At 45.0% G+C, this 558,832-nt stretch overlaps 3 protein-coding genes across 5 annotated transcripts; 1 reads left to right on the top strand and 2 right to left on the bottom strand.

The window, feature by feature from the left end:
- Nucleotides 1-41,711: 41,711 nt before the first annotated feature.
- On the bottom strand, nt 41,712-65,232 carry ets2 (v-ets avian erythroblastosis virus E26 oncogene homolog 2). The gene is made up of 10 exons (XM_078232736.1): nt 64,996-65,232; nt 60,500-60,568; nt 53,259-53,373; nt 51,408-51,527; nt 50,525-50,725; nt 49,294-49,380; nt 46,998-47,204; nt 46,117-46,377; nt 43,905-44,023; nt 41,712-42,461 (listed from the first exon to the last, which is right to left on the bottom strand). The coding sequence occupies exons 2-10, from the start codon at nt 60,560-60,562 to the stop codon at nt 42,246-42,248; spliced, it is 1,389 nt and encodes a 462-aa protein (XP_078088862.1). The 5' UTR covers nt 60,563-60,568; nt 64,996-65,232; the 3' UTR covers nt 41,712-42,245.
- Nucleotides 65,233-140,144: 74,912 nt separating this feature from the next.
- erg (ETS transcription factor ERG) lies at nt 140,145-401,717 on the top strand. Its single transcript, XM_078232731.1, is given in 13 exon segments — nt 140,145-140,302; nt 197,104-197,201; nt 240,491-240,593; nt 309,700-309,917; nt 370,581-370,732; nt 373,381-373,584; nt 379,772-379,852; nt 383,386-383,457; nt 387,364-387,426; nt 394,570-394,629; nt 399,289-399,307; nt 399,309-399,334; nt 399,670-401,717. Coding segments are annotated over 12 exon segments (1,566 nt in total). The 5' UTR covers nt 140,145-140,302; nt 197,104-197,154; the 3' UTR covers nt 400,191-401,717.
- On the bottom strand, nt 399,685-474,026 carry kcnj15 (potassium inwardly rectifying channel subfamily J member 15). Of its 3 annotated transcripts, XM_078232735.1 has the most exons (3): nt 461,672-461,722; nt 441,477-442,499; nt 399,685-399,742 (listed from the first exon to the last, which is right to left on the bottom strand). In XM_078232735.1, the coding sequence occupies exons 1-3, from the start codon at nt 461,716-461,718 to the stop codon at nt 399,739-399,741; spliced, it is 1,074 nt and encodes a 357-aa protein (XP_078088861.1). In that variant the 5' UTR covers nt 461,719-461,722; the 3' UTR covers nt 399,685-399,738. The 3 variants fall into 3 exon arrangements, with proteins under 3 accessions (XP_078088861.1, XP_078088860.1, XP_078088858.1); XM_078232734.1 differs by lacking the exons at nt 399,685-399,742; nt 461,672-461,722 and adding an exon at nt 473,866-474,026 and having other exon boundaries at nt 439,384-442,499; XM_078232732.1 differs by lacking the exon at nt 399,685-399,742 and having other exon boundaries at nt 439,384-442,499.
- Nucleotides 474,027-558,832: the final 84,806 nt, after the last annotated feature.

The following is a 558,832-nucleotide window of genomic DNA, read 5'->3' as shown; positions in this document are numbered from 1 at the left end:
TAAGTGTTATTGGAACATTCACACATCATGTCCTAACATGTGTGAAATAGAAGAAGTTTCAAATTATTGGCATAATGCTGACTGAGTAAAAAATATTTCAGATGAGATAACTGCGGTTACTGTTATGAAGAGAAATGATCTGAGATAACCAATTGTCAAATTTGGACTGGGGTAATCTATTTTTGGATATTTTCTAAAATGTCCAATTTGAGAAACAGAGGTCAATTTTTTCCGCTTGACTCCATTAAAGTTGCCTTTAGGTAATCACGACATCCACAGGCCAACCATATTAATACCGTAGCTACAAGAGCAGGTCAGAGGCTGGCAATTCTGTAGCGAGTAATTCACCTCCTGACGCAGAGTTCTGAGTCCAGCCAGAGCCAGAGCTTTGGTTTTACAAACTGAGTGAGATGTGCTGTGATCAACCAGGTAAGTACACATTGATGTGTGTGCCAATGTGTGTGTGTGTGTGTGGGTATGGATGTGTCTGTGGATATGGGTGTGTGTGTGCACGTGTGTGGGTGGGTATGGGCGTGTGTGTGGGGGGGGGAGTATGTGTGTGTGTGCATGTGTGTGTGTGTGGCGGGGGAATGGGTGTGTGTATGTGGGTGGGGGGGCGGGGGGTGGTGGGGGAATGGGTGCGTGTACGTGGGCCCAAATGAAGGCCTATTGCCTGACATCACATTTTTATTATTTATCTCATGTTTATTGGTTAATAAATTTGCTTCTTTTTTACTCAAAAAAAACCTTGTTTGATTGGCTCATTATTGCTCACTACTTAAATAGTTAAATACATTCTGATTTGGAAAAGACCCATCCTTGTGAAAAAGACACTTAAACTGTGACTAGCTGACCAGGTTGAAGAGGGAGGAGCCACTTTTCTCACCTGGTTGTGTGAGTGTTGGTTGTCCAGATGGGGATGTGCGGATGTGCATGGACAGAGAGGAATGAATAGAGCTGCAAGATGGGTTGCCTGAGGAGTGCTGTGCTGGAAAATGTTGGGAAAGTCAGTGTGCGGCTTAACAGACTTGACAATGTTATGCCACTCATCTTTCCCACTCTCTTGACCTATACCTGCCTCCAGGTTGAAGTGCCCACACTCCTGCTGCTGACTTCCTTGGCCACTTCCATCCATGCCTGCTTGAGGCTGTTCCTTTCTCCCACTCCTTGGGGAACATCACTGCAGTCCCTTAGCTCCCGTAGTGGTAAGATTCTCCTCCAGGTAAGATTCCGAGTTGGGACCACAGTGGGGTGAGTTCAGCCTTCCTAGGTCTCCTTCCTCCTGTGGTTGCTGAACCCTCAGGAATCAAAGGACAGTTCGGCCACACTGATCCCCGCTGGGATCTCTTTGACTGGAAATTCTTCCTTTGACAGATTCAACACATCATCCTGATTGGTGACAGTCCCAGAAGCCGAATGTTAATGTTATGGCTGGGTTAAAGAGCCAGAGCTAAGCCCCCTCCTCAGATTCCAACAGGTTCCCGATTATAGCTGCAGGCCCTGCCATTCCAGTCTAGACTATCCTGTGAAAATTCTACCCAATGTGATAGGTTGACGACCATTCATCAGAACTATTACTATTTGCCCATCCAAGATGGCGCTGCAGCACAGCGACTTCTTGTGAGCTGAGCACAGCAAAACCTCTAATTATATCTTTTACTCTCGTTCTATGCTTTAAAAACTCTACTCTAACTCTTATAAACTCTCTAACCATACTTTATTTCAATCTCTTATCTTTCTCTACACCCTAGCTATGAATGTAACACTACATTCTGCACCCTCTCCTTTCCTTCTCTCCTATATACTCTATGCAATTGTTGATAGCCAATCTTGGGACCTTCGGTTCATGTCACACTACATGTAACCCCCACCATATTGCCTGGGCTTGCAAAATCCTACTAACTGCCCTGGCTTGAGACAATTCACACCTCTTTAACCTGTGATTACTCTCACTGTCTGTACCCACAAAGACTTAATTACCTGTAAAGACGCGCATTCCAACCATTCTTCACATTCCGATCTGTAATTAACTTGCAATTGTGTCTTTGCCTATATATGCCATGTTTATGAACTAACCTCCACTCACCTGATGAAGGAGCAGCGCTCTGAAAGCTCGTGATTCCAAATAAATCTGTCGGACTGTAACCTGTGTTGTGAGACTTCTTACTGTACTCTATGTACAGTATGCTTTGTCCATATAGTGTGCAAGAAACAATACTTTTCACTGTATACTAATACATGTGACAATAATAAATCAAATCAAATATTTACACCTTGGTCTCTAGAGACGGTTTCAGCATTTATATCTGCAACATGAGATGTGTGATCAGATTTCTGTAAGCTGTGTTAAGTGTTTGACACAAACAGCATTGAAATTTAATATTTGAATGGGTGCTAACATGTTTCCAAGTGATTATTGTGCCAGTAACATGTTTAAACCAGCTATGTTTTCTGCCTTCTCAGTATTCTGTTAACCACAAATGCTTCCCTTAAAACATAACAGCGTTGAATATGCTCTTCACCCAATGCTCTGCCCGCCTTCCTACATCTGTTGAATGCAGTTTGTGTTTGGATTTAGCCCACTGCAATGCTATTTGATCTTTGTTATGGAGTTGCCAAATCCCTAAATGCCCTGAGCAATGTTAACGTGCCCTGTGGCATGTTAAACAAGAACAGGGGGAGGGGAGAGGGATTAGAATGATTTTTGAATTAAGTTGTTTACACAGATATGATCTGAATTGTGATTTGTGGCCACAACACAACACTAAGCACAACAGACACAAATAGGCTATTCATTTTAATATGGGACAACTGGAAATTCAACACCAGGGTGAATGCAAGGTGACCAGGACACATCTGAACAATAGACTTGTACCGACAAGAGTTTCGGTAGGGCTGGATACAGAATTAAATTCTTGATACCTATTCCTGGTAATTAACTAATCAACACATTCCTCAACTGCTACTTATGATCTTCATGGGTGCTTGGAGGTGCTAAGTTGATTAGAGAGAGAAATAAATCCTGAATTCCAGTATTTAAAAATGGCCTTTAATGAAGTGTTGCTACTTTACAGAACCTGAAATAGCATGCAAGCACTCTCAGTTAATTCCATTATACTTGATGAAGGGCCTTTTAATCACACACACCTTACAGTGTTTACACCTTTCAGCACATTTAAAACATGCTTTAATTAGATATATGTGAACAAGGAAAAGAAAACCTCACATATACACAGAGCTTTGCACTGACCTCAGAACACTTTGCAGCCAATTATGTACTTTTGATGTGAAGCCACTTTTGTAGTGTAGGGGACCACAGCAGCTAATTTACACACAGCAAGATCTCATGAGCAGCAATGAGAAAATGCTCCGCTAATCTGATTAGTGATGTTGGGCTAGGATAGCAGAAGTTCCCTTCTTCCCTCTGAATATTGTGAGGGAATCCAATTTATGCCCAATTGAGAGGGCAGACTTGATTTAACATTTCATCTGACAGACAGCACCCCTTAATATTGTAACACTCCCTCAGTGCTTAACTGACTTGTCAATCTAGATTGTGTTCAAATTTCTGGATTGGTAATTGAACCCACAAACTTTCTACTCAGCAGCACTACTGCTGAACCATAGCTGCTGCCTAAGAAACAGAAGTACAAAGATGGGCTTTCCATAGAAGCATAGAAAATAGAAGCAGGAGGAGGCCATTTGGCCCTTCGAGCATACTCCACCATTCATTTTGATCATAGCTGATCATCAAATTCAATATCCTGATTCCCCCTTCCCCCCATATCCCTTTAGCCTCAAGAGCTAGATCTGATTTCTTCTTGAATTCACACAATGTTTTGGCCTCAACTACTTTCTGTGGTAGTGAAATCCACAGATTCCCTACTCTCTGGGTGAAGAAATTTCTCCTCACCTCCTTTATCCTCAAACTGTGACCTCTAATTCTGGACTCCCCCACCATCGGGAACATTCTTTCTGAATCTGCCCTGCCTGATCCTGTTAGAATTTTATAAGTTTCTATGAGATCCCCTCACACTCTTCTAAACTCCAATGAATACAACCCTAACTGACTTAGTCTCTCCTCATATGACAGACCTGCCATCCCAGGAATCAGCCTGGTAAACCTTCGCTGTACTCCCTCGATAGCAAAGAACAAAGAACAGTACAGCACAGGAAACAGGCCCTTCGGCCCTCCAAGCCTGTGCCGCTCCTTGGTCCAACTAGACCAATCGTTTGTATACCTCCATTCCCAGGCTGCTCATGTGACTATCCAGGTAAGTCTTAAACGATGTCAGCGTGCCTGCCTCCACCACCCTACTTGGCAGCACATTCCAGGCCCCCACCACCCTCTGTGTAAAAAACGTCCCTCTGATGTCTGAGTTATACTTCGCCCCTCTCAGCTTGAGCCCGTGACCCCTCGTGATCGTCACCTCCGACCTGGGAAAAGCTTCCCACTGTTCACCCTATCTATACCCTTCATAATCTTGTATACCTCTATTAGATCTCCCCTCATTCTCCGTCTTTCCAAGGAGAACAACCCCAGTCTACCCAATCTCTCCTCATAGCTAAGACCCTCCATACCAGGCAACATCCTGGTAAACCTTCTCTGCACTCTCTCCAATGCCTCCACGTCCTTCTGGTAGTGCGGCGACCAGAACTGGGCGCAGTACTCCAAATGTGGCCTAACCAGCGTTCTATACAGCTGCATCATCAGACTCCAGCTTTTATACTCTATACCCCGTCCTATAAAGGCAAGCATACCATATGCCTTCTTCACCACCTTCTCCACCTGTGTTGCCACCTTCAAGGATTTGTGGACTTGCACACCTAGGTCCCTCTGTGTTTCTATACTCCTGATGACTCTGCCATTTATTGTATAACTCCTCCCTACATTATTTCTTCCAAAATGCATCACTTCGCATTTATCCGGATTAAATTCCATCTGCCACCTCTCCGCCCAATTTTCCAGCCTATCTATATCCTGCTGTATTGCCCGACAATGCTCTTCGCTATCCGCAATTCCAGCCATCTTCGTGTCATCCACAAACTTGCTGATTACACCAGTTACACCTTCTTCCAAATCATTTATATATATCACAAATAGCAAGGACATCCTTCCTCAGATAAGGACACTGAAACTGCGCACAATAGTCCAGGTGGGGCCTCACCAATGCTCTGTCCAATTGCAGTAAAACACCCCATGCCTATACTCAAATCCTCAGATATATTTAGGGTTCAGCATAGAGACCACATATTAAAATTTGTTGATGATAAGAAAATAGGGAGTTAGCAAACAGCAAGGATGACAATCAAAAGGAAAACAACATACGTAGCTACAAGAAATGTCTATACTGGAAAAGAAAATGCTGGAAATACTCCTCAGAGTGTCTGAAAGTGTGGAGAAACAGAAATCAATCAGCTGATGTTGCTGGTCTTAAGAACCTTCCTTCAGATTCTCCCATCCTGACACACACGTTTTTTGGCGCATCAGGATGGAAGAATCACATGTCGGTCATTATGCAGAATTTGCGCATGTGTTCCCAACACATGTGCGAATCCCACAGCCAGAGAGCAAGCGCAGTCGAGACCGCGCTGGAAACCGGCGGGAAGAGAGGGAAGACATTTAAACCTGTTTCTAATGTATTTTAAATGTGATTATCGGGCTCAGCACAGAATTCTCTGGGCCCGATAGCATCTCCCACCCCGCCAGGAGTATTTCACTCTGGCGGGGTTTAGAGTAGCTCCCCACTTGCACTAGCACTGCCCAAGGGGCAAAGTGTCCATGCCCAGGGAGCACCTTGGCATTGCCCACTGGGCATCAGGCAGTGCCAAGGGGGCGGGGCCAAGGCAGCAGGGCCTGGTGGGGGAGGGGCAAGGGAGCAGGGCAAAGGGGCCAACAGTGGGCCATGAAGTGGAGCATAGGGTGGCAAGGGGCAGGGCAAATGGAGCAAAGGGTTGGGGAAGGGGTGAGGCCAAGGGCTGGGACCTAGGGGGCAATGGATACGACCAAGGGGACCAATGGGCAGAGCCTACAGGGCTTAGGGGGTGGTCAGTGAGGCTGCGGGTTTCCGCTGCCACTCTGCATTGGGATAGGTCGGGGCTGGAGGGAGGCCAGCGATCGGGGCGGTCTAGGGGTGTTGGTCTGTTGTGAGGGTCTGCCTCCCGTGGGGGGGGGGTCTGCCTCGGGGTGGGGGGGGTGTCAGTGGGGGGAGGGGGGGGCGAGTAGTGATCGTCACTGTTGGGGTTGGCGGTGCTGGAGATTGCGGTGCTCTGGGACAGGGTGAGGTCTGGGCTGGCCTGGGAATGTTTATTGGGGCCACAATTGGGCCGTGGGGGGTGGGGTTGGAGGGGCAGTGCTGCGGGGGTCCCAGGCTGGCCATCGATTGAGCTGGCCAGGAAACGGGAGGCTGACAGTTTGGAGCCACTGCGCATGCGCAGAGTTCCGGAACTGTCAAACTCCGCGGAGTGTGAATAGGCCCCGCCTACCTAGCTTTTAATGAGATTCACGATTGTGACCTCAGCATTGCACAGAGTGTGGCAGATTCAGGTTGGAAGTTGAACTGAGAAAACAGTCGCGATTTACACCAGTTTTCTCGCCAATTCAGCACTTTTGGGAGAATCGCCCCCTGTATATTCAAGGTGTTGTGTAAACTGTGCTGGATTTGAGCAATTATTACAGTTTCAAGCAGATATGATTTCGCCAAATAAACATGGTACTTCCAGCAACCAGCACTGAGTTTGGAGCAGCCCTTTTTGATTTTGTATTTATATTTATTTGTATATTTATTTATTTGTATAATTAACTTGTATTTATATAGCACCTTCTAATAAGAAAAAAATCCCAATGTTTTATGTGGAAGGATGACCAAACAAGTTTGACACTGAGTTACATAAGGAGTTAAAAGGGAAGGTGACCAAAATCTTGGCCAAGGAGATAGGTTTTAAGGATAGTCCTAAAGGAGGAAAGAGATGTTGAGAGGCGGAGAGGTTTAGGGAAGAAGTTCCAAAGTCTTAGAGAGCTGAAGGCACAGCCGCCAAAGGTTCAACAATTAAAATCGAGGCTATTCCGTGCCGAGAGATAAAGGACCCAAGAGATTTTGGTGGGTTGTATGTCTCATAGGCCTTACAGAGATAGGGAGATATGAAGCAGGTCGGAATTTGAAAACCATGATGAGAATTTTAAAATCTTGGCACTGCTTTGGGAGCCAAAGCTGAGTAGGGAGTTTGGGATGATGGGTAACTGAAGCTTTGTATGAATTAGGTTATGAGCAGCAGAATTTGGAGGAGGGTGTAAGACGGAAGGCTGGCCAGGAGAATATTGGAATAATGGAGTCCTGTTTTAACACAGATGTGGATGAGGGCTGAAGTAGGCAGCCTTGGTGATGGACTGGATATGGGGCTGAATGTTTGGTCAATTTGAATGCCAAGTTTGCATCCTCTGCCTCAGACAACGGCCAAGGAGAGGGAGGAATTATAAATAGGGAATGGATATGTTGAATATTGAATCTATTAAAAAGTACCCAATCTGATTTGACATCCATCGCGACTTTGATACAATGGAATACTTATGTCATTCATACTTCTTCCTTTGTGCAATAGTTTCCATTTGCCAGTGTTAAATTTCAGCTAATGTAGTTACAGGTTCTATCTATCTCAATTTGCCATAGACAGTCTGTCTCCTCTTTATGGCAGCGACTGAAACCATAGTCTTCAGCCTTCCCAGTATTTTGTTGGAGGAAATTCCTGCTCCTCCGCTACTATAAGCAGCAAAAATCAGAGACAGTGGGGGAGTGAAAAGAGTTCACGGTGAGGTTGAGCTGGGTGTCTTCAATGTACATGTGAAATCTGATGTATTTTCAGATGACGTTGGAAGTGTTGTTTGTATATGAGAAATTCTGAGTCGTTATATTTATTATCTTCATATTGCTGAACTCAAATGCTTCATTATGAGAGACTCCTTTAGCATCTAACGGCTATGAGTAGTACCAGGAATCAATGATTACAACCAGGAGGGGCAGGTAAACTGGAGGAGACAGACTGTCTATGGCAAATTGAGATAAATAGAATCTGTAATTACGTCAGCTGAAATTTAACGCTGCCAAATGTAAACTATTGCACAAAGGAAAAAGTATAAATGACATAAGTATTCCATTGTGTCAAAGTAGTGAGGGGTGTCAAAACAGATTGGGCACTTTTCAGTAGATTCAACATCCAACTATAGAGCAGTAATCTAAAAAGCATGTAGAATGACGAGTGCTCTTCACAAAATTATCGAGTAGAAGTTGCACAAAGTCATTCTTACAGCTTTCGAATGTTGGCATTTATTGCAAGGGGGTTGGAATATAAAAGTAAGGATTTTTTGCTATAGACCTACAGGGCATCAGTGAGACCACATCTGGAGCATTGTGTACAGTTTGGGTCTCTTTATTTAAGAAAGGATACAAATCTGTTCAAAGCAGTCCAGAGAAGGTTCACTCAACTGATTCCTGTGATGAAGGTATTATCTTATAAGGAAAGGTTGAAAAAGTTGATGTTTAAAAGATTGAGAGATGATCTTAGTTTAAGTTTATGTTTATTTATTAGTGTCACAAGTAGGCTGACATTGACACTGCAATGAAGTTACTGTGAAAATCCCCTAGTCGCCGCACTCCGGCACCTATTCGGGTACACTGAGGGAGAATTTAGCATGGCCAGTGCACCTAATCAGCACGTCTTTTGTACTGTGGGAGGAAACCGGAGCACCCAGAGGAAACCCACACAGACATGGTGAGAAAGTGCAGACTCCACTGAGACAGTGATCCAAGCCAGGAATCAAATCTGGGTCCCTGGCACTGTGAGGCATCAGTGCTAACCACAGTGCCACTGTGCCCGCTTATTGAAACATATAAGATTCTGAAGGGACAAGGTGGATATTGAAGCATGTTGGCCCTTGTGGAAGAGACTAGAATTGGTCAATGCAGTTTAAACATAAGGGGTCTCCCACTCAAGACACACATGCGGAGAATTTCTTTCTCTGAGAGGGCTGTGAATCTGTGGTACTTTTCCCCAGAGGTGAATAGAGGGAGTGTCATTGAACATTTTAAGGCAGAAGCAGATAGATTTTTGACTAACAAGGAACAAGGAAATCAAAGCTTATCAAGTGGAATGTGGCGGTGAGGCCCCAATCTTATTGAAGGATGGAACCGGGTGAGATGCCCCCCCCACCTCACTGCGGCATGTTTTCTGGCGGTGGGGATGGTTCGCAGCTCACCGCCGGCAGCATCTTCCGGTCTTGCCATTGTCTATAGTGCCTTTTATGGCTCACTCATCGCACTGTCGGGGAACCCGCCACAGGGGATCACCACTGATCCTACCAGCTGGAAGGGCTGTAAAATCCCACCCACTGAATTCAGTTTACCAAGACATAGCGAGGAACTTAGCCCTGCAGGTGGTTCAGAGTGAACATTAAGATTCAGCCCAAAATTAGAGAACATAAGTACAGGAGTAGGCCACTTAGCCCCATGAGCTTGTTTTGCCATGGCTAGTCTGTAACCTAACTCCCTATACCTGCCTTTGGCCTATATGCCTCAATATATCTGGCTAAGGTTCTGGCCCCCTGGCCTGTCACTGGGTGCCCATCTAAGGCACCTAAGCTGGCACCAAGGAGCATGAAACTGGAAGCCAATTGGAATATTCCAGTTGTCCTCATTTAATTGCACTTAATTTGGTTCTTAAACAGCCTATTCAACTGCGCACCACATGAGGGTAACCAGCTCTTCTGGCCCTGATCCTGTCTCCACTAAAATGAGTTGTGCAGCAAGGAGAAATGGAAAACCAGCCCACTGGCTGCTGCCTGTACTTACCCCAGTGGAGCCAGAAAATTCTGTCAAGCTGGGATCTGCCTTGGTTTCTCAATATTTCTGTTTTGTTTATGCGCTCTGACTTGGGTGAAGGAAGTTCTATGTCTAAGATTGGCAGATGTTAGAAGGTGCAGGAAGTTGCATAGATGGGATCAGCAAGTTACAAATGAGCATAGACAAATTAAATGTGTTGACAAGATTTTGTCAGATGGAGTTCAGGCACAAGTCAGGAGTGTAATGGAATACTCTCCACTTGCCTGAGTGCAGCTGCAACAATCCTCAAGAAGCTCAACATCATCCAAGATAAAGTTATCCACTTGTTTGGGGCCTCATCCACTTGATTAAACATCCATCACTTCTACCAATGGTGTAAATTATCTACAGTGCATACATCCACAGGGTGAATTCCAACAACTCCGCAAAGCTTCTCAGGCCGAACTGCCAAATCTGCGACATCTACCACCTAGAACATCAAAGACATGGGAACAGCATCACATCCCGAGCCGAGTCGCACACCAATCTAACCTGGACACGTATTAGCATTCTTCCATTATCACTGGGTTACCACCCTGAAACTCTCTAACTAACAGCAGGGTATGAACACCTTCACTACACAGACTTCAGTGCTTCAAAAAGACACACCACTACCTTGACGGCCAAGAAAAGATGAGCAACAAATATTGGTCTTGTCAATAATGCCCACACCTCAAGTCATTATGAATTTAGTCCTCCTAAAAAAATTCCCTTGAAAATCTCTTTAGGCTGAATGAAACAGGATGGTTCTGAGCAACCATGCGGCATTTAATTTATATTAAACTGGGCAGAGGAGCACCTTTAGATGCTGTTGTGGTTTACCTAGTATGATAACCCCAGGACTTGCATGGGGAATCACTGATTGACCTCCCTGTAGGACTCATAGAATACGAGCTTCCTGGTGATTGGTAATTACCTTACCAGGTCTGGATGTTCTCCCCGTGTCTGCGTGGGTTTCCTCCGGGTGCTTCTGTTTCCTCCCACAGTCCAAAAGACATGTTGGTTGGTTGCATTGGCCATGTTAAATTCTCCCTCAGTGTACCCGCACAGGTGCCAGAGTGTGGCGACTAGAGGTTTTTACAGTAACTTCATTGCAGTGTTAATGTAAGCCTACTCGTGACACTAAAAAAATATGAATGAATGAAGTCCCCTGAGTAGTCCATTAGTGCATTGTCCCAGTTGGGACCTGTTGTGTTCACCACAGGCTTGTGGTTTTGCTTTACTTTATTTTATGCAATAAAGCACCATTCCTTGACAGCTGACTCCTGGAGTTATTATACTTGGTTAAGAAAGGATTTGCAAGAGAGGTACTCTGACAAGTGACTTGAATTTTTACCAGGTTCAATTGCAAAGTTTGTTTGCAGATTTTGACGGAATGGTTTTTCCATTTACTATACCTTTGATCCACCAATGCAGAAATATGAACCAGCATGTACTTCTGTTGAAAGCGTAGGTGTTGGATTTATCAGGTAAGAACACAAACCGTGTAACATGTCATGAGCATATTGCTTGTTAGTGCTTTGCGGGGTTCAAAAGACCTGGTCATCCAGCATTTTGTGTGCACTGTAAGTCAAGGTACTGGGATTGTAAACAAAACCTTATGCAATGAAAAGTAATAATGATTGACAAAAATAACATGGGCTATGCTGTAAGCGAATCCAGATGGTTCATGTTGGGGCCAAAGCTAGCGAAAGTTTCAGCAGGCAGTTTTAGAAACTAGAAGCAGGAGGCCATTCGGCCCTTCGAGCCTGCTCCGCCAGTCATTTTGATCATGGCTGATCATCAAATTCAATATCCTGATCCCCCCATATCCCTTGATCCCTTTAGCCCCAAGAGCTAAATCTATAGAAACATAAAAACTAATTCATACGCGCAGCAATAGCTTCAGTAACTTCTTGGTTATTTTCGATTCCTGGCATTAAGGACATTTTTGAGCTGCTTATTTTCCCATGTCCAGTATTTGGGCATTTCTTATAGCTGGAATAAGGATGCAATTAGCTAGTAGAAATGGGAAGAAGAGGCCTGTGCCCCAGTAGCTAAGCAGCTTGGGTATATCATGCCCAGAGGGCCAGAAGATGGATTGGGCTGGTCGACTGATTGACCTGCAAGTGAAGCGAGATGACATTACTGCATGGCAAGGGCATAATGATAGAATCAACCACCCAGGCCCTATCACCATAACCCTATATATTTACTCTGCTAATCCCCCTAACACTAAAGGCAATTTAGCATGGTCAATCAACCTTACCCGCACATCTTTGGAGTGTGGGAGAAAACAGGAGCACTCGGAAGAAACCCATGCAGACACGGGAAAAATGTACAAACTCCACACAGACACCCAAGGATCCCTGGTGCTGTGAGACAGCAGTTCTAACCACCGTACCACCCAATAAGAGCAATTGAACTGGTTGGTTGCATTGGCCATGTTAAATTCTCCCTCGGTAGCGCAGTGGTTAGCACTGCTGCTTCACAGCTCCAGGGTCCCGGGTTCGATTCCCGGCTCAGGTCACTGTCTGTGTGGAGTTTGCACATTCTCCTCGTGTCTGCGTGGGTTTCCTCCAGGTGCTCCGGTTTCCTCCCACAGTCCAAAGATGTGCGGGTTAGGTTGATTGGCCAGGTTAAAAATTGCCCCTTAGAATCCTAAAATGCGTAGGTTAGAGGGATTAGCAGGTAAATATGTGGGGGTAGGGTCTGGGTGGGATTGTGGTCGGTGCAGACTTGATGGGCCGAATGGCCTCCTTCTGCACTGTAGGGTTTCTATGATTCTATGATTCTATGAACTCATGTGGGGCTGGCACCATGGCTGGATTTGTCGAGGGTTCTCACTTTTGCCCCCACCTCGCCCTCAGCACAAGTGCGGTACTGCTCCTCACCGGCTAGCTCAAGAGCTCCTTCCTCAAACAGAGTGAGGGTCTTCAGCTTGCATATCTCTCTGCCATGCTGTGCCCGCTCACGCCAATTGTGCTTGAGTTTGTCCTGCAACAAGACAGATGGGGAGAGTGTAGGCAAGAGGCAAGGCGGGTCAGATGGTAAACATGCCTGGCATGTGAGGTATGTGAGTGGGAGCGGGGATGTGAGGAGGAGAGGATCCACTTGGGGGGGGGGGGGGGTAACTGGGGTTGGGAGGGGCAGTAGGGTGAAAGTTGGGACCCTGTGAAGTGGCTGTGTGTGAGCTCCCAGTGGAAGTGTGATGGGTATGAGTGGGTGTGTGGGGACAAATGAGAAGGATGACTTACCCTGGCTACACGAAGAAGGTCATTCATCTTCTTGCTGCACTGAATCCCCATCCTCTTATGAAGCAAGCTAACACTATTGCTGCCACCACCTCCCATGCGGAGTTGGTGACCTTGCTGGCTGGTTGACTGCCCGTGCAAGGGTAGAGGCTGTCATGTCTCTGCTCCACTCCCTCTTGGTCCGGGCTTCCTCAGAGAATCCTGGGGCTGGCCGCCATTCCCCCAGCTGGACTTGGAACAGGTGCTGGGAAATTCTGGGGAAGTGTCTAAAAGGTTTATCCCCCCTGATCGCTAAGCTCAGGTGATGCCAGGGCGAGTGAATCAGAAGCAGGCTACAGGTGGCTCTGGGTGTTGGGGTGTGGGGCCGGGGGGGGGGGGGGGGGGAGAGAGAGAGAGAGAGAGAGAGAGAATTGTATGTGGAGTTGATTCAAAGAAATAGAAAATAGTTTTGAAGAAGCAGAACTCATGTCTCCTTTACTGAACTGCAACTGAGAGACTTGGACACCCATCAGGTCAGAAGATAGGTTGGAGGAGAAGGAGGAGAGAGAGGAGGAGAAGGCGTTTGGGGGGGGGGGAGGGGAGGGGGGGTTGCTGGATTTCCAGAACAACACCTCTGGTTATGGTCTGCCATCTCCTGTCTCAGATGCCATCCCTGACATCCAGGGATAATAAAAGCAGAGATCACAACAGGGTAATAACCCACTCCACCTTTCCCACTGGGTTGGAGTCACACACTCCTGGGGCATTGGCTGCAAGGAGCACTGGGGAGGCGAGATACTGGGATGTCCCACAGTTTTATGATGGCTCCTTGTGTACTCTTCTCCAGGTTTTAATTGAGCTGTGGGAAGTTTCCTCCCAGTAAGGTGGAAAGAAGAGATTCACTATGCTGGAACAGGCAAGCTTGGATGGAAGTAGTAGAGGATTGCAGTAACTGGTGAGTTGTCCTGAGGAGCTGGTCACAGTGCCACAAATGGGGAATGAACTTCTCTGCAAGGATGACTGGTAAATCCAATGCCATGGGAAGGTATGTGGGTGATGCCAGGGAAATGGAGGAATGAATGAATGAACTTCCTGGTGATGGGAATGCACTGGCCATCCATCCTGATGCAGCTCCCTATTGAATTCCTGGCCTCTCCTGCCTCAGCTTGCTACGCTGGAAAATTCCTGCCTAATCTTTCACTGAATTCTGTTTTAAACAAGACACTAAGAAGTCAAAACTTAGTACATAAATTGGTCAATGCTGTGTGATCCTGTTCCTACTTATTAATTCTGTGCATTAACTGTATTCTGCATTTTTTGGTATTACTGTCAAACAGCATTAAAACTTTAGACAGTTAATAAAAGGGACATAAGAAGGCCTGGTGTTTAAAGTGGTTTGAAAATACTGCAAACTAAAGGAGACGACTAATGGAAAAACAAAATTCTTGGCAACAACACTGAGAGTAAATAAGTCTGAATTTCAGCCCAATTCTTGGAGCAGATATGGGACAGGTTCAAGTCAGAAAGGGCGTAAAACATAAAATGCTGACTTGAAGCTGCCTATCCCTTTCTGGGGAATTAGGTTATTACTGAGGCTTCTAAGTTCTTATATACCTAGATTTGAGAACTTTCTTCCGCTTTTTAACATTTATTTTCCACACCTATTTGTTTTGAGTACTCAACGCAAGAGAACTATGAGATTCTGAGAATAGCCACATATTATATCATGGGTTTTGCAATGTTTCTTCATGACTTTTTAAAGGTTACCCATGGTAACCATTGTGGCATATTTTGGAATTATATGCATGGGTTAGAATGCTCTGGGCTGACATCTCAATAGTCTGCAATTGTCTTGATTATCTTGACTTGCAATGAATGCGGGTGAGACAACTCTCAACCAAGCCTTACGCTGCAATAGAATCTTTACTGTGAACATGCTCCACAATAAAATAGAATTACTTCATATGCTTTATGGCATATGCTTCCAGAAGCAACAATCGACCTGACTGGTTCTTTTGTTGCTCGAACTGGGGAGGTAGTGCTACTTCAGTTTTACGTTTTGGGATCATTCTTATCCATCTCCACATGTGGCATCTGAACCTGAATCTGGAGGGTGATTCTCCCAAAAAATTCTGAAAAGTGCTGAAGTTGTGTGAAAACTGGAGCAACTCATGCCGATTTTTTTAAAAGCAGGATTTTCAGGATGAATCTTTGACACTGAGTACTGCACGGTGCCCCAGCAAGAGTTACTTTGAAAATCAGTGGGCTATTGCTGGAGAGGCCGGCAGCATAGCGCTGAGTGGGCCACTGCGCATGCGCCAATCTGTCAGAGCATGGAAATCGGTGCATGTTCGGTGGTCTCCCACTGCCGGCCTCTTGATCGCTGGCCAGCCCCGCAACTTTGCATTGCTGCTCCTCTGACCCCCCCCCCCAACGATCGCTGGCCTCCCAGCCCTGGGCCATCCACTACCCCGGACCCGCTAGCCCCGATCTCCCCGACCCCAACCACCTGGCAGTGCTGGCATTCCCCTCACCCCTGGCAGTCTTAATCACTCCCGTCCCGGATGGCCAGCCCAGATTACCCCCTTCCCTCTCTCTGCCTGCGATCCTTTTGTGGAGTGGCAGCAGGACCCACTGATCACTCCCCCTATAGGCCTTGCCCCCTCTGGCTCTGCCCCTTGACTGCTTGATGCCTGGTGGGCAATGCCAGTTTGCCCCTTGGGCAGTGGCAGGGGGCCAGGCTGGCACTGCTAGGCGGACACTGCCCAGGAGGCAGCCCCCTTACCACTGACCTCCTCGGGGGACCTCTGTTCCCTCCAGTGGGGCTGGCTGCCAGTTCCACAGTTGTGGGGTGAACCATTCCTGGGAATGGGTGGATGGGGTGGGCGGGGAGGGGGGGGGTGCGGGGGGAGCGACGCTAATGGGCCTGGACACTTTAGTGTCCCGGGCCCACTAATTGAGTGCAATTTGGGATTTAAATATGGAAATCCACTCTGTACGGAGCTGATTATGTGAAACATGTTCTTCTTTGAGATGCAGGGAGTCTGTGGCACCCACCTAAAGCAGCGATACAGTGTGGGAGAATCGACACTCCCCCCCCCGCCCCCCGCCCCCCGCCAACCCCCCCCCCGCCCCCCCGCCAACCCCCCCCCCGCCCCCCCGCCAACCCCCCCCCCCCCCCCCACACCCCTCCCCCCCCCCGCGCCCCGCGCCCCCCGGACTCAAGTGTGGTTTATTAGAACATTCAATTGTAAACCATCATAATTCTACCCCACTGTAGCTATTTTGTCATTTGACTTTACAGTAAAAACCCATTCTGATGATTCAACACACATAACTCTGGTATTAAAAGTAAAATCTGAAATCAAAAATGAAGTTTATCAAAGCAATCAACCTTAAACACTCATACTAAGTTCTGACTACATTGATTATGACCCAGGGAATTTCTTAGATCTTTAATCCCACCGATAAAGGAACAATGAGAAAAGCCAAAATGCCTGGTTTGTATAATCCAGATTACTTTGTTAGGGAGAGATTGGAGTTGAGATTAAAGTGAGACATTCTAATGTTGGCTGGTAACACCATATTAGGAATGTCAAGATCAATTTGAAACTTCTTTTCATCGGCAGGGATTGTGTTGGACATACTGTTTACCATTCAAACATTAGAATAAATGAACGCATGATCATGGGGAGTAAACGAATAATTTTTCGACAAGTGATGTTCTCCAGCAGACATGTACATTGGAAAGATTGCCCCTTTTCTGTCTAATGTTGAGCAGGCTGCCTTCAGATGACCATTTTCATGTTGAAGAGAGTTTAGAGAGGATCAGAAGGACAGATTGAGATTTAAAGCTTCAAGTGTGGGAGGATCTCACTTGCAGAGCTACATTTGTTTACCTTGGAAAATGGATTAAAGGGGAACCATGATCCAAGGATCAATGATGTCGATGTAAGCAGACTGTAAACATAAGAGGCCAAACATTGACAAGCTGGAAGAGAGATGAGAAGGATTATTTTCCCTAATGTACCGGCTATGTTGTACATTTAGCAAAGGCTCTGATAGTATGTTGATGAGCTCTTTGGGAACACAGATACAGACCTAAGCACAGATTAAGATGATCAAATAGTCAATCTACCTAATAGCGCCAGTCTCTGGGATTATTACAAGGATGGGTTATTACAAAATGTGGAGTTGTATAGGTTTTTGTTGGCCACAAATAATGTTCACCTCAAAACAGTCCTAGTGAGAATTGGACAACTTCATTCCGGCCCTATCTTCAGCAACTCCCAGAACACTGAGTTTTAAAGTCTACCTGAATACCGTTTTGGGACTCGGGGGATTTGGGGCTAAGGTGAGTTGAGGTAAAAGATCAGCCACAATCTCCTTGAAACAGTGTGTTTTTACACTTGCTCCTATTCCTTAAGTACTTGATGTTAAAATGTCTAGTGAGGGCATTGATGAGAAATGTTTCAGTTGGGTGACATTAGGGCCATGACAGACACCTGGAGGGGGCCTTTCATTTGCAGACAGGAGAGGTTAACACTTCAGGACTGCTTTTCGCTTCTCTTTCCAGCTTAATTTTCCCCTCCCTAGCTTGGAGTGTGAGGCTACTTGTCTTCTTTCTTCTTAGGCAGTCCCTCAGGATCAAGAATAATTTGCTTCCACTCTGATTCAATGGGTTCTGAAATGACTGAGGAGCAGTAACTTAAGATTTTATTCTACGCACCTTTCCTGCCCTTATGAGGTAATTTGAGCTGTTGCGACTCTGTATCTATATTCTCATCATCACAATTAGTTATATACTTCTTCCTCAGGTCTACAAGGAACCGCATATTCTTTTGGAACCTCATTCAAAAGGTTGAATGGCCTACACCTGCTCCGAAGTCTTATGATCCTTGGTTCCTTCCCATTGTTCAGCTTTCATCCTTCTTTGCGCAGTCTCCTGAAGCAGTGTAGCTATTCTGATGCTGCTGAGGTCTCTTTAAATGGGGCAATCTTTTCATTGAGAGGTGTGGGGCATCAATCCGCCCACATTCTTGTGATTAATCAGGAAATATGGAGGCTGCATTAAATGGTCAGGACCACACTTGTTGCTTCAATGATTGAGTTCTTGACTCACTTTTGGCCTTTGCTTCAAGTGGATCAGTTCAAATCAAATTCTGCCCAATGACTTTAAAAGAGCACAAATTAGTCTGTCAACAGATGGGGCAGCATGATGGCACAGTGGTTAGCGCTGCTGCCTCACAGCGCCAGGCACCCGGTTCAATTCCGGCCTTGGGTCACTGTCTGTGTGGAGTTTGCACATTCTCCCCGTGTCTGCGTGGGTTCCCTCTGGGTTCGTCAGTTTCCTCCCACAGTCCAAATATGTGCAGGTTAGGTGGACTGGCCATGGGAAATCTGTGGGATTAAGGGCCTGGATAAGATACTCTGAGTTGGTGCAGACTCGATGAGCTGAATGGTCTCTTCTGCAGTGTAGGGATTATATAATTCTATGAACAGCACTATTGGCAAACCTACACCACATGAAGTGCAGTGGTTCAAGAAGGCAGCACCACTGCATTCTCAAGGGCAATTAAGGATTGGCAATAAGGCTGGACAAGGTTCAATTCCGGCATGTAAAAGAATAAAAAAAGGAAGTTTTTCTTGTAGTAGAGATAAGACAGCAACTGTGAACACTGAATATTTACTGGCATATTTGCCTGACTTTTAATGATCCTCTTGGATTCATTCTCCACTCATCTTGATTTCATGGGTGTGTTTCAAGAAGCCCAGGTTGTGCATAACTGTAAAAGCCATTGGTGGTCCCGCTTCATTCCAGAGGGGTTGGGCTGCTAGTTCCCTGCAAATGGGGAGATATTGTAAACCCCGCTGGAGTGAAACACACTGACGGAGTGGGGGAGATTCTCGTGAGCCCGGAGACTTCGCGTCCCGGACCCGCTAATCAAATGTTAAACATATTCAAATAAGAATTTACATAATTTATACAGCTCCACGCCAGAAATTGGTGCGGAGCTGATGGCACTGGAAGTCTGGTTGCCAGATACTCACGGAGACCATGGCACCCAGCAGAGAGCCTGCTAAATAGTCTCCGCCTGAGTCTCCCGGCCTGCTGTGCTGCTTTTGCAGTGCAGCGGGCTGGGAGAACCGTCCCCATTATTGGATCTGCAGCAGTATCTCTGGCATTTTTCAGCATTTCATTGCAGGCACGTACATGAAGAAGAAATTTTCAGGGTTATGAGGAAAAAGGTTAAGGTGTGGCTCCAAATTCAATTCAAAGGTTTATTTATTAACAAATCAGCTTCTGTTGGGGCCAAGAATAGAACTGAGGCAAGTTATACAATCAATCATTCCCAGCGAGATACAAAAAGTCGTAAAGAGGATAGAATAGTGTACCAATCATTAAATTTGGATCTTTATCAAGGCTCAAAGTTGAACAGTCATTAGAGTTTCAGCAGGTCTGACAGCATCTGTGGAGAGAGAATAGAGCTAATGTTTCGAGTCTGGATGACACTTTGTCAGAGCAGTCACCCTGACTCAAAACATTGGCTCTATTCTCTCTCAGTAAGAGTTCTAACAACACCAGGTTAAAGTCCATTTGGTAGTGGGGCAAAAGTTGAGCCCTCGGCTGAGAACTTCGATTTCATCTGGCTGAAGTGTGTAGTCCGACAAGTTGACAATGGACTTTCCTGTAGTGGTACTGTTTTCTACTGTGGCACCGGGGGAGGCTTGGTTGCTGCTGGTGGTGATGCCGAGTTTCTCAAGTTTCCTGTTCTTGGTGTGCATGGAGATGGTGTAGTTCCTTTGTCTCGTCTGCTTGGCAGAGTTTCGCAGCTGGTCTGCGTCCTGAGCGCAAGTTGAGAATATGGATTCAAACTTGGTTTCCAGGCTGCGGCGTTTGCTGTAGAGCTGGTGTATGAGGTGGTTGAGGAGTGTGAGAGATTCTCTCTCCACAGATGCTGTCAGACCTGCTGACATTTTCCAGCATTTTCTGGTTTTGTTTCAGATTCCAGCATTCGCAGTATTTTGCTTTTTAGTCATTAGAGTTTGTTCATCGTGGGAATGAAATATGTCATTAGGTCATGTGTAAATATTGGCATTTTACACTTTAATTCAATTTGTTGCTTTGGATTCTGCAGCATGTAGCTGCTGTCAGACCTGTCAGCAAGTAACAAGTAGTAAAATCTGGAATTAACAGCGATCTTGCCGTACGACGGTGCAGTGGTTAGCACTGCTGCCTCACAGTGCCAGGGACCCGGGTTCAACTCCAGTTGTGGGTGTCTATGTGGAGTTTGCACGTTCTCCTCATCGGCTGTGTGAGTTTCTTCCAGGTGCTCTAGTTTCCTCCCGCAGTCCAAAGATGTGCAGGTTAGGTTGATTGGCCATAATGAAATTGCTCCTTAGTGTCCCAAGATGTGTAGGTTAGAGGAATTAGCCACGGTAAGTGTATGGGGTTATGGGGATGGGATGGGGGGGGGGGGAGAGAGGAGAGCCTGGGAGGAGATTCTGTCTGAGAGTTGGTTCAAACTTGATGGGCCGAATGGCCTCCTTCTGCACTATAGGGCTACTGTGGATTCTATTTCACGAAAGAGATGGGGAGACGATGATCTAGTGGTATTATCGCTAGACTATTAATCCAGAAACTCAGCTAAAGTCCTGAGGACCCGGATTTGAATCGTGCCAAGGCAGATGGTGGAATTTGAATTCAATAAAAAATATCTGAAATATCTACGAATGGCCATTAAACCATTGTCGATTGTCGGAAAAACCCATCTGGCTCATAATGTCCTTTAAGGAAGGAAATCTGCTGTCCTTACCTGGTCTGGCCTACATGTGATCCCAGAACCACAGCAATGTGGTTGACTCTCAACTGCCCTCCAAGAGCAACTAGGGATGGGCAATAAATGCTGGCCAACCAGTGACATCCATGCCTTATGAATGAAAAAAAAAGAATGGCAGAGCTGATCGTGTCTGTCTGAGTGTCTTCAGACTGCAATCATGGCAGGAATTCTCCAGCTGGGATTCTTCAGTCCCACTGCTGTGAATGGAGCTTTGGCTAAGCGCCAAATTCTCCATTCTCACTGGCAGTAGCAGTGGGGTATGTGAGACCAGAGAATTCCAGCCCATGCAAGGTGTCTGAGTAACTATCGTAATTAGAGCCAAGTATGGCTTTGCAAACCCTTTTCCGAACATTTCCAAATGGATTTGCATTGCTGTTTTATGATTGTGCCCAACCAAAGATGTGTCCCATTATGCAATGCAGAGCAATAAAAGATGTAACCATGGTTACACTCACACAGCTCTTAGAAAGAACTAACATGATGGGTCAAGTGGCTTCCCTCAATCCTGTCAGATTCTGCAAGATAAGTAAAGTTTATTTATTAGTCACAAATAAGGCTTACATTAACACTGCAATGAGGTTAATGTGAAATTCCCCTAGTCACCACAGTCTGATGCCTGTTCGGGTCAATGCATCTAACCAGCACGTCTTTAGGACAATGGGAGGAAACCAGAGCACCTGGAGGAAACCCACGCAGACACGGGGAGAATGTGCAAACTCCACACAGACAGTGACCTAAGCTGGGAAGCGAACCCGGGTCTCTGGTGCTGTGAGGCAGCAGTGCTAACCACTGAGCCACCGTGCCGCCACCTTCTGTCTCGTAGCATCCTATGATTCTATATCACTGTTGTGAGAATTCAATAGCTGTCTGAGCCAATAAATTACTCTAGTTGTTCTGCTTTTGTGAGCAAACATAGCAGCCATTCGGTGTACAACAAGTTCCACAAACAGCAATGAGGTGAATGGCCAGATAGGACATTCCACTCCAGGGGGTTAAATATTTATCTGGTAAACATCGCATTTTATATTTAAAAACCAAAGTTCTTCGTACAACGTAAAGTACTTTGCCTTGACTGGTAACCATGAACTCTGGTTTGTCGAACAACACCCACACTTAAGTTTAAGAGGTTGGGCTCAGAGCCAAGCCTTTGAACCATCCCCAGCAGAGAGCTCACAAGAATAATCTGGCGGCATAACTCACTGATAAACTACCCGCTTGTATCGCAACATTTTTAAAAAGTCTAGCAAATCTCCCAGGATATAGCACAGGGTGCATTGGAGGTTTACTTAATTGGGAAATAATGTGTAGTGGTGGAAGGAGTTGCAGCTGATTAACATTCTGACAACAATACTCTTTGCATGCATTTCTCCCCAACCATGGCATTGTGGCACAGTGGTTAGCATGCTGCCTCACAGCGCCAGAGACCCTGGTTCAATCCAGCCTTGAATGACTGTCTGTGTGGAGTTTGCATGTTGTCCCCGTGTCTCCGGATGCTCCGGTTTCCTCCCACAGTCCAAAGATGCTCAGGTTAGATGGATTAGCCATGCTAAATTGCCCCTTAGTGTGTCTGGTAAATGTGTGGGGTTATGGGGGTAGGGCAAGGGCGGGTGGGCCTGGGTAAGATTCTCTTTCGAAGCATCGGCACAGACTCAATTTTTAAGTTTTAAGTTTATTTATTAGAGTCACAAGTAGACTTACAAAGAACAAAGAACAGTACAGCACAGGAAACAGGCCCTTCAGCCCTCCAAGCCTGTGCCGCTCATTGGTCCAACTATACCTTTCGTTTGTATCCCTCCATTCCCAGACTGCTCATGTGACTATCCAGGTAAGTCTTAAATGACGCCAGTGTGTCTGCCTCCACCACCCTACTTGGCAGCGCATTCCAGGCCCCCACCACTCTCTGTGTAAAAAACGTCCCTCTGATATCTGAGTTATACCTCGCCCCTCTCACCTTGAGCCCGTGACCCCTCGTGATCGTCACCTCCGACCTGGGAAAAAGCTTCCCACTGTTCACCCTATCTATACCCTTCATAATTTTGTACACCTCTATTCGGTCTCCCCTCATTCTCCGTCTTTCCAGGGAGAACAAGCCCAGTTTACCCAATCTCTCCTCATAGCTAAGACCCTCCATACCAGGCAACATCCTGGTAAACCTTCTCTGCACTCTCTCTAAAGCCTCCACGACCTTCTGGTAGTGCGGCGACCAGAACTGGATGCAGTACTCCAAATGTGGCCTAACCAGCGTTCTATACAGCTGCAACATCAGACTCCAGCTTTTATACTCTATACCCAGTCCTATAAAGGCAAGCATACCATGTGCCTTCTTCACCACCTTCTCCACCTGTGCTGCCACCTTCAAGGATTTGTGGACTTGCACACCTAGGTCCCTCTGTCTGGATTAAATTCCATCTGCCATTTCTCTGCCCAATTTTCCAGCCTATCTATATCCTGCTGTATTGTCCGACAATGTTCATCTCTATCCGCAAGTCCAGCTACCTTCGTGTCATCTGCAAACTTGCTGATAACACCAGTTACACCTTCTTCCAAATCATTTATATATATCATAAATAGCAGAGGTCCCAGTACAGAGCCCTGCGGAACACCACTGGTCACAGACCTCCAGCCGGAAAAAGACCCTTCGACTGTTACCCTCTGTCTCCTGTGGCCAAGCCAGTTTTCTACCCATCTAGCCACCTCTCCTTGTCTCCCATGAGCCTCAACCTTCTTAACCAACCTGCCATGAGGGACTTTGTCATTCACTCTGCAATGAAGTTACTGTGAAAATCCGCTCGTTGCCACACTCCGGCGCCTATTCGGATATCCTGAGGGAGAATTTAGCACGGCCAATGCACCCTAACCAGCACGTCTTTCGGACAGTGGGAGGAAACCGGAGCACCCGGAGGAAACCCACGCAGACACGGGGAGAACATGCAGACTCTGCGCAGACAGTGACCCAAGCCGGGAATCGGCATTGAGGAGGAACCCCTCCACTGACCTAATCACTGAAGGGACGATTCATCCTGGTCATCCTGTCACAGGGGCATGGAACCTCTGGCTTCTCTGACCCACTCTGGGAGGCGGGGGCCGCAGTTGTTTGGGAGGGGCGCAAACGCTCTGACAATACAACACTGGCTCAAAATCTTAAGGGAAGGCAATGGCCTAGTGGTATTATCACTAGACTATTAATCCAGAAACTCAACTAATGGTCTGGGGTTTGAATCCCACGTAGTAGCTGGTGGAATTTGAATTTAATGAAAAAGAAATATTTGGAATTAAGAATTTACTGATGATCATGAAACCATTGTCGATTGTCGGAAAAACCCATCTGGTTCACTGATCTCCTTTAGGGAAGGAAATCGGCTGTCCTTACATAGTCTGGCCTACATGTGACTCCAGAGTTACAGTAATGTGGTTAGAGTCATAGAGGTTTACAGCATGGAAACAGGCCCTTCGGCCCAACTTGTCCATGCTGCCCTTTTTTAAAAAACCCCTAAACTAATCCCAATTGCCCGCATTTGGCCCATATCCCTCTATACCCATCTTACCCATGTAACTATCCAAATGCTTTTTAAAAGACAAAATTGTACCCGCCTCTACTACTACCTCTGGCAGCTTGTTCCAGACACACACTCTGTGTGAAAAAATTGCCCCTCTGGACACTTTTGTATCTCTCTCCTCTCACCTTAAACCTATGCCCTCTAGTTATAGACTCCTCTACCTTTGGGAAACGATATTGACTATCTACCTTGTCTATGCCCCTCATTATTTTATAGACCTCTATAAGATCACCCCTCAGCCTCCTACGCTTCAGAGAAAAAAGTCCCAGTCTATCCAGCCTCTTCTTATAACTTAATCCATCAAGTCCCGGTAGCATCCTGGTAAATCTGTTCTGCACTCTTTCTAGTTTAATAATATCCTTTCTATAATAGGGTGACCAGAATTGCACACAGTATTCCAAGTGTGGCCTTACCAACGTCTTGTACAACTTCAACAAGACGTCCCAACTCTCAACTGACCCTCAACTGCCCTCTGAACAAGGGCAACTAGGGATGGGCAATAAAGCTGGCCATCCAGTGACGCCCATGTCCCACAAATGAATTTAAAAATTGGCACTTGAATTGGACTTTAAGTGGACTGCCTCTCTGACCAATCAGAAGACACCCCCTTTATTTTTAATTTATTAATTAAATTAAATTTTTCTGGCTGTCATGATTGGAATTTGAACCCATTCCTGCTTTCTATCCTCTCACCCCTTAGTCAATTCCCAAGATATTTCACTCAGAAGTTTTTGAAATGCATTTGATTCCAACACCATTAAAAAGAATTCTGCTTGGTTCTTCAGCTTGCTGCTTGAGTTGCTGCTTGTTGAATCCTGCCTGGGTGGAATGCAGTTGGCAATCTCCTTATAGATTGAAGATAATCTGTGTCTGTACCTGTTGAAAACTTGTGAAGAAAGAGTGGCACAACAGCACGTTTCAACAAGATACAAGGTTCATTTGTGCAAATAAATAAATATTTTGGCAGCTTTATCGCTATACACAATATAGAAACAAGAACGGCAGCCAGAATTTAGCGGCAGGGACACCAGGGCTGCTTTTCATCTCTGGGTCTGAACAGAAATGATGTGGAGATGCCGGCGTTGGACTGGGGTAAATATAGTAAGAAGTCTCACAACACCAGGTTAAAGTCCAACATGTTTATTTGGTAGCAAAAGCCACAAGCTTTCGGAGAGCTGCTCCTTCGTCAGGTATTTTCTTTGCAATTTTCTAGTGTCTTTTCTTTTCTTTGTATGTGGGAGTTCTGTTCATAAACAGGGCATATAAAGACACAAACTCAATTTACAAAATAATGGTTGGAATGCGAGTCTTTACAGGTAATCAAGTCTTAAAGGTACAGAGTGGAGAGAGGGTTAAGCACAGGTTAAAGAGATGTGTATTGTCTCCAGACAGGACAGTTAGTGAGATTTTGCAAGCCCAGGCAAGTCATGGGGGTTACAGATAGTGTGACATGAACGAAAGAACACACCCGTCAACTCAACAGACTGATCAAGATCTTTGATCCGGACCTTCAGTGCACCCTCTGTTCTCTCATCCCACGTACTCCCCGTGTCGGAGATCTCTACTGCCTCCCGAAGATACACAAGGCAAACACACCCGGCCGTCCCATCATATCAGGCAATGGGACCCTGTGCAAGAGCCTCTCCAGTTACGTCGAGGGCATCCTTGAAACCCATTGTACAAAGAACCCCCAGCTTTTGTTGCGACACTACGGACTTCCGACAGAAACTCAGCACACATGGAGCAGTTGAACCAGGAGCACTCCTCGTCACAATGGACGTCTCGGCACTCTACACCAGCATCCCCCATGATGATGGCATTGCTACAACTGCCTCAGTACTCAACGCCGACAATTGCCAGTCTCCAGATGTAAGTTTACAACTCATCTGCTTCATCCAGGACCACAATGTCTTCATCCTCAACAACCAGTTCTTAATCCAGACACATGGAACAGCCATGGGGACCAAATTCTCACTTCAATATGCCAACATCTTCATGCTTCGAACAAGACCTCTTCACTGCACAGGACCTTCAACCAATGCTATACACTAGATACATCGATGACATTTTCTTCCTCTGGACTCAAGGTGAACAATCACTGAAACAACTATATGTTGACATCAACAAGTTCCATCCCACCATCAGACTCACTATGGACTACTCTCCAGAATCGGTTGCATTCTTGGACACACACATCTCCATCAAGGACGGTCACCTCAGCACTTCACTGTACCGCAAGCACACGGATAACCTCACGATGCTCCACTTCTCCAGCTTCCACCCTAAACATATTAAAGAAGCCTTCCCTTACGGAGAAGCCCTTTGTATACACAGGATCTGCTCAGACGAGGAGGATCACAACAGACACCTCCAGACGCTGAAGGATGCCCTCATAAGAACAGGATATAGCGCTTGACTCATCAATCGACAGTTCCGACGCGCCACAGCGAAAAACCGCACCGACCTCCTCAGAAGACAAACACTTCTTCAGACAGAAGTACCCTTTGTCGTCCAGTACTTCCCAGGAGCGGAGAAGCTACGACATCTTCTCCAGAGCCTTCAACATGCCATTGATGAAGACGAACATTTTGCCAAGGCCATCTCCACACCCCCACTTCTTGCTTTCAAACAACCGCACAACCTCAAGCAGACCATTGTCCGCAGCAAACTACCCAGCCTTCAGGAGAATAGCGACCACGACACCACACAACCCTACCACAGCAACCTCTGCAAGACGTGCCGGATCATCGACACGGATGCCATCATCTCACGTGAGAACACCATTCACCAGGTACACGGTACATATTCTTGCAACTCGGCCAATGTTGTCTACCTGATATGCTGCAGGAAAGGATGTCACGAAGCATGGTACATTGGAGAGACCATGCAGACGCTACGATAATGGATGAATGAACACCGCTTAACAATCACCAGGCAGGAGTGTTCTCTTCCTGTTGGGGAACACTTCAGCGGTCACGGGAATTCGGCCTCTGATCTTCAAGTAAGCGTTCTCCAAGGCGGCCTTCACGACACACGACAACGCAGAGTCGCTGAACAGAAACCGATAGCCAAGTTCCGCACACATGAGGACGGCCTAAACCGGGATATTAGGTTCATGTCACACTATCTGTAACCCCCATGACTTGCCTGGGCTTGCAAAATCTCACTAACTGTCCTGTCTGGAGACAATACACACCTCTTTAACCTGTGCTTAACCCTCTCTCCACTCACATTGTCTGTACATTTAAGACGATTACCTGTAAAGACTCGCATTCCAACCATTATTTTGTAAATTGAGTTTGTGTCTTTATATGCCCTGTTTGTGAACAGAACTCCCACTTCCCTGACGAAGGAGTAACGCTCCGAAAGCTAGTGGCTTTTGCTACCAAATAAACCTATTGGACTTTAACCTGGTGTTGTGAGACTTCTTACTGTCTGAACAGAAACACTGAGAAAGTCAGACTTTCAAGGGATTTTGTATTTGAAATCAAATCATTTTAGTAGAGGAGAATGGTCAACGCTGGAGCATTCCTGGTTTGCATTACACAGGACGGCGGTCCCTCATGCTGCCCTAACTTTGTAAAAGTGACCCCGGCTTATCATGAGACACACTAAATAAAGGGAATCAGGGAGCACGAAATACCTTAATATAGCCAAACCCAAGTGCCGAAATTATGTACTTCTCAGTGGAGAATAAATCAGGATTATGCTATGAGTTAACTAATCAAGGATGGACTTACATTATGATGAACTTCAATCACCCCTCCCCCCCACCACCCCCCCCCAACCCCACCCCCCCCACCCCCACCCCCACCCCCAACCAGGGTTAGACAAAGGGGGGGGGGTCCTGTGCCTGGATCACGATATTGTTGTTGCTGCGTGACAACTTGATTAATATGCATTACAGTATTGTATCCTGTCCTTCACCAAAGGGATGTAGATCCATAGAATTAAAGGGTGGAGCAGGGCAGATCAATCTAATTACATCTTGCAAATTAAAAGGCCACTTTAACACATTAGTATGTAATATTTTCCATTTCACCAGGTATATGTGATGTTAACTGTAGGGATACAGGAAGCTATGATTATTCCATTGGATCAAAGTTCATAGGGTCCCTTAAGAATGATAGATCTAACTGTGTCTTTTTAGAATCTGGACAGAATCAGGATATTTTTGATTTGATTTATTATTGTCACATGTATTAGTATACAGTGAAAAGTATTGTTTCTTGCGCGCTATACACACAAAGCATACCATTCATAGAGTAGGAAATGAGAGAGTGCAGAATGTAGTGTTACAGTCCTCAGACTTTTGTATCTTTCTCCCGAAGGTGGAAGGGAGAATGTCCGGGGTGCGTGCGGCCCCTGATTATGCTGGCTACTTTTCCGAGGCAGCAGGAAGTGTAGACAGAGTCAATGGATGGGAGGCTGGTTTGCGTGATGGATTGGATTTGACAATGTGCCTCAGCCTCTAGATTACCAGTCCAGTGATTTTACCGCCGCCTTTTCCTCTTGATTCACCAGGCAGGCAGCCCGGGTGGCGTTTCTCATATAATCATAGAATCCTTACAGTGCAGAAGGAGGCCATTCGGCCCATCTAGGGTCTGCACCGACAACACAGGCACTATCCCCCGTAACCCCATGCATTTATCCTGCTAATCCCCCTAATACTAACTTAGCATGGCTATTGCACCTAACCAGCCCGTCTTTCGGACTGTGGGAGGAAACCGGAGCACCCAGAGGAAACCCACGCAGACACGGGGAGAATGTGCAAACTCCACACAGACAGTGACCCAAACCGAGAATCGAACGCGGGTCCCTGGCGCTATGAGGCAACCATTCTAACCACTGTGCCACCGTTCCGCCCACATTGATGTCAGTGAGCATGATTCAAGCTGCACAAATGTGTCATCGAAACCTAAATGAAGAATAATTCAACTTTGTCTAAGAATCATATAAAATCAATAGTTCACAATAACGAGCTCTTGTGATATGTACATGTTTGGTGTTTTCCACTTGGCTCGTTCTAGGGACTGAGCTATGTGTTACTGCAATAATAATTAGCAGCACTGCCACATCTTGCCCTTACCACATTGTAAAACCCCCAAATACGAATTCAGAAAGCTCCTTTCAGACTTGCAACCACTTCCTTCCTGTACACCATGTACTAAGTTTCGTTATCAGTATAAGAAAGAGGATATTTCAACTTCTTTTCAGTTTTTTATATAGCATGTACACATTAGCAACAAGTGACAAATTCACAGAGCTGCTTGAAATTACTGTTCCACAGAAATTTGTTGCTTGCAACTCAACAAAATTGAAATGCCTCAGGGACACCCTCTGATGACAACAACACCTCCTCCATGATCATCCTCAGCATCTGTGCCCACAAGGCTGTATCCTCAGCCCCTTTCTATACTCCTTATACACCTATGACTGTGCGGCCAAATTCCCCTCCAACTCGATTTTCAAGTTTGCTGATGACCACCATAGTGGGTCAGATCTCAAACAATGATGAGATGGAGTACAGGAAAGAGATAGAGAATCTGAAGAACTGGTGCGATGACAATAATCTCTCCCACAACCTCAGCAAAACGAAGGAGATAGGCACCAACTTCAGGAAGCGTGGTGGAGGACATGCCCCTGTCTACATCAATGGGGGGAAAGTGGAAATGTTGGAGAGCTTCAAGTTTCTAGGTGTCCAGAGCACCAATAACCTGTCCTGGTCCCTCCACACTGACACCACAGTTAAGAAAGCCCACCAATGCTTCTACTTCCTCAGGAGGGTAAGTACGTTTGGCATGTCTGCTACGACTCTCACCAACCTTTACAGATGCACCTTAGAAAGCATTCTTTCTGGTTGTATCACAGCTTGGTATGGCTCCTTTTTCTAAGACCGTGAGAAACTACAAAGGGTCGTGTATGAAGCCCAGTCCATCACTCAAACCAGCCTCTCACCCATTGACTCTGTCTGCACTTCCTGCTGCCTCTGAAAAGCAGCCAGCATAATCAAGGACCCCACGCACCCTGGACATACTCTCTTCCAACTTCTTCTGTCAGGAAGAAGGTACAAAAGTCTGAGGTCATGTAAAGTAAAAGTTTATTTATTAGTCACAAGTAGGCTTACATTCACACTGCAATGACGTTACTATGAAACACTTTTGGGGTACACTGAGGGAGAATTTAGCATGGCCAATGCACCTAACCAGATATCTTTGGATTGTGGGAGGAAACCGAGCACCTGGAAGAAACCCACGCAGACACGAGGAGAATGTGCAAATTCCACACAGACAGTGACCTAAGCCGGGAATTGAACCTGGGTCCCTGGTGCTGTGAGGCAGCAGTGCTAACCACTCTGCCACCGTGCCACCCAACCGACTCAAGAACAGCTTCTTCCCTGCTGCCATCAGACTTTTGAATGGTCCTACCTCAGATTAAGGTGTTCTTTCTCTACACCCTAGCTGTGACTGTAACACTACATTCTGCACACTCTCCTTTCCTTCTCAATGAACGGTATGCTTTGTCTGTATAGCGTGCAAGAAACAATACTTTTCACTGTATACTAAAACAGGTGACAATAATAAATTTTTAAAAATCAAAATAAAATATCTGGGAGTTATAAGAACACATGAAATAGAAGCAGGAATGGCCACCAGACCCTTCGAGCCTGCCCCACCATTCAATACGATCAAGGTTGATCAATGCTGGCTTCAGCTCCTTTTCTGTGCCATTTCCCCATCGCCTTCTATTCCTCGATCCATGAAATATTTATCCACCTCCGCCTTTACTTTTAATGATCCAGCCTCCACTAGCTTTTGGGGCAGAGAATTCCAGAGATTCACCATCTCTCTGCCTGAAGAAATTTCTACGTATCTCAGTTTTAAATGACTGTCCCTTTACCTTGTAGCTATGTCCCCTTGTTCAAGACTCTCCCACTAATGAAAACATCTCACCATCTACCCTGTCAAGCACCCTCAGGAGCTTATATGTTTTGTTATAGTTCCGGTCAGAAACTTCAAAGTGTTTTATGGAGCCCGCCTGGACCATAGGTTTTGCACCTTGAATTTGGCTGGGATAAGCATGATATCGTTTCATCTCAGGTATGATTCAAATGACCCACCAGGGAGCTTTTCCTAAACAAAGTTTATTTAAGAATATAGTTAACATGTGTGGAAAGAAAATTAGCAATAACTTTTATCATTATAAACAAAAACAAAACAACCACAATAACGTATAACCCGTAACAAATATATCTAAAATGTTCCAATCAAACCAATCCCATCAATAAAAAAAACACTTCCACAGGTTTAACACAACAAAGCACAAAGCAATGTACAGCACACGAACAGGCCCTTCGGCCCTCCAAGCCTGCGCCGATCTTGATGCCTGCCTAAACTAAAACCAAACCATATGCACTTACGGAGTCCATATCTTTCCATTCTCATCCTATTCATGTATTCATCTAGTTGCCCCTTAAATGCCGCCGTTGTACCTGCTCCCACTATCTTTCCGAACTAAGACTAATGCTCACATGATATTGGAACTGAGTCATTTGGTTGGAGAATTGAAAACCCCGACTCCTCAGGTTATAACTTCTAGCAGTCCTCTGGATACACTCAGAACAGTTTGAAATCAGAACAGCTTCCCGGAACACTAGGGAGAGATTCTGGTCAAACCACCAACAGCAGATTTTCTATTCCAGGAAGGCTTTCCGCTAACCAGCAGAATTTCCCAAAACGAGGGAGAGAGAGAGAGAGAGGCACTTCTTTCCAACTTGATGCCCCTTCTAAAACTGAAACCTGCAGCTCAGAACTGAAAATAAAAAACTCCTGTCCCCTGACCTGCAAACATTCTTCCTCCTGACAATGCAGGGTCATAAAATTAATTCCTAAAGTAAAAATAAACAACAGCCACTAAAGCCACTTAAGGAGCAATAAAAGGATTCCTCGTAGGCAGCTCAGCAACACTGACATCAGCTAATGCTGTGAGCTACAGAGAACGTGATTTTAAAAAAACTCTTAAAGGTACACTAACATCACAGTTTGAATAAGTTTAAAAAACAATGACTTGAATGAGGTTTGCCATCAAACTGTTGCCTAGTGTATAGTGATGTCCCAACATCTTTACTGAGGACTGAGTCAGCACAGCTTTGTCAAGGGGAGGTCATGTCTGACTAATCTGTTAGATTGCTTTGAGGAGGTAACAAGGGAGTTAGATAAAAGAGACATGATTTATTTAGATTTCTAGGAGGCAAGATTCTCTTAAGGTTAACGTGCAGGTTCAGTCGGCAGTTAGGAAGGCAAATGCAATGTTGGCTTTCATGTCGAGAGGGCTAGAATACAAGAGCAGGGATGCACTTCTGAGGCTGTATAAGGCTCTGTCAGACCCCATTTGGACTATTGTGAGCAGTTTTGAGCCCCATATTTAAGGAAGGATGTGCTGGCCTTGGAAAGGGTCCAGAGGAGATTCACAAGAATGATCCCTGGAATGAAGAGCTTATACTATGAGAAACGGTTGAGGACTCTGGGTTTGTACTCGTTGGATTTTAGAAGGATGAGGGGGGGTCTTATTGAAACTTACAGGATATTGCGAGGCCTGGATAGAGTGGACTAGCTTCCACTAGGAGGAAAAACTAGAACCAGAGGGCACAACCTCAGGCTAAAGGGACGATCCTTTAAAACAGGGATGAGGAGGAATTTCTTTTGCCAGAGGGTGGTGAATCTGTGGGATTCTTTGCCGCAGAAGGCTGTGGAGGCCAGGTCATTGAGTGTCTTTAAGACAGAGATAGAAAGGTTCTTGAATTATAAAGGGATCAGGGGTTATGGAAGGCAGGAGGATGGGGATGAGAAAAAAATCAGCCATGATTGAATAGTGGAGCAGACTCGATGGGCCGAGTGGTCTAATTCTGCTCCTATGTCTTATGGTCTTAAGATTAACATTGTTAAGTGTTAAACCAAAAAATAAAATTGAACTAGAATTGAACTATCATGATTGCTGATGCTACAAAGCATCAAAGCAATTGTGAACAATATCGTGTGATTTAAGTTAGAGCTTTAATTTTTTTTATTAATTCCTGAGACATGAGTGCCACTGGCCGGCCAGTATTTATTGCCCATTCCTAGTTGCCCGAGAGCAATTGAGAGTCAACCACATTGCTGTGGCTCTGGGGTCACATATAGGCCAGACCGGGTAAGGACAGCAGATTTCTTTCCCTAAAGGACATTAGGGTTATAGGTCATGTATTCCAGTGCTATGACTCCCAGATTACTCACTGAACATTAAACCTTGAAAGGTTAGTCAATATGCATTTTGGTGTTGGCGTGAATGTTGACTTTGGCTTTGGTTTGTACAGACAGGTGCAACTTAGATGCATGCAGCTCATTGATAAGCTTCAGTGTTGCAGGCACCATTTTATTTTCAATAAGGCAGTGGGTTCTCAGGGCAAAATTCTCTCATTTTGTGCTTTAGTGTGGTTAGTCTGGCAATGCCTGCCCCACCAATCAAAATGGTAGGATCCTGTGTCAGATTCTGAACTTGGAACATCACCAATTATGCACAAGTGAGTCCCTCCCACCCACCCCAACTCTCCTGGTGGACCAGCAGCTGATTTGTCTGCCCCCTCCCCTCCACTCAGCTGACAGGTTTGAAGGTCCCGGCGCCAAGTTTAAATACCAGTCCAGCGCTCTCATAATATTCTCTCCAGCCCATCTGTCTTCAACAGGGTGTCAGCAGCCCACGGAGAAAAGGTTAGCAGCCTCAAGAAGAAGTCTGTTCCTCGATTCAACCACTTCCCTCCAGGCCCATCACCTGCGAGGCGCCCATCTCCCACTTGGACCTCTACCCACCACCTCTGCAGTCTTCATCCATTCCCTTCCAGTAAACCCTGTGGTATCCCTCTGACCTCCTTGTTTGTGAGCTGTTCATGCAGCCTTGTCAGGGTCTAGCTTCCCTCCCCTCGGTCTCCCCTCTGTCTTATGTTATCCACCTTCTTCGTCTCCCTCCTTACCCCTCTGCCTGGCATTGTGATCCCTCGCTCTACCCTCCCAGTCCTTGCACAGCCCTCCTTCCACATTGCCCCCCCTTATCTTCATCAGACCACAACCCCCTCTCCCCCCTTACTCCCCCATCTTGTACTCCACTCCCTGTTGAACTTTGGATCTTGCTTGCGGCAGTTTCATGAGTTCTGCAGCACAGTGGTGGCCAGATGGACACTGCTGTGTGGTACCGGGGGGGATGGCGGGAGATGGGGACCCTGTACTCCCCAGCCTCCGGCACTGTACTGAACTGAGACGGTGACACAGGAGGGTCTATGTGTCCAGCAGCACAGTGCTATCCATGGAACCAGCTTGGCATGGAGATGGAGGCAGGAACCAGTCTGCTCCGGCAGAGTGGTCTACAGCACATCAGGAGCAGTGCAGCTCTACGGCAGGAAGACTTTGTTGCACTCACCTCAAAGTCTCTGGTGAACTGAGGGCCACGTTTTGCACATTGCTCTTCAACAATTTGATTTCCCATGGGAGTGGCACAAGATTGAAAGACCTGACGGGAGGGACACTGGCAGGCAGGTATTTTAAAGAATATTCATGACATGCAAATGGAATTCACGTCCGCTGCCAGCGGGGTAATTAACCCACCATTAACCCGCCATTGGGAGAATTGCAATGTGATTTAATGTTGGCTGGTTTCAGAATTTTTGGCTCTCGTCAGATTCTCTGCCCTTGATTGCCGCCAGCTCCCGCTGTGGGAGGGTTGGTAGAATTTTGCCCTCAGTGTGGCACACTGATTATTGGTGAACAATTCTTAATAAAGATATCTAATTTGTTGAGTGTTATAGGTACACAACACAACATATCATTTGCCCACTGATGGATGCAAATTAGCTCAGGCTAATTTGAAATTCAATTAAAACCGAGAACTGAAAGTTAGTTTTAGATCTCAAGGTCTTTACGTTGGTTGCAATCCGATGGGGCAAAAGATCTACAGCAATCTCTGATGGATCTGAAAAATCTCTACTCTCACCACCCCACCATTATTTGCATAGCAAGACCCAGAAGCAGTTTTCTTAAGTGCTCTGTTAACAGGGCGGCACGGTGACACCGTAGTTAGCACTGCTGCCTCACAGTGCCAGGGACCTGGGTTCGATTCCTGGCTTGGGTCGCTGTCTGTGCGGAGTCTACACGTTCTCCCCGTGTCCGCGTGGGTTTCCTCCCACAGTCCGAATGACATGCATTGGCCATGCTAAATTCCCCCTCAGTGTACCCGAACGGGTGTCGGAGTGTGGCGATTAGGGGATTCTCACAGTAACGTCATTGCAGTGTTAATGTAAGCCTACTTATGACACTAATAAATGAACTTTCTTTAACTTTACTTGTTATTTCCAGTCAGTCTTATTTCATGCGGGTGTCATATTTAAGTCATGGAGCTCAGAGTCATAGAATCCTAGAGTTCAGAAGAAAGCCATTCGGCCCATCGACTATGCACTGACCACAATGCCACCAAGACCCTATCCCCATAATCCCATGAATTTACCCCAGCTAGCCTCCCTGACATTAAGGGGCAATTTAGCCTGACCAATCCATTTAACCTGCACATCTTTTGGACTGTGGGAGGAAACTGGAGCACCCGGAGGAAACCCACACAGACATGGGGAGAATGTGCAAACTCCACACAGACAGTGATCCAAGCCAGGATTCGAACTCAGCAGTGCTAACCACTGTGCCGCCCTGTCTGCAAGTCCTGTGACTTACATGAGAGGCTTGTAAATGTTTCAGACTCCAGTGGTTGAATTCTCAATTATATATTACAGTTGGTTAATATTTCTATTATATCTATTACATTTGTAAAGATTCACAGGCCAGGATCTCCCAGTCCCGGCAAAGTCTACGGCGTTTTGTATGGCCCCCTCTGCTACACCATAGGGAGTTGCCTTCAGCAGGACCGGAAGGTCCCACCGGCTGGAAGGGCTGGAAAATCCCACCCAAAAGATGGAATTTTCCCATCCCGCCCACCACAAGAATTGTAGCGGGTGGGACACCGACCAGGCAAAGGTCTGTTGACATCGGGCAGGATTTGCTGGCTTTGGAGCGAACGCGGTCGGAAAATCCCACCCATAGTTTCAAAGCAATGAGACTGCATTGGTCCTCGTTCTATAGTGCTCCCCTGTATATGCTTTGATTGGCTAGAGCACGCTGTGTGAGAGACAAAGATTCCTGCAGAGGTTGGACCACAGATTAGGCACAAAATATTCATTGAGAATACCTTTTATTCCTCTTCCAGTGCTTAACAGCTTGGGTTACGAAGGCCAGAATTTTATGTCCTGCCCGCCACAGGAATCGGAGCAGGTGAGGGGCGGAACATGGAAAGGTTTGTTGACCTTGCGTGGGATTTTACAGTTTCGGGACGAGCAAGACCGTAAAATCCCACTCTACAAGAACTATTCAGTCCTTCCGCTTCAATTATTCTGGTGCAAATAACCAAGGAAACTAAATTAAACAAACTGAGGGAAAAATTAAGAGAACAAACTCTCAAAGGGGTCCTGCCTTAATAAACAAATCACAAATTAAACTTAAAATATTAAACCAAAGTGTGATTAAGGGCGTTGATAAGGCACCCCAGTCCTTTTTAAAAAACATTTTTACTCCATCCTTTAAGTTACAAAGTTAATGCTTAACCGGGCAAACCCAAATCCATTCCTTGCTTGCTCCGAAAACCAAATTCAAAATCCAATTGAATCCAATTCAAAGTCCCCTTGAGAGAGACAAACAAGATCCAAGCTGACAAGATGAAGCATTGCATCCCATCTTGGGCTGGTCCTTTTTGCTTCACCCTGTTACACTAACAAATGGTGCTCATTTCGGCCACTTCTGAAGAATGAGACCCAGGTGAATGAGGTTTAGTAGAATTCAATTGTTTCAGGTCCCAATTCTTGTGTTGAACCAATTGATTTGATTTGATTTATTATTGTCACATGTATTATCAGACAGTGAAAAGTATTGTTTCTTGCGCACTACACAGACAAAACATACTGTTCATAGAGAAGGAAATGAGAGACTGCAGAATGTAATGTTACAGTCATAACTAGGGTGTAGAGAAAGATCAACTTAATGCAAGGTAAGTCCATTCAAAAGTCTGACAGCAGCAGGGAAGAAGCTATTCTTGAGTTGGTTGGTACGTGACCTCAGACTTTTGTATTTTTTTCCCGAAAGAAGGTGTAAGAGAGAATGTCCGGGGTGTGTTGGGTCCTTAATTATGCTGGCTGCTTTGCCGAGGCAGTGGGAAGTGTAGACACAGTCAATGGTTGGGAGGCTGGTTTGCTCTATCTTAATTGGAATACATATAAAACAATCAGGATATCTTTGTGCAGGCAAGTGTTCCAGTTTTTTTTCTACAGGGTACCAAACTGTTACTGTTGAGGTAGGGATCTTTCACTATTGTAAAACATTGTCACTTGCTGTCTATGTACATTGATTAATACTACCATTGATAATAGCAGTGACACAACCGAGTCACATTTTCTCTTTGTAATAACCACTGCAACTCCTCCTATGCCTTAAGCTGTTTAGGCAAAATGGCACTGTGACAAGCTCGAGGTTCAACTTGAAAAACAGCTGTCCAAAATTAGGTCAACCTACCGTCTCCTGACGCATTTACAATTAGTTCCTGGACTACTGTTTCATTGTTAGGTCCCACTGCTACTTGTCTCCAGGAACTGTGCCAAATTTTAAAAACAATGTTACCTGTGCAAATATAATTTCATACAAACTATGCTGACGCACCTACCATGGTATTTTGGGGAGTTGGTTAGCTCAGTTGGCTGGACAGCTGGTTAGTGTTGCTGAGCAACACCAACAGCGTGGGTTCAATTCCTGTACCGAGTGAGGTTATTCATAAGGGCCCCACTTTCTCAACCTTGCCCCTCACCTGAGATGTGGTCATGCTCAGGTTAAATTATCACCAGTCACCCTCAAAGGGGGGGAAGAGCAGCCTATGATCATCTGGGACAATAGCAACTTGACCTTATCTGGTATCTTTCCATTGCTCCTACCCAAATACTTTAAAGGGGAGTGGAGCATATTCCATCACATACCGGACTTGTTCTTTGTCATGGTCTATTTACTCTAAATAATAAGGAATTAACTTCATTTTTAGTACACGAGGTACATTACATCATTTTGAACGGGTCTCAGATGTGATTTCTTGTCTACAGTTAGCTGATATCAACAGTGATTAGGCATCACAGTTTCCCCCTCAGTGCCCCTTGTTTGGGGAATTATTGAGGGTTCCCTCCCACTCTCTGTCTGAGCACTTTGCTGGAGACTGCAGGTGTGCAGATGTTGAGTGGGGGTAGGGCAGCTTTGGTTGTGATGCTTTCCACTGTCAAATAGCTTTCCATGAGTGGTATTGAACAAGCTAGTTTAAAGCAATCTGGAATAAAAGCTAGTAGCTGTAACTGTGCACATGAAGCAATCAAGATTGCCATAAAAGTTTGAAACATTTACAAGCATGTTCAGTGAGATAATAGAGTCTGGGGTTGATAAGTGGCAATAATATTCACACCAATGGCAATAATATTCACACCAATGACTATCTCCAGCAGAGTCCACCTATTGACATTCAGTGACATCATCATTGGTCTCCCACTATCAATATCCTGGACATTGATTTGTTTAATGGTAATGCTTGTGAAATGCAGTGAAACATATTCCTATTATAAAAGGGGCTATACAACTGCAAGTTGGTATTGGTTACCATTAACAAGCAATACAGCTGGACTAACAACCACTTAAATGGTGTAGCTACTTGGAAAAAATCAAAGGCAAGGTTTTCTGAGGCAAATTAGCTCACCTCTCTGAGTCACCCATCCTCTCCCAAGTCAGGACGACATCCAGGAAAACTCTTCACTTATTAAGATGGGGTCAGATACAATAACTCAAGTAGCTCAACACAATCCTGTATAAAGCAGCACTTCACATGCTCCATCACCAGCTTATCGGGGCTGCAGTTGTTATCTGAACTGTAGAAACTTGCCATGGCTTCTTAGGGTTCGATTCCCCGTGTCGGCATAGGTTTCCTCCGCGTGGTCCAGTTTCCTCCCACACTCTAAAGATATGTGGATTAGGTTGATTGGCCATGCTAAATTGCCACTTAGGGTGGAATTTTCCCATCCTGCCTGCCACAGAATCATAGCGGGCGGGGCAGACTGTGCAAAGGTCCATTGTCCTCAGGTGGGAATTTCCACCCTTAGTGTCAGGGGGATTAGCAGAGTAAATACGCAGGGTAACAGGGGTAGGGTCTGGGTGGGATTGTTGTTGGTGCAGGCTCGATGGGTTGAATGGTCTCCATCTGCACTCTATGGCTTCCATTCTATGATTCATTGGAGAATGAGAAGACCATCTCCTGAGCTCTCTTCAGATCACAATCATCCCAATTTGGACACAGGTCATCATTACCTCAACAAAATCCTGGCAACCCCTCTCTGAACAATGTGGGTACAGGTAAGGACAAACACCTTACCCAAGGTGATTTAATGCCTATATTATTTTATGAACTAATAAAATAAAGTACATCAGGTATTTATCAGGAAATTGATTTATTATTTCAAAAATATATTGAAACCACAACCGTTTATACAAAACATCAATATTTAATATTAAAAATTCACTGTACAGGAAATTACACATTTTGCATCATTCACAAAACCTCCAAAGTTTTGCAAAATATTTTCCCAGCTTGTTTTATTTTTCAACAATTCTCAAATTCGGTGCAGATAACCAGCTGCAATGCCAACCCTTTTGAGGTGGCTTATAATTTAAATATAAAATTAATCCCCTTGTACCTGTCCCAAGATAAACTGGCATGCCAAGTGAGGTTGGTTTTCTTTGGAATTAAAACAATCGGTCGGCTAATTGGCTTTTTGCTTTTGGTCAGATAATTTCATTCTTTTTCCCTTTATTCTTTCACGAGATGAGATGTGGGTGTCGCTGGCAAAGCCAGCATTTGTTGCCCATCCTCAAGTTCCCTTGAAGTGAATGGTTCGCTCAGCCATTGCAGAAGTCAATTAAGAGTCAGCCACATTGCTGTGGATCTGGAGTCACATGTAGGCCAGACAGAGTAAGATTGCCCTTCCCTGAAGGACATCAGTGAACCAGACGGGTTTTTTAATCAAGAACTGATGATAGTTTCATGGTTACCACTACTAAAATTAGCTTTACGTTCCAGATTTATTAATTTAATTTAAAATTCCATCAGCTGCCGTGCTGTGATTTGAACTCATAAACCCCCTCCCCAGACTAGGCGAAGTTACATTACCATTCATCCACTGTCCTTCCCACCAACCCCCCTTTCTCCTAATTCTGCATATCCATCAGGGAGAGGCCCATATAAACCTTGCAGCTTTCCAGGTTAAGGTTCAAACTTCCTTACATTGTAATTATTAACAGGAAGAAAAACGTGACAAAAATGAAAGAGCAGTTCCGTTAAATGAGCATCTAGCTCCTGGAACCTGTCTCAGTCCATGACCCAGTCATACACAATTTGATTCAATTAAATTTTCCATTGAGTAACCAACAGAATTACTGTAAGATAGGCTGGAGTTCCGAGAGAGACCAAAAAAAAATTGGCTGCATCCCTATGAGTAAGCCGTACAAATAATATATACATATATATTTTACAGAAACTTTATAATACATAGGATATTGCTGGAGAAAGACTGTATTCTCTTACTGTCTTCTAAAATCATTGCATTTGTGCAACTCTCCCACTCGATCCCCTCCAGCAGTCTTTCACAATGCCTTAACCTTGGCAGCTAAAAGAATGATAGCGAAGTGATGGGAAACAGCTGCCAGAGCTGTTTAGAAAGCTGTTAAATTACATTGCAACATTTAAACTCCGCTTTCTAAAATGATACCCCTCACTTTCAAGCACCTACTAAAATGATAATCTTTTAGATAAGCAACAGTCAGCATGAATGATAACAACAGATGGAAACTTTTGGTTTTACAGGCTGCAGACATGACTCCCATTGCAATGGATTAATCATTGTACTGCATGTTAAAATATTTCCTGATAGTTGCCAAGCGACGGCTTAACATTTCCACATTTTGTTCAGCAGACATTGGCCTTTGGTCTCGGAGGAACAATTTGGATTTACCAAATGAAAACCTTGTTGTAGACTAGAATCAATATTTAAAATCTGACTACCTTATGGAGCTCTTGCCTATATTCTTAACCTATTTTTAAAACTGAACTATTATGTAGCAGATGAATATTAACCAGCTAGAGATGAAAGGCATTGCAGAACAAAGGACAGTTTTGTTCCTGTAAGAGTGAGAATAATGCACTCCCATTTTATGGCAACACCTGTGGTCTGAAAGTACAATGGCACAATGTTAAATGACCCTAGATAGCTTGTACGAATACTCATCAATATTTAACAAAAGATGAAAAGGAATTTTTTTTTAAAGTAGGCAATTTGTAATCAGAAGTAAAAACACATGGTCGCACTGAATTGTTGTAATAGATCAATGCTGCCACGCCCCTACCAGGTAAACAGTAAGCATATTAGAAAAGGTTTTCATTGTCAGCGGTTACCTCTGGCAAAGCAAGGCAAAAGGAAGATGCATCCCTGGCATCATTCCTCCCTGTAGAACTAATACGTCTCCCATCATATCAGACCAGTCCACAGTGTAACCACTTTGACCACTGCCAGTTACCTCCTCACCACTAGGGAAGTTACACAAAAGGAAAAGTGGCCACATGGGCACATCAATCTTCTGTGTCTGGCTGGACTCCGAGCATAGCGTGAAGTTCCTCCGCTGTGTATCCCAGCAGGTTGTGAAGGTCACAGACGAAACGGTAGACGTATCTTTTGCCGGACGTCTTGTGGATGATGTTCTTGTCGTAGTAATAGCGCAGCCCTCGGCTCAACTTCTCATAGTTCATTTTGGGTTTGTTCTTGCGCTTGCCCCATCGGCGGGCAACCTGTGACCCAGCAAGAAAGTAAAAGTTGTTAGCATTCAGGATTGCTGCTGCAACAAAAACCACAGAGAGAAAGAATATAGTAGCCGGAATTTTACTGCTGATTCTGGGGTGGGTGAGGGGTGCAGAACGGAATTCTCCATTGGCCTCGGGCGGGATATTTGGGCGAGGCTTATAAAATCCTGGCCAGTAAATCTAAATGGAAGTGGCATTATATGGTGAGACTTTGTGCAGCATGAACTGCAACAGTTACATCAGATTCTCCCCTCACTCTCGTTTATATACAAAATTTAATTCCTCTAAGTCTCCCTCCACTAACCACCATTCTTTGACGAATGGAGTGAGAAGCACATGGCCTATTTTAAGGCCGTGTCAATGTTATCCTTCTCATGAACGCTGGTCCTCTCCTGCGGAGCTCGCACTTCTCAGTTGCTGTCTCCCCAGGATAGATCAACTGGGATCACATTCATTGGTGCCAAGGATCAGCGGATGAGGACGCAGCTTTTACCCTTTTGAGAAATGCCAGTATGAATCCTAGGTTGGGTGGATGTCACTGCCACTCATATTATGGGGGTGATTGCAAGCCAGCGCGCACTGTCTGTGGGAATGGCAGCGGGGGCGGAATATCAGGTGAAGCCTTGAAGTTGCAAATTTCACCGGCGAGATCGCGATGTCCAATTTTTACCACCCCCCGCCAGCGACGCAAGCTGGTTCAAGCCCACAAAGGGCATGAACCTGATTTTAATTAGTTTACATGTAATTAAAGACACCCCCCCCCTCCCCATGCCATATATTGCCCCCCAGGCATATTTTCAAACCTTGTTGACTTGACATCATGTTGGCAAAGCCCTGGCACAGGCTGACATTGGGTAAGTGCCTGGGGCAAACCATAGCGGAAGCCTCATGGGGGGAGGGAGGGGGGAAAGCAACTGATTTATTTGTGGTGGTTGGGGGAGGAGGGTGGGGAAAACGGACCAGATGTGGTATGACAACTCCCACTCACCTGATTAAGGAGCAGCGCTTCGAAAGCTTGTGGCTTGTGCTACCAAATAAACCTGTTGGACTTTAACCTGGTGTTGTGAGACTTCTACCTGGAGAGACTCAGGCTGGTTCAGTCAGACCCCGACACTTGCCATTTTTTGGTAAAATTCTGCCCCATGACTTTAGTAGCATGAGATTCCCAAATTGCCAACTTAATTCAACAATCTGTTTGTACAATTTCAAATCAAATATTCCGTCTTATTGAATATAAAGTTATCCAATTTAAAATGCTTTTGAAATTTTTCACATCCTTATTTCTGAGTAAACTCATGATGTGGCAGCCTCATAATGGGAGACTCTGAAAAGATTCAGACTCTGAAAAGATTCAGAGTCTGGCAAATGTACAGTGCTTATTTTGCTCTGTTAAGTGTTACTAAAGTAACTCATAATTTAGGAGATTCTTACTTCATCAGGGTCAGTCAGTTTGAACTCCCATCCATCGCCAGTCCAGCTGATAAACGTCTGACAGGATTTATCCGTCAGTAATTCCAAGAGGAACTGCCAAAGTTGAATGGGTCCACTTCCTGCACAAATAAAGTTAAAAAAGGATGCAAATTAAAGTACAAAGGAGTTGTCGAAACCTTCTGAATGTTTTAGATCTGGAATACAATTTTCTTTTGCCAAAGGCCAGAGAGCATTCCATTCTCATTGCCAGGCATAACAATAATATTGTGAACACTCAAACATCGTGCACCCTTATGGGAAAAATAAAGTGGTTTCTCAACTCAAAGCATGAAGTAACATAACTCGGAAAATTCTAGTTTCTCACAATATTGTCACTCATTCAAGGCTAACTGTGAAAATCTAAACAAGTAAAATGGCGGATTCCTAACTGGATTTGCTATGCATGGGAATCTATTGTAAAATACTCACTGCCTTACATTCTTATTCAGTGCCACCCTCTGTGTGAAGAAATTGCCCCTCTGGACATTTTTGTATCTCTCCCCTCTCACCTTAAACCTATGGCCTCTAGTTTTAGACTCCCCTACCTATCTCTCCCCTCTCATCTTAAACCTATGTCAGAATTGCAAACCTAGATTGAAGCTTTTTCAAAGATTTCCTACACGAGACTTTCTTTTTTTGCCATCTGGGAATCTGGTTATAACTAAGGCATGAGCAGCACAGGAAGAGTGACGGTGTCTCTGTGCTGACAGATTGTATTGCTACATAGAATCATAGAGGTTTACAGTATGGAAAGAGGCCCTTCGGCCCAACTTGTCCATACCGCCATTTTTTTTTAAACCCCTAAGCTAATCCCAATTGCCCGCATTTGGCCCATATCCCTCTAAACACATCCTACTCATGTAACTATCTAAATGCTTTTTAAAAGACAAAATTGTACCCGCCTCTACTACTATCTCTGGCAGCTTGTTCCAGACACTCACCACCCTCTGTGTGAAGAAATTGCCCCTCTGGACACTTTTGTATCTCTCCCCTCTCACCTTAAACCTATGGCCTCTAGTTTTAGACTCCCCTACCTTTGGGAAAAGATATTGACTATCTAGCTGATCTGTGCCCCTCATTATTTTATAGACCTCTATAAGATCACCCCTCAGCCTCCTACACTCCAGAGAATTTCTTCAGGACACCTGACCATCATGTATTTTGGAACAAGTCAGATGATTAACATTTTTTTCCTCCAGTTCCCTCCTTTCCCCTCCCTCTCTCCCTTCAGGTCTTGCTGTAGTATATGTTTCATGGGTATAGGTAACCATCCAATTCTTTCACAAGTGTCCAATCTTCATGTGTGAACTTGGACTATTAATGTTACCGCTGAGGAGATCGTCACAGCCTTCTCAGATTCTCTCTTCACCTGAAGTCCATCAACACATCCTTTCTGGTTGTATCACATCTTGGTACAGCTCCTGCTCTGTCCAAGACCGCAAGAAACTACAAAGGGTCATGAATGAAGCCCAGACCATCACGCAAACCAGCCTCCCATCCATTGACTCGGTCTACACTTCCCACTGCCTCGGCAAAGCAGCCAGCATAATTAAGGACCCCCATGCACACACCTCAGACATTCTCTCTTCCACTTTCTTCCATCAGGAAAAAGATACAAACGTCTGAGGTCACGTACCAACTGTCTGAAGAACTGCTTCTTCCTTGCTGCCATCAGACTTTTGAATGGACCTACCTCACATTAAGCTGATCTTTCTCTGCACCCTAGCTATGACTGTAACACTATATTCTGCACTCTCTCCTTTCCTTCTCTATGAATAGTATGCTTTGTATAGCACGCAAGAAACAATACTTTTCACTATATGACAATAATAAATCAAATCAAAAATCACAGCTAGCCAGCAAACTTCTCTGGACAGTAATAAGTGGTGACATGTTTTTATCTCTTAGAGGACCCATGGTCATTTATCTTGCCTGTTCCGGGATCAGCTAACTCAGCACAGGCAAAGTGAACCATTGACCTACGTGGCTTCATCCTCCCCCATTTAATGTAAATAGAGCTCTCCATTTAAAAGTTAGACAATCTAACCAGGTAACATTGAACACAAGATTCCTTTTATGAATTTGTGAGACCTTGGAACAGCAGCTACAAGTCGAGTACAAATGCATTTTTCTTCCCTCATTTGATGGAGGTGACTCAAAAGGATTCGCTTACCTGTGAATCCAGCAAGCACTGCTGCTGGGATGACTGGCTTCCCTTGTTCCAGTGGCTCTTTCCTCTCCTGGATGTAATCTTTGAATGAGATATTTGGCTTGTTTGGACAGAGGGGCTGGGTCCAATCGTCGTCACAACTGTCCTGCGAAGGAACGCGCTGCATGTCACATAAAGATGACTGACTGTTGCAGGATTTCAACAGTGAACCTGTGCTTTCAAAGCTGTCAATGCTATCCAGCGATCCTTGTTTCCTGGCTTCAACTGACAAGAAAATGGAGACAATAGTAAGTTTGGAAGAGAACACAAACAGAAATTATAACGGTATCTTACTCCTGTCTTACCTGACATCGCTCCTTAACTCAATTTTATTTTGATTGCTTGCATTATTCCATTTTATGAGTATAGAATCTTAGAATAGAATCCCTACAGTGCAGAAGGAGGCCATTCAGCCCATTGGGCCTGCACCGACAACAATCCAACCCAGGCCCTAACCCTATGTATTTACCCTGCAAATCTCCCTAACACTAAGGGACAAATTAAGCATGGCCAATCAACCTAACCCGCCCATCTTTGGACTGTGGGAGGAAATGCACGCAGACTCAGGGAGAACGTGCAAAATCCACACAGACAGTGACCCAAGACAGGAATCAAACCTGGATCCCTGGCGCTGTGAGGGGCAGCAGTGCTAACCATTGTGCCGCCCCTATTGGTTTGGACTGTGTGAGCTACCGGAGTATGGCTCTGTCTGTGAAACCATGGTCAAGGTTTTAACTCATTCGCTTAAGAAAAGTCAGTCCCATATTTCAGCAAGGCTAATAGTTGATGCCCACCACCTGTATCCACCAACACTGATCATCCCCTAGTTCCTCGCCCACACTTACCCTGGTCAATTACGCCAATGTGCAGACTGCTTGTATTTATTCGCTTTGGCTGCATGGAATAGTAGTTAGCAAGACTCGGGAAGCCTTGGTTCAAATTGAGAAATTCCTGGTTGCTTAAATCTGAAGAGATCTGACAAAGCTCCGACAGGAAACTACCAGAAAAATCAGAGAGCTGGCCTCCACATTGGGGCTGACTGGAACGGAATTCTGAAAGTATATTTAAAAAGAAAAAAAAAATCAGGATTGTTAATGAAACCTCCTCCTCCATTTGCTCTGACAGCCAGTTAGAACCAAAACCTCTTTCTATCGCTTCAAATTTTAAACAGGAGATTTTCACAGTAACTTCATTACAATGTTAATGTAAGCCTAATGTGACTAATAAATAAACTCTTACTGGAGTCAGTATTATTTGGAGTTATTTGATGTTCAATAGTGGCCACCACCACTTGTCTCCTGTCTATCTCACACTGGATACAGTGTTCATACTCCCTCCCAGCTTTATCCATCCTGCAGTGATTGTACATCAGTGAAGGCAAATCAACTAACCACCGCCTGGAAAGTTGGATTAACTTTATCTGCATTGACCTCATGAACAAACATGGAGTTGGAGTCAAAGCAGAAAAATGTTCTCATCAAGTGAAAACTAGCTTAGCTCAAAATTTCCCAAGTAGTAAGGATAAATTATTCTGTCTCCGAAAAAGATCAGAGTTTATTTGGGGCCAAGGATGCCCTTTCAGGCCAAATCTTGAATTTGCATTTATCTTCAAGTCTTCCCCAAACAAGGTTAAGGGAATGGTTAGGTGCATTGGCATTCTCCTTCAGTGTACCCGAACAGGTGCCAGAGTGGGCGACTAGGGGATTTTCACGGTAACTTCATTGTAGTGTTAATGTCAGCCTACTTGTGACAATAATAAATAAACTTAAACAAACATTTTCCACATTGACAAAAACTAAATATTTTTAGAAGTGTCAGACCTCAAATGTCAGTGGCTAGAATTCTCCGATCTTGTCCGCTGCTGCCAGCGAGAGCGGAGAGGTTGGCGCTCAGCCAAATGTCCATTCTCAGCCATGGGTCCGGAGGTCTCGGATACTGGCTGGCAAGTCAGAGAGAGACCTACTTTGCCACCTTCATGGAAAGCCCACCAAATTCCAAGTCAATCAGGCAGCTGAGAGGTCACCAGCGGACCTTCTATCGGACCAGGATCCCAGGGGCAGTAAGTCCCACCTGCCGAGAGCCACCTACCAGAGGCTGACAGCTCCTTTGCTCAGCAGTGCCACCAGGGAGGCAGTGGCTATTGTCAGAATTACCTCCACTGGAGGCCCAGGATCACAGAATAATCCAGGTCAAAGATGGCTGGAGGGATTTTGGCAGAGGGAAGATGGGAAAGTAGCAGGGGCAGTGAGGTGCCCCTTAATGGGCTTGATGCCAGGATCCAAGAGAGACCTCATTCCTGGGAGAAGACAAACAACCCACAGGATTGCCTGTCATGTTCTCTACTTGAAGACTGGCCCTATGGCCACTGGTTGAACACCAGTGGCGACAGAAAGAGGCCCTTAACTGGGCATCATTTCGACCTCACTGAGCAACAAGGTTGGAAGGTTGTCATGTAATTATTTGGGGTGGTGGCAGGATATGATCAGACAGATGACGGACCATACGAGGCCGACTTGTGGCATACTGTACTTTCCATGTTTACCCTGTTTTCACGGGGCTTCTGCGATTTCTCTTTCAAAGCTACTGAGTAGAGAACCCCTGAGGACCTACTGAGAACCTACTGAGTAGAGAACCCTTTCATGACTTTTACAACTGGGACTGAATAGCATCTACATTCCCTGATCGAATTGCCTCCATCCTCAAACCCTACTTTAACTTTATAGACTTTGACTACTTGAATATACTGCCGCAGGGGAAACAAAAAAAATCAGCTAGTATTTCAGTTCAAAAAAAGAAGCACAATTAAAACTGCATGATGTTATTTTGTTAATGGGATGTTTTGGCAGGGTTGCTTGTTTGATGAACTGTGAAAATGGCAGCAACACATGGGAACTTTTCATCAAAAACCTGCTAATAATCAGTGGGCAGGATTTTTTTTTAAAAATTGCATTCTCACAGAATATCAAAGCTCTCTAAAAAGAAAGGAGACAAAATCAAATACCTCAAAAAGGAGCAGCTACTTGCGGCTGTCAGATTTTCGCTCGCAACATTAAATGGAACCTATTGCACTGAATTGGGTTATTCAGCCCAAGAGGACATTGTCAGAATACACCATGATAAATGGGTTTGAGAAAGACGTACCAAATGAATTATTATCCCCCCAATGGGAGTTTGCATTGATGAGAGAGGAGGTTCCCAGATAGTTCAACTGTGACGCTTCCTGGCAATCTACGAATGATAAAGAGGAATCCAAATTAATCACTTCTTAAAGAAAAAGACACTTTACTTTAAGATATTTCAGAGGGAGAACACGCAGAGTTGACTGCTTCCAGGCCTCTGTTCCATAAATTAAGTCTGACAGGCCGTTTAAGATCAGCACGTGGTAAATCACAGGCATAGCTAGCACACTAAAATTCTGCAGATGTCGAGATGCAGATGCCCAATGGAATACAGAAATAAAATCCAGTTTAGAATGATAGGGATGAGCCTCGAAAGCATTTTGAACCGGCAGTATCACTTAGCCTCAGAACCTTTCATTTTTCTGCACAAAGTCTCTGATGTCTGAGGGAAAGGGGAGAAATCACAGGCAGCGACAGGAAATCATAGGTTGCTCCGGCTAATTATCTTTTTCAATTGAAAGCTTGTACATATGATGCGAAAGATAAAAGGTTTTTTTATCCCCCAAACACCCATATTCAAAAATAGCTTACCCTAATCTTTTCAACTACAGTCAAAGACTGAGGCAGTCTGATGGGACTAAAATGAAATCCAATTCACCATTCTTACTGAGCAGTATTCAGAACCGATTGGTGAATTAAATTATTTCTCCAGCAGCAAGCAGTTAAAGCAGTAGTGAGAGGAGATTTATTTACATCAGTGGTACTGGATTGGAAATATTGAACAAGCCGTTACTGGCCTCCCCTACCTAAATAAGCAGCAAGTTAAATATCAATTACCAAAAAGACTCGGGCATGAAACCCACGTTAGTCTGGCCAGTCAGTACTGGATCGTACATTTGATCACTGGGATGTGTTAAAGTTTGCTGATCGCTTTCAAAGTCATTGCACAGGTTATGAACATTGACTTCTAGGTTAGAGGGAGTGGGGCCAAGAAAAAAAAAATTAGCCAGATTAATTTCCAGGAGCGATTACTGGAGGAGCAAGTATGGGTAATGTTGGGGGAGGACAGTTGTAATGCACTCTACAGTTGAATAGCCACACCAAACTAAGGGCGGAATTTTCCTATCCGCCACAGGAATTGCAACGGTCGAGACACGGACCATGCAAAGATCTTCTGTATCCACGGGTGTCTCATTAATTAGGATCACTTGTTTCATGTTCTTAAAGGAAAGTATCTGTGAACACTCCTATACCTTTCATTAGCTGTTCCAAGTGCTCCCAAAGAATGTCTCCGATGAAATCTGGCGCCAGCTCCAGAAAGCGTTCCTTCCCAAGATCACAGAGGGTCTGACCGGTCATGTAGAATTTTTGGAAATTGACATTCTCCAGACTGAACTCATTCACAGCCCAGTGCAGCCATTGATTTACATGTTGCTCAGTCCAAATATGAGGGTCTGGAAAGAAATCAGAAATGTTAAAACCCTTGTTACAAAATCTGACTTAAGACATATGTTGATGTTTATTGTACAGTTCCCCAAATCAGAATGCTTGGGTCACATTTATGCTCAGATGAAGGTTCTATGTTTCTATGGATAAAGGCATTTAGATTCTATACATGGGCCATGTATGTGGTAACCGTCACTTAAAAAGAGACTTTTGTTGTCTCCAGAAAAGAAATTCAATGCTCTTCATCCAAGATCATTCTTCCCAACTCTCCTGAAGTTGGCCAGTCATTCCACCCATGCAGGCACGGATATTCACGCAGTAACTCTCATAGGTAAACTGCCCAAGTGTTACTCATGGGCAAGTGCAGCAGAATCCGAGGCTTGCTCAACAATCAAACACTTTGCAGCAGATATCACCGTGCAACAATCAGGGCGGTTCCCATAGTTCAGTATTCTCCTCCTTAGAGGAGCCAAGATCAGTTGTTGTACCCAGGTCTCTCCAGCTTGGCTAATACAGCCTAGAACATGGATTCAGTTTGCATTCCTTCTGGTCCTGCCTCTTTTGGTGCATTTAAGCCCCATCTATGTTACCCCAGTGAACAGTCGTCAGTGAGAATTTCTTCCTGAGAAAATTTGGGGGAGAAAAGTCAAGAAAGAAATGTAAAAATGATGATTGTTTCAGGTTGCTTACCTTTTGGGATGCTAAGACGACATCTTTCTTTGACAAAGCCACTAAAACTTTCCTTCAGAGCCTGGCTCATGACTGCTTTGCTACCAGGTGTTAGGAGTGGAACCTCATTAGTTCCAACATCTGTAGACAAGAAGGGGGAAAAAAAATCAGTGAGAAATAATCCTTCAGAAAGTTCCCTATTCTAATCCTCCTCCCTAATAAACCCATCTCAAGACAAGCTTTGCAACAGTGACCAAAGCTGGTGTTTTGGAAATCTCCAGTGCAGGAGGTTTCCTTGCCCATGTTTGACCAGATGCCATGAGACTTCATGGAACCCAGAGTTGATGTTGAGGACACTCAGGGCAAATTCCTCCTGATTGTATACCATTGTGCCAGCACCGCGACTGGGTTTGTTCTGCTGGTGGGCCAGGACACACCCAGGAATAGTATCCAGGACATTATCTGTAAGGTATGATTGCAAGAGTAAGGTAGGACAGCCTCCAACTAGGCTGTTGCTTCTCCAGTACGAGAGACAGTTCTCGCAATGTTGACATGAGCCCCCAGATGTTAGTAAGAAGGATTTTACAGTGCCAACAGGATTGAGTGTGTCATTGTCATTTCTGACACCTAGGTTGAGTGGTTTGATACAACTGAGTCGCTTGCTAGGCCTTTTAACACCCACGTTGTGGGTCTGGAGTCAGATGTAGGCTAGTGCAGGTAAAGGTTTCCTTTCCTAAAAGACATTAGTAAACCAGGTGGGTTTTTACAACAATTGGCAATGGTTTCATGGCAATGCTGGACTTTTAATTCCAGATTTTTCTTGAATTCAAATTTCACCATGTGTCATGATGAGATTTGAACCTGGGTCCTCCAGAGCATTACCCCGGGTCTCTGGATTACGAGTCTACCAATATTTGCAACAGATGTTATCTCTGCTAAATACGTTCGCTGCCCAAGTGGGTGGTGGAGGCAGTGACTCTAAACTCTTCTGGATCTGCACTTTAAGTGCTGTAAGCTACAGGGCTATGGGCCGGGAAAGTGGGATTAGAAAGGGCACCTGGGTGTCCTCGGGCTGGCATGGACAAGATGCCTCCTTCTGTGAGGTGATTTTTAAGTCATATTGACTCAAAACATTGTTTCTCTCTGCAAGGATGCTGCCGAGACTGCTGAGTGTTTCCAGCATTCTGTTTTTATTTTAGGTTTCCAGTATTTTGCTTTAGTTTGGCTACGAGAGCAACATTCGATTTGGAAGGTGTCACTTCAGGCGGGAAAGGAGGTCTTGTGGCACAATGGGTAACGTCCCTGCCTACGTGCTGGCTCGAGTCCCACTCCACTTGAAAGTGCGTTCATAATGTGCCCAAAAGAATGAGTGTCAACCTGCAAAGTCTAAAACACGCCAATAGCAGGTGGCAAGAGTGGGAGAGACTCCTGGTCAGCCATGCTTGATGTGGAGAGGCGCTCCTCAAACTGTAAGCCACTGGCAGCAGACCAGCAACCAGTTCCAGGAAAACCCTTATTATGGGAATAATTGAAAGCCTGCCTTGTGCACTACTGGGTGCGGGAAGAGAAACAACAACAGACAGGAGAAAAGGAAACTCAAAGAGACTAGTTAACATGCTCTTCTAGATTGGATTAATTTTGTCAGCGCCTTATAATAAATAACCTATTGCTGCTTACGGAATGGGACAAGTACATTAAAGGTGGCATTTCAATGCATCTGAAAATAGCACTTTAGAAAGCAGTCACAAGACAAACTAGAAGATTTATAAAAACATTGGGTTAAAAAAGTTTTCGAACTAATGTTTGTAACCAGATTGCTTTCAGTGCATCATAACAAATCTGATATTTAAATGTGGATAACAAGCATCTTACCGTATAAAAAGGAGGACATGCCAGTTGGAACCTCTTGCACACTCTGTTCTTCATCCAAATGCGACAATAATCCATCGAGTCCCATAGATTCATAGATGTCAAATGCTGACTGGCGCTGAAATTAAAATAATTAAACTTTTGTAAAATTTAGCAACTATTGTGGTCACAAATTCTATATTAATGGAGTTGCTTTTAAAACTGGTAATTCAGGGATACGATGTCTTGCAGCACCTTGATTTGGTTTGAACCACTTTCCTTAACTGTTGCTAGGTCAAAATCCCAGGATTCCACAGTGAACTCCATTATGTGAACACTACCAGCTTACACACTGCCTTATTTGAAGCTGAGAAACAACCAAGCACCACCACCTTTACATGGCAGCTAAGGATGGACAATAAATGTAGTCTTATTAATGCAGGCCAATAACAAACAAAACACTTTTTGCTGGAAACCTGAGTGTTAAGTGGGTGTTTCTTCAGACTCTTCTGTCAGTCGACAAAATACCACAACATGGGCATAGCTTATTTGTAGTTTATTTCACTTGTGTAGAGCTGTCCAAAAACATATTGGGGCAAATGTTATCATCCCGTCTGCCACAGGAATCAGAACGGGTGAGGGGCGGCCCATGGAAAGGTCCATTGATGATCCGGTTGCAAGGCGAGCGAGGACGGAAAATCCCACCCATTGTGACAATACTGAAACTCATTGGCTTGGGATACTCATACAGGTCTCTTAAATGTTGCTAAACAATTTGTAGGATCCATTGTCCAATCATTTTGCTTATCCATGCCCAACCCAATTTCAACAATCTTCTGAGATTTAACCTGATTCACAATCTTTCTCGCACATTGACAGAGGATCACATGGTACAGTAGAGCTGTGTTCAAGATTTTTCTCATTGAGGTAAAGGATCATAGTGCTGGAAATGGAAGAGTTTCTGCACCGTCAAGTACTTCAAGTTAAATTGAAACATAGGGTAGAATTTTAAGGATGGCGGGCGATTAGTGCTTGCCATCCTGAGAGTCGGTGGCTAATGTGCAGTGTCGATTGGCAGTGGGCAGGATTTCCATCTGCCCTTGGAAGGAAGTCTTGCCCATGAGAGCTGTCAGCCAATGATTAGTTGACAGCTCTTCAACCTGTCAGGACACAGCGCTTCGTGCCTGGGATTAAGATCTGAGGCCTGGGAGATGATGGGCCCAATTTTACCATCAAGTTGTGCCCGTTTTTGGGTGCAAAGAACTTGGTAAAGTCAGATGTGAGGCGAGTAGCGTGATCCCCGCCCACCTCCGCGCCAGTTCCCCCTTTACCAAGGGCTGAAAATGGGCAAGATCGGGACTGCCCAAAACGGTACTTGCCAACCTAACAATTGATAGATGAATGGACAACCTGAAGCCCTGCCTGTGCAAGCGTTAAATTGTATCTTGGTCTGGGGAGGTGTTGGGGGGGAGGTGTTGCGGGGGGGGGGGGGATCTCATCCATTCAATTCTACACTTGCCCCATCACAGAACCAGCCTTGGGGTAAGCTAAAACATTCTGCCCATAGTCAGATGCAGAGTAAAGCTCCCTCAACCCTATATCTTAATCCAATCTTCATGGAGCATCTTCATTACACTATGGGCGGCACGGTGGCACAATGGTTAGCACTGCTGCCTCACAGCGCCAAGGACCCGGGTTCAATTCTGATCTCGGGTCGCTGTCTGTGTGGAGTTTGCACATTCTCCCCATGTCTGTGTGGGTTTCTTCCGGGTGCTCCGGTTTCCTCCCACAGTTCAAAGATGTGTGGGTTAGGTTGATTGGCCACACCAAGTTGACCCTAGTGTCAGGGGGATTAGCAGGGTATATACTTGGGATTACGGGAATAGGGCCTGGGCGGGATTGTGGTCGGTGCAGACTCGATGGGCTGAATGTCGCCTTCCGCATGTAGGGATTCTATGACTCCTGCCGAATTCTTTCCATTGATCCTGCGGGGCGTGGGAGAATGCCACCCTATGAAACTATTTATTAACTTCCACAAACTTCTGCGCTGTAGGGATTCTATGACAGTAAGAAGTTTAACAACACCAGGTTAAAGTCCAACAGGTTTATTTGGTAGCAAAAGCCACACAAGCTTTCGAGGCTCTGAGCCCCTTCTTCAGGTGAGTGGGAATTCTGTTCACAAACAGAACTTATAAGACACAGACTCAATTTACATGAATAATGGTTACATGAATGAATTTTGCTACCAAATAAACCTGTTGGACTTTAACCTGGTGTTGTTAAACTTCTTACTGTGTTTACCCCAGTCCAACGCCGGCATCTCCACATCATGACTACCATAGACACCGCAAACTGCCGGCTCCAAGTGGAGAGGATCGCCAAGAAGATCGCGCATATCGACACAGACATCAAGTTTCTACAAAGATGCAAGAAAGCAGACAAGATACCGAAAGGACTACAGATCACGAACCCACTCAGGTCAACCTATAACACAGACTACGCTGAGAGACTTTGCCGTCGCACCTCTCTCACCCTCCTCAACCACCTCATACACCAACTCTACAGCAAACGCCGCAGCCTGGAAACCAAGATCGAATCCATATTCTCAACTTGCGCTCAGGACGCAGACCAGCTGCGAAACTCTGCCAAGCAGACGAGACAAAGGAACTACACCATCTACATGCACACCAAGAACAGGAAACTTGAGAAACTCGGCATCACCACCAGCAGCAACCAAGCCTCCCCCGGTACCACAGTAGGAAACAGTCCCACTGCAGGGAAGTCCATTGTCAACTTGTCCGACTACACACTTCAACCAGATGAAATCGAAGTTCTCAGCCGAGGGCTTAATTTTTGCCCCACCACCAAAATAGACCCCATCAGTCTCGCAGCAGACACAGAGGAATTCATCAGGCGAATGAGGCTGAGGGAGTTCTTCCACAAACCCCAAGAGGCCAACAACGAACACAATGAGACAGCCAATGAACTGGAACAGCCGACAGAGAGATCCGCAGTGCATCCGAAGAGGAAAGAGTCGAATTGGACTCCTCCGGAAGGCCGCTGCCCTCGACTTGACATGTATGCCCAAGCCGTCAGGAGGTGCGTCAACACCAAATTCATCAGCCGCACTCACAAGACAGCCCCGAACATCACCCAAGCACAACGTAACGCCATCCACGCTCTCAAGACCAACCGCAACATTGTCATCAAACCAGCAGACAAAGGAGGGGCCATCGTCATACTGAACAGAACGGATTACTGCAAAGAAGTGTACCGACAACTCAACAACGAGGAACACTACAGACAGTTACCTGCAGATCCGACCAAAGAACACACCCGTCAACTCAACACTCTGATCAAGACCTTTGATCCGGACCTTCAGAACACCCTCCGTGCTCTCATCCCACGTACTCCCCGCGTTGGAGATCTCTACTGCCTCCCGAAGATACACAAGGCAAACACACCCGGCCGTCCCATCGTATCGGGCAATGGGACCCTGTGCGAGAACCTCTCCGGCTATGTCGAGGGCATCCTGAAACCCATTGTACAAAGAACCCCCAGCTTTTGTCGCGACACGACGGACTTCCTACAGAAACTCGGCACACATGGAGCAGTTGAACCAGGAGCGCTCCTCGTCACAATGGATGTCTCAGCACTCTACACCAGCATCCCCCATGACGATGGCATTGCTGCAACGGCCTCAGTGCTCAGCGCCAACAACTGCCAGTTTCCAGATGCAATTTTACATCTCATCCGCTTCATCCTGGACCACAATATCTTCACCTTCAACAACCAGTTCTTCATCCAGACACACGGAACAGCCATGGGGACCAAATTTGCACCTCAATATGCCAACATCTTCATGCACAGGTTCGAACAAGACTTCTTCACCGCACGGGACCTTCAACCGGTGCTATACACTAGATACATCGATGACATTTTCTTCCTTTGGACTCATGGTGAACAATCACTGAAACAACTCTATGATGACATCAACAAGTTCCATCCCACCATCAGGCTCACCATAGACTACTCTCCGGAATCGGTTGCATTCTTGGACACGCGCATCTCCATTAAGGAGGGTCACCTCAGCACCTCACTGTACCGCAAGCCCACGGATAACCTCACGATGCTCCACTTCTCCAGCTTCCACCCTAAACACGTTAAAGAAGCCATCCCCTACGGACAAGCCCTCCGTATACACAGGATCTGCTCGGATGAGGAGGATCGCAACAGACACCTCCAGACGCTGAAAGATGCCCTCATAAGAACAGGATATGGCGCTAGACTCATTGATCAACAGTTCCAACGCGCCACAGCGAAAAACCGCACCGACCTCCTCAGAAGACAAACACGGGACACAGTGGACAGAGTACCCTTCGTTGTCCAGTACTTCCCCGGAGCGGAGAAGCTACGGCATCTCCTCCGGAGCCTTCAACATGTCATTGATGAAGACGAACATCTCGCCAAGGCCATCCCCACACCCCCACTTCTTGCCTTCAAACAACCGCACAACCTCAAACAGACCATTGTCCGCAGCAAACTACCCAGCCTTCAGGAGAACAGTGACCAAGACACCACACAACCCTGCCACAGCAACCTCTGCAAGACGTGCCGGATCATCGACACAGATGCCATCATCTCACGTGAGAACACCATCCACCAGGTACACGGTACATACTCTTGCAACTCGGCCAACGTTGTCTACCTGATACGCTGCAAGAAAGGATGTCCCGAGGCATGGTACATTGGGGAAACTATGCAGACGCTGCGACAACGGATGAATGAACACCGCTCGACAATCACCAGGCAAGACTGTTCTCTTCCTGTTGGGGAGCACTTCAGCGGTCACGGGCATTCGGCCTCTGATATTCGGGTAAGCGTTCTCCAAGGCGGCCTTCGCGACACACGACAGCGCAGAGTCGCGGAGCAGAAACTGATAGCCAGGTTCCGCACACACAAGGACGGCCTCAACCGGGATATTGGGTTTATGTCACACTATTTCACATAAATATTTCTGCTTTTTTCCTCCTGAGTCTTTATCATGCGATCCTAGAATCAGAATTTATGTCACACTATTTGTAACTCCCACAGTTGCGTGGACCTGCAGAGTTTCACTGGCTGTCTTGTCTGGAGACAATACACATCTTTTTAGCCTGTCTTGATGCTCTCTCCACTCCCATTGTTTTGTTTCTTAAAGACTGGATTAGTTGTAAGTATTCGCATTCCAACCATTATTCATGTAAATTGAGTCTGTGTCTTATAAGTTCTGTTTGTGAACAGAATTCCCACTCACCTGAAGAAGGGGCTCAGAGCCTCGAAAGCTTGTGTGGCTTTTGCTACCAAATAAACCTGTTGGACTTTAACCTGGTGTTGTTAAACTTCTTACTGTGTTTACCCCAGTCCAACGCCGGCATCTCCACATCGGGATTCTATGATACAGGTGACATTTTATTATCCCGTGTTCTCTCTAAAAGAGATCACCTTCTTCAACCAATATGGAAGGGTAGTTTTGTGAAATGGCACAACACCCTCCAAGAACTGGTTTTGTGCTACTTGAGCTAATGTCACACAGTGAGTGCTAATCTTTAACCTATCTTTATGAACTGGATTTGAGCCTGGTCCCTCATCGGAAATGAAAATACTGCGACAGGGAGTTAGAGGTTAAATTGAAGAAAAAAAAAGACAAGTCAAATGTTGGACAAGACTAAGCAGTAGCAAAGTATGTAAACTATTCCACAGGAATGAACATTCTTCTGTCTCATTGTATATCGGCAACATTTCCTTGGAAAGATGGCTAGATTCCAGTTTATCAACAAGCTGAGACTCCATGCTTATCTGGTGTTGTCTCCAGGTTTGCCAGTCCGAACTAATGAAAACACACCTACGCATTAGGTAAACTGGAAAGTCAAGTATGCTACGTGTTAAACATTTACACACTTACTCATCAAGTAAAGTCTGTTGAACATAATTGGGGAAGGCTTTTTTTTTCCCTTCAGTTTCTGATCAATGAAAATGTTTGCGCGCGGTCTAATGACCTTCATACCAAGATAGCATAATTCCTCATGGCTTAATATGTTTAGAATGGTAAACATTATACATCATGAGCTGCTATAGCAAATTCAATATTAACTTTAAAAAAAATTGAATATACGCTTGGAGTTTCTTTTAAAACAAAAGGGCGAGACATAAAGAGCTGGTGAGTAGGATTAATTGGATAGCTCTTTCAAAATGTCAGCCACGCTTGACATGTAAATTGGCCTCCTGTGCTGTATGGGTCTGTGAAGATAGAACAAAATACAAAGTAAAAAGTGCTCATGGATGCAAGTCATAAATTTGAATTGTTTCCTTTGGGAGAGAATTATATGAAAATATCTTCAATGATATTATGGGTGGCACAGTGGTTAGCACTGTTGCTTCACAGTGCCAGAGAGCCGGGTTCAGTTCCGGTCACTGTCTGTGTGGAGTTTGTACGTTCTCCCCATGTCTGCGTGGGTTTCCTCCGGGTGCTCCAGTTTCCTCCCACACTCCAAAGAAGTGTAGGTTAGGTGGATTCGCCATGCTAAATTGACCCTTAGTGTCAGAGGGATTAGCAGGGTAAATACGTGGGGTTACAGGGATGGCACCTGGGTGGGATTGTTGTCAGTGCAGGCTCGATGGGCCGAATGGCCTCCTTCTGCACTGCAGGGATTCTATGATCCAATAATATGGGAAATTTCAGTGCATACACCGTATCGAATCAGAGTGCTGTATTCATCTCCTTAACCCACCATGGGAGAGTGATGTTCTACACTGATCTGAAATGCAAAGCAAGTTGCTTGCTTTACAAACAACACTCATTTTGGTTCTAGTCATAAGATGCAAACATTTACAAATATCTTTGCAGCACCAAAATTAGGCTGGGGAAACTTGCAAATTGCAAGAGATCTTGAAAGTTTATACAAAACAAACTTGAGATATTTTTAACCCACAAAAGCATTTGCAACACATCGCAACCTTATAAGTCATCAGAGATGGGCCTGCAGTCATTTCCTTCTGCAAATGGAATTAAATTTATTTCCCCACAATGTCACTGGGGAACTGCATTTCCCATCTGTACTGTCCCATTCTCTGTGTGCGTTTGCAAGGTGAAGGTGTAGCTGGCTCACAAAACATGCACAGGGCGCCACACAGTCACCAGAACTTGAAAGGCTTATTTACATGCTTTTGAAGTTTTCAAAGCATCACAGATGTATAGTTCCAGCTTTTGCCAAATTAAACCTCACCTTAAGTACTCCTCGAGTCTCCAATGCCACAGGGGCTTCCTGATCCCGCAAATAATCACACATGTTGACCTGTGGGGGGTGGGGTCAGGGAGGAGGAGTTGGGGGGGGGGGGGGGGTGTACAAGAAGGAAAGACAATTAAACTGACTGAAACAAACGTTACACCCTCAGAAATGAGAACGAGCTGCATTTTGGACTATATTATCTCAAAGTCATGTTGAGGACAGAGAAAGATTATTTTCTCGATTACTTGGATGGTGGTTAACACTGCAACATAACAGCTCCAGGGACCCAGTTCAATTCCTGGCTTCAGGCACTGTCTGTGTGGAGTTTGCACGTACTCCCCATGTCTGGTGGGTTTCCTCCCACAGTCCGAAAGATGTGCTGGTTAGGTGTATTGGCCATGCTAAATTCTCCCTCAGTGCACCCGAACAGACGCTGGAGTGAGGTGAGTAGGAGATTTTCACAGTAACTTCATTGCAGTGTTAATGTAAGCCTACCAAAACTTATTATAAAGTGCAGTACTTTGTTAACTCTTCGGCCTTTCTTGGAAAGCCTAAGCCAAAATTTTAATCAGGTAGGAACCTGCCTAATTAGGTTTTTTTTTGATAAGCTGTTTATCTCAACAGCTTGAACTGCACCAGTTTTATTCCATTTGCACCTGGCGAATGTGCAAGGCAATTATGAATCAGAGGGTGCAGAATTGCAGCAATACTTGCGAATGCTGGCTGGAACCCAGAAATCACAGCATTGAAAAGCTGCCTCAGGCCGTGACTCACATCTACACAAGGTGAGTTCATGGTGTCTGGTCAAAGTAATATTGTACAGCAATAATGCTCAACTTACCTAGGAATGACTACCATCATTATGTTTTCCCTTAGTAGGTGAATGGTTTGTTATTATCAATCAGCTGAAATTTTTGAACGAGCACAGTATAATTTTAGTTCCACTCATTCTTCATTTTTCAATTATTGGCTACTAAAAGCAACACTTCAAAGCTGAGGAACAAATTTTTTGCAGATTTTCAGGTAACGCCTCGCCCAGAACTACCTTATAGTCTTCATAAAGATTGGAAAATCTCCATGAAATAAATTTCTATAGAAATTTGACTTTGCAATGAACAAACCATTCTACATTGTCATCTTCCTCGTCATGTGCTTACTGTTCCAGAATTGATGCTTGCTATCTTCTTGAAAAAAAAAGCCAAAATTCCTGGAATGTCACCTGACATTTAATACATAAAATTTATAGGGATGCATCCCATTCATTTCTAGCACGATGGTATAAGCAAGGCAAAGAGATGCCACCTTCATCTCTCCAGCTTATCTCAGATTATAAATTGACCTTTTCCCACTGCTTCCTGTACACCAATAAGGGTGAATACATTATCTGAAGCCTGGGGTTAATAACGTCTCTGATCAGAGTTATATGGCTCACGTACTGCTTGCTACAACATCACAAGTCCGTTGCCAGTGACAAATTAAATATCACCACAATCAAGCATCCAGTCAAGGTAACCTCTGTCAAGCAATTAATGTTTAATACATCTGAAAGTATGGAGAAGGGATCAACAGTTCAGTAGATTACTTATAAAGTCAATGTCTATGATGGCTTTGAAAGTAAGTTACAACAGCATTACTCTTTAACAGAGAGAAAGTGTGCTGGAGCCCACCCCAATCTCTCCTTTGATGGTTTTATCTGCCAAAAAGATTTATGAAGCAAAATGAGCCTTCAATAAGAAACTAATACAAATTAGTTGATGCATGGGAAGTCTATCAGGTATGCTTGAGTGTTTATTTAGAATCTTCTGATCTGCTATATAAGCCTCTAGATAATATATCCAGATAGGGCACATGTTAGAAAGTAAATCTCCCAACTGGCTTTTTTTCTCGATTCAACAAAGCCCTCATGGCTAAAACAGCTCTTTTTAAATGGTAACATATTAAGTGCATGTGGTAAATTGAAGGATCTAATCACAAGGCCTGTTGTGATCCAGGTATGCCAGGGAAGGCACTAAAATAGCAAGTCGCCTTATTGACCAGCCTTGGCTGAGTTCTTTCTTTTCACTCTGAAAGTCATAGGCTCAACCCCACTCTAAAGATCCAAGAACCAATCCACACTAACAATGCAGTAAGTACTACATTGTTGGATACGCCATCTTTGAGATACTAAACTGCTCTCTCAGAAGAATGTTAAAAATCCTATAGCACTATTGAAAAAAAAAGGGTCCCCTTTCTATCCTGGCCAATATGCATCCATTATCATTTATGGAACATGCTATGTGAAAATTACCTGCCATAGCAATCATACTTCAGATGTACTTAATACAGTATAAAGTATTTTGGGATGTCCTGGAGTCACAAAGATACAAAGGTCTGAGGTCACGTACCAACCGACTCAAAAACAGCTTCTTCCCTGCTGTTGTCAGACTTTTGAATGGACTTACCTTGCATTAAGTTGATCTTTCTCTACATCCTAGCTATGACTATAACACTACATTCTGCACTCTCTCCTTTCCTTCTCTATGAACGGTATGTTTTGTCTGTATAGCGCGCAAGAAACAATACTTTTCACTGTATGATAATGCATGTGACAATAATAAATCAAATCAAAAGGAGTTATAAAATGCAAATCAATTATTTTGTTCCTTTCTAGAATGCAACCCCTTTTCACACACAACTCTGGATCAACTAATTCAAGCTGCACATATTCTTGTTGTGGAGATGCCGGCGTTGGACTGGGGTAAACACAGTAAGAAGTTTTCTTACTGGTGTTGTTAAACTTAACCTGGTGTTGTTAAACTTCTTACCATATTCTTGTTGCCATACCTACCCATCACTGGTAAACATGAATGGATCAACCCACATAATGCTCCAGGAACAAAAAAGGCTCACTTTGACAATACCCTAGCTTCACTTTGCTATTTCTCTTTTTATCTACGCAAAATAGTGAGAAACAATTAAAGTTTGTCCTATCAGTTAGCATCTTCCCCCAAAGTGTTTAGTGTTTATGGTAAAAAACATGCACACTCAGCCAAACTCCATACAAAATGCACAGGTGACACTATTCACATTTCTGCCATTTGATGCTTCTCACATGACCAAGACTATACTTAACCTCCGCCCAACCCCATTCAAACTAAATCCATGGCAATATCTTACAATATACAAGGTTGAAGCCTGGATTTAGACTGCGCACTCAAACCACTGGGAGACAGTCTCCTATATGGTGGCTAGCACAAACAGAAAATGCTGGAAAATCTCAGCAGGTCTGACAACAGCTGTGGAGAGAGAATAGAGCTAACATTGAGTCTGGATGACCCTTCGTCAGCGCAGGTGGCTGGCACTACTGCTTCACAGCGTCAGGGACCCGAGTTTGATTCCCGGCTTGGGTCGCTGTCTGTGTGGAGTCTGCACATTCTCCCAGTGTCTGTGTGGGTTTCCTCCCACACTCTGAAAGACGTGGATTGGCCATGCTAAATTCTCCCTCAGTGTACCCAAACAGGCGCCGGACTGTGGCGATGAGGGAATTTTCACAGTAACTTCATTGCAGTGTTAATGCAAGTCTGCTTGTGACTCTAATAAATAAACTTAAACTTAAGAGGAGATAACATATCTCAGGCCTTGGGGTGCACTTAGAATCATAGAAACCCTACAGTGCAGAAGGAGGCCATTCGGCCCATCGAGTCTACACCGACCACAATCCCACCCAGGACCTACCCCCACATATTTTACCCACTAATCCCTCTAACCTACACATCCCAGGACTCTAAGGGGCAATTTTTAACCTGGCCAATCAACCTAACCCGCACATCTTTGGACTGTGGGAGGAAACCGGAGCACCCGGAGGAAACCCACGCAGACACGAGGAGAATGTGCAAACTCCACACAGACAGTGACCCGAGCCGGGAATCGAACCCAGGACCCTGGAGCTATGAAGCAGCAGTGCTAACCACTGTGCTACCGTGCCGCCCACTGTTCTACCGTGCCGCCCACTTGGAAAAGTCTTCAGAGTTTGCACCTTTGGTTTACACGCACTCTCAATTTGCTGGTTCAACCGAGGGGAGATGAGCATTTTAAACCGCAATGACTTCTATCACACTGTAACAAAGCCGATGTGGGGCCAGGACTGTGCTCCGCTCAGACCCTCCATTGTACAGTGCACTCGTTCTGTTTAACTGGTGGAGCTTGTACCAAGTCACCTATTACCCACGGGCACAATTAATGTGCACGAAGGCATGTTGTGCCCGGTGAAACACTCGGGATATATCAAACGTTCTTTGTCAGTATTTTGCCTTCATCAAACGTTCTGTTCAGCCAGAATGCTGAAAGACTATTAAAAAAACTGCAGCAGCAACTAACTAACTAACCGCCTCCTTCTTACATGGCGGAACAAGAAAGTATTTACTCTGAAAGTTTAAGCTGGGACACATTAACAATAGAGCTGGCTCAGCCCATTGTCCCCACTGGAATCGCTAAGGGCAGAATTGTGTACTTACTGTAACTCCGGCGTTAACTTTTGTGTATTTCACGGTCCGTGGGTTAAAATCCAGTAACGCCCGGCGAGTGAGTTCAATAGATCCGAGGGTGAGAAAGAAAAGACTTATCCCGAATATCAGTTACAATCGAAGTGATATATCGCGGTGGAATTTCACTGTAAACTTCCCCAACTTCAATGAGGTCACACTCCTAGGCAATCTGTCCGCTACATATCACAGCCTCGCCTTTTTACACCAATTCCCACAACTTCGCTCAGCCCCGCTGCTTTCCCTTCATTGGACCAAGTCAGATGTAGGAGGAGCCCCAGAACATAATCATAACCAAACAAGGTTATCTCGTCAGGCTGGTTTTGCGTTCTGCTGTTATAGCAACCTCCAGTCTGTGAGATTCGGATGGCCATTCGCTGTTTAGCACCTAACACTGATAACAAGTCTGCTTCCCAGAAACTGCACCAAGTGGATTCCCAATGTACTGTTGTTCAATAGAACTCTGAGCTATGCATATTTCGTCTGGCAACCATATTTAAAGTTAAAGTTAATGTTTATTTATCAGTCACAAGTAAGGCTTACATTAACACTGCAATGAAGTTACTGTGAAATTCCCCTAGTCGCCACTTTCTGGTACCTGTTCGGGTAAATGCACCTAACATATTTCAAATATATTGAATTGTACAACAGAGAGAGGACCCTTCAGCCCGTCCTGCTTCTTCTGGCACGGAAACAGAAAATGCTGGAGAAACTCAACAGCACCTGTGGAGAGAAAATAGAGCCAACCAGACTCAAAACGTTGGCTCCATTCTCCCTCCCACAGATGCTGTCAGATCTGCTGGGCGGGATTTTCCGGCAGCGCTCACCCCAAGATGGGAAAATCCCGCCCGAGGTCAACGGATATTTGCATATTCTGTGTCCTGCCCACTACGATTCCCATGGCGGGTGGGACGGGAAAATTCCTCCCCCTGAGTTTCTCCAGCATTTTCTGTTTTTGCTTCAGATTCCAGCATTCGCAGTATTTTGCGTTTATCTTAACGCTTCTCCTGGCTCTTGGCTGACTCAATTAGTCCCACACCCCATTGAATATTTATTTAATTCTCTTTTGAACATCATTGTTTTCGCTGAACTGCTTTTACCCCATCTCAGGCAGTGTTCCAGATCACAACTCACCACATCAAAGACTGTCTCATTTCTCCTTTTGTTCTTTTGCTGATTACCTGTCCTCACCTGCCATGCAGAAGGTTTCTTCTGATGTATCTCAAACCCTTCAGAATTTTGAACGTCTCTATTAAATCTCCCCTCAACTTTCTTTGAGAACTTCCCACCTTCTCTAGTTTCGCCACATTCCAGAAGCCCCTCATCCTTGATACTGATCTAGTGTATCCCCTCTGTTGTCTCCTCAAGCCCCTGCTGTCCCATCCAAAATGCTGCACTCCAATTTGGGTATAGTACCCCAGCTAAAGCCTAACCTGGTGGTGGCAGTATCCCATCTTGGTTTGCATTAATCTGCTCATCTCTGTGTTAAGCAGTGCCTGGTGTGGCTCAGGAGCCCCACTCTGACTTGGCAGCCTCTGTCACGGTTACTGCAGAGGAAGAACAGTGGGCTGAGAAGGTGCATGAATCACTGGCCTCTACTTTCTCAATGTGATCCCCTCTCAAACTTCTAAACTCCAATGGGTATAATCCTATCTGACTTGGTCTCTCCTCATATGACAGACATGGCATCCCAGGAATCAGCCTGGTAAACCTTCACTGCACTCCCTCTATGGCAGGGACATTCTTCCTCAGATAAGGACATGAAAACTGCACACCATAAAAAGCATTCTTTCTGGTTGTATCACAGCTTGGTATGGCTCCTGCTCTGCCCAAGACCTCAAGGAACTACAAAGCGTTGTGAATGTAGCCCAATCCATCACGCAAACCAGCCTCCCATCCATTGACTCTGTCTACACTTCCCACTGCCTTGGCAAAGCAGCCAGCATAATTAAGGACCCCTTGCACCCTGGACATTCTCTCTTTCACCTTCTTCTGTCGGGAAAAAGATACAAAAGTCTGAGGTCACATACCAACCAACTCAAGAACTGCTTCGTCCCTGCTGCTGTCAGACCTTCGAATGGACCTACCTTGCATTAAGTTGATCTTTCTCTACATCCTAGCTATGACTGTAACACTACATTCCGCACTCTGTCATGTCCTTCTCTATGAATGGTATGCTTTGTCTGTATAGCGCGCAAGAAACAATACTTTTCACTGTAGTTAATACATGTGGCAATAATAAATCAAATGAAATTAAATCAGGTGTGGCCTCACCAACACTCTGTACAATTGCAGCAAAATTGCATCCCTACTCCTTTACTCAAATCCTCTTGCTATGAAGGCCAACATGCCGTTTGCCTTCTTTACTGCGTGCTGTACCTGCATACTTACTTTCAGCAATTAATGCATGAGGACACCAAGGTTTCGCTGAGTATCCACCTCTCTCAATCTACACCCATTCAAATCATAATCTGTCTTCCTATTATTGCTACCTAAGTGGATATCCTCATATTTATCCCAATTATGTTGCAGCTGTCATGCATATGCCCATTCACTCAGCCTCTCCAAATCACACAGAAGCATCTCTGCATCCTCACAGTTGACCCTTTCACCCAACTTTGTATCATCTGCAAATTTGGAGATAATACATTTAGTTCCCTCTTCTAAATCATTAAAATATAATGTGAACAGTTGGGGTCCTAGCACAGATCCCTGCGGAATCTCATTAGCCAGTGCCTGCCAATAGGAAAAAAATATGCCAACTCTTTGCTTCCTATCTGCTAACCAGCTTTCTGTCCATCTTAAGACACTACCCACAATTCCATGTGCTTTAGCTTTACATAATAGTCTGCTATGTGAGACCTTGTCAAACGCCTTCTAAAATTCTGAATAAACCACATCCAAGTGTGATTCTATTGTCGCACTAGGAAGATTTTATCAAAACTAATTTTATTTTAACAATACAGTTTAACGATAACAAATTAATTAGCTTAACATTTAACATTTGAATAATACTTAAACATGATAAGCTACAATACTTAACTGCTGACCAACCTCTATTATTTGCACTTCAAGCTATATTCCTCTTACAGACTTAAAGCCCCTCTTCAAAATCAGTTAGCAAATGCCCAGGCTTATGTGCTTGTACTTGTTAACAGTCCCAGAGCCTTTGAGCACCTCTGGAGAGAGGGAGACCTGTCTTCTGATGGCCCTAAACAGCAGCCTGCCGTGAGAGAGACAGAAAAACACCTCTTGCTTCTTTCAGAACCAGGCAGAAGACTGGCTGTTTCAAAATAAAACTGTGTGTTTTCCCTGCAAGCCGAGTTCCACCCATTCACTGACTCTGCCTCTGTCAGTCAGCCTAATCAGGCTTTCTATGGTGTCTAGAGCTTCCATGCTGACAACATTTTCTCTAGAATACAACTCGAGGTGGTGTTCCATCCATCGCTCTAGCTGTTTATTGCAGTTGGTGATGTCCTTCCCTGCTTTTTTGTTCAATGGAGCCGTTTTCTTTACTGATGGATCTGTTGCCTTTTTGATCCCCTCATACAGGCCCCTAGCATTCCTTGTGTCAAAGGACATCTAAATATTCTTGCAAAGTTGTGACCAGTAGTCATTGATACACCTCCGAGCAGTCTGTTGGACTTTATCTCGAGCATCTCTGAGTGCATTCAGAGTCTTCTCACTCGGATTTCTCTTGTAATTAGTGAGAATGGACCACGTGGCTTCAAAGACAGGTTTCATCACAGTGGGGTTAGGCTCAAATCAATCAGCAATTTTCACTCTTCCTTCCACACAGTGAGTGTGATGTTGTTGACGGTCTCTCAAAGTATTTTTCATTTCACTTCTGCGAAATTTTTAAATTAATTCATGGGTCATGGGTGTCGCTGGCTGGCCAGCATTTATTGCCCATCCCCAATTGCTTTTGTTGGCAGTTGAGAGTCAACCACATTGCTGTGGCTCTGGAGTCAGAAGTAGACCAGACCAGATAAGGATGGCAGATTTCCTTCCCTAAAGAACAAGAGTGAACCAGATGGGTTTTTCTGGCAATCAACAATGGTTTCATGGTCATCAGTAGATTCTTAATTCCAGATATTTTTTATTGAATTCAAATTCCATCATCCGGCATAGCCGGATTTGAACCTGGGTCCCCAGAGCATTAGCTGAGTTTCTGGATTAATAGTCTAACGTTAATACCACTAGGCCATCTCCTACCCTATTTTCCTCTCATTGCTAAGGTAAATGATCTCTCCCCTCCTCCTGACTAAACCCAGTATCATAATTAGGGAAGGATCTGTGTTACCATTTCTTGTCCTGAATACCACTATTTACCTTAAAACCGTCCAGCTACTCCAAATTCCACTGTTGCATTGGTCTTTTCATACCGGAGTTTAGGTTGTGATCACATCCACTGATACAGCACCCAGATCCAAAACCAGGATGTAAAATTAGAGTTAGGCAGCCATGTTGAAATCAGATGTTCTAAACCGCTAGCTTTTTTCAAATTTCAAATTCAATTTCCAATTTTTCAATTTTTCAATTTTTCAATTTTCAAATTCAAATCAAATTTTTTTCCAAGTTCCGCCTGTGCAATTTCCACTCCTCCATCTGCTTCCTCCGCACCACCCTCCCACAACCTATCTTTTACTCTCGTTCTATGCTTCTAAAACTGCACTCAACTCTTCTAAACTCTCTAACAATGCTCTAATTCTAGGGTGTAGAGAAAGTTGATCTTTCTCTACACCCTAGCTATGACTGTAACACTACATTCTGCACTCTCTCCTTTCCTTCTCAATGAACGGTATGCTTTGTCTGTATAGCGCGCAAGAAACAATACTTTTCACTGTATACTAATACATGTGACAATAATAAATCAAATCAAATCAAATCAAACAACCCACTTTGAACTCAGAACCAACTCCGGTATTGATATCCAGACCATACAAAAGCAAGGAAGTGATGTGAAACCTTTGTAAGCCACTGGATAATTCCTTGACTGGATTGGCATTCAGTAATTGGATGCACTTGTCCAATGGTCATCCTCATCAAACGTACTGAAAGAGTGATTTAAACTTATTTATAGGTTTGTTCATTCACCATATCTAGGAGAAGAGGGTGTGAGCAGCAAGGGAGAGGACTGAAGGTTAGCTGCCCCAGATTGTGCAGCTGACAGAAGCAGAGCAGGAGGCCATGGAGATAAGTGGCACCTCTGCATCCCGAGTAACTGGAATCAGAGAGACTGGGAACTCACAGATGCCTGGTGACAGAATTTAAAATATTTCTGATAAACATTTGTTTCATAAACCACTGAACAATGAGAAATCCGAGCACGCTGATTGGCAAGATTGTTAACTTGAATTTACATCTACTGCTTCTGCCTTCCAGGGCGTTCATGCATAGAGTGCCAATCTGTGGACATGCCTGAATGAGGCTTCCTCAGTGAGCTCATTCTTACCCAGGGTGCACTGCCACAGGATGTGCAGCTGTTCAAAATACAAACATGTTGTTGCATCCAGTTAGACAGCAGGTTTGGTTTACACCTATGAACCACAATTCAAAAGCGAGCACCAGAAGACACTGGTGGCAGGAACCAATGTAGTCAGTGGGATGTGAGTAGCCTGCAATTCTCTCCAAGCTCTGCTGAGCTGGATACAGATGTTGAATACCTGTTGTTGAGAAAGAGACTTCTGTGCTTGCATCCGCAGCTTAGTCTAGTGGTGAAGCATGTGGCATACACGCACACTTTGTAATTGCTTCACCCAAAGCAGCCTCATTTCTCATCCACTATTACTCCTCCACCCTAATCCAATACCCATCATGTTGTCTCGAATCTCCGTTGCCAAGTCTACACTTGGAAGTTTTTGGCAGGACCCATGAGGGCTCTAAATCCCAGACAAAAGGCATCTCAGGGATCATAGGTAGCCTACCTCCACCACTTCTGAATCCATGAAGCTTGCACCTCATAGTAAGTATGAGAGAAATCAATTTTTAAAAAATTCATTCATGGGACATGGACATCACTGGCTGGGCCAGAATGTATTGCCCATCCCTAGTTGCCCTTGTTCAGAGGGCAGTTGAGAGTCAACCACATTCCTGTGGCTCTGGAGTCACATGTAGACTAGCCCAGGTAAGACGACAGATTTCCTGCCCTAAAGGACATTAGTGAACCAGATGGGTTTTTCTGACAATCGACAATGGTTTCACGGTCATCAGTAGATTCTTAATTCCAGATATTTTTTATTGAACTCAAATTCCACCGTCTGCTGTGGTGGGATTCGAACCCAGGTTCTCAGAACATTAACTGAGTTTCTGGATTAATAGTCCAGTGATAATGCCACTAGGCCATCGTCTCCCCTGTAATTCACCAAGTGGACGCTTGATAAAATGCTGTGTTACAAAGTTTCTTTTTTTATATAACGGGGCATGAAATTTGTTAATGTGCAACATTTCCTGGGCTTTTCCAACAATGTTTGCCAAGGTATCTTTCAGTTGTTCGACCATGAATGTAAGAGATGAGTCCCATTGATTTGATTTGATTTATTACTGTCATATGTATTAGTATACAGTGAAAAGTATTGTTTCTTGCGCGCTATACAGACAAAGCATACCGTTCATTGAGAAGGAAAGGAGAGAGTGCAGAATGAAGAGTTACAGTCATAGCTAGGGTGATGCAAGGTAGGTCCATTCAAAAGTCTGATGGCAGCAGCGAAGAAGATGATCTTAAGTTGGTTGGTATGTGACCTCAGACCTTTGTATCTCTTTCCTAACAGAAGAAGGTTGAAGAAAGTATGTCTGGAGTGTCTGAGATCTTTAATTATGCTGGCTGCTTTTCCAAGGCAGCGGCAAGTGTAGACAGTGTCAATGGGTGGGAGGCTGGTTTGAGTGATGAACTGGGCTTCATTCACCACTCTTTGTAGTTTGTTGCGGTCTTGGACTGAGCAGGAGCCACACCAAGCCGTCATACAACCAGAGAGAATGCTTTTATATGGTGCATCTGTAAAAGTTGGTAAGAGTGGTAGCGGACATGCTGAATTTCTTTAGCCTCCTGAGAAAGTAGAGGCATTGGTGGGCTTTCTTAAATATAGCATCGGCATGGGGGGACCAGGACAGGCTGTTGGTGATCTGGACACCTAAAAATCTGAAGCTCTCGACCATTTCTACTTCATCTCAATTGATGTAGACAGGGGCATTTTCTCCACTACGCTTCCTGACTTTGATGACTATCTCTTTCATTTCGTTGACATTTAGGGAGAGATTAACGTCGTCGCACCAGTTCACCAGATTCGCTATCTATTTCCTGTACTCTGTCTCATCATTGTTTGAGATCCGACCCACTACAGTGGTGTCATCAGCAAACTTGAAAATCGAGTTGGAGGGGAATTTGGCCTCATTGTCATAGGTGCATAAGGAGGATAGTAGGGGGATAAGAACACAGCCTTGTGGGGCACTGGTGTTGAGGATGATCGTGGAGAAGGTGATGTTGCTTATCCATTACTGATTGTGGTCTGTGAGTTCGGAAGCCTGGAATCCAGTGGCAGAGAGAGGAGCTGAGGCCCAGAGCACAGAGTCAGGAGATGAGTTTCGCAGGAATAATGGTGTTGAGGCTGAAACACATGCCTGATAAAAAAGCCACATGATAATGTTTGCCAGAGGGAACTGAGAAAACAGCTGTACAAACTGAGCCTTTGTACAGGGAATCAGTAGTTTAAATATCCTTCTTCAAAGATAAAGACAGGTAGAAATACAGTTTATTAGAGCAGAACCCCAGCTGCTTCTCCATTGCATTACTGCCTCTCATTAGCTCTGAAGAAGAGTCATATAGAATTGAAATGTTAACTCTATTTTCTTTCTCCACAGGTGCTGCCGGAGCTGCTGAGTATTTCCAACTTGTTTCATTTTTGTTTCAGGGTCCAGGGATTTCCACAGTAACTTAATTGCAGTGTTAATGTAACCCTACTTGTGACACATAAAGAAATAAATTAATTAATAAATAAAGCAATCCATAGTATTTCATTTTTATCCTAAGGTCTCTCTCTTCCTGCACCCTTTTAAAAATTGTGCCATTTAGGTTAGTGACTGGGGAAGAAATCATTGTACTTAATGCTAGCACATGCACACAAAAATAGCCGAATGCACCCATTAAAATAACTCACTAACGCTCACTAAAGTATCGGAGCATATCTATGACAATATTATGTCTGAATCGACCTGAGACATGAACTTGATTTCTCTCTCCACAGAGAGTCTGCCTTGCTGATCATCTATGTGTTTGTTTGCATTTCACATTTCTAGAATCCATACTGCTTTATTTTTACATTAAAATACCACAGTGTACTTGCAAAATAAATCAGCTTTGCCATTAAAATATCATAATACAGCCACTAAACCATCCAGTGCTCTCACTGAAATATTCCAACATATTTATGAAATTGCCAGTAACCCAGAAATTTGGGCTGATAATCGATTGAACATGGATTGCCACCGCGGCAGTTTGTGAAATTCAACACAGTTTAAAAAGAAGCAGGGTTTCAAAAGCTGGTATCAGGAAACGTGATGGTGGAGATCCAACGCGTCTTTGAACATTCACTCTATCTATCCCCTTCATCATTTTATAAACCTCTATTAAGTCTCCCCTCAACCTCCTCCGCTCCAGAGAGAACAGCCCTAGCTCCCTCAACCTTTCCTCATAAGACTTACACTCCAAACCAGGCAGCATCCTGGTAAATCTCCTTTGCACTCTTTCCAGCGCTTCCACAGCCTTCTTATAGTGAGGTGACCAGAACTACACACAATATTCCAAATGTGGTCTCACCAAGGTCCTGTACAGTTGCAGCATAACCCCATGGCTCTTAAACTCCAACCCTCTGTTAATAAAAGCTAACACACTATAGGCCTTCTTCACAGCTCTATCCACTTGAGTGGCAACCCTCAGAGATCTGTGGATATGGACCCCAAGATCTCTCTGTTCCTCCAGTCTTCAGAACCCTACCTTTGACCCTGTAATCCACATTTAAATTAGTCCTACCAAAATGAATCACCTCACATTTATCAGGGTTAAACTCCATCTGCCATTTTTCAGCCCAGCTTTGCATCCTATCTATGTCTCTTTGCAGTCTACAACAGCCCTCAACAGCCCTCCACCCCATCCACTACTCCACCAATCTTGGTGTCATCAGCAAATTTACTGATCCACCCTTCAGCCCCCTCCTCTAAGTCATTAATAAAAATCACAAATAGCAGAGGACCAAGCACTGATCCCTGTGGCACTCCGCTAACAACCTGCCTCCAGTCCGAGAATTTTCCATCCACCACCACCCTCTGTCTTCGATCAGATAGCCAGTTACCTATCCAATCGGCCAACTTTCCCTCTATCCCACACCTCCTTACTTTCATCATAAGCCGACCATGGGGGACCTTATCAAACGCCTTACTAAAATCCATGTATATGACATCAACTGCCCTACCTTCATCAACACACTTAGTTACCTCCTCAAAAAATTCCATCAAATTTGTGAGGCACGACTTGCCCTTCACGAATCCGTGCTGACTATCCCGGATTAATCCGCATCTTTCTAAATGGTCATAAATCCCATCCCTAAGGACCTTTTCCATCAACTTACCGACCACCGAAATAAGACTAACCGGCCTATAATTACCAGGATCATTTCTATTCCCTTTCTTAAACAGAGGAACAACATTCGCCACTCTCCAGTCCTCTGGCACCATCCCCGTGGACAGTGAGGACCCAAAGATCAAAGCCAAAGGCTCTGCAATCTCATCCCTTGCCTCCCAAAGAATCCTAGGATATATTTCATCAGGCCCAGGGGACTTATCGACCTTCAGTTTATTCAAAACTGCTAGTACATCCTCCCTCGGAACATCTACTTCCTCCAGCCTATTAGCCTGTAACACCTTCTCTTCCTCAAAAACATGGCCCCTCTCCTTGGTGAACACTGAAGAAAAGTATTCATTCATCACCTCTCCTATCTCTACTGACTCCATACACAAGTTCCCACTACTGTCCTTGACCGTCCCTAACCTCACCCTGGTCATTCTTTTATTCCTCACATAAGAGTAAAAAGCCTTGGGGTTTTCCTTGATCCGACCCGCCAAGGACTTCTCATGCCCCCTCCTAGCTCTCCTAAGCCCCTTTTTCAGCACATTCCTTGCTAACTTGTAACCCTCAATCGCGCCATCCGAACCTTGTTTCCTCATCCTTACGTAAGCTTCCCTCTTCCTTTTTACAAGACATTCCACCTCTTTTGTGAACCATGGTTCCCTCACTTGGCCATTTCCTCCCTGCCTGACAGGGACATACCTATCAAGGACACCCAGTATTTGTTCCTTGAAAAAGTTCCACTTTTCATTAGTGCCTTTCCCTGACAGTTTCTGTTCCCATCTTATGCCCCCTAATTCTTGTCTAATCGCATCATAATTACCTCTCCCCCAATTATAAACCTTGCCCTGCTGTACATTTAACATAACCTTTCAACGTTCCACATTTCTGGATACAAAATCAAATAAATCATTTGCCTTTATAAGAGATTTGCCATTGTCTGTGGCTTCTCTGTTACTAAATTTAAAGCCATACCACATAAAGTCCATATCCTTCCTCTATTCTTTCCTTGAAACTGCATGACTTCACATTTCGTGAAATTGAATGTCTGCTACATGTCTGCCGAAGCTGCTGATCTATCTATATCCTCCCGTGGTCTTTCACAGAATCATAGAATCCCTACACTGCAGAATAAGGCCATTCAGCCCATCAAGTCTGCACCGACTCTCTGACAGATTGTCTTACCCAGGCCGTCTCCCCCACCCTATCTCTGTAACCCCGCACATTTGCCATGGTTAATCCATTTAACCTACACACCTTGGGACACTCAGGTGTAATTTAACATGACCGATCCACCTAACCTGCACATCTTTGGACTGTGGGAGGAAAGCAGAGCACCCAGACGAAACCCATGCAGACCTGGGGAGAACATACAAATGCCACAGAGACAGCCACCCGAGACTGGAATCGAACTCAGGTCCCTGAAGCTGTGAGGCGGAAGTTCTAACCACTGTGCCACCATGCCGCTGCCTTCATCACTAATTACCATACCCCAGTTTGGCGTTGGAAGCAGATTTTGATATTGTTCCCTCAATTTCTAAATCCAGATACAAATGGCATATAACAGTAGCCTCAGTAGAGATTTTTGGATAAGCCTGTCTCTATTACAGCTACCACTCCACCCTTTCGTCTTTGGCTATCTTTTCGAAGAGCATAGAAACATGTGGGATGATTCTATAAAGAACAAACAAAGAACAAAGAACAATACAGCACAGGAACAGGCCCTTCGGCCCTCCAAACCTGCACCGCACATGTGCCCACTAGACCATTCTTTTGTATCCCTTTATTCCCAGTCTGTTCATGTGGCTATCTAGATAAGTCTTAAACGATCCCAGCGTGTCCGCCTCAATCACTTTGCTTGGCAGTGCATTCCAGGCCCCCACCACCTTCTGTATAAAATACGTCCCCTTGACATCTGTGTTGAACCTTGCCCCCCTCACCTTGAACCCGTGACCCCTTGTGTTCGTCACCTCTGACCTGGGAAAAAACTTCCCACTGTTCACTCTACCTATGCCCTTCATAATTTTATACACCTCTATTAGGTCGCCCCTCATCCTCCGCCTTTCCAGGGAGAACAACCCCAGTTTACCCAATCTCTCCTCATAGCTAAGACCCTCCATACCAGGCAACATCCTGGTAAACATCCACTGTACTCTCTCCAAAGCCTCCACGTCCTTCTGGTAGTGTGGTGACCAGAACTGGACGCAGTATTCCAAATGTGGCCTAACCATCGTTCTATACAGCTGCAACATCATATGCCAACTTTTATATTCTATGCCCCATCCAATAAAGGCAAGCATGCCATATGCCTTCTTCACCACCCTCTCCACCTGTGCTGCCACCTTTAAGGATCTGTGGACTTGTACACCCAGGTCCCTCTGTGTGTCTATACTCCTGACGGTTCTGCCGTTTATTGTATAGCTCCCCTTTACATTAGATCTACCGAAATGCATCACTTCGCATTTATCTGGATTAAATTCCATCTACCATTTCTCCGCCCAATGTTCCAGCCTATGTATATCTTGCTGTATTTTCTGACAATGTTCATCACTATCCGCAACTCCAGCAATCTTCGTGTCATCCGCAAACTTACTGATCACACCAGTTACATCTTCCTCCAAATCATTTATATATATCACAAACAGCAGAGGTCCCAGTACAGAGCCCTGCGGAACCCACTAGTCATAGATCTCCAACCGGAAAAAGACCCCTCCAGTGCAACCCTCTGTCTTCTACGGCTAAGCCAGTTCTCCACCCATCTAGCTCGCTCACCTTTTATCCCATGAGATTTAACCTTTTGCAGCAGCCTGCCATGAGGGGCCTTGTCAAACGCTTTACTAAAATCCATATAGACAACATCCACCGTCCTTCCCTCGTCAATCATTTTTATCACCTCCTCAAAATACTCAACCAAATTTGTGAGCCATGACCTCCCTCATACAAAACCATGCTGTCTATCGCTAGTGAGATTATTCAGTTCTAAATGCGCATATATCCTATCTCTAAGAATCTTCTCCAACAACTTCCCTACCACAGACGTCAAGCTCACCGGCCTATAATTACCCGAGTTATCCTTGCTACCCTTCTTAAATAACGGGACCACATTTGCTATCCTCCAATCCTCTGGGACCTCACCTGTGTCCAGTGAAGAGACAAAGATTTCTGTTAGAGGCCCAGCAATTGCATCTCTCGCCTCCCTGAGGAGTCTAGGATAGATGCCATCTGGCCCTGGGGATTTGTCTGTCTTAATGTTTCCTAAAAAACCTAACACATCCTCCCTTGTAATTGAGATTTTTTCTAACGGATCAACACATCTCTCTGAGACACTACCAGTCAACATGTCCCTCTCCTTTGTGAATACTGATGCAAAGTATTCGTTTCGGATCTCACCTACTTCCTTTGGTTCTAAGCATAATTCCCCTCCTTTGTCCCTGAGAGGTCTGATTCTTTCCCTAACAACTCTCTTGTTCCTAACATATGTATAAAATGCCTTAGGATTCTCCTTAATCCTGTCTGCCAAGGACATTTTGTGACCCCTTTTTGCCCTTCTAAGTCCCTGTTTGAGTTCTTTTCTACTTTCTCTGTATTCCTCCAGTGCTCCATCTGTTTTTAGCTGCCTGGACCTCATGTATGCCTCCTTTTTCTTTTTGATTAGACCCACAGTTTCACTGGTTATCCACGGCTCTCGAATTCCACCTTTCCTATCCTTCCTCTTTACAGGCACATGCCTGAGCTGCAGTCCTATCAACTGCTCCTTAAAAGACTCCCACATGCCAGATGTGGATTTACCCTTGAACAGCCTCTCCCAATCAACAGCCACCAAATCCTGCTTAATCCGGCTGTAGTTAGCCTTCCCCCAATTCAGTACCTTACCCATAGGACAACACTCATCTTTTTCCATTACTATCCTAAAGTTTACAGAATTGTGGTCACTATTTTCTACACGTTCCCCTACTGCAACTTTGATGAGCTGACCGGGCACATTCCCCAGCACTAGGTCCAGTATAGCCCCCTCTCTAGTTGGACTGTCAACATATTGTTCCAAAGAGCCTTCCTGTACGCATTTTATAAATTCTTCCCCATCCAGGCCCCCAGCCCTAAGCGATTTCCAGTCTATGTGAGGGAAATTAAAGTCTCCCACTACAACAACCCTATTTTTTCTGCACCTGTCCAGAATCTCCTTACATATCCGTTCCACAACTTCCTGTGGGCTGTTGGGAGGCCTGTAGTATACCCCCAGCATAGTGACTGCGCCCTTCCTGTTTCTGAGCTCCACCCACAGTGACTCGTTACCTGACCCTTCCATATTGTCCACCCTCTGTACCGCTGTAATATGCTCCCTAACCAGCATTGCTACTCCCCCACCTCTCCTCGCCCCTCCTCTGTCTCACCTAAAACACTTATACCCCAGAATATTCAGCTGCCAGTCCTGTCCTTTTAACCAAGTCTCCGTCACTGCAACCACATCCAAGTTCCGCACAAGCATTAAGGCTCTAAGCTCGTCTGTCTTGCCCGTGACGCTCCTTGCATTGAAGCAGATGCACTCCAGACCTCCAGGCCCACTGAGGTCATCTTCCCCCAGAATGCTGTTCCTCTTAGATAGCCTTGTCTTGGCCCCAACCTCGTCCCCAGCCTCTATGCTTATTGACCTATTGTTCTGATCCCCACTCCCCTGCCACATTAGTTTAAACCCACCCGAACCACACTAGCAAAACTCCCAGCTATTGTCAATCCTGACCCAGTTTTGGTCAGTTCTCACTATTATACTGCGTTTCACCATTTAATCAATAACTTAAATTTCCCTTTGCTGTTTCTTGAACTCTGCACATTAACATTGATATATTTTAATTTTGATTTCCTTGGTTTAAGAATTTCTTTTCTGCCTTTGTCAATCCTGGTCGCTTTTATACTAATTTTGTTTAATCATTTTCAACCTATATACCTCCATGCTTGGTACGGTGGCACAGTGGTTATCACTGCTGCCTCACAGTGCCAGGGACACGGGTTCGATTCCCAGCTTGGATCACTGTCTTGTGCAGAGTCTGCACGTCCTCCCCGTGTCTGTGTGGGTTTCCTCCGGTTTCCTCCCACAGTCCAAAATACGTGCTGGTTAGGTGCATTGGCCATGCTAAATTCTCCCTTAGGATATCCGAACAGGCGCCGGAGTGTGGCGACCAGGGAATTTTCACAGTAACTTCATTGCAGTGTGAATGTAAGCCTACTTGTGACACGAATAAATAAACTTAAACTTAAAATATTTCCTGTCCATCCAAAGTTTACTTTCCTTTTCAAGTGGCCCACTTTAATTTCCAGTTGTGCCCTTGCCTCTGCTGGTTTAAGCGCTGCCACACAGCTCCAGCGAACCTCCCCGTGAGAACATATCTTCAGGTTGACGTTGTCCTATTCCAACAGTTCAATTCTATTGTAGACCAATGCCCACCAAAGCTATCCCTTCCTGTGCTTAAACTGAAGGGGGTGGGTGGTCCTATTTGAACACAACATCAAGTTTTCTTCTCAGATAAACGAGAACCTATGCCAAAAAGAAAGCGTTAATGTCTCTCTCAAGCTTGCGTTTTGAATCAACAATAATGTACAGTTCATACTGAAACCCAGTATAATGTTTCAGTGTCTGTATAATTCTGTAAAAAGAAATAATTAAACTGTGTGTGGCAACATACTGTTTACAGATCGCTCATAAAACTTTTATCTTTGACGTGCCTTTCTAGCTCTTCAGAGAAGTTACTGTAAACTAACACAAATGCTTCAAATTAGAGTTAACTAACTCTCTCCCAGATAGACACCAGCTGTTGATCTGTAGTTCAAAATAGTGAAATGTCTGATACTGTGAATGAGAAGGAGGTCAACTGAAATTATACAACAATACAGAGAGGAATGCAACAATGTGAATTGGTGCTATTATCTAATGGACCATCAAACTGTGCAGAGAATGATACTAATTTTCCACTGCTGACTCAACTAGTTAAGATGTGGAAAGAAAGATTTGCATTGTAAAAAACTTTTTCACACCCCTTCAAAACGTCTGACCATGTTTGAAATGCAGTGAATACATTGTTATTCATTCATGGGATGTGGACATCTCTGTGTCGGCCAGCATTTATTGCTCATCCCTTATTGCCCTTCAACTGAGTGGCATTTCAGAGTGCTTTTTAAGAGTCAACCACATTGCTGTGGCTCTGGAGTCATGAACCCTGATGGAATTAAGGGTTATGGTGAGCGGGTGGGTAAGTGGAGCTGAGTCCACAAAAAGATCAGCCATGATCTTATTGGATGGCAGAGCAGGCTCGAGGGGCCAGATGGCTTACTCCTGCTCCTTATGTTCTTATATGTAGGCCAGACCAGTTAAGGATGGCAGATTTCCTTCCCTAAAGGATATTAGTGAGCCAGATGGGTTTTTAATTTAGTTTTTATTAGTATCACAATTAGGCTTATGTTAACATTGAAATGAAGTCACTGTGAAAATCCCCAGTCGCCACACTTAGGCGCTTGTTCGGATATACTGAGGAAGAATTTAGCATGGCCAATGCAACTAACCAGCACGTCTTTCCGACTGTGAGAGGAAACCGGAGCAGCCGAAGGAAACCCAGGCAGACTATGCAGACTCCGCACTGACAGTGACCCAAGCTGGGGATCAAACCTGGGTCCTTGGCGCTGTGAGGCAGCAGAGCTAACCATTGTGCCACCGTGCTGCCCCATATGAAAATCAACAATGATTCATTGTCATCATTAGACTTTTAATTCCATAGCTTTATTGAATTCAAATTTCATCATCTGGTGGGATTTGAACGTGGATCACCAGAACATTACCATGGGTCTCTGGATTATCAGTCCTGTGACAGTACCACTCTGTCATTGTGTCCTGGAAATGCAGTCAGTCTTGTCACGTCAGCTAGTTATACAGCCCAAGAAAATCCTAAATTTTTTCCTTGTCTATGTTAAGTCAGTTGGTCTTAGTTGAAACAGTATTTGGGCCATTGCAATGGTCCAGAGTTAGGGAAGGTAATCTTCCATTTGCCCTCCTTTTGCCCATAACCTTTGATCTCCTTACCAACCAAGAACCTATCTATCTCTGCCTTAAAAGGGATCAGATTTGTTGTGGAACTCCTGCCCTCCTCCCCGCGTGTAATAACTTTCTGACACTTAAGATCATGTATGACTCATGGCCACATGACCAAACACCAGATGGACTGCAGCTGTTCAAGCAGCGGCTCACCACCAGCTTCCCAAGGGCAATTAGGGGGAAGGGCAATAGAAACACTGTCCTAGCAAGGGATGCCCACACCCTAATATTTAAAAAATGCAAGAAGACATCCCGGGTTCATGGACTTTACATAACCAGTAAAAAAGTTAATTTATAGAAATCCATAGGAGACTGAAGGGGGACATTTATCTCATCGAATCTGCAACATCTCTCTGAAACCAGGCCCGGCCTCGGACGAACCTGTATCTGAGGTCACCATTTCTAACGTCAGAGCAGCCTTCTCAAAAGTCAACCCACGGAAAGCAACTGGCCCGGATGGGATACTCGGACGAGCACTCAGGTCCTGCGTGGACCTGTTGGCGGGGGATTCGCAGACATCTTCAACCTCTCTTTACAACAATCTGAGATCTCTATCTGCTTCAAGAAGATGACCATCATCCAAAGAAAAGCCAGGCAGCATCATTATGAAGTGTTTCGGAAGGTTAGTCATGGCACAAATCAATTTCAGCCTCCCGGGCTGCCTGAATCCACTACAGTTCACATATCGCCTCAACAGATCCATAGCAGAAGCCATCTCCCTAGTCCTGCACTCAACCCTGGAACATTCGATAACAAAAAAACCTATATTAGACTCCTATTCATAGACCACAGCTCAGCCTGGTTTGCGTGATGGACTGGGCTATGTTCACAACACTTGTAGTTTCTTGCAGTCTTGGTCAGAGTAGGAGCCATTACAAGAGGTGATACATCTGAAAAGGATGCTCCCTCTGCTGCTGGGCAACCCTCCACTGGAGTGGGGGTTTGCCATCGGCAGGACTGGATGATCCTGCTGGTGGAAAGGGCCGGAAAACTTTGACCTATATCACTGGAAAGTGACTGCATAGACATTTAGCACCTCATTTGGAGCAAGGTATCCAATTTCTAGTAGAATACTGATGGAATATGTCTGAGTTCGGAGATGTGCATGTGTAGACCTTGCAGTTTAGAGGTAAACATCTATGGTTTTCGCATCAACCTTGTTAGATTTGAAGATTGTATTTGGATTTAAAGAAAAATTCCAATTCAGATGATCTAAAACTCACAATGTTCTTTCTTAAAAAGTAAAGTCTAATGTTTTTGTGTTCAAAATGCTGCAATAGAATGCAACATTTCGGAATGGACTGAATCATTTTTCATCACTAGGATCTGGCAAAAATTTAGGCTCCACGGATGTAGGAAAACCTTTTCCCTCAAGGGTTATTCAGCTTTTCAATGAGAAAAAGATTAGGCCAATTCTCAGTGAACCTGAGCCCACATTGGAGCTATTTTTGTTAGGAGATTGCAGGATAACTTAATAGAGGAATGTAAACTAATGAAGGGATGGAACAGGGTAGATAGGAACAGACCGCATCCAGTGCTTGAGGGGTTTAGCATATGGGAACGTCGATATTTAAAGATCGAGATTTATGGATAAATATTTTTATGCACCCTGTTCGAAGTAGTCTCGAAGAGCGTGGTTTCATTATTAAATAGTTAATAAATCACTTCTGTAAGTTTTTCGGGCAACTCAGGCCTTTTTTTTTATGAGCTGGGAAAAGGACTTGAACCCTAAAGAACTGTGAAAGTGGCTACACTTGACTGCAGGACTTGACCTGGTCAGTGAGCCCAGCCAGCCTATGTGTGTGTGAAGGGGCCCAGTCCAAAAATTGCAAGCAGCCAGAAACCAGACAGACTGCTGATTAGGTTATCAGCAGCACAAAAAGAACCTCACGACATCACCAGACTAGGCCGGCAGCAAGACAATGCACCTGGTCTGGACACAATACAGGTGATAATGGCCTTGTCCCAGAGCGAGGAGAAGCCCATTTCCCTAATGGGAAAACAATTAAACGATCTCCGATGGAACAATACAGGACAGCAAGGGACCTATCACCTGGGATGGGACCATCTGGTCTCTATGGATTGTAAGATCGCAGCTGCAGATAACCCTAGCAAGCCTTTGTCTGTGGAAACTGCCGGTTGGAAGGGGGGCGGAGTTGGCTGGAAAAAGAATTCAAGTTTACAATATAAAAGGATGGTCACGTCGGCCATCGCTCTCTTTTTCTCTTCGGACCAGCATGACAGCACTCTCCACTCGGTTGTCTCCAGTACGCAGCCTGAAGCCACTGAGCAATTTAAACTAGGATTATGAGTATCCCCTGGTAATTCGCGAAGTTCCCGAGATCATCACAGTGGATGAGGCTTTGGGGAAAGTGGGGGGGGGGCTTTTGCATGCACCTTTCATAGTTTAAGACACTGGTAAACTTGTATACAGTAAGAATTCCGAGGTGTCCGTCTTAGTATTCCTTCCATAGCTTATAGTCTTATAGAGCATAAGGCATGGTGTGTTGTTTTCCTGGTGTTTGGCGACCTTTGACCTTGATGTTTTAATAAATATATATATATATATATATATCTTTGACTTCCGTTGGAGTCCGTTTTGATCTTTTCAATTTCTCACCAATGATCTCTGACTAAGTCACAAAATAAATATTCCTTACCATAATTCCGGAGTCTAGAACTGAGGGCACCCTGGGCACTTCGAAACCGCCCACTCAGGAAAGGCTGCCAGGTAGTGGATAGGCAGCAGTTTCCTTTTCTCTCTCTTGGGAGCGCTACTCTAGTGAAGTAGACGCAAGGTGGCCATTGTTTCATCGGCAAGAGAGAGAATCACTCGGGCATTGGTGGGGTTTGGGTGACGGAGAACCCAACCTAAAATAAGCCCAGTGGAGTTAAAAAGAGGGATCCCGCTACACTTCTGATTTATTTGTTGTGTGTACCTCTGACCCTGTGATAAAGTAGCTGTCCGTGGAGGGTGCAACAAGGCTCGCAACTGAGTTGATTCTGTGCATAAACACAGAGGGTCCCACAAAGTGTGAAACTTGCACCGTAATGTTTTGTGCCTCTCTTTCTTCCCAGGCTCTCAGGCAATTCCTGACCTAGACACACCACTCTTCCTGCTGATGTCCAAGGATACATTAAGCCTGATTCTGCTGAGGACTTTGAATGCTTCATCAGAGCATAGTGGCACAGTGGTTAGCTAACAGTCGTTAGCACTGCTGCCTCACAGCACCAGGGACCCGGGTTCAATTCCGGCCTCAGGTCACTGTCTGTGTGGAGTTTGCACGTTCTTCCTGTGTCTGCGTGGGGTTCCTCCGGGTGCTCTGGTTTCCTCCCACAGTCCAAAATGTGTGGGTTAGGTTGATTGGCCGTGCAAAATTAACCCTAGTGTCAGGGGAATTAGCAGGTTAAATATGAGGGGTTAAGGGAATAGGGTCTAGGTGGGATCGTGTTTAGTGCAGGCCTGATAGGCCGAATGGCCTCCTTCTGCACTGTAGAGATTCTATGATTCGATATTTCACCTATTAAGGCTGCGAAATGCATAGTGATTACAGCAGCGACCATCTCAACAGTTAGGAGCAGATTGGTGGTAGACGGAAGGGTGAGTTTAATCTATATACCTATATATATAATCTGTATTACATAATAATTGGCCAATGGCATAAAAGTGATCTGGGGAAAACATTTTTCACCCAGAATGTGGATGGCATCTGGAACAAAGTTCCTGAGAGTGTGGTAAAGGCAAATTCGATCGAGGTGTTTGAAAGGGAATCAGATTGCTATCTGAAAAGAAAAAATATGCAAGGTTACAGCAACAAGGCAGGGGAGTGAGACTGGGTAGAATGCTCTATCAAAGAACCAGTGCCGACTTGATGGGCTGAACGGTCTCCCTCTGCACTGACAAGATTCTGTGATTCTGGGTAAGAATATTGGATCAGAATTATTAAAAGCATGAAAGGTAAACATCAACACAGGCTGGTTGAACTGAAATAACCTGTTTCCATTTTTTAATTTCTTTGTTAATTCTGTGTAATGTCAGAAAATTATTGGTAATGGAGAATAATTTGTGAAGTGTCCTTCAGAAATTTTAAAATTGGAATTGCTATATTTTTGGTATTCATTCGTGGGACATGGGCATCTGAGGCAGGCCAGCATTTATTGCTCCTCTCTCGTTGCCCGAGGGCAGTTGAATGTCAACCACATTGCTGTGGCTCTGGAGTCATATATAGGCCAGACCAGGTAAGGACATAAGAACATAAGAACATAAGAAGTAGGAGCAGGAGTAGGCCATCTAGCCCCTCGAGCCTGCCCCGCCATTCAATAAGATCATGGCTGATCTGATAGTGGTTTAGTTCCACTTACCCGCCCGCTCCCCTTAATTCCCTTATTGATCAGAAATCTATCCACCTGTGACTTAAACATATTTAACGAGGTAGCCTCCACTGCTTCAATGGGCAGAGAATTCCAGAGATTCACTACCCTCTGAGAGAAGAAGTTCCTCCTCAACTCTGTTCTAAACTGACTCCCCCTTATTTTGAGGCTGTGTCCTCTAGTTCTTGTTTCCTTTCTAAGTGGAAAGAATCTCTCGGCCTCTACCCTGTCTAGCCCCTTCATTATCTTATATGTCTCTATAAGATCTCCCCTCAGCCTTCTAAACTCCAACGAGTACAGGCCCAATCTACTCAATCTCTCCTCATAAGCTAACCCCCTCATCTCTGGTATCAACCTGGTGAACCTTCTCTGTACTCCCTCCAAGGCCAATATATCCTTCTGCAAATAAGGGGACCAAAATTGCACACAGTACTCTAGTTGCGGCCTCACCAGTACCTTGTACAATTGCAGCATGACCTCCCTGCTTTTATACTCCATCCCCTTTGCGATAAAGGCCAACATTCCATTTGCCTTCTTGATCACCTGCTGCACCTGCAAACTGAGTTTTTGTGATTCATGCACAAGGACCCCCAGGTCCCTCTGCATGTTGTAATTTTTCACCAGATTTCCTTCCCTAAAGGACATTATTGAACCAGATGTGTTTTTCTGACAAGCCAGATGTGTTTTTCTGACAATCGACAATGGTTTCATGGTCACCAGTAAATTCTTAATTCCATTTTTTTATATTGAATTCAAATTCCACCATCTGTCGTGGCGGGATTCAAGCTCAGGTCCCCAGAACATTAGCTCGATTTCCTGGATTAATAGTCTAGCAATAATGCCACTAGGCCATCACTTTCCCTGTATATCGGGGAGAAGCTGTAGTCGAGGGCTGGATTTTCCATGCACCTCACCCATGCTATTGGCAATCAAGGAATATTTGATGTTGACATTCCGTCCTTCTTTGATGAGAATTTACTAGGATATGCTGGATGAAAAAAAAGGTGATTGTGAATATATTATTATCATTTTACAATGAGAATAGATGTGAAATAACGTTCTGTCAGACTGCTGTTTGAATGATCTGTTCTCTTTTACCCTGCTGATTAAATCCATGCAGTTCTCCTTGCCAAAGAGACTATGGTTGTGTTACAGCACACCCAACAGGCAGTCAGAACCATTTCATTAACGAACAGTTGGTGCAAACTTGGGATTGGTACCTCCGTTGTTTTGGTGCTACACATGCCACTTGGGGACCACACTGGCATCTGTGGCAGATGTCACATTTTGTTGTGTCAGATCCCAGCTAAAGAATTTTCTGTGCGTTGCATGAATAACTGCCAAAAGTATGCAGAGCAAGCAGATCATGACGTCATGCTGATTTGGGGTGGCACGGTGGCACAGTGGTTAGCACTACTGCTTCACAGCGCCAGGGACCCAGGTTCGATTCTCAGCTTGGGTGGCGTTTGCACATTCACCCTTTGTCTGTGTGGGTCTTCTCCAGGTGCTCCAGCTTCCTCCCACAGTTCGAAAGACGTGCTGGTTAGGTGCAATGGCAAGGCTAAAGCATGACTCTTTTCCATGTTCTGCCATTATTCAATGTTTTACGGGGCCAGGATAGTTTCCTCTATAGGTGCGTACACCAGGTGCAGCCATAATACACCTCCTCTTTAAGAAATGCAGATCAGCATTGTTAAAGTGTCTCAAAGTACTTCAGATTTACACTTTGAATGCAGTGAGTGCTTTTAGATTAAAAAAAACACAATAACCAGCAACATTTCACAAGAAATGATGCGATGAATCATGGATTAACTTCTTTTCATGATGTTGGTTGTGGAGAAAGTTTGGCTGGGGCACTGAGAAAAACTCCTGCCTTTCTTGGAGATACTAGCATGGGATCTTAATGTGTTCTTACGTCCACCTGAACAAGCAGGCAGGATCTCTCTCTGTGTACATTAACCATCCGGCCATCCCACCCCCACCCCACCCCGGCCATCAAATCCTATACGTGTCACAGATGTAGGTTCACACAGCCAACCAGAGAACTCATTCACATCTGGCCTAGTATTTATTTTAATTTACACGTGGGACATTTAGCTCAAGCAGTCTACTGCATCTCAGGTTCTCAGCATGTGTTGACTTGTACTGTGTTCATTCTCTCTTTCAAGTAGTTAGCTGAAAAAGAGCAACAAGGTTTGCAGGTAGTTTGCATCTGGCAGATTACACCAATGATATTTATTTATTTTTTCTTTTCATACTCATATTCAATTGAGTGCCCTATTTTGATGTTCTCACTTATGTAAGTGGATCATTTTTGACTTGGATTAACCACATTGTTTTAAATAACCAAAAGCTGAAAGTGTTTGATATGACAGCTTGTTCATTTGAAAGGGCAAGATAGCTTCATGCGTCAGTGGTAACCTTTCAAAAACTGGCATGGGTAAACAATTTATTTTATGTTTGACTCTTGCATTATTTCTCCTCTCTTCGTGTTGGAGTGTGGTGCTGTGGGCCTTAGCAACCCTAAGGCACCTCCACTATCATTTGTGACTGTCAATAATGGGCATGAGTAAAATCTTTTGAGTTCACTACAGTTATTACCAATCATGATTTCAAGAAACATCAGTCTGCTTACGTGGAAGATTTAACTGGATAGGGCTGGGCAACAATTGCTGTCCTAGTCAGTGACACCCACACCCATAGAACCATAGAGTGCAGTGCAGAAGGAGGCCATTTGACCCATCGAGTCTGCACTGACCACAATCCCAATCGGGCCCTATTCCTGAAACCCCTCATAATTTACCCTGCTAATCCCCTTGGCACTAGGGTCTATTTAGCATGGCCAATCAACCTAACCCGCACATCTTTGAACTGTGGGAGGAAACTGGAGGACCCGGAGGAAACCCATGCGGAGACAGGGGGAATGTGCAAACTCCACACAGAGAATGACCTGAAGCCGGAATTGAACCCGGGTCCCAGGCACTGTGAGGCAGCAGTGCTAACCACTGTGCCACCGTGCCATCCTGTCAAAGAATGAAAAAAAAAGCAATCAAATATCGGATCTCTGTGACTGATTGTCCCCTTCCTAAGCCAGAGATTTCTTGTGTAATTATAGCTAGCTATCGCCCGTGCCAAAATCAGCTCATTCCAAATGCGCAACTTTTGAATATTGAAATCAAGGTTTTGAGAGTTTAAGGGATTCCAACAAGAAAGCAAGGTGGTGGAAGTAAATTCAACAGTAAACTTCAAAAGTAAATTGTATAAAGCACTGAAAAGGAAACCTTTCCAAGGCTATGGGGAAAGATCAGGGGAATGAGACTAGTTGGATAGCTCCTTCAAAGGGTTTGACAGACATGATGGGCTGAGTAGCTTCCCTGTGAGGTTGATTCGATTGAATTCTACACTTATAGCCAAGCACTGCAGCCATTTTCCACACATCAAGATTTTGCAAAGGGCAATTAGATCCATAAACACTTTCATTGGTTCTGGTGGAGTTTGCTGACCTTCTTCTTCTTCTTTGGCAGTGGATGACTTGTTGATGGAGGAGTGCTGTCCAGGACACTGAAAGAATCCAAATCATATTATGGAATATTCTACTATCCACCTGAGCCACAAGAGTAAGCAGGTGAGACCTCGGGTAAACATATAGGGAACGATTCTCCCAGCCCGCTGCGCTCCTTGAGTAGCGCAGCAAGCCAGGAGACATCAACAGGTTTCGTGGGATTCACACTGGATGCCATGGCCTCCGCGTATCTTTCAGCTTGGCACCCTGCAGCCTCTCAACATCGTGTTCAACAACTTTACATTGTAAAATCCGCCTTCATCTTGTGTTTCTTTTTTCTCTTTTTCATTTCTTTGTTTATCCCTTCATGTTGCATCGGAATTTTTATCTAACGATTCACAACTCATTCAGTTTGCTTTTTTACTAAGTCCATTACTCATCTCTTTGGCTGTGGCATCATGGAATCTTTCGTCTTTTATTTATATGTTCATTCATGGAATGTGGGCATTGTTGGCCAGGCCAGCATTTATTGCACAATCCTAATTGCTCTTGAGAAGGCGGTGGTGAGCTGTCTTCTTGAAACACTACAGTCAATGTTATGTAGGTACACCCACAGTGCTGTTAGGAATTTGACCCAGGATTTTGACCCAGCCACAATGAAGGAACAGTGACGCAGTTCCAAGTTAAGATGGTGTTTGGCTTGGAGGGGAGCTTGCGGGCTGTTGTGTTCCCCTGCAGTTGCTGTTCTTGTTCGTCTAGGTGCCAGAGACAGTAGTAGAGGTGGGTAGAATTTTGTCTTTTAAAAAGCATTTAGGCAGCTACATGGGTGAGATAGGTATAGAGGGATATAGGCCAAATGTGGGCAAATGGGACTAGCTTAAGGGTAAAAACCAGGCAGCATGGACAAGTTGTGCCGAAGGGCCTGTTTCCATGCTGTAAACCTCTATGCCTCTATGGTAGAGGTTGCAGGTTTGGAAGATGCTGTCAAAGGAGCCTTGATGAGTTGCTGCAATACATCTTGTAGATGGTACGCACTGCTGCTACTGCTGATAACTATGCCACTGTCCCCATTACTACTCTTCTTCTCTGAGCCTTGATTTTTAGCCAAATTCTTGATTCAAAGCTTTCATGTCCCAGCTTGAAACAGGGGAAAGGCAGTATTGATGGGCGTCCTTGGTTTACAAGGTGAGAAAAATGCTAAGCAATTGCTACCATCCACCAAATGTGAAGGATGATACTCATATATGTTTTGACTCTGGTTTGAAAAGGACCAATTGTTGCATTTGCAAAATATAAATCAAGTTTTCTGTCACTGGCCTACTAGAATCTAATGAATTGCAATGGGAATTGAACCGATAAGTCACAAATCCACAAAATATTTCGATGGATGCATGGAATTGCTAAATCTGCAGTCGAATTTGAGCATTGGATGCAAGCCAGCCCACAAATCCATCAGATATAAACAAATCAGCCACATCAAAACTGTGATTGAACATCAGAAAATGGCACACATTCTGCCTCACTAACTTGGGAGCAGACTCCAGGGAGTTAGACACGTGCAAGTAGCCAGCGCTGGACCCCACACATTGAACTGACTCCACACAGGGAGCTGAGGTGCAACAATAATCTTGCAGAACCAAATTAGACTGTGACCCCAGACACAAAAGAAACTGCACAGTGTGTCGTCCATGCGAAAACAGCAGAATGGTAGATGCACAATTTGTCCTCGTGAATCACTATTTTATTTAGTAGCTGAGTGTAGTCTAAACTGGAATTCAGCCAGAGTCAGAGAGCTCTGGATTTTCATTAAATAAACCAAAAAGAATCAATTGGGAACAGTTTGCATCTGACCTTATTATCCAACGCTCATCCCAAATGCCTCATTCAGTAAGTGCTGAATCATTAAGAAAAATAAAACTAAACCACTCACAGTAAATTTCTCATTCAGGAGCCTGGATCAGAACCTACCCTTTCACTTATTCCAAGTACAGGGAAATTGCCATTGCTGGTACTGTTGCAGTCATGTCCCCACATGTGAGATGGCGTATGTTCAAGAATGTGTAGCAGGGTATAATGTGATCATAAATCCTCAGTCTTGATGGCTTATAAATCAGTGCAGATCCCAAAAATGTGGTAGCTTGCCTTTATTAGGTACAGCTAAATCTATTCAAAAATTGGCATTTCTTTTAATACTGTGGCTGTGGTCTTTTTTTTAAAAATGGGGTCCTTTTCTTGTCTGGGGTCTTCATACAGTTGAAGGGGAACCTGATGGATCTGACAGGCGTCTTTTACAGTCTTTGCAAAACAATTTATTGGGTCCCCTTCAGCTGCATGGAACTTCGTGGGCTCCGCACAAAGAGAAGATTGCAAGGAGTGTGAAAAATATACACGGCTTCACTTGGTACAATTCCCAAAATCAGCACAAAGATGGCTGATGGCATCATCATTGCACCTATGGAGAAGTGGTGTATGCTCCAGCTTGTGAGATCATCTTGACGCCTTCAGCAAGGAATGTTTGCAACAGAGAGGACCCCACTGTTTCTGTCGTAAAAACAGAAAATGATATAAACATTCAGCAGGTCAGGAAACATCTGTGGAGAGAATAATTGACGAGAGTAATTTTATCCACAACAAATGGATGGGCCGGGATAGGACCGGATGTTAAAATTTTAAACATCTCAAAGCCGACCTCAATCAGCCCACTTCCTGTTTTAATGGAGGTGGGATGTTGGGGCTGGGTGGCTGACCAATCCCCTCCCAAGGTAGATTATCCATTTAAATATTATAATGAAGAGGCCCATCTTATATTTAACCTGCCTTCCAGGGTTAATCGTGGCTTTCTGAGTTTCCTGTGCCTTGGGAAATCTGAGGGGAGGTGTGGACTGCTCTGTTGTGAAAGGTAAATGCCTTTACAGCACTGCTTGTGGGTTAAGAGGAACAGGAATGCTTCCTTGCAGCCCACCAAGCTTACCTTTTTTCTGTTTGCCATTTAGAATAGAAAACTACAGTATAGAAGGAGGCCATTCGGCCCATTGAGTCTGTACCGAACACATCCCACCCAGGCCCTTTTCCCATAACATCACGCATTTACCCTGCTAATCCCCCTGACACTAGGGTCAATTTAGCATGGCCAATCCACCAAGCCAGCACATTTTGGACTGTGGGAGGAAACTGGAACACCTGGAGGAAACCCACGCAGACACGGGGAGAATGTGCAAACTCCACACAGACAGCGACCCGAGGCCGGAATCGAACCTGGGTTCCTGGCGCTGTGAGGCAGCAGTGCTAACCATTGTGCCACCGTGCTGCCCAAAATAGAAATATCAGGAGTGGGATTTGTTTCTCTCTTGCCACTTACCATTCCCTAACCAAAGATACCCCTCGAATCTTGGACCACCACCACCCTGCACCCCCCACCCCTCCACCCCCCCACCCCCCGACACGAACACAAACTCAGCTGCAGTGTCCATACCTGTTCCAAGGCCTTAGGCCTCTCCTCAGCTTTTCTTGCCTGACATAGAACCAGATCTGAAGCCTGTCAATCAGAGAGAGCAACTGCAAACTAAAAAAATCCACCTGCATAGCACACCCCATTTCCTAAGACGCAGCAGTCAAACACGGGATCTTAAAATGCGTTTATTTTCCTGACACCTATCTTCTTCTTCACCAGATGGGCAACGTATTGGTCTTTGTGCAGACTTCCAGTCCAGCAGTCACCTCTGTGTGTTACTTTTTTCGGTTGTGAATGTTTGCATATACAGGAGGCTCTCAGCACTTATCCCAAACACCAGAGTGCATCCGCAGAGGAAACTGTTCTACTATTGAGTTTGGCCAAGATTAAGAAGACCAGAAGCTTCCTAAGTATACCAGACAGTACTGATTTGATTTGATTTGATTTATTATTGTCACATGTATTGGTATACAGTGAAAAGTATTGTTTCTTGAGCACTACACAGACAAAGCATACCTTTCACAGAGAAGGAAAGGAGAGAATGCAGAAAACAGTGTTACATAGCTATGGTGTAGAGAAAGATCAACTTAATGCGAGATAGGTCCATTCAAAAGTCTGATAGCAGCAGGGAAGAAGCTGTTCTTGAGTCGGTTGGTTCATGATCTCAGACTTTTGTTATCGTTTTCCCAATGGAAGAAGGTGGAAGAGAGAATGTCTGGAGTGTGTGGGGTCCTTAATTATGTTGGCTGCTTTTCCGAGGCAGCGGGAAGTGTAGACAGAGTGAATGGATAGGAGGTTGGTTTGTGTGATGGACTGGGCTTCGTTCAAGATCCTTTGAAGTTCCTTGCGGTCTTGGGCAGAGCAGGAGCCATACCAAGCTGTGATACAACCAGAAAGAATGCTTTCTATGGTGCACCTGTAAAAGTTGGTGAGAGTCGTAGCGGACATACTAACAGTGTGACATTGCTCTTAATGAACCATTCTGCTACTGAGCTCCCCAAATGCTGTAACAGTGTCTCACCAACACAGCCTTCTTATTGCTCTCGTTCACCCTTGCTGGGACAGACGGGAGAGGGAAGGAAAGATTGACTGGAGGTCGAAACCATTGCCATATTACCAATGTCAGGGCAGAAAAAAGATGACTGGACAGGCGACACTGGTGGCTGTGGGCTGGGGAGGACGTGGGGAGAGTGTTGTCAGTTGATTTAAGAGATGGCGGTGTGAAAGTTGACTTTCCTCTCCCACTTTTGTTGCAGCAGTTTTTTTTAAGGACTTCTGGAAAATGGGATGGTTTCCTGAAGGAAAATCCAGCCCTTACAGTCGAATATCAAAGCAGTCATTTCTGAAAGTAGCTCAGTGCCCACCCTAGCTGGCAGTCTGGTTATACTGATGCAAAAATTGCTGTCAAAGGTGTTGATTGAAGTCACTGTTACTTCAAATGGCAGCAGAGAAGAGAAATGTTTCTGACAGCCTTGCATCTTTACTGTCACTTTTACACTGGTTTCTTGTTTATGCCCAGCTGACAAGGTGGCAAAACCACCCATCCTGATTCATCAATCCAGAAAAATAATCCAGAATGATGTAGCATCGAAGGAGGCCATTCAGCCCAACGCGCGGATGCCAGCTACCTGAAAGATCAATTACTCCCCCCACCATATATCTGCAGACTATCGCCCATCCCCATTGTGTACTGTGCTAACCCTGAGGGGGGTTTTCCAGCACTGTCCACCACGGTCCCACCGAAAGTCAATGGACTCTTGGCTGAGCTATCGAATCTCCCGCAGGGGGCCCCTGCCGTGACGGAACCTGAAAATCCCAGTTTACGGGCGCGATCTTACCAGCCATTCACACCACACTCCACTGCAGCGAAGTCGGAGAATTTGTTGGCCAACCAAATCTCCATTCACTGCAGTGGGATGGGAACGGTGGTAAGATTCTGGGCTATATATTGAATCAATCTAAAGTTTTGGCCTCTGCTATCCTACATTGCAGAATTGGGCGGAATTTAACGTCTCACCAGATTGCATCTTGGAGAGAATTTAGCATCTCTATACTATAAGTTGGCACTTCTGAGGTTTACCGTGGATGAGAATCACTTCCAAATCGGGCTTTCTATGTTAAGTAGCATGGACATGCCAGCTGAAATATGAAAGAAACAAGCAGCTCAGTAAAAAAAGTATTGCCAAAAAAAGATGGGTGGCAACCCGCAATTGCAGAATGAGCTGACTTCTTATTGCGAGTGCTGCATATTTCAAGTGGCATTATGGCTCTTGGAAGCCAAAAGCTCTCAAATTCAAACAGAGGCCCATGCAGGAGTATTGAAATTGGCAGGAACCTCGCAAAACAATCAAAGTATCCCTACAGCAACATGAGGAAACACTTGAATTTTAGTGTTCTCGTCTTTACAATGTTTTACATCACATTTGCAGCAAAGTCTGGCTACCATTGGCATTACCTTTTGTGACGACCGTACAGGCGACTGTGTGTTGCTTTTGAAGTAATTCTGTGGTCTAAAAGAGACCATTCTCTAACCAATGAAGTAAATGAGCTTTCAGTCCTCTTTCACTCGTTGGGTAGCCAGCAGCTACATGGAAGCTGGCTGGTTTGACTTTTTAATTTCCCTCCTTTCATCCGAATTCATAACTCGTTTCCGCTGGCTGCAGAATAGACAGCATGTTTGAGATCAGAATCACAGTGCGTGGGGAATTATTGAGTGAAGAGTTGGTCTATTCACTCTGTGGATTCTGCAGGTTAGTACGAGGACATCCTTCAACACTTGTCTAAAGTTTGCACTTATTCTAAACCCACCAATCTCAAAAGCAAAGATTACTGGAATAATGCACTCTTTGATTTTCCCAATCACTCTTTGAAGAAGCATCTAGTGTGAGCTGCACGAGCACCTCTCCTGGTGTCTAATCCTCTCAATCATGAAGTGAATGTTTTGGGGATCAGAGGAAGATTCTCAGATCTCACGGTGCTGTGTTAGGTCGTGCCAGTCCCGGAGAATAGCGTTCGAGCCTAAAAATCCGTTTTAGCAGCTGGAGTCAAACAGTTTGCGAGTCTCCCATCCCCTTCCTAATGGTGCGAGGTCGATTAGCAGATGTAAAGTAGCATTTAAAAATGCACCGTCTGTTCAAATCCCAGCACACCGAATTCACCGGTCTTCGGGCGCGTCGCGATAACGGTGAGAATCACGAATGACCTTCATTAACGGAGATCTGGTACAATGGTCACCCTGGGGGACTCAGAGGCCACTGAAGCCTCCAGGTGCTCAGGGACATGTCCGGGCAGTGTCCATCGGGCAGTGTCCTTCGGGCAGTGCCCAGCTGGCCGGGGCCCACTTGCTACACTGGCGATGTCTGGCAGTGGCCCAGCGGACAGCCCGGCTAGTGTGCCGGGGCAGAGCCGAGGGGGGCCTGAGTGGGGGCCATAACAGGGTGGGGGGGGGGGGACTATGTGGGGAGGGGGATCTGTGTGGGGGGCGGGTGGCGGTTTGATGGGAGGAATGGGACTGCAGTGGTGGATCGTGAAGGTGGTCTTGATGGAGGGGTCATGTCAGGGGTCAGGCAGGGGTACTCATCAGGAGGGCTCAAAAGTCCCGATGCCAGCGACCCGTGTCAGGGTGGGGTTAGGGGAACATGCCACCAATGAGTGGGAGGTCCTGGTCTCCAAGGGGGGGAGGGGATCTCCTTGTGCACTCAAATTGGGGCGCCCTATGCAATGGCGCCCGAGACCCCTCTCAGTACCAGGGCAGCATTCCCAACTCCCAAAACAGTGTCTGAGTGTGGATGGCTTGCAGTAGGTAGTGCATCTGAGAGACTGGCATGGATCACTCCATTATTCTCGCCATTATGGGACTGAGAAACATTTGGGACAATTCTGCCCAGGTATTTAAGAAATAAAGAAGGGCTTGGATTTTGACCATGTATAGATTTGCCCCTTCACTTTTCACTGGGGTGGCACAGTGGTTAGCACTGCTGCCTCACAGTGCCAGGGACCTGGGTTTGATTCCTGGCTTGGGTGACTGTTGCATGTTCTCCCCGAGTCTGTGTGGGTTTCCTCCGGGTGCTCCAGTTTCCTCCCACGGTCTGAAAGACCTACTGGTTAGGTGCATTGACCCGAACAGGCACCAGAGTGTGGCGACTCAGGGAATTTCACAGTAACTTCATTGCAGCGTTAATGTAAGCCTTACTTGTGACTAATAAATAAACTTTTTTTTTCAATGTTCTTCTGCCATTTAAAACATGCATCACTAACGATAAGGAGTCAGCCTATTGTGCAATTGTGGGTTGCCACCCTTATTTTTGGCAATATTATTTGTTTTTTTTACTGAGCTGCTTGTTTTTTCTTATTTAAGTTGGCAGCAAATGTCCATTCTACTTTCTTCTTCTGTTCCTGAAGCTGCCAAATCCCGCTGGGCTATAGCCCCAAGAGCTTTAATAACCCGTGGTACTTCACTGAGGTCATTTTGAGACTGGATGAAACCTCATTGGCCGTGGTACACATCATAACCAAACTCCATCTTGTCCTTACCGAATAGGGGCAGTACGGTGGCACAGTGGTTAGCACTGCTGCCTCACAGCGTCAGGAACCCGGGTTCGATTCCAGCCTCGGGTGGAGTTTGCACGTCCTCACCGTGTCTGCGTGAGTTTCCTCCAGGTGCTTCGGTTTCCTCCCACACTCCAACAATGTGCAGGATAGATTGATTGGCCATGCAGAATTGCCCCTTAGTGTTGGGGGAACGAGCAGGATAACTACATGGGGTTACGGCGATAGGGCCTGGGTGAGATTGTTGTCGGTGCAGGCCCGATGGGCCGATTGGCCTCTTTCTGCTTCAATATTTGTAGCACAGAAGCTTATCCCATAGCTACCAACACTGGAAAATCTACTTAACATCTTTGTATCAACTGTATGGATTCTATGATTCTATGAATACCCATACATGTGCATTTCCCATCAGGAGTTGGCTAATTGACCCTCTGTAGACTTGTGGTGTTGAAGCCAATAGCGGTACTTCTACTTGCCAGTCTTTTAATGGGCATTATTCTGAAGTTGTATATCAATGTTTGGAATCATATATAGGATAATGACTATCCCTGTAAAATACACACTTAAAAAAAAGGGTAAAATGTCTAATTTAATCCCAGGAGTGTTTTATTATCTGTGAAGATTTGCTCTTCCTGTCATGAGGGCAAGCTGAACATCAAATCACACCTGGCATAATGTGGGTTGTAATAAGTTACAGGAGCCTACCAGCACAGCTTTGAATGGTGAAGCTTGCCGCGGTACAGGCTGATGGTGACAAATAGTGTGTGAGTTTTGCAAGGTTTATGCTGCCAGCATTGAGCCTCACTCAATGATGTTACAATCTGGATGATTAGTCTGTGAAAGCCACGGTGCTCCTAATATTCTGGTAATTAATTTTAATGGTGAAATAATCAGGAAGGTTGTGAATTGGGCATGCTGAATTCTCTGCCTGATTCCCTGATTAGCATTTGCTGAGGCCAAGGCTCTCCTCAGCAGTGAAGCTTCCAGATTATACCCTTATATTCTTGTTACGGGGATGTGCAGATTTTTAAATGTACAATTTCTAATTGTTATTTTTCCGGCTGGATTTTAAAAAATAAACTGAAATCCGCTAAAACAGCGGAGGACTGCAGGCAGCTACGATTTGCAAGCTTGCATTGGGATGAAACACAGCCAATACCCAAGCTGCGGGGGCGGCACGGCAGCACAGTGGTTAGCACTGCTGCTTCACAGTGCCAGGGACCTGGGTTCGATTCCCGGCTTGGGTCACTGTCTGTGTGGAGTTTGCACGTTCTCTCTTTGTCTGCGTGGGCTTCCTCCGGGTGCTCCGGTTTCCTCCCACTATCTGAAAGGTGTGCTGGTTAGGTGCATGGACCCAATCAGGTGCCGGATTGTGGCGACTAGGGGAATTTCACAGTAACTTCATTGCAGTGAGCTCATGATTCCAAATAAACCTATTGGACTTTGACCTGGTGTTGTGAGACATAGAAGAAAACACAGGAAGAGGCGGGTCCCACAACGTCACGTTGGTTGAATGTTGGGAAACATGTTATGTCACTGGTGGGGAGGGGGGGCAGGAGAATTGCATCAAGCTTTTACACAATGTGAAACGCAATTTGGACATCTCTCAAGATTTTCTGCTTCTATTGCCAAACCAGCCCGATGAAAAGTGGGAGCTGAAAGTCCCAGCCTGGGTTACCAGAGAGATCAGAGATCAGAACACTGTGCTGAAAACAGTCTGCAAAAAGCTATTTATTTGCTCTTTCTCTTAAAGGTATTGTGCCTGGATTTGCAAAGTAACCATCCTGATGCAAACCAAAATCTTTTGGGGAATAAGATGCAAAAATCTGCTCCATACAAGTAAACCCAGGAAGATAACTGAACAAAACAACCACATTGTGAAATCGCCACATCAAGACCATCTAGCGGATAGCTTACTGTATACTCCTTTATTTTATCTTCTTCACAACTGTGAACAATCTTTAAGCCTGTACTCTTATTCTACCATCTTTACTAATGTGTGTGTAGGGCCCATGGAATGTGAATGATGGTTGCGATTTAGCTCATTTTTTTTCATTCGGGAAATAATTTCAATAAACTTATCTTGTTCCTTTTTAACCTAAGAAAAACTGCCTGACTAATTCTTTACAATCTGTATGTGTAAATAATGAAATGCCTGCAGTACGGGCAAAGCACATCCTCACTAAATTCACAAACAATCCTTGTTATGGTTGGTCTTGGAGTGGTAGAATAGGGGAGTCATTTTTACCTATCCTCAAGTGGTCGTAACAATTGTAAATATCTTTAGTGCACTGAAGGCTTGTTGGGTAAATATATGGCACACTGTAATACTTAACCACATGGTGTTAGAAGGTGCAGATTCAAAGCCTTGCTTGGTGATGGATTAGCTATGACAGATGAACTGTGCTCCAGCACTCATGATGTGGAGATGCCGGCGTTGGCCTGGGGTAAGCACAGTAAGAAGTCTCACAACACCCAGGTTAAAGTCCAACAGGTTTATTTGGGTAGCACTCAGACAGGCATTCACTATTAGTCTCCTTAATCTGTAATCCGACTCCTGATCTCTGTCAGATGATAGCTAATGTTAGTGAAGGTTAGGTGGGGACAACATCAGTCTCTTCTGTGATGTCCCATGGTCAAAGAGCCTATCAACACTGATTGTTTAAATCAAATGTAAATAAAACTCATTTGGCGATGGAATCTTAGATTGAGCTTGTCAGGAAAAGTCAGGAGGGAGAAAGTGCAATCAGTTATTTCCTTAGCTAAACAAGGGCAATAACTACAAGTCTCTGCTGTTGGTTTGGAGCCTCACGACCTTTGCTCTGTAATGGCTAAGTTAACAATAGACCAGAACTTTGATAATCCAAATTAAACACAAACACCGGAGTATAAAAGCCAAAAGGGTCTTGGGCTTTCTGGCATATAACTGGCTGTGCGGCAGATTTGATTACTGCAGTTGCTGGAAAAACTTACCCCATTAAGAACAATATAGCCAACTTTAAGGCAAACTAATCATGTAGAAGTGAGTGCTATAGCTGAGGTCATGATGAATGTAATCTGGCAGATCTGTGGTACAGTCACTATGTTCCTATTAAATCTGAGTGTAGATGTGATTCCTCACTTATGAGTAAAGCCCTCATCATCACATTAGATTTAAAAATCCAAAGGGTAGGTTACAGCTTGGTGCATGTATGAATTACTATTGCAGTTTAAATGATCTGAATCCTGCAATTGTGCTGGACCCCCAACCACCTTCCTGGACTCCACAGGAAATTTGCAGTATTTGAACCATATCCACAACGCATTCCTTCATATTTCCTGTTCAGGAGTGCCACGCAGATGTAAGCTTTCATCTATTTCAAAAAATAGCATTAGATAATGACTTAACACACAGCTTGGGTTGGTGCCAGCCAAGTATTGGATTTCTGACTGTGTACAGCTAAAATCTAACAGTCTTTTGAGCAAAATGTTCAAAACCTACTGAGCGTCTCCTTCTGGTCGACAGCAACCAATATTTATTGATTTCAGATATAAATACTTTCAATTTCTTCCCCTTCACAGTGGTTAGCACTGCTGCCTCACAGCGCCAGGGAGCCGGATTCGAATCCCGGCTTGGTTCACAGTCTGTGCGGAGTCCGTACATTCTCCCCGTGTCTGTGTGGGTTTCCTCCGGGTGCTCTGGTTTCCTCCCACTGTCTGAAAGATGTGCTGGTTGGGTGCATTGGCCATGCTAAATTCTCCCTCAGTGTACCTGAACAGGCGCCAGAGTGTGACGACTAGGGGATTTTCACAGTAACTTCATTGCAGTGCTAATGTACGCCTACTTGTGATACTAATAAATAAACTTTAAAGTTCAATTTCCCCCCGCAACCCAAATTTGGAAATGAGAGAGATTGTTCTTTCTCTGTTTATGAATAGTACATTGATGAGGATCTTTAAGGTGAATTCACCAGTTTGTTTTTTGGCTCTCATCAGTTATCTGGTAGCATTCTCACCTCTTGAGTCAGCGTTCGAGTTTCATTCCAGAGCACATGACTTAGGCTGACATTTCATTGGAGCAATGAGGAAATGCCACCTCTCAGATGAGATGTTGAAATGAAACCCTACCTTCCCTCTTAGGTGAATGTTAAAGATCCCATACTCCTCCTTGAAAAATAGCAGTGGCGTTATCCAAGTGACCTCGTCAATATTCATCCACCAAAAACCATTCCTAATATAGATTGCCTGGTCATTTATCTCGTGGGATCTTGCTGTGTACAAATTGGCAGCTGTGTTTCTGCACATTACAATGACTGCTCTGCAAAAAATGCGGAAAGTCGTTTGGGATGCCTTCAGTACATGAATGGCGCGATATTAATATAAGTTCTTTCATTTCTTTTCTAACACAAGCATCCAGAAAAATGTAAAGGCGAGCTTGCACAGAGCTGAAACACGGCATGGCACGGTGGCATAGTGGTTAGCACTGCTGTCTCATTGTGCCAGGAACCCAGGCTCGATTCCTGGCTTGGGTGACTGTGCGGAGTCTGCACGTTCTTCTCGTGTCTGCGTGGGTTCCCTCCGGGTTCTCCAGTTTCCTCCCACAGTCCAAAGATGTGCGGGTTAGGAGCATTGGCCATGCTAAATTGACCCTTAGTATCCCGGGATGCGTAGCTTAGAGGAATTAGTGGGGTAAACACAATGGGATAGGGCCTAGATGAGATTGTTGTTGGTGCAGACTCGATGGGTTGAATGGCCTCCTGCTGCACTGTAGGGATTCTATGATTTATTTTTGCCCAAGAGAAACAAGAACATTCTATGATGTGCAAGTCTACATCAATAAACACCGGCACACCTGTTTAATAAAATACATGGGGCATTCAGCTGCAGCAAACTTATACAGGGAATGGGCAAAGTCTCAGGTTTGACCTCAAATCTGTGATGAATTTGCTGACTCAAATCTCAGTTGAAAATTTCGAAACTGAGATCAATGGATTTATTTCAGGTAAGTGTGTCAAGAGATTGGGAGCCCAAGCGGACTATGGATAAAGATTAGCCTTGATTTGCTTCAATTGTGGGACAGAATTGAGGGGCTGCATGGCCTACTCCTATTACGACATTCCGTTGGTTGAAGCTGGGTAGATCAGAGCTTGTTACGGTGCCTCTGCTTCAGAGGGAGGGAACTCGTCTCAGAGATTTTCACTCCTAATTACTATTCTATTAGAACAGTGGCACAATGGTTAGCATTGCTGCCTCACAGCGCCAGGGACCTGGATTCGATTCCTGGTTTGGATCACTGTCTGCACAGAGTCTGCACATTCTCCCCGTGTCTGCATGGGTTTCCTCCGCGTTCTCCGGTTTCCTCCCACAGTCTGGATGATGTGCTGGTTAGGTGCATTGGCCGTGCTAAATTCTCCCTCAGTGTGCCCGAACAGGTGCTGCAGTGTGGTGACTAGGGGATTTTCACAGTAACTTCATTGCAGTGTTAATGTAAGCCTACTTGTGACACTAATAAACTTAAACTTTGAAGTGCATATAGATATGAACTTTGTGTGAACATGATTCAGCTTGGCGGTGATCTCAGATGATAGAATTATTTGTCAAAATTCACCGTCAAGTATCACTGATGACTGATAACTGCTTGGGTGCACAAATAGGTCTGATGGCAAACAATGGTGGACTGCTTGGATCAAATGGTTTATTCCTCCTCCAGACATTCTGCTCTTTTGATGGGTGGAATTTGGTTGCCAGGCCAGCAGACAGGTTGGAAATTGGGATGGATCCATCTCCACTAGATATCTACCTCTTGAAAGCTGCCATGTTGAATTGCAATGGGGGGTGAGTTCACAGACACTCCCAATTACCTACTCTAGTTGAGGGGCTTTTCCTGGCATCCCTCAAAAATTCCAAAATATACATTCATAACTCGGCCAGCAAGACAGTAAATAGTGTTCTGAGCTATACATTTTGAATCAGCTTTGCTAACCATGGATTCGAATCCCACCATGGCAGCTGGTGGAATTTAAATTCAATTAATAAATCTGGAATAGAAAGCTAGTCTCAGTGATGGTGACCATGAAAAGATCCTTGATTGTTGTAAAAACCCATGTGGTTCACTAACGTCCTTTTAGGGAAGGAAATCTGCCATCCTTACCTGGTCTGCCTACATGTAGACCCTGCATCTACACCCTAGCTATGGCTGTAACACTACATTCTGCACGCTCTCCTTTCCTTCTCTATGAGCAATATGTTTGTCCGTATAGTGCGCAAGATCTGTATGCCACTGTATGCCAATACATGTGACAATAATAAATCAAATCAAATCAAATCAAGTCAAAATGTGACTCCAAACACACAACCATGTGGTTGACTCTTAACTGCACTCTGAAATGGCCGAGCAAGCCAGTCTGTTCAAGGGTAATTAGTGATAGGCAGGAAATACTGGCTTTGCCAGTTTTACCCACATCCCATGAAAGAATAAAGAAAGAAAAATCAAACAGCAATTGATTCCAAGTGGTTTGAAGCTGCGTCCTACCATCCTATGAGCAGCATTGATAAAGGTACAGATTGCAGAATGACCTTATAAATCCCCAGTGCCACAATGGATCATCACTTCAAAATCCTACTGAATCCAATGGGGTGGACACCCACACTGCGGCCTTCAGATATAAATGACCACTAAATAAGAGATGGTTCTATCAAAACTTGTATCCTTCTTGTTTCTATCTTATAAAATAATTTACTAAATTGTAGGGCAGTTTTCAAGATACCGGGAATAGATTTGGGGTCATCTGTCGAAAGTTTGAATTGTGGAAGACACTGTTGAAAGCAGTGTGCTTTTTATGAAATGGTTAGTTCTTTAGAAAATGGAACTGAATTGAAGTGTACAACAGAGCAGGCCAGATGTGATGAAATTATTCCAAAAAACATTAATTGTGCATGACACAGCTTTCAAATCTGGTAATAATATTTTCCATGATGCTTCATTGGAGGAATGGAGGAATGATAATAAAATACATTTTTATAATAATGGGCATGAGCATGGGCACAATTAGATGGGAACCAGATGCTCTGTAAGATAAATTAACTGCCAAACTTTCTGCCACAGTTGGCGCACAGACACATAGGAGTATCTGGTCTCAGAGAGGTCACTTTCCACTCTTTGCACCACCCAGTGAGCCTGGGTCAATGACTGCCTTAGCTGACCCCAGGCACCCCGGACATAGTGGGTGAGATTTTATGGCCTCGCTTGAGCGAGATTGGAAATTCTCACCTGAGGTTTACGAACATTTCCGTTGTCCGCCCCTCGGCCGCTCCGATTCTGTGGTGGGCGGGGCAGTAGAATTCCGGCAACTCTCTTCCACCTTCTGCTGAGTCTGAAGTCTGAGATCACGTAACAACTGACTCAAGAACAGCTTCTTCCCTGCTGCCATTAGACCTTTGAATGAACCTACCTTATATTAAGTTGATCTTTCTCTGCACCCTAGCTATGACAGTAACATTACAATCTCCTTTCCTTCTCCCCATGTACTCTACGAATGGTATGCTTTGTATAACGTACAAGGAACAATATTTTTCACTGTATCTCAACACATGTGACAATAATAAATCAAATGAAATCAAATCAAATCAACCCTTTTATTTCTTATTGCAGATGCTAACTGACTTGCTGTGTGCATGCAATATTTGCAATTTAAAAAGTTTGTTTATTAGTCACAAGTAAGGCTTACATTAACAGTGCAATGAAGTTACTGTGAAATTCCCCTAGTCGCCACAGTCTGGTGCCTGTTCAGGTTCAATGCACCTAACCAGCACGTTTTTAAGAATGTGAGAAGAAACCAGAGCATCCAGAGGAAACCCACGCAGACACGGGGAGAACATGCAGATTCCGCACAGACAGTGACCCAAGCCGGGAATCGAACCCAGGTTTCTGGCAGTGTGAAGCAGCAGTGCTAACCACTGTGCCACCCTCAATTGCTTTTTATTCCAGCAGTATAGTTGGGGGGAATCGTTTTTCCAAAAGTGGTCGTGCCTTTCTCCCCAGAATGGACAATTCTGAAAATTCCCCAAACTTAAAAATATTTAAGAAATTTACAAATTTGATTGTGTTTTTGTTGTTGAAATAGAACATGCTGAAAGTTGTTAAATGCTGGGGCACAATGATGTACACAAGAGCAAACAATTTGACTCAAGAGGTATCCTCTGAAATAATCCCGATGTCTTAATTTAGTTAGCGACGTGGTTGCTCTATTCTGCATTATCTCCAGTAACTGAGTATCTCTGCTGTAATATGTTAGCCAGAATAGTATATAAAAAACCAAAGAAAAACTTGTGTTGATGTGTGAAGAGATTGTCATGTCTGCCAGACATCTCAAAATGCTTTACAACCAATGAAGTACTTTTGAACGGTAGTTACTGTTGTCATGCAACAGCCAATTTGTCTACAGCAAACTCTCACAAACAGTAATGTCATAAGGACCAGATAATAGACCCTCATCATTACTACACTGAGGTGTCAGCCTTCATTTTTGTACCCAAGTCATAGAGTTGGACTTAAACCCAGAATCTTACAACTCTTATAAGAGTGTAACTAAACCCGTTATCATACATAACCTATACAAACAGATGTGCCTATACCTCTGCCTTTTGAAAGTTTTCTCCATATACCTATATACCTCAGCTTGAGTTCCTCTAGTTGCACATTGACATGTTGGTTTCAGTTAGCTATCTGCCATGATCTACTGATCCCTCTCCCATATTGTGTTCTGTTGACTCAAACTATTAATTTTGTATTTCCTTGTTTACTTTCTTTCCAAGTTTCACTGTCTTATATTTGTCCACACAAAATGATAATTACCATTTATTAGTCCACCCTTTCAAACATATCCTCATGTTTGATTTGCTTGATTCCAATTGATTGAAACTTACGCCCACCATATTTTCTAGATCAGTGAATCATAGAATCCCTACAGTGGAGAAGGAGGCCATTCGGCCCATTGGGTCTGCATTGTATCTCCGTCAGAGCATCCCACCCAGGCCATCCCCTCCGCTCTTTAACCTACACATCTTTGGACACTAAGGGGCAATTTAGTATGGCCAATCCATCTAACCTGTACATCTTTGGACACTAAGGGGCAATTGAGCATGGCCAATCTACCTAACCCACACATCTTTGGACACTAAGGAGCAATTTAGCATGACCAATCCACCATCCCGCACATCTTTGAACACTTAGGGGCAATTTAGATGGCCAATCTACCTAACCCACATATCTTTGGACACTAAGGGGCAATTTAGCATGGCCAATCCATCTAACCTGTATATCTTTGGACTATGGAAGGAAACTGGAGCACCCGGAGGATACCCCTACCCCTATCATTCTTTCTTTTCTCTTTTCCATAGCTATGCTTCTTGTTTCTCCTGGCCTTGGTAATTTAAGATCTTCCCACACTGCTTTGCACATTCTCTGCAGACACATTGATACCAGCCACTTTTGGGTGAGGTCCATCTAAGATCTATATGTTTCCCACTCCAGAAATTAGCCTGATGTCCTAGCAGTCCTCAGAACTGTGCTATCTTTCTAATCAAGGGTTGACAAGTCCCTAAATTTTCCAACAGGTGTTAGGAAAGCAAAGGTAGTTTTAAGGGATTTATATTTGTATTGGTAAACATTAGAAATAAGGTATAGATTTAAGTGTGTTTAATTTAATGTTTCTGTGGCTGGAAGGATAAAGACTACAGTTAAATTCATGCTAGACAGAGGTGTTTGTATGTATGGGGGTTGATTTCAATTCCAACTGTGATTCTATTGTTTTTAGAGATAGTTATGGTGTGAAGAGTAAATAGTGATAACAGTGGTTGCTTAACAACCGGAGGTCCTTGTAAGATAAGAAAGTTTTTAAGTTTTAGTTTTAGCTGACTCTATCGCAGTTGGAGACAGGACATCAAGAAGTGAACATCTCTCAACTCTGCCAGAAGAAAGACTGGACAGGACTTGAGTGGCAAAGAGGCAGGCTTCCCAAAAAGAAACAGTTACTGTCCAGATAACCAGGGAATTGGGACAAAATTGGGATGAATGAAGCTAAGAAAACAGCAGCCAACATATTTTTCAGAAGAATTCAAGGAAAGGTAAACAAGGTGTTCTGAGTTAAAGAGGCAATTGCAGTAACCAGATTTAGAGTGGGGAAAGCAGACTTCAGAGCTTAATGGAAAGTTTGATGCCATTTTAATACAGCCTGGGAATTGAGAATCAAAGCAATTGTGAACAGTTTTGTACAGCAGTAAAGACAAAGAAATCTTAAAAGCGGTGATGTAAAACTTGGACTGGATTCAGTGTTTAAAGTGGGGCTAGTGGTTTTTTTTAAAAGTGTAATTTAGAAAACCTGGGTGGGATTTCAGAATGTAAACTGCTAAGGGAAAGTATTAATGTGAGAGAAGACTTTAAATCAAGTCAAAGACTTGACTTTGGGACTGGAGTTTGGAAACTCTCATGTGAGTATCATCTAGGAGATTCTAAGGGGAAATCTTACTTGGGCTCAGAGCAGAGTGCATGTATTTAACCAGAGTCATCGAGTGTGCTTAAAAGGGAATTTGCATGTTAATGAGACCATTGAACCTTAAGATGTACTTTGTAATCCACATTAATCTTAAAATCAGTGTGCAATCGTTAAGCTAAGGAGGAATTAAGGGGACTTTCACAGTAACGTCATTGCAGTGTTAATGTAAGCCTTACTTGTGACTAATAAATAAACTTTAACTTTAAAGGAGTATTGTATCATAATCCAATTTTTTCATGTTTTTTTTTTCTTGTTGCTAAAACTAATTAGCAGTTCTGCGATTCCATTCCGCCACGCTTTTTAAAAAAAGTCAGGTGGGATTTTCTGGCTGCGCTTGCCCCAAAACCGGAAAATCCTGACCAAGGTCCATGGAAATTTGCACCATCCCATGATGGGTGGGACAGGAAAATTCTACCCACAGTCTTTTGAGCCAGGATTCCATTCTGGGATCTTCCCGTCCAGTTATACATTGTAATTACTTCAATCAGGCCATTGAGGGTGGCCTATTGGAGTATGAACACCCTGATTAAGGATCCAATTGATGGGCCAATCAAGGAGTCTTTGCCTTGTACGTAACCAGAGTGTCAGTTCCTCTGACACCCCCGGAGATAGACTGCTGACTGCTAGCTCTTTCTGTACCACTGTTAGAGTTTGTAAATAAAGGGATTTGGTGAAGGGACTTCTGTCTCCGAAGACTTATTACATATGTCAACTGAGATCGTAACACTGTATCCTTTATCTGAGCACTGGAGAGACAACACCATCATTTGGGATTCCAACTCATGTCTGCAAAGCAAACTGTTCAACCACATAATTATCAAGTCCCCCACAACCACCACTCTCTGAGCACCAAACTTGGTGACTCAGTCAGAAACTCCCAACAGCTCTCTCATCATAGCCTCAATTTAATTTGCAGTCAGCACAATCCAATTAATCTTGTTAATTTTGCTGTTAATCTATCTGATTTAGATAGATAGATCAATCAACAGAAACTGAGAATCGCTGTTCGGATGTGGTAATAAATAAAACACAACTGTAGCTTGGTAGCAAAGGACTACTTGTATGTCAAGCACTGATCACAGTTTGTATCTTTATCGTGCAATGGAGTCCAGATGAGGAACATTACTCAGCAATTTCTGAACTCTGATTACACTTTAACTTTGGGAGCTAGCTGACTGGAGCGTTTAATGTTTACAGTAAAGTTTAAAATGTTGCCAGATGGAAAGGTAGCTACTACTTTTTAAACTTCACAATGGTATTTCTGATGTTATAAATAAGACAAAAAAAATCTCAACTTCATGGTACATTGGGTAAAACCCCTCATTCCTACTGACCCAACCACCACTTTCTGGAGTAGTGGGAAGGTTCTGTTTGTTGCTATTGCCAAGTATCAGGGTTCAGGTCCTGCTAGTGACCTCAACCTCATTACCTCCAAGATGAAAATTAAATGGAGAACATCCTCAGTTAGCTAACTTTTAAAATTATGGCTTATTTCACATATACCTATATTCACACCATCTCTTCAGAACACATCCTGAGATACATTAAGTTCTATATTAAGTTGGTCAGTGGCCTAATTCATTGCCAGATGGAATTGCAACCAAGAGCCAGACATGCACTCATGTCTCCCAGAGGAACGGAGGCTAATCTCAGAATTGTTACAGCGCAGAAAGAGGCCATTTGGCCCCTCATGTTTCCCAAATAAGCATCATTGCTTAAAGTCATTTCTCTGCCTTTTCCCCGTACCCCTGCACTTTGCTTCTATTCAAGTAATCATCGAATGCACTGGAGGCAAACTCAATAGGGTCTTTTAAGAGACTCCTGGATGAATACATGGGACTTAATAGGATGGAGAGTTATAGGTAGGCCTAAAAGGTAGGGATATGTTCGGCACAACTTGTGGGGCTAAAGGGCCTGTTTTTGTGCTGTAGTTTTTCTATGTTTTCTATGAATGCCTCGATTGAACCTGCCTCCACCACACTTCCAGGCAGTGCCTTACAGACCCCAACCACTCGCTGAGCGAAAAAGATTTTTCTTACATCACATTTGCTTCTTTTGCAAATCAGTTTAAATCTGTGCCCCCTCATTCCTGATCCTTTTACAGTTTCTTCCTATCTATTCTGTCCAACCCCCTCATGATTTTGAGCATCTCCATCAAACCTCATCTTAGCCGCCTTCTCTCAGAGGAGAACAGTTCCAGCCTCTCCAATCTATCCTCATAACTGAAGTTTCTCATCCCTGGAGCCATTCCTGAAACCATGTTCAACACAAGTTCCAGATAAATCATATAAAAGCAAAATACTGTGGATGCTGGAGCCTGAAACAAAAACAGAGAATGCTGGAAAATCTCAACAGGTCTGACAGCATCCGTGGAGAGAGAATAGAGCCAATATTTCGAGTCCAGATGACCCTTCGTCAGCTCTGACGAAGGGTCATCTAGACTAGAAACATTGGCTCTATTCTCTCCAGATGAATCAATTAACTTCACAAAGACCAGGGTGCAGAGCTGAGCTCATACTGGCTGTATACGTCAGTAATGTAGCACATCATTTATCCAGTATGGGGAGATTTTCCCACCTTTGAAAAACAGGTCAGATACCACTGTGATTAACAGCAAAGATATTCAGGTATAGACATCAGCTTCACAGAGTGATTATAATCCAGATAGGAATGATTGTAATAGGCCGGAGTTGAGTTGCACATCTCACTTGCATCTGACAAAGCAGCTGTTACAAGAAGTAGGGTAAATATATCACTAACGCAAATGGATTCTCCAGAAACTCGGCTAACTTTAATTACCATGAGTCACTTTGTTTACCAGGACTTCAATACCTCTTCGAACCAGACACTTCAGTTGCTCACTGGACCTTTAGTACAGACATCAGACCTGTGTGATGGGACATACTATTTACTCAAGAATTCAGCCTCCATTGTCTGGGGAACTGGCTTAATTATTACACTTAGCAGTATAGGAAGGCTCCTTTTGGAAATTAATGATTGAAGAATGATCACTGTGAGTCAAAGAAAGTCCATGTTGAGAAATGGAATGAAGTTACACTTCAGGATTTTCTGACCAGATATTTATAATTCAGACACAAATTGATCCTGAAGTAAATGATGGGAAAAAAAAGCTTACTTTTGTTAAAGGAAAAATATGTTTGTCTGCCTGGAACCAATTAATGCCTCCACGGTAGCACAGTGGTTAGCACTGCTGCCTCACAACGCCAGGGATCTGGGTTCAATTCCCAGCTTGGGTCACTGTGGAGTTTGCACATTCTTCCCCTTGTCTGCGTGGGTTTCCTCCGGGTGCTCCAGTTTCCTCCCACAGTCCAAAGATGTGCAGGTTAGGTGAATTGGCCATGCTAAATTCTCCCTCAGTGTACCCGGTGTTGACTAGGGGATTTTCACAGTAACTTCATTACAGTATGAATGTAAGCCTACTTGTGAGACTAATAAATAAACTTTAATTACTTTTGTTTCTCTCCCTCATTTCAATCATAGAATCCCTACAGTGCAGAAGGAGGCCATTCGGCCCATCAAGTCTGCACCAACTCTCCGACAGAGCATCTTACCCAGGCCCACCACCCACCTTATCCCTGTAATCCCATGCATTTACCCCACTAACCCTCCAATCTACACATCTAATCCCATGCATTTACCTCACTAATCCCCCCTAGTCTACACATCATTGGATGCTAAGGGACAATTTTAGCATGGCCAATCCACCTAACCTGCACATCTTTGATACTGTGGGAGGAAACTGAAGGAAACCCACATAGGACACAGGGGAGAACATGTGAAATCCACACAGCCAGTGGCCTGAGGATGGAAATGAACCCAGGTGCCCCTGACGCAGTGAGGCAGCAGTGCTAAGCAATATGCCACCGTGCCACCTGGCATGCGGCGGGATTTGACAGTCAGTGTTGAAGCAAGAGTGCTCCCTGCTGACCTTGAAAAAAATTGACCACAAAGTACGAATGATCCCCATGCCAGAGTTATCCTCTCTTACGACAGTAGTTCGAATCTGGCGCCAAGTCAAAGGGGTGCCTTGGCTTGAGATCAGCAAACAGGTAGACGCCCCATTAAATTTCAGTGTTCACACACAGCAAACCAAGAAATTAAAAACACTTAAAATTTTCCACTTCTAATTGAAGTTTTCAGAATGCAAAAACAAACGTGTGACCATAATAAGCTAAATTAAACAGACTTTGAATAAATATTTTAAAAATGTTTTTAACAATATAGATTGTTTATTATTCTGACATTCCATAAACATTAAATGAGCTTTTCAAGTCTGGTAAGAGTGTTTATGAAGTTAGTATGCCGTTAACAACATAGTTACACCTCATTCAACAAGATATAACCTTTTTTGAGGCTTTTGACAGGAAGCCCAGCAGTGGAAGTTCTCATCAAGTAATGATAGCAAAGGAGAATGCGCTTACAAGAGTCTCTACACTGTATCTTCTGGAGGAAGGCACAGTCACTGACAGCAGCTTCTGAATTCCTGGGTTCTGTGTCTGTCTCAACTCCCTTAGTTGCTGTCAATTTCACTGCAGTTGTGATGGTGAAAACAGCCAGTTCCACACTTCCAAATCCAGATCAATATGGTCCTGACTTTTCTTTTCTCCACAGGCAGTGAGTCACCCTTGGAATCACTTCTATTGCGTGGGTTATGCAGCCAGAAAACATGCAAAAGTTGAATGGCTTGCCAAGGATGAGTGATGGGAGGAGACCCAAAGAAAATTAATTTAACCCTCCCTGCCACCACTTCATTCCCCAATTGTCTCTCCACCTTCCCAATAGTGCTGACCCTTGCCATGGTATGGTTCCATGAGGGCCAGCTGCCCTCTAGTTCCTTGTTCGAATGGCAATTCTAAATCCTTGAACAAACAGTCGGGGAAGGCAAACAAGTTGGCTGTGAGGATATAGCAGTTGAATCAATCCTATCTTCACCCAATGCCCACACACACAGGGTAAATCAATACCTCTCCCGGAATTATTTTTCCCTATAGTCTAGGGCACTGGGAGAAATGCTTGTATTTCTCTAGCATTTTCACAAATGTCCTATCTCTTTTTAAACAAGTGAAGTACTTTCAAAGTTTAGTTGCTTGTGGTAATGTTACAGTCAATCTCCCACAAATAGCAACGATAATGACCAGAGAATGGGTGGGATTTTCGCCCCAAGGCCGGAAGATCTGCTCGAGGTCAATGGACCTTTGCCAGGTCTGTGTCCCACCCACTATGATTCCCTTGGTGGGCAGGATGGGAAAATTCCGCCCAATATGTTTTGCTTTAGACTTGATAATTGAAGAATAAATATTGGCCCACATGCTGGGGTAATTCCCCTCCGTCTCCACCGCCTCCCCCCTTCCCCCCCTCACCCCCACTCCATCCCTTCCACTCCTCAACCTAGAGCCATAAATGTCCACCTGAAAGAACAGACAGGGCCATGATTTAACATCACATCTGAAATACGGCACCTCCGACAGTGCAGTGCTCCCTCAGTATTGCACTGAAGTGTCAGCCTCAATTTTGTGCTTGGTTCTCTGGAGTGGAACTTCAGCACACAATCTTGAGATTTAGAAGCAAGGGCAGCACTAGGAGTAAGACCAATTGTGGTGTCGAAACTGCTGGCCATAATCCAGAATTACTGACAGGCGGCACGGTAGCACAGTGGTTGGGCGGCACGGTAGCACAGTGGTTGGGTGGCACGGTAGCACAGTGGGTAGCACTGCTGCTTCACAGCTCCAGGGACCTGGGTTCGATTCCCGGCTTGGGTCACTGCCTGTGTGGAGTTTGCACATTCTCCTCGTGTCTGCGTGGGTTTCCTCTGGGTGCTCCGGTTTCCTCCCACAGTCCAAACATGTGCGGGTTAGGTTGATTGGCCAGGTTAAAAATTGCCCCTTAGAGTCCTGAGATGCGTAGGTTAGAGGGATTAGCGGGTAAATATGTGGGGGTAGGGCCTGTGTGGGATTGTGGTCGGTGCAGACTCGATGGGCCGAATGGCCTCCTTCTGCACTGTAGGGTTTCTACGAATACTATGAGAATCCAAGTCGAGGGAGGGGGAGAAGCAATTGTTGAGAAAGCAGTATCCAAAAAAGGTTAAGGGCTTTGGAAAGTGTACAGCTGCCATCTACTGGTGCAACCTCATCAAGTTTCACAGCAAACCAATAGCAGAGCTTCTGGAACGCTGCATACCCTCAAGTGACAGCAGTTGGGTACACCAATCAACACAGAGTTAATGCTTACAAATAAGAAATGATTCCTCAGAATGACATTCCCGGTGAGGCGTGTGTCAGAATACAGAACAGACCACTGTTGAAAAATCCCAACTGTTAAAAAAAGAACTTGATTTACTTGTAATTATTTTTGGCAAAAGGAGCAGGTGAATGGTAGATTGACATGTGGCCACAAAGAGCCTTTTACAAGCACTGGAGAGAACTTATTTCAGTACTTGGCGTGAAGTGGGTGCAAGAATTTAAACATTCATTTAATTGTATGATAGGGTTATTTTACTGTATTCAGGTTTTGTATTAGTGTGTTATATTTGGCTAAAAATGGAGGGGAAAAAAAAACCTGAGTCAGCAGCACATTTCATTTCAATGTAATCATGTCTTCTCACATGTAACCCAGTCCTGCCTCTCTGTCCGTATTTCACTGAGAAGCATCCATCTGCAGAGCCTTGATTGTAACATAACTCTGGAAATAGGTCGAACATCCATTTTATACGCAACAAAATTCTATGCATTGATTTTAATGGAGCACAAAATGGGGCTGTAACCAGAATCACAGAATCACAAAATACCTCAGTGCAGAAGAGGCCCTACGGCCCATCGAGTCTGCACCGATGCATGAAAGGCCCTGACCTGCCCACCTAATCCCACTTGGCACAAAGCCTTGAATGTTATGGTGTGCCAAGTACTCATTCAGGCACTTTTTTAAAGATGTGAGGCATCCCGCCTCCACCACACTCCCAGGCAGTACAAAAGGGGCCACTGACCACCACCCATCGTGTTCCAATTAGATGGGTTACATTTGGGGCTTGTATCCTCTCCTTCATGGCCTGAACTTTAACCTCCCAGCAAGTTATGAGGAGGGCGGGGGGAGGTTGAAATTGCACGGACAGGATCCCGCCTGCTCTGGCCTGGACACAATTTGATGGTAGGGCAGCAAGGCCTCGGACATGAAGCCCATCCATGCCCCATAAATACCCTACAATAAGGGCCTTTTCCCCTCCAATTTTCAGGTCGGCAGGGTAAGAAATAGAAATATTTACCATCCTCAATATTTCACAGGAAGGTGGGGGGAGGAGTAGGGAGGCTATCATCAGTAGCTCCCTTCTGACTGGAGGTGCCCTCCTGTCAAGAAATGGATATCTCCGGACCTCCCTCCCGCTCATCTCCCTCTCCGGCCTATTACCCAATAACCCAACTGACCCCTCCCCACCTCCGTACCCCACCTTTCCCCCACCCCAGCGAACCCCCAAGGCATCCCCTAGCCTACCAGTTATCTTCAACTACCTGTACTTTGTTCCAGGCAGGGCACTGCAGTGACTCTTCTGGCCACTGTGGCACTGTGCCTCAGTGGATGGGCTGGACAGCTGTTGGCCAGTCTGTTTGGCATACCGCTCTCCAAAGTAAGACTTCCTTCCAAGTACTGAGGGAAGTCCCTCTTGTCACCAATAAATGCTCATTTGAGTGTAAAATGGCAGGAGGCATTCCCCGCTGACTTATGGGATGGTGAAGGTCAAACCCCTGCCATCTGCAAAATTCAGACACATGACTTGCCTCTGTCTCTCCTTCCTTTGTTTGTGATACGGGTCTGACCTGTGGGAAAACTCTGTAAAGACTGGGGATTTCATCTCCAAACTGCTGGCGACTTGACAGGCAGAGGTCCCATGTCTGGCAATACCCCTCGATCAGAGCAGGACAGAAGATCTAGGCTGGGAGACCATCATCACAATCCTATCCTTACCCAATGTCCACATTACAAGAGATCTCACAGGACAATGGTCTCAAGCTTCTGCTCAAGCACATCTGCATATCGCCAAATGCAAATCTTCCATAAAGCAGGAGAATAAAGGAGCATTTAAGGGCAAGGTATTTAAAAAATATATAAATTTGCTCAAAATATTTTCTTCATTTTTAAAGGTGGTAACTTAGTGATTAGTGAGAATTAGTTACAGACAATATGGGTTCATCACAAAAAAACAAGCATTTTTAATCAGTGTCTTGCCCATGAAATGTGAGGAACCTGATTTTAGATAGCTGAAAAATGTCTTTAGAAAATGATCTGGAACCATTTGCTAGTTATCAGATCATCTCCTGAAGTATTAATTCTGTTTCTCTCCTTAGATGTTGCCTGACCTGCTGAGCATTTCCAGCACTTTTTGTTTTTATTTTAGATTTCCTGTTCTTGCAGTATTTTAGTTTTGTAAGAAAGATTTATACCTCAGAAATGTTTAAAATGCATTTAAAAGTGTGCCCTTGTGCCTAAAACAGATGTTACTTTTTAGCGTCTCCTTGAAAAACTTGCAAATGGATGCAGGTTAGCAGAAACTTAGCATTTGTGAGTAATTTGATCTGAAAAATAGCTAGTTGTTGTTTATTCTTTCATGGCATGTGAGCATCGCTGGCAAGGTCAATATTTATTTTCCATCCCGAATTGTCCTTCAACTGAATGGCCATTTGAAAGGACAGTTAAGAGTCAACCACATGAGTGTGGATCTGGAATCATGGGTCGGCCAGACCAGGTAAGGATGGAAGTGTTGGGTCCTTATGGCATGAAAAGAAATCCAAAACTTTATTTTTTTGCTACATTTAATAAAATTGATTTTCTGCTGAACTGACAAAGATGGCTGCTACAAGTCACATGACACATGATTGACCCTTTGATTTGGGAGCCATGACTAGGAGTTACAAGAATTAAAAGAATTCCTCTCTCAACCTGTGGAATCTCAAGATTCGTTGTAATCGCCAAAAGCAGAGGAAGTTCAGATGATCAAATCTCCCCAGATTGGATTATCACAAAAGAGAGAGATTGAATCTCATGATACCAAAAAATATGCAAATAACCACCTTGTCACTCTTCTAAAGAGAAACAATGAAATTCTGGCCAGAAACACAGAAACCTATTGTTAAACTGCATTGTCCTTAAAATTCCAAAACTTTTTGAGATGTCTTCGCTGATTTCAGGTGACAAAATGAGTACAACCTAGTCCTTATCTTCACTTTAGCAACTTGTTTCCATGATTCTGATGTGAATTTTGAAATCCTCTGTTGTCACAGGAAAGGTGCCAGAGGACAGGAGGATAGATAATGTTGTATCATTATTCTAGAAGGGAAGTGGGGAAAAAAGCCACGTACTTACAAGTCTGATTAATGAGGGTCATAGATAGGGTAGACAAGAAAAAACCTTTCCCCTTAGTAGAGGAGTCAATACCCAGGGGGCATAGATTTAAGGTAAGGGGCAGAAGATTTAGTGGGGATTTAAGGAAACTGTTTTTCATCCAGAGGGTGGTGGAAATCAGAAAGTCACTGCCTGAAAGGGTGCTAGAGGCAGGAACCCTCACAACATTTAAGAAACATTTAGATGAGCACTTGAAATGCCATAGCATAGAAGGCTATGGACCAAGTGCTGGAAATTAGATTGGTACTTGATGGCTGTCAATGACACAATGGGCTAAGGATGCCTCTTTCTGTGCTGTCAAACTCCTTGGGGCACATTTTCCCATTCTGTCCATCACGGGAATCGGAGCGGGCCGGGGGGCGGACCATGGAAAAGTCCGTTGACCTCGGGTGGGACATTCCGGTTTTGGGGCAAGCGTGGCCATAAAATCCCACCCTTTGAGTCTATGATTCTCCAATTCCATGCCCATTTACCATGGTTGGCTGAACTTAACTCCTGATTTATCATCTTTTTATATCAATACGTTCTGTAATCTGGCTGATTAATACATGGGTGAAACAAAGAAACCAGTCAATAGCAGATTAGTTGCAACTTGATAGCTTCATATACTGACTAGAGAGTTTCAGAATTAAGCTGAATGGATTGGAAAGGTCGGTCAGAGTAAGTTATAATAAATGATGTCAAGCAGGCCTTACTAATGCATGCATGAAATATAAATGTGGATAGAATCCTGATCAAATGTATTTTTTATTATTCATTTGGGAGACATAGGTGTCACTGGCTGGCCAGCATTTATTGCCCTTGTTGCCCTTGAACTGAGTGGCTTGCTTGGCCATTTCAGAGGACAGTTGAGAGTCAACTACATTGTTGACCTGTAGGCAGGCCAGGTAAGGACAGGTAAGGACAGCAGATTTCCTTCCCTAAAGGGCATTAGTGAACCAGATGGGTTTTTCCGACAATTGGCAGTGGTTTCATGGTCATCAGTGGATTCTTAATTCCAGATTTTTAAAAATTGAATTTAAATTCCACCGTCTGTCGTGGTGGGATTCAAACCCGGGTCCCCAGAACATTAGCTGAGTTTCTAGATTAATAGCCTAATGATAACACCATGAGGTCATCGCCTCCCAAAATATTCGAAGAGAGCAGGAAGCTTATAAAAACAAGTAATCAGAGGACCTTTAGGCCCTATTCCCTTTAAGGACATCTGTGACTCCATTTTTCAAAATTGACAGCACTCAACGTTTTTGCCTCAGGCTCCATGGTAACACATTACAATGAAGTCCATAGAAACTTCAAGCAGCTAGTTAGTTCTTTAAATAACAGTGGAGTGTGGTGCTATGTGACAATATGGCCCACATAGAATTGATAAAATAATATGTATGACATGTGTGATGATACAGTGTCTTTAAGAAATATAGTTATATCATGTTTCTTGTAAGGGGTATGTTTCAAATTCAGCTCTATTTTGCAGGGTGCCAATTTGTCTAAGAAATCTTTTAAATTGGTAGCTGGGAGACCAGAATAAGTCGTTTTAAGCTAGGCTAATGCATTTGCGTTTACTTAGATTTCCCCTGAGGTTTCAGAGCAGAGTTCTGATTAGGTTAATTGTGAGGGACCGAGTCGTGTGCTGAGTGGGAGGAGCTAATCTTGCAGGGGAAAACACAGTTGCTCTTTCATTTTAAAACAATCAGTTACTGCCTGGTTCTGAAAGAAGAAATACATGTCTCTCTGTCTCTCTTTCTCTCTCTAGAAGGAGCCTGAGAGCTCCAGGGCTAGCACCCAAGAACAAGCAAGTAAGCCTGCATTTTGCCAACTGATTTTGAAGAGCGGTTTAGGTCTATAAGAGCAATATTGCTTGAATTGGAATTGGGATAGGTTAGCAGTTAAGTATTGTATCTTGCCATGTTTAAGTATAGTTCAATTGTTAAATGTTAAGCTAATTCATTTGTTACAGTTAAACTGTTAAGTAAAGTTTGTTTTGATAAAAGCTTCCCAGTGTGTAAGAAGAATGGTGCCTGGAGTGAAACAGCCTATCCTCATGCTAATGCCAAAATAGCAAATTGTTGGGGTCTACTCTGACTTCATAAGATACCTGGGGTCTCTGATCTGGTATCCTAACACATAAGCTTGGAAAAGGCAGAAGTTGTGCTTGCCTAAACAGAAAGAAGGAGGAAGTGATGGGTGAGGAAGTGATGGGTAAGGATGATCAGGAGCTAGAATAAGCTGAACAATTACTCCTCGGCTTCTTTCCACCCCTACTCATCACATGATCGATTACCCGCACCCTCACATATTCCACCGGCCACCCCATATTGTGCCGCTTGGAGCTGGCAAGCAGTAGCAGGGTGCCCATCTGGACCCTGAGCTTGTGGGCGCCATGGTATTGAGGGCCAAGCTCAAATTTCTCTCAGGCCTCCATGAACGGGTTGGAAAAGCAATTACACCTGTTCAGCTGAAAGTAGAATTTGTTCCCCATGCTCCAGCTCCCTGGTCTGATGATTGTGTTAAACGGTGATGATGCTAAGCATTGTGTAGTGTTGCTTGGAACGCCTGCCTTGTTGCTGGCTGAGTTCCGATGTTTTGTGTGACAGGATGAAAACTAAGGTCCGATTTTCTGGCCTTAGATGTTGATACAAACCCAGCTGAAGATGCAATGAGCTGACTGCTTCCTCGGGTCAACTGATTTAAACACTGTAATTATTTGGAACTTCCTAATGAGCTTTAGATTTCTGTGGATCAAGTGAAAAGTCACACCACAGCTGAAACTTAAAGGGAAGCAGCTGGAAGGGTCAAAATTTATTTGACATTTTGCCAGCCTAAAATTGCTAAAATGGGAGGGGGAATAAACTAATGCTATACAAGGATGAAATGAACAGAAATACATATGAGGACATACCAAATGGAGTGGGTGTGGGGGCAGGTTGGCATCTCACCTCTTTCCCATAGTCAATGTCGTGGAAATGATGAGGTGAATGTGAGGACACTTGGTATTCTAGGGGACTATCCCCAGAGGGCAGTAGTGCATCATGCCTGGCTTAAGGTGATGTCTTGGTTCAATGGCCGATACAAAAACGACACGACCAGTAAACACAGAATGAGAATGAAGCACGGTTAGGCTATCTTAAACAGTATAATTTGCCGGGTTGATGGTTCATGCTGTCCATTAACCTGTTTGCCATATCAAGCTCTTAGAAACGGTTACCCCTATATCATTACATTTCATGCTTGCTCATACCATAGCTGGGCACACATCCAAAATGTAAATTACCGCTGAAAGTCTTGGCACAATCTATCATATCAGAGAATCACACCTCAGATCAGTAGAACAGAACCTAGCTGCATGATGAATGGTCTTTTTCTGATACTATGGCTGGACAAATCATCCATTCCATTCGCTACTGGATGTGTACAGCTGCTACGCTGCACCATCCCACTTGTCCTTGGCCTCCATTTTATTAAGCCACATTGTATTTTTGTTCCAAATCTGGCCATTTGCACATCCTTAATTTAAATCACACCACCATTGGTGCAGCTGCCTTTAGCTGCCTCTACCCTTAATCCTGGTATTCTGATCGCCGCTCCCCACCGCCCCCCCCCCCCCCCGACTCCCCCCCTTCCCCCTCTTCCCCCCAATGCAGCACCTCTTACATTTCTTTGCCTCTTTACCTCTCTCTCCTTCCTTAAGGTGATCCTTTTAAAACTACTTTTGATCCAGCTTCTGGTCATCTGTCCTAGCATCTCCTTAAGGGAGATGATGGCCTCGTGGTATTACCACTAGATTATTAATCCAGAAACTCAGCTAATGTTCTGGGGATTGGGGTTTGAATCCTGCCACAGCAGGATTAAAATTTAAATTCAATTTTTAAAAAATCTGGAATTAAGACTATGAAACCATGGTTGGAAAAACCCATCTGGTTCACTTTAAGGTTGGAAATCTCCTGTCCTTACCTAGTCTGGCCTACATGTGATTCAAGAGCCACAGCAATGTGGTTGGCTCTCAACTACCCTTGGGCAACTAGGGATGGGCAATAAATGCTGGACAGCCAGTGATGCCCATGTCTCATGGATGAATAAAAGAAAATGGCTCGATGTCAGGTTTGTTTGATAAAGCTTGTGTGAGCTGTCTTGGGATGTTTTATTATATATTTGGAAGTTTTGTTGACTTTATTCTTGTCTGTTACAATTTATTCCCACTTTCCAACTCAGTCTTTGGACAGTCTGTACCAAGCTGCTCGTATGTTGGCTGCTTTCGCTGTCACTCCCACAGCAGTAGGAACATAACTGCACAAAACCTATACATACAAATAGTATCTTGCAATGAAAGCTCCACTGGAAATTATTTCTTCAGACAGCATTCTAACATTTGTTCCTATTCTATTACTGTTGAGCTGGAAGAAACTGCATGAATCATGGTGTACTGTTGAGGAGGATCAGAATGGGAGATGGGATCTGCTTGGGTCTCAGTGATGAGGCCATTCACTTGAAGGATCAGCCACCCCAAAGTGACCAAGTGCCCTGTCCTGTTGCTGGTGACTTCCATTGGAATAGATAAGAAATCACTTGACCTACCAACCGAGGGCTCAGGGACCTTCTTAGACTTACCAGTGCACTGCAGAGTGGCTGAAGTGGAATGTTTCATTCGATAATTTGTGAAATAATTATTAAATCACAGTCAGCATGGTTTCAGAAGGGAGACACTAACTCTCCCAGGGTGCCTTGGGAAAACATTCTCTGAAAATGAAAGCCAAGAGGAAGGCAAAGGGGAACCACCGTTAGTAACTCATGGGATGTTGCTGTCTAGTCTTCTCAAACAAGCTGAAGCTGCATTGTTTCATGGTACCAGATCAGAAACCCCAAGGTATATTATGAAGCCGGACGACCCCAACAATTCTTCTATTTTGGTATTAATGTTTTACTCCAGGCATGATTCCACTGACAAACTAGGGAGCTTTCATCAAAACAAATTTTTATTTAACAACACAGTTTAACTGTAACAAATGAATTAGCTTAATGTTCAACAATTGAACAATCCTTAAATATGACAAGATACAATTCTTAACTGCTAAAACTATCACTCTGATGAGCAAATTTCCCTTATGGATTTAAACCCCTCTTTAAAATTAGTTAGCCACACACAGGCATACTTGCTTGTGACTTAGGTCAACAGTCTTGGAACTTTCAAAAAGTCTCTGGAGAGAGAGATTGTGAGACACTTCTTGCTTCGACCAGCTACAGGCAGCAACTCCTTGTATTTTAAAATAAAAATGAAACTGCGCTTTCCTGCAAGCTTAGCTCCTCCCATTAAACACATGAATCTGTCCCTGTCAATTAACCTAATCAACATTCACATGACCTACATTCAAAGAACAAAGAACAAAGAAAATTACAGCACAGGAACAGGCCCTTCGGCCCTCCAAGCCTGCACCACCCATGTCTATTCCTAGTCTAAAATCACAGGAGAACCTAAGTAAACAAAAAGGTCCATTAACTCTACAAAGTAACACCTTCCTAGCTAAAGTCATTTATTGTCCTGCATTCTCAGCATTTGCTGCATGTTTGCCAGACAAATCGACTCTTGTAACAAACCTGTCCTCTTAAAGCCCAGCTTAAACATAAAATATATCAAAATAGCACAGTATCATCACAATTGCAAGCAAAGTGATGGGCTGAGATCTATGACACCGTGTAGTTTCTTATTTCTGCAGCTGACTTATTTTTGTTACTCAATGCTTTAACATATTATTGCTTCACTTTAAAGAATAATTGTACGCACTGATACTTGCAAGTTTAGTGTCAGTTGTGCATCAGTGGGTAGGAGTCTTAAATGTTGGGAGAGTACCTGTCTCCACCACCCTCTCAGGCAGCGTATTCCATATTTCCATCACCCTCTGGGTGAAATAACTTTTCCTCAGATCCCCTCTAAACCACATACTCCTCACCTTGAACCTAATCCCTCTGGTCTTAGACACCTTGGCCTTGGGGGAAAAGATTCTTATGATCTACCCTATCTATGCCTCCCATAATTTTGTATGCCTCTATCAGATCCCGTGTCAGCCTTCTCTGCTCCAAGGAAAGCAAACCCAGCTTATTAAGTCTCTTCTCATAGCTGAAACTTTCCATTCCAGGCACCATTTTGGTGAATCTCCTCTGCACCCTCTGCAGTGCAATCGTGTCCTTCCGATAGTGTGGTGACCAGAACTGCACATGATATTCCATCTAACCAATGTTTTTTAAAGTCATATCAAGATCTCCCTACTTCCACGCCCCGGCTAATGAAGGCAAGCATTCACAAGTCTTCTTCACCATCCTATCTATCTGTGCCGCCACTGTCAGGGATCTATAGACTTGTACACCAAGGCCCCTTTGTCCTAAATATCCCTAGGGACTGACCATACATTGTGTATATTCTACCCTTATTAGACCTCCCAAAATACATCAGCTCACATATATCAGGATTAAATTCCATCTGCCATTGCTCTGCCCAACTTACCAGCTGATCAATATCAGCCTGTCGCCTAAGACTATCCTCCTCACTATCAACAACACCACCAATTTTCGTGTCATCTGTAAACTTACTAAATCATATCTTCTACATTTACATCCAAGTCGTTAATGTATATCCAAACTGCAAGACTGCCAGCACCAATCCCTGTGGTCACAGGCTTTCAATCACAAAAGCAACCCTCCACCATCACCCTTTGCATCCCATTAATAAGCCAATTTTGGATCCAATTTGCCAACTTGCCTTAGATCCAATGGGCTTTAACTTTTTGGATCAGCCTTCCATGTGGGACTTTGTCAAATGCCTTACTGAAGTCCATGTAAACTGCGTCACTGCGTAACTGCATCAACTGCGCTACCCTCATCAATGTATTTAGTCACCTTTTTAAAAAAAACTCAGTTAAATTAGTTAGACATTGGTCTCCAATGGGCACCACTCTTTCCCTGGTCATCCTCTTGCTCTTAATGTGCTTATAAAATGCCTCAGGGTTTTCCTTAATCTTTTCTGCCAGTGATATTTTTTCACCCTCTTTACCCTATTCCTTTTTTTCTTTATCAAACCCTCAATATTCTTTGACAACCAGGGCTCCCTTGTTTAATTGACTTAAATATAATGAAATCCATTCAGAATCAATGAATTGTAACAAATCAATTGTTTTCATTGTCTGAACAATGTAGAATTGACAAACAAAGAACAGAACATAGAGTCATAGATTCATAGAGGTTTACAGCATGGAAACAGGCTCTTCGGCCCAACTTGTCCATATCGTCCCTTTTTTTAACCACTAAGCTAGTCCCAATTGCCGCATTTGGCCCATATCCCTCTATACCCAGTTTACCCATGTTACTGTCTAAACGTGATGTGGAGATGCTGGCATTGGACTGGGGAAGGCACAGTAAGAAGTCTCACAGCACCAGGTTAAAGGTTTATTTGGTAGCACGAGCTTTCGGAGCACTGCCCCTTCATCAGGTGAGTGCAGGATTTGGTTCATAAACAGGGCATATATAGACACAAACTCAATTACAAGATAATGGTTGGAATGCAAGTCTTAACAGGTAATCAAGTCTTTACAGGTACAGACAATGTGAGTGGAGAGAGGGATAATGACAGGTTAAAGAGGTGTGAACTGTCTCAAGCCAGGACAGTTAGTAGGATTTTTCCAGTGTCAGCATCCAGGTCAATGAGTGCCATTCGGTCAACTGTGATTTGTTACAATTCATTGATTCTTAATGGATATGATAGTTAAACCAATTCCAGCCAGATTGCAAAAGGCTTACCTCAGAAATATGCCTTTTTCGGTGGCAATACTATATAGCCTCTAACCCTGACACAAATGAAGCTCGCAACCCATTTCCAACCCCGACACCCACCAATGAATTGTCATCGCACTTCTGGTCCAGCTGGTCATCGTATGCCCTTTGACTCTGCTCCCAGGTGGGCAGTCTCACCCCCAAGTCTTCCAGCTCCACTCTGAGATGGTGCCTGTTGACAATGCCACAGAAGATGCCCAGGTTTTACAGAAGTATTGACTCTAATCTGTGGAACGTTATCAGTGCAAGACTGCATGTGTGAAAAATATTTACCATTGAAAGCCATTGTATGGTTCCCAGTGTGTGAGTGAAGCATTTTTTCCTCTTTGCTATTCTTCAGTGATGCCTAATTAGAAGGGGCTAGTGTGGAGAATTGCTGAAGGGCCCTTCTCAGGAACTCTTTGAAATTCTGCCTACATGTGTTATTCACAGTCTTGCCTGTCTGACAGGAATAGGTAGTCCTCTTCTGGGGCAGCACGGTGGCACAGTGGTTAGCACTGCTGCTTCACAGCACCAGAGACCTGGATTCAATCTCGTCCTCGGGTCACTGTCTGTGCGGAGTTTGCACGTTCTCCCCGTGTCTGCGTGGGTTTCCTCCGGGTGCTCCTGTTTCCTCCCACAGTCCAAAGATGTGCAGGTTAGGTTGATTGGCCATGCTAAATTGACTCTAGTGTCAGGGGGATTAGCAGAGTAAATATGTAGGTTTACGGGAATAGGGCCTGGGTGGGATTGTGATTGGTGCAGACTCAATGGGCTGAATGGCCTCCTTTTGCACTGTAGGGATTCTCTGATTCTATGATTCTTCTATGATTCTGGCTGTGGGAGCCTGCTTCTGCTGTTAGTTGTCCAGAACCAGGTATTGGCCAAGGAATGGCAGTGAACTAAGAGGCCATTTATTTGGGTTTTCGCATGAAGGTTGCCACTGGAGGCTGCACTGCTCTGTACAGATGATGTTGCCTTACTGAGGTCTGCATCATGCACTTTGTCTCAGCCAAGATTCAGTGCTACCAATTTTGCCTGACTCATCTGCTCGTAGATTTGTGACCTCAGGTCTAAAGATCTGAGCATACAATTGTAGGCTGACACTTTAGTGCAGTGCGATTCTATCAGCAAGTGCTATTCTTTAGATGACTTGTTGAACAAAGTCCCTCACTGCTCTCTCAGGTAGATTTATAAGACTCCTCAACTCAGCTTCAAGGAAGTGTAGAGAAGGTTTCCCTGACCTGTCGGCTAATGTTTCTCCCTCAATCAGCATCATTAAGACAGATTACCTGGCCATCTTTTAAAATTCATTCATGGGATGGAGGCGTCGCTGGCTGGACCAGCATTTATTGCCCATCCCTGATTGCCTGAGAACTAAATAGCTTGTTAAGCCATTGGAAAGGGCATTTAAAGGGCATTTTTTTGCAATGGTTGATTAGTAGCTTTGTTTTCATGATGCAATTGAAAACATGACCTCTGCTTGTCAATTGGGATTGCCAATCAGTGTTCCAGCATTTGAGCACACGAGAGCGGGAATAATTACTGTGGCCGCTACCACTCGGAATTTCTCCCAGGCTTCTCCCATGTCACTGCTGCAATTCTACTGCAAATTGGGTGGAAACTCCATTTAGGAAGTTTCCCTGATTTAACTGGACGTACTGTGTGGAAATTTCCAGCCTAGGTGTAGCAATGTCATGATTGTTCTGAGGACGATTTCACGGTGGCACAGTGGTTAGCACTGCTGCCTCACAGCGCCAGGGACCTGGATTCAATTCCCAGCTTGGGTCACTGTCTGTGCGGAGTCTGCATGTTCTCCTTGTATCTGCATGGGTTTCCTCCGAGTGCTCCGGTTTCCTCCCACAGTCTGAAAGATGGTTAAGTGCAATGGCCGTGCTAAATTCTCCCTCAGTGTACCCGAACAGGCGCCGGAGTGTGGCGACGAGGGGATTTTTGCAGTAACTTAATTGCGGTGTTAAGGTAAGCCTGCTTGTGGCACTAATAAATAAACTTTAAGCTTAAAAAAAAATTCCTCTGTTCACTGCTTCCAGTAAAACTGTAAAATACCCAAAAGAAAAATTGAGAGAGTCAACAGATTGATGACACTTCATACAGAGAGCAAATTGATTTTGCCTGGGAAGTAGGGATATGGTATTCTGCGCCCACATTTGGGATTTTCCAGTAGGTTTAACAGTGAGAACAAATGTTGCTCTTGTTGTGCTGTGTAACTGGGGTTGATTTGCACTGTAACAGGTTTTGTTTGCTGTATTGAGAGTTTCAAAGGCACTTTTTAACAGTCTTTATACTTCCATCACAGATAGCTGAAATTTCCTTCTTCCTGACAGGAAAAAGAACCTTCTAATATTACAGAGGCAGTCAACTGTTAAAAAACACAGCTTTGGCTGATCCTTGCTCCCTTTTAAAATTGTAAAGGTACTAGGGTTGAAATTACACTGTGTGGTGTTAGGAATGATTGAGAACTGATCGATTTTTAGTAACAATCTGTAATAATTTGGTCAGAGTCCATTTGGCTGAGATCTGTCTTTATCTCGGCAGTGAGAGTAGCAAATGTGAAATCATGGAAATTGCACTCATTGACCTGACTGTAAGATGTGTCCTATATGCCATTGGATGACCTAATCTGATGTGCTCTCCTGGCCAACTTCCCAATTTCCACCTTCATAAATTTGAGCTAATCCGAAATCCTGCTGCCTGTATCTTAACTCGCACCAGATCCCGTTCACCCATCGTCCCTGCCCTCACTGACCTGCATTGGACCCCATTCCCGCAATGCCTCGATCATAAAATTCCCATCTTTGCATTTAAATCCTTCCATGATCTCTCCTCTCCTTTAACGTCTTCCAACCCCACAATCCTCAGAAATATCTGTGGCCCCTTTCCCATTTCTGATCTGAATCATTCTGCTGTTGGTGGCTGTGCTTTTATCTGCCAAGGCTCTAAGCTCTGGAATTCCCTCCTTAAAACAGAAGATGAAGATAAACCAGCAGAGAGAAAATGAAGGAAAGCACACTGCACGAGAAATAAATCTCTTACACAGAGTCAAGAAACATTAATCACACCCTACAGATACCCCACAAAAAGCTGCATTGACAAAATAAGCAACTAGAAGGAGGTGAAAGGTAAAACTATGAAGAGTCGAAATGATTAAGACTTCTCTCACCTCTCATGTTGTTATCCTCTCTGTCCAGTGGAGTATTCTCTCTGTTTGACTCATTTTCTTTTAATGCACTCTTTCATGGAATTTGGACGTCACTGCCCAGGCCATTTGAACTGAATGTCTATCTTGGTCATTTCAGAGGCCAGTTAAGAGTCAGCCAGATTACTGTGGGTCTGGAGTCACATATAGGCCAGATGATTTCCTTTCCTAAAGGGCATTAGTGAACGATTAGTGGATTTGTACCAATTAGTTTAATATTCCAGATTCTTATTCATGGAATTAAAGTTCCACCAGATGAGGTGGTGGCGGTGGGATTTGAACCTGTATCAGCCTGGGCTGTGGGATTATTAATCCTGTGACATTGCGCTAAACCACCATCTTTCCATGAGTTATGGATTTGTGGGTGTTTGGATGTTATTTTCTTGATTGAATCATTTTCCTTTTGGCATGTCTTCACTTTTTTCCTTTTGGGGAATGGTGGGGGTTGGGAAATGGTGGGGGAGTGGGGAATGGTGGGGGAGTGGAGAATGGTGGGGAAGTGGGGAATGGTGGGGAAGTGGGGAATGGGGGGAATGGGGTATGGTGGGGTTTGGGGAATGGTGGGGATTGGGGAATGGTGGGGGAGTGTGAAATGGTGGGGTTTGGGGAATGGTGGACTTTGGAGAATAGTGGGGGAGTGGGGAATGGTGGGGGAGTGGGGAATGGTGGGGGAGTGGGGAATGGTGGGAAGTGGGGAATGGTGGGGAAGTGGGGAATGGGGGGGCAATGAGGTATGGTGTGATTTGGGGAATGGTGGGGTTTGGGGAGTGGGGAATGGTGGGGGAGTGGTGAATTGCAGGGGAGTGGTGAATTGTGGGGTTTGGGGAATGGTGGGGGAGTGGGGAATGGTGGGGGAGTGGTGAATTGTGGGGTTTGGGAATGGTGGGGGAGTGGTGAACGGTGAGGTAGTGAGGAATGGTGGGGTTTGGGGAATGGTGGGTGAGTGGGGAATGGTGGGGTTTGGGGAATGGTGGGTGAGTGGGGAATGGTGGGGTTTGGGGAATGGTGGGTGAGTGGGGAATGGTGGGGTAGTGGTGAATGGTGGGGTTTGGGGAATGGTGGGGGAACAAAGAACAAACAAAGAACAAAGAACAATACAGCACAGGAACAGGCCCTTCAGCCCTCCAAGCCCACGCCGCTCCCTGGTCCCTCCATTCCCACTCCGTTCATGTGGCTATCTAGATAAGTCTTAAATGTTCCCAGTGTGTCCGCCTCCACCACCTTGCCTGGCAGCGCATTCCAGGCCCCCACCACCCTCTGTGTAAAATATGTCCTTCTGATATCCGTGTTAAACCTCCCTCCGCCTCACCTTGAACCCATGACCCCTTGTGAACGTCACCACCGACCTGGGAAAAAGCTTCCCACCGTTCACCCTATCTATGCTTTTCATAATTTTATACACCTCGATTAGGTCACCCCTCATCCTCCGTCTTTCCAGTGAGAACAACCCCAGTTTACCCTATCTCTCCTCATAACTAAGCCCTTCCATACCAGGCAACATCCTCTGCACTCTTTCTAAAGCGTCCACATCCTTCTGGTAGTGTGGCAACCAGAACTGGGCGCAGTATTCCAAATGCGGCCGAACCAACGTTCTATACAACTGCAACATCAGACCCCACTTTTATACTCTATGCCCCGTCCTATAAAGGCAAGCATGCCATATGCCTTATTCACTATCTTCTCCACCTGTGACGTCACCTTCAAGGATCTGTGGACTTGCACACCCAGGTCCCTCTGCGTATCTACACCCTTTATAGTTCTGCCATTTATCGTATAGCTCCCACCTACGTTAGTTCTACCAAAATGCATCACTTCGCATTTATCTGGATTGAACTCCATCTGCCATTTCTTTGCCCAAATTTCCAGCCTATCTATATCCTTCTGTAGCATCTGACAATGTTCCTCACTATCTGCAAGTCCAGCCATTTTCGTGTCGTCCGCAAACTTACTGATCACCCCAGTTACACCTTCTTCCAGATCGTTTATATAAATCACAAACAGCAGAGGTCCCAATACAGAGCTTTGAGGAACACCACTAGTCACAGGCATCCAGCCGGAAAAAGACCCTTCCACTACCACCCTCTGTCTTCTGTGACCAAGCCAGTTCTCCACCCATCTAGCCACCTCCCCCTTTATCCCATGAGACCCAACCTTTTGCACCAACCTACCATGAGGGACTTTGTCAAACGCTTTACTAAAGTCCATATAGACGACATCCACGGCCCTTCAATCGTCAACCATTCTAGTCACTTCTTCAAAAAACTCCACCAGGTTAGTGATTCATGACCTCCCTCTCACAAAACCATGCTGACTATCGTTAATGAGTTTAATCCTTTCTAAATGCGGATACATCCTATCTCTAAGAATCCTCTCCAACAACTTCCCTACCACGGACGTCAAGCTCACCGGCCTATAATTTCCCGGGTTATCCTTCCTACCCTTCTTAATTAACGGGACCACATTAGCTATCCTCCAATCCTCTGGAACCTCACCTGTGTCCAGTGACGAGACAAAGATTTGCGTCAGGGGAGTGGGGAGTGGTGGGGTTTGGGCAACGGTGGGGGAGTGGGGAATGGTGGGGTTTGGGGAATGGTGGGGGAGTGGGGAATGGTGGGGTTTGGGGAATGGTGGGGTTTGGGGAATAGTGGGGGAGTGGGGAATGGTGGGGTTTGGGGAATGGTGGGGGAGTGGGGAATGGTGGAGGAGTGGGGAATTGTGGGGTTTGGGGAATGGTGGGGGAGTGGGGAATGGTGGAGGAGTGGGGAATGGTGGGGGAGTGGGGAATGGTGGAGGAGTGGGGAATGGTGGGGGAGTGGGGAATGGTGGGGGAGTGGGAAATGGTGGGGTTTGGGGAATGGTGGGGGAGTGGGGAATGGTGGTGTTTGGGGAATGGTGGGGGAGTGGGGAATGGTGGGGGAGTGGGGAATGGTGGTGTTTGGGGAATGGTGGGGGAGTGGGAAATGGTGGGGGATTGGGGAATGGTGGGGTTTGGGGAATGGTGGGGGATTGGGGAATGGTGGGTGAGTGGGGAATGGTGGGAGAATGGGGAATGGTGGGGAGTGGGGAATGGTGGGGAGTGGGGAATGGCGGGGGAGTGCGGAATAGTGTGGGAGTGGGGAATGGTGGTGAGTGGGTTTGGTGGGGGAATGGGGAATGTTGGGGTTTGGGGAATGGTGGGGTGTGGGAAATGGTGGGGTTTGGGGAATGTTGCGTGAGTGGGGAATGTTGGGGTTTGGGGAATGGTGGGGTAGTGGGGAATGGTGGGGGAATGGGGAATGGTGGGGTTTGGGGGATGGTGGTGGAGTGGGGAATGGTGGTGGAGTGGGGAATGGTGGGGGAGTGGGGAATGGTGGGGGAATGGGGAATGGTGGGGTTTGGGGAATGGTGGTGGAGTGGGGAATGGTGGGGGAGTGGGGAATGGTGGGGGAATGGGGAATGGTGGGGTTTGGGGGATGGTGGTGGAGTGGGGAATGGTGGGGGAGTGCGGAATTGTGTGGGAGTGGGGAATGGTGGGGAGTGGGGAATGGTGGGGAGTGGTGGGGTTTGGGGAATGGCAGGGTTTGCGGAATGTTGGGACAGTGTTGGCAGAATCCCCATGCAGCATGGCACAGAAATCTGCATTTGCAGCATGGGGTCCCGTTCACATCAAAATTTCTATTGAAATATAGTCATTGGGTGGAAAGGAACTTCCATTCCTCCGTTGATGTTAAGCTGAAATTGTAGTTAATTACCACAATCTGGACAGTGTGACCTTACCGCGATACTCCATTGAAGGAGCCTGGTCATAGAGAAATGTCGAAAGGATGAATAAGGTGTTCTTGGTGAAGTAGGATAATGCTGCATCCAAAGCTTCCTGTGCCAGGATCCCAGAACAAAAGGATTTCCTGTTTCTAGGCAATTTTAATCGGTCATAAGAACCATGCTCCTGAATTCCCAGCACCCACCCTGAAATTGGAGATAAGCCTGACAGGTATGAGAATATATGCCATACTGTCATTCTGCTTGGGGGAGATGGAGGATAATGTACAACACAGACTAGGTATAATTCCAGTGGCCACTACAATGTGAGCACTGACACACATTCTGACGTACAGCATGGCCAGCTCGACTTTGACCTTCTGCATCTGGTACCATGCCCAATAATAACATGTGCAAGAAGTTACCTGTGGGGTATGGGAGGAAACAGCCCCTTTTTCTCCCTGGATGGTGTCTCTGGCAGCATTATCATCTCACCATGCAACACATTGGACAGATTCCCTTCTGCACAGGGAAACACAGGGGGCAGAACCTTCTAGAGCCATCTCTCGATCTACCCATGGCCAACAGTACGATAGAATGTCATCCATTCTCAAAACTGGTGACTGATATTAAGCTTGGACTAGAATTGGACCAGAATACAAAGTAAGAGTTTTAACAACACCAGGTTAAAGTCCAACAGGTTTATTTGGTAGCAAATACCATTAGTGGTGTTCATTCATGCGTTGTCGTAGCGTCTTCTTGCACAGGTTCGAACAAGACTTCTTCACCGCACAGGACCTTCAACCGATGCTATACACTAGATACATCGGTGACATTTTCTTCCTTTGGAGTCATGGTGAGCAATCACTGAAACAACTATATGATGACATCAACAAGTTCCATCCCACCATCAGACTCACCATAGACTACTCTCCGGAATCGGTTGCATTCTTGGACACACACATCTCCATTAAGGACGGTCACCTCAGCACCTCACTGTACCGCAAGCCCACAGATAACCTCACGATGCTCCACTTCTCCAGCTTCCACCCTAAACACGTTAAAGAAGCCATCCCCCACGGACAAGCCCTCCGTATACACAGGATCTGCTCGGATGAGGAGGATCGCAACAGACACCTCCAGACGCTGAAAGATGCCCTCATAAGAACAGGATATGGCACTTGACTCATCGATCAACAGTTCCGACACGCCACAGTGAAAAACCGCACCGACCTCCTCAGAAGACAAACACGGGACACGGTGGACAGAGTACCCTTCGTTGTCCTGTACTTCCCCGGAGCGGAGAAGCTATGGCATCTCCTCCGGAGCCTTCAACATGTAATTGATGAAGACGAACATCTCACCAAGGCCATCCCCACACCCCCACTTCTTGCCTTCAAACAACCGCGCAACCTCAAACAGACCATTGTCCGCAGCAAACTACCCAGCCTTCAGGAGAACAGTGCCCACGACACCATACAACCCTGCCACAGCAACCTCTGCAAGATGTGCCGGATCATCTCACGTGAGAACACCATCTACCAGGTACACGGTACCTACTCTTGCAACTCGGCCAACGTTGTCTACCTGATACGCTGCAGGAAAAGATGTCCCGAGGCATGGTACATTGGGGAAACCATGCAGACCCTACGACAACGGATGAATGAACACCGCTCGACAATCACCAGGCAAGACTGTTCTCTTCCTGTGGGGGAGCACTTCAGCAGTCACGGGCATTCAGCCTCTGATCTTCAGGTAAGCGTTCTCCAAGGTGGCCTTCATGACACACGACAGCGCAGAGTCGCTGAGCAGAAACTGATAGCCAAGTTCCGCACACATGAGGACGGCCTAAACCGGGATGTTGGATTTATGTCACATTATCAGTAACCCCCACAGCTTGCCTCCTGGACTTGCGGGCTATCCTGTCTGGAGACAATACACATCTCTTTAACCTGTGCCTAATGCTCCCTCCACCCACATTGTCTGTATCTTTAAGATCTGGTTGGCTGTAGGGATTCGCATTCTAATCAGTATTCTGTAACTTGATTTTGTGTCTCTGTGCCCTGTTTGAGAGCACATTTCCACTCCATCTGACGAAGGAGCAGTGCTCCGAAAGCTGATGGTATTTGCTACCAAATAAACCTGTTGGACTTTAACCTGGTGTTGTTAAAACTCTTACTGTGTTCACCCCAGTCCAACGCCGGCATTTCCACACCAGAATACAAAAGCAGGGATGTACTGCTGAGGCTTTATAAGACTCTGGTCAGACTACATTTAGAATATTGTGAGCGATTTTGGGCCCCATAGCTAACGAAGAATGTGCTGGCCTTGGAGAGGGTCCAGAGGAGGTTCACGAGAATGATCCCGGGAATGAAAAGCTTTGCATATGAGGAGTGTCTGAGGACTCTGGGTCTGTACTCGATGGAGTTCAGAAGGAGGAGGGGGGATCTCATTGAAACTTATAGAATAATAAAAGGCCTGGATAGAGTGGATGTGGAGAAGATGTTTTGATTAGTAGGAGAGACAAGGACCCAAGGGCATGGCCTCAGAGTAAAGGGACGGTCCTTTAGAACTGAGATGAGGAGGAATTTCCGCAGCCAGGGGGTGGTGAATCTGTGGAATTCATTGCCACAGAAAGCTGTGGAGGCCAAGTCGTTGAGTGCAGTTCAGACAGAGACAGATAGGTTCTTGATTGATAAAGGGATCAAAAATTTAGGGGTGGGGGGGAGGAAAGCAGGAGAATGGGATTGAGAAATTTATCAGCCATGATTGAATGGTGGAGCAGGCGGTTGAATGGCCTTATTCTGCTCCTATATCTTATGGTGCTATGGTCGAGAGTGATGCAGCACTCAACCACAGGAATCTCCCCAGTTGCCTAACTCTAACAAGCCAATCTGACCCTGGTGCTGTCCTGCTCTGTTTGGAGCAGAGCAGACTGTAATCACAGTCTTTCCCTCAATTGGAAAGCACAGGTGTGAACATAGAACAGTACAGCACAGAACAGGCCCTTCGGCCCACGATGTTGTGCCGAGCTTTATCTGAAACCAAGATCAACCTATCCCACTCCCTATCATCCTGGTGCTCTGATCTGGTTAAATTCCGTCTGCCCAGAGGCTGAAACTGCTTCAAATGTGACTTTGTACCTGCCAGAATATTTTCTGAAACTTGATGTTAAACGGGTTCTTTTTGTGTGTTTGGAATCTGGCACCGGCTTCCAGGAGTACTTGGCGAGTCATATCGTTAATGCGTTGGTGTGCTAATATTGCAAGCTCTGTCCCATTGCAAGTACGTGAATGTGACTGAGGGACAGCGTCTCGGGAGGGCGACCTCGGGTCTGCGAACTCACTGGTCGCTGAGTTAGACCTCCAATGTGCAGGACAAATATTTTGAAATGGTGAAACTAACTTCATGTGTGAACAAAAGGTGGCTAGCTTTTTCCGCTTTGAATATAAAAAAAAACACCCGATTCCTCAATTTTTCATCCTTAATTGAGAGAAGGAGTTTTCGCCCAGCCGGCCGGTGAAATCTGAGCCCCACATTGCTCCAAATAGCTCCAATGCACAGTAAGTGTTCCCAGTCTGGCCGAATGGCTTCCAGATTTGGACAGGATCTCTCCTGTCTAGACTCTACGTTGCGAGTTTTTTTTCTATGTAGCTGCACAAATTGGAAAATAAAACCCCCCAAAAATTATTTTAAAATTGTCTATCTCTCAAATGTTCTCATAAAGATGTGCGACTGATCCTCACAGTCGCGACGTCTCTGCCCCCAAGAGCTTTGCAAAAAGTCCTGTCGTTTGATCATCTGGAACTTAATGATTTTCCATTCAATCCCCTCGGTTGGTTCATGAAAAAAAACTTATATAAGGCGGAATATTAAAAGGAACTGTATTCAATTTCAGACTTCATACAAGAGGAGTACTGTAAATGCAAACTAATATCTTTAAAAACTTCTAAAAAATTCCTCCATAAATTTTAGAGAAAGTTGAAACTTTTTTTGCATTTTGATAAAGATCACTCGCTATATTTTTTGCCAAAGAAAAGATTGTTCTGGATGTGAACTGATTGGATCTTGAATTAAGAACAACACACTCTGGGTGCCTCAAACGCTGATGGTGGACGAAGAGTGATTTAATTCCAGATAATTTTAACAAGGGCTCCATACTAACAACCTCGAATAATTATTTGGCTAATTCACGTAATCAGTAACATTCCACCGCATTGAATTATTACCTTTAACTCTTTCTCTCCCGGGTGCCCTTCTCTGCTCTTGAGAGGTTATACTGTTCCCTGTTCTGCAACATCTGCAGGAATGATTTGCTGCAAAGCTCATGCTGCTTTACGTTCTAAAGTGTCGGGGGAATGTGAGAAAACGCAAATGGAGAATTAGACACAGCATACACAAATACTCACACATTATCAAATACAGATAAGGCATACTATGTACGCACAGAATGGATCACATACACAGGCATGCCACATGTGTGTGACAAAACATGCCACAATCATTGACAAATGTACCAGGTATACGGTGGCACAGGTGGGCAGCACAGTGGCACTGCTGCCTCACAGCGCCAGGGACCAGGGTTCGATTCCTGGCTTGGGTCACTGTCTGTGTGGAGTCTGCACGTTCTCCCAGTGTCTATATGGGTTTTCTCCGGGTCCCGGTTTCCTCCAACAGTCCGAAAGGTATGCTGATTAGGTGCCTTGGCAATGCTAAATTCTCAGTGTACCCGAACAGGCGCAGAAGTGTGGCCACTAGGGGATTTTCACAGTAACTTCATTGCAGTGTTAATGTAAGCCTACTTGTGACTAATAAAAAAATTAAAAGTTGCACCATCACTGGGGAGAGAATCAGAACCCCATTTTTTAAACATGAGTTGAATCGCCTTATTCCCGCTATTTAGATACCAGTATTGTTCCTAACGTAACTCATTCACATAAGTAATGTATAAGTAATGCACAAATTCACATAAGTAATGTATAGATTCATTTACACATAAATATAAAACTACGAATATATACAAAACCATCTACAGGAATATACACCCATATGCATCTATGTTAGTCTTCTATTTCATAAGACTGGTAAACTCAGTTAATCATCAGCCGATGTGGTTCGGAAGCCCCACTTAGGCATATCAGTCTCTGCCCTTTTTAAATGATGTGCTAATATACACACATATAGAAGTATATATGTATGCAGAACCATGCATGCACAAGCACATACAGAACATATACACTAACTTCTGAACATGAGAATAGTTCATGTCTACTCCAGCGATCATCATCCAGGGTACCCCTGAGTGCAGTGCTGAGGAAGTGCCGCACTGTCAGAGGTAGGCTCCATCTGCCCTGTCAGCTGAGCGAAAAAAAAGTCCCATGTCAATAGTCCAAGAAGAGCAGATGCGCTTTCCCAGTGCCCTGGCCAACATTCACCCCCCCCCCCCCCTTACATCATCAGTAAGAATAGGCCATCTTTCCATCTCCCACTGTGGGAACTTGCTGTGTGAAAATTGGCTGCCGTATTTTATACGTTGCAAGAGTGTCCATACTTCCGAAAGGGCTTCTGGCTTTCCCGAGGTCCTGGAAAACATAAATGTAAGTTAAAATACATAAGCATGCAGTTTACTATATTGACAGCCGGATTTACGACCGAAAATATGGACGTTGAATACTAAGGACCAGTCGGGAGGATAATACACGCGGTGGAGGAACAGGGATCATAAAAAAAACTCCATTGGACACAAATTCCTGCCTTGCTGTCACAGGTATAACTCGAAGAATCGTTATCATATTGGAATTCCTTGCAATACCCCTATCTATCTATCTATCTATCTATCTATCTGTCTGTCTGTCTATTTATCAATCTATCCATCTATCTCTTTTGTGTATCTATCCATCTATCTCTCTTCGTGTATCTAGCTATCTATCTCTCTTTGTCTATCTATGTATCTACCTACCTATCTTTATCTATCTATCTATCTATGTCTGTCTGTCTATATCAATCTAGTAAGAAGTTTAACAACACCAGGTTAAAGTCCAACAGGTTTATTTGGTAGCAAAAGCCACACAAGCTTTCGGAGCTGCAAGCCCCTTCTTCAGGTGAGTGGGAATTCTGTTCACAAACAGAGCATATAAAGACACTATGTCTTTATATGCTCTGTTTGTGAACAGAATTCCCACTCACCTGAAGAAGGGGCTTGCAGCTCCGAAAGCTTGTGTGGCTTTTGCTACCAAATAAACCTGTTGGACTTTAACCTGGTGTTGTTAAACTTCTTACTGTGTTTACCCCAGTCCAACGCCGGCATCTCCACATCATGTATATCAATCTATCCATGTATCTCTTTTTGTGTATCTATCTATCCATCTATCTCTCTTCGTGTATCTATCTATCTCTCTTTGGCTGTCTATCTATCTACCTACCTATCTCTCTTTCTTTATCTATCTATCTATCTATCTATCTATCTATCTATCTATCTATCTGTCTGTCTGTCTGTCTGTCTCTAAACTAGGCTTAACACTAACTTGCGAAAGATCTTCATATCTTCATTGCGCGTTTCTGAGCGTCATATCAAATTTAAACATGAAACTCCGAACGATTCCCAGTCCAATTTAGAGTTGGCTGCAACTTAGATATCAGGCCTTAATCATTTTTCCACATCTGGTAGCCAATAGTGTTACAGTTATTGACTCCATAATTACTGGTGTAGTCTGATTGTATTTAAGGTAGTGCAAATGCAGCGTCAGGGGATACTGGTCGAAATGAAAGAGAGAGGGGAGGGGGAAAAATTGGGAAAAAGAAATTGGGCACCGTGAGATAAGGATTTAATAAAAGGAAACACAGCAAAGAAACACGCAAGGAATAATCTGGGGTTGCACGCAGTTGCTAGTTGGTTCATTCCCGCTACTGTGTTTCATTTCTCCAGTGTTTGACCCGTGATCTTTTTTAGCTGAAAAACAGGAAACAGAGTCCTAGAGGTTCTTTTTACGTGGGGATGGGGTGCAGGGGTGAGGGGGGAGCGGGGGGTGGTGTTAGCAAAAGCAACCACACACACCACTCTTACACCAACACTGTGTCTGACCCAGTCTTGGGGGTCGATAGGGTTTTTAAAAAAAAATAATTTTTGGCAGCCTTCAGGAATGTCTGGGAGCTCAGGGAATGGGGCATGCGCGTGGTCTAACATTCTGAAAAAAAAGGAGAAAGTTATAGACTAAACCGCAGAAATGTAAACACGTCTGCAAAGAGAAAGAGAGAAAAAGCCATTCAACACACAAGGTACCACAATCAGACTTCTGTTTGTAGGAACCCCAGTGCGGCCAGTAAAACAGAAATGTTGTAGGTTGATTGTACCATTAACAAATATTGCCAACATCTGTTTATAGATTTCATTCAAAAAGCCTCTGTTCAGATCTACATGCAACTTTTAATGAATTTCCACAGCCAATCTGACTTTTTCCTGACCATTAAAGTCATCGCTTTTTCACTGCAACCCCATCTCCCCTCAGTCATTCCTAATTTCCCATTTTGACTCCATTCCTCTAAAGCTTGCTTCCGACACTCATTCATTTGTGGTTTTCTGTTCCGTCACTTTGTTAACACATCATCTTTCCTTCTGTAAATCTTTTCCTACTCATCTCACTCCGGCTCTCTCATTTCATTTTGTTTGTGTAGGTGCCTTTCACATTTTGTTCCCTCTCTCTCTTTCCCTCTTTTTTTTCCCTGCCTAGCACTCTCTCTCTGTCTCCTCTGCTGTCGACTCTATCCCTTTTCCTGTCCAAACACACTCTCGCTTTCTCTTCCCTCTTTTCCTGTCTAACTCTCCTTGTCTTCCCCTCCCTCTCTCTCTCTCCTCCCTCCCTCCCGGTTTTTTTTGTCTGGCTGTGCGCTGCCCAGTGTATGGGAAGTCTGGGCACTCTCACTGATCCGTGATTGGAGATTTCAGGGAAACAAGGAATTCCATTCACCGAGTCTCCCATTCACAGCAGAACCAGCACCTTGACCACCCGACGGCCTGACTGCTCTAACTCTGTAAGTACACCACACAGCCAGCGACACAGCCGCCTAGCTTCATGTTAAATTGCATCTATAGGAAATAAACGGGTATTAACTACACGATCTGCAACTGTTAACCATTTTACAACTTGCCGAGAAACGTTATTTTCAACGTCCCACCTCCCCCCCCCCCCCCCCCAAGTCATTTTATGATTTACAGCGAATCGGATGCAGCTCAAATGGTTGTGCAGATGTTTGATGTTTACCTCTGTTTGTCCATATAAGTGAAAGTGTCAGCACTGTAGTGACGTGATATCCTGATTGGAGTCTTAAGGAGCTTTTGTTTGTTTGAGAAACAGAAACAACAGCAAAATAAAAGGTGTTCCCTGTTGATAGTGGAAGCGGAATAACGGACTAGCGAACGGTTCCAACTCAGGGAATGACTTTCACACTAGGACGGATCCAGAAGCGCTCCAGGAGTCAGGAGCTGGATCAAGCCCATTTCTCCTCTCCCGACCAGAATTTTTTTCTTTTGCCCAGCAAGTGTTGAAACCTCAATGTTAAATATTTACTTCAGAGCCTTCAAACTACATCGTTTGCACATTTAACCCTCCCCTCCCCAACACCTTTCCTTGTTACAACAACTTTTCATTCAAAGTGTGCCTGATGCCATTTTATTTCAGATGCCTCTTTTCCTCGCTTTTAACCACTCACTCACCTTTACATTTTCTCCCCCACTTACCTCTACCCAGCCCACCCCCTTCTCCCCTCTCCCTGTTTAATTCCCATTTTAAGCACCCTCCCCGAACTTTGTTTTGACACTCTCATTCACTGTCTGATAAATACAGAACAAAACCCAGTCTCTTGGCACTAATCCGACACGTGTTTAAAAAGTAATTTCTGGGTTAGTTTGGGGATCAGATTTCCTGGCGATTTCAAAAAGCTAAAAGCCAGGAAGAATCCGTTTGCTCTAGTTATCCTGTCCAGATGCTGTTCCTGCTTTCTTGATAATAGGGAACAACCGTGTCTCAAATCTTTTGATGAGTTTGTCATCATGCGGCATTATATTTCTGTTTAATAAAATACTTATTTCATATTCAAAAAAATGATAAATATCGAGAGTTGCGGGAAATAATTGATTGAGTTGGATTAAATGAAAGTCAGTTTGGGGTTTTTATTGAAGTAGCATTTCTGATATAATGTATTCAGTTTATAGATCTGGAATCTTGCGGCTTCGAATTGTCTTAACAGCACCGTTACTTGCACCAAGGTAGCACCAGCAATTGGACAATGTCAAACTTCCTTCTCTTTATTAATTCCACATCCCCCACCTCCATGAAAGAAAACGCAAGTTAAAAAAATAGTCTGATTTTGGATTAAAACATACTTTGTTTCAAACAAGGAAAGCGAGGAGGGAAAAGGGGTGAAAGAGTCCGAAAAAGAAGTTTGGAGGTGTCTGGGGGAGGATTTTAACATGCTGGTGTTGTGTGTGTTCGGCTAGGATGTGTGGGATCACCATACTGGGAGTCTGAGTCTGTGAGAAGGCTGGACCCCTGTCCAGGACCGGCTGTTTTAGTTCCCCCTTTCAGCTGGGAGACGACAAATTAAACCATACCGTAAATCTTCTATTATAGGTAGTAAAAACTAATTTTAGATTTCCTGTCCATTGCAGCCGCTCGCCTGATTGCTACCAGTTGTAAGAATGTCCCGACGGCTTAAAAGGGCAATGCTTCATGGGCTTTTAACAATTCAGATTTTGTTCTGGAGTCCCCTGCCGCTGCATTTGTAAAATAAAATTCCCCCTCTCACCTGTGTGTGTGTATATATACTTTTTTCCAAATTCAAAATGCATCCCTTTATGGATCCAAGTTTTATCATAGAAATCATAGAAACCCTACAGTGCAGAAGGAGGCCATTCGGCCCATCGAGTCCGCACCGACCACAATCCCACCCAGGCCCTACCCCCACATATTTACCCGCTAATCCCTCTAACCTACGCATCTCAGGGGCAATTTTAACCTGGCCATCGTTAGTTATAAAGAACAGTACAGGAACAGGCCCTTCGGCCCACCAAGTCTGTGCCGAGATGGGCTATATTACCAAAGAGAAAATGCTGTAAAATCTTAGCAGGTCTGGCAGCATCTGTAAGGAGAGAAAAGAGCTGAGGCTTTGAGTTATTTTCTCTCCTTACAGATGCTGCCAGATCTGCTGAGATTTTACAGCATTTTCTCTTTTGTGTCATATTACCTGTGCAGTGGTTTATTTATCCAGTTGCAGATGGTGACTCTAGCATGAGACTGTCCTGGCTGTATTGAAAAAGAAAAGGGACTAAGGGAGTATCTCACAATTTTTCATTATTTATTTATTAGTGTCACATGTAGGCTTACATTAACACTGCAATGAAGTTACTGTGAAAATCCCCTAGTCACCACACTCCGGCGCCTGTTTGGGTACACTGAGGGAGAATTTAGCATGACCAATGCAACTAACCAGCACATCTTTTGGACTGTGGGAGGAAACTGGAACATCCAGAGGAAACCCACACAGACACGGGGAGAACGTGCAGACTCCACACAGACAGTGACCCAAGCGGGAATCAAACCCAGGTCCCTGGTACTGTGAGGCAGCAGTGCTAGCCACTGTGCCATCATGCTGCCCCTAACGGAACACCAGAGATGGAAATAGATTTGGAATGAAAGTGACTGCTTTTTTGATGCTTGTCTCTTTCTGGAGGGGTTGGATGAATATCTAGTCAAAATTGATTTAAAGGTGTTAGAAATAGATTATTGCTGTTAAGCTTTCAAAAGCAACTGGACTGGGCTAGGTAATCTAGATCAGTCAATTGGATTGTTATCTTGTAGTTTTTATCCAATTACTTTAGAGGAGATTTGGTTCTTTCATCCGCAATAATTTCCTCAGGAAATTAAACAAATAAAAATGTCATATCCTACTGAGGGAGAAACCGTGAGTAGTCTTTTCTTCCACTATCTGTAGCACCAACTTGCATTTATAATGCACCTTTACTGTAGTAAAACATTCCAAGTTGCAGGAGCAAACAATGACACTGATTCAAAAGAGGAGGCATTATGCCAATTGACCCAAAGCATGGTCACGGGGACAGGCTTTAAGCAGTGTCAAACTGAGGAGGGAGCAGAGGAATGTTTCAGGGAGAGAATAACAGAGTAAAGCATTTCGAGCACTTGAATGCATTAGCACTAAATATGGGGAGAAAAAAAACAGTGATGCTCAAGAAGCCAGAATTGGAGGAACACAGGGATCTTGGAGGTTTGTAGGGGCTGGAGCAGATTACTGAGCTAGGGAAGGGATGAGGGCATGGAGGGAATTAAGTACAAGGATGAGAATTTTAAATTTGAGATGTTGGTGATCTGGGAGCCAGTGTAGTTCAGGGAGCACAAAGGCAATAGTAGTATTAATTAATGCTGCCTGGAAACTGGAAGTATTTAATAATTCTTAGAATGATGTCAGAATAATGCAAGCTGAAACTTTAGTAGATACTGGGCTTCCCCATATTGTATTCCATTGCCCCCCCTTCAATGTCAGTGCTCCAATACATCCAGATGTGATCCATTGAAGACAATTACTCATATGGCAAAGTAGTACAAATATTCAAAAGTCAGTGACTCACAGGAGCCCTGGCGACCAGGCCATATAGCATCATCAGATTTGGCTCCCTGATAGAAATATCTCATGCATCATCATCATTTGGAAGAGGACATCCATGCAACATATCATTTTAATGATTTCATTGTTTAATTCAGCACTTCTTTCTCCCCTCTGCCTCTGTTCTTCCTCTGTCAAAAGTGACCGTTTTGTTGGAAGATGGCCCTATAAGCTTGGCCTCTCTCTAGCATCTACCTCAGACACAGAAAATAGATGATGCCAAAAATTGTGTGATTTCAAGAGGAAATTAGATATAGCTCTTGGGGCTAGAGGGATCAAGGGATATGGGAGAAGGCAGGATCAGGATATTGAATTTGATGATCAGCCATAATCAAAACGAATAGCAGAGCAGGCTTGAAAGTCTGAATGGCTTACTCCTGTTTCTATTTTCCATGTTTCTATCTGCTTAGGTGTTCATTTTCCATGTGTGAACTGGGGGACAGTGTATATTGGCCTGCCGTCCATCATCCAAAGTCCAGCCCTTCTCACTTCCCACTCGGAGACTCTGAACAGGGATTTGGAATGGGAACTTTGAGCAGTTTTCCTTCCCACTCCAGCATAGTAGCTTTGTATGTTAGGAATGGCTGACAATGTGATATTGTTTATCTAACATCTTGGCAATACATGCTTCCTCCTATTGTCACAAATCTGTCAGAGAGGACCCTTTTGTTAGTTGTAATATACTTCTGACATTTTGTACAAACTGGTAAGCAGCAAGCCCAGTTTTGTTTCTTTTTCACGAAGCAAATTACTGAGGATGCTGTAAATCTGAAATGAAAACAGAAAATGCTGGAAATACTCAGCAGGTCTGACAGCATCTTTGGAGAGTGAAACAGAGTTTAGGTCATGCCTTTCCATCAGAACTTTTGAAAGTATTTCCTGCATTTTTGGACAATACTATACCTGAAACACATTTAGTCTTTATATTAAATCTGCAACATTCAATGTAAAGACCCAAACAACTTAAATATTTGGAAAGACACAGCGCTCAGGATGTTTCTGTTACCATGAGTTTTAATACTTTATCCTATGGCAGTGTTTTTAAAAAATGTCAGCCTATATTTCTGGCAAGAGAGAGACAAACAGTTCATGTTATATTATTTCGCTAAGAAACAATGTTGCTCTGTTGAAAAAATAGTCTATTATTGCCTTTTCCTCATTTGCCATCCTGTGATATATGGCACCTATGCTTGATGGAGCAGGAGGATGAGCTATTTACTCCATGGCCTCTGCCTTGGTGCTGAGAGACATTCAAAGTGGTCCAATGTCTGTGGTGGTTAGGATGGAAACTCACTGTGTGAGAAAAGCCAGGTGATAGTCATAGGGCAGGATTTTACAGCTTCGCTCGAGTGAGACCAGAAATTCCCGCCCGAGGTCAACGGAGATTTCCATTGTTGAACCCTCGCCCATTCCGATTCCGTGGCGGGCAAGGTGGTAGAGTTCTGGCCATTGAGTCATAGAGATATACAGCATGGAAACAGGCTCTACAGCCCACTTGTTCATGCCGACCAGGTTTCCTAAACTGAACTAGTCCCATTTGCCTGCGTTTGGCCCATATCCCTCTAAATCTTTCCTATCCATGTAACTGTCCAATTCTTTTTTAAATGTTGTAATTGTACCCTCTTCTACCACCTCCTCTGTGAAAAAGTTGCCCCTTGAGTCCCTTTTAAATCTTTCCCCTCTCACCTTAAACCTATGCTCTCTAGTTTTGGACTCCCCTACCCCGGGGAAAGGATCGTGGAAATCTATATCCCATTACTCCATAACACGGTGAATTGCAGCACGCCAATGTAACACACAATATAACAGAGATTAATAAGACATTTGTGTGAGATTTTCAATTAAAAGAAGTAAGGCAATTGTTTATTTATAAACAATCCTCACACTCAGTATTGAGCTATACTGTGACTTCCCATGCCATCAAATAGCCTACATTTTCACCAATCCAAGCCATCCTTTAAACAGTCAAGTTAGGCTGAGGGTTGTCAGCAACCCTGAATTCTAACTTGGCATGAGCACATCAAAAGAGGAAGAAAAGGGAGAAATTGGCATTTTTTAATGTAATCCTTACAGCCGTTGAAACAACAGAAGATTCAATACTAAAGTCTTTTTATTATAAATGTCATAAAAATTTAAACGTAACTACAAATATCAGGAAGTGAAATAGGATATTAAACAATCTACATTACAGCACTGTAAAATAATATTATGTAAAGTAAATAAGACCATAAGACCATAAGACATAGGAGCAGAAGTAAGGCCATTCGGCCCATCGAGTCCACTCCACCATTCAATCATGGTTGATTTCAACTCCATTTACCCGCTCTCTCCCCATAGCCCTTAATTCCTCGAGAAATCAAGAATTTATCAATTTCTGTCTTGAAGACGCTCAACGTCTCGGCCTCCACAGCCCTCTGTGGCAATGAATTCCACAGACCCACCACTCTCTGGCTGAAGAAATTTCTCCTCATCTCTGTTCTAAAGTGACTCCCTTTTATTCTAAGGCTGTGCCCCCGCGTCCTAGTCTCCCCTGTTAATGGAAACAACTTCCCTACGTCCATCCTATCTAAGCCGTTCATTATCTTGTAAGTTTCTATCAGATCTCCCCTCAACCTCCTAAACTCCAATGAATATAATCCCACGATCCTCAGACGTTCATCGTATGTCAGGCCTACCATTCCTGGGATCATCCGTGTGAATCTCCGCTGGACCCGCTCCAGTGCCAGTATGTCCTTCCTGAGGTGTGGGGCCCAAAATTGCTCACAGTACTCCAAATGGCGCCTAACCAGTGCTTTATAAAGCCTCAGAAGTACATCCCTGCTTTTGTATTCCAAGCCTCTTGAGATAAATGACAACATTACATTTGCTTTCTTAATTACGGACTCAACCTGCAAGTTTACCTTCAGAGAATCCTGGACTAGGACTCCCAAGTCCCTTTGCACTTTAGCATTATGAATTTTGTCACCGTTTAGAAAATAGTCCATGCCTCTATTCTTTTTTCCAAAGTGTACAACCTCGCACTTGCCCACGTTGAATTTCATCAGCCACTTCTTGGACCACTCTCCTAAACTGTCTAAATCTTTCTGCAGCCTCCCCACCTCCTCAATACTACCTGCCCCTCCACCTATCTTTGTAATATTAACAGTACAGTTCTATTCTTTCTCTAGTCTAATACAGTCCATTTCTGATAACACAAAGTGGTTTATTTTTGCACCCTTCCCAAATCCACTTCCCGATCCCCCCACCCTCCACCCCCACCCCCTGCCACTCTGAATTGGACAATATTTATCCATCAACCAATATTACTAAACCAAATTCGCTGATCATAAGCACGTTGCTTTTTGTGAGATCATAGAATCCTTACAGTGCACAGTAAGAAGTCTCACAACACCAGGTTAAAATCTAACAGGTTTATTTAAAATCATGAGCTTTGGGATTGCTGCTCCTTCATCAGGTGAGTCTACAGTGCAGAAGAGGCCATTTGGCCCATCAAGTCTGCACCAATTCTCTGACAGATTATCTTACCCAGGACCTCTCCCCCATCCTATCCCCGAAACCCCACACATTTCCCATGGCTAATCCACCTAATTTACACATCTTGGGACAGCAAGCGGCAACTTAGCATGGCCAATCCACCTAACCTGCACATCTTTGGAGTGTGGGAGGAAACCGAAGCACCCGGAGGAAACCCACACAGACACGGGGAGAATGTGCAAACTCCACACAGACAGCTTGCATATTGGCTGCTGCGTTTCTGACATTAAAACAGTGGCTATACTTCGGAAATAGATCATTGATGGCAAAATACTTACTTGACACATTCCAGAACCATGCAGAACTCAGTGACTTGCAACTCAATGTTGCATGTGACTTACAACAGTATGTTGCATCAAGTCCCAATCTTCCCCATTAAAGTGCAACTTAAATAAATGTGTTATGATATTTACATATCGAATGCCAGAATAATTTATTTAAATTCCTGGTCACAGATAATATCATAATTGTGTTTCAACTTTGTTTGAACAGTTTCTAACTTGAGCAAACCATTTAATTCACTGATTAATTAATCTCTAAACAAAACATATTCATTACAATATATTCTATTGAACATTTCTTTGTATACGTGTATTCCTTACAGTTGAATGCTAATAGAATACATTATTTTGAATGAAATTACTGAGAGGCAATAGAACAAAGAACAAAGAACAATACAATGTGGGGATAAAACTGATATTCTGAAAGTCACAGATAGGAGGGTAAAAAAGGAAGTCTCTAGCTGTACTGTATTACATTACTAGTACTTTGATTGTAGATAATAGGACACAGTAGATATAACTCAGTAGAACATTTTCAACTAAAGTAAACACTGAGTTACATGAACAGACCTCCCAATTTGTTTTGCAGCAAAATCCATCTTCTCTAGTTCAGCACCTTAAACCTATAAACCTCCTCCTTCCCCGTATATGATGGACAATGAAATGCCATAACCTGCCAAGCATAATGTGGAGGTTACATAGAATCGCCACACTGCAGAAGGAGGCTATCAGACTTCGCCCCCCCCCTCCCCACCCAAACCCCCCCCCCCACATCCCCCAGCTCCCCCTTCACCCCTGTAACCCTGCACATTTTTACCAGGGCCAATCCACCTAACCTACACATCTTTGGACACCAAGGGGCAATTTAGCATGGCCAATGGCCCTTTTTCCTCGTGGATGTTTCAGTAAAGTCATTTTGATTTGATTTGATTTGATTTATTATTGTATTAGTATACAATGAAAAGTATTGTTTCTTGCCCACTATACAGACAAAACATACCGTACATAGAGAAGGAAAGGAGAGGGTGCAGAATGTAGTGTTACAGTTATAGTTGGGGTGTAGAGAAAGATCAACTTAATGAATTAAAGCATTGTTAGAGAGTTTAAAAGAGTTAGAATAAAGTTTTAAAAGCAAAGAATGAGAGTAAAAGATAGAAGTGGAAAGTATGCTGGGCACAGCTTGCAAGAAGTTGCCTGACTCCAGTCGTGTTGGTGAGTGTTTCTAAACTTTTTTTTCAGTGGCATGTTGGCAGTTTTTAGCTCTGCTGCCTCACAACGCTCGAGTCATGTATTTGGTTTCTGTCTGTGTAGAGTTTGCACATTCTCAAAATGTTGTCTGGTTTCAAGAAGAAATTATATGTAGTTCTTGGGACTAAAGGAATCAAAGGATATGGGGGAGGGGTGATCTGGATATTGAATTTGTTGATCAGCCATGCTCATAAAGAATGGTGGAGCATGGTCAAATGGTCGAGTGGCCTACTCCTGTTTCTAGTTTTTATGTTTCTATGTTTCGAATCCACCTAACCTGCACAAATGTGACATGGTGGCACAGTGATTAGCACTGCTGTCTCACAGCGCCAGAGATCCGGGTTCAGTTCCGGCCTTGGGTGACTGTCTGTGTGGAGTTTGCACGTTCTCCCCGTGTCTGCGTGGGTTTCCTCCGGGTGCTCCGGTTTCCTCCCACAGTCCAAAATCGTGCGGTTTAGATGATTGACCATGCTAAATTGCCCCTTAGTGTCAGGGGGATTAGCAGAGTAAATACGTGGGGTTATGAGGGTAGGGCCTGCATGGGATAGTTGTCAGTGCAGGCTTGATGGGCCCAATAGCCTCCTTCTGTACTGTGAGGATTCTTTGCATTCTAAGTATAATATTGATTCGCAAAAAAACAATTGTTGCAGATTCAATCTTATCAGGAGCACCAAACACCAACAAGAAGTCCTCTCACCAAATAGGGAGCAACAAGCAGAAGACAGTACATATCTATATATCTTATATATGCAAGGAATCTATGATTTGGCTACACCACCAATCGATTGAAATCAGTGGGTAACTGTGTCACAATAATAATAATTGCTATACTTCGTTTCTCCATAGGATGGCACTGTTATTGTTTTTTAAAGTTTCCCTGAATTTGCTGGGAAGACGAGTGAATTCATGGCAATCATTGCTACGAATGCAAAACCCACCCCTACTCCTCCATCAATTTGTGGCAAGGAAGATAATGTGAGTTGCAAATTGCCACAAGTTACTGAATGGTTTGTTATTCTGGAAAACTGAAAGTTTGCAGTCGGCCTCGCCGTGGGTTTTGAGAAATTACTGGATCTGCCCATAAATATGAATTAAATTCGCCAACGAAAGTTAGAGCTGCTATTACACAGCGTAAGGAGGCTGTCAATGATCCTGAAATCCTATTCAACATCAGTAGGCTCGGAAAGGGAACAATTGATGTTTCCTGGAAGGTTTCTAAAATGTTTCAGTTTTTGATTTTTGCTGCCCCCCTTTTCTAATCTCTCGACATTAAATCTTCCCTAATCTACTTTTGCTTCCCTCTCCTTGTTTCTCTTTTCATATCTGATTTGACTCCAGTTTACTCCATCTTTGTTTCGGTCATTCCTGCCCCATTGGCTGAAGGAATGGATTGTATTGTTGTTCGCGAGGTTGCAGATACTCATTATCAATTTGTCATTCCATGGGGCACCTTTTTAAAAATTGATCAAATCCAGGGCCATGGGAGATTTGTAAGTGTACGTTTAAACATCTGGGGCATATCCACCTTAGCTGACATCAAACATACCAAGCGTCATAATTCAGAGTGCCCTACTTTGTTACAAAAGCAAAAGAAAATAACGAAAATACAGTTATTGACTAGGAGCTTGAAACTTACCAGTAGATTTACCCATTCTATAATGGCCTTGGTGGCTTACAACCAGGTGTAATAATTTGATTCTTTTCCCCATTTTCTCGAGACACATCAAGATAGCAACTGCATTGGAGCCCTAAGCCTACCAAAGAGCGACACAAGGGCAGATCAGAATGGAACATTGCAGTGGGTGTATTCAAAGGAATGACACACTGTGAAGATTCAGATGATAGACCAATGCTATAATGCCATTTGAATCCCTAAAATATGTTAACATCTGTATCCATATGCTTTCTGTTGCATTTTTTCTAAAACTCTGACCTCCAGCTGGTGTATCTGGTTCAAAAGGCAATTTCAGTCGCTCAAGCAAATGGCTAGGATGATATGAATGTTGGCAACATTCGTACATAAACCTGATCCTTACACTCACAAGGGTGCCAATCAACAGCGACCAGGAAAGGAAATCCTGGCAAATTTCCTCTTGCTAATCCAAGGATGCAGAAGTTCCACTGGAGAAGACCATAAGACCATAAGATATAGGAGCCGAATTAGGCCATTCAGCCCATTGAGTCTGCTCCACCATTTGATCATTGCTGATAAGTTTCTCAACCCCACTCTCCCGCCTTTTCTTTGTAACCTTTGATCCCATCACCAATCAAGAAGTACCAATGCTATATTAGCTGCAGACAGCTAACTGCACAGACTAGGGGTTGATTCTAGGCCTCTCTTATCTCCATGGCTTAATATTACATTAAACATTTATCTTCTAAACCATTAGGGAGCCATGCTTTTTCTCACAAAACGTAGTTATCTCAAATAACTACTCTATATAACCATCTTTTTGCAAAATTCAATTTCCAATATACAGGTTTTCTTAGAAATTAACAATGTGCAGTTTAGTTTCCATGGCAGAAATGGAAACACTGCGCCTTACAGCTCCCACATCAGCAATGTCCATGGAAATGTATTTCTGACAGCTACAGCTCTTTAACAGGAAATAAATCACTGTGTTATAAATAAATATGAACTGCCATTGAATATGCGGTATTGCAGCAAGCTCAGTTCTTGTTACATTACTGCCTGTGACAAGTGTGGAATGATCAAGACATTGTCCTGGTTAAAACCTACAAATGTTCCAACATCTATCAGCACTTTCACAGAATGAACCATTGTTACTGTTTCATAGCTAACTGACAGCTCACGTCTAACATTCATGCTCCTGATCGCAGACTACTTAATTGAGAAAATAAAACAAGATGTACTGACATCCTTACTTAAATGGAGACAGACTGCAGAAAGCTGCAGCACAGAGTGATTTGGGGACCCTCGTGCATAAATCATAAAAAAGCCAGCATGCAGGTTCAGCAGGTAATAGGGGAGGCAAATGGAATGTTGGCCTTTATTTCAAAAGGAAATGGAGTATAAAAATAGGGAAATCTTGCTAACACTGTACAAGATTAGTTAGACCACACCTGGAATACTGTGAACAGTTTTGGTCCCCTTGTCTTAGGAAAGACTTACAGGCATTGGAGGCGGTCCAGAGAAGATTCACTAGGTTGATCACAGGTATGGAGGGATTTTCTTATGAGGAGAGGCTGAGTAGGTTGGGCCTGTACTCATTGGAATTCAGAAGAACAAGAGGCAACCTAATTGAGACATATAGGATTCTCAGGGGGATTGACAGGGTAAATGCCGAGAGGTTGATTCCCCTTGTGGGAGAGTCTAAGATTAGAGGGCATAATTTCAGATTTAGAGAATCACTCATTTAAAACAGAGATGAGGAGGAACTTCTTCTCTCAGAATGTAGTGAATTGGTGGAATTCTTTACTGCAGAGGGCTGGGTCATTAAGTATGATCAAGGCTGAGATAGACAGATTTTTAATCAGGAAGGGAACCAAGAGTTATGGGGATAAAGTGAAGTTGAGGATTATCACATCAGATCAGTCATGATCTCATTGAATGGTGAAGAAGACTTGATGGACCGAATGGCCTATTTCTGCTCTAAGTCTTATGGTCTTACGATGATTACACGCACATTTCTCCTCCACCCCAGTCACAGGATTTAGATTATTTTGTTGCATTTTCCTGAGAATCTGTGCAAAGACTTTTAGTGCAGAAAGTGTGATGAACGGCAGACTTATGTTAGCAAATGAAAACAATGAGAAAACTCTCATTACAGTATTGAGATATTCCTTCATGTGACCCACCTTTCACCCGGCCCCATCTCTTGTTCTAAATGGAACTGATGGGCCACACATTCTTTCATTTACAATCTAACTTGCAATGAACTGCTGCCAGGTCCAGTGTTCCAAATTGTTTTCTCTCTCCTTCTCATGCCCTCTGATTAAAGAAAGCAAATGGTTTCTATTAGAAAACAGAGCTCCTGCAGGTATCCACCATGGGGTGGCACGGTGGCACAGTGGTTAGCACTGCTGCCTCACAGCACCAGGGACCTGGGTTCGATTCCCGGCTTGGGTCACTGTCTGTGTGGAGTCTGCACGTTCTCCCCATATCTGTGTGGGTTTCCTCCAGGTGCTCCGGTTTCCTCCCACAATCTGAAAGATGTGCTGGTTAGGTGCATTGACCATGCTGAATTCTCCCTCAGTGTACCCGAACTGGCGCTGGAGTGTGGCAACTAGGGAATATTCACAGTAACTTCATTACAGTGTTAATGTAAGCATACTTGTGACAATAATAAATAAACTTTTTAAAATACTATCAAAGCTGGACATCTGAAATAATGATGTGGAGGTGCCGGCGTTGGACTGGGGTGAACACAATAAAAAGTCTCACAACACCAGGTTAAAATCCAACAGGTTTATTTGGTAGCATTATGGTATTTGCTACCAAATAAACCTGTTGGACTTTAACCTGGTGTTGTGAGACTTCAATCTGAAATAAAACAGAAAATGCTGGGGAAATCATAGCAAGGGAAAGCATCATATGTGGAAAATAGAGTGGATATGTTTCACTCTCCATAGCTGCTGCTTGACTTGTTGGGTACGACAAGCATTATCTGTTGTCTTTTTTTTCTCCACAACACTTGTATTAAAGTCAAGTAAAAGCAAAATACTGCGGATGCTGGAAATCTGATATCAAAACAATAGAGTTGGATAAACTCAGCAGGTCTGGCAGCATCTGCAGAGAGAAACAGAATTCGTGTTTTGAGTCCATATGACCTTTCGCCAGCCAGCATTAAAGTTAAAGCACACTGTCACAGTATGTTCTTTTTTACCATTTAGTTTTAATTACAGTTCTTTTGTGTGAACTTAATAGTTTTCTGTTCTTCCTCCAATTTTCTCCCAACTATTCTGCCTGTCCTAGAATTATTGATTCGGTGAACACTTTTCCATGAGTGAAGGTCACCACTTGCTATCTTGGCCACATGTACATTTGAAAAAGTGATCATTCTTCACGCGTGTAGCTTAGACCCGGAGAATTCGAGTCTGCTTGGCCATACTGGGTTCAGACCAGGGGCGGAATCCTGTCCTCTCGTTCAATGTCCATTGGCGCACCTAGCCAGTGTGATAATCCAAATGGTGCGCCAGCGCACCTAGCCAGCACCATGGCATCAAACTGGTAAAGTGAATGCTCTGGGGACATGGGCTCAAATCCAATTAAAATTTAAATTCAATTGATAAATTAGTGATGGTGGTCAAAGCTGATCAGTTCTACATGTGAGTCCAGACACACAGCAATGTGGTTGATTCTTAACTGCACTCTGACTTGTTCAGTTCAAGGAAAATTACGGTAAAGGAACTCACCAAGCTTCCTTAGGCAGCATCCTTCAAACCCAAGCCCACTACCTCCTTGAAGGACAAGAGCAGCAGATACCTGGTTGCACTCCAAGTCATTCACCATCCCGATTTGGAAATATATCATTATTTTAAAATCCTGGAAATGATTCTCTAACAGCACTGTGGATGTACCTACAGCTCAGGGATTGCAGCCATTCAAGAGTACACCTCTTACAAAAACATTCCCAAGGGCAACTAGGGATGGGCAATAAACTATAGCCTAGCCAGTGACGCATAAATCCATTTTTAAAATGCAACTAGCTTTGGCTTTCTCAGCAACTCTCAGACCAAAGAACAAAGAAAATTGCTAAAACACAAACAAGTTGCTGAATTCACATCAGGGGCGAAAACGGATCAATTCTCTGCCATAGAGACATTCAGATTGATCACACTGTCCTGTACACTGTGATCAGCGTGTGGATTATTACACTGTCCTGTACACTGTGATCAGAGTGTGGATTATTACACTGTCCTGTACACTGTGATCAGTGTGTGGATTATCACACTGTCCTGTACACTGTGATCAGAGTGTGGATTATCACACTGTCCTGTACACTGTGATCAGTGTGTGGATTATCACACTGTCCTGTACACGGTGATCAGAGTGTGGATTATCACACTGTCCTGTACACTGTGATCAGCGTGTGGATTATTACACTGTCCTGTACACTGTGATCAGAGTGTGGATTATCACACTGTCCTGTACACTGTGATCAGCGTGTGGATTATTACACTGTCCTGTACACTGTGATCAGCGTGTGGATTATCACACTGTCCTGTACACTGTGATCAGCGTGTGGATTATCACACTGTCCTGTACACTGTGATCAGAGTGTGGATTATTACACTGTCCTGTACACTGTGATCAGCGTGTGGATTATCACACTGTCCTGTACACTGTGATCAGAGTGTGAGGATTATTACACTGTCCTGTACACTGTGATCAGCGTGTGGATTATCACACTGTCCTGTACACTGTGATCAGCGTGTGGATTATCACACTGTCCTGTACACTGTGATCAGCGTGTGGATTATCACACTGTCCTGTACACTGTGATCAGCGTGTGGATTATTACACTGTCCTGTACACTGTGATCAGAGTGTGGATTATTACACTGTCCTGTACACTGTGATCAGAGTGTGGATTATTACACTGTCCTGTACACTGTGATCAGCGTGTGGATTATCACACTGTCCTGTACACTGTGATCAGCGTGTGGATTATCACACTGTCCTGTACACTGTGATCAGCGTGTGGATTATTACACTGTCCTGTACACTGTGATCAGCGTGTGGATTATTACACTGTCCTGTACACTGTGATCAGCTTGTGGATTATTACACTGTCCTGTACACTGTGATCAGCGTGTGGATTATCACACTGTCCTGTACACTGTGATCAGCGTGTGGATTATTACACTGTCCTGTACACTGTGATCAGAGTGTGGATTATCACACTGTCCTGTACACTGTGATCAGCGTATGGATTATTACACTGTCCTGTACACTGTGATCAGCGTGTGGATTATTACACTGTCCTGTACACTGTGATCAGCGTGTGGATTATTACACTGTCCTGTACACTGTGATCAGAGTGTGGATTATTACACTGTCCTGTACACTGTGATCAGCGTATGGATTATCACACTGTCCTGTACACTGTGATCAGAGTGTGGATTATTACACTGTCCTGTACACTGTGATCAGAGTGTGGATTATCACACTGTCCTGTACACTGTGATCAGCGTGTGGATTATTACACTGTCCTGTACACTGTGATCAGAGTGTGGATTATTACACTGTCCTGTACACTGTGATCAGCGTATGGATTATCACACTGTCCTGTACACTGTGATCAGAGTGTGGATTATTACACTGTCCTGTACACTGTGATCAGAGTGTGGATTATCACACTGTCCTGTACACTGTGATCAGCGTGTGGATTATTACACTGTCCTGTACACTGTGATCAGAGTGTGGATTATTACACTGTCCTGTACACTGTGATCAGAGTGTGGATTATTACACTGTCCTGTACACTGTGATCAGAGTGTGGATTATCACACTGTCCTGTACACTGTGATCAGCGTATGGATTATCACACTGTCCTGTACACTGTGATCAGAGTGTGGATTATTACACTGTCCTGTACACTGTGATCAGAGTGTGGATTATCACACTGTCCTGTACACTGTGATCAGCGTATGGATTATCACACTGTCCTGTACACTGTGATCAGAGTGTGGATTATTACACTGTCCTGTACACTGTGATCAGAGTGTGGATTATCACACTGTCCTGTACACTGTGATCAGAGTGTGGATTATTACACTGTTCTGTACACTGTGATCAGCGTGTGGATTATCACACTGTCCTGTACACTGTGATCAGAGTGTGTATTATTACACTGTCCTGTACACTGTGATCAGAGTGTGAGGATTATTACACTGTCCTGTACACTGTGATCACGTATGGATTATTACACTGTCCTGTACACTGTGATCAGAGTGAGGATTATTGCACTGTCCTGTACACTGTGATCAGAGTGTGGATTATCACACTGTCCTGTACACTGTGATCGCGTATGGATTATTACACTGTCCTGTACACTGTGATCAGCGTGTGGATTATTACACTGTCCTGTACACTGTGATCAGAGTGTGGATTATCACACTGTCCTGTACACTGTGATCAGAGTGTGGATTATCACACTGTCCTGTACACTGTGATCAGAGTGTGGATTATTACACTGTCCTGTACACTGTGATCAGAGTGTGGATTATCACACTGTCCTGTACACTGTGATCAGCGTGTGGATTATCACACTGTCCTGTACACTGTGATCAGCGTGTGGATTATCACACTGTCCTGTACACTGTGATCAGCGTATGGATTATCACACTGTCCTGTACACTGTGATCAGAGTGTGGATTATTACACTGTCCTGTACACTGTGATCAGAGTGTGGATTATTACACTGTCCTGTACACTGTGATCAGAGTGTGGATTATCACACTGTCCTGAAACCCATTGTACAAAGAACCCCCAGCTTTTGTCGCGACACGACGGACTTCCTACAGAAACTCGGCACACATGGAGCAGTTGAACCAGGAGCGCTCCTCGTCACAATGGATGTCTCAGCACTCTACACCAGCATCCCCCATGACGATGGCATTGCTGCAACGGCCTCAGTGCTCAGCGCCAACAACTGCCAGTTTCCAGATGCAATTTTACATCTCATCCGCTTCATCCTGGACCACAATATCTTCACCTTCAACAACCAGTTCTTCATCCAGACACACGGAACAGCCATGGGGACCAAATTTGCACCTCAATATGCCAACATCTTCATGCACAGGTTCGAACAAGACTTCTTCACCGCACGGGACCTTCAACCGGTGCTATACACTAGATACATCGATGACATTTTCTTCCTTTGGACTCATGGTGAACAATCACTGAAACAACTCTATGATGACATCAACAAGTTCCATCCCACCATCAGGCTCACCATAGACTACTCTCCGGAATCGGTTGCATTCTTGGACACGCGCATCTCCATTAAGGACGGTCACCTCAGCACCTCACTGTACCGCAAGCCCACGGATAACCTCACGATGCTCCACTTCTCCAGCTTCCACCCTAAACACGTTAAAGAAGCCATCCCCTACGGACAAGCCCTCCGTATACACAGGATCTGCTCGGATGAGGAGGATCGCAACAGACACCTCCAGACGCTGAAAGATGCCCTCATAAGAACAGGATATGGCGCTAGACTCATTGATCAACAGTTCCAACGCGCCACAGCGAAAAACCGCACCGACCTCCTCAGAAGACAAACACGGGACACAGTGGACAGAGTACCCTTCGTTGTCCAGTACTTCCCCGGAGCGGAGAAGCTACGGCATCTCCTCCGGAGCCTTCAACATGTCATTGATGAAGACGAACATCTCGCCAAGGCCATCCCCACACCCCCACTTCTTGCCTTCAAACAACCGCACAACCTCAAACAGACCATTGTCCGCAGCAAACTACCCAGCCTTCAGGAGAACAGTGACCAAGACACCACACAACCCTGCCACAGCAACCTCTGCAAGACGTGCCGGATCATCGACACAGATGCCATCATCTCACGTGAGAACACCATCCACCAGGTACACGGTACATACTCTTGCAACTCGGCCAACGTTGTCTACCTGATACGCTGCAAGAAAGGATGTCCCGAGGCATGGTACATTGGGGAAACTATGCAGACGCTGCGACAACGGATGAATGAACACCGCTCGACAATCACCAGGCAAGACTGTTCTCTTCCTGTTGGGGAGCACTTCAGCGGTCACGGGCATTCGGCCTCTGATATTCGGGTAAGCGTTCTCCAAGGCGGCCTTCGCGACACACGACAGCGCAGAGTCGCGGAGCAGAAACTGATAGCCAGGTTCCGCACACACAAGGACGGCCTCAACCGGGATATTGGGTTTATGTCACACTATTTCACATAAATATTTCTGCTTTTTTCCTCCTGAGTCTTTATCATGCGATCCTAGAATCAGAATTTATGTCACACTATTTGTAACTCCCACAGTTGCGTGGACCTGCAGAGTTTCACTGGCTGTCTTGTCTGGAGACAATACACATCTTTTTAGCCTGTCTTGATGCTCTCTCCACTCCCATTGTTTTGTTTCTTAAAGACTGGATTAGTTGTAAGTATTCGCATTCCAACCATTATTCATGTAAATTGAGTCTGTGTCTTATAAGTTCTGTTTGTGAACAGAATTCCCACTCACCTGAAGAAGGGGCTCAGAGCCTCGAAAGCTTGTGTGGCTTTTGCTACCAAATAAACCTGTTGGACTTTAACCTGGTGTTGTTAAACTTCTTACTGTGTTTACCCCAGTCCAACGCCGGCATCTCCACATCCTGTACACTGTGATCAGCGTGTGGATTATCACACTGTCCTGTACACTGTGATCAGAGCTGTGAGGATTCTGACATCGGAACAAAATTGAGGTTCAATTTATGAATGGACATGTCTGCCTCGGTCTGTTTAAGTTCCTCCAACACAGCTGAACAAATTCTGAAGAAAATTGATGCTGAGCTTTTTTTATAATGATAGTTTTAAAACTATTATTACATTCATTTCGAATGAATTCCTTAGTAAACAGCTGTGTACAGCTCATTATAAAACCGGCGATTATTTTAGGGTTTACAGCTTCTTCGTTTGCGAAAGCAATCTCTGGCATTATAAAAGCCTTCCGATACACGCACATCTTTCCCCTTTATTGCCTAATTTCCCAACAAGTGGCTGTTATTTTCCATAACATAGTCCCAGGATTTTATAGCGCTCAGTGTGGTTAATGTGTATTTTGAAAATTCCATTACTGTTAGTGTGTCGATTGCCTGCAGCTTCGCAACTGAGGCTAATGCTACAATCTCCACTGCCTCGCAGTGTCCCACAAACAGTGCCACAGTATACCTGCCGTCCCAGCACACTACCTGAGTAGACTGGAGAGCTGCTGGGAGCAGTTTCAGACTGCTACCTGTCCTGTAGCGGTGTAAACCAGCAGCAGCCCCTTCACAGTGACCGGGGGTCGGGGGAAACAGCAGGCTTCTATATATGATCAGACACCAAGGATGGCACGGTGGCACTGTGGTTAGCATTGCTGACCCACAGCGCCATGGTTCGATTCCCGGCTTGGGTCACTATCTGTGTGGAGTCTGCATGTTCTCTCTGTGTCTGCGTAAGTTTCCTCCGGGTGCCCTGGTTTCCTCCCACAGTCCGAAAGATGTGCTGGTTAGGTGCATTGGCCATGCTAAATTCTCCCTCAGTGTATCCGAACAGATGCCGGAGTGTGGTGACTATGGGTTTTCACAATAACTTCATTGCAGTGCGAATGTAAGCCTACTTATGGCAATAATAAATACAGTTTAAACATGCCACTCAGTGGCTTTTAGATGCGTGTTCAATAAAATAAACACAAAATAATTGACATTAAACTGTTTTAAAGTCCAAGCTAAGAGAAACTCCATCACCCTTTCACAGGGAAATGTCAAAAAGGGGGCAGGAAATTTTGACCTTTTAAAATATTTAAATGGTCTCCTCAGGCTGTGTTTGCATCAATCACTATTACAATTTTGAAGTGTCCTGGTATTGATTTGTTCTGCACTTTTAATGTTGCTTTCGATATTGGCAGGGTGCATCTTTCCACAGCTGGGTCAGCACAACCTTGGGCTACGGTGTTCACTGAAGATTGGCACTAAGGGCACCAATGTCAGCCAGTGACTGCTCCTCCCCAGTTAAACCCTTGTGAAAACAACACACAGCCAAAACACAGAGAGAGGGAATGAATATCAAATGGCAGATGGGATTATAGTAACCAGCCTCCTTGTGTGATTTCAAGAAGGAATTAGTTATGGCTTTTGGGGCTAAAGGGATCGAGGGATATCGTGGGATATTGAATTTGATGATCAGCCATGATCAAAATGAATGGCAGAACAGGTTTGAAGGGCTGAATGGCCTACTCCTGCTTCTAGCTTCTATGTTTCTAGAAAGTGGCTTGAACGATCTTCCACTACCTACTGAAAAGTACAGAATGCTAATGTGTTCATAGATAGATTTTTTTTTCATAGAAACCCTACAGTGTAGAAAGAGGCCATTCGGCCCATCGAGTCTACACCGACCACAATCCCACCCAGGCCATACCCCCATATCCCTACATATTTACCCGCTAATCCCTCTAACCTACCCCTCTCAAGACACTAAGGGGCAATTTTAGCACGGCCAATCAACCTAACCCGCACATCTTTGGACTGTGGGAGGAAACCGGAGCACCCAGAGTAAACCCACGCAGACACGAGGAGAATGTGCAAACTCCACACAGACAGTGACCCAAGCCGGGAATCGAACCCAGGTCCCTGGAGCTGTGAAGCAGCAGTGCTAACCACTGTGCTACCGTGCTGTGTTTGGAAATCAGAATGTGTGATATTGGTAAAAGCAAATTACTGTGGATGCTGGAAGCTTAAACAATTTGAGCTCTGACCAAGACTCAAAATGTTGGCTCTATTCCCTCTCCACAGATGCTGTCAGACCTGCTGGGATTTTCCAGCATTTTCTGTTTTTGTGTGTTATCGGTGTTTAGTTCTGTGTTTCAATGGGTGAACTGGAACGGTGCGAGGATTTTTTAAAAAAGCAGATTTATTGACGAAACAGGAATCGGATTATTGCATCAAATGAGGTGGCATGGTGGCACAGTGGTTAGCACTGCTGCCTCACACAGCCAGGGACCCAGGTTCAATTCCAGCCTCGGGTCATGCACTTGGGTTTGTACTTTCTGCCTGTGTCCACGTGGGTTTCCTCCGGGTGCTCTGATTTCCTCCCACAGTCCAAAAATATGCGGGTTAGGTTGATCGGCCATGCTAAATTGACCCTAGTGTCAGGGGGATGGATGTGGGGTTATGGGTATAGGGCCTGGGTGGGATTGTGGTCGGGACAGACTTGATGGGCTGAATGGCCTCCTTCTGTACTGTAGAGATTCTATGATTCCGTTTACCCACATTTTGATCAGAGTTAAGCAGCTCAGTGATTGTCATCTACATATATCATAATAAAGAGTAAAATCAGATTGCTGACTATGGAACTGTGGCTGGTCATTTTGACACTCAGTGCCTGGCTCTATGCTGGTGAACCCACTGGACTGATGAGAAGGGAGAGCATCTTTTTAAATATTCGAGTCCTCCCTGGTTTTCATTGACAAATGTCAGTTCATTAAAAAAAATAAGATTGAAGAAGAACTGATATTCAAATGTTTTATTGCCCCACCTACAAGATTATAAATTATTCCACGTAGCGTCATTTAGAACATCCAAATTTCTATCATTGCTGCCATTGTCAGTTATATATTGGAAGCTTCAATTGAAGTATTTCAAAATCTAACTGTGAAGAAGAAAGAGAAGTAGGATTAATTCTACTCCCGTCTAATCGTCCATCTTGAAAAAGGACATCTTTTTGGTTAGGTGCATTGCCGTGCTAAATTCTCCCTCAGTGTACCCGAACAGGCACCAGAGTGTGGCTTATAGGGGATTTTCACAGTAACTTCATTGCAGTGTTAATGTAAGCCTACTTGTGACACTAATAAGTAAACTTAAACTTTTTGATAATCAATTCTAGGTTAACATTGAAGGCTGGGTGAGGCGTGGGGAGTGTAAGGTGAAATCTGAAATGATGCTTATAGGAATTGGTCACACTTAACGCCAGGAAGTAACAACCCCTTCAGTTACCATTTCACCAGAATCCTCCTGTCTTTATGATAGCCCCGTGTTCACAGTGCAGATAACACGCTCTTCCCCATTGGTAGACTTGAACCGTTGAACTACCTCACCCTCCATCCCTTGCCTACAATAAACTCACTAGTTACCTTGGAGTGAAAGTTGCCTTTGAATCTATGCCCCCCACTGTTACTGGATTTCACTAAAGATTTTTGATTTGGTTTGATTTATTATTGTCGCATGTCTTAGTATACAGCGAAAAGTATTGGTTCTTGCGCACTATACAGACAAAGAATACTGTACACAGAGAAGGAAAGGAGAGGGTGCAGAATGTAGTGTTACAGTTATAGCTAGGGTGCAGAGAAAGATTGACTTAATAAGAGGTAGGGCCATTCAAAAGTCTGGTGGCAGCAGGGAAGAAGCTGTTCTTGAGTCGGTTGGTACGTGTCCTCAGACGTTTGTATCTTTTTCCCGATGGAGGAAGGTGGAAGAGAGTATATCCGAGGTGTGTGGGGTCCTTGATTATGCTGGCTGTTTTTCCGAGGCAGCAGGAAGTGTAGACAGAGTCAATGAATGGAAGGCTGGTTTGCGCGATGGACTGGGCTTTGTTCATGACACCTTGTAGTTTCTTGTGGTCTTAGACAGAACAGGAGCCATACCAAGCTGTGATACATCTAGAAAGAATGCTTTCTATGGTGCATCTGTAAAAGTTGGTGAGAGTCATAGCGGACATGCCAAATTTCCTTAGAGCTATGAGAAAGTAGAGGCTTTGGAGAGCTTTCTTAACAATAGCTTTGGCGTGGATGGATCAGGACAGGTTGCTGGTGATCTGGACACCTAAAAACTTGAAGTTGTCAACCATTTCCACTTCATCCCCATTGATGTAGACAGGGGTATTTTATCCATTACGCTTCCTGAAGTCGATGACTATCTCCTTCATTTTGCTGACATTGAGGGAGAGATTATTGTCCTCGCACCATTTCAGGGAGCCAAAAGTAAACCCAGAATAGCAAGGCTCACTGACTGTGTGTTCAGATGACAGATCGGGTTATGTTTGTTGGGATGTGGCTTCACTTCACTGTTTGGTGAGTCAGTGGCCCTGCGTTTGCCAAGAACGTCACTTCACACAAGAGTTCAACAACAATTCATCAAAAGTGGGCAAATGTACAAAAACAGAATGGAAAACCACCCCCTCTGCAAAAGCAAATAAATAAATACAATGTCGACATCAGATTGTCACATTTGCACTAAGTATGTAACATGTGGTTGACACAGACAAGAAGTGTTTGTTATGTTTTCTCTGCGCTGGATCTTTATTCTATTCAGCAATGACTTCTCTCAATAACCCTATTTATTTGATCATGGTTGACAGTGCAGCAGGGGGAGAGGATGTGGCTGATGTTCAGGAGATGTGATCTATATTTCTGGGAGAAATGACATTGAGATTTTGCTGCTGATGGCAGTTTTGGGTCAGTCACACTGGACAGTCATGAGTTGGTGCCGTGATCTGTTGCGTTCATGGACTGGTGCCTGAAACAGCTCACTGGTTCATGGCAAGTGAAAAAGTTTGATTCTATTTCTTTAAAAAATTAAAAGGAAAGTAAAGTTTATTTATTAGTCACAAGTAGGCTTACATTAACACTGCAATGAAGTTACTGTGAAAATCCCCTAGTTGCAACACTCCGCGCCTGTTCGGGTACACTGAGGGAGAATTTAGCATCTCCAATGTACCAAATTGGCACATACTTGGACTGTGGGTGGAAACTGGAGCACCCGGAGGAAACCCATGCAGACACAGGGAGAACGTACAGACTCCGCAGAGCCAGTGACTGAAGCTGGGAATCGAACCCGGGTCCCTGGAGTTGTGAGACAGCAGTGAAATCTACATGCATGTTTTTTTTTGAGGAGGGTGCTAGATTTCAGCATTCCATGATCGAACTAAAAATGGGAGTTAAGCAGGTTCTTGAGATGTTTGATAGGGTTTTGTTTGAACCAATCAGCAGAAACTGTTTCCACTGGGTCGCGAACCAGAAGCCAGAAGTTAAAAATAATTGACAGAAAAAAACAGAGGGGAGATGAGATTTGTTTTTCCTGCACAGAGAACGGTTACGATCTGAAACGCACTGCTTGAAATGGTGGTGGAAGCAAGTTCTCCACTAATCTTCAAGGGGCAAATGGGTAAAGGGGGGAAAAATAGCAAAGCTGGGGAAATAGAACTGGACTGATTTTTCTAAGAGCTGGCACAGGCATGATGGATGGAATGGCCTCCTCCGGTTTGTAATTCTAAGACTTTATTTCGTTCTATGAAAGCTTTTGGCTTGTCTTTGTGGTAACACTCTCACCTCTGAACTGAAGGCTATAGGTTGGAGTCCAACTCCAAGAGACTTGACTAAATTTAGGCGAACACTTTAGTACCACACTGAGGGCTGAGACATTAAACTGAAGCCTGGTCCATTCTCTCAGGAGATTGTAAAGGATCCTCTGGTATTATTTGAAGACCAGTAGAAGAGTTCTGACTAATATTTATCCCTCACCCAGTATCACCGAAACAGATCATTGTGCCGTTGTCGCCCTGTTGGCCCTTGCTGTGAGGAAATTGGTTGCTGCATTTCCTGCCATATACTGAAGCGCCTACAATTCAAAAGTACTTCACTGTATGTAAAACACTTTGGAACATCCTGAACTTGTGTGAGGCACTATATGAATCCAAGTCTCCCTTTCCATTTTAGTGTTTCAGACTATTTAGATAGGAACATCAAGGCTGAGATAGACAGATTTTTTAATCAGGAAAGGAATCAAGGGTTAATAGGGATAAGGCAGGAAAGTGGAGTTAAGGCTAATCAGTTCAAATCAGTCATGAACTTATTGAATGGTGGAGCAGACCCAATGGGCCGAATGGCCTACTTCGGTTCCTACGTCTTATGTTCTTAACATTTGAAGTTTTCTTTTTTAAAGGAACACGCTTTTCATTAAAAGAAAGTGCTTGGAAATACTGAGGCAGAAATGCAGCATAAAATTGCCTCTTATTTTACGGTTGTAAAATAGGTACAGTAATGATAAATTCAGTAAGGTTATGCTTGTGCTCAGTCGGCCATTGCCAATCGGGGCCTTATTTTAGGCAGCCCAGGTGTCCACCTGAAACCATCATAGTTCTCATTTCACTATTGAAATTAAGGCCCTGTATTCATTTCAGGAATTCTTTCCTCACTCCATTCTGGCCAGTCAGAACATGAGCGTCACAGGCTCCAACTTGTTTTTCTTAATTGGGAGCAGCTTGCCCAATAGTCCTGAAGGGGACTTCAAAGGGCCACTGAGGTCAACATCAGGCACATTTTTTAAATATTTGGGACGGGATTTCATGGCCTAGCTCGGGCGAGGTCATAAAATCCCACCCGAGGCCAATGGAGAATTTCCGTTCTGGGAATTCCGGGGCGGGTGAAGTGGTAGAGTTCAGGCCAGAGTTACCTCTCCTCTTGTTGCTACTGGCTCCAATTCACCCCTCTCCTCCCGATTACCTTGTCCCGTTGCCCTCCAGGACACAATACACCTTGTGATGTTCACATGGTGAGCTGCATTAAGGAATCTTCCTGGCCCCTGCAGCTTGTTGGCGTGAAGATAGGAATATCTGAGAAGGTCCATCAGGAGGGACTTCCTCATCCAGCAATCAATTCCACCGGAAATGGGTGCAGTCAAATTTAACCCCCTTTATTTCAGCTGTGACACCTCCACTTAGCCTAATTCCATTCTCCCAACCCTCTGCCACCCCCACCCCTCATTTTGTTTAGTTTATTTAGTTCATTTACTAGTGTCACAAGTAGGCTTACATTAGCACTGCAATGAAGTAACTGTGAATACCCTCCAGTCACCACACTCTAGTGTCTGTTTGGGTACACTGAGGTAGAATTTAGCATGGCCAATGCACCTAACCAGCACATCTTTCAGACTGTGGGAGGAAACGGGAGCACCCGGAGGAAACCCTCGCAGACACAGGGAGAACGTACAGATTCTGCACAGACAGTAACCCAAGCGGGAATCGAACTCGGGTCCCTGGCGCTTTAAGGCAGCAGTGCTAATCACTGGGCCGCCGTGCCACCCCATCTCCTGAATGTCTGAATTCTTGCTGGCTTCGAGGTCTGTAGACTGCACCAACCTTTCCTTTCTCACCTCCTCCTTCATGCACGAAAGCCAGTAGGCTCTGTTTACTGGAAATACCAAACAGGGTCATTACTGTCATCATTAGAAATGATGCACAAATTCCTCTGCCAAAGAAAAAGTCAGCGGGCATGGTTTCACAAGGACAGCTGCCAGCTAACTTGATGCGGCATGACCCGTGCCTTTGAGTGGATACTGGGGTGTGCCAACCTCCTCTTCAGCTGCCGTATTAAAAATTATTTGAAAGATTTGGTGACATGTTAGACCTGGCAACGTTGCAAGAATATCAAAGGGAAGTGTACTTGCAACTTTCTTTAATAGTTGTTATTCTCCAAATACTCTGAATAATATTGATGCCGCCAACCCTTTTGTGTAGGAGAAGGAAGTACATGTGATGGCTGCACATTTCCAATGTCAATTTCCTGTCTAATGTTCTTTCTCTCCCCAGGGCTGATTCAATGTTTACCCGTGTTTCCCTTGTTTCCCCTTTCTATGTCCTCCTTCTTTTGGTTGCATCTTCATGTTCCCTTTTTGCTTTACTCCTCTCTATACTCCTCCCTTCCTGCTGCTCCATTCTTTCCTTTTCCCTTTTTTTCCTCTATCTGTCGTGTTTCCTTCCTCCGAGTTACTGGCATTTACTTAGGGCGGCACAGTGGCACAGTGGTTAGCACTGCTGCCTCACAGTGCCAGAGACCTGGGTTCGATTCCTGGCTTGGGTCACTGTCTGTGTGGAGCCTGCATGCTCTCCCCGTGTCTGCGTGGTCCGGTTTCCTCCCACATTCTGAAAGACGTGCTGGTTAGGTGCATTGACCCGAACAGGCACCGGAGTGTGGCAACTAGGGGAATTCCTCATTGCTGTGTTAAGGTAAGCCTTACTGGTGACTAATAAATAAGCTTTAAAACTTACTTACTTTGTCACTTTCTCCCGAGTTTCTGTCCTCTCTTCCTTCTGTTACTATCCTCCTCCTTTGTTGCTGTTGGCAAGCAATGCACCCAGTGCTGATTGGGGGTCACTTTCCTTTGTACTTACAGAGTTTGGAACCCTTTTAGTCCCTGTCCCTTTAGATGACTGGCTGGTTATTGTGAGCACTGTAAATCTTCCAGTGCACATCTAAGTCGAAACAGTCACATCTGCACACAGTTTAGCTGACAAGCAACCACTCTACCACATTCAGCCAGCCAGTAAAGGTCAGAAAAACAACTCAAATCTCTGGATGGTGCCAAGGAACAGTGAAAGTAGCAATGTGTTACCTAATGTCTGTGTTTTGGTGAGCTTTGAGTCAAGTGGAATCTTCTACTGATTGAATCAACGAGAAGTTTGAACTTTGTGGAGTTTTGCAGCTAATAACACATTCTGGAAAACTAATTCCTAATCAAATCCAACAGAATTTTATAATTATAATATCTTCTATTTATAAACTAATTAACTGACAGTCATATACATTAAATTATTAATATTAATAATTATTAATTATTATTAGCTGGGACATCGAGTATAACATTTGACAAGTTATGTTGCAGCTGTATAAAACTTTAATTCGGCCGCATTTGGAATATTGCGTGCAGTTCTGGTCGCTGCACCACCAGAAGGATGTGGATGCTTTGGAGAGGGTGCAAAGAAGGTTCACCAGGATCTTTAAAATATATTTATTAGTTTCACAATTAGGCTTACATTAACACTGCAATGAAGTTCCTGTGAAAACCCCTAGTTGCCACACTCCGGCACCTGTTCGGGTACACTGAGGGAGAATTTGGCATGGCCGATGCAGCTAACCAGCACGTCTTTCGGACTGTGGGAGGAAACCGGAACACCCGGAGGAAACCCATGCAGGCATGGGGAGAATGCGCAGACTCCGCACAGACAGTGACCCAAACTGGGAATCAAACCCGGGTCCCTGGCGCTGTGAGGTAGTGGTGCTAACCACTGTACCATTGGATGTTGACTGGTCTGCAGAGTTTACCGAAATACATATTTTTGTTCATCCCAATAGTTGCTTGGTGCGACACGTCAGATATTAAAGGTCACTGCCCCTTTAAGGGCTTCTATCACATTCCAAACAATCACCTCGTGGGCAACTTCATTATAATTAGATATTCCGATGTCTGGTGCGTGGAATCTTTTCCGTATTACTTGTTTTTCTTCCCAAAGTTAAATTGAACTGGAACAAAAAATGGTTGCAATTATAGTCTGTGGATAGAAATTCAACCATTTTCCTAAAGTTAAAGTTTATTTATGAGTCACAAGTAAGGCTTACATTAACACTGCAATGAAGTTACTCTGAAATTCCCCTAGTCGCCACACTCCATTCTCGATTGTCAGGAAAAACCCATCTGGTTCATTAATGTTCTTCAGGGAAGGAATTCCGGCACCTGTTTGTTACAATCGTTAATGACCAAAGCTTGGTCTGCTTTCACCTTTCGTTCAGCATAAATCACTGCAGTCTTCGAAAGGCATTTGATACCTTGCTGACTGAAAACAGTTTGAACATCACTTCGGAGTGTTTGGCAACTCGTCTTGGAATCTCAAAGCTTTGATCTCATCTAACGACTTTTGTCCAATTCCTCTTGTACTTGGTGCCATCCTGTCTAATGTTTTGATTCACGTTGGATAAAAGTGCCCTCATTAACAATAAGAAAGTAATCTGATGAGCTGAATGTTACCAGTCTCCAGAGTATGGGTGGGAAGGAGGAGCAATGGGGGTGGGTGGGGGTGGGTATTCGGGAGTCAGTGGGGCCAAGTAAAATGGTAAAGGAAAGCATGGGCTGGAGCACCCATCATTTTATTGCTGCTCTGTTATTTTGTCAGCAGCTTTTGGACTTGTTGTTGGGGTCCCCCACCATTGGAGCAAAAATCCAGCCTATGGCCGGAGTTTTATCAGCACGCCCGTCCACCCGAGGCTCGTACGATTGCGCCTGAGGCCAACAGCGAATGCCGTTCTGTGAGCCTCGCCCGCCCTGAAATCGGGGCGGGCATGCCAGTAAAATCAGGGCCTATGTTTTGCATGGACTGTGGAGACAGGAGGTACCTCATAGTCACATACATACATACTTCCAGAAACACGCATACATATATATGAACACATATAAACACAAATAAACATGTGTGTGAATATCTCTATGTAGATACATAATATAAATGCACATATTCTATTGGACAAGAAAATCAGCCGAGATATTAGACAGAATGGCTATCATTTGTTTCTTACTGAGTGATAAAAGTTGAAATTACCCCCAATGTGTCACTGGAAAATGAAAGTCAGATGGGGTCCATAAAGAACAAATATAATTATCGCCTCGTAAGCAAGCTGAAAATCTATCCCATAATGTCTTATCAATATTACAATGCCGACTCCAAAAGAATAATAGTACTCAGCTGAGAGCAACTTCAAAAGACAGCTTGATGGGCCAAATGCCCATTTCTTCTTTATTCATTTGTGAACTAGATGGGTTTTTCCTGACAATCGAGAATGGCTTCATGGTCATCAGTAGATTTTTAATTCCAGATATTCTTTATTGAATTCAAATTTCACCATCTGCCGTGGCAGGATTCGAACCCACGTCCCTAGAATACTCAATGAGTTTCCGGATTAATAGTCCAGCAGTAATACCACTAAGCCATCACTTCCCCCTGTGCTACAGCAGGATTGGGCAGCTGTATAAGGCAAGGAACGTACCTTTGGTGTGGTTGTCAAGTAACGGAAATATCTTTTTTGTCATTGGAATTGTCATTGGAAACCTAGTCTGTCAATTGCCTGCCTGATACTATCATATAAACATTTCATTCAATACAGCTTATTCATCTGCTTTACATTTATTTTTAATGGGATACTGTTTTGGTTCAATTAGCAGAAATCCAAACAAAGATCATTTTTTTGATTTTATTTGATTTATTATTGTCACATGTATTAGTATACAGTGAAAAGTATTGTTTCTTGCATGCTATACAGACAAAACATACCGTTCATAGAGAAGGAAACGAGAGATTGCAGAATGTAGTGTTACAGTTATAGCTAGGGTGTAGAGAAAGATCAACTTAATGCGATGTAGGTCCATTCAAAAGTCTGATGGCAGCAGGGAAGAAGCTGTTCTTGTGTCGATTGGTACGTGACCTTAGACTTTTGTATCTTTTTCTCGACTGAAAAAGGTGGAAGAGAGAATGTCCGGGGTGCGTGGGGTCCTTAACTATGCTGGCTGCTTTGCCAAGGCAGCGGGAAGTATAGACAGAGTCAATGGATGGGAGGCTGGACATCTACGGTGATATTACATGATGCAGTTTCACTCTGGGGTAGTTGACAAGTGATCTCCACATTCCAACAGTGACTACACTTCAAAAGCACTTCATTGGTGAAAAAGTGCTGTGGGATGCCTTGAGGTTGTGACAGGTGCTAAATAAATGCAAGTTCTTGCATAAATGCAAACAGCAACTGGGCTGGTTGGGTCAAAAGACCTGCTCCTGCGCTGTAACTTGTACCTTCTCTACAATTTGCAAGCTGGAATTCTTTGCTAACTTTATACACAGTTAATTTGCCTCCTGCAGGTTAGTTCTGTTCTGGTGTTCATTTATATATCATAATAATCAGCTGGTTGTGGGAAACTGGAGACCATTTTAACCTCTAACCATTTCACAAACCACAAGAGCACAGTAGAGAATGTTGAATTGATGCCTTAAACATTGCCGAGTATTTGGAGTTCTTTATGTCGTGTTTGCTAATATTTACTTAAAAATAATGTTTCTCAATACTTAGTTTCCATAGCATTGTTAAGCAGACATGGAATAAACAGCCAAAATGGCCTTATATAGAGGAAAGAGTGCTAAAAATAACTGATATGATTCCGAAGCTTTACTACAATATGAACACTGGCCATATGATTAAAGAAAGAAAGTTGGAGACTACAGGGCGATATCAATGGCCTAGTCAGATGGATGGGAAAGTAACAACTGGAATTCAATCCAGAGAATGTGAGGCAATTCAAATGGGGGAGGACACACAAGGCTAGAGCATACATAATGCAGCAGGACAGTTCCTTCACTGTCGCTCAGTCAAGGTTGTGGAACTCCCTTTCTCATAGCACAGTGGGTGCTCCCGCAACATGTGGACTGCAACGGTTCAAGGAGCAGCTCCCCACCACCTTCTCAAGAGCAATTAGGTATAGCGAATAAATGCTGGCCTAGCCAGTGGTGCCAACATCCCTTTGAACAAGTAATAAAAAAATAAATAGTAGGATTCTGAGAAGTGCAGAGGAAGGGAGAGGGACTTTTGAATGCATGAAGACAGCAAGACAAGTAGATAAGGTGGTTTGAGAAGGCCAATGTGATACTTACCTTCATTGACCAAGACATAGAGTATAAAAGCAGGGAGGTTATGCTAGAACTGTAAAAAAATGCTACTTGGCCACAACTAGGGCACTGCGTAAATCTCTGCTTATCTTGTTGATGGAAGAATTATAATTGCTCGAGAGAGGATACAGGTATTGGAAGACACTGGATAATTTAAACTACTGGATGAGCTGAAGTTCTTTGGAACTGAGGAAGTTGATGGGAGATTTGATTGAGGTGTATAAAATCATAAGGAGCTTAGGCCGAGTGGCTATGAAGGACTTTAGCAGCAAGACCAATAAGGTGCATAGATTTAAATAACCAGCTGGAGGATTTTTGGGGCAGTGAAGACAATGGGCGGCACGGTAGCACAGTGGTTAACACTGCTGTTTCACAGCTCCAGGGTCCCGGGTTCGATTCCCGGCTCGGGTCACTGTCTGTGTGGAGTTTGCACATTCTCCTCGTGTCTGCGTGGGTTTCCTCCGGGTGCTCCGGTTTCCTCCCACAGTCCAAAGATGTGCGGGTTAGGTTGATTGGCCAGGTTAAAAAATTGCCCCTTAGAGTCCTGGGATGTGTAGGTTAGAGGGATTAGCGGGTAAAATGTGTGGGGGTAGGGCCTGGGTGGGATTGTGGTCGGTGCAGACTCGATGGGCCGAATGGCCTCCTTCTGCACTGTAGGGTTTCTATGAAATCTATTCTATGACGGAATTCTATGACCGTTCACGCTGGCGGGATTCTCCGGTCCTTCCCGGTGTGTTTCCAGCCGGCGTGGGGTGACATCAATGGGAATTCCCAGAGAATCCTGCCACTAGCTGGTGGGAAACACGTGGTTGGGAGGCTGGAGAATCTCACAATTTGTTTCACCCAGAGGGTGTTGATGATCTGGAAATCATGTCCTGAAAGGGTGGGAGAGGCAAAAGTCTTCATCAAATGTGAAGACTATTTGGATAGGAATTTCAGATGTCATAACTTACAGGGCTACAGCCCAAAGGCTGGCACATACACAATGTGCTCAATTTTCTATGATTCTGTCTTTTTATGGTGCACCAGAAATGCCAATTTATTGCCAGCAATGTGTCACAGTGGGTAATGCTGTGGGTGGCACGGTGACACAGTGACCCAGGCACTGCTGCCTCACAGCTCCAGGGACCTGGGTTCGATTTCCGGCTTGGGTCACTGTCTGTGTGGAGTTTGCGCATTCTTCCCGTGTCTGCGTGGGTTTCCTCCGGGTGTTCCGATTTCCTCCTACAGTCCAAAGATGCGCAGGTTAGGTGGATTGGCCATGTTAAATTGCCCCCTTGTGTCCCGGGATGTGTAGGTAAGAGGGATTAGCAGGGTAAGTATGTGTGGTTATAGGATAGGCAATCACGGACGGTATTGTGGTCAGTGCAGACTTGATGGGCCGAATGGTCTCCTTCTGCACTGTCGGGATTCTATGATCTGTTTCTGTACACAGTAAGAGTTTTAACAGCACCAGGTTAAAGTCCAACAGGTTTATTTGGTAGCAAATACCAATGTTGGACTTTAACCTGGTGTTGTTAAAACTCTTACTGTGTTCACCCCAGTCCAACGCTGGCATCTCCACACCATGACTACCATCTGTTTCTGTATGCCAGCACTGTATATTTTAATATTCTAATATGCTATGTTCTTTATTGGATACAATAGTAACTGCATTTCCATTAGTTACATCAACACAATCTGTATGGAAGTGGTTGAGTAGCACAAAAGATTAGGAATAGTAAATGTAAGTTTCACTCAAAATAATTTAATTTCATATTTTCATGATCTTTTCTGCTGGTTTAAGGTTAGGCCTTGCCTTTGAAACTGACTGCCTCCCCACACCCCCACCCCACCCTCCACACACCCCCGCAGCAAACGTAGTGGGACTTCACTTGATTGCACAGGTTCAGGCAGGCTTTTCAAATTGCTCTCATTTTCTTAGGTATACGGGCACAAGAGGTCATGTTTTAACAGTTTTTTGCTATCAAAAATAAATCTAATGCAATATGAAACTGACTTACCTAAATCAGTGAAATGGTTCAGTGTGGTCTTTGTTAAATCATCCTCAATGATTTTTTACTTCACTCACCCATGGGTGACAGTATGCTCTTACTAAAAATGCTTATTTTTTTACTGATTAATCCATTTTCAACTGGACTAAGAAAACTGCACCGGGTTACAGCCCCCAAATAGATCAAAGAATTGGGCAAGATTCTCCCCCTCGCAGTCACGTGTTCCCTGCCGGCGGGAGTTGGCGCGTTGTTTGCTAGCAGCAGGATTCTTTGGTCCCGCCGCTGGAGGTGGGAATTCCCATCGACGACATCCAACACCGATGGGGAACCCGCGAGCGGGGATGCACTGCAGGTGGGACCGGAGAAACCTGCCGGCGCAAATAGCTGGAGAATTCCGGCCAATGTTTTAATGGAAAAGAAAAAAATGAAACAATTACATTCCCTATTTTTAATAGGATTATGGAATCCCTACAGTGCAGAAAGAGGCCATTCGGCCCACCAAGCCTGCACCGACCACAATCCCACCCAGGCCCTATCCCCATAACACCATACATTTACCCTAGCTAGTCCTCCTGACACTAAGAGGCAATTTAGCATGGCCAATCCACCTAACCCGCACATCTTTGCACTATGGGCGGAAACCAGAGCACCCGGAGGAAACCCATGCAGGCACAGGGAGAATGTGCAAACTCCACACAGACAGTGACCCAAGCCGGGAATCAAACCTGGGTCCCTGGCACTGAGAGGCAGCAGTGCTAACCACGATGCCACCATGCTGTTCTGTACTGTCCCATCGCGCTGGTTCAAGGGAGGTTTCACGTTTGTGATTTATGCACATTTATTTAAGTGGAAACTTTGAGTGGTAGCTAATCAGCACAATTTCAAGTGGATTTTAGGTACAATTTCCAGATTGCACCCAATGTAGGAATCCACACCATACAATTTCTGTTATGTTACACACTAGTTGCTAGTGTACCGCACAGAGCATATCATGTAATATATTGCACTCTACAGTATATACCAACTGTTCTCCTATGAATTATATTGAGTGGGGTCTAAGGTGACTTTGTGGAACTCGTCTCTCCCAATGTTTATTTCCATTGACTTGAACAAATTATGGGGAAAGTGCAACATAAAGTAGGTCCATGTAGTGCATGGTCTCACATTTTATATCCACCATATCAATAGGATGTGCAGCACTGCTGGTTGGTGACCAGTAAAAATGAACAAAAATGATTAAGCACTCAGAGTCAAAAATTCACCACAAATAGCAGCATAATGACAGAACATGTGCTGCTGCTGTAAGGGAATCATGCCCGCTGCACTTGTGAAGTTAACCAGCAAAACCCATTCTTGGCTCCAGTGCTCACTGTTCAAGCTGACCTGCGGTGGGAGTCTTCGCACCACAGCTGACAGCTGTGGATCCACATCTATATTAATGATGACATTAAAGTGGTGCAGTTATTGAGTTTATGTTTTGTTGGTTGTGTGCCTTCTATTATCACACCCAGAACACTGTTTTGTTTATTCCTTCCTAGGATGTGGGTGCCACTGGCAAAGTCAGCATTTATCACCCATTCCTAGTTGCCATTGAACCTTCTTCTTGAATAACAACAGTCCATGTGGTGAAGGTGCTTTTTCTGAGCTGTTGGATAGGGAGTTCTGCAATTTTGATCAAGTGGTGGGATTGACAATACATGCCCAAGTAAGGGAACCTGGAAGGAATTGTGTTCTCATGAACCAGTCCCTCTAGATGGCGGTTGTCAAAGATTTGGAAGGTGCTGTTGAAGACTTTTTGACCAGTTAAGGCAGCTAAATGCTTTTTGTAATACCCCTTTATTGGTCTTTTTCATGCAAAATTAATACATTTAAACTTAAGGAAAAAATGAATAGGTCTTGAACAGACACAGACTGGATGAAGTAATTATCTTATGCTTTTTTCATGTGATATCAGGGTTAAGAATGTCAGAAGAGGGAATGGAAGAATTTCTAAATTTCTCATCCAGTGTCAGCAACATGCATTTCCTGGTCAGGTAAAATTCAGGAATGGATCATTCTTCTAGGATTCAACAATTAGCCTCAGCAACAGCTTCAGGAGTTAGAACCATAGAAAAGTTACAGCAAAAAAGGAGGCCATTTGGCCCATCTGGTCCATGCAAGCCCAAGAACATCCAGGTGCCCTTTCTAATCCCACCTCCTTGCCCATAGCCCTGTAGTCTACAGCACTTAAGGTGCAGATCCAGGTACATTTTAAGGGTTTAGGGTCTTTGCCTCCACCACGTACTCAGGCAGTGAATTCTAGACACCCACCACCCTCTGCATTAAAAAAAAGTTCTTCTTCGTGTCCCCTCCAGACCTACTGCCGCTTATCTTGAATCTACGTCCCCTTGTTCTAGAATTCTCCACCAAGGGAAACAATTTTATCCTGTCCATTCTATCTCTTCCCCTCATAATTTCATACACATCAGTCAAGTCACTCCTCTGCCTTCTTTGTTCCAAGGAAAATAACCCCAAGCTATCCAATCTCTCCTTTCATTGCCCTGGCAATACTCTTGTAAACCTCCTCTGCACTCTCTCCAGAGCAATCACGTCCTTCCTGTAATGTGGTGACCACACTGCTAACACCTCCAGGAAGGCAAACAAGCTGGTGTCCTATGCAGCAACAACAATAACTTTACTGCAGGATTAGGTGCACACAGGGTCCTTGTGGTATTATCGCTAGACTATTAATCTAGAAAACCCACCTAATGTTCTGGGGACCTGGGTTTGAATCCCGCCATGGTGGAATTTCAATTCAATAAAAGATATCTGGAATTAAGAATCTACTGATGACCATGAAACCACCGTCGATTGCCGGAAAAACCCACCTGGTTCTCTTTTTAGAAAGGAAATCTGCTGTCCTTACCTGTTCTGGCCTACATGTAACTCCAGAGCCACATCAATGTAGTTGACTCTCAACTGTCCTCCAAGGGCAACTAGGGATGGGCAATAAATGCCGGCCAGCGATGCTCATGTATCACGAATGAATAAAAAAAAGCTGGCTTACGGAATGAAACTGTCAGGCCTTTAGTCGTTAGATTGTTTCTATAACCAGAGGTAGGTTCTTTACGCAGAGAGTGGTTGGGGTGTGGAATGGACTGCCTGCAGTGATAGTGGAGTCAGACACTTTAGGAACATTTAAGCGGTTATTGGATAGGCACATGGAGCACACCAGGATGATAGGGAGTGGAATAGCTTGATCTTGGTTTCAGATAAAGCTCGGCACAACATCGTGGGCTGAAGGGCCTGTTCTGTGCTGTACTGTTCTATGTTCTATGTTCTATAACCATTCCCCTGTACTGTATACAGGAAATAACTGCACACCAATATAACTAATCGTCCGGGCATAAGGGACTTTAGTTACATGGATAGAGTGGAGAAATTGGGGTTGCTTTCCTCTGAGAAGGTTGTTCAAAATCATAAAGAATCTAGATAGAGTAGTTAGAGGGAACGGTTCGCATTTGGCAGTGGGACTGAAAATCAGAGGACACAGATTTAAAGTCATTGGCAAAGAGCTATAGGTAACATGAGGAAAAACCTTTTCATGCAGCAAAAAAGTTTATTTATTAGTCACAAATAAGGTTTACATAAACACTGCAATTAACTTACTGTGAAATTCGCCTAATCGCCACACTCGGCGCCTGTTCGGGTCAATGCACCTAACCAGCACGTCTTTTAGACTGTGGGAGGAAACCGTAGCACCCGGAGGAAACCCACGCAGACGCGGGGAGAACACACAAGCTGGGAATCGAACCCGGGTCCCTGGTGCTGTGAGACAGCAGTGCTAACCATTGTGCCACCGTGCCGCCCCAAGTGGTTAGGATCTCAAATGCATTGTCTGAGGGGGCGGTAGAGTCAGATATAATCATAGCTTTTGAAAAAGGATTGGATAAGCAGCTGAAGGTACTAGATTTACAAGGACAAAAGGGAGACATCAGGAGAGTGGGAGTAGTTAAATTGCTCTTGCAGAGGGTTGGCATGGATTTGAAGGGCCAAATGACCTCTTTCTCTGCTATAATCATTTGGTGACACTGTGATAATTTAAAAGGCTTGAGTCTAGCAGGCCTGTGGTAACTGACGTCTTCAGAAGGGGGAGGGAGGGGCGGGTAACACCTCAAAGTGCAATCTCAGTGGCATCACACCTTGACGTGTCAAACAATTGGGATCAGCTGAGCAGCAGACTTGCTTTCTAAATTATTAATCAAATTTGTCATTGATTACAGATGAAATCAAACGTCACTTGAATGGGCACTGTAAACATGGCATCTTGCAGTCAGAGCTGTCAAGGAGAGGCACACTGGCATGGTATAACAGAGGAACTGCTTCCGTTAGGAAATAGACATAGTTTTAAGCAAGATATGTTTGTACTTATGTGTGTGAGGAATAAAGTATAACTTTAAGTTTAAGCTTAATTTATATTTCTTCAGTTTTAGTTTCATTTTTTAAAAGTTGCCTACAAGTCTGGGTTTACTTAGATGCCTACAATGAGGTTTTATGACTCCAAAGCAAGCAGGCATAAAAAACTGGGCTGTTGCCTAGTAACAGAGAGGCCACTGAGGAACAAAAAGCAGTTTGAGCAGTTGAAAGAAGGTAACCCAGGAATAGGCAGCTTTTCACAGAAACTGCTGGATCAGGCAAGACATGAAGGGAGACTGCAGAGAACAGATCCCAAGTTAAAGAACAGAAAAATGTCACAAACCAGGGAATGGACAGAAGAAATCTTCAGGAAGACTAAAGTCAAGGAACAAAGAACAGGAATCTGAAAAATTAAGAGTGAGGAGCAGAGAGGTTCCAAATTAAAGACCAGGCTTACAGGCCCAGAACTGGGATGTCAGCTTGCGAAAAGCCAGAGATCCAAGGTAACCAGAAGATTGGGGGTTCCTTACTACAGGCCTGTGAAGCAGTGGTATTCTGTTGGCATGGCTGGGTACCTGAAAGATTATGTGGAAGACAAACCTTGAATACATGCATGGTGATCCAGGGCAGAGAAGTACCAGAAGGAGAAGTTGAAACCCTGGAGGTGGATCCTTGGTGAAGACATCCAAGAGAAAGTGTAATTTTAGAGAAAATTCCAAGGCATGGGGTGGAATTTTCCTGTCCCGCCTGCCATGGGAATCATAGCGGGCAGGACACAGATTTTCCGGTCTTGGGGCAAACGTGGCTGAAAAATTCCGCCCATAGTCTTTGAAAGTGGAGATTGGAAACCTTTGTGTAGAAGACAAAGGGCCCTATTTTACCATCACATTGCACCCATTTTCGGGCGTGAAAACTTAGGCGTGAGGTGAGTGGCGCGATCTGCGACCGCCTCTGCGCCAGTTGCCCCTTTACCAAGGCCCAAAAATGGCCACGATCATTTGCATGCATCTAACTTGACTTAATGGGCTGCACGCCCAACCTCACCGGCACTTCCCCCTTTACCACTGCGTTCGCCCATCCAGAATCAGCGCAAAAAGACATGCTCCACAAAAGTCCATTTGAGCGCTCCAGTTAGTGAGGAGGTAAGTGCCGAGCATCTGACGGCTCTCTGCTTGAGATCAGTGGGGGGGAGGGGGTCTGCTGCCACTCTGCCTGAGATGAGTCAGGGGGAAGGGGGGGGGTCTGCTACCACTCTCCCTGTGATCAGTGAGGAGAAAGGGCGTCCGCTACCACTCTGCCTGTGACTAGTGAGGGTGAAGAGGAGTCCGCTGCCACTCTGCCTGAGATCAGTGGGGGGGAAGAGGGGAGGGGCCCGTGATCAGTCTGGTTGGTGGAGGGGATGGGGGGATAAGAGGGTCAGTAATGTTGTGGGGGTGGGGCAATGTCTGTGGGGCCAGGGGAAGGCATTATCCATCCCAGGAGCGATGTGGCAGGGAAGCCGCATTCTATCTTTTTTTTCCTGCGAATGCACAGTTGGAGACACCGATCGGAGCTGCAGGAATCCGAGCACATTAAGCCCTGCCCACAAACTTCTACAGCGTGATTTTTTCAGGCAGAGTGCATATGGGAGCACCTGAGAACTGGTCTAAAAGTCGGATCTGAAACACTCTCAGTTTCAAGTCCACCCAGCACTTAGAATCAAAATGGTAAATAATTACCTCACAGCATCTGGGGGGAATTAATGAGAAATCCATAGAAGTTGTTTTGAGTGGCAACTGTCACTTGTTTTCAGAATGTGGTGTGTCTGACCATAGTTCACCTGTCCGTTCACAAGGACTGTGTACTTACTAAGACCATTAGAGTTTAAGATAGATTTGTAACTTGTGTTATCCTTACAGATCTGTATAAATCTGTAAAGAGTGGAATGATGGAGTACTGTACTATAGTTAATCTTTTCTTGTTTAATAAATGTTTTATTCTTTTGTTAATTGTTCATCAGCTGACTCCTGTGACTCTGTTCAGTATCCACCTTCCCCGTAACTAAACATAAAGTAAAATAAAAAGAAATATCAAGTCAGCCTCCACTCTGGGATCTGAATTGTCCAGTCGTTACATCAGCTGAGACCATTACAGTTCCAGTATCCAGAGAATTCCTAAAGTAGGAGCAGTGGAGAGAGCATACATCTCACAGCCACTTAAGGGGAAGAGTGGTGGCCCAAAGCCAGCATTATGGATCAGCACCTTGGTTAAATACCATTCTAACCTGCTTACTCTTTCTAAGGACCAGGAAGTTGTTAGCCGAGTTTGACTCATGAGGTACAATTAGAATAACTTGAGCTATGTGTTTACATTGACTTAAGCTGCCTGTTTAGTGTGACCTGAGCTGTCTGTCTGTTTAGTTTTACTTGAACCATAGTGATAATAGAAGTCTAAAATGTTCTGAGTGTTTTCACTCTGTCCACAGGAAATGTAAACAATGTCCTTTGATTTTTAAACTTGATTATGAACTTGAAAAATGTCTGAATTACTGTCAGGGGGCTCCTTTATTAATCACAGTTATATTAAAGTGTTGATGATCTAATAATTACTTGATGTAGAACTTCAGAGCCATTCTAGTCCTTGAGATATATGTAAATCAACTGATTTTTATAAGTGACTTGGCGGAGAATCATGTTTAAAAATTCAAGTAGTTACAAAATGATATCACTATCCTTTGTTTATGTGAAGACCCCGGTGTTACAATACTTCAGCAACAACTGAAAAGACTGAGTTTCTTCATAAAACTCTCTAGAAATGGAGAGAAATGCTCCATAGCTAGGCTTAATAATATTCACAATTGGAGTAGGCCTCATCCAGGGCCTGAACTGATGCTGTTCATAGCCAGCCAACAGATGGCGCCTCTTCCTGCGTTCCTACTGTTCCTCCCTTTTAATAGCTTGATCCCTCTTATTTATTTATTAGTGTCACAAATAGGCTTGCATTAACACTGCAATGAAGTTTACTGCGAAAGTCTCCTAGTCGCCACACTCCGGTGCCTGTTCGGGTACACTGAGGGAGAATTTAGCATGGCCAATGCACCTGACCAGCACGTCTTTCCGACTGTGGAAGGAAACCAGAGTACCCGGAGGAAACACACGCAGACACGGGGAGAAAGTGCAGATTCCATACAGACAGTGATCCAAGCCGGGAATCGAACCACTGTGCCAACGTGCTACCCCTCTTGTATTAATTTTTTCACCACATTCTACTTTCGTCCCCTAGGAATTAAAATAAAAGCAAAGAACAAAAAAGTTTTCAAAAGTCTGCACATGTTCCTGAAAACTGTGGACAGACACAACTCCCTAACAGCACTGTGGTGGTACTTACACCACATGGACTGCAGCAGTTCAAGAAGGCTGCTCACTACCACCTTCTTAAAGGCAATTAGGGATGGGCACCAAATGCAGCAGCGCCCACATCCCATGAATGAATTTTAAAAAAACACGGCATATGCCATAATGTAACACACACACAAATGTTTTTTCTCCTGCAAAACTTGAAAAGCTGTTCAAGGTTTCATTTTACCACTGTACGCGATGTGGGGGAGAAAGCCAGATTTAAAAGAACAGTTCAAATTAAAATTTTTGTTTATATTTGTTTTTATTTATATTTGGAAACATGGAAACTAGAAGCAGGCAGGAGTAGGCCATTCGGCCCTTCGAGCCTGCTCCTCCATTCATTTTTGACCATGGCTGATCGTCGAATTCAATATCCTGATCCCCCCTTCCCCCCATATCCCTTGATCCCTTCAGCCCCAAGAGCTTTATCTAATTTCTTCTTGAAATCAGACAATGTTTTGGCCTCAACTACTTTCTGTGGTAGTGAATTCCACACATTCACCACCTTCTGGGTGAAGAAATTTCTCCTCATCTTGGTCCTAAAAGGTTTACCCCTTATCCTCAAACAATGACTTATTGAGGGATATATTGGCAAAATTGACCTCAGAGGGAGTGGCAATGCGGATTTACCAGAATTATACTATTACACAGAGATTAAATAAAAAGAATAGATTGTGTGAACTGGGCTTGTATTTCTGTGAGTACAGAAGATTAAGGAGTGATCTATTTGAGGTATTTAAAATAATTAAGGAGCTAATAGGGTGGGTGGAGAGAAACTATTTTCCAGAGTGGGAGAGTTCAGAATAAGTGGGCACAAGCTTAAAATTTGAGTTTGGCTGTTCAGAAGTGATGTACAAAGGGTAGTGGAAATCTGGAATTCTCTCCCTGCAAATGTTGTTGAAGCTATGTGAATTGGACACTTCAGAATGGTGATTGTTAGATTTAGGCAAGATCATTAAGGGATTTGGAACTAAGGAATGTATATGGCGTTAAGATATAGATTAACCATCATCTAATTGAATGGTGGAACAGACTTGATGGGCTGAATGGTTCACTCCTGTCCCTTCCGTGTTTTCTGCCTTGGAGATATGCAGAGATGACACTCCTTTCCATGTTTAAATAGGAGCTTTATTTACAGTGCTTTTAAAATGCCTGCACTTTCATGATTTCAGTAACTTGCTTCAGTTTAGTTTCTGTTCCTCTAATCCCCTGTGTGGGGTAGATCTATATTTTTTAAAATTCATTCGTGGGACATTGGCAGCACCGACTAACAGCGACATGGTTGCACAGTGGTTAGCACTGCTGCCTCACAGCGCCAGGGACCCGGGTTCGATTCCTGGCTTGGGTCACTGTCCGTGTGGAGTTTGCACGTTCTCCCAGTGTCCGCGTGGGTTTCCTCCGGGTGCTCCAGTTTCCTCCCACAGTCCAAAGATGTGTAGGTTAGGTGGCATGCTAAGTTTCCCCTTGGTGTCAGGGGGACTAGCTAGGGAAAATGAATGGGGTTATGGGGATAGTTGTGACGTATTGTCCTCTGGTCGGGGGGGTTCCACTACCAGCCACAGATTACTCTTCCCTGCAGGGGCAAGAGAGCGGGAGAGATGGCTGTAGCTGGTAGTGTACCAGTGATGGTGCCAGGGGGGATCAGCTGCAGATAGGCAGCGGAATCCTCCCCACCCAGAGGATGAGACATCACGCCCCCTCTCCTTCCCCTCCCCCCCCTTCCAGCGGATGATCGGTTACACCCCATCCCCTCCCACCACCCCCTCCCTCAGGGGATGAGACATCACACCACCCCCCTCCCACCGCTGCCCCCCCCCCCCCCCCACCAGGGGATGAGACGTCACACCCCCTCTCCTCCTCCCACCCCCCTCCCGACCAGAGGATGACCTGGGTCAGAGAGCCGTTGCAGTCTCTGACCCCGCTCTTCGGAGGCTGCAGCGGCGACTTCAGACTTTTATTTTGCAGTTCGGTTACAGCGTGGACGCGGATCGGGCCGGAAGACGGTAAAGTGGGATTTGGCGGTAGAGTTGGGCGCGCGGTTCATTCAGTCGATTTAAATGCATGCAAATACATTTAAATCGTCAAGCCGCCCGATTCAGGCGTGCGCCGGACCTGCACCCGAATCGGATGTCGGTAAAGGCGTGATCTGCTCGGATTCAGGTGCAGATCACGTTAAAGGCCCGACGCCCAACTTTACCGTTTCGGGCGTGAAGTTTTGGTAAAATCAGGCCCATAGTTTAACAGATTTTTCAGTGTGCTTTTTAATTAACTTTTCTACGTGGGGATCTATTACTGGAAGCGAGACTGCTTCACAGGATTGTTGTTTCACTTTAATGGCTGGATGTCCTTCATGGGTAGGATGGATTCCACGTTATGCGCTTTTGGAATAACTGCTTGAGCTCTGTGAGTGACACGGTGGCACCGGGGGGTAGCACTGCTGCTTCACAGTGCCAGAGACCCAGGTTCGATTCCGGGTTTGGGTCACTGTCTGCGTGGAGTTTGCACATTCTCCCTGTGTCTGTGTGGGTTTCCTCCGGGTGCTCCGGTTTCCTACCACATTCGGAAAGACGTGCTGGTTAGGTGCATTGACCCAAACAGGCACCGCACTGTGGTGACTAGGGGAATTTCACAGTAACTTCATTGCAGTGTTAATATAAGTCTTACTTGTGACAAATAAATAAACTTTTTAGTTGTCATCAAACAATGCAAGTGCATTGTGTCACTCTTTAATACACAATCAGTTCTTCCCCTGTTTTGCCAGGTCTCTTGGCTTTTAGATATTGGCTTGCTTTCTGCAGTTTGTCGCTGATTCTGCCTTCAACTTCTCTTGTAAAATAGGATTCACGGTGGTGTGTGAAATCACTGTGACTATGTAGTCTTCAATAGCACAAGTGTTCATGATCATACGAGCTGTCTGTGATAGTAATATGGTCAAGCATGTCACCTACTTGGTTGCATGAACCTGTGAAGTTTGTACTGATGAAGATGCTCTGACCATCTGTAGATATGTACAGATCAATGAACTGACCCTGACATGGCTAACAATGTAGTTAGCGCTTGGGAATCAGCATAAAGTGATCTGTAACATAGAGAGGTAAGTTTGCCAATATTCATAAGCTATGGAGTGGTGTTTAAAGTTGATTTACTTTTAAAGTTTATTTAATAAGGTCATAAGGAGGTTTATATTAACACTGCAATGAAGTTACTTACTGTGAAAATCCCCTATCGTCACACTCCGGCGCCCGTTCAAGTACACTGAGGGAGAATTTAGCATGGCCAACCCACCTAATCAGCATGTCTTTTCGGCTGTGGGAGGAAACCAGAGCACCGAGGCAGACACAGGGATAACGTGCAGACTCCGCCCAGAGAGTTACCCAAACTGGGAATTGAACCCGGGTCCCAGGCACTGTGAGGCAGCAGTACTAACCACTGTGCCACCATGTGATGGTTACCATTAGGGGAGTTTTCTGACAAGACTCAATGGCTGGAATCATAGCTGGGTGAGTGGATGAGCTTTGATACAGTAGAACCATTGCTAGATCAGTTGCTTCCTCAAGTCTTTGCATCAAATAGCGTCTCATGCTCATTGACTGATTCTGGAATGCCTTGATTAGAAGAATCTTTCTTGCGTTCGAATTACTCCATGGCTTAGCCCTTCCAGATTTATACAAACTCCTAATCCAACAACATTTATATTGCCTCAAACGTAGTAAGTCATCTTGCGACACTTCACAGGGGAGGTAAAGAGATATTAGGTTACCTCAAACTTGGACAATGACATAGGTTTTATAAAGTGTCTTGAGGGAGAAGAGGGAATTGGAGAGACCAGAAGATTGAGGGAGGGGATTCTAGATCTTAGGGCCTAGGTAGCTGAATGCATGGCCTACAAAGGTACAGCAATTGAAATAGGGGATGCTCAAGAGGCTGGAATATGGAGAGCACAGATTTCTTAGAGGGTTGCTGGTCTGGAGGGAGGTTACAGAGATAGAGATGGATGAGGCCTTGGAGGGGTTTGAAAACAAGGATGAGAATTTTAAAATCAGAGTATTGCTTAAGTGAGAGTCAGTGTAGGTGAGAGAGCACAGGGCTGATGGGCGAATGGGACTGGGTGTGACACTTAGGATACAGTTGGAGGTGGAGGATACTGTTGAGGCAGAGTAAAGAGTGGCTAACTCTGTATGAGTAAAAAAGGGGGCGGGATTTTATGGCCTCGCTTGTCCCGAAACCGTAAAATCCCACCTGATGCCAACGGACTTTCCCATGCTCCGCCCCTCTCCCGCACCGATTCCCGTGGCAGGACAGGCCGGTAAAATTCCGGCCAGGAAGTCTTTAGGGCAATATCTTATAGCATTATCTCACCTTCATGAATGGATAGAGTTATTCAAAACTACGCTAAACAAAAATTTTGTGCGGCTAAGATGAAGTCTATTGCCAGTGTACTACAAACAATTAAACCACTGCCAACTCCAGCCAAAGTAATCGAGGGATAGGGTGAAAAAAAATAAATTGGGGGGAGACTCACGTGGAGCATAAACACTGACTTGGACTTGTGGGGGCCGAAAGGCCTATTTCTGTGTTGTAAATTCTACTTAGCCATCTGTGATTAGTGGAATTATTGTTCAGAGAATTTAAATACTAATAAGACCAGAAGGAGCATTTGTTCTCTGGTGTGCAAATCTTGTTTTCATCAAGACAGGGTTACCAGTATTGTGAAATGGAACATTTTCGACATCAAGCACACAATCTTGGCACTAAACACGCCAGCATTAGCTATCGCACAGTTAGATGCAGAACAAAGTGGCCTTTGCTCTGCCACAACAATATTCTTTACCTCCAACATCAACACAGCAGGCTCTGTAGTACCAGTGGAACTTTCCTATAGCAAGGGGTGGCACAGTGGTCAACACTGCTGCCTCACAGTGCCAGGGACCCAGGGTCAATTCTGGTCTCAGGTCACTGTCTGTGTGGAGTTTGCACATTCTCCCCGTGTCTGCGTGGGTTTTCTCCGCGTGCTCCAGTTTCCACCCACAGTCCAAGGATGCGCGGGTTAGGTTGATTGGTCATGGTAAATTGACCCTAGTGTCAGGGGGATTAGCAGGGTAAATATGTGGGGTTACGGGGATAGGGCCTAGGTGCGGTTGTTGTTGGTGCAGGCTCGATGGGCCGAATGGCCTCCTTCTGCACTGTAGGGATTCTATGATTCTAAGTTTAGGATCCCTCCTAAATGTCCTCTTGGGTGCAGTGTTGCTGGTTGCTCCAGTAAGCTGTCTGAGTGTCTTTTATTGGCAATGTATCTGTCCTGCCTAAATTGTTCAGCTGCTTAATTTAACAAGCAGGAAATGAATGTGCAGAACAGTGAGCATATATCACTTAGTTAACTCATCACACTTCACTCTTTAAACAATGATAATCCATGCCTACTGTGAACTGACTTAGGTTTATTTAGTATGCCCATTTCTCTCGATGACTTATTATTACAAAACCTGATCTTCTGCATTTATACTTTTCAGTCCTGCCTAAGACCTGGGGTGGAATCGTCCCAACATTTGTCAGTGACAATTTCAGTGAGAAAACAGGGGTGTAGCTCTCCAGCAGCACAGCCGAGTTTTCTCTTCAGATTCCCAGGCACTCTGTGCATCAAGAATCTGGGGGCATGGTTTGGCAAGGTGGGACAGGGCCTGATAGAGCCGGCATGACTGGCTCCACAGAGATCGGTGTTTAAAAGGTGTCCCAATCTGTGCAAATAATAAACTCCTCCCGCTCTCTTATGGACATAGAGGACACCCCCACAAGGATTGGGGTCACCCCTCAGCACTATACAAGCTTTGGAGTGACACCCACCTCCGAAGGCATCAAGGCACTTCACCGCACCCCCTGAAGGCATCGGAGCATTCCCCCACACCCTCCAAAGGCATTAGCAGCCCCCCACCCCCCAAAGCATTGGCACGCCCCACCCCCCCACTAACATGGTGGCATGCCCCCAATACACATAAGGGAAACCCAGACAATGGGGCTCCCCAGAGGGCCTGCCCCTAGCAGTGACACCCTGGCAGGTCAGCACTGCCCCAGGAGGCAGTCCCTCACCAGCCGGGAGCTATATCTACCTGGGGCGTGGTCTTCATGACTGGCTTTTGTTTTTGAAAACCAGTCGTGATCCATGCTGGCGTGGCGCCATGCTGCTGGGTGGGAGGATAGGTTGAGGGAGGAAGCAGCAGCGTCAAACCTGCTAATGAGATGATAATGTATGCTAATATATGCAATTCAGGCTTACACCCTTGCCTCACATCATCAGAGGGGGAGGTGGGGAATATCCCAAACTGAAAGCTTGCTGGCACAAATCCCATCTTCAGCCTCTCGTGAGATTTAGCAGCGATTACGGGGTTTGTGTCCACCTCTACTGCGGCCACTAAATCACGGCCCTGGAGTCTTTAATTTAAAACCTGAATACGTCCAATAAGGGGTTTTCCTTCCTTCCCTGTGAATTCCAACCTCAGAATGGAATAGTATCTGTGATATCTTCCTGTGCAGACCTGCCATCTGTGGTAAACCACTGTTAGCTTATTACCTGTATATGTGACATGCCTGGACACATCCCTGCCGGCCCTATCCGAAACTCCTCCCCCCCCCCCGGTCCAGGTATAAAGGCGACTGCTCCCCACTCCATGTCTCAGTCTGGACCAGTTCATCAGCATGGGTGTGCTCCAAGTCTTTTGCTAATAAAAGCCTATTTGTTCTTGCATACAAACTAGTCTTTGCTTGATTGATGGTGCATCACCATCCAAACTCACCAGCTCTTCTCACAGGACTATATTATCCATAGGCACCTCATGCTGGATCCACATGAATAAAAGCAGTCTCACTGAAATGGTGTTAATGTTGCTTGGCATTCAGTAAAGCGATGATGAATTGGTTAACTTCTATGGTCAGACTACCGAATCGGTCCGGGTTAAAGCAGTAGATCCCGGCTTGTTACAAAAACAAAAAGTGCTGGAAATTCTCAACAGGCCAGGCAGCATCTGTGGAGAGAAAAACAGAGCTAACGTTTCAGGCCTGTGTTGTTCCTTGTTAATTGAAATAGGTTGTGAGTTGCCACATTCTCTAAATTCATCTGGCTTTAATAGACATTCTCCAATACAGCCTTTGTTTATGAACTTGTGCAAAATTACCTTGTTTTAAAGCACAAACCTGAAGCTCAACTCCATCCCCAAATCTGTTTTGTTTTTACTACATTCATTTTTGGAATGGCTGCCATTGTTGTTCATGTTGCCCTGAGAAGATTGTTATACCTATTCCATAACACCAGAAGACCATAAGATATAGAAGCAGAAATAGGTCATTTGACCCATCGAATCTTTCTCTGCTATTCAATCATGGCTGATAAGTATTTCAAGTTTCTCGCCTTTTCCCCATAACTTTTAATCCCCTTTTCAATCAAGAACCGATCTATCTCTGTCTTAAATATACTCAATGACCTGCCCTCCACAGCCTTCTGTGGCAATGAATTCCTTAGGTTCACCAGCCTCTGGCTGAAGAAATTCCTCCTCATCTCGGTTCTAGAAGGTTTATTCTGAGGCTGTGCCCTCGGACCCTAGTCTTGCCTACGAATGGAAACATCTTCTCCATGTCAACTCTATCCAGGCCTTTCAGCATTCTGTAAATTTCAATGAGATCCCCCCTCATCCTTCAAAACTCCACTGAGCCGCAGTCCACGTAGTCTTTTCGCAATGGTTTGATCTTACTGAATGGCTTGCTTGGCTACTTCAGAGGGGAGTGAAGAGGCAACCACATGAATATGGGACTGGTGTTGGATACAGCAGCCTTTATTCGCCAAAGGACATTAATGCCCCAGTTTGTTGCGTCAAAAATCCTGATTCATGAGATTTTCCTTTTCCCATCTTCTGACTTCTCTTCAGGTGACTGCACTGGCAGCGTAAAGCGTCTTGTGTACCCATTCTGGTAGAGGGCAGCAGCATACCCAACAAATTTTAACCCAGCCCTCAATGACTTGGCTCTCACTCGCTTGGAACTCCACCGAGTGAGTGACATTTTCAAATTTAAACTGGAGGTCAAGCGTCATATTTTATGTGAGAGGGTCAACTATAATTCGAATAAGACCATGATTGCTATTTTAACTGGGGCCCAAGTAGCAGAGTTATTGAAGTTCTTCCACGAGGGTGAAGCAGATTGCCAGCTGGTGGAAGGAGAAAGATATCCTTCACTTAACTGGGAACGTTTCTTCTGCGGGACCAGGACCATCAGGCGAACTCCTCGAGATACCACAAAGAAAATGGTGGCTTCCCATTCCCTCGAATACCCCTCCCTCCTTCCCTCCTATGAGACCTTTTCAAATCTCCCCCCTTCCACCTAGAAGCCAGCCAGTGAGTGCCTGTGGGCCTTCTGATCTCCCAATGCTCTGTATCCGCCTCCTGCCCAGAGTGGGTGAGATGCGGGACTGCTGGCATTTAACATGGCTTGGGTATAGAAACACATGAAACTTGAAATTTAGGCCAGCAAGTGTGTTTTGCACTTGCCCCACCTGTTTTTCTTTTGCTCAGAAACTGGACTAGGGTTAACCACCTCTCTGCATGGGAACTCCCAGTCTGCCAGTTTTCTATTCATGAATATTAAACGGATGATAATGCGTATGCCAGGTCTGAACAATTTTGCAGTCTGTGCTTCTGGTATATCAATAATGCTGCACCAAGACTTTTGACTTTGTACTGAGTAAGGAGGGCAGTTTTATGTTGTGGCCCCTTATCTACGAGGGAGTTGGCTGAGGCCCCATATGGTTCTTGAGTTGACTCAGCCTGTCAATATTGAGAACTTCGATCTGGTACATTTACCATCACATTTCAAGTGTTCCATTTCAATTTCTCTATTGCACTTCCAAAAAAGTAAAGGAAACGAAGGACAGTTCAAGGCTCTCAAAACACTCAATGAGTTGGATAACCTTTAGTTTCTTACTTGACCTTTGCATCAGATCACGCATGATCTACTGAACCACAAAGCTATTTTCTGATGTTAATAAACACTGTTTTGCTGTGGCAGCAGAATGTATTGCCTTCTAAACGACATGGTATAATGCTGCTGTCCTTAAAGCAAAACATGTCATCCGCCATCTTGTGAGCTACTCCATTGGAGGTCCATTACTTCATTAGTGTTCTGACGTGTGAACGCCACACTTCACAGATCACACTTTAATTATTCATACAAATATTAGTGTCTCGATTAGGGGAAAAAATTAGAAAGCCATCACTCCTTATTAGTTACTTCTGACTTCCTGGAGGATCCTGAGAATGAATAAAACGTTGGGTGAAATCTTACCAAAAAAATGGCAAGAATTCTGGCCATTCTGGAGAAAAATGGTGGGTGCGATCTTACGACCTTGTCCTGCCCGTCGATCGGTGTGGCAAGGTGGTAAGACTGCATGCAAGGCCAAAGGTTTTTAGCTGCATGCAAACTTACCGGCCCTGTTTTGCCAGTGAGATTAAATATTAAGTAATATGATATTTAATTAATGTTTATGTAGTAAATCGAAGTACATTTCAGAGTACATAGTCAATGCACACAATTCTATCAGCATCCAGTAATTCTACAAAATAAGTTATATGCCTAATTAAATCTATAGCAATGAGTACCTCATTCTTCACTCAAAGGGAATAAATAAAAGCCTAATTTTAGTTGCAGAATAGCAATAAGATCTTTGTAAAAATGATTTAAATAGTCAGGTGTAAAATGGACATTGTTATCACTGGAACATGATTACCATTTTTTAAATGGATAATAATGTCATTCATGATGACCGGAATCTTACCACTGTTCACGCCAGCGGGATTTTCCCCTCCTGCCACAGTGAACTGAGATTTGGCTGGCCACTAAATTCTCCGAGCTCGCGGCAGCAGGAACGTGGCATGAACTGGCAGTAAGATTGTGCCACAGGATGGTGCCAGTATCTTCAAAGAATGTCACTGAATTGTTTGACTGTCACAGTAATGAGGCAGGCAGAAGGATCTTCTGCCTTACTTCCCTATCAGTCACTGTTAAAGGGGTCACATCTCCTGCCGCCCCTTTCTCCTAAATTATCAAAATGTTCTTGATACTGATGCTTGCAGCATTATTACCAGTAGAGTTCAGAAGAAAATTTTATCTGATTTAAATCTCGCAACTAAATTCAGCAAGCAAACTGGTGGGAAAGAGCAAAGGACTGAAGAATAGGGGGAAGCCCTTGGAGAGGCTTTCCTTCGTTCATAGATTCCTCTCTGGAGGTGATGATTAATGCAGTGAGAGCACAAAGGCAAGTTTACGATTTTAGTTTATCACAAAACCAGTCATGTCAACCAGAGTAGACCCTGGAGTTGGAAGTGTTAACATCGTGAAAGTACTCTGTACATTTATCTGCTTGTAAATAAACTGTTATGGTTCATTATACTAACCGGTGATCCTTGCAATTACTAGACTTGCGAAGAGTCCTGATGAGTGCAAGATGAAAAGCTTCGACGGTTTCAGCAACATTCAAGCTTTGTGCTACCAAATGACTAATGTTAAGTTTTTGACTTTCCTGATTCCATTTAAATTTTAAAGAAAACTAACAAGCAAACACGCAATGGTTCCTCAAAACACAAGCTATTGGCAATGATTTGTCTTCTTTTGCTTACTAGATTCTGATTGGTCGACAAAGACATTATCAGCTGCACATGACTCGGGCGTTGTGACTCTTTTGACATTGGTAGACAAAATATAATTGATGTCTGATTTAGTACAGCTGGAACTCTTTGTGGAGCTGCAATCTGTTTTACCACATCATTCTAATATAAAAAATACCTTCACTCGGCAAAGTTTGCTTCAGCAGAGAGTGGAAAGTATGCAAATTGATTTTGGGACAAGCTGCCAAACCTGATTTAAATTGAGGGGATGAAGTGAAGGGCCCATCGCTCACAGTACCAGCAAGACTGAGAATAATCAAAGGGAACATGAAGCTAATCAAGGATTAAAGTGCTACTTTAAGCTGGGATTGGACTGCTGACATTGATTATAGGTGAAAGGAAACACTTTCACACTTTTGAGTTCTTGGGTTAAAATTGGAGGTTGTGCCTCAATGTCAACACAGAGAATCCTTGAAACTCAAAAATGGTTGCAGCACCATCAAATTTCTAGGCCCGAGGATTATTTTGAAACTTTATTTTAATATCTTTTGAATTGTTTGGAACCATCAGGTCATTTGGTTGTACAAAGCTTGAGTATTGCTGAAATAAAAAGACATGTCGAAGCTTTTCATCATGCACTCATCAGGACTCTTCGCAAGACTAGTAATTGCAAGGATTGGCGATCGCCAGTTAGTATAATGAACCATAACAGTTTATTTACAAGCAGATAAATGTACTGAGTACTTTCACGATGTTAACACTTCCAGCTCCAGGGTCTACTCTGGTTGACATGACTTGTTTTATAATAAATTAAAATAATAAACTTGCTTTTGTGCTCTCACGGCATTAATCATAGAACATAGAAAGCCACAGCACAAACAGGCCCTTCGGCCCACAAGTTGCGCTGATCATATCCCTACCTCTAGGCCTATCTATAGCCCTCAATCCCATTAAATCCCATGTACTCATCCAGAAGTCTCTTAAAAGACCCCAACGAGTTTGCCTCCACCACCACCGACGTCAGCCGATTCCACTCACCCACCACCCTCTGAGTGAAAAACTTACCCCTGACATCTCCTCTGTACCTACCCCCCAGCACCTTAAACCTGTGTCCTCTCGTAGCAACCATTTCAGCCCTTGGAAATAGCCTCTGAGAGTCTACCCTATCCAGACCTCTCAACATCTTGTAAACCTCTATCAGGTCACCTCTCATCCTTCGTCTCTCCAGGGAGAAGAGACCAAGCTCCCTCAACCTATCCTCATAAGGCATGCCCCCCAATCCAGGCAACATCCTTGTAAATCTCCTCTGCACCCTTTCAATGGCTTCAACATCTTTCCTGTAATGAGGTGACCAGAACTGCGCGCAGTACTCCAAGTGGGGTCTAACCAGGGTCCTATAAAGCTGCAGCATTATCTCCCGACTCCTAAACTCAATCCCTCGATTAATGAAGGCTAGTACGCCGTACGCCTTCTTGACCGCATCCTCCACCTGCAAGGCCGATTTAAGAGTCCTATGGACCCGGACCCCAAGGTCCTTCTGATCCTCTACACTGCTAAGAATGGTACCCTTCATATTATACTGCTGCTTCATCCCATTGGATCTGCCAAAATGGATCACTACACACTTATCCGGGTTGAAGTCCATCTGCCACTTCTCCGCCCAGTCTTGCATTCTATCTATGTCTCGCTGCAACTTCTGACATCCCTCCAAACTATCCACAACACCACCTACCTTGGTGTCGTCAGCAAACTTACCAACCCATCCCTCCACTTCCTCATCCAGGTCATTTATGAAAATGACAAACAGCAAGGGTCCCAGAACAGATCCCTGGGGCACTCCACTGGTCACTGACCTCCATGCAGAGAAAGACCCCTCCACAGCCACTCTCTGCCTTCTGCAGGCAAGCCAGTTCTGGATCCACAAGGCAACAGCCCCTTGGATCCCATGCCCTCTCACTTTCTCAAGAAGTCTTGCATGGGGGACCTTATCGAACGCCTTGCTGAAGTCCATATAGACCACATCCACCGCTCTTCCTTCGTCAATGTGTTTGGTCACATTTTCAAAGAACTCAACCAGGCTCGTAAGGCACGACCTGCCCTTGACAAAGCCGTGCTGACTACTTTTGATCATACTAAACTTCTCTAGATGATCATAAATCCTGTCTCTCAGGATCCTCTCCATCAACTTACCAACCACTGAGGTTAGACTCACCGGTCGGTAATTTCCCGGGCTGTCCCTGTTCCCTTTCTTGAATATAGGGACCACATCTGCAATCCTCCAATCCTCCGGAACCTCTCCCGTCTCCATCGACGATGCAAAGATCATCGCCAAAGGCTCCGCAATCTCCTCCCTCGCCTCCAGAGAGGAATCTGTGAACAGGGCAAAGCCTCTCCAGGTCTTCCCTCTGTTCTGCAGCCTTTTGCCCTTTCCCACCAGTTTGCTTGCTGAAGACATTGGTGTCGTTGTGAATCCCGATGGAGTCCCTTTAAATGGAGATCTTTCATTACTTCATCATCTGGGTCATCCTGCCCACCCTCACGGATTGGTCAGAGAACCCAGTGGTGGATGAGCAACCACAAGATACACAAATTAGTTACTTAGATTCCTGGCAGGGACAACATTCACAAAACTCACCTGTAGTCTCCAACGTTGAATAGGCAAGATCCAAAGTTCGAATTCATGTCTTCAACAAAGGACAGCTGACATCTCGGTTCAATGTACATAAGAACATAAGAAATAGGAGCAGGAGTAGGCCATCTAGCCCCTCGAGCCTGCCCCGCCATTCAATAAGATCATGGCTGATCTGAAGTGGATCAGTTCCACTTACCCGCCTGATCCCTATAACCCCTAATTCCCTTACCGATCAGGAATCCATCTATCCGTGATTTAACCATATTCAACGAGGTAGCCTCCACCACTTCAGTGGGCAGAGAATTCCAGAGATTCACCACCCTCTGAGAGAAGAAGTTCCTCCTCAACTCTGTCCTAAACTGACCCCCCTTTATTTTGAGGCTGTGCCCTCTAGTTCTAGCTTCCTTTCTAAGTGGAAAGAATCTCTCCACCTCTACCCTATCCAGCCCCTTCATTATCTTATAGGTCTCTATAAGATCCCCCCTCAGCCTTCTAAATTCCAACGAATACAAACCCAATCTGCTCAGTCTCTCCTCATAATCAACATCCCTCATCTCTGGTATCAACCTGGTGAACCTTCTCTGCACTCCCTCCAAGGCCAATATATCCTTCCGCAAATAAGGGGACCAATACTGCACACAGAATTCCAGCTGCGGCTGGAATGTATTATTCAAACTAAGAGATACAGAACTAAAATAAATAATGGAATTAGGACGCACCAGCCATAATTAAACTGAATGGCAGGACAGCCCCCTGAGCGCTGAATAGCCTATTCTCATCTCTTTACTCTGTACCTTTTCAAAACAAATTGATTTGAAAGCATGGACTGTATTGACCTCTGACTAGAAACTGCCCCTAAACAGCTCTGCTGATTGATAGGTTTGTTTTTTTTATTCATTCATGGGACATGGGCAAGACTGGCTGGCTAGCATTTATTGCCCATCCTTAGTTCAAGAGCAACTAGAACACAGTAGCTTGTTCAGCTATTTGAGAGGGCAGTTGAGAGTCAACAACATTGCTGTGACTCTGGAATCACATGTAGGCCAGACCAGGTAAGGACAGCAGATTTCCTTCCCTGAAGGACATCAATCACCACTCTCAACTCTGCCAGTGTCTCTTGTTTGTTGCAATATTTCAGGCAAATTCACACTGTGAACCACTAATGTGAATGTGAACCAGATGGGGTTTTTTCCTGACAATCGACAATGGTGTCATGGTCATCGATTCTTAATTCCAGATATTTTTATTGAATTCAATCCCGTCTGCCATGGCAAGATTTGAACCCAAGTTCCCAGAACTGAATTTCTGGATTAATAGTCTAGCGATAATACCACAAAGCCATCGCCTTCCCTTTATATCAGAGATGCAACCAAATCAATATCAAACCTGACCTGTGAGTAATAAATAGGGATTCGGTTTGATTAGATTGGCCCCAACAATCCTGTCATTCCCTGACTAAATATGTTGTTAGGAAGGGTTAAACCATGGCTCACTTATTCTTCAGTGCCATGTTCTATTAGAAGATATTTCTGAATGTCTATGGGTTATCATATTAATAACACTGTTTTTGTTGCATTAAACAAAACAAAAATCACAGGACAATTTCCTTAACCAGAAATGATTGGATAATTCAAAACATCTGATGTCATTGGGCTATTTATGAAATTGGAAGGCTCAATGCTGAGGTTAGTCTAGAATACAACTGACATCATCCGCTGCTGGCCATTTCAAATACATGTTTCCAGTTAAGCCTATTCCCTTTAAATCTGGCCACTGAATTGGCTGGCACAGTGTGTGCTGCATTTGTTTGTTATACTGGACTGTTAATTCATCTGGCTCCACATGCAGAGGACTTCATCTCACCATTGGTTTAATCCATCCTTTCCCTTTCCAGGAGCTGTGAGGCCTGCTCTGTCATTGCACCAGGCAGCCCAGCAAAAAGGACATGGTTCAGACTGTCCCCGACTCAACGGCTCACATCAAAGTATGTCAGTAAGATACATTTCTGTTGACTTATTGCCTGTGAAGGAGAGTTGAGAGTGCGGGAGTTGTTATGGAAGCTTTCTTGTGCTGCTTAATTGTTTATATACTGCGTGTTGGCAGTAGGTTCCTGCAAAACATTGCAAGACTAATGTGTGACAGTGAATATCTGCCAGTCCCACACCCGCTCTTGTATCTTGCCTTCAGTTTACAAAGAGAAAGAAGGACTTTCACATCCACAGGAGGTCCCAAAGTGCCTTACGACCAATAAAGTAATTGTATAGTTACTGTTGTAATGTAGGAAACATGGCAGCCAATTTGTACACAGGAAACAGCACCTTTGACATTGCAGCACTCCTTCCATACTGGCAGACTTGAATTTTGTACTCAAGTAGAATTTGAAGTCACAAATGTCTGATTCAGATGTGAGACTGCTGCCAACTGAAGCAAAGCTGGCACCTAAAGAGTGCCATGAAGAAATGATAGTTGTTTATGTGTTTGAATGGTTTGACTGCATCACACGCTGCGGAACCAAAACCCTTAGAGTTTACGGATTTCAGCTCCTGCAGCAAACTGGCTACAAAAGTTGTGCTCAGCACCCCTGTGCATGTGTTTGTGGGACACGTTTAATGTGACTTTCCGGTGGGGGAGCACATAAAAGAGGGTGGGTGACCACCACTTCCTGTCCACCCTCCAGTTCGCCCTCATAATACAGGGCAGGGCAGGAGGATGGTGGTGAGGGGAGCAAACATCTACAGCCCATCACCCACCGTATTTAAATAGCTAATCAAAGGTTAATTAGACTTAGCTCCAAGCCAAATTATTCTGATAATCTGCTGTCCATGCCTTAAAACGTTTGGCATGGGCATTTGGGTGGGAACAGCCATCCCAATATTTTAAAGAAAGCCTTCAAAGGACGGGAAGGAAGGGGTGCACAATCATAGGGGGTTGACCTTTTCAGATTTACGAGTATCCCACAGCAACCCCCCCCACCCCACCAAGATTGACCCCCCCTTCATTTCTAGGGGGCTCGAATACAAGAGCAGGGATGTACTGCTGAGGTTGTATAAGATCCTGGTCAGACCCCATTTGGAATATTGTGAGCAGTTTTGGGCCCCACACCTAAGGAAGGATGAGCTGGCCTTGGAGGGGGTCCAGAGGAGGTTCACAAGAATGATCCCAGGAATGAAGGGTTTGTCATATGAGGAGCGGTTGAGGACTCTGAGTCTGTATTCAATTAAATTTCGAAGGATGAGGGGAGATCCAATTGAAACTTACAGAATACTGAGAGGCCTAGATAGAGTGGACATCGAGAGGACGTTTCCACTAGTGGGAGAGACTAGAACTCGAGGGCGCAACCTCAGAGTGAAGGGCATTTAAAACTGAGATGAGGAGGAATTTCTTCAGCCAGACGGTGGTGAATCTGTGGAATTCATTGCCACAAAAAGCTGTGGAGGCCAGGTCATTGAGTGTCTTTAAGACAGAGATAGATAGCTTCTTGATCAATAAAGGAATCAAGGGTTGTGGGGAGAAGACAGGAGAATGGGGATGAGAATCATATCAGCCATGATTGAATGGTGGAGTGGATTAGATGAGCCGAATGGCCTAATTCTGCTCCTATATCCTACGGAATAATGGTAGCCTCCCCATTCTTAAACCTGAACTCCCCATCACCCTGCCACTGAGAGCACCCCACTGCCCACAACCCCACACCCACCACTTCTGTAGATCCCTGAGCCTACTTACTTTTCTTCTTACAGTCAATTGACCAATCCAATTGGTTGGCAGCTTCAGAGGGTGGGACTTCCTCCCTATGCATTGCGGAATCCTGCACTCCCCTTGTTTCGTCTGCCTGTAGCTCATTGTAGCTGTGGGGAGGCTAGTGTGGAGAGATTCAACCCACCCACTGTCTTTACTGTCTGGGATTGGGGGAGTGGGACAAGGGTTGAGCATCTGCCACCTGTATTATTCACTGTGTAGTGCTGTATGTGCCTTTGTGTGTGTGTCTGTGTAACTGTGTCTCTGACTTCCAGCAGTATTTTGCTTTTGCCTGCGTCTATGTATGTGCCAGTGTCTGTTTGCATGTGTCTATGTCTGTGTATGTCTATGTGTGTACCTGTGTTTGTTCCTGTGTGTATCTGTGAATGTGTGTATGTGTGACTAATGGAATCAGTCATAGCTATGACGACGCCTCCTGGTGAGATTTGCTGTATATACTCCATAAATGAGGGAAGACCACTTGATAAGGCATCAGAAAGCTAAATAAAATTTCAGTGGAACGGTTTGATAACAATGCTGTGAAACACTTGCTGATGTTTAATTTTGTCAATGACACTATATAAATACAAACTGATGTTTCTGAGCTGCGAAATCCTCAAGTGAGGAGGGCAGAAAGCTGGGCACAAGAAATATGAAAGAAAAGAGTGGTGGATAATATACTTGCTGCCATATCAAAGATAGCTGTACTTTTCAGAGCAGGCTGTACCCATATCGTAGTTCAAAGCGCCTGCGTTCTTCAAGTTTGATATCAGCTATGCAGAGGTACAAAGGAAATATAAAAAATATCTGCAGAGAGAGGGTAGAAAAGGAGCAAGGATCACTGTACTCATTCCCCTGAATTTTCTAATTGTTTGTTTCAGCTTGGGTGGTAGGGTGTTGGATACTCATTTGGTAGATCTCAATGAAGTCTTCATTGTCTTAAATAGGTTAACTGTATGCATTTATTAACTATTAAGGGCTATGTGCATTTTTTTTATTAGTGTCACAAGTAGGCTTACATTAACACTGCAATGAAGTTACTGTGAAAATCCCCTAGTCACCACACTCTGGCGCCTGTTCGGGTACACTGAGGGAGAATTTAGCATGGCCAATGCACCTAACCAGCACATCTTCCGGATTCCGGGAGGAAACCGGAGGATCCGGAGGAAACCCACGCAGACACGGGGAGAGCGTACAGACTCTGCACGGAAAGTGACCCAAGTCGGGAATCGGAACCCGGGTCCTTGACGCTGTGAGGCAACAGTGCTAACCACTGTGCCACCATGCCGCTCCGAAAATATAGTACATGCAGTAAAGGATTCAAGCTAGGAGCTGCCTCCATATTTGCTTGTGAACACGGCTCTAATCAAGACTGAGGTGTAGGTCATGTGTTCTCTTACATCACTCAGTGAGCGGTGCTGTACTCAGTCCCACAATAACTCTATTTGTGCCAGACCTTTATTGTACAGCTTGCAATCCTAGGAAATGGGTTTGTAATTATTACTCTTCAGAAGGCCATAACCAATGGAACTTTTTTATCATAGTGGATCTCTCTTCAGTTACGAGGCCCTAACAAGGCATTGGCGGCCATGTTAATTTTGTTCTCGAGCCGTGGATATCTTTGATGGTGGCACATTCATCCAGTTTGCAAGGCTCTTTAGAAAGATCATTCTTTGTCTACCTTGATCACTTTTACCATCAAACTCTCCCATCAGCATCAGACTTGCTAAATCATGATTTGTTTTAAAAATCCTGTGTTCAGGAAATTCCCACTCTCTCTTCTTGATCTTGATCAGCAGAGTTTTTTTGGTCTTAGATTTTACTCACACCTCTTCATTGGTAGAGTGACTTGTCCAAGCTCATAGTGGATGAAGAATGGACACACAGGGACAGGAGTCGGCCATTTGACCCCTTGAGCCTGTTCCACCATTCAGTTAGATCATGGCTCATCTATCTCTTTTCTACTTGTTTTGTAACTCTTAATATCCCTATTTGAATAGCAAGTGAGCATTGACATTGCACAATATTGCAAGCATAAAATTATGCCGTGACTTGAAACAATTTTTGTCATCAAGAGTGAAAGACCAATGTCTTTTCAGCCAAAAATACTCAGCTATATTTAGCATCACAAATGTCCTATTATCACTTTAGAAATGTGCAGTGATTATGTCAAGGCTGCTAATCCTTCAGTGAAGATGCCAACACAAGTTCATGGAGCATGCTGAATGTGACATCATCCACCAGTGTACACACCTCCACTGACCCTCCCCCAACCCCCATCCACCCACATCCCTGCCAACCCACACCCCCCACCCTCCTCCACACACACACACACACACACACACACGATTAAATATGAAATATGGTCATCCTACCAACCCCATAGTGAATAACTTAATGAAACATAGTGGGTGAAAGACAGTAACTTGCAGGAACATCAACATTGATTATAAAACCACTGCAACTCCAATCATTGGTGTCACCAAAATCCCTTAATGAGAATTTTGTCTACTAACCTTGGGAGTTATTCCTTCTCCCGTATACACGTCACTACACTATAATTATATGGTTATGTTTAAGAGCAAATCCGGATCTTCCCTATGGTACTTTAATGGGAAAATCCCTGCTGCAGACTTTCCTTCAATAGCATTCCACTGGAATGAGTGCCACAGGCTTAAAATGAGCAGGTCTTAAGTGAAGAGAGACGTTAAAACCCAGACGATTGTCATTGTGATGTTGTCATTTTTCTATCTGCTATTTCCACAGAGAAGCTAACTCACAGGAACAGTGCCGCTTTGGGACAGATAGTTGGGAGGATCATTGGATGGGGATTGCGGGGGGAGGGGGGGAACATGGTGAGAGAGATGGTGAGTTTGGAGGAAGATTGTGGATGGGAGAGATTGTTGGTTGAAAGGTTTCAGCTTGGGGAAAGAAGACTAACCAGGGGCCTAGAGGAAGCGCTCCTGTTCCTCCTGGCCCAGGCAGTGCTGGAGAGGCATTTCTCTGTTGGATTCAGCCATTTTTGCTATTCAATTTTCACATTGCCTTATCATAGGGGCGGCACGGTAGCACAGTGGTTAGCACTGCTGCTTCACAGCGCCAGGGTCCCGGGTTCGATTCCCGGCTCGGGTCACTGTCTGTGTGGAGTTTGCACATTCTCCTCGTGTTTGCGTGGGTTTCCTCCGGGTGCTCCGGTTTCCTCCCACAGTCCAAAGATGTGCGGGTTAGGTTGATTGGCCAGGTTAAAATTGCCCCTGAGATGCGTAGGTTAGAGGGATTAGCGGGTAAAATATGTGGGGGGTAGGGCCTGGGTGGGATTGTGGTCGGTGCAGACTCGATGGGCCGAATGGCCTCCTTCTGCACTGTAGGGTTTCTATGATTTCTATGATCCGGTGGCTCTGACATTCATCATTATGAAGTGCTTTGAAAGGTTAGTCATGGCACGAATCTATTCTAGCCTCCTGGATTGCCTGGATCCAGAACAGTTTGCCTACCGCCACAACAGGTCCACAGCAGACGCCATCTCCCTGGCCCTGCACTCAACTCTGGAACACCTAGACAACAAGGACACCTATGTCAGACTCCTATTTATAGACTACAGCTCAGCCTTCGACACCATCATTCCTACGAGACTCATCTCCAAGCTCCATGGCCTGGGCCTTGGCTCCTCCCCCTGCGACTGGATCCTGAACTTCCTAACTCACAGACCACAATCAGTAAGGATAGGCAACAATGCCTCTTCCATGATCATCCTCAACACCGGTGCCCACAAGGCTGTGTTCTCAGCCCCCTACTATACTCCTTATACACCTTTGACTGTGTGGCCAAATTCCCCTCCAACTCGATTTTCAAGTTTGCTGATGATACCACCGTAGTGGGTCGGACTCAAACATTGACGAGACAGAGTACAGGAATGAGATAGAGAATCTGGTGAACTGGTGCAATGACAATAATCTGTCTCTTAATGTCAACAAAATGAAAGAGATTGTCATTGACTTCAGGAAGCATAGAGGAGAACATGCCTCTTGTGAAAAGGAAGAGGGAAGCTTATGTAGGGATGAGGAAACAAGGTTCAGATGGCTCGACTGAGGGTTACAAGTTAGCAAGGAACGAGCTGAAAAAGGGGCTGAGGAGAGCTAGGAGGGGACATGAGAAGTCCTTGGCGGGTCGGATCAAGGAAAACCCCAAGGCTTTTTACTCTTATGTGAGGAATAAAAGAATGATCAGGGTGAGGTTAGGGCCGGTCAAGGACAGTGGTGGGAACTTGTGTATGGAATCAGTAGAGATAGGCGAGGTGATGAATGAATACTTTTCTTCAGTGTTCACCAAGGAGAGGGGCCATGTTTTTCAGGAAGAGAAGGTGTTACAGGCTAATAGGCTGGAGGAAATAGATGTTCGGAGGGAGGATGTATTGGCAGTTTTGAATAAACTGAAGGTCGATAAGTCCCCTGGGCCTGATGAAATGTATCCTAGGATTCTTTGGGAGGCGAGGGATGAGATTGCAGAGCCTTTGGCTTTGATCTTTGGGTCCTCGCTGTCCACGGGGATGGTGCCAGAGGACTGGAGAGTGGCAAATGTTGTTCCTCTGTTTAAGAAAGGGAATAGAAATGACCCTGGTAATTATAGACCGGTTAGTCTGACTTCGGTGGTTGGTAAATTGATGGAAAAGGTCCTTAGGGATGGGATTTACGACCATTTAGAAAGATGCGGATTAATCCGGGATAGTCAGCACGGATTTGTGAAGGGCAAATCGTGCCTCACAAATTTGATAGAATTTTTTGAGGAGGTAACTAGGTGTGTTGATGAAGGTAGGGCGGTTGATGTCATATACATGGATTTTAGTAAGGCGTTTGATAAGGTCCTCCATGGTCGGCTTATGATGAAAGTAAGGAGGTGTGGGATAGAGGGAAAGTTGGCCGATTGGATAGGTAACTGGCTGTCTGATCGAAGACAGAGGGTGGTGGTGGATGGAAAATTTTCGGACTGGAGGCAGGTTGCTAGCGGAGTGCCGCAGGGATCGGTGCTTGGTCCTCTGCTCTTTGTGATTTTTATTAATGACTAAGAGGAGGGGGCTGAAGGGTGGATCAGTAAATTTGCTGATGACACCAAGATTGGTGGAGTAGTGGATGAGGTGGAGGGGTGTTGTAGGCTGCAAAGAGACATAGATAGGATGCAAAGCTGGGCTGAAAAATGGCAAATGGAGTTTAACCCTGATAAATGTGAGGTGATTCATTTTGGTAGGACTAATTTAAATGTGGATTACAGGGTCAAAGGTAGGGTTCTGAAGACTGTGGAGGAACAGAGAGATCTTGGGGTCCATATCCACAGATCTCTAAAGGTTGCCACTCAAGTGGATAGAGCTGTGAAGAAGGCATATAGTGTGTTAGCTTTTATTAACAGGGGGTTGGAGTTTAAGAGCCGTGGGGTTATGCTGCAACTGTACAGGACCTTGGTGAGACCGCATTTGGAATATTGCGTGCAGTTCTGGTCACCTCACTATAAGAAGGCTGTGGAAGCGCTGGAAAGAGTGCAGAGGAGATTTACCAGGATGCTGCCTGGTTTGGAGTGTCGGTCTTATGAGGAAAGGTTGAGGGAGCTGGGGCTGTTCTCTCTGGAGCGGAGGAGATTGAGGGGAGACTTAATAGAGGTTTATAAAATGATGAAGGGGATAGATCGAGTGAACGTTCAAAGACTATTTCCTCGGGTGGATGGAGCTATTACGAGGGGGCATAACTATAGGGTTCATGGTGGGAGATATAGGAAGGATATCAGAGGTAGGTTCTTCACGCAGAGAGTGGTTGGGGTGTGGAATGGACTGCCTGCAGTGATAGTGGAGTCAGACACTTTAGGAACATTTAAGCGGTTATTGGATAGGCACATGGAGCACACCAGGATGATAGGGAGTGGGATAGCTTGATCTTGGTTTCAGATGAAGGTCGGCACAACATCGTGGGCCGAAGGGCCTGTTCTGTGCTGTACTGTTCTATGTTCTATGTTCTATGCCCCTGTCTACATCAACGGGGATGAAGCAGAAATGGTCACAAGCTTTAAGTTTTTAGGTGTCCAGGTCACCAACAACCTGCCCTAGTCCCTCCATGCCGATACTATCGTTAAGAAAGCCCACCAATGCCTCTACTTCCTCAGAAGACTAAGAAAATTTGGCATATCACCTGCGACTCTCACCAGATACACCACAGAAAGCATTCTTTCTGGTTGTATCACTGCTTGGTATGGATCCTGCTCTGCCTAAGACCGCAAGGAACTATAAAAGGTCGTGAATGTAACCCAATCCATCACACAAACCAGCCTCACATCCATTGACTCTGTCTACACTTCCCGCTGCCGTGGCAAAGCAGGCAGCATGGTTAAGAACGCTACACACACCGGACATTCTCTGTTCCACCTTCTTCCATCGGAAAAAAATACAAAAGTCTGAGGTCACGTACCTACCTACTCAAGAATACCTTCTTCCCTGCTGCCATCAGACCTTTGAATGGACCTACCTTGCAATAAGTTGATCTTTCTTTACACCCTAGCTATGACTGTAACACTACATTCTGCACCCTCTCATTTCCTTCTCTATGTATGGTATGCTGTGTCTGTATAGCACGCAAGAAACACTACTTTTCACTGTATACAAATACATGTGACAATAATAAATCAAATCAAATCAAACCAAATCACTGAAGCGCAGAACTGCATTAACATATTTAATGTGGTAACATTTAATGGGGAGGCGATGACCTCGTGGTATTATCGCTAGACTATTAATCCAGAAACTCAGTAAATGTTCTGGGGACCTGGGTTTGAATCCCACAATGGCAGATGGTGGAACTTCAATTCAATGAAAAAAAATCTGGAATTATGAATCTACTGGTGACTATGAAAGCATTGTCGATTGTTGTAAAAACCCATCTGGTTCACTAATGTCTTTAGGGAAGGAACTCTGCCGTCCTTACCCGGTCTGGCCTACATGTGACTCCAGAGCCACAGCAATGTTGTTCACTCTTAACTGCCATCCAAGGGCAACTGGGGATAGGCAATAAATGCTGGCCAGCCAATGATACCCATGTCCCATGAGTGAATAAATAAAAACGCTGCCTGCCTCTTATGGGCAGGTTAGTTATCCCCTCCCAACCCATCTCCGTTAAAACTGGTAAGTTAGAGTTGAATTCAGATTTTTGAAATTGTTCGCCCCCTCCACCCCCCATCTCCATTAAAGATTTAAATTGGAAGTGTGATATGAATGGGTTAAGCATGCACATGATAATACCTGGCAGTTCGTAGGAGAGGAAGGAACTCTTTGTTCTACACAGAGCAGCCAGCATGGCCAATGCTTGTGACTAACGACTTATTGCTTTCACACCATTGTGTAGATTTCTGTGATTGAGGAGGAGCTGAATCCCTGCGAATTACAAAATTATCATTGTTAGCAAGTCAAATGGAGCAGCTCCCTGGCAAAAGCTGTTGGCCTTACAATTAATTAACCCTCTCAATAAAGGAACCAAAAAAGGATAAGGTAAAGATACGAGGGCCTCGGGCTTGGTGTCACATGAGTCAATCAAATACAGGACATGCACAGGTTACTATGGTTCCTGCCTGTTGGGTGAAGGCAAGATATTGTGTTTTGAGCTTGAGGATGGAGGTGTGAAAGCAGAGGGACATTTTGAAGTTTGGCTTTGGGAATTAGCGAGTTTTTATGCAGAAGTCTTTCTCAGGATTTTAATTGGGTTGGGGGGTGAGGCCATGATCGGTTGGGTGCATAAGGTTTGGGAAAGGAAAGCTCTGTGGGGCAGAGCTTGATGAGACAAATAACCTTTTAGTGCTTCCATGTTCTCTTCTATTCCAATGAAAGATAAATGTTTTTTTTCCCTTCTACTAAAGTGAGCAGAAAGTACTGGCATGAAAGCTTGGATTGCCTGAACAAGGGCTCTGATTGCTAAATATTTGGCTTCGCAGTTTTAAAAAAAGTGACTTTGCTTCTGCAGTTTGAAGTATGTGGTTTGTGTGTGTCAGCTTCAGAGTTTTAACAATGGAAAAGTAAATTGTGGATTAGAACAACCCCTGATACAAGCAAAGTTTTTCTTGGCAAATTACTTTTGTTCTGAGCAACAATTGACTTCATAGTATATGGACATATGTGTGTTTGCATTGTGTGTGTGCAATGTGAGATTTGGGGGAGATAGGTTTCCTTTAGGCAGTAGCTGTACTTCACTTCATTGTAAAATGTTTTTTTACATTACATTAATATTTGCTGAACAGATAAACTCTCGTTGTTAAATCGATTTAATGGTTTTCTGGCAGTGTGAGGATAATTAGGTCTGACATATAGGTCAAGAGTTAGAACAGGGCAGAGGGCAACAGATAAAAACACATGTGCTAATTTTCCAGGATGTTTTGTTCACTTTTAATCCTTTAAGATGAGTCCTTTTACCACGCTCATAGAATCATAGAATCCCTACAGTGCAGAAGGAGACCATTCGGCCCATTGAGTCTGCACTAACTCTCTAACAGAGCATCCCACCCAGGCCTTATCCCCATAGACCCACATATTTACCCTGCTAATCCCCCTAAATCATACATCCTGGGATACTAAGGGGCAATTTATCTTTGGGCTGTGGGAGGAAGCCGGAGTACCCGGAGGAAACCTATGCAGAAACTGGGAGAACATGCAAACTCCACACAGACAAAGCCAGAATTGAACCCCAGTCTCTGCCGCTGTGGGCCAGCAGTGCTAACCACTCCTTCATTTTGAAATTCTCTTTTATTTTCTATTTGCCTCTCTCACTCTCTCTCACCTTATTAACCCAGCCATTTCTCTGATGCAAACATTCCATCCTACTCTTTACTCCTTTATCTCCCCAATTTCTCTCCCACTTCTCTGCTAGCCCTCTTACCTTTCTCCAATCCCATTCTCTTTCTCTCTTCCACTTCTTCCCACCCTCACTTACTCACCACTTTTTCTCCATCTCTTGTGATCCCTTTCTTTTCCCTTTATCTTGTTTTCCCTCTCTACCCATAATCCTCTCTTCTTTCTCCTTCTCTCTCTCTCTCTCTCCTTTCTCCTCCATCTCCCCAGTTATGAGATGTTTTCATAGAGAAGGTGAAGAGAACCGATTCCCATTGGGAGGAAGGTCCATTGCCAGTGGAGACGGATGTAAGATCATTGTCCAGAGGACCAGAGGACGAGGAGATTTTGTCACAACATGCAGCAAGTTGTTATGATGCAAATGCACTATCTGAACGAATGGTGGAAGCAGATTCAATGGTGCCTTTTGAAAGTAAACTAGGCAAATATTTGAAGGGGAAAATAAATTGTAGGATGCTGTGGAAAAAGGACAATGGGACTAGCTGAATAATGAAGATCGAACACAGGCAAAATGGACCACATGGTCTGCTTTTGTGCTGTATGATTCTATCTATCCCCTTTCTTCCTTCTCTAGTCTCACCTGAAAATAAACTTAAGACCATAAGATATAGGAGCAGAATTAGGCCATTCGGCCCATCGAGTCTGCCATTCAATCATGGCTGTCTGTGTGGAGTTTGCACATTCTCCACGTGTCTGTGTGGCTTTCCTCCGGGTGCTCCGGTTTCCTCCCACAGTCTAAAGATGTGCGGGTTAGGTTGATTGGCTATGCTAAATTGCCCCTTAGTGTCAGGGGGATTAGGAGGGTAAATATATGGGGTTACGGGGATAGGTCCTGGGTGGGATTGTTGTCGGTGCAGGCCCGATGGGCCAAATGGCCTCCTTCTGCACTGTATATTCTACGATTCACTGATAAATTTCTCATCCCCATAACCTTTGATCCCATAATCAATCAAGAGCCTATCTATCTCTGTCTTACGTACACTCAATGACTTGGCCTCCACAGCCTTCTGCGGCAATGAATTTCATAGAGTCACCACCCTCTGGCAGAAGAAATCCTTCATTACCTCTGTTCTAAAGGGTCGTCCCTTTATTCTGAGACTGTGCCCGCGGATCCTAGCCTCTTCTACCAGTGGAAACATCTTCCCCACTTTCTTACTGCTGCTTTCTTTTACTTCATTATATGACACTCTGAGCAGACTTGTTGCACGCTCTCATGTGCCACATATTCTTGTCTGAGTCTTTTAATTGGAAACAGGAGAGTCTGCACATTGACAGCTTTGGAAGGTATTGTGTGCAGAAGGTATTGGTCAAACGTGCCTATATGAAGAAAAATGATTGAAACGAAAATAAACCTCAGATCCCAACTTATCAGACGTTCTGAATTTGTTATAATTTACAAATCAGAACATCATGCAAAAACATGGCACAATAATGCAGAAAGTGCGCAGTCAGCGCTGTCATTAACATTATTCATGATGTGGAGATGCCGGCGTTGGACTGGGGTAAACACAGTAAGAAGTTTAACAACACCAGGTTAAAGTCCAACAGGTTTATTTGGTAGCAAAAGCCACACAAGCTTTCGAGGCTCTGAGCCCCTTCTTCAGGTGAGTGGTGAACAGAATTCCCACTCACCTGAAGAAGGGGCTCAGAGCCTCGAAAGCTTGTGTGGCTTTTGCTACCAAATAAACCTGTTGGACTTTAACCTGGTGTTGTTAAACTTCTTACTGTATTAACATTATTGCCATAACCGATTGCTTGGAACACGATTAAAGAATATTGTGTTAGAATTCACATGTATATGAGTGAATGCATTCCGCTTGTAGTTTGCCGTCTAATAATTTTGGTTTATTCATTAATTGTTTTCCTCCTTTCTCATTTTTTTTCACCCCAGCACTTGCTGGGTGACTGCGGCTCTCTGCTACCCCCCCAGTCAGCTCTCCATTATTCGTGCTTGAGTCCAGACTGTCAGTGCGGTATTCTTTCCTGCTGCTCTGGCTGAGATTTACGAACAGCACAGGTTCCAATATCGGAGCTCCGAGATGCTTTGTGGGGTAGTGTTCAGGATACTGCTTTTTCCAACTGAGCTATCCAACAGAGTCATTCGAGCAGGACATCGCAGGGTCACGATGTAACTTTACCAACAATCCACTCATTCTTTGAAAGTGAGGGATGCTGGAAAGGGCTATATTTATTTCCCATTCTCAGCTGCCATCCAGCCTTCTTCACGAACTGTTGCAGCCTGTGGCGCGTCACAACGGTCCACAGCACCAGTTAGGGAGGGAGTTCCAGGATTGTGACCCATAACCTCACAGTGCCAGGGACCCGGGTTCGATTCCTGGCTTGGGCCACTGTCCATGTGGAATCTGCACGTTCTCCCCGTGTCTGAATGGGTTTCCTCCGGGTGCTCAGGTTTCCTCCCACAGTCTGACAGACGTGGCGGTTAGGTGCATTGACCCGAATAGGCGCCGGAGTGTGTCGACTAGGGAATTTTCACATAACTTCATTGCAGTGATAATGTAAGCCTACTTGTAACACTAATAAATAAACTTTAAAGTGTGTGTGTGTGGTGTGTGCGTATGTGTCTGCTGTGTTTGTGTGTCTGCTGTGTTTGTGTGTCTGCTGTGTTTGTGTGTCTGGTGTGTTTGTGTGTCTGGTGTGTGTGTGTGTGCGTGTGTCTCTGCTGTGCGTGTGTGTGTGTGTCAGTGTGTGTGTGTGTGTGTCTGGTGTAGGTGTGTGCGTGAGTGTGCATGTGTGTGTGAGTGTGGGTATGTGTGCATATATGTGTGTCGGTGTGTGTGTGTGAGTGTCGGTGTGTGTGTCAGGGTGTGTGTGGGTGTGGGTGTCGGTGTCGGTGTCAGTGTGTGTGTGCGTGTGTGTGTGTGTGCATGTATGTGTGTCAGTGTTTGTGTGTGTGTGAGTGTCAGGGTGTGTGTGCGTGTGTGTATGTGAGTGTCAGTGTGTGTGTGAGGGTGTCGGTGTCAGTGTCGGTGTAAGTGTGTGTGTGTGCGTGTGTCAGTGTGTGCATGTATGTGTGTCAGTGTGTGTGAGTGTGTGTGTGTGTGAGTGTCAGTATGTGTGTGTGTGTCGTGTCGGTGTGAGTGTCGGTGTCAGTGTGTGTGTCAGTGTGTGCATGTATGTGTGTCAGTGTGTGTGTGTGTCAGTGTGTGTGTGTGGTGTCAGTGTGTGTGTGTGTGTGTGTGTGTGTCGTGTCGGTGTGAGTGTCGGTGTCAGTGTGTGTATGCGTGTGTGTGCATGTATGTGTGTCAGTGTGTGTGTGTGTGTGTGTGTCAGGGTGTGTGTGTGTGTGTGTGTCAGTGTGAGTGTCGGTGTCAGTGTGTGTGTGTGTGTGTGAGTGTCAGGGTGTGTGTGTGTGTGTCGGTGTCAGTGTGAGTGTCGGTGTCAGTGTGTGTGTGTGCATGTATGTGTGTCAGTGTGTGTGTGTGAGTGTCAGGGTGTGTGTGTGTGTCGGTGTGAGTGTCGGTGTCAGTGTGTGTGTGTGCACGTGTGTGTATGTGTGTGTGTGAGTATCAGGGTGTGTGTGTGTCAGTGTGAGTGTCGGTGTGTGTGCGTGTATGTGTGTGTCGGTGTGTGTGCGTGAGTGTCAGGGGGTGTGTGTGTGTGTCGGTGTGAGTGTCGGTGTCGGTGTCTGTGTGTGTGTGTATGTGTGTCGGTGTGTGCGTGTGTGTGTGTGTGTGTGTCAGGGTGTCTGTGTGTGTGTGTGTGTGTCAGGGTGTCTGTGTGTGTGTGTGTGTGAGTGTCAGGGTGTGTGTGTGTGTGTGTGTCAGTGTGTGTGTGTGTGTGTGTGTGTGTGCATGTGTGTGTGTGTGTCAGGGTGTCTGTGTGTGTGTGTGTCGGTGTGTGTGCGTGTGTGTGTGTGTGTGTGTCAGGGTGTGTGTGTGTGCGTGTGTGTGTGAGTGTCAGGGTGTGTGTGTGTGTTGGTGTGGCTGGTTGCGGATTCTGTATGTGACATGCACCTGTCACCTATATCCTTCTAGGTGGTGGGGTCCACGGAAGGTGCATGAGTCAAATGAAATGATGCATAAAGCAAAATGTAATTGAAACGAGCTGAGTACTCCTGATTCCTCATTTGAACGACCCTGTTTAATGTCAGAAATGCCAGTGAACATTCCACCCCACCTGCAGCCCAGGTATTGCTCTTTCGCTTTGGTCTAACATCCAGCTGGAGGCGGGGGAGTGGGATTGAGGGAGGGGTGGTGGTGTGTTGGGGGGAGGTTGGAGGAGAACCGGCTGGATTTGGGCCATTAAAATGAGAATTAAAGCACCCTTCAGAGGACCAGATTATATTTCACTTTAATATCGCACTTGTCAAACTATTCAGTCAGTTGTATAATTAATTCCAGAACTTGAAATACCGTCAACTCTCGTTCGATGAAAAGCAGATCTGTGAATGTTCTCAGAAAGTCCCAACTTGCTCCCAGTTCATTCCAGTGGTTTTCTGCAGCATTTTACATCATGCCTGTGAATGCAACAGCCAGACAGATAGAATTTTTCTCTCTCTTTCTAAAAAGAAATAGGAAATCCAGCTTTGAATGAAATGGTGCCCAGCCCTGCTTCTTGTGACCTAACTGGACACATGAAAGCGGACATTGCCTTTAAAAATTAGCATGATTGTTGAAAGTAACCCAGACTTTCCCAGCCCCGAGGTGGAGGGTTAAAGTGGCAGGGGCTCCTGGAAGGATAGTATGGAGAGTGAGTAGACTTCACTCATCTGAGGAAGGAGCAATGCTCCGAAAGCTCGTGATTCCAAATAAACCTGTTAGACTTTAACCTGGTGTTGTGAGACTTCTTACTGTGCCCACCCCAGTCCAACGCCGGCATCTCCACACCGGAGTGCAGGGACCATGAGTAGAGCAAGCCTCTCCTGCAGCCCGTTTGAAGTTTCCCCTCTGATCCAAGGGGCCTACCACCTTGGCCTCTCTAATTTAGTTTAACCCCTCGCAGGGTGCCACCGCAGTGCCCATCCCGCTTCTACCTCTCTCAGTGGAGCTGTCCTGTTGACCTCCTGGCTGGGTGGGTAGCATCTAAATCTCACCAACTACCTTAACAAGACGGTGATCTTAGAAGTGGCCAACTGAGAGCCTGCCTCTAGGGATGTTGGTGTCTTGGATTGGAAAACCAGTGACACTAGGTCACAGCTGTGGAACGGAGAGAAGGAAGTGATGGTAAGGGAGAGAAATTGTTGGCATAAGATTGCGAAGTTTGGAGAGAGTGGAGGGAGAGATTGTCAGGGGACGGTTTGGATTATCGTGAGATGTGTGCAGAGGTTTGTTTGTGAGGCCTGGAGGCCACACTCCTGTTCCTGCTGGACCACAAGCTCTGCTGTAAATGGAATCTATCACCTCCTTTTACCTGTCCATTTCCCAAGCCGGGAAACCTGGCCAACATCAGGTACAATACAAACGTTTTAAAAATACAGCTTCCTCAGAAAATTTCATAGAATCATAGAATCCCGACAGTGCAAAAGGAAGCCTTTTGGCCCATTGGGTCTGCACTAACAATCACACCTGAGCCCCATCACCCCATATATTTACCCCTCTAACCTACGCATCCCGGGACACTAAAGGGCAATTTAGCATGGCTAATCAACCTAACCCGCACATTTTCGGACTGTGGGAAGAAACCGAAGCACCCGGAGGAAACCCACGCAGACACGGGAAGAATGTACAAACTACGCACAGACGGTGACCCAAGGCCAGAATCAAACCGTGGTCCCTGGAGCTGTGAGGCAGCAGTGCTAAGCACTGTGCCACCGTGCCACCCCAATTCAGTTACTGACCCATCTCCGGGGGGTAGACTGATTGTCTGCCCAGTGACCTGTCACCTGGAAGTGGATGTGTTAAATTCAGTTTTGAAATTTTTACAATTTTTACTTCCTAACTATTTCAAACCCATCCAAATTTGGGGGTTAAAATTACTCCCTACATTTCCAAAGTGCTTCATTGGCTGTTAAGCATTTTGGAACATTCCGGGTGTGCAAAAATTCTTTGTTAATATAATTCTAATAAAAAAATAGTAGCAGATGGGACTTACTCTTAACTGAAGCCAGCAGTAAAGGACAACTTTAAGAGATGAGATTCTCTCTTGATTTCCCCTTCCTTTTTGTGCAGACATGTTTTTCCTTTGCTTAATGGCTGGTTTCCATGATATATTAACATAGTGCACAGACAATAAACCACAGGCCAAAGTTAAACGCAAAATAATTGGCGAGTGTTCAGAATTTGTGGACAGCTTTCAATGAGCTTTTCCAACGAAAACAGCAAACTGCTGAGAGATCCATTCGTCATTTCAATGATGCCGGCCTACCCCACTCAGGCTTTGTCAGCAGCCGACATGTCAGCCAAACAAATGGCAAATTTTCAAAATTGTTTTTAAGTGAAAAAACCCAGGAGGTGTCACAATTTCAATCCCCAATCGGTCCGGCCACACCTACATCCTGTCGCAAGATCCAATCTTCTCTTCTGGATCTGAGAGGCCCATTGCCTGGTTTCCAGCGGCAGCCTGATACATAGCTTCACTCTTCTAGTCTAATTTAATTGAGGCGCACCCAGGCCCATTGGTTCTGGTTTCACAGATTGTTCCCTCTGCCGAGTGTTCACGCTGCATCATTTCAACACCACAGCAGATTTCCTGTATCTGGTCATCTGCAACTTATTCAAAACATTAAATTTTACCAATTCGTTTACTCCATTACTGATAGAAACTGATCCATACAGTTCCTCCTGTATAATACTCCATTACTGATCAATACGAACCCATACAGTTCCCCTGTATAATACTCCATTACTGATAAATACTGATCCATACAGTTTCTCCTGTATAATACTCCATTACTGATCGATACCGACCCTCATAGTTCCCCCTGTATAATACTCCATTACTGATCGATACTGATCCATACAGTTCCCCCTGTATAATACTCCATTACTGATAAATACTGACCCATACACTTCCTCCTGTATAATACTCCATTACTGATAAATACTGACCCATACACTTCCTCCTGTATAATACTCCATTACGGATAGATATGGACCCATACAGTTCCCCTGTATAATATTCCATTACTGATAGATACTGCCCCATACAGTTCCCCCTGTATAATACTCCATTACTGATAGATACTGCCCCATACAGTTCCTCCTGTATAATACTCCATTACTATAAGACCATAAGACCATAAGACATAGGAGCGGAAGTAAGGCCATTCGGCCCATCGAGTCCACTCCACCATTCAATCATGGTTGATTTCAACTCCATTTACCCGCTCTCTCCCCATAGCCCTTAATTCCTCGAGAAATCAAGAATTTATCAATTTCTGTCTTGAAGACGCTCAACGTCTCGGCCTCCACAGCCCTCTGTGGCAATGAATTCCACAGACCCACCACTCTCTGGCTGAAGAAATTTCTCCTCATCTCTGTTCTAAAGTGACTCCCTTTTATTCTAAGGCTGTGCCCCCGCGTCCTAGTCTCCCCTGTTAATGGAAACAACTTCCCTACGTCCATCCTATCTAAGCCGTTCATTATCTTGTAAGTTTCTATCAGATCTCCCCTCAACCTCCTAAACTCCAATGAATATAATCCCACGATCCTCAGACGTTCATCGTATGTCAGGCCTACCATTCCTGGGATCATCCGTGTGAATCTCCGCTGGACCCGCTCCAGTGCCAGTATGTCCTTCCTGAGGTGTGGGGCCCAAAATTGCTCACAGTACTCCAAATGGGGCCTAACCAGTGCTTTATAAAGCCTCAGAAGTACATCCCTGCTTTTGTATTCCAAGCCTCTTGAGATAAATGACAACATTACATTTGCTTTCTTAATTACGGACTCAACCTGCAAGTTTACCTTTAGAGAATCCTGGACTAGGACTCCCAAGTCCCTTTGCACTTTAGCATTATGAATTTTGTCACCGTTTAGAAAATAGTCCATGCCTCTATTCTTTTTTCCAAAGTGTACGACCTCGCACTTGCCCACGTTGAATTTCATCAGTATGATCGATACTGACCCATACAGTTCCTCCTGTATAATACTCCATTACTGATCGATACTGATCCATACAGTTCCCCCTGTATAATACTCCATTACTGATAGATACGGACCCATACAGTTCCCCCTGTATAATACTCCATTACTGATCGATACTGACCCATACAGTTCCTCCTGTATAATACTCCATTACTGATAGATACCAACCCATACAGTTCCCGTGTATAATACTCCATTACTGATAAATACTGATCCATACAGTTTCCCCTGTATAATACTCCATTACTGATAGATACTGACCCATACAGTTCCCCTGTATAATACTCCATTACTGATCGATACCGACCCTCACAGTTCCCCCTGTATAATACTCCATTACTGATCGATACTGATCCATACAGTTCCCCCTGTATAATACTCCATTACTGATCGATACTGATCCATACAGTTCCCCCTGTATAATACTCCATTACTGATCGATACCGACCCTCACAGTTCCCCCTGTATAATACTCCATTACTGATCGATACTGACCCATACAGTTCCTCCTGTATAATACTCCATTACTGATAGATACTGACCCATATAGTTCCTCCTGCATAATACTGATAGTTACCAAATTATGTTACAGTTGTATAAAATGTTGGTTAGGCCACATTTGGAATAATGTGTCCCATTCTGGTCACCACACTACCAGAAGGATGCGGAGGTTTTGGAGGGGGTACAGAAAAGGTTTACCAGGATGTTGCCTGGTATGGAGGGTATTCGCTATGAGGAGAGATTGAATAAACTGGGATTATTCTCCCTGGATAGACGGAGGCTGAGGGGCGATCTGGTAAACGTTTATAAAATTATGAGGGCTTTAGATATGGTGAACAGTTGGGAGCTTTTTCCCAGGGCAGAAATGACAATTACAAGGGGGCACAAAGTTCAAGGTTAGGGGGGAAAAGTTCAGTGGAGATGTGCAGGTGAAGTTGTCTACACAGAGGGTGGCGGGGGCCTGGAATGCACTGCCAAGTGAGTTGTTTGAGGCAGATACGTTTGCAACATTTAAGACTTATCTGGATAGACACATGTACAGATGGGGCATAGAAGGATATAAGCGGTTGGTCTAGATAGGACAACGTGATCGGCACTGGCCTGGAGGGCCGAAGGGCTTGTTCCTGTGCCGTACAGTTCTTTGTTCTTTGTATACGGACCCATACAGTTCCTCCTGTACAAATACTGATGGGAAATTGCTTTACTCTTGTGTCCAGAATACAAGAAGCTAAGAATGCTGTGGCTATTCTCAAACTTTGAAGAAATTAATTTGACATACAGGCTGACTGTTTTCAGAAAGGAAGCCGAAACTTTAGATGGAAGTTGTTGCTTTCTAGCGAGTGCAGCTCAGGGCAAAAGAATTAATCAAATTCTTAACTTGGGGAGAAAGTGAAGATTCCTTTCATATGCCATCTTGTTCTGATGCCGACTGTGGGTATCCTGCAGGCTCTTGTACATTGAGATCTTTTTGATTGTCTCATAGAATCCCTACAGTGCAGAAGGAAGCCATTCGGCCCATCGAGCCTGAACCAACAACAATCCCTGTAACCCCACTTATTTACCCAGCTTTTGCACTGTAGGGATTCTATGGTAGTTTAGTGCGCTGTTTCATTACCCAACATAGATGGGGGAACATGGGTCTCTGTCAGACCCTAAAACTAAAATACAAAATGAAACAAAACCCCTGCTTTTTGGTCAGAAGCACAGTTGTCAGACACCAAGGCACAATTTAGCATGGCCAATCAACCTAACCCGCACATCTTTGGAGTGTGGGAGGAAACCGGAGCACCCGGAGGAAACCCACGCAGACACGAGGAGAATGTGCAAGCCGGGAATCGAACCCAGGTCCCTGGCACTGTGAGGTAGCAGTGCTAACCACTGTGCCACTGTGTCTTCTACACCATTTCCTTTAAAAAAAATCTGCAGTTTAATTATCAATCATCCAAGAATCTCTTATCAGTTGGAAAGCCTTGCTTCCTTATTGTTTCCTCTTATCAGTTCCTTCAGTTATAATCTTACAGAGGTCCCATTTCATCTGGCTAACACTGACATTTCCCTCTCTCACCAGTCCAGGCAATAAGTGTCACTACTGCAGTTAGCCTGACAACTGTGCTTCTGACCAAAAAGCAGGGGTTTTGTTTCACTCTGTATTTCAGTTTTCTCTGAAACAAGTGTCAAAAGTCCCCAAATCCTTCACTGACAGACACAGACCCATCCAATTCTTCCAATACAATTACTGACTCAACCAGTTCCTCTGCCTGATCACTGACAGAGACCCATGTTCCCTCATCTATGATGGGTAATGAAACAGCGCACGAAACTACCATAGAATCCCTACAGTGCAAAAGGAGGCCATTTGGCCCATTGAGTTTGCACCAATTCGCTGATTGAATATCTTACCCATGCCCACCACACGCCCTATTTCCCACAGTTATTCCATGTAACCCACACATTTTGGGACATTAAGGGCAATTTAGCATGGCCAATCCAAACATCTTTGGATTGTGGAAAGAAATTGGAGCATCCGGAGGAAACCCACGCAAGCACAGACTCCACACAGACAGTGACCGAAGCCGGGAATTGAACCCGGATCCGTGGCGCTATGAGGCAGCAGTGCTAACTACTGTGCCACCGTGCTGACCATGTCCCCCTGAACTGATGGTTGAATTGATTCTTGTGCTTTATTTTTTTGTTCAAACAAGAACTACCTAAATTCAAAAAGAAAACTCCAAATAAATGAAGTGAAAGAAAAATCAACACTTGGAGGAAAAAAATGTATATTTTTCAAAGTCCGCTGTGTTTTCAACTCAGTAAATAGTGTGTTTTCTGTGGGTGTAGCATGGTTTCCACCCAGAGAGGTTTCTAGATTCCTAACTCGTGATCTATAATGTTAGTTTTAAGTAAAGGTATATAATATGAACCGCATACTATAATTATTTTTTAAAAATGCCACAAAGGAAAACCTCAAGACTTGTATTTTAGTAAGTGGAATGGACTAAACATGTATAGCCAGCTCACACCAGTGTCTGCTTCCGTAATTGCTTTGCTTTAGGAGTTGGGGCAGAGGAGAAGTAAAGCCCAAGTTGGAATTAATTTAAAAACGCAACTCCTCTCCAATATTGGGGAATATTTTTGCACCGTACAAATTATACTCGGTGCGTTCGGGGGTGGTTGGGGGGGGGTAAGGAATTGTGGCCTGGTCATGTTCACATTCACTGATCTAACCATCGTATTCATGTGGGAAAAATATGGGCAGACATTGTACAGATACTGCGTGAGTTTTATGGGATGGGAGTTGGGGGCGGGGAGTGTCATTGCCAAGATGTGGCAGACACATACACACATTTTCACGTGCCCAGTCAGCTCACTCTGTACTCCAGATGTCCAACTAACTGCAGCCGTCTGCTCCTCTCAGCCACACTCACAACAAAAGGTAAAGACCGTGTTATTCTCTTGATTACTGTTATTCTGCTGCGTGATAGGGGAGGCCAGTGGGCGAGGGAGTTCAGGGGAGGAAGGGAAAAACATCTCCTGCTTTCTGTTTTCTACAATCAGAATAATGCTTCATAATCTAGTGCAAAAGCAGAGCGGCTCTTTTGGGGTAAATAAAAGGGCTTCCATTTATCTTTGGACTGAACGTTTGCTGTAAAATGACAGTGAAAACTGGACGAATCCATAGTTAGGAGACTGTTTTCGAAACAGATTTCTTTTGGGATGGGATTTTTCTGTGTGACTTCACAACAACTACACAAGCCAGGCTGAGCCACTTCATGGCACCTATCGAGGGAACGCCCATTCTGCTCTCACTGCCCAATTCATTTCATAAACATTTTCTGTGTTGCCGCTCTGTATATTTTACATGCTGTTTTGTTTCGTACACTTCAACTCCTGCCAGTTCAATGACTAACCAGCGTAGCAGAAACAGTTTGGTCGATCACGAGCTGATGGGATCAGTCAGTGTGAAGATCTAAAGTAACAGCAGGAGCAATCTTTTTTTTTTGTAGAAGTTATAGTTCACCACCATGGATAAGAAGGCTGGGATGATAGAGATATTAGGAATATTAGAGATAAAAAGTACGGTTGTGAATGGTGAAAATTTGAGCAAGATACAGAAATGAGCACCTAAAGAGCACCAGAGGCGGCACGGTGCTTAGCACTGCTTCCTCACAGGGACCCGGGTTCGATTCCAGGCTTGGGTCAGTGTGGAGTTTGCACATTCTCTCCGTGTCTACATGGGTTTCCTCCGGGTGCTCCGGTTTCTTCCACAGTCCAAAAATGTGCGGGTTAGGTGGATTGGCCATGCTAAACTGCCCCTTAATGTCAGGGGGACTAGCTAGGGTAAATGCATGGGTTATGGGGATAGAGCCTGGGTGAGATTGTGGTTGGTGCAGACTCGATGGGCCGAATCACTTCCTTCTGCACTGTACAGATTCTATGGGCCCTATTTTACCATTTTGATCCTAAGTGCTGGGCGGACTTGAATCTGGGAGTGTTTTAGATCCGACTTTTAGAGCCGTTCTCCAGCGCCCCCATAGGCACTCTGCCTGAAAAAATATCAGCGAGTCCGAATCATGATGTACAAGCCTGTGGGCAGGGCTTAATGTGAAACTCTGCAGCTCCGATAGACGCTTCCAACTGCGCATGTGCAAAAAAAAAGATAGAATGCTGCCTCCCTACCACATCGCTCCCAGCCTGGATAATGTCTCTCCCTTGTCCCCAGAGACATTGCCCCCCCCACCCCCCCAACATTACTGACCCTTTTATCCTTCCACCCCTCCACCACCCAGACTGATCGCGGGCCCCTCTCCCCTTGCCCCCACTGATCTCAGGCAGTGTGGCAGCAGACTCCTCCTTTCCTCCCACTGATCTCAGGCAGAGTGGCAGCAGACCCCCCTTCCCCCACACTGATCTCTGGTAGAGAGCCATTGGACCCCCGTTCCCACCCCCCCACCATCCCCCCACCAATATCAAGCAGAGAACCATTGGACCCACCTTCCCCCCCTCCCACGTTGATCTCAAGCAGTGGGCCGTCGGACCCACCTTCCCCCCCACCACTGATCTCAAGCAGAGAGCCATTGACCCACCTCCCACCACCCCCCTCCCCCACACTGATCTCAAGCAGCGAGCTGTCGGATGCTCGGCACTTACCTCCTCACTAACTGGAGAGGCCAAAGCACATCTTTGTGGAGCATGTCTGTTTCACGCCGATTCTGGATGGGCGAAGGTGGTGGTAAAGGGGGAAGTGCCAGTAAGGTTGGACGTGCAGCCCATTAAGTCAATTTAAATGCGCCCGATTCTGTGCTTCTATGATACAGATAAAGAAGAAAGTAATTCACAGAAGCAAAATCTGACAACAGTTGGCACTGAACAAAAGGAGATGTTTAAAAGGGTGATTAAAAGTTGTGACAAGATGATTCATTTTTAAGGAGAACTTTAAAACAGGAGAAAGAGGCTTAGGGAGGGAATTCTAGAGCTCATTGCCTGGACGGCTGAAAGCACATCTGCCAGTGCTGTATACAAGGAACGGGGGGTGCATAAGAAGCCAGAGTTGTCAGATGCATAGTGCTCGGAGAGTTGTCGGTCTGGGGGAGAATTTTGAAATCGGGAAAGGCGAAGCTTTCAAGTGACTAAACATGAGGATGTGAATTATAACCTGAGAGTTTGGGGAACTGGGAGTTAATATAGGGCAGTGAGTAGAAGTGGGACTTGGTGCGAGCAGCGAGATAATGGCTCAGTGGATCCTGATGCTGGCTGGGATGCCATTACAGAATTCTGGATGAGTTCATGTTGATGGATGACATGAGACCAACCGGAAAAGCTTTGGGATAGTCAAGTCTGAAGGTGGCAGAGGCATGGATCCAGGATTAGTTAGCAGAGAAGCTGAGACTGGGGCGCATGGCTGAGAGACCAGACATCCATCAGTCTATTGAAACTGCCACATCCCAGGAAATACATTGTTTCGCACCCCAGGAAATATACTATTTGACAGCACTTGCTCTGGGATCTATTCTGTCAATTGCGCAATGTTTAATTACACAAGTCAAAGAAGTTTCAAATGCTTACAGTTTCAACTATCGATGATTTAATGAGTCTGGGTAATTGACAATTTTATTGGGCTATACTGGAGGATTTATTATTTTAAGAAAGTGGAAAGGTATAAATGAACTATAGGTTTTGAAGGCATTTTAAACACATCCCATTTGTCACTATAGGATTTACTTGTTCTGTACAGAGTATTTAATGGATGAACGTACCATAGCTTGGCACAGAAAGTGTGATGGGCCTTTGGGAGTGGGTGCGGGCATAGTTTGGCATGGGGATATGGGGGAAGACCATGGGGTGGGTGGGGGGATTGAAGTAGCATGGATGGGCAAAGGGCAATAAGGATGAACATTTTACTGTTATTATTACAACTGTGACAAAGTTCTGGAGCACTCCTGTGGGCCTTTTAAACAGCCTACCTTGGTGCTTGGCAGCCCCTGCCTCTGAATTCTTTCTAGGGATGGTGAGCCCAGCTGGGTCCTGCTAACACCTACCCCCCACCTCCGCCGCAGAATGAAAATGCCGTACCTGCTGGCACTTTCGCTGAGGTCGGCGGACTGAACCAGGAAGTTTCCCAACTCCTTCTACCCTCCCTGCAGATGAAAATCCAGTCTGAAGTCTCGCCTCCTTTCCACGTCCTCCACCGAGATCTCCAGCGCAAGGCCAGAAACCCTGGAGCCTCCTGTCTCTCAATTGTTCCATTCCTCAGTGCTTCCCAGGATAGATGCACTTCCTGCACAACTCTCAGCACTTTCCTGGTCCATGGAAGAATGACCTTGAGTAATTCTGGAGCCAGAGGTCCATACATCTCCCCTCTAAACCATGCAGGCTGGCTTTGAATGGTGCAAGGAATTCACAATTTTGGACCTGCTGCAGACAAATGCATGACACATTTAGAATTGGCTGCACATTGAAATCATTATAATAAAAAAGGCAGCACAAAGTTGACCTGCTGCCTCCATTCATTTGTTGGGCCCAGTTAATCACCCATTGGGATACCCATGCCCAATTTTAGGCTTTATTCAATTTACTTTCCCTAACCTGCACTGTGGTAATAAAGAGCCAATCCTAACCAAGGCTTATATCAAACACTTTCATTGTATTTGACGAAAAATTGTTACTCTGATGATACCAAATTTTGTGTAATAAAGGTCATCACATTGGGACGGCACGGTAGCACAGTGGTTAGCACTGCTGCCTCACAGCACCAGGGACCCAGATTCAATTCCGGCCTCGGGTCACTGTCTGTGTGGAGTTTGCACATTCTCCCCGTGTCTGTGTGGGTTTCCTCCGGGTGCTCCGGTTTCCTCCCACAGTCCAAAGATGTGCAGGTTAGGTTGATTGGCCATGCTAAAATGACCCTAATGTCAGGGAATTAGCAGGGTAAATATGCGAGGTTACAGGAATAGGGCCTGGGTGGGATTGTGGTCGGTGCAGACTCGATGGGCTGAATGGCCTTCTATTGCATTTTAGGGATTCTATGATTCTATTATATAATATAAGTGGCCAATAATACTGCAGTAAACAGCCGTTAACCTAAATATTTAGGATATGGAAGTTATTCTGTGTACAAGGACTTGACCAGGTCAGGATGATGAAAAAAGTTTCATCCAGTTGCCCATTTGTGTTCAGCAACTTTGAACAGCAGCAGTATCGATAATAACTTATCACAATGAACCATTTTGCCTGCTGTTGTAGGAAGTCGGGGGTGGGGATAAGATGCCATAATTTTCCCATCTTCCCTCGATATGGGAGAGGGGCTGGAGGACTGGAGAGTGCCAATTTTGACATCTTATTCTGATAAGTATGGACTGGTCTGTGGGCGGCACGGTAGCACAGTGGTTAGCACTGCTGCCTCACAGCGCCAGGGACCCGGGTTCGATTCCCTGCTTGGGTCACTGTCTATGCAGAGTCTGCATGTTCTCCCTGTGTCTGCGTGGGTTTCCTCTGGGTGCTCTGGTTTCCTCCCACAGTCTGTGCTGGTTAGGTGCATTGGCCGTGCTAAATTCTCCCTCAGTGTATCAGAACAGGCGCCAGGGTGTGGCGATGAGGGGATTTTCACAGTAACTTAATTGCAGTGTTAATGTAAGCCGACTTGTTACAGTAATAAATAAACTTTAAACGGTGATCAGTAAGGTTTTAGAACAATAATCAAAGTAAATTAAAGAGAGGCAGCAAAGGATTGTGAAAAAACAGACTGACTAATCTAATTGAATTTTTTGATGAGGTAACAAAGAATGTTGTTGAAGGGAATACAAAAGACTTTGTCAATATAGATTTTAAGGAAGTGTTTAACAAATTACCACATAAAAGCCTGGCTAGCAAAGTTGAGTGTCATGGAATAGGGAGGTCATTGTCAGCTTGGATGAAGCATTGGCTTCATGACAGAAAACAGCAAGGCGTGTAGAGTGGCTGATTTTCAGACTGGAGAACGGGAGACAGTAGTGTTTCCCAAGGGTAGATGTTAAGATCACTATTTTGTTAAATATTTATAAATGACTTGGTTATTGGAGGACAGAGTAAGGCTTCAAAATGTGTTGAGAATGCCAAACATAGAATCCATTGAATACCTACAGTACAGAAGAAGGCCATTCGGCCCATTGAGTCTGCACTGACAATAATCCCACCCAGACCCTATTCCCGTAACCCCACATATTTACCCTGCTAATCACTTGATACGACGGTCAATTTAGCACAGTCAATCCACCTAACCACCATTTTTGGACTGTGGAAGGAAAACGGAGCACCTGGAGGAAACCCACGCAGAGACGGGGAGAATGTGCAAACTCCACACAGACAGTGACCAAGGCCGGAATTGAACCTGGATCCCTGGTTCACAATGAGGATGATACCAAAGTTCTGCAACAGGACATGGATGCATTAACAGAATGGGCAGACAAGTCACAGATGGAAGTTAATACAGAGAAGGGGGTGCATTTCGACATGGAGATGCAGTATATAGTTAATAACATAGTTCCAAAGAGTGTGCAGGGACAGAAGGAGATGGGGATGCATGTGCTTCGATCTTTGAAGGTGGCAGGACATATTAGAAGAGTAATTAGCCAAACATATGGGCTCCTGGGATTCATCAATGGATGCATTGAGTATAAAAGCAGTGAAGTTATGCTGAACTGTTATAAAACTCCAGTTAATCCACAACTGGAGTATTGTGTCCCAGTTCTGGTCACCACATTTTAGGAAGCATTGAGCATGTCCTGAAAAGGGCACAGAGGAAGGTACAGAGGATGAAGGAATTTAGCGACAAGGTCAGGTTGGAAAAGCTGAGGCTGTTCTCCTTGAAGAGAAAAAGAGATTGAGGTGAGATCTGACCGCTGATAAGAAAGCATTCAATAAGAATGATCCTTTGTGTGCAGAGGTTATTGTGGCTGGTTTGCCTTGGGTGAAATACAGACCAGTTTTTATATTCTGCATTGTAGAATATGTACAATTTTCACTATACACCTTCAACAATTCAGATGCATTTAACAGCAGTCACACCAGCTAATTTACAGCAGACTAAATCAGTCAAAAGGTCTATTCCCAAATAGGGTTACTTGCAGCAACAAGTAATAACACAATTCTTAAAGACATTCCAAATAACAGCAACCTAGAAAGTGTTAAACAGACAAACCTTACATTTCAGTTCTTATGAATTGCATGCTTTGGCGATCTTTCAAGCAAAGATAGACAAATATTTCTCGGAATTATAGACGCCAAGATCATTCTGGTATGGGCAGACCGACAGCAGATGAAATTAATGCAGGGAAGAGTGAAGTGATACATTTTTGGTGGAACGAATGAGAAGAGACAAGGTAAAATAAATGACAACATTCTAAGCAGTGTGCTGGAGCAGCGAGACCTAAGGGAATGTGCACAAATCATTTGACAATCGAGGCTTTAGAAAACAGAGTGTGGAACAGCAAGGAAATTACTGTGAACCTTTATAAAACTCTGATTAGTCTCAAGTGGAGTAATGTGTCCAATTCCAAGCATGGCTCCTGCTCTGACCAAGACCACAAAAACTACAAAGGATTGTGAACGTAGCCCAGTCCATCACGCAAACCAGCCTCCCATCCATTGAATCCGTCTACACTTCCCACTGCCTCGGAAAAGCAGCCAGTATAATCAAGTACCCCACGCACCCCGGACACACTCTCTTCCACCTTCTTCCGTCGGGAAAAAGATACAAAAGTCTGAGGTCATGTACCAATCGACTCAAGAACAGCTTCTTCCCTGCTGCTGTCAGACTTTTGAATGGACCTACCAAATATTAAGCTGATCTTTCTCTACACCCTAGCTATGATTGTAACACCACATTCTGCTCTCTCTCCTTTCCTTCTCTATGAACGGTATGCTTTGTCTGTATAGAGCGCAAGAAACAATACTTTTCACTGTATACTAATACATGTGACAATAATAAATTAAATCAAATCACATTTTATGGAGGATGTGAAGACAATAGAGAGGGTGCAGAATAACAAATGGTTTCAGTGAGCAGAGGTTTCAGTTATATGGATAGATTGGTGAAGTTGGGGATTTTTGTCTTGTAGGAGAGGAGGTTGACAGGAGGTTTAGTCGAGGTTTTCAAAATCATGAGGGGTCCGAGCAGAGTATAGAGGGAGAGACCGTTCCTGCTGTCTGCAGGGAACAGTGATTTAAGCTGAGTGGCAAATAAACCAAAGGCAAGGTGAGGAGAACTCTTTAATGCAGCGAGTGATTAGGATCTGGAACGTACTGCCCGAGAATATGGTGGAGGCAGACTCAATCTCTAAAGAAAAGTGGCTAATGATCTGAAGAAAAAATTGAGGACTGTGAGGAAAGGGTGAGGGAGTGGAGCATTCTTTTATCTGAGTTGTTACAAGAAAACTGAAACTTTTCCTCACTGGTTTGCATATCTTTCCTCACATTATAGCAAATTGAAAGATACACTCTTAAGAACTGATGTCCCAAGTTGCCCTTCTGGGTTTTGCAACTGACATTTTAAAAATTTGTTCATGGGATGTGGATGCTGAACTGAGACAGGAGGGTCTATGGGCCCTCCAAACAACTGGCCCTCCAAACAACTGGCATATCAAAAGTGTCCCAAGTCTTCTATTCCTCAAAGGGACATTTGAAATACAAATGTATTTTGTACACTGCATAAAAAGTGAACAATTTGTAAACCACAGCCCACTCAATCATTCATTCAATGATCTAGGCAAACTTCATCGCATAAGTCCATATTTAAAGAGGGGAGATTCAATTTCTAAATTACCTTGTCTCTCAGTAGAAAGTGGGAATAAACAGATCATATGTCAAGGGCTGAACATTAAATCCTGGATAATGGTGGAATATTATAAGTTTGAACGTTGAAGTGGTGAGTTTGGATCAGACATCCCATATGATAACAATGACTAGGTTGCAGTTATATATTCAATGCCTGTGCTTCGATTAGGCTTGACTCAAATGGACATTCCTTAAGGAGTCAAATAATAAAAACATTGAGAGAGAAACTAAACCCAGGGCCTGACTAACTTTGTTTTCTGTGCCATATCCTCCTTTTCATTTGGGGAGAAGTTAAGATAGATATTTCCTTGGAGCTGCATCCCCTCCACTCTTATTCAGTGCTGGAAAGCTGAAGCCTAAAATCTTCCAGGCTCCCCAATTTCAGAATATTTCCAAAGGCAGGAATACTGGCAGTTCAGCTGTCGCTGATTCGAGGTGGGTGCTCATTTAAGGTTTGCCACCCTCCCAGCATTTTCCTGGCACTGGAATAGCCGTCGGCTCTCTGAGGAGTCCATCCCAATGGGGGAGTCCAGAACTAGGGGTCATAGTTTGAGGATAGTTTTAAACTGAGGTGAGGAGAAATTTCTTCACCCAGAGGGTGGTGAATGTGTGGAATTCATTACCACAGAATGTAGTTGAGGCCAAAATGTTGTCTGATTTAAAGAAGAAATTAGATATCGCTCTTGGGGCTAAAGTGATCAAAGGATATGGGAGGAAAGGGGCGATCAGGATATTGAATTCGATGATCAGCCATGATCAAAATGAATGGCAGAGCAGAGTCAAAGGGCTGAATGGCATACTCCTGCTTCTAGTTTCTATGTTTCCATGTTTCTATCAGCAACATGGAAGCAGCCTCCCAATAACTTGCCATGGTCGCTGGAGGTGCCAATAGACAGCATGATAACCCCTGCAGTTCAGTTGCCACCATTGGAGGGTTTAGCCTGCTTGGGGGTGCTCCTGATGTGTAAAAAGTACCCCGCTTCCCCCATCAAGGATGTACTCCCCTTTCTTCTGCCTTATAACCAGTTGGGTTAAAACAATGGTCTGCCCAGTCCTGCCAATCTGCCCAACCAACAGTATCATGGCATGGGCAGCATAATATTCAGCTCAACAGACTTGTTAACAAGCTTAATTGTCTTTAATTATTTTTTTAAAATGGTGGGCAGGCTGCCAATTTGGGAGCCTGCCCACCATTTGATGGGGATTGGGTTTGGGGTTGTGTGGGTAGACTGTGGGCTAACCACTTATCATATTTTACATGCACTCCCCACTCTGCAATGGCTGTCATATCACACTCATTTATTTTTATTCGTGCTATACTTTCACTCATCTTGTTCTGAATGCTGCCTGCATTCGAATAAAGTGCCTTTAATTCTGTGTTTTTATCGTTTTTCTCTAGTCTGACCCTATTTACTGGTGCACTCTTATATATTTGTGACCTGTGCCTTCCTTTCACAGTTAGTTATCAATACCCACATATAGCCTACGCTTTCTCTTTATCTTTCCAAATCTCCTCCCACGGTTTGGTTGAAAGCCCTCTCTATAGCCTTAGTGACACAATTCTCCAGGAGACTGGTCCCAATGCAGACCACCACCAAAACATTGACCATTTATTCCATTGCCGTTTGTGGGAACTTGTTGCACATAAATAGGCTGCCGCTGTTCCTGCATCACAACAGTGGCAAGAAATGCCGCATCACCTGCTTTAGTGAGGTTCTTATGCTCAAAATGAGAAAGGAAGTCAAGGAAAACCAAATGCAATGGAGCTCTGAAATAAGTTACAAGGGAGGCCCTTTGAAGACTATTGACCGATAGGTCCCAGTAAGGCCGTTCTACGGAGGGATGGAGCGTAAGGATATGACACAAAATGTGCTCAGTGGGATTGATCTATCACAAGGACTCAATCATCTTTTCCTCTTCTTAAAACATTTCCAAGAAGAAAAACATTCTGTGACATTCCGCCCTCGTCTCGAAAGGAAATTGATCCCTAAGACATTAGCCTAACATTTCTGTTGGATTATTTAACACTGCACAGATGGATTGGATTGTGCTGGAAGAGTTTCATTCTGAAAGCAGCACAGGTCAACAAAAAGAATGTGGCTTCTTTCCTTTCCTTCCTTTTATAAAGGCAACAGGGTTTGCCTGAACTGACAAGGCAGCCCTTGTTACTAAGACAGGGAAATAAAAATGATCTCATCGAAAGGTGTAACTCCGGAATTATAAATAGTTGTACAAACATCATTTACCTAGCATCTGATCACATGAAAACAACTCAAAAGGTTCAACTCGATTAACTACCTTTCAAGTGTAATGGGCTTTGGTTAAAATTAGGGCCTTTCCTTTCAATCTTGTCATGATAGCATTTTTTTCCCCAAACTTTAGTAATGAAGTTACTTCTCCTGGTGGCAGTTTCCAGAACAAGGTCGAATAACTTTTTAGTTGGAGCTCAGCCAATCCAGGGCAATGTCAGGAAATGCTTTAAAGTTTTAAAGTTTATTAATTAGTCACAAGTAGACTTACATTAACACTGCAATGAAGTTACTGTGAAAATCCCCCAGTCGCCACACTCCGGCGTCTGCTCGGGTACACTAAGGGAGAATTTAGCATGGCCATTGCACCTAACCATCACGTCTTTTGGACTGTGGGAGGAAACCGGAGCACCCGGAGGAAACCCATGCAGACATGGGGAGAACGTACAAGATTCCGCACAGACACTGAACCAAGTGGGGAATCGAATCTGTGTCCCTGGTGCTGTAAGGCAGCAGTGCTAACCACTGTGCCACCGTGCCGCCCCTAACATGAAGAGTAGTGAAAATCTGAAAATGTCTTCAAAAAAGATATCAATTCTGGGGATCAATTGAAAATTTGAAAATGGTGTTCGATAGATTTTTTACCAGGCAAGATGGCTCAATGTATCATCACAAGGTTCACCAGACTGATTCCACGGATCAAAGGGTTGACGTATGAGGAGAGATGGAACAGTTTAGGCTTTGAAAGATGTGCTGGTTAGGTGCATTGACCCGAACAGGCACCGGAATGTGACGACGAGGGGAATTTCACAGTAACTTCATTGCAGTGTTAATGTAAGCCTCACTTGTGACTAATAAATAAACTTTACTTTATACTCGCTGGGGTTTAGAAAGATGAGGGGGGATCTGATTGAGGTAAATAAAATAGTAAAAGGGATTGATAGAGTAAAGGTAGACTAAATGTTTCCCCTTGTGGGGCAACCTAGAACAAGAGATCACAGGTATAGGTTGAGAGGCAGTACATTTAAAACTGAGATGAGGAAGAATTACTTCTCACAGATGGTGGTGAATTTGTGCAATTTGTTGCCCCATAGCGCAGTGGAGTCTGAATCATTAAATGGTTTCAAAAAAGAGATAGATATATTTCTGATTGAAAATATGGGTTAAAGGAATATGGGGAGCAGATGGGGAGGTGAATTTGAGACCAGGGAGGGATCAGCCATGATCTGATTTAATAGAGAAGCAGGCTCGAAGAACTGGATTGCCTACTCCTGTTCCTAATTCCTATGTTCCTATGGCAACTCAACAATAACCTAAATGAATGATGAAATGGGTTTGAGGGACGGAATGGCTTAATCCTGTTCCAATGGGCCAGTTTTTCAAATGCTGTCAGAGTTGGGATTGTCTACAGGTTTAAAAACCATGGCCCCAGAGGGCATTTCTAACTGCATCTGGGATGTACTTCCATTTTCAAAGTGCTAACGTAGGGATTGGTGGGGGGTGGGCGGGGTGGGGGGGGTGTGGGGGCCGGGGGGGTGCGGGGGGGGTGGGGAGGAAACAGGGAGTCCACTTGCCTCCAAATAATGGCCCAATTCACTCCTTGAGGAGCTTATTCATGGGTTGGGGACATTAGCACTGAAATTTTACAGATGGGACCTAAGCAGTCTGGTGCACCTTAATAGAAAGCTGTCAAGTTCAAATTGGGCGAAAGGAAGATTTTTATATGACATGAAAATGATTAAGCTCTGGGGGATCTTGCGCCATACCGTGTGGATAACCTTTTATTTGTCCGTGTGGACAGTTTTCCAAGCTTTTAATGCTTTCTGAGTTGCCGCCCACTCACCTCTGCAAGGCAGCATCAGTCCCCATCATGGCTGCTACCAGCCTTTGCTGCCTCCCGGAGATGCTCGGCGCCACTAATTGGGCACTGAGCTCATCTCCAGCCCAATTAGGACGTTAACATCTGAAAATGGTTGAGGCGTGGGATCGAAAGCCAGAATTTATCTTGTTGTCTGGCTTCCCAGCTCCATCTGGCTCTATGGGCGGAATTTTACCGGAACGTCCGCCCGAGGTTTGTACGATTCCGCCTGGAGAATGCCGTTCTCCAAGCCTCACCCGGACGTGCCAGTAAAATTCCAGCCTATGTTTCTATTTACAAGGCTTCAGTTCACACCAAGAAATGCATTTCATAATTTTTTTCACCTATGTACTATTTATTATGGCTATTTATTGTGCAACTTGCGCCAGGCAATACCTCTATAATTTTGTGCAGCACGTATATCTTTGGACCTGAGTTTCTTTGTTGTAAATCTTAACCATGTGTTCAGGGCCAAGAGCCAGGCCCCATACCAGGAGTTTCAGGAGAGATCTCCATTCAAATTGATATATTTCCCCTTGTTGAAATTATTGGAAGCTTTCAAAACTGAGAAACTTCTTCTCTGCCAAACTGTCCAATTCTTCTCTTTTTATATGAATCACTTCGACCATGGAAAATGTCCATCAGAAGTTAATGCAGCCAAGTTTTCAGAAGGGAAACCATGGCTATTTTAAGTTTAATGTGGTTCCTCGTTTAAGGGAAAAAATCTTATGCCTTAGAAATCACCGTTTGTGATACTGTTAAACTGTCTTTGCTTTTCAAAGAAAAGGTACAGCACAGGAACAGGCCCTTCGGCCCTCCAATTTTCATTCCACTGTCTCTGTTTTAATCGGATTGTGAAATAATTTAAACCCATCACTGACATTTTAAACAGATTAATAGAATCATAGAATCCTTACAGTGCCGGAGGCAATTTGGCCCATCGAGTCTGCAACGACCACAATCCCACCCAGACCCTATTCCTGTAACCCCACATATTTACCTTGCTAATCCCCTGACGTTAGGGTCAATTTTAGCATGGCCAATCAACCTAACCCGCACATCTTTGGACTGTGGGAGGAAACTGGAACACCCGGAAAAAACCTACGCAGACAAGGGAAGAACGTGCAAACTCCATACAGATAGTGACCAGAGACCAGAATTAGCATAGAAACATAGAAGATAGGAGCAGGAGGAGGACATTCAAGCCTGCTCCACCATTCATTACGATCATGCTGATCGTCCAACTCAACAGCCTAATCCTATTTTTTCCCCATAACATTTGACCCCATTCACCCCAAGTACTGTATCTAGCCGCCTCTTGAATACATATTTGTATACACATTGAATACACAATTGAACCCGGGTCCCCGGCACTGTGGGGCAGCAGTGCTAACCACTGTGCCACCGTGTTTGACTTAATCACCGGAAATCAACTGCCTTGCCTGCCACGGAATCGGAGCGGGCAAGGGGCGGACAATGGAAATGTCCGTTGACCTTGGCGGGAATTTCTGGTCTCGCTTGAGTGAGGCCGGAAAATCCCACCTAAATGGTCAACCACTTGTTTAAAGTTTCAATATTAAAGTATGTAAACATGCTGGGGGTGGTTCAGAGGAGGTTTACCAGATTGATACCTTGAATGAGCAGGTTGTCTTATGAGGAAAGATCAGACAGACTGGTTTCACTGGAGTTTAAAAGAGTGAGGGGTGACTTGATTGAGGCATATAAGATCCTGAACAGTCTTGACAAGGTGGATGTGGAAAGGATCTTGTGGTGTGTCCAGAACTAGGGGGCACATTTTTACAATTAGGGGTCACTTTTTAGGACAGAGATAGGACAATTTTTATGTCTCAGAGGATTGTGCGACTTTGGAACTCTACCTCAGAAGGTGGTGGAAGTAGGATCAAAGAATATTTTTAAGGGAGAGGGAGATAGATTCTTGTTAGGCAAAGGGGTCAAAGGTTATCAGTGGGAGATGGAATGTGTAACTCAACGCAATCAGATCCGTCATGATCTTATTGGAGCAGACATAAGAGACCAAATAGTCCACTTCTAATTCTATTTCATATATTCAGATGTAAGCCACCAAAGATCCTTAGACAGCTCCTTCCAAACCCATGACAACTTCCATCTAGTAGGACAAGGGCAGCAGATACATGGGAACTTGTAGGAACACCACCTGCAAGTTCTTCTCCAAGCTACTCACCATACTGACTTGGAAATATATCGCTGTTCATTTGCAGTCACTGGGTCAAAATTCTGAAATTTCCTCCCTAACAACATTTTGGGTCAACCCACAGCACGTGGACTGCAGCGATTCAAGAAGGCAGCTCACCACCACCTTCTCAAGGGCAACTAGGGATGGGCAATGAATACTGGCCAGCCAATGACACCCATCTCCCACGAATGAATAAAAAAAAATGTATTGCTCCTGAATATGACTATGGGAAACTTTCTACTAGAGTTACTTCCATGTTAATTCTGTTAGAGGGTTTTTATTGAAAGAATGTACCAGAATGTATAGGAAAATGATGAAAACACACAGCAGGCCAATTAGCAGCTCCAAAGGGGAATCACAGGTAACTGTTTTGGGTGGAAATCTTTGGTACCGAATTAACCACATGCAAAAGTTGGAGGCAATTTTTGTGTTGAAGGTTTTGGAACTAGGAAAAAGTTTGGAAGGAACACATTCCCATTGGCTCACACAATGCTTCTGATAGTGAAGGATCTAAACAGATTATTAATGAAAGGATTCAGACAGGCTGATGTTGAGAAAGGATCTCCGTCCCAATGTTTATTTCTCATTTCTCTTTTCAAGCGGCATAGTTCCAGAATTTTTTGTTCATATTTCAGATTTTCAGCATTTTTCCTTTTAAACCGTAAGCACGCATGTTTGACTAAAATAGCAATATGTAACCTCCTGGACTGAGGTGGGTAACCATCTGATGAGGGCATCTATTATATACCCATCTCTCAGTGCCAAATGTAGCAGTAGAACTGGCTGACCTTGAGGTTGAATGCAACTTCAATTGAACGTCGAGATAAAAGTCTCTTCTCTCTACTGGCTGTGTGCATCTCACTATAGTTCCCGGAGGCCATCTCATCCAATAGTACATAGTTTCGCAGCTGGAATCACCAGATAACAAAGGGAATCAAAGGATATGGGGATAGGGCAGGAAAGTGAAGTTGAGGTAGAAGATCCACCACATGGACATACACAATAGCAGAGGAGGCTCAAGGGGCTATGTGGCTTATTGTTGCTCCATGAGCGGCATGGTGGCACAGTGGTCAGCACTGCTGCCTCACAGCATCAGGGACCCGAGTTCGATTCCTGCCTTGGGTCAATGCCTATGTGGAGCTTGCACGTTCTCCCCTTACCTGTGTGGGTTTCCTCTGTGTGCTCCGGATTTCTCTCACAGTCTGAAAGATGTGGCGGTTAGGTGGATTGGTCATGTTAAATTGCCCCTTAGTGCCCAAATATTTGTAGGTTAGGGGGTTTAACAGAGTCAATACATGGGGATAGGACCTGGGTAAGATGCTCTGTTGTAGAGTCAGTGCAGACTCAATGGGCCGAATGGCCTTCTTCTGCACTATAGGGATTCCTTGATTTCCTATGCTCCAATGTTTTTTTAATAATCAGGAGAATTGCAGCAAGCTCCCTCCAAATAAGAGATCACATTCCCACTATAATGATGCGCAAAACTGCACAAAATTTCACACAAGTTTGTATTGCATTGGCTGTATTACTTCGAGAGTTAGTGTGAGAAATAGAAAAATATACACTGGCTGCAGTGGTAGTGCCTTGAGGTTGAAGTGAAGAGATCTTGGTGGGAGTAATGACAATACTGTGACAATAATGAGGTTTGATTTAGTAACTCTGCCATTTTGCTTAATAGGCAGCTAAAACCAGAATTCAGCACTAGGTCCTCCGGGTGCTCCGGTTTCCTCCCACAGTCTGAAAGACGTGCTGGTCAGGTGCATTGACCTGAACAGGTGCCGGAGTGTGGCGACTAGGGGAATTTCACAGTAACTTCATTGCAGTGTTAATGTAAGCCTTACTTGTGACTAATAAATAAACTTTTTAAAAGATTTGTTATATTTTTAAGTGGTTGCATGCTTGCTTTAAGAGCAGGTCACATGACTTGATCATATGGTCATTGAGATGTTACACAGGTTTCTGTCTTAATTTCATTTTTTGTTCAGTGCAGAAAACATCTCTTTCAATAAATCTATTATATGTTACTTTGAATCTACAAGTGAAAACCACATCTTTTTCTTTCTGTTTAAAACCCACAAACCCTTACATAGTTAGGACATTACACGTTTATATCTTACTTACAGCAGAAATAAAAGCCGCAATTCTCCCATCCTGCTGCGCTAATTTCACTGTAAGGAGTCTAACAACATCAGGTTAAAGTCCAATAGGTTTATTTGGTAGCAAACGCCACTAGCTTTCGGAGCGCTGCTCCTTCGTCAGGTGAGTGGGAGATAAAAATCTTCAGCATGGAGATTCCTTTATCTCTCTTGTGTTTTTTAGATTATCATTTGGTTTTGCACTTGTGATATTGTACATCTTGGGTGGCATTTACCGCACAACTTGCCATGTGGAGGTGGCCCACCATTAGTTGGCAGTGGGATCTTCTGGTCCTGTCGCTGTCAATGAGGTTTGCCATTGAATGCACCCCTCGTATCCAGGACCACCGCAGCGGGCATGTGCCATGAGTGGGGCCAAAGGATCCCGCAAGCGCAACCGGATGGAAAGTTCCAGCCTTTTACTTTATATGGTTATAAGATAGACTTCCATCTGGTAAGATGATGGTTTGTGCTATGGCCATCAATCCTATTAAGCATCACCTTGTGTGGCTCAGGAGTCCACTCTGACATGGCAGTCTCTGCCACATTTTGCCACAGAGGACAACACTTGGCTCTCCGACAGCTGAGATTGCTGTTTCTATTTGCCTCTTTCAATGCCTTTCCAAATAGTCAGTCTCCAGACATCATGGCCATTGGCAACTGTCTGCCAGTTGTAAGTCTCAGTGCCTGCCATCTTCATATCTTCATGAAGATGAGATATGGATGCCTAGGAGGTCATGACCCAATGACCAGTTCATTTTACAGAAGTTCTTTGGTTATATGGCCATTGTCCATCTGATGAATGTGGCTGAGCCAGGTCAGACATCATTCGCTTAGAAATGAATGCTTACTATCAACATCCTGGAGGTTACCATTGACCAGAAACTGAGCTAAACTAGACATATAAATACCATTGCTATAAGAGCTGGTCAGAGGCTGAGAATCTTGCAGTGAGTAACTCACCTCCTGACTTTCTCCAAAGCCTGTCCATCATCTACAAGACACAAGTCAGGAGTGTGATGGAATATTGCCCACTTGCCTGGGAGGGTGCAGCTCCAATAGTATCCAAAAATCTCAACACCACCCAGGACAAAACAGCCTGCTTGATTGGCACCCCATCTACCACCTTAAACATTCTCTGTCTCGACCATAGATGTACAGTAGCAGCAAGATGTACCATCTACAAGATGCACTGCAACAACTCACCAAAGTTCCTTCAACAGCTACTTCCAAACCTCCACCACCATGAAGGACAAGGGCGGCAGAAGCATAGGAACGCCACCATCTGTGAGCTTCCCTCCAAGTAACACAACATCCTGACTTGGAACTGTATCACCGTTCCAATTCACTGTTGCTGGGTCAAAATCCTGGAACCTCCTTCCTAACAGCACTGGGTGTATCTACACCATGTGGACTGCACTGGTTCAAGAAGGTGGCCTACCGCCACCTTCTCATAGACAATCAGGGATGGGCAATGAGTCCTGGATTTGGTAGCAATGCCCACATCTTGCAAATGAATAAAATAGAGTGCTGACAGTATTAGCGAGCTCCAGGACTAGTGACCTTGCCCTGTCAAGAGATGCCAAGGATACACCTGAGACAGTGAAAGTGTAAACTGTTTGGGATAGTCTCCTGTTTAGAGTAAGTTGTCCAGCTCTCTGTATCGTAGAGGAGTGCACTGAAGAATGTAATCTTGGTAGACTCACAGTTCGATGTTCTCAATCAGCTTTCTGTTGTTCTACACCCGCTTACTAATCTTGGACAAAACCGCTAAAGGTTTACGCTGCATGTGTTGAGTTCAGCATCAAGTGACAGATTGCTGGTGATTGTGGAACCGAGATATGTGAAGCAATTAACATTCTCCAGTATCATAATCGGAAACCACAGCAAGGAAACTCACTTGTGAGAGATTATATTGACAAAGCATGATAAACAGGAGAGTGAGTCTTCATAAATATTATTCGTCAGATGCTGTCCCGCTTAGACATCAAGAATCTGGGCTACAGTCCTGGTGCACACACAGGACTGAGTCAGTGCACTACAGACCTTTTTGATTTTATAAAATATGCCCCATGAATAAAGGCCGACACGTTCCACAAAGAAATACGATTATTGTTTAACCAGAAAATCTCTTCCAGCTGCTTATAATCCAGCACGCGACAGTAATGAATTCCTGCACATGCACTTCATCTAGACTTTTCCTGTTTTGTAAAGCCAGATTTTCTGCTGAGTAAATTTGTCACTGAGGATTTTTTTTCCCTTCAGTACGAGTGCCGTGGCGTGCAGGGATTGCTTCAGTTTTCCCAAATAGTGAGGTGGGTGAATGCAACATGTGGGGTGGCAGAGATAACCATCCCTCAGAACCAACACACACTCACACTCACATCATAGGTTTGATCCAAGACCTGTGCTGATTAGAGGCATTACAATCAGCCTCATTGACCCTAGGTGAGGTGGCAGTGAGAATGTGGAGCTCTGATTTTTCTTGCCTGTAGGGGGTGTTGTTGCGACTTTTTTTTCAGGATCAAACAGTCACTTCTTTGTTAAGGTGCTGCCAGATCTGACCAGGTTTTAACCCTGTTGGGTTACCTATTCCTGTCCTGATTGCTCAGTGGGTTAAAGCAGTGAGTGACCACACAGTGCAGGAAGATCCCAGGTTTGGCCCCAGTTCCCTGTTGCTTTTGCTGGGGAAATGGTTTGAAGTTCATTCATTGGCTTCAGGCCCATGATTTTATTTGATTTATTATTGTCACATGTATTAGCATACAGTGAAAAGTATTGTTTCTTGCGCGCTATACAAAGCATACCGTTCACAGAAAAGGAAATGAGAGAGTGCAGAATGTAGTGTTACAGTCATAGCTAGGGTGTAGAGAAAGATCAACTTAATATGAGGTAGGTCCATTCAAAAGTCTGATGGCAGCAGGGAAGAAGCTCTTCTTCAGTCGGTTGGTACGTGACCTCAGACTTTTGTATCTTTTTCCCGATGGAAGAAGGTGCAAGAGTATGTCCCGGGTGCGTGGGGTCCTTAATTATGCTGGCTGCTTTGCTGAGGCAGCGGTAAGTGTAGACAGGGAGAATGGATGGGAGGTTGGTTTGAGTTAGCGAGGGGAAAAAATCAGCCAAGGTTCACCTCTGCTGAGCATGACTATGAGCCTGAATTTAATGTTCAGACAAGGTTTACTCATGAGAGTCAGTCTTGGCACTGTGGTAGAGCTCCTCCCTTTTGAGTCAGACGTTACAGATCCAGCCGCCACTCTAACATTGAGAATTTCTGCGCTGACACACCAGTGAGGAAACATTCACTTCCCATCATTCACCGGAGCATTAAACTCTGCGGGAGATGCAAAAAACCCCATGACACAAAGAGCCGGAAAGTTGTGGCCAATATCTGTGCCTCAACTGACATAACAAAGCAAGTTACCTGATCATCTGTGTTGTTTGTGAGACCTATCCATCTGCGGATTGGCGATGGCTAGTGGCAATATCGCTAGACTATTAATCCAGAAACTCAGCTAATGTTCTAGTGACCCAGGTTTGAATCCCGCCAACACAGAGAGTGGAATTTGAATTCAATTTTTAAAAATCTGGAATTAAGTATCTAATGATAACCATGAAATCATTGTCGATTGTTGGAAAAACACATCTGGTTCACTAAGTCCTTTAGGGAAGGAAATTGGCTGCCCTTACCTGGTCTGGCCTACTTTGATTCCAGAACCATAGCAATGTGGTTGGATCTCAACTGCCCTCTGCAGTGGCTGAGCAAGCCACTCAGGTTCAAGGGCGGCTAGGGATGCCAGTAAATGTTGGCAAGCCAGCAACGCACATGTCCCGCAAATTAACAAAAAAAAATATCGGCTGCGTTTACAATGAGTCAACTTCCCAAAAGCATTCCATTCGTTATGAAGTTCTTTGGGATGTCTTGAGGTTGTGAAGTTTCTCTGTAAATGCGAGTTCTTTCACCTTTAACCTTATACCCAAGACCAAAGTCAGAAAAAGGAGTTTGTTGGATCAAATTACATGTGACCCAGAGATCCATCTGCTGCTTTAAATGGGAGTGTTGAAACTTTGACTCTGAGCCTCAATTATGAATGTCTGTGCTCCATGTCAGAAACAGTCAGCTGGCATGATTTTCCACAGAATACCCAGAGGGTGCACTCAGCTCCAATTAAGGATGGTGGGCAGGCTCCTGACACTGGCGGGTCAATGGGAGAACTTCTGACAATGAGAGAGTAGCAGCCTGCCGATACAAGTAAGAGGGAGAAAGAGAGAGGGCTCTTCAAGGTGGAGAGACCCTTTCAAAAGTATTGAAAGGGCAATAGCTACAAGCTAGTAGCACTGCTGTCTCATGACACCAGGGACCCGGGTTTAATATTGGCCTCGGGTGACTGTGTGGAGTTTGCATGTTCTCCCCATGTCTGCGTGGGTTTCCTCTGGGTGCTCTGGTTTCCTGCCATAGTCCAAAGATGTGCAGGGTAGGTGGATTAGCCATGCTAAATTGACCCTTAGTGTCCCAAGATGTGTAGATTAAGGGGGTTAGCGAGGTAAATACGTAGAGTTACAGGGATAGGGCCTGGGTGGGATGCTTTGTCGGAGAGTCGGTGCAGAATTGATGGGCCGAACGGCCTCTTTCTACACTGTAGAAATTCTATGATTCGAAGAGCACGATTGTGGAGGAGGGTCCCTCCAGAGGGTCAACCGTGGGCCGTCTTTCTGCACCAGTAGTGGGGAGTCGGATTTAAATTATCCTGGAACATTGCCCTAGCTGCCACATGTACTTACAAGATATAGAGCAGTGTTATTTCATAGCAGGAGGTTGAATGAGCATCAGTGATCTTGTGGTGACTGTCAACAAAAATTTAATCTTTCAGTGAGGACATCATCATACAGGAACCGAATGGAAAGTCCAGGCTGTCGATGTTGACCATGACACCTGCTGTCGGAAAAAACCCGCCTTCCACACGGCAACAACAGGTCAGACTCCAGTTTAATAGTTACAATCTAACACTGCTCAAAATGGGTGTATATAACAAAGATAATGGTGGTAAAAAGTGCTCTTTGCTGATGACACAGGATAGGCAATTGGCAATCAATACTATACCTTTTTTCTTCTTTTCCATTGAATTCATTGTAACGCGAATCAGAGAACGGTTATAGCAGAGAAGAGGCCATTCCATCCATCATGTTAGTACCGGGTCTCTGCAAGAGCTACTTAACTTGTCGCGCTCCCTTGCCCTGTCCCTGTAGCCCTATGCCCTGCAACTATTATTATAAATCTTTCCTGCACCCTTTCCAATGCCTTGACATCCTTCCTAAAGTGTGGTGCTCAGAATTGGACACCGTCGTCCAAATAAGGCAAAACCAGTGCTTGATAAAATTCACTCTAACTTCCTAACTTTTGTACTCTATGGGTGGGATTTTACGACCTCGCCAGAGCGACACCAGAAATTCTCACCTGAGGTCAACGGATATTTCCGTTGTCCACCCCTCACCCACTCCGATTCCGTGGTGGGTGAGGCGGTGGAATTCCGGCATATGCATCCGTTTAAAAAGCCCAGGATGCTTTATCGACCCCATTCTCAAGCTGCCCTTCCACCTTCAGCGATTTGTAAACAAACGCCGGCATGACCCTCTGTCCTTTCACCCCCTTTAAAAGTGAGATTAGAAATGATATCCTCCCCTCACATAAAGAAAATAAAGGGGCCGCTTGACTGAAGGTCGGGTTTTATGGATGAATAATGAGAATAAATTCCAAGTTGAGTAATAAAATGCATTAAACGGGAGACTTTAAAAAAATGTGTATTATGCTGAGGGAGGTTAGAAATTGGAAGCAAAGTCAATAATTTAGTTTAGAATGGGTTTCTGTTGTTAGTGGAGAGAGAGAAACATTAAAAGATGTGAGGAACCTACAGTAGATTGGGATTAGAAAAGGTGGTCCCTCTTGAGATGAATACCAACACGGGCTCAGTGGACTAAAATAAGCAGATTAAAAAACAAAATAAACAAAAAAGTACAGAGTCAAATTATATGGTAAGTATTTATGAGAGAGTGCCTGTCACAAAGTATAGCCCACAGCTAAAAACCTGATTTTAATTTTTTAGCTTTCACCCTCAATTTAAGAGCTGTTTAAGATGGAAGAAAATATCTGATTCCATGTATTACACTCGGAGTTATCCTTAGAAATGTCAGCATTGTTTGGCACAATCATTTGTTGAAAGTTCCTTTTTAGCAATGCCCCAACAATAAGATTGGTTTCCTCTTTGTGAATGTGTTTCTGATTTTGCGACAGCTAACACAGGGAAATTTCCCCCAATTGTCCTTAAACCCAATCTCAGGGGAACATCCCCCACATTATTTGCTTCATAAATAAGATAAGAGTATGCCTAATGCTGGTTAATTCTGCGCTGTGGACCTGTGCCCATCAGGAAGTGGGTGGAAACTGCTTCAACTTATTTAATGTAAGATTCTTATAGCCGTGTTTCATCCATCAGACTCACTTGGATTCAAACCCAAGTCCTGGAGGTTAAAAAGACAGCTCCACCCTGTTTCTCTTTTCAATATCCTATAATTTCTTTACCATTAAATTACAGAGCCTTCAACCGTATTGTTCCTCCTCCTCCTCTCAATCTGTTTGCCCCTCTACTCCCCCTTTTTTTGGTTCATTGATGGGAGAGGGGCATCTCTAAGCAAGGCCAGCATTTGGTTCCCATCCCTAATTGCTCTTGAGAAGGTGGTGGTGAGTCAATCCTTGAGCCACTGCACTCCATGTGATGTAGATACACCCAAAGTGCTGATCGGGAGGGAATTCGAGCAGATTAACCCAGTGATAATAAAGGGATGATGACATAGTTCCAAGTCAGGATGGCGTGTGACTGGCAGAGGACTCTTGCATTTGTTGGTGTTCCCATGCGCCAGCTACCCTTGTCCTTCAAGGTGTTAGAGGTCTTGGGTTTGGAAGGTGCTGTTGAGGAGGACTTGGTATGTTGCTACAGTGCACCTTGTAGATTATACACACCACAGACATGGGGTGGAATTTCATGGCCCTGTCCCATCGGGGATGGAGCTGTAAAATGCCGTGAGCCATTCAAAGGTCCATTGACCTCGGCAGGACCGGAAGATCCCGCAGGCGTGAAGGACTATGAAAGTTTGGCCATGGGGTGAATGTTTAAGGTAGTGGATTGGGTGACATTCATGGGGCTGCTTTATCCTGGATGGTGTTAACCATCCTGAGTATTATTGGATGGTCATTGATGAAGCACTCTCGAACACTACCCTGAGGAAATCCTGCAGTCATGTCTTGGAGTTGGGATGTTTGGCCTCCAACAGCAACAACCATCTTCCTTTGAGCTAGATATGACTCCAGTCACTGGAGAGTTTTCCTTTGATTCCCATTGACTTTAATTCTACAAGGATTCCTTGATGACACATTCTCTCAAAAGCTGCCTTGATGTCAAGTGAAGTCACTCACACCTGGAGGAGGCCTAGAGACAACTGAGATTACTGATGTCCGCATGTCACTTGATAGCACTGTCAGTGATACTTCCATACTTTGCTGATGATTGAGAGGAGACTGATGAGGCAATAATTGGTCACAAATGGGTTTGTCCTGCTTTCTGTGGATAACCCATACCTGGGCAATTTTCCACATTGTTGGGTAGGCACCAATGTTGTAGCTATACTGGAGCAGATGGGCTAGAGGCATACCTTTTGTTGTATCCAGTGTAATCAGCCATTTTTTGATATCACGTGAAGAGAATCGAAATATCTGAAGACTGGCTTCTGAGATGATGGCGACTGCAGGAGGAGGCTGAGATGGACCATCCACTCAGCACTTCCAGCTGAAGCTTGTTGTGAGCGCACTAACATGTTGGGTTGCCCCATCATTGCGCACGAGGATGGGGATGGAGTTGCTTCCTCCAGTTATTTATTTAATTAGCCACCACGATTCAGGGCTGCAGAGCTTTGAACTGATTGATTTGTTTTAGTGTTGAGCTCTGCCTGTAGCATGCTGCTTCCACATTTTTCATGCGTGTAGTCCTGTGTTGTACCTTCACTGGATTGGCACCTTGTTTTTAGGAATTCCCAGTGCCACTCCTGAGTGCTTTCCTCCATATCTGATTGAAGCAAGGTTGGTCCCCTGGCTTGATGGTAATGGTAGGGTGCTGGATATGCCAGACCACGAGGTTACAGATTGTGGTTGAAAATATTGTTGCTGCTTCTAATGGGTGACAGTGCCTCATGATGGCTCTGCTTGGAACTCTAGGTCTACAGGTTGTAGTTTGCAAATCCATGATTCACTCCCAACACGTGGCCAGATGTGCATCTCTTGCCAGTTAATATTCTGCCCTGTACTTCAAAAAGGATTAATTGACTTTGAAGTATTTTGAGATGTCCTGACGACACAAATGCAACTTTTTTGAATGAGCAACTATCTATGACTTAGAGTCAATCTAAGAAAATCCTGGGTGCAAGCCTCGCTCGTACCACACAGTGGCGTTCCACACTAGAACAACAGTGTTTCTTTTCCTGTTTCTATTTACCCCCTTGGGACTGTGTGTAGAATGCAATATTCATAGTTTAGCATTCAGAAAGAAATAGAACGGCATCCTAGGTAGAACATTGGATACAGAATTTCAGAAGAGAATATAAAGCTTAGTATTTAGAGAGTAATGAAGATTTTATTATCAAGTTTGTCTTGATAACAATTCCGAATTGATTTGATTTATTATTGTCACACGTATTAACATATAGTGAAAAGTATTGTTTCTTGTGCGCTATACAGACAAAGCATACTGTTCATAGAGAAGGAAACGAGAGAGTGCAGAATGTAGTGTTACAGTCATAGCTAGGGTGTAGAGAAAGATCAACTTAATGCAAGGTAGGTCCATTCAAAAGTCTGACAACAGCAAGGAAGAAGCTGTTCTTGAGTCAGTTGGTACGTGACCTGAGACTTTTGTATCTTTTTCCCGATGGAAGAAGGTGGAAGAGAGAACGTCCAGGGTGCGTGGGGTCCTTGATTATGCTGGCTGCTTTGCCGAGGCAGCGGGAAGTGTAGACAGAGTCAATGGATGAGAAGCTGGTTTGCATGAATTTTGTATTTACCGTAGTTATTACAGATATATGAAAAGGGAAGGGGGGGATCAGGATATTGAATTTGATGATCAAAGGGCCGAATGGCCTACCATTTTCTATGTTTCTATGAGCGTGCATTGGGGGATGGGTGGGGGGAAAGGCTGGCATGAGTAAGAATTCCTCTGTTTGCACTTAGTAATGAAACCATTTTAGTTGAAAAATATACCAAATGTTTCCCTGGTGGATGTGTTTCCAGTGGAGGCGCATGTAAAATAGGACAGGTACCACGACCTTCCCACTCATCCCTAAGCTCACCCTCATAATACCGGGGGTGGGCAGATGCCCAGATTGACACCAAATTTAAATAAATAATCGAGAGTTTAGCAGGCTTGTTTTCAAGCCAATTGACCCCAGTAGTATGCTGTTTAGGGGCTGCCCTTTGCCAATTGTGGGGCAAGGTCTAAACCCCGGTCCTCTCCCTCTGCTCTCACCTCTGTATTATTCCACCAGTACATTTTCACAAATGTACTCAGGATGCCCCTTCACCTGGCAGTCAGAGGAATTCTAACCTCTTGGTGGCTCTATAGACTCTAGTGACACAGAAAGATTGACAATTATCAGATAAATTTGCTAAGGTCAGAGACTATTAATTCTCTGGCAAGTAACTCACCTCCTGACTCTTCAAAGCCCCTCTACCATCGACAAGGGACAAGTCAGGAGTATGATGGAATACTTTCCACTTGCCTGAATGAGCGCAACTCCATCAACACTCAAGAAGTTGGCACCAGCCAGGACAACCCAACCCAGTTGATTGGCACCCCATCACCACCTTAAACATTCATCCCCTCCACCACCAATGCTCAGTGGCAGCAGTGTGTACAAAATACAAGATGCACCACAGCAACTTACCAAGGCTCCTTTGATAGCACCTTACAAACCTGCGACCTCTTCTAACTAGAAGGACAAGGACAGCAGATGCCTGCGAACACCACTGCCTGCAAGTTCCTCTCCAAGACCCAAATCGCCCTCATTGGAACTATATCACCATTCCTTCACTGAACTGGGTCAAATTCTTGGAACTCCCTTCCTAACAGCTCTGTGACCGTATCTACACCACATGGACTGCAGTGGTTCAATAAAACGGTTCATCACAACCTTCTCAAGGGCAATTAGGGATGGGCAATAAATGCTGGCATAGCCAGCAATGCTCACTCATATGAACAAATAAAAAAAACTCTCCAGATTACCCTGGAGTCTCTAGGAATTAAAGATTCATCTTCAGGAGAACATTGTAGGCAATCCAGAAAAAAACAATTGGAAGCAATAAAATGGATTTTAAAATTTTACTTTGAATAATTTCATTAATGAGTCACAAAAGCATTGGACATGGGAAGAAAAATTCTTTGAATGACAGTCAAGAATGATCCATTCGGATGATGAAGAGTCTATCCAATTTCTGATTGGTGTGGAAGCTGATGTAACATGAACATGATCATGTCAGGCAACCAATCATGGGAGCAAGGTGGCAGTGCAGTTACAGGCAGCCAGTCATGTGATAAAACCTCCATGGATCTCTCCAACCAGAGTTGTCAATCCTGTCTGATATCTATACCTATTTCAAAGAAAATGCAGGAAAACTCACATCACACTCGCTTGGTAAATGCTAGGTAACTTAAATGCTTGGTAGTTAACAGTCAATTGCCATCAACTGGTGCATTCTCTATGGCAACGCCTCTAACAATCAAAGTCCACTGGTGAACCAATTAACACCCTCTTTTCATAAAGTATAAAGGTGTTGTTTTCCCTGACATTGGTATTCTTGATGGTCCTGATGAGTACAAGATGAAAAGATTTGACAAAACACCTTTTCTCAGCAATACTAAAATCTGTACCACCAAACATTTAGTTGTATGGAACTGGATACTTTTCATAACTCTTCAAAACTCAAGAGAAATTAATTTGTTTGCCAAACCACTTTACTATTTGAAGTATAAATACTCATCGCAAATTGATCTTTTCACATTCAAGATATCACTCAGTGTCAGAACTTGTGGTTAGCTGAAATTATGGGCGGGGTTTAAGGCCTCGCTCATCCCAAAACCGTAAAGTCCCGCCCAAGATCAACGGAGCTTTCCATGCCCCGCCCCCTTGCCTGCTCAGATTACTGTGGTGGGCGGGGTGGTAAAATTCCAGCCAATGTGTTTAGTACCAGTATTAAGCCAATCAGAAAATAATTTTTACTTCGAAAACCTGATCCTACCTCTAAAATGGATGAACGGAACCAAGAGGACAGTTTAAAATTGAATTAATTATCGCAAAAAAAGTTAAGACAAATAGAGTAAGTTGTTAGGTTAAAATTGCTGTTAACAGACTAAGGACAGGTCAGCTGATTAATTGGGAAAAAAAATCTGGTTATTTAGATTTCCACCTGCCCTAATTATCATGCATGCTTCATTGAGAGCCCAGACCATTAAAGACTTTGGGGGCAATTCTTTTACCCTCGTTCATTGTCAGAGAGAATGTTGATCCAGGCTCAAACTCCAGAGAGAATGGGGAAACATGATTCTCTCCAGAGAGATCACATTTTGCAATTTTGCCCACCCCTCACTGGTGGCATTGTAAGGTTCATGCCCACAAAGGGTGAAAACCTCATTTAAATGGATTTTAATAAATTCATATGTCGTTATCAGGCTCCCCGCCATATTTGTCCCTCTTGCCGTACTTTCAAACCTCGCTGACATGGCATCCCATCGGCGTGGTTTACAACAGGGTCATCCAGACATGAACCTGTCAAGGGGATCCCTCCGGGAGCACAAAGGTGAGTATAGCCCCTTGGGGAAATGGACATGCCCAGACACTGCCCCCTGGCACTGGCCCCGGCACAGGTTGGCACTGCCAGTTTGGCACTGTGCCAACATCACATGTTTGATGCTGGAATTAAAATGGGCAAGCAGCTATGTGGAAAAAGATTCCAAGTTTTTTAATGGTAAAACAATATCTAAACATTGCTCCCCTCCAGGAAATCTGCTTTGAAATGGAAGCCACCTGTTCTTCCAATTTAAGGCTCTTGCAGTTGCAATAATGCTTTGATAGCTGTGAACATTATGAATGCTTGGCTGAGTTCCCAAATCTGCTTGAATACTAATTTCTTTTGACACAACTGATCAGCAGAATGACTGGCGCTTTTATGAGGTTGTAATAACTTCCTGTACCTTTGATGCAGTTTCAGAGTACTTGGATTATTTTAATGCATCTTAATGGATTAAAAGATGAGCTTTTTTAATGGACAACAGTTTTTTTTGCTCTATCAATGACAGGCTTCTGAATGACAATTTTATTACATTGTCATTGTTAAGATAACTCCCAGTGCCATTACATGGTTCCTGTGGACTGTGAGTAGCTACAGAGGATTCATGAGGGGGCATGGGGTGCATGCCGAATCTGAGAGGCATAAATGTGGCATAGGTGGGTGGGGAGGGATGAGATTGAAGGGTCCTTTAAAATGATGTTGTGAGCTCAGTTGCTGTGTCTGAGAACCCTGGTGGGCATTCTACACCCCTCCCCTCCCCATTCCTCTCACACTCCATTGCAGCTTGCAAACTGCACTGTGCATCAAAGCCTGCGAGGGAAAGCAAAGTCACACATGAACCTGGTGTGTGGTTCAGAAGTCACAAAAGTGCACAAGTTGGGTTTTCCCAAACCTAGATAAAAACCCAGGCTTCAATCTCTCTTTTATATTTCCCCCATTGTTCTTCAAGCTCTTCAAAATTAACTTGCTCCACTGAGATCAGTTAACTGGGGGAGTTAAGGAATCAAAACTAGCTTATCGTATCACATTGTGAATTGTTGACTCTTGGGGTTATGTTGGATCCAAGATGACATGCCTGGAAATGGGGAGCTGATGGCCTAGTGGTATTATTGCTAGACTATTAAACCAGAAACTCAGCAGATGTTCTGGGAACCCAGGTTTGAATCCCACCACGGCAGATGGTAAAATTTGAATTCAATAAAAAAATGTGGAATTAAGAATCTACTGCTGACCATGAAGCCATTGTCGATTATCAGAAAATCCCATCTGGTTCACTAATGTCCTTTAGGGAAGGAAATCTGCCGTCCTTACCTAGTCTGGCCTACATGTGACTCCAGAGCCACAGCAATGTGGTTGACTTTCAACGAGGGATGGGCAATAAATGCTGGCCAGCCAGCAATGCCCATGTCCCATGAATGAATTAAAAAAATGGTCACCAACTCATTAAGGAGACATAAAGGATTAGGCCCATCACTTTGGACTAGCATATTTTCCCCACTTACTTCCAGGTAACCCTGCAAACCAATACCTTATTGGGCAGCCCAACGGCATAGTGGCTAGCACTGCTGCCTCACAGTGCCAGGGACCCGGGTTCGATTCCCGGCTTGGGTCACTGTCTGTGTGGAGCTTGTACATTCTCCCCGTGTCTGAGTGGGTTTCCTTCGGATGCTCTGGTTTCCTCCCACAATCTGAACAACGTGCTGGTTAGGTGCATTGACCCGAACAGGCGCCGGAGTGTGGCAACCAGGAAAATTTCACAGTAATTTCATTGCAGTGTTAATGTAAGCCTTACTTGCGGCTAATAAATAAACTTTACTTTAATGGTAGAGCAGTCCTTGTTGCAAAAAATGTTGTCAGTTCAACTCTCCCCTTGTCTGTGAGTCAAGTTTCTCATCCAGCTCCTAATATAAGGAGAAATTAAACCCTTCACCTGAATGGAGAGTTGTTAATGCAGAATTCCAGCCAGAACAGATACCAGGAAGATCAGAGATTGAGAGAAAAGAAATGAAACTCAGAACTTTCCTGATACAAATGTTTGAGATGCTCATAGAAAAACCCCTTTGTATGGTACCTACACATTCTGTAATACAATAGTGCAGTGAGGCCTTTCATTTAAGCTGAGGGGGCCCATGTGAGAATTTTAATTTCTAAACCCTGAAGACACTGCCGCAGAAATGCTGAAATAAAAGCTGGAAATTCTGCAAACGCGGTGCAAGTTTGTGTTAATGTAGTGTTCAGGGAAGTTCATGTTTCAGCCACAGAGCATTCCCAGGATCTCATGGATTTCAGAATTTATTCAGTAGTTAAGCGCCACATTTCCTGTTGTAACTTCACAGCAGCCTCTGGATCCAGTCTGGATGAATGAAGTCAGCTCTGGACAGTGGGAGGTTCTTATAACCTATGTGTGTGTGTCTGGGGGGAGCTGGTGCACCTTTTTCACCTGTCTGCTTCAGTTTGCTGCCCAGTTTAGTCCAGCTTTCTAATCAGCAGGAAACGTGAAGTATGGCCTGCAGCAGTTATTACAAAACACTGCTGCGTTTTTTTTTTCGCTTCTAACTGCAAGTCTCAGGGTCAATTGTGTTGAAATTGTTAGAAATGAGGAAGTTATTATTTTTAACCTTCAACTATAAAGCGTCGGTCTAATTTTATATAACTTTTCACAGTTATGGTATTCAGGGTGAAAGCAATGTTAATAACAAAAATTACATGCTTCTTTTTAAAAAAAATTAAAATGACATTGACTTGTGAGTGTTGATGATTCTGCAAGAACATTTATTCATGAAGGCCGAGCAATGGAATTGATCAGAGTCTCCAACTTTACTGCAGATTCCTTCATTGTTCAAGTGGCAATGCTGCTTAAGATACATGCTGGCGTGAGTCGTGCTATTGTACCAGTTATATTTAAACATAAGCTGCTTGTTTGCAACCCCTGTCTGTTGCTCGCCCCACCCGCACTCACAACAGCTCCTTTAGTTTTACGACCAGTGTTACCCTAGATTACATTTGCTCCATAACTATAGCATTGGTGCAAAGAGGTGTTCTTTCACAATGACACACAGAAAGTTACGCAAGGCTCCCTCCTCTGGGACCCTGATGGCACAATTGACATGTAAGTGCACCCCTGGCATACAGCAATACTAATATACAATAAAAGCACAGGTAAAGAACATTTGGTTCATCAAACTTCTCATATGTTGCAACTTTTACACACTATCGACTCCCTTTACTTCCAAATCAACCAGGCACAGAAGGGAAGATTTTCATGGGGTCTGGTTGACTCTGGAGATCTTTCAAAATGACCAGTAGAACCCGGATGTTGAAATCCTATCCCCATTTCTGTTGAAACTACAAAGCGTCATGAACGAAGCCCAGTCCATCACGCAAACCAGCCTCCCATCCATCAACTCAAATATGCATTTGATCTTGGTGATCAGACAACTTCCAGGAGGCCAGTGATTGGTGACACAGAGCCTCATGACCCATCTACCTTTTGGGAGCTTATTCTATGTGGTCAGTGGCTCTTCTACAAAAATAAGCACCTCTAATGTGCATGTATAGCATATATAATCTCAAAGTCAAATTATCACTCCTCTTGGATGTGGTGAACCATAGATGGTTACCACTATGGGTACTGAACCATAGATGGTTAGCACTATGGGTACTTGTACATATGTTACTGTTGTTACTGTTGGCGTTAGGGTTGGGGTGTTCTACCTGTTGGTATTGTTCTGTGGTACACTCCGGTTGGCTCCGCCTACCTGTAGGAGTATAAAGGTCACTGAACTGCCTAGTGACCCTTTAGTCTGGGATTGTATTGTTGTGCAGTATGCTCCATTCTTGTTACTAATAAAAGCCTTTATTTCCCGGGTACGATCCAGCCTCCCGAGTGAATTAATCGCGCAGCATTGGACTAAATCTAATCTCTGTCATTTCATTTTGCTTTTTGCATTCCAAAGTGATTCAAACTCACACCAACTTCTTTCTTCCTGATTCATAATAACCATTAAGTGATGGCAAAAGTACTTAAACCAATATCCAAGTTCACCTGGAATACCATCAGTAAAAACTTAGATCATCTGGAAGGAAATGTGGTCTTGTGGCCAATCTTACCATAAATAACTGCAGTCGGACTGAGGTAGGTTACTTCGGAACTACATTATTTACGCTACATACACTGTGGGGGTGGGGGGGGGAGGGTGGTGGTGGGGGGTGGGGGTGAGGGGTAGATTATCCACCCCCATTTTCGGCAAGGATGGAGAATTGAGAGGGAGACCCAAAAAAGCAATCATGCCAGTGGGATTTCCTCGCTTGATTGTCCCCGACCTCACCAATGATGTAATGGCGTTCCCTCCTTGAAAGATCTGGAACTCCATTAGCATACACTGATACCCTTAGTGGGCCTTCCCACTGTATCGTTGCACTCCCCCCCCTCCCCCCGCCCCCCCCCACCGCCCTCCCACCCCCAGGTAGAGATTACAACAGGTCTCCACAATACTGGTAAACAGAACTTGACAGGGGTACACAGGAAAGTACAGCCCCCGGGGGGAGAAGTTCATGCCCGGTCAGTACCCTGGCAGTGCACACTGTGGGATGGGGGGAGGGGTTCCTTAGTGAGGTGGCGGGGTGGGGGGGGGGGGGGGGTGTGGAATTCCTTTACTCTATTTTGATCTTCTTTACATCAGAGGACCCTTTAAAAAAGGCACCTAAATCTGTCAAGAGTCGAGGCTGTTGGCAGGGTGGGATCATTCAATGATGTCCTGGGACCCGCCTCCTTGATTTCTTTTGACTAAGTGTCAAAGAATGACGGGAAAAAGCGGCAGTGGAGCTACTGAGCTGCACCCTAGTTTCCCCACCTGAGTTGACACTTAGGGCGGGACATTCCTGTCCTGTCCTGCCCTCCACCCCCCTCTCCATGTGAATGGAAATTCCTGCCCGAGGTCAACGGATCTTTCAATGGTCCGTTAAATTGGCTGTCCCGTCAGTGACAACTCCCCTGGTGGGCAGAAGTGGAAAATTTACCCCTTAATCAAAGAATGAGAAAATTCTGCCCAAATACATAATGAGCTACCAAATAGGCACAGCTCTTTTGGACATATTATTCCATCGGCTCGACAGAGTCTCCAGCACTTGACTGTTGATGTCATTGTTACATCATGATACCCATCAATAACTCATTATCATGAATATTAACTCATTTGGCAACACGGTGGCACAGTGGTCAGCAATGCGGCCTCACAGCGCCAGGGACCCAGGTTTGATTCCCGGCTTGGGTCACTGTCCATGCAGCATCTGCACGTTCTCCCCATGTCTACGTGGGTTTCCCCCAGATACTCCGGTTTCCTCCCACAGTCTGAAAGACGTGCTGGTTAGGAGCAGTGGTCATTCTAAATTCTCCCTGAGTGTACCCAAACAGGCGCCGGAGTGTGGCGACTAGGGGATTTTCACAGTAACTCCATCGCAGTGTTAATGTAAGCCGACTTGTGACTAATAAATGAAAAACTTTAACCATGTTACACCTCCCCCCAAGTATACTAACTTCTTCAATAACAATGTTGAACTATTTCTTAAGCTATTTACATTACAGTTATCCGACCCACCACCTTCCCCCAGAATCTGAAGTTCTGAAGTGAAGGCCTTCATAACCCTCCCTGGTCTTGGTGCCACCATAGAGTGAGTGTGATAATCTTGAAACGGTTGGTTGGATGGATCCGCATTCTGTGAGTTGGTTGATGTAGTTTTTGGACCATCACCCTAAGGCGTATGATAATCAAACACGTATATTCTCACAGACTCTAGTTACATTGGAGCTTTCCTATTTCTTCTATAAGTGCCAAATGGTATTTGGATGAGATAGGAATGTGAATGTTTGGTTCATTGAAGGACTGTGCTTTCAGATTTTCGATCCTGAATCCAGACCTTCTAACTTGCTAATGGGGCTAGAGCATTGACTCTGTGGCTATTCACAGCAGTGGGATTTTTCCATGCTGCTGCAATGATTGGAGATTTAGCTGTACGCCAAATTCTCCGACCTCACTGCAGCAGAAGCCTGGTAAGAACAGCCAGTATGATTGCGCCCCATGCCTATGGTTATACTAGTTCTTCTGTTTTTCACATAGGCCTTTCTCTACTGTATGGGCAACTGTTGTAATGTTTGGTTACAAGTTCTGTTGCAGAAAATTGACTTGTGCCTTCAGTCGTTGGCCCATGAGCTGTTCCGCTGGTGAAAATTAGTTAGTTTAAGGTTTAGCTCTGTAATTCAGCAGAGTTGAATTCTAGTCAGAATTCTTGGTCATTAACATTTTGATGGTTTTCACCACTGTCAACTTCTCATTGGCGTTTGATTTGATTTGATTTATTATTGTCACATTAATTGGCATACAGTGAAAAGTATTGTTTCTTGCACGCTGTACAGAGAAAGCATACCGTTCATAGAGAAGGAAAGGAGAGAGTGCAGAATGTAGTGTTACAGTCATAGCGAGGATGTAGAGAAAGATCAAATTAATGTGAGGTAGGTCCATTCAAAAGTCTGACTGCAGTTTGAGTTGGTTGATACGTGTCCTCAGACTTTTGTATCTTTTTCTTGATGGACGAAGCTGGAAGAGAGTATGTCCGGGGTGCGTGGGGTCCAGGGGCATGTCCTCCATTACGCTTCCTGAAGTCGATGACTATCTCCTTCATTTTGTTGACATTGAGTGAGAGATTATTGTTGTCACACCAGTTCACCAGATTCTCTATCTCATCCCTGTACTCTGTCTCATCATTGTTTGAGATCTGACCCACAACGGTGGTGTCATCAGCAAACTTGAAAGTTGAGTTGGAGGGGATTTTGGCCACACAGTCATAGGTGTATAAGGAATATAGTATGTGGCGCACCAGTGCTGAGGATGATTGTGGAGGAGGTGTTGTCGCCTATCTTTACTGATTGCAGTCTGTGGATTGTGAGTAGAGTGGAGAACTGGTAACATGGGTGATTCACAGTCGACTGTAACTTGTTTGAAGTGCTCATTCACAAATTGTGGCCTGTTTTCCAAGACAATTCCATCTTGAAACCAGTGCATGAAGATCATGGACAGAATTTTCCTGTCCCCCTTGCCACAGGAATTGTAGTGGGCGGGGGTGGACCGTGCAAAGACCTATTGACCTCAGGCAGGAATTTCTGGCCTTGGAGCGAGTGCGCCCAGAAAATTTCGCCCTATGTTCTGTAACACCCTTAGCACAGTCTTTGCCACTGTAGTGATGAATCTGGTAGTTTCTAACCACCTACAGTAACAAACAGTGATAACGAGGTATGCTTTTCCGTAAAAATTGAAGAGGTCTAGTTCCAGTCTTTTCCAAAGTCTATCTGGGAAGCAGGACAGTAATAAAGGCTCAGTAGGTGGCTGGCTACTGATTGCAGAAGTGTAAAGATGTACTCCCGGAGGCTTCTAATTTACATGGTTGCTTCAGTGGCCGCATGCTGCAAGCTAGTCCATTGCACACTGCTTCTGACTAGGAAAACACAGAGAGATTCCCCATGCTAGATGTTGATTGGTTGTCGTGGCATTCATTTGTACACAGCCGACTCCCAACAACATGACTGTGATAATAATCTGTTTTTGCCATGAGGAATAAGCATTCGCCAGGACAACTGCCCTGTCCTTTTAGAAAGAGCACCATGGGATTTTTTATATCCACCTGAGAAGGCAGAATTGCCCTTTGTTTGACCCAGTGGTGAACAGCCTGCAGGCCACATGTTTCCCATCAGGGTTCTGAGTGCAGCCCACAAGCCATTTTGTTGACTGTTGCTCATGTGCAGCATTGCTACATTCTGCTGGTTTCCATCCGTGTAGCTTTGCTTCTATTGGTATAATTAAAGTTAAACACACGTAAAGCAAGGTCAAATGAGGTGCATGCTGATTGCATACAACAGTGACCATGATAGCCATATGTTCCCTCTGTGTCTAATCAGACGTAAATATTTCTTTTGTTTTTACCATTTGACGTTGCTGATAGTTCTATTAATATATGAATGATCAAGTATTTTTTGTAACTTGTTGTGACATATTTGGCATGTATTAAATGCATTCAGTCTTATTCAAGTGTCATGGTTAGTGAACAAGCCTGATTTCATTCTTGCGGCCCACTGAGATGAAGGAGGGTCAGTCATGTGGCCCACTCACTACCCGAGGTTGCCCAAAACTAGTTTAACCACTCACCCAAATTCCAACAATGCAGACATCCTCAGTAAGAAGTTTAACAACACCAGGTTAAAGTCCAACAAGTTTATTCGGTAGCTAAAGCCACAAGCTTTCGGAGCATTAAGCTCCTTCTTCAGGTGAGTGGGAATTCTGTTCACAAACAGGGCATATAAAGACACAAACTCAATTTACAGAATAATGGTTGGAATGCGAATACCTACAGCTAATCAAGTCTTAAAGGTACAAACAATGTGAGTGGAATCCTTCCCTGGCTGCAGGAAAGGATGTCCCGAGGCATGGTACATTGGGGAAACCATGCAGACACTGCAACAACGGATGAATGAACACCGCTCGACAATCACCAGGCAAGACTGTTCTCTTCCTGTTGGGGAGCACTTCAGCAGTCACGGGCATTCGGCCTCTGATATTCGGGTAAGCATTCACCAAGGCGGCCTTCACGACACACGACGGCGCAGAGTCGCTGAGCAGAAACTGATAGCCAAGTTCCACACACATGAGGATGGCCTCAACCGGGATATTGGGTTCATGTCACACTATCTGTAATCCCCACAGCTTGCCTGGACTTGCAGAATTTCACTGGCTGTCATGTCTGGAGACAATACACATCTCTTTAACCTGTCTTAATGCTCTCTCCATTCACATTTTGCTACCAAATAAACCTGTTGGACTTTAACCTGGTGTTGTTAAACTTCTTACTGTGTTTACCCCAGTCCAATGCCAGCATCTCCACATCATGACATCCTCAATACCAGGTAGTAGGGTGGCATGGTGGCACAGTGGATAGCACTGCTGCCTCACAGCACCAGGGACCTGGGTTTGATTCCCGGTTTGGGTGACTGTCTATGCACAGTGTGCAAGTTCTCCCTGTGTCTGCGTGGGTTTCCTCTGGATGCTCCGGTTTCCTCCTACATTCAGAAAGATGTGCTGGTTAGGTGCATCGGCCATGCTAAATTCCCCCTCAGTGTACCCGAACAGGCGCCAGAGTGTGGCGACTTTTTACAGTAACTCCATTGCAGTGTTAACGTAAGCCTACTTGTGATACTAATAAATAATTGTTTTTAAAATTTAATACCAAACTGTCAGCCTTTAATTTTGTATTCAAGTCCTGAAGTGGGATTTGAGCACACAACCTTGTGACTCAGAGGCAAGCCAATTGAACCATGGCTGACACTAAGGGCAGAATTTTCTGGCTGTGCTCGCCCCAAGACCTTTGCATGGTCCACTGAATGTTCTGTCTCTGGCGCTATTATTCTCATAGTGGGTGGGATGGGAAAATTCCACCTCAGGAATATTTAATCCTTTATCTTTATTTAAGCCCATCTTCACATGCACACAGTTTTACCTTTTGGGGAATAAATGGGGGAAGGATTCCTGAGCTGATTATAAGCCTGTTGAACTGCATTATGAACTGTCCTTCCATGACCAACTAATCGTAACTTTGGACTTGATCCCGGAGCTTCTAGTCCAGAGGCAGGGATGTGACCATTGTGTCACAAGATCTCCATTAGTCCTCTAGTGTTCTTCTGCAACTGACTTTTACTCAATTTATTGAACCTCCTGAGAGAAGACACTGTATATTCATTCCCTGCCTCACAGGAAATTAGTCAAAGTTCTAGAATATTATCTGACGTATGAACTATAATTGACAGCCTTATGAGCTGCTTTCCATAATGTGACATTCCCACGGCCCCATTGCAATCATTGCGCTCTAAAAAAAGATAAACTCAGCGTTTAAAATCTTAAGACACACTTGGTAGTAGATTGCTGATGTGGGTTTCTAGGTAAAGTATGGGTATATTGTTTCCACTAATGGTTACAATTTCACGATACACCTGACCATTATTTGTTGATTAATTCTGAATTCTATTCTGAGCAGCTCTGATGGTGCTGGCAGACTGAGCTCCGGCTCTTCACCGTGGTTCTTCAGTCTATGGTGACTGAAGAATGTAATTGATCAAAGAACAAAGAAAAGAACAAAGAAAATTACAGCACAGGAGCAGGCCCTTTGGCCCTCCAAGCCTGCACTGACCACGCTGCCCGTGTGAATTAAAACCCCCTACCCTTCTGGGGACCATATCATAGTGCAATGAATTATTTATGCGATTGTACATCTCAGCTGGGAGAACATAGGGAGCTAATTTGGTGAGAAATGGTCGGTCATTTCACTTTGTTACAAGTCCATATGTTCTGGTTTCACACTGTCTCCTGAAAGACTCTTCAATTATTACCCTCAGATTGTGAGCACCATTGGCAAAGCCAGTATTTATTGTCTATCCTGGGAAGGTGGTGATACATCTGAGTGGGCAGTTCAGCGGGGAATTTAACATCAACCCCATTGGTGTGGGAGAGGCAGATAAGTGCAGAGTAAGTGAGAAAGACTGTTTGCCCTACCTAAGCAGCCAATAGTTTGATTTTACAACAGTTTCACAGTTAAAATAGTTTTACTGATATCAGCCAAAATTCTCTAGCCATTTATGCCCCACTGCCTCTGCCAGCGAGAACAGAGAACTTGGCACTCAGCCTAATCTCCATACACTGCAGCGGGACCAGGGAATCCCAGCTGCGGGTGATACAGCTCTAAGATTTATATTTCCAGATTATTTTGAAGATATCCTAAAATCAGTGTGATGGGATTTGAACTCAAATTATTAGTCTAGGCCTCTTGTTCACAATTCCAATGATATAACCAAGAACACAAACTAAGAATCAAGAGCAGGGGTAGGCCATTCACCCCCCCACTCCACACCACTTCTGAACCTGCGCTGCCATTTGATAAGATTATATGATTTGATTGTGGCCTTGATGTACTTTATTGTCTAGGCATCCCCCCTCCACCGTCCCCCGCTCCCCACTCCCCCCCACCCACCCATAACACTTGACTCCTTCGTCTCTCAAAAACTTATCTCAGCCTTGAATGTATTCAATGCCCCAAACACCACTGATCTCTGGGGAAAAGAATCCCACAAACTAAAGTTCCTCTGAAAGATTTTGTTTTATTAAATTCAAATTCCACCAACTGCCGTGGCGGGATTTGAACCCGGGTCCCCAGAACATTAGCTGAGTTTCTAGATTAATAGTCAAGCGATAATACCACTAGGCCATTGCCTCCTCTAAAAGCAGAGTCTGTTATGAAAGCAATAAAACTAAAAGCACTGGACCTGACCTCACCACTACAGAACAAAATCACTCAACCTTTCAATAGAGAGCTGCTTCTTCCTTTGTACATTTCCTCAGGCCAGCCCATAAAATTACAATGCCTTTAGTTCAGTGATATACAGAATCTTTCACAACAACCTCACCCACTTCCTCTTCCAAAATTCCTTTACAATTTATCAATGATTTTGGTTGTGGATACACTCATCACAGCAAAGTAACATTCACCAAAACAATGAGGGCAACAAGCAAATCCTTACTCTGTCATTGCAAATAGTATGAAAGAGGAGTGTCTTTATAGAGGAAACATCAATCCTTAGCAATATCAATTTACCCTGAAATACTCAGCAATTTTATGACAACTTAGGAGGTTTAAAAAGTTGACTACAGACCACTCTTGCTGCAGCAATAGGCAGTGATAGACCAAACATTGCAGGATACAAATGGATAGATAAAATGACTAATACAAGAATCCCTACAGTGCAGAAGGAGGCCATTTGGCTCTTCACTGACCACAATCCCACAGGCCTTATCCCAGAACTTCATGCATTTACCCTAGCTAGTCCCCCTGACACTAAGGGACGATTTAGCTTGGCCAATCCACCTAACCCGCACACCTTTGGACTGTGGGAGGAAACCTGAGCACGCAGAGGAAACCCATGCAGACACGGGGAGAACATGCAGACTCTACACAGACAGTGACCCAAGGCTGGAATCGAACCCAGGTCCCTGGCACATTGAGGCAGCTGTGCTAACCACTGTGCCACCGTGTCACCCTAATGATGGGCAAGGAAAGAGTTAACATCATGGCATGTTTTAATTCCCATCAAAAGGCTTTGAAATACTCGATGGGTAATGAGCCTATCACCTGATTACATTTCCCTCATAGTCCAATAGAAAAAAAAATAACCTTCATGTGGAGGGTTGATGTTTCTTTGAATAACATCACCCAGATCTTGAGAATAAATTGTTCCAAATTTTAGAATAGCTACAAAAATAGTAGAAGGAGGAATTTTAGGTGACCCCATAATATAGTTTCAGGCTTGTGGCTCTTATACGGCAGAATGTAATCCTGCAGGACTTTAATGTAGTATAAGTGATTGGCTAGAATCTGTATATGACCTAGTTTAACTGCACACTCCTTGTCCCACGTTGGAAAGCAGTTTTACCAGGATGTCGAATTTAGCAGGGCTAGGGTGACTGTAATGTGTCCCATCGACAAGAAAGGTCACTTGGACAAAACATTAAGGATCTATTGCACATCCAGTATCTTTGATTTGATTTACTATTGTCACATGTATTGGGATACAGTGTATTGTTTCTTGCGCACAACACAGACAAAACTTACCATTCATAGGATACATAGTGGAGAAGGAAAGGAGCGGGTGCAGAATGTAGTGTTACAGTCAGAGCTATGGTGTAGAAAGATCAACTTAATATAAGGCAGGTCCATTCAAAAGCCTGACGGCAGCAGGGAAGAAGCTGTTCTTGAGTCAGTTGATACATGACCTCAGGACTTTTGTATCTTCTTCCCAATGGAAGAAGGTGGAAGAGAGTATTTCTGGGGTGCGTGGGGTCCTTAATTATGCTGGCTGCTTTTCCAAGGCAGCGGGAAATGTAGACAGAGTCAATGGATGGGAGACTGGTTTGCGTGATGGACTGGGCTACGTTCACGACCCTTTGTAGTTTGTTCCGGTCTCAGACAGAGCAGGAGATGTACCAAGCTGTGATACAACCAGAAAGAATGCTTTCTATGGTGCATCTATAAAAACTGCTGAGAGGTGTAGCGGACATGCCAAAATTCCTAAGCCTCCTGAGAAAGTAGAATTGTTGATGGGCTTTCTTAACTAAAGCATCTGTAGAGCTGTATACCAATGTGTATTTGCACCTTCAAACTAGGAAGTGGAGGGAAATGCTAGTGGGGGCAAAGAGGGAATGATAATAAAAATCATCGGAATAATAATGTGCACAGACCTTCCATTTCAGATGACTTAAGGTCAGATTTCTAAGTCCTTGCTTCAATATGACATCTGTATCCTGTGGTAAAGCTGTACAAATTAGACACGTAACCATCATCTGGCACCTGCCTTGAAGATCGGCTTCTGAAGCTCAGCAGAGAGGGGAAAGCAAAAGAAATCATCGACTACGCATCAAGAAAAACAACATTGTTTTCTGGTCACTCTTATCTCTGCACTCCAAAATATCCTGTTTCTTAGAGCTAAGCCAGCCAGAACCAATAGAAACCTCTTCCTGCTACAGGCTGACTTCATTTCCCAGACTTAGCACAATCTCGCCGCCTCGAAAAAAAAACTTCAACAGCCCTGACTGGGCATAAGCTTCTTTAACAAAATATAAGATTTAAAACAAAAACGTACTTCTGAGTTCAAATGGCCAGTACAATAAAGGTAAGAGTTGCTGGATTATTTTTCTACGTTTTAAATGTTGGGCGACAAAACCATTGCTTTCCGCCAGATGTGTTAAACAGCAAATGAAGCAACACCCTCTTTTCCACAATGGAAGGCGATGAGCAGATTTCCTTTGTGCTGCCTGTAAAATTTCCCCTTTCCTACTCCAACTGTCCGGCTCATTTGAAAAACCTTTTCTGAGGAAAAGATAGAGGTTTTCATACACGCCCTGGACAGAAGTGAGGCGCTTAATCATTACTTTCTTCCTTCTCTACTTTTTTTTGCTTTCTTGGTGCCAGTTTCTTGGGGGTTTGGCTGGGTGATCGCTTGAAAGAATTAAGTGCAAGACCCAGGCGAGGCACTGCCTTGAGATGTTCGAACATGAAGATGGACTCTCATTGCTAATTTAAAATATAATTACCTTGCACCCGGTATGTACTCTTGATTGGTCGTGACACTTTAGCCAGAGTCAACTGATGATAAATTGTTGGATGCATTTGCAAAGACATGTTTTGGTGAAGCCACTTTGTCAACGCACCTGTATGGATGAAAGTTGTTGAAAAATCTCAAAATGTAATTTGGGCTTTTGTAGAAATGGGCTGTGTTTCTCGGTTTATTAATCATAAGTTACTGTGCTGAGATGTTGCCAGTATTAGGCTCATTCAGCTTCACCTTGTAACCATAAAAGCCATAATTTTATTTACAAGGTGTTTTTGCTTTGAACCAAAAATAATAAGCACCGTCTATGAATCTGAATGAAAGGTGTTTTCATTAACATCAGCATGGGTAAAAGTGCATGGACGTCTGAATTTATCTCGATTTTCAATTAATTCATTCCGAACGGCATTTATTTACTTATCCTGAATCCTAAATTTCTGCTTGATTGAGGCATCTGGTTGATCAAAGTTGCTGAGGTAAGTTTAAAGATGTGTACCGTTTTATTTTATGCACTATTTCAACTTTGGAGAATATTATGAATTTAAGAAGGATTTCTGTGGGGTGTGTATCTGTATCTTCACATGTACTTATTGAAATATTTCATAGAGAACAGTCCTTCTCGTGGGTTTTACCACAGTTACAAACATCTATTTTCATTCTTATAAAGCACCACCTAATGGTGCCCAAGGATAAGCAGATGGAATCTTCTTTCTAAGTTCTAGACTGAACTCACATGAAGTCAACATCAGAGTTTCCAAAACCTCTTTCCTTGTCAAAGTCGAGAAATGGGAAACATTTATAAGCGGTCCATTTTATGGAAAGTTTAAACTGTCACGGGTCAGTCCGTTTAAAGTCAGAATTGAACTCCGTTCCAATAGTTTTCAGCAATCTTTTCCACTTTGATGAATTCGTATGCATCACTGACAGGCAGGCCGTTGGCCATCGTATGGCCATCAACTTGAAAACAGGGGGAGAAAAGAGTGAAAGTATAACTCACTAGGAATGAATATGTTATCTCCACAGATTAAATACAGTGCATTTGGCATGGAGGTATGTCATATTTCATTGAAGGCTATGCTATTCCAGGTCAAGTTGGAGCACTTGAGCAGAGTAAGCAAGAAATCATTCTGAAGGCAGCTGATGCTAACTTTGCTTGAGTCGAGTATTCCAGCACACGCAGGCTGTTTTTTCTTTCAATGCAGTCTGCGTGTGTGGGATAAATGCTCGGTGGCCCAGCTTTCAGCTTCACGGTTTTGCTTGTTGGAAGAGTGTGCCATTCATAAGGTTCTGGCAACGAAAACTGGAACTGTTATTTAATCAGCAAAGCAGCTGATGTGTACGAAAAGAAAATCTAAAGAGTGCTTGAATGCATAGCAAAGGCACACTATCAGAATCCTTCTTCTGGTTTCACTTTGACAGCTTTAGCTTGAAAGATCTCCTTATATTTTTGGACGAATGCGTTTTGTTTAAGTGTATTTTTTTTTAAAGCAAATATGGTTAACTTTCTTCCCTCCCTCCCCCACATCCCCCGAAGTATTATTAAGGTGCCGCTGGCAATTGTGTTGTACGGTCTCTCTTGTATAAAATATGCTGTCTTTGTTACTTTAATGGAGGTGTTTATTTTTAAAAGTCACACCCATTCCCTTTGACTAAAATGGTGGACAGCTGACCAGTTACCCATGCTCTACCCATCTGCTGGGAAATGCAAAGGGATGGCTGGTCACTGAACCAAGTAATCCCCCTGAGATATTCCCTCCTTTCCCCATCAGCAAGTATTAATACGACACCTCCCCATGCCATTCCCAACACGGATCATCAAATCACCAGATGACAACCAGTGACATTTTTAACCACGTCAAGAATTATTCGGGAAAGAAATGAATAAATACTCTCGTTTTAACAACACTGAGCAAAACTATGTTATGGCTTCATAATACCCTGAGGTGCAATCCTAAATCTCAGCAGGATTTTATTACTGAAGACTATGTGGCACCAGTAATAATTAAATTGATGAATAGTCTGTGTGTACATTTGGAAATGCTGATTCAAATCTGGAGTTGGGTTATATATATTCAATTCCACACATAGGAACCCAACAGTTAAGGTATTCTACTCTGTTAATTTTAGCACTAGCTGAATAAATGTCTAACAATAACTGGCTATTCCAATGCTCTCCTGACTGGACTCTCACCTTGCACCCTCCATGAGTCCATGGCCTACCTTGTACTATATCCCATTCACCCCTCATTCCTGTACTTGTCGAATTGCATTAGCTTGCAGTCAGTAATGCCTCTAATTTAAAATTCTATTCACTGCTTCCGAGTCTCTACAGGGCCTTGCCTTTCTCCATCTCTATAACCTCCTTCAGCTCCATAACTCTCTGAGCTGTCTGCGTGCCACCAATTTGAGCCTCTTAATGCATCCGCAGTTTTCAATGCCCCAATGTCAGCAGCTTTACCTTCAGCTGCCTAAGCCCTAAGCACTGGATCTTCCTCTCTAAACCTCTCCATGGGTGGGATTTTATGGCCTTGCTCATCCCGAAACCGTAAAATCCCGCCTAAGGACAACAAATCTTTCCATGGTCCGCCCTTTGCCTGCTCCGATTCCCGTGGTGGGCAGGAGGGTAAAATTCCAACCTATGTCTCTAATGCTCCCTCTTCCTTTAATCATAGAATCCCTACAGTGCAGAAAGAGGCCTTTCAGCCCAACGTGTTTCCACCGACAACAATCCCACCCAGGTCCTCTCCCCATCACCCCATGTATTTACCCTGTTAGTCCCCCTGACACTAAGGGGCAATTTAGCATGGTCAATCCACCTAACCCGCACATCTTTGGAGTGTGGGAGAAACTGGAGCACTCGGAGGAAACCCACGTGGACACGGGGAGAATGTGCAAACTCCACACAGACAGTGACCCAAGCCAGGAATCGAACTTGGGTCCCTGGCGCTGTGAGGCAGCAATGCTAACCACTGTGCCACTATGCCGCCCTTAAAATGTTCCGTAAAGCCTATCTCTTTCACTAAGATTTGGGTCGCCTGCCCAAATACATGGCTTGGTGTTACTTTTTGGTTGTTAACATCACTGCGATGAGTTTTGGGATCTTTCTGTATGTCAAAGGCAGTTTTTAAATGCAACTTATTGTTGCGGGTAACAGAGTTTCCGATAGACAGAGGCAGTAATATTCTGATTCTGTTTTATCGGTTCCCTTCTGGTCTTGTTGGAGCAGATCAGCCAAAATACCATTGGCTTGCGGCAGGGCCGGATGATCCCAGTGGTGGGCGGGGCCACAAAATCCCATCCTATGTTTGAATGATTTGATTCGTGGGTGTTTCCAGAAACAAAGGGGCATGTGCAAATTTGCTTCTGCGTTGATGACACTGGGGCAAGCAATATGACAACAGTGCAGTACCAAACCGGTTTACAATGTGCCCAGAGAGTCCACAGATTGGATTCACTTTATAACGCAGCCAGAGATGAGATATTGTGAGTTCTAGCTGGCACCTATGAAACTTTAAAATTCATCCTCTATGATTCCAGCTCATCAAGTGCTTGAGTTGAGCTGCTCCAATCACTGCCAGGAATTAATTCGAGTAGAACAGTGCCCTCAGGCTGTAACAGTTCAAATATTTAAACTGGGAGTATTGAAGATTAACGGGTGATCTAATAGAGGTTTTTTTTTAAGATCATTGAAGAATTTGACTGTGCAGTTGGAAAGAAACTATTTCCTCGGGCAGGGCAAGTTCTTGTAAAGGGGGCATAACCTTACAATTGGGGGTTCAGCTGTGTAAGGGGCTGATGTCAGGAAGCATTATTTTCCACACAAAGAATAGTGAAGATCTGGAACACTCTCCTCCAAAAAGATGTTGAGGGAAGATATTTAGTGATATGGAACCAAGACAGATAAATGGTGTTGAGATACAGATCAATCCCATATTCTGATTGAACGATGGAACAGGCTTGAGAGGCTGAATGGACTATTTCACTGGAAGATTCTAAATTAGCAATCTGAAATGTAAACTATCACATCTAATGATGAAAATATTCAATCACCGTCAGGGCATGTCTTAGTCTAGCCAATAGGAAAGTAGTTTTTTACTACAAACATTGCTTCAAATATTTTCACTACGTATTGACATTTACAACATATTGTAGTTTTTCGCTTTTAAGTTTCCATTATACCCCACTGATTATCCTTTACATTTGTATTAATGCAACAGACTGTAATAAATACAGTGAAGCGCATCTCCCTAATACCCTTTACTACTGTACACAAAACATTAAAATTATTTTTGTAGACATCAAAAGTGTGGTTTCTGTTAGTAACATTTATTACAAATGGTTTAATGCTGGTTTATGAAACTTTTTTGTGTGCTGTTTTTACCATTCATTAACCTACTGAAAGTAACCAGTTTAACAGACACATTATAGAGAATTGCAAGAAGTTTCAGATGGAGTTGGTGACTTAATTCTTATAAACATCAGGAGTCGGGTGCAGCACAGTGGTTAGCAGGGACCCGGGGACCCGGTTCAATTCCGGCCTTGGGTCACTGTCAGTTTGCACATTCTCCCCGTTTCTGCATGGGTTTAGTCCGGGTGCTGCGGTTTCCTCCCACAGTGCAAAGATGTGTGGGTTAGGTTGATTGGCCATGCTAAATTGCCACTTAGTGTCAGGGGGATTAACTAGGGTAAATGCGTGGGGTTGCGGGGATAGGGCCTGGGTGGGATTGTTGTCGGTGCAGACTCGATGGGACGAATGGCCTCCTTTCGCACCGTAGACATTCTATGATACTATAGGTCTCATCAAGCACACGGTGCTTTCAGTGAGATGGACCACCTAGAAATGGGAATAAAGTTTCATCAATTGATATTGTGTCAGAATAGGGTGAGGCAATGATGTAATGGTATTATCGCTGGTCTATTAATCCAGAAACTCAACTAATGTTCTGGGGACCTGGGTTCAAATCCCACCATGGCAGAATTTAAATTCAACAAAAAAAAACCTGGAATTAAGAATCTACCGATGACCATGAAACCATTGTCGATTGTTGGAAAAATCCATCTAGTTCACTAATGTCCTTTGGGGAAGGAAGTCTGCCGTTCTTACCTGGTCTGGCCTACATATGACTCCAAAGCCACAGCAATGTGGGTGACCCTCAACTGCCCCTCCAAGGGCAACTAGGGATGGGCAATAAACGCTGGCCAGCCAGCAACACCCATGTCCCCTGAATGAATAATAAAAAAAAGAACAAATATAAAAAGAACAGAAGATATGCAAAGACTACCTGTGGGTGAAGAATGTATATAATTTAATTGATCAGACCTCTGAACCTTCCAGTAATGCTAGGGGACAGTGGGTCTAGCATGCTTTTCTCTGTGTACATGTGACAATAATAAATCAAATCAAATTCCTTCTACGCCTGCACATCTACCCTCTCCTAACTCAAATAACCTTCCTGAAATACTAGGGGACAGAGGGTCCAGCGTGAAGGAGGAGCTGAAAGAAATCCTTATTAGTCAGGAAATTGTATTGGGGGAATTGCTGGGAATAACATCCGATAAGTCCCCAGGGTCTGATGCTCTGCATCCCAGAGTACTCAAGGAAGTGGCCCTAGAAATAGTGGACGCATTTGTGATCATTTTCCATCATTCTATAGACTCTGGAAGAGTTCCAGTGGATTGGAGAGTAGCTAATGTAACCTTACTTTTTCAAAAGGAGGGAGAGAGAAAACGGGGAATTGTAGACCAGTTAGCCTGACATTGGTGGTGGGGAAAATGCCGGAGTCAATTATTAAGGATGTAATAACTGAGCATTTGGAAAGCAGTCGGTCCAAGTCAGCATGCATTCACTAAAAAGAAATCGTGCGTGACAAATCATCTGGAATTTTTTGAGGATGTGACCAGTAAAATGGACAAGGGTGAACCAGTGGATGTTGTGTATCTGGACTTTGAAAAGGCTTTTGACAAGGTCCCACACATGAGATTAGTGAGCAAAATTAAAGCTCATGGTATTGAGGGTAGAGAATTGGATAGGGGTCATGGTCTAAGATTAAGGGGTAAGCCATTCAGGACTGAGATGAGGAAGAACTTCTTCATTCAGAAAGTTGTGAACCTGTGGAATTTTCTACCACAGAAAGCTGTTGGGGCCAGTTCATTAGATATGTTCAAGAGGGAGTTGGACGTGGCCCTTGCGGCTAAAGGGATCAAGGAAAATGGAGATAAAGTGGGAGTGGGATAATGAAAGTGCGTGATCAACCTTGATCATATTGAATGATGGTGCAGGCTCGAAGGGCCGAATGGCCTACGCCTGCACCTATTTTCTATGTTTCTATGTTTAATCTCTTATTGGTGTCTTTATTATAGGGTTTGTTCTGCCACTCATTTTCAGAGGTTCAATATCTTACACCTCAACCATCCTGATTAGTTCATAACAGCAATTAAGCCCTGGGAACAAATCATTATCTGGGACCAGGAAAACCTGACTGCCACGTTAATGACTCACCCAGCTATGTGTGATTTCCCATTCCATTTTTGTCTTTTCACACAGGTGTCGGGCTGGTGGTGATTTAGCGAGCCGCAATGGCGAGTGTGAGGAGTATGGGTGGTGCCAGGCCAGTTAAAAGGCCCGCCTTTGTTTTCCAACTCAAATGCCAACCTTGTGAAAAGGCCCCCTAAAGCTCATCCCACTCCCCTCATCCCAGCACCCCATCCCCATGCTACCCCATGGTGCTGCTAGTCATTCATCCTTTATGCAGTATGTCCACCTCTCAACAGCCATGCAATAGCAATGGGAATTATTTTATAATCATTGGAAATACATTAAACCACTAACAATCTCAGAAACCCCTGAATATAACTTTTCAATTGCATTATGGTGATTTATTCATTGTCTGAGAGCCCAGACTCCTATAGATGTCTATACTTTGTTGAAACAGCTGATTGACACCATTATCATGTTATAATAAGCTATTCTTCTGAGACCTCTTTTGTCAATGGCTCAATGTCTATCTGCACATGCTAAAGAGGTGTCAAGTGCTAATAACTGCAGTAATTGATCATTTGAATGTATTTTATCAGCTTCTCGCAAGAGCAGTTTTTTAAAAAATAATTTTTTGAATGAGTGTTTTTAAGCAGTTCCATACATGCCATTGCTACAATAGGATTCATTGGTATGTACAGAGTATATACTAGATGAATAGTCATGGAAGTACCATTAATTGGCATGGAAGGCACAAGGGGCCAATGGAGTATGTGGGGGGCATGTTGGCATGAAGGGGGCATGGGAAGTGGGTGGGAGTGTGAGGGACGTGGGTTAAAGGACTACGATATAAGGGATCCACTGGGATGAAATCCTGGAGAACTGAGATAGGCCTTTTCAACATTGGACCTCAGCACTCAGGTGCCCTGTGTTCACCTCTGACCTTCCTCCAGGGGCAGCCGGTCCTAATCCATCCCATATCTGCCCGTCCGCCCAAAGCAAAGATTAGGTCTGACAGGATATTTTCTGCTCAGGTGGGGCTGCCAATTTGGGAAATTTCCTGACTCCAACTACCCTTCCCAGAAGTGAAATATCTTTCATGTGATTGATGTGCTTGTTTCCAAACTTAATAGGCAGTTAAAGGCAACAATTCTTTCCCCTTGTATCAATGGGTGAGTTGGAATTCAGAGTGTTGTTAGATTGTTTGAGTTTTAATGATTTTGCGATGATTTTTAAATGATTCCCATTGGTATCACATGGCTGCTGAGAAGTGCATATAGTGCATAGCTCTGGAGGATGTATGGAAGGAGAGCAGCGCGGAGGTGGGATGTGGTGGCATGTGAGGTGTTGTGGGGGAATCTGAGGGGACAGAGGTGGTATAGAGACTATGGGTGGGGGGAGGGGGGGGTGATGTGGGTGGTGGATGAGCTTGAGGGGGCCTTTAAGTCATATCGGATGCTGGACTGCTGTGTCAGTGGGCCCTCTAACTAGCTTGTTTCCGCACCCACACCCCTCATTGCTGTTCACAAAATGCAGTGAAACCTGGGCCTTGCGTGAAAAGCCACAGATTGGAGGTGTATTTTGTCAGCCATGAAAGTGAGAAGAGTGGGTTTGACTGAGCACATGTTCATCAGCCCCATATTAAAAATAGATTAAACAAACGTTTGAAGGAAAAGTTGGGAAAGAAATGATGGAAACAAAATAGGAACATGGGAGGACTGCTGCTTGTGTGGACAATAAACACCTACATGCACAAATTGGACCACTTAGACAGTTACATGGGTAAGATGGGTATAGAGCGATATGGGTCAAATGTGGGCAACTGGGACTAGCTTAGTGGTTAAAAAAAGGGCAACATGAACAAGTTGGGCCGAAGGGCCTGTTTCCATGCTGTAAAGCTCTATGACTATGACCAGAAGGCTTGCTTCGCTGTTGTAAGTTCTAGTATGTAACTTGAAAACATAACTTAAAACTCGGAATTAACCCTAGTATCTAATTTACCTTTATAATGTTTCCTGTCCTAAACCTCCTTTCAAAGGTGAAGAATTCAAGCTTTTCCAATGCAGGTCCTTAGGAATCAGCCTTAAATCTCCTCTTTAGTATATGTCAAAGGCTGAGAAGCTGACTATTCTTGTCCGCTATGTTTTAATATAACCAATTTTTGGAATCACTTGTCATTATTTTTACATCAATCGAACCTCAACTAATTAAAAACAAATCATGTTTCTGTAACTTTTGCCTTGCTGAAACATAAAAGTTACGTTAAATTAGCGTCAAAGTTCCTGTTTACATTGCATGATAAAGAGTGGAACAATGCAGGAAGGTCTCTGCATGAATGTTTGGTCTGCACAGTTACCTGGGTAAGTGTGGAAGGAGAGGGGGTGGGGAGGGAGGGGCACTGCAATTGGCCTCAGTGCCACTGGGTTAGAAGGAGAATAATCAATTCAACTTCCTGCTCCTAATCACACCTCGCAGATTCCTGTTAGAAAGTGTACGGAATTTAGTCAGATTTAGGCTTTTGCCCCCATCATCAGTCAAAAAAGTATGTGAGAAATGGGTGAGGTAACAAAGGGCTACTGGCTCTTTCTGACCATGGGCAGCACAGTGGCACAATGGTTAGCACTGCTGCCTCATAGCGCCAGGGATCCAGGTTCAATTCCGGCCTTGGGTCACTGTCTGTGTGGAGTTTGCACATTCTCCCTGTGTCTGTTTGGCTTTCCTCCGGGTACTCCGGTCTCCTCCCACAGTCTGAAAGACGTGCTGGTTAGGTGCGTTGACCTGAGCAGGCGCCAGAGTGTGGCGATTAGGGGAATTTCATAGTTACTTCATTGCAGTGTTAATGTAAGCCTACTTGTGATTAATAAATAAACTTTAACTTTAACCTCCCCCCCCCCGCCCCCAGCAAGGGGTGACTAATTTCACTAATTATTATCATTGAGTATTGAGTTGCCATGGTCCTGTTTAATTGGCTAATCGAGTTGGGAATGTATTTCTGACCTATTCTGAAATTAGTCACAGGTTGCCTTCACTTTTTTGTTTGCCTGGAAAATTGAGTATGACTGAAGATTGGGTGGGCAGTGAATGAGAAGGATTGTGTGGTAGATGCGGGATCATTGATGAACCTGGCCGCATTTTCTTGCTCCTCTCTTTGCACATTTGGGTCAGCTTCCTTGGGATTCTTAGCCACGTTAAAGAGCTAATATAAGTTTGAGCTTTTGTTGCTGTTGACAACACATACCACAGATACTTGATTTGATTTGGTTCATTATTGTCACATGTATTAGTATACGGTGAAATGGATAGATTCTAGCACGCTATACAGACAAAGCATACCGTTCATAGAGAAGGAAACAAGAAAGTGCAGAATGTAGTGTTACAGTCATAGCTAGGGTGTAGAGAAAGATCACCTTAATGCGAGGTTGGTCCATTCAAAAGTCTGATGGCAGCAGGGAAGAAGCTGTTCTTGAGTTGGTTAGTACGTGACCTCAGACTTTTGTATCTTTTTCCAAGGGTGCGTGGGGTCTTTGATTATGCTGGTTGCTTTGCAGAGGCAGCGGGAAGTGTAGACAGAGTCAATGGATGGGAGGCAGGTTTGCGTGGTAGATTCTATGATTCTATGATTCTATGATTGGGCTGCATTCACGACTATTTGTAGTTTCTTGTGGTCTTGGACAGAGCAGGAGCTGTGATACAACCAGAAAGAATGCTTTCTATGGTGCATCTGTAAAAGTTGGTGAGAGTTGTAGTGGACTTGCCAAATTTCCTTAGTCTTCTGAGAAAGTAGAGGCGTTATGCATATCCATAGGGGCGATATCCATCAGATATCAATATGCTTCTGTTACACATAAATGAAAGAGTTTGCATGGGGTCACAGTAAAGTGGACTAGACCTGCTTGAGGAGAAGAGGCTGCTTTAAGACTTATTTCCTCTTTCCTGTAATCTACTCCATTTTCCTCTCTGCACTCATTCCGTGATCAAATGTCAACAAAGATGTGACTGTGTCGATTGATTAGAGTCAGATAACGACAGTGTTTCTGCTGGAATATCCTCTTTGCTCATGACAGGAAGATGCTGAGGTCCTGGTCCGGTGCCATGGTGTATGGTTGGGGTTTACTAGCTGTCAAAAAGCAATGGGACCTGCAATTACAGATCAGTCCGATTTACACAGCAGCTGCAAATCTCCATTAACTGGAAACTCAAAGCTGATTTGCTTTGAATCAGTTTTGACTCAAGCTGATTGAATCAAATAGTGATTTGAATAAATCACTATTATTTAGTGATAATAATAGTGCAGGGTTATCGATTGTGCTCATAGTTCAGGACTACTCCGAGAAGCAGACAACATGCTACAGGTAAGATGGGCTTTAGTGAATCCTTTAGTACTTTCTACAAAAGCACAGCACATACTGCGACTGAGTTACTTTGTCTGAGAACCGAAAATCTTAGCCTGAAGAAGATATCATTTTCACTTCTCTTTTTCCTCAAAGCTGGTCTACTTGTTTTTGTGTAGCCAATGACATTTTTTTTTCCTCATTTAGAAAAAGAATTATTATTTCTTTTGCAAATCATAACTGTCATGGGAACAGTGCAATAGTCAGATCAGGACAAAAAAAAATCATAATAATTAAAATGAATTAGCAGTTAAGTCTACATCTTTGGTATTGCTTAAAACAGAGATATTGTTGCATGGTTGATGTTATTCTCTTAATAGAGCATTCATCAGGCTATTGGCCATCACTAGGAACACTGATGATTCTGTCATTGGTCATTTGTATGTCTCAAAGTATTTATTTGCAATGGATTTTTGAACTTACTTCCTTTTGCAAATTCTTTAACGTAACAGAATGTTGCCCATGATTGACTTCTATTGCAGTGACGGGATAGAAAAAGGAAGACTTGTGTTTATATAGTGCTTTTCATGGCTAGTGTATTCAAAGTGTTTTACAGTCAGTGGAGCACTTTTTGAAGTGTAGTCACTGTTGTAAGTGCAGCAACTAAATTGCGTACAGCAAACTTCCACAGACAGCAATTTAAGAATGACCAGATAATCTATTTTTCTTCCTGTTTTGGTGATGCTGATTGGCGGATCAAAATTGATCAGGACATAGGGGGTAATTTCCTGGTTCTTCAAAGTAGTGACATCCGGGCTGGAATTCTCCAGTCTCGCAACCGCCCTGCTACCCACTGCCAGCGAGATCGGAGAATTTCACCCTCAGCTAAATCTCCATTCACTGTAGCGGGACTGGAGAATCCCAGCCGCAGGCGAGGTCCCAAAACTGCTTCAACTTTAGCTTGTGTCTTGTACCAATTCATCATCACCTTCTCATGTTCATCTTCATGCCCTTCTATATAAAACTCCAAACCCCATTTGCCATTTGCCATTTAGCCCCTTGAGCCCGTGCACCATTGGATCAGATCATGGCTGATTTGGACTTTAATCCATTCATCTGACTTTGGTTCATACCCCTTGATACCGCGACCAAATAAAACTCTATTAATGTCCATTTTGAAATTATTAATTGATCCAGCACCCACAGTCTTTTGGGGAGAGAGTGTCAGATTTATTGTGATTTCAATCCTAAATGGCCTGGTTCTAATGTTACGATTGATCCAGAATTCCCCTTTGCTCTGGTTCCTCTTTGTCTAGTTTATCAAATTCCTTCGTTGTTTATACATCTCAATTAGCGTATTGTGTCCACACTTAGAGTATTGCATTCAATTCTGGTCGCCACATTACAGGAAGGATGTGGAGGCTTTGGAGAGGGTGCAGAAGAGGTTTGCTAGGATGCTGCCCTGATTAGAAGGTCTGAGCTATAACGGGAGGCTGGACAAACCAGTGTTGTTTTCTCTGGAGCGGCGGAAGTCTTTAAAATTATGAGAGGCATAGATAGAGATGACAGTCAGAATCTTTTCCCCAGAGCTGAAATGTCTAAAACTAAGGGGCATGCATTTCGGGTGAGAGAGGAAAAAGTTAGGAGATGTGAAGGGCAAGTGTTTTACACAGAGAGTGCTAGGTGTCTGGAACACGCTGTCAGGGGTGGTGGTGCAGGCAGATACGATAGAGGTATTAATGGGGCTTTTAGATAAGCACGTAAATATGCAAGGAATAGAGGGATATGGACCATGGGCAGACAGAAGGGATTAGTTTAATTTGGCATCATGTTCGGCACAACATTGTGGGCCGAAGGGCCTGTTTCTATGCTGTACTGTTCTATGTTTTATTAACGCATCACTCAATCTTCTCACCCAAGGGAATTCAAGCCAAGTTTATGCAACCTGACGGCATAACGTAACCCTTTTCACCTCCCTCTTACATCTCTGTTGCGCCATACTTATCAGTACATACTTTGGGTTATTTTTTTCCAAATTGTACCATTTGACATTATTTATCTCGAATTATAAAAAAGTAAAGTCGCCACAGTCCCAGATGACCATAGGTTGCTTTCACCTATCTCCTGTATATCTGGCCACTCCCCTGCCTACCCTTTTCCTTTGGAAGTTTTCAACATTCCTCCTCACAGTTTGTTAAATCCCCTAATTTGCTTCCATCAGGCAATTTTAACTTAAGTCCCTATTTGAGTCTGTTCAGTATCGTTTGTTTCTTGATGGTGCAAAAAATATCACAAAGTAACAATCCTCTTAAAGTCCTGATCAACAGTCAAATCATTTGCCAACATGTCCTGTGCTTGGATCAGTAGATTGATAAAAGTTGGAATAAAATATGTAGCAGCCATGCAATCAATCACTCTGGGATTCAGAAAACACTGAACATTTTACACTAAAGGAAATAGACCTGTGAGATATATCTTGTCTTTTTGTGAAATATAACAGTAGAGTTTAGACTGTTGAACAGTAAAATCCAGATGACATCTTATGCTATATCCTTGTGCTGCCATTTTATATTTCATGCTTGTACATAGAATGGGAATATTATAGAATCCCTGCAGTGCAGAAGGAGGCCATTGGGCCCATTGAGCCTGCACTGATAACAATCCCATCCAGGCCCTATCCCCGTAATCCCACGTGTTTACCCAGCTAATCTTCCTGTCACTAAGGGCAATTTAGCATGGCCAATCCACTTAACCTGCACATCTTTGGGCGAGGAAACCGGAGCACCCGGAGGAAATCCACAGAGACACGGGGAGAATGTGCAAACTCCACACAGTCACCCGAAATTCATAGGGGTTCATAGCTCCCTGAAAGTGGAGTCACAGGTGGACAGAGTGGTGAAGAAAGCATTCAGCATGCTTGGCTTCATTGGTCAGAACATTGAATACAGGAGTTGGGACATCCTGTTGAAGTTGTACAAGACATTGGTAAGGCCACACTTGGAATACTGTGCACAGTTCTGGTCACCCTATTCTAGAAAGGATGTTATTAAGCTAGAAAGAGTGCAAACTAGGATGCTACCGGGACTTAATGGTTTGAGTTATAAGGAGAGGCTGGGTAGACTGGGGCTTTTTTCCCTGGAGTGTAGGAGGCTTAGAGGTGATCTTATAGAAGTCTATAAAATAATGAGGGGCATAGTTGAGATAGATCGTCAATATCTTTTCCCAAAGGTAGGGGATCTAAAACTAGAGGGCATAGGTTTAAGATGAGAGGGGAGAGATACAAAAGGGTCCAGAGGGGCAATTTTTTCACACCGAGGGTGGTGAGTGTCTGGAAAAAGCTGCCAGAGGTAGTCGTAGAGGCGGGTACAATTTTGTCTTTTAAAAAGCATTTAGACAGTTACGTGGGGTGGATGGGAAGAGGGATATGGGCCAAAAGCGGGAAATTGGGACTAGCTTAGTGGTTAAAAAAAAGTGGCAGCATGGACAAGTTGGGCGTAAAGGCCTGTTTCCATGCTGTAAACCTCTATGACTCTATGACTATGACCTCTTGTACCATTGGAGAGCAGTGTGGGATTAATGGCTTCCAAATGGTGATCATCTTTTCTACTTCAAAAATGTAATTTGCGAATGGAAGATTGCAGAGTGAAGATCCAAAACTGTGCTTTTACATTATTTTCATAGGAGCAGTTACGCTGCTGCTGATTCTGCTTTCCAAAGCAACTGATTAAGAACTGTATAAAGGGCTTTGTGGAATTGCTGAACACTTACCCAGAGCTTTCTGTAAATGTTTAGGTGCAGCTATGAGAGCAGGATTCAAAGTTACACATTATAAACAAGGTTCTGCAGGACTGAAACCAAATGCAGTAACCACTGGTCTTACATTGGTCATGATTCCACTGCACAGTCTCTCTTCAATTTGGTGACCTCCTAAACATTCAGGTCCCCAGTATGCATTGTTCCACCCTCCCATGCTGTGCAAAGTGATTCATTCAGTATTATCCATGACATGTTTGTCATTGTGATTTTTTTAATGTCACCCAAAAGGATTAAGCTGAAGAAAAGAACCAGAGGCATAAAAATCAATGGGAGAAGGTGGAAGGAATGTTGGAGAGGCAGCCCAATTTTAATGTCCAGCCCAGTGACACTCTATGGTTGACACCATTTATGTGTTTGTGTGTTGATGAGGTGTCGTCATTTGAGTGCAAATGATGGGTCCTGACACAAAATGCTCGACCAGAAAGCCTTAGAAAAAAATTCCAAACAGCCTCTCCCTCTTATTCACATCATTACATTTTTTATCCTGGAGTTTTTTTATTGGTCCAAATCCCCGGGTAGGGCCTTCTTTAGCTGAATACTACACCTGACGTTTAGAATCTTGCTTGGGTAGGGGTTTCATTACCAGCCATCGAGGAAACTCCCCTTGGAAAAGCCAGGACGCAGCCCACTACCATTACAGGTGAAGGATTGTGGGCTCAAACTTCTTCCTTGCTCAAATGGGTTTTAGGTCATTGATAATTTTAACTAGGAATAGAAGTGGACCCATCTTGAATGTTAATCAATTAGTGACATCCAGGAACATTCTTACAAATTTTGGAACTATTGTGATATCTGCTACAAACCTGATTTCATAGAATCCTGACAGTGCAGAAGGAGCCCATTCAGCCCATTGAACCTGCTCTGATTCTCCGATAACAATCCCACCCAGGCCCCATCCCTGTAACCCCAGGTACTTACATGGATAATCCCACTAACCTACACATCCGAGGACACTAAAGGGCAATTTAGCATGGCCAATCAACCTTTCGGACTGTGGGAAGAAACTGGAGCACCTGAAGGAAACCAACACAGACACGGGGAGAACGTGCAAACTTTACACAGATAGTCACCCAAGGTCGGAATCGAACCTGGGTCCCTGGCGCTGTGAGGCTGCAGTGCTAACCATTGTGCCACCGTGCCACCCTGGTCTCCACTGTGGAGGTCACAGAAACTGAACAAAATGCACTTGTCCACATACTTTAGGCTATGCCCGAATTTCTTTCTCAAGTCGTGAATATCTTTAATTCCCAACAACTGTAATTAGGGGAACTAACTCTAAACCGATTCTGTTACTCAACATCTTACGAGAGCTGAAAAGTTTCACAGCATATATAAAAATCATCTCCTGTAATACATAATGACACGTGACAAAAAATTATTTTGCAATTTATTCTTCAGAGCATCTAGAGTAACGTTCACTCAGGTCTTATAGTTCCCCGATCCCTCACAGTTTTGCCATATGTGCATTTGTTTTGGCTAGATAAGAGTTACTTGCACAGAAGCATTTTATAAATACTTGAATTATAACTGTATTTAATTTGATTTATTATTGTCACATGTATTAGTATACAATGAAAAACATTGTTTCTTGCGCGCTATACAGACAGAGCATACCGTTCATAGAGAAGGAAAGGAGAGAGTGCAGAATGTAGTGTTACAGTCATAGCTAGGGTGTAGAGAAAGATCAACTTAATGCAAGGTAGGTCCATTCAAAAGTCTGATGGCAGCAGAGAAGAAACTGTTCTTGAGTCGGTTGGTACTTTTGTATCTTTTTCCCAACGGGAGAAGGTGGAAGAGAGCATGTGGGATGAGATACATAAACATCAACCACCATAACCCATACTCCAATTATATGCCCGAATCCTCTGCTGCAAGATATTACCTGCTTCAATAGTCCATTAACAGCAATCTCCTCTTGTCCTGACATATGCTGATCTCATAACCCAAGACAAATTACATTCAATTTATGGAGAAAGCTGTAAAAACTCAGCAGGCCCGGCAGCATCTGTAGGGATAGAGAAAATAGAGTTAACATTTCCAGTCCATTTGACTCTTGATCAGAACTGAGAGAGGGGGAGGGAAAATCTGTTAGATACTATACTGTGGCTGGAAGAGATTGCAAAAAATGTGTAGCAATCTTAAGAACAAGGTAGATGACCAGGGGCGGAGGGAGGGGGAAGGAGTGCTTTTGCCTTGAGACAAAAATGTGCGGGATATATAAAAAGGTTTAAGGTGGAGGAGAAAGCTCATGGCCTTAAGAGTGCTGCACTTTCTTTTGGCAATCTCTTCCAGCCACAGTGTAGCATCTAACAGATTTTCTCTCCCTCTCTCTCAGTTCTGATGAATAGATAAACAGATTCAAAACTGTTTCTCTCTCTACAGATGCTGCCGGACCTGCTGGGTTTTTTCCAGCATTCTCTGTTCTTGTTTCAGATTCCAACATCCGCTGTATTTTTCTTATTTGACTTTCCATTTATGTATTGCGATTGTCTTTATTCCTGTGCCAAGCCTGTTGCTGTGCTATACACAGAGGCCAAAATATGAAGATTCCTGGTTATTTCTCTGGGGGCGAGATTCTTCGGCCTCCCCTCAGCGTGGTTTCTTGGTTGCGGGAGGCAGTGTGCCTTTCGCTGGTGGTGGGATCTTCCGTTCCTGCCGCTGTCAATGGGAATCCCCATTGAAGTCACCCCATGCCGCTAGGAAACCTGCAGCAGGGGTGTACTGCCGGCAGGACCAGAGAATCCCGCCGGTGTGAACGGCTGGAGAATTCTGCCATATGTCCACTGGGCCACTGATTTGCATTGAACGCTGGTGGAGTTCTGTTTCATGTTAAAATTGAAGGGTGCATATAGATTTTACATCTTGAATGAAAAGGGATTTGCATTATCTAAAGTAAAATTAAGTAAAGGTAAAGTTTATTTACTAGTCACAAGTAAGGCTTACATTAACACTGCAATGAAGTTACTGTGAAATTCCCCTGGTAGCCACATTCCGGCGCCTGTTCAGGTCAATGCACCTGACACTTTCAGACTGTGGGAGGAAACCGGAGCACGCGCAGGAAACCCATGCAGACACAAGGAGAACATGCAAACTCCACACACACAGTGACCCAAGCCGGGAATTGAACCCGGGTACCTGGTGCTGTGAAGCAACAGTGCTAATCACTGTGCTACCATGCTGGCCCCATCACTGTGCCACCGTGCCACCCCCTACACCACTAAATGACAACAGAATGAACTTTGTAAGTACTTTATTGGCTATTAATTGTTTTGGAACAGCCCAAAAGGTTATATAAATTGCAAGGTCTCTCCTTCTTTAGGTTGAGTGTTCAGCTCAATGGGAAATTCTGTAATAAATATGATCTGAAAGCGCATAACATGATTCCAAACGATGATACATTCAAATATTGGCTTATTTCTGCTGCTTTCCCTACCAAATGCACTGCCCAATTGGTCAGAAAGGGCAGGAAAGAGACCTTCTCCAGGGCGTGTCCTTGCACCAGTTAGTGGGATATGCATGAGAGTGGCCCGGGGTGACTGGCCGTCGAAGTTTCCTCTCTATTCTGTGGGAATCCTTTCAGCTATTGTTTCGCCCTGCCCACAGAGTGTAAACTCACCCTACATGGGATCATGGACTCCAGCCTGCATCCTCCCCAGTAAAAACAAACAAAATGGGATGCAGTTTTATTAATCCTAGAAAACATTTGGTGAAAACCTTTACGAAAGGGAATATTCTGGGAATATTATAATCCGTGTTGACAGTGACTAAAAATGTGGGACTATTAATAAAGGCTACTGCATCTTTTTCATCAAACTGGCTGAACTGAACTGTGGATACCACAAGACATGGAATGATTCATATATTTGATGGTTCTGTGCATAGTGCAATCAAGCAACGGGCAGTCATCAGGGAGCCCAAGAGGGCGTTTGCATAATCAGCATTGGTTAATCTCTCTCTCTCTCGCTTTCTCTCTCGCCCTCCCGGTTTTGTGTTCTGTTTAACGGTTGGCTTGAGTCAGTCCGGTGAAGGTTAATTACTCTTTTGGTTAAAGCAGTTCTTTGCACAGATGGGTTATCAGACCCCAACACTTTGAACAGGTCTAATCTCATTTCCGACACCACTTCCTCTTCCTTAAACTGATTCTTACTCAGCCTGTGGGTCTATTGTCAGTCATTTGAGTGAGGTTGACTTACTGCCCGCTAAAGCGCTGCCTGTTTTCCGATTATACAATAACACAGCAGATTACTCCGAAATGCATAATGTATTTGTCACGACCCTATCGATGTTTAGTTCCTTCTCAGAATCAAAGGCTACATGTCATCAGAAATATTTGAACTGCAAGCCAAAATGATTGTTTACAAAATACCAGTGAGGGTGCTATGGATGACAATTACACAGCTGCATCATTATGGAAACCATATTTCATGTTGAAGGAGTTGTAGCTACCCAGATACTTGGCAAATGAATCCTAGCTCTTCAATCACTTAAGCAACTTGTTCTGCTTCAAACTGTCGGGTTTTTGTGCTATACTCAATGTACGACCCATGCAGATTGCAACAAGTACGAAAGAATTGCTCTTGGCATGAAAAACCGCATGTTACTTGCTTGGAGGGCATGTTTAGCCTTTTGCAGGTGTGTGCTGCACATGATGGCCTCATTTTGACTTTTGGGTGATATTGTAAAACAGGTGCTATCAATGTGGCCACCTGTTATAGATCTCTCCTGAATTTCATTTCCACTTATGCCAATAATAAATCAGGGGAGAAGTACATTGGGCCACTGAGTTATTATCACCCACTTTATGCAATCAGCCAAAGTCAAAATTATCCCCATAGAATCTAACATTCTCAAACCTTACGTTCCTAGAAAAGATGTGTGCTCTATGTATATCAGCAGGAAAGTGAGTTTGCTATAGAGATTCTTTTCATTTGGGATTATGGGTGCAGCGGTATAGTGGTTAGCACTGTTGCCTTACAGCGCCAGGGACTTGGGTAACTGTCTGTGTGGAGTTTCTCCCATGTCTGTATGGGTTCCTCCGGGTGCTCTGGTTTTCTCCCCCAGTCCAAAGATTGTGGTGAGATTGACTGGCCATGCTCAATTGCCCCTTAGTGTCAGGGGAATTGGCAGGTTAAATGTATGGGGTTATGGGAATATGGCCTGGGTGGGATTGCTGTCAGTGCAGGCTTGATGGGCCAAATGGCCTCTATCTGCACTGTAGGGATTCTATCATTCATCCTTTGCACTCCTCCCCAATGTTCTACTGCAGTAAGTGAATTTAAATATCAGGCACTGCATATAATGTGCAGCGGATCCGACACCATCCATTTTGTGCCTCTGCTCTCGACCAATTCTGACCGATTTACTTACGTGTCAAGTTACTTTTAATTTGCTGCCGTGTTTTCCTTTCCTGCGTGCGAGAGGCAATTTCCTGTTTAAGATGTACCATGTGGGAAAAGAGTGGGCAAAGGAGTCATGCTGTGTATAGCAATGAGAGCAATGTGTCATCAGTTAGCTCACAAGTAAAATATTCATCTCACATGAGTTTTGAGGAGATACCATGATTGGGATTTTACGATCTCATCCATTCCCACCCCACTGTCAGCGAGAACGGAGAATTTGGTGATCGGCCAAAACTCCATTCCCTCAACGGCACCGGTGAATCCTAGCCGCGGACGAGGTTGGGGATTTTTGGTGAATAACTTTAGACATATTTAGTAGAGCTGTAAATGTTTCAGTCATTGTTCTCAGAATGAAACCAGTATCCACATATTTGGCCCGCTGAATGGTGAGCAGTTCCCATTTGAGGTGTAATGAATAATGTCTCATGGTTAACCTCTGTGCTCAGTGCCCTTCTCTCCCTCCTTCCCTCTCCTATTCATTTGCCTGCCCCACCCCAACTCCACCTCTGGATAAAATGCACGTCAGCCACTTCCAACATGGAGCGCTACTCCTGGAGTGCAGTAACCTCAGGACACTCATGTCTCTTTAACTTCTGAACTGCCTGGAGAGATTGAGCAGGCACATGGAACATGGTGTCAATAAGGCCCAAAGGCCAATACTGGCTGGGCCACAGGCCTTTCTTTTCCAAAGTATTCCGAGTGCCGAGGCCAAGCTGGACCAAATTCAGGGGCCGTGTGTAATGGATCACATTTTGAAATGTGTGCCAAATTGTTTTGGTTACATAGGTTGGAATAATTTTTGAAATAAAATTGCTGCTGTGAAAAGTTGGTTTATTAGTGTCACACAAGTAGGCTTACATTAACTCTGCAATGAAGTTACTGTGAAAAATCCCCTAGTCACCACAACTTAGCATGGCCAATGCACCAAACTAGCACGTATTCGGACTGTGGGAGGAAACCGGAGTGTCCAAAGGAAACCCACACAGACACGGGGAGAATGTGCAGACTCCGCACCGACAGTGACCCAAGCTGGGAATCGAACCCGGGTCCCTGACGCTGTGAGGCAGCAGTGTTAACCCACTGTGCCGCCCTAACCACTGTGTGCGAAGATGCATTGATGAGAGTCTGATGATCTATCCGACCCGGTTAAACTGCCAGCGCCTTGTGCAAAGAAGGTATAAAGCAAGGTAAAAAAGAACAGTCAATGATGGGAATCTGTAAAGAGAAAGAGAAGATGCTCAGGATCTGAATGTCCATGTGTATATTTTATAGCAATAGATCACTGTTAGCAATCAGTTGATTTTTGTTCTATATGTCTGAAAATACTGAAATGAAAGTTAAAGACAATTTATATAGCACCTTTCATGAACTTAGCCAGTACTTTGTTAAGTGCAGCCACTGTTTTAATTTAAGTAATGCAAGAGCACGTGAGTACATAACAAGTCGTAATAAGATAATTGACCAGATTACCTGTTTTCCTGATGTTGGTTGAGGGATAATTTTTTTAATTTCCTTTATTCATTCATGGGAGATGGGTATCACTGGCTGGCCAGCATTTATTGCCCATCCCTAGTTCCTTGAACTGAATGGCTTGCTTGGCCATTTCAGAGGGCAGTTGAGAGTCAACCCATGTAGGCCAGAGCAAGTAAGGACAGCAAATTTCCTTTGCTAAAGGACATTAGTGAACCAGATAGGGTTTTCCTGACAATCAACAGTGGTTTCATGGTCACCAGTAGATTCTTAATTCCAGATATTTTTCATTGAATTCAAATTCCACCGTCTGCTGTGGTGGGATTTGAACCCGGGTTCCTGGAACATTAGCTGAGTTTCTGGATTAATACCACTAGGCCATTGCCTCTCCTAAATGTTGGCCAAGACACTGGGGAGAACTGCCCTGCTCTTCCTCGATCTTTCGTGTTCAGTGAAGTGGACATTCCTGGTTTAATGCTTCATCCAATACCTCTGATAGTGCGGGTCTCCCCCAGTATCACACAGCAAAAAAACACCCACTTGACATCAGCACACAATGGAGATATTGTTTGTAAGGTTCAATGCTGCACGAATGAATGAAATTGGACTTTTCTAGTAACTTCCCCGGTGGCATCACAAAGCCCTTCTCCAGTGATGTCATGAATGGGGTGTGGCTAGCATCTCTCATTCATGATATCACTCGGAATGGAACTTCATGACATCATTGAAGAAGGGATTCTGTGCCAAAATGTCTATTCCCAGGTTATCTCCGACTAGCAGTTTTAAAAAGCGCATTAAATATAAGAAGAAGACACTGAGATGTATGGGTAAGCGTGCCAATGCCTTTTTTTGAAACATTAGATGCTAATTTAGTAAGACAGTGGCTTCAAAGTATTCTGTAGTACATTTCACAATGATTTCTTTGGGAAAGGGGCATTATTTGTTTGTAACATGTCAGTTTAAGCTTGTTTTAAAAGTTCAGAGTTCCACATTTATACTGGCTCAGATTTTGACAGGTAAATAATATAAGATTAACCTTTGTTCTTAGAATAGAGTGGAAATATTTAATGAGATGAAAAGACTTCTTGTTATTATATACTTAAGAGAACAGGCTTCCAGATAAACAAATGGAGGAAATGTTGACTTCTCAAACTATATACTTCAGTATATACATAGCTGGTGTATCCATTAGTCTGCTGCTTTTCCTTGGCATCCTGCAGTTATTTTGGACGGTCCTGGTTTTACAGTTGCTGTTAAGGACTCTTGTAATGCTTTCACAACATTTTTTGAATGGAGTTTAAAAAGGAAAGAACAAGCTTTGAAATTTTTGGTGTTTAAATTATCTTGGGCCAAATATAAGAGCGCGGCAGACAACAGAACAAGAGGCTGAGGTAAATCCAGTTATATGAAGTCAGGTTATACATCAGACTTTGATTTTGAAAGCCTTACAGATTGTCAATTGGCTTGTATCACTTTGAGTGCGCTAAATCAAGAAGTGATCTAACTTGAAGTGTTGAAAATGCCAAAAGGATTCAAAGTGTAGAAATGCCAATTTCTAGGGGACATGGGTTTAAGGTAAAAGGGGGAAAGTTTAAAGGTGATATGAGAGGCAAGATCTTTTACACAGAGGATGGTAAAAGTGCCTGGAATGTACTGCCAGAGGAGGTGGTAGAAGCAGATAGAATAGCAACATTTAAGAGGCATCTTGACATATACTGGAATACGGTAAGATGCCTCACAACACCAGGTGAAAGTCCAACAGGTTTATTTGCTACCAGATAAACCTGTTGGACTTTAACCTGGTGTTGTGAGACTTCTTACTGTGTTCACCCCAGTCCAACGCCGGCATCTCCACATCATATACTGGAATAGGCAGAGAATAGAGGGTTATGGACCAGGTAGAGGCAAAAGGTCTTTAGTTTAGAAAGGCGTCATGTGTCGGCACAGGCTTGGTGGGCTGAAGGGCCTGTTTCTGTTCTTTGTTCTTTCTAGATCTGGGGAAATAATTTTCTCTGTTCAGGATTTAAGAGCGAGGAGAAATCATCTTAAAAATCGAGCGAGGCCATTTAGGAGAGTAATCACTACTTTCATACGGAGGGTACTGGAAATATGGAATTCTGTCCTCCAAATGGCTCTGGAGGGAATTTGGAGATTTCAGGACTGAGAGATTTTGATTGAGGGCATCAAGGGATAGGGAAGGCAGAAAAATAGAGTCACTGATCAGCCGATATTAATTATATCCTGGAGTAAAGTCAAGGAGCCGAATTGCCTACTCCTGTTTCACAATGTTACAAGTAGTATAATTGCTAAATCTTTTGTTTCCTTGTGGGTCAGGAGGAGCAAGTGTGCTGCTCCAGGCCCCACAAGGAAACGTTAACCCCGCCTTGCCCTGGGGCTTCTCTCCCCTGACCCTACTACGATCCCTGTCAGACATTTCCTTCTGATCAGTGTTAGTGCCAAGGATCGGACTCTCTGGTTCTTAATGGCCTCCTGGCGCTAGACTCTAACAGCCAGGCAGCTGCTTCCCGCTGATATCCAGGCTGTTTTTGGTCAGGAAGTCAGCCAATGGAATGTTAACGAATGCGAGGCTGCAATCTCACCTGGGACTTAAAATCAACCTCGGTGATTTATACTGAGCTTCTGTGTGATGACAAAGAGGAGGTGTGTGGAGAATGCAGTGTTAGAGAATTGGAAAGCATCATTGTTTGCAATGGAGTAAAGCTCGAGACTCAGACTGAAGCAGGAATGTGATGGACTTCAAGCCATGAAGAGAGCCGGGGTGTGTGTGTGGGTGGGGGACGGGGGTGGGGGGGGGGGGGGGGGCGGTGCGGAATAGGAGGCTGAAGAAAAGTAAAACTATATGCAAAAGAAATCTTCAGAGGGAAATGTGTAAGTTAAACAGGGTAGGAGACATGAAGTAGATCTGGGAGGGAGCCAAGATAGACAAAAATAGAAACATAGAAACTAGAAGCAGGAGTAGGCCATTTGGCCCTTTGAGCCTGCTCTGCCATTCATTTTGATCATGGTTGATCATTAAATTCAATATCCTGACCCCCCCTCAATATCCCTTGAATCATTTAGCCCCAAGAGCGATATCTAATTTATTTTTTAAACCAGACAACATTTTGGCGTCAACTACTTTCTGTGGTAGTGAATTCCACACATTCACCACTCTCTGGGTGAAGAAATTTCTCCTCACCTCAGTTCTAAAAGGTTTACCCCTTATCCTCAAACTATGACCCCTAGTTCTGGACTCCCCCATCATTGCGAACATCTTTTCTGAATCTACTCTGTCTAACCCTGTTAGAATTTTATAAGTTTCTATGAGATTCCCTCTCACTCTTCCAAACTCCAGTGAATATAATCCTAACCGACTTAGTCTCTCTTCATATGACAGACCTGCCATCCCATAAATCAGCCTGTAAACAAAATTTTTTCTGAGTTTTATTTTTGTTTTCTTCACTGGCAGTGATCAGGGCTCTTGGGTTCTTCTGCTTTGCTTGGGAAGCAGCATACTGCGTTTAAAGTTTAAGTTTATTTTATTATTGTCACAAGTCAGCTTACATTAATACTGCAATGAAGTTACAGTGAAAATCCCCTTGTTGCCACACTCCAGCACCTGTTCGGGTACACAGAGGGAGAATTTAGTATGGCCAATGCATCTAACCAGCACGTCTTTTAGACTGTAGAAGGAAACCAGAGACACCAGGAGGAAATCCACGCAGGCACGGGGAGAACTCCACACAGACAGTTACCCAAGCCGGGAATCGAACCCGGGACCCTGGCGCTGTGAGGCAGCAGTGTTAACCATTGTGCCACTGTGCGTGGGAACCTGCTGGTGACCTCATACTGCTGGAGTATAGCAGTGATAGCACACTAGTGTTATCACCCTGCTGCATAGACCTAATGTGGAGATGCTGGCATTGGACTGGGGTGAGCACAGTAAGAAGTCTCACAACGCTAGCTTAAAGTCCAAAAGGTTCATTTGGAATCATGAGCTTTCGGAGCGCTGCTCCTTCATCAGGTGATTGATGAAGGAGCAGCGCTCTGAAAACTTGTGATTCCAAATAAACCTGTTGGATTTTAACCTGGTGTTGTGAGACTTCTTACTGTGTTCACCGACTTAGTGACTGCCTCAATGGAAATGCCACAGCCAGACTTCCTTCATAAAGGACAGGAATCGAGCCTTTTCCATCTGAATCACCTGACTGCCAGCAATGAACAATGCATTAGCAATGGGCATGTGGCCTTACTGAAATCAATAAAGAGAGCTGGACAGTCACTTACCTTCTTCTGACCCACACCCCCTCCCCTCCCCCTCACTCCCACCCCTAATACCGTGGTCAAGATCACTATTTCCGACTGGGCTGCCCAACAGATTATTTTGTCCAGTGATTGTTTTTCCACAGAAAATGACATAAAAAGCTTGACTCATGATGAATGACATCACCAGACTCAACTCCCTTCCAAACATTGTTTTATTTTCTGAATAAGGTAGAATCACAGATTCCATAGAATCCCTACAGTGCAGAAGGGGGTCATTCGGCCTGTCGAGTCTGCACCAACCCTCCGACAGAGCACCTTACCCAGGCCCACCCCCTCCCCCCCCCCCCTGGGCCTATCCCCATAACACCACACATTTACCCTGCTTATCCCCCTAACCTACACATCTTGGGGCACTGCCTATGGGGCAATTTAGCATGGCCGATCCACCTGACCTGCACACCTTTGGACTTTAAACTGGGATTGCAGCCAAGCAGAAACAGATTATCGTTTTAAATGGGAGAACGGGTTGACAATAATCAGATGGAACCAGGTTAATTTAGCAAAACCAGTGAATAATAGCATTCAGAAATAAATAATCAACATGGTGGTACAGTTGAGAAATAATATATAAAATAAAAGATGCAACAAAAATGCAGAAGGGAGTAAAGATAAGAAGGGAGGGGAGATAACATCATCCAAGTAACGATAGAATGAAAGCAATAACTTCTTGCAATTATTTTTAAGCTTTTCAGGTGCTGAAGTTACTAATATAAAGACACGCAGTATTAAAACCATTCCTAACAGCTCAGTTTCATTATTACTATCACATTACATGATACTCAAGTCTTGTATCATGAGGTAAACTGTAAAAGAAAGGTTAAATGGACAGCCCAGCGATTATAAAATGCCTTGTTAGTCTCAGGATTAAGTCTAGAGAAATAGCTGGAGGTCTTGTGGTGCAGTGGGTAGTATCCCAGCCTCTGAGCCAGAAGCTCCGAGTTTGAGTCCCACTGCAGGACTTGATGACTAAGGAAGGTGCGTTCATAATGCTGTCAAACAGTTCGAGTGTCAACCTACAAATCCTTCCAACACACACCAATGGCAGGCAGTAAGAGCGAGAGAGACTCCTGGTCAGCCACTCCTTGATGTGGAGTGGCGCCCTTCAGGCTATAAGCCTCTGGCGAAAGGCTAGAGACCTGTTCCAGGAAAATATCTGCATGGGAAGAGATGAAAATCTGTCAGTAGATGCAAAAACAAAAGCAGTTAGCAGATATTTTGGTTTCTGTTAAAGGAATAGGTGTCAGAAAGGGTTGCAAGCAGCAAAGAACATCACAGTGATTTGCTTTTACTGACTATTTGTTGAATCGAAGAAAACTTGATGAATATTGGATGGGATTCTCTGGCCGCCCCTCAGTGGTTTTCTCAGCGGCAGGAGGTGGTGGCGGAATCCTCTGGTCCAGCTGCTGTTAATGGGAATTCCATTGAAGCCACCCACATGCCACCGGCAGGACCAGAGAATCCCGCTGGCATGAACAGCTGGAGAGTTCTGGCTGTCCTCATTGCAGCAGATTGTCTCCATCTCCCTCTTAACATTAACCAAGGAGTTTCTGAAATCCGTTTCTATAGAAACGCCCCATCAGAGAAATGAGCCATTAATATCTAATACGTTTTTGACAACAGTGAGCACCAACAACTGATCAAAGTACAACGTATTTTCAGTTTGTCAGAGGTATGACCATGTACTGCTCTTAATCGAAAGAGGTCACATCACATTGGTTACTAAGTGTAAATGTGGGTGACCAACATAGGAAACCCAAATGTTCTTCACATCTCAGTCTGTAACATGTCCTCTCTGATCCTCATTTTTAACCACATGACTCAGTCTAGGAAATTAAATTGAACTTGAAATTCCTGTCTACACTTTATTAGAAACCCTTTAATTGCCGGATAGTTTATTATTGTTTAATTTGACCGTGCAGGTTGTGGGTGTGTATGAGTTTACTTGCTTCTTTAAAATGTGGAGAAACCAAGGCCTCCAAATTCAGCCCAGAGATCTCAAAGCCCTGGCTGAACAGCATCTCACCACATCTGATGTGGCCCGCATACTGTGCCATGCCTAGGAGGGTGCTAAAGTGGGCCTGTCATTCACGAGCTGGAAGGATATACAGAGTCACAGACTGTAATGATAAATGCTGTTAAATGCTGATTTAGCACCCGACCGGCCATGTTAATCAAGCAGGGTCTCTTTGGACCCTCTCTTAGGCGGCACAGTGGCACAGTGGTTAGCGCTGTTGCCTCACAGCACCAGGGACCTGAGTTCAATTCCGACTTGGGTCACTGTCTGTGTGGAGCTTGCACGTTCTCCCCGTGTCTGTGTGTGTTTCCTCTGGGTGCTCCGGTTTCCTCCCACAGTCTGAAAGACGTGCTGGTTAGGTTCATTAGCCATGTTAAATTCTCCCTCAGTGTACCCGAACAGGCGCTGGAGTGTGGCGACTAGGGAAATTTCACAGTAACTTCATTGCAGTGTTAATGTAAGCCTACTTGTGACACTAATAAACAAAATTTTAAACTAAACAATTCAACATGAGTTAAAAATTGTCCCTGATTTGCAAAATGCCCTCAGTTAAAATCGGGGCCAATGACTCAGCTATTTCTTCCAGCGTGAGATAAACAACCCCTGATGTCCAAGGCTAGAAAGCACAGACTGAAACAGATAGAGAATTTACTGATTGATACATTTGTTTGGTAAATGCCATTTAAAAATAAGGATGTTCCAAAATCCTTCGCAGTCAATGAAGTAATTCTGAAGCATCATCTTTGGTGCAATGTGGTTAAATACAGAAGCCAAAAACAGCAAGGCCCCATAAATGACAAGATAAGTGGCCAAAGTTTGGTTTAGCTGGTGTTGGTTGAGGGATCTATATTGGTCAGGACAGTAGCTGAAGAAAGTTTCTAAGTTTCAAAGAGCACAGACATGATAAATGGAGAAAATTGTGAAAACTAATAAGTTTGAGATAGAGGAAATAGTTGGCAGAGAGACCTGAAAGAAAATTTAATGAGCGCTTTCCTCGCATCCTGCTCAGCAATCTGATACACGAGAATAAATATATTTTTTTTATTCATTCATGGGACATGGGTGTTGCTGGCAGACCAACATTTGTTGCCCATCCCTGGTTGCCCAAGGGCAGTTGAGAGTCAACCACATTGCTGTGGCTCTGGTGTCATGTGTAGGCCAGACCAGGTAAGGATGGCAGATTTCCTTCCCTAAAGGACATTAGTGAACCAAATGGGTTTTTCTGACAATTGACAATGGTTTCATGGTCATCAGAAGATTGTTAATTCCAGATATTTTTTATTGAATTCAAATTCCACCATCTGTCATGACGGATTCAAACACAGGTCCCCCGAACATTAGCTGAGTTTCTGGATTAATAGTCTAGCAATAATACCACTAGGCCATCGCCTTCCCCTAATATATACATGAATATATACATCGGTAAAAATATTAAAATTTCAATAGATATAACACGTATTTGACAAAGAGTTGCTAATAATTGGTTGCAAAAAAAACAGGGCCTTGTGTCGGCATCATTTACATTACAATTGTGCTCCAAGCTTCCTGTGAGGGATGTTAAAATTTCTGACCCTAACCAGCAGCTCCCCAAGTCCCCTGACGGCGGTAGTTTTCTTTTCTACTGTTTGCTGCTTATTGTTCTGTGGAAGTCATTTGTTTTCAAGTTTCTCACTTGCTCTTCCTGCTGTTTTCTTGGGGGTTTGGATGAGGTGGAAAGGAAGTGTGTTTGTGTGGTAACGGTTTGTAAAAAAATAAATGACCACAAAAAATGTTCAAGGTCAATATAGCTTGAATGGGTTAGGAGGGAGCTGGCTTTAAGCACAAATAGAGTCCCTTAAATGTGTATTTGACATGTAGCTAACTTTAATTTCTCATAAATCTTCAAAAGGAAGTTCTATCGAACTAGCTCAAGATGAATAAAAGCAACTGGAATATTTTAGAAGAGAGTTTCTTGTAAGCTAGTAGCACTGAGGTGGTGCCTTAGAAAAAACCAACTTGAACTAAAGACTAATCTGGGCTGATTCTTCCACCACAGCCACTTATTGTGAGAATCACCAATCAACTTTCAATTGAGAAGAAAATGGCAGTGGGCTTCTGAGAAGTCAGCAGGAGTGTATAGCGTGCTGACCCTCAGGATGGCAAGCGCTCCTAAAAATTCCTGGAGTGTAGACATCTATTTCCTTCTTAAATATATTCAGTGATTTGGCCTCTACAACCTTCTGTGCTGGAGAATTTCTCAGGTCCAGCACCCTCTGAATGAAGAAATTTCTCATCATCTCAGTCCTAAATGGCCGACCCCGTATCCTGAGACTGTGACCCCTTCTATGGACTCCCAGCCAGAAGAAACAACATCCCTGCATCCAACCTGTCTGGCCCTGTCAGACTGTAATCAGTTTCAATGAGACCCCCCTCATTTATCTAGCTTCCAGTGAATACAGGCCCAGTCGACCCAATCCCTCCTCACACGGCAATGCTGTCATCCCAGAAACACATTGGGTTTCAGAGACGTACCTCATCAAAATTGCACATGAATGGAGTTTGTAGCTGATTTATGTGGGCGGCTGCCTCTGGGAACTATGGGTGTGCTATTTGGAACTACATTCCCCCGAACCTCCCCTGCAGAAATAGTGGTGGCTGAGTTTGGGGGGGGTGAGACTCCCAGATTTGAACCTACGTTGGCATTTTCATGCAGGTGGAGAGCCCTTCCATCTGGGTCAAACTGCAGGCCTCAATCTTGAGTCCAGAAGGCTGTCCAATGCCTAATTGAAAGATGAGGCGTTGGTCCTACAGCTTGCTGTGGGCCCCATTAGAGCACTCTAGCAGACCAAGGACAGGAATATGAATGTAAAGAGCAATAGGTGGTAAATTGAAGTGGCCAGCCACTGGAAGGTCGGTGTCATGCTTGCAGACTGAGCAGAGATGTTCTGCCAAGCAGTCATCCCCCCAGTCTCTGTTTGATCTCTTGGTTTGGTTAGGCACTTTACAGCTATCTGGACTCAACACCGAACTCAACAATTTCAGACCATGAACTCTGTGCTGTATTTTGATTTTGTTTTGCCGAGTGTCAGTCTGCACTTTGTTTTTGCTTTCAAACTTCATTTTGCTATGAACACTTACTCTGAATCTATGCTTTGTTTCTTTATTACTTTGTTTCATTGCCACTCCCTTTGCCTTTTATTCCATAACATCTTTGGTATTTAATCTCCCCCGCCCTCTAACCCATCCCTGATTTACCCTTTTATTCCACCTTCCCCATCTCCCACCGGCATAAAACCCATCGGGACGTATTTTTAAAAAGTTTATTAGTATCACAAGTAGACTTACACTAACACTGCAATGAAGTTATTGTGAAAATCCCCTGGTCGCCACACTCCGGCGCCTGTTCAGGTACAACTGAGGGGGAATTTAGCATGGCCAAAGCATCTAACCAGCACGTCTTTCAGACTGTGGGAGGAAACCGGAGCACCCGGAGGAAGCCCGCGCAGACACTGGGAAAAAGTGCAGACTTCGCACAGACAGTGACCCAAACCGGGAATTGAACCCTGGTCCCTGGCGCTGTGAGGTTGCAGTGCGAACCACTGTGCCACCGTGCTACCTGTGACACAAATAAATACATTTTTAAAATGGGAGTGTTTTCCTCACCTTGCAAACCCCTCCACACACACACACACATTTTAAAGTGGTAAGCTTAGTCATTCTTCACATTTAGCTGCTACTGAAAAATAAAATGTGATATGCAAATACGTACAGTTTTTACAATATTACTCGTTTTATCCATGAAAGGCCACAGCAATGGCAGTGGACAATTCCACATGTAGCACACCACATGGTTAATCGAAACATCTCAATCTCACCATAATGGGAAATGGACAGTTGGACAGCAAGAAGTCACTGAGGTTTTAAAACAAGCCCAAGTGAAAGGTCAAACTCAGTATTGCTTAAGGGATGTAGAATCAACAATGTGCAATACTAGCAAGGGTGGAAAGAGCGGAAGTCAAGGGAAACAAAGAGGTTGTGGGTTTTAAGGTCAGTCATATGTGGTTGGTTTGAAGGGGATAATCAGTTGCACAATTTTCAGCTCCTGAATAATCTAAAAGAGGATACAATGAAGCTACACTCAGCACCATAGCTAATTTGCTTCTTACCAATGGACTGTGGGTGCCAGAGGCTACTCATTCTTCGAGTTGCCAACCCTCCAGGATTGGCCTGGATTCTTTTACTCATTCATGGGACATGGGCATCGCTGACTGGTCAGCATTTATTGCACACACACACACACACACACATACAAAAGTTTATTATTAGTCACAAGTAGGCTTATATTAACACTGCAATGAAGTTACTGTGAAAATCCCATAGTTGTCACACTCCAGCGCCTGTTCACTGAGGGAGAATTTAACGGGTGGCCAATTCACCTAACCTGCACATCTTTCAGACTGTGGGAGGAAACCGGAGCACCCGGAGGAAACCCACGCAGACACGGGGAGAAGGTGCAAACTCCACACAGACAGTGACCCAAGCCGGGAATTGAACCCGGGTCACTAACGCTTTGAGGCAGCAGTGCTAACCACTGTGCCACCCCAGTGCAATTTCAGGCCATGCAAGTGTGCCTCATTTGCCATTTCCCCGTGAGTGCATATTGCAAAACATGTGATATCATGAAGTTCAGGCAAGGAATGGATAATATTCATTTGTTTGAGTCCACCGTACTAATGTCGCTCTTGATCTCATTCCTGGCTTCCTCATCACCCAGCATTGATGAAAGTTTATAAGAATTCATGCAACTTTCAACAGTTCAGCCTTTGAAAACTTTTCCGACCATTCATGACAGCGGGATTTTTCCATCCCGCTGCAGTGAATGCAGATTTGGCTAGTCACCAAATTCTCTGTCTTTGCTGAAGTGGGAGCGTGGCGTGAACGGATGGTAAGATCGTGCCCTCAGGTTTTGCTTACTGCTTGGGATCAGTGAAGCATGGTCAGAAACTCTGAAGATGATATCCCTGTCACATACTCAAACTGATATGAAGACAATTCTACTGAAATCTGTCGGGCAGACTGATTAGAGTCTGGCTTTGTATCCAAATCCGAAAAATGTGCTAATTAGGTGGATTGGCCATGCTAAATATCTCCCTCAGTGTACCCGAACAGGTGCCAGAGTGTGGCCACTAGAGGATTTTCGTAGTAACTTCATTGCAGTGTTAATGTAAACCAAAGATGTGCGGGTTAGGTGGATTGGCCAGGTTAAAAAAAAAAATTGCCCCTTAGAGTCCTGGGATGCGTAGGTTAGAGGGATTAGCGGGTAAAATATGTGGGGGTAGGGCCTGGGTGGGATTGTGGTCGGTGCAGACTCGATGGGCCGAATGGCCTCCTTCTGCACTGTAGGGCTTCTATGATTCTATGATACTTGTGACACTAATAAATAAACTTAAACTTTAAAGGAAATGAACTTTCCCACAATCTTCTAGCAATATACTGGAGCAGGAAGATGGAAGGAAATAGAAAGGGGGAAAGAGGGTGAAATGGAGAGCTGGTGAACGGTTTGGCATTTATAGCTTGCTCCTAGGGGACTCTTCCGTCACCCTGGCACCTTGGTAAAGGCTGATGCGCTCCTTGACCCTCACCTTCAGGTCTCAGAGGAGAATGAATGCCAGCACTGTCCCCCATTTCCAGAGAAGTTAGATTTTACCATGTACGCTCCACGTCATCACGGCCATGTGCAACTCATGCAAGAAGCAGCCTTTTATAGATGAACTGAACCAGCACTGAGTTCACGGGGTCACGGTGCGTCTAAATTGGCTGACACATTTCCTCACAGAGAGACTGTGACCATACTTCCAAAGCCATCTTGAATACGTGACGGTGTACTGTCTAAAAGCAGCTTTTTCACATTCAGAAGTTAGGAATCAGAGTAGGCCATTCAGCCCCTCAAGCCTGTTCAGTGCACAGTTTTGATCAATGTGTCAGAGATGCCTTTGTAACTGATGTATTCCCATTAAATAAGGGCAGCATGGTGGTTAGCACTGCTGCCTCACAGCGCCAGGGTCCCAGGTTCAATTCTGGCCATGAGTCACAGTCTGTGTGGAGTTTGCACTTTCATAGAAATCATAGAAACCCTACAGTGCAGAAAGAGGCCATTCGGCCCATCGAGTCTGCACTGACCACAATCCCACCCAGACCCTACCCCCATATCCTACCCGCTAATCCCTCTAACCTACGCATCTCAGGATACTAAGGGGCAATTTTAGCATGGCCAATCAACCTAACCTGCACATCTTTGGACTGTGGGAGGAAACCGGAGCACCCGAAGGAAACCCACGCAGACACGAGGAGAATGTGCAAACTCCACACAGACAGTGACCCGAGCCAGGAATCGAACCCAGGTCCCTGGAGCTGTGAAGCAGCAGTGCTAACCACTGTGCTATTGTGCCGCCCCATGTCTCCCCATGCCTGTGTGGGTTTCTTCCAGATGCTCCGGTTTCCTCCCACAGTCCAAAGATGTGTAGGTTAGATTGATTGGCCATGCTAAATTGACCCTAGTGTCAGGGGATTAGCAGGATAAATGTGTGGGGTTAAAGGATTAGGGTCTGGATGGGATTGTGGTTGGTACAGACTGGATGGGATTGTGGTCGATACAGACTTGATGGACCAAATGGCCTCCTTCTGAACTGCAGGGATTCCATGAAGAAGAAAATGGATTGCCTCCTTAGAAGTCATGGTACTAAACCCACTATGAATCAACATGGTTTAACAGGAGAAATAAATAATGTAGCCTCCTTGGCATAAATTTTATGTTGGAACAGAGCGATCTGTATAGATGGATGATATGATGAAGCTTTTGGCTGATTGCCCATACTGTTTAGAGCTCCCTTGTTCGAAGTCTCAAAGGGGAGTTTTCCCATGCCGCCCGCCACAGGAATTGTAGAGGGCGACAGTGCAAAGGTCTGTTGACCTCAAGTGGGATTTTCCAGTTTTGGGGCGAGCATGGCTGGAAAGTCCCACCCTCTGTCTCCCTGCCATCTCTGGCCTTTGCATGAACAATTAGAGATGGGCAATAGTTGTTGGCCTAGTCAGCGAAGTCCTCGTCCCTTGAATGAATGAAAAAAAACTCCTTTTGAACCAAATTATCTGACCCTCCTTCTAATTGTTCTCTTATTGGCTGAGTGCCTTTGTCCTTCTCTCTATTTAAGACGTGGCTTGCTTTCTTTATCTTTGATGTGTTTTATAAAGATAAGTTGCAGTTGACATTTGTTAATATCCTTGTCCAGGGTTCAGATAACATATGAAATATAGCAGGAAGAACCCTGGTGATAAAGGTCTGTGATAATCTGAAGGAAATTCTCCCTTTCTTTTACACTGAGAAACTAGGTGGAGAACAGAACCTAGGCTGGAAATAATGGATTGGAAGGTAAATGACATTGTGCCTTAAGCTTGCTTTCTGAAAGTCAGAGTTTGTAAAAGGAATATTTTTAGTCTCTGAGGAAGAAAGAATAGGAGACTAAGATTTCCACACACATTTCTTGTAAGTGTTTACAAAACGTATCACAGGAGTATCGCTTTGTGAAATAACCTTGTGCAACACACATCTTTGGCCAGGAAAGCAGAACACTTTGAAGAGCAGTCAGTCATTTCCACATCACTAGTGCAGTCTCCACCACTTAAACCGGGCAATCGTTGAAAACGGGTAAATAGTTTGAACCAATTTCCATTATCGTCAGTCAGCTTGTTCATTGCAGAAAGAAACTGCAGTTCTCTGAGAAGTTTAAGTAAGTTGCACATCAGTAACCTGACCACACAGTTCAGGTACAACTAATCCAGCCAGCTTTTTTATAATAGACAATTTTTTATCTTCTGATGTTTGTTTATTATCCGTTATCACATCAGGCTTTTGTGTTAACAATACAGGGTGAATTCTCCCATGCCTCCACTGGTGGGTCCAATAGCGGTCAGGGTGGGGCAGCACGGTAGGACAGTGGTTAGCAGATGCCAGTGCAGGCTCGATGGGCTGAATGTACCGTAGGGATTCTATGCTTCTATGAACTCAGCTCAATGATTTGTTAACATGGTGTGAATTTCCTGCGGGAACTTCCACTGGTGCTCTCCATGGCGGTTCGGGAAACCCATTGGAGTCCAGCGTGAAACTGATTTGCACCCCACTCATGGGATTCAGATGAAGGCCTGACCATCCAAGCCCATGGCGTCAGCAGGAAAACACGCCGGTGCTACTCATGTCCAGAACAACGAGGCGTTCCGATGTCAGGACTCACCTGAAGGATGCCTGGGGCTGCCTCCGGAGTTCAGGATGGAGGCTGCCAGCAAGCCTGCAGCCTGGAACGCCACAGCAGTGGGTGAGGGGAGTATCTACAGGTTTGTTATCCTGGAGGAGGTCCATACTCAGGCCTCAGAATGTTCCTGGAGATCCATTTTCATTTTCAAGATGTCCATCTTCTTTTTTCAATAAATGTCAATGTTGCCACGGTCCCAGAGGACCACAGGCTGCTCTCCCCTTTGAGAGCTGACTGGTGATGATTTTAACCTGTTGGTCACCACACCTCAGGCAAGGGGCAAGGTTAAGAAGGCGGGGCCTTTATGCAGTTGGCCGGACGGCTGGTTCACTTTCTTCAATAGTGGGCCAGTCATATTGGGCACCTTTTCACTTTGGTAGCCAGATGCCGCGGCATAGTAAGCACCATGAGGTCTGCCCCACTGGTTCATGTAAAATGTCCAATGGCATATTGTGTGTGAATCACATTAACCTAACTCAAAGAAATGTGCACTTCATCCATCGTGAATGAAGGGATGATGCTTTTCGAAGTAATATAAAGCTCATCTTGCACTTGTAAAGGAACAGCACTGGTGGTACGCTGGTTGGAAAATTTCACCAAACATGTATCCATATCATCCCGTCCTCTTTCTCTGTAAGTTGTCAGTTGCTGAATTATAGCAGGAAAATCTTACTCCCACCGGAACCGCAATCATTCCATGAATAATGTCACAAACAGCGGGTGGGATTTTCTATGCAATCCGCTGCGTATTTCGCAAAGATGGTAGGAACTTCTGGTGAGATCTCCCAGCGGGGATGCACTATTGGCAGGACCAGAAGATCATGAACAGACAGAATGTTGCAGCAGGTTTTTCTAACAGATGTTTCTCACCCTGAAGGAGGACATAACATGACATTATTTTGGGCACTGAAATGCGCACAAACTTGGAGAGTGTGGTTAATAGAATGGAATAATATTTCTGGCATTTTCTGTATGAATTGCAGCCTTTGTATTTGGAATAATAGACTCTCTTCCTTCCAAAATCTAAGGTCTGACCATTGGTCTTCCATTGAACATTTCCAAACAATTTGAAGTTTATCAACAGAATGATTTTGGTGCATTTAACTAAAATTTATTTATTAGTGTCACAAGTAGGCTGACATTGACACTGCAATGTACTGTGAAAATCCCCTTATCGCCACACTCCAGTACCCTATTAATCTCCCTGACACTAAGGGGCAATTTAGCATGGCCAATCAACCTAACCCGCACATCTTTGGACTGTGGGAGGAAACCGAAGCACCCCGGAGGAAACCCACGCAGATACTGGGAGAACAAAAGAACAAAGAACAGTACAGCACAGGAAACAGGCCCTTCGGCCCTCCAAGCCTGTGCCGCTCCTTGGTCCAACTAGACCAATCGTTTGTATCCCTCCATTCCCAGGCTGCTCATGTGACTATCCAGGTAAGTCTTAAACGATGTCAGCATGCCTGCCTCCACCACCCTACTTGGCAGCGCATTCCAGGCCCCCACCACCCTCTGTGTAAAAAACGTCCCTCTGATTTCTGAGTTATACTTCGCCCCTCTCACCTTGAGCCCGTGACCCCTCGTGATCGTCACCTCCAACCTGGGAAAAAGCTTCCCACTGTTCACCCTACCTATACCCTTCATAATCTTGTACACCTCTATTAGATCTCCCCTCATTCTCCGTCTTTCCACGGAGAACAACCCCAGTCTACCCAATCTCTCCTCATAGCTAAGACCCTCCATACCAGGCAACATCCTGGTAAACCTTCTCTGCACTCTCTCTAATGCCTCCACGTCCTTCTGGTAGTGCGGCGACCAGAACTGGACGCAGTACTCCAAATGTGGCCTAACCAGCGTTCTATACAGCTGCATCATCAGACTCCAGCTTTTATACTCTATACCACGTCCTATAAAGGCAAGCATACCATATGCCTTCTTCACCACCTTCTCCACCTGTGTTGCCACCTTCAAGGATTTGTGGACTTGCACACCTAGGTCCCTCTGTGTTTCTATACTCCTGATGACTCTGCCATTTATTGTATAACTCCTCCCTACATTATGTGAGTTTGCACATGAGAATGTGCAAACTCCACACAGACAGTGACCCGAGGCCGGAATCGAACTTGGGACCTTGGCGCTGTGAGGTAGCAATGCCACCATGCCGTTCAAATGTTAATGTTTTGTTGGTTGACTTCTTTTAGAATAGGATAAACATCTACTTGGTAACAGGAGTTATTTTATCGAATAATTGGAGACTGAAATGGAATATGGTAGATTTGATACTCCGGGAGTCTGGATTGGGTGGGAGTTGTTATCTTTGGAAGGAGGCCAGACAGTGTTCAATTGTGAAGACGTCAGACAGGATAAATAATCTGCAGTTTTGCTTGATTGCAATTGGGCAGTGAATATTCACACTGAAGGATTTCTCAAAGATTAAATTATCATGCAGCAGCCACAGATCTGCTGTCCAGCCTTTACTCATTCCATGCTTTATATATGTGAATGTTTTTAATTGGCACAGCATCAGGTTTTTTTTAGCAGGGAGTCTATTCCATGTGCTGCAAAGGAAAATAAACTTAAAATCTCAAATGTCATTTTAAGTTTGTTTTCTTTTACGTAAATATGCTTTGAAAACTTTTCAAAAGCACCTCTACTTCATAAGTTGGATGTTATAAAACTCTCTGGGAGCATAAAGGCCAGTCCCCGTGATAAATAAGGAACTGAATGATCCACCAGCTTAGGTATGGAAGACTTGAGTTCGTCTGTGCATCGATGGCCTGGTGTGACAAAATTGTTTCAGAATCAGGGATAACTAGCACTTAATTGTTCTCGTACAAAATATTGCACTGAAGGTGTTCGAGCCACGGGCATCTGATTTTGATTATAGCTCAACTGGTAGCATTCTTGCCTCTGAATCAGATTCACTCCAGGATTTATAGTATCATGGAATCATAGGGGATGATCTTAGTCCTGAACCAGCATGAAAACAGGAGAGTTTCAGATCCGTTTTTTTGGCAAGGCCACAAGTCCAATCTTATGCCACTCTGTTCCAAAAATAATGCTAAATCTGTTTCCCGCCAGTAGAGGGAGGGGACAGGAACTAAACTCACTGAAATGCCAGCAGCTGACAGTAGAGGGCACAATCATGCATATGCAGATCTCTCTGTTCTGTGCAACCTCCACCACTTGCATATCATGCACCTAGCCCCTGCGATCACTGGTCTCCCTGGCCGATCGGCTCCGCACCCCCACCCCTTCCCGGTCGAACACCTCCCCGGCCTGGTTGATCACCCTCCCTCCCCCAATCTGGCCCACTCTGGTTGATCACTGATTGCGGAGTCCGTAGCTTCCCCCCTGCCCCCGAATCCAGTTGCAGAATGTGTACCATCCCCCTACCCCAGATCCTGGTTGTCGAGTGCACAGTTTACCCCCCCCCCCCCCCCCCCGCCAATCCCAGTTGCAGAGTGTGCAGCTTCTACCCCGTTCCCCTCTGCCCTGCCCCCGTCCAGGCCCCATCCCCTTGGCACTGCCTGGTGAACACCTGATCTCCCACCTAACCGCCATTTCCCAGCATTTGGCTTTGAATGTTATGATGTGCCAAGCATGAAAATTTAAAGCGTGAAAAATCTTCGGCATGAAGAATCAAAACTGACACTCTAATGCAGTACTGAGGAGCTGCTGCACTGTCAGACTGCTGCACTGCATCTTATGGGTCTGACATGAAAGAGAGGCCACCTTTGCCATTTCAGGTCAACACAGAGGATTCTATGGCACTATTTGAAGAAGACCAGCAGAGTTATCCCTGGCTTCCCAGACACAGACTAATTGGTGGGACAGTTGAGGAACAGTGGAGGATTTTTAAGGAGATTTTTCTCAGTACTCAGCAAAAATATATTCCAGTGAAAAAGAAGGAATGTAAGAAAAGGGATAACCAGCCATGGATAACTAAGGAAATAAAGGAGAGTATCAAATTAAAAACCAATGCATACAAAGTAGCCAAAATTAGTGGGGAACTAGAAGATTGGGAAAGCTTTAAAAAACAACAAAGAACTACTAAGAAAGCAATAAAGAAAGGAACGATAGATTATGAAAGTAAACTAGCACAAAATATAAAAATCTGACAGTAAAAGTTTTTACAAATATATAAAACGGAAAAGAGTGGCTAAAGTAAATGTTGGTCCCTTAGAAGATGAGAAGGGGGATTTAATAATGGGAAATGAGGAAATGGCCGAGGCCTTAAACAAGTTTTTTGTGTCGGTCTTCACAGTGGAGGACACAAATAGCTTACCAATAATTGACGGTCATGGGACTGTAGGGGGTGAGGACCTTAAAATGATCACTATTACTAAAGAGGTAGTGCTGGGTAGGCTAATGGGACTAAAGGTAGACAAGTCCCCTGGTCTGAATGGAATGCATCCCAGGGTACTAAAAGAAACGGCAGAAGAAATAGCAAATACATTAGTTGTAATTTATCAAAATTCACTGGACTCTGGGGAGGTGCCAGCTGATTGGAAAACAGCTAATGTAACGCCACTGTTTAAAAAAGGAGATAGACAAAAGGCAGGTAACTACAGGCCGGTTAGCTTAACTTCCGTAGTTGGGAAAATGCTGGAATCTATAATTAAGGAAGAAATAGCAGGACACCTGGAAACGAATGGTTCAATCAAGCAGACGCAGCATGGATTCATGGAGGGAAAGTCATGTTTGACTAATTTACTGGAATTTTTGAGGAAATAACGAGTGCGGTTGACAGAGGGGAACTGGTGGATGTGGTGTATTTAGATTTCCAGAAGGCATTCGATAAGGTGCCTCACAAAAGGTTGCTGCATAAGATAAAGGTACACGGAGTTGGGGGTAAAGTGTTAGAGTGGATTGAGGATTGGCTATCTAACAGAAAGCAGAGATTCGGAATAAATGGGTGCTTTTCCGGTTGGCAATCAGTGATTAGTGGCGTGCCGCAGGGATCGGTGCTGGGGCCTCAACTATTTACCATATACATAGACGATCTGGAGGAGGGGACCGAGTGTAGGGTAACAAAGTTTGCGGATGACGCAAAGATGAGTGGGAAAGCAAATTGCGTGGAGGACACATAGAGTCTGCAGAGAGATTTGGATAGGCTAAGTGAGTGGGCAAGGATCTGGCAGATGGAGTATAACGTTGGTAAGTGTGAGGTTATCCACTTTGGAAGGAATAATAGTAAAATGGACTATTATTTTAACAGTGAAAAATTACAACATGCTACTGTGCAGAGGGACCTGGGGGTCCTTGTGCATGAATCACAAAAACTCAGTTTGCAGGTGCAGCAGGTAATCAAGAAGGCAAATGGAATGTTGGCCTTTATCGCGAGAGGGATGGAGTATAAAAGCAGGGAGGTCTTGCTGCAACTGTATAGGGTACTGGTGAGGCCGCACCTAGAGTACTGTGTACAATTTTGGTCCCTTATTTAAGAAAGGATATATTCGCTTTGGAAGGGGTACAGCGAAGGTTCACCAGGTTGATTCCAGAGACGAGGGGGTTAGCTTATGAGGAGAGATTGAGTAGACTGGGCCTGTACTCATTGGAGTTTAGAAGGTTGAGGGGAGATCTTATAGAGACATATAAGATAATGAAGGGGCTGGACAGGGTAGAAGCAGCGAGGTTATTTCCACTTACAATGGAAACAAGAACTAGGGGGCATTTGCCTTCTTGATTACCTGCTGCACCTGCAAACTGAGTTTTTGTGATTCATGCACAAAGACCCCAAGTCCCTCTGCACAGTAGCATGTTGTAATTTTTCACTGTTTAAACTAGGAGCCTCAAAATACGGTGGAGTCAATTTAGAACAGAGTTGAGGAGGAACTTCTTCTCTCAGAGGGTAGTGAATCTTTGGAATTCTCTGCCCAATGAAGCAGTAGAGGCCACCTTGTTAAATGTGTTTAAGTCACAGATAGATAGATTTTTAACCATTAAGGGAATTAAGGGTTATGGGGAGCGGGCGGGTAAGTGGAACTGAAGCCACTATCAGATCAGCCATGGTCTTATTGAATGGCGGAGCAGGCTTGAGGGGCTAGATGGCCTACTCCTGCTCCTATTTCTTATGTTCTTATGTTCCCGGCCAATTTCCTCCCTTAATCAACAGTGGAATAAACAAATGATCTGGTCATTATTACATTGCAGTGTGTGGGAGCTTGCTGTGTGCAAAATAATTACCACAAAATGTGGGTGGCACAGCAGTTAGCACTGCTGCCTCACAGCGCCAGGGACCCGGGTTCAATTCCCGGCTTGTCTGTGTGGAGTTTGCATATTCTCCTCGTGTCTGCGTGGGTTTCCTCCAGGGGTTCCGGTTTCCTCCCACAGTCCAAAGATGTGCGGGTTAGGTGGATTGGCCATGCTAAATTGCCCCTTAATGTCAAGGGACTAATTAGGGTAAATGTATGGAGTTATGGGGATAGAGCCAATGTGGGATTGTAGTCAGTGCAGACTCGATGGGCCAAATTCTGCACTGTAGGATTCTATGATTTCTAAATTACAACAATGATTACACTTCAAATGTACTGAATTAGCTGGAAAATACTTTGGATGTACAGTGTTCATGAAGGGTGTTATATAAATGCAAGTTCCTTTTTTAACTAGTTATGTTGGCAATGGGAGATGGGAAGCTGGATGATGTTGTAATATTGGATCACTGATGAATGGATTGTTCAGGGCTGCATGTTATCAGAGCCCCTTATGTCCTCACAATGTCTAAAATTATGAATAGTTTATATTTTCTTCTTTATGTTGGCTATGACTGCCACAGACTCTTCACCAGGGCTTAATAACCTTGATTCTGGGCAGTTCTTGAAGGATCTAGGCCTGAGTCTCCCTCCAGATTTCAACCCCTACTTTTGAGGGAGTACATGCCCTTTGCTCAACATCTCACCTGATGGTCCAATCTAGAGTGGGGAAACACAAGTTCATCATGATCTATGTTTAGAATCCCTACAATGCAGAAAGAGACCATTCGGCCCATCGAGTCTGCACTGACTCTCTGAAAGAGCAGGGCCTCCACTCTAGCCTATCCCCATCATTTAGCATGGCCAATCCACCGAAACTACAAATCCACCAAAACTTTGGAGTGTGGGAGAAAACCGGAGCACCCGGAGGAAACCCAGGCTGACATGGGGATAAATGTGAAAACTCCACACAGACACCCAAGGCCAAAATTGAACCTGTGTCCCTGATGCTGTGAGGCAGCAGGCTAACCACTGTACCACCTTGCCGCCCCTGTAGTTTAATTACTTAGGGACATGTATTGCCTCACACAGTATTCTCTCGTGGTTGTCACCTCAGAATGGCACCCTTGCATTCCACTTATGCACATGAATGTAAAAGGTTCCAGTCTTACAAACTGATGTTACAAACAGCAGCAGAAAAATAGCTTAACCTCCCTTTCAGTGTAAGTGTCCTCCAATCTAACTCTACAAGGAACAGACATACAAAACAATTTGATTCATAGCACTGCTCTGTTCTCCTTCACAGTGGGCGATCTTGCTGTTTTATTGTTAACAGGAACACTTATGGAGAGAACTGGCAACTTGACTGATCTTGGCCACAGTTAGCTGCTGAATTTGATAAATTTTGTTCCACAACAGATTTTCCATTCCGACCTCCTTATTGAAAACAAGGTGGGAATTAGGTGTAATGTTTCACACTGTTTTAGGGCTGAAAGAAATATACAATAATGATTTCATTTAGTGGACGACTGATACCGAATGCGAGTGTGACATTTATAATAGAAAATTGTATTCTAGAACGCTGTTAACACAGTAAAACACCCTACAGCACTTCACAGCAGTGTTATCAAACAAATTTTGACATTGAGTCAGATAATGAGATATAGGCCGGGATTTTACGACCTTGCTTGGGTGAGGCTCGTAAAATCCTGCCCGAGGCCAACGGAGAATCCGTTTTGCGACCCTTGGCAGTAAAATTCCAGCAATTAAGTTGAATGATCAGAAGTTGGTCAAAGAGGTAGATTATAAATTTATTTATTGGTGTCACAAGTAGGCTTACATTAACACTGCAATGAAGTTACTGTGAAAATCCCCGAGTCATCACACTCCGGCGCCTGTTTGGGTACAGTGAGGGAGAATTTAGCATGGCCAATCCACCTAACCAACACGTCTTTCGGATTGTGGGAGGAAACCAGAGCACCCAGCGGAAACCCACACAGACATTGGGAGAATGTGCAGACTCTGCACAGTGACCCAAGCTGGGAATCGAACCCGGGTCCCTAGCACTCTCCAGCAGTGCCGCCCTTGTCTTAAAATGTCTTGAAGGAGGAAAGGGAGTTGGAGACGGGAAGGTGTAGGGAAGGAATTCCTGAGCTTAGGATCTTGGCACCTGAAGACACAGCTACCAATAGCGGCACAATTAAAATTGGGGGTTTTACAAAAACATATGAATGTAAAACAGTTCTTTAATCTCTATAGTCATTCTGTCAATGTGCTCTAGATTCTGCGCCACCATAATATGACTTTCACTGGTCACTTGCAATTCTCTTTTGCCCTAACACCAACTCCAGTTCTGTTGGTCTGGGGAATCTGTCAATTGCATTTAGAATATCCGAGAAGCACATTATTCGCTGAGGGTCTCTCTGTTAGGGGGCCACGTGTTAATAGCTCCCAATAGTTTTCAAACTTTGGGAAATGTTTGGAAAACGTTTTTACAACAAAAGGATGTGGTGATATAATGTGACTTTACAGTCCTGGATTGTAAAAATGACACTGCATTGTTTGTGCTTTATATCGTTATCACATCAATCACACACAATTATTTTGGTTGTTCTCTGTTGTAGGGTGTTGGATACCATTCAGTGGGTTATAATGAAGTCCTGCATAGTCTTAAATAGCTTAACTGTTACATATTTATTAACCACAAGAATGTATGCATAGATATATAGGAAGAGTTCAGGCTATGAGCTGTCTCAATGCTTACTTGTACACACAGCTCTGTCCAACACGAGACTAACTCCTCGGTATGGGTCATGTGTTCCCTTATATCACTGTGTGGGCAATACCATACTCAATCCCACATTGACCCTTCCATTATTAACTCTTCCCTAACCAATTAGACCAATATATAACACTTCATATATGTCTAATAAATTCTTTGGCGAAATCCTACAGTTTCTCATAGAAAGTCTGGCTTTGAAAATGCTGCATTCTGAATGATCTCAACGGTAACAAGCTGTTGCCTGAGTTATACTTTTAGTGATTGTTTTGTCGTTGCACAGTATTTAGTAATGTATTTTTCCATGCACAATCAGATTTGTTCAATTAGCACCAATGTATATAATGCTATTTACTGCTGTAAAGTAAAATTTACAGAGATAGGAAATAAGAGAATGGACTCTGGTTTTCCTTTGTATCATTTTGTGTAATAATTTTGTAGATTATTTACTGCTATTCTTGCCTGAGGGATATCTATTCCTGAATTAACAGTGATGACTAACTTTTCCAAGAGACCTTATCACATGTTTATGGCAGTTGGAGACAGAGATTACCACCATGCTGCACACCATTCTTCAGACTGGAGAAGGGGAAATAAACCAGTCACAGAAACAGAAAGTGCTGGAAATACTCAGCAGATCAGGCAGCATCTGTGGAAAGAGAAAGAGAGCTAACCATTTCAGGTTGATGATCTTTATCAGGAAAACAGACCTTGTTCAATGTTTAGTGTAAAGTTTATTTATTAGTTATAAGTAAGGCTTACATTAACACCGCAGTGAAGTTACTGTGAAATTCCCCAAGTCGCCACATTTCAGTGGCTGTTTGGGTCAATGCACCTAACCAGCACATCTTTCAGAATGTGGGAGGAAACTGGACCACCCGGAGGAAATCCACACAGACACTGGGAGAATGTGCAACCTCCACGCAGACACGGACAAGCTGGGAATCAAACCTGGATCCCTGGCACCGTGAAGCAGCAGTGCTAACCACTGTGCTACCATAATGTCACTCTGCACCTGCAGTCCAAGAGATCTAGGATCTAGACTGACTTCCTAGATACTTCGCTCCTAGTGTATATGGCGAGGTGGCACAATGGTTAGCACTGCTGCCTTACAGCGCCAGGGATCCAGGTTCGATTCCCGGCTTGGGCCACTGTCTGTGTGGAGTCTGCATGTTCTCCTCGTGTCTGAATGGGTTTGCTCCGGTTTCCTCCCACAGTCTGAAAGGCATGCTGGTTACATGCATTGGCCATGCTAAATTCACCCTCAGTGTGTCCGAACAGGCGCCGGTGGTGATTAAGGGATTTTTACAATAACTTAATTGCAGTGTTAATATAAGCCTATTTGTGACACTAATAACTAAACTTATATAGTGCAATAGAATAAAAGGATGCTGGTTCCAGTGATACCAAACATAGCAAGCTTTTGAACTTAACTGCACTATCTGTGAGAGAAGCAGAGAAAAATCAGTGAGCAAGTTAATTGCGATTACAACCACTGAACTCCTGGAGCAGACATAGAGTCCATGGTGGGGAAGTAAGACAAATAGAAATGAAGCAATATTGCTGAAAAAATTGATTATTGATGGAACATCTAAATTTACATTCAAGCAGACGTAATCACAAACACATACCGAAGCGTAGGAATTCTATAAATGTTAATTCAATATCATTACGACCAATCAGCTCCCTGAAAACTCAACTTAATACTGATAATTTAAAGTTGCATCACAAAATTTGAGTTATAGAGTCATAGAGTCATAGAGGTTTACAGCATGGAAACAGGCCCTTCGGCACAATTTGTCCATGCCACCCTTTTTTTTAAACCCCTAAACTAATCCCAATTGCCCGCATTTGGCCCATATCCCTCTATACCCATCTTACCCATGTAACTGTCTAAATGCTTTTTAAAAGACAAAATTGTACCCGCCTCTACTACTACCTCTGGCAGCTTGTTCCAGACACTCACCACCCTCTGTGTGAAAAAATTGCCCCTCTGGACACTATTGTATCTCTCCCCTCTCACCTTAAACCTATGCCCTCTAATTTTAGACTCCCCTACCTTTGGCAAAAGATATTGACTATCTAGCTGATCTGTGCCCCTCATTATTTTATAGACCTCTATAAGATCACCCCTCAGCCTTCTATGCTCCAGAGAAATAAGTCCCAGTCTATCCAGCCTCACCTTATAACTCAAACCATCAAGTCCCGGTAGCATCCTAGTAAATCTCTTCTACATTCTTTCTCGTTTAATAATATCCTTTCTATAATAGGGTGACCAGAACTGTACACAGTATTCCAAGTGTGGCCTTACCAATGTCTTGTATAACTTCAACATGACGTCCCAACTCCTGTATTCAATGTTCTGACCAATGAAACCAAGAATGCTGAATGCCTTCTTCACCACTCTGTCCATCTTTGACTCAATTTTCAAGGAGCTATGAACATGTAGCCCTCGATCTCTTTGTTCTGTAACTCTCCCCAACGCCCTACCATTAACTGAGTAAGTCCTGCCCTGGTTCAATCTACCAAAATGCATCACCTCGCATTTATCTAAATTAAACTCCATCTGCCATTTGTCACCCCACTGGCCCAATTGATCAAGAGCTGACCAATGATTGAAGTTAACTAATGAAAAAGCATAAGGTTTCCTTGGTGAATCTTTAAGTTAGTTCTAATTCTTCGAAAGGGCTAACAGAACTGTTTTAAGTACATTCTTACTAAACTAAGCAAGAAAATGATAGTTCAACAGTTGAGCTACCGATTGAAATCCTAAAGCAGACTGTCAGTTTGACCTGCATACCTTTCTTTCCACAGTAAGAAGTTTAACAACACCAGGTTAAAGTCCAACAGGTTTATTTGGTAGCAAAAGCCACACAAGCTTTCGAAGCTCATGACTACCTTTCTTTCCCACAGGAAGCATTATCAGTAGTCAGTGAAGACCAGTCCTTATTTGAGTGTGCCTACGGAACGCCACACCAAGCCAAAACAGAAATGACGGCTTCTTCGTCGGGTGACTATGGACAGACCTCAAAGATTAGTCCACGGGTTCCTCAGCAAGAGTGGTTGGCACAGCCACCGACTCGAGTGGCCATCAAGATGGAATACAACCCTAACCAGGTCAATGGATCCAGGTAATGATCTCATGCAGGCAACTTGACTGAAGCTGCAACTTTGAAACCATGCACCAGAAAGAAGTTGCTAGAATTTCAGATATTGTAGAATGAGACAGATGCCTCACACTTCAGTGACTGTAGTTGAATCCAACCATGACTGATGTGACAAAGTCTTTCCTGACAGCTGAATTTAAATGAGTTTGGTCAGTCTTCTCTAGTGAGCATGGCCTACGATGCCAATTGATTTTAATTCGGCATTAAATTGCAGTCTCACCTGGAGAAGGTTAAAGGAAGATTAGTGTGCAATACTGAAAGAAGTCACATTGGAATTGGGATTGAGGGGTGAGGAATTCTGTTGGATTAAAAAGAGAATGTTTTCAGAGCTGAGGTGATAGGGGAGTGAAACTGATTGGCTATCAAAGGCAGGATGTATTGAATGGTTTGCTAATTGCTGTGCAGTTCTGTGGCAGTATTGGTTGGGAATGCTTAGCACTGACATTAGGCTCCCGAAAAGGAAACTATCCCATTCCTCATCACTAAAGTTCCCCATCTAGACAAGCAGCGAAAAGTAATAAGCATCTTGCATGGAATATTAGTGTGAAAATGTGCAAATTGGAGGAGGCGATGGTCTAGTGGTATTATCGCCAGACTATTAAACCAGAAACTCAGTTAATGTTCTGGGGACCCGGGTTCGAATCCCACCACAGTAGGTGGTGGAATTTGAATTCAATAAAAAATATCTGGAATTAAGAATCTACTAATGACCATGAAACCATTGCCGATTATCGGAAAAACCCATCTGGCTCACTAATGTTCTTTAGGGAAGGAAATCTGCCGTCCTTACCTGGTCTGGCCTACATGTGACTCCAAAGCCACAGCAATGTGGTTGACTCTCGACTGCCCTCCAAGGGCAACTAGGGATGGGCAATAAATGTTGGCCAGCCAGCGACGCCCATGTTGCATGAATGAATAGAAAAAAAATATTGCTACAAGATCATGAAACCTTTTTTTAAGAGACAGCGAGTGAGATTAATAATCCAAACATTCCAACAAACCCTTATTTCAACAATGACAACCAACAAGTCCCCAATTCTTTCTATATATGTTGTATCAAATGGAATAAATGGAGAGTTTATGACCCCAAAACCTCCGAAGCTTGGTTCCACAACAAATCTGACTGCATCTCAAATATGCAATGACTGGTTGCATCCATTCCTTTGAAACTGTTTTCTTCTGATTGGAATAATTTAATGTTTTCAAACATTACAGAGAAAAGTCAGGGAAAGTTTATGCCTGATTGTATTTCCTTGCTAATTAGTACAATGCTGTTATTTGCAAACCTTTCTAATTTGCATTTTCATCAAAGTACACACATTCAATTTAATGTTCCTGGGATTTGGAGCCAAAAGGCTGTTTTCAAATTGTGAAGTATTCAATTTGCAAAGAAATATTAATGTTTCTCCAGAGGTGCATAATTGTTAATTGTCCATGGAGCAGTACTGTTAGCTAGAATAATCTGGGAAAGCAGTTTACAGCAGCCTAAAAATTGTATTTATAATTCTAAAACTTCCTCAAATACTTTAACAAACAGTGATAGTGAGTGGGTGAGTAGGAATAGTGTCAGTGCTGGTGAGTGGGTGTGAACGGGAGGATGATGCAGTGATAGTGAGTGGGTGTGAGCAGGGGATGATGCAGTGATAGTGAGTGTGTGAGCAGGGGGATGATGCAGTGATAGTGAATGAGTGTGAGCAGGGCAATGATGCAGTGATAGTGAGTGGATGTGAGCAGGGGGATGATGCAGTGATAGTGAATGAGTGAGCAGGGCAATGATGCGTGATAGTGAGCGGATGTGAGCAGGGGATGATGCAGTGATAGTGAATGAGTGTGAGCAGGGGGATGATGCAGTGATAGTGAGTGGGTGTGAGCAGGGGGATGATGCAGTGATAGTGAGTGGGTGTGAGCAAGGAGGTGATGCCGTGATAGTGAGTGGCTGTGAGCAGGGGGATGATGCAGTGATAGTGAATGAGTGTGAGCAGGGCAATGATGCAGTGATAGTGAGTGGGTGTGAGCAGGAGGATGATGCAGTGATAGTGAGTGGATGTGAGCAGGGGGATGATGCAGTGATAGTGAATGAGTGTGAGCAGGGCAATGATGCAGTGATAGTGAGTGGGTGTGAGCAGGAGGATGATGCAGTGATAGTGAGTGGGTGTGAGCAGGGGGATGATGCAGTGATAGTGAATGAATGTGAGCAGGGGGATGATGCAGTGATAGTGAGTGGGTGTGAGCAAGGAGGTGATGCCGTGATAGTGAGTGGTTGTGAGCAGGAGGATGATGCAGTGATAGTGAGTGGGTGTGAGCAGGAGGGTGATGCAGTGATAGTGAGTGGGTGTGAGCAGGAGGATGATGCAGTGATAGTGAGTGGTTGTGAGCAAGGAGGTGATGCCGTGATAGTGAGTGGTTGTGAGCAGGAGGGTGATGCAGTGATAGTGAGTGGGTGTGAGCAGGGAAGTAATGCAGTGATAGTGAGTGGTTGTGAGCAGGAGGGTGATGCAGTGATAGTGAGTGGGTGTGAGCAGGGAGGTAATGCAGTGATAGTGAGTGGTTGTGAGCAGGAGGGTGATGCAGTGATAGTGAGTGGGTGTGAGCAGGGAGGTAATGCAGTGATAGTGAGTGGGTGTGAGCAGGAGGATGATGCAGTGATAGTGAGTGGGTGTGAGCAGGAGGATGATGCAGTGATAGTGAGCTATTTGCTGGGTGGGGGATGATGTGGGAGGGAAGAGGTTGTAAGGGAGCAGCTATCTGCTGTGGTGGGGGAAGGACAGGAGTGTTGGGGTGGAGAGAGGCTTCAAGGGAGCAGCTATCAGCACTAAGTCATGATGTTTGTTTGGAGAGCCAATGCAGACATGATGGGTCAAATAGCCTCCTTCTGCTATGTAACAATTTTATGATTCTGTGAAATGTGGAAGCCAATTTGTGCACAGCAAGGTCCCAGAAACAGCAATGAGATGATTAGCCTGTTAATCTCTTTTAACTGACGTTGGTTAAGCGGTAAATGTTGACTGGAACACAGAGAACACTACGTTCTTTGAATCAAGTGCCAAACAGGCCCTCGGTTTAACATAAAACAAAACTAAAATACTGCAAATGCTGGAAATCTGAAACTGAAACAGAAAATGCTGGAAATACTCAGCAGTTCTGGCAGCACCAATAGAGAGAGAGAAACGGAGTTAACATTTGAGGTTGATGACCTTCTCAGAGAATTGGCAGGGGTTAGAGACGTAACAGGTTTTAAATAAATTCAGAGACAGGGAATGCGGAGGCGGGGAGGAAAGAACAAAAGGGAAGTTCTATGATCAGGTGGAAGGCAGGAGAGATTCAACGATAAAAGGGATGATGATGCAAACCTACAGGGGGGGCAATGCAATGAATAAAAAAGCAAAAGATGGATCTAATAGATGTGTCAGTGACAACTGCAGAACCGTTACCAGCACCTACAATCTAAACAAAAGTTAGAGCAGTGGCTACAAATCTTGGTGCCACATTCCTTCTGAATAATAAGCATTTAAACGATAACTTAAAAAATAAATGGGTCACATTACATAAAGAGAGTTCAATCAATGTATGCATATTCTCTCACACTGACTGTCAGAGACACCACCTCTTGCTGACCAGTTCGCCAATGATATTAGGAACATTTTTTTTAAGTTAAACAAAATGGAGAAAAATAAATAATATTACCTCCGATCAAATTCTTTGCAGTGCTTTAATTTTTAAAGCCTTAGTAGCAGGAAGTGGCAGAATGATAAAGCTTACGTTTACAATCTAGTTGAATTTAGTCCAGGTTGACTAAGTGAAAGACTTTGGGTGGGATTTTCAGGCTGCGCTCACTCCAAAACTGAAAATTCCGGCCCGAGGTCAATGGATCTTTGCACGGTCCACCCCTCACCCACTATGATCCCCATGGCGGGAGGAACAGGAAAATTTCCCCTTTCTTTGTCAACTGTAAAGATCCATCATGAAAGAAGTTTGCGCCAGTCACAGGTCAACTCCCAGTGCACCCACCACGATGAACTATCGGCAAAGTGAGATTAAATTGGAAGGTCGAAGAGACTGTAAAGATATGGGGTACAGAGGGTCATTTTCACCTTTGTTGTTTGAGATTTAAGTTGACAAAGCAGATGTGACACTTGTTATAGAACCCATCAAATGGAAACAAAAGCTGTGCACACTTTATAATGTGGAGATGCCGGCGTTGGACTGGGGTAAACACAGTAAGAAGTTTAACAACACCAGGTTAAAGTCCAACAGGTTTATTTGGTAGCAAAAGCCACACGTGTGGCTTTTGCTACCAAATAAACCTGTTGGACTTTAACCTGGTGTTGTTAAACTTCTTACTGTGAACACACTTTATAATGCACAGGCACTTAGGTGGCGATCTTACTAAAATAATTCTAATTGCCGAACGAGCGAGAAAATGGGAAAGTTTCACACCCGTTTTATCGGCAACAGTAAAAATCAAATCTTTTGACGCTTAGAAAGGCAAAGTGTGATTCTCACCAGTAGGGGGAGTGGACGGAGTCTGTTCATGCCAGGAAGCTGGCTGCAGTCTGATAGAGAGCAGTATTGCACAGGCGCTGTGATCTTCCACAATACTGTACAAGAGTACATAGTGCACTTGGAGATTGTCACTCCCAACTTAACAGGGCCGGTAATATCACAAGGGGTGAGAAACTAGGTGCGAACCTGATTTTTCGCCTCTCTTGTGATCTTACTGGCTCGCCGCGCCGATCAACCAATGTGACAAGCCAGTAAGATTGCCTGCTAACAATTTACCATCCAAGATGAAAATAGTCCCTGTGGAACATAGCAAGGCTCAATTCTGCAATAAGGAACTCTGTTCTGAGGTTGAGCCACATGCTTGAGTTAGAGTATTACAACCTGCTGTAACATAGCTGAACTGGGGAACTTTTGCTGCTGACACTGAATAACAACTGTACACTCTTGAACACGGACACATTCAGCATATGAAATAGGTTGGGCCATTTTTAAGATAAGGAGATTTTTTTTGTGTTGCTTACCTCATTCAATGGGACATTGCGTGAACAATGTTCCAGCTCTTTAGAGCTGCTGGAACTAAAAACAACAAACGCTGGAAATACTCGGCAGGTCAGGCAGCATCTGTGGAGAGAAACAGAATTAACAGCCAAAAACCTCCGTTCTCGTTGGCAATCATTCCCTTGCCTGTTTCCCCTCTCCTGATTGATGCTCATTCTGCACTCAGCCTCTGTATTGGTGAGTGTGTTGGCCGCAGGTTAGCAGGGTCAGGGAGAGACTGCCGTGGCCTTGATGTTTCCAGGCATCAAGTCTGTTGTCCATTCTCTTGGCAAAGCAAATTGATGTGAGCTCGAGAGTCCAGTTTTGTGTACAGCCTGCCCAAACCTATCGATAACTAACACTGAATGCCAGAAGTCCCTTTTCCTCACTGAAATTTGGCTTTCCTATTTCCATTAAGTTGCACATCAAAGGAGAATTATTTTATAAAGTTTTTGCACAAAGGGAACATGGTTTGGCAACAAGGCTACAGCTCCGATTCCCTAATAAATGTTTCATTTGAGTGCAGGATCAGTGAAATTACCCTCTGAAATGTCAACTTGCAAAACAAACACCTTTGTAAAGGAACTGAGTAGCACTTGTCCTAATCCACTTTTCTTCTGCATATGGCAGACAATTGCAAAAGCAAAAGAATAATCTGATTAGCATTAACAATGTGGAAACAAATGGTGTTTCATGGATTGCCTCTCTAAGTCTAGATGCATTGAGCACTGCCAATTGACACTGTAAGTCAAGCCTGTGTGCTCTGCAAGCATCCCTTTCCAAAGTTGGCATCTTGCTGATTGAAATTGAATTCTCCCATTGGGCACTGCAATATGTTTTTAAGTGTGGGGAAGCCAGTTACAACTCAAAATATAACCAGGACAATCCGCTTGTGTGAAGTGTGCCGCTCCAAACCTGTCAACTCATTCGGTTATCATCTGGGCCCGTTTGTTTTGATTTTTAATGAAAACGAGATTCACTGGGCTCTTAAAAATGAGCACAGCTCCATGTGTTTAAGCGGGTGTCAGGCTCTGTCTCAGTCTGATAGTAAATCCCAACATTACTCTGACATTGACAGCTCTGTGAGTATGTGTCAAGAGGACAATGGATGGATTGCTTTAATCAAATTCTGTCTGAGGGAAAAAGAACACAGCAAAATTTAAATATTTAACTTTTATTACAGAATTAGAGAACTGCAAATATAACTTACTTTCTTGCTTAACAACCCCCGCCAATTACTTTTAGGTACAGAGCTCAAGTGATTAATTGGCACAATGAGATTCTAATGTGAAAAGCGGACAAATACAAGCTATCACGTATATATATGGGGCGGCACGGTGGCACAGTGGTTAGCACTGCTGCCTCACAGCGCCAGGGACCCAGGTTCAATTCTGGCCTCGGGTCACTGTCTGTGTGGAGTTTACACATGCTCCCCGTGTCTGCATGGGTTTCCTTTGGGTGCTCTGGTTTCCTCCTGCAGTCCAAAGATGTGCGGGTTAGGTTGATTGGCCATTTTAAATTGACCCTAGTATCAGGGGGATTAGCAGGGTAAATATGTGGGGTTACGGGAATGGGGCCCGGGTGGGATTGAGGTCAGTGCAGGCTCAATGAGCTGAATGGCCTCCTTTTGCACTGTAAAGATTCCATTCTATGATTTTAAGCTTGTAGAAATGTGTTGCTTTTACACAGAATGAGCCACAAAGGAAGATATCAGCAAAAAAGTACATATTTTTAACAGAATCTTACTTTTCTCTTCAAAATGATATGGGATTTTGTTTGAGTAAATAGGGAGAAACTGGGAGAGATTTGAACTCATTCAAACTCCATGTGCTTGCATAACATTAAAATTGGGTTCATAGAATCATAGAATCCTACAGTGCAGAAGGAGCCATTCGACCCATTGAACCTGTACCGACAACAATCCCAGCCAGGCCCTATCCCTGTAACCCCATGTATTTACCCTGCTAATCCCTCTGACACTAAGGGGCATTGAGCATGGCTAATCAGCCTAACTCACACATCTTTGTTTCCAATGGCAGGAGGGTTGGTTACCAGGATTTACCAATTGAAGGTAATTGGCAAAAAAACCAGAGGGGAGATGAGGAGATGATTTTTTTTTACATAGTGAGTTGTTATAATCTGGAATGCATTGCCTGAACGGGCAGTGGAAGCAGATTGAAGAGTAAGTCTCAAAGGGGAATTGGATATACAGTTGGCACATAAACACATTGCCAGGTTATGTGGAAAGAGTGTGGGTAATGCAACCAATTGATTAGCTCATTCACTGGCATGATGGGCTGAATGGCCTCCTTATGTGCTGTATAATGCTATGATTGTGCTAATCAAGGCATGGCGTTGCTCACTGAGAGGTTGTGTGATGTTTAGTATGTGGCGGGCTCTGCCCCTTCCTTGTTCAGGCAATGCTATTTCCTGTGTTCTCTTTGCTATCTCTCTCCCTTGATTCTTAAACCCACTGAACTGTTCTTCTCTCTTCTCTCTCATTCCAATAGGAAGCTGAAACTATCCCTTCTGTGAAACTTTCCCTTCTCACACCGGTCTGTTCTCCTAGCTTTCCTATCCATTTGGATATCCAGGTGATGGTGAGCTGATGAAAAATGGTAAAAATCTGTGTTTACCTATGAAACATATTTTCTTTTCTTCAATCATTGGGAGAGTTTAAATGACTAGAATGTGCAAAGGCTGATACAAACATGTTTATCTGCGTGTTTTATATAGATGAGAACATAGGAACATTGGACTTAGGGGCAGGAATAGGCCATTCAGCCCTTTGAGTCCACTGCAATATAGATCACAGAATCTTTTACAGAGCAGAAGGGGGCTGTTCGGCCCATCTACTCTGCACTGGCTCTCTGAAAGAGCATTCTACCTAGTCCCGCTCCCCTGCCCTATCCCTGTAACCTTACACATTATTTTCAGAAAGCAATTCAATTCCCTTTGGAATACCATGATTGAAAATACCTCCAGCACCCTCTCAGGAAGTTCATTCCAGACTCCAACCACTCTCTGGGTGAATTTTTTTTTTCCACACATCCCTTCTATTCCTTTTGTCTTTTATTTTGAATCTGTGCCCTTTAGTTCTTGATGCTCTTTTGAGTGGGAATAATTTCTCACTATCTACCCCATCTATACCCCTCAGGATCTTGAAATCTCTAACAACTCATCTCTCAGCCTTCTTTTCTCCAAGGAAAACAGTTCTAACTTCTCCAATTTATTCTCATAGCTATAGTTGTTTATCCCTGGAATCATTCTTGTGAATCTCCTCTGTACTCTCTCCAATGCCTTCAGATCATTGCTCACACATAGCACCCACAACTGGATACAGTACTCTAGATGAGGCTTAACTTATGTCTTATACAAGTTCAACACAATCTCCTTACTCTTGTACTCAGTGCCCTGATTAATAGAGCCCAGATCCATCTAGATATAGATGGAGGGTATATTTTTTGATTCATTCATGGGACATGGGCATCGCTGGCTAGGCCAGCATTTGTTGCCCATCCCTAGTTGCCCTTGAGAAGGTGGTGGTGAGCCACTTTCTTGAATCGCTGCAGTCCATATGTTGTGGGTTGACCCACAATGCCGTTAGGGAGGGAATTCTAGAATTTTGACCCAGCAACTGCAAAGGAATAGCAATATATTTCCAAGTCAGGATGGTGCGTGACTTGGAGGGGAACTTGCAGGTGGCAGTGTGTTCCCATGTATCCGCTGTCCTTATCCTTCTAGATGGAAGTGGTCATGAGTTTGGAAGGTGCCATCTAAGGATCTTTGGTGAATTTCTGCAATGCTGCTACTGAGCATCAGTGGTGGAGAGGGTGGATGATTGTAGATGCCAATCAAGCGGGCTGCTTTGTCCTGGATGGTGTCAGGCTTCTTGAGTGTTGTTGGAGCTGCACCCATCCAAGCAAGTGGGGAGTATTCCATCACACTCCTGACTTGTGCCTTGTAGATGGTGGATTGGCTCTGGGGAGTCAGGAGGTGAGTCACTCGCTGCAGTATTCCTAGCCTCTGACCTGCTCTTGTAGCCACTGTGTTTATGCGGTGAGTCCAGATGAGTTTCTGATCAATGGTAACCCCAAGGATGTTGACAGAGTAGGGATATAAAGTAGGCATGGTTTCATTGAGTAGTGGAACAGAATCACAGGGCTGATTGGTCTACTCATGTTATTGTGTATGCATGCTCAATGTATGTTCATAGAGATTCTGGTTACTTGGGTGGAGATTTTGCGGGAAACTCTCTAGCCAAGAGTAGGGGTTTTTCTGCTCCATTCCCCCTCCCTGTCCCAGACTTGTGATAGCAGAAACAAGTGGCGTTGGTAGGGCATTCACCCATCCTCTTGCTCAATGGTGCGTGGGCTGGATGAGTTTTTAAAAAAAGGAAGAATCATTTGAAAACCTCAAATTAAATCAAAAAAACTTGAGTTATGAACAAAATGAACAAGAGTTGTTTCTCTTGGCCTGAGAGGTTGTTTTTGTTTAATTCCACTAATTGTTGTTAAAGTATCTGTTGAAGTCCTTTACATGATGGTATCAATGAGAACTCCTTGAAAGTGACGAAATATTGATTCGTACAAATTTGTGGATGATCCCACGTAGAATTATTCTGTCGATAAAAATGAAAGGAAGATTTGCATTTCTACAGTTCATTTTCCAACCTCAAAATATCCCCAAGTGTTTTCATAGTCAATTTCATCCTTGAGGGTAATAACTGAGGGTAATGTAGGCAAGACAACAGCGGTATATTTAGATGGATACATTATTTATTCGTGTGGGTAAAGCTTAGTTGGGAAATTAATCTGCCTATGACCTTGTCCAGGATGAAATGGGGGAAAGTATAATTTAACTGACAGGAATGGCATTTGTGGAATGCATGAATAGGAATAAAACATGGACAATTCTTGAGTAATGCATTTCATCAGCACCGTTATTTCCACTGATTCCCTCATGATATCCTGTAAATAGCCTGAAAGCCCACAATGAAGGTAATGTGTGAGTTGCGTTTGACAGAATCGTAGCAACCATTCCAAGTGGAAAATCTCTGTGGAATATTATGGCTTCAGTCCTGTTGGGATCATGGAAATGCCATGTGTGGAATGCAATGGAATTGAATAAAATATCTCAGCTTGCTGGATTGCTAATCTTCACATTTTGCTCCATTCCTATTTTACAACTGTGACTATACTTCAAAAGTACTTGACTGGTTATAAAGCACTTTGGGACATCCTGAGGTCATGGAAGGCGCCTGTAAGTCTTTCTTCTATTTTAAGAATGGTGAGGGTGAATTCTCCAAAGTTTCAGCTGTAGTTACTAACCTTTGTCAGAGTACTGATTTTAATTACAGTCGGATATGTTAAGGCTAATGGGGTTGGAAGAGACTGATGCAGCCTATACATTCCCATGCTTTGGTGTCTCATTTCATCTCGGCGAAGTGGCCACTAACTAATGTGCTGAGCAGTATCTGAAATACTCTTGCCAAAGTTGTAAAGAAATCTCAGAAGGTGCTTTGGCTTCAATTCTCATCTCAAAGGTGTCACCCCGAACAGTGCAGCACTCCTTCAGCATGGCACTAGTGGCACATTATTTACTTGCTCTGGATAAATGAAGTGCTGATGCTTTAGATTCATGCTCCATTCTGCCGACACTGACTAGCAACAAACCTCCGTAGCCCTGATCGAGCAGTTCTGCCAGTGTCTGACTTAATTTATGGTGGGGCTGGGAAAATTGCTAACACGCATACTCAAATACAGGCTTTCCAGAATGTGACACTTTTCAAATGACAACTGGAGTGGGACCACTGCAGCCACAACAGGGTCAATGGTGCTCAATGTAATTCAGGGGGACTAGATTGTGGATCTGTCCCCTACTTGCCATAGGCTGCCATTATGGCCAGTCTATCAGGCTGATCCGAGCTTTGGATATTCAAATAACAAAGCATCTGAGTCATACACCTCCATTCTCCAGAAAATCCATATCCAATCTCATATATGGTCACCACTATGAGGCACAAAGCAAACTAAAAAGAGATATAATAAACTAAAGTGAGACAGGAAAATATTTGCATTGATATTAGAATTAAAGATCGTCTAACGATCTCAGTCGAGGCAAGGTAATTGGCCTTAGTGTTCCTGGGAAGGATTCATTCAGCCTTCCTACTTCTGATTGTTATCCTGAGAATGTCAATCCGAGCTGGACAGAGTCAATTTAGAAAGAATGTTCCCAATGGTGGGGGAGTCCAGAACTAGGGGTCATAGTTTGAGGATAAGGGGTAAACCTTTTAGGACTGAGGTGAGGAGAAATGTCTTCATCCAGAGGGTGGTGAATGTGTGGAATTCACTACCACAGAATGTAGTCGAGGCCAAAACATGGTCTGATTTCAAGGAGAAATTAGATATCGTTCTTGGGGCTAAAGGATCAAGAGATATGGGGGGTGGCGGGAGGGGTGGAATCAGGATACTGAATTCGATGATCAGCCATGATCAAAATGCATGGCGGAGCCGGCTCGAAGGGCCGAATGCCCTCCTCCTGCTTCAAGATTCTATGTCTATGGGAATCATAGAATCTGACAGTGCAGAAGGAGGCCACTCAGCCCATCGAGTCTGCACCGATCACAATCCCACACTATCCCCACAACTCCATGCATTTACCCTAGCTAGTCCCCCTGACACTAAGGGATAATTTAGCATGGCCAATCCACCTAACCTGCACATCTTTAGACTATAGGAAGAAACCGGAGCACCCGGAGGAAACCCACACAGACACAAAGAGAATGTGCAAACTCCACACAGACAGTGACCCAAACCGGGAATCGAACCCGGGTCCCTAGTGCTATGAGGCAGCAGTGCTAACCACTGTGCCACTGTGCTGTCCTGGAAAGTGTGTAGGCATCAGTTGAGTGAGGATTTGGACTCTGCTTCACTACCTCAGTGAGGCGTATTCGTATTTAGCAACTCAAGGCCTTCACAAGAGAAAGGCCCCCTAGGTCAATCACTGATAGAGACCTGGGATTATCAAACCAAATTCCAGTAAGTGTTGGCACCTTCAGGTGAGCTGGAGACAAAATTGCAGTGAGGGAAATTTAACGCTTGCCAAGTTTGTGGGTGGCTGGGACTAAAGTGTGTCAGCTGTGACGAGAGGCAAATACTTCAGTGAATAGTTCCCTCATGTGTTCTGACATTGGCAGAAGGCAGAGTTTGCAGGAAGCACCTAGTTAGAGGCGAGTTTACTCGAGTGTTTAATCATCAGAGCAAGGCATTGAAATAAATGGGCAAGTGCAACCATTTTGATTGTCGGACGGACATTTGGCAATTTTCTTAACCTGAAAAATTACAAGCAGCTTATGGAAATAATGATGAATTAACTTGCTGGATTAAAAACCATGTTGGCAATCGAATGTTGGATAGATTGATAAATGGGTAAGATGCGGTCTGAAAGCAGTAATGTGTGGAGGAATCTTTTCCGGGTTCCTGGCTGTTTGCATTATTCATAGACCATATGGGTACCTCCAGAAATACAACATCTCTTCAAGACACTCGGCTGTTCTGCCAGGTGGGTTCTGTATTGGAGGCTGATGGAATTGAAAGCAGTCCCTAAAAGAATGATTGAGTTGCCAAAGAATGAAAGGTGTTATTTAATCTGGATGAATAGAAATTTATATCGGAACTGGAAACAATGAGCCACGATGGATAAGTATTAATAGCAAAAATGGAAGAGGAATGGGATGTGATTTGATTTGATATATTATTGTCACATAGATTCATAGAACCCCTACAGTGCAGAAAGAGGCCATTTGGCCCATCAATCTGAACCGACCACAATCCCCCCCAGGCCTTATCCCCGTAGCCCCACATATTTACCCTGCTAGTCCCCCTGACACTAAGAGGCAATTTACCATGGCCAATCCACCTAACCCGCACATGTATTGGGATACAGTGAAAAGTATTGTTTCTTGCACGCTATACAGACAAAGCATACATAGAGAAGGAAACTTTTAAGGGGCATCTGGACAAGTACATGAATAGGATGGGAAAAGAGAGATATGATCCTCGGAAGGGTAGGGGGTTTCAGTTCAGTCGGGCAGCATGGTCGATGCTGGCTTGGAGGGCCGAAGGACCTGTTCGTGTGCTTTTCTTTGAAAGGAAAGTGTGCAGAATGGAGTGTTACAGTCATGGCTAGGGTGTAAGGAAAGATCAACTTAATATATGTTAGGTCTGTTCAAAAATCTATGGCAGCAGGGAAGAAGCTGGTCTTGAATTGGTTGGTACGTGATCTCAGACTTTTGTATCTTTTACCAAATGGAAGAAAGCGGAAGAGAGAATGTCTGGAGCGCGTGGGGTCCCTGATTATGTTGGCTGCTTTTCTGAGGCAACGGGAAGTGCAGACAGAGTCAATGGATGGGAGGCTGGTTTGCGTGTGATTGACTAGGCTACGTTCACAACCCATTGCAGCTGGCTTAGTAATTGGCTTTAGTAAGGTTTAGTAAATGTAATTGACATAGTCAATCATGATATTGATTAACCTTTTCCAAAGCTGTAGTAAATATATATATATAATAATAAAGAAAGTGCTCCACCAAACATTTATTCCATCTCTGTTTTGCTGTGAGAAATAGTCAGGACAAAGTATTCATTGTAATGTGACCATTCGCTCTGTTTCAAGAGGGTGACTTCCAAATTCCTGTCCATCAACCTCCCCTTCCTTCATGTCAGCTTTAATCAGGATTCCCATTTAAATGAGACCTGGGATTTAAAAAATGCCTGGGCCTTCAAGCTGGGTGGTGGGATGATGGGGGTGCCGGGGGATGGAGGAGGGGTTGGTAGTGTGGGGGGAGATGTGGGGGGAAGTGCAAATGGATTGCTGTTTGCATATTAGGCCCTTGCTCACCAGATACTTCAAGCCCCTAATTAACAATCCTAGCTTTTCTGTTTTTGGAACCTTAAATGATTAGACTGGAAATTACTGGGGAGAATTATAATTGTGGGATACTTTGGACAGGAATTTCCAGCCACACTCGCCCCAAAACTGGAGAGTCCCACTTGTGGTCGACAGACCTTTGCATGGGCTGTCCAAGACCTGTTACGATTCCCGTGATGGACAGGATGGGAAAATTCCCCCCTTTAAGTCTGCCATTTAAAGCATCGCCCCAGCTTTAGAACATTGGATGGAGAATTGCTGTCTGAAGGGCAGGGTATTTTCTATTTACATGCTGGTTAGGTGCATTGACCCGAACAGGCGCCGGAGTGTGGTGACTAGTGGAATTTCACAGCCACTGCATTGCAGTGGTAATGTAAGCCTTACTTGTGACTAATAAATAAATAAACTTCTTATTTTGAGCTGGGAATCTGATACTGGGGATTCACTCTGCCCTTGGTTCAGTTCTGCCCTTGGTTCAGTTCTGCCCTTGGTCTCCAGGAGAATGGTTCTGATGGGGGATGATGCCAGCAAACTGGCACGCCAGCCAGTGATGCAGATTTATACTTCCAGATTCCACAGTATCACTGGCAAGAACAACATTTATTTTTCAGCTTTAATTGACCCTGAACAGCTGGTGAACCACCTGCTAAACTGAGTGACTTGCAAAGCCATTTCGGAGTCAACCATATTGTGCTGGGTCCAAAGTCATGAATGGGCCAAAGTGGATATTGACGGCAGGTTTCCTTTGTCTAAAGGACACTTGTGGGTTTTTACAAATATTTGGTAGTTTCACAGCCCCCAATACAAATACTAGCTTTTCAATTTTCAGATTTATTTAATTCCCCATGTGCAATGGTGGGATTGGAATCCATGACTCTGGGTTATTAATCCAGGCTTCTGGATTGCTCGTCTAGTCATACAACCACTTGGACACCATACTGATGGTACTTTTCACATTTCCTTTTGATCTTGACTATTCTCCTTTGGAATGTATGGATTCCCATTGGTTCCCGTCTGCTTATAAGTAACCTCTACCTGGGAGGTTTTATTTCAGTTATTTTGTTGCGCATAACTTCTTTGGGGACAAAACTAAGGGGGTTTGGTGAATTTCTTCATCCCTGGTTCTGTTTCAGCAATGTAAAATTGGCGCAAATTTGGTAGAAACCCGGTCAGTGGCCAGACACCGGTTTCAAATCAACTTTCACTGAGTTACAGCAGCGGAATGTAAGGAGCACCAATCAAATTCATAGACTCCTACAGCTCAGAAGGAGACCATTTGGCCCATCGAGTCGGCACCAACCACAATCCCACCCAGGTCCTATCCCCATAACCCCATGCATTTACCCTAGCTAGTCCCCCTGACACTAAAGGGAAATTTAGCATGGCCAACACACCTAATCTGCACATCTTTGGAGTGTGGGAGGAAACCGGAGCACCCGGAGGAAACCCAGGCAGACACCGGGGGAATGTGCAAACTCCACACAGACAGTCAAGCCGGGAGTCGAATCCGGGTCCCTGGTGCTGTGAGGCAACGGCGCTAACCACTGTGTCACCTTGCCGCCTCAAATTCACCCTCAAAGGAAAAACATCCATGAACTCCAATTCTACAAAACCATCAGCTCATCTTAAAAATGTTCCCACCGAGGGAGCCACAACCTCTGTACCTGACATTTAGCTGATCTGATTGGTCCTGACAAATTCCAGTCCCACCCTTTAACCAATATGATTAGTCCTCATAACCTTCAATCCCAGTCTCCTGCTGATCTGATTGGTTCTGACAGTCCAAGTCATCTCATTGATTGATATTGACAAACCTTAATGCTTATAAAGTGAGGCTGATTTTATTTCCTTGTGCAAAGCTGGCACATGGTTATAATACTGACAGTTGATGTGTATGGTTCACTGGTGTTGCAGGCATGCTTTTTGGCTTCAGGCTTTTTCAGTTGTGGACAAGCGAGGCGTATTTTGGGCAAACGAAGAGACTGCCTTTGTTAAGAAATATATATTTGGCACAAGCTTTGACAGTGCCAGACAAGCTTGCACGCATTTCGAATGAATGATTTCACTTAAATCTTATACTGTAGATCAGGATATTGGATCTGATATTGGCCTAACCGGGCAGATACATAATAACCATGCAAATGAAACATAATTTTATTCAGAATTGTGCTGAAATTTAGAAAGGAATGGATGACGGGGACTAGGCAAAGAACCAGATGAGGAAATCTAGTGGATCCATCACCGTGTCCTACAAGTAATGTTCGACTGACTTACCTTCTGGGTGTGCAAGTTAAATGATGTTTTCTGCTCTAAATCTTACAGAAAGTCTTAATTTTTGGAACAAAAATGTTTCCTCCTATTAAGCAAAGCTGCAAACATTCACCCTTTTTGCACAGATAAAATTAAGTTCTAAATAAGTATATGTCTTGCGATTCGATGCACTGGGGATGAAGGGATAGTGACAGGGATGGATGTTGGGGGGGGGTTGGAGTGTAACTGCTTTCTTAAATTGAATTTAGCAGTTTGTAAGTTGCGTTGGGTGTGTTGGATTGCAGCTTAGATGCTTTGAGAAGCTTGTATAGTTCTGCATGACTTCATTAAGACCATAAGATACAGGAGCAAAATTAGGCCATTCGGCCCGCCAAGTCTGCTCCGCCATTCAATCATGGCTGATAAGTTTCTCATTGTTAGGCATAGTATTGCTGGAATCGCAGTCATTACTTAGAGAAAGAGCAAAAGTCTCACTTGGCATCAGGGATGGGAGGGGGTTTGGGTAACATGGACCTGGATAACCCCAGCTCCATGATTTTTCATCTCCCAGTGTCAGGGGCACTGAGGTTAATTGAACAATCACAATCCTGCTTCCCCAGATGATATCAACAAACCGGACAAAAGCTGGGAGCTGAACTTGGTTCATCTGATTTAGCATTAGGCCCTGAAAGCCTTCAAGAAACAATTGATATGAGAGCTTTAGATATTAGAATGAATCTTCCAGTCCTGACAACACATTAAGGGTGGTTGGGAACGGTGATCTCACTGAAATGTAAAGGCTATGGAGTTTTCTGGGATCAGTCTCATTACTCAGAGGGTAAGATGATGATGTGGGCAGGACACGCTGGGGTGGGAAGTGCTCTGTGCGCTCAGATCATTTGGAAGCAAAGGTGCTGGGGATGTTTGATAAAAGCTGGCCTTGCCACATCTCACAAAATAATTTTTAAAATTCTATCAAGAGAAAAGATAAATATACATGTTTTTTATTTTGTTTAAAAATTAGCATTGATTGACATTTTCAACATTCAAAATATTTTTGAGTGTCTCAGACTCATTAAAGAAAAGGAACAACAATTATATATTTTACCACTTCCAGGTAACAGTTGTAGGGCGGCACAGTGGTCAGCACTGCAGCCTCACAGCATCAGGGACCTGGGTTCGATTCCAGCCTTGGGTGACTGCCTGCGTGAAGTTTGCACATTCTCCCCGTGTCTGTGTGGGTTTCCTCCGGGTGCTCCGGTTTCCTCCCACATTCCAAAGATGTGCGGGTTAGGTGGATTGGCCATGCTAAATTGCTCCTTAGTGTCTCAAGATGTGCAGGTTAAGTGGATTAGCCATGATAAATGTGTGGGGTTACGGAGATTGGTGAAGGGAGGGAGAGAGGGCCTGGGTAAGATGCTCTTTCAGAGAGGCAGTGCAGACACAATGAGCCAAATGGCCTCCTTCTGCACTGTAGAGATTCTATAATTCTACCACAGGTTAGAAGCAGAGTGAAAACAGCCAACACACAACTCACCACTGCGCCTAGAAGAGTCAACAAATGATCCATAGGGAAGGAAGACCACTGTTTTTATTTGGTCTGTCATATATGTGACTCCAGTCCTACACCAACATGCTTGACTAACGTGTGCACTGACATAGCCCAGCAAGACATTCACTTGCATAAACCTCAGGGGTCCTAGGCATAAGCAAGCAATTGGCTTTGCCAGTGGCAACAGCATCCAGCGAATTAATATATACTAAAATAAACTTAGAACAATACCCTCTGCGCCCTCACAGCACCTTTGACTTTTTCTGTTTTCTGTGCCTATTTTCCCACCGGCGAGATCAATGATGGGTGGGGGAGAATTTGGGGGAGGTCCAAAAATCGGTTTTATGCCATCATGAATTTCCCGTGGGATCTTACACTGGTACCCGCCATGGTGGATCAGGAACGCTGTTAGAGCCTGGGGGGGGGGACACGTCCTGCTAATGGGATGCAGATGATGATCCAACCACGCTCGCCGATTCTCCGTGACGCCGATAGGTTAACACGCCGGTGCAAAACACATTTGGAACAATGTGGGGTGCAGATTCGGGACAAACCTGAACAATGTCAGGGGCTACCTCGGGAGTTCAGGATGGAAACTGCCAGTAACCCGGAACACCACAGCAGTGGGTGAGGGGAGCACAGACAGGTGGCCCTCTAGATTCAGTGTCCTGGAAATGGTCCATTTTCCATAGAATCCCTACAGTACAGAAGGAGGCCATTCAGCCCATTGAGCCTGCACCAACACTATCCCACCCACGCCCTATCCCTGTAACCCCACAAATTTACCCTACTAGTCCCCGTGGCACGAAAGGGCAATTTAGCATGGCCAGTGCACCTAACTTGCACATCTTTGGACTGTGGAATGAAACCAGAGCACCCGGAGGAAATCCACACAGACACGGGGAAAATGTGCAACGCCACACAGACAGTGACCTGAGGCTGGAATTAGCCTGGGTCCCTGGTGCCATGAGGCAGCCTCAGCCTCAGAGTGTTCCTGAAGATCCATCTTCATTCGCAGGGGGTCCATCTTCTAGCCTCACAGTGATCCCGGAGATCTATATCATGTCAGAATGTCTCCTTCTTTTTTCAGTAGTGGGTGTGTGGAGTTGGACACCTTTTCAATATGGCAGCCAGATAGGATAACAAACTATGCATCATCAGGCCTGAGCTGCCATGGAATATGGCGCAAAACACCCAGTTGCATAATGAATGAGGTTGGGCCGGAAGATCGGATGTGTTTTCCCATCAGCCTCTGCAGCGGGAAGCACTCCGCATTCCTGCCCCCGCCATGGGGGAATTTACCCAAAATTTTGTCTCAGGTTCTGATGGAAAACCGACGTGTCTTCAGATGCACAGCTGAGTTTGCACTCCAGATTTTCTGGCACTCTGTGCTGTCACTTTGGTGGGGTGGGGCCTGATAGAGCTGACAAGGCCAGCACCACAGAGATAAGGATGCTACCATTAAAGGGCGCACTGACCTGTTATTAAACTTCCTCCCCCACTCCCCTCACCCACCACACAAGTATTGGGCCATTCTGCCCTCCCCCAGAATCACACATAAGGGGGCTCCCTCCGGGGCCCACCCCTGGCAGAGTGGCACTGTCAGGGTGACACTGTCAGGTGGCAGTGCCAAGAGGCTTAGGCATGTCCCTGTTCCCCCATCCCAACCCCGGGGACTTCAATTACCTTGGCACCCTTGGTAGGTTCCCCTCGACTGATCCTTATTTTTATTTACCTATTGTAAACCTCGCTGTCACCATAGCTTTTTGGTGATGTATGAATAGTCAGTGAGAGGGCTTCACATGACTGGGAATCCCTTTATATTGAAATTTATTAAAATGTATTGAAATGAGGTTCCTGCCAGGCTAACATGGGCTCACAATCCCACCCAATGTAACTAGGTACACATCCATTAGAAACTGGATTGAGACAGTGGGACCCTTTCAGATTGCCATCTGCTTATGTTTAAACTTGAATTTTTTTTTAGCGAGATGTCTGGAAATTTTAACATAAATCAGACACTTCATAAAGTCCTACCTTTAAAACAGAAATCAATTTTTCATTGCTTTTGCGCCTTATGACATGAAGGCATTTGTTATTGAGATCGTCTCTGATATTTCCTCCTTAGCAACAGAACTCAAACTCAAACCCTTGCTTGACCCCTGCCTGAAATTGTGAGAAGTTGAAAACACCACATATGAATAGTGAACACTTTCATCCCAAGAGTCCGGCTTAGGTTTGAGTTCAAGGCCCAGAAAACAGTGTGCTAAGCCATTGTAACGCACTAACTCACTGGACCATAACCATACCATAGAAGCAGCAATTCGCCAAGGCTCCTTCAACAGCACCATTCAAATCCACAACCTCTACCACCGAGGAAAACAAAAGCAATAGACCTATAGGAACACCACCACCCACAAGTTTGCCTCCAGGTCACATGTTCTCCTGACTTGGACATATATTGCCGTTCCTTCACTGTCACAGGATCAAAATCCTGGAACTCCCTCCTTAACAGCAAGTGGCTGTACTTGTTTTAAAGTTTATCTATTAGTGTCACAAGTAGGCTTATATTAACACTGCAATGAAGTAACTGTGAAAATCCCCTAGTCGCCACGCTCCGCCATCTGTTCAGGTACACCGAGGGAGAATTTAGCATGTCCAAAGCACCTAGCCAGCACGTCTTTCAGACTGTGGAAGGAAACCGGAGCATCTGGAGGAAACCCACGCAGACATGGGGAGAATGTGCAGACTCCACACAGGCAGTGACCCAAGCCGGGAATTGAATCCGGGTCCCTGTGAGGCAGCAATGCTAAACTCCATGCCATGGTGCCACCCTACACCACATCAGCTGCAGCAGTCCAAGAAAGCCGACTCAAAGACAGCTTCTTCCCTGCTGCCAACTGGCTTTTGAATGATTCTATCACATATGAAGCTGATCTTTCTCCTTACCCTAACGGTAACTGCAACACCATATCTGCACCCTATCCTTTCTTTCTACCCTATGTACTTTATGAATGGTATGTTTCCTCTGTATATCTCACAAGAAACAATCCTTTTCACTGTATCCCAATACATGCCACAATAATAAATCAATTCAATTCAATTTGATTAGGGATAGGCAATAAATGCTGGCCTAGCCAATGATGCACACATCCCATGAAAGAATACAAATGAAGTTTACTTTTCCTCAGGAGTTCGCTGTGGTTTGTAAGATTTAAAAGAAAATCAACTTTGCTTTCCGCAAATCAAAGCTTATTTGTCTGTGTTTTCCAGAGAGCCGAATAAAATAAACTTCTGGTTAAAAATCTCATCTGAAAGCATTTTCACCCAGCATACTATTCGAGTTTTTCGTGCCAGTTTAATTGTTTTAGCTCAGTGTCACATACGAAAACAAAAGCTGCCACATTGTCTGCACCGAGACAAGGAGGAATTATAGTGTGTGGTCAAACTTAAAACAGCTGCTCCTGTGCACTGTTAACATACAGGCCTACTACTGATATTTATAGCACGTCTGGTTGTACTGAAGGCAGACACCCGATTGCCTGAGCTCAGGGGCAGCCCAGGATGAGTGCAGTTGTGGGTTGTTTTTGGAATTTGTCAAAAGAAAAGGCACATAGTGATCTATTTTTAATTGCGGCCAGTACCCAGGCTGATTAGAGATTTATAATGTGTCAGGCGCACATTGTAGTAAGCAAATGTGCTACGGAGAAGCCGGCTGCACAAGTTCCATTATTGTCATCTGGAATTCATTCAGTGATAATAATAATGAAAAGAATCTACTTCTGCTTTGCTGACGTCCCTGGAGATTTGATATCCTTCGATTCATCTATCTGCCCGTCTCGCAAGAGAACCAAAATCAGAAAAAGGTGTATATTGCGGCAGATGGGACCTCATTTGTTTGAGGTATTGTTGGTGATAATTCTGCCGTTTTGCAATTGGGATTTTTGACTGGGGTGGAATTTAAAAACAACGATTGATCATCTGCCTTTCATTATCACCCAAACGGCCACAATGGGGGACAGACCCATTCAGAACAAACAAGTGGCTGGAGCAGAGAAATGGAGGGAGAGCGCACATTATGATTCTGGACCTTCGGCTATTCGTGGAAGCTCCAAAGAATTTCACCACAGATGCAATTAGGGGACACTGAAGTTGTTTATTTTACACAGGTTTACGCCTTGGGAAATGTCAAGGCTCATTTCCTCAAATAAAATTTTAATCTCCCTTCAGCGGAATGGTAACATTTTCTCGAGTAACGCTAAGGTGTCAAGGGTGAAAGGTTCCAGCCTAAGGTCAAAAGGCCAGAGCTGAATTAGTTCATGCCAGCCAGGGCAAACGTTGGGATGCTGAGGTGAGACAGGGGAAAAAAAAAACCTGGTTAGATTTCCCATTTCTGATTGCCACAAAAATGTTGGGCTTTTAAAGTTGTTAGATTTTTTTTATTCATTCGTGGGGCATGGGCATCGCTGGCTGGCCAGCATTTATTGCCCATTCCTAGTTGCCCTCAAGAAGATGGTGGAGAGCTGCCTTCATGAATCGCTGCAGTCCATGTGATGGGGGTTGACCCACAATGCCATTAGGGATGGAATTCCTGGATTTTGACCTAGTGACTGTCAAGGAACGGCTGTTCCCATATATCTACTGCCCTTGTGCTTCGAAATGGAAGGGGCCGTGGGTTTGGAAGGTGCTGCCTAAGGATCTTTGGTGAATTGCTGCAGTGCATCTTGTAGGTAGTACACACTGCTGCTACTGAGAGTCGGTGGTGGAGGGAGTGGATGTTTGTGGATGTGGTGTCAATCAAGCGGGCTGCTTTGTCCTGGATGGTGTCAAGCTTCTTGAGTGTTGTTGTAGCTGCACCCATCCAGGCAAGTGGGGAATATTCCATCACATTCCTGACTTGTGCCTTATAGATGGTGGATAGGCTTTGGGGAGTCAGGAGATGAGTTACTCGCCGCAGTATTCCTAGTTTCTGACCTGCTCTTGTAGCCAATGTGTTTATGTGGTGAGTCCAGTTGAATTTCTGGTCAATGGTAACCCCAAGGATGTTGTTGACATTGGGGGATTCAGTGATGGTAATACCATTAAATGTCAAGGGGCGGTGGTTAGAGTGTCTCTTATTGTTGATGATCATTGCCTGGCATTTCTGTGGTGCGAATGTTACTTGCCACTTGTCAGCCCAAGCCTGGATATTGTCCAGATCTTGTGGCATTTGAATGTGGACTGCTTCAGTATCTGAGGAGTCACAAATGGTGCTGAATATTGTGCAATCATCGACGAACATCCCCACTTCTGACCTTATGACAGAGGGAAGGTCATTGATGAAGATTGTTGGGCCTAGGACACTACCCTGAGGGACTCCTGCAGAGATGTCCTGGAGGTGAGATGACTGACCCTCCACAACCACAATCATCTTCCTATGTAGCAGGTATGACTTCAGCCAGCGGATGTCCCAAAACACCTCTTACTGCAAGAAAGTCTTCATGAATGAGTCAGAAAAGGGGAATAGCTCATTAAAAAGATGTATCTTGAGAAGATGGAGAGGAGATGGAGAGTCAGATGACTGGAAACCATCACATGAGGCTGGAGAAGGTTAGCAAGGTCGGATAATATTTGTATTTTAAGATAACAGATTTTAAATGTAATAAATTAGGAAACAGGAAACCAGCAGTAATTAGCAACAACCAGTCAGGATAGGCTTTTTGAGGAGCATGACCACAATGGCAGTTTTAAAGGGGGAGGGACAATTTTATGGCGCTGATTCCTATTGGAAACTGATGTGTGGCTTTTGGGTGATGCAAGGTTCGAGGTTGACTGTTAAGCCTGCTGTGGTTGCCTTGTCTGCCAGTACTCAATGCCCAGGCTCTATTACGAAAAAAGTCAGTTATAGGTGTAGTATGCTAGGGGGCTGCTAGTCCCAATGGAACTGTACCCGAGCAGTATCTTGGCATCTTCAAAGGAAAGATCAATCAAACTTTCAATTAAAAAGACATTGTCAAGTGCTTGAAACACTGCAGAACCAATGGGGAAGATTTCTGGACCCATTTGCCATGGTTGCAAATCCCATTATGCTGCTAACTCTCCAGAGAGTGCATAATGGGCTTTCTGAGAGATCTCAGATTGAGATATTCCTCGCCCACGGCCAATGACATAATCAGGTGGATGCCCAGCAAGGAGAGCAATTTGCATAGATTTAAATATTCTTAAACGGTTTAACACCGTTGCTTCTGGGGGTGTGAGATGTTGTCTCCTGCAGTGTGATGTTACGCTGGCGGGAATCTACACTCTCCAGCAATCACGATGACCACGTCAAGGGTGCAGAGGCCAGTATAGCCCCCAGGTGGTCAGGGGCATGCCAGGACAGTGCCAGGTTGGAGGACAAAGGGACTTGGGAGTCCTGGTTCAGGACTCTCTTCAGGTTAACAAGCAGGCTCAGCTGTCAGTTAGCAAGGCAAATTCACCGTTAGCATTCATTTCTAGAGGGCTAGAATACTAGAGCAGGGTTGTACTGCTGAGGTTGTATAAGGCTCTGGTCAGACCCCTTATGGAATATTGTGAACAGTTTTGGGCCCCATTCCTGAGGAAGGAAGAGCTAGCCTTGGAGGGGTTCCAGAGGAGGTTCACAAGAATGATGCCAGGAATTAAGGTTTTGTTATATGAGGAGCGGTTGAGGAGGCTGGGTCTATATTGGATGGAGTTTAGAAGGATGAGGGGGGTTCTAATTGAAACTTACAGAATACTGAGAGGCCTAGATAGAGTGGACGTGGAGACAATGTTTCCACTAGTGGGAGAGACTAAAACTCGAGGGCACAACCTCAGAGTGAAGGGACGCTTCTTTAAAATGAGATGAGGAGGAATTTCTTCAGCCAGAGAGTGGTGAATCTGTGGAACTCTTCGCAACAGAAGGCTGTGGAGGTCAGGTCATTGAGTGTCTTTAAGACAGAGATAGATAGGTTCTTGATCAATAAGGACTGCGGAGAGAAGGGAGGAGAATGGGGATGAGAATCATATCTGCCATGATTGAATGGCAGAGCAGACTCAATGGGCCGAATGGCCTTATTCTGCTCCTATACCTTACGGCCTTATGTTGGGGGAGGGGCATGATGATGGGGTGGAAGGTGGGACTAATGCAGGGGGAGGAATTGATTCCGGCAATGACAGGGGGGGAGGGGTGGGGGGAGGGGCGCTGATACAGGCGATGATGGGAGGGGGGAAGGGGATGGATTCTGGTGATGGTGTGGGTGCGGTTGGCAGAGCAGTGGGGGGGAGATGGTCTCTCACTTTACTTTGACATCAGGCCACCCTTAATAAACGGCACTCCAATTTCCATGAAGTTAGCCTTGCCGGCTCTATCTGGCCCTGCCCCACCAGAGTGACGGCGCAACCACCCCCACCACCCCCCAGCCCCACCGCTGTTTTGTTTTGACAAAATATCAAGTAAATCTGGAGTGAAAACATTTCTGGGGAGAAACACCCTGATTTTCAGTCAAAACCTGGCACTTAGACATTTTGTTTTGGAAATGAATTGGGAAAGAAGGTGAGAAAGGAAATTGGTTTGGAAGTTTTTATTGCCCATTCATAATTGCTCTTGAAAAGATGCTAGTGAGCTTACTTAGAAAGTTGTAGTCCGTGAAGTGGTTTTTCTTTTATTCATTCGTGGGACATGGACGTCGCTGGCTGGCCAACATTTATTGATCATTTCTAGTTGCCCTTGAGAAGGTGGTGGTGAGCTGCCTTCTTGAATCGCTGTAGCCCATGTTCTGTGGGTTGACTCACAATGCCTTTAGGGAGGGAATTCCAGGATTTTGACCCAACGACTGTGAAGGAACAGTGATATATTTCAAAGTCAGGATGGTGAGTGGCTTGGAGGGAGCTTGCAGGTGATGGTGTTCCCATGTATCTACTGCCCTTGTCCTTCTAGATGGAAGTGGTTGTGCATTTGGAAGGTGCTGTCTAAGGATCTTTGGTGAATTGCTGCAGGGCAACTTGTAAATAGTACACACTGCTGCTACTGAGCGTGGGTGATGGAGGGATTGAATGTTTGTGGATGTAGTACCAATCAAGCGGGCTACTTTTTCCTGGATGGTGTCAAGCTTTTTGAGTTGATGGAGCTGCACCCATCCAGGCAAGTGGGGAGTATTCCATCACACTCCTGACTTGTGCCTTGTTGATGGTGGACAGGCTCTGGGGAGTAAGGAGGTGAGTTACTCGCTGCAGTATTCCTAGCCTCTGACCTGCTCTTGTAGCCACTGTGTTTATGTGGCTGTCTTATGTGACAACATTTCCTAATCAGCTTGTTGACACCAGTGTTGCAGATCTGCCCTGAGGGACCCCCTCACTGCCTCTTGACAATGACAAATATATCAGAGAACTGGAGAGATGGATGTTGCAGCATCACCTCCGACCTGCGCCTCCTCTGATCACTGAATCGCCAGTTTCTGATCTGTCTGCCAAATGAGGGTTCCTTCATAACCTGTCGCTTACAAGAACCACAACATTCTTCCAAACATTTCAGCCAGCTAGTGCTAGCAATAAAATCTCCAGGGTCAAAGTCAGCTTTTCATTAACAATTCTGGCTCACTCATGTTAAATAATCACTTCAGACAGTGGTGCACCACAAAATCGTTCTCATAAAACCCATAACCATACTCCTTGTTGATGGAACGCAGTATCAGCTGTCCTCAATGAATTGTCTTTCATTGCACTAATAAATCTATGTTTCAGACAAATGAACAAAGCTTTCAGTGTGGCTTTTCTAAGTGACAGTTATGCTACTTTTTAATCAATCCTTTAATTATTCCCAAATGTGAGACTCCTTTTTTCCCCTGAGGTATTTCCTCTCACTCACCTTTCGTGGGTTGGCCAATGATGGGTCAAGAGGGAAAGTCAGCGACCAGCATTCCTTCTGATACCACTCAGGAAATGACCGCTAGACTGGTCAAAGAGCAGCTGCATCAACGCTAACAGCTTTGCAAACGGTTTACTGATCCTGTGCCACTTTCACAGGCCATGATGTGGAGATGCCGGCAATAGACTGGGGCAGGAGCAGTAAGAAGTCTCACAACACCAGGTTAAAGTTCAACAGATTTATTTGGTATCACTCACTTGATGAAGGAGCAGTGCTCCGAAAGCTCGTGACACCAAATAAACCTGTTGGACTTTAACCTGGTGTTGTGAGACGTATTACCACTTTCATAGGTGCAGGAGAGACACTGAAGGAAAGTTGTTCTCCCACCAGGATTCAAAGGGCTACAGCAATGAGCAGCATCCTGGAGTAACAGGGTTCTACCTCAGTTCCCTGTCCCCTGAAAACAAGGCTTTTTGCCCTTTCAAGTTCCAACTGGTTTGGGCCTTGAATCTCATGAAGCTGTTCAGTTGGGGAGGCCATCGCAGCATGCCTAACCTTGTATTAACGTGGTGTCACCGGCACATGGGCAGTTCTAGTGATAGTTGGATAGCAACTTGGAACTGCGTCTAGGACACAATAAGAATTGGGTACAGAGAAAAGGACCAGGCCTAATGGGTGGGATCTTCCAGCCTCACTCACCCCAAAACTGGAAACTCTCGCCCAAGGTCTGCCCCTCACCCGCTCCGACACACGCAGACACAGGAGAACGTGCAGACTCCGCACAGACAGTGACCTAAGCCGGGAATCGAACCCGAGTCCCTGGTGCTGTGGTGCAGTGTACTGTACCACAGTGTACCCCATGTGTCAGGGTAGCCCTTATATCACCCTTTCATGATCTCAATACCAAATCAACCTAGCCAATGAAAGGCAGTGTAGCAGTCTTGCATACTTCATTGTTTGGGTCACAAAGATTCATTAAAAAAGAATAAATATAATACACAATTGATAGGGTATTGGTTTTTATAACCCCTTTGCCGGGTTATTCAATAAGGGACACCTGTGATGTCACTGGGATTCCAACTGGCTGCCACCACCCACTAGAACTACAGCCCAAACTAATGGCAGTGGATTTAAACTTCATTACAGTACATTTGATGTAATTTAGTGGCTAATGCCTTTATTTGTCTTTTACATTATGTTTTGTCACCAGGCAATATTCAGGAGATTTTAAATAATGAAGTCATGGAATGTTTCTTAATGTTACTTCCACAAATTGGTTAAATTCAAAGTCATCTGATTGGACTTAATTCGTCACTGAGATTTGTTTTTGTTCTTTAGCGGGGTAGGTTAACATTTAATGTGCCTTCCTAGTTTTCAGCCACAGGTCATAGAGGCTCTTCTTTGAACCATTTATGTTATTGTGGTGAATGTTTACATATGGAATTCCTGATTATTGACTCAGCAACTGTGAAGGAATAGTAATCCATGTCCAAGTTGGGATTGTGTGACACTTGTCGAGGAATTTGGAAGTGAAGGTGTTTCCATGACATACCAAAGGCTTTTTGGAGTGAAGTTGCTACAGGGCATCTAATACAAGTTATTGACAGCAGGAATAATCGCCGGAATTCTCCCATGCTGCCCGCCACTGGAATTTTAGCGGGCAGGTTGCAGAGAATGCGAAACACCATTGATGGTTGGGTAGGAATTTCCGGCTTTTAGACCAGCACGGCCAGAGAATGCCGCCTAATGTATTAGTGGTGGAAGAGATGCATATTGGGTCCTCTGGTAAGGCCAACAATCAGATAAACTGACCTCTCCTGGACATTGTCAATCCTCTTCTATTGTAGTGAGTTGTGTTATCCCCAAACATGGGTCAACTGATGCCATGGACAAAGGCACTCAAATTCTCAAATCATTGTACAACAAATCTGCTTTATTGTACTCTACCAAATTATCACAAAAGTATCAAACTCTACTACAGAACTTTAGTGCACCAGGCATCAACTGCATTAAACACAAAGTATTCATGCTCCAACTTACTTTGTTATACACAAAGTAACTATCCTCTGACCAATTTCATTACAGTGTTTGACCCCGGGTTACTGCTGTCGATGTCTTTAAATTTCCCCTTCTTATGCAAGTTCTGCACATGCTGATCATGTTTCCAGTCACATACTCATAGGACCGGCATTAATTAATCACTGTCTTTTTAGTCACAAATACTCTAGAGTCGTGCCTCTGTCAGAGGTTGTAATTTTCTCAGGAACATGACACACAGGGTCTGCGTTCAATCACTGTCATTTCAAGCCATAGCAACAGCCACTGTCCAATCAATTCCTGTGTTTGTTCCATAGCTGCACATCCTGTTCCTTGCTGCTCCCACAGTCCTTAGCCTGATACAGAGTTAGCCCTTTTAACCATCAGGCTTTGCTGATATCTTCACTTTACTGGCGTCGTTATGAATACCCATCCGGCTGCAGTGGTGAATATTTGATGTAGGGACATTAATTAGGCTAATAAACACACAACCATAGATTTACGAACACTAACACAACACTAACTTTAGAATGAATGATCTTGGACTATGTGAACGTAAGCCAGCCAGGGCTGTTGCCACAGTAGACAGCTCTGTATGATGAACAAATGTTTCTCATTTAAAACATGTATTTTGAATTTACAAGATGGATGTGTTTTGCTTTTGGTTACATTTTGTGAAACTTCAGTCAGTGACAAAATACAGGGAGAGGGAAGGAACAATAGATTCACTGAAAGCAGTAATGCCATCAGCTGTGGTTGGGAACAAGATGGCTACCAATGCTAGCCTTGTGAATAGGGCCATACAACTCCGAGAGATAACGCAGGTGGCGAGCAGACGTAAAGAATTTCTCAGGGTTGGATGAGAATCACGTGGGTTCAATTCGGTGGGAATCATTCTCTCATTTCACTGCCATATTACTGGGCAACAGAAGGGAGGTGACATCCGTAATTTAATAACAAATGAAATCCCATCAGGTCATGATGTGTATTGTTATTGGCTGAAGTTAATGACAGGATGATTATTGACTGATTTGTATTAATGTTTACTGGATAATGTCCACCAGAAAGGTAGGCAATATGATTTTGGGAATGTATAATTGCCTTCACAGGGACATTGTTCTTCAGACTGATATCCGGCTGCCCGCATTCTATATCTTGAGTGCAGGGCTTCCTCATATCATTCTCCCATTCGACCATTTGGTTAAATAAAGTCACTTCTTCAAAATCAGTACACTGCATTTTGAGTCTTTGTATTAGCTTTAGGAGCTATACATAGACTCGAAAGGAAACCCTCGTCTACAGTATCCCATGAGACCCCTGACTCATGAGGAGAATGAGAAGTCGGGACGCGAGTTACCTGACACAGAGTAGCAGATCCTCTTTGGCTCTTGTAGTTGTGATGTTCATGTATAGATGGTCCAGTTCAGCTTCTCTTCAATAGTGAATCTCCCTGTTAACCCCAGGATGTCGATGATGATGGTGATACTGAGGCCATTGAAGGTCAAGAGGAGATAGTTGGACTCTCTTTTTTGTTTGGGATGGGCATTACCTGGCACCTGTGGTGCAAATATCCCATAAAGCCATGACGGGGGCCTACTGTAATGTGAGGTAATATGACGAGGAAGCTTTAAATCACAACGGTGATTTACTAACAACAGCAATAACTATACACAGACAAGTTCAACACAGATACACGTCTAGCCCCACTGACTCCCGGGATCACACTGCGGGTTCCACCTACCCAAGCCCGCACCCTACCACTCAATAGGCTGAGGTTCGCGCGTTCCATTCCAATAGATCCCGGGAAGGTTTTGTGACCCATGGATGATCGCCCCTTAAAGGGGCCACACTATCACAGGGCTTGTGATAGTGGGGTAGCCTGTACTCTCTTTGGGCTGGTTTTGCCCCTTTACATTTATCTACACAATTGTGCTCAATTGAAGGGAATGAAAGTCCTCTCATTTTAATTACATTTTTAATTTTTTTTTTGTTGATGTGCAAGGTCCAAGAATGCAAATTCTCCCTTCATTTCCCACACCACTAGCATCAAGCATTCCCAACTCCGATACGACACAGGCCATCTGCAGAGTAAAGCTTTCATTACTCTGCCCCTTCATCATTTGTCTGAATCACAATCTCTCCAGTGTACCAATGTGAGTTTTTTTCCATTTTCCACATCGCCCTCACGGCCTCTTCCACTGAACTTGAATCATGGAAATAATTATGGAAAAGGGAAGAAAATTCCATTCTCCAGCACAGAGATCTCTCATCTTAATGAGATCAAAGGCCTTTTTTCAAAGTTACGTGCCAGTAAATTATATTGGAACTTAAAATCAGGCACGCTTCAAATTTCACCATGAAAAGTTAATAATAAACCTGTTAACACATTTTCGTAAAATTCCTTTGTTTGTCTTGTTAACAAAAGAGTTAACCCATTACAAGTATGAGGGTTCCCGCTTTCCTTAAAATAATAAACCAAGGTGCTCGTTGCCAAAGTAAGAGTGCCTGATTTCTACCCCAAAGAATCTGGTGCCAACATTCCTTGTTCCAGTGGTCACATCATTTCCAACTATGTTGGCTTTGAGGAGGCAGGCGGCATCGGTAACAAGGCTCATGCCCGTGACAGGCCCATCTCTGCTGTCTGCCCATCCCATGCCCATGGAAACTATGCCACTCTCCCAGCACACCCATACTCCAACCCCATTGTCCTTGTCCCCGAAAGCAACTGGAACGCGCTGCCAGAGGAGGTGGTGGAAGCAGGCACATCAGCAACATTTAGGAGGCATCTGGATAGGTACATGAATAGAGAGGGAATAGACAGTCATAGAACCCCTACAGTACAGAAGGAGGCCATTTGGCCCATCGAGTTTGCACCAACCACATCTCATCCAGGCCCTATTCCTGTAACCCCACACATTTACCCTGCTAATCCACCAACACTAGGGTCAATTTAACATGGCCAATCAACCTAACCCACACATCTTTGGAATGTGGGAGGAAACCGGAGCACTTGGAGAAAACCCACGCAGACACGAGGAGAAAGTACAAACTCCACACAGACAGTGATCCAAGGCTGGAATTGAACCTGTGTTCCTAGCACTGTGAGGCAGCAGTGCTAACCACTGTGCCACCATTAGAGGGATATGGACCGAGTAAGGGCAGAATGTTTTTTTCTAGTTTAGTTAGGGCATCATGATTGGCACAGGCTTGGAGGGCCGAAGGGCCTGGTCTTGTGCTGTACTTTTCTTTGTTCTTTGTTCTTGACTGATTTGGTGGAATAGATTTAAGGTGAGATTTAGGATGAGATAGAATTTCGGCAGATGATACTCTGTGGCGGAGGGAGGGCCCTCAGTGGTAGGGGTGCTGGTGTTTACCCAGTTCTGGTTCCCTCATTCACACTTTTTTGCCCCTGACCTTCACTCCAACTGCTGTCATTGGCCTTAACAAGGATCTCAGGAAGCCTAAAGTCCAATACCGGTCAAATTGCAAGCCAGCAACATTTGCCTACCCTGCTCCTCTGGAGGTTCCTATAGAGAAAGGAAAAGTTGAGGTTGCAAGACAGAGTTTAACAAAGAATTCCAAAGCGTTAGGGCTTGCTGCCTGAACGGTCTGTAATTATGTGTGGACTGGATGACAGGTATAGGAAGGGAAGCAGAGGGTGCGAGCTAGGATGTAAAGGTGGAGAAGATTGTCCGTGGAACGACATCATGAGGGAATTCAAAAGATAGGAAAGAAGAGAGAATACAAAGGAGAAAATAGCGGGGGGAAGTGGTTATTCAATTTTGTTGAATATAGCATTTTATTTTAGCTCTCTAACAAATAGGAAATACTTCAACTCTCTTCCTCCATTTTAGGATGTTTGATATCTCTCCATTTGCTGTGCTTCAGTTATCTATCAGAGTATTCGTGGAACTTCACTTTGTGCCTCTCCTCTTGATTCCCTTTGTTCTTTATGTTTCATTTCCTCCTTTTGATGAATAAAACCACACAGCATTCTTTTGTTGTTTGTATTTCACTTTTCTTCATTCCTGAGTCAGTGGCATTGCTGTACCATATGTGCAAGACCTCATTTTCAGGACTATTTGCCAACTTCCTTTCTTCATAAGGCAAGCTTCCCTCTCTTCCCACAGATAACGGAGTTTTTAATAAGCGTCTATCTTCTATCTCTAGTTTAACTCTAATACTGACCAACTACTTTTAAATCTGTTACAACCTTCTGTTTCCATGCTGCCCCCTTGAGGTGTGTTCAACTTTCTTGTTTTAAAAGTGAGTTTTTAGTTGACACAAAAAAATGGCTGTCAAGACTGCTTTTCAAGCAATGAAGAGCTTAAATTTAAAAGATTGATTTGTCAGAAATGACCAAGTGTGATTTTCCAGCTTTTGCCACTGCCAGGGATCTTCCAGTCCCGCCAAGGCCAATCTCCGTCGCAGGTTTCCCAGCAGCAGGATGGGTGAGTCATGCAAAACACTGTACACTTCGGTGCGACTGGAAGATCCTGCCAGCGGCCAATGGCGAGCCGCCTCTGCTGCAGGAAAACCCACCTTGGGGGCTGGAAGATTCTGGCCTGATTTAAGAAAAATATACATATAGAAACACGTCAACATGGAATCCCAACAGTGTAGAAGGAGGCCATTCGACCCGTCGAGCCCATACTGACCACAATCCCATCCAGGCCCTATCCCCACAATCCCATGCATTTACCCTCACAAGTCCCCCTGACACTAAGGGGCAATTTAGCATGGCCAATCAACCTGACCCACACATCTTGGACAGTGGGAGGAAACCGGAGCACCCAGAGAAAACCCACACAGACACAGGGAGAATCATAGAATCCCTACAGTGCAGAAGGAGGCCATTCGGCCCATCGAGTCTGCACCGACCACAATCCCACCCAGGCCCTACCCCCACATATTTTAACCGCTAATCCCTCTAACCTACGCATCTCAGGACTCAAAGGGGCAATTTTTAACCTGGCCAATCAACCCAACCTGCACATCTTTGGACTGTGGGAGGAAACCGGAGCATCCGGAGGAAACCCACGCAGACACGAGGAGAATGTGCAAACTCCACACAGACAGTGACCCGAGCCGGGAATCGAACCCGGGACCCTGGAGCTGTGAAGCAGCAGTGCTAACCACTGTGCTACCGTGCCGCCCAGAATGTGCAAACTCCACACAGATAGTGAGCCTAGGCTGGATTTGAACCCAGGTCCCTGGCGCTGTGAGGTCACAGTGCTAACCACTGTGCCACCGTTCCTGTTGCCGTCAAGCAACAGGAACATTTCTCATTTAAAACGTTATGCCATGGTATAGTGGTGTTCAAAGATTTAACATGTGGATGGCACAGTGGCTAGCCATGATGTGGAGATGCCGATTTTGGACTGGGGTGGAAAAGGACTTCCCTGAATGAAGGAGTAGCGCTCCAAAAGCTCGTGATTTCAAATAAACCTGTTGGACGTTAACCTGAAGTCATGTGACCTCTCAACAATGGTTAGCACTGCTTCCTCACAGCTCCAGGGACCCAGGCCTCAGGTTACTGTCTGTGTGGAATTTCCATGTTCTCCCCGTGTCTGCGTGGGTTTCCTCCGGGTGCTCTGTTTCCTCCCACACTCCAAAGATGTGCAGGTTAGGTGGATTGACCATGCTAAATTACCCCTTAATGGCAGGGGGATAAATAGGATGAGTATGTGGGGTTATGGGGATAGGGTCTGGGTGGGGTTCTCATCAGTGCAGGCTCAATAGCCTCCTTCTGCAATGTAGTGATTCTAATCTACGTTCCTACCTCAAGTAATTTAGACAAGGCATGAGTACTTATAAACAAAAACCTTTGAGCTTTTCTGGAAATAGTAGTAGAAAGAATTGAAGATGAACCAATGTTGGTGCCAATTGCTAAATACTGGCAGGCATCAGCAGCAGAGCTGGGTGTGCTGCATTCTGCTCATAGGCAAAAGTGAAACTGACACTGGACCACACTTTCCCTTTAATGATGGCACACTGCTACCTTTAAAGGCATATTACAGCAACAATCAGACACAATTTGTCACCATTGGGTATTACACTTAGGAAGCCAATTGGAGGCTCTCCTCAAAGGGCAACAAAGTGAAACTAATTGGAAAGCTCTTCAAAATAACTGACATGGGGGCTACAAGACAAGTTACATTCTCTGTGCAATAGAATTCTATTTGAACCATAATTTGAGTTAACCAATTAGCAGTTCAGAGATGTTGATCCAATAACTTACTTACAGGGATGAATTGGGAAGCATAAATACATGGACAGTGGGAGGAAACCGGAGCACCGCAGATGCAAAGGAACATTTTCTTCAGTAACAATTAGGTCAGACGTGTGGTCTGTAAGGTTTGCTCGACTTACAGGAATGTATAAGTTTGAGTTGGCAAGAAATTCTTGATCCTCTCATGTTTGAAATTGATTCAGAAACTGCGACCAAAATCATTAAATGTTAGGAGCTAATTAAGAAATAAAAGTTCAATGGTATTAACATGATCCACACCAAGTGGTATAATCAAACACTATTGCTGCAAGTAGCTATTGACTTAGTTCCACATCAATACTTCTCACCTGCATCCAGTATCTCAACTATCCCCTTTTTATATGTGTTCAAACACCCATTTCAAACACCTATTTCCCTTAACAATGTAGTTGATATTAACAAACATGAACAATATAATTGATAAGACATTGACAAATGGGCTGTTAAAAGGAAGAGGAAAGTTTTTTTGGGTTAGTCAGGGTTAGGTCATTTATAATAAAGTCGGTGGAAGCCCATAGTAATGTGAGCTGCTGAAGGAAGGATATGCGATGCACAGTGGCCACTTGGGAGGTGGCCAGTGACAGGCCTCTGCCCAGAAGTCTAGGTAGACAAAGAACAAGAACAAAGAACAAAGAACAATACAGCACAGGAACAGGCCCTTCGGCCCTCCAAGCCCGCGCCGCTCCCCGGTCCAGGATTGAATCCTGAATCCAGGATCCCCGCCCAATTTTCCAGCCTATCTACATACCAATATCCTATCCACCGAGCTGTCCCTCACAGCTACGATGCCTTGTTCATTACAACCTATTAACTCACCCCCACCCCCCCATTCCAGACCATGTGATCTCCAGGGAGAGGCGAAAACCCAGAGTGAAAAACCCCAGGGCCAATATGGGGAAAAAAAATCTGGGAAATTCCTCTCCGACCCCCTGAGGCGATCGAAACGAGTCCAGGAGATCACAATGGCCCTGATCGGAAAATGCTTCCCAACCCTAGTCATTTCCACTTCCACGAACACCATATGAATTCCCTGCCCCCGAGACAGGTTCCCAACTATCCGCAGTCTCGCTCTGTACTGGCACCAGCAAGATGATCATAGAATGAAGCCTTGAAACGAGAAACAAGGAACAATTAGCCCGCGCCGCTCCCTGGTCCAAACTAGACCACTCTTTTGTATCCCTCCATTCCCACTCCGTTCATATAGCTGTCTAGATAAGTCTTAAATGTTCCCAGTGTGTCCGCCTCCACCACCCTGCCCGGCAACACATTCCAGGCCCCCACGACCCTCTGTGTGAAATATGTCCTTCTGATATCTGTATTAAACCTCCCCCCCTTCACCTTGAACCTATGACCCCTCGTGAACGTCACCACCGACCCGGGGAAAAGCTTCCCACCGTTCACCCTATCTATGCCTTTCATAATTTTATACACCTCTATTAAGTCTCCCCTCATCCTCCGTCTTTCCAAGGAGAACAACCCCAGTTTCCCCAATCTCTCCTCATAACCAAGCCCCTCCATACCAGGCAACATCCTGGTAAACCTCCTCTGTACTCTCTCCAAAGCCTCCACGTCCTTCTGGTAGTGTGGCGACCAGAACTGGACGCAGTATTCCAAATGCAGCCGAACCAACGTTCTATACATCTGCAACATCAGACCCCAACTTTTATACTCTATGCCCCGTCCTATAAAGGCAAGCATGCCATATGCCTTCTTCACCACCTTCTTCACCTGTGACGTCACCTTCAAAGATCTGTGGACTTGCACACCCAGGTCCCCCTGCGTCTCTCCACCCTTTATGGTTCTTCCATTTATCGTGTAGCTCCTCCCTACATTATTCCCACCAAAATGCATCACTTCGCATTTATCAGGATTGAACTCCATCTGCCATTTCCTTGCCCAAATTTCCAGCCTATCTATATCCTTCTGTAGCCTCTGACAATGTTCCTCACTATCTGCAAGTCCTGCCAGTTTTGTGTCGTCCGCAAACTTACTGATCACCCCAGTTACTCCTTCTTCCAGATCATTTATATAAATCACAAACAGCAGAGGTCCCAATACAGAGCCCTGCGGTACACCACTAGTCACAGGCCTCCAGCCGGAAAAAGACCCTTCCACTACCACCCTCTGTCTTCTATGACCAAGCCAGTTCTCCACCCATCTAGCCACCTCCCCCTTTATCCCATGGGATCCAACCTTTTTCACTAGCCTACCATGAGGGACTTTGTCAAACGCTTTACTAAAGTCCATATAGACAACATCCACGGCCCTTCCTTCGTCAACCATTTTGGTCACTTCTTCAAAAAACACCACCAGGTTAGTGAGGCATGACCTCCCTCTCACAAAACCATGTTGACTATCGTTAATGAGTTTATTCCTTTCTAAATGCGCATACATCCTATCTTTAAGAATCTTCTCCAACAACTTCCCCACCACGGACGTCAAGCTCACCGGCCTATAATTACCCGGGTTATCCTTCCTACCCTTCTTAAATAACGGGACCACATTGGCTATCCTCCAATCCTCTGGGACCTCACCTGTGTCCAGTGACGAGACAAAGATTTGCGTCAGAGGCCCAACGATTTCAACTCTCGTCTCCCTGAGCAGCCTTGGATAGATTCCATCAGGCCCTGGGGATTTGTCAGTCTTTATATTCTCTAACAAACCTAACACTTCCTCCTTTGTAATGGAGATTTTCTCCAACGGTTCAACACTCCCCTCCGAGACACCCCCAGTCAACACATCCCTCTCCTTTGTGAATACCGACGCAAAGTATTCATTTAGGATCTCCCCTACCTCTTTGGGCTCCAAGCATAAGTCCCCACTTTTGTCCCTGAGAGGTCCGATTTTTTCCCTAACAACCCTTTTGTTCCTAACGTATGAATAAAATGCCTTGGGATTCTCCTTAATCCTGTCTGCCAAGAACATTTCGTGACCCCTTTTTGCTCTTCTAATTCCCCGTTTGAGTATTTTCCTACTTTCATTGTACTCCTCCAGAGCTCCCTCCGTTTTTAGCTGATTGGACCTAACATACGCCTCTCTTTTCCTTTTGACCAGTCCCTCAATTTCCCTGGTTATCCACGGTTCTCTAATCCTACCCTTCCTATCCTTCTTTTTTACAGGCACATGCTTGTCCTGTAGCCCTAACAACCGTTCCTTAAAAGACTGCCACATACCAGATGTGGATTTACCCTCAAACAGCCTCTCCCAATCAAGAGCTGCCAATTTCTGCCTGATCCCACTAAAGTTAGCCTTCCCCCAATCCAACACCTTACCCTTGGGACACCACTCATCCTTTTCCATCACTATCCTAAAGCTAACAGAATTGTGGTCACTATTTGCCACATGTTCCCCAACCAAAACTTTGAAGACCTGACCGGGCTCATTCCCCAGTACCAGGTCCAGTATAGCCCCCTCTCTAGTCGGGCTGTCCACATATTGTTCCAACGAACCCTCCTGTATACATTTTACAAATTCCTCCCCATCCAGAGTCCCTGCCCTCAGCGATTTCCAGTCTATACCAGGGAAATTGAAGTCTCCCACTACAACAACCCTATATTTCCTGCACCTATCCAGTATCTCCTGACATATCCATTCTTCCACTTCCCTTGGGCTGTTGGGGGGCCTGTAGTACACCCCCAACATAGTGACTGCGCCTTTCCTGTTTCTAAGCTCCACCCAGAGTGACTCGCTACACGACTCCTCCGAATTGTCCTCCCTCTGCACCGCTGTAATATGCTCTCCAACCAATACTGCTACTCCCCCACCTCTTTTGGCCCCTCCTCTGTCTCGCCTAAAACACTTGTACCCTGGAATATTCAGCTGCCAGTCCTGTCCCTCTTTCAACCAAGTCTCTGTCACCGCAACCACATCCAAATTCCTCGTGCGCATTAAGGCCCCAAGTTCGTCTGTTTTACCTGCTACGCTCCTTGCATTGAAGTATAAGCACCCAGACCCCCAGGCTCAGTGAGGTCGTCCTCCCCCAGAGTGCTCTTCTTCTTTGCCAGCCTTGTCCCAGCCCCAAGCTCGTCCCCAGCCACCACACTTATAGACCTAGTAGTTTGATCCCCACCCCCCTGCCATACTAGTTTAAACCCCCCCGAACTGCATTAGCAAAGCTCCCAGCCAGGATATTCGTGCCCTTCCAACTTAGTTGTGACCCCTCCCTCTTGTACAGGTGCCATCCTCTCCTGAAAACCTCCCATTGGTCTATGAAAATAAAGCCCTCCCTCCTGGACCAGTCCTTTAGCCAGGCATTCATTTGAACCAACTCCCTATTCTTAGCCTCACTGGCACGAGGCATTGGGAGCAGCCCAGAGATGGCCACCCTAGTGACCCTACTTTTTAACCTATTTCCCAACTCCCTGAATTGCTCTCTTAGGACCCCCCTACTCTTCCTATCTACGTCATTTCCACCAATGTGTATAATGACATCCAAAGAACAAAGAACAAAGAACAATACAGCACAGGAACAGGCCCTTCGGCCCTCCAAGCCCGCGCCGCTCCCCGGTCCAGGATTGAATCCTGAATCCAGGATCCCCGCCCAATTTTCCAGCCTATCTACATACCAATATCCTATCCACCGAGCTGTCCCTCACAGCTACGATGCTTTGTTCATTACAACCTATTAACTCACCCCCACCCCCCCATTCCCGACCATGTGATCTCCAGGGAGAGGCGAAAACCCAGAGTGAAAAACCCCAGGGCCAATATGGGGAAAAAAAATCTGGGAAATTCCTCTCCTACCCCCTGAGGCGATCGAAACGAGTCCAGGAGATCACAATGGCCCTGATCGGAAAATGCTTCCCAACCCTAGTCATTTCCACTTCCACGAACACCATATGAATTCCCTGCCCCCGAGACAGGTTCCCAACTATCCGCAGTCTCGCTCTGTACTGGCACCAGCAAGATGATCATAGAATGAAGCCATGAAACGAGAAACAAGGAACAATTAGCCCGCGCCGCTCCCTGGTCCAAACTAGACCACTCTTTTGTATCCCACCATTCCCACTCCGTTCATATAGCTGTCTAGATAAGTCTTAAATGTTCCCAGTGTGTCCGCCTCCACCACCCTGCCCGGCAACACATTCCAGGCCCCCACGACCCTCTGTGTGAAATATGTCCTTCTGATATCTGTGTTAAACCTCCCCCCCTTCACCTTGAACCTATGACCCCTCGTGAACGTCACCACCGACCCGGGGAAAAGCTTCCCACCGTTCACCCTATCTATGCCTTTCATAATTTTATACACCTCTATTAAGTCTCCCCTCATCCTCCGTCTTTCCAAGGAGAACAACCCCAGTTTCCCCAATCTCTCCTCATAACCAAGCCCCTCCATACCAGGCAACATCCTGGTAAACCTCCTCTGTACTCTCTCCAAAGCCTCCACGTCCTTCTGGTAGTGTGGCGACCAGAACTGGACGCAGTATTCCAAATGCGGCCGAACCAACGTTCTATACATCTGCAACATCAGACCCCAACTTTTATACTCTATGCCCCGTCCTATAAAGGCAAGCATGCCATATGCCTTCTTCACCACCTTCTCCACCTGTGACGTCACCTTCAAAGATCTGTGGACTTGCACACCCAGGTCCCTCTGCCTCTCTACACCCTTTATGGTTCTTCCATTTATCGTGTAGCTCCTCCCTACATTATTCCCACCAAAATGCATCACTTCGCATTTATCAGGATTGAACTCCATCTGCCATTTCCTTGCCCAAATTTCCAGCCTATCTATATCCTTCTGTAGCCTCTGACAATGTTCCTCACTATCTGCAAGTCCTGCCAGTTTTGTGTCGTCCGCAAACTTACTGATCACCCCAGTTACTCCTTCTTCCAGATCATTTATATAAATCACAAACAGCAGAGGTCCCAATACAGAGCCCTGCGGTACACCACTAGTCACAGGCCTCCAGCCGGAAAAAGACCCTTCCACTACCACCCTCTGTCTTCTATGACCAAGCCAGTTCTCCACCCATCTAGCCACCTCCCCCTTTATCCCATGGGATCCAACCTTTTTCACTAGCCTACCATGAGGGACTTTGTCAAACGCTTTACTAAAGTCCATATAGACAACATCCACGGCCCTTCCTTCGTCAACCATTTTGGTCACTTCTTCAAAAAACACCACCAGGTTAGTGAGGCATGACCTCCCTCTCACAAAACCATGTTGACTATCGTTAATGAGTTTATTCCTTTCTAAATGCGCATACATCCTATCTTTAAGAATCTTCTCCAACAACTTCCCCACCACGGACGTCAAGCTCACCGGCCTATAATTACCCGGGTTATCCTTCCTACCCTTCTTAAATAACGGGACCACATTGGCTATCCTCCAATCCTCTGGGACCTCACCTGTGTCCAGTGACGAGACAAAGATTTGCGTCAGAGGCCCAACGATTTCAACTCTCGTCTCCCTGAGCAGCCTTGGATAGATTCCATCAGGCCCTGGGGATTTGTCAGTCTTTATATTCTCTAACAAACCTAACACTTCCTCCTTTGTAATGGAGATTTTCTCCAACGATTCAACACTCCCCTCCGAGACACTCCCAGTCAACACATCCCTCTCCTTTGTGAATACCGACGCAAAGTATTCATTTAGGATCTCCCCTACCTCTTTGGGCTCCAAGCATAAGTCCCCACTTTTGTCCCTGAGAGGTCCAATTTTTTCCCTAACAACCCTTTTGTTCCTAACGTATGAATAAAATGCCTTGGGATTCTCCTTAATCCTGTCTGCCAAGAACATTTCGTGACCCCTTTTTGCTCTTCTAATTCCCCGTTTGAGTATTTTCCTACTTTCATTGTACTCCTCCAGAGCTCCCTCCGTTTTTAGCTGATTGGACCTAACATACGCCTCTCTTTTCCTTTTGACCAGTCCCTCAATTTCCCTGGTTATCCACGGTTCTCTAATCCTACCCTTCCTATCCTTCTTTTTTACAGGCACATGCTTGTCCTGTAGCCCTAACAACCGTTCCTTAAAAGACTGCCACATACCAGATGTGGATTTACCCTCAAACAGCCTCTCCCAATCAAGAGCTGCCAATTTCTCTTCCCTTTCCGGGCCACAGAGCCTGACTGTGTGCCAGTGACCTGGTCACTGTGTCTTACCCCTGGAGAGGCACACTCCTCCACACTATCTAAAACAATATACCTGTTTTGGAGTGGGACAACCACAGGTGACCCCTCTTCTAACTGTCCACTCCCCTCCCCTCTCACACCTGTCACCAAGCCCTTCCTATTTTGAGACACCTCTGGAGTCCTCCCTTGTACTTTACCCTTCTGCCCTTTACTCCTCCTAACTGTGACCCACGTGTCATTCTCCCGATGCCCCGGTGTAACTAGTTGCCTATAACTGCTGTCAATTTTTCTCCCATTTTCCCTGACTAGGCTAAGGTCAGCGATCTGCAGCTCCAGTTCCCTAACACGGTCCCTCAAGAGCTGCAGTTCCACGCACCTGGCACATATGTGAACCTCTGGGAAGCTAGGTGTTTGCAGGAACTCCCACATCCCACATCGGAAGCACTGAACTGGCCGATCACTCATACCTGCCCTTATCCTTTATAGGGTTAGGTAAAAAAATAACTAGACAAATAGGTTAGAAGCCTTTGTAGGAGGGCTGAATCAACCATTCACTAAAAATAAGTTTGGTGTCTTCTGGGTCATAACAACAGTTTGGATATCCCAGTCGGCCTCACTTATGCCTCATAGTTGGCCTATATACTGGATGCATCTCCACAGCCAGGTTGATGGGTGCAGGGGGAGCCAGAGGGAAGGAAATTCCTGCTGTAGGAAAGGCATTTCTGAATCTCACCTACATCTGTGGGCTAATTCTGCATTTCTGACCATTCATGCCAGCAGGAGTGGCACACTGGCACAGAGGAAATACAAGAACCTGCGTACCATTTATGGGGGCACTTTCATCTCAGGGTGCCTGTTGGGCTGGGATAAATGATAAATCGGGCAGCCAGAATATTTTAACTCTTAAGCCATCTTTTCTCAAAATGTGACCCTTTTTGCTGTTGAACTGTTCTCTTCACGCTAAGTGCTGCCTCTGCACTCACTTTGACTCAAAGACAACGCAAATCAGAACTTCGGAGACTTGCTCTTTTAAAAAGATTGTGCTGGATTTTTGTTATTCATTACACTTAGCTTTCTTATATCCCTTATAAGAACAAGGATTAAAGTTCATAGTCCCATTTTAAAGAGTCCATTACTGTTTGGAACTGTCAATCAAACAATGAACTGAGAGGCACTCCACTGTGACAATGGTCGGTTATGGAATTAGCCACACAACACTACTGCAGTAATGATCTCTCTCAACCTTATGCCAACTGAAATAGCAAGCACTGATTTTTTTTAACAATACACGTAGTATTTCTTTTCAAATGTTTAAAAGGCAGGAGTTTTAAAAGCCTTGACAGATGACAATTCCTTTTGATAGTTCCTTATGATAGTTCCAATGAGATTATGCACTTTTTATGCACATTTATGATCATGTCTAACAATTCCAAAAGGAATGTTAACTCTCTCAAAGGGCATATTACTTCTCCCAAAGGACACCTGACCTCTCCAGAAGGTGTCCCGGAACCATATCCAAAAGGGTACCATTCCTCACGTATCCAAGCAAATCCACAAAGTTTAGGCCTATTCCTACTAGGTCTATTCTGCACACATTGCGTTCACCTTACCTAGCTGACAAAAAAATTGACATGACTGGAGTAATCTATTGATTAATATGGGCAGCTGCTTCCACAAACCACAGATGCACAATTTGGAATGCGTCACCTCATCCAACCCTTCCTTCCCCTGCCACACCTCCTCCCCAACACCCCCCCTCCCACAAAAATGTGAGATGCTGTGTGCGCAGGGGCCAGATGTCCAGTTCCAGGCTCTGGTTCTGGACCTCCATAGTCATTTTCATAATGATGGACAGGCTCTCTATCTCTCAAGAATTTATACCACAAATTGTATTGTTGATGCGAAAGCCTTTCCTGCTTGACTTGATTCATGGGACGTGTCAACATGCATCCCACGTAGCTCCATTGCTACCTATGCGGCACGGTGGCACAGTGGTTAGCACTGCTGCCTCACAGCGCCAGAGGACCCAGGTTCGATTCCCGGTTTGGGTCACTGTCTGTGTGGAGTTTGCATGTTCTCCCCATGTCTGCTTGGGTTTCCTCCGGGTGCTCCGGTTTCCTCCCACAGTTTGAAAGACGTGCTGGTTAGGTGCATTGGCCACGCTAAATTCTTCCTCAGTGTACCTGAACAAGTGCTGGAGTGTGGCAACTAGGGGAATTTCACAGTAACTTCATTGCAATGTTAATGTAAGCCTACTTGTGACACTAATAAATAAATAAACTTAAACTCCATTAGACACAGCTCCATTAGAAACAGCCCCATTACAGGCTGCAGTTCTGTCCTTGCCCCTTCACTATTTGCAATGGAAGTACTTCAGGGTGCATGTGAGTGGGAGCTCCTTATAGCTGATGTTGATGGAGCAACCTATCAGGGAAGGAGCTCACAGTTCCTCATATTGACAGTAAAGATGTCTTCTTTTATTTAATTGAAGGAAAGAACCTGCAATTCTCATGACCTCAGTGTATCCCAGTGTTATACAGCCACTGTGGGAACACGGTCGCTATTATAAATGAGGGAAATCCAATAGCAAGGTCTCTCAGAAAGCAATGTGATAATGACAAGATAGCTGATTTTAGTGACAGTGGTTAAGAGATAAATATAGCCCAGGAACTACCCAACTCTTATTAAAGCTGGCGCCTCTGACAGCACAGTAATGCATTTAGCTTGGTTACGTTCAGGCGTAATGCCCACGCCACCAATGATCCGTCAACTTTGGCTCTCACATGAAGAATGGCCAATTAAAAGAGATTTCTCAAAATTAGTTCCCTGGATGTTGGACTGGTGGCAACAATAAAATTTATTGCCCATTAAGATAAAGGCAAAATAGCACGGATGCCGGATTCTGAAATGAAAACAGCGGGTCTGACAGCATCCGTGGAGAGAGAATTGAGCCAACATTTCAGTTCAGGATGACCCTTCATCAGAGCCCATTATTTATTGCCCATTCCTAGTTACCATTGCTAGCGGGCATTTTTATCTCGGGGGTGGGATCACTGCATGTTGGGGTGATGTTGGGGGTGAATAATAAATTTTCTGGCTGGAGGATTTTAACTCTGCAACCATTTTTGTTTGAAATAAAAGTTTTTTAAAAGTTTATTTATTAGTCACAAGGAGGCTTACATTAACACTGCAATGAAGTTACAGTGAAAATCCCCTAGTCGCCATACTCCAGCACCTGTTCGGGTACACTGAGGGAGAATTTAGCATGGCCAATGCACCTAACCAGCACGTCTTTCAGACTGTGGGAGGAAACCGGAGCGCTCGGGGGAAACCCATGCAGACACGGAGAGAATTTACAAACTCTACACAGACAGTGACCCAAGCCGGGAATCGAACCCAGGTCCCTGGCGCTGTGAGGAAGCAGTGCTAACCACTGTGCCGCCAAAATGTCACCCTTTCAACAGCTGGGTGATTGAATTCACTCCGAGAGTTGCCAGTGGCTCGTGTTCATTGACAATTAGCAGGAACACATTCGCTCCTCTGTTTTGTCCCACAGCTTGTAAATGACAACTTGTTTAATTTAACTCCTTATTTTAGATGTATTGTGTTGTTAAACTCCTGAGCACAGTGCCTTTTGTAACTGACACCGTGGGCTGTAAAACCCCGCACAGGGCCAGTTAGCTAAAGCTTACTTGCAATTATTGCCCCTGCGTTCACATTGACTCAAAGTTAGTTCATCACCAATGTGCATGTTGAAGGGGGAGATGGAGCAATTGTTCTACGCAGTGTGACGAGATGTGTTCTTTATAAATCATGAATATGCTCATAATAAATTTATTTTTCACCCCACACAGCAACAAAGGGAATCTTTCACATCACAAAGGGACATTTCCTGTGGATACAAACTTTATCAAAACCCACCTTCAGCCCACTCTAAGCTTCTGTGCCTGAAGTGTTAATTATAAACTAAGCAAGTTATTTTAATAAAGGCAAAAGTTGTAGGAAGTGAAAGAGTTATGTCATGTTGTTTTCCCTTTTCAATCCTATCACCCTCTCTACTCCCCTTGAGAGCAGCACGGTGGCACAGTGGTTAGCTCTGCTGCCTCACAGCGCCAGGGACCTGGGTTCGATTCCTGGCTTGGGTCACTGTCTGTGTGGAGTTTGCACGTTCTCCCCGTGTCTGCATGGATTTTCTCCGGGTGCTCTGGTTTCCTCCCACAGTCCGAAAGACGTGCAGGTTAGGTGCATTGGCCATGCTAAATTCTCCCTCAGTGTACCCGAACAGGCGCCGGAATGTGGCGACGAGGGGATTTTCACAGTAACTACATTGCAGTGTTAATATAAGCCTACTTGCGACACTAATAAATAAACTTAGATCACCTTTCCCCTTTTTGCAGACACTTTTTTCCTTTCTTCCTGCATCTTTTTATTTATACAGGCATCCAGAAAAAGTGCCCGAAAGATGTTCCACTCAAATCGTCTTCAGTGCAGCTTCTTTGTGATTGTTTTTAGATGTGTAGTTTGTGTTTTCCTTTATTTTCCATGGTCGGTATTTATTTTGCTTTGCGATTTTCAATTTAAATGTTATCCTGTGAACCTTTTGGTACGCCTAGCCAACAAATACAAGTGCCTATGCACTTCCAGTCCTCATGGTGCGTCCAAACTCGCTTTAAGCTGGAAGTGGCAAGGCCCTTCCCTCTCAGATAGATGTGAAAGCACTTTGCCGGGGAGTGCGGGGGAATTCTCCCTGTGTCCTGATCAATGTTTGTCCCTCAGTCATCAGCAGCAAATCAGATTATCCGCATATTTATTTCTTTGCTGTTTGCTCTGTGCGAATTGGCTGCCATATTTAATACATCAAAAAGGTAACAACACTGCAAACATACTTCACCAGCTGTAAAGCACCTTTGAATGTCCCAAGGCCATAGACCACCCCCTCCCCAAGGTCTTTCTTTCTCTCCTTTCATTTGCTGGTGATTAGTACAGTAGGCACCACAACTAACAGCTTGGAAAACACCCGCCTGTGGCAATCCAGTGAACAACAACAACATTCCACCTTTAATCATAGAATCCTACCGTGCAGAAGGAAGCCATTCGGCCCATCGAATCTGCACTGACAACAATCCCATCCGGGCCCTCTCCCCATAACTCCACATATTTACCCCGCTAATCCCTTGACACAATGGTTAATTTATCATGGCCAATCCACCTAACCCGCACATCTTTGGACTGTGGGAGGAAACCGGAGCACCCGGAAGAAACCCACGCAGAGACGGGGAGAACGTGCAAACTCCACACAGACAGTGACCCAAGCCGGGATTCGAATCCAGGTCTCTGGCGCTGTGAGGCAGGGGTGCTAACCACTGTGCTACCGTGTCACCCTTTAATATGGAAAACTTTAATATAGAAACATGCTCCAAGACACTCCACAGAAACATGAGCAGATCAAAATCAGTCACTGTATTTGAAAGGAATGGTTGTCATCAGCCTTGGGACAGATTCCTGGAGCCATCCCAAGCTGTGCTACCCCTTCCACAAACAGTCACTTCCTCCACCACCAGCAGATGCGTGTAGGCCTGCAGGAACTCAGCAGGATTTCTTAGTCAACACCTTCCAAGCCTGTGACCTTTGCCATTTAGAAGGACAAAGGCAGCAGACACATGATTGGTGTTCACAGGATTGAAGTTAGGAGGCCACGGAGGTTCAATGAACTTAAGGCAACACTCCTCTGCCCAGTTACCCGCACAAACGGTCAATGCCATGCATGCGTTATCTTGAAAAAACACTTCACTGAAATGTTGGAGGGCTGCTGTTGACGGGGGAACTGTACCCCAAGAAAGAAGACTTATTTACAGAAGACTCTGAGGAACCTAAGGAGCAACTTTTTTCACACAGAGTGTGGTACGTATGTGGAATGAGCTGGCAGAGGAAGTGGTTGAGACAGGGACATTGACAACATTTAAAAGGTATTTGGACAGATGGATAGGAAAGGTTAAGAGGGATATGGGCCAAATGCAGGGTTAGCTTAGACGGACTTTTTGGTCGGCATGGTCCAGTTTGAGCCGAAGGGCCTGTCTCCATGCTGTACATTCTATGATTCTATGATTCTACTCCAGACAATTGGGTGATTAAGCTCTTTTGATCTAGAAATGGCAGTGAATGCTTTGTTGGTGGGTTGAGTGGATATGAAGTCCAAGAGGTACACACGGTTTCCAAAGCAATCCCAAATTCCTCAGCTACAGTAATATGAACAACCATAGGCGCCTTTGACTGTCACTGTGAATTTGTCAACAGGCATAAAAAGGTTACAAAGGAAGTGAGTGTCACAAGGTTTTGTTCCGGTATGAGCAACTCTCCAACAGGATGCGGTATTCCACTGGGGATAGGAACTAAGGGACAAAAGTTATCCGGTGGCTCCAGGCCAACGCTGAGATTGGTTCGCTCAGTATTAAAGTCTCGCATCTCGAGCGCGTCCAACTCAACCTCAGACATCACGTTCCGAACTGCCCAAAGGACTGCAAAAAAAGACAACATAAGCCAGTCATTTCCTGTTGTTTTTTTTGGACCAGGATAACTTGGCTTCTACCCAAAAACAGGAGCCAGGGATTTATGCGCAGCTATCTTTGAATAGGCCTCAGGATGTATCTACGCAGTCCACTTTTCCGTCGGAAGTTGCTGACCTGTGACTAATATTAAAGGACAAGCTAAGTTGAAACGCAACTCCATCTTACGAGTGAGCCATAACAGACATTCTTCCAGACCAATAACCACCTGTCAACGACATCCCAAGATGTGTATATGTTTTTAATTTGAGGATAACAATTTTTCCTATTCTATCTCCCTTGTGGTTCAGAACCACCAATGGTGCAAACAATGACAAGAGTTAACGTACTTACTAATAAATGCTTACAGCTTTGAAAATAAATTATTTTTTAGAAAATTAATTCAATCCATGCATGTCGCCCACAGTCTTGTATTGGGGATGCACAGGAATATTCTACCTACTACCACTAGATGATGCTGCATGTCAGAGCAGTGTGTGTGTGTGTGTGTGTGTCCTGCCCAGGTGAATCAGGTCTGTGAATGGATCTATCCTGATATCTGCTTGTTCTTTTTGAGTTATGATACAAATGGATAATATTAAGGACTTTTGAATCAATGAACGGAAGCGGCTTCTGGCATTGTGTTTAACTGTGCTGCACTCCGACAGGTCTCAGAGTTCACATTTAAAGGCAGCCGTACTCAATTCTCTCAAATACTTGACTCACTCTGAACTCTGATTCAAAGCAGCGCTGTACTCTTGTTAACCACACATTAGGTAACATGACCCATTCGCATTAACAATTTGCTGTTTCAGAAAAAAAGGGAAAGACTCTTTTTAAGAGTTCATTAAACCTGGGCTACTTTAGACCAGCCACGCATATAAACAAACACCAGAGTTGCTGCAGTGATTGGAATAGGCATTACTGCCGTGACTCTCATAAAGTAACTGTCCTTGATCACATCAGGAAAGGAACGGCTTGCATTCATGTAGTGCCTTTGATGACCTCCTAACATCTCAAAGCACTTTGCAGCCAATTACAAACTGTTGCAATATAGGAAGCACAGCAGCCAAATTGCAAATAGGTACGGGAATTAAATGTAGTCCTAGTTAGTGACAGCGCCATCACACTAATCGACAGATATTTTTTAAAAGAGGCAAAGGTTGCACCAACAGCATTGGATTGGAGGATAGCTAATGTGGTCCCGTTATTTAAGAAGGGTAGGAAGGATAACCCGGGAAATTATAGGCCGGTGAGCTTGACGTCCGTGGTCGGGAAGTTGTTGGAGAGGATTCTTAGAGATAGGATGTATGCGCATTTAGAAAGGAATAAACTCATTAACGATAGTCAGCATGGTTTTGTGAGAGGGAGGTCATGCCTCACTAACCTGGTGGAGTTTTTTGAAGAAGTGACTAGAATGGTTGACGAGGGAAGGGCCGTGGATGTCGTCTATATGGACTTTAGTAAAGCGTTTGACAAAGTCCCTCATGGTAGGTGGGTGCAAAAGGTTGGATCTCATGGGATAAAGAGGGAGGTGGCTCGATGGGTGGAGAACTGGCTTGGTCACAGAAGACAGAGGGTGGTAGTGGAAGGGTCTTTTTCCGGCTGGATGCCTGTGACTAGTGGTGTTCCGCAGGGCTCTGTATTGGGACCTCTGTTGTTTGTGATTTATATAAACGATCTGGAAGAAGGTGTAACTGGGGTGATCAGTAAGTTTGCGGACGACACGAAAATGGCTGGACTTGCAGATAGTGAGGAACATTGTCAGAGGCTACAGATGGATATAGATAGGCTGGAAATTTGGGCAAAGAAATGGCAGATGGAGTTCAATCCAGATAAATGCGAAGTGATGCATTTTGGTAGAACTAACGTAGGTGGGAGCTATACGATAAATGGCAGAACCATAAAGGGTGTAGATACGCAGAGGGACCTGGGTGTGCAAGTCCACAGATCCTTGAAGGTGACGTCACAGGTGGAGAAGGTAGTGAATAAGGCATATGGCATGCTTGCCTTTATAGGATGGGGCATAGAGTATAAAAGTTGGGGTCTGATGTTGCAGTTGTATAGAATGTTGGTTCGGCCGCATTTGGAATACTGCGCCCAGTTCTGGTCGCCACACTACCAGAAGGACGTGGAGACTTTCGAGAGAGTGCAGAGGAGGTTTACCAGGATGTTGCCTGGTATGGAAGGGCTTAGTTATGAGGAGAGATTGGGTAAACTGGGGTTGTTCTCACTGGAAAGACGGAGGATGAGGGGTGACCTAATAGAGGTGTATAAAATTATGAAAGGCATAGATAGGGTGAACGGTGGGAAGCTTTTTCCCAGATCAGTGGTGACGTTCACGAGGGGTCGTAGGTTCAAGGTGAGGGGGGGGAGGTTTAACACGGATATCAGAAGGACGTATTTTACACAGAGGGTGGTGGGGGCCTGGAATGCACTGTCGGGCAAGGTGGTGGAGGCAGACACACTGGGAACGTTTAAGACTTATCTAGATAGCCACATGAACGGAGTGGGAATGGAGGGATACAAAAGAATGGTCTAGTTTGGAACAGGGAGCGGCGCGGCCTTGGAGGGCCGAAGGGCTTGTTTCCTGTGCTGTATTGTTCTTTGTTCATTATCTGCTTTTATGTTATTGGTTGAGGGATAAATATTGACTAAGGCACCAGGGAAATCTTCTGATTTTCTTCAAATTATTCCATGATTTCTATTTGTGTCCAAGTGAGGAATGGTTTTGTGTCACATCCAAAAGATATCACTTCTGACAGTGTAGCATTCCTTCAGTACTGACCCTCTGACAGTGTAGCTCTCCCTCAATATTGACCCTCTGACAGTGTAGCACTCCCTCAGTACTGACCCTCTGACAGTGTAGCTCTCCCTCAATATTGACCCTCTGACAGTGTAGCACTCCCTCAGTACTGACCCTCTGTCAGTGCAACACTCCCTCAATACTGACCCTCTGACAGTGTAGCACTCCCTCAATACTGACCCTCTGACAGTGTAGCACTCCCTCAATACTGACCCTCTGACAGTGTAGCACTCCCTCAGTACTGACCCTCTGACAGTGCAACACTCCCTCAATACTGACCCTCTGACAGTGTAGCACTCCCTCCATACTGACCCTCTGACAGTGCGGCACTCCCTCAGTACTGACTCTCTGACAGTGGAGCACTCCCTCCATATTGACCCTTTGACAGTGCGGCACTCCCTCAGTACTGACCCTCTGATAGTGCAGCACTCGCTCAATACTGACCCTCAGACAGTGTGGTACTCACTCAGCACTGACCCTCTGATAATGCAGCACTCCCTCAGTACTGACCCTCTGACAGTGTGGTACTCACTCAGCACTGACCCTCTGATAATGCAGCACTCCCTCAGTACTGACGCTCCGATAGTGCAGCTCTTCCTCAATTCTGAACCTCTGACAGTGCACAATTCCCTCACGACTGACCCTCTGATTGTGCAGCACTCCCTCAGTACTGACCCTCTGACAGTGCAGTACTCCTCAGTAATGATCTTCCGATGGTTTGGTGCTCCCTCAGTACTGACCCTCTGAAAGTGCAGCATTCCCTCGGTACTGACCCTCAGAGAGTGTAGCACTCCGTCATCACTGACCCTCTGACAGTGCAGCACTCCCTCAGTACTGACCCTCTGACAGTGCAGCACTCCCTCAGTACTGACCCACTGAAAGTGCAGCACTCCCTCAAGTCTGACTCTCTACAGCACAGAGAGTGAGGGTGTGAGAGAGTGAGAATGTATGCGAGAGTGAGCATGTGAGAGAGTGAGCATGTGAGAGAGTGAGCGCGTGAGAGAATGAGCGTGTGGGAGGTTGAGCGCATGACAGAGTGAGCATGTGAGAGACTGAGCATGTGAGAGAGTGAGCATCAGAGAGAGTGAGCATGACAGACTGAGCATGTGAGAGAGTGAGCGAGTGTGAGAGTGAGTGTGAGAGTGAGTGTGAGAGTGTGAGAGTGAGTGTGAGAGTGAGAGTGAGTGAGTATGAGTGAGTGAGTGTGAGTGTGAGAGTGAACGAGAGTGAGCGAGTGTGAGAGTGCGGGGGTGTGAGAGTGAGTGAGTGTGAGAGTGAGTGAGTGTGAGAGTGTGAGTGAGTGAGTGAGAGTATGAGAGTAAGAGTGTGAGAGTGAGTGTGAGAGTGAGTGAGTGAGAGAGTGTGAGAGTGAGTGAGTGTGAGAGTGAGAGAGTGTGAAAGTGAGAGAGTGTGAGAGTGAGTGAGTGCGAGAGTGAGAGTGCGAGAATGAGTGTGTGCGAGTGGGTTTGTGCGAGAGTGAATGTGTGAGAGCGAGTGTGAGAGTGAGTGAGAGTGAGCGAGTATGAGTGAGTGAGTGTGAGAGTGAGTGGCTGGAATTTTGCGGCTGTTCTCACTGGCGGGATTCTCCGTCCCACCGACATTGCACCCCCACCCGTGAGTTTCCTGCCAGCTTGGGGTGACATCACTGGGAATTCCCATTGACAGCGGCGGGACCAGGGAATCCTGCTGCCAGCAAACAACCCGCCACCTCCCGCCAGCGGGAAACACGTGGCTGCAAGAGAGAGAATCTCGCCCATTGTGTGTGTGAGAGAGTGAGAGAACCCTGACAATGGGAGTGAGCTAGGCATACACACACAAACAGACACAAGCTACTTGGTGCGGGGGCACACACGCAAACACGCATGCACATGTGTGTGTGTGTACATGGCACACATGCACAAACACACATGTACACACACATGCACATATATACGCACACATGCCCATGCACACACTTATACACACTGCTTGGCATTTTTCAATGATCATTTTTATTACTCATTTTTAAATGATCAATTTATTACTTTGACATTGATTTTTTTCTGGAGGCACTGTTGTCCCTGGTTGTATCACAGCTTGGTCTGGCCCCTGCTCTGTCCAAAACCACAAGAAACTACAATGGGTTGTGAATGTAGCCCAATCCATCACGCAAACCAACCTCCCATCCATTGACTCTGTCTACACCTCCCACTGCCTCGGAAATGTAGCCAGCATAACTAAGGACCCCACGCATACTGGACATACTCTCTTCCACCTTCTTCCGTCGGAAAAAAGATACAAAAATCTGAGGTCATGTACCAACCGACTCCCTTTTGGGGAGACGATGGCTTAGTGGCATTATCGCTAGACTGTTTATCCAGAAACTCAGCTAATGTTCTGGGGACCCAGGTTCAAATCCCACCACAGTAGATGTTGGGATTTGAATTCAATAAAAAAAATCTGGAATTAAGAATATACTGATGACCATGAAACCATTGTCGGAAAAACCCATCTGGTTCACTAATGTCCTTTAGGGGAGGAAATCTGCCATCCTTACCTGATCTGGCCTACATGTGACTCCAGAGCCACAGCAATGTGGTTGACTCTCAACTGCCCTCGGGCAACTAGGTATGGGCAATAAATGCTGGCCAGCCAGCGACGCCCATGTCCCATGAATGAATAAAAAAAATAACATCTTCTCTGCTGCCATCCGACATTTGAATGGACCTACCTTATATTAAGTTGATCTTTCTCTACACCCTAGCAATGACTGTAACACTACATTCTGCACTCTCTTCTTTCCTTCTTTATAAACAGCATGTTTTGTCTGTGGAGCATGCAAGAAACAATAATAAACCAAATCAAATCAGAGAGACACAAACACAAAGGAGGTTGGAATCTGTGCTGGTGAAAGTCTGGCTTTCCTGGGTACGTCTGCACGTTATTTTAGCAGATTTGGTCACCTGGTATTAGGAGATTTACGGAAACATTTCAAAAGCAGGTCTGATTTGGAACATTCCTGTGGCACTGAAAAGGCTGGGGCCTTGAAGTGAAATTTCGACACCTCGGGCAAAGAGAGGGGCAGTCACTTGAGAGTGAACAACGCTACGTGTAATGATGCAGCATCTCGGTGAAGGGCTGCTGAGCAGGTTGATGGCAGGAAATCCTGCAATGGAGAAGGAGCAATGAGGCCAGCTGAAGGTCACAACGATATTTGAAATAACATCTCCCCCTGCAATTCCACTGTAACCTATAACCCAGCCCCAAATCCCAAGCCCTGATTGGTATCCTTGTTTGTGCTTAGCCAACTCTAAAGGCAATTTTGTGAAAAATGCAAATGGGTTTTAGGTTTAAGCTTGGAATGTCGCAAAAATAAACGAGCTTTGTTTTTGGGATTGGACAGTAAGTTCCCGCACCGGTTTCTTTCCCTCTTCCTCTGCTGGAAGACATTACACATCCTTGACCAAAGTCAATGACGTCAAGTCTGTCGTGAGTCAAATCACAAACTGACCGCAGTCATACGGAAACAAGTCAAATTCTTCTCGGTGAGTTATTACTCAGCTCTCCACATGCACCAACCCAGCCACTTGGCACACGGCGGCGAACACGCACATTTTAACTGTGCATTCCTCTGGGCATTCTGCAGCGCCACTCCACTGTGTGCCTGCTGTTGCTGCAGGGTTTTGATCCAGACAGCCTTGTTTGCAAATGGGCTTTTGGGAAATGTCTAAGCTACGTACTGAAGGACCAGGAATCTGTATTTATTTTAAAGCGAATCATAGAATCCCTACAGTGCAGAACGGGGCCATTCAGCCCACCAAGGCTGCAGTAACAACAATCCCACCCAGGCCCTATCCTCGTAACCCCATATATTTACCCTGCTAATCCCCCTGACATTAAGGGACAATTTAGCATGGCCAACAAGCCCAAAGCACACATCGTGGACTCTAAGGGAGAATTTGGCACGGCCAATCCATCTAACCAGCACGTCTTTCGGACTATGAGAGCCATGATGTGGAGTTGCCGGCGTTGGACTGGGGTAGGCACAGCAAGAGGTCTCAACACACCAGGTTAAAGTCCAACAGGTTTATTTGGAATCACGAGCTTTCGGAGTCCTGCCCTTTCATCAGGTGAGTGAAGGAGCACCTGACGGAGGGGCAGCGCTCCGAAAACTCGTGATTCCAAATAAACCTGTTGGACTTTAACCTGGTATTGTAAGACTTCTTACTGGATTGTGAGAGGAAATTGGAGCACCCAGAGGAAACCCACACAGACACAGAGAGAACATTAAAACTCCACACAGACAGTTACCCAAGGCCAGAATTGAACCCAGGTCCCTGGCACTGTGAGGTAGCAGTGCTAACCACTGTGCCATCGTGCCATCCTAATTCCTTTTACTTAAAATCCAATAACATTATGTTGACATGTGATTTCAGCTGTAACAAAGCTTACATCAGAAGGGAAGCCACCAACCCAATTCTTGTCACCATCCTCTTGCCATTAGGGAAAGCAACCACCTCTCTCCTCCACATTATCAAGCGAATGGAGGAGGCTCATTTATGCCCTGATATATAAGGCACAAGGAGGGTCTCGATTCCTCTTAGTGCTCAGTCAACACAAACCGATGCCTGTTTGAAAGGGATAGGAAACTAGGCACTGATTAGAATGAACTTCCAGAGTGTGAAAACTCAGAGGCTGCTGTGGTGGGAAATACTGCAGGTGAATAACCAGTGCCGCCTGTTCCATGTATTGAGGAAGAACCCATTTAGATTTGATTTCTAGCTGCTGTGCACATAGCTTGTTGCATTTATTGGTGTTCAATTGCCATGGAAACTGCCTTTTCAAGGATATACGTGAGACTGGCACCAATTTTCAAGTCACATTTTCCACGTCCATTTAAATTCATATGAGATAAAATACTGAAATCTCCCATTCTGACATATTCTTCCCTCCTCTCACACAAACACACAAGACAGGAGAAGTCAGGTTTAGACCACTGGACTTGTCTAGCCTGCTCCTTCACTCAGTGCGGTCATGGCTGATCTTGGCTTTCAACTTCACATTCCCACCCATTCCCCATATCTCTTGATTCCTTGAGAGACTAAAAACCTGTCAATCTCAGCTTTAATATAGTCAACAATAGCACATCCACAGTCAAGATTCACAACTCTTTCAGTGAAGGCATTTCTCCTTATCTCAGTTCTAGATGTTCAGCCCCTTATCCTGAGTCTGTACCCCCAAGTTCTAGATTACTCAGCCAGTAGTACCGACCTCTGTGTTTACCCTCTCAGGACCATTCAGAATCTTCAATGAAATCACCTCTCATTCTTCTAAACTCCAGAGAATAAAGGCTCTATTTACTCAGCCTCTCATTGGAGGACAACCCCTTCACCCCAGAGACCAATCTAATGAACCTTCACTGTACCACCTCCGATGTAAGTGTATCCTTTCTTAAATATGGAGACCAAAACTACGCACAGTATTACTGGTGTCCATCCATCCACTTCTTTTACCTGTTTCCAAATCTAGTAATTCCCAGAACAAATCGCTAATCCATTGCCAGAGGCTTATAGCTTGAGGGACTCCACAGCTCATCATGTGTGACTGACCAGGAGTCTCTTACCACCAGCCACTGGCATGTTTGGAAGGATTTGCAGGTTGACACTCAACCTGTTTGACTGTGGTTATGAACAAACCTTCCTTGGCCATCAATTCATGGGGTGGGACTCGACCCCAGAGCTTCTGGCTCAGAGGCAGGGATGCTACCCACTGCGCCACAAGAACTCCAGATGTGGTCTCACCAAAACTCTGCACAATCGTAGCAAGGCTTCTTTATTCTTGTACTCTGATCCACTTGCGATAAAGGTTGTCATGCTATTTGCCTTCCAAATTGTTTGCTGTACCTGCGTACTAACTTGCCAATGTTCCTTGTATGAACACAGTCAGGTCTGTGTTGACCTCACCTCAATCACATCTGTGAACGTTGGCCTATCAGCTCGGTCTGATTGGATGTATTCTTGGATGTCTCTACACATTCCCATCTACCTCCAACTGCCCCAGCCTGCCACATCCACCCCGCACCCGCCCCCAACCTTTTCTTAAATATTCTTACCACAAATGCGTTAGAGAAAATGAAAGCAAAATATATATTCTTAATGCCTCTTATGATTTTTCTCCTGGGTTGCTGGCAGCAATGTCCAGGAAGATTAATCCTTAATTTCTGGATAATCCAGGGCAGCTCTGGAGGGTTGGCAACCCTCTGCAAACGGACGTAATTCCAGCAGCTGCTACTCGCGAACCTGATTTATATAAACTTCTCATATTGAATATGGTCAAAATTACTGGGGACCGACACCATACACCGCAAACACTGTCACTTCCAGGCCATCTCTTGATTTCAGGCAACTAAAAAAAGCCCACTTAGCCCAGTAAGCCTTGGCAACCTCGATCTTAATCATAGCAAGCAAGAAAACCACCCACTAAAAAGAACAGCATTTTGTTTGTGACTAAAGCATCATGTTACTTCACCACAATGTACTTTAAATACACTGTTGCTTATTTTTTTATGTTTTCAGTGGGGTTAATGAGAAGTATGAGTACAAAATTTGGATTTACTCTGTTTGTGAGGCTGCATTAGGCCTACCTCAGTGTCATCCTCAGGATAGTTATCAATATTCTGCCCTCTGGCCTGTGATCTCAGGCTTTCTTGAAATTACACTCATCCATGTGGGAAATTTTAACTGTAAGTGATAGCATAACGTGAGAGATATTAGGCTGGCTGGCCACTTGAAAGGTCTACCAATTTCCATGGTGAGTGACTTCAGTGGGAATTGGAAATTGGGGAAGGTGTATTCATAGTGGCTTATGCCATATCAGCCATTCTACATTATCACAAAAAGTGAAAATGACTCTCCACACCCCCTCCCCCATGGATTTTAGACAGACATCCATGTGTTGTGGTGTGAGGCGATGCAGCATTCGTGGATCAGATGCCTCAGCTGGGCTTTGCTCAGTGCTGAAAGCTCTCGCCATGTTTCACCTCCCCTCAAACCCTCTCACAGTGTTGCAGGTTGCGCTCTGATCATGTGTTTTTAATCTGTTCCATTTCCCAAGCAATGCTTTGCACAGCCAAAAGCTTGAGAGACCCATTAAAAAAAGCCGATTCAAATATCTTTCTGGAAAGACCACAATAGGGCATTATGGTGGCACAATGGTTAGCACTGCTGCCTCACAGCACCAGGGACCCGGGTTCGATTCCCGGCTTGGGTCACTGTCTGTGCAGAGTCTGCACATTCTCCCCGTGTCTGCGTGGGTTTCCTCCGGGTGCTCTAGTTTCCTCCCACAGTCCGAAAGATGTGCAGATTAGGTGCATTGGCAACGCTAAATTCTCCCTCAGTGTACCTGAACAGGTGCTGGAGTGTGGCGACTAGGAGATTTTCACAGTAACTGCAGTGTTAATGTAAGCCAACTTGTGAGACAAATAAATAAACCTTTTAAAAAAACTGCCAGACAGTGATGGTGCCAACATAATTGTTTTACAGAGAGAATCCCAAGATGTTCACCCAGCTTTGATGATAAAGCAATAGGAGGCGATGGCCTAGTGATATTATCGCTAGACTATTAATCCAGAAACTCAGCTAATGTTCCAGGGGCCAGGGTTCAAATCCTGCCATGGCAGATGGTGGAAGTTGAATTCCATTTTTTAAAAATCTGGAATTAAAGATCTGACCATAAAATCATTGTCGATTGTCGGAAAAACCCATTTGGTTCACTTTAGGGAAGGAAATCTGCCATCCTGACTCAGTCTGGCCTTCACGTGACTCCAGAGCCACAGCAATGTGGTTGACTCTCAACTGCCGTCTGAAATGGCCTAGCAAATTACTCAGTTGTTCAAGAAGGCAGTTCACCGCCACCTTCTCAAGGGCAACTAGGGATGGGCAATAAATGCTGGCCAGCCAGCGACGCCCACGTCCCACGAATAAAATAAACCCAAAAGAACTATCCCAGTTATCGTGATGAGCGACTTGATATGATAGTGTTCCATGACATTGCTATTCCTACCTTTCTGAGGGAACGGGGCGAAAGGAAGTTTGTTCCTCAGTTGCTTTGATATTTGATTTTATACCTGCACTATGCCACACTTTTCTGATAGTTCAGACTTCATCCCAGAAAATATTGTGGTTTTAGCAATTGACCTCAGAGTTCCTGGATGAGGGGAGGGGAGAGATGAGTCAACGCTCTTACTATAGATTAAAAGCAAAACACTGCGGATGTTGGAATCTGAAACAAAAACAGAAAATGCTGGAAAATCTCAGCAGGTCTGACAGCGTGTGGGGAGAGAATAGAGCCAATGTTTCAAGTCTAGTTGACCCTTTGTCAGAACACTGATGAAACTAGGCTGAAAGGCCTACTCCTGCTTCTAGTTTCTGTTTCTATCTCAGGTGAAGCCCTTAATGTCCTTTTGGGATTGGAAGAACCACTTCTTCTCCTCCTGGCTCACAGAGAAATCTTTTTAAAAATTAGCTTTATATTCTTGACCCTATTCTGGGCCTAGCTGCTGCTTTTTGGTACTTGACGGAGCAATAATGTAACCCTAAAAGTCATGGCGAGGAGCTGAGTGACATTACCAGACTCCCCACTCTTGCAGGTTAATAAGTTTCTCACCTTCTCTGGGATGAGAATGCCGGCCGTTAAAATGGCATGAGGAGCAAGTGTTGAGCGGACAAAGTGAGCGCCAAGCTGCTATTATTCAAACCACCCACATCTCCTCTTTCTCATCAGTGGGGGTTAAAATTGGAGCTTTGCCACAAAACTGATTTAACAAAGATGGCGCAGTTCTTGACAACTGCCATGCTTTGAAAGTGTGTTGTCAAGTTGACACTTGGAGAGGGAGTCCATTTATTCCAACCAATCAATCCTTGTGTCTTTGACCAGAACCTGATCTCTGCATCTCGTGTTGCCTCTGCTAAAAAGCGTCTCGTTAAATTGTTTAATGCCCCGCACAGACCCCAAATCACTAACATTCTGTTCCGCCGAAAGAACCCCCTACGCAGAATTTTATGCAATGCATCTGTTGTTTTAAAGGGATGTGAAATACACACCACACCAATAAAACATTCCCCCTGTTTAACACTGAAGTGTGTGTGTGAGAGATTACGAAGGGCTATATGTTCTTGCACAATGCCAAGCTCCTTCTCCCTCCTCCAGCCACCCCCAGGTGCCCCAGCCACACAACACCTGCATTAGGCTCGTAAATATTCCATTGATTTTCATGTAATGTAATCTTTTTTCTAACTTGTGCAGAAATTCGCCAGAGCACTGCAGCATAGCGAAAGCGGGGAAGATGGTCAGTGGTTCGGACAGCGTTCCAATGAGCTACACCAGCTACATGGAGGAGAAGCACGTGCCACCTCCCAACATGACAACTAATGAGCGGAGAGTGATTGTGCCGGCAGGTAATTGTTGCAAAGGATGCTCTTTCTACGTGTCGCTGTTAAGTTGCCGAGCAGATGGCCACAGCGACAAATACAAAACCAGAAATAGTCAGCTACTCAGGGAGGAATGGAATTACACTTGAGTATTTGAGGACTCTGGGCTGTACTTGACGGAGATTAAAAGGATGAGGGGGGGATCTCATTGAAACTTACAGAATACTGAAAGGCCTGGATAGAGTGGACTTGGGGAAGATGTTTCCATCAGTAGGAGAGACTAGAATCCAAGAGCACAGCCTCAGAGTAAAGGGACGAGAACCGAGATGAGGAGGAATTTCTTCAGCCAGAGGGTAGTGAATCTGTGAAATTCATCGCCACAGAAGGCCATGGAGCCCAAGTCATTGGGTATATTTAAGACAGAGATAGAAAAGTTCTTGATTGGTAAGGGGTTATGGGGAAAAGGGAGGTGAATAGGGTTGAGAGACTTATCAGCCATGATTGAATGGTGGAGCAAACTCAATGGGCTGAATGGCCTAATTCTGCTCTTATATCTTATGGTCTTTTGAACAAGGTGCCAAGTAGGTGAGAATATATTTGCTGTCAGGTCCATTGAGGTCAATGGAGCTGAGGACATGGTGGGGTGTATGACTGGTGAGCGATGCAATCTCATCCCCTGCCTGCATCCTGGATGCACCGGGACAGAGAGTGAGCTTTGGTGTCAAGGTAGGAACAAGGCACTAATCTGAGGAAGGACCTACGTGACCACATGGGGTGATGAACGTACTGTGCTTCTCCCGTTACGTTGTAAAAATGTGAGGCTGCGCAGAAACAAAATTTTCCATGTTTTACGTTATATTCTGCCTTTTAAATTGTAGCAAGACCAGAGATTTTTGAAAAATGGAAGTGATTCTGTACTGCTGTCAAACTCTCCTCTGCTCTTTGTGCTTTTATGGTTCCATTACACATGATAACTTGTTGTAGGTTCCTGTTGATTGTTGCTGGAAAGGATTCCTGCAGGTAGCATGAGCAAGGCCGTATCAAATCAATAGCTGATTGGAGAACACACACAAATGTCAATCTGTTGAATTTCACAAAGTAATACTTCAAACCATTTTTGGAGTTTTGCTTCCTAGCCTATCGCCTTTGTCTGGCTTGAAATTAAAAGTGTTGGCAATATTTTTCAAGTCAATGGAAAAATATCATATAAAAGATTCTGGAAGATGTTGGGATGGTGTTGGCTGTAGAACATGTCTGTTAAATAAGTCTTTGTAGTCTGCTGAATGTTTACAGCAAGTTTTTATTCATCATGTGTAACTATACACAAATATACTGTAAAGGGAATAAACCAAGGAGCCTTCTCCAGGTTGAGTCTTAATCCACCTTTGCTCAAAACCACACTGACCCCCTAACTCTGGGTCATGTGTCTTCTTACATCACTGTGTAGGTGGTACTCTACTCTGTCTGACATTAATCCTGTATGTGCCAGACCCTTATACTGCACAACCCCCAAAGTCTTTATCTTATGGTTTTAGTTTTATTTATTAGTGTCACAAGTTGGCGTATGTTCACACTGCAATGAAGTTACTGTGAAAATCCCGTAGTCGACACACTCCGGCGCCTGTTCGGGTGCACTGAAGGAGAATTTGGCACGGCCAATGCACCTAACCAGCTCGTCTTTCAGACTGTGGGAGGAAACCGGAGCACCCGGAGGAAACCCACACAGACACAGGGAGAATTTACAGATTCCACACAGTGACCCAAGCCGGGAATTGAACCCAGGTCCCTGGCGCTGTGAGGCAGCAGTGCTAACCACTGTGCCACCATGTTGCATAGTTACACTAGTTTTACTTCATGTCCTACATTGCTCTTAGTCTTGTGCATTTATCTTGTTATTGTCTGAATGCTATTTCAAATTTATTGCTATTACTGTATTAGCATTTTTACAACAGCAAGTTTTTGTTAACTGCTTGTAACTATATACAAATATACAGTAAAGGATACAGGCAAGGAGCTATCTCCATGTTTAGGTCTTAACGCATCTCTGCACAGCACCACACTGACCCTAGGTCTGGGCCATGTGCCTTCTTACATCACTGTGTGGGCAGTACTGTACTCAGACCCTTTACTACAGTGGTTAACACTGCTGCCTCACAGCGTCAGGAACTCGGGTTTGATTCCGGCCTCGGGTCACTGTGTGGAGTTTGCATGTTCTCCCTGTGCCTGCATGGGTTTCCTCCGGGTGCTCTGGAGTGTGGGTTAGGTTGATTGGTCAAATTAGGTTGCCCCTTAGTGTCAGGGGGATTAGCAGAGTAAATATCTGGGGTTGCGGGGATAGGGCCTGAGTGGGATTGTTATCGGTGCAGGCTTGATGGGCTAAATAGCCTCCTTCTGCACTGTAGGGATTCTGTGATTCTATGATACACAAACTCATTCAGTGACCACATAATTGACCCATTTTATGAAACTTTTTGCAACATTTGTACTGGTTAAGGTGAGGATCTTAGTGCCGTGAATGGAACCGTTTTAACTCAAAGGCTCAGCATCAGCATGAAGCATTAAAGTTAGGTATAAAATGGTTGCGTGTCAAGTAAAGCTTGCTCACTGAGGTAATGTTGCTAATGTGTGTGTTTTCTTTCTCTGACCCACCCCACCTCCCTCCTGCCCACACATAGACCCTACACTATGGTCCACAGATCACGTGAGGCAGTGGCTGGAGTGGGCAGTGAAGGAATATGGCTTGATGGATGTCGATGTGTCGCTCTTCCAGAATATCGATGGGAAGGAACTCTGCAAAATGACCAAAGAGGATTTTCAGCGCCTCACCCCAAGCTACAACGCTGACATCCTCATGTCACACCTGCACTACCTGAGAGAGAGTAAGCAAGCAGTCAATCTGAAATAAAATGCTTCTATCGCTACTGGTGACTATAAAGATACCAATTGCCATAACAGAAAACCATCTGGTTCACTAATGTTCTTTCAGAAAATAATCTGCTCCCTGACCCAGTTGTGACTATAAATCCACAGCAATATGATTAATTCTTAGCTGTTTTCTGAATTGGTATAGCAAGGCACTATGAAGATGTCTAAGACTTCACAGCACTGTGGGTGTACCTGCACCACATGGACTGCAGTGGCTTAAGAATTTGGCTCACCACTCAAGGGCAATTAGGAATGGGCAATAAATGTTAGCCCACATCATGCGAACAATGCACAACGACTTCCTTTAAGATTGAACAGGCTCGATCTTAATTTTTTGCAACACTGTAAAGTAACCGATAGCCAGTTGTTTTGCATCTTTCCCAATTTTATTTTCCAATAAAGTCCATTCACTATTATCCATTTTCCACTATCACACAAGCTATCCCATTCTTTACAGTTCCAATGAAGGGCTAAGCTTAAAACATCAGCACTTTTCTTCCCCTGCAGATGCTGCCTGACCTGCCTAGTATTTCCACAATTTTTAGTCCTTTTCTGTTGCTCTGATTGTCAGTTGGAAAGTTAATGCTCAAACTAAGTGGATGTTAAGACACAATTAACAGTAGTTTGCAAGAAAAATCTATTGTCTTTGCACCAAGCAAACACACTCCCTCTAATACTTGCTTGAAATAACCATGCTTCCTTTCCTCCATCTTAGCCTTTTTTTTTGGCCAAGGTCACTGACTCATTCTGGGATTCAGTTCCATGTCTCTTCACTTGTTCTTCCATATCTTGGCCAAGAGGATATTTTTAACATGTCAGACTGGAGAATGAGAAGTTGCAGGCTGTTCAGCACAAGGGAAAGGTCAGAGGGCATAACATGAGAGTTACATAGAGTTTTGCGTGCAGAAACAGGCCATTCGGCTCACAGGTCAATGCTGGTGTTTATGCTCCACACATGCCTTCTTCACCACACAACATCTAAACTTATCAGCGTAACCTTCTATTTATTTCTCCCTCATCCAGGTTTCTCTTAAAGGTGTCTGTAACTATTGTCTCAACCACTCCATTGGTATCAGGTTCACATACTAACACGACAATTCTCTGCCTTTACCTGAAACCCACACAAATGCAGTGCCCCTTAGTGACTAGGTTTTCATTGCATCTTTTCCCTTCCCAGCTCAGGGTAAATTGCAATAACTGCTTCTAAAACCAGGGCTAGCAATGCAAAGCTCAAGTACAGATGATGGGCCAACCTGGGTCTTTCTTGGCCAGTTGGTCCCCACAACTTTTCTCAATTGTGGAGAAGAATTTTCCAGGTTTTATTCCCCGAATTTCATAGAATCATAGAATCTTACAGTGCGGAAGGAGGCCATTCGGCCCATTGAGTCTGCACCGACCACAATCCCACCCAGTCCCTATCCCCATAACCCCATGCATTTACCCTAGCTAGTCCCCCTGACACTAAGGGGCAATTTAGCATGGCCAATCCACCTAACCTGCACATCTTTGGAGGGCGGCACAGTGGTTAGCACTGCTGTCTCACAGTGCCAGGAGTCCGGGTTCGATTCCCGGCTTGGGTGACTGTCCATGTGGAGTTTGCACATTCCCCTGGGTGGGTTTCCTCTGGGTGCTCCGGTTTCCTCCCACAGTCCAAAGATGTGCGGGTTAGGTTGATTGGCTATACTAACTTGCCCCTTATTGTCAGGGGCTTAGCAGGGTAAATAAGTGGTATTATGGGGACAGGGCCTGGGAGGGATTGTGATCGGTGCAGACTCAATGGGCCAGATAGTCTCTTTCCGCACTGTAGGGATTCTATGAATTTGCCTGTGTTGTTATCTGTTCTCTTGTTTGCCCCAGGAGATCACTTGGTTGTGAGGAGGATAGAAAGTACATCCATTAAGGGCAACTAGGGATGAGCAACAAATGCTGGCCTTGCTAATGACACCAACGTCCCATGAAAAAACAAAAAGGCAAGATTTTGCTGCTGAGTGGGACAGGTTGGATTGAGTAGAGGGTCTTTCTTTGTCTGTGATTTTTCATGTGTTTGCGTATCTCACACCGGGGAGTGTATTAACTCAATAAGACCCTGACTCTTTCAAAGCTATTTTTTAGAGCTTCCATCTTTGTCCATTCTACAAAATATTCAGGTAATACATAAGGGTCAGAACTGACATGGCTAAAAGATTCATACAATACAAGACAGAAAATAATTATTGTAGATAGAGTGGGGTGTGACTTAAATTATACCACATGCAGCAATGTTGGTGTCTTCCAGAATTTACAATTACTGACACTTTATATTGAATATATCACGATCCAGGTTAGGCCATCTCTGCCTTAGCAACACATACAAGCCTAGAAAAGAGTGACAAGATGGCACCGTGGTTAGCACTGCTGCCTCACAGCGCTAGATACCCAGGTTCAATTCCCGGCTTGGGTCACTGTCTGTGTGGCGTTTGCATGTTCTCCCCTGCGTGGGTTTCCTCCGGGTGCTCCGGTTTCCTCCCACAGTCCAAAGCTGTACAGGTTAGGTGGACTGGTCATACCAGATTCTCCCTTGGTGTCCCGAGATGTGTAGGGAATTAGAGGAATTGGCAGAGTAAGCGTGTGGGGACGGGGATAGGCTTGGGTAAGATGCTCCTTCAAAGAGTTGGTGCAGACTCAATGGGCTGAATGGCCTCTTCTATACTGTAGGGATCCTATGATTCTATAATTTGAAGGGGGCATCTGGAAAGAGGGGCAATTGGGAAGGGAGGAGTACCTGTGTTGGGAGGTAGGGGGTGAGAGATTTCAGTGATGGGGGTAAGTTGTAGGGATTTGTGATGGGGAGTAGTGGTGAGTTTGAGAAAGGAGTAGGGATGAGGGTTAGTTAAGGTAATTGGGGTGGGTTTTGGTGACTGGCAGAGCTTACACACTTTGGATGTGGCCTTGATCTGCTTCTCCAAGCTTCACATTCAGGTCAGTAACTTTTAAACATTTTGTTAACTGTGGCCTAACAGGACACATTTTAAGAGCCCCCTGTTAGCCCCTATGTAGGCCTTGTTTTCCTGAATGCAGCTGCAGTTGGTGTTGGCTGCCTCAGGGCAAAGCAATCTGGTATTAGGGGTGATGGGGGCGGGGGGTAGTATTTGATCTACAAAGGGCCTAATCCGTGTTTGCAGGTTTGAGCCTGAGTGCTAACATTTTGACCTTTGCCAATGCCTGATGCTCAGCATCCAATTCCTGTCAACCATTTTGTTGGCTGAGAAAGTTGTTTAGTGTCAAAAGGACAGCGTTGACAGGTTTCTGGGCCATAGTTCCTACATGATCACAAACATCATGGAATTATTTGGTTAAATTGGCTGCCAATAATTTGGTTTCTCCATGCCTCGTTGTACAGCTTCCTCACACATGTTGAGAAGCAAGTCAAATCTATTTTATTTTTCATGCTTTTTAATCAGCTGACATGAGCTGTAAAATGCTCAGTAAATGCTCAGTAAAATTGATGTGGAAAACACTCTTTGCTGCAATGATTTGATTAATGGCAAAGGTTGGAAGTGATATGGCATCCAGAAATAAGTGTGTGAGCAGTGGCCATTGCTGAAAAGGTACGTTTTTCTTTATTTAACCAGATGTGGAGCCATCAGGAGCGAGGGTGGTCCTCCCAGCTGCACAACACTTCTGGAAGCCTCTGTTAGCCTGTGATATCACCCCACACATCTTCACACCCGCCCAGCCCCCCATCCTGAATCCTGCTGGATTACTTGAGGATTGAGGACTGTTGGCAGTGACATAAGGCACCCAGAATTCATCTGTTTGTAATAGGAGAGGTGATGGCCTAGTGATATTATCACAAGACTATTAACCCAGAAACTCAGCTAACGTTCTGGGGACCCGGATTCGAATCCCGCCATGGCAGATGATGGAATTTGAATTTGGTAAAAAATATCTGGAATTAAGAATCTACTGATGACCATGAAACCATTGTCGATTGTCGGGAATACCCATCTGGTTCACTAATGTCCTTTAGGAAAGAAAATCTGTTGTCCTTACCTGGTCTGGTCTACAAGTGATTCCAGAGCAACAGCAATGTGATTGACTCTCAATTGTCCTTCAAGGGCAATTAGGGATGGGCAATAAATACTGGCCAGCCAGCAAAATCCATGTCCCATAAGTGAATTACAAAAAAATGGGTGACATGTCTCTCAGGTATACCTTGAACTTCCCAGTTGGGACTTATAGGAAGTAAGCACTCAAAGGAATCTGCAGCAATGTTATAGGAGGGGAACTTATTTGGTAACATGTTGTCAATTCTTGGTACCACAAGATACGAACCAGAGGGTATAATGATAAATAATATACACACAGAGAATGCTGGGTAAACGCAACAGTCTGGCAGCATCTGTGGAGAGAGAAACAGAGTTAACGTTTTGGGTTCATAGGACTCTTCTACAGAATCCAGAGAGTTTTTGTCTATTACTATTCCCAACTGTTCCCTGCAAATTCCAGAGCTTTTGCTTCCTTTGTCTTGTCCACACATTATAGATTGATCAAATGTAGAACTTCCTACTCCATGCATTAATTAACCTTCACTTACTCATAAATTGCTTGTATCCTGCTCTTCTCTCACGGCTGAAAGTGTCATGTTTCTTCAGTTCTTCTTTATATTCAGTCCTTTCATGCTATTCATTAATATTATAGGTCTTCTCTGCATGACCTCCAGGACTTGTGTCTCCCTGCGTCTCATTGACCAGGACTGCACGTGGTACTCAAAGCGCAGGCTGAACAGACCACCCCATGGTCCAAAAGAGGACATGCTGGAAAATCTCAGCAGGTCTGGCAGCATCTGTAAGGAGGAAAAAGGGCTGACGTTTCGAGTCCAGATGACCCTATTTCACTTCATGGTCCAAGCAGGACTTCCTCCAACCTATATGCAGCAAGTTTGGATAGATAGTACAACAGCCTAGTCATTTTGTTGATTAGAAACTAGAAACAGACGTAGGCCATTCGGCCCTCCGAGCCTGCTCTGCCATTCATTATGTTCATGGCTGATCATCAAATTCAATTTGGATGAGTATTAAACCTGCCAAATTCCCTTGGACTTCATTCTACCCCTCTTGACATGAAGACTCAATACATCGTCTCCTACTTCTTTCAACACATCCTTTGGCAGGACCTCAAAACTTGGGAAACCCTTTCCCTTCCTCTACCTGCAAACATTTGACGTCTCTCCTATTTTTCTCAGTCCTGGTGGTTTCTACACAAAGGATCTTGGCCCTTCAGCTGGGTTGCGCAAGCTTAAAGAGAGTGGATTAACCTTTTCCCTCACTAAGTGCTATTCAACATTTCCAGCTCACTCAGGTGGTGTGATCCACGCAGAAACTGGAGCTTTGCAAAATTGAACACTAGCCATTGTTGATTTGGCCGCGGTAGAAAATTGGACATTATTGCTTCAGAAAGACAGAGGAGAAAGACTTGCATTTATATAGTGCCTTTCATGACCTCAGGATGTCCCAAAGAACTTTACCGCCAATGGAGTACTTTTGAAGAGTGAGCACTGTTGCAATGGAGGCAATTTGGTTATTGGGGGTAGGCAGAAGGTTACAATCAGTTCAGCCATGATCTTATTGTATGGTGGGGCAGGCTCTACTCTTGCTCCTAATTCGTATGTCCGCATTCAGCAGATACTTTGCACACAACACGCTCCCACAAACAGCAATGTGTTAATGGCAAGAACATTTGCTTTTGTGAACTTAATTAAGGAGTAAGTATTGGCGAAGACATCAATGATAACTGCCTTGCTCTAATTCAAAATAGTACTCATAGGATCTTTCCCACCTACCTGACACTTGGTTTAAATTGTCATCTTAATGACGGCACTTCTTACAGTGCAGCACTCCCTCAGCTGGACTGAACTGTTAGCCTTGAATTTTTGTGCTCAAGTCCCAGAGGGGGACTTGAATCTACAACCTTCAGCCCCAGAGACGTGAGTGCCCACAGCTGAACCACAAGATGACTGAGAGGCCCTGTTCAGCCAATTCGTTCACAGGCCAGAACGTTTTTTATTAAATCGTTGGCACAAACATCTTCCTTTGTAACTGTCACTTTTCAATAGGTGAATGTTTTGGTGACTGTTGAATCAAATCATTTCCTATTTTGCAGCGCCACTTCCTCATTTGACTTCAGATGATGTCGATAAAGCCTTGCAAAACTCACCACGTCTGATGCACGCCAGAAACACAGGTAATATATTAAAGCTGTGCGGTCATCCACAGACCTTTACGTTGCCACCCAATCCCCCACCATCCGACATGAGGGTTTACAGTAACTTATATAATAAACCATAGCTGACAATATTAGCACCACCCAAAAGTAGAAACTGCTAAAGGCTTTGTGAGATCCTTTTCTGGGTCATTCTCTCTTCCTCACATACAGACGAAAGCCACAAAACGGTTGCGATGCTGAGGCAAGGGATGGTAGGACCTGGATAGGTCCCCACAAACTCCCCTCAACTGACAATTTTTACATTTTTGCTGGATTACTACGGTTGCGGGGGTGAGGTCTGGTGCTGTGTTGCAGGGAGCAAGTGTAAGACCATAAGATCACAAGATATAGGAGCAGAATTAGGCCATTCGGCCCATCAAGTCTGCTCTGCCCTTCAATCATGGCTGATAAGTTTCTCAGTCCCATTCTCCTGCTTTTTCCACGTAACCCTTGATCCCCTTACCAATCAAGAACCTATCTATCTCTGTCTTAAATGCACTCAATGACCTGGCCTCCACAGCCTTCTGTGACAATGAATTCCACAGATTCATCACCCTGAAGAAATTCCTCCCCATCTCAGTTCTAAAGGGTTGTCCCTGAACTCTGAGGCTGTGCCCTCGGGTCCTAGTCTCTCCTACTAATGGAAACTTCTTCCCCATGTCCACTCTATCCGGGCCTTTCAATGTTCTGTAAGTTTCAATGAGATCCACCCTCATCCTTTGAAACTCCTATAGGTAGGCAATCTTCACTTGCGCATCGCCAAGTTGCTGTTTACAAAATGGTACTGGGGAAATGGGGCTTTTGCACTTCCTTGTTCTTGGGCAATTGGTGTCTGCTACGGGAGGGAGACAGCAGAAGAAGTGGTTAGAGCATTTTTCCAATAATTGTGATTATTCGACGTATATCTAGTACCAATGTTGTAGGCAGGACAAGTATCTTGTGCAAAGTGTCCTTGCAATTTGTATAAATCCAGAAGTTCAGTCTAGTGAGCGGGACTGTGTTAGGACCAGTTTCAAGGGTGTCTACAGAGTATTGAGGTTCCTTGTTGGAACTGGCTCATTTTCAACTAATGTAAAAGACGGCGACCAAAATTGCTTTCTGTGGACTGGTCAATTTTTTTCCCTGCCTACAAAGATGGATCTCCATCAAGATTCGCTCTCTCTTCTTTGCTCTTACTAATACTTACATGGAAACTAAAGGTTACCCGACAAAACTGCAAACAGCTGTAAACACCCATGCACGTCAATTCTCCACCAAACACACCTTATAGTAGAAGATTAGTACTATCCATATATTCAAAACTAAGGGCATGTTTCTATCCCAGTGTAGCAGTAAAGAGGGCATCATTAACAAACACAGCAACTAGAGACAATTAAAAGTGAGGAAATAGACTGGATAGGGATGACAGAAAGATAAATGACTATGTGTAGCAAAATAAGTTGATAAGGACATAAAGAGTGAGACCAAAGTATTGGGTTAAATTCACGAGTAATAGGATACAGAAGGAAGAAGGTAATATCGAACCTTGGTTAGATTAATCTTGAAGTACTGTGTGCAGTTCTGGTCTCCATGCCATGAATTGAGAAGATGTAACTACCCAGGAAGGATTGAGCAGGTTGTGGCTATTTTATCTGAAGACAAGGTGACAAAGAGGAAACCAAATAAAGATCTTTCACGTTATTGAGGGATTCCATAGGGTGGACATAGCAAAATTGTTTCCACTTGTGGGTAAGTCCGGAACAGTAAGTGTTAATCACACACAAGTCAAAGCCAAGGCTCAGAGGGGTTCTTTGTCGAGAGAATTTATCAACTTGATCAATCTCACAGCTCACCTCCCATTTCCCCCAGTGTCCCAGCTATCCCTTATTTTAATATAGAACAAATAATCACTAAAATAAGAAGCAGGGTGATGGCCCCTGGTGATTTCCTATTCATTTGTGCTCAAAGACAATGAATACCCATCACCTGTTTCTCTTGAATTTAACAATGTAATTGACAAGACATTAACATGGGGATAAGGTACTATAACACTGAGGTAAAATTGAATAAATAAATTAAGAGGATTTTTTTTTTTTTACACAAAGCAGTGAGGCTATAGAACTCACTATGAAATGGAGTGGCTGAATCAGATGGAACTCGATGCCTTTTCGGAGAGGTTTCATGGATACCTAAGGGGGCAGAGAATATAATCAGCATGGGAGAAGTTTTGTATGGAGTATAAACACCAGCACAGATGAGTGTGTCTGAATGACCTGATCCTGTGCGGAAGATTCGATGTAAATGTTGAAAGTTGGATGTTATTGTGCTTTTATATGTAATTTTTTGCAATAGATCTTCACCTCTTTGTTTTGAATAGAAATGATCAATTGCTGTTGAATTATAATCCCTTTTCCCATGCTTTCCACCAGTCACCCCCTCATAATTATCCTTCATAAATTATTTGCAAAGCGGAATAAGTCCACTGCAACATGGAGTCAGCCCATTGTGTAATAAGTTTACCATTGTCTAATGGCCTCTTTTTCTTTAATATTGCTTCTTTGGATTAACAAACTGCAGAAATTTACCCGATACATTTCTGCTGGATTGAAAAAGAATGGCACCAGTTTTATCAAGGACTAAATGGACACCTTTGCGACCTCCTTTATGTTTCTGCCCCTCCAAAACCCTCTGCAGGCTCCTATCCTGATCCCTCAGAGCTCCAGCCAAGCTCTCAGTCACCGATGGAGTAATGGTATTGCTGCTATATTAGTAAGCCAGAGAGCCCAGGCAAGACCTAAGAACTCGGGTTCAAATCCCACCAGGGCAGATGGTGAAATTTGAATTCTATAAAAATCTGGAATTAAAAGCTTAATGATAACCATGAAACCAGGTGGCACAGTGGTTAGCACTGCTGCCTCACAGCACCAGGGACCTGGGTTCGATTCCCGGCTTGGGTCACTGTCTGTGCGGAATCTTCACGTTCTCTCCGTGTCTCCGTGGGTTTCCACCGGGTGCTCCAGTTTCCTCCCACAGTCCAAAGACATGCTGGTTAGATGAATTGGCTATGCTAAACTCTCCCTCGGTGTACCCGAACAGGCGCTGGAATGTGGCGACTCAGGAATTTTCACAGTAACTTGTGATAATATAAACCTACTTGTGACATGAATGAATAAACTTTATACTTTTACCTTTGAAAGGAGGTGGGAATGTGTTGGGTATTCAATGATAAGCCCTCCATTGCTGGTATAATCACCCATTCCCCTCAAGCGAAAAGGGTTAAAATTCAGTCCTAATCGTGACTGCATCATAATCTTGTAAAAAGATTTCAGCTCCAACTTCATTCATTTTTCCAGTGCTGATCACTAAATAACAGTCTGGAATCTTGTTAATTCTTCCCTTCTTAAAACAGGGCTCGAAGGCCCAATCTCAGTGATTCCAAAGGTCAACTTAGATCAAGGCTCATTCCGGAGTGTGACTGATCTGAAGGACACAGGAACTCAGTTTCATGCCTCTTGTTTTCTCTTTCCTTTTAGGGGGTGCAACGTTCATCTTTCCAAATGCAGCAGTTTATCCAGAACCTTCCCAGAGACTCACAGTGAGACCAGGTAGGAATAAACAATGTCAACAGAACTGGCCAGCGGCCTATGGTTATAACTATCGGTGTTCACATTTATTGTGTGAATTTTAACGAGAGCCAGATAACTGATATATGCAGAATAAAACTCCCTTGCTACAGAGGAAATGCAGCAAATGTTTACCAGGCTGATCCCTGGGGTGGTAGGCCTGTCATATGAGGATAGACTAAGTCGGTTAGGATGATATTCACTGGAGTTTAGAAGAGTGAGAGGGGATCTCATAGAAACTTATTAAATTCTACAGGGTAGATCAAGAAAGAATGGGGGTGATTCTTCCAAAAGTGCTAAATTTGTGAGAAAACTTGTCTAGATCACGATTGTTTTTTCAATGCGGCTTCAGACCTGAATCTTCCCACTCTGTGCAATGCAGAGGTCACAATCGAGAATCTCATTAAAAATCCAGGGGGCGGGGCCTATTCGCACCAGAGTTTGACAGTTCTGGAACTCTGTGCATGCGCAGTGGCTCCGATCTGTCAGTCTCCCTGTTTGCTGGCCAGCTCGATCCCTGGCCAGCCTGGGACCCCCACAAAGCTGCCCCTCCACCCCCCCCCCCATGGCCCGATCATGGCCCCCATGACAATTCCCGGGTCAGCCCTGACCAACCCCCGTCCAGGAGCACCCCGATGCCCAACCAAACCTCCAGCAGTGGCAAACCCACCCCTCCCCCCCCATCCCGCTGATCTCCCCCCGGTAGAACAACTCCCTCTGGAAGCAGACCCCCCCCAATAGGAGACAGATCCCCCCAGCAGAGCACCCACCCCCAGCGTGTCCCGATCGCTGGCCTCCCTGCAGCCCAGACCATCCCCATGCAGAGTGGCAGCGATCACCCCTAGGCCCTGCCCACAATAGAGCCCCACTTGGCACTGCCTGATGCCCTATGGGCAATGCCAAGGTGTCCCTGAGCATGGGCACTTTGCCCCTTGGACACTGCCAGGGTGTCCATGCCCAAGGGGGACCACCCCCGCCACACAACCCCGAAGGGCCTCGATTGCCCCCCCTTCACTCTGGCGGGGTCTCCTGCTAGTTCCCCGAACGTGGGGAGCTACGCTAAACCCCGCCGGAGCGAAACACTGGCAGGATGGGAGATGCTATCAGGCCCAGCAAGTTCCGTGCTGGGCCCGATAATTACATTTAAAACAGATTGAAAATACATTTAAAACAGATTAAAATCACTAACCTCTCTTCCTGCCGGTTTCCAGCATGGTCCCGTCTGCGCCTGTTCTCTGGCTCTGGGAACGCATGCGCGAATCCCGCGAAATGGCCAATACGCGATTCTCCCGACCCGACCCGTCAGAAAATTTGCGGGTCGCAATGGCAGAATTGTCCCCAATGTTTCCGATGGTGGGGGAATCCAGAACTAGCGGTCATAGTTTGAGGATAAGGGATAAACCTTTTAGGACTGAGGTGAGGAGAAATTTCTTCACCCAGAGAGTGGTGAAGGTGTGGAATTCACTACCACAGAAAGTAGTTGAGGCCAAAACATTGCCTGATTTCAAGAAAAAAATTAGATATAACTCTTGGAGCTAATGGGATCAAAGGAAGCGGGTCGGGCGGGGGGGGTGGGGCGGGGGGCATCAGAATATTGAATTTGATGATCAGTGTGATAAAAAATGAATGGTGGAGCAGGCTCAAAGGGCCAAATGGCCTACTCCTGCTTCTAGTTTCGATGATTCTATGTTTCATTGCACCATTGGTGACTAAATCTTTTATTCTCTCAGCTAATCTCTGAAATTCATTTTCTCAACCTTTATGCTTCCCTATCGCTCTCTTTCCCTCTCCTTATCTAGCATTTTGACCAAGTTTTTGGTCAGCTGACCTAATTCCTGGGTGGCTATGTGTCAATGCCGGATATTTGCTCCTGCTAAAGGCACTATATAAATGCAAGTTTTTATTGTTGAATGAAAGCAGGACTTGAAGAAGAAAATCATCTCATATTTGATTCTCACGCTTCATACAATGCAGTTTCTCTGAGGTTTTTGTCAGTTTGGGCCTGACCAGTTACTGGGTGGCAACTCTTTTTGAAATCCTGCCATAGGACATGGCTGTCACTGGCAAGGCCAACACATGTTGTCCATCTCAACTTGCCTTTGAACTGACTGACTTGCTCGGCCATTTCAGAGGGCAGTTAAGAGTCAACTACGTTGCTGTGGCTCTGGAATCATATGAAGGCCAGACTGGGTAAGAATGGCATATTTCCTTCCCAAAAGGACGTTAGTGAAGCTGATGGGTTTTTAACAGTAAAAGACGAGTTTAATTTAGTCAAAAAGACTATTGGAAGCATTTTGACAGGAAAAGGAAATTGAGCTTTATGGTTAGATGTCTGGTGGATCAGTTTTAAGTTTACTTATTATTGTCACAAGTAGCTTGACATTAACATTGTAATGAAGTTATTGTGAAAATCTCTAGTCGCCACACTCTGGCACCTGTTCGGGTACACTGAGGGAGAATTTAGCATGGCCAATGCACCCAACCGGCACGTCTTTCAGACTGTGGGAGGAAACCGGAGCGCCCAGCGGAAGCCCACACAGATATGGGGAAAACATACAGACTCCGCACAGACAGTGACCCAAGCTGGGAATCAATCCTGGGTCCCTGGTGCTGTGAGGCAGCAATGCTAACTAACCACTGTGCCACCGTGCTGGATCAGATTGAGATCTATCAAAAAGGAACAAGTTTTGTTGGCTCCAATGGTCTGGCCCCGTAATTAAAATTTCATTTGCTCTCAGGGGCTCACCCTCAGTACTACTTTATGAAGATGCCTGGCTGCAGTGAAATAGAACGTACATAAATGAAGACTTTTCCACTGAATAAAGTGCATATTGTGGCAAAGGAGCAGAGCCATTGTAGACTAAAAGGTCTCTGCTTGATCTTTGGTTGACACGCTGTTCTCTGATCTTAGTCAAGCTTCTGATGAGGGTCCAGTAATTGACCTCAGCATCTGTGGGTTCAAAAGGCAGAGAATGGGTGGTGGGCAAGGGGGGATGCTGAGGGGGTGGTGGAAGTTAACTGGCATTCCTCATTGTCATTCAGTAACCCTTGATGGCAAATGGATGTGCAGATGTTAAGATGTCAAACAAGGTTGCACTTGGCTGTGATGCTCTACATAGTTGCATAGTTCACTCTTAACATTAGGTAAGGCAGTGGCCTCGTGGTATTATCACTAGACTATTAATCCAGAAACTTAGCTAGTGTTCTGGGGATCTGGGTTCAAGTCCCACCATGGCAGATAATGAAATTTGAATTCAATAAAAGAAATCTGGAATTAAGAATCTAGTGATGATCATGAAACAGATTGTCAGGAAAAACCCATCTGGTTCACTAATGTCCTTTAGGGAAGGAAATCTGCTGTCCTTACCTGGTCTGGCCTACATGTGACTCCAGAGCCACAGCAATGTGGTTGACTTTCAACTGCCCTCAGGCAACTAGGGATGGGCAATAAATGCTGGCCAGCCAGCGACTCCCATGTCCCATGAATGAATAAAAGTAAGATGCACCTGAAGAGTGACGACTTGGGGGAAGGATTGAGAGAGGCTGCAGTCTCTGGAAGAGGAGAAAACTGATTTAAATAGGCTTCTAGGAATTCAATAAAGGGTAAAAACTGGAAGCTCCAATAACGAGGGAAATTCCTTAACTGGAAACAGTTAAATCCAAAAGTAATTTTATTTCTCTGTCGGGTGGAATTAGAGTCTGATTGCAACACCAGCCGCCCACATTTTCATTCCATAAAAGAATAACCCAGATGTGTTTTCTTAACACCAGATGTCTCGGACTATCACCAGGCTGAGTGCTCAGCAGTGGTCTGGTGGTCTGCAAGCGAGTCTGTCAGATTGCTTTCTTATTGGTGAGCATTTCACTCATTCTGCTTTCTATTTTTAGATCTGGCTTACGAAGCGAGCAGACGATCAGGGTGGACAAGTCATCCTGGAGTCCCGCCAAAGGGTAACACCTTTACTTTACTGTAACATTGCTCAGAGAGGATCTTTGTTCTCATAGGATAATGAAATGAGGTTGTAGAAGGCAAAGCTTTTTGTAAAACCTGTGCTCATCCAGGTTAATATTGGGAAATGGAACTCTGCCAGTGCATTTCAAATCAAAATATTGAAATGACAGTCATAGAGTCAGAGAAAGTTTACAGCATGGAAACAGGCCCTTCGGCCCAACTTGTCTATGCCACCCTTTTTTGTTAACCACCAAGCTCGTTCCAATTGCCCGCGTTTGGCCCATATTCCTTAATACCCATCTTGCCCATATAATTGTCTAAATGCTTTTTAAAAGACAGAATTGTACCTGCCTCTACTACTACCTCTGACAGCTTGTTCCAGACACTCATCACCCTCTGAGTGAAAAAATTGCCCCTCTGGACCTTTTTGTATCTCTCCCCTCTCAGAGGGCTCCTCCCTCTGCGACTGGATCCTGAACTTCCTAACCCACAGACCGCAATCAGTAAGGATAGGCAACAACACCTCCTCCACGATCATCCTCAACACCGGTGCCCCACAAGTCTGTGTTCTCAGCCCCCTACTATACTCCTTGTACACTTATGCCTGTGTGGCCAAATTCCCCTCCAACTCGATTTTCAAGTTTGCTGACGACACCACCGTAGTGGGTCGGATCTCAAACAATGACGAGACAGAGTACAGGAATGAGATAGAGAATCTGGTGAACTGGTGCGGCAACAATAATCTCTCCCTCAATGTCAACAAAATGAAGGAGATTGTCATTGACTTCAGGAAGCATAGTGGAGAACATGCCTCTGTCTGCATCAGTGGGGATGAAGTAGAAAGGGTCGAGAGCTTCAAGTTGTTAAGTGTCCAGATCACCAACAACCTGTCCAGGTCCCCCCATGCCAACACTATAGTTAAGAAAGCACAACAACGCCTCTACTTTCTCAGAAGACTAAGGAAATTTGGCGTGTCAGCTATGACTCTCACTAACTTTTACAGATGCACCATAGGAAGCATTCTTTCTGGTTGTATCACAGCTTGGTGTGGTTCCTGCTCTACCCAAGACCGCAAGAAACTACAAAAGATTGTGAATGTAGCCCAATCCATCACGCAAACCAGCCTCCCATCCATTGACTCTGTCTACACTTCCCGCTGCCTCAGCAAAGCAGCCAGCATAATCACGGGCCCCACGCACCCCAGACATTCTCTCTTCCACTTTCTTCCGTCAGGAAAAAGATGCAAAAGTCTGAGGTCGCGTACCAACCGACTCAAGAACAGCTTCTTCCCTGCTGCCGTCAGACTTTTGAATGGACCTACCTTGCATTAAGTTGATCTTTCTCTGCACCTTAGCTCTGCCTGTAACACTACATTCTGCACTCTCTCATTTCCTTCTCTATGAACGGTATACTTTGTCTGTAACAATACTTTTCACTGTATGTTAATACATGTGACAATAATAAATCAAATCAAAATTACCTTAAACCTATGCCCTCTAGTTTTAGACTCCCCTACCTTTGGGAAAAGATATTGACTATCTACCTAATCTATGCCCCTCATTATTTTATAGATCTCTATAAGATCACCCCTAAGTCTCCTACGCTCCAGGGAAAAAAATCCCAGTCTATCCAGCCTCTCCTTCTATAACTCAAACCATCAAGTCCCGGTAGCATCCTCGTAAATATTTTCTGCACCCTTTCTAGTTTAATAATATCCTTTCTATAATAGGATGACCAGAACTGTACACATTCTTAAGTGTGGCCTTATCAATGTCTTGTACAACTTCAACAAGACGTCCCAACTCCTGTATTAAGTGCTTTGACCGATGAAACCAAGCATGCCGAATGCCTTCTTCACCACTCTGTCCACCTGTGACTCCACTTTCAAAGAGCTATGAACCTGTACCCCTAGATCGCTTTGTTCTATAACTCTCCCCAACACCCAACCATTAACTGAGTAGGTCCTGCCCTGGTTCGATCTACCAAACGCATAGTAAAGCTCCTTCTGCTCTCTCTTATCAATGTACCTTAGCCTCAATCTTATAAAAATGCCCTTACTGTAGTGTTGTGATTTTTGTTTGTCAATTCATTAATGGGTGTCTCTGGCCAGTCAAACATTTACTGTTCTTTCCTAATTTTCCTTGAGAGGTAATGATGAGCCACCTTTTCTTGAACTTGTAATTTGTGCTGTGGAGGTTACTCCCAGCTGCTGTTAGGAACACAAGAATGTTGGAGTAGAAGTTAGCCATTAAACCTGTCCAGCCTGCTCCACCATTCAAAGAGCTCATGGCTGATCTGTGACTTAACTCCATATACCCACCTTTGCCCCTTGTTCCTTAATACCTCTGGGGAACAGAAATCTATTAAAAAATCAACAATTAATCCAATATCAATTGGCATTTGAGGGAGAGAGTCCTAGACAGCTACCACCTTTCGTTTAAAGAAGTGCTTCTTAATTTCACTCCTGGAAGGTCTGACTCCACTTTTTGTGTCTCTGCCTCTTAGTTGGGTAGGCTGTTCTGGGATTTTGACCCAGCAATGATGAAGGAGCAGCAATATTTTTCTACATCAGGGTAGTGTGTGACTTGGAGGGGAAGTTGCAGGCAGTGGTTTTCCCATGCGCCTGCTACCCTTGTTTCTGGGGTGGTGGGGGTCACGGGTTTGGGAGATTGCAGGAGGCTTGGAAATTTCATAGAATCATAGAATCCCTACAGTGCAGAAGGAGGCCGTTTGGCCCATCGAGTCTGCACCGACCACAATCCCACCCAGGCCCTATTCCCATAACCCCATACATTTACCCTAGCTAGTCCCCCTGACATTAATGGGCAATTTAGCATGGCCAATCTTTGCACTGTGGAAGGAAACTGGAGCACCTGGAGGAACCCCACGCCCACACGGGAAGAATGTGCAAACTCCACACAGACAGTGACCCAAGCCGGGAATCGAACCTGGATCCCTGGCACTGTGAGGCAGCAATACTAACCACTGGGCCACCATGCTGCCAATTTGCTGCAAAGCACCTTGTAAATGATAAATACTGCAGCCAAATATTTTCTGCACCCTTTCTAGTTTAATAATATCCTTTCTATAATTGGGTGGTGGAGGGATTGAATGTCTAAAGCGGTAGATGAGGTGTTGATCAAGTGAGCTGCTTGGTCCTGTGTGGTTCCTTGAGTGTTGTTGGAGCAGCACTCATCTGGGAAATGGAGAGTTTATATTCATGCTCCTGACTTGTGCTTTGTAAATACTCTGTAGCCCCAGTATTTCTATGGATGGTTCAGCTAAATTTCCACTCTGTGAATCCAAACCCAGTGATGATGGATGATTCAATGAGTGTAATGTCGCTAATATTTATCAAGGGGTGGTGGTTAGTCTCTTTTTACTTTGAGATGGAGATGGCCATTGCCTGGCACTTTGCAAGGCACAATGATCTGAATGTGCTTGCTGCATGTGGGAACAAACTGCTTCGCTATCTGCACAATTGCAAATGGAACTGAACAATATGCAGCCATCAACCCGAGGGACGAGCTTGCTACCAATCATTCAAAATGGCTGCAACTTGTCCATCAAGCTGCATTTCGCTGAATGTCACAACCTCGTAATGATGGGGCAGAGCGACAACAGAGAAGGAAAGGATAAGGAACAAATCCTGTGTCCCGGACCCCACTACCTCATGGGACATCCTACCCCATGTGGCCAAAGATCTGTGGGTTGAGAGTTGGCCTCCTCAGTCACACGATGGCCCATGGCAGAAACCTGCGAACCATGCAGACATTTTTCTCGAATCAAGTGACAATGATGACAATCTGCAGTGTGACTTCACAATGGAAGAAATGGCATTTCCGAAGCACCTCCAGATGTTTGGGCCTAGGACACTGCCCCGAGGAACTCCTGCATTGATATCCTGGGGCTGAGGTGATTGACCCCCAAGAACCACCTTCCTTTGTACTAGATATGAAAAAAAGACACATTTATATAGATGCAGGTCTTTCTTTCTCCTACTACGTATGACTTCAGCCTGTGGAGAATTTTTCCCTTGATTCTGATTTACTTCAATTTTACGAGGCCTTCTCATTCCCTTCAATGCTGTCTTGCTGTCAAGGAGGGTCATGCTCACCTCATCAGTTCTATAATCCATGTTTGAACATGTTTGTAATGAGGGCCAGGAAGTTATGTGTGAAGACCTTGGGCACGCGTCCTGACATCATCACGCACTTACACGGCAGCTCGCTTGCTGGATGCGCACAGCAGTTGGAGGTGCAACCACTGACGATTGAGCCAGCAATTAAGCCCATGAAGGATTCACTTGAAAGTGATTTTAGACGGTCTGTCTGCTTTTACATTGACGAGCGGTTTTCATGACAACCTCAATCCAGGGCAGGATGAAATGTCCGGGGTGAAATACAGCAAAAAAAAATGTCTTGGGACTGATGATTTTGAGTTCTGATGTCAGGTGCTTGAATGTGTTACACAGACACAGTTTGCTGCAGTTTTTAAAAACTCACAGGTCTGTGGCTCCCTGAGGCAACTCCACAGCCTGCCTGCCCACCCACCACTCCCCCACAGCACCCAACCCCCCTCCCGCCGCCCGGCAATGCTGAGCTTTTCTCAGTATGTGTTTCATGCTAGCTGGCTGCTAATTGGCAGCCATCATGAAATCGCGCTTGGGGGGGGAGGGGGGGAGCAATTGTGGCCAGAAACACATTTCACGTCTGCTTCTGGGCCTGCTCGACAAGCGCAAAATTCAGCTCGGGTTCTGGAGCCCAGTGGTCTTGGCGGAAGTAAAACTGGGCAATCACTGTGTAAGTGTTGCTTGATATCGCTGTCGGTGACTCTGTCCATCATTTTGCTGGTGATTGAGAATAGGCTGATGGAGCAGTAACTGGCTGGATTTGATTGGTCCTCCTGTTGTGAAGGGGAACAATCCAGGCAGCACGGTGGCACAGTGGTTAGCACTGCTGCCTCATAGTGCCAGAGACCTGGGTTCGAATCCACACTGTCTGTGTGGAGTCTGCACGTTCTCCCCGTGTCTGCATGGGTTTCCTCTGGGCGCTCCGGTTTCCTCCCACAGTCTGAAAGACATGCTGGTTAGATGCATTGACCCGAACAGGCGCTGGAGTGTGGCGACTAGGGGAATTTCACAGTAACTTCAGTGCAGTGTTAATGCAAGCCTTACCTGTGACTAATAAATAAACTTTAAAATTTCTGTAGCACAAGTTTTCAGTATGATAGCTAGGTTGCTGTCAGGACACAAAGCCAATGAGAGAAGTATTGAATAACTGAATGTTTACAGTGCAGAAGAAGGCCATTTGGCCCATTGTGTTCAGGCCAGCTTTCTGCGGGAGCAATTCAACTAGTCCCAACCTCCGCTCTTTCCCTGTAGCCCTGTAATTCTTTACTTCACATTTTCTTTTGAAAGCTACAATTGAGCCTGCCTCCATGACATTCTCATGCAGTACATTTCAGATCCTACCCATTCACTGCGTTAAAAAGTCTTGCCTCACATCATCCTTGGCTCTTTTGATATTCATCTAAACGACTATAGATGTGGGCTTCTAAATCGACCTTCGAAGCATCAAAAAATTCCTCAAGAAATGAGGGTTGACTTATACTCTTCGTGTAAATGTGAACCGCCTGTGCAAGTGTGGATTGTCACCATTCTTGTCATTTGCCACATGATGTTTGCTCTGTGTATGCATGTCTTAAACTCCCCTGCCTCTTTGCAACACGGCCTGCATCACCTGTGTGACCCATTGCACCCGGTTATGAGGTGCTGGTAAGTAAAACATCCATAGGTGCGGTGAAAAACTGAGGTTAACTACAAACGCAAGAATAGTGTGCTGTGGCTGGAAAGTGGCCATTGCATTACGCACTGAGTATATACAAGCATATGACTTTTGGTGCAAGAAGATGGAGTTGTCTTATATTCTGGGTTTACTTATATGCTGCAATTTATGGTAGGTGTCCTCTACTTTCTGATCTTTCTGTCAACGGAGTTCCCATCCTATCCAATATTCTCAGCGAATTCTTACTATCAGATGAGTTACATAAGAGGCAAGAGTAGGCCATTCAGCCCCTCAAGCCTGCTCTGTCATTGAATAAAATCTGGTAGTAACCTGCATCCCGCCTACCCACAATAACCTATCACCCCCTTGCTAACCAAGAATCTATCCACCTCTGCCTTGAAAATATCCAAAGATTCTGCATCCACCACCTTTTCAGGAAGAGAGTTTCAAAGACTCACGGCCATCTGAGTGAAAAGAATTTCACCTCATTTCCATTTTGAGTGGGCAACCCCTTTTTTTTTTAAACAGTGACCCAGGTTCTTGGTTTCCCAACAAGAAGAAACATCCTCCTCACATCCACCCTGTCAATATCCCTCAGGTTCTTCGAAGTGAATCAACTGGCTGAAGACTGGATCTCAGTCATACCGGGGATCTCCGGAGGAGGCTGGGTGGATCACTCACTCCGTGCTTCCAGCTGACTATTGTTGCAAACTCTTGTTTTTCACACACATATGCTCAGCTTCTCCATCATTTGGATGGGGAATGTTCATAGAGCCTCCTCCTCCCATTAGTTGTTTAACTGTCCACCTGTGGCAGGTACAGTGGCACTGTGGTTAGCACTGCTGCCTCACAGAGCTAGGGATCCGGGTTCAATTCCTGGCTTGGGTCACTGTGCGGAGCTTGCATGTTCTCCCTGTGTCAGCGTGGGTTTCCTCCGGGTGCTCCGGTTTCCTCCCACAGTCCACAATATGTGCTGGTTAAGGTGCATTGACCATGCTAGATTCTCCTTCAGTGTACCCGAACAGGTGCCAGAGTGTAGCAACTAGGGGATTTTCACAGTACCTTCATTGCAATGTTAATGTAAGCCTATTTGTGACACTAATGAATAAATTTTACTTTTACCTCCGAAGGATCGCAGCAGGTGGGAACATGTTGGGTATTCAATGATAAGCCCGCTATTGCAGGCTTAATCACCCATTCCCCTCAAGTGGAAACGGTTAAAATTCAGTCCTAATTGTGACTGCATCATAATCTTGTAAAAAGATTTCAGCTCCAACTTAAGCAGAAAAAACTAAGATCAATTGTTCTCAGGAAATGTCCTTTTTGACTTCATTTTCTTCTTCGATTCCTCTATAGGAACTGCTTCATCTCCCTCAAATGTAACAAAAGTGGAAGACCAACCTCGTCACCAGATAGGTAATTGCAATTCCGGACTTAAATAATGCTGCTTACCTCCTTGATTTGATTTATTATTGTCACGTGTATTGGTATACAGTGAAAAGTATTGTTTCTTGTGTACAATACAGACAAAGCATACCGTACAAAAGGAAGGAAAGGAGAGAGTGCAGAATGCAAGCATAGAATGAGAGTAATAGATAGAATTAGAAGGTATGCTGGGCACAGCTTGCAAGAAGGCACCACGCTCCGGTGCCATCTTGTGCATTCACATGTAAATAACCCAATTTTGAAATCACTGAAAATGACTAAATGAAACCTAACCATCTACTAGTTGCATTCATGTACATTAATCCATTAGTAAACATTAAAATCTTTTAAAACCTGACCCCTTTTGTCAGTTTGCCTGACCTCAATATGCAACCAACTGCAAATAGGTGCAAGCAGAGGAAATTCTCCTTTCTCACTGTGATCTGGGGTCTTGCCTAGTTTCAGCAAACAGATTTTTAAACTCTTATGCAATTTGTGTCTTAAAGTGTCCAATCATTTACACTAGTTCAGCCTATTTCATTCAGGTTACAGTGATACAACTTGCACAAACTACACCACAATCTAGGTAATCAAGCTATTACAAAATGTTATACAAATCAGAAGCACAGCAATAGGCTAAGACAACAAGACTGAGATAATGGAAACAGAACAATGCACCGGTAACGTCTGTAGCTCGTAAACCAATATGCAAATACTGAACCATACACACCAGAGTATCTTATTGTCAGTTTCCAATCAGTTTGGAGTTGGATCATTTGAGCCATAATGGTGTTTGGAAAAAATAAAACTCCTGAATTTACATGCTTTCACGTCCTCTGACCATCCCAAAATGCTTCCCATCCGTGACTAAATCGGTAACACATTCATCTCTAAATCAGAAGATTCCAGGTTCAAGTCCCATGCCAGGGTTTTAGCACAAAAATCAAGGCCAACGTTGTAATGCAGTATTAAAGTGTTGCACTCTCAGAGATGTTATCTTTTGGACAAGACATTAAGACGAGTCCCAACTGCCTGCTCAGGAGGGTGCAAAAGATCCCATGGCACTATTTCAAAAAAAAGCAAGGCAGTTATCCCCAGTCTCCCAGTCAATATTCAATCAACATCACAAAAAGCATATTACCTGGTTATTAACAAAGTAACTGCTGCGTTTCCTGTAGTATAATAGTGACTTCATTTCAAAAATTACATCATTGGTTGTTGAGTTATTTGAGATATCGAGTGGTCATGCCAAGTGCCTTATAAATGCAAGTCTTTTTCTTTAGTCTAATGGATTATTGAAATGCAATCACTTTATTATGGGGCCAGAAATGGCCGCCAACCTGCATATGATAAGAATTCAATTAACAGATAAACGATTGAATGATTTTTATTGGAAAGTGGCAGATATAATATTCAATAGTATAGGCGTTTGGCTGGGTTACTATAATGAATTTTCTTTGAATAAACCTTGGATTAACACAACCGACATTTAAAGGTGTTTCCCTTCTGGCATCTTAGAATCACATAATCCCTACAATGCAGAAAGAGGCCATTCAGCCCATTGAGCCTGCAATGACAACAATCTCACCCAGACCCTATCCCCATAACCCCATGCAGTTACTCTGCTAATCCCCATGCTGTTGATTTGTATGCAATGGTTTGAATAACCTCTTCAAATTGAGCTTATTTTAGGGCAGAAAAAGCAGCAGCAGACATAGAACATAGGAAAAACAGCACAAGAACAGGTCTTTTGACCCTCCAAGCCCGTGCCGATCATGATGTCCTAACTGAACTAAAATAAAACCTTCTGCCCTTACTCAGTCAGTATCCCTCTATTCCCTACCTAGGGCGGCACAGTGGTTAGCACTGCTGCCTCACAGTGCCAGGGACCCGGGTTCAATTCCTGGCTTGGGTCACTGTTTGTGTGGAGTTTGCACATTCTCCCCGTGTTTGTGTGGGTTTCCTCCCACAGTCCAAAGATGTGCAGGTTAGGTGGATTGGCCATGTTAAATTCTCCTTCAGTACCTGAACAGGCACTGGAGTGTGGCGACTAGGGGATTTTCATAGAGACTTCATTGCAGTGTGAATGTAAGCCTACTTGTGACTAATGAATAAACTTTACTTTAACTTTATTTTATTCACATACCCAGATCCTCTTAAATGCTGCTAATGTACATATTTTAAAAGTGTTTAAATATTCATAGAAACATAGAATCCCTACAGTGCAGAAGGAGGCCATTCAGACCATCGAGCCTGCAACAAACAATCCCACCCAGGCCCTTTCCCCATAACCCCGTGCTTTTACCCTGCTAATCCCTCTGTCACTAGGGTCAATTTAGCATGGCCAATCAACCTAACCTGCGCATCTTTGGACTCTGGGCAGAAACCGGAGCACCGGGAGGAAACCCACGCAGACATGGGGAGAACATGCAAACTCCATGCAGACAGTGACCTGAGGCCGGGTCTTACTTACCTTACTAAGAGACTGTCTAGTGCACATTAATAGAATTATTAAATGGTTCAGTTTCTCTCAATTTCGGTGATTTCAAACCAGGCGACTCACAGGAAATGGGCTAGAAACTTAGTCAGAATCCCTAGATTTTGCAATAGACCAATTTTCAGCTACTCCAGTACAACTGTTTCAGATTACCATTCCGAAATATGTCTGTGAATATTTTTTAGTTCAAAGAAAGGAACAACAAATAATTACTCTCTCGAACACTGCCAAATTGCTGCAGATATTGGGCAGGATTCTCCAATCTCATCCATGGCCACCCCACTGCAAGAAAGAACAGAGGATTTGGCATTCCAGCAACAATCTATTCACTTCCAGCTGCACCGGAGGATCCCACCCATGAATGAGGATGGAGGCTCTCAGTGATTGTATTTGCAATTGTGTAAATGAGTTTGAGTGGGAACTTGAATGATGGGGCTCGAATAGAAACTAGAAGCAGGAATAAGCCATTCCGTGCTTCCAGCCTGCTCCGCCACTCATTATGATCATGACTGATCATCAAATTCAATATCCGGATCCCCCTTATCCCTTGATCCCTTTAGCCCATGAAGTCACACAATGTTTTGGCCTCAACTACTTGCCGTTGTAGTGAATTCACCACCCTCTGGATGAAGAAATTTCTCCTCACCTCAGTCCAAAAAATAGAAATATAATTTTACACTGAGAGTGGACTGCCCACACACTGCATGAATTGTGGGGTTGGGCCCATCCCCACTTAGCCAGCTCACCCCCTCCCCCCCCCCCCACCGCCCCCCCCCCCCCCCCCCCCCCCCCACCCCCACTTTGATATTGTGGGAAATAGTCCATTAATGAGTCTGAAGCCTAACCTCCATTCAACTCCAAGAGGACCTCTTGTCTCACAGTGCTGTCAGCCAATCAGAGGCTTTGCACAGGGGCAGCAACAAGCAGGAGCGGTGGTCACTGCTGGTACGCCAAGAAGGTGATGTTCAAGTAATGGACCTGGACATCTCACTGGGGCAAGTCTGACATGCCCAAGGTTGGGGGAACATGTTGGACCAAGCAAGGAAGAGGGTGAATGGTGGGGAGGTTAAACTGTAGGGGGGGGTGGTGGGGAAGGGTCTTCAGTTGACACAGGGGGCTGAAAAGCAGTCAACCCCTCATCCCCTCACCCCCTGCCCCCCTCTCCTTCCCTCCTTCCCACCCTTACCTGCCCTCCCTCTCCCCTTTTCCCCACACCCCCCGCCCATCCCCAACCCTTTCGCTGACCAGCAGCCCGCAGAGTTAAACTGACGGCAACACGCTGGACACCGATCTCTCTCTCCCCAAACATTGTGTTGGAGCAGCAGTGGGCTAAGGCTCTGAATCAGACATGAATTGCCCATTGTCCATTTAAGGGCCTCAAGTGGGCCAAGGGTGGATGACCCACCTAATGGCTCCCCGGTTGTCTGTAAGTGTGTGTGCGTGTGTGTGCGTGTGGTGGCAGATGGACTGACAATGGGTACCATACCCTAGTTGGCATGGTGCCCAAGAGCCTAGAGTCCAGCTACCTGTTTTCCTGTCCACAGGTGGACTGTAAAATTCAGCCATAATTTTGCTTGGGGAAATGAATATAAATTCAAGCTCAAAATGCCCCAAATTGACAATTGCACTCAAAGTGAAAATGTTAACATCTATCTCCGCCATTGAAGGAGTAAAGAGACAATTGCTACGCCAAACACATCAAGCCACCATGATGAGCCATCATCATTTTATTTACCTCATTTTTTCCCCTGCTTCCCAGAAGTTTATAGTACAAATGAAGATCTGACTCTGTTTCTATGTCAGATCGCCAGCATCTGCAGTATTTTACTTTTATTTAAGCATCAGGCCATACTTGGATGAATTAAATTGTGCCTACCATGTGCCTGCCCATTCCACCAGCCTATGATTTGATGTCTATCACTATCCTGACTGCTGCCTTAGTCGATATTAAGTAACTCACTGCTTCTACCTGTCTGGTCTAGATGGCTGAGAGTCAGATCATGGTGAAAAATTAAGGCATTGAATCACCAGGAAAGCAGGGATGAATATTACAGTTCCAAAGTTTTCATAAACTGGAATAAACTTCCTTAAAAAGTTGCAGAAACCAGGGCATCCTAGGTCAATATATTAATAGTTATTGTGATTTTTAACAGATCCTTATCAAATTCTTGGGCTACAAGTAGCGTCTTGCAAACCCAGGTATGTTGAATTTAGCAGTAGTAAAAAGCAGTTTTAACAGAAGTTTAATAATGATTGTATTACTTGATTAAAATATCTTCTTTCACTCTTTTTCCTTACTGCACTATCAAGATCGTCTGTCCCATCATATTTTCTTCCTATCGCTATGGAAATCCTTACCTCACGGCCTTCTTCCTGCTACCAAGCTTCTTGATGTATTTCATTTTTCTAGTTAACCTATAATCAATCTCTGTAACGTCCTGCACTTTAGCCCTTAGCACTCACCTGCATCTCTCAATTCAAACAAATCCTTTTGGGAACACATTGATGTAACACAGTTCTTTACTCCACTCCAGGAAGTGGGCAGATTCAGTTGTGGCAGTTCCTGCTGGAGCTCCTGTCTGATAGCTCCAACGCCAACTGCATTACCTGGGAGGGGACGAATGGAGAGTTCAAAATGACGGACCCTGACGAGGTGGCCAGACGCTGGGGAGAGAGGAAGAGCAAGCCCAACATGAACTATGACAAGCTGAGCAGGGCCTTGCGTTACTACTACGACAAGAACATCATGACCAAAGTCCACGGCAAGCGCTATGCTTACAAATTTGACTTCCACGGGATTGCACAAGCCCTGCAGCCCCACCCCCCTGAGTCCTCCATGTACAAGTATCCGACAGATATCTCATACATGAGTACCTACCACGCGCACCAGCAAAAGGTGAATTTTGTGGCTCCCCACCCTCCCGCTCTACCTGTGACGTCCTCTAGTTTCTTTGCAGCTCCGAGTCCATACTGGAATTCACCAACTGGAGGCATCTACCCAAATGCCAGACATCCTGCCACCCACATGCCATCTCATCTTGGAACTTACTATTGAACAATACTCATGTTCTCAATTAAGACTTGGGTTATTGCTCTGGGAATGGAACACTGGGTTAATAACTATGAATTTAAATTGGAAAAAAAATAAAACAAAGTGTAGATTCAAACCGTACTGAAGATGTGATAAGTCTCGAATACTGGATGTGGTAAAACCATGTGTTGACATATAGGAAATAAGCTTGACACGTGTCTATTGAAGACTGGTTAACCGATTAGAGTTGAGTTATTAAAAGACAAGTGCCTTATGGAGAGTGTACAAACTGAAACAAGATTTACGGGATCAATTAACTTGTCACTGTTGACAATCAGGAACAAAAACACCAATGTTGGAAAGACAAAGAGTGTTGCATGGAACAAGATATTGAGATAATAGAACTTAAAAAACAAAGATCGACGCACGGGCAAGAGAAGACAAAACATGTCAGAAATTATGTAAATGTAGAATCTACAAACCAAAGACTTGACGTGTAACATCTTGGATGTTCTTCAGCAGTTAAACTCTTGCTCTCTGAAAAGAAATATTTATACCTTCTGGAATTTATTTGTTAACAGGATTTATCATCGAAGTATATTAGGAAAAAAAACAAATTGTGGAAGATCTCTCCAAGACTTGGGAGACTTGGACAATACTGCATGATTTGGTACAATGATTTCTTACTTTGCATGGCTTGAGCCAAGCATTTGGATTTGAGTATGTGCGGAAAGCTACGTGATGGATTAGAAATTAAGCAATGGCTATGAAATATGGGGAAATGAATGAGTTTGGTGAAAAGGAACAAACTGGTGTCTTAAGTGTGCACTTGTTTTTAAACGGACATGCAAAAAAAAAGACTGTATCAATTGGATATAAAATGGATTCTCCAGAAAGAGTCACAAACGACATGATCACTGATATGAAGGAGAAGGAAACAACAAAAGAAAGATCTGGAGCCAAAACACTTCATCATCTAGTTAAAAAAAACACATCTCTTAAGAATTGGAAAACTGGGATTGTCTGGAATAATTTCATTTTGAAAAAAACCGGGATCTTGTGAATGTGCTTGATGTAAAACAGATCGGGACCTGAAACTTGGGAGGTTACTCCCATTTTTCTTTATCCTGCACTCCTGTGCCGGGGCGAACCCACCATCAAACCTTTAAGGAGATCTCAAATGCATTTTTTTTTTAAACCTAGGCGATCGCCAGATGTGAAGAGTCGCGAACGCTGTGCGTTTGTAAGAAATAAGTATTCAAATCAAGGTTATTTTGCATTTTATATTGTAAACTTATTATGTAACTTATGCATTTATATATTCCTTTGTTTCTGACACTACGAGTTGACCTCGGCCAACCATGGACTCAAAACGGAAAAAGAAAACAAAAAACAGAAAACAAAAGCGAAAAAGAGAAAAAAAACCTGATATGCGATTAAACATTGGCCTTGATTTATAACTCTTTTTAACGAAATATGCTTTATGTTTACATATGGAACTCTTAGCACATAGGATGCGAATTATATATGTATTAAAATAAGCCTGGCTTTCATTTCAGAGTTTGTTTTTCACATTGTTGCTTATACCTCAACCTAATGGCGACATTTTCGGTCATGGAAGTTGAAGGGGATGGGGAGGTGGGGTGTGTGGGGTGCTGGGGAGGCAAGAGTCAGTTGAAGGGATGACAATCCTAATTCTGTATTGATAACTGCTTACTTTCCTGACTAATGCAGACTGTCACCTTACTCAAGTATACACAAAATACTGTGGATGCTGGAATCTGAAACAAAAACAGAAAAGTGCTGGAAAATCACAGCAGGTCTGGCAGTATCTGTGGAGAGAGAACAGAACCAACGTTTCGAGTCTAGGTGATCCTTATCGAAGGGTCATCCAGACTCAAAACATTGGCTCTATTCTCTCTCCATAGATGCTGCCAGACCTGCTGTGATTTTCCAGCATTTTTCTGTTTTTCTCTCACTTTACTTGATGGGACATTGTCCAAAACAGTTAAGAAAGGCTGAATTGGCTCTAAAAACAAGTGAATCATTATTTTTCAATGAAATTAATTTTATCATTACGTAAAATGCCAGATTAACCATTTACGTGAGGTAATTCCTTTCTAGTGGAAACTCATTCCACATTCTGTGTGTGGATTTTCTGAAATGCCGGTCAAAATCATGCAGCTTTTAAAATGTCATTAGGAAACAACATAAAAATAATAGAGAAAGAGAAAGGAAGTTTTTTTAAATTTGTTCATGGCCTGTGAGGCAAAGGCAGCATTTATTGCCCATTCCCGAATGCCCTTGAGAAGCTGGTAGTGAGCCTTCTTCTTGAACTCCTGCAGTCCACATGGGTTATGCACACCCAAAGTACAATGAGGGATGGAGTTCCAGGATTTTGACCCAGCGAGAGTAGGGTCAACAGAAGAGGATGAGTTCTAAAGCTTTCAGTGCCTAAGTCCACACAGCCACTGATCTTTCTAATTTGGATGAATAACAATTGGGAAAAAGTTAAAGTGCTAAATTAATTTTCTTTTCGAATTTATAGCCCATGTTTGGGGAGGCGAACATTAATCCAGAAAATCAGCTAATGTTCTGGGGACCTGCTACGGCATATGGCGGAATTTGAATTCACTAAAAAATATCTGGAATTAAGAACCTAATGATGACCATGGAACCATTGTCGATTGTTGGGAAAACCCATCCAGTTCATTAATGTCCTTTAGGGAAGAAAATCTGCCGTTCTGGCCTACATGTGATTCCAGAGCCGCAGCAATGTGGTTGACTCTCAACTGCCCTCTGAAATGGCCGAGCAAGCCACTCAGTTGGATCATTGTTTCAAGAAGGCAGCTCACCACCACCTTCTCAAGGGCAACTAGGGATGGACAATAAATGCTGGCCCAGCCTGCGATGCCCATGTCCCACAAAGGAATTTTTTAAAATGGTTATCTGCTGCATTGTTGTCATGTAAAATCTAGAGTAAAGGACTATCTTGATTGTAGGCCAAAGAATAGGCAGATGCCAATCTTACTCTGCCCTGGCAACAAGCCAGATCCTAACTTTGGGCATATCTTACCTTTACACAACCACTGTAGTGTCAATGTGAAACATCTGCACTCTTGGCTACATTTATAGTAAAAATGCTCCCGCATTTTCTTTGGTTTGTTTTTTATTTGCAAATAGAACACACACAAAACCCCCAACCTAGTCAGGAGAATGGGATGTTCAGAGTTGCTAATTTATTTTCTAAACATGTTTTTTCCCTGAAGAAACTTCTAGAGTCAAGTTGATTGACAGCCCACCTCCCAAGGTGCATGCTAACACCCCTCAGAGAAGTCGAACAAAGGTTGAGCATAAAGTCCAGGAGCATAAATTGTTTCTGCCATCGAGAAAAATTGGAGAAATCTCCACCACATCTATTTCTGTTGCACTGACAGGAAGTGGGGCCATATGGCAGCTGCCTTGATGCTACATAGCCTGAAGAACACCGAATTGAAAAAAAAGTGCTTTTAAATTTTGGCTTCCATTGTTTCCAAAACAAAAGCTGTTGTGTAGACAATGGGTAAAGATTACATTTTGAAGATGCACATCCTGACTTTAAGTGGACGACAACACAGCACAATGAGACGGGCAGTGTCACAATCTGTCTCTTATTCCACTTCACTTTGGAGGAAATGGAATATTTAGGACTTTGTTTTCCAAAACAAATCTGCTCAGTTAAGATTGGCTGTGTAATTCCTAGGTTTAAAGCACAGTTACAGGTCGTTCATGCCAACAAGTCTATGTCGGTTTTTATGCACCACACAAGCCCTCTCCCATCATACTTCATCTTATCCTACCTGTGTATCCTTCCATTCCTTTTTCCCTCACATACTTTGCGAATCCACCTTTTCAGTTACTCCATGTGCTAGCCAGCTCCACACTCCGTATCCTCTCTCTGGATGATTGGATTCAAAAGGCACAGTCACAAAAATCAAATTTGAATCAGGGTACCTCATTTATTTGTCACAACAGTGTTCAGTGACTTTCAGGATGAATCCATAGAATGAACATAGAAACATAGAACATAGAACATAGAAACCCTACAGTGCAGAAGGAGGCCATTCGGCCCATCGAGTCTGCACCGACCACAATCCCACCCAGGCCCTACCCCCACATATTTACCCGCTAATCCCTCTAACCTACACATCCCAGGACTCTAAGGGGCAATTTTTAACCTGGCCAATCAACCTAACCTGCACATCTTTGGACTGTGGGAGGAAACCGGAGCACCCGGAGGAAACCCACGCAGACACGAGGAGAATGTGCAAACTCCACACAGACAGTGACCCGAGCCGGGAATCGAACCCAGGACCCTGGAGCTGTGAAGCAGCAGTGCTAACCACTGTGCTACCGTGCCGCCCGGAAATGCAGAGGAAAGCCCTTCAGCCCATCAACTCTGCACCAATTCTCCGAAAGAGCATCTTACTCAAGCCCATCCCCCTGCCCTATCCCTGCGCATTTATCATGGCTAATCCATCTAACACACATCATTGGATATAAAGGGGCAATTTAGTATCGCCAATCCACCTAACTCACACATCTTGAGACACTAAGGGGCAATTTAGCATGGTCAATCCACCTAACTATACAGCTTGGGACATTAAGGGGCAACTTAGATTGGCCAATCCACCTAACCTGCACATCATGAGACACTAAGGGACAATTTAGTATGGCCAAACCTGCACATCTTTGGAAATTAGGACAATGGTGAGTGGTGATGAAAAGGTGAAAGTACAAGGTCATAATGATGGATAGGACATTGGCTGTCAACTGAGGGGCAAACAGGATGTCTAAGTTACGTTAGCATCTAGCTCAGATTAAGCAAGAAATAATGGAGTTGGAAATAAATTGGAGACAGGAATTTTGCCAGCCGCCAAATAAGATGATTTTGGCAGTTGCAATTATTCAAAGAACAAAGAACAGTACAGCACAGGAAACAGGCCCTTTGGCCCTCCAAGCCTGTGCCGCTCATTGGTCCAACTAGACCATCCGTTTGTATCCCTCCATTCCCAGACTGCTCATGTGACTATCCAGGTAAGTCTTAAACGATGCCAGCGTGTCTGCCTCCACCACCCTACTTGGCAGCGCATTCCAGGCCCCCACCACTCTCTGTGTAAAAAACGTCCCTTTGATATCTGAGTTATACCTCACCCCTCTCACCTTGACCCCTCGTGATCGTCACCTCCAACCTGGGAAAAAGCTTCCCACTGTTCACCCTATCTATACCCTTCATAATTTTGTACACATCTATTAGGTCTCCCCTCATTCTCCGTCTTTCCAGGGAGAACAAGCCCAGTTTACCCAATCTCTCCTCATAGCTAAGACATATTCAGTTAGAGGAAGTTCCAACTTATCTATATCCTGATGTCTGAAATACAGGCTGATAATGCACAAGCGGTTAAAAAGTTAAGGGATGGGGAGGAAGTAAAACTGGGCGTAGAAACTGTCCCCATGTCTACAGGTAGAATTTCAGATACAAATGAAGAAAAAGCATCACACTACATTAACGACACTAGATCAATGCAAGATGTTGTTGCCGAAGAAATGGGACCAAAGACAAGGTCTCGATGGGTACTGTCATCTTTATAATGGTATTTATCAAATGTTACCATTTCGTTCTTCAGACAGGTCAAGAAAAGGAATTTCCTCCACTGAGTGTTTTGTTACCTGTCAAAAGTAGTGGGAATTCCCAACAAATACTGATCCATTCCCGGGAAACACCCAAACAAATACTGTTCCACTCCCGGGAAACACCCAAACAAATACTGGTCCACTCGAGGGAAATGCCCAATAAGCATTACCGAGACCAGAAAAGAAAATGTTGGAAAATCTCAGCAGGTCTGGCAGCATCTGTAAGGAGAGAAAAGAGCTGACGTTTCGAGTCCAGATGACCCTTTGTCAAAGCTTTCTCTCCTTACAGATGCTGCCAGACCTGCTGAGATTTTCCAGCATTTTCTCTTTTGGTTTCAGATTCCAGCATCTGCATTAATTTGCTTTTATTAAGCATTATCGAGAAACCCTTTCTCAAACTGATCACCCCTCCCCCCCCCCCCCCCGAGAACCCCTTCACAATCTGACACCCCCCCGAGAAACCCCTTCACAATCTGAACCCCCCCCGAGAAACCCCTTCACAAACTGACCCCCCCCCCCGAGAAACCCCTTCACAATCTGACCCCCCCCCCGAGAAACCCCTTCACAATCTGACCCCCCCCCGAGAAACCCCTTCACAAACTGACCCCCCCCCGAGAAACCCCTTCACAATCTGAACCCCCCCCGAGAAACCCCTTCACAATCTGACCCCCCCGAGAAACCCCTTCACAATCTGACCCCCCCCCCGAGAAACCCCTTCACAATCTGAACCCCCCCCCCGAGAAACCCCTTCACAATCTGACCCCCCCGAGAAACCCCTTCACAATCTGACCCCCCCCCCGAGAAACCCCTTCACAAACTGACCTCCCCGAGAAACCCCTTCACAAACTGACCCCCCCGAGAAACCCCTTCACAAACTGACCCCCCCGAGAAACCCCTTCACAAACTGACCCCCCCGAGAAACCCCTTCACAAACTGACCCCCACCCGAGAAACCCCCTCACAATCTGACCCCCCAAGAAACTCCTTCACAAACTGACCCCCCGAGAAACCCCTTCACAAACTGACCCCCCCACCGAGAAACCCCTTCACAAACTGACCCCCCCGAGAAACCCCTTCACAAGTGGACCCCCCCCCCTGAGAAACCCCTTCACAAACTGACCCCCCCGAGAAACCCCTTCACAAACTGACCCCCCCCCGACCCCTGAGAATCCCCTTCACAAACTGACTTTGCATCTTCCGCTGAAGTTATGCGTGCGATTGCGAGAATCCCTCAACATATTCTCATAAGATTAGCTATCTGAGGGAAAACAGTATTAACTTTAAAAAATAATGTTGGATTAGTGTGTAGGTAAAATAACCAGAAGGCAGATTCTTTCATAAACCCGTCCTTCATAACTTACTGTGTTTCCTAGTATCCTGATTTGATCACTTGGAATGTAACGTATGTCTGTAAAAGCTTGCCGTATGGATTAATAATGCTGCATGCTTGCTGTGTCTTACCCAATTAGTCCAAGCATGAATTTATTGCTGAACTGTGGAATCCACTTACAGTGAACCAACCTGAATCCCAGACACTACCAATCTACAAAACAACTTGCATTTATAGAATCATAGAATCCCTACAATATAGAAGCAGCCATTCAGCTCATCAAGTATGCACCAAATCTCTGACAGAGTATTTCACCCAGCCCTCTGCCCTACCCTATCCTCATAACCCCATACATTTCCAATGGCTAATCCATCCAAACCACATGTTTTGGGATACTAGGGGGCAATTTAGCACGGCCAATCCACCTAACCTGCACACCTTTGGACTGTGCGAGGAAACCGGAGCACCCAGAGGAAACCCACGCTGACATGGAGAATGTGCAGACTCCACACAGTCACCTAAGGCCGGAATTGAATCTGCGTCCCTGGTGCTGTGAGGCAGCTGTGCTAACCACTGTGCCATCGTGCCGCCCACATGAGGTGTGGGTATGGCCAGCCCCGATTGCCCTTGAGAAAATGATGAACTGCTTTAATCTTACACTGCTTCAGTCCTTATGATGTCTGTAGTGTTGTTAGGGAGGGAATCCATGGTTTTTAACCCAGTGGTAGTGAAAGAACAGCAATATATTTCCAAATCAGGAAGGTGTGTGTCCTGAAGGTGATACTGTTCTCATCTGTCTGCCACCCTAGGTACTGGATATCACGGGTTTGGAAGGTGCTGTTGAAGGTTGCTGCATTGCATTTTGTAGACGATATACACTGCTGCAACTGTGTGTTGATGGTGGAATAAGTGAATGTTTGAGGTGGTGGATGGAGTGCTCAAGCAGGCTGCTTTATCCTGGATGGTGTCAAGCTTCTTGAGTGTTGTTGGAGCTGCACCCATCCAGGCAAGTGGGGAGTATTCCATCACACTTTGACTTGTGCCTTATAGATTGTGAAAAGTTTTGGGGAGTCCGGAGGTGTGTTACCCTTCACAGAATTCCGAGCCTCTGACTTGTTCTTGTAGCTCCAGTGTTTTTACATGGCTAGTCCAGTTCAGTTTCAGGTCAATGGTAACCCCAGTAAGAAGTCTCACAACACCAGGTTAAAGTCCAACAGGTTTATTTGGTAGCAAAAGCCACTAGCTTTCGGAGCGCTGCTCCTTCTTCAGGTGATGGGAGTTCTGTTCACAAACAGGGCATATAAAGACACAAACTCAATTTACAAAATAATGGTTGGAATGCGAGTCTTTACAGATAATCAAGTCTCAAAGGTACAGACAATGTGAGTGGAAAGAGCATTAAGCACAGGTTAAAGAGATGTGTATTGTCTCCAGCCAGGACAGTTAGTGAGATTTTGCAAGCCCAGGCAAGTCGTGGGGGTTACAGATAGTGTGACATGAACCCAAGATCCCGGTTGAGGCCATCCTCATGTGTGCGGAACTTGGCTATCAGTCTCTGCTCAGTGACTCTGTGCTGTCGTGTGCCATGAAGGACTCCTTGGAGAACGCTTACCTGAAGATCAGAGGCCAAATGCCCGTGACCGCTGAAGTGTTCCCCAACAGGAAGAGAACACTCTTGCCTGGTGATTGTCGAGCGGTGTTCATTCATCCACTGTCGTAGCATCTGCATGGTCTCCCCAATGTACCATGCCTCGGGACATCCTTTCCTGCAGCGTATCAGGTAGACAACGTTGGCCGAGTTGCAAGAGTATGTACGGTGTACCTGATGGATGGTGTTCTCACATGAGATGATGGCATCCGTGTCGATGATCCGGCACGTCTTGCAGAGGTTGCTGTGGCAGGGTTGTGTGGTGTCGTGGTCACTGTTCTCCTGAAGGCTGGGTAGTTTGCTGCAGACAATGGTCTGTTTGAGGTTGCGCGGTTGTTTGAAGGCAAGAAGTGGGGGTGTGGGGATGGCCTTGGAGAGATGTTCATCTTCATCAATGACATTGCTGAAGGCTCCGGAGAAGATGTCGTAGCTTCTCCGCTCCGGGGAAGGACCGGACGACGAAGGGTACTCTGTCCGCCGTGTCCTGTGTTTGTCTTCTGAGGAGGTCGGTGCAGTTTTTCGCTGTGGGCGCGTCGGAACTGTCGATTGATGAGTCGAGCGCCATATCCTGTTCTTATGAGGGCATCTTTCAGCGTCTGGAGGTGCCTGTTGCGATCCTCCTCATCTGAGCAGATCCTGTGTATACGGAGGGCATGTCCGTAGGGGATGGCTTCTTTAACGTGTTTAGGGTGGGAGCTGGAGAAGTGGAGCATCGTGAGGTTATCCGTGGGCTGTGCTCAACGCTCTCTCCACTCACATTGTCTGTACCTTTGAGACTTGATTACCTGTAAAGACTCGCATTCCAACCATTATTATGTAAATTGAGTTTGTGTCTTTATATGCACTGTTTGTGAACAGAACTCCCACTCACCTGACGAAGGGGCAGCAAGTGCTCCGAAAGCTAGTGGCTTTTGCGACCAAATAAACCTGTTGGACTTTAACCTGGTGTTGTGAGACTTCTTACCGTGTTTACCCCAGTCCACATAATGGTAACCCCTCCAGAGGATGAGAAAAGAATTATTCATGATTCCTGTTCTTAATTATTGTGCAATGGCTTCTACTGGAAAAGTGTGTGTATCTAAATGTGTGTGTGTGAGTATATGTGTGTGAGTGAGTATGTGTGAATAAGTTTTAAAGTTTATTCATTAGTGTCACAAGTAGGCCTATATTAATACTGCAATGAAGTTACTGTGAAAATCCCCTAGTCGCCACACTCCGGCCCTTGTTCGGGTACACCCAGGGAGAATATAGCATGGCCTATGCACCTAACCAGCACGTCTTTCGGACTGTAGGAGGGAACCAGAGCACCTGAAGGAAACGCATGCAAACATGGGGAGAATGTGCAGACAGCAACCCAAGCTGGGAATCGAACCTGGGTCCCTGGCGCCATGAGGTAGTAGTGTCAACCATTGCGCCGCTGTGCCTCCCTTTGTGTGAGACTGTGTGTATTTGAGTGTGTGTGTGTGTCTGCGGGTGTGAGTGTGTGTATCTCTGCTAATGGATATAGGGTGAAAACAGTGGCAGACATCTATGATGTGCACTATAACCTTGGTCAGCTGTGGCACTCTTAGCGCTCAGTCTGAATGCTATCAGTCCAAATCCCACTTCAGAGGGTTGAGCACAGATTACTTTGAAGTTCTGTGCTGTTGGAGGTGCTGTCTTTGAATCGGATGTTAGTCCGAGGTTCCCTCAGGCCTCCCAGGTGGATAGGAAATATTTTGAAGAAGACCATGGAAGTTTTCCGCAGTGTTATAATCCAGGTCAGAAACATCAAGGTGTTTTATGAAGTCAGTTTAGACCAGGGGGGTGATTCTCCCAGCCTGTTACACTGCTCTAGCAGCACAACAGGCTGGGAGGCATCAGCGGAGGCCGTTTAGCAGGTTCCCCGCTGGGCTCCACGGCCTCTGCGTGTCTCCGGGGTCAGGATTTCCAGAGCCACCAACTCCGTGACAGAAATCGGCGCGGAGCTGAGTTCCATATTAAAATTCCCACTTGACTCAAGTCTCCGGGCCCGCTAGCCTCTCCCCCACCACCAGGAGTGGTTCACTCCAGCGGGGTTTACAACAGCTCCCCACTAACGGGGAGCTGGCGGCCCGACCCTGCTGGAGTGAAGGGGGGACCATGAAGTCCACCTCCCCAGGTGTTCGGGGGTAAGAGGGGGGTATATATAACCTGGGAAGTGTCAGCCTGGCAGTTTGCTGTGTCAGGGGTTAGCAGGGTAACTGTGTGGGGTTACGGGAATCGGGCCTAGCGGTCGGTATAGACTCAATGGGCCGAATGGCTTCCTTCTGTACTGTAGGGATCCTATGATTCTACTCCATCATGATGTGCAATGTCAGGGGTTATTCTTTGAATTCAAAAACCATGTTTTTCTTGGAAATAAAGAACAGCAGTGGTACTTATTTTCTCTTTCATTATGTAAACAACATTTATGGAGGCGAGTGCATAGGCTGGAAACATTTGAGGTTAGCCACAGTAAACGGGAGTGCGGGAAAATTCTCCTCACACAAAAACATTAACATCCAGGCCTCAGAGGATGTAACAATGCCAACCACAGACTGTGTGTAGAAGATGCTTATGAGCAGAGGGGGCGGGGGAGGTAGAATATGAACATGGAGTTTTCCCTCTTGGTAAATTCATCAAGGAATGGTGTTGATAGCCACTGTGGTGATATCTTTCTGTCTGGCTGTACCTGACAGCAGCACATTGTAAATGGGCAAAATGGGAGGCTGAGTATGTCCCCTCCTGCCTTGTACCATTACTCCAACTTTCAAAAGTCTCCTTAAGATGTTGGTGGTCGAAATTGGGGTTTGGTGCTGGAGTTAAACAGTTGATGGAATTGGCCGTCCATTTTACTGACTGATTATCGCTTCCACTGAAGCCAGTGTGTGCAACCGGACAATGATTTGTCAATTCAAATGGGTCAAACTGCCCCTTTCAGGTGGACGCTTTGGAGGCCCGGGGGTAAGTCCCTTTTCAAAATGGCACCTATACCACTGTGCCAGTGCCGCAAGTTCCACTAAGGCTACTGACTCCATATTGAGGCTGTTACAGCCCCGGTAACACTGATCTGGGAGGCATTAATATCGACCTTTGCCCACCATTTTTCTTCCGCTTTCTGCTCAGTGTCTGGTTCTCGGGACGCTATGCATGTTAGGAGCACAATATAAAAAGAAGGACTTTCACTTGTATAATGCTTCTCACAGAGATCTCCAAAAACCACTTACAGCCAACTTTTGTAGTGCGGCCACTGTTGTAATGTAGGAAACAAGGCCTCCAATTTATACATAGCAAGCTCCAACAAACATCAATGTGATAATGATCAGGAAATTTTTATAATGAGATAGCTTGGGGTGTATACCATGGCACTGGACATTTCTTAAAGTACAGTTTATTTATTAGTCACAAGTAGGCTTACATTAACACTGCCTTGAAGTTACTTTCAAAATCCCTTAGCACGTCTTTCGGAGGAGGAAACCCATGCAGACACGGGGAGAACGTGCAGACTCCGCACAGACAGTGACCCAAGCTAGGAATCGAACCCGAGTCCCTGGCGCAGTGAGACAGCAGTGCTAACCACTGTGCCACTCTATGTGTAAGTTGTTTCAGTGTAAGTTGTTGCTGTGTAACATTGATTATTATTTAACACTCTTTTTAACATTCACTTGAACCAACTTTGTTTTTTTTTGCCAACAGAAGTTTCTTTGTTAAGTCCCAACAGCCCCTCCTCCGACATTCTTTGACATGTTAATATTTTAGGAACAGCAGAAGGAGATGAAGAGCACCATTGTATTACCAGTCTCTTTATTAATGCAGCAGGACAAATATGTTCACTGGACTAGAGGGGATGGATAGGGAAATATTTGTCTTTGGATGGCATGGTAGCACAGTGGTTAGCACTGCTGCCTCACAGTGCCAGGGACCTGGGTTTGATTCCCGGCTTGGGTCACTGTCTGTGCAAAGTTTGCACATTCTCTGCGTGGGTTTCCTCCGGGTGCCCCGGTTTCCTCCCATACTCCAAAAGACGTGCTGGTTAGGTGCATTGGCCATGCTAAGTTCTCCCTCAATGTACCCAAACAGGTGCTGGAGTGTGGCGACTAGGAGATTTTCACAGTAACTTCATTGCAGTGTTAATGTAAGCCTACTCATGGCACTAATAAATAAACTTTGACTTTTAGTGAAGTGTAGAGTAGTACACTATACAGTATTAGTGTACAGTAAAATGTGAAGTTTGATTTGTTGCTAGGCCCCAGTTATGGTATTGGTAATAACAGGTATTAGCCATGAGAGTGTGCATTGTCCCCACACAACTGCTCCCCAACCACGACTGAGAATTACCAATATCCTCCGTCATTGCATCCAGCATTTCCACTCAGCGCATTGTTCTCAAACAACACCATTTACACAATAAAGCAGAGAAAGATGCTTACCCATGCAGTCTTAAATGACCAAAGTTTGTATTGTCTGCTAATGTACCTTGTAGATAACATCTACAAGGGAGGGGAGTGGGGGGGAAGCGGGGGAAGTTCGGCAGCCAGCCTACCAACTGAGAAACTAGGCAATAAATTCCCACTGCTGGGTTCCCATCCTGTCACCGCCACAGTTTAACCAGCCACTGAGCGACCCAGACCAGCCTGACAGGTTTCACTGCATGAGCCGGTGCTGGGCAGGGAGGGGAGGGGGGGTGATTGGTGGTGCTGAGCTCCTTTACCAGCCCCATGCCCAAGGTGTAGCCATCCCCACGCTCCCCCCCCCCCCCGCCCCCAACAAACACCCAGGTTGTAATCAGCCTTCCCACCCCAAGATTTCATCCTGCCCTGATCGCCTGGCCCCTGACCCCTCTCTGCTGCCACACCCCACCCACCCTGCCCACATCCTCCAGGGACCCACCGATGAGCCCTGGTAATTCTGGCAGTGGCCACTGCTTCTGGGGTCGCTGTTATTACTGGAGACATGCCAACCTCTGATTGGCCTCTGAGATGGTACTTCCTGTTCCTGAGGCGCATAAGTCCTGCCTCTAGTTGACTAATTCCCAAAGAGAACAGGTCAATCCTGGAGGATTGGCAACTATGAGTGACATCAGTTTAACTGTGTATCTCATGCCAAGGCTTTAGTTACTTTCTGACTGATCGAAAGGGGAGATGTTTGAAGCTGCAAACATTAAATGCCCTGTGCATCTCCCTCTTTATGCGATCAACCAATTGAAGGTTGTACATAGTGGATTGTGTATTTGGTTCCGAACTCTGGGGCAGCAGATGGATTATAATGATTCTCCAGTCCTGTATCGACCTGCAGTCTTGTCTCAAGATGTCCTCTGCTTGACCCAGGAAGGTACTTGTGGCGTAAGCTGTAGAGTATTCGTTCAGGGTAGACTCCCCGTTGTTCGAGTACATCCAAGCTGTAAATGATTTCATCGCCTTCTATGGATTCTCGCACCACTGAAAGGTTTGGTGTGGGGTGGGCTGTGAGCTTGTGCATCCACTGAATTGGCAGTTGGTACTTGTGGGTTGGGAGCAGTTGGGGGCGGGCGGAGAGGGATCGCCTGCAAATGTGCCACCTCTGACCATATTCAGGGCACGTCAAATGTTGCAAGTTTGGCATAGATATCCTCAAAGTATATTGTATCAAATTTCAGTGCTTGCCTCTACTATTGGTTGCAGACCATTGCATCCTAGGAGAGGGAGAGAGAGATGGTCTGCAGAAGTTTTTAAGGCTCCACCTGAATATACAAGTTTGGTCCAACCTAACTAATGGGATTATTGATGGTTTTCACTCACCATCTTGCTTTGTTCAGAGGAAGAGGTGAGTTTGACTGCTTCTCACAAAGCCGTGTGTATAGCAGACAGATTCGACAGAGCCTTCTGACTCACATTTCAGACACAGTAAACTCACTTTGTCCCATTGCAATCACTCAGAGCTCCCACTTCACATCAGCTCATTATTGCTAGGAATGACTACTCCACACATTGACTGGTGTGTCTGCCCCCCTCTGCCAGCTGACCTTCTACCTTTGATCGCTAAACTGCTCCGAAAGATAGACACCTGCAACAATTGCTCAGATTCAAGTCACAGAGTCCTCAGCATTGGGGGAGGCCATTCTGTCCACAGTTCCTGTGCTAGTTTTTTGAAAGATCTCCCAAATCCCATTCCCCTGCTCTTGCCCCATTTCCCTGCACAACATTTCCCTTTTCGAGTATGGGAGAGGTGATGGCCTAGTGGTATTATTGCTGGACTATTAATCGAGAAACTCAGTTAACATTCTGGGGAGCCAGGTTCAAATCCCTCCAGGGCAAGTGGTGGAATTTGAATTTGGTAAAAAATAGCTGGAATTAAGAATCTACTGATGACCATGAAACCATTGTTGATTGCCAGAAAAACCCAACTGGTTCATCTATGTTGTTTGGAAAGGAAATCTGCCATCCCTACCTGCTCTGGCCTACATGTGATTCCAGAGCCAGAGCAATGTGGTTGACTCTCAACTGCCCACTAAAATGGCCAGGCAAGCCACTCAGTCGGGGCAACTAGGGATGGGCAATAAATGCTGCCCAGCCAGCGACACCCATGTCCCACAAATGAATTTTAAAAATCTGATTGTCTTCTGACGGTTCCTATTCAATATTTGATTTGATTTATTATTGTCACATGTATTAGTATACAGTAAAAAGTATTGTTTCTTGCACGCTATACAGACAAAACATACCGTACATAGAGAAGGAGAGAGTGCAGAATGTAGTGTTACAGTCATAGCTAGGGTGTAGAGAAAGATCAACTTAATGCGACGTAGGTCCATTCAAAAGTCTGATGGCAGCAGGGAAGAAGCTGTTTTTGAGTCAGTTGTATGTGACCTCAGACTTTTGTATCTTTGTTCCTGACGGAAGAAGGTGGAAGAGAGAATGTCCGGGGTGCATGGGGTCCTTAATTATGCTGGCTGCTTTGCCGAGGCAGTGGGAAGTGTAGACAGAGTCCTTGGATGGGAGGCTGGTTTGCGTGATGGATTGGGCTTCATTCACGACCCTTGGTAGTTTATTGCGGTCTTGGGCAGAGCAGGAGCCATACCAAGCTGTGATACAACCAGAAAGAACGCTTTCTATGGTGCATCTGTAGAAGTTGGTGAGAGTCGTAGCTGACATGCAAATTCCATTGTCTTCTGAAGCAGTGCATTTCAGATCATAACAACTTCTGGGTTGGAGAGAGGGGGAATGGGGCAGGGGCCATCGTCTCTCTGGTTACCAACTGCCCCCGCCCGCCCCGCTAATGGAAACGACCTCTCACCATGAACTCTACCAAAACCTTTCGCCATTCTGACATTGCCAATCTTTGAAGCCTCACTGATCTCTCGTGCCACCACAGGCCTGTAATTTCTTCCCCTGTAACCTCTGCAGCTCCATCAATCTGCGCCAATCTTTCAAAATAAATTTGGTTTAATTCTCCCTCTTGGCTAATATTTATGAAGTCATTTTGGGGTCAAAGAAATTCCATGAGCAGCCTCATGAATAGCTTTTTAGTCATCAGAGCAAATACAAAGCCCACTGTTTGCAGCACCTTGGCGGCTAGTATTTCACATCAAATTAACTGTGAACAGTTTGGTTATTTAATGTTGGGGGGGGTGCGGGGTTTGACAGAGCTGATGTTGCAGACTGACACTGCCATCTACTGGAGGTAGCCCAATCATGCAGCCCACTTCAAATTTTTGAATTGTTAATCTGGTGCTTCCCTTAACCAGCAGCTGCTCCCGGGGATTTATATGTGGGGTTAATAATTCTACACTGAAAGGAAACATCTTCAAATGTCCTGAGAGATCAGGAGTGATCTATTGGTAAAACCTTGCTGGAGTTCAGTTCCGGTCTTGGGTCACTGTCTGTGTGGAGTCTGCACATTCTCCCCGTGTCTGCGTGGGTTTCTTCCGGGTGCTCCGGTTTCCTCCCACAGTCCAAAGATGTGCGGGTTAGGTTGATTGGCCATGGTAAATTTCCCTTAGTGTCAGGTGAACAAGCGGGGTAAATAGGTGGGGCTACGGGGATAGGAGCTGGGTGGATTGTGGTCGGTGCAGACTCGATGGGCCGAATGGCCCCTTCTGCACTGTAGGGATTCTATGTCTCTGTGCACTGTTTGAGAGCACATTTCCACTCCATCTGACGAAGGAGCAGCGCTCCGAAAGCTTATGGTATTTGCTACCAAATAAACCTGTTGGACTTTAACCTGGTGTTGTGAGGCTTCTTACAGGATTCTATGTAACAGACGTGCACCACACTGAACTCCAGCACTTTTGCAAGAACTAAAGATTGTCTCACCCAAGTTGGGAATGCAAGCCAGGAAGATCATCAGGCACCTGAATCACACTAGCTGCACTCACAGTATACAGTGGGCCATATATGGCACAGTGACACAGTGGTTAGCACTGCTGCCTCACAGTGCCAAGGACCAGGGTTCGATTCCCAGCTTGGGTCACTGTCTGTGTGGAGTCTGCATGTTCTCCCTGTGTCTGCGTGGGTTTCCTCCGGGTGCCCTGGTTTCTTCCCACAGTCCGAAAGACATGCTGGTTAGGTGCACTGGCCTGAACAGGCAACTAAGGGAATTTCACAGTAACTTCATTGCAGTGATAATGTAAGCCTACTTGTGACTAATAAATAAACTTTACTTTACGCAGTCCTCAATGACTGGTCTACCTCAATGCCTGAGCATGGGCACCTGGCTTCCCAGGCTTTTGGTCAACCAAAGCTTTTGGCTCCTGCTGCAAGGACACTCTCAGCTAAATAACAATATGGGCAAGACACCTCCAAATGTCCATCCACGTCACACGTCATTGGACATATACAACATCCCTTATCATCACTGGGTTAACATCCTCAGCACAACATGCAGTAGATCATGAAAACAGCTGGCCACCAACTTCTCAAGGGTTGCTAGTGATTGTTGTATGAGGAGAGGTTGGGTTGACTGGGGCTGTAGTTACTGGAATTCGAGAAGGGTTTTGGTTCTCTCCAGTCCTTGTTCATAACAACCTGAAGAAATTATTTTATATGTTTTTGGGATGTAAGCATTTCAGGCAAGGCCAGCAGTGCTTATTGCACATTCTCAATAGCCCTTGAGAAGGTAGTGGTGAACCACCTTCTTGAACTACAACAGATGGCTGCAGGTATACCCACAGTGCTGATAGGGAGGGGGGGTTCCAGGATTTTGACCCAGTATCTGTGAAGGAGTCAGGTCAAGATGGTGTGTGGCTTTGAGAGGAACTTGCAGTTGATGATGTTCCCATATAATTTCTCCCCTTGTTCTTCTCTGGGGTGGTGGAGATTGCCATTTGGAAGGTGCTTTGAGGGAGGCTTGGCAAGTTGTCTCGGTGCTTCTTGTAGATGGTACAGAAAGCTGTCACTGTAAACAAGTCTGGGGAACAAATGTTTAAGGTGGTGGATAGGGGCTGACCAAATGGGCTGCTTTGTCCTGGATGATGTCAAACTTCTTGAGTGTTGCTGGAGCTGCACTTGTCCAGGGAAGTGGAGAGTATTACATCACACTCCTGCCTTGTGCCTTGTAGATGGTGGACAGGCTCTGGGGAGTCAGGAGATGAGATACTCGCCACATGATTCCCAGTCCCTGACCTCTTTTGTCACCACATTATTGACATGGCTAGACTGGTTCAGTTTTTGGTTGATGGCAACCTCCAGGATATGGAGTTGGAGCAATGATAATGCCAAGGGGGAGGTGGTTAGATTCTCTCTTATTGGAACTGATCATTGCCTTGTGTGGCATGTATGGTAATTGCCACTCACTAGCCTAGATCTGAATATGGTCCAGGGCTTGCTGCATATAGACGGACTCCTTCAGTACCTGAGGAGCCGCTTAACATTGTACAATCATCAACAAACCTCCCCACTCCTGACCTTATAATGGAGGGAAGGTTGTTGAGGAAGCAGCTGAAGATGGTTGGGCCTAGAACAGTACCCTGAGGAACTCCTGCAGCGATGTCCTGGAGCTGAGATGATTGACTCCAACAACAACTGCGATCTTCCTTTGTGCCAGGTATGACTCCAATCAGTGGAGAGTTTCCCCCCTGATTTTCATTGTCTTTAATTTTGCTCGGGCTGCTTGATGTCTCACTTGGTTAAATACTGCCTTGAGCAGCTTGTCTCACTTCATCTCTGGAATTCAGTTCTTTTGTCCATGCTTGTATCAAGTTTCATAATCTGGAGCTGAATGAATGAGTGGTAACTAAACTGATAAGCCGGCTTTGCGCTGTCAGTAACAGCTCCCATCACTTTGCACTGTCAGTAACAGCTCCCATCACTTTGCACTGTCAGTAACAGCTCCCATCGCCTTGCTGAGGATTGAGGGGAAATTGGCTGATGCGATATTAGTTGATTGGATTGGCTTTGCCCTGATTTTTGCGGACAATAGCTGGATAACTTCCCACATTGTCGGTCAGAAGTCTGAGCCAGACTGGAACAGCTTGCCTAGGGGTGCCGCTCGTTCAGGAGCACAAGTCTTCAGTGCTGCAGTCAGGAAGTTGTCAAAACCTTTGCTGTATCCAATCCATTCAGCTATACCCAATTACCACATGTACAGCCTCACACTCAAAGTGTCCTGAACGCTGCTTTAGCGATTGATTTGATTGTGAAGTTCACTGACCACAGACACATTGCTTTGAAATTACATCGACGCTGATGAATGGGTATTTTTTTCAGCTGTAATGCTTTTAATCAAAATTTTGGCCCAACTGAAATAAATTTCGAACCATTAATTGTTTTATTTTTTTGTTACATTTGTTACATTTCAGATTTATTTCACGCTGCTATTATATGAAGACACAAGCTACAGAAGCACACCTACCATTGCATCACGCCTGTTTTCGGGCGTGAAAACTTGGTAAAGTCGGCGTGAGGCGATTAGCGTGATCCACATCTGCGTCCACGCAGATGCCCACTTTACCAAGGCCCGAAAATGGCCGCGATCCAAACCGCGCCCAAAACGGGCGCAACGTCAATTTAAAAGCATTTGCATGTATTTAGATTGATTTAATGAGCTGGATGCCCAACCTTACCTGCATTTCCCCCTTTAGAACAAAGAACAAAGAACAATACAGCACAGGAACAGGCCCTTCGGCCCTCCAAGCCCACGCCGCTCCCCGGTCCAGGATTGAATCCTGAATCCAGGATCCCCGCCCAATTTTCCAGCCTATCTACATCCTAATATCCTATCCACCGAGCTGTCCCTCACAGCTACCATCGCGTTTGCCCATCCAGATTCGGCACGAAACAGACATGCTCGGCAAAGGTCTGTTTTGGGTGCTCCAGCTTCTGAAGAGGTAAGTTCAGAGCTTCCAGCAGCTCTCTGACTCAGATAAGTGGTGGTGGGGGGCGGTGGGGGGCGGGGGGGGGAGGGGGGGGCGGTAGGGGGGATGGGTGAGGAGAGGGGGGAAGGAGACAGGCCCGATCATTCTCTGGTGGGGGTGGGGGGGCGGAAGGCCAGATGGTTCTCTGGTTGGAGCTGGGTGTGGGGAGGGAGCGGCGTGGGGGGAAGCCCGAACATTCTCTGGTGTGGGGTTGAGAGGAGGAGGGAGGCCCGATCATCCTCTGGTGGGGGGTGGGGGAGCGGGGGAGGGAGGCCAGATGGATCTCGGGTGGGGGGGAATGGGGGGGGGGGGGGGTCCGCTGCTGCTCTGCGGGTGATCGGTGAGGAAGGGGGACAGGGGGTCAAGATCGGCCTGGGTAGCGTGGGTGGGTGGATAAGGGGGACAGTTATGTTGTGGGGGTGGGGCGATGTCTGTGGGGGCCATCGCTCCTGCTTTTTGCTCCCAGGCCAATTTATCTGCTTTTTGCGGCCCGGAAGCGATGTGGCAGGGGCGCGTTTTCAAATTGTTTTTTCACTGCGCATGCGCAGGTCAGGGCTCCAATCGGAGCTGCAGCGTTTAGGGTGCGATAAGCCCCGCCCACAGTGCGATTCAGACTCACAATTTATTTTTCAGGCTAAGTGCTAAGAACAGATTTCCAAGTTGGATCTGAATTGCGCCCAGATTCAGCACTTAGAATCAAAATGGTAAAATCGGGCCCTTAGTGTGTAGAGTAACAAAGGACAGAATTTAATACCCTTCACTATGGTGGATTTGGTGACAGGAGAACATTTAATCAGCCAGGAAGGTTGTGGGTGGGGACCACATATCCTTCCTGCTCCTACCCCGATTACCCCATGGCCAGAAGAGCCGTGTACCAACTTCCTGCCCAGCATAGAAAGGGATTAACTGGTCATTAGGACGGCACGGTGGCACAGTGGTTAGCACTGCTGCCTTACAGTGCCAGGGACCCGGGTTCAATTCCCAGCTTGGGTCACTATCTGTGTGGAGTTTGCATGCTCTCCCCGTGTCTGCGTGGGTTTCCTCCGGGTGCTCCGGTTTCCTCCCACAGCCCGAAAGTCGTGCTAGTTAGGTGGATTGGCCGTGCTAAATTGTCCATTCGTGTTAGGGGGATTAGCAGGGTAAATATAAAAGTTAAAAGTTTATTTATTGGTCACAAGTAAATTTACATTTTTAAACTGTCCCCTAGATCCCCATTAGGGGAAACATCCTCTCAGGATGCACCCCATCAAATGCCCACAATTTCTTCTATGTTTCAATAAGATCACCTCTCAATCTAATGAACTTAGTGGATACAGGCCCAACCTGTCCAATCTTTTTAATAAGATAAGCACTCCCATCCCAGGTATCAGTCAAGTGGACCTACTCTGAACTGCTTCCAATACGTTTATATTCTTTCTAAATATGGGGAGACCAGTGCTGCCCACAGTACTCCATAAGTGGTCTCACCCATTCCCTGTACAACTGTAGCAAAACAGACTTACTTTTGTATTCCATTCCTTTTGCAATAAAGCACACCATTCCACGTGTCTTCTTAATCACTTGATGTACCTGGATATTAATGTTTTGTGATTCATGTAACCTGTCACTAGAGCCCTCTGTACCTCTGCTGTTTTTTTTGGTCTTCCTGTCAAAATGGCCAAGTTCACAATTTCCCACATTATATATTCCATCTGACAATTTTTTGCCCACTCACTTAACGTATCTTTATCCCTTTGCAGGCTTCAATATGTCCTCTTCACAACTAACTATCTTACCTATCTCTGCGTGACCAGCAAATTTAGCAACCGTAACTTCAATCCCTTCATCCAAGTCATTGGTATAAATTTTAAATAGTTGGTGTCTCAGCACTGATCACTGTGACGGGGCGGCATGGTGGCACAGTGGTTAGCACTGCTGCCTCACCGCGCCAGGGACCCGGGTTCGATTCCCGGCTTGGGTCATTATCTGTGTGGAGTTTGCACATTCTCCCCGCGTCTGTGTGGGTTTCCTCCGGGTGCTCCGGTTTCCTTCCAGAGTCCAAAGATGTGCAGGTTAGGTGGATTAGCCATGCTAAATTCTCCCTCAGTGTACTCAAACAGACGCCGGAGTGCGGTGACGAGGGGATTTTCACAGTAACTTCATTGCAGTGTGAATGTAAGACTACTTGTGCCTAATAAATAAACTTTACTTTACTTTTACTCCTCACAGTCTGGTGATGGGAGGCCAATTAATCAGCAAGGAAGATGGTGGGGGGGATGAACCATCCCGCCTTCCAGCTCCTACCCCAATGAAGTCCATGGCCAACCGGCAAATGACGCATTTGTGCCAACTCTCTGGTTCCTTTTTCTTTTTTCTATTCATTCGTGGGACCATGGGCGTCGCTGGCTGGGCAGCATTTATTGCCCATCCCTAGTTTCCCTTGGAGGGCAGTTGAGAGTCAATCACATTGCTGTGGCTCTGGAGTCACATGAAGGCCAGGCTAGGTAAGGACGGCAGATTTCCTTCCCTAAAGGACATTAGTGAACCAAATGGTTCATCAAATGGTCTCTATCAATCGACAATGGTTTCATGGTCATCAGTAGATTCTTAATTCCAGATTCCTTTTATTGAATTCAAATTCCACCATCTGCCGTTGCGGGATTCGAACCCAGGTCCCCAGAACATTAGCTGAATTTCTGGATTAATAGTCTAGCAATAATGCCACTAGGCCATCGCCTCCCCTTTCCTTAATCGGGGTAGGAGCAGGAACGCAGAGTGGTCCCTCCCCACCGTCTTCCTTGCTGATTAATTGTCTTTCTGTTGGTTAAGAAATGCTCTATCCCTGTTACCCCCTACACCTTGAGCTCTTATTTCAGGAAATAATCTTTGATGTGGCACCTTGTCAAATACCTTGAGGAAATCCAAGTACTATCCAAGTGCCACCTACAAGTTCCCCTCATCCACTTTGCTCATTACTTCCTCAACTCCAATAAGTTAGTCAAACATGATGTCTTTCACTTAAGCACAGTGACTCTGCCTCATTTCATTGAGATTTTCTAAGTGTCCCACTATAGCCTCCTTAATAATAGCAGCATTTTCCCGATGACAGACGTTAAACTAATCGGCTTGTAATTTCTTGCCTTCTGCCTCCATGCTTTCTTGAACAGAGGAGTCACATTCACTATTTTTTCCAATTTGATGGGACCTTTCCAGAATTTAGGGAGTTCTGGAAAATTAGTACCAACTCATCTGCTATTTCAGCAGTCACTTCTTTTAAGACCTTAGGATGAAGTTTAGGATCTGGGAACTTGTCAGCATTTAGTACTGATCAATTTCTCAGCGAACTTCCCCCGGTGATTGTAATGATTTTAAGTTCCTCCCTCCCTTTCACCTCCTGACTCATAATTATCTCTGGGATGTTATTTTCTTCCTCTACAGTGAAGACAGACACAAAGGCCAGAATTTTACTGGCACGCAGAACGGAATTCTCCTTTGGCCACGGATGGGATTTTATGAGCCTTGATCGAGCGAGGTCATAAAATCCCACCCAAAATATCTGATCAATTCATCCGCCATTTCCTTATTTTCCGTCATTAATTCTCCACTCTCACTCCCACTTTACTTCCTCTTTTCATTTTAAAATCCCTTTAGAAACTTAGGCCGGAATTCTCTGGCCATTCACACCTCACTGAAGCTGCCAGCGAGAACGGAGAATTTGGCGCTTAACGGCGGGACCGGAGAATCTCAGCTGCAGGCGAGATTGGAGAATCCGTCCCTTACTCTGTGTTGTTATATTTCTAGTTCACTTTCCCTCATATTCTAATTTTTCCCTCCTTATTAATCTTTTCATCATTCTTTGCTGCTCTTTATGTACTGTTCAATCTTCATCCCCTGCCACTTATCTTTGCAGAATCATATCTTTTTACTTCAATTTGATATCGCATTATTGTTTGTGGGACATTGCTATGTGCAAATTTTTGTTACATTTCCTCCTTTTATGTTTCCTATGTTACAACGGTGCCTACGGCTGAAAGATAATGTAAAGCACTTTGAGATGTCCACTGATCATGAAAGGCGCTATAGGAATGCAAGTCTTTTTCTTTCACCTCGAAGGAATCGTCTACTGAGTGCATCACCTCTCTAAAGGTTTAATGTTTTATGTTCCCAGACTGCCCTTAATTCCAGTAAGTGCGAAAGTCTTTAACATTTATAGTAAGCAACACTCCCTTGTTAACATTGCAGTGGATTGGACTTAATCATCTGCACTGTTTGCACTTAATAGTTCACCAGCTCTTGTTTGATTTTTCTTTTGTGATCAAAGCACTCCTGGTTTCAGAATTCCTTGAGAGTAAATATGGCTTACAACTGGTAAGGAGTTGGAGTGTGATCTCTGTGTGACCTGCAGGGACTGTTTATTGATAACGTTTCCAAATGCTGCAATGACTCTCCTTGCTAGCTGAACAATTGACATTCGTAAATAGAAACATAGAAACTAGAAGCAGGAGGAGGCCATTCGGCCCTTCGAGCCTGCTCCGCCATTCATTTTGATCATAGCTGATCATCAAATTCAATATCCTTATTGTGCCTTCCCCCATATCCCTTGATCCCTTTAGCTCCAAGAGCTATATCTAATTATCTTTCTTGAAATCAAACAATGTTTTGGCCTCAACTACTTTCTGTGGTAGTGAATTCCACAGATTCACCACCCTCTGGGTGAAGAAATTTCTCCTCTCCTCAGTTCTAGAAGGTTTACCCCTTATCCTCGAACTATGACCCCTAGTTCTGGACTCCCCCCACCATTGGGAACATTCTTTTTGAATCCACGCTGTATAACCCTGTTAGAATTTTATAAGTTTCTATGTGATCCCCTTTCACTCTTCTAAACTCCAGTGAATGTAATCCTAACTGAATTAATCTCTCCTCATATGACAGACCTGCCATCCCAGGAATCAGCCTGGTAAACCTTCACCGTGCTCCTTCTATAGCAAGCACATCCTTCCTCAGATAAGGACACCAAAACTGCACACTCTGGTTTTCACACTTCTGACATTCCAAAATCCCATTTGAGTGGATACAGCTGGTGATTTAAATGGTCAACTTCCTCCACAAATTACGCACCCATGAATCCCAGCCCGACTCCAGTCCTGTTCCCGCAAAGGTGTGAAATGTCAGCTTCAGGGGCAGAACTTAGAATTTTAGCGACAAAAAATTTTGGGCCGTGATTTCTGGGGTAGATGAAGGGGATGAACTCACCAACAGACACAACTAACGCAGAAGGTGAAAGCAGGCACACAAGAAGAACTTTTTCAGATGATCACGAAGCGACAACTAATGTTCCTGGGCCACGTGCTTAGGAAAGGGTAAGTGGAACACCTGGTAGTGACTGACAAAATTGAGGGGAACAAAGCAAGAGGGAAACAGAGAGGAAACACACTGACAGTTTAAGGGGCAGAGCTAACACAAATTTGCATGCTATCAAGGACTATGAAAGTTAGAGAGCCACGATCACCATCATTGTAAAGTATGGCACCTGAAGGAGTGGCTTGTCCAGAGGTAACTGCAAGGCTTTCTCCTGAAGGCCTACACTAACCGACTGGGGAATGAAAGCACAAGTGGTTTCTCTGCCAGCAACTCCCCTTCTTGTCACTGATGACTATCAGATCTCTGTGTTTGCTATTTTTTTCTGATTATTTTATTGTTGCAGGTTTTGGAGTTTGAAAATCCTTGATTATCTGAGGAAGGAAGACAGGGAGGTAGGGAGGTAAGGAAAGAGGGAAGGAGGAAGGAAAGGAGGGATGAAGGGAGGAAGGAAGGAAGGAAGGAAGGAAAGAAGGAAGGAAAGAAGGAAGGAAAGGAGGGAGGAAGGGAGGGAGGGAGAGAGGGCTGGAGGCAGGCTTCATTTTGCACCTTCATGACCTCATGATGTCTCAAAGTGCTTTGCGGCCTATGGGTGTCAGCTTCCAGCTCTTCACGCCAGAGGGATCTTCTGATCAGTAAGTTTGCGGACGACACAAAATTGGCAGGGCTTGCAGATAGTGAGGAGCATTGTCAGAGGCTACAGAAGGATATAGATAGGCTGGAAATTTGGGCAAAGAAATGGCAGATGGAGTTCAATCCTGATAAATGCGAAGTGATGCATTTTGGTAGAAATAATGTAGGGAGGAGCTATACGATAAATGGCAGAACCATAAAGGGTATAGATACGCAGAGGGACCTGGGTGTGCAAGTCCACAGATCCTTGAAGGTGATGTCACAGGTGGAGAAGGTGGTGAAGAAGGCATATGGCATGCTTGCCTTTATAGGACGGGGCATAGAATATAAAAGTTGAGGTCTGATGTTGCAGATGTATAGAACATTGGTTCGGCCGCATTTGGAATACTGCGTCCAGTTCTGGTCGCCACACTACCAGAAGGACGTGGAGGCTTTGGAGAGAGTACAGAGGAGGTTTACCAGGATGTTGCCTGGTATGGAGGGGCTTAGTTATGAGGAGAGATTGGGTAAACTGGGCTTGTTCTCCCTGGAAAGACGGAGGATGAGGGGAGACTTAATAGAGGTGTATAAAATTATGAGAGGCATAGATAGGGTGAACGGTGGGAAGCTTTTCCCCAGGTCGGTGGTGACGTTCACGAGGGGTCATAGGTTCAAGGTGAAGGGGGGGAGGTTTAACACAGATATCAGAAGGACATATTTTACACAGAGGGTGGTGGGGGCCTGGAATGAGCTGCCAGGCAAGGTGGTGGAGGCGGACACACTGGGAACGTTTAAGACTTATCTAGATAGCCATATGAACAGAGTGGGAATGGAGGGATACAAAAGAATGGTCTAGTTTGGACCAGGGAGCGGCACGAGCTTGGAGGGCCGAAGGGCCTGTTCCTGTGCTGTATTGTTCTTTGTTCTTTGTTCGTTGGTCCTGCTGACAGCACATTCCTACTGTGGGTTTCCCAGCGTGTGTGGTGGAATTAATGGGAGATCCACTGATAGCAGCAGAACCAGAAATTCCCACCAATGGCCGATGGCGCATTGCCAAGAAAAATGCCACAGGGAGGCCAGAGAATACTGGCGGATGAAGTACTTTTGATGTGTAGTTATCTTTGTAATGCAGGAAAAATGGCAGCAAGGTTTCACACAGCAACATCTCTACAAACAACAAAGTGATAAAACCAGATAATGGCCGGAATTCTCCCATCCCGCACGCCACTGGAATTCTAGTGGGCAAGAGGCGGACCATGTAAAGGTCCATTGAAGTCAGGCAGGAATCTCCAGTTTTCAGGCGAGCATGGCCGGAGAGTCCCGCCCAATCTGTTTTTCTGATGTTGAATGAAGGATACATATTGATCAGGAGACTGGGGATAACACCCAGGTTCTTTAACAAAGTGCGGTGGGATCACCTGAGAGGGAATATTTTTGCATCGAGATAATATATATATATAGGACATTGAAAGAAAAGGGCTGAAGTTGGAGGAGAAAGATCAGTGTCTGAAATAGTTGAACTCCACATTGAGTCTTGAGGGCTGCAGCGTGCCTGAGTGGAAGAGGAGAAGCTGCTCCGCCCGCTTGTGTTGGAGATCACTGGAGCGTTGTGGAAGGCGCTTATTTAGCTGTAGGAATCTGCTGCTCTCCTGCTAGAGTTAAAGTAGAAGGCTGATGGAATACACCAGCTTCATGCTGTCCGATAAATCTTATGGCCAATGCAAAATATCTCCCCTCCCTCACCCCCCGACACTTAACATGGCCAATCAACCTGACCCACAAATCTTTTGGATGTAAAATTATTGGCAAACTAACCAGAGAAGGATAATTAGGAGAATCTTTTTCATACCGTGAGTTGTTAAAGTCTGGAGAGCATTGCCTAAAAGAATGTCGGAAGCAGATTGAATATAACTTTTAGAAAGGATTGAAGGAAAACAAAATTGTGGGGGCTCGGAGGAAAGAGCAGGTGATGAATTGGATTGGTCTTTCAAAGTGCCAGCACAGGTTGAGATGGACTGAATGACCTCCTTCTGCCTGCTTTGCATACTTTGCAGAATCTCCCCTGTATTGTAACCACATTTAACTAAAATAGAATGCGTTTACAATATCAACAGCGCATCAAGTTTTCTTTTTGGCTATTCTAGTATCAGGTTCGATTTTTACTCCAAAACAAACAAACATGGAAAGCTACCCTTGCCTTGAGAAGAGGGTAATGTGGAAAGAAAAACAAAAGTGAAGTTGTACACGGAAAAAGCTACACTGTTCTCTTGTACCAGAGAGAGGGATGCAATTTCCTTTAAAAAAATAATTTGAATCTGGGACAAATAAGCAATAGAATTTTCTCAAAGGAAATAAAATCAGACAGACTGAAGAAAAAGACTAAGATTCAACCTCCTTCGAACAGAGCAGAGGAAATTTGGTGGAAGTGTTCAAAATTATGAGGGTTTTGGTAGATTAGACTGGGAGGAACCGCTTCCACTGAGAGAATGGCTGGTAACTGGGTGTTGCAGATCATAGAATCCTAGAACCATAGAATCCCTACAATGCAGAAGGAAGCCATTCAGCCCATCGAGTCCACATGATGACAATCCCACCCAGCCCCCATCCTCATAACCACTTATTTACCCCATTAACCTCGCCCCCTCCCCTCCCACCCCCACCCTCGACACTTAAGCGTCAGTTTAGCATGGTCAATCAACCTAACCCACAAATCTTTTGGATATAAAGTTATTGGCAAACTAACCAGAGAAGGATAATTAGGAGAATCATTTTCATACCGTGAGCTTTTGCAGTCTGGAGAACATTGCCTAAAAGAATGTCGGAAGTAGATTAAATGGTAACTTTTAGAAATGGATTGAAGGAAAACAAAATTGTGGGGTTCAGGGGAAAGAGCAGGTGATGAATCGGATTGCTCTTTCAAAGAGCCAGCACAGGTTGAGATGGACTGAATGACCTCCTTCTGTCGACTGTGGAACTGATTTAAACAGAGAGGTTACTAGAAAAAACAACCCCAAGTGAATATATTGGGTCATTTTTTAAAAATTCCTCAGTTTTAATGTGCTGTTAAGAACCTCACTGTTACTAAATGCAAGTATATTCCAAAACCTAGAAGGATAACTTGGAACACTGTTTCTTCATGGTGTACATTTTCAATTTGGTATAATGTGAGGAAAGATATGCAAACCAGTGAGGAACAGCTAGGTCTTGTTGTAATCAGAAGTCTTAGAAGTCTTAGAAATCCTACAGCACAGAGAGAGGCCATTCGGCCCATCGAGTCTGCACCGACCACAATCCCAACCAGGCCCTACCCCCATATCCCTACATATTTACCCACTAATCCCTCTTACCTACGCATTGCAGGACACTAAGGGCAATTTTAGCATGGCCAATCAACCTAACCCACACATCTTTGGACTGTGGGAGGAAACCGGAGCACCCGGAGGAAACCCACGCAGACACGAAGAGAATGTGCAAACTCCACACAGACAGTGACCCAAGCCAGGAATCGAACCCAGGTCCCTGGAGCTGTGAAGCAGCAGTGCTAACCACTGTGCTACCGTGCCGTCCTTATCATTTAATCATTTAATAAAGAATATTTATTAACAAAATAAAAGACAGGACAAGACCGGCAATAATACACTACAACAGTACGCTTATCTACAATAATGACAGTAAAATAATACACAGTATCGCATGAAGTTACTCGTTTTTCCCAACTACCTAGGTTTCCTCAACTCTGTTTTCCCAAACATTATCCAATATTATACGACTCTATGAGCTAAATCCAACATTTAGCTACGACACTAGTTATTTTCCTGGTTTGGGAAAGCTGTCTTCAGTTTCAGCATAGAAATTCTTCTCTGTCAGGGTTTTGATTTTAAACTGCAGCCTGTTTGGCAACAAATTGCTTTCAGGAGTGCCTGCTTTCTGCAGTTGGGTGTGGCTGTGATGTTAGCCGCTTCTCTACCCTCTTCTCCAATTATCTTGCTATGAATATATTATTTTTCCCTTTGATGTTACCCACCCCACGGACCAGGCTTTTAATACATAAGTGCGAATTATTCCGTAATCTCTCCACTTAGAAGTCACCTCTCCTATACGCCATTGTTTTCCCCTCGTCACCTAGATAAACATTTGTTGTCCTATTGCTGCACTAATTTGCATATCAAAAATCTCCTTCTGGCAGCTGTGCTTACCAGTTCCCCTTTTATCGCATTTCTTTATTTTATCCCAATTTCGTATTTTAATCTTGATTTTCCTCAATTCTTAACAGTGCTTATGAATGAAGACACAAAAATAATATAAAGATGAACTTCATATAAATGTATTAGTTTTCTACAATTACCAATGAGCTACGCCTGGGAAATTCCTCCTAACTTTACTCAGTGAGTACTCCTAAGTACTCCTGGATTTTAGAAGAGTGAGGGGTGACTTGGTTGAAGTATATAAGTTCTTGAATGGTCTTGTCAAGTTGGACGTGGAAGGGATGTTTCCTCTTCTGGGTGAGTCCAGAACTAAGGAGCACTGTTTTAAAATTAGGGGTGGCCTTTATAGGACAGAGATGAGGAGAAGTTCTTCTCTCAGAGGGCTGTGTGATTTTGGGACTCTCTGCCACAGAAAGCAATGGAAGTGGGGGGGGTCATTGAATATTTCTAAAGCAGAGGTAGATTGATTCTTGTTAGGTAAGGGTATCACAGCTTATCTTGGGTAGATGGGGATGTGGAACTCAACTCAAACAGATCAGCCATGCTTGTATTGAATGGCGGAGCAGGCTGGAAGTTACTTCTGCTCCTTTTTTGTATGTTCGAATGTCCGTATGAGAATGTGGAGCTCACTGCAAAGACAAAAGGTGTAGATACATTTACAGAGAAGCTGAATGGCTGGACTTTTCTGGGCTGTCCCCGCCAGCAGGAACTTCCAGTTCTACTGAAAGCTAACCACTGTTGCGGGTTTCCCAGCATCGGGGTGGTGGTGAGCGGGTGGGTGGGTTTGCATAATATGGGGAAACCCTGGTGAAAGTGGTGAGACCAGAAGTTCCTGCCGCTGGTTAATGGCAGGCCGCCTCCATGAAACACGCAACAGGAGGATGGAAAACGCCACCGGATGGGTCCATTTGGTCGAAATGAATTTGAAGGCTTTGATAATAGTGAGAAATGAAATTGGGTGGAGGAGGCTCACAGAGAGAATTTAAACTGTAGCGCACACCAGTTGGGCCAAATTATCTATTTCTATCCCATAAAATCGATGCAACCCCAAAGTCCAGTGTCTCCTGCATGGTTACTGATGCTGTATGGTGTTAACTGAGCCATATATCTCAGGAACTTGCTATGAGCTTGTTTGGGTAACTGATGAAAAGGGATCATGTGATGAGTCAACTAATCCCTCCACCACTGTGTTTAAGTAATTGTTTTTACCCAGCATGGAACAAAGGGGAGACACTGAAGAAGCAGGAACTCAGAATAATCTCTCTCTATACATGAACAAACATTAGAATGTCTCAATTAGGAGTAGACCATTCCCCCCCTCCACCGCGCCCCCCCCTTCCACCGCGTTCTCCAACCCCTCCCCCCCCCCCCCCCCCCCACCCAACCAAGCCTGCTCTGCCATTCAATAAAATCGTTGTTGATCTGATTGTGGCCTCAACTCCATATTCCACTTCCCTCAAATAACGTATATCCATCTCGTCATTCACCCTGCAAGCCTGAATTCTGCCCACTCTTTGACCATCCACACACTAGAGGCAGTGTCATAAAAATCAAGCCAGCAGCTGCTGTGTCCAAAAAGTAGATATATCATTCTTCAATGTCTTTTAAACATCTTGATGCTGAATCCAGAGACACCAAGCTCCACCTATAATCATCCAAGTCATTAATCTACAAGATCTGTATCTCATTGATTTTTAAAACCATTTCACCTGTCCTCCATGTTGTAACTTGTGTGTGTGTTTGTGTGTGTGAGAGAACCTTTGAATGCACATGCCAGTCTGAGGATACAGGGTAGACCATTTAGGACAGAGATGAGGAGACATTTCTTCAACCAAAGAGTGGTGAACCTGTGGAATTTATTACCACAGGAAGTAGTTGATGTGCCAAAGCATTGAATGTATTCAAGAGGTGGCTAGATATAGCACTTGGGGCGAACAGGATCAAAGGTTATGAGAAGAAAGTAGGATTAGGCTATTGAGTTGGACGATCGGCCATGATTGTAATGAACGGTGGAGCAGACTCAAAGGGCCAAATGGCCTCCTCCTGCTCCTATCTTCTATGTTTCTATGTGCACAATAAGAAGTCTCACAACACCAGGTTAAAGTCCAACAGCTTTATTTGGAGTCACAAGCTTTCGGAATGTTGCTTTTTCATCAGGTGACTCAGTGTTGGACTTTAACCTGGTGTTGTGAGACTTCTTACTGTGCCCACCCCAGCCCAATGCCGGCCTCTCCACGTCATGTTTCTATGTATGAGATTTGGAGCATTTTTCATGTTTTTATTTGGATTGGGTGTTAAGTACAATAAATACGACTTTCTTTCCTTCTAAGAACCTACGAGAAAACCTGGCCGTGTGTCTTTTACAGCCACAGCACTTAAACAGTTAAACATTCACTGAATTGGCAAACATATTTCTTTTACAAAATAAACCTGGTGTGGTCAAATTAGGAGTGGGAAAAGAGGGGAACCATTTGAGTACTTCTCACGTAGTCCTAACATATGAGACATGACAAGATTTTGAGGAAAATAGTTTTACTTTGTAATTATACATCTGTTTGTGACATGCTACATTGTTCATGTGAATTGAGGTTATTTTCTTCAAACTAAATCCTTCGGTTCGAGATGTTGAATTTCTTCAGAGCATTTCCTGAAAGAATTTGGTCTCCAACTTGTTTCCGAGGTTTCCACAGACCTTGGGCTGAAGTTACAGCAGACGGGCAGAAAACACCTCACAAGCATCTGAGTCCATGATGCCATGTACTATCTTACAGACTGTATTGTAAAACTAAACACAAACCCACACTCCCCGACATGAATATGCAAGGATCTCTTGCCCAATTAGGCCATTTTGAAATAGTCTATTGCTACATTAATTATCACATAATTCTGTACTTCTGCTAATATTTATGATATAGATTGGCTTTCAAGCTCTTTCAGTTACAACAGCAAGGACACTCATACACCGCTATCCTTTCATGATAAGTGATGACTGATGAATTGTCTTTGTAACTTTTGGAGGTCTTCCCCATACTTCCAATTCCCCACCCCCATCGTCCTTCAGAGATCATAAGAAATGGGAGTAAGGGTAGGCCATTCGACCCCTCAAGCCTGCACTGGCTGATCTGATTGTGGACTTCACTCCATTTTTCTGTCATGCCCCCACCACATTTGATTTTGTTGTCGATCAAAAATCTGTCTAACTCAACCTCGAATATATTCGATGGCCCGGCCTCCACTGCTCTCTGAGACATTCAGTGACCTTCAGACAGAAAATAATTCTTCTCATCTCCATCTTTAAAGGGAGGGTCCTTATGTTTAAACTGTGCCCCCTAGTTCTAGTCTCCCCACAAGGGGAAACATCCTCCCTGTGTATCAAACCTCCTCAGAATCTCATACGCATCAATAAGATTGTCTCACGGAACCACCACAACCATCTTCAGAAGACCACCTTGGCAGACATATGGCCCAGATGTACATCATACAACACACAGTGTATTTTTACAGAGAACTCAAAGCCCTTTACAAATGACTGTCATCCAAATTTGGCAAAGCCCTACAACGAATTTCTGATGGCTATCCCTCATTTTCTATGTTTGTAAGTACATTTTTGCTCTTAGTTTTCTACCATGCACTATTTGTGAGTGGCAGTAGGTACCAGCAACTTTGTGCTAACTTAACCAAGTGGCCATTCTTCTGGTGAGAACCAAGTCTGTTAGACTATTTGGTTGTGTAGGGCATTTCAGGTCAACCAAATTTTGCCTTTACCCTTAAGGTGCATTTAGCCAATAAAGAGAGGAGGTGAATCTGATGTGGCATTTTTTAATTGTTTCAATACTTTTGCATGGGATTACAGAATGTCACAATTCTAATGCAAGTACAATGCTCTACATTCTATATTCTTAAATTGTTTCCTAATTTATCCTTTAATACAACATTAAAAATGATAAGATACCAACTAGCCCAATTCCAATTTAAACAAAAGCCACTAATCAGCCATGATCTTATTGAATGGCAGAGCAAGCTCGAGGGGCCAGATGGCCTACTCCTGCTCCTAGTTCTTATGTTCTTATGCTCTATCAGTTCTCAGGTAGTGGATTGGTCCTTAAGAACACCTTAAAGAATCTAAGTGCCTCAAATTTAATGTTATGTTTATTCCTGCCTGCAGGCCAGGATTCCCGAGTATCCGGAAAGTTGTCAAATGAAGGGAGGCATTAAGGACCAAGTGAAATAAATAAATGTTTTGGGCGGCACAGTGGCACAGTGGTTAGCACCACTGTCTCACAGCACCAGAGATCCGGGTTCGATGCCAGCCTTGGGTGACTGTCTGTGTGGTGTTTGTATGTTCTCCCCATGTCTGCGTGGTTTTCCTCTGGGTGCTCTGGTTTCCTTCCAAAATTGCACAAATTAGGTGGATTGGCCATGTTAAATTGCCCGTTAGTGTCCAAAGATGTCTAGGTTAGATGGATTAGCACTGGCAAATGTGAGGGGTTTCTGGGATAGGGCAGAGCAGAGGTCCTGGGTAAGATAGTCTGTCAGAGAGACAGTGCAGACTCAATGGGCCGAATGGACTCCTTTTGTGCTGTAGGGAATCTATGATCTCCCAGCCCAAGAAGCAAACTTGTACATTCCTCCTGCCACCCCCCTCCCTTCCCCCACCCCCCCTCCCCACCTCCTGGTAGTGAATCCGACTGCCCCAACCCCACAACCTGACCAGCACAATCCATGCGCCCTGATTTCTCCCCTCATGAGATATGACTCACCTTCCGTGGCCTGACCAACCCACTCGCACCCCCCCATTCCTGATCACTTTCCTTGCTGTCAGTGTCTGACCCCCCTTCAATCTGGCTGAATGCGGCCGGAAATCAGATTTTCTTTTGAACATCAGCCCTGCCATTGAATTTGCAGTGATTTGAGCACATAATCCACCCTGACACTCCAATGCAATACTGAAGGGATGCTGCACTGTTGGAGGTGCAGTCCTTCAAATCAAATGGTGAGCTGGTTGCCTGCACACCCTCTCAGGTGAATGTGAAAAATCCTCAGACACTATTTTGAACAACAGTTTTCCTGCTGTCTATATTACCGAACCGATGTGGACCAGGTTATCTGGTCATTCCCTCACTGTGGGACCTTGCAGTGTGCAAATTAGCTTCCCCTGCTCTGAATTGCCACTGTGACTGGACTTCAAACTTACTTGATCGTTTGTAAAACATTTTGAGGTACAAGTTTGTTCTTAAACATTTTGGAAACAGACACCTTAGATTGCTATGACAATCCGTTTGCATTGAAGGGCAGATGGATTAAATCTACATGGCTTTGTAGACTGGGTTCCTGTCAATAAAGAAGTTTTTGGCACAGGCATTGGTAAACACAAAGTGTAAACACAAACCTGGATCTTCCACAAGGTGGCAATCATCATTGGGTTGTCTCTGTGCCACTACCTTTCTGCATCCTGACGGAGTCTTCCAAGTTCGAATTCTTCAGAGATGCAAAGCGTCCCTTCAATCGAAGAGCTTCATTGCTGGAGTAATGAGGGGAAGACCAGTCACATCCCCTTTTTATGGCACTAGCTGCTGTATGGTAATTTTACTTTTGAATGTTAATAAATGGGTGAATGTTAATGAATGGGTGAATGTTAGTGAATGGGTGAATGTTCATAGAATCATAGAATCCTACAGTGCAGAAGAAGGTCATTCGGCCCATCGAGTCTGCACCAACCACAATTCCACCCAGGCCACATCCCCATAATCCCATTCATTTATCCTAGCTAGTCCCCATGACACTAAGTGGCAATTTAGCATGGTCAATCCACCTAACCCACACATCTTTGGACTGTGGGAGGAAACCGGAGTACCCGGAGGAAATCCATGCAGACACGGGGATAACGTGCAAACTCCGCACAGACAGTGACCCAAGCCAGGAATTGAACCCGGGTCCCTGGCGCTGTGAGGCAGCAGTGCTAACCACTGTGCTATGGTGTGCCATGTTAGTGAATGGGTGAATGTTAGTGAATGGGGGAATGTTAGTGGATGGGGGAATGTGAGTGAATGGGAAGGTGGTAGAGTGGGTAGAGTGGATTTAACACTCCCTGAGCATTGATTGGCAATGGACGGAACTTCCATCCACTTTGGAAGGAGGTCCGCTCATGAGAGCTGTCGGCAGAGGGGGGGCAGAGGGCTACCCCACTCTGAGGGGCCGTCAGAGTGAGGTGTCTGGGTTTGGGCTAGCAGGATTCTGGGGGGAGTTCTGTCAGTGCAATTTAACGCTCCTCCCACCTGGATGAGCCAAACGGCCTCCCTCCGCACAGTCGGGATTCTCTGGTTCTAACCTACCTTGGGAGGAGCACAAAATTCTGCCCTATGATTTGGAGACATTTATGGAGGTTGCCAGGGAGCAGGGCAATTACCCGGTGAAATATTGTTCTCTGCAATGGAAGAGGTTTACCAGGATGTTGCCTGGTGAAAGAAGTTTACCAGATGTTGTCTGATCTGGAGGGTATTAGCTATGAGGAGAGGTTGGATAAACTCGGTTTGTTCTCACTGGAATGATGGAGGTTGAGGGGTGACCTGATAGAAATTTACAAGATTATGAGTGGCATGGACAGAGTGGATAGTCAGATGCTCTTTCCTGGGGTAGAAAAGTCAAGTACTAGGGGACATAAGTTTAAGGTGCGTGGGGAAAAGTTTAAAGAAGATGCACAAGGCAAGTTTTTTTACACAGAGGGTGGTGAATGTCTAGGCACACTGCCAGGGGAGATGGTGGGAGCAGGTATGACAGCAGCATTTAAGGGGCAACTAGACGACTACTTGAGTAGGATGGGAATAGAAGGACACCGTCTCTGTAAATGCATATGGTTTTAGTTTAGGCAGACATCATGATCGGTGCAGGCTTGGAGGGCCAAAGGGCCTGTTCCTGTGCTGTACTTTTCTTTGTTCTTTGTAATTTCAAACTTTATGAGAAATTCCGTTGATGGTCCATGCATCGGGGCTTCCGCAGGGTCCTGATGTGAATTTTGGGTTGTATGTCTGGTTTCCAGCAATGCGAAGAGCAGAAGATCTGGGCTAAAGTGACATGTGAAGTAATAAGTGGAGTGAAGAATGCAATAAGGATGGCAATATTTTAGCGAAGGGAAGCACGGTGGCACAGTGGTTAGTACTTCTGCCTCACAGCACCAGGGACCCAGGTTCAATCCTGACCTCGGGTCACTGTCTGTTGGAGTTTGCACTTTCTCCCCGTGTCTGCGTGGGTTTCCTCCGGGTGCTCTGGTGTCCTCCCACAGTCCAAAGATGTGCGGGTTAAGTTGATTGGTCATGCTAAATTGACCTTTAGTGTCAGGGGGATCAGCAGGGTAAATATATGGGGTTATGGGAATAGGGCCTGGGTGGGATTCTGGTCGGTGCAGACTCGATGGGCCGAATGGCCTCCTTCTGCACTATAGGATTCTATGATTCTATAAAAGGTGGGAAAATGTGCTAAAGACATTTTCAGTGAGACCAACTAATATTAGAGGCACTCCATGAGTGAGTCTCGGATCTAAAATCCTTCTGTTATAACAAATTGATGAGTTGATCAAACGCATAGTCAACAATGGAAATACATTGCGGAGCACGATATTCTGACTAAGAAATGTCACTGTAAGTAACCAGAATAAACAAGTAAATAGACAAGTGAATCTCAGTCTGTTAAAGATTGACAGTGTTCGACAGTAACAAAAAGGAGAACTTCAAAGAAAGTTCCGGCTGGCCCGCCTGAGAACCCAGAACTTCTGATTAGCTACCAGTAAGAATATTCAGGATATTTATTATTAAATACATCTTTAAATAGAATTAAAATTGCCACTTAGGCTGGGAGACTTGCTCTGGTCACTGTGTAGCAAAATATGCTTTCAGGCAGGCACATGATGGGCCGAATGGTTTTCTTCTTTGCCATAAATCTTTACATGTATCTTTACTCTCTGAATGCATTTACAACCTCACTACTCACAGGGATCAGGGCAATCCTACCTTTGATATATTTGTACTGTTATGAATAATCCCTACTTCAATAACTTACTCTATGTTTTAAAATATAAACTCATTTGACCACTAACTTCTCCGAACAGAAGCTGCAAAATCAAATAATCGCTCACGAGACAAGAATCTAGATGCTTTCATCTCTCGCTCACACTTGCACACAGTAACATCCTCCCATCCTCAACATTTCCACCTTCTACTGTGACAGCAACACAGCTGACACTAAAAGGTGCCCGTGCGTTTTGCAAATACCAACAGTAGCAGCGCACAGTGGATTCTTATCCCGCGCTGCAGCATTAGAAATTGAACTTTTTTTAATATACATCAAAACAGCTCATAAAGAGTAAATGGGTCAGTATGGCTATTGGCCACAGTCAAAAACAAGTGATATTGGCTTGGCCTGTCCACATTAAACACCTCACCTGATTGTGGTCACTCGAAACGCAAACCGGAAGAACCAGGACTATTTTATAATGGGCAGCCCAGCCAATATCACCTACTTCATATTATTACCCTAATTTGAATTCCGTCTCTAAAGACAGTGATGTATGCTACTCTGAAATCTGATCAACCAGATTATTTAACAAAGTAAGATCCTAGCAATGAACATGCAAACAATAATATGTACAAGTACATCAAAACCAATCTTTTGCTACTCGGGATAGCAAAACACAGAATACATTTTCTCCTATTCCTCTGGGAAGCAATATAATACCACATTTGCAACAACAACAGAAAATGCTGGAAAATCTCAGCAGGTCTGACAGCATCTGTGGAGAGAGAATAGAGCCAATGTTTCGAGTCTGGATGACCCTTCATCAAGGCTGAAGACAAGGAAAATCAGACAAGATTTATACTGTGAAGATGAGGGGAAGGGGGGGAGGGTCACCCAGACTCGAAACATTGGCTCCATTCTTTCCCCACAGATGCTGTTGGACCTGCTGAGATTCCCCAGAATTTTCTGCTTTTGTTTCAGATTCCAGCATCCGCAGTATATTGCCTTTAAGACCAGATTTAAGTCAGAACATGATTCCATTTCTATTGTAGCTCACAGAGAGTAATGCTTCATATATTTCCAATTAATTATTCCGTTTATTAGACATTGACATAAATAGGTGGAAGCATGAAGTGTAATTTAAATAAATCTCTCAGTTTGACGTAAGTGTAAAAATAAACAATAACCATACATATTAAAGGAACTGTAAAATGTTTTCCATTTAATAATAGTGTGACATGCCACTAATAGGATATTCTAATTAGTCACCTCAGGTGTTTTTCAAGATCAGTATAAGACTTTAACAAGTACGCGTCCCACCAACATGTCACCAAAAGAATTAGTTATTTCTAAGAGATTAAACATTTTTTAAAAATCTCCTATTCAAGTACATAAATCACATTTATATTCTACCAGTTGAGGAACACTGGGCTACACATCATTGTAAAGGACACCCCATTAAGATTGAGCAGAGTAAGTGCGGTAGAATCAGCTTAATGAAGACATTGTGGTTAGGTCAGTGTGATCCAATATATTAACCATTAGCTGAAGAACCCAGATGGGTCAAACTTTGGTTCTGATTAGTAACTAAAAGAAGAGTAATAGTCTTGACTAGTCAATGGTTTCGATTGGACAGAGTTGAGTTAGGTAACGCCTACCCTGGATTTTAAAACCTGGTAGATTGTAAAATGAATGTCTTTAAAGTTTATTTATTACTGTCACAAGTCTGCTTACATTAACACTGCAATGAAATTACTGTGAAAATCCCCTAGTCGCCACACTCCAGCACCTGTTCGCATATACGGAAGGAGAATTTAGCATGGCCAATGTACCTAACCAGCACACCTTTCCGATTGTGGGAGCACCCGGAGGAAACCCATGGGGAGAACATGCAGACTTCGCACAGACAGTGACCCAAGTCAGGTATTGAACCTGGGTCCCTGGCACTGTGAAGCAGTAGTGCTCACCACTGTGCCACCATGCCACCCAAATTGAGGGAGGGAGGTGGTTATACAGTTTTGAGGTCCTGGGAAAGAATACACTTTTTTATTCATTCATGGGATGCAGGTGTCACTGGCTGGGCCAGCATTTATTGCTCATCCCTGAGGGCATTTAAGAGTCAACCGCTTGCTGTGGGTCTGGAGTCACATGTAGGCCAGACCAGATAAGGACGGCAGATTTTCTTCCCTAAAGGGAACCAGATGGGTTCACTAATTGACAATGGTTTCATGGTCAATAGTAAATCTTTGAGTCCAGATTTTTATTGAATTCAAATTTCCCTATCTGCTGTGGTGGGATTCGAACCCGGGCCCCCAGAGCATTACCCTGGGTCTCCGGATTACCAGTCCAGCAACAATACCACTAAGTCACTGCCTCCCCAAATTGGAATATGAGACAACGTGAAGAACCATGGTATTAACACAGTAAGGATACAAGGGGGGTACTGTAGCACAGTGGTTACGACTGCTGCCTCACAGCGCCAGGGACCTGGATTCGATTCCTGGCTTGGGTCACTGTCTGTGGAGTTTGCATGTTCTCCCCATGTCTGTGTGGGTGCTCCGGTTTCCTCCCACATTCTGAAAGACGTGCTGGTTAGGTGCATTGACCCGAACAGGCGCAGGACTGTGGTGACTAGGGGAATTTCACAGTAACTTCGTTGCAGTAAGCCTTAATTGTGGCTAATGAATAAACTTTAAATTTAAGGTGGAAAAAGATAATCAGCAGGATGGCATGTTTGAAACTTAGCAGAAATAAGGGAGAAAAGTTCTGAGCAGCAGAAACCAGGACATCATCTGATGACACTCTTGGATCGGTTGCATCATTATGTTTTAGCAAAGTGAACAATCAAATAAAAATAATACAGTTTTCCTTAACATATTTACTAATGTTGTTCTTGTTATATAAGATCATTGGGGACTTCCTGATACTGGCTTTGACTAAATGTACTCTTTGGATGAATAAGCTAATGGTTTTACTGAAGACCTATTATGTACCAGATAGATGTTTATTGATTATGAAACTTCCAAAGGATGCTGGTATTATTCATATCATGTTCTGTATGAATGTTTTGCTAGACATTGCTGTGAACGGTTTGGATTCTACTGAACAATTTGTTCTGTTCGTCCTCCCTATATTTTTCTTCAAGTTTTAGCTTATCAATGTCTCCATACCTTAGTGCTTCAGAGGCAAAATAAGGGTTTGAGCTCTTCCTAAGCTTGTCAAAGAAACTGAAGTCAACCAGATATTTCCCACCAGGGGACAGCGACATAAGAGGCGCAAATTCATAGCCCCAAAGTATCTCCTCTGGCACGTATGAGGTTCTGATCTGGCAAGCAGAACCTGTGGACTCCACTGTGGCATTTAAAATGACAACCAGCTCAAAGTCTTTATCCCTCAGGTTTGCCGAAGCGTATCTGTTCAGTGGGCTTTTCTCATCAATAATGTGATAAAAAGTCAAGGGGAAGGTGAGGAATGGGCTCTCAGAGCCGGTGTCCACCCGAAAATTCACATTTGCCTGCTTGAGTTTGATGGTCTCACCTTCCTCAGTGATGTGGTTGTGCAGGAACTTCCCCGATAGCTGGCACTGAAGCAGAAGACTCTTCCTCATGTTTGCCACACGGATCATGAGACAGAGCTTGTTATTGTGTATGGCAATGGCAGCGTGGTAGCTAAACCTGATCGTCTCAGAACGCTTCTTTGGCCTTGCGATCTTTGCCAGAAAAGTACCAGTGACGAAGATCTCTGCCAAGGTGGTAATGACCAACTGAACGATTAGCAGGATAATGGCAAACGGGCACTCCTCTGTGATGCAGCGGAAGCCATAGCCAATGGTCGTCTGGGACTCCAGGGAAAACAGGAATGCCCCTGTTAGGGTTTCAATGTTCACCACGCAGGGTGTGTGGTTAGCTGGGGGATGCAGTAACTCTAAATCTCCGTGTACAAACGCTATAGCATACCAGAGAATCCCAAAAAGGAACCATGTTATCACAAATGTTGCTGTGAAGAGAGTTAACTTGTAACGCCACTTCATATCAATGACGGTGGTCCAGAGATCCTGTAGGTAAAGGAAGGCCCAGCCATCCACTTGGTCAATTTTCACATTATTGTGGCCATCCTTTGACACCACACGCCGTCTCGCAACTTGGGAGATCATGCTAATCTGCTCAGAATTCTCCATCTTGAATGGCCAATATCTACAAGGGCACAAAGACAAGAAAAAGGTTTGTTATTGGGAAAATTGAACTCTACTGTGATGTACAGCAAAGTAACTCATGTAGAAATACACAGGGAAAAATGACACTTTACCTAATCCAGTCCATGTCACCATTACCTTGCACACAGTTCAATTCCCATTTCCTTAATCAATTCCCAAATTCCTTAAACGCCTTTTATTTCACTCACCTATTCAAGCTAATCTTGAATGTGACAGTATTCACCTCAACTGCTGACCCTGGAAATGATTTCCACAGCCTCACAACTGTTTGACGTGAATTTTAAGTGGGGGGGGGGTAATGTATTACCCACACCGCCACCCCTGCCATCACACCCCCAACCTCCCCTCATACCCCCTTCCCCCAGGCTGCCAACCAGAAAACCAGGTGCCCAGCACGTTGGGGGCAGTGTTAATTCATTAGGAGTGGGATTTCTACCCCGAAAGCACAGGAAGCCTCACTCCAGAGCTTCCACAATGAGGGGCATGATCTTGGGATGGAGGGGGGTGCCCCCAAATGGAGACAGGGGGCACCCAGAAGGTACCCCCCACCCCCCCACCACCATCGTTTCTTGCCTGCTGCGAAAGCTGTCAGCCATTTACCTGCCTTCCTCCACAAACCAAAAATCATATCAGAGGCAGATTGTGGCCTTTAGGTGTCAGTTTTTTTGGTCACTTGACAGCCTCATAGGGCCAAAGGGTGGGTGGGCTGCCTGATCCCTTAGATAGCCCCCTGTAATATATCGGCAGGCTGGGGATAGGCGGGAGGGCATCATGTTGGCCACCTGCTTTATTTTACCCGTACCCCTCCCCGCCTTCAGATATGCCGGTGGGAGGCTGTAAACATTCCCCCTTTTGTGTAAAGTACCCTCACTTCGAAATTTCTTAATCGTATATCTATGGACACTCATTCTTGACCTCTCAACTACAGGAAACTGGAAGCAGTCTGCTCAAAAGACCATCAAACTCAAGCCGACCCTGTCACATCATTGCATATTTTTAATCATTTCTAAGATAGGATTCTCTACTGTGTGCTACCCTTATAAGACAAAGACCCATCTTTATATTTCCTCATGTTTTCTCCCTTCAACCCAATGTTTTGCTATCCTGTCACCCGTTTATCTTCTGTCGTAATCTCCCATGTCGCACATTGCTCAGGAATGTCAGGATTCCAAAAGTCCGTGTACTGGACTTGACATTTCCCCATCCATGTCTGTGTCCTGCTCAACAAATTTTGTGAGGCCTGTTTTTCTCTTTTCAAATCCATGCTGGCTTGTCCAATTGCCTTCTTATCTAGATTTGTTGCTATTTGATTTATTATTAAAGTGTCTTAAATATTCCCTACCACAGCATTTAAACTAATCAGCCTGTAATTACCATATTACTCCATCTACATTATTTAAAATGGTTCTATGTTAGTTACTCTGCAGTCATCTGACACAGGCCCATACTCAAATAGAATTGCCAAATATATTTTTAGGGCCTTGTAATTTCCAACACTGTGGCACAGCGGTTAGCACTGCTGCCTCAGAGCACTAGGGACCTGGGTTCGATTCTGTCCTTGGGTGACTGTGTGGCGTTTGCATGTTCTCCCCACGTGTGTGTGGGTTTCTTCCGGGTGCTCTAGTTTCCTCCCATACTCCAACGATGTGCTGGTTAGCTGGATTGGCCACGCTAAATTGCCCCTTAGTGTTCCAAGATGCGTAGGTTAGAGGGATTAGCGGGGTTACAGGGATAGGGCCAAGGTCAGATGCTCTGTTGGAGAGTCGGTGCAGACTTGATGAGCCGAATAGCCTCCTTCTGCACTGTAGGGATTCGATGATTTTATTGGAGGTTCCAGCATTTTGACCCAATAACAATGAAATAAGAGGTTGAAACTTTGCAGAACTGCTGCTTGAGCCTGGTCAAACATTGCTCCATTGGTAACATTTTCACATCTGAGCTGTAAGGCTGTGAGTACAAGTCCTATCCCAGGGCGTCTTAATAAGTTTAGGTCTGTGACTACAACGCAGTTTACCTGATAGATCGTGATAAAATCTTACAATCAGTTTGCTCAGGAATGTCAGGATTTCAAAAAATGCAGACTAAGGTGCAGCCCATCTCGACATTGTTACACAATCACTGGCTTCATCGATTGTTTAGCCAGTTGATACATTCCAATGCAGCATTGAAGGAGCGCCACCTCATCAGGGGTGCCATCCTCCAGCATTGAAGGAGTGCCACCTTTCCAGAGATGCCATCCTCCAGATGACATGCTAATCTAAACTCCTGTCCCGGTGAATTATTAAATGTGCTTTTACTTTGATGCTTCTTTTGTTAGGACAGAAGTCCTATGTGCTCTCTCCTGTGGATATAAAAGATTCCATGGTACGATTCCAAAGAAGAGGAGAGTTATCGCTGGTATTCTGGACAGTAACTATCATCTCTCAATAAGAGTTTATCTGGTCATTATCACATTAATGTTTGCAAGAGCTTGCCGTGCACAAATTGGCTCCTGCATTTCCAACAGTGCAACGGTGACTACATTTCAAAAGTACTTCATTGGCGAGAGTCATCGGGCAGGATTTTCCAGCCACGCTCACCCCAAGACCAGAAAATCCCACTCGAGGTCAATGGACTTTTCATGGTCTTCTCCCGCTCGCTACAATTCCCATGGCAGGCGGGACAGGAAAATTTCGGCCCTGGAGTCATGGAAACAGGCCCATCGGCCCAACTCATCGATGCAGACCAGGTTTCCTAAACTGAACTCAGCCCATTTGCCTGCGTCTGGCCCGTTTCCTTCTAAACCTTTCCTATTCATGTACCTGTCTTAATGTCTTTTAAATGTTGCAACTGTACCCGCTTCTACCAGCTCCTCTGGCAGCTCATTCCATAAAAGCACCACTCTCCATGTGAAAAAGTTGCCCCTCAGGTCCCTTTTAAATCTTTCCCCCCTCACCTTAAACCTAAGCTCTCTGCTTTTGGACTTCCCTACCCTGGGGAAAAGACCTTGGCTTTTCACCTTAAGAACATAAGAACATAAGAAATAGGAGCAGGAGTAGGCCATCTAGCCCCTCGAGCCTGCCCCGCCATTCAATAAGATCATGGCTGATCTGAAGTGGATCAGTTCCACTTACCCGCCTGATCCCTATAACCCCTAATTCCCTTACCAATCAGGAATCCATCTATCCGTGATTTAAACATATTCAACAAGGTAGCCTCCACCACTTCAGTGGGCAGAGAATTCCAGAGATTCACCACCCTCTGAGAGAAGAAGTTCCTCCTCAACTCTGTCCTAAACTGACCCCCCTTTATTTTGAGGCTGTGCCCTCTAGTTCTAGTTTCCTTTCTAAGTGGAAAGAATCTCTCCATCTCTACCCTATCCAGCCCCTTCATTATCTTATAGGTCTCTATAAGATCCCCCCTCAGCCTTCTAAATTCCAACGAATACAAACCCAATCTGCTCAGTCTCTCCTCATAATCAACACCCCTCATCTATGGTATCAACCTGGTGAACCTTCTCTGCACTCCCTCCAAGGCCAATATATCCTTCCGCAAATAAGGGGACCAATACTGCACACAGTATTCCAGCTGCGGCCTCACCAATGCCCTGTACAGATGCAGCAAGACATCTCTGCTTTTATATTCTATCCCCCTTGCGATATAGGCCAACATCCCATTTGCCTTCTTGATCACCTGTTGCACCTGCAGACCTTATCTATGCCCCCCATGATTTTATAATAAGGTCACCGCTCATCCTCCTATGCTCCAGGGGAAAAACTCCCAGCCTATCCAGCCTCTCCTTATAATTTCTTTTATTCATGCATGGGACATGGGCGTCGCTGGCTGGCCAACATTTATTGCCCATCGCTAGTTGCCTTTGGAGGGCAGTTGAGAGTTAACCACATTGCTGTGGATCGGGAGTCACATGTAGGCCAGACCAGGTAAGGACAGCAGATTTCCTTCCCTAAAGGACATTAGTGAACCATTAGTGACAATCGACAATGGTTTCATGGTCATCAGTTGATTCTTAATCCCAGATTTTTTTTTTTATTGAATTCAAATTCCACCAGCTGCCATGGCAGGATTCGAACCCGGGTCCCCAGAACACTAGCTGAGTTTCTGGATAAATTGTCTAGCGATAATACCACTGAGCCATCACCTCCCCCCTATTCAAACTTTTCAGTCCTGGTAACATCCTTGTAAATCTTTTTTGCACCCTTTCCAATTTAACAACATCCTTCTTATAATATCAGGGTGATCAGAATTGTATGCAGTACTCCAAATGTGGCCTTACCAATGTCTTGTACAGTTGTAACATAATGTCCCAACTCCTGCACTCAATGCTCTGGCCGATGAAGGCAAGTGTGCCAAAGGCCTTCTTCACCATCCTGTCAACAATTATATGGCATATTTCATCACCTTCTAAAGCACTTGAGAAGACTGGAAGTCAGGAAAGGCGCTATATCAATGTAATGTCTTTTTAAAGTAACGGAATCCCTGGACTGTGTCCCCACATTTAGTGATACAAGTGAGCTCTCTAAACATGCTGAGCAGAGCAGTGCACCTAACACAGCTATTCTCCAGTGCAAAATCATCTAAAGATTCTGTGACCCTGTTCAAAGAAAAGCTAAGAGTTTTCACAATGAGCTGCCCAATACTCCTCTCTCAACGAACATTAGCAGAGTAAAATTTAGCTGCTGTGTTGGTAGGATATTTTTGTACAGAATGACTGCTGCACTTAAGAGAAGAAAGAACCTGCCTGTGTACAGCACAACCTTTGAACATTCCAAAATACTTTGAGGCCAATGATTAACTGCTGGAAAGTAGAAATTAAAATGGCAGATAATTTGCACGTGTGCATCTGATTTCATGACCAATTAAACTGTTTTGTTGGGTTAGTTAAGGCATAAGTGTTGGCCAGGACATTAGGAGAACTTCCCTGTTCGTCCCTGGGGATTAGTGGGGTAAATACCTGGGGCTCTGGGGTAAGCCCAAGTATGAGTTAGTGCAGACTTGATGGGCCAAATGGCCTCCTTTGCACTGTAAGGATTCTAAACTTCTAAACCTGGCCTCTTCAGTATTCAAGAGAGTGGCTGTTCTCAAAGTCTTTCCTCACAGTGCAGGATCACAGGGGAAGCCAAGTTGTGACCGTTATTTTACGTTACCAGCTGTGAATTCTGGAGGCTCCACATTGACTAACACATGGAAAAGCTTTGTGACATTTAAATAGTTTTTCCGTGTGTTAGTGAATGAGTGTGGATGAAGTAAGTGTGTAGGGTGGTGGGTGGCAGGTGTTAGGGTGGGTAGGTCACAGGGTGGGTGGGTGTTCGGACGGTCAGGGTGAGTAGGGTGGCAGGGTGGGTAAGTGTCAGAGTGGGAGAATGGGACATGGCAGGATAGGTATGGTGGCAGAATGGGTAGGCGCCAGAGTGGTAGGATGGGTGGGTGGTAAGATGGTTAGGTTGGGTAGGTGGCAGGATGGGAGGTGGCAGGGTGGGTAGGGTGGTGAGAACACGTGGGGTCAGGTGGTCAGAGAAATGGGACAGTCAGAAGTTGGGGGGATTTGGAGGAATGGGGAAATATGGAGGAGTCTGAGGGTCAGAGGGTTGGCAGGGGTGGGGGTTGGAGGACCTTAAGGAGTTGAAGGAGCAGGGCTCAAGATTACTGAACCATAACTTGCACTCCAGTGTCTAACTTTGACATGAGTGGATATGGAGCAAAGCCATTATATCTGCAAATTTAGTTCTGGAAGTTAATGGCTAAGGAAATTTAAGGTACAGATAGCCAACGATCAAACTGATGGAACAGACTCAAGGGGCTGAATGGCCTATTCCTGCCCCTAAATTTCCTCAGCAGGACACAAACAATCAACCTTCTGGGATTTTGAAGTGATAAGAGTTACCATTGATCTGAGTCTGTCATTATTTACCTAGACATTTGCCCGATCAAGCACCATGACTCATTCTGATGATACCATAAAACACTTACTAAATCAAATATTTATTTCTGTCATCTTTTTGTATCATGATATGTTACGCCATTGTTTAAAATCCAGAATATTATCTAAAAGTGTCTCAAGTGCAGAGTGCATAAGCCTAAACGCAAAATGAATATTCAAATCACATTAGGGCATTCAAAATCCAATGTACAACGTTAGAGCGGCTTGAAGAACTGGAATGCTGGAGGGACAAACTTCAGTAAGTCCTTTCTTGTCCTTGACTCTTTTTAATCTGTGTGAGTTATGAGTGGCTTGGCTCTACTTGGTCAGTTTTAAACAGAAGGTGAGTTTTATTACTACAGTTTTCATCAGTACGGTTGGCAAAAATGTCATTTGGTTGCACATAAATGAGAGCTTGGTCCTAATTATTCCCAATAAATTCACAAAGTTACTTCAGGTGAACTTTCGTAATAGTAGCAGATTGGTACAAATACTGGTGCCGTTAGAGATTTGCAGGCCATTATCCCTTCTCTCCACATTGAATTAAGGTCCATGTATAAAGGGGGTGTATGAATTACACTTTGCTAAGAAATGCTTGCAGTATATGTGTAGAACCTTTAGTTCATGGGGGCGTCGCGGTGGCACAGTGGTTAGCACTGCTGCCTCACAGCACCAAGGACCCGGGTTCTATTCCCGACTTGGGTGACTATGTAGAGTCTGCACGTTCTCCCCGTGTCTGCATGGGTTTCCTCCGGGTGCTCCAATTTCCTCGCACAGTCTGAAAGACGTGCTGGTTAGGTGCATTGATCTGAACAGGCGCTGGAGTGTGGCGACTGGGGGATTTTCACAGTACCTTTATGCGGTGTTAATGTAAGCCTACTTGTGACTAATAAATAAACTTTATTATAATAAACTTTTCCTCCATTACAGCAGTGGCTACGCTTCAAAGTACTTCACTGGCTGGAAGGGACGTTCCAAGGTAGTGAAATGTGCTATATAATGTCTTTCCTGGCCTTTACTTCCACTAATTCGACCTGCAAATCGCAATAGTCAGCAGCAGGACAAACATCCTCCTTGCTGTGAAAAGACGTGCAAGGAAAGTAGTCATGAGTGGATGATGGTACTCACAGAAAGGTTGCTCTAACAAAAAACAAATGATTTCCAAAATGTTGCCTCTAAATAAAGCTTTCGAGGCATGCTCAGCAACATCAAACAAACACTTCAAACAGGGTTCTCTGATCTCGTTGGTTCCTGCCCCGCTGCCAGCGAGAATGAAGAATTTGGTGTTCAGCCAAAACTCTGGGTGGCACGGTGGCACAGTGGTTAGCACTGCTGCCTCACAGCGCCAGGAACCCAGGTTCAATTCCCGGTTCAGGTCACTGCCTGTGTGGAGTTTGCACGTTCTCCCTGTGTCTGCGTGGGTTTCCTCCGGGTGCTCCAGTTTCCTCCCACAGTCTGAAAGACGTGCTGGTTCAGTGCATTGACTCGAACAGACGCTGGAGTGTGGCAACTAGGGGAATTTCACAGTAACTTCATTGCAGTGTTAATGTAAGCCTTAACGTGCGACTAATAAATAAACTTTAACTTTTAAAAAAAACACCATTCGCAGCAATGGCACCGGAGAATCCCAGCCACGGATGAGGTCAGAGGTTTCCTGCACTCATCTCTTTACGTGATCGCATTCTGTGTTTAAAGTGCTACAAAGCTTGTGGTCATATCAACATCATGGGCACGGCAGTGTTTTGGGGGATGTTAGGCTGGTAATCACTTAACACACAAATGCAGGATGGAGAGCCAACTTATTTACATTAGAGCATTACAGGCAATATAAGAAAAATCCCACTCAAGGAAACAAACCTGAATAAATGTGCGATGCTCTTAGACAGCACTTGTGCAGTCATATATGTTGCAATTAAAAGTGTTGTTTTGATGAGAAGTTCAGGTAAACTCAGAATACTGGGGGCATTAAAGCCCAGGGATATCAGGGATATCCCACTTAGAATCATAGAATCCTTATAGTACAGAAGGAGGCCATTCGGCCCATTGAGTCTGTACTGACCACAATCCCACCCAGGCCCTATCCCTGTAACCTTCTTTTACCCTGCTAATCCCCCTGACACTAGGGTCAATTTCGCATGGCCAATCCACCTAACCTGCACGTCTTTGGAGTGTGGGAGGAAACCGGAGCACCCGGAGGAAACCCACACAGACACAGGGGACTGTCTGACAGCAAATTATCTTTACTTTAAATGTAGCCTTACTCCAGCAGTAGATTGCAGCCTCAAATTAGCTATTGCTCTTTTGGGAATGGTAGTATAGTAGGACGTTACTGCATCAGGAATCCAGAGGGCTGCATTACTGATACCAAGACATGACTTTAAATTCCACAATGGCATCTGTGAAATTTAAATTCAGTTGATAAATAAAATCTGGATTATAAAGGATAGCACCGGTACAGTGTCCCAAAACAGGAAACCCCAGGAACGAGGCTGTGCCACATTTTGGATCTGGACAGATTTTGAGTTGGGCGGTTAGGGCCATGGATAGTTTGGGTCAAACCAGATCAGGTGAGTTCAAGGGTCACTTGAAGAGTGGGAATAGACAGGTGCACAAGTTAGGCACCGTATCACGCCAATGCAGCTCTTAGCCCAATTATCCAGGTCAGTTTTTTTAATTTTACTCAATTAAAATTGGTGCATGGCCATTTGAAAAAATACCCACTTGCAACAACTCCAATTTTGGACAGCTGGATTTGAGACACTGTACTGTATTCTGTTCTACTGTATTGTACTGTATTGTGTTGTACTGTGTTGTGTTATATTGTGTTGTGTTGTACTGTGTTGTGTTGTACTGTTCTGTATGGTATTGTATTGTGTTGTACTGCATTGCATTTCACCGTATTGTACTGTACTATATTGTACTCTGTTGTACCATATTGTATTTTATTGTAGCGTATTGTACTGTACTTTGAGTTGTACTGTATTGTACTATATTGTATTGTACTGTATGGTGCTCTATTGTGTTTTACTGTATTGTACTGCACAGTATTGTGCTGTACTGTATTGTAGTGTACTGTATTGTACTGTACAGTATTGTATTGTACTGTGCGGTATTATATGTACTGTATTGTTTTGTACTGTATTGTACTGTATTTACTTTACTGTATTGTATTGCACTATACTGTGTGGCATTGTACTGTACTGGTATTGTACTGTGTTGTATTGTACTGTACTGTACTATATTGTACTGTATTGTATTGTATTGTACTGAATTGTGTTGTACTGAATTGTGTTGTGCTGTATTATATTGTACTGTATTGTATTGTACTGAATTGTGTTGTGCTGTATTATATTGTACTGTATTGTATTGCATTGTATTTTAGTGGGAACCATGAAACTACCAGTTGTTGTAACCGAAACCCATTTGGTTCACTTATGACCTAGAAAAAAGAAAATCAGCAATCCTTATTTAGCCAGGTCTATGTGTGACCCAGACTGCAGCAGTGTGGGCTGACTCTGAACTGCCCTCTGAAATGGAAACAGATGATGCAGCAAACACTCAGCAGGTCAAAGATCTAAAACATTAACACTGTTCCCTCTCCACAGATGCAGCCAGCGCGATTGAGTATTTCCAGCATTTTCTGTTTTTATTTCACATTTCCAGCTTTTGTATTAGTGCCCGCTGAAATGGCCGAGCAATCAGCTTAGAGTATTTAGGGATGGGAATTAAATGCTGGCCTTGTCAGTGATGCCCACATCCAGTGAATGAATAAAAAGCAATAAAAATAGGCACGGTGGCACAATGGTTGGCACTGCTGCCTCACAGCGCGAGGAACCCGGGTTCAATTCCCAGCTTGTATCACTCTCTGAGTGGAGTTTGCACATTCACCCTGTGTCTGCGTGGGTTTCCTCCGGGCGCTCCGGTTTCCTTCCATAGTCCAAAGATGTGTGGGTTGGATGCATTGGCCATGCTAAATTCTCCCTCAGTGTATCCGAACAGGTGCCGAAGTGTGGTGACTAGGGGATTTTCACAGTAACTTCATTGCAGTGTTAACGTAAGGCTACTTGTGAAACTAATAAATAAACTTTATAAACTTTAAAAGTTATCCATGACTGAACTGTGACAAAAATTCTTCAATATAGTTTTGTACGGCACAAGAGAGCCTTTGCAAACAGAAGCTATGATATATTATACGTGCGTGCGTGCGTGTGCGTGTGGGTATATATATACATGGATGTGTGTATAGTTTATTCCCCAGTTGTTCTTCACAATTCAAGGTTACATAGGGATAAAACATTTAACACATATATAATTGGACATGAAGGCAATCCCAGTTGCAACACGAAACATGAAACTATTTTCTTGAGAAAACTGATCTGCTGCCCAATGAAAAAAATCATGAATAGATTCAGCTAAACACAGCCGTGCCCGAAAGCTTTTTGTTCTAAAACTTCTACCTCATGCTTCCTGGAACCCCTCCTCCACCCCACACCCACCGTGAGGACATTCTGTACCAGGCCGATTACAATGTGTTCGTTTGGTTGAATGAGACCTTTCACCCTTGAGCTGCTGTCAGCAGCTAAAAGCAGAACTGAACAGAGCTCGAGTGAGAAAGGAAAAATAACAGTCAACGACTGAACCAAGGACTGGAGAGTCAATAGAGCCCAGGGGTCAGCAGCTGCCTGGATGTGGAGGTGGGTCTCTCATTTTGACTGCCCTGTCAGCCACCAGGGGGACACATGCTCATCTCTCCCTGACCCCCCACCTCCACCTCCCCCCCCCCCCCCCCCCCCCCAATTCTAATGATCCCTGGACCAGACTTATGGTCACCCCATCCCTCTCTTCTGATGACTCCCCCCCTGCCCCCCACTCTTATGGTCACCAGTATTACACACCCTCCCTCACCACCCCCCTCCCCACCCACCCCCACCACCACCCCTCCACTCCCATGGCCAAAGCCCCCCACCACCACCACCACCACCCCTCCACTCCCATGGCCAAAGCGTGCCTTATTTTCTATCATTAGAGTTGGTCATCTTGCCTGGAATAAAAAGTCAAAGTCAGATGAGGCCTGAAGCAAGTATTCAAAAGCAGCGAGAGAAAAGAACTTTCTGGAACTAACTTTGATATCAAAAGCAAAATGTTGTGGATGCTGGAATTCTGAAATAAAGGCAGAAAGTGCTGGAATGACTCGGCAGCTCTGATGACCTCTACAGAGAGATAAGCTGCGTCAATGGTCGGAATTTTCAGGTTGTTCCCTCCAGCGGGATCTTCTGGTTTCGCCAATGGCAAACCCCCAGCGCGGGTATCCCAGCAACGGCGGGTGCATACAATGGGAAAGCCATTGACAATAGCGGACCACCTCCACGGAAAATGCCGCAGGGGCCTCAGAAAATCCCACCCAATGTTTCAGGATGGTGGCCTTCTTCAGAACTGGGAAAGCGATAGAGGGGCAGCAAGTTATAATCAAGTGCAGAACAAGTTATAATCAAGTGAGAGGGCATGGGATCCAAGGGGCTGCTGCCCGGTGGATCCAGAACTGGCTTGCCCAAAGGAGGCAGAGAGTGGGTATAAATGGGTCTTTTTCTAATTGGAGGTCGGTCACCAGTGGTGTGCACCAGGGATCTGTTCTGGGACCCTTGCTGTTTGTCATTTTCATAAATGACCTGGATGAGGAAGTGGAGGGATGGGTTGGTAAGTTTGCTGACGACACAAAGGTTGGTGGGGTTGTGGATAGTCTGGAGGGATGTCAGAAGTTACAGAGGGACAAAGATAGGATGCAAGACTGGGTGGAGAAGTGGCAGATGGACTTCAACCCAGATAAATGCGTCGCGGTCCATTTTGGCAGGTCAAATGGGATGAAGGAGTACAATATAAAGGGAAAGACTCTCAGTACGGTAGAGGATCAGAAGGACCTTGGGGTCTGGGTCCATAGGACTCTAAAATCGGTCCCGCAGGTGGAGGAGATGGTTAAGAGGGCGTATGGTGTGCTGGCCTTTATCAATCGAGGGATTGAGTTTAGGAGTCCGGGGATAATGATGTAGTTATATAAGACCCTCGTCAGACCCCACTTGGAGTATTGTGCTCAGTTCTGGTCGCCTCATTACAGGAAGGATGTGGAAAAGATTGAAAGGGTGCAGAGGAGATTTACAAGGATGTTGCCTGGATTGAGTGGCATGCTTTATGAGGATAGGCTGAGGGAGCTCGGTCTTTTCTCCTTGGAGAGACGAAGGATGAGAGGAGACCTAATAGAGGTGTATAAGATGTTGAGAGGCATAGATCGGGTGGACTCTCAGAGGCTTTTTCCCAGGGTGGAAATGGCTGCTACGAGAGGACACAGGTTTAAGGTGCTGGGGGGTAGGTACAGGGGAAATGTTAGGGGTAAGTTTTTCACACAGAGGGTGGTGGGCGAGTGGAATCGGCTGCCGTCAGTGGTAGTGGAGGCAAACTCAATAGGGTCTTTTAAGAGACTCCTGGATGAGTACATGGGACTTAATAGGATGGAGGGTTATAGGTAGGTCTAAATGGTAGAGATATGTTCGGCACAACTTGTGGGGCCGAAGGGCCTGTTTTGTGCTGTAGTTTTTCTATGTTTCTATGTTTCTAAGGGGAGAGAAAAAACAAATGGAAAGGCCTGTGACAGAGTGGAAGGCAGGAGTGATTAAATTACAAAAGGGAGATTATATAAGGTAAAAGTTTTTTAAAATGTTGAGGCAGTGTGAATGATATCATTATCATTATCTGTTGTCCAAAGACAAATGGGAGGAGTAGTAGTAGTCGGAAATTGTTGTACTCAATGGTCACTCTAATCAAAAGCTGAGGTACTTGTTCCTCGAACTTCCATTGAGCCTCATTCGAATAGCACAGGAAGCTAAATACAGAGAGGTCAGAGTGGGAGTCAGGTTGAGAATTAAAATGATGGGAGAGCAACATCTCCAGTGACACACTTGTTCAGGCAAAAAAAAGTCACTTAAACGCAGGCTGCTTCAGCTCCTGTCTTAAATAATTTAAAATAGCAGCTACGGCAATCATAGAATTCCAACAATGCAGAAGAAGGCCATTCAGCCCTTCAAGTCTGCATCGACTCTCTAATAGAGCATCTTACCCAGGCCCCCCCACCCCCCAACCCCCTCATTCCCTTAACCCCACGTATTTATTAGTTTATTTATTAGTGTCACCAGTCGGCTTACATTAACACAGCAATGAAGTTACTGTGAAAATCCCCTAGTCACCACACTCTGGCACCCGTTCGGGTACATTGAGGGAGAATTTAGCATGGCCAATGCACCTAACCAGCACTTTCGGACTAACCCATTAATCCCTCTAACCTACACATCTTGGGACACTAAGGGGAAATTTAGTATGGCCAAATCAACCTAATCTGCACCTCTTTGTGCTGTGGGAGGAAACTGGAGCACCTGGAGGAAACCCACGCAGACACGGGGAGAATGTGCATATTCGACACATAAACAGTCCTCCAAGGTCGGAATTGAACCCAGGTCCCTTGCACTGTGAGGTAACAGTGCCAACCATGGTGCCGACAATAGTGGTTCCCTGCGGCTTTAGCTTTCTAATCTGATCAAGTCTTTAACTCACTGAGCTCACAGGGCAGCATCCGCAAGTGTGAAAATGCCTCAGGGCAACATTTCCCACTCACATTCCATGAAAAGGAATGAATGAGGAAGAAACACATATCCAAATGTAGCCTAATCCATCACGCAAACCAGCCTCCCATCCATTGACTTGTCTACACTTCCCATTGCCTCAGAAAAGCAGCCAGCATAATTAAGGAACCCACGCACCCCGGACATACTCTTTTCCACCTTCTTCCATCAGGAAAAAGATACAAAATTCTGAGGTCACATACCAACCAACTCAAGAACAGCTTCTTCCCTGCTGCTGTCAGACTTTTGAATGGACTCACCTTGCATTAGGTTGATCTTTCTCTACGCCCTAGCTATGACTGCAACACTACATTCTGCACTCTCTCCTTTCCTTCTCTATGAACGGTATGCTTTGTCTGTATAGCACACAAGAAACAATACTTTTCACTGTATACTAACACATGTGCCAATAATAAATCAAATCTATCCTGTCCTTTTCTCTGTCATCTCTTCCAGTCCCACAACCTTACAGTGCCCTTTGACTTGTGTTCCATGATATCCTTGTCAAATCTTTCCTAATTCCCACCTATTCCTGACCTTCTATTTTGCTCCAGTTATTCCACCCTCTCTTCAACAGAATAAAATCCATCACATTTCCCCCTCTCTTTAACGCTGAGACAAATGGACTCAAACGTTAACTCTGTTTCTCTCTCGACACAGATGCTGCCAGACCTGTTGAGCTTATCCAGTACTTTCTTTTTTTATTTCAGATTTTCACAGTATTTCACTATTTAACCACAATCCTCTTGGCACAGCTTATAATTACAACCCTTCGTTCTGCACTTATTTAATTGCCCCACCATTGCCGCCGGTGCCTTCAGTCCCTATAGGCTCTGGAATTCCCTCCCGTACCGTTGACCTCCCTTTCCTCCTTTAAGATGCTCCTTAAAACTTGCCTCGATGCCCTAACATGGCCATGTGCCTCGAGTCCCATCGTCAAATGTTGGCTTATAAAGCAGTGGTTTGGGATTTTTTATGACATTAACAGCACGATATAAATACAAGTGGTTGTTGTGTGCATTAAGTCAACAAATGTAGAAAATGTTCATAGCCTGCTTAGATAATGTATGGGTCGTGTTCGGAAACACAGCTGCTGAACACACTGTACTGTATATTCTGGAGTGATCCCAGCCTGACTATTTCTCAAAGGAACGCACAGAGAGTGGATGAGTAATACATATCTCATCTGGGTGATCCTCTCAGAAAGGGTTGTGCTGAGAAAGTATGGAGAACTTTGAATAAATGCTCTTAAATTGCTGAGGTGAGGGATACTTGCCATGGCTGTGAGCAAGTCCAAGCACGACTGCTTCCAGATATTATATCACAAATAAGAAGATGGATTAAGGCTGCCCTTAGCAGAACAGAAGGTAGCGAAGACTGCAAGTTAATTCGATGGAGGTTCCATGGTAATTAGTTCAAAAGTAATTCAGTATAAGGAGCAACGGTACATAAAGTAGGGGGGAGCGGTGCTTTCTGATATAAGTGCTGCCACACCTTTATGGGGAGGTGATGGCCTAGTGGTATTATTGCTGGACTATTAATCCAGAAACTTAGCTGGTGTTCTGGGGACCCGAGTTCGAATCCCGGCACAGCAGATGGTGGAATTTGAACGCAATAAAAAATATCTGGAACTAAGAATCTACTGATGGCCGTGAAACCATTGTCGATTGTCTGAAAAACCCATCTGGTTCAATAATGTCCTTTTGAGAAGGAAATCTGCCATCCTTATCTGGTCTGGCCGACATGTGACTCAAGAGTCACAGCAATGTGGTTGACTCTCAACTGCCCTCGGGCAACTAGGGATGGGTAATAAATACTGGCCAACCAGCGATGCCCATGTCCCATGAATGGATAAAAAAAAGCACTGATAAAACTATAAGGCGAATAAATATTGCTGCTCATATTAGCAGATCACCCATCATCCATCTGCTGTTTTAATGCAGGTATTAACTAATTCAGTTTAAGTAGCTAATGGCTCTTTTAAAATGTTAGATAAATATTATGAGAATGCATTCTCATTTACTAGCATCACTTTTAGGCTTTAATCCTTAAAATGTCTCAATATCCTATTTAAAAATATAAACTTCAAATATACTGCGGCCAAAGGAACTCTACTTTGTGTGGAGCCAGAGGAAATGGGTGAGGTATTAAATGAGTATTTTGCTTCAGTATTCACCAAAGAGAAAGACTTGGTGGATGATGAGTCTGGGAAAGGGCGTGTAGATAGTTTGAGTCATGTTGAGATCAAAAAGGAGGAGGTATTGGGGTTCTTGAAAAACATTAAGGTAGACAAGTCCCCAGGGCCTGATGGGATATACCCGAGAATACTGAGAGAGGCAAGGGAGGAAATTGCTGGGGCATTGAGAGAAATCTTTCTATCCTCACTGGCTACAGGGGAGGTCCCAGAAGATTGGAGCATAGCCAATGTTGTTCCTTTGTTTAAGAAGGGTAGCAAGAATAATCCAGGTAATTACAGGCCGGTGAGCCTTACATCAGTGGTAGGGAAATTATTGGAGGGGATTCTTCGAGGCAGGATTTATTCCCACTTAGAAATAAGTGGATGTATTACTGAGAGGCAACATGGTTTTGTGAAGGGGAGGTCATGTCTCACTAACTTGATTGAGTTTTTCGAGGAAGTGACGAAGATAGGGCAGTGGATGTTGTCTACATGGACTTCAGTAAGGCCTTTGACAAGGTCCCTCATGGCAGACTGGTGCAGAAGGTGAAGTCACATGGGATCAGAGGTGTGCTGGCAAGGTGGATACAAAACTGGCTCGGTCAAAGAAGACAGAGGGTAGCAGTGGAAGGGTGCGTTTCTGAATGGAGGGCTGTGACAAGTGGTGTTCCTCAGGGATCAGTGCTGGGACCTTTGCTGTCTGTAATATATATCAATGGTTTGGAGGAAAATGTAACTGGATTGATTAGTAAGTTTGCGGATGACACAAAGGTTGGTGGATTTGCGGATAGCGATGAGGATCATCAGAGGATACAGCAGGATATAGATCAGTTGGAGATTTGGGCGGAGAGATGGCAAATGGAGTTTAATCCGGACAAATGTGAGGTAATGCATGTTGGAAGGTCTAATACAGATAGGAAATACACAATAAATGGCAGAACCCTTAAGAGTGTTCTCCTTGGAAAGACGGAGGATGAGGGGAGACTTAATAGAGGTGTATAAAATTATGAAAGGCATAGATAGGGTGAACGGTGGGAAGCTTTTCCCCAGGTCGGTGGTGACGTTCACGAGGGGTCATAGGTTCAAGGTGAAGGGGGGAGGTTTAACACAGATATCAGAAGGACATATTTCACACAGAGGGTCGTGGGGGCCTGGAATGTGTTGCCGGGCAAGGTGGTGGAGGCGGACACACTGGGAACGTTTAAGACTTATCTAGACAGCTATATGAACGGAGTGGGAATGGAGGGATACAAAAGAGTGGTCTAGTTTGGACCAGGGAGCGGCGCGGGCTAATTGTTCCTTGTTTCTCGTTTCAAGGCTTCATTCTATGATCATCTTGCTGGTGCCAGTACAGAGCGAGACTGCGGATAGTTGGGAACTTGTCTCGGGGCAGGGAATTCATATGGTGTTCGTGGAAGTGGAAATGACTAGGGTTGGGAAGCATTTTCCGATCGGGGCCATTGTGATCTCCTGGACTCGTTTCGATCGCCTCAGGGGGTCGGAGAGGAATTTCCCAGATTTTTTTTCCCCATATTGGCCCTGGGGTTTTTCACTCTGGGTTTTCGCCTCTCCCTGGAGATCACATGGTCTGGAATGGGGGGGTGGGGGTGAGTTAATAGGTTGTAATGAACAAAGCATCGTAGCTGTGAGGGACAGCTCGGTGGATAGGATATTGGTATGTAGATAGGCTGGAAAATTGGGCGGGGATCCTGGATTCAGGATTCAATCCTGGACCGGGGAGCGGCGCGGGCTTGGAGGGCCGAAGGGCCTGTTCCTGTGCTGTATTGTTCTTTGTTCTTTGTTCTTTGTTCTAGTATTGATAGGCAAAGGGATCTGGGTGTACAGGTACACAGGTCACTGAAAGTGGCAATGCAGATGGAGAAGGTAGTCAAGAAGGCATATGGCATCGGCTGGGGTATTGAGTTTAAAAATTGGCAAGTCATGTTGCAGCTTTATAGAACCTTAGTTAGGTCGCACTTGGAATATAGTGTCAATTCTGGTCACCACACTACCAGAAGGATGTGGAGGCTTTGAAGAGGGTACAGAAAAGATTTACCAGGATGTTGCCTGGTATGGAGGGCACTAGCTATGAGAGGTTGGAGTAACTTTGTTTGTTCTCACTGGAGTGACGGGCGTTGAGGGGAGACCTGATAGAAGTCTACAAGATTATGAGAGGCATGGACAGAGTGGATAGTCAGAAGCTTTTTCCCAGGGTGGAAGAGTCAATTACTAGGGGCATAGGTTTAAGGTGCGAGGGGCAAGGTTTAAAAGAGACGTACGAGGCAGATTTTTTACACAGAGTGTTGGGTGCCTGGAACTCGTTGCCGGGGAAGGTGGTGGAAGCGGATACAGTAGTGACTTTTAAGGGGCGTCTTGAAAGTACATGAATGAGATGGGAATAGAGGGATATGGTCCCCGGAAGGGTAGGGGGTTTTAGTTCAGTTGGGCAGCATGGTCGGCGCAGACTTGGAGGGCCGAAGGGCCTGTTCCTGTGCTGTAATTTTCTTTGTTCTTTGTTCTTTTTTCTTTCTTCAACCCAGGATGCTGCTGACCTGGAGTAGCCTCATTCATTTGGGTTGCTAATCAGAACCCATGGAAATACTGTTATGCTGCATACCCATACCATAATCTAATCCCTTGATTAATTTAAATACTTCTATGAAATCACCAAAAAGTCTCTGCTTAGTTAATTCTCCATGATAACTAAAAGGGGCGGCACGATGGCACAGTGGTTAGCACTGCTGCCTCACAGCGCCAGGGGCCCGGGTTTGATTCTCGGCTTGGTTCACTGTCTGTGTGGAGTCTGCACGTTCTCCTCGTGTCTGCGTGGGTTTCCTCCGGGTGCTCCAGTTTCCTCCCACGTTCCAAAGATGTGCAGGTTAGGTGGATTGACCATGCTAAATTGTCCCTTAGTGTCATGGGGACTAGCTACAGTAAATGCATGGGATTATGGGAATAGGGCCTGGGTGGGATTGTGGTCGGTGCAGACTCGATGGGCCGAATGGCCTCCTTCTGCACTGTAGGGATTCTATGATTCTATGAAAAGCTTTGAACTAGAGATCAGTCTGGAGCCTTTTCCAGGGCCTCTAAGTCACCTGATGTTGACTGAAGGGTGATTGTTGCCCATGATACCAGAAGAATTCCCTCCGTCTTCAACTGCTTTTCGGGGTCTTGTACATCTACCTGAACGGCTAATTGTGGCCTTGGTTTAAAATCTCATTGAAAAGCCAACTCGACTAATGCGGCACTCTCTCAGTGCTGCGCTGAAGTGTCAGTTTAGATTCTGCACTCTGATCCAGAAATGGAATTCAAAACCACAAGCTTCTGACTCAGAGACAGGAGCAGTGCAATCAGGGAGCTACACTGAAGCTGAAAACTTTTTTAAAAGAGCTTACCGTGTAATTTTTTCCGCCGCATAAGAAGGCACGTTGAAAGTGATCATTGGCATCGAATATGGAAAATACTTGGACATGAAGAGCAGGTAAATCGCCGCCAGCAGAGCGATTACAAACATAACACTTCAGGAGTGAGCTTTCATCGCAAGGAGCACGATCCAAGAGGAGGAATCCCTCAAGCAAGAAAAGTCAGGACTTGCCTAGGAATGTGAGAACTATGCTCCCTTGAGCAGGTTCTGATTTGTTCCTTTGGGACTGCATCAGGAGTCTTCCAGACTATCCATTCCGGATCTGAAGGAGGCTCAGACACAAAGCAGTATCTGGCAGGTCTGTCATATGAGTCAGGGATGGCAAATCTGTCATATGAGGAGAGACTAAGTCGGTTAGGATAATATTCACTGGAGTTTAGAAGAGTGAGAGGTGATCTCATAGAAACTTATAAAATTCTAACAGGATTAGATAGGTTAGGTTCAGAAAGAATGTTCCCAATGGTGGGGGAGTCCAGGACTAGGGGTTATTGTTTGAGGATAATGGGTAAACCTTTTGTTTTGTTTTGCTCAGCTTTAACATTTTGTTTTTTAAAAGTCTGTCATCGGGGAATACTCCTGCTTAACCTGCACAATGCTTCCTCATTTTATTCAACCTCAATCCTTTGCACTGTTGAATAAACCTGTTGGACTTTAACCTGGTGTTGTTAAACTTCTTACGATGGTCTTCATGGCAGCTTCCTCCTTTCTGCATACTCTGTGGTCTCCTCTTAGACTAGGAGCTTCTGCAGTACTCCCTTCATCTAGAAATGTAAGCCTAAAAACCTGCTCCATATTCAAAGCCTCTATCATCTGCATTGATTTATTTATTGGCAGATTAGAACTCCTCCCTCTCTCTTGCAATCTCACTTACGCTTTGAGATTGCAGGCAAATTCTTTTTATGTAGACACACGCACCTGATTGCAAAAGCATATGCTCCTTTCATTTGGCCAGGTCTTGCACCATCAATGAAATTGGCAGCGTATTATTTATTTATCTTTGCACATGATTATGCATATTATGTATTTATCTCTAGGGCGAGAGGTCATAGTAGACGAGAGGTCATAGTCTTAGGATAAGGGGTAGCAAATTTAGAACAGAGGAGAAACTACTTCTTCCAAAGGATTGTGAATCTGTGGAATTCGCTACCCCAAAGTGCGGTGGATGCTGGGACAGTCAGTGAATTTAAGAACGAGTTAGATAGATTTTTAATTGGTAATGGGTTGAAGGGTTATGGGGAGAAGACAGGAAAATGGGGATGAGGAGCATATCAGCTGGGGTGGACTCGATGGGCTGAATGGCCTAATTCTGCTCCTATATCTCATGAGCTTATTAAATATGTGGGGTAGATGCCATTTTCCTGTCCTCCCATTGCCTCCGTTGTCTGAATGAATGCTATGTTCTTACCACTTTTCTTCTGAAAGTTTTGTGTTTGCCATCCAATAGTCACTCATAGAAATCATAGAAACCCTACAGTACAGAAAGAGGCCATTCGGCCCATCGAGTCTACACCGACCACAATCCCACCCAGGCCCTACCCCCATATCCCTACATATTTCATCCGCTAATCCCTCCAATCTACGCATCCCAGGACACTAAGGGGCAATTTTTTAGCATGGCCAATCAACCTAACCCGCACATATTTGGACTGTGGGAGGAAACCGGAGGACCCGGAGGAAACCCACGCAGACACGAGGAGAATGTGCAAACTCCGCACAGACAGTGACCCGAGCCGGGAATCAAACCCAGGTCCCTGGAGCTGTGAAGCAGCAGTGCTAACCACTGTGCTACCGTGCCGCTCAGTAAGATTTAAAAAATCAAAAGCCCAAAAGCTGAAAATGTTGAAGTAAAGACAAGATGTGTTGGCAGCTGGTAGTCAGTGTCTGAATGGGAAAGGATGGAAACATAAAAACTAGAAGTCGGAGTAGGCCCTTCAGCCCTTCGAGTCTGCTCCACCATTCATTTTGATCATGGCTAATCAACAAATTCAATATCCTGATCCTGCTTTCCCCTCCATATCCCTTGATCACTTTAGCCCCAAGATCTATATCTAATTTCTTCTTGAAATCAGACAATGTTTTGGCCTCAACTACTTTCTGTGGTAGTGAATTCCATACATTCACCACACTCCGGGCGAAGAAATTTCTCCTCACCTCAGTCCTAAAAGGTTTACCTGGAGCAGGTTTTTAGGCAGGAATGATTAATTAATCCAAATGTCCGGCATCCTTTAATAATTACACGCACTCTTCTACAGGTGTTTGTGGTGTTGCAAAATTTTCAGTAACAATGCCACTTCTCTGGGTTTTACACATTGCACTAAAGTCGCCATGGTTGCAGATGACCATAGGCAGCTCTCTCCCCTTTGACAGGAAGAGCCGACTGGTGGTGATTTAACCTGAGGATCACCACACCTCAAGCCAGGGGCAAGGTTGAGAAGGCGGGGCCTTCATGAATAACCTCAGCCGGTACAGGAATCGAACCTGTGCTGTTGGCGTAGCTCTGCATCACTAACCAGCCATCCAGCCAACTGAGCTAAACTTTGCACTGGCTGCAGAGTCAAATGGTCTTGCATTGTGTGCATGCACTGAGTGGGCTGCAGTGTAACTCCACCCACTGTAAAACCAACTTTTAAAACTCAACTTTAAGAAACTCTCGGCGGGTCAGCTGACCCATTGATGTTTTTGATGATCAAAACCTGTTCATAGAATCATAGAATCCCTGTAGTGCGGAAGGAGGCCATTCAGCCCATCGAGCCTGCACCGACAACAACCCCACCCAGGCCCTATCCCCGCAAATTTACCTCGCTAATCCCTTTAACCTACGCATCCCAGGACACTAAGGGGAAATTCAGCACGGCCAACGCACCTAACCCGCACATCTTTGGACTGTGGGAGGAAACCGGAGCAGCCGGAGGGAACCCACTCTCAGACACAGGGAGAATGTGCAAACTCCACACAGACTGTGATCCAAGCCGGGAATTGAACCCATGTCCCTGGAGCTGTGAGGCAGCAGTGCTAACCACTGTGCCATCATGCCATCCAGAGGCTTATCCACAGCTCAGTCGGTATCATCCAACTGAATATGTCAGAATATTGTGGATTCAAGTTCCACTCCCAGGAGAAAAACCTAGACTAAAACTGCAGTACAGTGTGGAAAGAGTGCTGCACTGTTGGTGGTCATGTCTTCGCAGTGAGATGGTAAACTGGGGCTCCGTCTGTCTTCTTGGGTGGGAATTGTGCAATGAGTAACTCACATCCTGATTCACCAAAGCCTGTCAGGCGCAAGTCAAGAGTGTGATGGAATACTTTCCACTTGTCTTGATGAGTGCAGCTCCAACAACACTCAAGAAGCTCAAATCATCCAGGTGAAAGCAGCCCGCTTGACTGACACCCCATCCACCACATTAAAAATTCACTCCCGTCACCACCAATGCACAACGGCAACAGAAGCTTCCCAAAGCTCCTCTGACATCACCTTCCAAACTTGCACACTACCACCTTGAAGGTCAAGGGCAGCAGATACATGGGAAGGTCACCACCTGCAAGTTGCCCACCAAGTCACTCATCATCCTGACTTGGAAATAGATCGCCGTTCCTTCATTGTCGCTGGGTCAAAATCCTGGAACTCCCTCCCTAACAGCACTGTGGGTGTGCCCACACCTCAGGGGCTGCCGTGGTTCAAGAAGGCAGCTCACCGCCACCATGGACAATTGGAGATGAGCAATAATAACTGGCCCAGCCAGCAATGCCCACATCCCATGAAAGGTATAAGATTCCATGGTACTATTTGAAGTAAAGCAGGGGAGTTATCTCTGATGCCCTGACCACTACTTATCCCTCAGTCAATAACTGAAAAAATAATCAGATTAAGTGACCTTTATCACCTGAGTATTTGCAGGAGTTTTCTTTAAGTAAATATGTCCCCACATTACAAGTGACTACACTTTTAAAAAATGCACTTAATTGGTTGTAAAGTATTTGAGGATGTCCTGACGTCATTTAAATGCAAGTCCTATCGTCCCTCCTAACTTAATAAGTCCTGCTGGCAGTCAGAAGCTAGTAGGAGAGTCTTGAGTAAATATATTTAAATGCAAGTGCACCATACTTTATACTTGCTCATTCAATAGAGCGTACATTTATATAATGCATTTCGCAAGCTCAGGCCATCCTTGTGCGGTTGAAGTACAGTCACTGTTGCAATGTTACAATTTATATACAGCAAGATTCTGCAAGCTGCAATACAACAATATCTTGAATATATCTTGTACCTTTTCACATAACATAACTTCAGAAAGTGCTCCAAAGGGACATTATAAAACAAGGTATGACACTGAGACACATTGTTCCTTGAAATAAGAGAAATTATGAGTGTGAGGCCAGTCTGTTGTTCCCAATGTAGGATGTGGGAGGTCCTGGAGGCTCCTGGCCTCCCGGACGTCCATATCTGTGATGGGTGTGTCGAGCTGTGGTTCCTAAGGGACCATGTTAGAGAACTGGAACTGCAGCTCGAGGATCTTCGTCTGGTTAGGGAAAATGAGGAGGTGATAGACAGGAGCTATCAGCAGGTGGTCACACCAGGGCCACAGGAGGCAGACAAGTGGGTAACGTCCAGGAAGGGGAAAGCTCGGGTGATAGAGAGCACCCCGGTGGATGTGTCCCTTCACAATGAGTACTCCTGTCTGAGTACTGCTGGGGGGGAAAGCCCACCTGGGGGAAGCAGCAGTGGCCGTGTCTCTGGAGCAGAGTCCGGCCCTGTAACTCAGAGGGCTAAGGAAAGGAGGTGGAAGGCAGTATTAATCGGGGACTCAACAGTAAGGGGATCAGCCAGGCGTTTTTGCGGAGGCAGACGGGAGTCTCGGATGGTGGTCTGACTCCCTGGTGCCGGGATCCGGGATGTCTCTGATCGCATCCCAGATATCCTGAGGTGGGAGGGAGAGGAGCAAAGGTCCTTATTTACAAATTCTTCCTGTAGCTTTGTGTGATAATCTGCCTTCCTCCCCATGTACTGCCTTCAGTGTTGCATATACTAGGGTACTCTGCCTAGGCCCCTCCATCTTACTCGATAGCCCTTTCCTTCAGAAGATCCACATTTTGATTACATCTTCAGCCACTTCCCCTATCTCCTTTTCCCAATTACATCCGATATCAGCACAAAATCAAGCCATTAGGCCAACTGGTCTATGTCAGCGCTCATGTTCCATGTGTCCCTACTTCCACATTACTTCACCAAGCCCCACCTGTGTACCCTTCATTTCCGTTCTCCCGCCTGTAGTTTGTTAGCTTCTCTTTTCATGCACCTATACTATCTGCCTCAGCCTCTCTTTGTGATAAGAAGTTCCACATCAGAACCACACTGAGTGAAGATTCTCCAGAATTTTTAATTGGGTATATTCATGACTTATATTTATTGCAATAAAATGACTAGAAGTACTGATCAGATCTGGCAGCATCTGTGGAGAGAGGAACAGAGTTAACATTTCCATTAATTATATTTATGACTGCTGGTTCTAGAAGCCCCACAGGTGGAAACTTGAAACTTCAATACCTTATCAAAACCCTCCATAATTTTAACTAGTTCTATTGAATCGCCTCTCGGTCTTTTCTAAAGAAAAAAGTATCTCCTGAAAGTTCTCACAGAAAATGGGAGCAAGAGGAGGCTATTCAGCCCTTCGAGCCTGCTCCACCATTCATTATGATCATGACTGATCATCCAACTCATCAGCCAGATCCTGCCTTCTTCCCCATATCCTTTGATCCCCTTTGCCCCCAGAGCTATATCTAACTGCTTCTTGAAAACATACAGGGGGCGATTCTCCCAGCCTGCTGTGCTGCTTTTGGACCAGGAAACTCACATGGAAGCCATGTAGCGGGCTCCCCGCTGGGTGCCATGGCCTCCGCGAGTCTCCAACAGCTGGATTTCCGGCACTGTCAGCTTCGTACCAAAAACTGGCGCGGAGCTGCATAAAATATTTAAACGGGCGTTTAAGGGGGTCATCAAGGTCCCCCCAGAGGGTCCGGGGTAAGGGGGAGTGCCCCCTGGGCATTGGCACCCTGGTAGTGCCAGCCTGGGCCCCCGGCACTGCCCAAGGGGAAATGTGCCAGTGCCCAGGGCGAACCTTGGCACTGCCCACTGGACATCAGGCAGTGCCAAGGGGGAGGGGCCTAATGGGGGGTGGAAGCTCTTGGGAAGATTAGTGGGGGTGGGAGGGTTCCCCAGCCACACTGCACTTGGGGTCACAAGCAGAGGGATGGAGGTCAGCGATCAGAACTGGGCATCGGGGTGCGGGGAGTGATTGGCCTGTCGGGGGGGGGGGGGGGGGGGGGGGGGGGGGGGGTGCCGGGGCTGCAGGTGGGGCGGGGATCGGGAGATCGGGGCCGCCATGGAGGGCAGCGGGGGGATTGAGGTAGGCCGTGGTCAGGGAGGTGAGGGGGCGGGGGGGGGGGGGCGCGGTGCTGAGGCTGGTCCAGTCATGTTCTGGGGACCAGCAAATCGGGCTGTGGGGGTGTCGGAGGGCCAGCGATGCAGGATCGCGGGGCTGGCCAGCGACTGGGAGACTGTCAGTGCAGGGCTACTATGAATGCATCGATCTCCGCTATGACAGATCAATTCATGTGCCGTGGCCTGCTCAGCGCTACGCTGCCTATCCAGCAGGAATAGGCCTTGCACCCTTGTTTTTGGGTGATTCACGCTAGTGCACCCTGCAGTGCACAGAATGTGGGAGATTCATGTTGAAACTCCCGCTGAAACAACCAGCAGGATTTACTCCAGTTTTTACGCAAATTCCAGACTTCGGGCCCGATTTTACCATTGCGTTGCGCTCGTTTTCAGGCGCGAAGACTTAGTAAAGTCTGGCGTGAGGCGGGTAGCGTGATCCACGCCCGCGTCCGTGCCAGTTCCACCTTTACCAAGACCCGAAAATGACCGCGATCGGGACTGCGCCCAAAACGGGCACAACGGCCATTTAAATGCACTTGCATGCATTTAAATTAACAGCACTTCCTGGGGAAGAGGGGAGGGGCCCACGATCGGTCTGGGTGGCAGGGCCGGTGGTGGGATAAGGGGGTCAGCAATGTTTAGGGGTGGAGCAATGTCTGTAGGAGCAAGCGGGAGGCATTATCTGGCCCGGGAGGGGAGTAGCATTCTATCATTTTTTTCCGTGCATGTCCAGTTGGGGGTGCCGATCGGAGCTGCAGGGTTTCGGGCGAGTTAAGCCCCGCCCACCGGCTGCTACAGCACGATTCGAAATCGCTGATATTTTTTCAGGCAGAGTGCGTATGGGGGTGCCTGAGAACGGGTCTAAAAGTCGGATCTGAAACAGTCCCTGATTCAAGTCTGCCCAGCACTTAGAATCAAAATGGTAAAATCGGGCCCATAGAATTTTTTTGTTTTGGCCTCAACTACTTTCTGTGGTAATGAATTCCACAGGCTTATGACTTTCTGGGTGGAGAAATTTCTCCTCATCTCAGTTCTAAATGGTTTACCCTGTATCCTTAGACCTCTGGTTTGGGACACTCCCATCATCTAAAACATCCTTCCTCCATCAATCCTGTCTAGTTCTGTTAGAATTTTATGGCTTTCTATGAGATTCCCCTCTCATTCTTCTGAACTCCAGTGAATATAATCCTAACTGATCCAATTTCTCTTTATACTTTAGTCCCGCCACCCCAGCAATCAGTCTGGTAAACCTTTGCTGCAGTCTTTCTATAGCAAGAACATCCTTCCTCAGATAAGGGGACCAAAATTGAACAAAATATTCCAGGTGTGGCTTCACCAAGGCCCTGTATAATTGCAACAAGACATCCCTGCTCCTGTTCTCAAATCCTCTTGTTACTAGGGCTAACATACTATTTGCCTTCTTTACCGCCTGCTGCGTCTGCATGCTTACCTTCAGCGACTGCTGTATGAGGACACCCATAGAATCCATAGAATCATAGGATCCCTACAGTTCAGAAGGAGGCCATTCAGCCCATCGAGTCTGCACAAACCACAATTCCATCCAGGCCCTATTCCCGTAAACCCTCATATTTATCCTGCTAATCCCCCGACACTTGGGTTAATTTAGCATGGCCAAATTAATCCAGGTCTCATTGCACATTCCCCTCTCCTAATTCATAGCCATTCAGATAATAATCTGTCTTCCTGTTTTTGCCAACAAAGTGGATAACCCCAGGTTTATTCACATTATACTGCATCTGCCATGTACTTGCCCACTCACTCAGCCTGTCCAAATTACAGTGAAGCATCTCTGCACCCTCCTCACAGCTCACCCTCCCACCCACCTTTGTGCCTCTCCTTGGTATCATCCTTGTAAAGCCTTTCTGCACCTTATCCAGTGTCTATGTCATTTTTGTAATACATCGATCAGAATTGTAGGAGGCACATTAAGAGTGATCTAACCAATGTTCTTTACAAGTTTAACATTGAATTCCTACTTTTCAATTCTTTTCCCTCTAGAAATTGCTGGAAAAAGAATCAATTTGTGTAGCTCCTTGAAATGGTTCACTGTAAAAACGGTGTAGGGATAAACTGTTGCATCATTTTGTACTGCTTTCTTTCACTACTCCAAAACATATCTGAATCACACCGATAGCAAATGCATAACTGCACCAGAGCAAACTCTTACAGTATACCCTGACTCCCATAACCTCTAACAACTAGTATAGAACTAATGGCATTTTAACTCTTCTGGTGCAATTGTGCACTGAATTCATCACTGCAGTGCAAGTTCCCACTTGGCTATGACAATGAAGTATAAAGGATAAAACTGATCATCTGTCCTAATCCCACTTGTATCTGGTATAGTGAAACCCCAGCAGTGTGAACACAGTCGCTTTAACAAGTCGGTGTCCCAGCTCTTTTTCCCGTTTCCAAGCAGCCTCAAGACATCACGAAACCTGCTTCAGAAGGAGGAAGCCAGAAGTGCTTTGAAAGAGCCACTGCAAATTGGTTCCGCGAACCCACAATGAACTTGAGCCTTCAATTCAATGTTTGCCTTTTAATCGGAGCGTATCCAAGGAATTTTGAGCTGCTGGGGCAGCCATTGTTTTTCAAGTTTACCACTCCCACATTGGGATCAGTTCTAAGTTGTTAGGGCCAATAATATTAATGTGATAAGCCTGGTGATCATTTAACAATCATTTTACAATTAAAAACTCACTTTTCCCTTCCTCCATTTTTAATTTCCATTCTTATTTTGACTATTTGTATTTTGCCCCTAACTAATAAATCTTCACCAGCTTTGTTGGTAGTCTGACATTCATTTTTTTTCTCCTTCATAATCTTTTTTCTCATTCTAGCTGTCTTGCTCTTAATTTAAAAAATAGGCTTGGCTTTTGCCTTCATTGAAATACAGCTGACTGGTGACAGCAGCATCACTTTTGACTAGAGAAATCCCACTTTCATTTTGGCAGTAGGAGTCACATTGAACATAATGCCCGGGTCAACATTCTTCCCTCAACCACTTGCCTCGATGACTGCAGCACCAACATCCAAGAAACACAATATCATCCAGGATGTAGCAGCCCGCTTGGTATGATCCCCATCCACTACTTTCAACACTCACTCCTTCCATCACCAACGTATAGTGGCAGCAGTGTATACCATCTACAAGATGGAGTAACTCACCAATGCTTCTTCAACAACACTTTCCAAACTCGTGACCTCTGCCACCTAGAAGGACAAGGGCAGTGGACACATGAGTGAGTGCACCTCAACCTGAAAGTTACCTTCCATGTCACTCACCATCCTGACTTGCAATTATATTGCTGTTCCCTGCACTGGATCAAAATCCTGTAACTCCCTCCCTAACAACCCTGTGGGTCTACCTGCACCACATGGACTCCAACGGTTCAAGAAGGCTACTCACCACCTTCTCAAGGACAATAAGGGATGGAAAATACACGCCTCTGAATCACAAGGTTTTGGGATCAGTCCCACTCCGGTACAATACTTTAAAGTTTATTTATTAATCACAAGTAAGGCTTACATTAACACTGCAATGAAGCTACTGTGAAATTCCCCTAGTCGCCATATTCTAGCACCTGTTTGGGTCAATGCACCTAACCAGCACACCTTTCAGGCTGTGGGAGGAAACCGGAGCACCCGGAGGAAACCCACGTAGATACGGGGAGAACGTGCAAACTCCACACAGACAGTGACCCAAGCCGGGAATCGAACCCGGGTCCCTGGCATTGTGAGGCAGCAGTGCTAACCATTGTGCCATCGTGCTGTCCCATCGCAAAAAAACAGATTACCTGGTCATTATCGCAATGCTGTTTGTGGGAGCTTGCTATGCACACACACACACTGGCTGCCTCATTTCTCACCACATTTCAAAATAACTTCACCACCTTGTAAAGTGCTTTTGAGTCCAGAGGTGGCCGTGGCAAAATGTTACATAAAATGCAGATTTTACTTTCATTATCACATTGCTCCTTGTGGGATCTTGCTGTGCACAAACTGGCTGCTGTGATTATCACCAAAAGTGCTTCATTCAGCTGTAAAACACGGTGGAGGTTGAGAAAGGTGCTGCAGAAATGCAAGTCTTTGGTATTTCTAGGGATCTGGAAGCAGGTGGCCACCTGTGCACTGCCCACCATGCAAAACAAATATCAAACTGGGCGACTACTTTTTAAGTGTTTAAAAATTCTTTTTTTTAAATTTTAATTTGAAATGTTATACTGGAGAAGGGGTTAACAGGGACTTCTTTAAAACAGACTGCAACTGTATGGTAATATTTAACTTTATTGCACAGCTCACCAATCTGTCTGTGCCGCATGCACTCACTCAGCCGCTACCATGCAGTTCAGAACTCCAAACCTCAACACCTTCATAGAGTCAGACAGGTCTACAGCACAGAAAAGGCCCTTCGGCCCATCACTTTGGCACCAGTCAAAAATAATCATCTAACTATTCTCATCCCACTTTCCAGCACTTGGTCCATAGCCTTGTATGCCTTGGCATCACAAGTGCCCATCTAAATACTTCTTAAACTTTATTATTGTTACAAATAGGCTTACATTAACACTGCAATGAAGTTACTGTGAAAATCCCCTAGTTGCCACACTCTGGCACCTGTTTGGGTACACTGAGGGCAAATTTAGCATGGCCAATGCACCTACCCTGCACATCCTTTGGACTGTGGGAGAAAACCAGAGCACCCGGAGGAAACCCACATAGACACGAGGAGAACGAGCAAACTCTGCACAGACCCAAGCTGGGAATCGAACCGGTGCTGTGAGGCAACAGTGCTAACCAACGTGCCGCCCTCATAAACGTTATGAGGGTCTCTGCCTCCAGCAACCTTTCAGACAGTGAATTCCAGACTCCCACCACCCACTGGGTGAAAAAGGTTTTTCCTTACATCCCCTGAAATCCCCTATCCCCTTACCTTAAACGTATGCCCCGTGGTCATTGATCCCTCCAGCAAGAGGAAAAAGTTTCTTCCTGTCCACTCCATCTATGCCCCTCATGACTTTATACATCTCAGTCCTGAACCCCTCGCCACCCTCCCCACCTCCCCCCCTCTCCTCTGCTCCTCGGAACACAACCCTACCCAATCTCTCTTCGTAACTAAAACATGCCAGGAAGCAATGCATCGGTTTCTGCTAGAGAGGGTTGGGGAGGCTGAGGGGTGGGGAGGGGAACCCGGGAACCCTTCAGTTTCAGCTCAATTCCCACACTGAGTGAATGAGGAAAGGTTTGGGGGGGGAGGTTGAAGGCAGGAAGTCATTGTATTGTAGTCACATTTCTCCTACTCCAGTCCCAACACAGGACGTAAACAAATCAGGTCGCGTATTAACTTGTCAAACTCCACCAATTCGTCATCAGAGGAGGTTAGCCCCCCCCCCAGACTGATTCACTAATAAACTTTCAGAACACTTTATTTTAAAAAGAAATGATCGTTCTGTACTCATTTCAACACACGATCCTGAAATGAAAGTTGCATGACATAAAAAGAATGAATCTCCGCCGGCTTAAGATGCAACAAGTCCCATAAAACATAAGAATGCTGTAAGAGATCAAAGCACTGCAATTCTGTAAGAAATCAGAGCTTTTCCTCAAAGGAAATTCGATTTAACAGAAAAAAAGGAGAAAAAGATTTTCTTAAGGGTAAAAAAAATGGGGGGATTAAAAAGTAGATAAATGAGTTGAAAAGAGTCTCTTACCTTGTCGGGAGAAGGGAGTCAGAGGGTCATTGTTACAGGGCTGCGGTGGGTTAGAAGGCGGCGACAAGTTGTTGTAGATCGGGTCGATCTCACACCAGGGAAGAGACTGGGGCTCAAAGGGCTGGGTAGAAGCACACACACAAGTCAGTCCCCGGACGGGAGCTACCTGCGGACAGAGGCATGGAGGGGGGAAGAAATAAATAGGAGTTTTTATTTAATACCCCCCTCCTCTCCTAGTGATGTCACTGAACCATTAAGGATTATTTTTTGGGGGGGGGGGGGGGGGGGAAGGAGGGAGGGAATAGAAAGTGCCACGCCAGTCTAAACTTTTGGTGGAATGAAACAACACAACAACAACGCCCAGCCCCGTTGTTCCCTGATATCACTTAACACTTAATTTCAATTTTCACCTTAAGAATCCCTCAAACAAACTCTACCACCACCACCTTCCCCCCCCCCCCCCCACCCCCTCCTTCTGGTCACAAGCAGCCAAATCAGAAAGTATGCGGAAAAGAGTCCATGGAAAACTAGCAGAATTGTTTTAAGAGGGGAAGGGGGGAGAGTCACATACAAAATTAATGTGGACAGAAAAAACATATCCAGACTGATAGACTCAGCAAAGTTTGCTTTTGTTTTTTTTTAATTTTAGGGGAAAATCTACAATTTTATCAGCCCGGGAAGTGAGTTCTCAAAGCACGAAAATAAACGGATTACTGGGATGTTTTGGCAAGTTTCGAAGCCCCGTGTATGCCAAACAGGAAAGATGTAAAGACTTCTTTCAATAACACTATTTTTGTCAGAATGTGACTGGGAAACTTGGCGTTGGCAACACAGGACGTAAGATTGCAAGCACTCTTCAACTCCAGTAATGATTTCCCCCCCAACGCATCAAAGCCATTTATTTAAAGCTTTTTATTTAAAAAGAAACTTTGTAAAATTTCAGCAATGGCTTAGATTAGGACTGTCACATTCGAACATATAAAAAGGAAAAAAATCGTTGACTTTAGCGTCATGTGTAAGATTTATATTTAATACCAAGTATCAGGAATCAAATGTTTTTTTAAGTATCATTCAAGTTTTATCAACAAAAAGTAATCCATTAGAATTCTGAAATATTCTAAGTTGTTCAATGAAATTTAATATCACAATTCTATTTAACCTGTCACCAATGTTTCAAATAAAGTTTTACAGAAGTTTTTAAGTCCTGTATGATTTTTCACAAACCAGTAGTTAATTTTTTTCATGGTGATGAGGAGACCGAAGTGTTTCTTATCACCATATATTCATCTTAACATTTTCGTTCTGGGGAATGGACCATTGTTGCTGCTTTAAGAACATTGCTAAGTTGCACCGGGGCCTGGTGTAACAGAGACCAAATGCAGAAGAAGCCTCCTCGTAGTCTTGCCACAGTCCCTGGATTCTTAATCAGATGGTTCCAGCCACTGTGTAACCTTCGTTTAACCTTTACTCATTTTCCATTGCCTTCCAGCAGCCATTCCTGCAGGCCCTGTCTGAGTATTTGCTACCAAATAAACCTGTTGGACTTTAACCTGGTGTTGTGAGACTTCTTACTGAGTGTGAGACTGTCAAGGATTGCAGTTTTGTCCTGCAGACTCTTACCTGCTGGCTGGATACTGCCCCAAGTGCGTTTTGCTGAGAACTCGTCCAGTCAGCAACTGCAGCTGTAGAAGTCATAAACCTCAAACCACTGCCTTTGGGCTGTTTCCAGCCTGTGTCACCTTCACCTTTAGCTGCTTCAAAAGCAGAAAGTGCTATAAAAACTCAGCAGTTCAGTAAGCCTGGAAATAGTGAATGGACAAGTTTATATATCAGTTCATAATAATATGGTCTGATATGATCATTTATTTGTTCTTACCAGCCCCACAAATTAACCTGATAAACATTTCCAAAATTTCCCTTTTTTATTTCAATATTTCCGGCTTTTTTGATTTTGATTTTTTAAAATTCATTCTTAGAATCTTAGAAACCCTACAGCACAGAAAGAGGCCATTCGGCCCATCGAGTCTGCACCGGCCACAATCCCACCCAGGCCCTACCCCCATATCCACCCACGAATCCCTCTAACCTACGCATCCCAGAACACTAAGGGCTATTTTAGCATGGCCAATCAACCTAACCCACACATCTTTGGACTGTGGGAGGAAACCGGAGCACCCGGAGGAAACCCATGCAGACATAAGGAGTATGTGCAAACTCCACACAGACAGTGACCCAAGTCGGGAATCGAACCCAGGTCCCTGGAGCTGTGAAGCAGCAGTGCTAACCACTGTGCTACCGTGCCGCCCATATAATTCTTGGAACATGGGCGTCGCTGGCTGGCCAGCATTTATTGCCCATCCCTAGTTGCCCTTGAGAAGGTGGTGGTGAACTGCCCTCTTGAAACACTGCAGTCCATGTGCCTTGGGCCGACCCACAATGCCATTAGAGAGTGAACTCCAGGATTTTGACCCAGCAACTGTGGAGGATCGGGGATATATTTTCCAAATCAGGATGGTGAGTGGTTTGGAGGGAACTTGCAAGTGCTGGTGCTCCCATGTATCTGCTGCCCCTGTCCTTCTAGATAGAAGTGGTCATGGGTTTGGAAGGTGCTGTCTAAGGATCTTTGATGAATTGCTTCAGTGCATCTTGTCAATAGTACACACTGCTGCTACTGGGCATTGGTGGTGGAGGGAGTGAATATTTGTGAATGTGGTGCCAATCAAGTGGACTGCTTTGTCCTGGATAGTGTTGAGCTTCTTGAGTGTTGTTGGAGCTGCACCCATCCAGGCAAGTGGGGTGTATTCCATCACACCTGACTTGTGCCTTGTAGATGGTGGACAGCCTTTGGGGAGTTAGAAGATGAGTTACTCATGGTATTCCTAGCCTCTGACCTGCTATTGTAGCCACTGTGTTTATGTGGCGAGTCTAATTGAGTTTTTGGTCAATGCTAACACTCCAGGATGTTGGCATACTTGTATTCAATAGGAGAATAGGGGGGACATGCAAAAAAAACAAAGTTCATTTATTATTGCAGAGGGAAACATTCATCGCATCAGTCTCTCAGTAGCAGTAAAAGCTCCTCTGATTAAACATAGAAATATAGAAATAGGTGCAGGAGTAGGCCATTTGGCCCTTTGAGCCTTCAACCATTCAATATGATCAAGGTTGATCATGCACTTTTAGTATCCCACTACTGCTTTCTCTCCATACCCCTTGATCCCTTTAGCCACAAGGGCCATGTCCAGCTCCCTCTTGAACATATCTAACAAACTGGCCCCAACAGATTTCTGTGGTAGAGAATTCCACTGGTTCACAACTCTCTGAGTGAAGAAGTTCTTCCTCATCTCAGTCCTGAATGGCTTACCCCTTAATCTTAGACTGTGACCTCTAGTTCTTCCCATATCAAGCCTGCCCAGTCCCATCAGGATTTTATATGTTTCTATGAGATCCCCTCTCATTCTTCTAAATTCCAGTGAGTACAAGTCCAGTCGATCCAGTCTCTCTTCATTAGTAGGAGGCTGACATGGAATTCCCAGCCATTGGCTGCAGGATGTCAGTTAGACTCAACAATGACAGCCTGTGATTGGGCAGCAGCTTTTGGTGGATGGGATTTCCACCATTGGGATTCTCAATCACTAGGAAGGGCCAACCATGGCCACCCAAGTGCCTGAAACTTGATTCCATTAGGCTTCCCTCTTGCAGCTGAAGGAGGTTGTCCTCTGGTTCTCTGACCCGTTAGCGAGACTCCATCAGCCCAGCAGAATCCTGGCGATTGTATCCCAAAGTAATATTCCCTGAATGAATCAATTTTAACAGCTTCCACCATCATCCTAGAGAGGCTGCTCCATGGACTGATATTTTAATGTTGTTCTTCAAACAATTCAACATGTAGCAAACTAAACAGATTTTGTCAGACTGTAAGGTCCAATTTTTTTCATGTAGAACAAAGAAAAGTACAGCACGGGAACAGGCTCTTTGGCGCTCCAAGCCCATGCTGATCATGATGCCCGACCTAAACTAAAGAAAAAACCTTCTCCCTTACTCAATCCGTATCCCTCTATTCCCTCCCTATTCATATATCCATTCATATGGCTCTTAAATGTTGCTAATGTGCCTGCTCCCACCACCTCCTCTGGCAGCACACTCCAGGCATCCACCACTCTCCACGTGAAAAACTTCCTCCGCACATCTCCCTTAAACTTTCCCCCTCTCACCTTGAAACTGTTCCCTCTTGTAATTGACACTTCCACCCTGGGCAAAAGCCTCTGACTATCCACCCTGTCTACGGCTCTCATAATTTTGTAGATCTCTATCAGGTCTCCCCTCAACCTCCGTCTTTGCAGTGAAAACAATCTTAGTTTATTCACCTCTCTTCATAGCCAACACACTCAAGACCAGGCAACATCCTGGTGAACCTTCTTTACTCTCTGCCCAAAGCTTTCATATCCTTCTGGTAGTGTAGTGACCAGAACTGCACGCAATACTCCAAATGCAGCCTAACCAATATTAAGGTTCCTGTAGTTTTTGTGCCATTTCTGGGATAGTATGTATAGTGTCCTAATTGTTGCTGGTAGTGACAGCATGATACCAATACGTTGTACCTATCCGTTGACCAAGCTGTCACGCACATGTACAATATTAACAAGCCCTTATTGTGTCACTCGTTCATAGGAAAATGAACTATACTGTCTACTAGTAAATATGAGCCAGTGCTGTATTTAGGTCACCTTCCCAAGATCTAGGACAGAGAGGCAAAGCTGCTGTTAGCAGGTGTCGGTTCCATTTGGTTACTGACCTCCAGTCAAAGCCTTTTGTTTATGGACTGATAGAGCTGTGATTCAGCACTCTTCTGTATCTTTTTGCTCTTCAGTAGGGAAAGAAAGCTAAGGGTGTGTCACTAGGAGGCAGGGCTGTTCAATCATCCACAATAGACGAAAGGGCAACAGTAAAGATTTGGAACGTGTTGAGTTGACTCCGTATTGCTTTTGCTGAATCCAGACACGGAGCGTGAAAATTCAATCTCACGATGGGCTTGAGGAGGCTTACATTGGTGGCAATAACTTTTTGATTTGATTTGATTTATTAATGTCACATGCATTAACATACAGTGAAAAGTATATACAGACAAAGGCTATACAGACAAAGCATACCGTTCATAGAGAAGGAAACGAGAGAGTGCAGAATGTAGTGTTACAGTCATAGTTATGATGTAGAGAAAGATCAACTTAATGCAAGGTAAGTCCATTCAAAAGTCTGACAGCAGCAGGGAAGAAGCTGTTGTTGAGTCGGTTGGTACGTGACCTCAGACTTTTATATCTTTTTCCCGACGGAAGAAGGTGGAAGAGAGAATGTCCGGGGTGCATGGGGTCTTTAATTATGCTGGCTGTTTTGCCGAGGCAGCGGGAAGTGTAGACAGAGTCACTGGGTGGGAAGCTGGTCTGAGTGATGGATTGGGTTACATTCATGACCTTTTGTAGTTCCTTACGGTCTTGGGCAGAGCAGTAGGCATACCAAGCTGTGATACAACCAGAAAGAATGCTTTCTATGGTGCTCTGTAAAAGTTGATGGGAGTTGTAGTTGACATGCCAAATTTCCTTAGTCTTCTGAGAAAGTAGAGGCATTGGTGGGCTTTCTTAACTATAGTGTCAGCAGGACCAGGACAGGTTGTTGGTGATCTGGACAGCTAAAAACTTGAAGCTCTCGACTCTTTCTACTTTGTCCCCGTTGATGTAGACAGGGGCATGTTCTCCTTTACACTTCCTGAAGTCGATGAGAATCTCCTTCGTTTTGTTGACATTGAGGGAGAGATTATTGTTGCCGCACCAGTTCACCAGATTCTCTATCTCATTCCTGTACTCTGTCTCGTCATTGTCTGAGATCCGACCCATTACGGTGGTGTTGTCAGCAAAATTGACAATCGAATTGCAGAGGAATTTGGCCACACAGTCATTGGTGTATAAGGAGTATAGTAGGGGGCTAAGAACACAGTCTTATGGGGCACCGGTTTTGAGGATGATCATGGAGGAGGAGGTGTTGTTGCCTATCCTTACTGATTGTGGTCTGTGAGTTAAAAAGTTCAGGATCCAGTCACAGAGGGAGGTGCCGAGGCCCAGGCCACAGAGTTTGGAGATGAGTTTCGTGGGAATAATGGTGTTGAAGGCTGAGCTGTAGTCAATAAATAGGAATCTGACATAGGTGTCTTTGTTATCGAGGTGTTCCAGGGTTGAGTGCAGGGCCAGGGAGATGGCGTCTACTGTGGACTTGTTGCGGCGGTAGGCAAACTGTAGTGGATCCAGATAGTCCAGGAGGCTGGAATTGATTCGTGCCATGACTAGCCTTTCGAAACACTTCATAATGATGGATGTCAGAGCCACCGGCCGATAGTCATTAAGGCACGCTGCTTGGTTTTTCTTAGGTACCGGGATGATGGTCATCTTCTTGAAGCAGATAGGGACCTCAGATTGTTGTAAAGAGAGGTTGAAGATGTCTGTGAATACCTCAGCCAGCTAATCCGCACAGGATCTGAGTGCTCGTCCGGGTACCCCATCCGGGCCAGTTGCTTTCCGTGGGTTGACCTTCGTGAAAGCTGTCCTGACATCTCCAATGGTGACCCCAGATACAGGTTCATCCAGGGCTTCCAGGGTGGAGGGCATGTTCTCGCTGACCTCTTGCACAAAACGGGCGTAGAATGCATTGAGCTCATCAGGGAGGGGTGCATTGGAGCCGGCGATTTTACATGCCTTCATCTTGTAGCCTGTTATGTCTTGCAGACCTTGCCATAGTCGGCGCGGGTCGGTGTGGCTGGGACTCTAGCTTGGGTCCGGTATTGTCTTTTGGCATCTTTGATGGATCTCCTTAGATTGTATCTGGCTTTCTTGTATAGGTCAGTATCGCCTGACTTGAACGCCTCAGACCTGGACTTCAGCAAGCAGTATCCCTGTTCATCCATGGTTTCTGGTTAACTGCTGGAGTCAGGACCCTCTGCCTACTGTGCCATAGGGGAAGCCCCAGATAGCTAAGATAAAAAAAAGCACAGAGACCCAGCATCAATGCCACATATCATGTCATATAAGTGGTGAATAAATGTTCCCCGGGCACTAGCGCTGGAAAATTGGTGGCATTTAATTCATATTAATATCCATATAAGTTTGCTTCTATCTCAGATTGTGCAGAGTTGGACTTAAGTATTGCAATGTATCGTTGGCATTCTAATTTTGGCTCTTTCCACCTTTGTGGCAACAGCACTTTACAAATCCCTATGAACGTGAAATGAAAACAGAGTAAGTGAATTAATAAGCAATACACAAGTATGATTAGAAAGCAGTCCTTGGCTGCTTTGTGGGACATATTATCTGGGCTCATGGGTCAGCTGCATAATTTGAACAATCTCAGCACAGACAGTAAGAGGGAAAGAGAACAATGCAGGCAAAGAGGTAGATCAATTGCAAAGACATCACCCTGAATCGCAAGGTCTGGAATTCTAAAACCTGACGTGTGAAGTCCTGCTTGACAGGGTTCAATTCTCGGCTTGGGTCATTGTCTGTGTAGCGTCTGCATGTTCTTCCCGTGTCTGTGTGGGTTTCCTCTGGGTGCTCCAGTTTCCTCCCACACTCCAAGAGATGTGCTGGTTAGGTGCATTGGCCATGCTAAATTCTCCCTCAGTGTACCCGAACAGGCGCCAGAGCGTGGCGACTAGGAGATTTTCACAGTAACTTCATTGCAGTGTTAGTGTAAGCCTACTTGTGACAACTAAATAGACTTTAAAACTTAAAAGATCAGACATTTCAACGGCTGAGATTTTCAAAGCTGGTCTGTGCTGCTCCCAACTTTTTAGTCAGTTATTATAACAGCTGGAAAATCAGGCGCTCTGGTCACCAGATGCTCTGACTTCCATTTTCAGTTCTCTGATTTGAGTTCCCAAAGATTTGAACAAGACTCTACATGAAAGCAGTCCAATTTTCATTTGCTGGACAGCCTCTGTACTCAGATCTGTAACTGACAGTCTTTACTGCTTCGACATATTATTATATTCCATGATATTGGGGCACTAAACCATTCTAAATAATCAAGACCACCTCCATTTCACTTGAGAGTGCTTTTAAACTGTAACATTTACTATAATGTTAGTATTTAATTCTAATGTAATCCATGGCATAAATTGAAAACATGCTCAGAATACATTGGATGGAATTATCATGTAATTGAATATACTACGTACAATACATAAGTGTCAACAGTCGCACAGTGGGTAGCATTTTCACCTCTGAGTCATAGAATCCCTAAAGACACTGTAGAATCATAGAATCCCTACAGTGCAGAAGGAGGCCATTCGACCCATCGAGTCTGCACCGGCCACAATCCCACGTATGCCCTATGCCCGTAACCCCACATATTTACCCCACTAATCCCTCTAACCTACACATCCCGGGACACTAAGGGACAATTTAGCATGGCCAATGCATCTAACCCGCACATCTTTGGACTATGGGAGGAAACCGGAGCACCTGGAGAACACCAAGCAGACACAAAGAGAATGTGCAGACACTCCACACAAACAGTGACCCAAGCCGGGAATCGAATCTGGGTCCCTGGTGCTGTGAGGCAACAGTGCTAACCACTGTGCCACTGTGCCACCCAAGTCAAGAGCTTGTGGGTTTAAGTCCCATCCCCCGAGACTGGAGCACAACATCTGGACTGACACTTGTTACAATATTCGTAGAGACCTACAACTTTTAAAAGAAAATGAGAATCACAAGCAACTGACAGACATAACTGAATGACAAGACTTCAAGTTTTAATACTTTTACTGTATCAAACAAACTAAAAGCAACATAGATCAAACATTAAGTAACCGCCAATTAAAACACCATGCTAAAGGAAACATACTTTTGTATTAACCAACTAAAGCAATTGAGATTCACCTCATAGCCCTTTCCAAATCATTTAGCCAGTCAGTCAAATTTTATTCCTGAAATCAAAATGGAAAATGCAGGTCTGGCAGCATCTGTGGAGACTCTGTTTCTCTCCCCACAAATGCTGCCAGATCTGCTGAGTTTTCCCAGCATTTTCTGCTTTTATTTCAGGTTTCCAGGATCTGCAGTATTTTGCTTTTATTAAATTTTTCCCGAAGTCTGTCACTATTCTCCCAATTATTTACTCCTTTCCTATTTTTATGTCAGCTTCAAACATTGGAATTATGTCCTGTATGTTTATTTATTAGTCACAAGTAAGGCTTACATTAACACTGCAATGAAGTTAAGTCCAGGTCATTTATATATAAAATCCAAAAGAGCAAATGAGTTTCACTTTTGTGGTTTATCAATCTCTTCAGAGTGTTGCAGCTTTGTGACACATGCCAAGCAAGCAACCAGTGTCCATATATTAAACTGTTCCAGCTAAGTTTTCAAGTTAGTTTGGAACATCAAAGATCCTCGGAGGGATTGTCCCAACTTTGAAAAATACAATCCCTAATGCCAATAATTTCTAAAATGGAAAGAAAAGTAAGATGGTTTAAATCTGAATTAAAAACATTGTTACCAGCAGGTGAGGGAGGATAACTTGGTGTTTCTCCTTTTCCACTCCTCATGCTTATAGCAGACATCTTGTATTTTAAAATGATGCTGTATTGCTAATTCAATGCGTGACTGTGCAGTTTGGAAGAATTAAGCCAGTGAAATACATAAGATTCATTTTATTGTATGAAAACTTACCCAAGTAAATGCATGAAAAATGTTTAAAATATACAGTTATGCCCTATGCACCAGTAACGCCTGCAAACACACACTCAAACACCCAAGCATGCAGAAAAAAAACAACTTTAGAGACTATCAGATGTTAAACTAAGTAATGTGCAGATTAATTTTTTAAAAAGGGAAAATTGGTAACAATTCGTTGATTGTATCTGGAGCAGTTGCTTCTTCAGCTGAGCAGTTGGTTTAAAGTTATGGTTGGTATGTCCTTTTTCTCCTGGACACACTGATGTAGAAATCCAATGGTTTTCATTCGAGAATCTCCTTCTGCTGGAAGAATGTGGACACATTTTTAACTCAGCAAAACAGGGTTCAAAGCTGAGATGGACTATTGTAGAGAGAGAGTGGGGGGAGCATGAGAGATGGCTGCTCCTTTCAGTAGTTAGAATATCTCTGCCAAATCCCAAATTCAAGCATCCACACAAAAGGTTGTATGACCTCTCTCCATGTTGGTTGTACATTCTAAAAAGGAAGAGGATTGGCTCATGCTTGGCACAACTCCTTTTAGCCATTGCAATAGTGAAATTTATTTTTAATTTTCTTGCACTTAACTCCTGAAAGGTTCATTCTTCCATTTGAATGAGGTCAGAAGGATCATATTCCTAAGGAATACATAGCTGGGATTTTCCATGTCCCCACGGTAGATTTACTGGCAACGGAGGTGGCCCACCATTGGCCAGCGGCAGGATCTTTTGGTCCCGCTGCTGTCAACAGAGTTTCCCATTTAATTCACTTCCATCGCTGGGGAATCTGTGGCAGGGGTTCACTGTCGGCAGGACTGACAGATCCGCTGCTGGGGCCTCCATGGACCCCACATCTCCATGAAATGGGGGTGTGGCTACTTCAATACAAATTGGCATTTAAGCCAGTGCCTTTGTTTCTTTAGTGGAGTGACCCGTTTTAAGGGGATTTTGTCCCTTTGACCTTGCTCTACAGATGGCTCTGGTGGCTTTAACAAATCTTTGCATGTTACGATGGTCAGTGTATTGTGGGGTCTCTCAGGATTTTTCTTTGTCTTTTGTCCTTTGTCTTTTATCTTCCGGAGTTGTCCTTGGATCTCAGTCTTGAATTCTTTGCCTTCTTGAGTTGCAACCTTGGGATGTTCTGCCAGACAATGAAGCTCCTCCAAGATATCCCATGTTCCAGCAGTGTTTCCATCAAAGCAGTCCCAGTGATGATGATATTCGAACCCAGTGACATGGACAATGGAGGACTTCATCAAGGTCAGAATGGGAACTTTTCTTTACCGTCTTCATCTGAGTCAAGAATTGACGAATAAGCATTGATAGCTGTGACAACTCCCAGGAGGGCAGGTCTCACAGAGAGCGGCAATGTCCATTTGGTGTCACAAGAGTTCAGAACAAACGATTCCAATTCTTCTTTCTGGGGATTCACTCTTGAGATTATCCATGAGTGTTCTGGCATTCCAAGCTGCAAGATGTAAAGTTTTCTTTCATCACGAAGGTGGTGCTACACAACCAGAAGATGTTTGAACAGCCGGGGTGGCACAGTGGTTAGCACTGCTGCCTCACAGTGCCAGGGACCCGGGTTCAATTCCTGCCTCGGGTTACTGTCTGTGTGGAGTTTGCAAGTTCAAGTTCTCCCCGTGTCTGCGTGGGTTTCCTCCGAGTGCTCCGGTTTCCTCCCACAGTCCGAAAGACGAGCTGGTTAGATGCACTGGCCATGCCAAATTCTCCCTCAGTGCACCTGAACAGGCGCCAGAGTGTGGCAACGAGGAGATTTTCACAATAACTTAATTGCAGTGTTGATGTAAGCCTACTTGTGACACTAATAAATAAACTTATTTTTAGGCCACCATTTTTGGTTGCCTCACCAGTTGGGATGCAGAGGGTATCCTGAGGAGGACAGCTCAGATACAGCCGTTCAAAGACACCTCTGTCCTAAGAATCATAGAATCATAGAAACCCTACAGTGCAGAAGGAGGCCATTCGGCCCATCGAGTCTGCACCGACCACAATCCCACCCAGGCCCTACCCCCACACATTGTCCCCGCTAATCCCTCTAACCTACGCATCCCAGGACTCTAAGGGGCAATTTTTTTAACCTGGCCAATCAACCTAACCCGCACATCTTTTGGATTGTGGGAGGAAACCGGAGCACCCGGAGGAAACCCACGCAGACACGAGGAGAATGTGCAAACTCCACACAGACAGTGACCCGAGCCGGGAATCGAACGCGGGACCCTGGAGCTGTGAAGCAGCAGTGCTAACCACTGTGCTACCATGCCGCCCTAACACAGCTGTCCAATGACCCATTTGTGACCTGTGAGCAGATTGACGACCAGGGACTTCCAGCTTCACAGCCCTGTCCCTGTCGCCAGTTTTCAGTGTCTATCCTATCAAGCGCCTTCAGAATCTTCATACTAACTCAGAATAGGAAGCAGTTTTTGTGGATGTTGAGCAATTTATGTAATGCAGTCAGATTTTCCAATTAACATCAAATTAATTGTAAGAAATATGGGCGATTTGGAACAGAAGATGTGATCTGACAGTATCCACTGAACAAGAACATCTCAAATAAACCCTTTATAATGAGAATCTTTATATTATGATGCTTTATAATTGCAATGTTTCCGACATTACGACAGTGAATACACTTCAAAAGCACTTGATTGGCTGTAAAGTGGCTTTGGGTGTCTGAAGTTGTGAAATACACCATATAAATGCAAGTTCTTTTTGTTTTTACATGCCAGTAAGGTGTTGGGAAGCATACTGCCCTTCATACACACAAAACAAATGTAGTTTTTAATAAGTAGCCGTTTGGTAGTACAGAACTTGAGTATTGCTAAAAAAAAAAGACATTTTGTCAAAGCTTTACATCTCGCACTCATCAGGACAATCACAAGAATTCCAATGTAAAAATTCAAATCAAAATGCACAGTGGTTAACACTGCTGCCTCACAGCGCCAGGGACTTGTGTTCAATTCCTGGCTTGGGTCACTGTCTGTGTGGAATTTGCACGTACCCCCCGAGTCTGCATGGGTTTTCTGTGGGTGCTCTGGTTTCCTCCCACAGTCCAAAAAACATGTTGGTTAGGTGCATTGGCCATGCTAAGTCCTCCCTCAGTGTACCTGAACAGGTGCCGGAGTGTGGCGACTAGAGGATTTTCACGGTAACTTCATTGCAGTGTTAATGTAAGCCTACTTGTGACACTAAGAAACAAACTAAAACATTGTCAGTCAGGCTCGGACTGTGGCACATTTGCACGTACTGGAAGCTATAAATTATAATACACAGGGTCCTTTCCTTTGCAGATATACAAAGTACCTGTACACATATTGCATCTGTTTCTGCTAAATAAAATAAGTGATAGCCATTTGCTGGTTCACTCCGCCGGGCAATGCCTCAGTCAATCAGAATCAAGCTGTCCAGTTTAAATTTTTGAATAATGCTTGGCAGTTGACTGTCGGTCACCACTAACTGGTACATTCTCCATGACAATACCTCTATCAATTTGAGTTTAAATGCCAACCAATCTGCATCGACTTCAGGAAGCATTGTGAAGGATATGCCCCCATCTACATCAGCAGGGATGAAGTGAAATGGTCGAGAGCTTCAAGTTTCTAGGTGTCCAGATCACCAACAACTTGTCCTAGTCTCTCTATGCTGAAGCTACAGTTAACAAAGCTTACTAATGCCGCTACTTTCTCAGGAGGCTAAGGAAATTCAGCATGTCCGCAATAACTCTCACAAACCTTTACAGATGCACCATAGAAAGCATTCTTTCTGGTTGTATCACAGCCTGGTATGGCTCCTACTCTGCCCAAGACCGCAAGAAATAACAAAAGGTTGTGAACGAAGCCCAGTCCATCACACAAACCAGCCTCCCATCCATCGACTCCGTCTACACTTCCTGCTACCTCGGAAAAACAGCCAGCATAATCAAGGGTCCCACACACCCCGGATATACTCTCTTCCACCTTCTTCCATTTGGAAAAAGATACAAAAATCTGAGATCACGTCCCAACCGACTCAAGAACAGCTTCTTCCTGCTGCCATCAGACCTCTCTGATATTACATTGATCTTTCTCTGCACCCTAGCTATGACTGTAACACTACATTCTGCACCCTCTCCTTTCCTTCTCCACTATGTACTCTGTGAACGGTATGCTTTGTCTTTATAACACGCAGGGAACAATACTTTTCACTGTATACCAATACATGGGACAATAATAAATCAAATCAAATCATAATTTCCACTCTTTTCTCATAAAGTATGAAGCTGCTGCTTCCCCAGACATTGGCATTCTTGCTGTTGTCAAGATGAGTGCAAAGCAAAATATGTTTCAGTTGAATTATAAACTCATTATGATTGCAAAAGATCTACATTGTTGAAAACTCAAATAGTCAACAGAATCTGCCAAATTAGTCAGTTGCAAGGTTGGGCAATGGAAAATGAAGAGGCGCTGGCTGTGGCTCCAAAATCATCCAGGCAAACTGCATTAACCATGCTTACGACTTGAAATTCCTGAGGTCTTCCTGTCACATTTTCCTGGCTTTTACAATACTGCTGATGAGTATTTAGCTCAGTAGTCTGGAAGATGCAGCTTTAGAATCAGAGAGTCATAGAATCCCCACAGTGCAGAAGGAAGACCATTCAGCCCATCAAGTCTGCACTGACCACAATCCCACCAGGCCCTATTCCCGTAACCGCACATATTTACCCTGCTAATCCCCTGACATTAGGGTCAATTAATCATGGCCAGTCAACCTAGCCCGCACATCTTTGATCATTTGAAACATTCTGAAACTACTTACATCTCCTGTCTGCCCATCATTTGTTTCCATGTTTTGTCCTGTTACCACCAAATTTTGACTTACATCATTATTCTGTTTGTTGTTTGTTTGTCCATGCCCGGGTATCACGTTTCCCCTTTGTCCTTTCCCTGCCAGCTGGACTTGTTCTCTGGTTCTGTCTTTTTTGAAAGCTGGTCATCTCTGCCATTTTCCAGTTCTGATGTTCATCGGCCCAAATTTTAACTCTTCTTTCAGTCTGCCTAACTTGCTGAGCTGTTCCAGCATCTTAAGTTGTCACAAAGCTGTTCTATATGGACTGGATTTGCTATCCCATCAAGCTGGTTTCATACATTAACTTACCTGAAGTGCAGTCCCAGGACTTTGGCTCAGGCACAGCCTGACAGCACCTCTTCTGGCCACTGCAGCGCTGTGCCTGGATGGCTGGACAGCTGTTGGTCAATCTAATCAGCTGATAGCTCGCCAAGGTGGGTCCTCTGTCCAAGGGCAGGCAGAAGGCTTGCCTGCTGCCAGTCAATACTCAGTTGAGCATAAGATGGCAGGGTCATAGAATCATAGAATCCCTGCAGTGCAGAATGAGACCATCTGGTCCATCAAGTCTGCGCCAACCACAATCCCACCCAGGCCCTCTCTCCAGAACACCGTGTATTTACACTTGCTAGTCCCCTTGACACTAAGGGGCAATTTAGCATGGCCAATCCATCTAATCCACACATCTTTGGACTGCGGGAAGAAACTGGAGCACCCGGGGAGGAAACCCACGCAGACACGAGGAGAATGTGCAGACTCCACATAGACAGCGACTCAAGCCGGGAATCGAACTCGGGTCTCTGGCACTGTGAGGCAGCAGTGCTAACCACTATACCACCGTGCCACAGGGATGGGTTATGTGCATTAGCATCGATGGGCATCAAGAGTTCACCAGCCTGAAAATTGAGGCTCTGATTACTTTGGATTCGGCAGAATTCAGGAAGCGCCTTGGCAAATATAGATCTGAATGGATTTCAATGTGCCTGAACTTAATTGTTTGGACTTTGGAACAACAGGAAACAACTGATTCAACCTCGTTAGTTACAATTGATTGGATTTGGCATTCAGGTCAAAGGATTGGATGTGTTTTAGGAGGTGATTAGTATTAGTGTACACTGAGCTTTCCTCATCTGCCTTCCAAATGATCTGATGGCTAATATTGGAAGCTTTAGAGAGGAGACTGAGTAGAATGGGTCTATACTCATTGGAATTTAGAAGAATTTTGATTTGATTTGATTTATTATTGTCACATCTATTAGTATACAGTGAAAAGTATTGTTTCCTGTGTGCTATACAGACAAAGCATACCATTCATAGAGAAGGACAGGAGAGAGTGCAGAATATAGTGTTACAGTCATAGCTAGGGTGTAGAGAAAGATCAACTTAATGCGAGGTAAGTCCATTCAAAAGTCTGATGGCAGCAGGGAAGGAGCTGCCCTTGAGCTCTAAATGAAATGTCTTGGGTTTGGGAGGTCCTGCCTCAGGAACCTTGGTGAGTTACAGGCACTAATCAAATGTAAGTTCCTCCCGTGGCCTGGCCTACCTTTGATGCACCCGCCTGCAAAAGTGCTGACGCTCAATTCAAATCTATTTGGGGTGAGGTATTAGAGGAAGATCTACATCTGTAGAACCATGCCCTACCACAGGTGCCAACAGCTTCAGAAAGAGGAAAGGGGAAGAATTGTAAATTGGATGAGGCGAATTAGCAAGATTTCTATAAAAAAACCTCTGTGGGAAAGAGTTGGATAACTGGAGAATAGCAGCTGACTTAGAATGGATTTTATTTATTATTCTCGCAAGTAACACTGCAATGAAGTTACTGTGAAAATCCCCTAGTTGCCACACTCTGGCACCTGTTCGGGTACACTGAGGGAGGATTTAACTTGGCCAATGCACTTAACCAGCACGTCTTTTGGACTGTGGGAGGAGACCAGAGCACCTGGAGGAAACGCACGCAGACATAAGGAGACTGTGCAGACTCCGCACAGACAGTGACCCAGGCTGGGAATCGAACCCTGGTCTCCGGTGCTTTGAGGCAGCAGTGTGCCACTGTGCCGCACTTGGTTGCAAAACAATCAACAGATCTGGATTGTGTCAAAAAGCACGAAAGTGAAACTGAACTGAGTCTTGGCAGTCATTGGGATAGAAACAAGACAAAGAGACCTGACGAAGGAGCAGTGCTCCGAAAGCTCGTGATTCCAACTAATCCTGTTGGACTTTAACCTGGTGTTGTGAGACTTCTTACTGTGCCCACCCCAGTCCAACACCGGCATCTCCACCTCAGGACTAAAAATAATATAAGTATCTGTAAAGAAAATAGCTACTAAGGCCATAATGTTCCTGAGGGAAGCAATTTTATGGCAGATTTACTAAAATTGCGGAATCCATTACAAATCAGATTCCTGTCCTGGAAGGAAATTGAGTTGAATGTCATCTTCTTGCTCTATGATCCATCACAATCTTAATTAAGAATTATTCTTGAATGCTTTGATTTTTAAGGAACTGATAGTTAAACTTTTTCTTTGATCTCCTGTCTTCTAATAGTTAACTAGTCAGTCTGGGATTCACCATCATCTGAGGGAAATGTGGTCAATGTAAAACATACTGAAACTGTAGGAAAAATTGCAAGTTGAAGCATTTAAAACAAGTTGAACAAGTCATGTCGGCATCTGCCCTTAATTGTGCTTACCCTGTCTTGTTCTCATGATTAAACACCAAATAATTAAGAAAGAACTTACATTTCTGTTGCACCTTCCATCACTTTAGTCTGTCCAAAGTACTCCCCTTCCTGGGAAATATCTTTGAAGTGTGGTCATTGTTGCATTATAGAGAAACACGCCTGCCAATTTATACACAGCAAGATCCCACAAAGGGCACTGAGGTAAAAGACCGGGAGCGGGATTTTCCATGCAATTCACCGCAAAAGGTGGTTCGCCGTTGTCCGACGGCGGGATCTTATGGTCCTGCCATTATCAACGGACTTTCAAGTTGAATGCATGCACTGCTCACTATCAGCAAACCTGGGCACATTGTAGGCGGGACCAGCAGATCCCTGTTGGCATGAACCATCGGAAGATTCCTGCCCAGATAATTGATTTTAATAGCATTAGAACATAGAACATAGAAAGCCACAGCACAAACAGGCCCTTCGGCCCACAAGTTGCGCTGATCATATCCCTACCTCTAGGCCTATCTATAGCCCTCAATCCCATTAAATCCCATGTACTCATCCAGAAGTCTCTTAAAAGACCCCAACGAGTTTGCCTCCACCACCACCGACGTCAGCCGATTCCACTCACCCACCACCCTCTGAGTGAAAAACTTACCCCTGACATCTCCTCTGTACCTACCCCCCAGCACCTTAAACCTGTGTCCTCTCGTAGCAACCATTTCAGCCCTTGGAAATAGCCTCTGAGAGTCTACCCTATCCAGACCTCTCAACATCTTGTAAACCTCTATCAGGTCACCTCTCATCCTTCGTCTCTCCAGGGAGAAGAGACCAAGCTTCCTCAACCTATCCTCATAAGGCATGCCCCCCAATCCAGGCAACATCCTTGTAAATCTCCTCTGCACCCTTTCAATGGCTTCAACATCTTTCCTGTAATGAGGTGACCAGAACTGCGCGCAGTACTCCAAGTGGGGTCTTGGAGAAGCGGGATACATGTTAGTCAGGACACGATGAAGCTTTGATCGGGCCTGAATTTTACATTCGGGCACGCCTGATGACTGCGAAATCCCCTCCCACCCGAGATTGTTATTGACACGATATCAAGCTGGCTGGCAAATTAATGGCCACCCGGTGTTAAACGCATTCTTTGACAGGCAGAGAGCAGCCGCGGTGGGCAGGAGGAGGGCGGGCACCAGGTAAAGGAACCGTGTGGGCTGGCACTTCCTGTGTGCTCTTTCAGGGGGACAGCCGCTGCGGGGCTGTCTGAGGGAGCTGCTGAAACTTAAAAAATAAATATCAGCTGAAGAACTGTGCCACGAGTGTTGAGACAACACTATCATACACAGACCTCAGTCCCCAGACACACTTGGTAATGGGACTTGAGCTCTGACCTGCATCCCCCCCTGGATAGAGATAGAATCATAGAATCTACAGTGCAGAAAGAGGCCATTTGGCCCATCGAGACTGCACCGACAACAATCCCACCCAGGTTCTATGCCCATAACCCCAAGTATTTACCCTGCTAATCCCCCTGACACTAAGGGACAATCTAGCATGGCTAATCAACCTAACTGTACATCTTTGGACTGTGGGAGGAAACCGGAGCACCCGGAGGAAACCCACACAGACACAGGGAGAACGTGCAAACTCCACACAGGCAGTGACTCAAGGCCAGAATTGAACCCGGGTCTCTGGCGCTGTGAGGCAGCAGTGCTAACCACTGTGCCACCGTGCCGCCCAAGATTACAGCTTAAATATAAAGGTCGTCTTGCCAATCGAACTTCCACCAAGCATAAAAGCCCACATTACCGATCAAAGCTTCCTAGTTCCTGATTCATTTCTAATGTCATTAAAATGAATTATCTGTTTAAAGTTAATTTATTAGTGTCACAAGTAGGCTTATATTAACACTGCAATGAAGTTACTGTGAAAATCCCCTAGTCACCACACTCTGGCGCCTGTTCGGGTACACTGAGGGAGAATTTAGTATGGCCAATGCTCCTAACCAACACATCTTTCGGACTGTGGGAGGAAACCGGAGCACCTGGAAGAAACCCACACAGACACGGGGAGAACGTGCAAACTCCACACAGACAGTGACCCAGGCTGGGAATTGAACACGGGTCCCTGGCGCTGTGATGCAGCAGTGCTAATCACTGTGCCACTGTGGTGGCCCCCCCCCGGCACACATATCACCCCCCCACCCCGCCCCCCCCTCCCCCCCAATCCTACCCCGGGACTGGAATCTTCTGTAAGATCCCAGTCAATTGCTGTTTAATTAACTAAATTGGTTTCTTGATTGTCAGTGGCACCTTCTGACTCGCACTTGTGCCCACCGATTGAAATAAAGCGTGAGGGCACGTTGGCATCGACACATGTGCCCTATGTCATCTCATCATCTCATCCGATTTTACCCACACCCGCCCGAGCAATGCAAAATTCTGACCATGGATGTTTTTGTTAACATGGTGTTGGATCAAGGAAGCAGGGGGTTAAACTAACAAAAATCCTTCTGCATCTGAAGAATGGCAACACTGAGAATGGCCTCTTCCAGGAGGCTGGTGGAGACTGAAGAAACCTTTGAATAATTTGAAGCAGTCAAATGCTGTGTGCAAGGATCCAATACCTTCTGGGTCGTCTGGATGCAGAGTGTACAAGTAAATCAGGAGCATTGAATTGCAATTGATTGTCCATTTAAAAGGTTGGACGGGAAGCTCAGGAAGAATGCTTCAAAGAGTGCTCTGGTGCTGCGATTGTCCTCTATGTTGTTCTAGGTGGATGAAAATCATCCACATTTATCTTGTGACAGAGTGAACACAAGATGAATGTGCTCCAAGAGAGACAACAGACAAAGAGAACTTGCATCCAAACAGGATGCCCCAAAGCACTCCGCAGCAAATGAAGTCCTTTTGAAATGTTGTCACTGTTGTATAGTAAGGAAATGTAGCAATCAATTTACACACAACACGATCCCACTAAGTGAAAAGCGAGAAATCTATTTTGTTGATGTTAGTTGAGAGAAAAATGTGGCCCAGAATACTACAATGAACTGTTGTCGATAGTCAGAAAAACCCATCTGGTTCACTAATGTCCTTTAGGGAAGGAAATCTACCGTCCTTACCTGGTCTGTAAGAAGCCTCACAACACCAGGTTAAAGTCCATCAGGTTTATTTGGAATAACGAGCTTTCGGAGCACTGCTCCTTCATCAGGACTCACCATCAGAGCTTCTACAAATACATAAAGGGCAAAAGAGTAACCACAGAGAGAGTAGGACCTCTTAAGGATCAACAAGGTCATTTATGTGTGGATCCACAAGAGATGAGTGAGATCCTAAATGGATATTTCTGATCACAATTTACTGTTGAGAAAAGCATGGATGTTAGGGAACTTGGGGAAATAAATAGTGATGTCTTGAGGAGTGTATACATTACACAGGAAGTCGGAAAGCGCATCAAGATAGATAAATCCCTGGAACCTGATGAAGTGTATCCCAGGACATTGTGGGAGGTGAGGGAGGAAATTGCAGGTCCCCTAGCAGGGATGTTTGAATCATCGACAGCCACAGGTGAGGTGCCTGAAGATTGGAGGGTGGCAAATGTTGTGCCTTTGTTTAAGAAGGGCTGCAGGGAAAAGCCTGGGAACTATAGGCTGGTGAGCCTAACGTCTGTAGTGGGTAAGTTGTTCGAAGGTATTCTGAGAGATAGGATCTACAGGCATTTAGAGAGACAAATCCACGTAGAACAACATAGAAGAGGCGGTTTTGTTGTTAACGCCAGTCAAGGACTGATTAGGGACAGTCAGCATGACTTTGTGAGTAGAAAATCATGTCTCACGAATTTGATTGAGTTTTTTGAAGCGGTAACCAAGAAAGTAGATGAGCGCAATGCAGTTGATGTTGTCTACATGGACTTTAGCAAGGCCTTTGACAAGGTACCGCATGGTAGGTACTTGGACGAGGTTAAATTTCACAGAATCCAGGGTGAGGTAGCCAATTGGATACAAAAGACAGAGCGTAGTTGTACAGAGTTGTTTTTCAAACTGGAGGCCTGTGACCAGCAGTGTGTCTCAGGGATCGGTGCTGGGTCCACTGTTATTTGTCATTTATATCAATGATTTGGATGAGAATTTAGGAGGCATGGTGAGTAAGTTTGCAGATGACACCAAAATTGTGGCATAGTGGACAGTGAAGAAGGTCATCTAGGGTTGCAATGGGATTTTGATCATTTGGGCTTGATGAATGGCAGATGGAGTTTTATTTAGATAAATGCGAGATGATGCATTTTGATAGATTGAACCAGGGCAGGACTTACTCAGATAATGATAAGGCATTGGGGAGAGTTATAGAACAAAGAGATCTAGAGGTACATGTTCATAGCTCCTTGAAAGTGGAGTCACGGGTGGACAGAGTGGTGAAGAAGGTATTCAGCATGCTTTGTTTCATTGGTCAGAACATTGAATACAGAAGTTGGGACGTCTTGTTGAAGTTGTACAAGACATTGGTAAGGCCACACTTGGAATACTGTGTACAGCTTTGGATGTTATTAAAGGATGTTATTAAACTAGAAAGAGTGCAGAAAAGATTTACTGGGATGCTACCGGGACTTGATGGTTTGAGTTATAAGGAGAGGCTGGATAAACTGGGACTTTTTTCCCTGGAGCGTAGGAGGCTGAGGGGTGATCTTATAGAGATCTATAAAATAAGGAGGGGCATAGATAAGGTAGGTAATGAACATCTACTCCCAAAGGTAGGGGAGTCTAAAACTAGAAGGCTTAGGTTAAAGGTGAGAGGGGCAGTTTTTTCACACAGAGGGTGGTGAGTGTCTGGAACGAGCTGCCAGAGGTAGTAGTAGAGGCGGGTACAATTTGTTTTTAAAAAAGCGTTTAGACAGTTACATGGGTAAGATGGGTATAGAGGGATATGGGCCAAACGTGGGAAATTGAAACTAGCTTAGTGGTAAAAACTGGGCGGCATGGACAAGTTGGGCCAAAGGGCCTGTTTCCATGCTGTAAACCTCTATGACTCTAAGGAAAATCGGGGATACAGACATAGCTCGGTCAGGCTGGAAATCACAGAGGTCTGGATGTGCGGTGAGTGGAAAATCATGTCTCACGAATTTGATTTAATTTTTTGAAGGGGTAACTAAGAAGATAGATGAGGGCAGTGCAGTCGAAGTTGTCTACGTGGGCTTTAGCAAGGCTTTTGACACGGTACAGCATGGCAGGTAAGTTGCTGCATAAGGTTAAATCTCACAGGATCCAAGGTGAGCAGTTTGGCAGGTCCTGGAATCATGGTGTCATCAAGGCATTTACAGCATTGGAAGGAGGCCAGTCAGCCCATCAAATATTTGTTGGCTTCCTGTAGTGCAATCCAGTCAGTCTCATTTCCTCACTCAATCCCTGTGGCTCTACAAGTTTATTTCCTCAAAGAGCTCAACTTGCTTTTGAAATCATTGATTATTTCTGCTTCTACCACCCTCAGGGACAGCGACATTACCACTCACTGCGTAAAAACATCCTTTGCCTCACACTCCCCAACTGTAAGGTAGTGTCACCATAGTCCCAGATCACCATAGACTGTTCTCCCCTTTGAGTTGGAGAACTGACTGGTGGTGATTTAACCTGAGGGCCACCACACCTCAGGCGAGCGGCAAGATTAAGAAGGTGGGGCCTTCAAAGAACAAACAAAGAACAAAGAACAATACAGCACAGGAACAGGCCCTTCGGCCCTCCAAGCCCGCGCCGCTCCCCAGTCCAGGATTGAATCCTGAATCCAGGATCCCCACCCAATTTTCCAGCCTATCTACATACCAATATCCTATCCACCGAGCTGTCCCTCACAGCTACGATGCTTTGTTCATTACAACCTATTAACTTACCCCCACCCCCCCATTCCAGACCATGTGATCTCCAGGGAGAGGCGAAAACCCAGAGTGAAAAACCCCAGGGCCAATATGGGGAAAAAAAAATCTGGGAAATTCCTCTCCGACCCCCTGAGGCGATCGAAACGAGTCCAGGAGATCACAATGGCCCCGATCGGAAAATGCTTCCCAACCCTAGTCATTTCCACTTCCACGAACACCATATGAATCCCCTGCCCCCGAGACAGGTTCCCAACTATCCGCAGTATCACTCTGTACTGGCACCAGCAAGATGATCGTAGAATGAAGCCTTGAAACGAGAAACCAGGAACAATTAGCCCGCGCCGCTCCCTGGTCCAAACTAGATCACTCTTTTGTATCCCTCCATTCCCACTCCGTTCATATAGCTGTCTAGATAAGTCTTAAACGTTCCCAGTGTGTCCGCCTCCACCACCTTGCCCGGCAACACATTCCAGGCCCCCACGACCCTCTGTGTGAAATATGTCCTTCTGATATCTGTGTTAAACCTCCCCCCCTTCACCTTGAACCTATGACCCCTCGTGAACGTCACCACCGACCCGGGGAAAAGCTTCCCACCGTTCACCCTATCTATGCCTTTCATAATTTTATACACCTCTATTAAGTCTCCCCTCATCCTCCGTCTTTCCAAGGAGAACAACCCCAGTTTCCCCAATCTCTCCTCATAACCAAGCCCCTCCATACCAGGCAACATCCTGGTAAACCTCCTCTGTACTCTCTCCAAAGCCTCCACGTCCTTCTGGTAGTGTGGCGACCAGAACTGGACGCAGTATTCCAAATGCGGCCGAACCAACGTTCTATACATCTGCAACATCAGACCCCAACTTTTATACTCTATGCCCCGTCCTATAAAGGCAAGCATGCCATATGCCTTCTTCACCACCTTCTCCACCTGTGACGTCACCTTCAAAGATCTGTGGACTTGCACACCCAGGTCCCTCTGCGTCTCTACACCCTTTATGGTTCTTCCATTTATCGTGTAGCTCCTCCCTACATTATTCCCACCAAAATGCATCACTTCGCATTTATCAGGATTGAACTCCATCTGCCATTTCCTTGCCCAAATTTCCAGCCTATCTATATCCTTCTGTAGCCTCTGACAATGTTCCTCACTATCTGCAAGTCCTGCCAGTTTTGTGTCGTCCGCAAACTTACTGATCACCCCAGTTACTCCTTCTTCCAGATCATTTATATAAATCACAAACAGCAGAGGTCCCAATACAAAGCCCTGCGGTACACCACTAGTCACAGGCCTCCAGCCGGAAAAAGACCCTTCCACTACCACCCTCTGTCTTCTATGACCAAGCCAGTTCTCCACCCATCTAGCCACCTCCCCCTTTATCCCATGGGATCCAACCTTTTTCACTAGCCTACCATGAGGGACTTTGTCAAACGCTTTACTAAAGTCCATATAGACAACATCCACGGCCCTTCCTTCGTCAACCATTTTGGTCACTTCTTCAAAAAACACCACCAGGTTCGTGAGGCATGACCTCCCTCTCACAAAACCATGTTGACTATCGTTAATGAGTTTATTCCTTTCTAAATGCGCATACATCCTATCTTTAAGAATCTTCTCCAACAACTTCCCCACCACGGACGTCAAGCTCACCGGCCTATAATTACCCGGGTTATCCTTCCTACCCTTCTTAAATAACGGGACCACATTGGCTATCCTCCAATCCTCTGGGACCTCACCTGTGTCCAGTGACGAGACAAAGATTTGCGTCAGAGGCCCAACTATTTCACCTCTCGTCTCCCTGAGCAGCCTTGGATAGATTCCATCAGGCCCTTCATGACTTACCTCAGCCAGTGCGGGAATTGATCCCGCACTGTTGGCATCACTCTGCATCACTAACCCAGTTGTGCAGCCAACCGAGCTAAAGTGTGCCTGGGATTAAGTCCTGGGATATTTGAAAAATAAGTACCAGAAGTTCTAGGGGTGTGAGGATAGGGGACAGCTGGGTGTGGGGGGATGGGGGGGTGGTTACGGTGCTCAGGAGGTGGGAGAGGGCACGATTGCAGTTACAGTGTCTAGACCAGGGAGAGCGGTTTCTGGAGCTCCAGCGTCCTGGGAGAAGGAGGGTGGGACTAAGTATGCCTCCTACTTCCCCTCCGAGATGAGGAAAAATCGCCATCCTAAAACTTGAGGCTGGATGAGATAAGACCATTAAGAGGTCATTAAGTGGCAATTTAAGGGCTTTAATTGCTTAATGGGTGGGCTTCCTGCCCAAGGTCATGGCCGCCCGAGCATGAAATTGCACCTGGGTTTGGTGAGAGGGGAGCCTAAAATTCTGTCCTCAATTAGAATACTGGTAGAGTCAATAAGGAAGTTAAATTAATGAAAATGACGTAGGAAAAGTAAGATTCGAACAGAGATGACAATTCTAGATGACAGATGAAGTGGTTGAGACTGCCAAGCGGAAGTGTTAGACTCAGCTAATGACAATGTAACAAAGCTATTTTCTCCTTTCACCTATTCCTTGTTTACACTGCAATTGGGCCTTTGGAATCTTTCCAATTTCTTGCATGCTTTAAGGTGTGGCTAATATTATGCACAAAGTGGATACTCGCTTCTTTTGTGGCCCATGCAAGTGAAAATTCTGCTTTGGAAGGAAATCTGGGACAGAATGAGAGTTATCCTGGCTCCATCTGTGGAAGTCATGATGCCCTGTTTGTAAACAGAATTCCCACTCACCTGAAGAAGGAGCTTAAGGCTCCGAAAGCTTGTGTGGCTTTTGCTACCAAATAAACCTGTTGGACTTTAACCTGGTGTTGTTAAACTTCTTACTCCATCTGTGGAAGCAGAAGAAACGGTGCATTAATAGCTGCTGTACATCAGGGAAGCGGTTACTGCAAGGTTTGAGTGAGTTGCAAGTGTTTAATGTGTTGTATAAGAATACGCAGCCAACCTTTCTTTTTGATCTTGAGTTTAGCTGCACCTGGTTACACAAACTACGAAAGATGTGCACAATACACTTCATTACTACAGGATGAACTCAGTCAAGTTCAATTAGCATTGCACTTTTGTTCAGATTTGACTCCAGGACCTGTTAATCTTCTGGATGTGGAGATGCCGGCGTTGGACTGGGGTAAGCACAGTAAGAAGTCTCACAACACCAGGTTAAAGTCCAACAGGTTTATTTGGTAGCAAATACCATAAGCTTTCGGAGCGATGCCCCTTCGTCAGGATAATCTTCTGGATAACATGTCACATCTTGTGCAGCACAACATTTATACATCTGAAATACCGAGGGATATTCAGAAAATTCCAGTCAAATAGGATTTACAACCCACAATGCATCTGCCCAAGACTCCCTTTTAATGTGACACCAATTTCCAAAGGCAATTGGAACCATAGGAAGGTTACAAAGAACAGAGAACATAGAACATAGAACATTACAGCGCAGTACAGGCCCTTCGGCCCTCGATGTTGCGCCGACCAGTGAAACCAATCTAAAGCCCCTCTAACCTACACTATTCCAATATCATCCATATGTTTATCCAATGACCATTTAAATGCCCTTAATGTTGGCGAGTCCACTACTGCTGCAGGCAGGGCATTCCACACCCTTACTACTCTCTGAGTAAAGAACCTACCTCTGACATCTGTCCTATATCTATCACCCCTCAATTTAAAGCTATGTCCCCTCGTGTTAGCCATCACCATCCGAGGAAAAAGGCTCTCACTATCCAACCTATCTAATCCTCTGATCATCTTGTATGCCTCTATCAAGTCACCTCTTAATCTTCTTCTCTCTAACGAAAACAACCTCAAGTCCCTCAGCCTTTCCTCATAAGACCTTCCCACCATACCAGGAAACATCCTGGTAAATCTCCTCTGCACCCTTTCCAATGCTTCCACATCCTTCCTATAATGCGGCGACCAGAACAGTACGCAATACTCCAAATGCGGCCGCACCAGAGTTTTGTACAGCTGCAACATGACCTCCTGGCTCCGAAACTCAATCCCTCTACCAATAAAAGTTAACACTCCGTACGCCTTCTTAACAACCCTATCAACCTGGGTGCCAACTTTCAGGGATCTATGCACATGGACACCGAGATCTCTCTGCTCATCCACACTACCAAGTATCTTACCATTAGCCCAGTACTCTGTAATCCTGTTAGTTCTTCCAAAGTGAATCACCTCACACTTTTCCGCATTAAACTCCATTTGCCACCTCTCAGCCCAGCCCTGCAGCTTATCTATGTCCCTCTGTAACCTGCAACAACCTACCGCACTGTCCACAACTCCACCGACTTTAGTGTCATCCGCAAATTTACTAACCCATCCTTCTACGCCCTCATCCAGGTCATTTATACAAATGACAAACAGCAGTGGCCCCAAAACAGATCCTTGCGGTACACCGCTAGTAACTGAACTCCAGGATGAACATTTCCCATCAACCACCACCCTCTGTCTTCTTACAGCTAGCCAATTCCTGATCCAAACCGCTAAATCACCCTCAATCCCATGCATCCGTATTTTCTGCAATAGCTTACCGTGGGGAACCTTATCAAACGCTTTACTGAAATCCATATACACCACATCAACTGCTTTACCCTCATCCACCTCTTTGGTCACCTTCGCAAAGAACTCAATAAGGTTTGTGAGGCACGACCTACCCTTCACAAAACCGTGTTGACTATCCCTAATCAAATTATTCCTTTCTAGATGATTATAAATCCTATCTCTTATAATCCTTTCCAAAACTTTGCCCAGAACAGAAGTAAGGCTCACTGGTCTATAATTACCAGGGTTGTCTCTGCTCCCCTTCTTGAACAAGGGGACAACATTCGCTATCCTCCAGTCTTCTGGCACTATTCCTGTAGACAATGACGACATAAAGATCAAAGCCAAAGGCTCTGCAATCTCCTCCCTAGCCTCCCAGAGAATCCTAGGATAAATCCCATCCAGCCCAGGGGACTTATCTATTTTCACACTTTCCAGAATTGCTAACACCTCCTCCTTATGAACCTCAGTCCCGTCTAGTCCAATAGCCTGTATCTCAGTATTCTCCTCGACAACATTGTCTTTTTTCTGTGTGAATACTGACGAAAAATATTCATTTAGCGCCTCTCCTATCTCTTCAGGCTCCATGCACAACTTCCCACTACTGTCCTTGACTGGCCCTAATCTTACCCTCGTCATTCTTTTATTCCTGACATACCTATAGAAAGCTTTAGGGTTTTTCTTGATCCTACCTGCCAAATACTTTTCATGTCCCCTCCTGGCTCTTCTTAACTCTCTCTTTAGGTCTTTCCTGGCTAACTTGTAACTCTCAAGCGCCCTAAGTCTCCTTCTTCCTCTTCACAAGAGATTCAACTTCTTTAGTAAACCACAGTTCCCTCGCTCAACCACTTCCTCCCTGCCTGACAGGTACATACTTATCAAGGACACGCAGTAGCTGTTCCTTGAACAAGCTCCACATTTCAATTGTGCCCATCCCCTGCAGTTTCCTTCCACATCCTATGCATCCTAAATCTCGCCTATTCGCATCATAATTTCCTTTCCCCCAGCTATAACTCTCGCCCTTCGGTATATACCTATCCCTTTCCATCGCTAAAGTAAACGTAACCGAATTGTGGTCACTATCACCAAAGTGCTCACCTACCTCCAAATCTAACACCTGGCCTGGTTACAGCACAGATAGGGGCCATTCAGCCCATCATGTCTGCACTGGCTGGAATAAAAGGTCGCCTGTTCTAATCCCACCTTCCAGCACCCAGACCCTAACTCTGCAGCTGCAGATCCATGTACCTTTTAAAGGAGTTGAGGGCTTCTGTTTCAGCCTCCATGAACATTCCTTAAAGGCTGAAAGGAAAATCTAAAATCAGAAATGAAATGCTGGAAGAGCAGGTCAGTCAGTAATGGAAAGAGAGATAGAGGCTGATTGATCAGAGGGATCCATCACTGGTATGGGGTGTGGTCAGGATTCTACTTTCGAGGCCTGCTTCACATACGAGAAGGAACAGAAAATAACCGCGGGGGCTGCCGGTCTCTGTACAATTTTTTCCTTTTTAATAAATACACTGCGTTCCTGACAAAGTCTAGTGTGCATCATTACAGAATTACAAATCTTTCTTTCTTTGCTGCACCCATTCCTTGTCCTATAAAGAACCTTCGAAAGACCATTCACTTTGATTAACTTTTTAGTCCTCTCATGTTATCTCCTTTTTCAGCTCAGTGTTAATTTCTTGCCTGATTACAGTTCCTTAAATTAAAGGTGCTAGATAAAATAATGTTACCTCGGAACTAACACTGTTACCTGTACAATTCTGTTCATTTTTGTTAGTCTACACATACTTTGTACACTTCCCTTCGAGGTTTCAATATTTCTTTTCTTGCTAAAATGCAAAATTTGCCAAAGTCACCACTGTCACAGCCAATAAATTGGAAAGAAAGGCTGTTAGACTGGCCAGTGTTGGAGAATCGGTCACCAGTTGACAATCAGTTTAAAGTTTATTTATTAGTCACACTTAAGGCTTACATTAACACTGCAATGAAGTTACTGTGAAATTCCCCTAGTCGCCACACTCTGGCCTGTTCGGGCCAATGCACCAAACCAGCACATCTTTCAGACTGTGTGAGGAAACTGGAGCACCCGGAGGAAACCCACCCAGACATGGGGAGAATGTGCAAATTCCACACAGACAGTGACCCAACCTGGGAATCGAACCTGGGTCCTTGGCACTGTGAGGACAGTAAGAAGTCTCACAACACCAGGTTAAAGTCCAACAGGTTTATTTGGTAGCAAATACCATAAGCTTTCGGAGCACAGCTCCTTCGTCAGATGGAGTGGATATCTGTTCTCCAACAGTGCACAGACACAGAAATCAAGTTACAGAATACTAATTAGAATGCAAATCTCTACAGCCAGCCAGGTCTTAAAGGTACAGATAATGTGGGTGGAGGGAGCATTCAACACAGGTTAAAGAGATGTGTATTGTCTCCAGACAGAACAGCTAGTGAGATTCTACAAGCCCAGGAGGCAAGCTGTGGGGGTTACTGATAATGTGACATAAATCCAACATCCCGGTTTAGGCTGTCCTCATGTGTGCGGGACTTGGCTATCAGTTTCTGCTCAGCGACTCAGCTGTGAGGAAGCAGTGCTAACAGGTTATTTGAACTGCAGCCTGATATTTAGGCCGATGTCCTATTAGCAGGAATGGTTCAATGTCTTTGATGAGCAACCTAGATTCATGGATCTAATTTTTATTGCCTTGAGGTAAATTGCCCCCAACCTTGAAGATAGATTACAACACCTTAAGTCGAGCTCTTTTGTATGGAGACAATGATCCTCTTTAACATCTTGTCAGCTTTCCTGACGCTCTAATGCTCTTCTTTAGAAGTCAATTATAACCCGAGTGTGATGATTGTTCAAATAAAAAAATTAGCCATGTGTAGTCTTGAGAAATCTGACATTCTTGATTGCTATATATTGCCTGCAGGAGTTATTCTAAGCAAACAAGATTAGACTCCTAAATCAGCCCATTGTTAATTGTACAGCCTAAGCTGCGAGCTATGGGCATAGTTCCATTTGCCAATCAGTCACTTGGGAAGGAAGAAATCCAACACTCTGATAAACGGACATGTCACACTAAATATCACACTACGATCGATGTCAGCCGGCAGTAAGGGGAGACTTTACTGAGAAATAACACACATAAACAGGTGCAGATGCACTCTGTAGGCTTGATGGATTTTTTTCTCTTGTTGGAATGATGTTTGGTAGTTTCCCTGTTACAGTCTTAACAGTGGAGGATTGAAGCATCTATATAAATCTGATCTGTTTCTAATCAATGAATCATCAAATCATAGAATCCCTACAGTACGGGGGTGGCACAGTGGCACAGTAGTTAGCACTGCTGCCTCACAGTGCCAGGGACCCGGGTTCAATTCCCGGCTTGGGTCACTGTCTGTGTGGAGTTTGCATGTTCTCCCCGTGTCTGCGTGGGTTTCCTTCAAGTGCACCGGTTTCCTCCCACAGTCCAAAGATGTGCGGGTGAGGTGGATTGGCCAAGGTAAATTTGTCCCTTAGTGTCAGGGGGACTAGCTAGGGTAAATGCATGGGGTTGTGGAGATAGGGCCTGGGTGGGATTGTGGTTGGTGCAGACTCAATGGGCCGGATGGCCTCCTTCTGCACTGTAGGATTCCATGATTTTATGATACAGAAAGAGGCCATTCAGCCCATCGAGCTTGCAACTACAACAATCCCATCCAGACCCCATCTCCATAACCCCATGTATTTACTCTGCTAATTCCCCTGACACTAAGGGGCAACTGAGCAAGACCAATCAACCTAACCAGCACATCTTTGGACTTAAGTAACATATCAGAGGATCTGTTGACTTTAGGACCAGCAAGAGGGCAGTCTGTACTAGACTTAGTTATGAATAATGAGCTATATGAGTGATGTTATGCAGGTGGAAGGAGACAGTCTGTGTGATGGAATGCATATGTGTTTGGAAGCTCAATCCAGATTTAAGCATGACACCAATGTGGCTGGTTCAGCTTCAGACAATTATCGAAGAATGGAATAGAATTGGTGGACAGGGGACAGAGCTTTTGATGGGAAGCAAACACAATGGGGAGGGCATGGGGATTTTTCCACCCCTCTTTTCGGTGGGTCCGCCACAGTAGCCATTCTGCTCCTCACACCTCATGTCCCGCATGTGCCAACCTTCATCACCATTAGACCCGGCAGGACTCCCTCCTACAATCTCCCCATCTGTCTGATTGCAGGACAAACTTCAGCACAACTGGCATGAGCGGGCACAGCCTGTCGGAGTCATGCCCGAGCAGAGATGCCTAACGCCCTATGAGGAAAGAGCCTTGAGCTGGCTGGCAAGGTGCAGGACCACACCTGGGCAGAGGGCAAAGTTGGGGTGGCAGAAAAAAATGAGAACCCTCAACACGTGCAGTCTTGGTTCAAGTTCCAGGTGAGTTAACTTCCTTCCAGCATTCATCCCCTGTGATGCACTAATGCCATCTCGCATCCCTCGCAGGTAAATCAGCCAACCAGCCCGGACCATCCTCATACCCTCTGGAGACCACAGGTCCGAGTAGCTCCGAGGGAGACATCTCGGAGACAAGCATCAAGGAGGCGTCACTGCCGTCACCCGCACCCTTCACCAGTGCAGATACTCACACCTTGGTGAGATTAGCTAGTAGACAGGCTGCTAGGTCACTCACTGGTGAGCTTGGAAGATCTACAACACACATGGAAGATCTACAACAGACAGGAGGAAGGAACGTCCCAGGAACCGGCACTCAGAGAGGGATGCTGGAGCCCAGGACACTGCTGAGCCCAAAGCCGATGACGTGCCCCTGTGTCCAGTCTTCCCAGAGCTGATGGAACTGCAAAGACAGAATAAGGAGCATCAGGAAGAAATGGCAGCATCCCATGTCAGATTGTAAGGCTGATTGGAGGAATCCCATTGCCTTCTGTCTGAGGAGATGGTGCCTCACTCTAATGCAACAAAGCCAACATTATGAGGATGGCATCTGCTCTGGAGCCTTTGGTTCAGAAACTGCACTCCATGGAGAGGGATGTCTGCTCCATGGTTCAGCTCATGACCTCCATGTCTGAAGATGTGAGCTCCATGGTGGAGGGCTTTAACCCTGGAAAACCTGGATATCAAAGATACCTATGTCAGGCCCCTAATTATTGACTACAGCTCAGCCTTCAACACCATTATTCCTACAAAACGCATCTCCAAACTCTGTGGCCAGGGGCTCGGCTCCTCCCTCTGCGACTGGATCATAGACTTCCTAACCCACAGACGGCAATCAGTAAGGATAGGCAACAACACCTCCTCCATGATCATCCTCAACACCGGTGCCCACAAAGCTGTGTCCTCAGCTCCTTGCTATACTCCTTATACACCTATGACTGTGCGGCCAAATTCCCCTCCAACTCGATTTTCAAGTTTGCTGATGACACCACCGTAGTGGGTCAGATCTCAAACAATGACGAGACAGAGTACAGGAAAGAGATAGAGAATCTGGTGAACTGGCACAACGACAATAATCTCTCCCTCAATGTCAACAAAATGAAGGAGAAAAAGTCATCGACTTTAGGAAGAGTAATGGAGAACATCAATGGGGACAAAGTGAAATGGTTGAGAGCTTTAAGTTTCTAGGTGTCCAGATCACCAACAACCTGTCCTGTTCCCTCTATTCTGATGCTATAGTAAGAAAGCCCACCAATGCCTCTACCTTCTCACCAACTTTTACAGATGTACCATAGAAAGCATCCTTTGTGGTTGTATCACAGCTTGGTATGGCTCCTGCTCTGTCCAAGACCACAGGAAACTACAAAGGATCATGAATGTAGCCAAATCCATCACACAAACCAGCCTCCCATCCATTCACTCTGTCTACACTTCCCACTGCCTAGGAAAAGCAGCCAGCATAATGAAGGATCCGACGCACCCTCAACCACAGCTGTGGATACAGCAAGACATAGCAGGATGGTGAGGCGGTGGCATCTTTGATGGATCTCCTTAGATCATATCTGGCTTTCTTGTATAGGTCAGTGTCGCCTGACTTGAATGCTTATCGCTGCAACAGGTCCACAGCAGACGCCATCTCCCTGGCCCTGCACTCAAGCCTGGAACACCTAGATAACAAGGTCACCTATGTCAGACTCTTATTTATTGACTACAGCTCAGCCTTCAACACTATTATTCCCACGAAATGCATCTCCAAACTCTGTGGCCTTGACCTCGGCACCTCCCTCTGCAACTGGATCCTGAACTTCCTAATCCACAGACCACAATCAGTAAGGATAGGCAACAACACCTCCACCACAATCATCCTCAACAAGGCTGTGTTCTCAGTCCCCTACTATACTCCTTATACACCTATGCCTGTGTGGCCAAACTCCCTTCCAACTCAATTTTCAAGTTTGCTGACGACACCACCGTAGTGGGTCGGATCTCAAACAATGACAAGGCAGAGTACAGGAATGAGATAGAGAATCTGGTGAATTGGTGCGGCAACAATAACCCCTCCCTCAATGTCAACAAAATGAAGGAGATTCTCATCGACTTCAGGAAGCATAAAGGAGAATATGCCTCTGTCTACATCAACGGGGACAAAGTAGAAAGAGTCGAGAGCTTCAAGTTTTTAGGTGCCCAGATCACCAATAACCTGTCCTGGTTCCCCCATGCTGACACTATAGTTAAGAGAGCCCACCAACGCCTCTACTTTCTCAGAAGACTAAGGAAATTTGGCATGTCAGCTACGACTCTCACCAACTTTTACAGATGCACCATAGAAAGCATTCTTTCTGGTTGTATCACAGCTTGGTATGGCTCCTGCTCTGTCCAAGGCCGCAAGCAACTACAAAAGGTCGTGAATGTAGCCCAATCCATCATGCAAACCAGCCTCCCATCCATTGACTCTGTCTACACTTCCCGCTGCCTCGGAAAAGCAGCCAGCATAATTAAGGACCCCATTCACCCCAGATATTCTCTCTTCCACCTTCTTCCTTTGGGAAAAAGATACAAAAGTCTGAGGTCACGTACCAACCGACTCAAGAACAGCTTCTTCCCTGCTGCCCATCAGACTTTTGAATGGACTTCCCTTGCATTAAGTTGATCTTTCTCTACACCTTAGTTATGACTGTAACGCTACATTCTACATTCTCTCATTTCCTTCTCTATGAACGGTATGCTTTGTCTGTAGAGCGCACAAGAAACAAAACTTTTCACTGTAGTCCAATAATAAATCAAATCAAATCAAATCAAAGGAAGAATATGAAATTTTAGGCTCCAAGTGGGCATGGGTGACTCTAGGGACTAGTAGAGATAAGTTGTTAATGATATTATAACGAGGTTCCCGACCTGCCACGGTGGATTTATTGTTACAGCTCCAGCGAGGGGCCTGGAAAATTAGAAATTGCGAGCCCACCGGCAAGAACCATGTTGTGGTGCTGAACCCAAAATAAAATTGGACATTTGAAATTCATGAATTGGTCGCTCTAAATTAAACTACAGTCAGCTGCAGCAAATAGCCTGCAGAAAATCGGACCTGGCCAAAGTTCAAATATACAAAACTCAGACAGGCTGTCGGGGCATGTCTGGATCCACCCTATTGATAACACGTTAAGTGATCGTCGCTCCTCTTTGACATGCACCGGCTTATTGTCCGCAGCCCAGATGGGGCCAGACTCCAAGGCGCCTGGGGCGGGCTCTGGTGTCCTGTCAACAGCTCATCAACTAGACCATTGGGCACTGAGACCCCCCCTTCCCGAGACTCCATTGGCAGAAGGCTAAGAGAAGGTGGGAAAAAAAATGCGAGGCCACAGGGGGATAAAGTATGATGTGGAGATGCCGGCGTTGGACTTGGGATAAAATATTCTTACTGGGGATAAAATAGGCATTCCAGACACCTTGGGAGCGATGACTTGAGACAGGAGACGACCGAGACCGGACCAGGCCAGAGATGGAAGGAAGGAAGCAAGCAAGAAATCATAGAATCCCTACAGTGCAGAAGGAGGCCATTCAGCCCATCGAGTCTGAACGAACAACAATCCCACCCATGCCCTGTCCCTGTAACCCCACATATTTACCCAGCTAATCCCTCTAACCTACACATCCCGGGACACTAAGGGGCAATTTAGTATGGCCAATGCACCTAACCCGCACATCTTTGGACTGCGGGAGGAAACCGGGGCACCCAGAGGAAACCCACGCAGCCAGGTGGAGAATGTGCAAACTCCAAGCTGGGAATTGAACCCGGGTCTATGGAGCTGTGAAGCAGCAGTGCTAACCACTGTGCCACCGTGCTGCCCTGAAACGGCTAGCGAGAATCACCTTCACGAAGACGAACCAGAGGGACTCACAGACTGGATCTACAGCCTACCAAGCCACTTTTAGGGGTAGTATGGCCGAATCCTGGGTGTTTCTTGTATACAAGGTGGATAATTTACAGGTTAACTATATTTAATAAAGTTTGTTGTGCATGGTAGCATAGCGGTTAGCACTGCTGCTTCACAGCTCCAGGGACCTGGGTTCGATTCCCGGCTTGGGTCACTGTCTGTGTGGAGTTTGCACATTCTCCTCGTGTCTGCGTGGGTTTCCTCCGGGTGCTCCGGTTTCCTCCCACAGTCCAAAGATGTGCGGGTTAGGTTGATTGGCCAGGTTAAAAATTGCCCTTTAGAGTCCTGAGATGCGTAGGTTAGAGGGATTAGCAGGTACATATGTAGGGATATGGGTGTAGGGCCTGGGTGGGATTGTGGTCGGTGCAGACTCGATGGGCCGAATGGCCTCCTTCTGCACTGTAGGATTTCTATGATTTCTATGAAATACCTATGTCCGGACTTTTTCTTCTCTTAAATGAAGGCACCTGGGTGAAACTTTGACCAAGGAGCTGGTTGAAGTATCTGAATCGGACAGATACAACAACGTTTTCCGATTCTCCCTGAATTTTCCGCCTGTGTCGTCGTTCTCGCCGTCAACTCTTACAATCGCCCCAACATCCAGCCTGGAACCAGCCTGCAATTTTACCATAATTTAGGATTGCAAAGGATAAATAAGAATCAGTCCATTAAAAGGCCACTTAGTTCATTGTTGTTATCCCAATTCTGGCTTCATAGAAACACAATCTCATCTCATTTCTTCTTTCTCTCCACTTTTATTTTCTAATTTTCTTTAAATGGCTGTGAGGGAATTGGATTCAATGGCTGATGATATTTAATATTCGAACAGCCATTCCAGTCTTCGAGCTTCAACAACTATTCTAAATTATGATGCTTCGTCACTGATTTGCAGGCCAGTTGGCAACAACCATTCGTTAATTAGTCTTGCAATGTTTTGAAGACTTTTAATAGAATCTTTTCTGTTCTAATGAACATAGCCCCAGCGCCTAGCTGTCTGTTATTATAACTGTGTTGCCTCAAGCCTGGTATCATTCTTGTGAATCTGCTTTGTCCATGGCTCAATGAGGTTCATCAAGATGTTAAATATTCTGCATACTTTTAAGAAAAAGCAACAAAGGATAATTTGAAAGTAATAATGTAATCTCAGAGCCCAGATTAGATAAAAAACCCATTTGGTGCTGGTGGTTTTGCTACGTCTGTTTAAAGTTCCCTCCGTTACACTAAAACTAAAGTATTATCAAGTAACTCCGTTAGGCGCACTCTCTTTCTGAGCCAGAAACTGATAGGTTTAATCCTACAAGGTAAAACTCTGTTGACTTGTTTTTAATGGATGTATTGTTGGTTAAACGTTAAAATTCACATTGTTTAACCCTGACAAGTTAGGTTTCTCGGATTTCATTGCCACGTTCTGCATTTAATCATTCGTGTCCGTACTTATCCTTGTAAACACATTCCCATTTTAATTCAGGCGCTCACTCAGTACATTTTAATGAGATTCAGTGTATCATATTAACTGATGCTGATAACTCCAGGCATACTTGAAGCATGCTAAATCTCTACTTATATTCTCCTATTTGGTAATTACAGTATAAATTATTTAGGCTCTAATAATCGGTACCTTCTACTATTTTCAAGTCTTTGATCATATTCCCTCTTAACTTGTTCAATTGAAATTAATTTGGATTTCTGAACCGCTCTTTAAAGTTTAGTGGAATACAAATGACGTCCAACTGAGAATTGCGAATGAACATGAGGCTCAATTTCTCAGGCCTCATCAGAATGAATTAGGAGCACTAAGGGGATCAATCAGGTACCTCAATGGTAAAGGACGATACCAATTCTGCCCTGTGCCAAGGCACCGAGGCCAGTCAGGTAACGGGTGTGAGGGGGGGCTGGGGTTGAGGGGGCAAGGTGGGTTGAAGACTCCTTCTGCTTCTCCAGACTCCTCAAAATATAGACGTTTTCAAAGTTGTGGAACCTTTCTTTAGCAAATGGTTGGCACGGTGGCACAGTGGTTAGCACTACTGCCTCACAGCTCCAGGGACCCGGGTTCAATTCTGGCCTTGGGCCACTGTCTGTGTGGAGTTTGCACGTTCTCCCCGTGTCTGGGTGGGTTTCCTCCGGGTGCTCTGGTTTCCTCCCACAGTCCAAAGATGTGCGAATGAGGTGGATTGGCCATGTTAAATTGCCTCTCAGTGTCCAAAGATGTGTAGGTTGGATGGATTAGCCATGGTGAATGTGTGGGTTTACAGGGATAGGGCAAGGGAGAGGGCCTGGGTAAGATACTCTGACAGAGTCGGTGCAGACTAGATGGATTGAATGGCCTCTTTTGCACTGTAGGGTTTCTATGATTCTATGTTCTTCTATGAAATGATGGAGCAGGCTCAAAGGGCCGAATGGCCTACTCCTGCTTCTATTTCTATGTTTCTCTCCTCCAACAGCCCCTAAAGGGAACATAAGCTTAAGTTGCTTCGCACCTGGAAACATGATTCCTGTGCTTATTACAGATTGATAAATTGGTTTACTCATGTTGGGCTTACACATTAAAAAATGTAACATATTGTTCAACTGTGGTAGGTCACATCCTTTCTGTGCATTCTTCTGTCATCTGATCAAAAACAGAATGGAAAGGCTCACATCAATTTGAGAAGACACCCTTATGCCACTGCACACATGCCAGCTTTGGAAATCAAATACTCATTGGATTGCTGCCCCCTCCAGAAATTCAGTCCCTCCACCACTGATGAACAGTAGCAGCAGCGTGTACTACCTACAAGATGCACTGCAGGAACTCACCAAAGTTCCTTAGGCAGCATCTTCCAAACCCACGACTACCACCATCTAGAAGGTCAAGGGCATCAAGTACCTGGGAACATCACCACCTAGAGGTGACGCTCCAAACCACTCACCATCCTGACTTGGAAATATGACGCCGTTCATTCACTGCCACTGGGTCAAACTACTGGAACTCCCTCTCTAACAGCACTGTGGGTGTACCTATACCTCAGGGACTGCAGTAGTTCGAAAAGGCGGTTCACCACCACCTTCTTAAAGGCATCTTGGGAAGGGCAATAAATGCTAGCCTAGCCAGTGGCACCAACATTCTGTAAATCGGGAAAGCGATGGCCTAGTGGTATTGTCGCTAGACTATTAATCTAGAAATTCAGCTAATGTCCTGGGGACCCCGGTTCGAATCTCGCCACAGCAGATGGTGGAATTTCAATTCAATAAAAAATATCAGGAATTAAGAATCTACCGATGACCATGAAACCATTGCCGATTGTCGGAAAAACCCATCTGGTTCACTAATGTCCTTCGGGGAAGGGAATCTGCCGTCCTCATCTGGTCTGGCTTACATGTAACTCCAGAGCCATGGCAATGTGCTAGACTCTCAACTGTCCTCTGAACAAGGGCACTAGGAATGGGAAATAAACACGGGCCATCCAGCGATGCCCAGGTCCCACAAATGAACATAAACAAATGAGATTAAAACAAAAGCAATCCATCCATTTCTTAATCACTATTTATTGTTGGAATGTGGGCAGTGTTGGTAGGAACATTCCTCTGAGAGGATAGAAATAGACCTCCTTAAATCAATTTCAGAGCTACTTGAGATGGCATTAAGACTCAACCACATTGCGTAGACAAAAAGTTACCTCAAACCAGATAAGATAATGGCCTGAAGGACATTACTGCTCCACCTGTAGTTTTTTTTTAACAACATTGCTGCATGCCAGACTTATTGAATTTAGTTTCACAATTAGTCATGGTGGGATTTAAACTCATGGGGACAGTATTTTGCACTCTCGTCTGATATGGGTGCAATGACAACCCCCCTGAAGCCAATGTCAGTAGGCCTCAATCTTTTGGGCCTCATTTGAAATTAGCAGTCCAAATGCAGGTCCAAACAGGAACTCTGCTGGATCTTGCTGCTTGTTGGAATGTGGAAAAATTCTATATGTCCTGGAGTGTTCTGAGGCTGACTAATCTGGAACTGTGGATAATCTGAATGCTGTCTCTCATTTGGGAGCCAACTCCAGCCTGCTTGCATTCCAGGTCAATCTGTGTATTCTTTCCTTGGACAATGATCCTTTGTGAGCTTTAGAAAGCTGATTCTGTTGCAGCAGTTATAGTACCAGTTGTGCCAGTTGGTAGACCCGAGACTTGAAAGACTTGCCACCTCTATCCTCTATACACCCAGTCTCTCCTTTCTCCCACTTGCTCCTTTGTCCAAATTCCTGCCTTTTGACTGATAGCATTTGCCAATTGCCGAGTCTGTGCAGTAACTGCGTGTCCCTCCCCCCCCCCCCATCCACCCAACACCCCCCCTCCCTCCCCTCCCCCCCCCCGCCACCCCACCCCCCACCCACTGTCTATGATTCTTTATTTGTGGCCAAGCTTGGTTAACTTTCTCAGACGTGACTACTCTAATGCTTTCCTGGCCGGGCGCCCATCGTCAATCTTCCTTAAACTTCAGCTTATTAAAAACACTGCTTTCCATACCATAATCCGCAGCCATCACCCCTTTGTTCACTCTCTTGGATCCCAGTCTGATTTTTTCATTCTGACCTTTGTTTTCACATCTCTCCCACTTGCCCCTTCTTGTGCAGCCCCAATTTCCACTGCTCCACCAATAGCAGGCATGGTCATCAGATGACGAGGACCTTAATGTTTAATGAGGGTGTTTCCACTAGTAGGAAAAACTAGAACCAGAGGGCACAACCTCAGGCTGAAGGGACAATCCTTTAAAACAGAGATGAGGAGGAATTTCTTCAGCCAGAGAGTAGTGAATCTGTGGAACTCTTTGCCACGAAGGGCTGTGGAGGCCAGGTCATTGCGTGTCTTTAAGACAGAGATAGATAAGTTCCCATTAATAAGGGGTCAGGGGTTATGGAGGAAAAGCAGAAGAATGGGGATGAGAAAAATATCAACCATGGTTGAACGCGGAACAGACTCGATGGGCCGAGTGGCCTAATTCTGCTCTTATGTCTTATGGTCTTATGGTCTTAAGGTTTTGAACTCCCTCACTAAGCCTCTCTGCCCCTCTATCTTCCTTTAAGACTTTGTATAGACACTGGAAGCGATCTTAATAGCCATTCATGCCACGGTCCTGCTGTGGCAAGGTCGGAAAATACGGCGGCCAGCCAAATTTGCATTCACCGCAGCGGGATAGGAAAGTCCTACTGGTGTGAATGGCCATGACATACCGGCCTCCCTCTTTGATCAAGGTGTTCTAATGTCTCCATGTGGTTCGGTGTCAAATTCTGTCTGCTAACATTCCTGCAAAGCACCTTGGGATGCTTTAACATGTTAGAAACACTGTATAATTGGAAGATTCGTTCTCGTAATTAGCAGAGGAAGGTGTGAAATTTTGTGTTCTGCATTTTATTGAATTTACGGCCTGCATTTCCATTCTGTAAATTATAACCTCCAATAATCTGGAGGAACTGGCTTGATGGGATCTATCTGCTGGCGTACTGAGTGATTGATTGACTGAAGATCCTTGATAGCCTGTGAAGAACAGGTGACCATGATTCTCCTTAGCTCACTGCTCCTCTTAAAAGCTGATTGGTTTCCGTGACGAATGACAGAAGTGAACCAAAATGGCCGATTTCAGCTCTGCCTGGCTATTGGAATATGGGGCGGGATTTTTAGGCTCCCAGATTGCCTGGTTCCACTGAAAGTAGGTGGACATTTGGCAAGTCGGTGAGGTTGGGAAACCCTAGCCCTGGTAGTTAAAATGGCCGGAACTGCACTTACCCTCTGTGATTCCACTGCTTTTTTTAACCTGCTTGTATGAGTGGGCAAAAAGGAACACCCACCAGGCTTAAATATGTAGAGAAGGATCCAGTGACGTCATGGGGTCTGGTTACAAATTTAACATGAGGATTGTTTGGGAATACCAAAGAGGTGCACAAGTTATTTTTTGTTTATTTCTGTGTGGGGCAGAAATATTTTTCTGGGCCCCAGGAAAAAACATTAACCCCCAACCTCCCACCCTGTCCTCCTTTCTCCCTCCAATGGCCACTCCTCCACCCCACACCCCACCCCCCTGCCATGTTGAGGACCACTTTGAGTTCACAGTGATGGACACTTGCTGCTCAGACTTCAGGATGGATTCAGGCAGGGCCCAGGCAGGTGAGGCTTAGGAGTTAAAACCATCTAGGCCTCACGCTGTGGAGGGTCGGACAAGAGAAGGAGACTTGCGCAGCTCTCCTTGCAGCTTATGATTCTGATTTGGGTTAAATTCAGATATTCAGTTTAATTTCAATGAGTTTTGACTTGAATATGTGTTACACATCTGTCCTTCCAATGAGGTATTTGCTGTAGTCCTTCACAGTGTGATCTGTACCAATAGTTCAGATATATTTCAAAATTCACATAACACTATTTCAATACGGGTGGTTATTTTGTTGTTCTAATCATTGCTAATTCCTCAATCAGCACGACCAAGATAGAACCCAGGTCTACTTGACACTCAGGATGCGCTGGGAGTATAGAATGTCTCGTACATCTGTTTGTGTAACAATCACAACATGTCAAACAGCTATTCATTGTGTGAAAGGCTTAGAAATATCTGAACAATGTGGTAATAAGTAGCTTAAATATAGGCATTGTTGTTGTTTGGTCTTGTAACTTTCACTTGGATTGTAAAGATACAAGTTTAGTTTTGTTTGCATGCACTTGGATGTTCGCTCTGAACTGTAACAGAGCTATTAGCTGCATAGTCAGAACTTCTGAACCTACAGGGCATGGATCCTGCCTCTGTCATAGAACCATAGAATCCTACAGCACAGAAAGAGGCCATTCGGCCCATCGAGTCTGCACCAACTCGTTGAAAGAGCAGCCCACCCAGGCCCTCCCCTCTGCTCTATCCCCGTAACCCTGTACATTTACTATGGCTAGTCCACCTAACCGACACATCTTGGGACACTAAGAGGCAATTTACCACAACCAATCAACCTAACCTGCACATATTAGGACTGTGGGAGGAAACCGGAGCACTCGGAGGAAACCCATGTCGACACGGAGAGAACGTGCAAACTCCACACAGACAGTCACTGAAACACATCCAGTTTCAAGTCCGCCCAGCACTTAGAATCAAAATGGTAAAATAGGGCCTATAGCGTTACAGTCATAGCTGGGGAGTAGAGAAAGACCAACTTAATGCGAGGTAGGTCCATTCAAAAGTCTGACAGCAGCAGGGAAGAAGCTGTTCTTGAGTCGGTCGGTACGTGACCGCAGACTTTTGTATCTTTTTCCCGACGGAAGAAGGTGGAAGAGAGAATGTGTGGGGTGTGTGGGGTCCTTAATTATTCTGGCTGCTTTGCCAAGACGGCAGAAAGTGTAGACAGAGCCAATGGATGGGTGGCTGGTTTGCGTGATGGATTGGGCTACATTCACGAATCGAACCCGGGTCCCTGGCGCTGTGAGGCAGCAGTGCTGACCACTGTGCCACCGTGCTGCCCTGGGGAAGATAAATGAGAATGCACAGAGGCTCTTTGAGCTTTGCTGGTACCGTGATCTTTGCATAACTACCATTTTCTTTCAGAACAAACCATGCCATAAATTGTCCTCAAGACATCCAAGATCAGCCCATTATTCCTGGCTGGACCAGATCATCAGTGGATGTGACTCTCCGGATAGCATTGCCACAAATTGCTGACCGTGGTACAAACCACTCCCCAGTGTGCACGAGGGTTAGAATGCAAACCCTGAAGCTTTGTTCATTCAAAGCAGAAATGCCATCCTCATATCAACAAAAGCAACACTGCCAAACCAAGATAAAGACCAACATCCTCGACTCAATTGCTCTGCTGCTCTCTGGCATTCCTACACAGGGTGCCAAAAAAGAAAGAATCTTCAAGACACAAGAACAAGAACACAGGGATTAGGAGCAGGAGTAGCAATTCGGATCCTTCGGCCATTCGATAGATCATGGCTGATCTGATTGTGGCCTCAATTCCACATTCCTGTCTGCCCCCAAAAATGCCTGACGCCCCTAAGATCAAAAATCTAGTAGTAATAGTATTAGTGGAGAACATGCCCCTGTCGACATCAATGGGGACAAAGTAGAAATGGTCAAGAGCTTCAGGTTTATAGATGTCCATATCACCAACAACTGTCCTGGTCCCCCCATGCCGACACTATAGTTAAGAAAGCCCACTAACTACCTTCTCAGAAGACTAAGGAAATTTGGCATGTCAGCTACAACTCTCACCAACCTTTACAGATGCACCATGGAAAGCATTCTTTCTGGTTGTATCACAGCTTGGTATGGCTCCTGCTCTGCCCAAGACCGCAAGGAACTACAAAATGTCGTGAATGTAGCCCAATCCATCACGCAAACCAGCCTCCCATCCATTGACTCTGTCTACACTTTCTGTCGTCTTGGCAAAGCAGCCAGCATAATTAAGGACCCCACGCACCCCACACATTCTCTCTTCCACCTTCTTCCGTCGGGAAAAAGATACAAAAGTCTGAGGTCACGTACCGACCGACTCAAGAACAGCTTCTTCCCTGCTGCTGTCAGACTTTTGAATGGACCTACCTCTCTACTCCCCAGCTATGACTAGCGTTATGGGCCCTATTTTACCATTTTGATTCTAAGTGCTGGGCGGACTTGAAACTGGGAGTGTTTCAGATCCGACTTTTAGACCCGTTCTCAGGCGTCCCCATACACACACTGCCTGCGAGTCCGAATCGCTCTGCACAAGCCTGTGGGCGGGGCTTAAAGCATCCGAAACCCTGCAGCTCTGATTGGTGCCTCTAATTGCACATGCGCAGAGAAAAAAGATAGAATAACGCTCCCCCACCACTTTGCTCCTTGGATGGATAATGCCATCCCCTGGCCCCACAGACATTGCCCCACCCCCACAACATTACTGACCCCCTGATCCCCCCACCTCCTCCTCCACCCAGAATGATCCCGGGCCCCTCCCCCTCTTCCCCCCACCGATCTCAGGCAGAGTGGCAGCGGACCCCCCCTTCCCCCACACTGATCTCAGGCAGAGAGATCCAACCTCCCCCCTCCACCCTTCAGATATCAATCAGAGTGATCCCCCTCACCCCCACCCCGGACCCTCCCGCACAAGGCCCCCATCTCCTCCGGACTCCAATGGCTGTGTGACACCTCCCTCTCTCTCCCTTGTCCCCAGCCATTGAGGCACTGATGCAGCCCCCACCCCACCCCCTCCACCTCCTCCCCATCAGCACACCTGCAAGTGCTCACTTGCCTTCCCCTCAATTACAAGCAAACTGCATGGAACTTACTGGAATGTTCTGCCAAACTGCCTGCAGCTGATCTGCCCTAACGAGGGGCAGCTCCATAATACACCCAAGAATGGACAGGCAGGCAGGCATTCCCGCACAAAATGTGCGCACGACCAGCCCCCTGATTTTCCAAGGACGACCTGAGGAGACTACTGGATGCAGCAGAGACCCTCTTCCCCGCAGGAGGGCGGAGACCCCAGGGGGGCTGATGGAAATGCGGCCTGGGAGGAAGTCACCACCTCAGTCAGTGCCAGGGCAGTGGCCCCCTGAACCACGAAGCAGTGCCGGAAAAAAGTCAATTACCTCATCCATGCAGCAAGGGTGAGTGCTGAACCCCATCTTGCATCTTCCCCCAAATCTCCCCCAGATCCTCCCATCCCCAGCACCCTGCATGCTTCCAGCCCCTGACCCCCAAGCACCTCCTTCCTATCCCCCCCCAAGAGCCCCACTGCGCTTGCCCTCCAAGGGTCACCACCTGATACTCTGCAGGAGTCACGCCATCATTTCCTTCATGGCTCCTTCTGTCTCCACAGGGAGAAGACCGACCATAACACCCGTGAGAGGGCGAAGACAAGGGGTGGTGAGCCAGACCTCCGGGTCCTCGCCTCCTTTGAGGAGCGGGCGCTGGAGCTGTCCAGAGAAGGGGAGATGTGGATTGTCAGCAACAGCATGGTTGGGCTGCTGTCAAGACGTGAGCACCTTTCATTCCTCCACTCACTTTGAGGCAACTTCTCGGGGGCCGAGTTTCGGGTGCAAGGGGCAAGGTTTAAAGGAGATGTACGAGGCATGTTTATTTGCACAGAGAGGGGGAACGCACCTGGAACTCACTGCCAAGGGGAGTTCGTGGATACAGATACGATAGTGACCTTTAAGGGATATCTCTCCAGCTATGTGAATGGGAAGGGAATAGAGGCATATGGTCCCTGGAAGGGTAGGGGGTTACAAATCAGATGGGCAGCCTGGTCGCTACGGGTTGGAGGGCCGAAGGGCCTGTTCCTGTGATATAATTTTTTGGTGCTTTGTTCTATGTTCAATGGAGAAATGTGAATCATGTGTTTTGCATCCCGGATTCCTCTCCCTCCCTTGCACTTAACCTTGTGTCCTGTGTTGCAGGGACAGATCCGGATGCCCCGGGGCCTTCTGGACTCGAGGCCCCTACTGCAGCTCCCGCCCATCCTGGTCAGGACAGCTCGGATGAGTCCTCTGAGGATATGGCTGGAGGGACCTCCGAGGATGGCATAGTTTTGGCGTCAGCTTCCACCTCGCAGTTCACCATCCCGGATACTGACACGTCAGTGGGTCCAGTTAGTGGGGAGGCTTCTGGGTCACTCTGGTGAACACGACACATCTGATAATGTACATCAGGTGGAGGAGGGAACGTCCGAGGCCTCTGGCATGCGGGGCCTGCTGGAGGCGAGGACTCAGCTGGCCCCAGGCTACATGCTGGGCCTCAGATCACTTCCCCCTCAGCTGCTGGAGATGCAGCAACAGAGCCAGGGAATGCAGGAGGGGCTGACGGCCACACTGGACCAACTGCGACGCTGTTGGGAGGAATCCCAATGCTTTCAGGCAGACCAGCTATTGCCTGTATTGGGTGCTTCCCAGGCCAACACTGCAAGGGTGGCGTCTGCAATGGAAAGCCTGGGGCAAGGGATCCTCACCATGAGTGGCAGGCTCCAAGCGATGGCCAGGTCACAGCAGGCCACAGCTGAGGGACTGAACAGGATTCTCGAGGTTTTGCGGCCCATGGCTAAGAGGCTTGAAAGCTTGCAGGAAACCCAGCGGAACAGCGCTGAGACACAGAGGCCTATTAGAACATGGCCCAATCACAGAGGGTCATGGCTGAGGGGCTGCAGAACGTGGCCCAGTCTCAGAGGGCACTTGCTGCGGCCATTGAGAGATGGCCCCCGACTCAAGTGATCATCGCAGAGGGCTCGACCAACGTGGGTAGAACGCAAATGGTCCTCCAGGACTGGCAGAAGCAGGTGACGCCGTGGCTTCTGGAGCTCACTGCAGAAGCACCGCCGTCCCATGGAGTGATCCAGGGGCCCACGGGAACCCCAGGAGACGGGGAAGGGCTCGAGCCCATGCCGGGGCCTTCCAGCCAGGAGACTGTGGCTGTGGCTACACCTTCTGACTCCCCCTTCCTGACACTGGGGCATCTCAGGGTCAGTGGGATGAAGAGGGTGTCATGGAAACATCCCAGACACCTGGAAGCAGGCCAGGGCCTTCAAGGTCCAAGTTCTCCAAGCACATCACAGGCCACAGGGCGAGATAGGCAGCTGGCCCCCTCCACCTCCGATGTACATTCTTGGGAGTCACTGAGACGTAGTGGTAGGCCACGTAAGGTTAGGAAGTTGTAGTTGCACTGAGATGGCGCGGGTGAAGGGCTGCTCTAGTTAGAAAGATATTTAAGCATCTTAACATTTTCTGTTCACAAGATTTTATGTTACAGCGTCTTATTTAAACACCTTTATTGCAATTAAATGTTTTTTCACCACCCACCTGTGACTAATTTGTCTCAGATTTGTCTCGAATAGGAATCCTCTTCCATTGATGATCGCTGGAGGGATGCTTCATGTTGATGTCAGTTGGGGAGGCCCCTCAATGCTGTGTCACTGAGAAAAGGAAGCCATTGGTTCCCCAGACCCCACGAGCGATTCCCTCCCGTCCCCTACCCCACCTGCCCCAGGGCCCTGTATGGGGGTTTCAGATCCCTTACCCACTACACAGACATTGGGCCCAGGTGCCAGCGTGCATGCAGAGCTCAGGTAGGAGTCAGGCTAGTTTGCACCAGGGCATCATCATAATGGTGCTTAGCGAGTCATCATCACCCTCCTGCCTGCCAAAAAACTCACTAACACAGCGTACCCAGGCCCACCACTCTGATGTGACAATGTTGCAGGAGTAGAAGGAATTTTGGGGGGAGGAAGGAGGAATGGAACCCGCAGACACAAACCCCTAGCGAGTGAACTGCCTGGAGATCAGGGATTCCCTTGCCACCCTTGCATGTCTCTTTTGAGCTGCCAGCCCTCCAGCGCCTGGTTAATGTTCCTCGGCGTGCTCTTCCTCTTCATCCTCCTCCTCCTCTGCCTCCTCCTCCCGCTGGTCATCCGCCCCATTGACGCCTGGCTGGTCGGCCTCCACGTCCCCCTCCTCCTCCAATATGTCACCTCTCTGCTGTGCCAGATTGTGCAGTGCACAGCACACACGACCACTACGCGGGAAGTGATCACTGGGCTGTATTGTTGGGCCCCGCCAGATCGGTCCAGGCACCGGAATCGCATCTTGAGGAGCCCAATGCACCTCTCCACTATCGCGCGTTTGGCTACATGGGCCTCATTATAGCGGGTCTCCGTCTCAGTCACAGACCTCCACACAGGCATCATCAGCCATGTCTGAAGTGGGTAACCCATATCACCCACGATCCACGCCCGCAGCCTGGGCTCCTCCTCAAATGCCTCTGGGATGTCCGAGCTCCTGACAATGAAGCTGTCGTGTACGCTGCCTGGGTGTCTTCTGCTGACATGTATAATGTTCATATTGTAGCCACTCACCAGTCAGACATTCAGGGACTGGAACCCCTTTCTGTTGATGAATCTCCACGGATTCTATAGAGTGGCCTTGAGGGCGACGTGTGTGTAGTCGATGGCCCCCTGAATGTTAGGCATCCCTGCAATGGCCATGAACCCTGAAGCCCGGGCTTCCTGATGGGCCTGGTCCAGGTTGAATTTGATGTACTGCCCAGCCCAGGAATACAGGGCTTCCGTGACCTGCTTGACACAGGTGTGCATGGCTGATTTGGCGATGCCACAGACGATCTCCGCTCGGGGTCTGAAAGGAGCCAGTCGCATAAAAGTTCAGAGCGGCCGTCAATTTGGCTGCCACTGAGAGTGGGTACCTGCACCCCACCCCGCTCCCCCCCCCCCCCCCCCCCCCCGTCTCTAGGTGCCAGGCCCTACAACAGGTGGCACAGATGGCACAGGTGTTGCACTGTCTCCTTTCGGAGGCGGAGCCGCCGGCGACATACGGTGTCCGACATCTGTTCAAATGATACTCGTGCCAGGGTCTCTGCTCCCCCCTTCTCCTGCGCCCCACCTACTCCCCCCCGAGGTGAATAGCAGGCATCTCCTATCTCTGGTGGTCGTCTCCCTCTGGTCCCACAAGTGGTAAGGCCCCGGACCTCCTGTGTCCGCAATTCTTCCTCCAGCTCCTCCTCCTCAGTTCCAGCAGCAAACAAAAGAACAGCAAGATCGATCGATTACATCACAAAAGCCATCTCGTCACTCTGAAGGGGGGGGGGTGGAGATGGAGAGGAACACATGTAGAGGTTAAAGAACTCTGCTTGCCCTGAGCACATCAACAGTCACTGTCCATACCCCAGCTCCCCCAGCCACATGTTCCCCACAATCACAGCCCCCCAATTCCCCCAGCCACATGCTCCCCACAATCTCAGCCCCCCAATTCCCCCAGCCACATGCTCCCCACAATCACAGCCTCCCAATTCCCCCAGCCACATGCTCCCCACAATCTCAGCCCCCCAATTCCCCCAGCCACATGCTCCCCACAATCTCAGCCCCCCAATTCCCCCAGCCACATGCTCCCCACAATCACAGCTCCCCCAATTCCCCCAGCCACATGCTCCCCACAATCTCAGCCCCTCAATTCCCCCAGCCACATGCTCCCCACAATCACAGCCCCCCCAATTCCCCCAGCCACATGCTCCCCACAATCACAGTCCCCCCCAAATCCCCCAGCTACATGCTCTCCATAATCACAGCCCCCCCAATTCCCCAAGCCACATGCTCCCCACAAGCACAGCTCCCCCAATTCCCCGAGCCACATGCTGTCCACAATTACAGCTCCTCACAAAGTTGAGAGGCTGCAGCAGTGTAATTTGCAAATGCTTTGTACGCATCCTTCAGCTGGAAGAGTGCTGAGTGCACTAGGACCCAGCAGCATCCATAAGACCCAAGATCAGTGCTGAGACCTTGGTCCATGCTACAAGTCGGACATCGGAGACCCTGTTGAGCAACAGCCCCCCACTCCCCCACACACTCGCAGAGCCTCCACCGACCCGAGACAGAAAATGGCTGCAACAAAATGACACCAATGAGCAGCAGAGAGCTGTTGGACACTTTACAATTACTTCCTCACTAACTCTCACTGATGGAGCACCCGAATTGGATTTATCTGGAGCATGTCTGTTTCACGCCTATTCTGAATTGGCGAATGCGGTGGTAAAGGGGGAAGTGCCGATAAAGTTGGGTGTGCAGCCCATTAATTCAATTTAAATGCATTCAAATGGCCGTCGTGCTCGTTTCGGTTGCGGTCCCGATTGCGGCCATTTTCGGGCCTTGGTAAAGGGGGAACCGGCGCGGGGGCGGGCGCGGATCGCATACTCGCCTCACGCCCGACTTTACTAAGTTTTTGTGCCTGAAAACGGGCATAACTTGAAAGTAAAATCGGGCCTTACATTCTGCACTCTCTCCTTTCCTTTTCTATGAACAGTATGCTTTGTCTGTATAGCGCACAAGAAACAATACATTTCATTGTTTACGAATAGATGTAACAACAATAAATCAAACCAAATCAAATCAAAATCTGTCCAATCGACCTTGAATGTATTCAATGACCCAACCTCCACGAATCCCAGGGATAGAGAATTCCACAAACTAGTCTCTCCCACAAGGAAAAATATCCCCTCAACATCCACCTTGCCAAATTCCCTCAAGGTCTGATGTGTTTCAAGAAGATCAGTTCCCATTCCTTGAAGCACCAGTGGTTCTCGGCCCAAGAAAGATAATTAGACATAGCTCTTGGGGTTTAAGGGATCAAGGGATATGGGGGGAAGGGGGGATCAGGATGTTGAATTTGATGATCAGCCATGATCATAGTGAATGGCGGAGGAGGCTCAAAGGGCTGAATGGCCACCTCCTGCTTCTAGTTTTTATATTTCGATATAACCTGCTCAACCTTCCCTTATAAAACAACCATCTACAGCACTGCACTCTCAACCTATGAGAAGCAAGAGCTGTTTCAAAGCTGAAATCATTGTAATGGAACCTGTCATGAAGCCAAGTGGTCAACTCTCATAAATTACAATAGAGACCCAAGCAAGGAGACTCTGAATGCATGAGGAACTGCTTGAAGTAAAATCCAACACACTGCTAGGCGGCGTGCCAGTGACTACTGCTTACAACTTTGCCAGAATATCCAGATGTCTTTCAACACAGGGAATGCTAGGGGCCTGTGTGGAGGGATCGAAAAGGCAACAGATCCATCAGCAAATAAAATATCTTCATTGAGCCAATCATCCACTGCAATAAACAGATAGATGGGTGGAATGTGACTTTGGGTTGCACGCGAGGGACACCACAGAATCCTGCCTGTCACAGCAACACTGGATATTGGATAGTGGAGAAACTTAGCAACATTATTGACACGTTTGTCATGGGCCAAGCTCCAAGTGCTGAATCCAGATTCCCTGAGATCATAAAGCACAGGAAGCCAGCAGTCCTGTAGCATCTGCATCTGTAGCCCAGTCCATTCATTGACTCAGTCTACACTTCCCACTGCCTGAGAAAAGCAGCCAGCATAATCAAGGACCCCACGCACCCCGGACATACTCTCTTCCACCTTCTTCTGTCGGGAAAAAGATACAAACTTCAGAGATCATGTACCAACTGACTCAAGAACAGCTTCTTCGTTGCGGCCATCTGACTTTTGAATGTACCTACCTTATATTAAGTCCAATATCAAACTCAATATCAACAAGTGTGAGAGAGTCCAGACTGGGGGAGGGGTGGCTGACATTGTTGCCTTCGCTGAGTTCAAAGAGGCTGCAGCTTGGTTGTGAAGGAGAGGGGTCACTCTTGCGGGGAAGGGGAGACTGGACCCTCCCAGCAATCCTGTATGGATAACAGCTCCATCACTTCATCATGTCCTGACAACCAGAGTGAATCACATGCATCTTACGTGGCTCATGCTCATCAACCGAAACTCAGTTCTCTATTTTCTGGGCACCAGCACTTTGAAAGCCACAAAGCAGCTGAGCAGTAGTCTGAGCCCCCACTGCTCACCCGCGCCCTTCACTGGAGGGGCATAGCACGAGATGAGACTTGGGTTCACTTACTGGTGATCCACACCAGTGGATGCTAGATTAGCAGTTAACCACCACACAGTAAACCATCATCTTACATGGCTGCGTGACCCAACTGAGTTACACATGTGTTTTTTGTCTCCATGTTCCCTATCGAATCATGTTCTTATCCATCTTCCCTTATATTCATCCAGGTTATTTGCCTCACTAGTACCGGTGGCAGCAGTTTCTAACCACTTTTTGGGTAAAGAAATTTCTCCTAAATGTTTAAGAAGTTCAGTTACAGGACGTGTGCGTCGTTGGCTGGGCCACTGATTGCCCACCCCTACCTGCCCTCCATTTCAGAAAAATTTGAGAGTCAACCACATTTCTGTGGATCTGGAGTTCATAAGACCAGAAGGTACAGGAGCTAGGCCATTTGGCCCATCAAGTCTGCTCTGCCAATCAATCGTGGCTGATACGTTTCTCAATCCCATTCTCCCTTCTTTTCCCCATAACCTTTGATTCTCTTACCAACCTATCTGTCTCTATCTTAAAAATACTCAATGACCTGGTCACCACAGTCTTCTGTGGCAATGAATTCCATAGATTCACCACCCTCTAGCTGAAGAAATCCCATCTCATCTCAGTTCTAAAGGGCCATCCCCTGTCGTGGAGTCCAGAACAGGCAAGGGTGGCAGATTCCCTTCTCTGTTTTTATGACAATCGACAATTAATTCCAGCTGTTTATTGAATTCAAATTTCACCCTCTGCCGTGGTGGGATTCGAGCCCAGGTTTTGCCCTGCATCTCTGGATTACTAGTCCAGCGCCAATACAACTGTTTCACTGCCTTCCTGTAAATGATCCTACCTATGTTTGTGAGTACTTTCTATTTATGACCCTGAACTTTAAACTCTTGACAAGGGGTGGTCAAGTCAGGGGGACAACTGGGCTGCAAACTCGAAACCAGCATCCGAAGCTTAGAGGTATCGAAGTTTAGGCTTCACTCGCACCATGCAGGTCAGTTGCCGGATGCCTCAATGAGGGCTTTCTAGCTGTTTTCAATGTGTAAGACATTAACGTCACTCTAAACCTCTTGATGAGAATCCTATTCTATAATTGTTTCCAGGGACTAATCATTTGTCTGCTGTACTGAAATCATGTCCTATCAATAGGATAAATTGGTGCTAATTGTTTAAAGCCTATTTACTAGTGTCACAAGTAGGCTTACATTAACAAAGCAATGAAGTTACTGTGAAAATCCCCTGAACCTTCCTACAGAGTCATCCCAGTAACAGTTGTGGATGGCGAGGAGTATGGGTGGGGGAGGGGCTCAGAAGATGGGGGTGGGGGGGTGTGGTGAGGTGGGGGAAGGGGCTGTGAGTGTCATGGATAATCAATAGCACGGCACACAAGAATGCAGGAGCAAAAGATTTCACCATCACTTTGAATTGATTTGATTTATTATTGTCACATGTGTTGGGATACAGTGATAAGTATTGTTTCTTGCGCGCTATACAGACAAAACATACCGTTCATAGAGTACACAGGGAGAAGGAAAGGCGAGGATGCAGGATGTAAGGCAGGATTTTACAGCCTCAGTTGAGCGAGATCGGAAATTCCCACCCGAGGTCAACGGACATTTCCGGTGTCCGTCCCTCGCCGCTCCGATTGGGTAGCGGGCAAGGTGGTAGAATTCCGGCAATGGTGTTGCAGTTACCGATGGAGTGAAGAGAAAGATCAGCTTTGCGCACAACCCCAGCGCTAAAAGATAAAACAATATTGCACAACGAACAAGTGGCTTTGAACAGGGGAAGGTGAATCAGCCTGTCATACAACCACTTTTGAAAACAAGTCTGCAGTGGGCAATCTACGGTGACTGAGGGAGAATTCCTTATCACATCCATCATTACAGATTTGCCAAGTGCCACTCATCTGAAGTGGTAATCACTCATTGTGGTTTGCAAACATTGCTTGCCTTCTGATTTTTCAAATTTGAACCGGGCCATGTTTGTTATCGACCCTTCCGCGATCTGCCTCAACATGAAACTTCCTTCATTTTTCTCACAAACGTTTCAGTAATCCTGACAATGGAGGTGTTTTTTTTTCGGTTATTAACTGAAAGAAAAGAATTCATCTGCAGGTTTCAGTTGTTTTACCTGCCAAGCAGGTCTGGCCTTTGTGTGGCTATAATAGTCTAAACATCCCTCCCATTATTGAGGTGTGAGCTGGCATTCCAGCCAGTGCTTTCAGCTTCAGTCCGGTTCTGAGCTGGTTTATGTAAGGCGATCTTCCCATCTGGGGCTACGGAGATGACAACCTGCAATGAGCTGATTTTTATCGCGTGGCTGCTTGAAAGGGATGTCTTGAAATGCTCCGGCTAAGCTACCGGAATAGGGTGACTGGCATTTGAGCACAAGTGTTTTGGAAACCAGTCCAGCCCGTTCAGCTTGCCAGTTATCCACGCTGGAACATTCTGAAAACTTCTCATGGATCGCAACAATGAGGCAGTCGATCAACACTCACAGAAATCTCGAAGGAATTAGAGTTGCCTCTTATGTTAGCTGAGTATGTAATTGGGTGGGGGAGGGTGTGGGGCATGAGTAAAATGGAAGTTGGAATAGTGGTCTAAATTCTGAAGTTTTAAAAATTATCTCGCAGGATGAGGGTGTCACTGGCTAGGCCAGCATTTATTGCCCATCCTTAATTGCCCTTGAGCTGCCTCTTGAACCACTGCAGTCCCTGTGATGTAGGTGCACCCACAGTGTTGCTAGGGAGGGAGTTCCAGGATTTTGGCCCAGCGACAGTGAAGGAACGGTGGTATATTACCAAGTCAGGATGGTGTGTGGCACAATGGGGAACTTGCAGGTGGTGATGTTCCCATGCATCTGCTGCCCTTGTCCTTCTAGGTGGTCCTTCTTACTGTGCCTACCCCAGTCCAACGCCGGCATCTCCACATCATGAATCCAGGTTGAAATGAGGTCAGGAGCTGAGTGACCCTGGCAGAACCCAAACTGAGCATTAGTGAGAAGGTTATTGCTGTGTAAGTGCCATCTGATAGCACTGTTGATGACCCCTTCCATTACTTTGTTGTTAATTAAAAGGAGACTGATAGGGCAGAAGTTGACCAGGATGTAGCTGTTCCGTTTCTTGTGTACAGAACATACCTGGGCATTTTTCCACATTGCTGGGTAAATGCCAGTTTTGTAGCTGTACTGGAACAGCTTGGCTAGGGGCCAAGACCTAGGGGGCAAATCCATGCGCTTTCGGAGCGCTGCTTCTTCATCAGGCGAGTACAACAGGGCACTCACCTGATGAAGGAGCAACACTCCGAAAGCTCGTGCTACCAAATAAACCTGTTGGACTTTAACCTGGTGTTGTGAGACTTCTTACTGAACCTTGATTCAAACATGGATAAAAGAGTTGAGTTCCAGAGGTGAGGTGAGAATGACTGCCCTTGCCAACAAGGCAGCATTTGACCGAGCATGGCATCAAGGAGCCCCAGCAAAACTAGAATCAACAGGAATCAGAGGGAAAACTCTTTGCTGGTTGGAGTGATACCTGGCATAAAGGAAGATGTTTATGGTGATTGGAAGTCAAATCATCTTAGCCCCAGGGCATCACTGCAGGATTTCCTCAGGATAGTGTCTTAGACCCAACCAGCTGCTTTATCAATGTCTTCCTTCCATCATAAGCTCAGGAGTGGGATATTCACAGATCTCTGCACAATGTTCAGCACCATTCACGACTCCTGGTACTGAAGCAATTCAAAGCATATGAGTCCAAATGCAGCAAGACCTGGACAACATCCAGGCTTGGGCTGACAAGTGGCGAGTAACATTCACACCACACAAGTGCCTGGCAATGACCATCTCCAACAAGAGAAAATCTAACCATCGCCCCTTGTTGTTCAGTGGCTTTGCCATCAGTGAATCCCCCACTTTCAACATCCTGGGGGGTTACCATTGACCAGAAACTGAACGGGACTAACCACATAAATACTGTGACTACCAGAGTAGGTCAAAAGCTAGGAACCCTGCAGCAAATAACTCACCACCTGACCCCCCAAAGCCTGTCCGTCATCTACAAGGCACAAGTCAGGAGTGCGATGGAATACCCCATACTTGCCTGGATGGGTACAGTTCCAAGCACACTCCAGAAGCTCAACACCATCCAGGACAAAGTGGCCAGCTTGATTGCTACCCCTTCCACAAACATTTATCATCATTTCCCTATTCAGGCCACCCTATTTTACATGAAATTAAAAGAAACATAATTGCCTCATGTAATCTTAGATTCATAATAATATTTACTGGATCACTAACTCCCCTGTTCTTCTTTGGAATAGTGTTATGCAACATTTTACTTGCGGCTGAGAGGGCAGCAGGCAGCTTGGTCTAAAGTCATATCTGAAAGGTAGAACTTCCAACAATGCAGCACTCCAGCAGTACTACACTAGAGTGTGACCTGAGATCTTGTGCTCAAATCACTGGAGTGGGTCATAAGTCTCCAGCCCTGTCTCAGGTGAGAGTTCCACCAACTAATGTGGGCATTGACAAAAAACTATATATATTTATAAATTTTGTATATATTTATATATAAAATATATTTGGCAGCGGTGGGATTTTTTTTGTGAGTGGCATGGTGGCACAGTGGTTAGCACAGCTGCCTCACAGCGCCAGGGACCGAAGTTCAATTCCCAGCTTGGGTCACTGTCTGTGTGGAGTTTGCACATTCTCCCCATGTCTGCGTGGGTTTCCTCCGGGTGCTCCGGTTTCCTCCCACAGTCCAAAAGACGTGCTGGCTAGGTGCATTGGCCATGCTACATTTTCCCTTAGTGTGCCCAAACAGGCGCCGGGGTGTGGCGATTTTCACAGTAACTTCATTGCAGTGTTAATGTAAGCCTACTTGTGACACTAATAAACGAACTTTAAAACTAAACAATGGATTCCAGAGAATCATAGAATCCCTACAGTGCTGAAGAGGCCATTCGGCCCATCGAGTCTGCGCCAATTCTCTGACAGAGTATCTCACCCAGGCCTTCTCCACTGCCCTATCTCTGTAACCCTATACATTTACCATGGCTAATCCATCTAACCTGCACATCTTGCAATGCTAAGAGGTTATTGAACATGGCCAATCAACCTAACCTGCATATCTTTGGACTGGGGGAGGAAACCGGGGCACCCGGAGGAAACCCACGCTGACGCGGGGAGAACATGCAAACTTCACACAGACAGTGACCCAAGGCTAGAGTTGAAGCCTTGGCGCAGTGGCAGCAGTGCCAACCATTGTGCCAGAAAGAGAAAGCAGCAAGCTTGTCTGCATTTGTGCAGAGAATGATGGGTGCCTGTTTTCATTTGAGGAGGAGTCTACACCCAAGGCCAGTTTGACTCTCTACTGTTGCTGATCCATCTGCTAGCTAGTTGCAGCACATGCACCATTAGTTTTTATTTCAGTTCTTAGTATTGCAGGGATCCTTTGGGTATGAATGGATTGATCCTGTATCCAAGAAGATAACATAGAGAGGAGGACAGAGGGAAATGCTGGAGGTGTAAAACAAGCTTCAGGCAGAGTGATGTCGTTCAACGTTGAGTAACGGCAAACAAACGGGCGAGTCAGAAAAATGAACTAACAAGACACGAAGGGAACATTAAGAGAGCAGATCATACAGGAGAAAATCTCAGATTGAACTCCCTGGCAAAGTAAGGAGAGGATGGAGCTGAATTTTCGTTCTCACTAAAGGCAGATGTTACTGACCAGCATGCTGATCTCCCACTGTGGATCCATCCTGAGCAAGTTTCATTGAGGCACACTCAATGGAAGAGTGAAAGTTCCCTGTTGGCAAGTGGTGCGCATTCCATTTGACCACTTTAAGGTCACTCTCCACGACTGACTGGAATTTTCCTGTCAGCATGCGAACCTCCCATCACTGAGGCCAAATCATGGCCGATGGATGGAGGTGGCCCCCTGGTGGCACACTGGCTGAGAGGTCAGCACTACATCCAGCTGGGTGTACCCCCCCCCACCCACCATTGTCATCGGGTCACAGCTCTGCCCACCGTCTATCCAATGGATGGGTTTCCCCTTCACAATAACGGCCGCTGTGGCCTCTGTAATTTTAGGTGTTTTGAAAAGTTGCCAGAAGATACTGCCATCTTTGTTTTGATTTATTATTGTCATGTAATGGGATGCAATGAAGAGCATTATTTCTTGCGCTATACAGATAAAGCATACCGTTCGTAGAGTACATAGGGGAGAAGGAAAGGAGAAGGCGCAGAATATAGTGTTACAGTCACAACTATAGTGTAGAGCAATCAACTTATTATAAGACTCACATTCCAACCATTATCTTGCAATTGCGTCTTTGTCTAGAGATGCCATGTTTGTGAAACCTACTTCTCCACTCATCTGATGAAGGAGCAGCGCTCTAAAAGCTCGTGATTCCAAATATACCTGTTCGACTTTAACCTGGTGTTGTGAGATTTCTTATTGTGCCCACCCAGTCCAACGCCGGTATCTCCACATCACAACTTAATATGAGGTAGGTCCATTCAAAAGTCCGATGGCAGCAGGGAAGAAGCTGTTCTTGAGTCGCTTGGTATGTGTCCTCAGACTTTTGTATCTTTTTCCTGACAGAAGAAGATGGAAGAGAGTGTGTTTGGGGAGCGTGGGGTCTTTGATTATGTTGGCTGCTTTTCCGAGGCAGCTGGAAGTGTAGACAGAATCAATGGATAGGAGGCTGGTTTGCGTGATGGACTGGGCTTCATTCATGACCCTTTAATAGTTTCTTGCGGACTTGGACAAAGCAGGAGCCATACCATGCTGTGATACATCTGGAAAGGATGTTTTCTAAGGTTCATCCGTAAAAATTGGTGAGAGTCATAGCTGACATGCTGAATTTCCTTAGCCTCCTGAGAAAGTAGAGGCCTTGGTGAGCTTTCTTAACTATAACGTTGGCATGGGAGGGACCAGGCCTCAAGTCCCTCCGCCTACCTGAACAGGTGTGCTGCAATCTGTCAATGCTGCAGGGATTCCTCTCGCCCTGAGAGGTCACCCTCCATCCTTAATTGGACAGGGCACCCAGAAGGGGGCACTTAATTGGATGCCTCCTCGGAAATCAGCCTCTCGGTCCCAATGTCGCCTTCCATGGTTGCCTGATTCACATCCGCATCGTGACAGTGGGAGTGGGGCTCACAAATGAAAATCCAAATCATAATCTCAGTACTTTGGGAAGAATCATTTTTATGAAGGAAACTACGGGTTTAGCTAACCAAGGGAAGACTGGATGGAACGGAAAAGGAAGAGTTGATTAATTTTAATGTTAAGAGTTGGTGACATTTATTCTGGAAACTAAAAGAAAAGAAACCAGTGAGGAAAAGTGGAATTGATACTCCAAAGCAAGGATGGCATTTTTAACACAGAGAAAGTCACTGGAGGAAATGACAGGTTGTGATCAGCTATGATGCTGAGTCCAGGTCTGGATCTTTGTAACGAGATGCTTTTCTGAGCTGAATGACCAGCTGCCTATTCCCATTTTCTTCCGCCTTTACTGTGTTTCCCAGTTTTCTTTTTGAAACTTATTTCGGAGATTGATGGTCTATTTAAAACTTGCCAAGTTCAAAACTCTCCTTGAAGAGGAACTGTCCCTTTAACGTGAGCTGGGGCTTTACAGGTCAAAGTCAAGCTCTGTGTCACCCGCCCCTATTTATCTTCCCCTCCCACCGTCATCCCAACTCAAGGTCAGAAACTTGTGATTTCCATTGCTGCAGGAGAGAGAATCCAGCTCTGTGACTTTAACATTAACCGCGACCCTCAGGGCAGCTTGGAAGGGCTGGGGAAATATGCTTTTGATGCCATTGGCTCTAAAGGTTGGGCGATTTAGATGAAGTGTGTGAGCCGGCCTTACACCTGCAGTTAAACACATTAACATCCAACCGGTTTTACCAAAGTGTAGTAAGCAAAATGGAAGGACAGTGTGATGAGATTTGGAAAGAAAGCAAGTACAAATTGGTAGAGAACTCTCTTCCCTCTTAAAGGAACAAGGTGTGGTCATGTATATGACATTGGGGGAAGTGTATGGAGCCAAAATCAACAACAATTATGCATTTCTATAGCATACTTAGTGTAGGTAAAACATCCCAGAACGCTTCACTGAAGCATTATCAAACAAAATTTGATGTTGAGCTACTTAAGGATCTTTAGGTCAGGTTACCAAAGGCTTGGACTTCAAGGAGGAACGGGATATAGAGAGGTTTAAAGGAGGACATTTCAAGCTGAGACTTTGGAAACTGAACTCACAGCCGGCAATGGTGGAGCAAATTACATCAGAAATACTGAAGAGGCCAGAATTAGATGAGTGCAGATATTTCAGGGAGTTATGAAGCAGGCGGGATCACAGAGATTTGGAGGGTGAGGCATGGGATGAGGTGCGGGGTGGGATTTGAAAACAGGACTAAATTTTAAAAATGAGGAGATGCTTTATCGGGAGTCTACGCAGATCAATGGGCACAGGCATAATAGGAACGGTGGCACAGTGGTTAGCACTGCTGCCTCACAGCTCCAGGGACTCATGTTTGATTCCCGATTTGGTTCACTGTCTGTGTGAAGTTTGCATGTTCTCCCTGTGTCTGTGTGGGTTTCCTCCGGATGCTCCGGTTTCCTCCCACAGTCCGAAAGACGTGCTGATTAGGTTCATCAGCCATGCTAAATTCTCCCTCAGTGTACCCGAACAGGCGCCGGAGTGTGGCAACCAATGGATTTTCACAGTAACTTCATTGCAGTGTTAATGTAAGCCTACTCATGACACAGATACTTAAACTTAAAAAATTTGGCGTGAAATGAGGGTTCCCAATCCTCTAGGATTGGCCTGGAGTCTCCAAGCATTGAAGATTAATCACCAGGACACTGATTTGTACAACCCTGGAGAAAAACTCACCGGGACATTAAAAAACAGATGGATGTTTTATCATTTCCATTGAACATTTCCCTTTCCCAGATATAAAAATATTGAAAATGGAGGGAGAAAGCCAACTGTTTGGCTGTCAGCCAAGCATGATCCAGTTGGGTGAATGAGTCCCTTTTCTTTCCAGTTGGCATAGGAAGGCATTGGATCAATGTGTTAGCCGATGAATGGCTGGGCTAGTGGGGATGACCTCATCTTCGCTCCGTATGATATTATCGTTAGCTTTGTACCTGGAACATCTCTGCCTAAGGCGACACAGTGGCACAGTGGTTAGCACTGCTGCCTCACCGTGCCAGGGACCCAGGTTCAATTCCCGGCTTGGGTGACTGTCTGTGTGGAGTTTGCATGTTCTCCCCGTGTCTGCGTGGGTTTCCTCCGGGTGCTCCGGTTTCCTCCCACAGTCCGAAAGGTATGCTGGTTAGGTGCATTGGCCATGCTAAGTTCTCCCTCAGTGTACCCGAACACTGGAGTGTAGCAACACGGAGATTTTCACAGTAACTTCATTGCAGTGTTAATATAAGCCTACTTGTGACACTAATAAATAAACTTAAACTTTAACTTTTTAATGACCTACCATTGCTCATTGACTATCACCTTTGTTTCCAGTTCCCCAGTGGGAGGCCAGCTGGAAGGTCATTCAATAGCCAGGTCAAGGAGTGACAAAGGTATGGGTGGTTGTATCAGCACTCGATGAGTTGAGGCACAATCTGAGACTGCTGATGCCTTAGGCTTGAAAACAAGTGTCAAGAGTTACATTGAGGGGTGCGGTAGAACTGGAATGAATTGGCATTCTTGTGGAACCCGAGGTAGTATGAAAAGGGATCTCTCCTTGCATTTTCAGAGACAAAATGTCCATGTAACATAACTCGATGACCCATATAACGATTGGAATATCTGAGATTATATTCCATTTGTGCTGTGATCCTGAAAGGTACAAGGCTAATCTGGAGAAGACTAGTGTAAGTGCTGAATGTCACATCCTTAAAGACACTGGTTTTGATTGTGCTTATCCTCAGGGCTATTTTTTTACTGGAGCTTCAGTCTGTTGCCTGTTACACAAGGCAGGTGAGCAATGACAATAGCTCATCTGAGTCATAAAAAGATTAATTTGAACTCAATACACCATTGGTTTCTGTATGCATTTCAGTCGATGCACAACACAGGGTTGTAAAGAATAGTCTTATTTCCTCATTGCTATAATATTATAATTTATTGTTTCTATACATAATTAAATAATTTATCAATAGTGAAACAGGTTGTATCATTAAATCCTATTATTACTAGTCTCGTCTGAGATTAAGTAGAACAAAGATTCAATTTGTGCTTTCCTAAAACACAAGGCCAAATTTTCTTGTTCCACATAGACGTGTCTGAATTTCCCACGTCTATGTGGAAAGAGTAGGAAAATAAGGCTGATAGATTCTGAACTAACCAGAGGTTTAAGGTCTGGCTCTAAACATTGGGTGACACTGGCAAGGCCACTTTAATTGCCCATCCCAGATTGTTCCGAGAAGGTGGAGATTGGACATCTCCTTGCACAGCTGCAATCCTTGTATTCCCACAATGGAGTTGAGTTAGGGAATACCTACCAGCAATGTTGAAGGAATGCTGTGTACATGTCCTGGTTAGGATGGTGTCATGATGCACGCTCACAGACTTTGTCAGGAACACAAAGGATACTTATTAACAAGGAAAAACTGAACACAGGCTGGTAGCCCCCCGGCTGCTCAGGAGCAGCACCCCCCCCCCCCCCCCCCCCGGCTGCTCCAGTCCCTATATGTCTACTACATGTCTTCAGATGTCTTCTGCCTAAGGGAGGACTCCACCCGCTTGGGCGATTACCTAGTCTCGGTCCCGATTGGTCTCTCAAGCCAGGTGACCCTCTTAGGCCCTAAAAGGACACTCGCTATAGATGCTGTGCGATTTGAGTTTGAATTTGGGAAGTGCCCCCATATCCTTCAACGTAAACCTTGGAGGAACATTGCAAACTGCACTCATTTAATATAGCATATGGGACGGCATGGTGACACAGTGGTTAGCACTGCTGCCTTGCAATGCCAGGGACAGGGGTTTGATTCCCGGCTAGGGTCAATGTCTGTGCAGAGTCTGCACGTTCACCCCGTGTCTGTGTGGGTTCCCTTCGGGTGCTCCGGTTTCCTCCCACAGTCCGAAAGACGTGCTGGTTAGGTGTATTGGCCATGCCAAATTCTCCCTCGGTGTACCCGAACAGGCACCGGAGTGTGGCGACCAGGGGATTTTCACAGTAACTTCATTGCAATGTTAATGTAAGCATACTTGTGACATTGATAAATAAACTAAAATGATGCTGTTCCATTTTCCATTTTCCTCCCTGTCTCAGATTGTGATTATTGTCCAGTTACAAGCAGCATTGCTTTGTGGACTCACACCTGCAAGAAAACAAATACTATGTGTGGAATTTTACCATCCCGCCCACCACAGGAGTTGTAACAGGTGGGACACGGAGCATGCAAATGTCCGCTGACCTCGGGCGGGATTTCCTGACCTTGTGCGAGCGCAGCCGGAAAATCCCGCCCTATATCTCCCGGGCAATCCTCATTATTGGCACCAGTGAAATCTTTTCATTATCACAGAATTGTTGTGGCGCAGGAGGCCGTTTGGCCCATCGATCTGCACTGGCTTCTCAAATGAGCATCATGACTTAGTGTTACTCCCCTGCTTTTACCCCATACCCCTGCACATTGCAGCTATTCAAGTAATCATTTAATGCCTTCTTGAATGCCTCGACTAGAATCAGAGAATTGTTACGGTGCAGAAAGAGGTCATTATCATGAGCATCTGCCTTGGCCACACACTTTTGTGCGCCAACTGAAACTTATGCCCATTATCTCATATTGAGTTCAACAAAGCTTAACCCAATTATTTCACACAAAGCTATCACTAAACAGAGTTGACGTGTTATCAGCGACATGATACCATGTACCGGATAACGATTGTTCTCATTGTTAAATCTTGTTTACAACCAGACCTTGACACTTGGCCAAATCGGAACCCAGTTCAGGATGGTGGCCTATTGTTATGAGGGCTGTGAAAAATGGAAGACTGGGGGAAGGAGATGAAAACTTAATTTTGGGTTCAATCCTCAAACTATTGTTGTATTAGTTCCCGGTAACTTTTCCTTGTGAGAAAACTGGACATCATTATTATGTACTCTGGTGGAGTCAGGAACACCTGCCACCTGCTACAAGGGGAACTACTTTTGGACTCTACTCGTAGCCCATACCAACCTTTGCCATTTGCAGTTTGGGAAATATTTGTGATTTTCTTTTGTACTAATCAGTCTGAGTATTACATTGAATTTACAGAATGAATGGGCCAGTTTACCCAATTGATTTGTGCCTATGTTTCTGCTCCACAGAACCCTCCTTCGTCTGAGTTGTTAAAGGGTGAGGAAGAAGTGTGAAACCTAAAAATTGCACAGGCAATGTAAAATTGCAGTCAACTGGACTTTAAATCCCCTTAACTAGTTGGTCAATTGTCTCGTGTGCGCGTCCGCGTGACCAAAATATTGCGTGAGGGTGCAATTCTGTCAGGATGTGTGCCCGATGTCTTCTCGCAATATTTCACATTCACCCAGGTCATCATGGGGCAGCACAGTGGCACAATGGTTAGCACTGCTGCCCCACAGTGCTAGCGACCTGGGTTCGATTCCCAGGTTGGGTCACTGTCTGTGCAAAGTCTGCACGTTCTCCCCGTGTTTGCGTTTCCTCCGGGTGCTCCGGTTTACTCCCACAGTCCGAAAAACTGGTTAGGTGCACTGGCTTTGCTAAATTCTCCCTCAGTGTACCCGAACAGGAAAGGAGTGTGACGACTAGAGGATTTTCACAGTAATTTAATTGCAATGTTAATGTAAGTCGACTTGTGACACTAAAGAATAAACTTAAAGGTTGACAGTGCGTCCGAAAATAACATGTAAAATTCTAACCAGTGATTTGAGACGATTGTAGGATAGCAAACAAAAAGTAGATTTTGACTTTATGTGATGGTCGGAAATAGTAAGAAGTCTCACAACACCCGCTTTCAGAGCGCTGCTCCTTCATCAGGTGAGTGGAGAGCAGCGCTCCGAAAGTTCATGATTCCAAATAAATCATGTTGGACTTTAACCTGGTGTTGTGAGACTTCTCACTGTGCCCACCGCAGCCCAACGCCAACATCTCCACATCAAATCTAAAATAGGGATAGCAAATCTTTCCAAATCTTGATTGTCATTGAAGTCAATATAAATGAACATGGGGTGAGGTATTAAGGTCACCATTTCACTCTTACCAATTTTACACACTCACAAAGTCAGAGAATTATGGAATCCCTACAGTGCAGAAGGAGATCATTCAGCCCATCGAGTCTGCACCGACCCTCTGAAAGACAGCCCCACCAGGCCCTCCCCTTTGCCCTATCCCATAACCCCACATATTTACTATGGTTAATCCCCCTAACCACACATCTTGGGACACTAAGGGGCAATTTAACATGGCCAATCCACCTAACCTGCACATCTTCAGACTGTGGGAGGAAACCGGAGCATCTGTAGGAAACACATGCAGATATGGGGAGAACGTGCAAATCCGCACAGACGGTCACCCAAGGCTGAAATTCAACCAAGGTCCATGGCACTGTGAGGCAGCAGTGTTAACCACCGTGCCAACATGCTGCCATGTCAAAGGCACAATCTATGCCACGTTAATGCAGAGCTACTTGGCACCTTGGGAGAAAAAAAGGAGCAGGGATTAAGGGAGAAATGAGATTGAGTTATAAAGATATTTATGTTCTTAATGAGGTTGTGCAAGTAAACAAATGTTCCCAGAAGTTGGGTTCAACAGGTGTATATGGGAAAGGAGTCTACAGGAGAATTGTTTTATATGGACTCTGATGGAACTAGCTGAATGGGCTTTCCTTGCTCCTGATTTTTCAAAGCATTTGCAGGGGAAGGGACAAACTCTATGAACAACTTACAATTGATGATCCGGAGAACATTTCCTCCAGGAGGATATATGAGAAACCCAATACAGAGCCTGATTTACAAGAACAATGAAAGAGTTCAGTAATAAGGGGAGATATACTGATACCTGAAAGTTTTATATGAGTTTCAAAATAACCTAAAATATATGAGGGACAATGATAAGGTTTCCCAGATAATAAATGACAAGATAAGTAACTATATTGGCCGCTGGTCAAATATATTCTGACATTCAGCACAGTTCTATTAAGCTAAACACACAAAGAATATTATTGCCTTGTGAAGGGACAAAGAACGAAAAAACAAAGGTATTAGACAGAGTATTAGGATTTTAAAAATTTGTTCATGGGATGTGGGCATTGCTGACTGGGCCAGCATTTATTGCCATCCCTGAGGTCAACTAAAAGTCAACCACATTGCTGTAGCTCTGGTGTTCCATTTTTAAAACTCATTCATGGGACATGGGCATAGCTGGCTGGCCCTTGAGAAGATGGTTGTGAGCCGCCTTCTTGAATTGCTACAGTCCATGTTCTGTGGGTTGACCCACAATGCCACTAGGGAGGGAATTCCAGGTTTTTGACCCATCGACTGCGAAGGAACGGTGATATATCTCCAAGTCAGGATGGTGAGTGGCTTGGAGGGGAACTTGCAGGGGGTGGTGTTCCCATTTATCCGCTGCCCTTGTCCTTCTAGATGGAAGGGGTCGTGGGTTTGGAAGATGCTGTTTAAGGATCTTTGGTGAATTGCTGCAGTTCACCTTGTAGATAGTACACATTGCTGCTACTGAGCATCGGTGGTGGAGGGATTGAATGTTTGTAGATGTGGTGCCAATCAAGCGGGCTGCTTTGTCCTGGATGGTGTCAAACTTCTTGAGTGTTGTTGGAGCTGCACCCATCCAGGCAAGTGGGGAGTATTCCATCACACTCCTGAACTGTGCCTTGTAAATGGTGGATAGGGTCTGGGGAGTCAGGGGGTGAGTTACACGCTACATTATTCCTAGCTTCTGACCTGCTCTTGTAGCCACTGTGTTTATGTGGTGAGTCCAGTTGAGTTTCTGGTCAATGGTAACCCCAAGGATGTTGACAGTGGGGGATTCAGTGATGGTTACACAATTGAATGTCAAGGGGCAGTGGTTAGAGTGTCTCTTATTGGTGATGGTCATTGCCTGGCATTTGTGTTATTTGCCACTTGTCAGCCCAAGCCTGGATATTGTCCAGATCTTCTTGCATTTGAGCACGGACTGCTTCAGTATCTGAGGAGTCGTGAATGGTGCTGAACATTGTGCAATCATCAGCAAACATTCCCACTTCTGACCTTCTGATGGAGGGAAGGTCATTGATGAAGCAGCTGAAGATTGTTGGGCCGAGGACACTACCCTGAGGGACTCTTGCAGAGATTTCGTGGAGTTGAGATGACTGACCCTCCACAACTATAACCATCTTCCTGTGTACCAGGTATGACTAAAACCACCGGAGAGTTTGACCCCTGATACCCATTGATTCCAGTTTCGCTAGGGCTTGATGTCAAGGGCTGTCACTCTCACCTCACCTCTGGAATTCAGCTCTTTTGTCCATGTTTGAACCAAGGCTGTAATGAGGTCAAGGGCTGAGTGACCCTGGCGAAACCCAAACAGGGCGTCACTGAGCAGGTTATTGGTGAGCAGGTGCTGCTTGATAGCTCTGTCGATGACCCCTTCCATCACTTTACTGATGATCGAGTGTAGACTGATTGGGCGGTAATTGGCCATGTTGGATCTGTCCTGCTTTTTGTGTACAGGACATACCTGGGCAATTTTCCACATTGTTGGGTAGATGCCAGTGTTGTAACTGTTATGGAAGAGCTTGGCTACGGGAGCGGCAAGTTCTGGAGTCTTCAGTACTATTCCCAGAATGTTATCAGGGCCCGTTGCCTTTGCAGTATCCAGTGCCTCCAACCATTTCTTAATATCATGTGAAGTGAATGAAATTGACTGGAGACTGGCATCTGAGATGCTGGAGACCACTGGAGGAGGCCGAGATGTATCATCCACTCGGCACTTCTGGCTGAAGATTGCTGCAAATACTTCATCCTTATCTTTTGCACTGATGTGCTGGGCTCCTCCATCATTGAGGATGGGGATATTTGTGGGCCAGGCCACGTAAGGGTGACATATCTCCTTCCCTAAAGGGATTTAGTGGACCAGACTGCTTTTTACAACAATCAACACTGGTTTCATGATTATCTTTAGACTTGTAAGTCGAGGTTTTTATTGAATTCAGATTTCACCATTTGCCATGGTGGGATTTGTACCCAGGTCCCCAGAGTATTAAGCTGGGTCTACCAGTGACAATACACTATGCCACTGCCTCACACAAGTCATGATGAAAGGCTAAAGGAGAATTAGAGATGACTCAAATTAGGTTTTCAGAATTATGCAGAGAATTAAGAAAATTGCTTTAGAAGAATTGTTTGACTGAGTTCAATAACAGGAGATGCATGAAAGAGGAAGATTTATGTGAGACCTTGAGCCCACTCTTTCCAGACACGGGAATGGCGGAGGGGCTCCAGAGCCGGTGAAACCCAAAAATCATGAATCTCGCCGGCGAGATCTCGATTTCTGAGTTTTGCAGCTCCTCACTGGTTCTGATTGTGGGGGGCGGGGGGTGGGTCAGAGACCTCCGTGGTGGGGTGGGGGGAGGTTCTCCTCTCCTCTGATCTGAGCGAGCGCCGTCCAAAAACAGTGCCCCGATCTCTGTGCAACCAGCTTTCCCAGCGTGGTTAGGCCCCGCCCTGCTGGGTGAATCCCACACACCTGTTGATTTTGACAAAGTGTCAGAAGATCTGGAGAGAAAACCAGCCAAACACATCGTTTTTCAGTCAGACCTGGACACATGGCCATTTTTTGGTAAGATTCCGTCCAAAGATTAAGAAGTAGTATTTGGTGGAATTCATTCCCTCCAGGGTTAAAAGAATTTGGATTCAAATATCAGGAATGAATCGAAGGAGGCAACAAAAGACAGTTTTCAAAAGAAAATAGAATTGAAAGATTTGGTGATGAAGGTTGGCTTGTATGATTGATCTGTGAAAATAATACAAATCGTGCAGTGTAACTGAGTACATCCCACTAGGGCAAGATTTTCATTCTGTAAGAAATGAACATCCACAAGCCTATTGTAACCATTGGGAATCGAACCTGGGGCCCTGGCGCTGTGACCTGGGTTCGATTCCCGGCTTGGGTCACTGTCTGTGTGGAGTTTGCACGCTCTCCCTGTGGCTGCGTGGGTTTCCTCCGGGTGCTTCAGTTTCCTTCCACAGTCTGAAAGACGTGCTAGTTAGGTGCATTGACCCAAATAGGCGCTGGAGTGTGGCGACTAGGGGCATTTCACAGTAACTTCATTGCAGTGTTAATGTAAGCCTTACTTGTGACTAATAAATAAACTTTAACTTTCCTCCTTATATATTCAACTGAAAATGGTCACAAGATTGTTGGCTTCTAAAGTGCTTACTGCATCGTTGACATTTTGAAATGAATTTCATTTGGTTCAAAGATTATAAATGAGATAAGGGTTGGGCTTCTCCGACCTCACCCATGGCTGGGATTATCCAATCCTGCTACTGTGAACGGAGATTTGGCTGAGCGGGGTTTGTGAGACCAGAGAATTCCAGCCAAGATATTAACTCAGAAGTGGCCTTTCATGAGTGAAGCCCTTTTATACTGAAAGGCCAATCTGGGAACCGTGAGCAACCATTTTGAATGCAAAAGATTCAAAGTTTATTTATTATTAGTCACAAGTGAGGCTTACATTAACACTGCAATGAAGTTCCAGTGAAATTCCCCTAGTTGCCACACTCTGGCGCCTGCTCAGAGGGTGGTGAATCTCTGGAATTCTCTGCCCACTGAAGTGGTGGAGGCTACCTCGTTGAATATGTTTAAATCACGGATAGATGGATTCCTGATCGGTAAGGGAGTTCGGGGTTATAGGGATCAGGCGGGTAAGTGGAACTGATCCACTTCAGATCAGCCATGATCTTATTGAATGGCGGGGTAGGCTCGAGGGGCTAGATGGCCTACTCCTGCTCCTATTTCTTATGTTCTTATGTTCTTATGTTTGGGTTAATGCACCTAACCAGCACATTTTTCAGACTGTGGGAGGAAACTGGAGTACCTGGAGGAAACAACATGCAAACTCCACACAGACAGTCACCCAAGCCAAGAATCGAACCCAGGTTCCTGGCGCTGTGAAGCAGCAGTGTTAACCACTGCGCTACCATGCCACAGATTCAATCACAACCACAATATATTTTTAATTAAACTCATGTAACATAACTAATTGTTCTTTGGCTATTTTCAAATTAACTATCAGCTTAATTTTTTCCAACAACATTGTAATAAGGGAAATAAAAGGCTGGTGATACACAGTAGATCTATCATAATTTAAAGGAGAAAAGATATGTCAAGAACAGAAGGTTGGTTAGGGCAAGTTTAGGGCCAGTTATAGATGGCAGAGGGAAGTTATGTGTGGAACCGGAGGAGATTGGTGAAGCATTGAACCAATATTTCTCTTCGGTGTTCACGCAAGGGGACATGAATATAGCTGAGGAGGACACTGGGTTGCAGGGGAGTAGAATAGACAGTATTACAGTTGATAAGGAGGATGTGCAGGATATTCTGGAGGGTCTGAAAATAGATAAATCCCCTGGTCCGGATGGGATTTATCCAAGGATTCTCTGGGAGGCAAGAGAAGTGATTGCAGAGCCTCTGGCTCTGATCTTCAGGTCGTCGTTGGCCTCTGGTATAGTACCAGAAGATTGGAGGTTAGCGAATGTTGTCCCATTGTTTAAGAAGGGGAACAGAGACTTCCCCGGGAATTATAGACCGGTGAGTCTCACTTCTGTTGTCGGCAAGATGTTGGAAAAAATTATAAGGGATAGGATTTATAGTTATTTGGAGAGTAATGAATTGATAGGTGATAGTCAGCATGGTTTTGTGGCAGGTAGGTCGTGCCTTACTAACCTTATTGAGTTTTTTGAGAAAGTGACCAAGGAGGTGGATGGGGGCAAGGCAGTGGACGTGGTATATATGGATTTTAGTAAGGCGTTTGATAAGGTTCACCATGGTAGGCTTCTGCAGAAAATGCAGATGTATGGGATTGGGGGTGATCTAGGAAATTGGATCAGGAATTGGCTAGCGGATAGGAAACAGAGGGTGGTGGTTGATAGTAAATATTCATCATGGAGTGCGGTTACAAGTGGTGTACCTCAGGGATCTGTTTTGGGGCCACTGCTGTTTGTAATATTTATTAATGATCTGGATGAGGGTATAGTTGGGTGGATTAGCAAATTTGCTGATGACACCAAAGTCGGTGGTGTGGTAGACAGTGAGGAAGGGTGTCGTAGTTTGCAGGAAGACTTAGACAGGTTGCAAAGTTGGGCCGAGAGGTGGCGGATGGAGTTTAATGCGGAGAAGTGTGAGGTAATTCACTTTGGTAGGAATAACAGATGTGTTGAGTATAGGGCTAACGGGAGGACTTTGAATAGTGTGGAGGAGCAGAGGGATCTAGGTGTATGTGTGCATAGATCCCTGAAAGTTGGGAATCAAGTAGATAAGGTTGTTAAGAAGGCATATGGTGTCTTGGCGTTTATTGGTAGGGGGATTGAATTTAGGAGTCGTAGCGTTATGTTGCAACTGTACACAACTCTGGTGCGGCCGCACTTGGAGTACTGTGTGCAGTTCTGGTCCCCACATTACAGGAAGGATGTGGAGGCTTTGGAGAGGGTGCAGAGGAGGTTTACCAGGATGTTGCCTGGTATGGAGGGGAGATCCTATGAGGAGAGGCTGAGGGATTTGGGATTGTTTTCGCTGGAAAGGCGGCGGCTAAGAGGGGATCTTATTGAAACATATAAGATGATTAGAGGTTTAGATAGGGTGGATAGTGATAGCCTTTTTCCTCTGATGGAGAAATCCAGCACGAGGGGGCATGGCTTTAAATTGAGGGGGGGTAGTTATAGAACCGATGTCAGGGGTAGGTTCTTTACCCAGAGGGTGGTGAGGGATTGGAATGCCCTGCCAGCATCAGTTGTAAATGCGCCTAGTTTGGGGGCGTTTAAGAGATCCGTAGATAGGTTCATGGACGAAAAGAAATTGGTTTAGGTTGGAGGGTCACAGTTTTTTTTTAACTGGTCGGTGCAACATCGTGGGCCGAAGGGCCTGTTCTGCGCTGTAATGTTCTATGTTCTATGTTCTATATGTTTTGTGTGAGGACCCTTCAGTATTGGTTACTTCCAGCATTTTTAGCTATTTTTTGCCTACAACACGCTGAATGCAGCTCGTTAGAATTGGACAGGAATTCCCTCAAGCAATCCCGGCACTATTTGTACAAGAGGCACCAGGAGGCCATACAGGGTGGCAGTGGTTAGCACTGCTGCCTCACAGCGCCAGGGACCCGGGTTCACATTCCTGGCTTGGGTCACTGAGCGAAGTTTGTACGTTCACTCCATGTCTGCATGAGTTTCCTGTGGTTTCCTCCCACGGTCTGAAAGACGTGCTGGTTCAGTGGATTGGCCATGCTAAATTCTCCCTCTTTGTATCTGAACAGACACCGGAGTGTGGTCATTAGGGGATTTTCACAGTAACTTAATTGCAGTGTTAATGTAAGCCAACTTGTGACACAAATAAATAAAATAAAAGCTGGTAAGTGAACCGAGGAAATCACTGAAATCTTTCGCCCCTATCATCTGAACACCTTTTAAGCTTTGAAATGGGGACAGAGTTAGAAGACCATCACTGCACAGAAGAATCTCACAAGTAACAAATGAATCAAATGATCAGTCCGCCTGCCCTTCGTCTTGACTCAGGGTTGAACTTTGCCTCACGAACCAAGATAATTAAAGTTTATTTATTTATTAGTCACAAGTAAGGCTTACATTAACACTGCAATGAAGTTACTGTGAAATTCGCCTAGTCGCCACACTTTGGCGCCTGTTCGGGTCAGTGCATCTAACCAGCACCTCTTTGGAGTGTGGGAGGAAACCGGAGCACCCAGAGGAAACCCACGCAGAACAAAGAACAAAGAACAAAGAACAAAGAACAGTACAGCACAGGAAACAGGCCCTTCGGCCCTCCAAGCCTGTGCCGCTCCTTGGTCCAACTAGACCAATCGTTTGTATCCCTCCATTCCCAGGTGCTCATGTGACTATCCAGGTAAGTCTTAAACGATGTCAGCGTGCCTGCCTCCACCACCCTACTTGGCAGTGCATTCCAGGCCCCCACCACCCTCTGTGTAAAAAACGTCCCTCTGATGTCTGAGTTATACTTCGCCCCTCTCAGCTTGAGCCCGTGACCCCTCGTAATCGTCACCTCCGACCTGGGAAAAAGCTTCCCACTGTTCACCCTATCTATACCCTTCATAATCTTGTATACCTCTATTAGATGTCCCCTCATTCTCCGTCTTTCCAAGGAGAACAACCCCAGTCTACCCAATCTCTCCTCATAGCTAAGACCCTCCATACCAGGCAACATCCTGGTAAACCTTCTCTGCACTCTCTCCAATGCCTCCACGTCCTTCTGGTAGTGCGGCGACCAGAACTGGACGCAGTACTCCAAATGTGGCCTAACCAGCGTTCTATACAGCTGCACCATCAGACTCCAGCTTTTATACTCTATACCCCGTCCTATAAAGGCAAGCATACCATATGCCTTCTTCACCACCTTCTCCACCTGTGTTGCCACCTTCAAGGATTTGTGGACTTGCACACCTAGGTCCCTCTGTGTTTCTATACTCCTGATGACTCTGCCATTTATTGTATAACTCCTCCCTACATTATTTCTTCCAAAATGCATCACTTCGCATTTATCCGGATTAAATTCCATCTGCCACCTCTCCGCCCAATTTTCCAGCCTATCTATATCCTGCTGTATTGCCCGACAATGCTCTTCGCTATCCGCAATTCCAGCCATCTTCGTGTCATCCGCAAACTTGCTGATTACACCAGTTACACCTTCTTCCAAATCATTTATATATATCACAAATAGCAGAGGTCCCAGTACAGAGCCCTGCGGAACACAACTGGTCACAGACCTCCAGCCGGAAAAAGACCCTTCGACCACTACCCTCTGTCTCCTATGGCCAAGCCAGTTCTCCACCCATCGAGCCACATCTCCTTGTATCCCATGAGCCTTAACCTTCTTAACCAACCTGCCATGTGGGACTTTGTCAAATGCCTTACTGAAATCCATATAGACAACATCCACGGCCCTTCCTTCATCAACCGTTTTTGTCACTTCCTCAAAAAACTCCACCAAATTTGTAAGGCACGACCTCCCTCTTACAAAACCATGCTGTCTGTCACTAATGAGATTGTTCCGTTCTAAATGCACATACATCCTGTCTCTAAGAATCCTCTCCAACAACTTCCCTACCACGGACGTCAAGCTCACCGGCCTATAATTTCCTGGGTTATCCCTGCTACCCTTCTTAAACAACGAGACCACATTCGCTATCCTCCAATCCTCAGGGACCTCACCCGTGTCCAAAGAAGCGACAAAGATTTCCGTCAGAGGCTCAGCAATTTCACCTCTCGTCTCCCTGAGCAGTCGAGGATAGATGCCATCAGGCCCTGGGGCTTTGTCAGTTTTAATCTTCCCTAAAAAACCTAACACTTCCTCTCTTGTAATGGAGATTTTCTCTAACGGGTCAACACCTCCCTCCGAGACACTCCCGGTTAACACGCCCCTCTCCTTCGTGAATACCGATGCAAAGTATTCAGACATGGGGAGAACGTGCAAACTCCACACAGACAGTGACCCAAGCTGGGAATCGAATCCAGGTCTCTGGCGCTGTGAGGCAACAGTGCTAACCACCGTGCCACCGTGCCACCCTCTTGACCACTGTCTTGTGCCATGGGATGTTTTAAATCCACTTGGAAAAGTAGACACGGGCCGGTATTTTCCTGGCTCAACCACGACAGAATTATCGTGGGTGTGACGGAAAGTTTGACGGACCAGCCAAAGGTCTGTTGACTCCGGCGGCAATTTCTGGTTTTGCAGTGGGTGGGATGGGAAAATCTTGGTCATGATTTAACATCTCATCGGAGTGTTTGGCATCTCCAGCCCTGTGCCACTCCTTCAGTACTGTGTTAAAGTGTCAGCCTAAACCATGTACTCAGGTTCTGATGGAGGATGTTAACCCACAGCGCTCTTAGAGCCCATGGCCAGGATTGTCCCATCTTGTTCACCCTACCACCACTGCCAGCGAGATTGGAGGATCTAGTGTTCAGCCAAAACTCCATGCGCTGCGGCGGGACTGGAGAATCACAGCCGCGGGCGAGGTCGGAGAATTCTTGAACTAAGCTTTTAGTCACTTTTCCTAATGTCTCCTTATGTGCTACAGGGCAGGAATTTGGGGTTTGGGTCAGGATCCCGATATTGAGGGGGGGGGCCAAATCAAGTCCCAGCCCTGCTCTGTGGCAGAAGCCAGTCACACGGCAGTGATTGCCCTTAAATTGGCCAATCAGTGGCCTGAGGAATGCTTGCTGTTCAATTACCATTTGGGTGGCACGGTGGCACAGTGGTTAGCACTGCTGCTTCACAGTGCCAGAGACCCAGGTTCAACTCCAGCCTCTGCCTGTGTGGAGTTTGTACATTCTCCCCGTGTCTGCGTGGGTCTCCTCTGGGTGCTCTTGTTTCGTCCCACAGTCCAAAGATGTGCGGGTTAGGTTGATTGGCCATGCTAAATTGACCCTAGTGTCAGGGGATTAGCAGGGTAAATATGTGGGGTTACAGGGCCTGGGTGGGATTGTGGTCGGTGCAGACTCGATGGGCTGAATGGTCTCCTTTTGAACTGTAGGGATTCTATGATTCTTAAGGAGGTGGGTGAAAGAAACTTTAAAGAGTTTTGAATTTAATAATGGCCACAGCTTCCAGGCTGAAAGGGAGCCCCTCCACAGCGCAGTGCAGCGCAGCCTGTGAGCAGGTGAGAAGGGCCTCAACGCCTGTCTGGAGCAACACCGCACCCCCCTCACACCCTTCCCCAGTCTGCCATCGGAAAGCCGCCTCCAGGTTGCTGGCCTCTTTCTGGAGCCTCTGGGACGAACAGGCCAAGTGGAAAATTTGTGTTGACCTCTGGCCTTGATTGGCTTTTTGCTTGGTGTCGTTGGCTATCAGTGCTTGTAGGCCAGTAGCCTTTCTGCCCCTGCTTCCTCCTCCAGGCAAATGGGGGGTGGGGGGGTCAATTGGTGTCAGCAAACTGGCACACCAGCAGGCAATGTGCCCAACCTCCTGTTCTTGTCCTGTAATGGGACAAAAAAACCTACCCTTGGCATCAAATATTATTTAATATTAATGTTCCTGTGAATCACCTTGAATCCTTTTTACTACATTGAAGCTACTGTAGAAGCGCAAGTTGTTGCTTTACCCAACACACAGTGTACTGTCAACAGAATTGATTGCATCTCGCTGTGAGCTATTGTTATTAGTTTCTCTTGTTCCCTCAGGGACTCGTGAACTTCTATGTCAAACTATATTGGCCTGCTCAGTGCTGAAAATAGATTTCTTTGATGATATTTGGGGTCATCTAGGGAACTAAACATTTCATCAAATCTTATTCTGTGTAGTCTTGAGACTTAATAACAGGACTGTGCTTGTCACTGATAAATACTGCTGTGCTATAGTCAAACATCTAAGGGCTCCAGTGTGATGCCTAGACTGTATGGTGTGAACGGAGCAATTCATAAACAAGATTAGCCATAAGTTTGAAAAAGAGTCACTGTACAATCAAGTTAAGCAGGAAAAAAATGCAACTTCCCATTGCCAGCAGGTACCTAGAACATGAACACACCAGAAAGTGCTCTGTAAACATCTGGAATAAAATTAGATTAAGCAGAACATGTACGTCACATTGACCAGCGCACCAAAGTCAGAAAGAAGCAGTGGGGGAGGTGATGGCCAGTGGCATTATTGCTGAACTATTAAACCAGAAACTCAGCTAAGGTCCTCGGGACCCGGGTTTGAATCCCGCCACAGCAGGTGGTGGAATTTGAATTCAATAAAAAATATCTGGAATTAAGAATCTCTGGTGACCATGAAACCACTGTCGGAAAAACCCACCTGGTTCACTAATGCCCTTTAGGGAAGGAAATCTACCGTCCTTACCTGGTCTGGCCTATGTGTGACTCCAGTTAAAGTTTTTTTATTAGTGTCACAAGTAGGCTTACGTAGCACAGTGGTTAGCACTGTTGCTTCACAGCTCCAGGGACCTGGGTTCGATTCCCGGCTTGGGTCACTCTGTGTGGAGTTTGCACATTCTCCTCGTGTCTGCGTGGGTTTCCTCTGAGTGCTCTGGTTTCCTCCCACAGTCCAAAGATGTGCGGGTTAGGTTGATTGGCCATGCTAAAATAGCCCTTAGTGTTCTGAGATGTGTAGGTTAGAAGGATTAGTGGGTAAATATGGGGGTAGGGCCTGGGTGGGATTGTGGTCGGTGCAGACTCGATGGGCTGAATGGCCTCTTTCTGTACTGTAGGGATTCTATTCTATTCTATTCTATTAACAATGCAATGCAGTTATTATGAAAATCTCCTAGTTGCCACACTCCGGCGGCTGTTCGGGTACACCGAGGGAGAATTTAGCATGGCCAATGCTCCTAACCAGCACATCTTTCGGATTGAGGGAGGAAACCCATGCAGACACAAGAAGAATGTGCAGACTCCGCACAGAGAGTCACCCAAGCCGGGAATCGAACCTGGGTTCCTGGCGCTGAGAAGCAGAAGCACTAACAACTGTGCCATCATGCCATTCCAGAGCAATGTGGTTGACTCACAAATGCCTTCTGAAATGACCTAGCAAGCCACTCAGTTGTATCAATCAAGGGCAACTAGGGATGGGCAATAAATGTTGGCCAGGCAGTGACGCCCATGTCCCAAAAATGAATTTTATAAATGTTGCATTTATATATCACTTTTCAAAACCTCAGGGTGGTCCAAAGCATTTTTTAAAGAGGCAATTTGATGCATTGGAAACACGGTAAGCATTTTGCACACATCAAAGCTCAACAAACCTAACAGTGAGGAACGGTACCCAGATAATCACTATTACTGACGTTTGTTGAGGGGTAAATATTGGTCAGGACACCAGAACCACAACATGTGCTCCTTTGAAATAATGGCCGGGATTCTCCAGCCGTTCAAGGCAGCGGGATTCTCTGGTCCTGTTGCAGTGAACGGAGATTTGGCTGAGCGTCAAATTCTCCATCCTCGCTACAGCGGCAACGAGGGCGAGAATTCCGGCCAGTGTCATGGGACCTTTTACATGCACATGAGAGACAAGGCCTCAGTTCAATGTCTCAGCTGAAAGGCAGCACCTCCAGTGGTGCAGCACTTCCTCAGTGCTGGGGTGACAGCCTAGGTTTCATGCTTAAGGGCAGAATTTTACGGCTGCTCCCATTGGCAGGATTTTCCAGTCCCCCTGAGGTCAATGGACTTTTGAATGGCCCACCATGTTTTGCAGCCTCGCCTCCCACCCCAACAGGACTGTCAAATTCCCCCCTAAGTTTCTGAATCAATTCAAACTACAGCAGTCAAGAGTGGTTCCCACTGAGATACGCCAGCCAAAATAGAGCAAGATAGGGTTACTCTTTCAGGTGGTTCCTTTTATTGAACGTTAGATGCAGAAAGAAAATTCAAATGTTTGAGCAAAACATCCAAATTCTTCGGCTGCAATGTGCTGAATCCTCTCAATACAGGGGTTAGAGTGCAAACCTAAATTTTCATAAAACAGTGTTAAAATTCAAGAGGGTTGTGTGAACTTTGCAAGGATTGTGGCTACTGTTTTCTGGTTACATTTCTTCATGCTTTCGTTCATTTCAAACAGGTTATTGGCTGCTTTCAAAAGCCACATAATAATATTATGCAATTGTGTTAATCGGTGAGCTACCACAGACCTGTAAAGATGAAAGTTGCCTGCCAAAGCGAGCTCTAATTTATCCTTCAACTTGCTCCACCTCTCGCCCACCCGCGACTGAAACACAGTCATGGAATCTTTTAGAGCTGATTAGATACAAGTTTTTGGGTTAAAGGCTTTTGCATCCTAGTTGGTGAATTGTTCTTAAAGGCGCTCAAACCATTTCCATCGCCGTAAAACAAGCAGAATCTCGAAGGAAATTTAATACGTTAGTTAATCAGTGACTCAGTGGTTAGCACTGCTGCCTCACAGCGCCAGGGACCTGGGTTCTATTCCCGGCTTGGATCACTATCTGTGTGGAGTTTGCACGTTCCCCCGTGTCTGTGTGTGTTTCCTCCGGGTGCTCCGGTTTCCTCCCACCGTCAGAAAGATGAACGGGTTAGGTGCATTGACCCGAACAGGTGCCAGAGTGTGGTGACGAGCGGAATTTCACAGTAACTTCATTGCACTGTTAAGGTAAGCTTTACTTGTGACTAATAAATAAACTTTAACTCTAATGTGCAAAGGATATTGAATTCCTGGTTTACATTTTCTGCTGAAGTTATGTATGGGCAATCTCATTATTTCCAAGTCCAAACTGGACAGTTATTGGATTTTTGGTTACACATTGATTGCCGTTTAGTTGTCATGGTGTAAAATACTTTTAAAGAGAAAGAGAAAATTATCATGATTCTGCATCGTGTTTGAAAGGATCATGCATTTTGAAAGTTGACACGTGGCCAGAGTACAGTTACAAGTGGCATTTTGTTGATTTAATAATGGGAAACAGAATTTTTTAAATTCTTTCATGGGATATGGCGTCACTGGCTAAGCCAGCAATTATCACCCCTGCCTATTTGCCCTTGAGTTATTGAACTACTGTAGTCCATGTGGTGTAGATACACCCATGTACTGTTAGGAAGGGAGTGAGAATCATAGAATCCCTACAGTGCAGAAGGAGGCTATTTGGCCCATTGAGTCTGCACTGATTCTCTGACAGAGTGTCTTACCCAGTCTGTCTCCCCCACCCATTAACATAACCCCATACATTTATCATGGCTGATCCATCTAACCTGCACATCTTTGGACTGTGGAAGAAAACTGGAGCACCCGGAGGAAATCCACACAGACATGGGGAGAATGTGCAGACTTTGCACAGACAGTCGCACAGGGCCAGAATTGAACCCGGGTCTCTGGCGCTGTGAGGGAGCAGTGCTAACCACTGTGTCACTGTGCCAGTCCTAAGTCCAGGATTTTGACCCAGCTACAGTGAAGGAATGGCAATATACTTCCAAGTCAGGATGGTGAGTGACTTTAAGGGGAACTTGCCCATACATCTGCTGACCTTCTCCTTCTTGGTGGATGGGATCATGGGTTTAGAAGGAGACTTGGCAAGTTGTTGTAGCGCACCTTGTAGATGATATACATTGCTGCTACTGTGCTTCAGTGGTGGAGGGAATGAATGGTTGTGGATGCCATGCCAACCAAACAGGCTGCTTTGTCCTGGATGATGTCAAGCTTCTCACTGTTGGAGGTAACCTTGTCCAGGCAAATGGAGAATATTTCATCACACTCCTGCTTTATTTTTAGCTAGTGGTCAGGCTTTGGGGAATCAGGAGGTGAGTTAATTGTCACAGAATTCCCTGCCTCTGACCTGCTCTTGTAACCACAGTGTTTGTATAGCAAGTCCAGTTCAGTTTCTGGTCAACACTAACCCCCAGGATGTTGATGGCTTGAGATTCAGTGAAAATAATGCCATTGAATGTCAAGGGGGATATTTGGATTCTCTCTTGTGGACATGGTCAATGCCTGGCAATAGTATGACGTGAATGAAGGAGATGGAGATCCCAAATGCGGGGACACAGTATTAAAAGACTGCTGCTGGTGTCTGATTTGCTATGTTAAACCTGCATCTATTATTAGGTTGGTGACGTTTCATCAGCTATTATGGGTTCAAACATACAGACAATTACATGGAATGTGTAATGTTATGCAGGTGGAACTAATTGATTTATTTTTATTTTCTGTAAACTGTAATTTTTATCTTGCAATGATTTCCCAGACCGGAGGTTGGTCATTGGTGGCAGTCTCACCTCTACATGAGAAAAGCTGTTGGTTCATGTCCTGTTCCAGAGACTTGAGCACAAAATTCCATGTTCCTGGCTGATATTCCAGAGCAGTCCTGAATGAATGCTACACAGTAAGAAGTCTCACAACACCAGGTTAAAGTCCAACAGGTTTATTTGGTAGCAAATACCATAAGCTTTCGGAGCGCTGCTCCTTCGTCAGATGGAGTGGAAATGCACATTTCCACTCCATCTGACGAAGGAGCAGCGCTCCGAAAGCTTATGGTATTTGCTACCAAATAAACCTGTTGGACTTTAACCTGGTGTTGTGAGACTTCTTACTGTGTTCACCCCAGTCCAATGCCGGCATCTCCACATCAATGCTACACTGTCAGAGGTGCCGACTTTTAAATGAGGCAGTAAAGCAAGGCCCTGTCTTTCTCTCAACTTGGTATTTAAAAAATCCCTTTGAATGAAGATCAGGGGAGATCTCTTTGTTGGCATCAACAATAATTATCCCGTAACATCTAAAAAGACATTACCTGTACGAGCACGTAGGCCGTTTGTCACACTTTGATGTGGATCTAAATGGCTGTTGTCTTTCCACCACTTCAACAGTAACTGTGGGTGGGGTTTTCCAGCCCCTCCCGCCAGCTGGATCTTTCCCGTCAAAGTTGTCCCCTCGCGGTGGGTTCCCCAGCAGCAGGGTGGGCGAGTGAGCCACGCAAAAGCCCATAGACCTAAGCAGGACCCGAAGATCCCACCAATAGCCTCTATGGGAAAACCCGCTGGGGGGTGAAAATCTTGGCCCAGGCTTCAGAAATATTTGATTGGCTGATGGGTTGCTTTATTGGAGGACTTGTGATGCAGTGAGTAGCATCCCCACCTCTGAGCCAGAAGATCCCGGTTCGAGTCCCACCTCAGGACTTGATGGCCAAGAAAGGTGCATTCATAAATCAGCCAAACAGGTTGAATATGTCAACTTGTAAAATCATTCCGAACACGCTAATGGCTGGCTATTAGAATGGGAAAAATTCCTGTTCTCGGAATTACCAGCTATGGGAAGAGATGAAAGTCTGCCTTAGTGCACCACACGGTGTGGGAAGAGAATTGGAATTGTGAGTGGCTTTAAGACATTGTAAAATCATAAAAGGCACAGTATAAAGCAGCCGTTTCTCTACCTCATTAATTTGGTGTAATTTGGAATCAATGCCACTCAAAGCAGAGATCTGAGACTCTTCAGGTTCAGACCCCTGACGTCAGCACAAAATGAAATGGAAACATTTCCAACTGCACCACTTCATGTAACCAGACCTCAGTATATCCACTCACCTGTTGTTAACATTAGAGTGTCCCTTCCAGTGACCATAGTGATTATATAATGAACAACGTGGCAGGCAGTGCCATAACTTAGGCCAACAAATCATTTCTGACAATGCTACCTGTACAATAAGGATAATCATAGAACCTGTACAGTACAGAAGGAGGCCATTCAGCCCAGCAAGTCTGTACCGACCACAATCCCACCCAGGCCCTATTCCCGTAACCCCACGCATTTACCCTGCTAATCCCACTGACACTAAGGGCCCGATGGTGCGGAATCGCGGTAAAGTTGGGCGTCGGGCCTATACCGCGATCTGCACCCGATTCCGAGCAGATCGCGGCTTTACCGACACCCGCTTCGGGCGCGGGTCCGGCTGCGCCCGAATCGGGTGGCCTGATGATTTAAATGCATTAGCATGCATTTAAATCGACTTAATGAACCACGCGCGCAACCCTACCACCAAATCCCACTTTACCGTCTTCTGGCCCATTCCGAATCCGCACTTTTAGCGACCTGCAGAATAAAAGTCCGAAGCGGATTTCTATTCTGCAAGGGAACCTCCGAAGCCCTCTCTGCCCTTGTGAAGTCACCATCCTCCTCGCCCATCCTTTGCAGAACCCCCCCCCCTCCCCCCCCCCCCCCCCCACTAACCACCCCGGCAGCCCCACCCCCTCCCCCTCCACCAGATCAGACCCCCCTGGGAGGCAGGCTCCCCCGGCAGACCCTCCCACCCACCTGGAACCAGACCCCCCTGGGAAGCACGCTCCCCCGGCAGAGCACACCCCCAACCTACCACGATTGCCGGTCTCCCTCCACCATCCTTCCGTTAGCAAGATAAGCTGTATGTTCCTCAGCTAGATCCACTTTGGTCAACACAAAGATGGTCCTTCTGCCTTGTGGGTCCATCTAGCTCACCAAGTCAGTTACAATACTGCGTTCAGCATCTACTGAACTATCTTGGATACAAAGGATAATGAATGGGATTGTTCGATCTTCCTGGTGCTATCACTACTGTAACATCAGGAATGGCTGCCGACACCAAGGATATAATTTTTAGCATAAGCAAGGCTTACATGCAGAACCCTAATGCCATTATCCTTTGTGTCCAAGATGGTTCAGTAGATGCTGAACGCAGTATTGTAACTGACTTGGTGACCCAGATGACCCGTCACACCCTCTCTCCTCCTCCCACCCCCCCCCCCCCCCCCCCCCCCCCCCACCCGCCCCACGCCCCAGATGATCTGGGTCAGAGAGCCGCTCTCTCTGCTTTTTTCTCCCCGCCCGGGCGCGCTGCTTCGGATTTTTTTTCGAACTGCACATGTGCAGTTCAGAGCTCCAATCGTTCCGGCAGCGCTAAGCCCCGCCCACAGCGCGAATTGGACTGGAGCCGGCAAAAAGCAAATGAGCGCGCTGGAAAGAGGATTCCAGGCTCGGATCTATTTGACGCCCAGATTCGGCACTTAGACTCAAAATGGTAAAATCAGGCCCTATGGGGCAATTTAGCCAATCAACCCACACACCTTTGGACTGCGGGAGGAAACCAGAGCACCCGGAGGAAACCCACGCAGACGCAGGGAGAACGTGCAAACTCCACACAGACAGTGACCCGAGGCCGGAATTAAACCTGGGTCCCTGGCGCTGTGAGGTAGTAGTGCTAACCACTGGGCCACCGTGCTGCTCTTCAATCTACGAGGTAATTTTGACCTTGTGTGATAGGTAAAACACAACAGCGAATCGGTTGCCTGGTTTAAGTCTCCTCTCAGTTTTTATTTCAATAGGAATAAAAATTAGGAGAGATTTAGAACACGTTGCCACTTTGTTGTCCATTTGAAACATTCGCAGAAAGTAAAAACCCCTCACCTCCTTGTTATATTTGGAAATGGTGCGACAGTACTATAGTTTCATTGGGACAGCTTTCTATGGAAAAAAAATCTATATTTTACTGCACGCTAAGTTTGTTCCATTGTGTCACATGGCAGCCAATAAGTTTAATTATGTTAGCAGTAACATGAATCTTTTATGGTCTCGTTATCCATCTGCCCTTGAGGTGTTTTCAGTTGAAATAATAACCCTGAGATTCCATGAAACTACCAAGGCCACAACATTTCAGTGCTGATGTGTAGAATGTATTTTAAGACCTTCTAAATTGTTTAATATTTGAGTACAGTATATCACCATTTTGTGATAAAATGACACTGCTGTAATAGTGGTCACAAGCCCATATGAAATTCATTTGTTTGCTAAATTAATAAAGATGTTAATTGAATTGATTTATGTGCCTTTTACTTATTTATGTGATGCATAACATAATTTATGCCTCGCCTATCATTGTCCTAGTTAG

Source organism: Mustelus asterias, chromosome 17, assembly GCF_964213995.1.
Source record: "Mustelus asterias chromosome 17, sMusAst1.hap1.1, whole genome shotgun sequence".
Classification (NCBI taxonomy): domain Eukaryota; kingdom Metazoa; phylum Chordata; class Chondrichthyes; order Carcharhiniformes; family Triakidae; genus Mustelus; species Mustelus asterias.
The sequence above is the reverse complement of the archived record's forward strand: the minus strand, read 5'-3'. Positions and strand labels throughout refer to the sequence as shown.

What these genes read in the sequence shown, in the direction of transcription:
- ets2 (XM_078232736.1), bottom strand. Translation starts at nt 60,562, where the DNA reads ATGTGTGATTATTTGCGGGATCAGGAAGCCCCTGTGGCATTGGAGACT. An exon ending in TCGTCTTAGCATCCCAAAAG is followed by an intron (nt 50,726 to 51,407) that starts GTAAGCAACCTG and finishes ATTTCTTTCCAG; the next exon opens with ACCCTCATATTTGGACTGAG. An exon ending in CTTGGAACAGCTAATGAAAG is followed by an intron (nt 49,381 to 50,524) that starts GTATAGGAGTGT and finishes TATCATTCGTAG; the next exon opens with ATTGCCAGGAAGCGTCACAG.
- kcnj15 (XM_078232732.1), bottom strand. Translation starts at nt 461,718, where the DNA reads ATGATCACTTTCAACGTGCCTTCTTATGCGGCGGAAAAAATTACACG. An exon ending in GCGGCGGAAAAAATTACACG is followed by an intron (nt 442,500 to 461,671) that starts GTAAGCTCTTTT and finishes GTGCCCTTGTAG; the next exon opens with ATATTGGCCATTCAAGATGG.